The sequence below is a fragment of the Saccopteryx leptura genome, chromosome X (assembly GCF_036850995.1).
Source record: "Saccopteryx leptura isolate mSacLep1 chromosome X, mSacLep1_pri_phased_curated, whole genome shotgun sequence".
Lineage (NCBI taxonomy): Eukaryota > Metazoa > Chordata > Mammalia > Chiroptera > Emballonuridae > Saccopteryx > Saccopteryx leptura.
Genome location: NC_089516.1, coordinates 109,544,314 through 110,049,616, shown reverse-complemented (window position 1 = coordinate 110,049,616; position 505,303 = coordinate 109,544,314). Strand labels below are relative to the sequence as shown.

At 41.5% G+C, this 505,303-nt stretch overlaps 3 protein-coding genes, 1 long non-coding RNA gene, 1 other non-coding gene and 2 pseudogenes across 6 annotated transcripts; 4 read left to right on the top strand and 3 right to left on the bottom strand.

The window, feature by feature from the left end:
- The first annotated feature begins 36,154 nt into the window (after nt 1–36,154).
- On the top strand, nt 36,155–37,174 carry LOC136385627 (small ribosomal subunit protein eS4, X isoform-like; annotated as a pseudogene).
- A 7,177-nt stretch (nt 37,175–44,351) lies between these two features.
- DOCK11 (dedicator of cytokinesis 11) lies at nt 44,352–279,856 on the bottom strand. 2 transcript variants are annotated; one of them, XM_066357342.1, is made up of 54 exons: nt 279,612–279,856; nt 220,022–220,138; nt 219,521–219,610; nt 219,029–219,111; nt 217,480–217,549; nt 216,773–216,868; nt 201,693–201,827; nt 198,212–198,389; nt 197,741–197,820; nt 195,464–195,547; nt 191,616–191,756; nt 190,079–190,291; nt 179,797–179,919; nt 178,063–178,145; nt 174,414–174,536; nt 173,400–173,476; nt 169,994–170,178; nt 169,836–169,901; nt 168,084–168,176; nt 166,242–166,365; nt 162,046–162,167; nt 161,449–161,535; nt 159,236–159,325; nt 153,089–153,207; nt 151,461–151,530; nt 151,255–151,380; nt 147,079–147,150; nt 145,287–145,433; nt 140,058–140,141; nt 139,114–139,225; nt 138,594–138,632; nt 136,802–136,980; nt 126,856–126,972; nt 124,890–124,965; nt 123,873–123,976; nt 121,327–121,438; nt 115,133–115,199; nt 113,214–113,261; nt 110,221–110,363; nt 108,828–108,943; nt 104,530–104,667; nt 98,360–98,542; nt 95,672–95,785; nt 92,743–92,958; nt 92,602–92,659; nt 79,262–79,368; nt 61,923–62,045; nt 58,823–58,936; nt 58,157–58,303; nt 52,335–52,545; nt 51,394–51,584; nt 50,832–50,932; nt 49,442–49,580; nt 44,352–44,814 (listed from the first exon to the last, which is right to left on the bottom strand). In XM_066357342.1, the coding sequence occupies exons 1-54, from the start codon at nt 279,711–279,713 to the stop codon at nt 44,692–44,694; spliced, it is 6,258 nt and encodes a 2,085-aa protein (XP_066213439.1). In that variant the 5' UTR covers nt 279,714–279,856; the 3' UTR covers nt 44,352–44,691. The 2 variants fall into 2 exon arrangements, with proteins under 2 accessions (XP_066213439.1, XP_066213440.1); XM_066357343.1 differs by lacking the exon at nt 138,594–138,632.
- Nucleotides 246,723–247,686, bottom strand: LOC136385995 (large ribosomal subunit protein eL30-like; annotated as a pseudogene).
- An 88-nt stretch (nt 279,857–279,944) lies between the features above and the next one.
- On the top strand, nt 279,945–339,695 carry LOC136386452 (bridge-like lipid transfer protein family member 1). Its single transcript, XM_066357864.1, has 5 exons — nt 279,945–279,996; nt 333,931–334,142; nt 335,939–336,197; nt 339,142–339,224; nt 339,555–339,695. The coding sequence occupies exons 2-5, from the start codon at nt 333,987–333,989 to the stop codon at nt 339,693–339,695; spliced, it is 639 nt and encodes a 212-aa protein (XP_066213961.1). The 5' UTR covers nt 279,945–279,996; nt 333,931–333,986.
- A 14,811-nt stretch (nt 339,696–354,506) lies between these two features.
- WDR44 (WD repeat domain 44) lies at nt 354,507–457,947 on the bottom strand. The gene is made up of 20 exons (XM_066356870.1): nt 457,470–457,947; nt 421,907–421,940; nt 411,551–411,625; nt 404,542–405,178; nt 403,353–403,480; nt 402,145–402,240; nt 399,567–399,703; nt 398,419–398,502; nt 386,830–386,936; nt 385,939–386,090; nt 383,383–383,521; nt 381,906–381,970; nt 371,073–371,186; nt 366,551–366,673; nt 362,947–363,138; nt 362,642–362,743; nt 362,318–362,433; nt 359,629–359,756; nt 359,127–359,249; nt 354,507–355,551 (listed from the first exon to the last, which is right to left on the bottom strand). The coding sequence occupies exons 1-20, from the start codon at nt 457,544–457,546 to the stop codon at nt 355,457–355,459; spliced, it is 2,724 nt and encodes a 907-aa protein (XP_066212967.1). The 5' UTR covers nt 457,547–457,947; the 3' UTR covers nt 354,507–355,456.
- Nucleotides 456,827–459,964, top strand: LOC136385708 (uncharacterized). Its single transcript, XR_010747864.1, has 3 exons — nt 456,827–456,935; nt 457,042–457,190; nt 459,839–459,964. It is a non-coding gene; the product is annotated as an uncharacterized lncRNA (long non-coding RNA).
- A 6,384-nt stretch (nt 459,965–466,348) lies between these two features.
- Nucleotides 466,349–466,455, top strand: LOC136386595 (U6 spliceosomal RNA). The gene has a single exon (XR_010747965.1). It is a non-coding gene; the product is annotated as a U6 spliceosomal RNA (small nuclear RNA).
- The last annotated feature ends 38,848 nt before the right edge of the window (nt 466,456–505,303 follow it).

Below are 505,303 nucleotides of genomic sequence, written 5' to 3'. Positions count from 1 at the left end.
GAGGCTGGGGATGGCGGAAAACAGGAACCCTTTGTTTCCCATTGCCGCGGTAACAAATTACGAGTTTCCTGACTTAAAACAACACAGTTTTATTATATTACAGCTCTGGAGGTCAGAAGGCTCACTGGGCTAAAATCAAGGTGTGGGCAGCACTTCCTTCCTTCTGGAGGCTCTGAGGAAGAGTCTTTTAATCGCCTTTCCCAGCCTCGAGAGACTGTCCACATTCCTTGGATTGTTAGACCACTCCGACCTCCACTTCCCTTGTCACGGCTCCTTTCACTCTGGCCTCCTTGCCTGCCTTTTTCATTTTGAAATGTTTTAATTAGATTGGACCTACCAGATCAGGGGTCGGGAACCTATGGCTCACGAGCCAGATGTGGCTCTTTTAATGGCTCCATCTGGCTCGCAGACAAATCTTTAATAAAAAAATAATAACGTTAAAAATATAAAACATTCTCATAGATTACAATCTATTCATTTCCTACCGCTCATGTTCATGGTTGCGGGTGGCTGGAGCCAATCACAGCTGTCCTCCGAGACAACACCAAATTTTTATTGGATAATGCATAATCTACATGGGTTGTTGTATGGCTCTCACGGAATTATATTTTAAAATATGTGGCGTTCATGGCTCTCTCAGCCAAAAAGGTTCCCGACTCCCGTACCAGCTAATCCATGATCATCTCCCCATCTCAAAACCCTTGATTTAACCATATCTGCAAAGCCCTTTTGCTGTGTAAGGTGACATATTCACAGTTTTCTGGGATTAGGACACGGACTTGGTGGGTGGGAACATACTGCAGCTGGTACTTGGATTGGTAACATTATTATGTTACCATCTCCCCAAAACAGTCATGTTTGGATGGATGAGACCCACTAATTGAGATGTATTTTAGTTGAATTAAGCCAATGTATATACCTGAAATATGTTGCAAAAAAAAAAATAGAGCAATAAAAATGCTGGTAATACACCTAATCCAGACCCTTCCCAAGGAGCATGGGGATATTTAACTTTTCCAGAACAGTGGTCTCGCTCTTTTTTAAATTTTTTATTGATTAATTCTAGAGAGACAGAAGAGGGGAAGGAGAGAGAAAGAGGGAAGCATTTATTTGTTGTTCCACTCATGTATGCATTCTTTGCTTGCTTCCCGTATATGCCCTAACCAGAGATTGAACCTGCAGCCTCACAGTTTGGAGGCAACACTCGAACTGATTGAACTACTTGGCCAGGGCACAAAGGCCTCGCTCTTGGCCCTCAAATTCAATGACTATTTATTGTACTTTCTGGAACTATGGTAGATAGTCATTAAAAGCAGACCCTGCCAACAAAAAGCTGCGATCAGTGTGAGGGGCCATTGTAAAGGCAGGAACGAGGTTAACGGGTCCACAAAGAAGGGGCGCCTTATGGGAGAGGAGGGGCCAGGGAGACTTCCAGGAGGCAGGCCTGCGTGTGCTGAAGTTTAAGTATTGAGTCATGCGGTTCAAGGTTCATAACAAGTCATTGCCTGCATATATTCTTGAACAAAGTAACGTTTATGAAAACACTTTGTAAACTATCAAAGTCTGTAGAACTAAGAGATTATTTTTCAGTTATTATTTCCTGTAATGTAATTCCTAAATTCCCCTGCAAATAGGCTAGCCACTCTAACTTAAGACCTTCCCTCCCCCATCACCACACACATGCACACTTGTTGACATTTGCCATAAACATTATACAATAAGTTTATAATAATGTTTCCAAAATGATTATGTCATCTCATCTGCCTTTAACAAGTCTCCAGTAAGAACAGGAGCCCTGGGGACTGGCTGAATGCCATTGGGTACATTGTCTGCCTAAACTGGCCGAGTACTTAATGAAAGAACAGTAATGGCAACAAATGATTAGGAAAATCAGGGCCAGGACTTGTCATTAGCCTCCAGAAAAGACCCGGAGAATTTGAACATTGTGAGCAAAAAGGCAAAGGGTGGTGGTGTGGCCACAACAGTTGTGGCCTGCTGTCCATATGCCTGTTAGAGTCAGTTCCACTTCCTCTGGACACTAAACATCAAGCAAGATTTTAAAAAAATGTTTTAAGGAGGCAGCAAGACTTAGGAATGCTGTTTCTTCAACATGAAAGTTTTATTTGTGATTTCTATGTACGTTTACTCCAAGAGCATCCTGGATGGAATTAAGCCACTGTCCTGGTTCACAGGAAGATGGAGATAAATGGAAGACTTTCCAGGAACTGCAATAAACACCGAGCTCTCGTTTTGCCTTTGTGTAATCAAATTCACGATGAGTCAACATCAAGTTGAGCTACTTTAACCCTTAACTCATTGAAGCCTGATAACTTGGGTGTGAGACTACCGTTTCCCTTTATTTGCGCTTTGGCCTGAGCTTGCTGGAGTTCTAGGCTGACCTATGTACCTCGGCCCCTCTAGTCGGAATTTTTATCTTTCCCCTTCTTACTAAGGCTTTCTACTGTTTTGTAAGTGGATTTAGAACAAGGCACAAGCAAGAAAATATCTGGAAAGAAAGAATAATGTCCTTTTTTCCAAAGTCAGGTCTTCTCTCAACCAGTTAGAGACACGGTCCTGAGTTCACAGAGGACATAGACACCAGCATAAAGTAAGGGCTTAACTACGAATTCTGGCTCCATAGGCAAAAATTCTCACAGAGGGTCTCATACTTTCTACTAAGCAAAAGCCAAAGAGATCCTCATCGCCCCTGCAAAACAAAAAGGGAAGTAGCAAATTGGGAATTTCCCTCCCCTGACAGTAGAACAATGGTTCCCAATGGGGGCGATTTTGCCTCCCCAGGGGATATTGGGCAATGTCTGGAGATATTTTTGGTGGTCATGACTTAGGTTGTGGGTGTGTTACTGGCATCTACTGCATAAAGGCCAGGAATGATGCTGAACACCCTACTATACACAAGACCACCCCCACAACAAAGGTTTATCCAACTCATAGTGCCAATAGTGGCAAAGTTGAGAAATCCTAAACTAGCATCCTTTCTGTTATCTTTTGTACTTCATCCTTGCCCACCCACTGTCCTCATGCCAACTCCAAATTCTGAGAGATTGATGCTGTACTTCTCCCTGGCACCACCTTTCCTCGTATCTCGTGTTCATAGTTTCTCCACCCCATCATCTAGCCACACAGTCACTGTGTTAGATCATCAAACACCTCTCAGATCTCTTCACCCTCCTCACCGGCACTGCTCTACTCAGGTCCTCATCACCTTTCCCTTATATTATCTGTACGGTCTTCAAGTCCGTATGTGTAAATCTGATCATTTCACTCCCAGCTTAAGATTCTTAAGTAACCACCCCTTCCCTCAAATGCCACAAATGGAAATCACAACTCCTTTGCGTACTGCTGTGTTTCTCTAGGGCAGATTCGCTAACCCTTCCCAGCTTCAGCTCCAGCCAGGCTCCCTGAGTCACAGAGCCCTCTCTCATGCCTAGCTGGCTAGAAAGGCTGAATGTCCCTTGTAAACAATTTTGTTTGGCCCATGTCATGTTTAAATTTATTTAGATTTAGATGCCAGAAAATGGGCTCTGGTTGGTGGCTCAGTGGATGGAGTGTCGGCCTGGAGTGTGGATGACCCGGGTTTGATCCCCGGTCAGGGCACACGTGAGAAACGACCATCTGCTTCTCTCCCCCTTCTCTTTCTTTTCCTATCTCACTGACAGTGGTTCCGTTGATTCAAGCACTGACCGCAGACGGGGGTTGCCAGGTGGATCCAGGTTGGGGAGCATGTGATAATTTGTCTATCTCCCCTCCTCTCACTTAAAAAAAAAGGGGGATGCCAAAAATCAAAAGAAAATAAGGAGATTTTGCACTACACTCCAGATTTCCAGCTTTTCTTAAGAAAGGAGAAGTTCGGGTAACACTGGACACACGTTCCAGTGTGCCGACAGAGCCCTGCTCCCTGGCCTGGTATCATTACTTGCATGGACTCTGTGTGTAACCTCTGCTATTTCCTTACTCCGTTGCTTTCCTCTTGCTGTTCTCTTTGCCCTAAAAGTGGTTCCATTCCTCAAATGTCATATTTTTTAGTTTTTTAACTTTCAAATGCAAAATTCTTTACTCCCTCCTATGTGTGTGCGCTCATAGCACTTGACAAATTCCTCTACCGTAGCAGGTAATCCAGAGGATTGTGTGCATGTCTGTTTCTGCGTCCGGACTCAAGCTCCTGTAGGCCAGAGACTCTGTCCAGGGTGACGCCAGGATTTCTACATAAGAGGGATTTAGGGACAGTAATCTGATTGGAAGGGACAACACCAGAGGGCTTGTCTCGAAGCCGTGTGTATACAGCAAGCATATGGCTCTTATTTAGATTCTAAGTTTATTTGGGAGCTGGAGGTAAGGCACCATCTGGCACCACGGAGCAGATAGAGATGAGCATAACGTGGTCAGTGAAATACCGTTCCCTCAGTGTGCAGGTTTAATTGACTTGAAGGTTCTTGTTCATTAGCAAGTGGTTTTCTTCTACAAGTTCAGCAGGGCTCAACTTCAAGGGAGTGCTGTTTGCTCAGGAAGCCTGTGGGAAGATACTTCGTGTTTAGCCTGAGGCAGGGTAGCATGGTCCTGGGATATCTGAGTCAGTCTGCTGAGGCCCATGGGCCTCTAGGTCTCTAAACTTGACAGGGGTTCTTAAATAGACTCTTGAATTCAACAAGGCACTCCTGTGCTCAGAATTCTCCAGTGGCCCCCATTCCCCTCCCTAACCTCCTCTCCTTCTCTTCTCCCCCAGCACACCCTCCGGCAGCCACGCTGGCCTCCTGACCATTCCTCACACCAGCCAAGTGCACTCCTGCTTCAGGGCCTGTGCCCTGCCTGTTTCCTCTGCTGTTTGCTCCCCCCTCAGAGACAGCCACAGGGCTCTGTCCATCGCCTTGTGCAGAGCCCTCTGGGGGGCCACCCTGGCCACCACACCCCAAACTGAAAACCCCATCCACACTCACTCCCTACGCCCCTTCCCAGATGAGTCCATGTCTCCACACTCAGCTGTAAGCTTCAGGGGGGCAGGCAGTTTCTTCTGATTTGCTCACAGCTGTATCCCTACCTAGCAGTCAGAACTCTCATTGATACATAATACATATTCAATAAATATTTTAATGGATGAAGAAATTACACTCTGCCAGGTACTGGGAGGGATACCAACCAACCAACCAACCAACCAACCAACCAACCAACAAAAAGCAGCACTTCTTATTGTGGCCCTTGGGAAACCCCAGTCTAAATTGTGAAAAGGTATATAAAGCAATTAGACAAAATGAAAAATAACAAACTGAAACAGTAAAAATGCTCATTTGTGGTACATGTTTCAGAGAAAGGTGAGGCAGACCAGTTTGGTTGGAATTGCTTGTGAAGGCTTCTTGGAGGAGACTGGAATTGAACTGGACCTTGAAGGATGACCGGCACAGGGAGAGAGAGACAGGGAGAAGGCGGATAGCAGTCAGTGTATGGATGGATCTCAAGCAGTTAGACTCATAGCAGACTTTTACTAGCAAGGTGGTGACATAATAAAAGTGGTGTTTCAAGATCTGGTTTCTAATGAGTTACCAAGACTTCTTTGATGCTCGCTCAGTGGCAAGAAGACTGGGGAGAGACCCTGTGAGGTGTTGACAGTCAGGGACTTAGTCTTCGGGCAAACTGCTGCCGCCATCAGACCAGTGGGCTGTGAGGCTGATTCTCCTTTGAGGCCAAGGACTTGGGGTGCTGCTCCAGGAAAGAATGTGCCCCTAGGGCCTGGCACCCCACTCTCTCTTTGAAAGCATTCCGTATCCCCTCCAGTCACTCCGTGGCCTCACTCCGCTCAGGCTGAAAACCTTCCTCTCTGAAATTGGCCCTATTCTGCTTTCGGACACTTTGGTCTCTGAAAGAGGAAGCGCCTCTGTACATCACATCAGCGCCTTTGGCTTCTGGTTGAGGTGCTGTCGTTGCTGCCACTCCGCCAGCATTTCAGCCAGAGTCCCTTGACACCTTTTCGCAGTACCCTCTGCACCCTCAATCTACAGCCTTTTCGGTCCCCGCCCCGTCCCCCAGCCCAGCCAGGATGTCCAGTCTCCGCACAGTGTCAAGGGGGGCCGGTGACAGCCCCACCGGGGCCTCACCACGCAGCTCCCAGACAGCCTCAGTGCCTCTCTTTCTCTCTCCCTCTCTCTCCTCTCAGCCTCAGGACTCCTCAATTTAAAGATTCAAACATATCATTTGCATGTTAGTCGCCTGCACCTCCTTGCCCTGAAAAGTCTCCATTGTTTGTCTTGAACGTGTAGGGTAATTCTATTACATAATATTTATATTTGAACATAGAAACCTGCAGTCCTTCCAGCCTTAGCTGTCCCCTCAATCCACAAAGTCTCTCTGAGGGAGGGGTTCTTTGCATAGCTATGACTTCACCCCAGGAATTAACGTTCTAATTTGCACGTCCCCAAAGGACACTTTGGCTGGCTGCCTTTTGGACAGTTCCCTAAGCCGGCAAGGAATCGAGGCCTCACTTTTCACTTGGAAAGCTCCGAACTTTGGGATGGGGGAGTAGCAAAATCCGCCCCAGCTCAGTCCACAATTACTTCATCATTCCCAAACCTTTCACCTGAATTGCCCTTCCTGGCTCTGTGCTGCTTAGAGCAAGTGGACTCCAGCCCAGCCTCATGGGTGGGGTCTCGGGTGCCGGTGCTGTGGCTGTGTGCACTCCGGGCTGGAAACCAGAGACTCACCTCACCACTTCACGGTCACAGAGGTGGAAGCTACTCAGCTAACCTCTCTGCGTCCTCAGCTTGCAGGATGCTACTGTGCAAATTTGATGAGCTCTGCTTTATGACATAATGTATATTTTATTTTTGTAAATGTCCCATGAGTGTTTGAGGAAGATGTATACACTCCAATTATTGAGTTCAATGTTCTACATGTGTCCATTAAATGAGGTATGTGGATTGTGTTGTCCAAATCACTATACTTGATGATTTTTTTTTTTTTTTTGGTCTAAGAGAAGTGTTAAAATCTCCAAGTATGATTCTATGATGAAGGATTGGTCAATTCTGCTTATCATTCTGTTCACTTTGTGATAGATGGATAGATAGATAGATAAATAGATATCTGATAAGACTATTTCATCACATGCATGCACATCTAGAATTGTTACAGCTTCACTGTAAACCAAGTCATTTATCATTATAAAGCATCTTTCATTAATCTGGTAATACTTTGGCCTTAAAATCTATTTTTAACAAATATTATTATAACTTAATAAGCTTCTTGTCATTAGTATGTGTCGGGTATGCTTCCCCACATCTTTACTTTCCTGTCTTTACCATTATTTTAGATGTGCTCTTGGAAACAACATATAGTGAAAAAATTCTTTATATCCAGGCAATCATTGTCTTTTACCTTTAGAGTTTAGTTCTAATATATGTATACTTGTTTCTACCATATGATTTTATGCTATTTGTTCCATTTCTTTTTATCCTCTTCCCTCTTGACATCTTTTAAATGTTGTGGGGGATTACGATTGGATTTTCTTCTTTCATTTCAGGAGCATTTTTATCTTTTGTAAAACAGGCATCATAATAGCGTCTCCCACTGTATTTGTTGAAAGGATTAAATGAGGTGAAGAAACTCTTATGAAATGTGACTCCAGCGCCTAGCATATAGTGAGCGTTAATAAGTGTGAACTATTATTAGAAGTTCTAGTGCTCTTTTATCTTTAGGGTTCCCTCATCTCTTGCGGTTCCGCTTCTGTTGTTCTCCTTTCTGCTGACATTGTCCCATTTGTTCTCAGTCCTTTTTCTTTCATTTCTCCTTTGCTGCCATTCAATTTCCTGTTTCCTCTTACCCTTTCATCCCCAGGCCAGCTCCATGTGCAAGCTGCCAGGGTGAAACGCTTTGGGGAGAGAGTTAGGGGGGAGAGGTTTGGTGGCACACCAGGGGCAGGGGGAGAGAGTGGTGCCTGGCCACCAATTTCCATTCCATAAGATGCCAAAGGTATCGCCCAACATGCGGCCAAATCTGCGCCTTACTCGAAGCTGACCATGGTGAAACTGAGTGAGCTGGAATCATCACTTTCTCTGAATTGGGTATAAAGCCAGAGAATTCACCAGCTGCGATACTGTTTACTCCCTTAGTACCTTCACCTGCAGAGTGAAGGCAGATGCTCACTCTCCATTCTCAAGAGGAATCTTGCTGTGGGACAGTGGGTGTCACCTCACTAGAAATTTGTATATGTACAAACCAGAGCCTGGAAAGAGGAACCAGTTGTGTTCAAATACATTGTGGTCAAAGGAAAATTTTGTCATCATTGTTGTGACAGAGCTATAAATTTAGCAAGCTGTGTAGTGTGTGTGCGTGTGTGTATGTGGTGTGTGTGATGCTTGGAGAAAGTAACACATTATGTTTCCAAAAAGCAAAAACTCCCCAGATCAAAAAAGAAGCCCCCTTCTAATTTGGTATTTATTGCCATGGTGATTCCTTACTCAGATCTTTGTCTTTTCTGTGTCCTTTGTAGCATGACATTCTTTCAAGATAGATTGTGTCACTGGAGGAACATGGTCACTTGGTGGAGTTTTGGGTGGTTTTCCCTTCTCTGGTGGTTTCCACATTTGGATTATGCTAGGTGAAATAAGTCAGAAAAAGGCAAATACCATCTGATTTCACTTATATGTGAAATCTTAAAAACAAAATAAACAAACAAAATTGAAACAGACTAATAAACACAGAAACAGAACTTGTATCTTCTTGCCAGAGGGGACGGACATTGGGAGACTGGGTGAAAAGGGTGGAGAGATGGAGAAATACAATTTGGTAGTTACAAAACAATCATGGGATATGAAGTACATACAGCATAGGGAATAGAGTCGATAACACTGTAATAACTGTATGGTGCCAGGTGGGTACTGCAAATATGGGGGCACAATTTGTAAAGTATATGATTCTCAAACCACTATGCTGTATACCTGAAACTAATACAAAATAATATTGAATCTAAACTAATTGAAAAATAAGATTAAAAGAGGTGTTGAACTTCCATATTTTGAATGGGTCTCACTTGAATATGAGAGTCTAAGCTTTTGATAGTAATTGAGCATATACTTTTGTTCTTCACAGTAAATTTTAAATAGATGCTGTTGGTATTTTTTTATTGATTGATTTTTAGAGAGAGAGGAAGGGAGAGAGTGAGAGAAATGTCAATTTGTTGTTCCACTTATTTATGCGTTCATTAGTTGATTCTCGCATGTGCCCTGGCTGGGGATCAAACCTGCAACCTTGGCATATCAGGACAACACTCTTAGCCAACTGAGCCACTCAGCCAGGGCACTGTTTTTTATTGATTTTAGTGAGAGAGGAAGGGAGAGAGAGAGACAGAGAGAGAGAGAGAGAGACAGGAGCATTAAGCTGCTCCTGTATGTGCCCTGACCAGGGATTGACTGGCAACTTCTGCACCTCAGGATAATGCTCTAAGTAGCTAAGCAATCTCGCCATGACCGAGATCCACATAGAAGCCCACTAGGGCGTGATGCTCTGCCCATCTGGGGCATTGTTCCATTGCTCAGCAACTGAGCTCTTCTTAGCACCTGAGGCAGAGGCCATAGAGCCATCTTCAGTGCCTGGGGCCAACTTGCTCCAATTGAGCCATGGCTGTGGGAGGACAAAGAGAGAGACAGGGAGAGAGAGAGAAGAGAAAGGGGGAGGGGTGGAGAAGAAGATGGGTGCTTCTCCAGTGTGCCCTGTCTGAAAATCGAACCCAGGACATCCACAGGCCAGGTTGATGCTCTACTACTGAGTCAACTGGCCAGGGACACCAAGGCATTTAAAATTTTTCTTTATTATAAAAGTACAATTTCAACTTATAATGTAAATGAAATGCAATACATTCTTCACTATATACAATACAAAATGCCTAGATGATTATAAACTTCTTAGAAGTCAAACCATATATAATGTATTGGATCTACCTTCATCAGAGAGAATGCTAATGGAGCATGGAAACAGGAGTAATTTAATAATTTCTTGCACTGCTTGGAAAGGACATGGAGTGGAAAGTGCAGAGCAAAAGACATCTAGGATGGGAGAGAGTCTGAGGAAAGAATGGGAAAGTCAATGGAGGAAAGAGATAGAGCAGGTCTTCCAAATTTAGTAGTCAGATAAATGTTTGATTTCAAGTGCCTCTGAGGGGATTTTACCTCCCTTAGATGCTCTCAAATTTTTAAAACTCTCAGACCCCCTTAAATTCTTAAAAATTCTTGAGAATCCCATCTTACATTCTTTCCCTTTCTCCCACAAATATTCATCCCAAGGACACCCCTTACTTAACAGCCTGCATTATAATCTCTGTCTCAGTTTACATCTGGGGACCTAACCTGTGACAGGTGTTTAGCACAGTGCCAACCATATTTATGCTTAAAGTATTGAAGCAGTTAGTGTCCTCAGTTACAGGTAGACTTGATGTTAAACTAACTTTAGTAACTTCTTTACACATCTGGGGATTTTAGATTTTGAAAACATATTCTTTAAATCTCTTAAGGTATTTAGGAAGTAATAAGATTTATTTAAAATAAAGTATAATCAGCCTGACCAGGCGGTGGCGCAGTGGATAGACCGTCAGACTGGGATGTGGAAGACCCAGGTTCGAGACCCCGAGGTCGCCAGCTTGAGCACAAGCTCATCTGGGTTGAGCAAAAAAAGCTCACCAGCTCAGACCTAAGGTCGCTGAGCAAGGGGTCACTCGGTCTGCTGAAGGCCCATGGTCAAAGTACATATGAGAAAGCAACCAATGAACAACTAAGGTGTCGCAACGAGAAACTGATGATTGATGCTTCTCATCTCTCTCCGTTCCTGTCTGTCCCTATCTATCCCTCTCTCTGACTCTCTCTCTGTCCCTGTAAAAAAAAATTAAATTAAAAATAAATAAATAAAGTATAATCATTAGGGAAATGTGAATCAAAACCACAGTGAGATACCATTTCACAGCCATTAAGATGGCTATTATTAAAAAAAAACACAGGAAATTAGTGTTAGTGACAATGTGGAGAAGTTGAAATACTTGTGCATTGTAAGATGGTGCAGTCATTGTGGAAAATAGTTTGGCAGTTCTCCTGAAAGTTTCGCATAGAATTATCATATTATCCAGCAATTCTACTTCTCGGTCTATATCCAAAAGAATTGAAAGCAGTGGCTTAAACAGATATTTGCATACTCATGCTCATAGCAGCATTATTCACAATAGCCAAAACATGAAAGCAACCCAAATGTGGATGACTAGATAAGCAAAATGTGGTACCTGCATACAATGGAATATTATTCAGTCTTAAAAAAGAATGGTACTACAGTAATGAGTGTTGATGATATTATGCTAAGTAAAATAAGCAAGTAATCAAAAGACAAATACTGTATTATTCCTTTTATATGAGGTGTCTAGAGTAGTCAGATTCATAGAGACAGAAAGTACAATGGTGGTCGCCAGAGGTTGGGGAGAGTGGAAAGTGGCGAGTTATTGCTTAACACAGGGCTCGGGAACCTATGGCTCGTGAGCCAGACGTGGCTCTTTTGATGGCTGCATCTGGCTCGCAGACAAATCTTTAATAAAAATAATAATAACTTTAAAAATATAAAACATTCTCACGTATTACAATCCATTCATTTCCTACCGCTCATGTTCATGGTTGCAGGTAGCTGGAGCCAATCACAGCTGTCCTCCAGGACAACACCAAATTTTTATTGGATAATGTGTAATGTACACGGGTCGTTGTATGGTTCTCACAGAATTACATTTTTTTTTTATATAATTTTATTTTTTTAATGGGGTGACATCAATAAATCAGGATACATATATTCAAAGATAACAAGTCCAGGTTATCTTGTCGTTCAATTATGTTGCATACCCACCACCCAAAGTCAGATTGTCCTCTGTCACCTTCTATCTTGTTTTCTTTGTGCCCCTCCCCACCCCCTATCCCTCTCCCATTCCCCCCCCCCCGTAACCACCACACTCTTATAAATGTCTCTTAGTTTCACTTTTATGTCCCACCTACGTATGGAATAATACAGTTCCTGTTTTTTTCTGATTTACTTATTTCGCTTCGTATCATGTTATCAAGATCCCACCATTTTGCTGTAAATGTTCCGATGTCATCATTTCTTATGGCTGAGTAGTGGAATTACATTTTAAAATATGTGGCGTTCATGGCTCTCTCAGCCAAAAAGTTTCCCGATCCCTGGCTTAATGCATACAGAGGTTCAGTTTGGGATGATGAAAAAGTTCCAGAGGTGGACGGTGGCGGTGGCTGCGCAACACTATGAGTGTACATAATGCCTCGGAACTGTACATTGAATGGTTAAAATGGAAATTGTCATGTTACGGATATTTTACCACAACAAAAAAGGAAAGCATTTTTTAAAAGTATCAATATGACTGAAATACTGCAATACATTCAAAAATTGGTTGCAAAAAATAGAGAATTATTCCTTTTTATTGCCAAATAATAGCTCATTATATGAATATACTACCTTGAAAACATTATGCTAACTGAAAGAAGCCAGTCAGAAAAGACCAAATATTGTCTAATTCTGTTTTTATGAGATGTCCAGAAAAGGCAAGTCTATAGAGACAGAAGCCAGTTTAATAGTTGCCTAATGCCGGGAGGAGAAGCAGGACAAAAAAGAGTAATGGCGGCTAATGATGCTAATAGACCCAGGGTTTTGGAGGGAAAGGGGTGGGTAATGAAAGTTAAAATCATTGAATTCATTTTAAGTGAGCGAATTACATATATCTCAATAAAGCCGTTGTCAACCAATAGGTTAACGAAAACCAAAGATTATAGAACACTGTCTTGGGGAATATTTTTCCTGATTGATCTTTATTCTAGGAAACTAAACTGTTATGCCTCAGTGTGGAAAGATTCATGGGTGTTCTTGTATTTCCTTTCAATCATTCAGTAAATACTTAGTGAAAACTTCCTGTGGGTAAATAACAATATTGAAGGCATATAGCAATCTACAAAAAATAGATTGCCATAAAATACAGTGCCTGCCTTTCAGAAACTTGCACTCTGATTAAAGAGACAGGCCATACACACATGAAGTGGGATTAATTAAGGCAATGCAATGTTGGGGTTCAATTATCAACTCATGATAATGATGCCACTTGCCAAACACAACCAACCAAATTTCTTATTATTGTAAAATTAGTGATACTGAAAATAAGATTTCTTAGTGGTTAAACACAAAGGTTCTGAAGCCAGAATGCCCAGTTTGAATCCTGGTTCCATCCCTTACTAGCTGTGTGACCTTGGACAAGTAACTAAGTTCTTTGTGTCTCAGCTTCCTCCTTTGGAAAATGGGGATAATTATAATAACAACACACTTCAGAGGGTTGTTGTGAGGATTACATGTGTTAATTCATGTAAAGTATTTAGAATAGGTCAGGCACATAGCAAATGCTCAGTAAAAGTATTAGTTACTGTTATTTCCAGAAAATGGTGGGTAATCCCTTTGATCAACATTGAATATCTAAACACACATTTGAAAGATACTTCTTTTTTTTTTAAATAAATTTTTATTAATGCTAAGGGGATGACATTAATAAATCAGGGTACATATATTCAAAGAAAACATGTCTAGGTTATCTTGTCATTAAATTATGTTGCATACCCCTCACCCAGAGTCAGATTGTCCTCCGTCACCCTCTATCTAGTTTTCTTTGTGCCCCTCCCCCTCCCCCTAACCCTCTCCCTCCTTCCCTCCCACGCCCCCCCTCCCCCCCACCCCTGGTAACCACCACACTTTTGTCCATGTCTCTTAGTCTCGTTTTTATGTTCCACCAATGTATGAAATCATGTAGTTCTTGTTTTTTTCTGATTTACTTATTTCACTCTGTATAATGTTATCAAGATCCCACCATTTTGCTGTAAATGATCTGATGTCATCATTTCTTATGGCTGAGTAGTATTCCATAGTGTATATCTGCCACATCTTCTTCATCCAGTCTTCTATTGAAGGGCTTTTTGGTTGTTTCCATGTCTTGGCCACTATGAACAGTGCTGCAATGAATATGGGGCTACATGTGTCTTCACATATCAATGTTTCTGAGGTTTTGGGGTATATACCCAGTAGAGGGATTGCTGGGTCATAAGGTAGTTCTATTTTCAGTTTTTTGAGGAACCACCATACTTTCCTCCATAATGGTTGTACTACTTTACAGTCCCACCAACAGTGGATGAGAGTTCCCTTTTCTCCGCAGCCTCTCCAACATTTGCTATTACCCGTCTTGTTGATAATAGCTAATCTAACAGGGGTGAGGTGGTATCTCATTGTAGTTTTTATTTGCATTTCTCTAATAACTAATGAAGATGAGCATCTTTTCATATATCTGTTGGCCATTTGTATTTCTTCCTGGGAGAAATGTCTGTTCATGTCCTCTTCCCATTTTTTTATTGGATTGTTTGTTTGTTGTTGAGTTTTATGAGTTCTTTGTAAATTTTGGATATTAGGCCCTTATCTGAGCTGTTGTTTGAAAATAACATTTCCCATTTAGTTGGCTGTCTGTTTATTTTGATATCAGTTTCTCTTGCTGAGCAAAAACTTTTTATTCTGATGTAGTCCCATTCATTTATCTTTGCCTTCACTTCTCTTGCCATTGGAGTCAAGTTCATAAAATGTTCTTTAAAACCCAGGCCCAGGCCCTGGCCTGTTGGCTCAGCGGTAGAGCGTCAGCCTGGCGTGCGGGGGACCCGGGTTCGATTCCCGGCCAGGGCACATAGGAGAAGCGCCCATTTGCTTCTCCACCCCCACCCCCCTCCTTCCTCTCTGTCTCTCTCTTCCCCTCCCGCAGCCAAGGCTCCATTGGAGCAAAGATGACCCGGGCGCTGGGGATGGCTCCTTGGCCTCTGCCCCAGGTGCTAGAGTGGCTCTGGTCGCGGCAGAACGATGCCCCAGAAGGGCAGAGCATCGCCCCCTGGTGGGCAGAGCATCACCCCTGGTGGGCGTGCCGGGTGGATCCTGGTCGGGCGTATGCGGGAGTCTGTCTGACTGTCCCTCCCCGTTTCCAGCTTCAGAAAAATACAAAAAAAAAACAAAAAACAAAACAAAACAAAACAAAAAAACCAAAAAAAAAAAAACAGGTCCATTCATTTAGAACCTATGTCTTCTTCTATGTACTTTATTTATTGTTTCAGGTCTTATATTTAGGTCTTTGATCCATTTTGAATTAATTTTAGTACACGGGGCAAGCTGTAGTCGAGTTTTATTCTTTTGCATGTGGCTGAAAGATACTTCTTAACAGAGCTGTGGAATTTTTACCGAGATTTTGCCAATGTATATGCCAGGGTGTCATTCAGAAATGTCACAGTATTATTGGCTCGAAGTATCTAAAATGTCTAATATCCTGATTGGACACAAAGTTCAATAAGTACTAGAATTCAATGGTAAAATGTATATTAAAATGTTAATATTTTTAGATGATGGCATTGTGTAATTTTTTGGCTTCTTTCTCAATTTTTTCTCAAAATGATTTTTTCTCAAAACTTTTATTTGGTTTCATAGTTTTATTGTTAGTATTTCAAGTCTATAGAAATGTATAGGGACCAACACAATAGAAACACATATAGCCATTAAACTGGGTTATAACTTTAATAGTATTAGCTTTATTAAACTGTAATCCTATACCATATTTGCCCGAGTTTCTTTCTTACTTTTTAAGAATTAAGACATTATAGACAGAGTTGACATCCCATATGCACTGTTCCCAGAGTTCTCTCTCTCTCTCTCTCTCTCTCTCTCTCTCTCTCTCTCTCTCTCTCTCTTTCCTTTTTAGGTAAGAGGAGGGGAGATAGCAAGGCAGACTCCAGTAGCATGTGCCCTACTGGGATCTACACAGCAACCCCTGTCTGGGGCCAGAGCAACTTTTAGCAACTAAGGCTGATGAACTCAGACCAACTAAGCTATCCTCTGCACCCGGGGCCATGCTCGAACCAATTGAGCCACTGACTGCAGGAGAGGAAGACCGAGAAAAAGGAAGAAGGATGGAGGAGAAGCAGGTGGTCACTTCTCCTGTATGTCCTGTCCAGGAGTCAAATCTGGGATGTCCATACACCAGGCTGATGCTCTGTCCATTGAGCAACCAGCCAGGGCTCCAGAATCTTTCTTACATCATGTCTCCCTACAGGTCTCATTGCCTTGAATATCTTTATATTACTACTACAATGAGGGTATTCATAAATAACATAGGATTATTTTGCATATTTTAAAACTATTGTAAAGCCAGTAGCCAGGGCTACCATACAGCAGCCTGCCCATGCAGGTTCGCATTGGATTCGGACAGTCGGTAAAGAAACAACGGAGCCAAAAACTGGTGGGCCATCATCTTTAATCCTAGTTTGCACCCGGTGAGCAAGTAAAAAAACACACACTGGGCTCCAAAACCCACTCACATTCAGTGCTCACAAAGCTACTGACTTATCCGAGTTTCCTAGAATCAAAGGTTTCTAGCTCACCAGACTTATTCATCTCTGTTCCCCATCTCCTTCCTTCTCCCTGCACAAACTCTGCACAAACTGGCTTCTCCCTCAACACTCCGCCATCTTGGCTAATTCTTCTGGCCTCTTCCACATGGCCTTTCTCTGCTCTCCTCTCTGCTCTCTCCTCTAATGATAATCTCAGGAACCAAGAGAGCAAGCTCCTGTTCTGCCCCCATTTTATAGTGTAGAAATCAAAACCTTTAATCCAATATACAAAATAGGGAAGTCTCTAATACAAAGTTACTTATCTGAGGCATAATTGGATTGTACCACTCCACATCAAAAAGGGTGGGAATGGCTTAATCCCAAAACCAAGCCCCAGGCTACAAGGATCCTGCCTGCCCACAGCCTGCCCCCAACACACATTAATATCACCTGGGCGACAGCTTCCATGTGGGCAGCGCCATCTTTAACAAAGTGAGCATAATATATTTTATCTGCCCAACAACTATATAACAATGTATGATCTCTACATACCGGTATGTCATTCTGAAACTTCTTCATTCAGCATTTTGTCTATGAGATTCATTAATGTTAACACATGTAGGTAAGTTCATTCATTTTCCTTGTAGAATATTCCAGAATGTGCGTGTTTACTTATCCATTCTCTCATTGGAGAACATTTATATTGTTTCCATTTTTCCACTATTACAAATAGGGCTGCTATGAACGTTTTGGGCACCCAGGCAAGTTTTCCTGGGTGTCCATCTAGAAGTGATATTTGTATCTTCAACTTTACCCAATATTGCCAATAGCCCTGTAAAGTTATTGTACTTTTATCAGCAGTGCCTGCCAGTTTCCACTGCTCCCAATTTTTGCTGAAACTTATTATTTGTTGTGCTTTTAAAAGTCTTGCCAATTGCATAGATGTTAAATAGTTTCTTATGTAAAACATTTAGAATGGTGCCTGGTACATAGCAGGGTCTCAACAAGGGTGAGTTATTATTATTAGCGAGAGAGAGAGAAAGAGAGAGAGAGAGGAGGAATAGACAGACAGGAAGGAAAGAGATTAAAACCATTAATTCTTCGTTGAGGCATTTAGTTGTTCATTGATTGCTTTCTCATATGTGCCTTGGCTGGGGGGTTCCAGCAGAGTGAGTGACCCCTTGCTTAAGCCAGTGACCTTGGGCTCATGCCAGCGACTATGGGGTCATGTCTATGATTCCACACTCAAGCTAGCGACCCCATGCTCAAGCTGTTGAGCCCATTCTCAATCTGGATGATCTTGCACTCAAGCTGGTGACCTCTGGGTTTCAAACCTGGGTCCTCAGCATCCCCGGATGACCTGCTATCTACTGTGCCACCGCCTGTTTGGGAAGGGTGAGTTATTATTTTAATTAACATTTTCATAATCACTATGGATATTGGGTGCCTTTTCCTTTATCTGCTGGTCATTAAAGTTTCCTCTTCTGTGAACTACCTCTTCGTGTCCTTTCCTCATTTTTTTTCTAGGTTATTTGTCTTTTTCTTATTGATATATTGGGTTATGTTTTCTTTAACTAATCCTTTGTTGCTTATAAAGTCTGTGGCATGTTTTTTAACTTCATTTATGGTATCTTTTGTCATTTGTTATTCAGAATTTATTTTTTTAATGTATTCAGATTTATCATTTCCCCATTTGGGTTCTGCTTTTGTATCTTGTTTATAAAATCCTTCCTTATTAGTGGTTATGAATTTTCAAGGAGCTGTTTTTCTGCCCAGAACTCTAAGTAACGAATCTTTCATTTATTTTTCTCTGCCAATACACAGGCTTTCTTCTAATTTGCCATTTCACTAAGAGAATAGCTAATTGAAGCTCCAGGAGTTATATAATACTCTTGATTTGAAGACCTTGGCTCCCTTCCCTTTATGTATTATACTGACAGCTGAGAGCAACAGAGATCCAAAATAATAGTGGCATAAACAAGAGAAAAAATCATCTAACATAACAGTTCAGAGAAAGGCAGTCCAGGCTGGTATGGAGTGTTTGTCCCTACCATGCTCTTAGGCATCTTTCTATTTTGTTGTTCCACTCTATGTAGCCTGTTTTTCAGATTACCTCATGGTCCAAGATGGCTGCTGCAGCTCTAGCCTTTACTTTTACATTCCAGCCAGCAGGAAAGAGTAAGAGGTCAAGAAGACAGGATATGAGAGCTGTCTTTTAAGGGAGATTCACTGTACTTTCTATATGGCATTTGCTTTTGTATCTCATTGGTTAGAACTTAGTCACAGTAGTCTTTATTCTGGGTGGTCATTTATCCATTTAAAAACTAGGAACTCTGTTGCTATGGATGTGGAGGAGAATGGATATTGGAGAATAACAAACAGTCTTGGCCATAGTGGTCAAATCTCAGGTCACTAGATCACAGGTTGCCTGTACACCTCTCTAGTTTTTAGTTCTCTTGTTTTTTTATGGCACCTTATTTTCTTGCACTCTCAACTGTGGCTTTCAGCCATTCAGTCAGTAAATATTTTTTGAGCATCTACCACAGGCTGGTAACTGTTTTCAGAGCTGAGGTGGAAACAGTGAACAAGACAAAGACCTTGCTTTCATAAAGCTTACATTCCAGTGGAGAGAGACAGACCATAAACAAACAAGGGAATGTGATACTATAGTGTTGGAGGGTGTGAACTGGTGTGGAGAAAAACAGAGCAAGTTATAAGGGGATGGAGAGTGCTGGGAGTGGGATGAGAAGTTATTACTCAGGGAAAGCCTCTGTGATCAGGTGACATTGGAATAGGAATGTGAATGGAGTGAGGAAAAAAGCTATGACATTTGGGGGAGCGGGACAAGAGAGAGCTAAGAGCAGGTACAAGTGCTCTGAGGGGGTAGTGGACACAGTGTGTTCATGGAACGTCTGGAAGGCCTGTGCGATGCAGCGGAGTGGGGAAGTAGAGAGGGCTGACGGCGGTGCTCCAGAAGCACCAAAGTGCCAGATCAGCCAGGGCTTCATAGGCTTTTACTTTTAATTGGAGTGAGAAGAGAAGCCATTGGGAGGTTTAAACAGAGGCATGACATGATCTGCCTTATGTTTGAAAGGATTACTTCAGTTGCTGAGTTGAGAATGGACTTTAAGGTAGTAAATGGTGGATTCAGGCACATATGTTAGAAGGCTACTGTTGTTAGCCAGGCAGGAGATGAACGTTATTTGAATTAGGATAGTAGTAATGGAGTTGCTGAGAAAGGATTAGCGGTATATTTTGAAGGTATAACTAAAATATTTGCTGAGATTAGATGCAAGGTGTGAGAAAAAGAGAGAGATGGTAGATGGGCCTCCTAGTTTTCTGACCTGAGCAACTGATTAAGTGGTGACACCATTTACTGACACAGGGAAGTCTGGGGAAAGAGCAAGTTTGCAGGATGGAAACCAAGAGTCCCGTTTTGACCAGGTTCAATACAAGGGGAGAGGCCATTATACATTTGGGTATAGCATTTTTGAGTTTAGAGAAATCTGGGTTGGAGATAACAAATTTGTGCACCAACAGTGTATCGATGGCCATGAGATTAGATACAATCAGTAAGAAAGGCAGCAGGGGGCTGGTAGACTTGGCAGGCAGCAGGATGACGGCATTCTCTTCTGTTTTCCTCCTGTGTTTTTTTTTTTCCAGTGAAATCAGAAAAAAAATTGTTTGCTGACAGTGAGATGGTAGAGAAGAAACTGGAGTTTAGAGGAGAGGGGTGATATGAAATAACTATTTGTGATGTTATATCTTATAATACAAAACATTTCTGGCTGTTTGTTGTGGGAAGAATTTTTGCATTATCCAATGATCAGTTTGCTGTCACAGCACACATTTTAATAAAAAGATATGTAGATACTTACAATCAACCCATCCAAAATAATCCAAAAGATGCTTTACTCAGAAACTGACTTATTAGACAACACAAAAAGAACAATTAAACATCTAAAATGTTTCTTAAATTCTAACAAATGAATAAAACAGGAGGTGTATCAGCTTCCCCCTTTATTTACACAGGAGGGGTCATATCAAAGAGTGACTCACCTATTATCTCTTGCTCCCAGCGAGATTTGGTGACTGTTATCATGTAGACAGGGTGAACTCCCATGATATTTTCTCAGTAGTCATGTTTCCAGAGAAGAGAGTTGTCACTGACCAATGCCACACTCAAAGTATAGACATGGCAGAGCACTAGAAATGGAGGAGCAAATGCCTCAGATGTCCTTGGCAGATTAGGTGGGTCCTAGCTACATGCAGGTGGTATGGCTTCAAGCTAAAGAAGGTCTGCGTGTCCAGTCTGGAGACGGTGGGAGAAAGGGGCCTAGACCTAGCCAGCTCCCAAGATTAGACAGAGCCGGCATGCACTGATGTTGTCTCTCCAGTCTTTGTTTTGTAGTCCCTTTCATTGGGACCAGATTACAGAGCACCATTAACTCTCCTCCCAGGCCACTGCAGAAAACGGTGGCATACAATAACATATCACTTCTCCAGCGTCAGGTGAAGGAAGAAGCAAACTCATCTGTAGCTTACACTTCACTTTACGGGGAACTTAAAAACATGAGAAGCCTGTAGACTTCCTTGTGTCCTGGTTGTAGAGGATATTTTATTAGTCTTCACGTTTGCTTACTCATCCATGTCAGAAAGCAATATGGACAAGCACCTGAACTAAAATAGTGTAAGTACGGATGAGGAGCGGGGACAGATCCAAGGACTGTTTGGGAAGTGAGAGCTGTGGGACTTGCCTGACCGGGTGTGCGAAGGAGGGAGAGTGAGGATCCCAGAGCAGCTAGGTGCTTCCCCGCCTCCCCCTATAGGGCAGACCCATGACCTAACAATGGATTTCCCGCTTTTAAATACCTGGCGGAAAAATCAAAATTAAACTATTTCATATGAAAATCACAAGAAATTGAAATTTCAGTGCATATAACTGAAGTTGTACCGGAACACAGTCCCATCCATTTGTTATATAATGTCCCGGGCTGCTTTCCTCCTGCAGTGACAGAGTTGAGTAGTTGCGACACAGACTTCATGAAAAAGAGCACTAGTCTAGATGACTTGTAGGTTTCGGGCCTGGGGAAGTGGATAGGAGGTGGTGTCACCACTGAGAAGGAGAACACAGGGAGAGGGGCAGGTTCCTAGGGAAAAGGTGGGAAGATGGCGAGGTGCCTGTGGCTCCCCAAAGGGAGCAGCCCAGCCAGCGGCTGGGTGGGAGGCTGTAGAACCCAGGAGGGAGGCCAGGCTGGAGAACTTGCACGGGAATACTGGCACTCTCCCCCTTCTCCGGAAGTGAATTTCCAAATTTCTGTAGTCTCATCCCACTGTTTTGGTAGGGGGCTTGGAGCTCCAATTTTATCTTCAATGTCAGTGTTTGCTTTAAACATAAAGCTTTAATTTCTTACAGCATCTTAAAGGCGTAGCACATAGAGGGTGAAGATTACAGAGAGGACTTCTAAGAATCTATTTGAGAAACTGGAGTTATTTGCAATTTAGTCTCCAGTCTCTGTAGGATACAAGGCCTTTTCTTGTTTAAATTACAGCTACAGCCTGACCTGTGGTGGCGCAGTGAATGGGGCATTGACCTGGAATGCTGAGGTCGCCGGTTCAATACCCTGTACTTGCTTGGTCTAAGGCACATATGGGAGTTGAGGCTTCCTGCTCCTCCCCCCTTTCTCTCTCTCTCTCTCTCTCTCTATCTCTCTCTCTCTCTTTCTCTCCTCTCTAAAATGAATAAATAAATAATTAAAAAAAATAAATAAATTACAGCTACATGGTGAGGGAAGGGCATAAGTAGATCTTTTGATTTTGTTGTTCTAGATTGTGCTTAAAGGAAAAAAACACAACCAAAGTGGTAGCAGTTTGTCTTCCTGAATACACATGGATTCCTTCTGAAAACAAAATTTGTAAATGTTTATTTTATTGATTTTTTAGAGCGTGAGGAAGGCAGAGAGAGAAAGAGAGGAAGGAACATCAATCTATTCCTGCATGTGCCCCGACCGGGGCTTGAATTGGCAACCTCTACACTTTGGGAGGAGACTGTAACCAACCGAGCCGTCCAGCCAGGGCTGAAAACAATTGTTTTGTTTTTTTTACAATATAAAGATAACATTGATTCCTCCGGACACTGTTTATTTCATTGGTTTGATCCTTTTTACCAAAGTCAGATGCTCTGCTAACAGAGACAGAGTGAGGATTGCCAGGGCCTGGTTTTGGCTGGAGGAGGCTGGGTATCATCTAGCAACTGCCTTCCAGTAACAGTAAACTGAGTTTTCCCTCCTCCCGCCCTCCTCCTCCATTGATTTTCCTAGATCTCTCTTCTTTTCCTTTTGATTCCTCTCAGTGTGGTGGCTAAGAGCATGAGTTTTTATACCAAATTTTCTGGGTTCAAACTCTAGCTCTGCCACTTATTGTGTAAACTCCAACAAGTTATCTAGCTTCACCATGCCTCAGTTTTCCCATCCATGAAATCGTGGATGGTATTAGCAAATACCTCACAAAGTTGTAGTGAGCATTAAGAGAGTTAATTCATGCAAAGCACTCATAACAATCCCAGGCCAACATTTAAGTACTATATGTGTTATTCTCATTTCCTCCCATAGCCTTTGCTCTCCCTTTGTCATTATTTACTGTTCTCCAATTACCTTCCTAACATTACTGCCTAAGCATGAGTCTTGTTTTATGAATTCTGGGTTGGTTGTGTTTTGCTTACATGTGGTTCTGTCTTTCTGCCAAGAGTAAAGTGGAGCCTCTATGACTCAGGGTAATTCCGCACCTGGAGAAGTAAAAGCAAGGTGTCGGTCACCTTGGTAAAAGGCCTGTGTGAGGGAAAGTCTTCATTGGCATGTCTCGTGGGGATGACTCTCCTATTCACCAAGAATATGGCAAAATGTCTGGGAGAGACCCCTGGGGTGAGAAGCAGGGAGAAAAAAGCAAGGCATCTAAGGTGTCTCTGAAGTCCTGCCAGTCTTTTTTTTTTTTTTTTTACAGGACAGAGAGAGGAATAGACAGGAACGGAGAGAGATGAGAAGCATCAATCATCAGTTTTTCATTGTGACACCTTAGTTGTTCATTGATTGCTTTCTCATATGTGCCTTGACTGCACGCCTTCAGCAGACCCAGTGACCCCTTGCTCAAGCCAGTGACCTTGGGTCCAAGCTGGTGAGCTTTCTTTTGCTCAAACCAGATGAGCCCGTGCTCAAGCTGGCGACCTCAGGGTCTCAAACCTGGGTCCTCCGCATCCCAGTCTGATGCTTCACCCACTGCGCCACGGCTTGGTCAGGCCTGCCAGTCTTTTTTAAGGCTAGATATCTCAGGTGTTTATTTCCCTTTTATTCCTTCTTAGAGTTTAATAAAGACATCTCCACCTCCTCCTCCTTCTTTGACTGTTATTGCTTTAATTTATATTTATTTAAGATTTTTTTTTGTATTTTTCTGAAGTTGGAAACGGGGAGGCAGTCAGAGAGACTCCTGCATGCGCCTGACCGAGATCCACCCGGCATGCCCACCAGGGGGCGATGCTCTGCCCATCTGGGTGTCGCTCTGTTGCATCCAGAGCCATTCTAGCGCCTGAGGCAGAGGCCACAGAGCCATCCTCAGCGCCCGGGCCAACTTTGCTCCAATGGAGCCTGGGGTGCGGGAGGGGAAGAGAGACAGAGAGGAAGGAGAGGGGGAGAGGTGGAGAAGCAGATGGGCGTTTCTTCTGTGTGCCCTGGCCGGGAATCGAACCCGGGACTCCTGCACACCAGGCTAATGCTCTACCACTGAGCCAATCAGCCAGGGCCAATTTATATTTATTTAATAAGAAACTTGAACATTGGTTCATGTTTATCAACCATTTACATTTTCACTTCTGTGAAATGTCATGTCCTTCATCCATTTTCTTACTGGGAAATTAATCTTACTGATTTGTAGGAGCTCTTTTTATACCAAGGATATTTATGCTTAATCTTTCATATGTACTGCAAATACAGGGTAAGCAAAAAAAAAAAAAGTAGGCTTACAGCTGTTTGTATGGAAAAAGACATGTAGGTTATGATGATTATAATGGCTTTATTAACCATTTTGTGTACTCACAACTATAAACCTACTCTTGCTCACACCGTATTTTCCTCATTTTTCTTTTGATGAGTTATAGTGTTTTTTAATTTAAATTTTATGTGATCAAATTTAATTGCTTTTCTTTTTTTGACTTCTGGAGTCTGAGTCTTTGTTAGAAAGCCCTTGCCAACCTCAAGATTGTGCTCACGGTAAAATATATTCAATTTTGATTCTTTAAGTGTTCTGATTTTTACGTTTAAATTTCTGATCAATTTGAAATTTATTTTTGTGTAAAAAGCAAGGTAGAGATATCTTCTTTTCATGAAAATACTTGGCCAACTATTCCAATACTATTTATTGACTAATTCCAACATCATTTATTGACTAATTTCTTGAAATGCAACATCTGTCATAAAGATTTTTATATACACATGAATATATTCTATTACATTCTTCTGCTTGTTTTTCTGTATTAGTAAATACCCACTTTAAAAATATATTGTTTTATTTATTATTTATTTATTTTTAATTTAGTGAGAGGAGGGGAGACATAGACAGACTCCCACATGTGCCCCCAACCAAGATCCACCGGGCAGGCCTACCAGGGGGCGATGCTCTGCCAATCTGGGGCATTGCTCTGTTGCAACCAGAGCCATTTTTTTAGCACCTTATGCAGAGGCCATGGAGCCATCCTCAGCATCTGGGGCCAAGTTGCTCCAATTGAGCCATGGCTGCAGGAGGGGAGGAGGAGGAGGAGGAGGAGGGGGAGGAGTAGGAGGAGAGAGAGAGAGAGAGAGAGAGAGAGAGAGAGAGAGAGAGGTGAGAGGGGGAGGGGTGGAGAAGCAGATGGGCTCTTCTACTGTGTGCCCTGCCTGGGAATCAAATTCAAGACTTACACACACCGGGCTGACGCTCTACCACTGAGCCAATCGGCCGGGGCCAAGGCTTTATTTTTTAGAGCAATTTGTTTCACAGCAAAATAGAGGGGAAGATATAGGGATTTCTCACATAGCCCCTCTGCCTCACAACACGTACAGCCTCCACCATTGTGGACACTTCCTACCAGAGTGGTAATTTGTTACACTTAATGAAGCTACAATGACACATCATAATCACCCGAAGTCCAAAGTTTATATTATGGTTCACTCTTAGTGTTCATTCTATGGGTTTGGACAAATCTATAATGACATGTATCCATCATTACGGTCTCATAGAGTGTTTTCACTGCCCTAAAAACCCTCTGTGCTCCACCTTATCATCTCTCCCCACCCAATGCTTGGAAACCACTCATCTTTTTACTGTCTCTATAGTTTTGCCTTTTCCAGAATTTCACATAGTTGAAATCATACAGCAGGTTGCCTTTTCAAATTGGCTTTTTCACTTAGTAATATGCAGAGGCAGATTAAGGTTGATTGAGGCCCCGGGTGCAGAAGAAAATATTGGGCCCCTTACATTAGAAAAAAAGTATAAAGTTGGGGTTTTGCAGAGCCCTTCAGAAGTCGGGGCCCAGGGCGTGTGCCCAGTGCACCCACTGTTAAATCCACCTCAGGTAAGATGTATCTAAAGTTTTTCCGTGTCTGCTCATGGCTTGATAGCTCATTTCCTTTCATCACTGAATGATATTCCATTGTCCGGATGTTATCACATTTTATTTATCCATTCACCTACTAAAGGACATCTTGATTTCTGCCACTTTTGGCAATGATAAATAAAGCTGTAATAAACATTCATGTGCAGGTTTTTGTATGGACGTAAGTTTTCAGTTCCTTTGGGCAGAGGCAGATTAAAGTCGGTTGAGACCCTGAACGCAGAAGAAAATTTGGGACCCATTAAAAAAGAGAGAGACAGGCCCTGGCCGGTTGGCTCAGCGGTAGAGCATCGGCCTAGCGTGTGGAGGACCCAGGTTCGATTCCCGGCCAGGGCACACAGGAGAAGCGCCCATTTGCTTCTCCACCCCTCCACAGCGCTTTCCTCTCTGTCTCTCTCTTCCCCTCCCGCAGCCAAGGCTCCATTGGAGCAAAGATGGCCCAGGCGCTGGGGATGGCTCTGTGGCCTCTGCCCCAGGCGCTAGAGTGGCTCTGGTCGCAACATGGCGACGCCCAGGATGGGCAGAGCATCGCCCCCTGGTGGGCAGAGCGTCGCCCCATGGTGGGCGTGCCGGGTGGATCCCGGTCGGGCGCATGCGGGAGTCTGTCTGACTGTCTCTCCCTGTTTCCAGCTTCAGAAAAATGCAAAAAAAAAAAAAAAAAAAAAAAAAAGAGAGAGACAGGGAAAATAAAAATATGTACATGTTAACCATATTTTTAAATAAAATTATTATGTACAATTAATGTTAAAATTGCACATATGAAACCAAACTTGGTGTCATTAGAAAAAAGTGTAAAGTTGGGGTTTTGTGGGGCCCTTCAGAAGTCGGGGCCCAGGGTGTGTGCCCACAGTTAAATCTGCCTCTCCCTTTGGGTAAACACCAAGGAGCACACTTGCTGGATCACATGTTAAGAGTAAGCCTAATTTGTAAAATGGCAAAACTGTCTTCCAAAATGACTACAGTATATCATTTTGCATTCTCCCCAGCAATGAATGACAGTTTCTGTTGCTCGACATCCTCGCCAGCATTTGGAGTTATGTTATTTCCAGATTTTGGCCATTCTAATAGGTTTGTGGTGGTTTCTCATTGTGGCTTTAATTTGCATTTTCCTGGTAACATATGATGTGGTACACCTTTGTAAATGCCTTTTTTGGCAAATATTTTCTCTCAGTCTGTGGCTTGTCTTCTCATTCTCTTGACATTGTCTTTCAGAGTATACGTTTCAAATTTTAATGACGTCCAGCATATTAATTTTCTTCCATAGATGTTTTTGGTGTTTTATCTAAAAAAGCATCACTATACCCAAGGTCATTTAGGTTTTCTGTTATCTTCTAGGAGTTTTATTTATTTATTTATTTATTTTTACAGAAACAGAGAGAGAGAGTTAGACAGGAACAGAGAGATGAGAAACATCAATCATTAGTTTTTCGTTGTGCGTTGGGACACCTTAGTTGTTCATTGATTGCTTTCTCATATGTGCTTTGACCGCGGGCCTTCAGCAGGCCGAGTAACCCCTTGCTCAAGCCAGTGACCTTGGGTCCAAGCTGGTGAGCTTTGCTCAAACCAGATGAGCCTGCGCTCAAGCTGGCGACCTCGGGGTCTCGAACCTGGGTCCTCTGCATCCCAGTCCGATGATGCTCTGTCCACTGTGCCACTGCCTGGTCAGGCACTTCTTCTAAGAGTATTATAATTTTGTATTTTATATTTAGATCTGTGACCCATTTTGTTATTTTTTTGTGAAGAATGTGTGGTATGTATTCAGATTTATTTATTTTTTGCACGTAGATGTACAATTGTTCCAGAAGCATTTATTAAAAGACTATCTTTGTTTCCTTCTGTTGCCTTTGCTCCTTTGTCCAAGATCAGTTGACTACCTTTATGTGGATCTATTTCTGGGTCCTCCATTCTGTTCATTAATCTATTTGTCTCTTCTTTCATCATTATCACACTGTCTTGATTACTGCAGTTCCAAGGTAATCCTGGAAATTGGGTAGTGTTAGTCTTCCAAATTGCTTTCCTGTAAATGCCCTCTCTTAACTAGCTATTTCATTTATTTTAATGTCTTCATTGATTCAGAACTTTTTATTTTTATTTAGTGAGAGAGACAGAGAGAGAGAGATGAGAAGCATCAACTTGTAGTTGCAACACTTTAGTTGCTCATTGATTGCTTTCTCATATGTGCCTTGACTGGGGGGTTGGCTCCAGCTAAGTCAATGACCCCTTGCTCAAGCCAGCGACCTTTGGGCTCAAGCTTATGATTCCATGTTCAAGCCAGTGACCACGCTCAAGCTAGTGAGCCTTCACTGAAGCAGAGACCTTGGGGTTTTGACCCTGGGTCTTCAGAGTCCCAGGTTGACACTCTATCCACTGCACCACCACTTGGTCAGGCAGGTCCACATTGGATTTGGGCAGATAATAGAAAAACTGCAGAGCCAGGAAAGATTGGGCCATTCTGTTTAATAAAGTCTCACAATGGAGGACAATCACACAGGCAGGAGGGACCGCCTCTCAGGCAAAGAAATGGCAAAATGGCCCCTCAGTGGCAGGCAAGGAATCCACGCATCCGCGATCCCCCATCTCTGGAGTGCAAGCACCCCTAGACTTATATAGGCCATACACACGTGGTGCTGCCACGCAGTCACATACCAATCAGGCAAAGTGCTTGCAGCTGGCAGCCCCGCCAGCAAGTCTAACAGCTGCCCCACTGCTAATATCTTGAGGTTTTGGGTTTTGTTTTATTAAAGGGATCAGGTGGCAGCAGCAATGGAATTGGGATTGTTTGGCCTGGTTAGCAAGTGGAAGGTTGCTAATAGTGAGAAAGCCTTCACCAGAAAGGGAAAGAATAGCTACAGGAATCATGAGACCTTGAGCATCCTCAGGTCCTTGAGAATAGCCTACCTACAGACTAAATGCCGAGTTAGAAATGAAGGTCAGCCAGACCTTCCTTTGCTGGTGCTATGCAAGCACACAAGGGACAGATAGTTCCAACTGAGGGTAAAAAGATTCATTAGCAGCAAGGAAATCTCCCAATGAATTTTTTGGTAGAATGACTACCAAGAGGGTCCTTGAGGACAAACCATGTTGCAGAGACACCATCCAGGAGTCCAGTGAGGCAGGGAGTCCTTAGCATGTCCCAATGCACTACTGACATTAGAGACCAGGTAAATTTTTGTTGTGGGGAGGCTGCCCACAGAGATGTGTAGCAGCATGTCTGGTCTCTACCCACTAGATGCCAATAGCTTTCCCACTTCCCAGTTGTGAGAACCAAAAATATCTCCAGACATTGCCAAATGTCCCTGTGATGCCATTGGCTGAGGCCAGGCAGGTTTTCATTGAATTTGGGCAGACAGTAGAGGAACTGTGGAGCCGGGAAGCATCGGGCCATACCCATTTATAGGAGGCTCAGAAAGACAGGCAAGCAAGTAAACAAAAGAAAACCTGCTTTTCGCAGCGGATGGCAGGGGATCAGGAAACCAGCCCTCACAGCGGTGGCTGAGGGAGTCAGGGAACTGCACCTTGCAGTGGTGGGAGAGGGGTCTGGGAGAACAGCCCCCGAGGGAAAGCACCCATGGCTTTTCATAGAGACACCACGTGTATGTCTTTTTTTTTTGTTTTGTGACAGAGATAGAGAGAGGGACAGATAGACAGACAGACAGAAAGGGAGAGAGATGAGAAGTATCAATTCTTTGTTGCGGCACTTTAGTTGTTCATTGATTGCTTTGTCCTATATGCTTTGATGGGGGTCTACAGCAGAGCCAGTGACCCCTTGCTCAAGCCAGTGACCTTAGGCTCAAGCAGGTGAGCCTTGCTTAAACCTTGCTTTATGAAAGACACACACACGGCTTTCTGCCATGTGCTCACACACTAATTGTGCAAAGTGCTTGCAGCCGGGTAACCAGTGAGCAAGCCTAACCCAGCTGTTTTCCCCATAGTTCCCTGGGGGAGCAAAATCACTCCTGATCAAGAACCTAAGGGACCATGGAACAAACAAACAACCAAAGTGAGCATGTGAGGTCAGCTAGCAAGTGCCAGTGGTGAAAGCTGGGGTCTAGGCAATTCAAGTCTTGGCCACTTGGCCTCCTGGAAAGAGGAAGTACAAAATACCCCACCCCCCCTCCCACATCCTGGTAGAGGAGGTGGGACGGTGGGGTAGCTGACTTCCTAAGGCTGTTCCAGCATCAGCACAGGAGGTGCAGAAGCAGAGCAGGGGAGGAGACCCATTTGCTCGTGGCCTTCTGGATAAGGGAGACTCAGGGCAGAGAGCTATCCATCTCTGAGAAAAATTTCAGATTTGGGGTGGAGAGAGGGAAATTATAATTAGTTCAACTTCAAGACATTCACTTAGTGGAGGCTTGTCAGATTGCGGCTCAGTGTCAGGTCCCCCGAGTTACATCAGCTATAGACTTGCTGGAATGCCCTTTGGTGAGATACGCTGGAGTTCTGGGTCATGGCTGTGGAAATCGATTTCTCCAGAAAGTGGGCACTGAGAAGCTAGTGTGAGCAAAGTACCCAGCACAGGGGTACACAGGTGCTCCTGGAGAGGGGGAAGGACTGAGTGGGGGAGAGCACTGGGAGATAGGGGCCAGCATTTCACCAGAGCGGAAGGAGAGCAGACCTTAGTTCCAATCCCCATTGCCTAGTGAGAACGAAATGTCTGTAAATAGGGTTAGCCGGGCAAAGTTTCCTCTAAAGAGTTGCTGTAGCTACAGAGAAATGGGTAGGACGTTGGGAAGGAGAACTCTGAAAAACTTTCTGGTCTACTTTAAGGGAGCTGTAAAATAGTCATCTGTGAGCATTGACAGTTGAAATCCAAATGAGAGGCACAAATCAAACTTAACTGAAGTCTTTGACTCTATAAAGGGAATACTGAGGGAGCAGGTCCCACAAGATGAACCTCAAATCAAAACCTACCCTGTGTAGTTCCGACAGTGGCAGGAAGCCAGAGATGCCAGTAAGCAGAGACCCTACAGTTGGGGGGCAAAGGGACCCCTTGTCAATGCTCAGATGTTATGGAACTTATGAAGATAAACAGCTGGCTTCTGTTCAGGAAGACACAGGCACAGGGCTAGTATTTCACCAGGCTGCACCAGTATGGCAGAGCTGGTTGGTAACAGCTAGCATCTGTGTACGCTGGCCGGTGCCCATACCACACAGGAAATAGCGTCCTATGGAGGCAGACATCTGCATCATACGGTGAGATCCAGTGAGGTGAGAGGTGACCTGTGGACTATCAAATAGTAAAAATGGCCTGACCTTGACCTGTCCACTTCCCCTCTTCCACTCCCACCTGGAGCTGAGGGATGGGCCCAGAGACATAGATGATGTGGTGGTCGGCAAAGTTCTGCTATGCTTTGGGGTAACATGTATACAGATCTAACAATTATAGAGATGTGCCAGGTAGTGCTCTCTATGTATTACATACTTCACTGAATTTTCATAATAATGTTAATTGATATGATTAATGCCTCAATTCTCCAGATGAGAAAATGAAGGCAGAGAGGTTAAGTAATGTGCCCAAGGTCCCACGACTTGGTAAATGAGAGTTGGGACTTTCACCCAGTCAGTCAAGTTTCAGAGTCTGTGCATTTTTTTTTGAAACAGAGAGAGACAGGAAGGAAATGAGAGAGGGAAGAGAAAGAATGAGAAGCATCAACTCATAGTTGCTTCACTTTAGTTGTTCACTGATTGCTTCTCATATGTGTCTTCATAGGGGATCAGACCTTGGGCTCAAGCTGAGCCAGTTACCTCGTGCTCAAGCCAGCATCCTTGGGATCATGTCGATGATCCCATACTCAAGCTAGTGACCCCACGCTCAAGCTGAGAAGCCCATGCTCAAGCCAGAGGACCTTGGGGTTTCAAACCAGACACTTCAGCATTCTGGGTTGATGTTCTACTCACTGCAAAGCCACCAATTAGGCCAGAGTCTGTGCAGTTAACCACTAGATGCTACATAGAAATAATGCCTAAACTCTTAAAATGAGAGTTATCATTAGAGGCAGCCAAAGCCCCTGGGTGAGGTACGGGGACCCATAACTACCCCACCCCCACCAAAGAGTCTCATTCAGAAAAGCAGTTATCATAAAACATTCCTGGAGGTCATCACAGTGGTGACAATTAAAAGAGAAATGACAAATATCATCAGAAGGCTAAACCAACAGGGAGGATGCTGGTTCTTCCCAGGGCTAAAACTTCGATGTTTTGTTTCCAGAACAAAGGAAGTGGTGGTGGGTTACCTTATTTTCAAAAACATTCTTTGTATATATCCAAAATTATTTCCATGCGAATAATTTCTCTTACATGTGACCTGAAATGTTTCAACTCGGGGTTGTGGTGGAACAGTGTAACAAAGGTTCCTTTGGGAAGACTCTTACTCTCATTGTACTTATTCTACAAGGAGTAATTTGTCAACTCAGCTCCTTTTCCTTTCATCCCTTTATTTTGTGTGTGTTTGTGTATCTAGCTCTAGTTTGGGATTAGGAGGGAGGACATAGTACTATTTTCATGTTAGTACAGTGGCTCTGGACGCTTCTCAAATCTTGACTCTGCCATGGAAAATATTGGAAACAATTCACTGCATGAGTACTATAGGACCTGATCCACTCTGCATTGAACATAAGTCCATATCTTTATCAGCTCTGCTTTTGTCTCTTAGTATTAAAGGTTCAGATATATTAGTGCTAAGTACTATCATTTATATCCTTCAGAGGTATGTTTCTCTTAAGGATATATAGCATTTGGAAGACTCAAGTGCAGTTAGTGACAGAAAAAAAAAACCACTCTTGGATTATCTGAGATTGTAACAGTTTGTATATCAGCCTGGTCATTCAAGGCACTGAATGCTGCCTTGATCATTCATATACCTGGCTCACAGTGAGTAATTAATAAATGTGTGATGAATGGTCTGCAGTTGCCAGACTGCAGCCATGACCTGCTCACATAATAGTTTCCATTAGTTTTCTACCAAAGGAACATGAGGGCAGCATGCATGTGAGGAGTCCAGAGCCTTTAAAACTTTCAACTCTAGGAGATACAATGAAGCAGTTATTACAAAATGCTAAAATACTCAAAGCAAGAGATATAGCTAAGAAACTGAGGTTGCCTGAAAAAGTTTCATATCAGGAAAATGGAGTAAACTGAGCATGTTTTCTGGACAAAAAGAAAAGGCTGACTTACTCAGTTTGAGTCTAAGACCAAATGGTAAGGGAGTCTGAGAAAAACAAGGTAGAGAATGTTACCTGATTTTATATAGAGTCTAGTATTACTTTTGTTTTGCGTGCCCCATGTAATAGTGGTCAGTTATTATAATGAAATGAAGAAGTAAAATTTAAACTTCCTGTTAAAAACTCTGCCTTAGGTACTTCCTCAAAACACACACACACACACACACACACACACGTTCCTATTGATCCTTCAAGGCTCTGTTCCTGTCCATTTCCTCCACGAAGACATTTTTACTCTACCTCTAGAAAGGTTCTGCCTACTCAGATGCTAGTCTTTACCACTGATTTCCTATTAGTAGACTCTTTGTATTATCTTTTTATATGAATGTATCTTACCTCCCTCAACCACAACCTCTCTGAGAGCTGGGATACTGTCCACAGCACTTAGTACATAATGAAGGCTCCAAAAGTACCTGCTTGTCTATTAAATGGCCTTTATTTCCTTGCAACTGCTCAAGCACTTATTCTGTGCCAGGCACTTTTAGGTTCTGCGAAAAAAGGTAAAAAATCAGTCTTCACCTTTATGGAGCTTATCTTTTTCATAAAAAAGTGGAACAGTCGAGCCCTTTTTGGTCTCCCTAGAAAATTGCAGCAGACCACAGGAAATAGCATAAAATAATTGAAAACACTGTTGACTGTGAGTCAGGACACCTTGGTCCCTCATTGCTAATTTGATGTGCATCTTGAGTACATCTCTTTTTTCTTTCTCTCTCTCTCTCTCTCTTTTTTTTTTTTTTTTTTTTTTTTTTTTTTTTTTAGCGAGAGAGAGTGAGACAGACAGGTACAGACAGACAGGAAGTGAGAGAGATGAGAAGCATCAATTCTTCTTTGCGGCACCTTAGTTGTTCATTGATTGCTTTCTCATATGTGCCTTGACCAGAGGGCTCTAACAGAGTGAGTGACCCCTTGCTCAAGCCAGCGACCTTGGGCTTCAAGCCTGTGACTTTGGGTTTCAAGCCAGCAAACTTTGGGCTCAAGGCAGAGACCATGCGTCAATGTCTATGATCTCAACCTCAAACCAGCAACTCCGCACTCAACCTGGACGAGCCCATTCTCAAGCCAGCGTCCTCAGGGTTTTGAATCTAGGGCCTCAGCATCCCAGGCCGATGCACTATCCACTGCACCACTGCCTGGTCAGGCTTGAGTACATTTCTTAACCATGAACTCCTTTGATGTCATATAGAAATCATATGGTTACTGGAAGAACTGAATCAGAAAACAGATGCAAACCATAGCGGAGAGAACTGTCTCAATCTAATAGAAGACATCTATGAAACCCCACAATTAACACCACACTTAAAGGCAAAAGACTGAAAGCTTTCTCCCCAAGATCAGTAATAAGACAAGGATGTCTGCATTTACCATTGCTACTCAACATGTTACTAGCAAGGTTCTAAGTAAAAAAAGTGAAATAAGAATCAAGATTGGACATAAAGAAATATAAGTATCTGTATTTTCAGATGATACGATCTTATATAGAAAATTCTAAAGACACCTGTGATGGTGCAGTGGATAAAGCATCAACCTGGAATGCTGAGGTCACTGATTTGAAACACCAGGCTTGCCTGGTCAAGGCACATACAACAAGCAACTACTAAAAGTTGATGCTTCTTGCTCCTCCCTCACCCCCATTTCTTTCTCTCTCTTCTCTCTAAAAATCAATTTTAAAAAACTCCATTTACAATAGCATTAGAAGAAATAAAATACTACAAAATAAATTTAAGAAAGTGAAGACTTGTACATGGAAAACTACAAAATGCTGTTGAAAAAAATTAAAAATCTAAATAATTTTTAAAATCTTGCATTCATGGATTGGATTACATATGTTAAAATAGCAATATTTTACAAACTGAATTATTCATAGCAAATCCTACCAAAATCCCAGCTACCTATCTTTTTTTCCTGCAAAAATTGACAAGCTGAGTCTAAAATTAATGCACAGGACCCAGAATATTCAACAAAATCTTGAAAAAGAAGAATAAAGTTGAAGGACTCACAGTTCCCGATTTAAAAACTTGCTACAAAATTACAGTAATCAAGACGACTCAGGTGGTCTCGTCACAAGGACAGACATATAAATCAATGGGAATAGACTGAGAATCTAGCACAAACCCATATACTCATGGTCAATTAATTTTTGATATGAGTATCAAGACAATTTAGAGGAAGAAAACAGTCTTTTCATCAAGTGGTGCAAAGACAAATGGATATCTACATGCGAAAATGAATTCTGAAGCTCGAAGCTCCACCTCACACCATACACAAAAATTAGCTAGAAATGGATCAAAGACCTAAAAGTTAAGAGTTAAAACTCCAGAATTCAAAGAAAGCATAGGTGCAAATATTCATAACCTTGAATTAGGCAATGTCTTTTTGATATAACATTAAAGCACAAGCAACAAAAGGAAATACATTAAATTGGACTTCATCAAAATTAAAAACTTTTGTGTTGCAAAGGGCACTATGATGAAAACGAAAAGGCAACCCACAGAATAGAAATACATTGAAATCACACATCTAACAAGGGACTTACATCTAGAACAGCGGTTCTCAACCTGTGGGTCGTGACCCCGGTGGGGTCGCCTAAAGCCATCGGAAAATACATAATGCATATCAGGTATTTACATTCTGAATCATAACTGTAGCAAAATTACAGTTATGAAGTAGCCACAAAAATTATTTTTTGGTTTGGGGTCACCACAACATGAGGAACTGTATTGCGGGGTCATGGCATTAGAAAGGTTGAGAACCACTGATTTAGAACATACAAAGGCTCTTGCACCTAAACAACAAAAAGACAACCCAATTTTAAAAAAATGGGCAAGGAATCTGAATAGACACATCCCAAAGATGACATAAAATGGTCAATAAACAGAAGAAATGACACTCAACAACACTGGCCACCAGGGAGATGCACATGAAAACCTCCACGAGCTCCTTCCATGCCAGTGCAACCATGACTCAAGGTCCCAAGAAGCATCTGAAGTGCGTAGCAGCTCCAAATTATTGGATGCTGGATAATCTGACAGGTTTGTGTGCTCCTCGGCCATCTACCAGTCCCCACAAGCTGAGGAAATGTCTCCTTCTCTTCATTTGCCTAAGGAACGGATTTAAATATGCCCAGACAGAAGATGAAATAAAGAAAATCTGCATGCAGTAGTTTATTAAGATTGATGGTAAGGTCTGAACCAACATAACCTACCCTGCTGGTTTTATGAATGCCATCAGCATTGACAAGACTGGAGAGAATTTTCACCTGATTTGATACCAAGGGTAGCTTTGCTGTTCATCGTATTATACCTGAGGAGGCCAAGTACAAGCTGTGCAGAGTGAGGGCGATCTCTGTGGACACAAAAGGAATCCTGCATCTGGTGACCCATGATGTTTGCCACATCTGCTACCCTGATCCTTTTATCAAGGTGAACAGCACCATTCAGATTGATTTGGAGACTGGCAGAATTACTGATTTCATCAAGTTTGATACTGGTTAACCTGTGTGTGGTGACTGGAGGTGCTAACCTGGGAAGAACTTGCATGATCGCCAATGGAGACGCACTCTGGTTCTTTTGACATAGTTCATGTGAAAGATACCAATGGCAACAGCTTTGCGACCTGGCTCTCCAACATTTGTTATTGGCAAAGGCAAGAAATCATGGCTTTCCCTTCCCTATGGAAAGCGTATCTGCCTCACCACTGCTGAAGACAGAGAAAGGAGACTGGTAGACAACCAGAGTAGTGAGTGAAATGAGATCTAGATGACACGATTGGAAGAATCTTTGTACTTAATTAAATATAATAAAGCAAAACAACAAAAAACAAACAAAAAACACAAACCATAAAGAGATACCACTTCACACCAACTAGGAAGGCAATAATCAAAGAGGCAGATAATAATAAGAGTTGTGAAGAAAACAGAAATTGGAAATCTTATATACTACCTCTGGGAATGTCTAGCAATGCTGCCACTGGGAAAACAGTCTGGCAGTTCTTCAAAAGATTCAACATTATTACCATCTGACCCAGTAATTCTGCTTCTTGGCACATGCCCAAGAGAACTGAAAACATGTCTACACAACCCTGTACATGAGTCTTCACAACAACACTATTAATAGCCAAAAGCGAAAATAACCCAAAAGTGCATCAATTGATGAATGGATAAAATGTGGTGTATTCATACAAAGGAATATTATCCAGCTGTAAAAAGGAATGAAGTATTAATTCATGTTACAATGTGGATAAACATTGAAAACATTGTGATAAATGAGTCTCAGTTTTACATCCCACCTATGTGTGGAATCATGTATTTCTCAGCTTTTTTCTGATTTACTTATTTCACTCAGTAGAATGTTCTCAGATTCCATGGACATAGATAAAAGTTCTTCCCAGGAGTAGGGGTTCTGAGGGAGCGGGTGGGGAAGGGAATCAAGAGAGACAAAAATACAGTGACAGAAAATGATATGACTTCAGGTGAGGGGTGCACAACATAACCCACAATTCAAAGGCTACAGAATTACTTGCCTGAAACCAATGTACTCTTATTAATCAATCTCACCCTGTTAAATATAATTTTTTTAATAAAAAAAGAAAAATTATGCTAAATGAAAAAATAACCACTCAGAAAAGGCCAGTAAGTGTATGATTCCATTTACATAAAATGTCTATAGCAGGCAAATCCAGACACAGAAAATAGATTAATGGTTTTCAAGGGCCAGGTGATGAATGTGATGTTACTGTTAATATGTTTGGGGATTTTGGGGGGGCAGGTGATAAAAATGTTCTAAAATTAATTGTGGTACTGGTTTCAGAACTCAATGAATATACTAAAAACCATTGTATTGTGCATTTTAAATGGGTGAATTGTATGGTATATGAACTAAATCTCAGAAAAAAGTGGGCCCTGGCCAGATGGCTCAATGGATAGAGCATGGGCCTGACATAGACATCCTGAGTTCAATATCAGGTCAAAGCACACAGGAGAAGCCACCATCTGGCTTCTCTTCCCCTACCTCTCCCCCTTCTCTCTCTCTTGTCCTCTCACAGGCAGTGTCTCAGTTGGTCTGAGCATTGTCAGGCACTGAGGATAGCTTGGTGGATTCAAGCATCGGCCCCATATGGGGGTTGCCTGGTGGATCCCGGTCGGGGTACATGTAGGAGTCTATCTTCCCTCTTGTTACTTAAAAAAGAAGAGAAAAAAGCATGTTGGAAAAAGTTTTAAAATGAGGCAAAAATTTTTTTTTATTTTATAAGACTTGATTCATTTTAGAGAGGAGAGAGAAAGGGGTGAGGAGGAGCAGGAAGCATCAACTCCCATATGTGCCTTGACCAGGCAAGCGCAGGGTTCCGAACCAGCGATTTCAGCGTTCTAGGTCAATGCTTTATCCACTGCACCACCACAGGTCAGGCCAAAAATCTTAAAAGAATGTAGTTACAACTTCAAGCAGGAGTTGGACAAACACATATACACTTTTCTGCGAGAGTGACTATTATGTGGTTAGGGACTTGGAAAAAAAACCCACATTTATTGTAACTGGACCAAATAAACAAAGTACGCTTACTGATCAGCTCCCAGGAAGGGGGACTAGCCCTGTTACACAAACCCAGTCCCCATCCACAACCAACTTTTATTCTATGCCTTCCCTTTGTGTTTTGATGGCTAAAGTAATATAGTGTTAGAACAATGTTAAGATTGAAGATAGCCTAACATTTTGTGGATCAGAAGCCTGAAATATATATCTGATTATGAATATTTTGATGAGTTTGGAAATTCCTATTATTCCAATGCATTACGCAGGTTCTTCACCTCACATAAAAGTAGTATTTGCAATAAAAAGCTTGGACTTTACAATGCTGACCTATTAGGTTTGTTAATTAACCAGTGAGCTCTCTCTTATTCTATGGTGTGTTGGTCAAGTGCCAAAGCTGTTGTTCTCTTATAATTTTCTGCCCTTACTCTGAAGGGTGGCAGAATAAATCCAGTGAAATTGTGCTATGACCTGAAGAACTCATTGACCACAGGACAGAAAATTACCTTTAACTTTTCCTTTTTTCCCCTTAGCCATTAGTAAGTCATGTCCAGTCTTTCCAAATATCTCTTGTGCTTGTCCTTTCTTTTCCATCCCTTGTTCATATCTAGGGATTTATGGACTTATAGAATACTGCAGTAACTAATTGGTTTCTATATTTCCATCTCTCTATGCCTTAAAACATCTGGCAGCAAATTAAGCATTAAATATCTAAAATTAACATTTAATCAAGTAATCTCTGATTAAAAATCTTGACTGGCTCCCCCGTATTTACTGAGCAAAGACTAAACACTATTAGCCTGGCATCCAAGGCTTTCCAGAATCTAGGTCCAAATTTTATTTCCAGATTTATCATCTACCACTTCCTTGAACAAAACTGGTGTCCTTGCCATTCCCTTAAACTTCCACTAATTCTTTTTGTACCTTTGCCCAAGATATTCCTCCTGTCTAGAATACCCTCTCATCTTTGAAAGCCTGTTCAGTGACCTCTCATTCCTTGAGTGTGATAAGAGTTAAGCACAGCCAAATGAATATTTGGCAATGCTCATATACAACTTATCTTGTATTGTTAATTCTTCTTCTTTTAAGTGTGTGAGAGAGACAGACAGGGATAACCAGATAGGAATGGAGAGACATGAGAAGCATCAATTCTTCATTGCGGCACCTAAGTTGTTCATTGACTGCTTCTTTTATGTGCCTTGGCCGGAGGGCTCCAGCCAATCCAGTGACCCCTTGCTCAAGCCAGTGACCCCACTCTCAAGCTGATGAGCCCACGCTCAAGCTAAATGAGACTGTATTCAAGCTGGAGACCTAGAGGTTTCAAACCTGGGTCCTCAGTGTCCCAGGATGATGTTCTATCCACTACATAACCACCTGGTCAGGTTATATTGTTAATTCATGTATTATTTTCTTTTGTGTATATCTTATTTCCTCAACTAGATTGCAAGTTCCTTGAGAGCAGAGGCCATTTATTACACTTCAAAAAATTAACTGCTTGGCCTGTGGTGCCACAGTGGACAAAGCAGAGCATGTGCCGGTTCGAAACCCTGGGCTTGCCTGGTCAAGGCATGTATGACAAGCAAGCAGTGAACAGCTACAGTGAAGCAACTATGAGTTGACACTGCTCGTTCTCCTGACCCCTCTCCTCTCTCTGTAAAATCAATAAATAGACCTTTAAAAAATACCTGAAGTGGACAATACTATGCTTGGTGATGTGATAGACTATTGACAAAAGAGTGCTGAATTTTTCCTAAGAAGCCTCATTCCCACATGGCAGTGCTCACTCGAGGTGACTGTTCCTTACATGCCCGTGCCAGATAGAATTACTTTAAAGGTGAAAATAACTCTACAGGTCACTCCAAGATATTAAGGAATTACAAATTGCTTCTGAAATTCCTGAATCCCCTATTAAAATACAAAATCAGTCCTCAATAAATAATTTCATGCTCCCATGAAAGCTTAATAATGACATATAAAGATAAATGGTCAAGGGATAGCCGTCTTCCAGTGAGGATGGCAGTGTAGGTAAACACGGTCCTCATGTCTTCCCTCAGCCACATCAAAACTACAACTAAACTACAGAACAATCAGCACCCAGAACTGCTGAAATCTAACTGAACAGGAGTCCTACAACTAAGGATATAAAGCAGCAGCCACACTGAGACTGGTAGGAAGGGAGGAGATGTGGAATGAGCTGCTCCCACACTAACACATGGTGGATAAAAATTGGGCAGGGTATCTTGGCTGCAGAGGGCCCAGTAAGGAGCTAAGGACTCCAGCCTCACACCAGGACTCTCAAGACCAGGGTCTCAGTGCCAAGAAGAGAAGTCCTCATAATTTTGGGCTGTGAAAACCAGTGGGTTTTGTGGCTGAGTGAGATGGAAGGCTCCTGCAGTCCTTGGCCTTCCTCTAAAAGGGCCTGTGCACAAACTTACTCGGACTCCATCCCTCTGAGCTCCAGCACTGAGGCAGCAGACTGAAAGGCACCAAGGACATATAGGAACTGAAATGTCTAGCATCAAAGTGACAGGTGGAGGTGCAGCTTTTGTCCAGACAGAAGAGCTATAGCAGAGGCCATTGTTCCTCTTGTGAGCCCCACTGTCCCACAGAGCTGGTAGGAGAGCACCATATCCGAGTCTCCATCAACCTGGCTGTCACTATTTGTTCCCCCCACCCCCACTGATTCCCTGAGACCCCACCCCACCCAACTTTGGGGCCCACACAAGCCATTTCCAGTGGTTTTTCCATATGAAGTGCTTATCTTGGCTCATGCTTCAGACTTTCCTAAATCCTCTCAAACAAGCAGTATCTGGCCTTGACATGCCTAGTGGCTCCAGGCATGGAACTAGGTAGAGCTGGCCTTGGTTCACAGCTTGGCCTTGCCAGAGAACTTCCAAGCCCAGCACAACTAGCAGCCATCTGAAGATAACTTTGTAGCTCATGCCGGGTGCCCCTGGCAGGACACAGGTGGTGGCTGACCTTGGCCTGCACTTTCTGGGAGGCCCCAGAGCCAGTGCACCCAGTGGACAGTTTCAGACCATGTCAAAGCACCACTCGATTAATCAAGGTGTAGACTAAGTCCTGTTCCTTGGGGTAGGCCCTCACACGGCTAATCTTCCACACTGGGCAGAGCCTGTCCTTGCAGCCAATTGGCATGGGGGATTAAATTCCTCCCATTGATATTCCAAGAGCAATCAAATCATAACTATAGCAGGAGAGTGTACACAGCCCACAAGGGGGATGTACCTGAAGAGCCCAGCTAGGGTGAATGGGAAGGCTGGACCACTGGGCCCTATAGGACACCTACTACAGAAGGCCACTACCAAGCCTAGGAGATGTAGCAGCTCTTCCTAATACATAAGCACAAACACAAATAAGTTGCTAAAAATGAGGAGACAAAGAAATAGGCCCCAAATGAAAGAACAGAACAAAACCATAGAAAAAGAACTCAGCAAAATGGAGATAAGCAATTTACCAGATGCAAAGTTTGTAGCACTGATTATAAGGACACTCAATGAATTTAGAGGAAGAGTAGATGAACTTAGTTAGAACTTCAACATAGGGATAGGAAACATAAAACAGAACTAGAAATAAAACAAGAACCAGTCAGAAATGAAGAATACACTAACTGAAATGAAGAACGCATTACAAGGTGTCAACAGCAGAGTAGATGAAGCAGAGGATGAAATCAGACAGTTGGAAGATAAAGAAGCAGAAAATACCTAACAGAACATCAATCAATCAATCAATCAATCAATAAATAAATAATGATGTAAGGAGCCTCTGGGACAACTTCAAGCATACTAACATCTGCATCATGAAGATGCTAGGAAAAGAGACAGCAAGGAATTGAAAACCTATTTGAAAAAATAGTAACGGAAACTCCCCTAACCTGGTGAAAAAAATAGACATACAAGTCCAGGAAGCACAGAGTCCCAAACAAGATGAACCCAAAGAGGCCCACATCAAGACACATAATTAAAATGCCAAATGTTAAAGATAGAGAAAGGAAAAGCAGTTAGTTACTTATAAGGGAGGTCCCATAAGACTATCAGCTGATTTTTTTAAAAAAACCTTGGGAGGTCAGAACGGAGTGGCAAGAAATATTCAAAGTGATGAAAAGCAAGGACCTACAACCAAGCTTATTCTACCCAGCAAAGCTATCATTTAGAATTGAAGGACAGAGAAAGAGTTTCCCAGACAAGAAAAGCTAAAGGAGTTCATCAACATCAAACCAGTATTACATGAAATGTTGAAGGGTCTTCTTTAAGAACAACAACAACAAAAAAGATAAAAATATGAATGAAATGGCAACAAATACCTATCTATCAACGACTGAATCTAAAAACAAAATAAATAAACAAGCAGAGTAGAAACAGACACATAGATACAGAGAACATTGTGATGGTTGCCAGAAGGGAGGGGGTTTGGGGGAATGGGTGAACAAGGTGAAGGGATTAAGCAGTACAGCAAATAGGTTGTTACAGAGTAGTCATGGGGTTAAGTAAGCCCAGGGAATATAGTCAGTAATAGTATAATAACTATGTATGGTGTCTGATGGGTACGAAATTTATCGGGATGATCTCTTAGTAAATTATATAATGTTTAGTCAACTGGGTTGTATGGCTGCAACTAATGTACTATTTATTGTATGTCAACTGTAATTGAAAATAAAAATTATATTAAAAAAGGGAAAATGGCCAAATCAGACGTATTATATCTAGGATTATTTACTTGATCACAAAGTATTTAAAAAGCCAAGGCTCCATGCAATCCATTTATATTTCAGTGTCTTTTTATTATGTCTGTAAAATAGGCTAAACTACATAAGAAAAATAAGTCTAAAACAAAATTTACATGAAAGGCAGCCAAAATTATATGGATAATTCAAGCTTAAAAAGTTCTTCACATCTTGCTTTCTCCTGAATTATTTAGGTAGTCTGAGATTTCTTCATGGTTAGAAATGTAATCCCTAGCTAGCGATTGCCAAGTCTGTGGCGGTTATGTGTACTGACACAAGAAATGTTGCAACCGTCGAGTTCTACCAAAATGTTTCTTAACCTTGTAAACCGAAGAATCATTACAGATCCCAACCTCAGAGTGTGCTGCTAAAGCTTTGAAGTTGTACACTATGTACCGACTGCAAATTCTCAGAAATATTTTGTTTAGTTTTAAGGATAGCCTCAGATGATAAAGCTCTAGCAAGAAATGCCACTTGCTAGGGAAATCCACGCCACTTTTGTCACCTCTGTGTTGGAGGAGACCAACTTGATTACCTGGCATCATCAGATCAAAACTTGAAAGAACAGTAGCCTTGGTATTTCTATGGATGTGTTTTTGAAATCTTCCTTTTAAATAATGCTTTGTTTCTTTTGGCCTAGCCTTGATTAAAAATAGGCAAGATTTCAAATTATTTCTTCAATCTAAAATATCCATGTTTTATGGAAATTTTTTATCATTTTTCCCGCCAAGGATTAGTATGATGAATTGAGCTTCCTGTTAAGAAAAATGCTAAGTTCAAATTATTATTTCCTTCACTTCTGATTACAAATAAGTTTTACCTTTTATTGTGTTCCATTTTACAATTTTACATGGTACCATTATTATTTTAAGCAATAATTAAGCAATTTGAATTCACGTTTTTGAGCTCTATTTCTCAGTATATAGATTTACCTAAAAAAGTACAAACCAAGCACACGGGTGCATTTTTCAGGCACTTCCAAGTTGCTTAAATATATACAAATATGTAAGCACCCTGTTTGAAAGCATGAAAATTTTGGTGTCAGAAGGAAATACTCCACGTATGTCAAATCTTGAAATTTTAACATTTGCACAGCTCCAAATATTCCTGAGAAAGGTCACTCTCATTCTCACTTTACATCTGCAGGTCCTCATATTTCAGCAGCATATCTCGGGGAACCAAAACCTCTGTCACTCGATGTGCCACTAATTGCACAAAATACATGTAAGGTGTTGTTCATCCAGGGAGAATGCATCGTGTCTTCTTGTAAGATCTAAAACAAAGGAAATCTGCATGTTTATCATGAAGCAATATAGCCACTGCCAAAAAGTATTTGTATATAAAATTACAGGCATATTTCATTTTATCAATGACACTTAGCTTTATAAAATGACACAAAGCAAAAAAAAGCAAAAAACATTACCGACTTACGTCTTCAAAGCTGTATTACAAAGGCAGCATAGCAAAAAAGCAGAAGAGATTTGGTTACTGATTAAGAAAAACAAATGACTGCACAATGCAAAATTCAGTAAGAAATGAGAGGTAATGCAATTGTTAAAATATTTTTTAACACATGGTTGTAACAAGAGCTCTATTATCAGTGGAGTCTTCAATATGAGTTTATGGACCAGCTTCTAACAGTGATTCTCAGGATCACCGGTGAGGCTTCTCAAACATGCAAATACCCATACACCTTCCCTGGAGTCTCGGGAAATAATATTAAACAAAGGGAAAAGTCATAAGTGCATATTTCTAAACATTCACTATAATTATATAAGCTTATTGACATAGAAGATGTTTATGGAAATGAAGAACTTTATAAAAACATAAATATCATATCGGTATACATGTTTTTAAATTATCTCTTTTGGCCCTGGCCAGGTAGCTCAGTTGGTTAGAGCATCATCTTGATACTCTGAGGTTATGGTTTCGATTCCTGGTCAGGGCACATACAAGAATCAACCAGTAAGTACAATCGATGTTTCTCACTCTCTCTTACTCTGTACCCCTCTCTCTTAAAAAAATAATTAAAACACTTTAAAATAAATGATCTATTTTGTGCGGTCAAAAGCAACAGAGATCCTATGTTTGGATTAGATGAAAGGAGAGAATACCATATATATATCTCATTCAACCACTTCACTATGCAGTTGCAACTTAGGTTTCAAATTTTCAATACATGGTCAGCTTAGCGCTGAAACTTGAGTATTAAGCCCGCAAATTGGTCTATGGCAGCAGTAATGCAATATGTCACTCATGCTACTACAAATCATGTCTTTTTTTGTGTGGCAGAGACAGAGAGAACAGACAGACAGGAAGGAAGAGGAATGAGAAGCATCAATTCTTCGTTGCGACACCTTAGTTGTTCATTGATTGCTTTCTCATATGTGCCTCGACCGGGGGGCTGCAACAGACCGAGCCATTGACCTTGGGCTCAAGCTGGTGAGCCTTGCTCAAATTAGATGAACCCATGCTCAAGCTGGCGACCTCGGGGTTTCGAACCTGGGTCCTCTGTGTCCCAGTCCGATGATCTATCCACTGCGCCACTGCCTGGTCAGGCCAAGTCATGTCTTATGTAAAGTTCATAATAGACAATTCTTCTTTACAAAAATCATCACTCGTGACACCAATTAGAAAGCAAACAGAAGTTGAAGAAATAACTAATTGATTATCCTCACCTATCAGATGTAACAAGTGAATACAGCAACTGATTGTAAAGAAAATAAAACATACCAAACAGACACTACAATGGCTGCTGCAAACTCTATCTACTTGAGAAATCCGTAACTAATAGTTTAAGACGATATAAGCCCCTTTCCAAAAGTCAAAAGCTTTTGTGTATTTTGGTTTACTGTAACAGATTATACTGAAAAGAAATAGCCAGGCCATATCTTTCTGTGAAGTATTCATTTATGGAGCTCAACAGAATAATTCATATTTCAGTACACATTTACAGTTTATATTATTTTGTATTACATTATCCTCTGGGAAATAATGTTTCTCAATATATACAACTAAATATGAGAATTCCTTTACATGAGAATCTAATAGAAAATAATAACATAAAAATTCACTACAATGTCAACATTTATCCCAATTAAGGGATATCTGAATATGATGTATTAAAACTTGCATAAATATAAATCAATAGAAATTAAGATATTTCTTGGTTAGCTGGCAATATATAATCTCAAGGGTCTAAAACATCGGTCTTTACAACTATATAAAATAGTCATGACTTATGGGAGTTAAATGAGACAGTTGGGACATATTAGAGCAGATTTGTAAAATCTATGGTTCAGGGGGAAAAAATGACTGCTCTAAATAGCTTGACCACACTCATAGCAGTAAACTGAATAATTTGTTTTCAATTTGGATAACTTAGAGGAGTTCATACAGCTTGGTCTTGCAGTTGCATGCAAATTAAAACAATTTTAATATAGTACACATTGGCTTAAAATGACGTGTGATTATTTTATATCTTTTGTGAAGGAGGAGCTTTTCTTGTTTTTTCACCCTATGGATTATGAAAAACAGAAACCCATAAATTGGATAGTTTCTAGGAATAAATTATGTCATCTATTTGGTAAAAGTATACCCCAGAAAAGTGACCGTAAAGAAAGGTTATCCCCACACTGTACTCCCTGGGCTGAGCCTGAGATAGAGACAATAACGGAAGGGGAATGAATGGTTGCCCACCTTCCTAGTCATGTCACCTGGCTGCTTTGAGGAGACAAAAAAGGGCCTCTGAAAACTGAGCAGTGAAGGGATGCCCTGGACAAGTCTGCACTCACTCCTACGTGGGCTAATAGAAGTCAAGATGGGAAAAGAAGAAATGAAACACTCCTCAAGCCATCAAGATTCCCAGCCACAGAGAAGGGCGAGTAGGAGACTGGGACAACAGATCACTAAACCGAAGGGATGATGAAAGTCTAGCTAACTGGACTCTCTATACCAGGGGCCGGGAACCTTTTTGGCTGAGAGAGCCATGAACGCCACATATTTTAAAATGTAATTCTGTGAGAGCCATACAACGACCCGTGTACGTTACGCATTATCCAATAAAAATTTGGTGTTGTCCTGGAGGACAGCTGTGATTGGCTCCAGCCACCCACAACCATGAAGATGAGCGGTAGGAAATGAATGGATTGTAATACATGAGAATGTTTTATATTTTTAACGTTACTATTTTTTTATTAAAGATTTGTCTGTTAGCCAGATGCAGCCATCAAAAGAGCCACATCTGGCTCGCGAGCCATAGGTTCCCGACCCCTGCTCTATACTGAGACAATGACAATGGTTGGAAAGCCACTCAATGCAGCCTTTGGCCAACAGTAACTACACTTCCCATAGCTCTTAGAAAAAAAGCAGAAAAAATAAATTCAGAGGCAGAGCTTGATTTACATCAACTAGTTCTTGCTTTCTTAGAAAAACTTTTCTCCACCATCACACTGCAGTTGTTTGGATGCTAACCACCGTCCGGCCTCTTTGTAAGAACACCTTTGTGTGGCAGTGTCGCATGGTGAGTGCCTTCAAGCAGTCACCAAAACAAAGATGGCAGGACTAATGATGGTCTCCTTTCTAGAACTAGCTTTAAGAATGTGTTCTCGCCTGACCAGGTGGTGGTGCAGTGCATAGAGCCTCAGACTGGGATGCGGAAGGACCCAGGTTCGAGACTCCGAGGTCGCCAGCTTGAGTGCGGGCTCTTCTGGCTTGAGCAAAGCTCACCAGCTTGGACCCAAGGTCGCTGGCTCGAGCAAGGAGTTACTCAGTCTGCTGAAGGCCCCCAGTCAAGGCACATATGAGAAAGCAATCAATGAACAACTAAGGTGTCGAAACGAAAAACTGATGATTGATGCTTCTCAACTCTCTCCGTTCCTGTCTGTCTGTCCCTATCTATCCCTCTGACTCTCTCTCTCTGTCCCTGTAAAAAAAAAAAATGTGTTCTCTAAAGAGTTGTAGTTATCTTCTTTCTTTAGAGTCTCAATTTCTTAAAAACTGAGAGTTTGAAGTGTTTCCAAAGCAAATATGTATCATATTGGGTGTCTTCCTGAGTAAGGAAATGAAGGAGACTTCGTAAACTTGATAGGCTTAGTCAATAAGGGACTGGACCATCATGCTGCGATTTTACAAATGTGTTGAACATGTTAAAATACTCAAATGACAATTCATGTATAGTTGTAAATATAAATTTCAGGGCCCCAATATAGCAATGGAGTTTATCCAGGACCCCAAATAGCAATGGAGTTTATCCAGAAGTAGTCCAGTTTTATCGTAAGTAGGTATATAAAAGTCCTAACTACCTAAAAATGACATAATTTGGCTCTAATTAATGAATAGGTCTTCGTTTCTGTATTTCTCAGGTTGGGTTTTAGTAAGTTATCATAATTGTCATTATCACTCAGTCAAAGATAAAAATGATAAGAAGTTGTATAAAAATTGGGAGTTTTGCAGGCTGTATGGGTGTTAAGATAATTTCCAAGTGTTGGAAATCACTCAGGATCTCACTTAAATGACAGTATTAGTTTCTCACAGCCACAGCAGGGATATTCATTCAGCAACTTGGCTACTGAGCCAATCATTTCCCTTCTTTAGACTCTTCTTGAGAGACTCCTGTCCATGTTCACAGATCAATTCAGAGTTGCTCAGCTAGTCGCTTCTAACAGCACTGTGGCAGAAAGAACAGCATGGTTGATTTCTGCTGACTGCTTTAGCAACTGCCTCAGATAATTGCTTCATATTTGATTTGCATTGTCATTTAAACGATTAATAGTAATATAAACAAAATTGAAAACACAGACTGAATGATTTCAAGGTAAGGCACTTCAAATAGATTTTGTTAAGTTAACATTTTAAGGACTCAAGATTATGTTTTCATTTTCAACCACCCTAATACTTGCCTGCTCGTGGATAATGTCAGACAATTCTTTCACCATTTCTCTGAAGTTTGACTTTAGCCCTTCATGGTACTCAATTTGATCCTCTTTAATTAGACGTTCATTTAGTTCAAGTGCAATGCTGCATGCCTGTATGAATTTCCTGTGGATGAAGATCAAAGATAAAGGTTTTGTTATTTAATCCCAGAAAGTCTCACTGACAATCATTTTGGCAACCACAGCTTGCTCGCTTAGAAGGAAGATTAGAATCCTATATTTTCTCGCTGTGCTTTTGCTAATGCCACATCCTGTCTGAAATAACTTTTCCTTTGTTTTTTGTCTTTTCTCTTACCTCTTAAGTCCTTTAAAACCTGGTTCAAAACGTACACCCTCTAGGAAGCCTACTTGCTCAGCCATTTACTTGACATTAATATCAGCTAAATTTGTGCTAACATTAATTTGCACCTGTAGATAATGTATCATTCATTCAAAACTAATTTATTTGGGACTTACTAATGTACCCAGTATAGTGCTTGGTGCTGTAGTTTTGAAGCATCTACCCTGGGCCGGTAAGAGTGGGGACAGAATTGATGAGTTACCATAAAAGTACTTTCCCATTATTTTGTGTGTTCATGTTTAACATCCATAATTAGAGTGTAGGCCTTAGGAGACAAAATACTTCATTGCCCATTTGTTTTCCATTCCTGTCATAGCAACCAGAAGAATCTTTCTCTACATGCCAAACACTAATAAATATTGGTGAATGAATGACTACTAACTACTCTGCAACCTGGAATAGCTGATAACACACAGATAGGAAAAGTAAATGAAATAAGTTGGGAGCAAATAAATAGATTAGTTATCTTTCTCTTCAGTCTATTTTACTAAACTGTCTCTCTTATTCTGAATGTAGACTCTTTTTATATATTAAACAGATTTGTTTTTTCTAATGTAAGACCATTCAGACATCCCTTAGCTTACAGGGATGCTCACTCAAGACAAGCTATTACATGTCCCAGACTGACAGAATTCCCATGGAACCAAGGACACAGGACAGGTGGCAAGCCTCTCCAACCCTTCCAGTTCTGCCTTTACTCCTACCCTAAATGGTCAGAAAAGCTGTGACATGAGGTCAGTGGGGTAAAGGAGGAAACGGCATCATAAATTTAGGCTTGTGCTTATGTTATAACATCGCAAGCAATAAAGTAAGCTGGTCTATTTAATCTCTTGTGTCACTAGGACATTGTTAATATCCTGCAGCAAGAAAGAGATCCTGCATGTAGCCATTAAAGTACCATTAGGAAATTTTCCTTTTTTGGATGGATATGATTTGGTGGTGAATAGTTTGGTTTCTTTTAAAAAGAAATTGGAGTAAAAGAACTGAGGTCTTATCTGAAGACTACAAAGCACTTACCTAAATAGGTCTTTCAACTCATTGACTTTCTTAGGCGGGTACTTGCTAGTTTGACTGTCATTTAAGAAAGCCCTTGCATATGCTAATGGACCAGCATTTACCTAAATTACAAAGGAAGAGAAACGGAAGTTGTCAGAATGTAATCAAAAAGTAATTTTTCTTAAAAAAACAAACAAACAAAAAAACACCACCCAACTACATTAAAAATCTGCATCTGGGAAACATACATACTATTCTTACTTATAAGTATACTTGAAAAATGATTAAAGCAAATAATCTGCAAAGATGATATCCTAGTAAATTAGTTAATGATTTCAGGTATATAAATATAGAGTTTGGCTACATTCAGAGGGATTTATCTTCAAGTCTGCTGACAAAACACATAATTTATAGAAAATGTAAATTTTCTCTTTCTGTATTAAGTTTATAAAAAAAATAATGCACAGCTGCTTGCACTCACTGAAACTATAACACACAATTATAATTAACGCTTGCTCTGCGCCCTCCAGAAAGCAAGAGGGACACCAAGGAACATTGAATACGTGTGTGGCAATCAACATACCTGCACTGAAACACAGCCCTGCAATTTAAGTTGGAGCTGAATCATGTCCACATCAGCAGAAGAGCAAAGTTTTTGCAGCTCTGCAGTTTTATCTTTTATTTCATCAGTAGCAACATCAATTGGCTTTAAATTAATCTGCTGTTCATAGTTTATAGGGATCCTCTTCTTCACATATGGAAATGAGTTTGAAGCTATTAAAACGTTAAGATTGATTTACTATCTTAAAAAGATCATTTGTTCAAACAGCCAAGTCATTTTAAAAAATCCACTGTGCTTAAGTTTCCCCATGCCTTCTCTAGACAATACCTTAGGGTACCATACAACCCCTCATTACTTCAGGATTGAGGGAGAAATTCTTTTTACGAGACACCTCGGGGCAATCACAAATTACATGTAGGAAAACTATGGTTTATAACATACCCATGTTTGTGCAAGCTAGTGACTGAACAGAAGAACAATGAATGATTAAAATTTCAGTTACATTTTGTGGCTGGCCAGCTGCTCCTCATGTTTATCACTAAGGACCAAGTCAAACAAAAAGTTATATGCAGGCCCTGGCAGGTTGGCTCAGTGGTCGAGTGTAGGCCTGGCGTGCAGGAGTCCCGGGTTCAATTCCCGGCCAGGGCACACAGCAGAGGCGCCCATCTGCTTCTCCACCCCTCCCCCTCTCCTTCCTCTCTGTCTCTCTTCCCCTCCCGCAGCCAAGGCTCCATGGAGCAAAGTTGGCCCGGGCACTGAGGATGGCTCCATGGCCTCTGCCTCAGGTGCTAGAATGGCCCTGGTAGCAACAGAGCAACACCCCAGATGGGCAGAGCATCGCCCCCTGGTGGGCATGCCAGGTGGATCCTGGTCGGGCGCATGAGGGAGTCTGTCTGACTACCTCCCCATTTCCAGCTTCGGAAAAATACAAAAAAAAAAGTTATATGCAAAGTCCTACTTACTAGTCAAGATTGTACGGCGTTTGCACTGTTCTTCTATGCAACCTTGCTTTTTGCCGGATAACGTATAAGGAGCCTCAAAAACAAATTTGCTGATATTATGGTTTCTTTCAAACTCAGTCTTTCTTTCTGTGAGTTCTTTATCATCAAAGTAGGGCTTCACATAAGTGACTTGGATATGAGCATATTTTGGATCAAGTTCTTTGGCATTTACCTACAAATAAGAAAGTTTTGGTTTTTATTCAATAACAGGGAAAAGGGGGTACAGGTAAGCTACTGATTTTTTGAGATCAACTGAGGAACATTGCTGCTAAGACCATGTTCCCAATTGAATAGACACCTGAAGGAGGTCTTTCTTCTTTTTTTAGGGACCACTTCCTTCCGATTATAGAGAAGTTAAAAACCACATGACCGGTTGTGGCACAGTGGATAGAGTACTGACCTGGGATGCTGAGGACCCAGGCTCAAAACCAAAGTTGCCAGCTTGAGCGCGGCATCATAGACATGCCCTCATGATTGTTGGCTTGAGCCCAAGGTCGCTGGCTCAGCTGGAACCGCCCCCCCCCCCCGCCTTGGTCAAGGCACATATGAGAAGTAATCAATGAATTAAGGTGTCACAATTACAAATTGATTCTTCTTATCTCTCTCTCCTCCTGTCTGTCTCTCACTTGCAAAAAAAAAAAGTCACAGAAACCTATTAGAGATTTTAAAACTGTAGGACCTTGGTCGGCAAACCGCGGCTCATGAGCCACATGTGGCTCTTTGGCCCCTTAAGTGTTTAACAAAGGCCAGCTTAGGGGTACCCTAATTAATAACAATGTACCTACCTATATAGCTTAAGTTTAAAAAATTTGGCTCTCAAAAGAAATTTCAATCGTTGTACTGTTGATATTTGGCTCTGTTGACTAATGAGTTTGCCGACCACTGGTCTAGGAGAAAGAGAAAAACTGTAACCCTACCACTCAGTAGTGACCCTTATTCAAATTGTTATAGATTTCCTTCCAGTTTTCTTCTATGCAGATATATATATACACATATACAAAACTGAGACCACTGTTCTATAATCTGAATCCTTAAAATATATTAAAATGGTTAATTGTATACTATTTGAATTCCAGCTCAAAGAACATTCGAGTGAGGATTCTAAGAAGATGACAGAGCACCAGACACCTATCTTCATACCTAGACACTAGTTACACTGACAGAGCCTGTCTGATGTAACTATTTTGGAACTGCAGAGTCTGTTGAAGGCTTACAACTTCTGAGGGAAGACTTCAAGACAGAAAATTGCACTCGATTTTGATTTGGGTCAGTTTCGGCACTTGGCACATTGGCAGCCACTCATGCCCCACACCTCTGCCCATGTCAGGCAGCTGTGCACATGTTCCTGGAACAGCATTACTCACGATAGCAAAAACCTGAAAGCAACCCAAGTGTCTACTGGCAGACGGCTAAGCAAAACGTGGTCTATACATACAATATTATTCAGCCTTTAAAGGAAAGTATTCCGCAACATGCTACAACATGAATGGACCCTGAAGAGATGCTAAGTGAAATGAACCAGCCACAAGAAGACAATCTCACTAATGAGTCCACTCTTCTGAGGTATTTAGAGAAGTCAAAATAACAGAGACAGGAAGTAGAATGGTGGCTGCTATGGGCTGAGGGGAAGGAGGAATGAATTATTGTTTAATGGGTAGAAAGCTTCACTTTTACAAGATAAAGAGTTCTGACCACGGACAGTGGTAACGGCTGCACAATATGAATGAAGTCAGTATCACTGACGTGCAGTTAGAAATGGTTAACATCGTAAATTTTGTTATATGTATTTTACCACAATAAACTAAACATATAATAGCTATAGTTCTATATTGTAGTCATTAATATAACTTTTAATGACTGTATGGATAAAGGGATAAGCAACTTTTATTGGGTCAGATCCTCCTTACCAGACTCAAGTTGTTTAACAACATTTTGCTATTGCAAGTAAGGCTGTGTGAACATTTTTGCATTTAAAACTATGTGCAATTTTTCCCTTTGACTTATTCCTTAGGATAAATTTACAGTAGAGAAGCTGCTTAGTTAAAAGATTTAAAGGGATTAAACGAAAAAAACAAAACCATCATAGACAGCAGTATAGTGATTACCAGAGAAAAAGGGGGTGGGGTGATAGAGGGGGTAAAGGGGGATAAACGAAGACAGGAGGAGAGCATAAAGATGATGTGTTACAGAACTGTACCCTGAACCTGAAACTTATATAATTTTATTAACCAATGTCACCTCATTAAATTTATTAAATAAATAAATAAGCCAAAGAAAGATAATTCATACATATTATCAATTACCCTACAGAGAAGCTTACCAATCTGTACATTCAAAGCAGTGTTTGCCACTGGAAGACTGGGTACTCTTGGCTGGATTAATCCTATCCTATGGAGGAAGGTGACCTCAGGAAAGCACAATGGTTCTCCTCAGAGACATAGAATGAGAGTGTTTCGAACCAGTTCATGAAGAGCCTCATTCCATGTTAAGAGTCTATGCTGCTGGAGGCCAATCCCACAACTGTCCCTTTTAGAGTTTCGCTCTGTAGGCTCTACCAGCCCTCCCTGCAGCAGTCTCCCCAGTAACTCCAGATGACACCCAGGACCCTCTCTCAGCATTCAAGCCAACTACAATGGACTTGTGCCTTTGTCAAGATCCTTGCATTTTATGATAGTCAGATCTTTTTGTGTCTAGTGTAGAAAACACAATATAAAACAAACAACAGAAACCTCTTTAGAAACAGTCTCTGTATCTTTTTTTTCCTCCATATATATAAAATGGACAGGGGATAGAAAATTTATTACCCCCCAAATCCATTCTACTTGTTCTTACATAAAAACCTAAAGTCTATCTTCAGAAATCTTAACCTCCTTTTCTCTCCCATTAAAAAGCTAGATCTCTGGCCCTGGCCGGTTGGCTCAGCGGTAGAGCGTCGGCCTGGCGTGCGGGGGACCCGGGTTCGATTCCCGGCCAGGGCACATAGGAGAAGCACCCATCTGCTTCTCCACCCCTCCCCCTCTCCTTCCTCTCTGTCTCTCTCTTCCCCTCCCGCAGCCAAGGCTCCATTGGAGCAAAGATGGCCCGGGCGCTGGGGATGGCTCCTTGGCCTCTGCCCCAGGCGCTAGAGTGGCTCTGGTCGCGGCAGAGCATCGCCCCCTGGTGGGCAGAGTGTCGCCCCTGGTGGCCGTGCCGGGTGGATCCCGGTCGGGCGCATGCGGGAGTCTGTCTGACTGTCTCTCCCCGTTTCCAGCTTCAGAATAATACAAAAAAAAAAAAAAAAAAAAAAAAAAAGCTAAATCTCTCCAGAGAGTCCTCAGGAGATACTTGAGGTAATTACTGGCTAAGACAAAACATAGAAGGAAAATAAAAAAGGTCAAGCCTGATTTTAACTTTATAAACATAAATTATGTGGATGATAAACCATTCAAACAGTACCCAAAAGTATATATGAGAAGTGAAAGATTTCTTTCCGGGTAAGACTCGAGTCCCTCCCCGCAGGGGTAACAATGGTTAACAGCTTTATATATATATCATTCCAGAAATTTCTTAAGCATAGCTTCTACAAGTGAGTATATGTGAATAAGTCTTGACACGAATGTGATCACACTATCCATACAGTCCTGTAATTCATCTTTTTCTCCCACAGGTAGTATATCTTGGTAGATTTCTAAGTGTTGATATGAAATTCATAACACCTAGGTTAACTATATCCATTGTATGAGTAATAGCACAATTCCTTTAGCCATATGGACATTTAGACTACTTCTAAGTTTTTGTTATACAAACTCGGCAGCAATAAACGCCTTTAAACATACATCTTTATGTGTGTACATCTACAAGATAAAATCTATTTTTTTATATTTTTCCAGTGATTTGAGGGAGAGGGAGGGAGAAGACAGAGAGGGAGGAAGAGGGTAAAGGGAAAGAGAGGGGGAGGGGGGAAAGAGGGGAAGAGGGGGAAAGAGGGAAAGGGAGAGAGAGAGAGAGAGAGAGAGAAAAGCATCAACTTGCCATTCCACTTAGTTGTTTGATTTAATTGTGCATTCACTGATTGCTTCTGACAGGGATTGAACCAGCAACCTTGACATGCCAGGATGATACTTTATCACTTACCTACCCAGCCAGGGCCAAGAGAACATCTTAAATGTAAAACTGTTGGGTTTAAGAACATGTACACTTTAAAATATAGGAATATATTACCAAATTGCTCTTCACATTGTCTGTGTTCTTAAGCAGATTTTGCTCTTTGGCAAGGTAAAAAGTGTTTTTAATTTTTACTTTCACATGTTAGGAACTAAATAAGAGTGTTGAAAGTTAGCAACTGCTTATTTATGTTGGTTGCCTATGGGGAATGACTAAAATATTGTGCATACAAATAATGTCAAGAGACCAGGCGCCTGATGGTGCTTCGTCGCTAGCACATGTTGGCCAGGCTCTCAAGAGGCAGAATGAAATAGAAAACTGTATGTTGTTCAGCATGCCTGGCTTCCCATTAACTTTCCTTTTATAGTATCAGCAGTGTGGCAGCAAACGTAAGACTATCTGGCTACAAGGAGATAAAATCTTCAGTTGTCTTAATCAAATAAAACACAAAATATTTAAAACTCATAAGGAAAGAAGCAGGGAGGTTTTGCCAAATAACAATGAATTTTGAAGCTACCACTAAATCATTTTTGAAAATTTTAAGGAAAATTTTATTGATTTTTAGCAAGAGAGAAATGGGAGGAGGGGAGAAAAGAGAGAGAGAGAGAAAGGAACACTGATTCATTCCTGTATGTGCCCTGGCTAGGGATCGAACCGACAACCTCTGTGCTTTGTGATAATGCCCTAACCAACTGAGCCATCTGGTCACGGCTAGTAAATCTATTTCTATATGTCTAAGGTTCAAGATAAAACCATCCTCAAGAGATATAGGTAGATCTACAAAGCAGAGAGGTCATTTTCATGGGAGACAGTGAAAAGTTTTCAGCATTGTCACAGGCTTTTCACTCTGGCAATGTTGCTTACCAGCTGTTAAGTGCTTTACAAAACACCATGCACATCAGAGTGATTCAATAAATACTGCCGTGGCCTATGGATCCTAACGGTACAGGTCCTTTCTATCTTAAAAGTCAATTCTCATTCTGGGCACTCTCATGGGACTAAGGGCGGCCAGGCGTTCCTATTCTGCTTTCCTGAAACTCTGTCTATAGGGAGCCAGGCACTCCCTAGGAAAGGGCATGTCTTGATGGAATGGCTAACCGTTAGACCAAGACCCAAGGTATCTGTCCTAAACCCACTTCATCGCAAATATAAGTACTGAACTAAGTATATCTTAGAATAACGTGTGCCCCAAAATGACTGTAATCATAAAGTATAACACTGAGAATCATGATGAACAACATAAATGGTAATGACAGCTAAACTTTATTAAGCGTGCCAGCTTCTATTATTATTCATGAATGGTTTTTATGTACCAGGAACTCAATCACTTTCCATATATTAACTCATTTAATCCATGTAACAACTCCATGAGGAAGGCACTATTATTATCTCCATTTTACTAATGAAAAAAACGACACCCAGAGAGGTTAATTAACTTCCCCGTGGTCACACAGCTAGCAAGTGACAGAGAATGGAGATGTGAATCCTGTTGTGACTCTAAAGCCCCTGTTTTTTCTTTCACTATCTGGAAAAGCTCTAGCTATTCCCATGCTTCTCCAGCAGCTAATAAAAGGAAAAAGGAACAATATCCCATGCTTGGAACTAACAAATAATGATCCCACAATGCAGGGTATAGTTACCTTGTCTGAATCTTGAATTATTTTCACATTCTCCGTACCAAATTTTTCACCATAAAGTTTAACAAGTCTCAGGGAAATCTCTGAGAGGCCTGTAAGCTTTGGCTCCTTGTAGATGTACTCCTTCCCGTCCTCTTCTTCAAAGAAAGACTGTTGTAAAGTTAAACATACAATACTTTATAAATAGTATGAGAAAATCTACTCAATAGCTGACAGTAACGCATTTGAAATACATTTTAAATCATCACACTAAAAACCACATCCTTGTATTTCTCCTTTCAACTTAAGGTAAACGAGAACTTTCAAATTCACAGTCACATATGAACGTTACTGGCCCTGAAGACTTCCACAGGAGATTGTTCTCGTTCCCAGTATACTTACCTGGTTTATTTGAAAGTTTGAGTGACTACATATTAAATATATACTTTTAGAAGCTTAACAGAAAATGAAAGTAAGGGGAAAATTCAAATGTTGGACTCTGACCTAATTAATGGATTTAGATATGAGAGCCAAAGTGAACTTTGCCCTTACAAAAGAGCTTCCTGCTGCTGTGACAGGCACTCTATTGAGACAAAATTCTAGACCCAGTAACTGCTGCTATAGTTATCTAATAATTCAAAGGTTGATACTGAAAAAGGAAAAGAACTTTATGAATGAAAGTATATTTACCTGGCCATAAAAAGCAACTCTGAAGAAAGTGCCTAACAGTCTCTTTTTAGAGTGCATAACCTCCATAATTTTTGTGTAAGCTCCATGGAGAGTTCTATAAACGTGAGTAAGTTTCTGAAAAATGAAAATACACAAATCAGCTTTGTCTATAGGTTAGTTAATAAATGTCATTCAGATAAATTCCCAGAGGAAAAATAATAGTATTTCCTTTTCAAAATGGTTTGGTGGGGTAACTCATACTGCTCTCTCCCATTGTCACAATTATACAAAATTCTTAAACAACTTTAGGTCTAAGGGTAGAGCTAAAAATGGTCAAACAACACTGTATTTTTAAGTATCATGCTTTATTTCATTAATATCTCAATGGTGATATGTAGTTTACCATTATTATGTATGTATTATAATTGACTGCTAGTCTGAATTATTTAAATTGAAACAGAAGCAAAATACTTTGCTTGAGCCCTTACGTAGAGAAATACAATAAACAATGTATGCAAAAACTCTGAGATGAAAACAAAAGGCAGGAAAAACATAAGTAATAGTATAAGCCTTGGTGAGGGCTGCTTTTATACAAGTTCACAGATGTTTTCAAAGTATACATCCTTCTGCACACCCAGGAAAGGAGAGCACATTGTGTGAAGAACATTATCAAGACTGTGAAACAACAACCTACAGAGTGGGAGAAAATATCTGCAAATTACAGATCTGATAAAGGTTTTGTATCCAGGAAATATTAAGAAGTCTCACAATTCACAACAACAAAAAGAAGTGCAGATCAACGGGTACATGGAAAGATGTGCAACACTACCACTAATCATCAGGGAAATGGAAATCAAAACCATTCTGAGTGAGATACCACCTCACACCTGTCAGAATGGCTGTTATCAACGACGCAAGAGTAAGTGTTGGCGGGAATATAAATTGGTGCAGTTACTACGGAAACCAGTATGGAGCTTCTTCTAAAAGAAGAAGCTGATACAGCAATTCCATTTCTGGGTATTTATCTGAAGGATACAAAAAAAGAAATATGCACCCCCATATTCACTGCAGCATTATTTATGATAGTCAAAACATGGAAACAATCTAAATGTCTATCGATGGATGAATGGATAAAGATGATGTGTGTGACCACAATGGGATATTTATTAAACTATAAAAAACAATGAAATCTTGCCATCTGCAACAACAGGGACGGACCTTGAGGGCACATGCTAAATGAAATAAGTCAGACAGAGAAAGCCAAATATTGTATGATCTCACTTATGTTAAATTGAAAAAGCAAAACACACACACACACACACATACACCCCGAGCTTATGTATACATATATAGTTTATACATGTGTGTGTGTGTGTGTGTGTGTGTGTGTGTGTGTGTGTGTGTGTATATATAGTTGTTTTTAATGTGCAGGAAAGATATATTTTCCTTACTTCACTATAAGTTGATTGAGTAGTAAAATGCTCCTTGGGTTTCTAATAGCTTGATGTTTAACCCAAGGGTAAGAAAGTAGATATTTTGAAACTTTTTATAAGGTTTTTAGGACATAATCTTTTGATAGGAGGGGTAATGCCAACTCCTGTCTCATAGGCTATTCTTTGCCATCTATATGACCTAGGTTTATTTCTTTTAACTCTTGCTTATTGACATAATCACATGAATTCCACTATGATTTCTCAGGCATGCCCCTTATGAACCAAAAGTATGGCAAAGAGAGGAAGAGCCAGAATAAAAAGTGAGTTAGATCAGAGCGAGTTTGGAACAGAGATTAGAACACTACCCAGATGATGATGTAAGTATCTGTGTTCTCACTCTTGGAAATGTCAACAAAGAAAGACATCTGCTGTATCTACCTTTTGTTAATTATCTGCTTACTATATTTAAGTGTAAACTATTTTTTAATGGTCTGAATCCTAAATGAACTCTTCCCAGCACAGCAGGGGTAGAAATTACGATGTGGACTCAAGAGATTTGTATGTAATATATATATAAAATCTTGTTTAGTGTCAGTGGCAATAGCTGTTCATTATGCTACTATCTTTTATGAACTACACTTTATCAACAACTTTATCTGGCAAACTAAACCAGAAAAACTCCTCATAATAGCACTATTACTAGGGCCTTATTACCTCCCCAATGTCACCTGCCAGTACTTTTAGTCTCCCCCACAGAATTGCAAATAGAATCAAGTCTATGCCTGTTCTGGGGCAACATGAAAATCCAATAGTTTTTTGTAAGTGAAGGTTTAGTGAAGACAATATTTATTTGGGTTTTTTTATATACCATGAGGGGAAGTAGGGAGATGACTAGAGAGAACCTATGGTATAATCTAAACTTCACTTTATATTTTGGATATCTTACCCTTAATTTCATTGGAGCACATATATAAATATATGATAGAATTCTAAGAATTGAACACCACTTTTTTTTTATAGTGACAGTAGGAGAGATTCAGAGATAGACTCCCACAAGTGCCTAGACCAGGATCCACCTGGCAACCCCTGACTGGGGCCGATGCTCTGCCCATCTGAGCCCATGCTTGCAACCTAGCTATTTTAAGTGCCTGAGACAGAGGCTCCAAGGAGCCATCCTGAGTGCCCAGGGCCAATGTGTTTGAACTAATAGATTGAGCCATGGCTGTGGGAGAGAGAAGGGAGAGAGGGAGACAGAGAAAGAGAGAAAAAAAGGGAGAGGGATGAGAGGAGAAGCAGATGGTTGCCTCTCCTATGTGTCCTGACCAGAAATCAAACCTGGGACTTCCACACGTTGAGCCAACACTCTACCACTGAGCAAATCAGCCAGTGCTCAAACAGCATTTTAAGGATTGTAACTTTCCAACTGCACAAGTGTCAAAGTGATACATTAAATATTTACATTCTATGATAAAATGTCATAATACAATTAAGCTTCTGTTCTTCAGAGAGAATTGTCACAAGGTACATAGTAACATTAACTATATTACTATTTTTTCCAAGATCAGTATTTTCCCAAGATCAATAAACTATTATCACAGATGTGATAAAGGTTTAATGTCCAGAAAATATAAAGAACTCTCAGAATTCAACAAAAAATGGGCAATGATGCAAATGTTTAAACCACCTACCTCAAATTCACGACGCTTCTCATAAATTGGAATGATCAACTTGGAAATTTCAGAAATTACTTCGTAACGTTCTGCTTTCCATAAGCCATCCACACACTGTTCCAGCAGCTCCAGCAAAACTTCCTACATCAAGAGAAAAATGCATTAGGAATTAAAACAGTTTTTGAGTTCTGGGCAAATAAATTTTGAACCATTTAAAGTTAATAAAGAAGAAACAAAATGTACTAATTTATTTATTTATTTATTTTACAGAAACAGAGAGAGAGAGAGAGTCAGAGGGATAGATAGGGACAGACAGACAGGAATGGAGAGAGATGAGAAGCATCAATCATTAGTTTTTCATTGCGACACCTTAGTTGTTCATTGATTGCTTTCTCATATGTGCCTTGTTCATGGGCACAGCAGACCAAGTAACCCCTTGCTTGATCCAGCGACCATGGGTCCAAGCTGGTGAGCCTTGCTCAAACCAGATGAGCCCGCACTCAATCTGGCAACCTCGGGGTCTCAAACCTGGGTCCTCGGCATTCCAGTCTGACGCTCTACCCACTGTGCCACTGCCTGGTCAGGCCAAAATATACTAATTTAAATGAAATGCACAGGATTATATTTCTGTAACTACAAATATGAAATCAAATATTTGAAACTGAAACTATTCTTAAAATATGAAATTAATGTTGTCAACAGTAAACTACATCTATTTATTTTGTTTAGTCACATAATAAAAATGTTTACTATATTTACAAATGGTAATGCACTGAAAAGGATCACCTTTCAAAAGGGATAAATTGTTCCAAACTGTAGTGTCTGAATGCCTAACAGGGTAAATTTTATGAAGCCTATAAATGTCCACTATTTTCCCTTAAAATTGAAATTATATTATATACAAAATATACAGTATTTCCCCATGTGTAATATGCTCCCATGTATAAGACACACCTTAATTTGGGGGCCAGAAATTTCAAAAAGAAAAAGTTACATAAAGTTATTTAACTCGAGTTTTATTCATCATAAAATTCATACAACACTTCATCATTGTCAGAACTCCCATTCATTAGCTTGTCTTCACATGTGTCTGATGACGAATCACTGTCTTCAACAATGAGCACAAAAAAAAAGGATGAATGAGTGGGAAGTAAAAAAAAACAACCACTGTCTAAGACACACCCAGTTTTTAAACCCCAAATTTTTTGAAAAAAGGTGTGTCTTATACATGGGGAAATACAGTAATAGTCTTAATTAAATTTGACAACTCTTAAATTGTTGCATTAGCAATTAGGTGTTTATAAAAATGTGATTTAGGGAAAGAATGCTTCCTTCTCACTGTTGATTCTAAAATATAGTGAGAATCACAGGGTAACGGCTCCAGATAGAGATCTCTAACCTTGCCAGATGGTAACAGCTGCTATAAAACAAACTTTTGTGAACCATCATTTCATGTTCTCAACAATAAAATGATGAAACTAATTATTTATTTTTAGTGAGAGAGAGGGAAACAGAGAGACAGAGAGAGGGACACACAGACAGGAAGGGAGAGAGATGAAAAGCATCAATTCTTCGTTGTGGCAACTTAGTTGTTCACTGATTGCTTTCTCATATGTGCCTTAACTGGGGGGGGGGGGAGCTACAGCAAAGCAAGTGACCCCTTGCTCAAGCCAGCGACCTTGCACTCAAGTCAGCGACCTCGGTGTTTTGAACCCGGGTCCTCTGTGTCCCACGCCAATGCTCTATCTGCTGCGCCACCACCTGCTCAGGCAATAATGAAACCAATTATTGACACTATCCATAAGTCTTCACAGTTTATTTTTATCTTAAAGAGATGTACTTCAGACCTACAGAACTGATGACTAAATAAGGCTTTTCCTGTATGTCCTTTAAATAATTTTGAGCATACCTTTGTAAACTAGCTTTTTCACTTGTTTTCCTTGTCTGGCCAGTGGCAGCACCCTATATACCCTTAGCAGTTTTGACTTTACCCTTCTTTTTTTATTATTATTTATTGACTTAAGAGAGAGGGAGATAAAGAGGGAGGAGAGGCAGGACAGTGAGAAGCATCAACTACTTCTACTTCACTTTAGTAGTTCATTGATTACTTCACGTATGTGTCTTGATGGGGGTGGGGGTGGCTCAAACCAAGCCAGCAATCCCTTGCTCAAGCTGGCGAGCGTGTACTCATGCCAGCAACCTTGGGGTTTTGATCCAGTGACCTCAGTATTCCGAGTCAACGTTCTATCATCTGAACCACCACTGGTCTGGCAGACCTTACCCTTCTTTATGAGTTGAGTTGTTTCTCAAAAAGTAGAAATCCTAATGACCAGTACCTCAGAATATGACCTGACTTGAAAATAGGGTCATTGTAGATATAATTAGTTAAGGTAAAGCCATACTGGTGTAGGATGGGTCTTATGCAATATGACTAGTATCTTTAGAATACAGTCATGAACAGAGAATACAATGTGGCTAGTAGAAGCGCAGATTGGAATGATGCATTTACCAAGGAACACATCCCCCCTCCCACACACAAAATCAACGCCACCATCTGAAGCTAGAAACAGGCAACAAAGGATTCTACTCAAGAGTCTCAGGGGGACATGGTCCTGATGACACTTGGGATTTAATTTTAGGCTTTTAAGACTATAACTATGAGACAATAAATTTCTGTTGTTTTAAGGCACTCACTTTGTGTACTTTGATATGGCAAGCCTAGAAAACTAATACACTCTCTTTTTTCATTCATCCTCTAAGCAGTTCATCACCAAGATTTACCAGTTTTACTTTGTAAAATTTTTCAAACTGGCCCTTCTTCTCCATCTCTACTCTGATTGCTAAGGTTCAAGACCTCATTATCATTTTCTAATTGATCTTCTAGCCTCCAGCCTTGGAGCTTTCCAATCTATCCTCCACAAATCTGCCATTGGGTTCTGATTAAAATTCAAACCAAAGCATGTACCTCTCCCTTCCTGAAATCTCATGATGGTTGGCCGTCATTCACAGAATAAAGAACAAGCTCCTTCATTTGGCATGCAAGGCATGCAATGATCTGGCTGATACTTCTATAATCTCAATTCACCAAGCTTTGTACTTTAAGCTCCAACCACAGTAAACCTACTAGTATTTCCCCTGAAGCACCATAGTGTTGTCCCCTCTTGTCCTTTAATCCACCCTTCACTTGGTCAACCTCTCTAAAACAGCTTAGGTAGCACCTCTTCCAGGACCCTTCCCCTGATCAACACAGAGCAGTAAGACATTACACACCTCTTTTCTTACTCTGATAATTCAATGAATGAATATTTATCACTAAATTTGCCCATTATCTCTGCATCTGACTTTCCGAATAAGCTGTGACTCTTTCAAAAGTAGGAACATTTTATTTATATTGATTTCTTCAGTCACTCAGATAGTGGCAGGGCATAGATGTTCGTTAAATGTTGTGACTTGAACAAATGATCTTATTAACATTTAAAAGTTAAATTAAAATTTCCAGCAACAGTGGAAAGAGAGAACTTTCAAGGAATTAAAAATGTGTTACAAGCTAGTAAGATTTGTCCCAGGAATGTAAAGTTGGTTTACAATTACCACATTAACAGAATAAAAAATAATTTTATTTCCAGTTATAAATGCAGAAAGAGCATTTGAAAATCAACACCTGGCTCCGGCTTGTTGGCTTAGTGGTAGAGCGTTGGCCAGGCCTGTGGATGTCCCGGGTTCAATTTCCGGTCAGAGCACACAGGAGAAGCATCCATCTGCTTTTCTACCCCTCCTCCTATTTTTTTTTTCTCTCTCTCTGTCTTCCCTTCTTGTAACCATGGCTCAATTAGAGCATCTTGGCCCCAGGCACTGAGGATGGCTCCATGGCCTCGCCTCAGGCATGAAGAAGAGCTTGGTTGCTGAGCAACGAAGCAACACCCCAGATGGGCAGAGCATTGCTCCCTAGTGGGGTTGAGGGGTGGATGCCAGTCAGGGTGTATGTGGGAGTCTGTCTCTCTGCCTCCTCTCCTCTCACTGAATACAAAAAAAAAATAGATAAAAATAAAATCAAATTTAAAAAAAACTCAACACCCATTCATGATATTAAAAATGAATTCTCTAGAGACACCATATCACCCAGCAGTCCTTCTACTGGGTATCTACTCCAAAACCTCGAAAAAATTGGTATGTAAACACACATGCACCCCCATGTTCACTCGCAACATTATTCACAGTGGCCAAGACATGGAAACAACCAAAGTGTCCTTATATAGAAGATTGGATAAAGAAGATGTGGTACATGTATACTAGGGGTCAGGAACCTATGGCTCATGAGTCAGATGTGGCTCTTTTGATGGCTGCATCTGGCTCACAGACAAATCTTTAATAAAAAAAAATAACGCTAAAAATATAAAACATTCTCATGGATGACAATCCATTCATTTCCTACAGCTCATGTTCATGGTTGCGGGTGGCTGGAGCCAATCACAGCTGTCCTCCGGGACAACACCAAATTTTTATTGAATAATGCATAACATACACAGGTCCTTGTATGGCTCTCATGGAATTACATTTTAAAATATGTGGCGTTCATGGCTCTCTCAGCCAAAAAGGTTCCCAACCCCTGATGTATACAATGGAATACTACTCAGCCATAAGAAATGATATACTGCCATTTGAGACAGCATGGATGGACCTTAAGAACATTATACTGATGGAAACAAGTAAATCAGAAAAAGCTAAGAACTGTATGATTTCATACATAAGTGAAATATAAAACTGAGACTCATGGACATAGCCAAAAATGAAGTGGTTACCAAGGGGAGAGCAGGAGGGAGAGGAATAAAGGGGGCTAAATATATGGTGAAGGAAAGTGGTTTGACTTTTGAGTGATGGGCACACAATGTAATGAATAGTTCATATGCTATGGAGATGTCCACCGGAAACCTATGAGTTCCTATGGATCAATGTTATCCCACTAAATTTAATTTCTAAGTAAAATAAAAGAAAAAATAATTCTCAGGAAAGTAAGAATAGAAGAAATATTCCTCAATCTGATAAAGGGCATCTACTAAAAACCTATAGGCTGAACAGTCTTCTAAATTTGGGGAAAAGTCAAGAATACCTGCTTTTACCAGCTCTATGCAATATAAGCTGAATGTGTAAGACAGTGCGACAAGACAAGAAAAAGAGAGAAAAGGTATTCAGATTTGCAAACATACAACTGGCTTTCTGTGCAGATGACATGATTGTATACTAAAACTAGTAAGTGTTTGGCAAGGTTGTAGATTATGAGGTCAACGTACAAAATTAATTCTATTTTAATATTTTAGATTTTTATATGCTAGCAACAACAAATTGAAAATTAGCCTGACCAGGTGGTGGTGCAGAGGATAGAGCATCAGACTGGGACGCAGAGGACCCAGGTTCGAAACCCTGAAGTTGCTGGCCTGAGCGCAGGCTCACCGGCTTGAGCACAGGGTCATGGCTTGAACTGAAGGTTGCTGGTTCTAGCAAGGGGTCACTCACTTTGCTGCAGCTCCCCAGTCAAGGCACATATGAGAAAGCAATCAATGAACAACTAAGGAACCACAAAGAAGATTTGGTGCTTCTCATTTCTCCCCGTCCTGTTTTTCTGACTCTTTCTCTGTCACACACACAAAAAAAGAAAAAAAATAGAAAATTAAAAAATCAAGCAATACTATTTATAGTAGCACCAAAAATATCAATTATCTAACAACACACCCAGCAAAAACCTTCTATCCAGAAAATCACAAAATATTGGTTGGAGAAATTAAAGACTATTTAATTAAACATTTATTGATAGAAAGTCTCAACATTGTTAAGCTCTCCATTCTTCATGTAATGAAATATAAATTTAACAAAATACTTAAAAAAATCTAGCAGGCTAATTTGAAGAATTAGAAAGGATGAATCTGGCCCTGGCCAGTGGTTTAGTGGATAGAACATCAGCCCAGCATGCAGATGTCCGACGCACAATTCTCACTCAGGGGACACAAGAGAAGCAATCACCTGTTTCCCCCTCCTCCTCTTCCCCTCCTGTGGCCAGTGACTCAACTGATTCGAGTGTGGCTCTGGGCTCCGAGGATAGCTTCATTGGTCTAAGATGTCAGCCTCAGGTGCTAAAAATAGCTCAGTGATTTGAGCATTGGTCTAAGATAGGGTTGCTGGGTGGATCCTAGTTAGGGGACATGTGGGAGTCTGTCTCTCTATCTCCCCTCCTTTCTCCTCTCATCTATAAAAAAAAGAGGAATCTAAATTTTATCTGGAAATTCCAAGGATGTAGAATAGCCAAAATGACATTGAAAAAAACAACAACAAACAAACATAAGTGGAGGGCTAACACTGCCTCATTTTAAGACTCATAAAATTATAGTAATCAAGACAGTGTAATATTGGTATCAAGATGGACAAACAAATCAGTGTTATAGGACAGAGTTAAGAAATAGCCTACACATATATGAAGAACTAAAATTTGATCAAGGTGCCAAAGGAATTCAATGGAGCAAAAGAGAAATTTTATTCTTCACCAAGTGGTATAGACCATCTAAAAATCTGTTAAAAAAATAAATCTGGCTTCTATTTCATTCTTTGCTCAAAAATTAATTTTAAATAAATTATAGACATAAGCAAAACACAGAAACAAAGTTTATAAAGAAACTATAAGACATCTTCACAATCTTGAGGTAAGCAAATCACTTTTGGACTAGACGCAAAAAGAACAAACTATTAAATGGAAAATTAGACTTCATCAAAACCAAAACTTTCTGATCAATAAAAGACTCAATTAGGAAAGTGAGTAAACAAATCACAGATTGGTGTATAAATTGTAGCACATATATCTGACAATGGACATACATCCAGAAAAAAGAAAGAACTCCCATAAACTAATGAAAAAATTTAACAATGCAAGCTTTTAAATGGCCAAAAGAATTGAAAAATATTTCACGTCTGAAAGGAAAAGGAGCAGAGCAGAAAGTACTCAACATCATCAGTGAAATGCAAATAAAAAACATGAGATACAACGCATGCTTAACAGTATGGCAAAAATTCAATCAGCTGTTGGTGAGAATGTGCCATAACTGAAATTCTCATTCATTGGTGATGGGTGTACAAAATGGTACAAACACTTTGAAAACCTCTTCGGTAATTTCTTATAAAGTTAAGTATATATAACTCCCCAGGAGACAGCAATTTCATTCTTATGTATTTAGACAAGAAAAATAAAAGCGTATGTCCACAAAATGTAATAGATAAGAATGTTTAAATCAGCCTATTCATAACAGCTCCAAACTGGAAACAATCTAAAATCAGTTAACTGGAAAATGGATTAAAAAGATGATATATCGATACAATGGAGTATTATGGAGTAAAGAAAAAAATCCTTTAGATATATGCAACAATATAGATGTATCTCAAAACATTAAACATTATGTTAAGCAAAAGAAGCCAGATACAAAAAGGTACACACTGAACAATTTCACTTCTATGACACCAAAACACAGGCAAAACTTATCTATGGTGATAGAAATCAGATAATGGGGGTGGAGAGATTGACTGGAAATGGGCACAAGGCTACTTTCTTCTTTATTTCTTCTTCTTATTTTCCAAGTGAGAAGAGGGGAGATAGAGAGACAGGCCCCCACATGCACGCTGACCAGGATCCACCTGGCAACCCTCATCTTGGGCCGATGCTCTGCCCATCTTGGGACATACTTGCAACTGAGCTATTTTTAGCACCTGAGGTGGAGGCTCCACGGAGCCATTCTAGGTAACCAGGGCTGATGCATTTGAACCAATGAGCCATGACTCTGGGAGGGAAATAAGAGAGACAGAGAAAGATAAGGAAGGAGGTGGAGGGGTGGAGAATCAGATGGTCACTTCTATGTGACCTGACCAGAAATTGAACCCAAGACATCCACATGCTCGGCCAACATTCTACCACTGAGCCAAACAAGGCTCCTTTCTAGGGAATGGACATGTTCTATTTCTTATATCTGGTGGTAATTTACAATTGTAATAATTCATCAAATTGTTCACTTAAGATGTGCACATGACCACGTACGTCAAAATTACAACTAGGCCCTGGCCGGTTGGCTCAGTGGTAGAGCGTCGGCTTAGCGTGCAGAAATCCCGGGTTCGATTCCCAGCCAGGGCACACAGGAGACGCGCCCATCTGCTTCTCCACCCCTCCTCCTCTCCTTCCTCTCTGTCTCTCCCTTCCCCTCCCGCAGCCGAGGCTCCATTAGAGCAAAGATGGCCTGGGCTCTGGGGATGGCTCCTTGGCCTCTGCCCCAGGCTCTGGAGTGGCTCTGGTCGCAACAGAGCAATGCCCTGGAGGGGCAGAGCATCGCCCCCTGGTGGGCAGAGCATCGCCCCTGGTGGGCGTGCCGGGTGGATCCCGGTCGGGCGCATGCGAGAGTCTGTCTGACTGTCTCTCCCCATTTCCAGCTTCAGAAAAAAAAAAAAAATTACAACTAAATTATAGAACAGTCAACCTTGGTAACCATCAGAAGACTAACTGAACAGAAGTCTTTTTTTTTTTTTATAATAAATTTTTATTAATGATAATGGGATGACATTAATAAATCAGGGTACATATATTCAAAGAAGACATGTCTAGGTTATTTTGTCATTAAATTATGTTGCATACCCCTCGCCCAAAGTCAGATTGTCCTCCGCCTCCCTCTATCTAGTTCTCTGTGCCCTTCCCCCTCCCCCTAACTCTCTCCCTCCCTCCCTCCCATATCCTCCCTCCCCCCACCCCTGGTAACCACCACACTCTTGTCCATGTCTCTTAAGTCTCGTTTTTATGTTCCACCAATGTATGGAATCATGTAGTTCTTGTTTTTTTCTGATTTACTTATTTCACTCCGTATAATGTTATCAAGATCCCACCATTTTGCTGTAAATGATCTGATGTCATCATTTCTTATGGCTGAGTAGTATTCCATAGTGTATATGTGCCACATCTTCTTTATCCAGTCTTCTATTGAAGGGCTTTTTGGTTGTTTCCATGTCTTGGCCACTGTGAACAGTGCTGCAATGAACATGGGGCTACATGTGTCTTTACGTATCAATGTTTCTGAGGTTTTGGGGTATATACCCAGTAGAGGGATTACTGGGTCATAAGGTAGTTCTATTTGCAGCTTTTTGAGGAACCACCATACTTTCCTCCATAATGGTTGTACTACTTTACAGTCCCACCAACAGTGGATGAGAGTTCCCTTTTCTCCGCAGCCTCTCCAACATTTGCTATTACCCGTCTTGTTGATAATAGCTAATCTAACAGGGGTGAGGTGGTATCTCATTGTAGTTTTGATTTGCATTTCTCTAATAACTAATGAAGCTGAGCATCTTTTCATATATCTGTTGGCCATTTGTATTTCTTCCTGGGAGAAGTGTCTATTCATGTCCTCTTCCCATTTTTTTTATTGGATTGTTTGTTTGTTTGTTGTTGAGTTTTATGAGTTCTTTGTAAATTTTGGATATTAGGCCCTTATCTGAGCTGTTGTTTGAAAATATCATTTCCCATTTAGTTGGCTGTCTCTTTATTTTGATATCAGTTTCTCTTGCTGAGCAAAAACTTTTTATTCTGATGTAGTCCCATTCATTTATCTTTGCCTTCACTTCTCTTGCCATTGGAGTCAAGTTCATAAAATGTTCTTTAAAACCCAGGTCCATGAGTTTAGTACCTATGTCTTCTTCTATGTACTTTATTGTTTCAGGTCCTATATTTAGGTCTTTGATCCATTTTGAATTAATTTTAGTACACGGGGACAGGCTATAGTCGAGTTTCATTCTTTTGCATGTGGCTTTCCAGTTTTCCCAACACCATTTGTTGAAGAGGCTTTCTTTTCTCCATTGTGTGTTGTTGGCCCCTTTATCAAAGATTATTTGACCATATATATGTGGTTTTATTTCTGGGCTTTCTATTCTGTTCCATTGGTCTGAGTGTCTATTTTTCTGCCAATACCATGCTGTTTTGATTATCGTGGCCCTATAATATAGTTTAAAGTCAGGTATTGTAATGCCCCCAGCTTCATTCTTTTTCCTTAGGATTGTTTTGGCTATTCGGGGTTTTTTATAGTTCCATATAAATCTGATGATTTTTTGTTCCATTTCTTTAAAAAATCTCATAGGGATTTTGATGGGAATTGCATTAAATTTATATATTGCTTTGGGTAATATGGCCATTTTAATTATATTTATTCTTCCTATCCAAGAACAAGGAATATTTTTCCATCTCATTGTGTCTTTTTCTATTTCTCTTAGCAATGCCTTGTAGTTTTCGTTATATAGGTCCTTTACATTCTTTGTTATGTTTATTCCTAGGTATTTTATTTTTTTTTGTTGCAATCGTGAAGGGGATTATTTTTTTGAGTTCGTTTTCTAATATTTCATTGTTGGCATATAGAAAGGCTATGGACTTTTGTATGTTAATTTTGTATCCTGCAACCTTACTGTATTGGTTTATTGTTTCTAATAATCTTTTTGTGGAGTCCTTCGGGTTTTCGATGTATAGGATCATATCATCAGCAAAAAGTGATACCTTTACTTCTTCTTTTCCGATATGGATGCCTTTTATTTCTTTGTCTTGTCTGATTGCTCTGGCCAGAACTTCTAGCACCACGTTAAATAAGAGTGGAGAGAGTGGACAACCCTGTCTTGTTCCTGATTTAAGGTAGAAAGTCCTCAGTTTTATGCCATTTAATATGATGTTGGCTGATGGTTTATTGAACAGAAGTCTTAAAACTAAAGATAGGCCCTGGGCGGTTGGCTCAGTGGTAGAGCGTCAGCCTGGCGTGCAGGAGTCCCGGGTTCAATTCCCGGCCACGGCACACAGGAGAAGTGCCCATCTGCTTCTCTACCCCCACTCCTTCCTCTCTGTCTCTCTCTTCCCTTCCCACAGCCAAGTCTCCATTGGAGCAAAGTTGGCCCAGGCGGTGAGGATGGCTCTTTGGCCTCTGCCTCAGGCGCTAGAGTGGCTCTGGTCGTGACAGAGCGATGCCCCAGATGGGCAGAGCATCGCCCCCTGGTGGGAGTGCCAGGTGGATCCTGGTCGGGCGCATGTGGGAGTCTGAGTGCCTCCCCGTTTCCAACTTCAGAAAAATACAAAAAAAAAGCCAAACAACAAAACAAAAACTAAGGATATACAGAAGAAGCCAAGTCAAGACTCGTAGGAATGGCGGATACACAAAAAAAGCTGTCCCTGCTCCCACATGTAGTGGTTGAGAAGCTAGAGGGGTATCTTAGCTGCAGAGATCCCGCTGAGGAGTGAGGGGTGTCAACCCCACACGAGGCTCCCCAGCCCAGAGCAGAGAGCTGGGAATAGGAACCCACATAACATCTGGCTGTGAAAATCAGTAACATTTCTCTCTGCTTGAGTGAGACAAGAGACTGCTGGAAATTCAGGTGCCCTCTTAAAGGACACCGTACAAAATCTTACAGACATTCACCCTGGGCTCTGGCAGAGGGATGGTGATGTGGAGCAGACTGGCGACACACAGGAAGGAACTGATCATATGGCTTCAGGAAGAGGGCTGGAGGGACAGATGCCAATGTCCCTGTGCTGCATGCCTCCTCCTGCACTGCCCATGGAGGCCTCTTTCCTGGACTGAGCACTCCCCTGATTCAGCATTAGCCCGGGGAGCTGTTAAGGGCCCCATCTTGATGACTCAGTGAGGCCCCTCCATGCCAAGCTCACACAAAGCTGTTAGCTCTGTGTGCGGCAGCCGGCCTGGACCCTACTTACAGTCTTTCTTGAAAAACTCTTAAGGGATTGAAGGCAAGCTTGGGGGTGGCTGGGGACACACAGGGAGAGAATCAACTGTGTGACTTCACTTTAGGGTGAGGGCCATCTTCCCATGTGACTGACAGGCAGCACTGTTCCTGTGCAGAGCTCTCCTACCACACAGCCAGACTGTAATCTGCTTTAGCTTGATGGACTCTACTGGTTACACCCTGATGAATCTCTGAGGCCCTATGCAATGGCAAAAGTCCACAGGCTCCAGCTGGGTGGCGGCTGGCCTTGACGTACCCCTTGACACTTTTGCTGAGTGCTCTGTGACCCAGTACTGGTGGTGTTGAGTTTGAATCTACTGGGTGGGAACCAAAGTACGTTTACCGCTATATATGAAACACAGAGTTTATTCCTGTATTAACAGTCTCCTACCTTGTACAATGGATAGCCAGCAATGGATCTTGGGGTGACTTAAGCATTTTCTTGACCTGCTCCAGGCCTGGAACTGGTTGCAGCCAGCGTTAGTGCACAATTTGGTCCTTGCCATGCAACTAAGGCCCAGAACAGGCAGCTACCAACCATGGATCACTCTGTAGCTACCAACAGGTAACCCATGGCTGGTCACAGGAAACATCTGGCATTGATCTGCACCAGGGGCCCTCCCAAGAGGCCCCAGAACCAACACATCTGGTGGTTGGCTTCAGACCACAACAGAACACGACCCAATTAGCTCCATAAGCAGCATGTCTGCCTGACCAGGTGGTGGCGCAGTGGAAGGAGCTTCGACCTGGAATGCTGAGGACCCATGTTCGAAACCCGAGGTTGCTGGCTTGAGCAAGGGGTCACTCGCTCTGCTGGAGCACAGCCAGTCAAGGCACATATGAAAAAGCAATCAATGAACAACGAAGGGGCCATAACAAAGAATTGGGGATGTTTCTCCTTTTTCTTCTGTCCAGCCTGTCTGTCCCTATCTCTCGCTTAAAAAATGGGGGGCATATCTAGAGGGGGGGTCTTGGCAGGCACCAGACCCTGCTGGGAAAAATTCCACTTCATGGGGACAGCCCCTTCCTCCACAGCAACTAGTACATAGTGGTCAATTGGCTGTGAGGCCAATCCTCATAGCCAGCCAACCTGAGGGTCAACACAACCCACAGACATGCCAACAGCAATTCAGACTCAACTACAACATGAGGGTTCACATAACTCACACAAGGAATACTCCTGGAGCATCTAGCTCCGGTGATAAGGGAGACGGCACCACTGAGAACCACAGGACACCTACCATATAAGGCCGCCATACCACGGCTGGGAGACAGCACATCTACTGATACACAGAAACAAATACAGAAAGGCAACCAAAATGGGGAGACAAAGAAACATGCCTGAAATGAAAGAACAGAAAGAATCGCCCAGGGGGGAAAAACTAAATAAAATGGAGGCAAGCGATCTACCAGATACAGAACTCCTAACAATGGTTATAAGGATGCTCAAGGAACTTAGGGAAAGAATAGATAAGCTCAGTGAGAACTTCAACAAAGAGGTATGCAAACTGGAAAGAAAGAGGTAAAACTTATTATTTGAAGAGAACATGATACCATATATAGAGAACCCTAAAGATTCCACGAAAAAACTACATATACACAATAGGATATTACTCCGCTGTTAAAAAAAAAAAAAATCTTACCATTTGTGACAGTATAGATAGACTTGTAGAGTACTATGCTAAGTAAAATTAAGTCAGAGAAAGACACATAGCATATGATTTCATTTATAGTATATGTAGAATCTAAAGAACAATATAAATAAACAAAATAGAAACAGATTCATAGATACAGAGAACAGACTGATGGTGGACAGAGGGGAGGGTGGCTGGGGGACTAGGTGAAAAAAGTAAAGGGTGAAAAAGAAAAGAAGTACAGATTGCAAGTTACAGAACAGTCACAGGGATGTAAAGTACAGCATAGGGGATATAGACAATAATGTTGTAATAACTGTGTATGGTGCCGGGTGGGTACTGGAAATATTGGGGGAACACTGGTAAAGTATATGATCATGTAACTATTATGCTACATACCTGAAACTAAGACAAAATAATATTGAATGTAAACTGTAATTAAAAAATAAAATTAAAAAAATGTGTGCATTTTACTGTATGTTAATTTCATCTTTAAAACCTCTGGCAAATCAAAAGTCAAAATTGCAGTTTTAAAAACAAATTAAATTTCATTATTATTGGTTAAACTCATGTATTTATTTATTTATTATTTTTATTGATTTCAGAGTGGAAGAGAAACAGAGAGAGAAAGAAAAAGTGATCTGTTCCTGAATGTGACATTTCCGGGGATCGAACCTGCAACCTCTGCATTTGAGGATGATGTTCTAGCCCAGTGGTCCCCAACCCCTGGGCCGCGGACCGGTACCAGTCCGTGAGCCATTTGGTACCAGTCCGCAGAGAAAGAATAAATAACTGACATTATTTCCGTTTCATTTATATTTAAGTCTGAACAATGTTTTATTTTAAAAAAATGACCAGATTCCCTGTTACATCTAAGACTCACTCTTGATGCTTGTCTCGGTCATGTGATACATTTATCCGTCCCACCCTAAAGGCCGGTCCATGAAAATATTTTCTGACATTAAACCGGTCCGTGGCCCAGAAAAGGTTGGGGACCACTGTTCTAGCCAACAGAGCTATCTGGTCAGTGCTAAATCACGTATTTTTAATATAGGCACTAAATGGACAACCATTTGTATTTTTCATTTCAATAAAACTTGGAAATCAATGTCAGTTATTTTTCCATTGGCTAGGGCATAAGGAAGAAGCCTTATTATGTAAACCAAGACATAAAATGGCACTTCATAGAACATGATCTTGTCTGTATATATCAAATAGAAACATGCATAAATTATTACTTTAGAACACAAAAGAGCTGTGACAAATGTGTTTACACAGCACACTGAGTACAGTTCCTGACTAATAAGAAACATGACTGCTTTCCTTGAGAATATATAAAAGGAGTAGAGCTCAAGGACATTTCTATGAATAATTTGAAGCTGCTTTTTGAAAGGCAAGGATGAAACTTCCATTGTGCTGATTCATTTATCTCTCACGGACTCCCTGGAATCTTGCTTCTGCCAGCTGTAAAAACTGGAAGTTTATGGAAAATCATCTAAGACCCAAAATGCACATTAATTTACCCAAGACTTCACAGTCAAATAATGAACTGGGCCTGACCAGATGGTGGCAACCAGGCGGTGGCGCAGTGGACAGAGCATCAGCGTGGGATGCTGAGAACCCAGACTCGAAACCCCAAGGTCACAGGCTTGAGCACGGGATCACAGACATGACTGCATGGTCACTGGGGCTTGAAACCCTAGATCGCTGGCTTGGGCAAGGGGTCACTGGCTCAGCTGGAGCCCCCGCCCCCAGTCAAGGCACATATGAGAAAGCAATTAATGAATAACTAAGTTCCCATGCCTATGAGTTGATGCTTCTCATCTCTCTCCCTTCCTGTCTGTCTGTCCCTCCCTCCCTATCTCTCTCTAAATAATAATAATGATGATGATGAACTGGAATTAAAATTCAATATCTTGATTCTCTCTTACGATTAATTCAGCAAACATGTTTTAAATATCTACTCTTCTATAGAAGATTCTGGGGACAAAAAGAAACCTCACTGTCAAGTAAGTCAGTGATAAAGCCTGACATTTATGTAGCATTTAACGACTTATAAAGAGCCTTTATATTTATTGTGAAGTGACCAGGATAGTATTACTGTCTTTATTTTCCTGATGAGGAGACAGACCCATACAGAAATAGCAGGTTAAGCTTCCAGGCATATCATATTTTAGCTAAATAAAGTGTTTTTTATTTTTTAAAATTTTTTATTTATTCATTTTAGAGAGGAGAGGGAGAGAGAGAGAGAGAGAGAGAGAGAGAGAGAGAGAGAGAGAAAGAAAGAGAGAGAGAGGAGAGACAGAAAGAGAGAAGGGGGAGGAGCTGGAAGCATCAACTCCCATATGTGCCTTGACCAGGCAAGCCCAGGGTTTCGAGCCGGTGACCTCAGCATTTCCAGGTCGACGCTTTATCCACTGCGCCACCACAGGTCATAAAGTATAAAGTGTGTCTCTGTCACGCTTAATACAACTTAAAAGTATATTTCTATGGGACTGCTGTCCCTTAAATCTCTCTGCTTTTGATATTTGTTTTAAAATTTTTTCCCATTCCCATTCTTGGATTGTGAACTTCTCTGTGGTTCAGTCCTCGGGTCCTCTGGTCTTCACTTGCTATTTTCTCCTACCCCACTCCACTTTGGTTCTCACACAGATGTCCCCTCCAGATGTGGATCTCCAACCCTGACCTCTCTGCTTAGGTTCAGTTCTGAATTTCTCATGTCCCGATGGTGATTTTTATTCCAATAACCTTTTATTTCACATTCAACACACATCAAAAGCTGAATTCATCATCTTCCCTATAAAATCACCCCTCTACCATCTTCCTCTAATATCCAAACCTGAAATCTCAGAGCTACTTCTGACTCTTCTCCTCCCACAGCCAGCAAGTTTTCTTCTCTTCATAGTGTTGCCTGGATCTCTATCTGGGTTTAGGCCCCAAGCGCCTCACATCAGGACCGTTAGCTTAGCCCCTTCTCTAGCCTCTAGCCTCTATCCATCTACCTCCAATACATCTTCCATATTGCCACCAAGTTAACCTTTCCTCTTCCTTGATTTCATCTTGTTATTGTTCTGCTCAAAAACTTGTGATGGCAATTCAACATTCTAATGAATAAAACCCAAACATTCCTAGTTCTTCAAAATCAGACCTCAGCTAATAGGCTTCTCTATGTGAATCCACTGGTTTAGTTCAAAGGATTCACTTACATGTGGCCCAAACATGCCTTATGCTCTCCCACCCCTTAACTTTTGTTTCTGCTATTCTCCTGTTAGAACACCTTCAGGATGAACTCATTCTTCAAAACCATCTCTAATCTAGTGCCTCCTCTGTTCTACCTCAGCTCAGCGGCATCTCTCTCACCTTTGACTTTGCATGGAGCATACTGTTTATATTATTCATATGGTACTGTCTTGCTTATTTCCATTTTGTGACGGTGCCTTATTAGAGGACAGAGGTTAGCCATATCTAATTATTTGATTGCTCCTCTAACATTAAGTCCAGAGTTTTGCTCAGAAGTCAGTGCTCAGAGTAAATATTTATTGACTGTGTGATAACTGAAGCTGTCTGCTATCCATGTGAAGTTCAGAGTAGAAATCTTCCACTCAAAAATACTTGTATGCACACTCTACTTAGCTGTAACCTTAACTATATTTAATAGCAATTTTCCCCAAGTATGTTGGCCCTGATCTGGTTACTGTGATGGGGATTTGAGGATCACAAACGTTCCATTTCTGAAACCAGACAACTGGAGGAGTTCCAGAGAGAGGGCTCCACATTCCTAACAGGAACATCTTTGCCCTGGGCAGTCTTAATGCTTCCAGTTCATTAACCCTTAGTCACCTTCCAAATTCAGTTAGCTATAGTACTTTTTAAATAAAAAATATATTTTAAGAAGTTAAATTTATTTAACTGGCAATGAGGGTCCTAGAATCTTACTTCACTGTAATGGACATCCATCATCCCCACGTCTTCTTTCATTGCTCCTTCTTCATCTATATTGGGAGTAATTTTCTTGAAGGCTGAACAGCCATTAGGGAATAATTCTGTGTGAATAAAAAAAAGTGAATTAAGTTTATAAAAAAAAGTATTCTGTAAATAACAGATAGACTTATAGTGACTGGTTACCCTTAAAAATAAACATATATATTTTTGTGAGGATCAAAATCCTAAGTGTAATTTTCAGCTAAATTTTTTAATAGATTATTTCCATATACTACACATTCTACTGGTCTTTATGCCAAAAAGTGAGCTCAACTTATTTACAAATAAGTTTCATCCTCTGCCTATATATCATCTTCAATGGCTAGTAGAGTAAATGTTTCCTTAATATGATCTAAAAATTGTTGTAAACATTTGATCCCACGTTCAATTATGGCCTCTCACCTAAACAAGAAAGGCATGTACTTTTTAGGTAACCACCGAATGAGTTTTTTGTATCTATCTCTAACTCCTGAAAAATTTGGGGAGGGAGAGTGGGTTGTTGGGGAAGGCGTAACCTAGGACTGGTAAGACAGAAAGAAAAAGAAAAACAGACGGCAAGTATCAAGTATCCTTGGAGAAACAGAACAGGGCTGTGAAGAACCAGATCTTTTGGAGTTAGACCCAGCTCTATCACTAATTGTGTGGATTTTAGGCTTTTGTCTCTCTGGGATTGTAAAAAGGTCTCATCAGCTGTAATACAGAAATAATAACTACCTTATGAGAATGAAATGAAATGTAAAGTGTTTAGAAAGGAACCTAGTATATAAGAAGTATGCAATGGCCTGAACAGGTGGTGGCGCAGTGGACAGAGCATTGGACTGGGAAGCAGAGGACCCAGGTTTGAAACCCCGAGGTTGCCAGCTTGAATGCAGGCTCATCCTGCTTGAGTGCGAGGTTGCTGGCTTGAGCATGGGATCATAGACATAACCCCATGGTCACTGGCTTGAGCCCAAAGGTCTCTAGCTTGAAGCCCAAGGTTGCTAGCTTGAGCCAGGGGTCACTCGGTCTGCGGTAGCCCTCCTGGTCAAGGCACAAATGAGAAAGCAATCAATGAACAACTGAGGAGCTGCAACAAAGAGCCACAATGAAGAATTGATGCTTCTCATCTCTCCCTTTCTGTCTGTCTCTATCTGTCCCTCTCTCTGTATCTCTGTCACTGTCATAAAAAAGTATGCAATGACTTATTACCAAACAAAGCTACCAATAAACAAACTAGCTTTCCCAAGATAGAACAATTGCTGTCAGCTGGTATAGTAACTCTGCAGCTGGACCCTTGGGAGGTAAGAAATGAGCTCAAGCTAAGAACAGCTACTATGGGATTGTGGACTAAATTGTTACTGTCAAACAAGAGTAGGTGTAGAAGACTATGTGGTTGCCCTACAGATTCTAGACAGAGGAACATGTCCAACCACTCCTGTTGTGGCTGTCTTTACCTTTATCTAAGTGACCTGTAAATTTAAGATTTAAGGAAAGTTCAGCCTCCTTATAAAAGAATCTGCTAGTCAGTGAAAAGTGGCTGGGCACAAAGGGAACAAATTCTTATCGCAATTGATCACAAGAGACCAACCATTGCAATCTATTGTTCTACGATCTCTCTAATAGTGATGCTTAGAAAGAATGACCTACTCAAAACTAAATATCTGGTAAGCTTCCCTGGGTGATAGGCTGGAGAAGAAAGAAGAAAGGCTTAAGAGAATCAAACCACGTATTGAGGATATTTCTCAGAATTTTCATTAAAAAAAAAGGTCATGTAACAGGGCTTGGATTTTGCCAACTCTTCTTGTCTAAATGAAAGCTAACTAGACATACATGACAAAATGCTTGATAGAACATAGGATATGAAATAAGCACTATACTTTTGAGAGAGAGAGCACTGAAATTCTGGTGACAGAAAAGGGAGTTACCGTAAAGACCTCTGTCAAGAATGGAGAAACACAGGGAGTGGTCAGCATTAAGGCGGGTGGAGAGGCGGAAATGAAAATGAGACTTACTGAACTTTAGAACTGTTTTCAAGGATATTAGGTAATAAAAACACTGAAGATAGAGCATGATACACTTCATTTCTGAAGATAAACATGCCTAAAGTACTCTGTTTTAGACTTCTATTCAAAGTACTGGACCACAAGATAAGGAACTGCACCAGAATGCAAATCAGTTCGCTTCCTTCTTGGACAAAGTCTTTCTATGAAAAAAAAAAAAAGAGTGTATGTGGAGGGTCAGCTGAACGAAACATTACGCTCTGTGAGCCAGGTGATTTACATTCAGGATAATACTCCTCATCCTGTGGACTAGATACAAAGGGTTCTGACTGGCAGCTGGTCCCCATGCCACGCTGAGTAACAGCAGTGCATTAGAACTTCAAAAGTTAGGAGAAAAAAAAAAAGGAGAAAATCTTCCACCTGATCACCTCTATGAAATTCAGAGCAAGGCAGTTAAGGAAGAGGGCCTCCAAATTTGAATGAAACCACCCCGTGGTGGGGAGGGTGGGGGGAAGCAGCAGCAGCCAGGCAGCCCAGGTTCGAAAAGCTTCTGGGCACACACCTGCCCTGAAGACCTGATGCCCAAGAGGAAATTCGGCTCCCCCACGGAAGGGGTGAAGGAGCCCGAGAGACCTAGGCTTGTCGGCTAAACTTGCTCCTGCAAAAGTAGAAACAAAGCAAAAACAAAGGCAGCAGGAAAGGATAAATTTGCAGACAAAAAGTGCAAACCAAACGGCAAAGGGGAGCAAAGGCAAAACAAGCCAAAGTGGCTAACCAGGAACCTATCAGGCGTCCTCAAACTTTTTATAAAAACCACCCACTTTTGCAGTGCTGGTCAACCTGGTCCCTACCGACTACTGGTGGGCGGTAGCAGAGCAACCAAAAGGCGGCGCTGCGATTGGCCCACCATGAAAGCTGCAATGCCCACCAGTAGGCGGTAGGGACCAGGTTGACCAGCACTGCAAAAGTGGGCGGTTTTTATAAAATGTTTGACCACGCCTGAATGTGGGAAAATAAAGAAACTAAAAATGAGAGTCCAGCCTCAGGCAAGCAGGATAGAAAGCAGCCATGCCTGATTAATATGGTTATATCCTGTCTCCCTTCTTGTACAACTCAGAGGAGTATTTTTTAGTCAATTATTTTGTAAACACAAGGTCTGCAGTAACCGTAGAAACATTTAGAAGGAAGGAATTTCACTTCATCCCACTTTTTTTTTTTTTTTTTGTATTTTTCTGAAGCTGGAAACGGGGAGAGACAGTCAGACAGACTCCCGCATGCGCCCGACCGGGATCCGCCCGACCGGGATCCACCCAGCACGCCCACCAGGGGCGATGCTCTGCCCCTCCAGGGCGTCGCTCTGCTGTGACCAGAGCCACTCTAGCGCCTGGGGCAGAGGCCAAGGAGCCATCCCCAGCGCCCGGGCCATCTTTGCTCCAATGGAGCCTTGGCTGCGGGAGGGGAAGAGAGAGAGAGAGAGGAAGGAGGGGGGGGTGGAGAAGCAAATGGGCGCTTCTCCTATGTGCCCTGGCTGGGAATCGAACCCGGGTCCCCGGCACGCCAGGCCGACGCTCTACCGCTGAGCCAACCGGCCAGGGCCTCACTTCATCCCACTTTTAAAGTGTAAATTTAAATTATTTTTTTAAAAGGTGAAATAATTTATTTTTTGTTACAACCAGAAAATAGTGTGATATTGAATATGGGAGGCTTTGATTGTTTGGGTGTCAGCTTAACATTCCACAGACGGAGACAGTTTTAATATCCTGTATTACAAAACACACTCAATGGCAAATCGAAGCCAGTTGTGCATTTACTATGCCATGAACATTTTATATCACTTTAATTCCCATGTCTCCAGGAAAACTGTTTCCTAAAGACAACCACTCCTTGATCTTGGCGCTCCCTGTCAGAATTTTGTGCACCATCTTTGGTATGCTTCCAGCGTTCTTAGTAATTTTGTTAATGTGCTGTGAAAAGATTAAAAATTTGATGATGTAGTGTATAGGATATTAAATTGTGAATGGTGGGATTTTGATATAACAGCATATCAACATTTTGAAGATACTGGTACTTGATACTCCATGAAGAAAAATTAGCCTCCAAATTTTAAGCTAAAAAGTCACTGAAATAACTTTTTAAAAAGAATCACACCTACATGACTTTCTATGTTTCTGGTACATATTTTAAGAATTGTACAGGCCCTGGCTAGTGGCTCAATGAACAGAATGTCAGCCTGGTGTATGGATGTCCCAGGTTTGATTCCTGATCAGAGTACACAGGAGAAGTAACCACTTGCTTCTTCCCCATTCTCTTCCTCTTCCCCTGCCACAGCCAGTGTCTTGATTGGTTGGAGCATCAGCCCTGGGCACTGAGGATAGCTTGGTTAGTCCAAGTGTGTCAGCCTCAGGTGCTAGAAATAGTTTGGTTGTGAGCATCAGCCCCAGACAGGGGTTGCCGGGTAGATCCCAGTCTGGGTGCTTGTGGGAGTCTATCTTCTCTCCTGTCACTTAAAAAAAAAAAGAATTGTATACAAACTGAAATATCTGTGTATTTATCCTCAAAACAACTGATAAAAATCTCAATTATTAAAGAAAAAAAACTTGAGTAAAGAGATAAAGAATATAGTCTTCAAAAAGGAAAGAGTCAATCCCTGAAGGCCTCAGGCTGCTAGGTCCATGACTGGGGGAAAATACTCCTGTCTTCTCTGAGGAGATTATTATTATAAGTGATTTCTAAATCTAGGGTTTTTCATCATTTACTACTACATTGATGTATAGAATGCTGTGATTAAGGGACGCACAAAATTCCTGAGATCAGATGAGGCTAAAGCATCTTGGGGAGAAAGCCTTGTAGAGGGAGGGTAATTATGCTTCTTCTCAGAAACAGGTCAACACCCACTTTTGGAGGTTGTGTCTGCATCATCTGATATAAAGACTTCTAGTGTAGAGACTGGATTTTTAGCTTCTGTGTCCACTATTTTTCCTTAAGTGTGTTATCTTTGTTCCTATGCCTGCTGACGTCTCACTACCTAAGAGGAGACCATATTTCCTTGTTTGCTTAAGTTATTAACACCCACCAACCTACCGGATGATATGCGAGTCCTTTTGTTTATTAGGGCAGTGGTCCCCAACCCCCGGACCGGTACTGGTCCATGGGCCATTTGGTACCGGTCCGCAGAGAAAGAATAACTAACTTACATTATTTCCATTTTATTTATATTTAAGTCTGAACGATGTTTTATTTTTTAAAAATGACCAGATTCCCTCTGTTACATCCGTCTAACACTCACTCTTGACGTTTGTCTCGGTCACGTGATACATTTATCCATCCCACCCTAAAGACCAGTCTGTGAAAATATTTTCTGACATTAAACCGGTCCATGGCCCAAAAAAGGTTGGGGACCACTGTATTAGGGTACTGAAAATACTTGGGAAAAATTCTGATTCCCCTTAGTCCTAGAAAGATTTTCAGATGAAAGAAGTTACTAAATCTAGAAGGGGCCAGTGTATATATCTCGAGAAAAAGCATATGTCTGAGGGATCTGACATAGCCCTATATAGCATTATATAAGGTAAGCTTGGAGAGTCCAGCAGTCTTTCTGTTTTCTGGTCTGTGACCTGGATTCCTGACCTTGCCCTTTGTAGACAGCTGTAGCTTCTGTAATCCTGACTGCTATCCTAGGAAAAGCAAGATGCAAACTGTCCAAGTAGAGACCACTACCTTGAGCACAAATTCTCTCATAAAAAGTGGGGAGGAGTTTGGAGGATGAGGAAGCTGTCCAACCCTTGATAAAATAAGACTGCTAGTCAGAGGAAGGGGAAGAGAAAAGAGTCCTGAGGGGAGGGCAAAAAGGAAAAAAGGCTGTTCTGCAGAACTTAAGCTGTCAGACCCTGACTGCAAAGACTAAGGAAAGGGATCGACATTACCCTATAAGGAATGAAAAGAACAGGCTCGCTGGGAAAGAGAATTTCTTTATCAGGGTTGATGGGGGAGCCTTAGAGGCCTGAAGCTTTGCTGAACCTTCAGTGCTATTCGGTGGTGGAAGAATGCAGAAATTTGACCCTCGTCTCCCCTGGGCGGAAACAGTTGTGTCCTCTCTCAGGAAGAGGTACATCAAGTCTGGCCTCCAGAGAATGGGATCTGGAATATTTAGAGGTTCTCAAACAAAAGAGAAATAGAGAAATTTAGATTTTTTAAAAAGCATTTTTTTGGGGGGTGGGCCTAACACCCAATATCACCACTTCAAGGCAACTTTAGTAAACAGAAGAGAATGATAATGCTTAAAGGTCTCTCTGGTAGAAGGAATAAGGGCTCTGGCTGCCTGAAAGAAGTGCATACCTCCCACACCTTCCCCTTTCAGTTCAGTGTCTGAAATTTGAGAAAAAGGATCTGTAGCCACCCCCCCAGGGGGGGACACAAAGGCCCAAGCCCTTGCTTGTTTAGGCAGTCACCCAATGAGACAAACTGTTTTTCCCTTTTCCAAAACTCTACATAGCAGAACACATCTCCATTGTGCCAGCTGGTCAGCAGTATTCTTTCCATCTTGATTTAAACCAGGGGTCCCCAAACTTTTTACACAGGGGGCCAGTTCACTGTCCCTTAGACCGTTGGAGGGCCAGACTATAAAAAAAACTATGAACAAATCCCTATGCACACTGCACATATCTTATTTTAAAGTAAAAAAACAAAACAGGAACAAATACAATATTTAAAATAAAGAACAAGTAAATTTAAATCAACAAACTGACCAGTATTTCAATGGGAACTATGCTCCTCTCACTGACCACCAATGAAAGAGGTGCCCCTTCCGGAAGTGCGGCGGGGTCGGATAAATGGCCTCAGGGGGCCGCATGGCCGTAGTTTGAGGACCCCTGATTTAAACAATGCTTTACAATGATTTCAAGAGATGGCACCAGACTTTGAGAAAACACAATTTTTGGCAATTGATGTGCCAGAGATTTATAATATAGCTACCTTTCCTTCCCTTTTGCATTAATTATCAAAGGACCCATAACAATAGAAAACAAAGGATTCTAGAATTTCTCCATTATTTTTGTTAAATAAGTTTTTCTTAAAAGTGTCAATAAACATTTTTCTCCCCGTTCTGTCCTCAAATGTGTTTTAATTTAATACCCAGGTCTTATCAGATCATAAAGTTCTCAGGCTGGAAGACAGGTTAACAGATTAAGCTGTCAACTTGTTTTACATCAGCAGTCTACTTTAGCATAGCTATCATAGTTTAATCAGATAATTAACAAAAGAAAGTATTTGGGATCATTTGAATAATTGAATCTAGGGGGAAAAGCCTGAGTATTTTTGTACTGTCACCATTTTAGAATAAGGTTTTCTAGTTTAAGCAAGTAGAACGTTCCAGGTTTAAAAATAGATGGCACCTATAAATAAATATGTAAACTCCTCAATTTAACATTATTTTTGTTTAAAATGCAAAACATCACTTTTTCCTGCTCGGGCAAGAGCTCTCTGATTTCTATGAAATATAATTTCTAAAAAACCTTAAAGGTATTGGAAAATAAGTATTTAAATTATTAGTTCAAAGCACTATTTGCAGTTGTTGAAACATGTCATGCTGTTTCAGGCAAGCTGCCTCAGGCTAACGTCCAAAAACCACCACAGCAGTATGCATATTTTATGTTAGCTTCTATTTGGTCCAACCAATCTTATAGTTACATTTCTAAAGCTTGAGATTGACAATGGAGAAAAGAAGTTCTTTATTTTCTTAATTTAACTTTATTTTTTTAAGTGAGAGGAGGAGGAGAGAGAGACTCCCACATGTACCCTAACCAGGATCCTGGCAACCCCTGTCTGGGGCTGATGCTCAGACCAACTGAGCCAGTGACTATGGGAGAGGGAGGGGAAGAGAAGCAGATGGTCGCTTCTCCTGTGTGCCCTGACCGGGGATTGAACCCAGGACGTCCACATGCCAGGCTGATGCTCTCTATCCACTTAGCCAGGGCTGAGCAAAGTAATTCCTGATTGTTGCTTTGTTTTAAGGTCTTAGCATTTGTAAAAAAAAAAAAAATAGTTCTAGGAAAACATTTTAATATATTTAACTTTCAATATCTAAATGGTATAGTTATAGACTTTGTGTTCATAAAACTCTTATTTCAGATGTCTACTAATTAAAAAGATGAATTAATATTAACTTAACGTCTCTGATGGATACACCTAAAATTTATTCAGTACTGGGTTTCAGGTTCTCATGTCTGTGAGTTTATTTGGAATTGCAGGTGTTCGGTTTCAATATTTATTTTACTGTAACTTCACAGGCAGACCAGCCTTATTTTGATAGTCTTCTTCTTCAATTTAAAACCATATGCGGCCTGACCAGGCGGTGGCACAGTGGATAGAGCATAGGACTAGGATGCGGAGGACCCAGGTTCGAGACCCCGAGGTCACCAGCTGAGCACGGGTTCATCTAATTTGAGCAAGGCTCACCAGGTTGAGCCCAAGGTCGCTGGCTTGAGCAAGGGGTACTCGGTCTGTGTAGTCCCCCCTCCAGTCAAGGCACATGTGCAAATTGATGCTTCTCATCTTTCTCCCTTTCTGTCTGTCTCTATCTGTCCCTCTCTCTGTAAAAAACAAAACAATACAACAAAAAACTATATGTGTACCAAAAGGAAGAATCTAGACTATACCTATTTCAAACAAACGCATTGTTCAAAATATTTCAGCATCAAACAGAAAGCATTCATTTAAAATATAAGTAAGGCTGAATCTACATCTTAATCACGATGCCAGGTTTGGGGAGACTTTAGAAAAAGATTCTTCACATGAGTAGTATTAAATGAGCCAATCAGACAATGAGCTTAGATGTGAAATGAAAGATATATAGATACTGGGATTCCGTAATTTTAAAAAAAATACATGATTGTATTCTCATAGCCCAAACCACAGTGATATGACTCCCAGAAGATGGTTTCATTCTGATCTAAGGTTACTCATTCAACTACCTTCAAGGAAACAGCTTGGCCACTACTACAGATAGTGGGAGATTCCTTTGCAATTTCCAGTGACATTTTTTATATATAACACTGTATAAGTTTAAAGTGTGTATGTTGATTTGATACACCAACACACATACACACAAATTGTGAAATTAACACACTAGTGTTAATCACCACACATAATTACCATTTGGGGGAGGCAGGAGAATGCTTAAGATCTACTCTCTTAGCAACTTTCAAGTATACAATATTGTTAACTATAATCACTAAACTGTACATTAGGTCTCCAGTACATTAGTCTCTAGAACTTTTTCATTTTATACAAGTCTGTACCCTTTGAACAACATCTCATTTCCTTCAGTCACTGGTAATCACCATTCCACTCAGTTTTTACAGGTTTGATTTTGTAGATTCCATGTATAAGTGAGATCATACAGTATCTGTCTTTCGCTGTTTAACATATTAAGCATAATACCCTCAAGGTCACTGCATGTTGTCAAAAATGGCAGGATTTCCTTCTTTTTCATGGCTGAATAATATTCTTATATATTTATCTTATCTTTATCCATCCACACAGATCCTTTTCACATGTATTCATGTTACTAATTGACATCTCTTTATTTCAGTTTGAAGGACTTCTGTGGGCATTTCCTATAAGGCAAGTGTAGTGGTGGCTAATTCCTTCAGGTTTTGTTTGCCTAGGAAAGTCTTTATCTGTCTTTCATTTCTGGACAGCTTTGATGGATAGAACATTCTTGGCTGGCAGTTTTTCTTCTTTTAGGATAGGGGTCGGGAACCCATGGCTCGTGAGCCAGATGTGGCTCTTTTTTTTTTTTTTTTTTTCTTTCATTTTTCTGAAGCTGGAAACAGGGAGAGACAGTCAGACAGACTCCCGCATGCGCCCGACCGGGATCCACCCGGCACGCCCACCATGGGGCTACGCTCTGCCCACCAGGGGGCGATGCTCTGCCCATCCTGGGTGTCGCCATGTTGCGACTAGAGCCACTCTAGCGCCTGAGGCAGAGGCCACAGAGCCATCCCCAGCGCCCGGGCCATCTTTGCTCCAATGGAGCCTTGGCTGCGGGAGGGGAAGAGAGAGACAGAGAGGAAAGCGCGGCGGAGGGGTGGAGAAGCAAATGGGCGCTTCTCCTGTGTGCCCTGGCCGGGAATCGAACCCGGGTCCTCCGCACGCTAGGCTGACGCTCTACCGCTGAGCCAACCGGCCAGGGCGATGTGGCTCTTTTGATGGCTGCATCTGGCTGACAGACAAATCTTTAATAAAAACAATAATGTTAAAAATATAAAACATTCTCATGTATTACAATCCATTCATTTCCTACCACTCATGTTCATGGTTGCGGGTAGCTGGAGCCAATCACAGCTGTCCTCCAGGACACCACCAAATTTTAACTGGATAATGCGTAATGTACACAGGCCATTGTATGGCTCTCATAGAATTACATTTTAAAATATGTGGCATTCATGGCTCTCTCAGCCAAAAAAGTTCCTGACCCCTGTTTTAGGACTTTGAGTGTAACATTCCACTCCTTCTTGGCTAAGGCTTCTGCTGAGAAATCCATTATCAGTCTTATGAGGGTTCCCTTGTAAGTTAGAAGCATGTTTTCTTTTGTTGCCTTCAGGACTCTGTCTTTGATTTTTGACAGTTTTATTATAATGTGTCTTAGAGACAATCTCATTGTGTTGAGTTTGTTTAGGGATCTATAGGCTTCTTGAATTTGGATGTCCAAATCACTCTCCAGATTTGGGAGGTTCTCAGTAATTATTTCTTTTTTTCTTTAACTTTATTGATTTTTAGAGGGAGGAAGAGAGAGAGAGAAAGAAGGGGGAGAAGTTGGAAGCATCAACTTGTAGTAGTTGCTTCTTGGATGTGACTTCACCAGGTAAGCCTGGGGTTTCAAACCGGTGACCTCAGCATTGCAGGTCAACACTTTATCCACTGCGCCACTTCAGGTCAGGCAGAAATTCTTTCTTTCTTTGTTTTAAAATTTTTTTTAAGCACCAGAGACAAAGAGGGAGAGAGATGAAAAGCATCAATTCTTCGTTACTGCACCTTCGTTGTTCACTGATTGCTTTCTCATATGTGCCTTGATGGAGAGGGGGGCTCCAGCTGAGACAGTGACCCCTTGCTCAAACCAGTGACCTTGGGCTCAAGTCTATGATCCCATGCTCAAGCTAGTGACCCCACACTCTAGCCAGTGACCTCGGGGTCTTGAACCTGGATTCTTTGCGTCCCAGGCTGATGCTCTATCCACTGCACTACCACCTGGTCAAGCAGTGCTTATTTCTTTAAGTAAGCTTTCTGTCTCCCTCTCTTCTCCTTCTGGAATTCCAATAATTCCCTGTCTCTTTTGATGGTATCCCATAGATCACATAGACTTTCTTCACTCTTTTTTCATTATTTTCTTCTAACGGGATAATTTTAAAGGTCCTCCCTTTTAATTCACAGATTATTTCTTCTGCTTGATTCTGGCAGTAATGCTCTCACAATTTCATTTTTCACTTCTTTGTATTCTTCAGTTCAAGAGTTTCCATTAGGTTTCTTTTTATAATTTCTATCTCTGTTTAACCTCATTTTGTTCATGTATTGTTTTTCTGATTTCACTAAGTTTTCTTGCTATTTTATTGTAACTCAATGAGCTTCCTTAAAACAACTACTTTGAATTCTTTATTAGGTAAATCACAGATCTCCATGTATTTAAGTTTGGATACTGGAAGGTTATTGTGATCTTTTGATGTTGTCATGTGTCCTTCATTTTTCATGTTCCTTGAAATCTTGCATTGCTGTTTTCAAATTTGCTTCCAAGCATCTTTACTGACTTGAGTTTGAGAAGGAAATGCCTTTGTCTGGCCTGCTAGGGATTCAGAGGCTCTCACAGATCTTCTAAGGGTACATCTGCGCCACAATTCTTATTTCTTCTTATAGCAGAATTCTTAACCTTGTACGCCTTCTTGCCGTCATGCAATATACCAGGCCCGGTGCTAACTGCCTCCCTTTTTTGCTTTCCCAAGAGTGGTGTTAAAGTTCAAATTTGCAGCCTGTCGCTGGACCACAGGTTCTGGCTGACATTCTGCATGTGCTCACTAGCGGTCTGCTCAGCTTCCTTTTGCTGTCACCAGGAGCACGCACAGGGAGCTGGACACAGGATGGGAGATGTGTGGTTGAGGTGCATGGGGCACTGGGGGTGCCTGTGGGCCAGTTAGAGGGATCTGTGGGCTAAGAGTCCCTAGCAGCTTGTTGGTGAGCTTCTTGGTAAGAGTCCGATCTGTGTCCCTTTGATGCCTTCTGAGAGTGCCATCTGCCACTCTCTCAGCTTCTTCCTGCCCCTAACTCCAGCCACGAAGCTCACAGTTCAGCACTCTGGATGGGGCGTGAGAGCAGTGCGCCTCTATGGCAGTATCCTGTACAGCCGGGGAAGCCAGGGGCCCACTCGCATGTTCTCTTTTCCCCGTGGAAGAGTTATATCAAAGATAGGAGGTCTCTCTTGACACTGAGCTGTGCCACCCTGAGGCCCAGGAAAGTCAGACTATTCTCCTTACCCTCTCCAATGCATCTCAACTTGTATATATGTTTTTTTTTCTCCATTGGCATGCTGGAACTTCTCTACTGGACACCTAGGCTTCCACCAAGGCTCCCTTGCCCAGGGGTGATTACCTAAGATAGTATTCTCCAAGGGCTCCTAGACCACAGCTGAGAGGGGTGGAGCCAGTCATGGGCCATTATAGGGTCCACAGCCAGGACTGAGGTCAGACTGCCCATTACCTGATGCCGAGGTATATAACATTTCTCCCAGGCCCCTTGGCATATGCGGGATCCCATCCCACAGCTCTCACTAAGGCAATTCTGTCCATTAATGGATGCCAAAATGTTATTTGGGGCGATACAAACAAGGGACATCTTATTTGGCCATCTTGCTGATGTGCTGACTGCCTTTAATACCAAGGTATTGTTGCACTAAAGTGGCTGTGGAGAGAAAATCTGTGGGCAGTTGCTGGTAAACTTGAGACAGATGAGGGGAAAGTGACTGGTATTATCCAGAGTGTCTCATGAGCCCTGAGAAGAATCTAATTTGTGGCAGTCTTCCAGGGAGACAGTGCTGGAAAATAAACTTTGGCTATCAGTCTTGGCCCTGTGCTATTTAACTCCTAATGAAAGCAGAAGGCAAAATAAACAATCCCATTTTTAAAATAACAACTTCTGTTAAACACTAAATGAGGCTAAAGGTGAACATATTTTTCAGAGCTCAATTATATCATATTCGCAGTTGAAAGCTAGAGATAAAAACTACTGTGCTAACTGTATTTCTCCCCATCTCTAATAACAGAAATATCTTACTTTTTCGATGAAGAAACTCTGCAACCAAAGCTGCTACGTGGACGTAACACATTGCTGCCTGGAAAAGGGTGACAGAGAGCTGTTAGAATGTACTCCAGGGCTGTGGGAGGCTGCGTTTAGAACAAAGCCTTAAGTAGTTACCTCTGAAAAATCTCCATTTTTTACATGAATCTTGGCCATGCTATCAAGCCAGGTTTTTCTGAGCTCTGGGGTGCTTGCATAGGACTTGGCTAAGCTGTACTGGAGATCAATTAGCATTTCTGGGTCTTTCTCATGCTCCTTCATTTGAGCTGTGGCCATAAGAACAGTACGAATTCTCTTGGTCAAATCTTTGACTTCTGTAGGAAAAGCAGTTGCCTAATATCAAAACAAAACAGACATGTTTATCAATATTATTGATGTGCTCTAAACCATGGTATTCAATCTGGAGAATAGTACGCAATATTTTTAATTGAATTTTATTGGGGTGATACTAGTCAATAAAATTATATAGGATTCAGGTGTGCAGTTCTATAGTGCATCATCTGTCCATTGTATTGTATATTCTCCACCCCAAGTCAAGTCTCCTTCTATCACCATTAACATACTATTTTGTAATCCTTGGTACAGTTCTTGGTATTTTGTTTTTGGTTCTTGGCATCTAAAGAATTTTAAATTAGTTCTTTAAAAAATATCCAACTAGCCTGACCAGGTGGTGGCACAGTGGATAGAGCGTCGGATTGGGATGTGGAGGACCCAGGTTCGAGACCCCAGGATAGCCAGCTTGAGTGCGGGCTCATCTGGTTTGAGCAAAGCTCACCAGCTTGGACCCAAGGTCGCTGGCTTGAGCAAGGGGTTACTCAGTCTGCTGAAGGCCCGGGATCAAGGCACATATGAGAAAGCATTCAATGAATCACTAAGGTGTCAAAACGAAAAATTGATGATTGATGCTTCTCATCTCTCTCCATTCCTGTCTGTCCTATCTATCCCTCTCTCTGACTCTATCTGTCTTTGTATAAAAATAAATAAATAAATAAAAATTAAATTTTAAAAAATATCCAACTAGCTCAGGCTTCAAAGGTTCTAAACTTGATGGCAGTATATACACAATACCGAAAAGCATGAATGCTGGGGCCTTACTACTTGCCTTTGAAGCCCTGGTCCTCCACTGAATCCTACAGTTATGAGAGTAATCTATTATATATTCCTCTTATTTGTAATTTTAGTTACAACACTAACTAAAAATTGACAGTATACTTTGCATCAGGCAGTGGTCTATGTGCTTTATATGTTTTAATTTTTTTACAACAACCCTGTGAGTTAGTACTATCATAACTCATTTTACCAATGGAAAATTGGGGCACACAGCAGTTAAGTAGCTTCGTTGTAGTCTCATAGCTGGTTAAGTGGTAGAGACAGGATGAACACACAGGTAGCGCAGCTGCAGACCTAGTGCTCTTCGCTACTCTTCCATACGGCCAAGCACACTGATCCCATCCACTAACTACCACATACACTAAGGTAAAAACCACACTACAAAAAGTGGCCACTTATACAAATGAAAGGTTATAAATCACAGGACACTCTAAAGAGTTTAAGGAGATCATTAACCTCTCTCAAAGTGTTGTGTGTTTTTTTTGTCCCCCAAAACCAGTAAATAAAGTTTTCTCTTCATTATGGCCATTAAGGTAGTCCCATCACTTTTGCTTAAATCCTCCGTAGTAATCAAAATTATCTGTATGATGAAAGAAGATGAATAAGGGACAAATTTAGGGATTAGGGAGCTTTCCAATGTGAATATAACCAAATGTGAAGGAAATAGTTTTTAAAAGTGCCTTCTTCAACCCTTTAAAGTAATACTTATATACATAAAGTCTCCTTATACATTAAGAGAGATTCCATTTACTGGAGGAAAGGCACACCTTGTTGTAATAGGGTTTACTGGCAGTGACCAACCTACCAGAATAGAACTAAATCATTTCAGAAATGAGTCATGCAAAGATTTGCTATCAAGGAAAGCCCAAACAGATCCCACTGACTTTGAAAAAGTTATTAATGCAACTTTTATATGACACAGAACTAAGGATGGTAAGAATTGGTAAAATAAATCGTCAAGTACGAGTAAAAGATCTTCAATCCTCATGGGATTACTGGAAGCTTATATTTATCTCCTGGGGAACCAGCAGAAGGGACTGGAAAGCAGACTTTCCCAGCCTGACAGTGCTTTTTTTTTGTTGTTTTTTTCCTTCAGTCTAAGCAATGTTACTGTGGGAATCTTTTTTGCTACATAGATTCTACACGTCCCCAAACATCGAGCATGCTATGACTGTGAGCTTTCTTTTTTTAAGATTTTGAACAGTATTGTCAAATTATGCTGGGAGATGACCTTTCCCAAGAATGCAGATGGCTCTTCTGGGAGGAACAGTCCTCTACTGGAAAAGGGCTCCTCTTTTCTTATCCACGTGCATCACTGAGGAGCAGACTCTGCTCTCCGTGCAACAAAACAATAAGTGACTTTGGCCAATATTATAGGTGTTAAACATACAGGTAAAAAAGAGGAATGGAGTTCAGGGTCTTTGGGTGTGCTAGTAAGTATCTATAGCAGGCCACAATCAGTTAACAGGTGATTCTTAAAATTCATAAAATAATCCCTTCTGTGTCATTCCTTATCAGCTGGCAATGAACCAGGCATCTGTTAACTGCTCTAAGAAGTAAAATTTTGTGAAATTTCAAACTCAGTGTTTAGTTAGTCGATATAAATAGTGAAGGACTGTTAAGAAAGGATCCATTTGTTTTCTGAGCAAGTTTAGAAATCAAGCCCCAAAAAAGGTCAAATCCTAGTAACCATAACAACTGTGTACACATAATATAGTCAATCATTCATCCACTTAGCCAATACTGCCTGTCTGCTATTACCGGCAGTGTTCTAGGTGCTAGAGATATGGTGGTATACAAGACAAAGCCCTTACTCATGAAGATTTCATTCTATTAACTCTGTGCTATCGAAAGTCGTGAATCCAGTGACAGTTTACACTTAAACTTCCCAGACAGTGAAGATGGCTCTAATTTACTACTTGGAGTGAGAACATACCTTCATAGGTCTGTCACTATTAGCAAAATTATTGATAATGAATAAAGACTCCTGAAATCTTGATCCTCCGCTTAGTGCCACATCAGCTATCAGCTGGCTTACGGCAATTATTATCTGTGGGAAGAAGCAAACATTGTTTTCCAATTATTTTTTGAACAAATGCTGTTTATTTGCATCATTTTATAAACCCATAAGCACTGATATGAAGTGTTTCTTTTAAAGATTCCACATAAACCTGACCGGCGGTGGCACCGTGGTTAGAGCATTGGCCCGGGACACAGAGGACCCAGGTTTGAAATATCGAGGTTGCCGGCTTAAGCACGGGATCATTGGGTTGAGCATGTATCATAGACATGATCCCATGGTTGTTGGTTTGAGCCCAAGATTGCTGGCTTGAGCAAGGGGTCGCTTTCTCTGCTGTAGCCCCCCTCCCATCAAGGCACATATGAGTAAGCAATCAATGAATAACTCAGGTGCCGCACTGAAGAACTGATGCTTCTCATCTCTCTTTCTCCCTCTCTCTCTCTCTCTCTCTTCCTGTCTGTCCCTGCCTGTCTCTCTCTCTCTCTCTCTCTCTCACTATAAATGAAATAAAATATTCTACACAGTTCCACCACAGTCTACTTTCTTCAGGCAGGAGGGTTTAAATTCTTCTACTGAAATAGCAACTTCACAGGTCCCATTTTCAATTTTTTTTGGTACTTTCCTTGGTTATATGTGAAAGCTTTTTTCCCCAAAACTCATAGTACAGAGAGATCCAGAACTGTTTCATAATACTGAACTGAAACAACAGGAGTCAGGTCTCCATTTTGAATGTGCTTGCTAGGTAGTAGCTATGGCAAAGTTGGGAATAAATATTTTCTTCGATGGTTCTCATTCCTTTTCTCTGGTCTATTTCAGTGGGCTGAACTCCCAACTGCGGCACCTCAGCTCCCTTCTTTGTTTATGACCAGGACCTACCTAGTTTAGACAGCAGTACATGTAATGGCCTTTGATGGTGCTTTTTAATCTCTCAGGATCTCTCCGAGGAATGCCTAAATGATTCATGCTAAGGTCTTAATGCCTCCGTGCTTTACCTCTGGTCTTCGGAAGTGGGATACTGTAGGAGCTCTGAGTGCAGGTTCTAGAATCAAACTGCTTCAGATGCAAATCTCGACTTTCTCAATTATTCACTGTGGGGCTTTGGAAAACTTATTTAACCCTTCCACACCTCACTTTCCTCATTTGTAATATGGGAATGATAATACCTGCTTTATAGAGCTGTTCTAAGAACTAAAAAATCATAACCATGTTAATTCTAGTTAATCCTTTTTTGAGCACTTACTAATGTGCCAGAAATAGTTCTAAGTCTTTGCATTTACTAACTGATTTATATCTGAATAATGTACTTGAGAGAACTGATGCTCTGACCCAGAAGAACAGACCCTAATGGGGAATTCCATGCATGCTGGCACACTATTTGCAGAAATGTTTTGGAGAAAGATGGCACTGAAGGGACATCTCATATAAAGGTGAATCATAAAAGCCATACCTGCGATGCTGGCCCTACTATTCAAAAGTAACTATATAGCAGATTTTTACAGAAAGAATACACTTCCATGGATTTCCACAATATTTATGACATTTCTAAAAGCCTGCTTATAGCTGTCTCCCCATTTATAACCCATCTCCAATGGGACAGACCATGGCAGTGAAGATATAAATATGACCAAAGCTTTCCCACATTACAAAGAGGTCTACTAAGCTAAGAGGTCCCAACTGTGTTTTAGTTGAGCCATTTTATCAAATGAGCAGAAACATATGGAGATGCTAAATAACAACTACCATGTACTAAGTGTCTATTATGTGCTAGTCATTGTGCTTGGCACTACACACACTTGATCTTTATCCCTTATGATCACGCTGCAAGGTGAAATATCCTTGGCCTCATTTTACAGATGAGGCAAATAGTTAAGACAAACTGAGGAACTTGCCTAGGGTCCCACAGTGAGTAACTAGCTGGCTAAAATGAAGGCAGGTAGGCTTGATTCCAAAGTTTATTCTTTCCACTACACCTTCAGACTTCTGTCATTTTTTTTTTTACTTACTGGGCATGCTGGAACTTGAAAACCACAAACCTTATTACCTGTTATGGAATATTTAGTAAGTGTTTTGTTTCTTATTTAATCGTCTCATTTATTCCTCACAACAATCCTATGAGGTAGGTACAAATATTTACCATTATTTTACATATGGAGAAACTGAGGCACGGACAAACTAAGGAAGTAACTTGTTCAAGGTCAGACAATGTGTGTTAGTCCTGGAATTTGAACTAGGGTCTATGTTCTTAACATCTATGCTCTAGAATAGCGCTGTCCAACAGAAATAGGATGTTAACCATATATGTAATTTTAAATTGTCTAGCATCCACATTATAAAAAGACACGTGAATTTAATGTTACTTAACCCAATATATCCAAAATACCATTTCAACATATTATAAATACAAAACAATTGAGGTACATTACTTTTCTTTGGTACTTATTCTTCAAAAGCCTTATTTATGACACATCTCAATTTGGATTAGTCATGTCTCAAGTGCTACATGGCCACGTGACTAACAGCTGCTGGACTGGACTGGGTGGCTGTGGATCGTGATGTAGAGGCTAAAGATTGAATAGAAGAAGACAGACTTGGATTTTTACTGACCTGTAGATGTGTCCTCAAAAAGGTTTTCCTTTTGGTATATTCAAAGTTGTTTCTCATCAGAAGATACAAAAGTGCAGATGCTTCATTCCTGGTCGAGCTAATTTTTGAGGTGCAGCACTTTAAAACCTCATAGCAAAACGCAGCACACATGTTTACCCTTCCTTTGAAAAAGGCCGAGGGAAACTAACGAACAGGAAAAACATAAATAAGTATTGGGAAACCCAGTCATAAAAACCAATCAATTACCAAATGCCTACTATATTCTTTTTTTGATGACAGAGAGAGTCAAAGAGAGAGACAGATAGGGACAGACAGACAGGAAGGGAGAGAGATGAGAAGCATCAATTCTTCATTGTGGCACCTTAGTTGTTCATTGATTTCTTCTCTTATATGCCTTGACTGGGGGGCTCCAGCAGAGCGAGTGACCCCTTGCTCGAGCCAGCGACCTTGGGCTCAAGCTGGTGAGTTGGGCTCAAACCAGATGAGCCTGCACTCAAGCTGATGACCTCGGGTCTCAAACCTGGGTTCTCCGCATCTCAGTCCGACACTCTATCCACTGTGCCACCGCCTGGTCAGGCCTACTATATTCTTACCTAACATTATATTAGGTGCTTTGAGAATACATAATGAACATAAGACTAGGACTTTGCTCTAGAGAACCCAAGCTAGTTAAAAACATAAAGGCCAGCATGTCAATGACAGAACAATTCGAGTCAGTATACAAGTCACTACAAAAATGTGAGGTAGTGACTGTAAATATTACCAATTGAGAAGAGCTTATCATGGTCTAGAAAAGACAGTAAGTAGGTTCTTAATAATATGCATTAAATTATAAGTGACTGAAATGATGAATGATTGATGGGTCCCAATCTGGCCTTTACATTGGGAAGGACAATCTACATTACTTAACACTTTTTTTAGATTCTATTGATTCATTTTTAGAGAGAGAGAAAGAGAGAAGGGGGGAGGAGCAGGAAGCATCAACTCCCATATATGCCTTGACCAGGCAAGCTCAGGGTTTGAAACCGGCAACCTCAGCGTTCCAGGTTGATGCTTTATCCACTGCGCCACCACAGGTCAGGCTACATTACTTAACTCTTGTGCTTTATATTTAAATAGTTCCTTATAGTATGAACTTCCAAGTGCTGAGAAAATTATAGTGGGGAGCTATTAAGCAAGTAAAGTTGATCTTTTAACAAAATGGGGTATGGTGTACACACACAAACACACATGCATCCTACACTCATAAACAAGTTAATTAAGATACATTTTGCATAGGGAAAGTAGTCAATATTATCATAACAACTTTGGTGACAGATAGTTACAAGACTTAGTATGGCGATCACACCTGAGGAACGTGTGTCAAATTACTATGTTGGTACACCTGAAACTAATATAATATTGTATGTCAATTATACTTAAAAATGATATCTTTTGACATAGAAAGAGAGTACAAAAGTGACTACCTAATGCTCAAGATAGCCAAGTAGCTGGTACTTTGAGAATGTATTCAGTTTGCTTTGTGGAAGATAAACTATAAATATAATGTAGGTTTGTCACTATCTCCCTTGCTTACAAGTCTAGGCAAGCAAAGAGTAAGCTGCCCCAAGGTACACAATGGATGTTTTTCAGGGAGTGTGAAGACAGAGGGCCAACCTTTTCAAAAACACTTCTTGAGAATCTTGAATTTAAACCCATGTTGTAGGAATCAATCTTCTTTTTATCACCTAACGCCAAGTGCAATCTTATGCAGATAATGAATGCTTAATAAACGTTTTCTGATTGGCAACCAGGAAATCTCATCAACAGTTTCATCAGATTAAAACAAATCTTGCTGGACAAGATATTCTAGTCTGAAAATAAAGGTGAATGGGACAGCATAGCTGTAATGTAAATTCACTATGTTAAGTCTTCTACCCACATGACTTCTCTGAATGAGCAATGGCCAAAATCATTGGTGACCTGCTAACTGTCAATGCCAATGGACTCCCTTTACCCCTTACCTGATTAGACCATTCTGTATCTCATAAAAATGTTGACACTCTTTTCTCTTTTGGCTTACATGATATTCTTCTTTCTTGCCGTTCTTTCTACTTCTGCGATCACTCCCTTTCATCTCCCCTATAGACTTCTCTTCTCACCCCCCTTACATTTCGTTTTCTACAATGTACTATTCTTGACCTATTTTTTGCTTCTTCCTCTATATACACTCCAGGAAAAATTAAATCACTCTCATGGCTTCAACTACCACTCACGTGCTGATGATTTCCTTAGTTCACTATACTCCACCTAAACTGGTTGGCTCAGAGGTAGAGCGTCGAACCAGCATGTGGAAGTCCCAGGTTGGATTCCCAGTCAGGGAACACAGAAGAAGTAACTATCTGCTTCTTCACTCCTCCCTCCCCCTTTCTCTCTCTCTCTCTCTCTCTTTCTCTCTCTTTGCCCCCTCTCCCATAGCCATGGCTTGAATGGTTCCAGCAGGCTGTCCCCAGGCTCTGAGGATGGCTCCATTGCCTTGCCTCAGGTGCTGAAATAGCTCGGTTGCCAAGCAACAGAGCAGCAGCCCCAGATGGGCAGAGCATTGTCCTACAGGGGGCTTGCCAGGTGGATTTGGATGGGGCACATACGGGAGTCTGCCTCTCTGCCTCTCATTTAATAAAAAATAAAATAAAATAAAATAAAAATAAATAAACTAGGCCTTTCAGTCTCCAGAATTTCAGGCACTTTCCCAACTCTGGCCCTTTGTATATGCCTGTCCTCCTTAGAGTGTTCTTCCTTGACCTTTTCAAATGGCTGGCCCCTTTTCATACTTTGGGTCTCATTTTAAAAATGGCAAACCTATCTGAAGTAAGGAATCTCTCACAAGTCACTACTCTCTATCACAGCACTTTGGTTCCTTCCCAGAACTTACCACAATACCAATTTATTTACCTGTTTATTTTTTGTCTCCCACCACACACTGGACTGAAAGCTTTATGAGAGAAAGACTACTCTTCTTTTATATCTCTACCAGTGTATCTCCAGCACCTTCTAAAGTGCTGGGAAGACAGAAGCTGTTCAGTAAATACAGTATGCATGGATATATGGATGATGACCCCAGGTTTAGCTCTCTATCCCAGATCTCCCTCCAGAGCAAAGATGTGTATCTACAACTATCAACCTTAGCAGCTCTAACTGGACATCCTTTAGGCACCTGAAATTCAACAGGTCCACCAAACAGAACTCATTACCTTTTACCCCAGGGGTCGGGAACCTTTTTGGCTGCGAGAGCCATGAACGCCACATACTTTAAAATGTAATTCCGTGAGAGCCATACAATGATCCGTGTACGTTAGACGTTACGCATTATCCAATAAAAATTTGGTGTTGTCCCGGAGGACAGTTGTGATTGGCTCCAGCCACCCGCAACCATGAACATCAACGGTAGGAAATGAATAGATTGTAATTCATGAGAATGTTTTATATTTTTAACGTTATTATTATTTTTTTTATTAAAGATTTGTCACCTGACCTGTGGTGGCGCAGTGGATAAGGCGTTGACCTGGAACACTGAGGTCACCGGTTTAGAACCCTGGGCTTGCCTGGTCAAGGCATATATGGAAGTTGATGCTTTCTGCTCCTCCCCCCTTTCTCTCTCTCTCTCTCTCATTCTAACTCTCTCTCCTCTCTAAAATGAATAAAAAAAAAAAAAGATTTGTCTGCGAGCCAGATGCAGCCATCCAAAGAGCCACATCTGGCTCGCGAGCCATAGGTTCCCGACCCATTTTACCCCAAATGTAGCCTTTTCTCTATATATCAGCCACCATGACCCACTATACAATCACTAAATTGATGACCAAATGCTAGAAATGATATATCCTGACCATGTCTTATATCAACCTTTCACACTCCAACTCCCGTCACTGCCTTACTTTAGGCCCTAATCTTTTATCTAGCTGATTGCAACGTCTTCTTACTGCCTTTAGTATCATCACCAGTCCATCTTGCATAATGCTTTTAAAGAGATTTTTTCCCTGTCCACACCAATTCTCTGTCAATACAAATCTAATTGCATTACTTCAATACTCCCCAAAGCCTGAAAGATAAATCCAACTCCTAAGATAAGTACATATTCATCTGGTCCCCATGTACTGCTTCACCCCATCTCTTGCTGAGTCCAGGCTATCTCTTAGCTACACCGCTGCAGAGAAACTTTTGCTAAATTAGAGTGCTTCCTTTCCTTCTCTGCCCTCCTTCAGTTCTCTACACAGACTTCTTTTTTCCTAATGGTATTTGTGGATTTGGATCTGGATGTGTACACACGTGCATGCACACTTACCTCTATCGGCCAATAAGCCCTTGGACCAAAACCCTGCCACAGTATCTAACACCAGTAAGAACCCACCCAGTGGCCCTGGCCGGTTGGCTCAGCGGTAGAGTGTCGGCCTGGCATGCAGGAGTCCCGGGTTCGATTCCCAGCCAGGGCACACAGGAGAAGCGCCCATCTGCTTCTCCACCCCTCCCTCTCTCCTTCCTCTCTGTCTCTCTTTTCCCCTCCTGCAGCCAAGGCTCCATTGGAGCAAAGTTGGCCCGGGTGCTGAGGATGGCTCCATGGCCTCTGCCTCAGGCGCTAGAATGGCTCTGGATGCAACAGAACGACGCCCCAGAGGGGCAGAGCATCGCCCCCTGGTGGGCATGCCGAGTGGATCCCAGTTGGGCGCATGTGGGAGTGTCTGACTGCCTCCCCATTTCCAGCTTCAGAAAAATGAAAACAGCCTGACCTGTGGTGGCGCAGTGGATAAAGCATCAACCTGGAAATGCTGAGGTTGCCGGTTCAAAACACTGGGCTTGCCTGGTCAAGGCACATATGGGAGTTGATGCTTCCTGCTCCTCCTCCCTTCTCTCTCTCTCTCTCTCTCCCTCTCTCTCTCTCCCTCTCTCCCTCCCCTCTCTATAATGAATAAATAAAATCTTTAAAAAAAGAAAAAAGAAAAATGAAAACAAACAAAGAACCCACGCAGTAACTGTGAAATGACTTATTTTTGAATATCTTTCCCTTAGTTTCTTGTAAGGTGCTTGTACTGAATTCAGTTTTCTATTTATTTCTTGATTCACAAAGTGTATTAAAAAAACAACCTTCAAATACACCTAATTTCTCTTAATGAATATTATTGAGGTGACACTGGTAAACGTAATTATACAGGTTTCAGGTGCCCAGTCCTATAATACATCTCTGTACTCCACATTGCGTGTTGTGTGTTCACCTCTCTCAAGTCCACTTAATTTCGTGTGCGTGTATTTTTTTTTTGTTTTTTTTTGAGAGGCAGGGAGAGACAGAAAGAACATTGAGCTGTTCCAGTATGTGTCCTGACTGGGTTTCGAACCTGACACCACCGAATTTCTATATGAATTAACTGTAACAAGTAATGATAACAAAAAAAAATTTTTCCTGTTTAGTTATCCTGATATATGATTCAAGTAACTGAATTTCTTTATATCACTGGAGTTACACACAGCAGAGGGGAAGGCCTAAGCTGTGCGATTTCCATAATTTTAACTCCATCTTGGTTTATGATGCTTTTTATTATGTTTAAAAGATAGCAGAAGCAGACTGGAAATGAATCTTTGCTATCTGTTTGTCATATTTATTCCTAAAAGTATAGCCTAAGGGGTTTTCTTTAAATGAGGTAAGTGGCCTGAAAATGTACAGCTACAGATACAGTTCACATTGAAAGGAAAGCTCATTCATTTGATCCCGTATTGAGTGTCTACCATTTGCAAGATATTACACAAGACCTCTGGGGTTATGAAACTTGGTCCCTGCTTTCCAATTACTTATACAATGTGTGCACTAATAGCTTATATATCTTCAGCCTAATACTTTAGAAGGAAGTAAAACAGAACAAAAACTGGCAAAGTCGCAATCTGAAAATGGCACTTTTCAAAGGAGAGCATTGAACAAGGTCCAGCAATGACAAGGTGAAGTACAAAGCACATTCTGGTTTTAGGGGATTCTTGGTCAGACTCTCTTCATGCACCCGGCTGTTCTGTATCTATATTTACGAAGGCAGGACTGAGTACATAGGTTCGGTATCTGAAGTGTGCAGGTATCAGCACAATGATCCTCTTTCCCCTCTTCTCCTCTTCCCATGAAGCAAGCCCGCTTGCAGCTATAAAGCTTTCCCCCTTACCTTACTAATGAAAGCTCGCAGTGAGGCAAAGACATGCTTCAACGACACTTCAGATTGTCCATTTTTAAGAAAAGCAAGATGAATATCAAATACTTTTTTCATTAATGGATTGTGGCCATCATTATTTAAAAGTTGACTCTATAAAAGATGAAAAAAATACACTTTGTAGAAATAGTTAGGCAACCTCGCCTCACCCCCGAATGAGAGAACTGACTTGAGCAATATCTGTTTATTACTTCACTGAAAATTTCAGGAGGACAAAAAGTTTGACCTTAAAACATCTGTGTCATCTTTCAACTTGGGAACCTCAAAATCCTACATAAACTACATCTACACTTGATTCCATCATTTTAAGCATAGATGAAAAAGTTTATTTTTCCCATGTAACACACAAAATACAGAACTAGTATGGGTTGAGTAATTTCTATTAATCTAACCATATTACTATTCAATTAAGATATCAGTGAATTTAAAATGGTTACAAGGCAACAGACAATTTTATTTCTCTGAGGGGAACAAAATAATGTAAAAATTAAGAAAAATACCAATCCTATTTCAAAAGTCTATCATCTAATTTACTTCTTTTTTTGAGAGGCAGGGAGAGAGAAAGACAGGAACATCGAGCTGCTCCTGTATGTGCCCTGACCAGGGAATATGACCACCAACCTCCGCACTCCAGGATGCCGCTCCAATCAGCCAAGCTATCCAGCCGGGGCTTAACATTTTTTATTATTTATAGACAGAGAGATGAAGAGAGACGGGGGGGGGGGGACACACACACCAACTGAGCTAATTGGCCAGGGCTAGTTTTTTTTAAGTTTTTTTATTTATTCATTTTAGAGAGGAGAGGGAGAGAGGGAGAGAGACAGAGAGAGAAGGGGGGAGGAGAAGGAAACATCAACTCCCATATGTGCCTTGACCAGGCAAGCGCAGGGTTTCGAATCCGCAACCTCAGTGTTCCAGGCTGAGGCTTTATCCCACTGCGCCACCACAGGTCAGGCCTAATTTACTTCTTAAAGTATGCTTAGTGTTAAGATATGTTTGGCCACTGGTGAAAAATTAAACCTTCTAAGAGCAGAGATAATAACTGGAATCACAATTGAACAAACCATGTAAATTATTTAAATGTTCCTTGCAAAGAGAGAGAAAAAAGGAAATCGTAGAGAAGTATCTGTTGGCTTGTGAATTTTTTTTTAAAGCACTGGTTAGCTTATCCAGCCCTATTCCCATATCAAAACACTAGGTTACAACTTGGCCAAAAACAATAACAAAAAGCCAAACAACATGCAAGGTTGTGACAAATCTAAGGGTAACATTGACAGTCAGAATCCATGAATGGTGTTAGATTTTTCTGGCTCTTTCCTTAACCTAATTCCAAGTATGGTGTATGGTTAGAAACATGGCTTCCTGTAATAACTGGCCGAGATCTGAATCCTTAGTCCGCCACTGGCCAGTTATATGATATTAACCTCCTTGTGAGCCTCAGTTTGGTTATTTATTTATTTATTTATTTACTTATTTTAACAAGGGGGTGGAGAGAGAGGAAAGAGAGGAGAGACAGGAAGAGAGATGAGGAGTGTTAATTTGTAGTTGTGGCATTTTAGTGGTTCATTGATTGCTTCTCATATGTGCCTTGATGGGGGTGGGGGGGCTGCAGATAACACGGTGACACCTTGTTCAAGTCAGTGACCTTGGGCTTCAAGCCAGTAATCCTGCACTCAAGATGGCGACATCAGGGTTTCAAACCTAGGACCTCAGCGTCCCAGGTCGATGCTCTATTCAATGTGCCACCACCGGTCAGGCTCAGTTTGCTCATTTTTAAAATGAGAATAATAATAGTATGTATATTACAAAGGTCTTATGAAGACTAAAAGTGAGTTCATATTAGTATTTTTAAGTTTTTTGTATAAGACACACCTCTTTTTGGAAAAATTTGGGGTCTGCAGACTGGGTGCATCTTACATAGTGCTTACAGTTTTCTTACTTGCATTTCCCGCTTTTTCACACGGATGAGGAGCTGTATGAATTTTATGATGAATAAAACTTGAGTTCAATAACTTTTTGTTTTTCAAATTTTGGGCCCCAAAATTAAGGTGTGTCTTAAACATGGCAGCGTGTTATACATGGGGAAATACGGTAATTTACTACTACAAATTTACCTGTTTTAAGTGTGCAGTTCAATTATTTCCAGTAAATGGACAGAGTTGTGCACCATCACAATCCAACCTTAGAGCATCTCCATCACCTCAGAAACATCCCTGTGCCCATCAGCAGTCACTCTCCTTCCCAGCCCCACAATAACAAACTGAGTTACTATCTGTAAAGCACTCAGGGTCGTGCCTGACATCTACAAAGATTAAAGAACTAAGATCAGTGTAAAGTAAGTAAGAACCATCTGGATAGGAGGAAGGAATACAATGCAAGCCTAAAGACCAAATATCCTTATTTATTGGAAAAATTAAAAATGAACTTGGTTTGCATTTTAGTAAGAACTTATTATTTCATAAAATGATTCTGAAGCCTATTTCCGATTAGCATCTAATTCAGTTTTCCCTTCCGATCCTTTTTGAAAAGTACAGAAGGGGGAGAAAAGAAAAAAAGAAATATCTGTGGAACTCAGGTAAAAGCAAGATATTTCACTCATGAGATCTCGCACTGATGTTATTACAGTCACAGTTTTTCCTCTTCAAAGCACTCTCACATCCATTATTCCAGTTTACTCCTTTAATAGCCCTGCAAGGTCATTGTTTTTACTTTATTCTTTTTAATCATAGCAATGATGATTCATACCGAGAGGCAAACATCTGAGAAAAAACAAAAAACAAAACACTAAGTGACTGACTAGGCAAGCGGGCCAGCCTGCTTAGTCATCTTCTAGCCGAAGAAGATATCTCGTAACAACGGGCATGCATTTGAGCAAACCAAATTCAATCATAATTTGGGCTAAAAATTACTTGGCTATTTTAATAACATTATTATAAAGAACTGCCTTTTTTTAAGTGAAAATAGGGGAGAGACAGACTCCCCATGTGCCCCAACAGGGGTGCACCCAGCAACTCCCATCTAGGGCTGGTGCTCTGCCCATCCGAGGCCATGCTCGCAACTGAGGTTTTGGGTTTTTTTTAGTGTCTGAGGGGGAGGCTCGATAGAGATATCCTCAGTGCCTGGGGCTAACATGCTCAAATAGAGCCATGGCTGCGGGAGGAGTAAAGAGAGAGAGAAAAAGGGGATGGGGTAAGGGGGAGAAGCAGATGGTCGCTTCTTCTGTGTGACCTGACCAGGAATTGAACCCAAGACTTCTATACTCCAGGTCGACACTCTACAGCTGAGCCAACCTGCCAGGGCTATAGAGAACTGTCTTTAAACACAAAAATAAAACAACTGGCTTGACCAGGTGGTAGCACAGTGGATAGAACATCATACAGGTATGTGGAGGACCCAGGTTAGAGACCCCAAGATCACCAGCTTGAGCCCAAGGTTGCTGGCTTGAGCAAGGGGTCACTCGCTCTGCTGTACCCCCGGGTCAAGGCACATGTGAGAAAGCAATCAATGAGCAACTAAGGTGCCACAATGAAGAATTAATGCTTCTTATCTCTCTCCCTTCCTGTCTGTCTCTATCTGTCTCTCTCTCTGACTCTGTCACACATACAAAAAATAATAAAACAACTGAATTTAAGAGATAGAAGGGAGCTTGAGGGTAATTAGTCCAGGCCCCTCACTTATGGATGTGGCAAGTGAGTCCTGGTGAATTCCCAAGGTCACACAGTAGCTACACTCAGTCTGCCATCCAAGCTTCCTGATTGATCACTGGTGATTTTATTATTTTCATTTTTTTTTCCAAAGTGAAAAGTGGGGAGGCAGGCAGACAGATTCCCACATGCACCCGTCCAGGATCCACCCGGCATGCCCACCAGGGGGTGATGCTCTGCCCATCAGGGGCCATTGCTCCGTTCCAACCGGAGCCATTCCAGTGCCTGAGGCAAAGGCCATGGAGCCATCCTCAGTGCTCAGGCCAACTTTTGCTGCAATGGAGCCTTGGCTGCAGGAGGAGAAGACAGAGATAGAGAGAAAAAAGAGGGGTAAGAGTGGAGAAGCAGATGGGTGCTTCTCCTCTGTGCCCTGGCCGGGAATCAAACTCGGGACTTCCACACACCAGGCCAACACTCTACCACTGAGCCAACTGGCCAGGGCTTGATCACTGGGGCTTTTTCACTAACTAAGCTTCCTCTGACTGGTTACTTTTTGCGTAATGTTTTCTTAGCAGTGATGCCAGCTGAATTTTAACTCTTCGTTTTTACCTTGAAGCACTGGGTGAAAAATGATATGGTATCTAGAACTGTCAAAGCAACTTCAGTAGCAGTATTGCCTTCGAGAAGTGCCTGATGGAAAATGTCTGCTTCAGTTGTTGCAGAACCTGAGATAAAAAAAAAATAATAATAAATGCCAAATGTAGAGATTCACATAACAGTTCCAAATGATTTTCCCCCAAAATAACTCAGACAGGCAAGAGACAGGAGGTTTCAGATACTTGCAGACCTAACAAGTTTCACTGTATTTATTCCTGAATCAAACATGGTCTTGGTTAATTAAGTCCACTAATTTTTACTTCAGCTCTGTACCAGCAACTCTGCACACATTAGGTGCCCACTGCTTTGGAAAAAAAATATTTCAGTGATGAACTATGGTGATGTAACTAGGAAATAATGTGGGAGGCATTTCGGGCCATGCAGGCTGTATGACGCATTTTTAAAAATGTCTCGAGTCTGTCATTTCGGGTCCAGCTGCTCAAGACATTTGCTTTATTATTAGTTTTTTCCACAAGGCCACTTTAGCTGGCTTCCTTCTCTGCGATTTCAGGACTATGTGGAAATCAAAGTTTTTTCACTCTTTGACTTTTTCAATTTTTATTTTATTGAATTTATTGGGGTGACATTGGTTAATAACATTATGTAGGTTTCAAATACGCATACAATTCTATGATACATCATCTGTGTATTGTATTGTGTGTTCACCACCTGAAGTCAAGTCTCCTTCCATTTCATCCCCTTTTTATCCTCTTCTACCTCCCCGCACTGCCCTTTCCCTCTGGTAATCACCATACTGTTGTCTATGAAGGCTTTTTGAAAATTAATATTTGCTTTTCAGAGGATAGCTTCCATTTATTATAACCATCTAGCTTCCCCAGCTGGCCAAGATTTCTCTCCTTGTCCTACTTGCCCTGTTAATACTTCAACCTGTATGAAATATACCTTTGTCAAAATCACATTTACAGCTCTTTCTTTTCTACAGTCAGCTTAGCATGTGTAATCCCTTAAGATCACTGAACAACAGTAACTCTAAATGAATATTATACATATTAGTATGCTATTATTTACATATTTGCATTCAAGTTTAACAGTATTAACAAGGAATATCCAATGCAAATAAGAACAATGATTCTGTGGGAAAAGTTAATTTTTTAATACAGAACTAAGGGGGAAAAAAACACCACCATCTAAAACTACTGAAAAATCAATGCATATCTTTATTATGGTAATGCATATACTCCTATATAAGTACATAAATATACAAGCAGATCTATATATGTGAAATGATTTTCAATCATATTGGTTATTTAAACCGAACTTATTCAAGGTTAAATAGCATTACAGGTCTGTTTCAATCAGGTACCCTACACACATTTTCACTTACTGTGATTAAGTGTAAATGAACTTTCCAGGCTACTAAGATGCTGAAGCCGGGCCTGCATTACTCCTGATCTGTTCCGAAGAGCTGGCATGGTTTGTGATTTTCGGTCTACTCCAAAGTGTTTTGAGAGCCAGGCATCATGCACCCTAAAACATAATTTAACGTTAGGAGTTAGAGTACTCCAATACTATCTCTCAACATTGTTTTCAACTGAAAAATAAAGAAATGATTAGGTCTCTACATAAACACTACACTTTGATCAAAATTCTTTCAACTATAATTTGGCTTAAATGAGACATCACTGGAAATTGTATCAAGTTTTAATGTGTATTTAAAAAAGTTGGTATAGTAAGAATATAATAAAGGAAGTTAGAGAGTTATTTACTACCTTCCTTCTCATTAAAAACATCAGCGAAGGCCCTGGTCGGTTGGCTCGGTGGTAGAGCATTGCTCTGGTGTGTGGATGTACTTGGGTTCAATTCCCGGTTAGGGCATACAGGAGAAATGACCATCTGCTTCTCCATTTCCCCCTCCCCTTTCTCTCTTTTTCTCTTTCTTCTCCTCTCACAGCCATAACTCGATTGGTTCCAGCTAGGTGGCTCCAGGGTGGCTCCCTGGAAACTCTACCCCAGGCACTAAAAATAGCTTGGTTGCTAAGCAACAGCTCAATATGGGCAGAGAATGGCCAGTAGGAAGCTTGCCAGGTGGATCCCAGTCCATGTGGGAGTCTATCTCCCAATCTCCCCTCCTCTCACTTAGAAGAAGAAGGAGAAGAAGAAGAAGAAGAGGAGGAAAAAGAAACAGTGTAAAGTGGACAACACTCTAATAAGATTGTCTTTTCTCAGGAGGTGAGGAAGGGCAAGAGTCAGTGAAAACAGTGAGGGCTATTCAAGAGTTGAAATAGAGGGTAGAGGGAGAATTCCTGGATGTTCAAGAATGAGTACCAATCAAATGTTTCTGAATTTAAATTAGACTTGGACCAAAAATTTTTACTCTTTAAACATGTCTACTGCTAGAACTTGCAAACAAATTTCCTTTTAATATTAAGGTTCCTTATAAAAAATTACAGCTGGGTCATATAAGAACAAAAGAAGAAAAAGTGTCTGTCTATTCTCTAGAAAATATAGTGGAAGAGTCAGCAGAATGTTAGAATTTAAATCTCATGGTAGTAGTTACCATGCCAGCTTCAAGTCATGGGGAAAGACAGTGTAAATTATCACCTCACTCAGCAATTATAAACCCCATACAAACAGCCTCTTCAGGTTTTGGAAATGCAATGGAATTTAACATTTTTAAAAAATGAACTCTATTTGAGTTCCTTTAATGACTGACTCTACTCTTTTTCTTAAAGAAGCATTTGATTTTTTAATTTATTTATCTATTCATTTTAGAGGAGACAGAGAGAGAGAGAGAGAGAGAGAGAGAGAGAGAAGGGGGGAGGAGCAGGACGCATTAATTCCCATATGTGCCTTGACCAGGCAAGCCCAGAGTTTTGAACTGGTGATGTCAGTGTTCCAGGTCGACGCTTTATCCACTGCGCCACCACAGGTCAGTGACTGACTCTACTCTTAAAATATATCTTACTGATATATGCAAGTAACTATCTACCTCAGGATCTCTCAAACATTTTTTAAAAGATAAATATATATATTTTATGTTTTTAAACTTTATTTATTTTTTGTATTTTTCCAAAGTTAGAAGCGAGGAGGCAGTCAGACAGGATCCACCTGGCATGCCCACCAGGTGGCAATGCTCTGCCTATCTGGGGCATTACTCTGTTGCGGCTGGAGCCACTCTAGCACCTGAGGCTGAGGCCATGGGGCCATCTTCAGCACCTAGGCCAACTTTGCTCCAATGGAGCCTTGGCTGTGGGAGAGGAAGAGAGAGATAGAGAGAAAGGAGAAGGGGAGGGGTGGAGAAGCAGGAGGGCACTTCTGTGTGCCCTGACCGGGAATCAAACCTAGAACTTCCACAAGCCAGGCTGATGCTCTACTGCTGAGTCAACCAGCCAGGACATAAACTTTATTGTTTTTAAGATTTATTCATTTTAGAGAGAGGAGAGAGAAAAAGAAGTGAGAATGAGGGTGTGTGCCCTGACCAAGAATTGAACCCAGGACATCCACACACTGGGCCAACACTACCACTGAGCCAACCGGCCAGGGCCTACCTTTCAAACATTTTTAAAGTATTTATTTTACTTGAGGATTTCTGTTTACCTTAGTAATTGAGGTGAGTACTAATTGTAGATAAAAGTACAGACCTTGCAATGGTCCACAGTTTATCGTTCTAGGCCTCCTCCTAGATCTAGGCCTTCCTCATACATCCTTTACAAAAGACAGCATTTGTTACAGGATTAAGACAAAAACTCTGTATATAGGGCTAATCATTATCCTTTGGAAAACTTAAATGTATCAGCTCACATTAGTTTAACTTAAATTTAAATTTTGAGTTGAGACATGTTACATAAACCACAGGTTGCCTTTTTTAAAGTTTCTATTGAATTTGCTGAGGTGACATTGGTTAATAAAATTATATTGATTTCAAGTGAATTGAAAATGAATAATCTAATTTTTCATGGCATGATCAAGACTGTCCTCTGGGCCCTGGCCGGTTGGCTCAGCGGTAGAGTGTCGGCCTGGCGTGCGGGGGACCCGGGTTCAATTCCCGGCCAGGGCACACAGGAGAAGCGCCCATTTGCTTCTCCACCCCCCCTTCCTCTCTGTCTCTCTCTTCCCCTCCCACAGCCAAGGCTCCATTGGAGCAAAGATGGCCCGGGCGCTGGGGATGGCTCCTTGGCCTCTGCCCCAGGTGCTAGAGTGGCTCTGGTCGCAGCAGAGCGGCGCCCCCTGGTGGGCGTGCTGGGTGGATCCCGGTCGGGCACATGCGGGAGTCTGTCTGACTGTCTATCCCCGTTTCCAGCTTCAAAAAAAAAAAAAAAGACTGTCCTCTGTTGGAAGAAAAAGAAAAAGTGGAAATTGTCATGCTATGGCAAGTACCTTGCTATGTTTCTTTTCCCCATGTATCTGAAGTGAAACAAACATACTCTAGAAAGAAAAACAGTAGCATGTTAGTAAAGTACTATCATTCTCCACAACTTAACAAGTAATACTTCAAAGTCATGTGTTACAAAGAATGACTACTTCAATTATATTATAATGTATGTTTTGGTAGACAGAAATAAATATACACATAACTACTTGTGGGCTTGCCATATTATATCTTTCTACATTTTTACTTGAAATTATTGGGGTGACACTGGTCAACAATATCTTTCTACATTTATTTGCTATAATGACATAGTCATCAAAAAGGTCCATCCATGTCTTCATATACAATTTTAACATAAAAATACTATCAATGTAATCCTGTGTTCTATAATATATCACAGCAAAGGTTTCTAGCATAATTGTTAATACCTAAAAAGGTCCTTCAGACCTACCTAAAACTTGGGGTAATTGCTATACTTTTTAATAACAGCATTAAAATACTATTACTGAAAATCTCAAACACATACAAAACTAGGGAGGAGAGCATACTAATCTCCTATGTACCCAGCACCCACCAGCCTCCATAATTATCAACACATAGCCTTTATTTTTTTTTTACAGGGACAGAGAGAGAGTCAGATAGAGGGATAGATAGGGACAGACAGACAGGAATGGAGAGAGATGAGAAGCATCAATCATCAGTTTTTTGTTGTGACACCTTAGTTGTTCATTGATTGCTTTCTCATATGTGCCATGACCGCGGGCCTTCAGCAGACTGAGTAACCCCCCGCTTGAGCCAGTGACCTTGCGTCCATGCTAGTGAGCTTTTTTGCTCAAGCCAGATGAGCCCATGCTCAAGCTGGCTATCCTGGGGTCTCGAACCTGGGTCCTTCTGCATCCCAGTCTGACGCTCTATCCACTGCGCCACCGCCTGGTCAGGCACACATAGCCTTTTTTGTTTAACGTCTACCATGAACAGATCCTCTGCTCTTTCTCCATCCTCTGTACCTCCCATAGTTTTTGAATGAAATCCCCAACATCATATATTTTCATTAGTAAATATTTCAATATAATTAGTTTATTCTTTTAATCTTAACTGCTGCTTTGTTTGCTGTCATTTTTCTGCAAAATTTTGAAAGACTTAAAAAGATATTTATCTTCTGTGTTGGTAGACACACACATACAATGTCATATATGTATACTATTTATTTAAATTTTTCCTATGTTTCATTCTAATTTTTCTTTCAGTTTTCATTAATAACATAAAAATAGCTCAGCATACAATACAGGGCAGGGCAAAAGTAGGCTTACAACTTTTCCTATAAAAATAATAAATAAATAATAATATAAGAATAAACTCTTGTGTGGCCTCACAACTATAAAACCTTCTTCTGCCCCACTCTGTATAGAATAACTTTCCACTTCTACTCAGAAGAAAAGACTAGATTTTCCCCCAAGTACATTGGAATAGAGATGCTTATATCTATATCTATCTATTCATTTGTGAAGTGGGTAGAATTACTCAGCTGTGAAGTGGGTAGAATTACTCAGCTCTATCTTAGAGTACAATTTCTAAATTATAATTAGTTAAGCTGCTCTATTAAATCAGCATCTGCTCTGAGTGATTTAGGACGGTTGATGCCACTTCTAGTTTTCCAGATGACAGAAAGATTCCTGCTCAGATATAAAAATGGTCTATTACTGGCTAGGGCTTTCTACAATATCACAAGTATTCCATTTACCATATTTTTTCTCTATATTTGAAGAACCTATACATCAATCAGCATCTATCTTACCAAAATAACTTAACATTTCCTACATTATTAGCAAATATGATGTTAAAACCATGAAAAAAGGTAGTATTTTATTATGTATTAATTAAGCTCCCCCAAGTAAGGGGAAGATTTATGAAAATAAGTTTAACTTACTCTAAAAGTATGAGAATGTTTATGAGCTCCTGGGGAGATACTTTATTCCAGTAAGTTAAGAGAGTATCTGAAAATGTAAAAAATAAAGTGTTAGATCTTGAAATAATTAGAGTAAATACACTTTGAACCCAAAAGTACCAATAACTTAGCTTCAACAACCGTCAACTAATGGACAATTCTGCCCAATACATACAACTGTATTCTTTTGAATTAATGCCAAATATATCGTACAATATATAATTATTTTAAAGTCAATATTATTTATTAATTTTGTAAATGTTTTGGATAGCATATTCCTAATCTTCATATGAAAACAAAAGGGTTTTAATGAACTTACTAAAATTTTATGCAGTATGGTGCATATATGTGCATTTTGTCAAACGGCAGGAGTGTCAGGTACCTTTGCCTGTTATTTAAAGGGCTGTTCAAACCAAAAAGTTTAAGAACTATCAACTTTAGAAGAGACATAATTATTTTTTCCTCCTCGCCTTTGGATTTTAAACTCTGAAGTACTGGCAATATGCACACACACTATCTCAGATATAAAAGTCCCTCAAATATATCATATGCACTTATGTTTTTACTTCCTATTTCTTTACTTCCATCACACCTACTTATGGAGATAAAAAAGAAAAAAAAAAGAGAAGGAAACTGCAGCCATTCAAATTTCCAATCCTTTTTCATCCTACTCAGATATAGCTAATGGTATCAGCAGATTCTCTTCTAAATATAAAATAAACATCTTGTAGGTATCACAAAAGTAAGCAAATGACCGAATTGCAAGCCAAACTAGAGCCTCCTGCAGATAGGGATGGAGGACTACGTAAAGTTGGCTATGCGGAGGGGGGTTTAAAGAGGAGGGGAAAATGTGGGCATTTTAACTTTACTTCCTATTTTTTATAAACAAGTTTTGATAGTTCCCAATTATGATAAAATATTGATCATTAAGAATAGAAATGCTAGAAATGAGTCAAATTAGATTGGCTTAAAAAAATTAAGCCAGCAGTAACTTCAACCCGCCCCCCCCCATGTCTTTCCGCTCATAGAAGCTGGGCTCCCAGAAGTTATGGGGAGTCTTTATAATAGTCAGTTTAAGTTGTCATTTTCCTTCCTCTAAGACAGTGAGGTTCCCACCTCTCATAATAGTCAATTATAGACGCCATCTTCATTCCCAGAAATCAGGATTCCTGGCCTCTTTATGACGGTCGAGTGAGGTCACCATTTTCCTTCCCAGAAGTCACTGGGGTTCCAACCTCTTTTATAACAGTCAACTGAAGGCGCCATCTTTCTTCCCGTAAGTCAGATAATTTCCGGCCTCTTTATGATGGTCGATTGAAGGCACCATCTCCCCAGAAACCACTGGTTTCCGGCCTCTGTACAACAACCAACTGAAGGTGCCATCATCCTTCCCGGAAGTCACCGGGGCTCGAAATCTATATCACCCTCGACTGACGGCGCCATCTTCCCTTCCCTGTTCCTGCCAAAGGGGTGAGGCCGCCTGTCCACTAAAAATTTAGGACCTTTTCTTGACGTTGCTGAGCCACACCCGCACAGTACCAAGACAGCTTCACATCAAGTCTGTAAAAGGGGTGGAGGCTTAGCCCTGTCGCGGCCCAAAACTAGTCAACAACTCTTAACCATCCTCTCGACAGCAGCGGCGTCAAGCCTCAGCCTGCTTCAGCCGTTTACAAATCCAAAATCGGTGAGACACGATGTCGGCAGGAAACGTGAGTGAAAAAGACAGGGAAGGTGATAAGACACTTCCACAAACAGAGAAAGTGGAGATAAGTGTATGTGATGTGTCAAGTAATGATTTTAAAAAAACCTGGCTAGCACTAAAAGACCTCCATGACAAAGAGCTACATCGTTTACAGGCAAAATTAACCAGTTTGAGAAAACAGCGATTGGCAGACCTAAGGCAGCCAAGTGCTGCAGACAAAATTATAAAGCTAACTGAGCAACAAAAAGTCCTCAATAGCACCATTCAAGAATTGCGAGATCAGTTAAGCTCAAAAACATGCGACCGCTGTTCAGTAAATGAGACATACAGAAATTCACTACAGCAAGAATTTTATGATATCCAACAACGAAACCTTAAGTTTATTACAGAGATCACCACCGAAAGGAATAAACTAAGAGAAGAAAATAAAAAGCTTCTTGAAAAACTTAAATTGATTCAGGAAAAGTTTAGTTCTGAGAGTGATGATGACTTTATTCCTTGTGCTCAACCATTTATGTCAGTTTTTACAGTCAAGAATCCTGAGGAAGAAAATAAGGTGTATGTGCCAGAGAAGTTGATGGAGATATCAAGTACTGAACAGATGAAATCTGAAGAAAAAAAAGAGTTGCAGCAAAGTTCAGAGCTTGCAAACCCATTTCACAGTCAGGACCTTTTAGACATGGCGGAGTTGTCTTTGGAGAAGATTTCCTCTAATACCAGTAAGCCTGCCACAGTAGGTAGTGCCAGCCAGGAGTCACATCCATTTTGTCCTTCATTTTCTACACAGTGTTTTCAAAGGGGACCCAAAGGTCAGGTTATTTCCGAAGACAGGCTTGGCCAGGCAAAAGGGGAGATGACCGTTACAAAGAGAACCTCTTCTAAGATGTTCTCCCCTTGGAGCTGTCCCAGTATACCTGAAGAATCAAACATACCGATTCCAGTATTATCTGAAACTTCAGAGGAAAAGATGCCTGATCATAGAATCTCAATTTCCTCTTCTATAAAAAGAAAGGAAACTCTTTCAAGTGTATTTCCTTTGGACCCTAAATTATTTGAGAAAAGAGTATCAATTAATATCCCTCGTTACAACATTGGGTCTTTGAGTCAGAGAGGTGGCTCTGTTCTGATACCTTCCAATGAACAATCAACTTTGAGAAAGAATACTAATGAATCTACAAGTGCAGCACAGTATGGTACTGAAAAGCCTAAAAGTGATGACCAGAGCTCCCCTGTGGGGAGCAGGATAAAGAGGAAAGTCAAGATGAAGTCTAAAAGAAGGAAGTAGCTTTCCCTCACCTTCTACATTAAGGAAACTGTTTATCTTTCACAAGAGGACAGTCTTCCTGTCAATTCAAACTGTATAACCGATAACCCCTGACTCTAATTCCATTTCTTAGGACATAATAAGCCAGGCAATAAGACATAAAACATAGTTTGGAAAATGTCTAAGACCTTGAAACAGTGAACTATTGCCAGTTAATAAACTACAGTTCCCTCTACTTCTACATAAAAGTATCTTTTTGTTGTACTTAAATTGCTACCGTTTATGAACCAATAAAAAAGAAAGCCAAGAAAAAACCTGAAGAGTTCAACATTTAAATGCATACACAGTAACTGAAAATATTTACCGGAGAAGACAAAGTAACTAGAATACATCCTTTGACGAGGACCCAGAAGGTGATATCTTTTGGAATAAAATGAATATGATTTTATAGATAGCAAGCAGCATGACTTTACTTGTACAAAAGATAAAAAGGAGACGTGATACAGCCAGTATACTAGTTATTAAAAATGTGCTTTTAAAATTCAAAAAGCAAAAACAGAAGTAAAACCTAATTAACAAAGACCAAATATTTAGCAAGTAAAGTCAACATTTACAAGAGAAGGAGGACCTGTGAAGTTCTCAAGAACCAAAGCAGTTATGGTTTTACCCGTGACATTAACCAAGACAGGAGCTTGTCACCGGTTATCACAGTATCCGGTATGTGTTGGTGTGCATGCGCGCATGCCACAGCACGGGGTGTGTGTGTGCGTCTGTGTACATGTGACATGCATGTATGCACATGTACTGGAGTAGTAGAGGGGAGAGGCAATCTGCGATGCATCTCCCCCTCCTCCTTTCTTCTCTCCACCACCCCCATACAATCTTTCTGAGCTGTGGTGGTATTTGACTTTTTTTTTAACTGGTGGCATTCAGTTCTTTTTTTTTTTTCATGTGTCTGTTGGGCTTTTTTTCTTTGTTTTGTTTTTGTTTTTTTTTTTGCATTTTTCTGAAGCTGGAAACAGGGAGAGATAGTCAGACAGACTCCCGCATGCGCCCGACCGGGATCCACCCGGCACGCCCACCATGGGGCGATGCTCTGCCCACCAGGGGGCGATGCTCTGCCCATCCTGGGCGTCGCCATGTTGTGACCAGAGCCACTCTAGCGCCTGAGGCAGAGGCCACAGAGCCATCCCCAGCGCCCGGGCCATCTTTGCTCCAATGGAGCCTTGGCTGCGGGAGGGGAAGATAGAGACAGAGAGGAAGGCGCGGCGGAGGGGTGGAGAAGCAAATGGGCGCTTCTCCTATGTGCCCTGGCCGGGAATCGAACCCGGGTCCTCCGCACGCTAGGACGACGCTCTACCGCTGAGCCAACCGGCCAGGGCTTTTTCTTTGTTTTAAACAAATTTGTTCAGAAAGTTACTGTACTATCAAACCCATACACAGTATAACGGTTTAGGGTATATTCAAACAGTTCTAAAATCACCACCACAGCTTCAGAATAGCTTCATCACCCTATGAAGAAACTTTGTATACATTAGCAGTCACTGCAAGCTCCCACTTTTCACCTTGTGGGAAGACAAAAACAGTGAGTTGCAGTTGTCGTTGTTAACTGACCTATTACTTTCTGGAACAATGTATTTCCGGGTTGAAAATGTTCACCTTTACTCATTTCTTTCCCAAAACACGGAGGCTCGTAATATAGCCTCATTAAACTCTTGGACTTTTTGTTTTGTAAGCTGCTGCCATTATTATTCTATGACTTATAAAATAATTCTGAGAATATATTCCAAGGCAGTTCTATACTCTGACTTTTATTTTTATTTTTTTAAATTGTTTTGATTGTGTACCCAGCACCCAATGAATTTTACTTTAAATCATACATTCTTAGGACTTAAAGATTCTAGTTATTTTACCTACTATTTTAACATACCTTAGAATTTATTGTTTATACCTATTAATTTGTTTTAATGTCTTTTTATGTTTTTATTGTATTTATTTTGCATTACATAAAGCAAGTGTTTACTGAAAATTGAAAATAATTTGTTTTCATCATCACATTACTTATCCCATATTGTTATAAAAAGTTTTAAAGCAAGTAGTATTTACTGAATTTATGAAATAATTTGTTTTCATTATTATATTATTTATCCTGCATTGTTACAAAAAGTATTTGAAGCAAATGTTTACTGAAAATAGAAAATAATTTCTTTTTATTATTATATTAACCCCACATTGTTACAAAAAATACTTAAAGCATGTAATATCTGCTGAAATTAGAAAATAATTTTTCATTATTATTTATCATGCATTGTTACAAAGATTTGAAGCAAGTAAGAGTTACTGAACTTAGAAAATAAGTTGTTTTCATTATTATAGTATTTATCCTGCATTGTTACAAAAAGATTTAAAGCATAAGTAGTATTTACTGAAAACAGACAATAAATAAAAGATAGTGACTAAGATTATAAGACCCCAGGGTACTCTTATGTTTTTCATTCCTGCATATATTTTTTTGAGAAAAATACTTAGAAAAGAAAGGGTTTGTGTGGACAAATGTGGCATTTGAGAATAACCACCTGACTTGACTTTCAGATCCAGAAGACATGTAGTTTTATGAAAACCCACTGGTTATAGTCTATAGTATAAAATCTAATGTAAAGAGGAACTGGTAATACTAGTAAATAATATTATTATATTCCAAGGAGGTGAAAAGAGCCTGAAAAAGAAGATGCCACCACGCTGATGACACCATGCAGCAGCAGTACAGAAGCGACAGTGGCATTTTCTACTTTCGAAGAACCCTTCCTGTCTTTTTGTTTGCTTCTGTTTTTCCAAATCCTGGGTCAAATAAAAGCTAAAGTGTTCAATGTAACTTCTGGTTCTTGTTATTTTTTTTTCTCTGTTTACACTGGTCATTTGCATTATATGCTCTGCATGAAAAAAAAAAGTTTAGCAGTTCTAAAACTATTGCCTCATTTTAGAAATGAAATTTTAAATTAAAAAATTATTTCAGAATCAAACATCCATGTCTGAACTGAACTTATTTTAACTTAAAATACAGGAACGTTTTTAAGGTCACTGTCTTCATTCAAAGATCTGTTTCAATTGAGCATGTGCTCTAGGTAATGGTCACACAGTTGCTGCATGAGCCTGTGAGCCTGTGAGAGTAGATGTCTAGTATTGTCTAGGCTTAATATGCTGGTAGCTCACCTTCAGAAATCATTTTCACTATATATAGGTAGCACATCAAAAGGCTTCTGATTTCATACTGATCCAATCGATTATACTGGGATACACTGCTCCTCGAAGAACTCTGCCGGGTCTATAATATAAAGACAAATTTTGTGAATAGTACTGGTACTATAGTTTCCATAGCCTTTAACTCCATAACTATTCTTTTTAACTCCATAACTATTTTTATCATTAGTCTTGTTTGGGAAAATTCTAAGCATAAATCCAAATTTCATATCACACTTAGAAGGTAAATGGGCTGATTCTTTGTTGTCACCACACCTTATAGCCACAAATGCTGTCAGTGTTTAATTCTCATATGTCTGGTGTTTTAGTAGTAAAACTTAAAGAATCATATGTGGCCATTCCAGTAAAAATAGCTTTTACATTGAGGAGGAACTTAACTAAGGTACATGGAAGTATAAGAGACATTGTAAACTCTTTAAATCTCTCCTTGGAGGGGAGGCAGTTGGGGGGCTGGGTGAAAAGGTGAAGGGATTAAGCAAAGGAAAAAAACCCTCATAGTCACAGACAACAGTGTGGGGATTACAAGAGAAAAGGGGGTGGGGAGGTAAAAGAGGGTAAAGGGGGATAAATGGTCATGGGAACATGACTTGGGTGGTGAACACAGTGCAATTTACATGTTATATCAGCGGTAGTCAATCTGGTCCCTACCGCCCACTAGTGGGTGTTCCAGCTTTCATGGTGGGCGGTAGTGGAGCAACCAAAGTATAAATGAAAAAAATAGTAAATTTTTTTATAAAGACTTATTCTGCCAAACTTAGTGAAAATCCGACATGAAGTACTTGGTAAGTAATTATTATTATATGCTTTAACTTGCTGTAACTCTGCTTTATTTATAAATTTTATAAAGTAAAGTTACTTCCCTACTTTATAAATCACCATTACTGTGGAACCGGTGGGTGGTTAGAAAATTTTACTACTAACAGATACAAAAGTGGGCGAAAGGTATGAATGGTTGAATACCCTTGTGTTATATAGTATTTATGGAATTGTACATCTGAAACCTGTATAATTTTATTAATACCAACCGAATAAATTCAAAAAAAATAAATTAAAGAATGAATAAATACATCTCTTCTCAGAGTTTATTAAGAAGATCCAAAGTCCAAATTTTAGGTCAGAAAATTTATCTTATAAAAGGCTAATGATATTACAAGATAATTATAATAAGGAGGGCCCTGTAATACCTCCAAAATTAGAGCTTCTACAAGTAGTGATGCTCTCATCATTAATTACTTTTGTTAAAGTATCAGTTGTTAAGCATGACAAGATCTAGCCTATTTGGAGATTTATATGAATAGAATAATCTAAACTATTTACTCATTAAAAATCAATCCTTTCAGTTGAGCTAAACTAGGCTAGGGATACACATTTAGTAAAGTAGGATTTACTGAGAAAGAACTTTAAATTGGAGTAATACATCTAGGTTTTGAATGCTTGCTAGTTGGGCGACTATTAGGAAGTCATTTACCCTCTTTACCCTTTTTTGCCTTATCTGTAACAGTGCCTGTTGTCATAACCCTAAATGGTGTGAAATAGGAACCTCTGTGAATACGTCCCTATTTATCAAAGGGCTCAAGGAAGTCCAGTCCAGAGGTTCTCAAGGGGTGGTTCCCAACCAGCAGCAGAAGCATTGTCTGGGAACTAAGCAATACAAATTCTCAAGCCCCATCCAAGACCAACTAAATCGGAAAGTCTGGGGTTGAGGCCCCGCCTTCTATCTCATCAAGCCCCAGGGGGTTCTGCTGTGCCCTGGGAGCACTGTGACAGAGGGGCAGATGCGGGCTGGAGTGAGAAAACCTGGGTTCAGGTCTGGTCCTGCCAGAGCTGTGTGACTTCTAAATCACAATCTCAGCTTCCGTTTGTAAACAGAAAGTTGAAATTTATTATCTTCACGGACTGTTCAAACTCGAATTTTATATGATTCTAGGATTTTACATAGCAGAATGACAAGCCTGTACTGGTCTAATGTGCAGTTTCTCTGACTCAAGGCCGGCATATCCCATAAACTTGAATGTTAGGCTTGAAAAAAATGAGATGGAAGAGTTGGAGAATATATTATGATGAAGTAATACTGGGATGCGGAGATCTTCAATTTGGGGACCTAATTCTTTTTTCCTCTCAAGTTAATGCAATTACTCTATTATAAAAGAATGAAAGGTTGAATTAATCCTGCCAGGAAGTAATCCATTTTAAGTGACAAGGTATATTACGTATTTTAAACTTGAACCTTCCCTCTCTAGAACAGGATACAGTACAGTGTGCTAGGGGTTAAAGAAGATATTTTGAACTCAAACTCTTTAAGCCGCTATAAACACTTTAAGATATCAAAGTAGCAGCTGCCAGGACAGGAAGCAAGAACTTAAATATCCAAAAATTATGGAATGCTTTTTACAAATCCAAGATGGTACTATGGGAGAGTAGAGAGCTGATTATTTACACAAAAAGAGACTGCTGTAGCCCAACACACTCCTAGGGTCATCTTATGTATCGGTTCTTACATTCTCTCCAGTACTGCCCGGATCTGGGAACCCTGGTGCTCCTTCTGGGATGAGGCAACCTCTGGAGTCTTCCCTCTTAATTCCATTGTGAAAAGACCCATAAGCTGGAAAAGACAATCCAAGTCCTTGTGAACAACGGGAAGAATTGTCCAAAATATAACTTAAAATAATTACTGAGCTTAAGTTAAGTAAAGATATTATTTTAGGGATTAACTCTTGGCCATCTAAAATTCTGAAGTTTCTATATTATATCAAAACACATATGATGGCAAATAAAATGTAAGCAATTTTTTTTTGGTACTTCTTGAAATATTTTACTATGTATGAAACTACAAGAAATTCCAGCCCTGGCTGGTTGGCTCAGTGGTAGAGCATCGGCCTGGCGTGCGGGAGTCCCAGGTTCGATTCCCGGCCAGGACACACAGGAGAAGCGCCCATCTGCTTCTCCACCCCTCCCCCTCTCCTTCCTCTCTGTCTCTCTCTTCCCCTCCCACAGCCAAGGTTCCATTGGAGCAAAGTTTGCCGGGGCCCTGAAGATGGGCAGAGCATCGCCCCCTGGTGGGCGTGCCAGGTGGATCCCGGTTGGGTGCATGCAGGAGTCTGTCTGACTGCCTTCCTGTTTCCAACTTAAGAAAAATACAAAAAAAAAAAAAAAAATCCTTGAAAGTCATCACATAAACCCACGCAATTTGAGAGCGAATTTTACAGACAAGGAAATAAAGGGCTCAGAAAAGGGACGTGTTTTGTCCAAGACTGGAGACAGATAAGCAGATTGGATGCCAGCGTTCTCATTATCCTGTACTTTCTTAGTGGTATACTGAGCTCCATTTTTAATTAGCTCAGCTGAGAAAACCTAAACGAAGAAATTTGGCTGCATGTGTAGTCAGACTTTAACTAATCTTTAGTAGAGACCCTGCAATACATAGTTTTTATATGAAATATTTCAAAAAAATAAAGAAGGACAAGGTACATTTCTAAACAGCCATGCAGTGTATAATCTTTAAAGGACTTAATTACCAGTGTCTTTGTCAGTGCTCAGACTCCCTCTGTTTGTAGGTGAAGTGAAGCCACATGCAAATTCATCCCTGGATGCCTGTAAGTAATGTGATATCTCTGTCATTTAAATAAATTTGCACACTAGCGTAAGAAATCGGATTAATAAAATAAAATGATACCCTGATTTTACACAAAGCTCAATCAGATCTAATCAGATAGATCTAAATCAGATATCTAAATCAGATATCAGTACTGGCATTTAGGTGACAAATCTTTTACAAATGGGTACTAAGATACTGTTATAACCATGACCCCTGGGACTAAGGGACAGAACTCTAGATGGCTGATAAAGGCCACAACTGATAGAATCTGGTTAAATTCTACTTTTTGGAACCAGGGACAATGCTAGAAGGAGGGTTGTGACCAGAAGCCCTAGACGAACTTGAGCTGCTAAAGAAAAAACTGGGTTAAGTAAAATACTTCCAAATATCACTGTCAAATGTTGCCGCGTAAACAGATGCATGAGGTACTGTACTGTGTTTGTGAAAAAAGTCCAGCCTGACACCCAAGTAGGTGATATAATCAGGAGCTACAGGCAATCAATCAGGCCACCAGGGAGGCCTAGAAGTAGCTTTCTGGAGAACTTAGGGCAGGCTTGACAAATCCAGACTGGGAGATTTCAAAAGGAAGCTGTAAAGAACCCAGTCTAACCCCCATCCGACAATGTGACATGGCTACTGTGAGTGTTTTAAGGTGATCTAGGGTCATGCCATGGAGTATGGGTGGGGTGGGGGTTAATAGTCCCACTGAGCAGACTAAAATGTATACAGTTCTAAGCACCATATTTTAATAGGATGATTGATAAATTGGAGCATATCCGGAAGAGTATAACCAGAATGGAAAGAGTTTGGAACAAAACGTGATGAAGTAGAGATAGTTGGTCTGGAGGAACACTGAGGAGGCACACATAAGAGGTACCATGTGGAGATGGGAATAAATTGTTCTGTATACTACCTCTAGAAGGCAAAACTAGGATAAGTGAACAGAAACCCATTTAGGTCTAATGTGAGAAGGAAAGTTTTGATTATTATAATGACAAAAGGTGTTTGGTCAAATGGGAGACTGATACCCTCCAAAGTTCCTTTCAACTGAAAGACTCACAGGGGAGAGAAAGGCACAGAGCAATTGTGATGAGCTAAAAGTGACTCATCAAGAAGTGCTAAAAGGCCTGACAGGCGGTGGCGCAGTGGATAGAGCATCGACCTGTGATGCTGAGGACCCAGGTTTGAAACCCCGACGTTGCCGACATGAGCATGGGATCACCCTCATGGTCCCAAGGTCACTGGCTCAGTTTGAGCCCCCTATCCTGGTCAAGGCATGTATGAGATGCAACCAACAAAAAAACCCCAGCTGGATTGAAACAATTACAAGTTGATGCTTCTCATCTCTTTCCTCCCCCACTCCCTTCCTGTTCTCTCTCTCTCTCTCTCTCTCTCTCTCTCCCTCTTTCTAAAAAAAACTGAAAGGAGGCTGTCAAGGGAGGTGAGAAGCAAAGGAATACAGTATAATCCCTGCTGCCTAACATTTTGGAGGTGAAGAATATTTTGTTCTATTTTCAAGTTGAATTAATATATAAACATAGAACAACAGCAAATCTTAAAACACTGGGTACAAGGGATTTTTGGTGTTCTCTTGAACTTTGTTACTTAAAGTGTGGTCCTTGGACCAGAAGCAGTCAAACGTTTGTTAGAAGCGCATCCTCTCAAGGTCCGCCTGGGCCTGCTGAATTAGAATCTTCATTTTAACAAAGTCCTCTAGTGATTCATATGCACATAGAAGAGAAACACTGCTATAGGAAAAAAGTGTAAATGTAAAAATGGGAGTAAAAAGCAAACCATTTAGCTCGAGCCATACAGCATATGAACCAGATTCCAAATACAGTCAATAAAACGAGATAAAATGCCAACAGAAACACATCACTACTCACAGAATTAGACATGGCTGCACAAGAATACAAGGTATCTCGACCTGCTAATCGCTGTATATTTTCCAAAAGCAGTCCAACAAATGGGAGGTACAACTGTGCTATTTTGGCTTGTTGGTTCTGAAAAATAATTATCAGAAGGTAAGCTTGTAGATAGAACGATTTCACTTACATGTGGAATCTAAACAACAAAATAAACGGATTAAAAAAAAACAGAAAAAAACTAATAGATGCAGAAAATAAATGGACCTTTGCCAGACTGGATGGGTAGGGGGGAACGATGAAAATGGTGAAGGGATTAAGAAGTATACGTTGCTGGTTATAAAAAAGTCATGAGGATGTAAATTTAGTACAGCATAGGAAATAGAGTCAATAATATCGTAATAACTATGTACAGTGCCAGGTGGGTGCCAGACTTATCGGGCTGATCACTTCGTAAGGTATATAGATATCTAATCACTATGTTGTATACATGAAACTAATATAATATTGTATGTCAACTATAATTGAAAAATAATTTTTAAAAAAGCTTAACAGATGTAAAATATGTATATACAGTGTGTCCGTAAAGTCATGGTGCACTTTTGACCCGTCACAGGAAAGCAACAAGACGATAGAAATGTGAAATCTGCACCAAATAAAAGGAAAACCCTCCCAGTTTCTGTAGGATGATGTGGCAACATGTGCGCATGTGCAAATGATGACGTAACACCATGTATACAGCGAAGCAGCCCATGGCCATGCCAGTTGAGATGTGGACGGTACAGAGGACAGTTCAGTGTGTTCTGTGGCTCGCTAAATTTGAATCCGTGACCAAAGTGCAACGTGAATATCGGCGCGTTTATAACAAAACACCACCACATAGGAATAACATTACTCAGTGGGATAAGCAGCTGAAGGAAACCGGCAGTTTGGTGGAGAAACCCCGTTCTGGTAGGCCATCAGTCAGTGACGAGTCTGTAGAGGCTATACGGGATAGCTACCTACGGAGCCCTAAAAAATCTGTGCGTGAGCCCACATTGAACTGCACTTAATAGGTATGAAAGTGGGAGAGTTTTCCTTTTATTTGGTGCAGATTTCACTTTCTATCGTCTTTTGTTGCTTTCCTGTGACCGGTCAAAAGTGCACCATGACTTTATGGACACACTGTATATACATATATTACAAATAAAGTTTGCTCCATCTCTCAGTTTGAAGACTAAAAATAGGCTAATATCCATAACAAATCAGTGAAGCGTGAGGCTATTTATACTTACAGTCTCAAAACTAGTACCAGAGAACAGTGTTGGTATTTGGAATTATACATAATATGGCATCAAATCACATGCTTCAGACACAACTACATAACATAAAAGGCAAAAGTTTATTTTTAAATAACCATTAACCTATAAAGCAGATCATATTCCTCCTATTCTTTAACTCCAGTGAGGGCTGAATTTCGTGAGAGCAGGGACCGTGCCTGTCCTAGTCACTGTTTCATCCCCAGTACCCGGGCACATAGCATATGGCCAATATACATTAGCTGAACAAAATGAATGGGAAAAGTAAAAACAAAACAAAACAAAACAAAAACAACAACCCACAATCAGTTGCTGTATTCATTCAAGAAACATTTTCTTTTTGCTTTGATTAAAGCTTCAATTAGCCCTGGCTGCTAGTTTGGTTGGTTGGAGCACAGTCTCGATGCACCAAGGTTGAAGGTTCAATCCCCAGTCAGGGCACACACAGGAACAAATTGATGTTCCTCTCTCTCTTCTCTCTCCTTTCCTCCCCCTCTAATATTAATAATTTTTAAAGCTGCTATTAAAATAATGTGATCTTGGCCCCATAAATCAATTATAATTCTTGGGAGATTGATATATTTATAAATATATAAATATAGCAGGCAGGCCACAAAAGTCTTAACTAATACAGTAGCTCTTATACAAATTCATTTATTGTTTTTCTCAGCTCCAGACATTCCTCACCAGATATGTACATACACTCAAACCAGCAACAGCAGGGGCTTTCATGGGACAAGAGTCACCTTCCATATTTTGGGACTTTAGGCTTGTCTGGAGATTTAGCTAAGACCTCTAGGACCCAACGGTCAACCTAGAGAATACTGATCAACAGTATCTCATCTTGCTTTAGTTTGCACTTATTCTTGATTTTGAAAAAATCATTCACATGAATTGGCCATCTTTACTTCTTTTGTGAATTTCAGGAACCCTTCTTAACAGACTTGTAATTTCTAACCATGTCAATGATAGTCTCTTATCACTAGGGGATTCTGTTTGTCGGTCTGGGCTGGGTCGTGGGAATCCACCCCAGAGGATGCTGATGTTGGTGCAGAGAGGTTTGAAAACACTAACCTAGTGCTTCTTACTGCTCAAGGCAGGAATGGCCGCTACCTGTGCATCCCTGACAAATGGTTAGTTTTTCAATTTCTCCTTCAATACTCCTAACCTTTCACACGTTCTGTTAGAAAGGTGCTTTAGCTCAGTGGTCCCCACCCCCAGGGCCACGGACCGGTACCGGTCCGTGGGCCATTTGGTACCGGTCTGCAGAGAAAGAATAAATAACTGACATTATTTGTTTTATTTATGTTTAAGTCTGAACGATGTTTTATTTTTAAAAAATGACCAGATTGCCTCTGTTACATCCATCTAAGACTCACTCTTGACGCTTGTCTCGGTCACGTGATATATTTATCCGTCCCACCCTAAAGGCCGGTCCGTGAAAATATTTTCTGACATTAAACCGGCCCGTGGCCCAAAAAAGGTTGGGGACCACTGCTTTAGCTGATTTACTCCTTGACGCTTCTACCTGCTAAGTGTAGCTCTGCCCTTTGGAACCACAAAGAATAAGCGTACTTCCACTTCCACATGGCAATATTTGAAATAGTTGAAGACAAGTTACCATGAATCGTCTTAATTCACTCTTCACAAAGCTAAGCAGCCCTTATTACTTTCCTTTATTCCTTACATGGCTTTGGTTTCCAGATTTTTCACCATCATGATCACCCTTTGTGGCAGTTCTCTAATATTTCAGTGTTCCACTTAATTAAGAGGCAATACAGTCTAGTGGTTAAGAGCACAAATTTTGGATTTTAAAAACACATGAATTCCTGCTCTCCTGTTATTAGTTACTTGATTGTGATCAAGTCACTTAACCACACTTTTGTCTTTGGTAAAATGGGGATGATAATAATTAATGTGCAGTATATAATGTGGTATCTGGCCCATCGAAAGTCCTCAATAATTTTTAGCTGCTATATGTTAATATTATAGCATCTAAATGGGAGCCCGTTTAAGTTCTCATAGTGAGTGATCACTAAGGAAGGAGATGCTACACATCTTTCAGATATAATGGTACAGTATGCAGATTATTTTAAATGTGGTAAATTTACCTTCAGGATGTATTGTTAAGTGAAAAAGAAAAATGCCTAATGGTTTCTATTATACAGGGAGGGACAAAAATAGGTTTATAGTTACTCATAAGAAAAATATTAAAATTTATAAATAATACAATAATAAACTGTGTTTTGCATACTCACAATCATATAAACTTAACTGTGCCTCACCCTGAATATATGTATATTACATATAGGCTCGTGCATATATAAGTTATAAGTACATATAAGAAACTGATAACTGTAACTGCTTCTGGAGAAATGAATCAGGATACAGAGGTAAGACATGTGAGAGAAGCATTTTATTTTCATTTTCTTTACCATGTGCATGGATTACTCTTCAAAAAACAAAAAATGATTTGCCCATAGCCCAAGTAGACATTGGACATTCTTGTTCTGGCAGCAAAGATGTCTCATGGCAATCATAACAGGTCAGGAGACCTCCCAAAGCAGTTTATGAGTAACATAATAGGGACCAGTGACACCCAAATTTCATTATAGGAGGGCTGAGTGGCAAGGTAGCTGGAACTGTGAGGGGGCGCCTAGGGCATCTAGTCTCAAAGCAGCCTTTCCATCGAAAGCATTATTCCTTTATTAACATTTATTTATTGACTGCCCCCACCCCGGTTATTTATTTATTTATTTATTTATTTATTTATTTATTTATTTCAAGAAGCAGGAAGAGAGAGCAACAAGAACATCAAGCTGCTCCTGTATGTGTCCTGAGGAATCAAACCGGCGACCTCCAGGCTCTGGGACGATGCTCCAACCAACCGAGCTTTCCAGCCAGGGCTTGCATTTTTTTTTTTTTGACTGTCTCTTTATTTAAGGTCACTTTGGGGGACATGATAGAAAGTATGGGTGCTTCATGCTCCTTTCTCTGCCCCCATTTTGGTATTATCATTTGTATTTGACAGATGGCCTCTTATTCAGGCCATCTGTGAATTCTTTGGGTGAAACAGAGAAAGGAATTGAAGCTTTGTTTAACCAGGCCCATGAAGCAAAGTTCCTTTGGGAAAGAATCTTGTATTCATTAATACCTGTCGAAAGCTTTTGAACAAAGAGGAAAGGACTTTAAAAGTCACTGAAAGGGTAATGAGATTGTCATTTCAATCTTTACCATAATCTAACCTCCAACACTCAAGCAGGCATAATGTCTAATGTATTTACAGAAAATAATACCTGTGTTTGTACACATATATTACTTACAGAATTTTTAAAAGTAATAAAGTCCAAATCTGTGATATAAAATATAGACTGTCCCCAACTTATGATGGTTCAACATACAATTTTTTAAACTGAAAGTGATATGCATAATAAATTACATGAGATATTCAACACTTGGTTATAAAATAGGCTTTGTGCTTGATGATTCTACACAACTGTAGGGTAGTTTAAGTGTTGTGAGCACATTAAGGTAGGTTTGGCTAAGCTATAATGTTCAGTAAGGGATGTATTAAATGCAATTTCAACTTACAATATTTTCAGTTTACAATGGGTTTATCAGCATGTAACCCCATCAGAAGTCAAGAAGCATCTGTATTTAAAATTCCAACTTTAGGCCTGACTGGTGGTGGCTCAGTGGATAAAGTGTCGAATCAGAACGCTGAGGTCAACATTTCAAAACCCTAAGGTTGCTGGCTCTGAGTGTGGCTGGTCAGTGTGGGTTTCTGATTTGAGCTGGGCATCACGTACATGATCTCAAAGCTTGCCAGCTTAGGCCCAGAAGTCACTGGCTTGAGCAAGAGAACACTGGCTCTCCCCATCAAGGCACATACAAAAAGCAATCAATGTGCAACTAAAAGTGAAAGCGACTACAAGCCGAGGCTTCTCTCTCTTTCTCTCTCTCTCAAAAAAAAAAAAGTTTAAAATTTCATCTCTATGTAAGGCACTAGTGAAATCCCTTTTCCTTCACTTTCATCTGAAAGGTGGGAGGGGGAGGGGAGTATAACTTCCTTCTTCAAGGAGGGGAAGTTCATTTTGTGCTTTTCCCATGAATCCTTTGAAATCACAGCTGAAGACATTTTCCTTCACATTGTGTAAGATCCTTTTCCCCACTACTAGGCATGAGTAGCAGTTAACTAGAACCCAGTGGTAACCAGCATTATTAAAGGTTTGGCTAAGCTTGGTTGGAATGAATGACCTTTAAGATATATTTTAATTTAGATATAGTATACCAGTTAATTTGTGTTAAGTCAATATCAGCATTCACCAAAAAAGGGGCACATAACAGAGCAAACCACACTAAGTGGGGGAAGATTATCGTAGTGACAATGTGGCAGAGCAATGCAAATTGCAGTAGGTAATAAATAATATCTTAGAGCCAAGGAGTTTAAATCTACTTTATAAGAGAATCACATAAAGAAAACTAACAAAATTTGTATGTGAAAAAATTGTAATTGAAGAAATACAACTGGATATATCACTGGCAGGCATTTTCTGTTTATTAAGGACAAATGGGGATACTGCAGAAAAAGAATAAAAATCATATCCATGCTTTCCAAAGTGAGCATAATAATAAGTAATATAATTTAATTTATATTTAAATTTGAATGTAAAAACAAAGGAACAAATTATTAATTATAAAACAATATTATGTTACCTTGAGCCATCTGATAGCAGGTAAGTTAGGTTATTCTAAATCCATATATATAGTTTGCTGTACAGTTTTTCAAGCCCATAGGATTTAATGTTAATAAGATCTGAATATGCTATGTTAAAGATGCAGCAAATAGCAACGACAGCTGTGGTTTTCAAACAGACCCATGTGTAATGTATGGCTGGTCTACAGCCACATGCACACTTATTCAGGAAGAAGAAAAACTTCCTATTACATATATTTGACATATTTATCATGTCTTTTTTTTTTTCTTAAGTGAGAGGAAGGAAGATAGATTCCCACAAGCACTCGGATGGGGATTCACCTGGCAACCCCCAATGGGGGCTAATGCTCACAAACAAGCTATTTTTAGCATCTGAGGCTGATATACTGGGACCACGTGAGCTTTCCTCAGTGCCCAGGACCGATGCTCCAAGTAATGGAGCCACTGGCTGCAGGAGGGAAAGAGGGAGAGAAGGAGGGGAGAAGCAGATGGCCGCTTCTCGCGTGTGCCCTGACTGGAATCAGACCCGGGACGTCCATGCCTGGCAGATTCTCTTTCCACTGAGTAAACCAGCCAGGGCCTTATCATGTCTTATTATTAATTACTAAGTAATCAAAAATATATTATTTATTGATATAAATTATGGTATATATTTGAAAGAGTACACAGAGCTACAACATCATAAGATTTTTTAATTGAAAAATCATAATTATCCACTTGTCTGTAGATGGGTACTTGGACGATTTCTAGATCTTGGTTACTGTAAATAATGCTACAATGAATATAAGGGTGAATATACTCTTTTAAATTAGTGTTTTAGAGCCCCGACTGTTTAGTTCAGTAGATTAAGAGCAGTTCAGATCAGTAGGTTAAGAGCCTCATCTGGAAACAAGGTTACTGGTTTGATCTCCAGTCAGGGCACACATGGGAAGTAACCAATGAATGCACGACTGAGTGGAGCAATGAATAAATGTTTCCCTTCCCCCTCCCCCTCTCTCCTTTCCTCTCTCTATCTCTTTAACAATGAATCAATAAATAAAACCTTGGAAGGATAGTTCACTTGGCAGGAGCATTGTCCCATCATGGAGGTTGCCAGTTCGACTCCCCAGGGAACATCCAGGAACAGCTTGATGTTCCTGTCTGTGTGTATGTCTGTCTGTCTCTCTCTCTCTCTCCAATATATATATATATAATTTAAAAATATTAGTGCTTCTGGGTGAACTCACAATATAGTGTACAGGAATGCATTGTGGAATTGGGCACCTTGAACCTATATAATTATGTTAACTAGTGTCACCCTAATTAATTCAATTAAAATGTTATCATTCTGATAAAAATCATAATTTGTTTATGTAAAAATCATAAAGTAGTTATCTTGTTCTTAAAAATAATATGAGAGCCCTGGCCGGTTGGCTCATTGGTAGAGCGTCGGCCTGGCCTGCAGAGGTCCCGGGTTCGATTCCCGGCCAGGGCACACAGGGGAAGCGGCCATCTGCTTCTCCACCCCTCCCCCTCTCCTTCCTCTCTGTCTCTCTCTTCCCCTCCCACAGCCGAGGCTCCATTGGAGTGAAGATGGCCCGGGCGCTGGGGATGGCTCCTTGGCCTCTGCCCCAGGCGCTGGGGTGGCTCTGGTCGCAGCGGAGTGACGCCCCAGAGGGGCAGAGCATCGCCCCCTGGTGGGCAGAGTGTCGCCCCCTGGTGGGCGTGCCGGGTGGATCCCGGTCGGGCGCATGTGGGAGTCTGTCTGACTGTCTCTCCCCGTTTCTAGCTTCAGAAAAATACAAAAAAAATAATAATAATATGAGAAACAAGTGGGTTTTGTTTTCTTTGTTTCTTTTTTTTACTAGGATAATACTTTGTGTATTCAGGTAAGGCAAATACACATTGTTTGTTTTTTTTTTACAGAGAATCAGAGAGGGACACACAGACAGGAACAGAGAGAGATGAGAAGCATCAATCATCAGTTTTTCGTTGCGACACCTTAGTTGTTCACTGATTGCTTTCTCATATGTGCCTTGACCGTGGGACTACAGCGGACGGAGTAACACCTTGCTCGAGCCAGCGACCTTGGGTCCAAGCTGGTGAGCTTTTTGCTCAAACCAGATGAGCCCGCACTCAAGCTGGCGACCTCAGGGTCTTGAACCTGGGTCCTCCGCATCCCAGTCCAACGGTCTATCCATTGCGCCACCACCTGGTCAGGCCACATTGTTTTTATATTGTAAAAATATCCCGCTGAGCTTCCACAAGATATTTAATATTTTTTCATTGAGGTGTCCATCTTTTATATGTGAAATTATCCTAAGTAGCTATCAATATACTCATCTGGCTTGACCAGGCGGTGGTGCAGTGGATAGAGCGTCGGACTAGAATGTGGAAGACCCAGGTTCGAGACCCCGGGGTCGCCAGCTTGAGCGCAGGCTCATCTGGTTTGAGCAAAAAGTTCACGAGCTTGGACCCAAGGTCACTGGCTCGAGCAAGGGGTTACTTCGTCTGCTGTAGTCCCACGGTCAAGGCACATATGAGAAAGCAATCAGTGAACAACTAAGGTGTTGCAACAAAAAACTAATGATGCTTCTCATCTCTCTGTTCCTGTCTGTCTGTCCCTATCTATGCTTCTCTCTGACCCTCTCTGTCTCTGTAACACTCATCTGGGTATAAATAGTATAGTAAACACAGAGACCCAGTCTGTTAAGAAAAGAAGAGTATCGGCCAGTGAAGAGAACGGAAGTCAGAAGCATTGGGAAGCCACTCATGAGGTGCAGACTTGAAATCATATAATTTGATGCTGAAACAGAGTGTATGGATGGAGTGCATGGGAACAACTGGTTGATTGGATTAAAAAGAAAATCAATAAAAACAATACCTAAATCTACCAGCTGGTTTAGTCAATATGGCCAACCCAGCAGTCCAGATAAATATTTCAGCAAATGAAATGATTGATAGGTGTCATGCCCTTCATCAGAGTAGAACTCATGTGCGAACCCAGGTGTCCAAGGAGTGCTTTAGAAAGTCTTACTTCATGGACCATTTCAACATGTCAGATCAGCATGTCAGGAATCCCACCTGATACTCCATTTGTAGGTTCTACTGGCAAGTTCCAACGTGGGAACAGCAAGTTAGATTTTATTTCTTTTTGTCATATAACTCTACAGTAAACTATACTGGAATATACAGAGGAACTTCTTCTACATCTTTCTAGATGTGTTTAACAAAGGTTGGTTTATAATAACTTTTGAGGCATGTATACTAGTGAATAGTGTTTTATGCGTCATCGTTGTTATTGCCAACTAATAGCATTATGTGGTTTTGTGGTGACTCATATTTGGATGTGAGAGTGGTAGTTGGGGCCATGTGTTGATGTCCTGGGGAACAGAATCAATCCACAGTGGTGCTGCCATTTTTGAGGGAAGATATTTATTTCATCAGCCCCAGGGATAAAAGAAAAATGACTTGGGTGTTGAGGAGGAAATGGGACATCTATCAAATGTAGTAAAGAAATTTCACAGGCCTAAAGAAACTATTAAAAGGAAGAATGAAATATATTTATATAATAAAACAAAATCCTACTTCTGATAAAACACAAATCAGCTTGAATTTCTGAATAATCAGTAGAATTCAAAGTGACTTTTTGTAACCCCAATAAACTCAATAAAAATTAAAAATAAAAAAGTTACTATTTTCAATTAGAAGCTCATTCTTACTTAATATTCTATCAGAATCCTTACTTTTGGGAAAAGCAGGGCAAAATATGGCCAAAGGGAGAAATCAGTGTTTTTCTTCATCAGTTACCTAAATATGATTTTTAAAACCTAACCACTTGAAATAAAACTAATTTGTAAAACTAAGTTCATTGATGCTCGTATTATGTTACTTACTGAAAACTGCATCTTTAATGTAAAATCTTAGCAGAAATTTACTAATATGACACTGATGATTATATAGACACCCTTACCTTGTGCTGGTATCTAGTATCAAATGCATGTTTTATCAAAAGATTCTTTACGACAGAGATAGCTGTATATCTGATCTCATAATTGTCTTGGAGAGCAATGGAGGTTTCCCTCAGAAGTAGACCAACCAAGAAGTGATGCTTGCAATACTCATCTGATAAACTGTATTCAAGATTTGAATCTGCAGTACAATGAAATTTAAAACCCATTCGTTAAAATATTCAAAGTTATTTTAATATTAAAATACTGTATTTATTATTTAGTAATGTTTGATCATGCTAGCAAGAGCTATATTCTTTTATTATTGATGAATTGGAACAATTATTGCATCATGTAGAATGAGCATGCAAAATTTCACAAGACAGGAACACTCATAATTAGGCCTAGATGATAGCCGCAGTGACCATTTCTGTGGGCAGGACAGTCCCTCCGTTTTCCTCCCTAGATTCTTTTTAACTCTCGGAAATCTTAGGTTAGAAACTAGAATGAAAGATACCATATTTGGCAATATCTCAACATGTTTTTATATTATCTGAAGAGACTGAGTTAGAACTACAAGTTGAGTAACTCTATACAACGATACTTGACTTAGATTTACTATCTATTCATCCTTGTAAATTAGGAAAAGGAAGAGAAACCAAGCAACTGAATCAGTCTAACAGTACTAACTACTGCTGTTCTAGTATATGTTACATATTGACCTGAATACAATGATGTACGAGAACTATTAGAAAAGCAGCCTCATCTCTAATTCATCATCACGCAAATACAAATCTTTTATTTCATAAAATCAACACTTTGAACTATGTCTTTCACTCCCTTTTAAATCCTCAATCCGTTTTCAATCCCAGCTGCTAATACCCTGGTTGGGACTTGCCTTTTAACTTCTCAGCAGGGATTGTGATCAAGTTTAGTAATTTCTAGAGTAGATTCCTACCATGTTTCCTCTAGCCTATGCTTTATCTTAGTTAGGCTGTAAAGCTGAAGGATATTCCTTCTATTTGTCTCTTGGCCTCTTTAGCACTTAAGATAATGCTATACATTCAGTTAGGAGTTAATAAATGCTGAGAGTAGTCAGATCTAATCAAAATCTGATTATCTGTCCACCCCTTCTTTTCCTCGACTTCCTCATAGCTATTAATCAATACTGGGAGAAGTATGGGAGCTATACAAGCTCAAAATCTAGTAACGGAGTGGCTGAGTGCTTTTCCTCCATTTTCACTGGCTGTAATTCAACCACTAAAACCACTGCTCAGCAGCTACCCCTAGAAACCAAGGCAGCCGAGTTTCCTCCTGCCGTTGGTCATGCTCCACATCACTTTCTACACACAAGGGCCAGTAGTGACTAACCTGGCGACCATATATGGGTAGATTTTGCAATGGTAAATTTTTCACTTCAGTGACTTAAATAAATCTAATCCGATGAGTTCATCTACACCTTCAAAACTCTGTCCAGGCCGTCATGACACAGAGTCAGAGAGAAGCAAGGCAAGCATGGGAGATGACACACACTTCAAGACAGCTGCCCTCTAGCCCCCATGCTGGCTTGAACTGAAACTCGTTTTCTGAGGATGGTGTTTTAAAGTTGATTCCTCTAGCAATCAACACTCAAGCTTATTTTAAAAGCAAACACATACACCACCTCCTACATTTCCTGGGTACATTAACTAAAGCCTCCTCTTGGCCAGGGAGGATTTGAAAAGCAAACAAAGCCCCCGTCCATTTTAGCCATTCATCAAATCAATTGTTTTTAAAGAAAGCAAACTCCTTTAGAGTGAACCGAGTTAAACCTACCTACTGAAGTCAAACGGTCCACCGCAAATGAAAAAAAATCTAATTAATATATGAAAAGAAAAGGGACAAATAAAAAACAGTAACATAAGAATAGTGCTACACAACAAAGCATTCAATAAAACTAGCAATGGCACAACTTTAATAAATACACATTACTATTTTATTCTGCCTTTGTATATTTCTTTTGATGCTCCTTTCAGCAGAAATGCATTTATATGGTTTTCTTAATTCAGTTGTATGTAAGAGTCCAAACACTATTACACAGAGCAAGTATCTAACATCTGCGTTTAAACAAAAATCTATGTAACTCACCGGATTTCTTCATAATATAAATACATATACTACCACACTGACACTATGAAGGAAATGCAGAATACCATTAACAAACCTACTTCAATTAATAACAATTCTGAGGTTACCTTTAAATTGACTAGTTTAACTAGAAAACATATTATACTAACACTAGCAAAAAAAGAAAAAGGAAACTACAAAATAAATGATGGAAAATGCAAATACCTACCTTGAACTCGCTGAAGTTTAGGCTTTGCAAATGCCATTGGCAAATTCAGAGGAATGTAATGTTCATGATTACAAATTGTTTGCAGGAATTCAAACTTGTATTCAGCCAGAACCTAAATGGAAATACATTATACATGAATGCACATTCAGTACGCATTTACTATTTTAATAATTAACTACAGAGCACTGACTTTCAAAACAGAGGAGGTTAGTAGGTTAAGCATATCTGGAGAGGTGACATGTGCAGGAAAGAATTAACATTAAAGGCCCAAGACTGCTCTCCTCAAAAAGACCAGTTGGTTATCGGCTGGCATTTGGGAAGTTGGATTTTGAAACTTTCCCTACATGATAAGGGTGTACCGCCTGTGCCAGCCTGCTTACACTATCTGTACAAACAATGAGATTTATGCTGAACACCTGCTTTCTTTTCCTTCCCCAAACTCTGGAATCGGGACCAGCCTCCAATACACGAACTGCCCCCAATAACAACCCTAAACCCAGAGTCTCAGATGGGGTGCCTAGAACAGAAGAAATATTGTCCACACGTGGCTCCACTTGCACTGCAGGAGAGAGGTGTGCTGTGTGGCCCTGCACAGGAGGAAGGGTGTGCTCAGGAAGCCTGAGCGCAGACTGCCAAAGACTCCACTTGATGTCTTTTTCCCTTACTGTTCCCGCTGAGCATCCTTGCTGTGTCACTGTAATGAATCTTGGCCACGACTACGACTGTATGTTGAGTCCTGTGAGTCTTTCTACTAAACCAAACAAGTGGATGGTCTTGGGGGCTACCCAAAACACTATGCAATATTCCTTTCTTTGAGGTACAGCTCTACTCAAAGTACCCAAATGAAAAGAGCAGTTCCAAATCCTTCAGAGGACAATAAATGCCATCCTCTGTCTCACACTGTAATGTCTGAATTGTACCACAGTTATGTCCTTATACCTTACCTTAGGATCTTTGGGGCTGAATCCAGATATATAGTCATTTATCAAATTGAAAACAAATCCTCTGTCCATTAGTGTCAAACAGCGCTATAGAAGCCAAGTCAAAATGAACAATTAGCTGCAGATGTCTAAGTCTGTCAAGTATAAGTTATTTAAATTTTTTAATTTGTCCCACATCTACAGGATGACATTTTTTCTGTTTTATAGGCAAAATAACAGCTTTCAGAGCTTTAGATGCCCTTAAAGAAAGACAATTATTGTTGGAAGTGGAATGCAACTGTACAATGTTATAAATAAAATTAAAAGTATGCCAGTATACAAATACACGTATCTATATATATACACATATCCATGCATGAACATATATACACATACACGCATATATGTAATGTATGCAGCTGCACTACCTCATTTTGGTCAACTCTTAAAGCTGAAAGTGAGGTGTCAGTGGTCATTTAGCTATTGAAAGTGAAGACTGTCTATGTAAACATTTCAGATCGAAAGGTTAGGTTTCCCTTTGTGTCCTGTGAAGTCCTGGCTATTAAAGCATTTCTCCTGTGTGCACCTATTCCCCGGGGTAAAGCTCTCACTGTCCGGCAGCTGAGCACCTGCAGTTAGCCTGTTTACCAGTGTTCAAGCCTCTAACTTTCCCATTTATCTAGTGCAGGGGTCGGGAACTTTTTTGGCTGAGAGAGCCGTGAACACCACATATTTTAAAATGTAATTCCGTGAGAGCCATACAACAACCAATGTACATTACGCATTATCCAATAAAAATTTGTTGTTGTCCTGGAAGACAGATGTGATTGGCTCCAGCCACCCACAACCATGAACATGAGCGGTAGAAAATGAATGGATTGTAATACATGAGAATGTTTTATATTTTTAATGTTATTATTATTTTTATTAAATATTTGTCTGCGAGCCAGATGCAGCCATCAAAAGAGCCACGTCTGGCTCGCGAGCCATAGGTTCCCGACCCCTGATCCAGTGCTTCCAGATTAATCTCTAATTCCAAGCTCTAATCATGTCACCTTCCTTCCTAAAAGCTTTCAAGTGTTCCCTACAGCTTCTAATAAAATTTCATACTCCTTAACTTAGAATTCAGGGACACTCAAAATCTTGTCCCTACCTACTTTCCAGTTTTATTTCCCAGTGCAAGTCATCTAGTTATTAGCCCCTCAAAACGTACTGTGTAGTCCCACCTTGGGGTCTCTGCCCATGCCAGACCTAGCTAGAAATTCTATATCAACATCTACCTAATTCTTCCCATTCTTCAATATTCTGATGAAGTTCATCTTCCTTAACCACCTGGGTCCACAGGTCCTTTGAAGTACTTTATTCTCACTGGCATGTATTTTACTTACTATTTCCCCATCTTTCACTTAGACAAGCCAATAGGAACTATCTCTCTTTTTTTGTGTGTGTGATAGAGACAGAGAAAGAGAGACAGAGAGAGGGACAGATAGGAACAGACAGGAAGGGAGAGATATAAGAAGCATCAACTCTTTGTTGCAACACTTTAGTTGTTCATTGATTGCTTTCTCATATGTGCCTTGACCGGAGTACTACAGCACACTGAGTGTCCCCTTGGTCAAGCCAGCGACCTTGGGTCCAAGCTGGTGAGCTTTGCTCAAACCAGATGAGCCTGCACTCAAGCCAGCAACCTCAGGGTTTCAAACATGGGTCCTCTGTGTCCCAGTCCAACGCTCTATCCACTGTGCCACCACCTGGTCAGGAACTCTCTTTTTTTTTCATGTTCTTCATAGTGACTAGAATATTCTTGTGAAATACAAAGAACTCAATTTCTGATTAACCAGCTGCCTATATCTCACTTCTCATCTCTCCTTTCAGCTGCTACTGCCACTAGCCTTGGTCAGACCCTTATCATATGTCACCTCTTAGATGAATGAGGAAGCTTTATATTTATTCATTCACTCAACAAACATTTTGCGGATCTACTGTATTTGAGACAATGTATTACATTCTAGAGAAATACAAAGGTAAGACATGGTATTTACTCTTCTCACATGATAAAGACAGATAAATAATTAAAATACAACACAATAGGGTCCTGGCCGGTTAGCTCAGTGGTAGAGCATTGGCCCAGTGTGTGGAAGTCCCAGGTTCAATTTCCGGCCAGGGCACACAGGAGAAATGCTCATCTGCTTCTCCACCCTTTCCCCTCTCCTTTCTTTGTCTCTCTTTCCCTCCCACAGCCAAGGCTCCATCGGAGCAAAGTTGGCTCCATGGCCTCCACCTCAGGCACTAGAATGGCTCCAGGTGAAATGGAGCAACACTCCAGATGGGCAGAGCATCGCCCCCTAGTGAGCATACCAAGTAGATCCCTGTTGGGGCACATGCAGGAGTCTGTCTCTGTCTCCCTGCTTCTCACTTCAGAAAAATACAAAAAAAATATATGTAGAGCACAATAGGAAGTATATAAAGGACAGGTAAAACCAGTAGGGGTGATGGACACTACACAGGAAAGGTAGGGAGGAGCTGAGCCTCTAAAGATGAACGGAGTATGCCAGGCATATGGGGGGGGTGGAATTTATCTTCTAATTGGTTGTTTTGCCTCTAGTCTTTTCCTTACTTCTTCAATTATACCAGCAATAAAATTATACTCCAAAAAATATTTTTTTTCCATCTGTGGTGGTGCAGTGAATAAAATGTCAACTTAAAACACTGAGGTCCTGAGGTCGCCAGTTTGAAACCCTGGGCTTGCCCGGTCAAGGCACATATGACAAGCAATCAATAAACAACTGAAGTGAAGAAACTGTGAGTTGATATTTCTCATTCCCTCCCCCTCCCCACTCTTCTCTCTGTAAAATCAATAAATGAATCTTTAAAAAAAATCTTTCGTGCTTGACCAGGTGGTGGCGCAGTGGATAGAGCGTCGGACTGGGATGCGGAGGACCCAGGTCCGAGACCCTGAGGTTGCCAGCTTGAGTGTGGGCTCCTCTGGTTTGAGCAAGGCTCACCAGCTTGGACCCAAGGTCGCTGGCTCGAGCAAGGGATCACTCGGTCTGCTGTAGCCCCCCAGTCAAGGCACATATGAGAAATTAATCAATGAACAACTAAGGAACTGCAACAAAGACTTAATGTTTCTCATCTCTCTCCCTTCCTGTCTGTCTGTCCCTATCTGTCCCTCTCTCTGACTCCCTCTGTCTCTGCCACCAAAAATTTTAAAATAAGGCTCCAGTTGCAATGGAGTAAGAGCCCCAGATGGGCGGCAGAGCATCACCTCCTAGTGGGCTTTCCGGATGGACCCCAGTCAGGGCACATGAGAGAGTCTGTCCCTGCCTCCCCTCCTCTCACTAAAAAAAAAAATCTTTCGTGCTTCTCCATTGCATACGAATCACATCTAAATTCCTTGGCCTGATATGTAAGGCCTTCTATCATCTGGCACCAGGTGGCCTTTCCAGCTCTGACTACACACAGCCAAAACTCTGCACACGGCTTTCTTCCTTATTCCTGAACAATTTCTGCATGTGCACACCTCATCTCTGCTCATGGGCCTCTACCTGCAACACCTTCAACCTTGCCTTGGGGAATTATTCTTCTACTCTGTTCTTACTTTCTGGTTATGATCCCTCCCTTTCTTGTTTTCTTGCTGTATTTCTTTTCTTTTTTTTCTCTTCTTGTTGTATTTCTTTTACACTTTCACAATTTAACAGTCAACACACTTTATCTTGTATATGCATTTGAATGTGATTATAAAGATAGCCTTTTGCATCTCTGAACCCTCACATAGAAGTTGGACAAATGTTTGTTGACTTGAATTTAAGTAAATACTGCTATTAAATCAATGATGTTCTAGTACTTTTTTAATAGCAAACTTCAAGTTTAAACTCCACTGAGATTTTACATTTCAGATAGCTTCATCTTGAGTTCACTTTTAAAAAGATATGTGGAAGTTTGGTTTTTAATATACAAAAAGTCTTATGTGATAGTGTTCAAATTTTATTTTTATTATGGCAAAGAGGTCTTATATCAGAAAATCATAGTCTAGAGATTTGAAACTTGACTGTGAGTTTTTAATATGAAAACAAGGGAAATGTTAGACATCTCAACTCCCTGAATAGATTCTTGACCATCAGGTTCTTTTATTTTTTAATTCAGTGAGAGGCGGGGAGGCAGAGACAGCCTCCTGCATGTAGCCCGATTGGGATCTACTCAGCAAGCCCATTAGGGAACATTGCTCTGCTCATCTGAGGAATTGCTCTATTGCTCAGTAACCAAGCTATTTTTAGCACCTGAGGTGGAGGCCATGGAGCCATCCTCAGTGCCCAGGGCCAACTCACTCTACTCAAGCCATGGTTGTAGAAGGAGGAGGAGAAAGAGAGAGAAGTGAGAGGTGGAGGGGAGAGGGAAGGGTAGAGAAGCAGATGGGTGCTTCTCCGTGTTTCTCCTGTGTGCCCTGACCAGGAACCAAACCTGGGACACTTACACACCAGGCCAATGCTCTACCACTGAGCCACCTGCCCAGAGCCAACCATCAGGTTCTAAGTGTAAGGTTGATACATGATGAAGAGTTTTGATGACAGTGGGAGTGGAAAGAAGCGAGGTCAAAATTAAGTGCGTCATAAATTCATGTCTCTTCTCTGCAACAAATCAAATAGCATTGTTACCTACTTTATAGCACAGCAGTCTAGTATTGCCCCTTACATTCTGATCATGAAAAAATATAACAACCAAAGCATTATTTTCCATAACCATAAAAGTTTCTGGTATCTCTCAAACAAAATAATCTTACTGCCTAAAATTAAAAATTTGTATCTACATGCATTAGCAACATGTAGACTGTGGTTACAACATAAATGGGTTGCTTTAATTCAAGAGCTGTAAGTTCAAAAGGCCAACATGGGTCAGAGGAGTGATGTGAATGCATAAAGAGAGCAAGGGTAGCTATGCAGTGGTGGGAGTTTTGGCAACCTATCAAAGGCACTCAATATACATGAAAAAACCTTCATGTGAAACAAGTAAAACATGCCTCTGGCTAAGACACCTGTGTGAGACCTCTGCTTTAATTAATTAGGCATTTTAGTGGGAGAGAAAAAAAATCAAACTTTGGCTGTTTAAACTGATAAATAAATTCACTTACAAGTTCCTCCAGCAGCTTATAAAAGACCTGCTGAATCTCTAGAAATTAGGCAATTTTTTTTTTGGCTTTAAAGATGATGTTGGTGAAGAAAAATTCTTACCATGTTCTGGCTGCCTTTAACTTACCTTCAGGAAGCTAGCCAAACTATAATTAACATTTCTGGACTCTTCAGGAATCTCTGCATAGCGAATAGTCACATGGGGAATTATTGCGAGAAGCAGGGAATGTAAGACATGATGATATGCCTCGGGAAATCTCTGGCCTCTGGGAAGCTTAAATTAAATAAGCACAGAAAAAAGGCAGAGTTGTAAAAGGTCTACATCAATTACCATTTTTTCTATGTACATTCTACGTATCAATGTACTTTTTTTTTTCCTGGAGTATAATTTTCTCCCAACTTAAAATTGACAAATTTTACATAATCATAGGAATGATCTGGACCTCTTATAACTGGCTGGAGCCATCAACAAGAGTAGGTCAGTCTGACCCAACTTTAGAATCATGTCCCTCAGAAGCAGACACATCTCAGGTTTTATTCCATTTTATTTCTCCTGACACAAAAAATATAGGTGCATCCACACAAATGTCAGTAAACCGTTTCTCTGAAAATTATAAATATGAAGTAAATATATATTTTTTAATTTTACAAGTGTTGGCTTTACAATTTGTATAATAAAAAAATTCTTTATACCTTAAAACAGTTTGGAAACACAACTATATTCCAGAAACATAAAAACTGCATAAAGTGTTTTTTACCTTGTACATGCCTTAGCCAGGGGTCCCCAAACTTTTTACACAGGGGGCCAGTTCACTGTCCCTCAGACCGTTGGAGGGCCGCCACATACAGTGCTCCTCTCACTGACCACCAATGAAAGAGGTGCCCCTTCCGGAAGTGTGGGGGGGGGGCGGATAAATGGCCTCAGGGGGCCACATGCGGCCCGCAGGCTGTAGTTTGGGGACGCCTGCCTTAGACCTTTCTAAAAGAAAGGTTGTTTCTGATTTGGTACTTCTTCTACCAAATGAATATTTTCAGCACAGACATTTATAAACCATAAGAAAAATGGAAAGTTTCAAAGATAATGCATTTTACACAGCAAGTGACTAATATGAAAGCATGTACGTGGAAAAGCCATTTAAGATTAGACTTTAAAAAACATGAATTGTCAATGTCAGATCTCAGATATATGCAATACATTTTTTAAAATTATTATAGGATTACTGACTATATTCCCTCTGCTGTACTTTGCAGCCCATCACTATTCTGTAACAACCAATTTATATTTCTTCATCTCTTCACCTTTTTCACCTAGTACCCCAACCCACCTCCCCTCTGGCAACCATCAGTCTGTTCTCTGTATCTGTGAGTCTGTTTCTATTTTGTTTGTTTTCTTATATTGTTCATTAGATTCCACATATAAGTAAAATCATATGGTATTTGTCTTTCTCTGTCTGAGTTATTTCATTGAGCACAGTACACTCTAGGTCCATCCAAGCTTTTGCAAATGGTTAAGATTTTCTTTTCATGGCCATGTAGTATTCCATTGTATATTTGTATCACTACTTCTCTATCCACTCATCTATTGATGGGCCCTTGGGATGCTTCCAGATCTTAGCTATTATAAACAACATTGCAATCAACATATGGGGTGCATATATTCTTTCTAATTAGTGTTCTGGGTTTTTTCAGATATATTCCCAGAAGTGAAATCGCTGGGTCATTCAGACCTATGGAGTTTTTTGAGAAAACCTCCATATTGTTTTCCTTAGTGGCTATGCAATACATTTTTAAAGCAAAATTGAGAAAGCAAAGGGTTAAGAGCCGTTAAATATAAAAAAGAGGTTTTGCATGTCATGACTATCTGTGACTATAAATAGCCTTTTTTATCTATGTTAAGTATTACCTTTAAGCCTGCTTACCTTGATTTTATTCTCTTCCAACAAGTATGTGGCCATAGACTTTGCAATGATTTCAAAGAAAAACCATGAGTACTAAAATAAATAAAAAAAATAAAATCAATCCTTAATAGTTACCCAAATCTTTGAAGCTTAGAAAGTTTAACAAATCCATATAGATCATATAGATCTTATATCTAACTTTAATAACATTTTAAATTGATCTCACCCAGAACTCAAACTATATATATATATACATATATATATGCAAATCATCTTTGACAAAGGAACCAAAAACACACAATGGAGAAAAGAAAGCCTCTTCAATAAATGGTGCTGAGAAAATAAGCCACACGCAAAGAGTGAAACTTGATTACACTTTGTCCCAATGTACAAAATTTAATTCAAGATGGATCAAAGACCAAAACATATGATCTGAAACAGTACTTTACATAGAAGAAAACATAGGTACTAATCTCATGGACCTTGGCAGTAGAGAACATTTTATGAATCTGACTCCAAAGCCAAAGAAGTAAAGGCAAAAATAAATGATTGAGACTGTCAAACTAAAAAGCTTCTGCACAGCAAAACAAAAAGACAGCCAACCAAATGGGAGATGATATTCACAAACAACAGCTCTGACAAGGGGTTAATATCTAAAATATATAAAGAACTAAAAAAACTCAACAACCAACAAGCAAACAATCCAATTTAAAAATGGGGAGAAGACCTAAACAGACACTTCTCTCATGAAGACATACAAACAACAAATCGATGTACGAAAAGATGCTAATTTTTGCTATTAGAGAAATGCAAATGTCAAAACTACAATGAACCTGACTGGTGGTGGTGCAGTGGATGGAATGTCGACCTGGGATGCTGAGGTCCCAGGTTCAAAACCCTGAGATCACTCACTAGCTTAAGCGTGGGGGTGCCAGCTTGAGGGTGGGATTATCGACATGATTCCAAGGTCACTGGCTTGAGTCCAAGGTTGCTGGCTTGAAGAAGGGTCACTGACTGGAGCCCCCCAGCCAAGGCACGTATGAGAAGCAATCAATGAACAACTAAAGTGACACAACTATGAGTTGATGCTTCTCATCTCTCTCTCTCTCTCTCTCTCCCCCCTCTCTCAAAAAACAAAACAAAACAAAAAATCCCCCCAAAAAACTATAATGGGATACCTCCTCACACCTGCTAGATTGGCTGTTATTAACAAGACAGGTAATAACAAATGTTGGAGAGATTGTGGAGGAAAAGGAACCCTCATTCACTGCTGGTGAGAATGTAAATTATTATAGCCATTATGGAAGAAAGTATGGTGGTTCCTCAAAAAATTAAGAATAGAGCTACCATATGACTCAACAATCCTTCTACTGGTTATCTACTCAAAAAGTTCAAAAACATTTATACGTAAAGACATATGTATACCCATGTTCATCACAGCATTTTTTCCTTCTTTTTCAAACAAGAGGAGGGGAGATACAGAGACAGACTCCCACATGCACCTTGACCAGGATCCACTTGGCAACCCCTGTCTGGGGCCAATGCTCTGGTCATCTGGAGCCATCCTCTCAACTAAGCTATTTTTAACACCTGAGGCAGAAGCTCCTTGGAGCCATGGGGCCAACGCACTTGAATAGAGCCACAGCTGCAGGAGGGAAAAGATAGGGAGAAAGAGGGGGAGGAGGAAGAGGAAGGGTGGAGAAGTAGATGGTCAGTTCTCCTGTGTGCCCTGACTGGGATTGAACCTGGGACATCCACATGCTGAGTTGACGCTCTACCATTGAGCCAACTGGCCAGGGCCTCATCACAGCATTATTCACAGTGGCTAAGACATAGAAACAACCAAAATGTTCCTCGATAGATCATTTATAGCAAAATGGTAGGATCTTGATAACATTATACGAAGTGAAATAAGTAAATCAGAAAAAAACAGGAACTGCATTATTCCATACGTAGGTGGGACATAAAAGTGAAACTAAGAGACATTGATAAGAGTGTGGTGGTTACGTGGGGATGGGGGAAAAGGAGAGGGAAATGGGGAGGAGGAGGGGCACAAAGAAAACTAGATAGAAGATGACAGAGGACAATCTGACTTTGGGTGATGGGTATGCAACATAATTGAAAGACAAGATAACCTGGACTTGTTATCTTTGAATATATGTATCCTGATTTATTGATGTCACCCCATTAAAAAAACAAAATTATAAAAAAAAATGTTCCTCGATAGAGAATTGGATAAAGAAGATGTGGTACACATACACAATGGAATACTACTCAGCCATAAGAAATAATGACACAGTGTCATTCACAACATGTATGGACCTTGAGAACATTACACTAAGTGAAATTAGTAAATCAGAAAAAGTTAAGAACTGTATGATTTCACACATAGGTGGGATATAGAACTGAGACTCATGGGTATAGACAAATATGAAGTGGGGCCCTGGCCTGTTGGCTCAGTGGTAGTGTCGGCCTGGCTTGTGGATATCCTGGTTCGATTCACAGCCAGAGCTCATAGGAGAAGCGACCACCTGCCTCTCCACCCTTTCAACTCCTCCTCCTTTTCTTCCCCCCTCCCCCCCGCTATAGCCATGGTTGGACTGGTTCGAGACAGTTGGCCTGAGATGCTGAGGATGGCTCCTGAAGCCTCTGCGTCAGGCACTAAAAATAGTTTGGTTTCTGTGAAATGGCCCCAGATGGGTACAGCACCACCAGTAGGGGGATTGCCGGGTAGATCTTGGTCAGGGTGCATATAGGAGTTTGTTTCTGAGCACCCTCCTCTCACTTAAAAAAAAAAAAAAAGTAAAGAGGTTATCAGAGGGAGGGACTGTGGGAGGGGAATAAAGAGGGATAAATATATAGTGATGGAAAATGACTTGACTTTGTGTGATGTGCACACAATGCAATCAACTGTTCAAATACTATAGAGATGTATACCTGAAACTTAAGCATTCTTCTTGATCAATGTCACCCCATTAAATTTAATTTCTAAATAAAAATAAAGTAACCTCAATTCATAATCAAAGTTTCACAGACAACTTCAAATAATATTGGCAGAAAGGTAATGTTGTACCTGAGAGTCAACTGTGATGTACAAAGGGCTTTTGGTAAGAATGCCTAGAGGAAAGGGGTGTTTTAGCACTGATATTGTTTTGAATTCCTTATACATGGTGATAAAAGAAAACAAACTTATTTTATTATTGCTTTTAAATTCTCTGTAGACCATAAATCTCATGACCGCCTGTACCCAGTGGGGGACCCAACCCTCCCTTGGCACAGCGCTGGGGCGAGCTCATGTAGCATAGATGGGGGCCTACATACTGGAATTTATTTATTTATTTATTTATTTATTTATTTATTTTGTATTTTTCTGAAGCTGGAAACGGGGAGGCAGTCAGACAGACTCCCGCATGCGCCCGACCGGGATCCACCGGCACGCCCACCAGGGGGCGATGCTCTGCTCATCTGGGGCATTGCTCTGTTGCAACCAGAGCCACTGCAGCTCCTGGGGCAGAGGCCAAGGAGCCATCCCCAGCGCCCGGGCCATCTTTGCTCCAATGGAGCCTCAGCTGCGGGAGGGGAAGAGAGAGACAGAGAGGAAGGAGAGGGGGAGGGGTGGAGAAGCAGATGGGCGCTTCTCCTGTGTGCCCTGGCCGGGAATCGAACCCGGGACTTCCGCATGCCAGGCCGACGCTCTACCACCAAGCCAACCGGCCAGGGCCTACATACTGTAATTTAAAGGGTACAGAGAAGCTTCAAGCAGACATATCTTAAGATACCTAAAATGAAATTCTACCATTAACAATAGAAATTGTAAAACTAATGACAATAAGAGCCACTATCTGTGTGCCTACTCTGCAAGAAACAATGTCTTTAATTATATATTAGAAATAGAGGATTGAGGCTCAGAGATGCTAAATAACAGCCCCAGGTCAGAGAACTATTAAGTGGTAAGACACAGGATTCCAACCCAGGTGTACCCAATCCCAAATTTTTCCTATTACACATTGGACAGAGGGCAGGGGGGTGGGGAGGGTGAAGAGAATGAAATTCTGGAGAACATGTGGAAAAGGATGTGCTGTATGGTCATCGTGACGAAGAAAGTGATGGTCATGTGAGAAAATGACGACCGACTAGAACTAAAATGGGAGGGTATCTCTTGCTGCCCTTTTCTCCTGTTGTGTCCTGTATTCTTACCTTTAGCAGTTTGTTTATTGCTAAGAAGTCTGCAGACTGTTTCAATATTGCTATCATCGTAGTAGCCAGAGTTTCATGGATTAGCTGGGCCTGAGGAGCACTTGGTTTTTCAGGTCGGAAGCTATACTACAAATAAAGAAAATGAACCGTAAGACAAAATTCTCACACAAAATCAACTGCTCAGAAAGCAAGCTTACTCCACAAACCTTTATGAAGGATCTCAGATAATTATCCAAGCCTTCTTCATGACACTTCGATACGATATGTAAAAGAACCCTGAAACAACATTCACAGAAGTCAGCATGTCAGGCTACAATTAATTACCATAGTTTGCTTGTTAGATAAGTCCACCACATCTAACCCTAAATATTCCTATCAGTGCCTGAATAATTAAAGGTGAGGGGATTGCAAAAGACGTAACGGTAGTTTGGGTGACAAAAGATTTCTGCATCTAATATGCTAAGGGCCTTGTAAAATATGATCCCTAGTTCAAAAGCGCATATTTTATTTTGGCAACTCAGATGTTTCATCTCCTTTCTAAATCTCTGTATATGTTTGAAGTACAGTCCTGGCTACTACCTAGTAAAGACATCGAGTAAGGTAAATACTGAAATCCCCTCTAGTGAGAAGAAAAGAAAACAAAAAAGAAAAGAAAGTGAGAAGCATGTCAACAGACAGGGAAAGTGGGAAGGGAGAGAGAGGACAGGTATAATGACATGAACTAAAACTGGGATTAAATATAAAAGTCACTGGAAGCTGTCAAGTTAAGAGGTGAGCAGCGCTCCTCACACTTCGGCATGCATCAGAATCCCGAGGGCAGACTGCTCAGCCTCTCTCCCAGAGTGTCTGCCTCTTCAGGTCTGGAGTGAGGCTCAATCATTAGCATTTTAAATAAGCTCCCAGGTGATACTGATGCTGCTGGTCCTGGAACTACATTTTCAGAACCCTTGAGCTAATGCTTCTTAAATTTCCAACCAGACTATCCACCACAGCAAGCGGAAGAGAGCCAACAGTATGTGTCGGTATAGAGAGCTTGAGCCCTGAGGGTGGCAACAGCAGAAGCAGAAACATCCAGCATTGGGCTTCTGGTTTTGTTTTGTTTTGAAGTCTCTTGTTTTAATTTCAAAATTCAGGTTCATTTTGTGTTATATTCTACAATATATCCATATTTGTTTCATAGAAAAATAACCTTCCCTTATCCTTTCAAGTAAAAAATTGAGGGCTCAGGGCCACTGTGTTCAATTTATGAGAGCCACAAGCCACAAGCGGCTATATGAATTTAAATGGAATACAATTAAAAATTCAGTTGGTCAATTACACTAGCCACATTGCAAGTGCTCAATAGCTAAATGTGGCCAATGGCTACCATACTGGATAGCACATGTGTAGCAGTACATTTCCATTACTGGAGAAAGTTCTATTGGATAACACTGGTCAAGGACAATGGTTCTCAAACTCTCAGCATTATGGAATCACTTGGGAAACTAAAAACATACTAATCCTGAGTTATACCGCCATAGGTTCTGGTTTAATTCAGATGAAGTGTGGTCTGGCAGAGGAATTTTTACAAGCTCCCCAGGTGACTCTAACATGCAGTAAAGTGTTAGCTCCCATGCTCAAATAAAACACAGTAAGTTTATCCTGTGGCTCAGGGCACCATTTATCACTGGGGATATAAGTCCCCCAGTCTGAGAAGCATGAAACTAAAGAAGAGTGATATTAAATTTCTGATTTTCAGGTTGTTATTTGGAAGATCAATTCATATTTAAAATAAAAAAAAAAAATGCAAAAGGAAACCAAACTTGCTTCTTTGAATTACAACACCGAAACTCACATGGTGCAGTTGATAGGAACGTCATCTTCATGGGTCATATTTGTGAGAACTCGGAAGAGTTGCATAAGAATTACAGGTAGAAACTGTATCATGACTTGGATCTCCATGGCATGCAAACACTAAAATAAGTCATTATTAGTTATGAAAACAAACAGAAATATGATATAACTTGCAAATGTAAAACAACAAAAAATTAAGTAATGAGAAATACAGTCACTAGAACATAATATGCTCATTTAAATGTGAGCTTCTTGGAACAGGGGATTTTCTTAATTACTCTATCTGCACCTCTATTTTGGCACTTAGATCTTGTTGGTATTACTATTTAATATGAAATGCTTTACTGAAGATAACAAGTGTAACTGAGATAAACAGGTTTTGGAATAAAGACAATTGCATCCTGGTAAACCAACACTCAACTGAGAGTCCATGTGTCTGGAGGTACCAGAGATGCCTACCAGCCCCCAGCACTGTGTTTTACAAGGGAAAGTGAGCCATCAGTTAACCTGGTGAGAAGTGGGATTCAATAAAGGATGTTTCTATATATAGTGGCTTTACACTGGCACCATTTACAAAAGGAAGGTAGCTGTGCATTCTAACACCCTCATAATACAGTGTGTCCGTAAAGTCATGGTGCACTTTTGACCGGTCACAGGAATGCAACAAAAGATAGAAATGTGAAATCTGCACCAAATAAAGGAAAACCCTCCCAGTTTCTGTAGGATGATGTAGCAGCATGTGCACATGTGCAGATGATGACGTAATACCGTGTATACAGTGGAGCAGCCACAGCCATGCCAGTCCAGATGTGGACGGTATAGAGGAAAGTTCAGTGTGTTCTGTGGCTTGCTAAATTCGAATCCTGTGACCAAAGTGCAACATGAATATCGGCGCGTTGATAACGAAGCGCCACCACCTAGGAATAACATTACTCGGTGGGATAAGCAGTTGAAGGAAACTGGCAGTTTGGTGGAAACCCCGTTCTGGTAGGCCATCAGTCAGTGATGAGTCTGTAGAGGCTATACGGGATAGCTACCTAAGGAGCCCTAAAAAATCTGTGTGTGAGCCCACATCGAACTGCACTGAATAGGTATGAAACTGGAAAAAAAAATAAAAAAAGAATAGGTATGAAACTGGGAGAATTTTCACTTTATTTGGTACAAATTTCACATTTCTATTGTCTTAGTTGCTTTCCTGTGACCGGTCAAAAGTGCACCATGACTTTATGGACACACTGTACATTTCTTCAAAGTGCTAGCATTCTCTCTCTAGAGACTGGTGTCTTAACATCAAAAAGAAGAAATGTGTTCACATATATCCAGAAATGATACATGCAGCAAAATTTGTAAAATTTTTCTTATTCCTTCCTTTTTCTCCACATTTATTCATTCACTCACTCATTTAAGCAATCAGCCTACCAAATATTGCAAAGAAATCTCACTGAGTGCTACATCAAGTCAATGGTTAGTGCTATGGGAAATTCCGCGATGAGAAGACAAGCCTCTGTGCCTAAGGAACTCAATATCTATCTTTCAGTCTCCCTGATTTTTGCTCCATCTGCCCACCCTTATTCTAACCATCCCTTTTCAGGACACTATCATCTATATCTGAGTCCCCTCAACAGTGACCTCTTAGATCTCTGTGCAATGTCTCTTCAATCAAATGCATAAGGCAAGATATTGAACTCAAGGAACCCATGGTTTATCTTTCAAGTTTTTCCTTCTTTCCTCTGCCTCTATTAACCTTACTACCATCATCCCTTTTCATGACCTTCTAATCTATAACCAAAATAGACTAATAATTTTCCAGTAGGGTCTCTGTACAATTTTTAAAAGATTTTATTAATTGATTTGAGAGAGAGAGAAGGGGGTAGGAATGGGAAGCATCAACTCATAGTAGTTGCTTCTTGTGCCTTTAAATGGGCAAGCCCAGGGTTTCAAACAGGTGCTCTCAGCATCCCGGGTTGATGCTTTATCCACTTCGCCACCACAGGTCAGGCTGTACAGTTTCTCTCTGATCACTATACACTTAACTCTCATTTCCAAACGAATCTTCCTCAAATACTGATTATATTACGCTAGATGATTCCAAGGTTTTTTTTCTGCCTCCCCGTTATTTTTTTTTCTGCCTCCCCATTATTTTTTTTCTGCCTCCCCATTATCAAGGGCAGCAGGTCTCAATCAGTGGCCACCCTGCCCCCTGCAGGACATCCAACAATGTCTGAAGACATTTTGGATTCTCACAACTCCGAAGGGGTGCTACTGACATCTAGTGGGTAGAGGCCAGGGGTGCTGCTAAACACCCTGCAATGCGCAGGACAGCCTATTACAACAAAGAATTATCCTGCCCAAAATGTCAATAGTGCCAAGGTTGAGAAACTCTGATCTAGGATATTAAGTCCAAGTTACATAAGACCCGACCTGCAGTTTTAGCTGTAACACTCATCATTTTTCACAAGACCACACTGGTGGTGTCTTTACTGATCCTTGCACACATGTATCACATGCATTCCTATTTTTGTGCATTTATTCACAGACTTTAGCCAAACTTTGGCCACCCTTCTGAGTCAAGTTCAAAGCCGCACTTCAATGAAGCCATTCATTCACTCATTTCCAAGGCACACTGACTGAGCCTCCAATTGCCAAACACGTTTAAAACACATCGTTCCTACCATCAAGCCAGGCCCAGTCTATGGTGGAAAAGGGCATGGAACGAAGTCCCTGCAATACAAATGATGAACAGTTCAAGAGTGGTGTGTGCAAATGCACACAGGAAGAAACCACTGATTCTGCAAGTGGGCAGGGAATGTCCGAGAGCAGGAAGTTTAAAGGATAAGCCGGATAATGTACGAGAGAACAGAGAGACAGACATTGCATGAAGAATTCATCTCCCTGCACCACTGTTGCTCCTCAAGAGAGTGGCCAGTGTTCTTTATAAAAGGCATATTATGCCATTTCAAAGCCATTTTCTCCTGGGAGGGGGGCATGAACAAAAAGCTGTCAAGGGCTTCCCATGCCTACAACTCTCTGCCCAGCTCTCCAAATTCATCTCATGCAATACCTTCCCCTCGCTGCTCACTATGCTCTGACTACACTTTTTTTTCTTTCCTTGTCCTTCAAGCGTGCCATCACAGTGGATTACACCTGCTACAATGTCCAGTTATCCTTTTACACAGTCTTGTCACATGCTTGTCTTCCTCTCATTAGTCTCTTCTCAGCTTAACAAGTCATCTCAGAAAGGCCTTCCCCAACAGCTCTATCGAGAAGCTCTCCGTGGTCACGTGAGATCCCATTAACCTGTTCTATTTTCTCCGGAGTACTCATTTCTATCTAAAATTACTTCCTCGGTTATTAGCTCTCTACCCCAGCTACCGCGGGTATGTTGTCGGAATTATTCCCTGTTATATTCCCAGCACCTGTACACTATCTGGTCCTTAGTAGGTGCTTAACACTTGGTGAATAACTAAATAAATGAATAATATCAGGAACCAAAGGGTAAGGTAAAGATGGGAGTCTCTTGTGTTGGTGGTTCCTCAGTTCACTGAAGCCTTTGCACTTACACCCTGTATCCCATGAATGACATGTCATCACATAGTGCTCTGGACTATCGTTTGTACTGCTGACTTCTACTGCCACTTAACCTACATGCTACTGTCTCTCCAATCAGGGAGTAAGATCCCTATGGACATGACCCTAAGTTATTCTTCTTCGCAGCCCACGGCATCAAGGGAAATAGTACATCCATAATAAGAGCTCAACAAATAGTTGTTAAATAATGAAACAGTGTCATTTATGAGGACAGCAAATGACAAGGCTTGGTGAAAGAACAAGACACTAGGAGTTAAGAGACACGTGTCACAGTTTTGGCTCAGCTCAGCTCCACTACTAACCAGCTGAATGGCCATAGTAAGTCATCTTTCATCTAAAAAAAAAATCTTAGCTCTGGCCAGGTAGCTCAGTTGGTTAGAGGGTTGACCTGATACACCCAGGTTGCACGTTGCATCCCCGGTCAGAGCACATACAAGAATCAACCAATGAATGCATAAATAAGTGGAACAACAAATTAATGTTTATCTTTCTCCGTCCCTTCCTCACTCTCTAAAATTAATTTTTAAAACTCTCATTTGGAAAAAAATCTTCAAAATTTCCTTCAGCACTACCAAACACTCGAGAGGTGGTGGGCAATTTCTGTAACCACATGGCATTTCACTCACTGCCACTAGAGGGCGAACGTAAGTCACAAATGTCAGAAATTTCACACTCTTAAAAATACAAGCATGGGTACTTTCTTCTTTCCATTTCTAAATAAAAATAAAAAAATTAAAAAAGAATGCTAGTACACAAAAATGATGTCCTGTTCCATTCAACTCTGTCAGAACCTTTACAAAGTTTCCCCACTGGAGAAAACATCAAAGATCTTAACAAAGAATTCACTCATTCACAGAGCTCGAGTTCTAAACATTACCTGAGGGGAAGATTTGAAATTTCGATGACTATACTTCTTAATGGTAATTAAGAAAATAGCCACGATTTATCGACTATCTCCCTACTTCTACCCTTCTGACATTATATTTTTATATGACAGACAGAACAATACTTTAAAAGCCAAAGTCACAGGCTGTCAGTCCTCTGTTCAAAGCCCTGCAAGGCTTCCCATTTCATTCAGGGTATAATTCAAACTCCTCATCGTGGCTTATGAAACTGTACCCCAGCGCCCCTGCTTCCTTTCCAGTGTGACATCGTATCCCTGTGGGCCAGCCACAGTGGACTTCCTGCTGTCCCCTGATGCACTGAGCAAGCCCCTTGGGGCCTCTGTACTTGCTGTGCCTGGCTCTCACCAAGAAATCCAGAGCTGATGCCCTCATTTTCTTTAGGTCTCTGTCAAATGTCATTTTACCAGAGAGATCTTCCCTGACACTTTCCCTTAAAGAGGGACCTATTATCACCCTTTATTGTCCTTCACTATGTTTTGGTTTTCTTTATAGCACGCATTACTACCAGACACAACGTATATATACACTGCGCACAAAAACTGCGGGATTATTTCAAAACAAATATGAAGCTATAAAATACCCCCTAATTTTTGTGAGCAGTACATGTTCATCTGCCTCCACAAGAAAGCAAGCTCCTTGACAACAAGGACTCTGTTTTCTCCACTTACATTCTCAATGCTTAGAACATGCCTGGCCCATAGGAAGCACTTAAGAAATAAGTGCAGCATGAATGATTACTATATAGCAGACAGATCCCCTTTATCATGCTTCGACCTCACAACCACCCCGGGAGTTGGTGTTATTGTTATCCCTATGTGACAGATGAAGAAACAAATGCTTGGAGAGGTGAAATAACTTGGCCAGGGTCAACCACTGAGCTAGTAAGTCACCGATCTGGGACACAAACTCAGTCTATGATTCCGGAACCCATCTGTGTTACCTCACATCATACCACCTCTCTAAAACGGATTGCACATCTTCATTTCCTGAGAATATCACTAAGGAGTAACATAGGTCCCCAAGGGAAATCCTGTAGAGGCTTCATTTAAAAATGAAAATTCCTCAGACTAGCCACGGCTAACCTAGGAAGGGAGCAGCCAGGGAACAGAGTCCCTCTCAGCTACGTCTTAGGATGTAAACTTCAGTCCTAGCATCTTAAATGAAGTCTTGGGTTCTCCATACATTCGACAAATATGGTACGTCTGAAGACTCCTGTGCAACACGCAGGAACTAGGTTTTTTTAGATGATGGTAGTCTTTCATGCCTGGACACGAGAACCATTTCACATTTTATCCCAAAGCAAAATGATTCCAGTTCTCCTGGCCCCTTTCCGCACAGTGCGCTCCACCTCTCCTGGGCAGTTAGCAGGAAGGGAAAAGAACTGAAAAATCCATTTCTGGAACCGCAATAAACACTGTCATGAGACTTTCCCAAAATATGCTGTGGAATTCTGCCTATAACATTTTCTTCCTAATGTAGCAACTCTGCTTCTAAACAGTCACTTGGTGGAAAAGTATATAACAGAAAGTGTTCTCTGGGGGATACACCGCCGAAAGTATTTTAAAGTGTTAGTTTGATTTTCCACCCCGCATCAAACTGTGGCAACAGAAAGACATCAAAAAGAAACCTTTCACACAAAGCTGCTGTTCATTTACCTTTAAATATTTAATAAGCTCCCCTGGAACTTCTTTCGAGCCTGACTGAATCAGCTGGCAATGATGGAAGAATTTGTGCACATGTAGATCCTGGAAAACAGATGGACACAGCCATATGAAATTTGATTCATTACCCTCAAATGCAATCTCTGCCTTCTCCTCCTTCCTGCATCTTGCAAACCCTATGTATATCCGGGTGTTCTGATGCCCACACACAGCAGCTGCAGCTACCAACATGTGTGTCTGTGTCTCATGGGCCCGCTGACCATCACACAAAGCAGCAAGACCAGGGAAGTTCAGCACGTACCTGAACACATCAGATTGGCCACAATTTATGCCCAACTAATCAACATTCAATTCGTTCTTTGTTGACTGGTAGTATGTCTCAGAAGTTGGGCTGCTTCTACATTTTAATGAAATGAGCAGGAAGAGAAGTTGGAACTGACAGGTGAAGCAAAGATAGCTGCAGGGGTTAACAAAACCATAGCCTCAGGGCCTGACCAGGTGGTGGCGCAGTGGATAGAGTGTCGGACTGGGATGCAGAGGACCCAGGTTCGAGACCCCGAGGTTGCCAGCTTGAGCGCAGGCTCATCTGGTTTGAGCAAAAGCTCACCAGCTTGGACCCAAGGTCGCTGGCTGGAGCAAGGGGTTACTCGGTCTGCTGAAGGCCCGCAGGCAAGGCACATGTGAGAGAGCAATCAATGAACAAGTAAGGTGTTGCAACGCGCAACGAGAAAAACTAATCATTGATGCTTTTCATCTCTCCGTTCCTGTCTGTCCCTGTCTATCCCTCTCTCTGACTCTCTCTCTCTGTCTCTGTAAACACACACACACACCATAGCCTCAGGCACTCAGTGCCCAATCTCCCATGGCACTGCACCAGCCAGTGAGTCCAGCTGTCCTCTATGGAATTTATATACACTGGACAGCACAGAGTAGATCAGGAACTGGAATGAAATTTGGATTTTGACCTGCTTCCTCTAATTATTTCTTGTGTGACCCTGAATAAAGCATCTAACCTGACTGAGCCAGTTTCTCCACCCATAAAATGCTGGTGTGGGCACAGGGAAGTGAGAAGGATCTTGAAGGCCACATCAAGGAGCATGGATTTCACCTTCTCCAGCCCCGATTTTCAAACTGTGCCTGAGGCTTGCCACAGACATTGACTATAATTTCATGGGTACTGAGTCTAAGAGTCAACTGGAGTAGCTAGCCACCCATGATCCACTGACTTCAAATTAGTGCTCAACTCCAGTCTAACCAGGAGAAACGCATCAGACAAATCCCAACAGAAGAGCACCTACAAAATATCTACAAGATACCAGTAACGCCTGAGAACTGACAAGGTCATCAAAAACAAGGAACGTCTGAGAACTTGTCATGGCCAAGAGAAGCCTAAGGAGATCACAACTAAATGTCATGTGTTGTTATTCTGGATAGAATTCTGGAACAGAAAAAAAAGAGCATTATGAGGTAAAACTTTTCTCTGACTGGCTTATTTTAGTCAGCATAAATCCAATGTAAAATTTTTAAAAGTAAAAAAAATAATAATAAAACAGCCAAAACCCAAGGAAATCTGAATAAAGTACAGACCTTATTTAATGATTATGTATCAATTGATTCATTAATTGTCACCAATGTGTCATACCGATATCAGAGGTTAGTAACAGGAGAAACGAGGTACAGAGTATACGAGAATGCTGGACTATCCTTACAACTTCTCTCTAAATCAAAAACTTTTCAAAAAAATAACAAATTTTTTAAATGGTGGTAATATCCTCCATATTCCTTTCAGAATGTTATGAGGGTTGAATCCACTAATGGGAATAAAAGGATTTTGTAATTTGAGAAGAATTATGAAATTTGAGCTACTATTTTTTAAATTTCTTTTTCTATTTATTGATTTTGGTGAGAGAAGAAGGGAGAGATAGTGAGATAGAGACAGAGACAGAGAGAGAGAGAGAAACACTGATCTGTTCCTGTATGTGCCCTGACCAAGGATCGAACCAGCAACCTCTGTGCTTTGGGATGATGCTCTAACCAACTAAGCTATTTGGCTAAGCTATTATTATTATTAAGAATAATGTTATTACGAATAAGAAAGTCTTTCAGGGCACAACTTCTCTAAAGATGTAGTAGTCAAATATAGTGTATTTTAATTATGAAATATACTCAAGTATTAATATTGATAAAATTCAGATAATGCAACTTACTTGAGTATAAATGGTAGACTCCAAGTGGCTTCTAATCTTCAACAAAGGCTTTGCACCATCTACCCATTTAATATCCACATTAGATTGCTATGAACAGAAAATACACACATGAGTTTCTGTAACATAGGAATGAATTGATGAAGAACATATCATTCACATCTTTATGCATTTCAGCTTTTTTAAGAAAACAAATGAGTTAGCTTCACAAAAAGGGGATTATTGGAGAAAATAACCTGCCTTTAGAATAAATGTATCCTAGGTCATTTTGAATTTCCGATCCTTTGCAGGCTGATATTTTGATGAATTACAGTAAAAATGAATTACAAAATAAATTATTTTTAAAATGAAGCACCAAATCCAAACCCCAGTATTTGAAACTATTGTTAGAATCAACGGACATGCAGTTATTTTGTCAGACTATTACGAATGTTTCTAATCATTCATTTTTCCATGTGTAGCTTTGTTGTGAACCAGCATCAGTCCCCAGATTCCACTTTGACTTGCTATCAACTCGACTAAACCATCAATAGTCCGACAGAATTCTACTTTTTCAATATTTCATCATGCGTACTTCAACACATGCAGATATTTTCCTACCCTTCTTGATTCTGCATCCTTCAGATTCAAGTAGCCTGGGGGAAGATTGGCTGAAACTGGCAGCTGCTGCTCAAATGTGATGATTCTACCATCCTTCAGCAAAGGTACCCAGGCAAAGCCAACTGTTAAGACAATGAGCAACCGTGAGAAATGAAACCGCAAATGCAATTAGCTATACGAGAGTCTCAGTGCTGAGGAGCAGGAAAGGGTGGTGACGTTTCCGGGGATCTAGATGTGGGAGTCCAGGTGCTGGGCAATCTGAGTTTTGGGGAAGAAATAATGCATTTGGGTCGCTTCCTAACCTCACCATTGTCAATAAGTTATTTACTTTATTTCCTTGACTATAAAATAGGAACAACAACACATAGTCTTTCCTTCTAACAGAGTTATAGAGAGACCCAAGTAAGCTAATGTATGAAAACATTTGAAAATGTGAAAAGTGCATCAATATCATTATCTTTACACTTTGGGGATAATTTTGGGTAGACTTATTTTTTAAAGATTGAGTTCTCTCGTCTGCTCTGATTGAGAGTGCAGTCCCATATCTGAGCCTATCTCAGATGGCAATCACCGAGGTTCAGAATTTCTTCTGCAATCCTTGGGTCAAGGACTACGAAAGATTAAGGTTGTATTCCGTATTTACACAAGGCATTATCTGCTTGGACAGCTTTCCTGATTACAGAAGAAAGAGCTCTAGTAGGAGAATGCAGCCAGGGCATAGTGTTTACAACTTGAACCCACTGAGAGAGAGTCCCCCGGTCTCTACACTTCTTAACAGTTCTACCCAAAAGAGCCTCTTGGCTTTGTATTAGAAAACTCATCATGTTCTAGCTAAGAAAGCCAGAACCATCTGTGTCAGTATTTCCATTATAGACATTACTCTCGGCATCAAGCGTTTATAACTCAGACGTAAAAAGCTTGCTCTGGATGAAGTTTTGGCATTTGAGAGGGAGTGCTGGCTGGAGAACACTTTTTAAAGCCATTGCTTTCTGATTTTTTAAAAATTCTTTGCGTGAGTGTGTGTCTGTGCATGAATGTGTGTATGTGTGTGCATGTGTTTATACTATGAACACAGAAGTCAACACAAATCTGGTTAAAATATTTTCACTCACATGTTTAATTTGGCAAATGCTTTAATTCATAAAAGGAGACTAATAGGTTACTTTCTCTAAGTAGACTAAATGGTTTTCTCAGACCCTGAAACACATCTGAAGGGCATCATTATTAGGACGACTTCAGAAATAGTTTACCCAGAACTATTCTTTTATAAAAGGCATAGGAAAGCAACGTGAACAGAAGAAATACTCAAAAGGACTCTGTCCAAATAATTAAACTGAAACTTAGACAAATGAGAAAAAGTTTACCTGTCCAAAAAAAAAAAAGCCAGGAAAATACATTTCTTGTTCTCGGTAGTATTTTTTTTCTCACAGAAATTTTTATTGAGATATAACTCAGATACTATACAATTCATTTATTCAAAATACAATGCAATGGTTTTTATGACAGTCACAAAGTTGTGCATCCCTTGCCACTAATTCCAGACTTCATTGATTACACCAAAAGAGACTCCATATCCCCTAGAAGTCACTCCCTACCTAGCCTTTCCCCTAGTCCCTAGCAACCACTAATTTACTCTCTGTCTCTGTGGAATCGCTTACGCAACATTTTTACACTGTGAATTCATCCCAGCAAGGCCAAGTGTGTCTCTCAGTCAAAAATGATACAGACCACTTGGAAACTTTAAAGCTACAATGTCAAGTACATGCCATCTGGCTCTAAGATATGAAGCTACTGAAAGAATGAACAATTAAAAGCACTGAGTGGCATATAAAATAACAGTGTCATGCTCCACTGAGCACCTTGCCCACTTCTGCCTAAGATTTGGACAATGAAATAGTAATTTGTCTCTCTGGAGGTATACTATCATGAGTTCCCATTGTTCTGCTAGATTTGTTCTCAACCCTCAAGGTTCCTGCCCTGAACAAACTGCAATTTTGGGGAGGGGTTATAGAACAGGACCACACTACCCACAAAGGAAACTTCCTAACATTCAGTCCTGTCACCTACCAGCCAGCCATCTCTCAGATGTCAAACTCAACACTGGTCCAAAACCTATCATTCCCACGTGCAATTCTATTACTTGGCAATACAACTGTCCCTTGAATAACATGGGAATTAGGAGCACCAACCATCACACAGTCAAGAATCTGCATATAGTTTCAATCAGTCCTCTGTCCAGGTGATTCCCAACCACCAGTTGAGCTTTGAACAACGAAGGTTTGAACTGTGTGGGTCAACTGAAAAAATCTAGTATATGTGGATCCACACAATGCAAACCCATGTTATCCAAGGGTCAACTGTACCTTCTTTCCAGTTTGGAAACTTCAGTGCTGACTCTGAGTCATCTCTCTAGAAGCCATTCATTTGCCAGGACCAACATATTCTTGTTCTGCAATTCTCATTTTCTCCATCCCCCTGCTGCTACCAGAGTATGTCCCCTTTCTTTCCTGGGCTTTGAAATACCGCCTAACTGGTGTTCCTTCCTTCCTTCCTTCTTCCTGCTCTAACTCACCTCACCCCTTATACTGCTGCCTGATTGGATTTCCTGCACAACAGCCCTTAACTGGTGTGTATAACGTGTTAATATATTCATATTGGTGACAGAATAAAATCAATCCAGTCTGCATTCAGGACTTTCCACAATATGACACTTCTTTTTCAACCTGCTATCATATTATTCGTCTCCCAGCATCCTAAGCCTTGATTGTATTGAACTACTTGGGCTCCCTGTCCATTTCCCTCAGCACTCTGCCTCTGCACAAGCTGTTGCTTTATCCTAGAATCTTCTACTTTCCTGTCGTGACTGCATTATCAAAGTCTACCTTGCCCCTAAGGCCTCACCCAAACACTTGCACCTCCTGGAAGCCTTCCCTGATTCCCAGCCATTTGTCCCTCCACCAGCTGAAGTAATAAGTCACCCTTCTCTGAGATTACACAGCACCACTTTTTTTTTTTTTTTTTTTTTCACTTTTCCAAAGCTGGAAACAGGGAGGCAGTCAGATAGACTCCCGCATGCACCCAACCGGGATCCACCCGGCATGCCCACCAGGGGGCGATGCTCTGCCCCTCTGGGGCGTCGCTCTGTTGCATCCAGAGCCATTCTAGCGCCTGAGGCAGAGGCCAGAGAGCCATCCTCAGCACCCGGGCAAAGTTTGCTCCAGTGGAGCCTCGGCTGCGGGAGGGGAAGAGAGAGACAGAGAGGAAGGAGAGGGGGAGGGGTGGAGAAGCAGATGGGCGCTTCTCCTGTGTGCCCTGGCCAGGAATCGAATCTGGGACTCCTGCATGCCAGGCCGACGCTCTACCACTGAGCCAACCGGCCAGGGCCACAGCACCACTTTCTGATAACTACTACTTTCCATCTTGTATCACAGTTGTCTGCATAGGTCTCATGTCCCCTACTAGATCACATGCTCACTGAAGATGAGGTCTACCTTTGACTCTTGACTGTATTCTCCTTCTTCACAGTACCTACTACAGCATCTTGCACATAATAAATATGCAGACATATTTACTGGATGAATTATTAATCGAATGAGTTTGAACTTGATCCAGGCTAGTTTGGATCTGTATCCTAGGACACGCTGACATTTTATATAGTGGGAGTAACACAGGCCATGTTCACAGGGACTTCTATGTTCTCCCAAGGATGCTTCCCATAGGTTCACCTAAAGCCTTGCTGAATGGGACCGGGACTGGGGCTCCACTACTCAACCTTATTCAAATTCGTTACATCTGTTGTCTTATTAGAACCAGGCAGTCCCCAATGTCCCTCAGGTTCAAAAATGCCCCTTGCTTTACACTTACTTCCCCCTTCCTCAGTGAGCAGAACTGCAGAACTGTGGATCCTGGCCTATTCTACAACAAAGAAATAATACAAACAGTGCATCGCAATATGTGTTTCTCTCCGAGAAGGGCAATGTTATTTATATTGCCTATGGTACTCCAAGCACAGTGGACATCTGGTAGAAATGGTGACAAAGTACACATATTCATCTTTTACCAATTACCTTTTTAACTCAGAAATGGGACATTTTGGTGAGGGAAAGAAGTGGTCTGTAGCTTCATTCAAAGAGGCTGCGGTCTGGACAATTCCACGTCAAACAGCCAAGAGAGAGACATGGATAGCACACACATACCTGGAGTTTCAACGGTGTCCTGCTTTTTGGTTGTTCCCTTTGTGTTGATTTCACAGCTTACGTGATAAAAAGTAAAAAGCAAATGATGTGTTTGACGCAGGTGAATGGGAAGTTCAATTTTAATCTGAAACGACAGAATTACATGCAGAATTTTGTTGTGTGTCACTGTCAAGCTGCACTGTCAGTCCTTTAGTTGTCTCCTCATACTTTTCCAACTGCATACTTCTCTAAATGACAGGCCAAGTGGTCCAAGAGATATCATTTCCAAGTATTCCGAATGATTTTCTGGTCAGTTTCAGTTTAACGACAATATCATCCTGGGTTGAGAGGGCTGATCTATCACTTCTGAGGGAAAAGTCCAGTGGATTCTCCTGGATTCAACTTAACAGCTGTATTTATAAAATACTGGCTCATAACCACATTCTCATAGCCCAGTGGTGCTATGCCACTCGATCTGAGTCAGTGAACCAATCCGTCTAAAATAGGCAACGAATTTGAAAGCGTACTTTTTTTTTTAAGTTGTCACCCTCCTTTGCATGAAAAAGAGATTGCAAATAAATGTGCAAAAAGTCAACACAAATTTCATTGGAAGAAAAATACAACTTCACTCATGAATGAAGAAATAAAAATTGTCACAGCTAACCCATGAATTTAACCTTAAAAATTAATAATAATTTAACAAAAGCATCTCAAATAATTTTCCAATCAGAACTCAACTGACTGTAATGCCTCTTGGAAGCATGTGGGACAAATGACAAATTTATTTAATTCACATGCACATACATACACAAAAATGCATGCAAACACTTCCCTCTTTCTTTTTCTCCTTGTGTCTCTCTGTCCCTCCCCCCCAATCCTGGTCCGTATATAGTGAATGTTGTAAAGCCTGTTTATTTCTATCATCCTAAAGATAATATGGATTACTTACTACATCATTAAGTTTTCTGTAGTGACTGGTGTTGGCTACAGAGGTGGACATGTTGAATAGCTTGATGAGGGACATCTAGCCTAACTTTCATTCGCACAAAGCACGGTTCTGGTGTTGGAAGTCATTTCTGTGGTAGGTATATTTCACCACAGAATGTGCCTATTTGCAGCACCCAGAAACAGCAGAGCTTCTGGCCTAGGATCTGTACCCAGGTGCTGTGGGTACATGTGGCAGTAAAGCAGTCTGCAGGTTTGGATAAACCAGATACATACGAAAAGAGGCTGTGACAGGGACACTAAAAGGGCCACTGAAAAGTACACAGAGACATAGAGACATGGGAAGAAGGAAAGAGAGGCAGAGACAGGTCAGCGGAAGGGAGCACAGTGACATGGTGACCATGCTTCCCCACACTGCAGAGGTGGTTAGCACACCCAGTTGGATTCTGGTGTTCTGGTGGCCCAGCCATACTGCTGTCTGTCAAAGCACTTCACCTGAGAGGCTGCACCCTCACCCTCCCATGCACAACTACAGGAGGAAAGAGCTAGAAAGGGCCTTCAGAAAACCTCTTCTTGATTTCTTATTTTAATGCTGAGGATATGGAGACTCACAAAACGGAAGTGCTCCAAGTAACAGAGCCCGTTGTTGTCAAAGTCAAGGCTAGAATCCTAGTCCCGGTTTGGGATTTGTTTCCTACATGGTTAAGTCACGCCAGAGCCCTTCAATTTGTAGCTGACCTTCTGCTGTCATCAAAGGACACAGGACACCAAAGCCCTTTGTTTTGGTGTGACATTTTCTATTTTCAAGGGACAAAACATTCAAGGATTAAAAGTGCAGATAAAATCATGAAAACAACTCAACGAGAAAAAGAAGAAGAACCACTGTGCTTCAGAAACGCCAGAATGATGTATTTTTACCTCATCATAGAACTCTGGATTCTGGTTGTGATGAGAAACAACAGCGTAGGCATCTGTGGTAAAAACAGACCCTGCCGGTTTTCCATAAATACACTGCAAAAGAAGAAACAGAGGCACCACTCTCAATGCAGGGCTCCGAATGTGATGCTGCGGAACCACATACAGTTAGAAGCATCTGTGAGCACAAGGCCACGGCCAAGCCCACCAGGCTCTCACCATGAGCTTATAAATTCCGAATCATTTCCAGTCACCCGAGACATCACCAAACTCGGTTGCGAGAATGCTTCTGAATTTCCGGCCATCAAAGAAACGAAATTCCAAACTAGCTGACAGTAAGAAGTCAAACACAGCTAATCATTCGGAAGGGAAACACTCTCAAACCTGGCTCGGAACGTTTATTTCTCTCATGCTACTCACAATTTAATACGGAAGGTTCCCATTCAGCCAGTTGGCAACATGGTTGAATGCTTGTTGTGCAGTGGGCAAGGTGAGGAGTTTAAAATTAAAAAAAACATAAAACACAAAAAATACTCAGCAGGCACATTTTTAGCATAAAAGAATTAAAAATTACACTACAGACAACTTCCTGTTCTCTCACTTTATGAGCCACATTTCAAAAATCACTGGCTCTCTGTTATGCCAATAAAATAAACCTAAGGCCTTCTATGGTTCCACAGAAAGATCCCATTTCATTTCAAGTGTGAGTTTTTCATTCTCCAGGCCTAATAAGCTCAAGGATGAATATGGAGTCAGCATGCCAGGGTATTAATTGCCTCTCACTCTGTTACTTCAGAACCAGCCTCTTGGCCAGCTAAGAAATGAAACGGAGACTCTGCATTGAGTACAGAGCCAGCTCTCCTTAAAGATGGTTATGAAGGCAATTTGCAGGAACTGCAGAGAGTTAACCTAAGAGTCCTGAAGTACTTTACAAAAGGCTACGGCATGGCGTAAAAGGAACAGTTAGCCTCATCTTCACTGAAGGGAGAATCAGAGAATACAGGCTTAATTGAAGTCAGCCTTAATTTCATTTAGGTTTATGAAAAAAAGTCTTTTCAAAGGTGGGGGCTATTAAACACTCAGCAACATAGTTGGGGGGCATTCCAGCCTCTTCCCCTAGGTGGTTCGGGTGGAAGACTAGCCATCCATCTGTCTTATTTAGGCTCAATCTAGAGAAATGGACAGCTAGATAAACACTTTGTGATGAGTAAATATTCCAGCTTCTCTTTCGGACCTCTGATTGATGGGCTAAAGAGCAAAAATGTCAAAAGCAGCCATAAAGAGTGAAAATGTCAGGGCACTGTGGAGTCACGGGTATGTAAGGATTGCTGTATCAGATAATACTGAGATGCTGCTTTTCATAGATCACTAATCCAAGTTTGGAGGCACCATTTGGCCAGTCACACAGTAGATGCCTATCTCAGATCAAAGCAGTCATGCTGTGCTCTGTCAGCTCAAAGGCCGGTCAGGTTTCAAAAACAAAGGAGTTTAAACTCCCCTGATGGTACCATTATAAACTGTCAGGTCAAAGAAGAAAATGACCTTGTGCTTGGACATCGGAGAATGCAAAAATCATTTTGTTATTCCTTTAATACTTAACTAATCCTTGTGCTTCATGTGTAAGAGTAGAAATACAGTATTATATTTGTCACTTTAGTACATTTTCTTTTTGACATTTAAACAAATTAAACTTAGTGTATGAAACTATCAGAAATCTCTCTCTACCAAAAATGCTTATCAGTTTCATAAACAGACCTTCAGAGCTCTGGCATCGCTTTCATCTGAATCCCGGAATTCAACGCAGACCGCGATGTTCCTCGCCTAAAACAATTAATCATGCAAAATGAGGCACAGAATGAGAGAATTAGAAATAACACTTCACGCCCCCAAAACATATAGTTTTCACGGTTTACCTTGGCAAATGTTTTCTGGCTATCGTATTTTAATTGCAAGGGATATACATACAGATGGTTTTTGTAAATGGTAAAAGGATAACAATATTTTGTCATTTCTGGAACAAACTCTTCAACCTCCACAGTAATATTTTGACAATTCTTTTCGAAAGGCTTCAAGGGCACGTATGAAGAAGTAATACAATCTATAGCGGAAAAATAATCAGGCAAAGACAATACAATTGAAAAATCATTCACATATTCCTACTTTAATAAAAATATACATTGATCGTGTTCTCAAAGAGTGATTTAAAAAACAAAATGTCACATGACCAATTTAAGAACCCAAAAGGACAAGATGGAGTAGCCTGATGCTGGTTTCAGCAGAACCCTTTAAACCAGGCATGGATTCCTATTTCATTCTCCATGTAGAGTAGTGTGATTTGCCAAATATAACACATCATAATTTTGACAAATTTAAACTCTGCAAAGAAATCCATTACACTTTTCCTCCTGTGGCTGCAATTTTGCTTTCACTGCAAATTTTTATTGGTATCAGGGAAATAACAGTAAATTTATGCCTCCAATTAGCTCATGGCTAAGTCACTTTTTAAAAGTTAACTTGGTGCAGGTGCAAATTTTCACCTAAGAAATAATGGGAGCCTTTTGAAAACACAGATCTTATGATGTGTTACCAATAATAAATTCAATACTCCTCAGTGTGAAAAACACAAAGCCTTTGAGCAGTGTAGCAGTGTATTTTATTGAAGTAGCCACTGTAGTAAAGCTTATTCATACACTTAAGGGGCTCTATGCAGACCATTGTGATGGAGAAGGACAATCCAGTGAGAGTCAGACCCAAGGACACGTTATCTGAGGAGGGGGTTGGTTTTCTCTGATTATTATAGCAATACTTATAATAAAATATGTGGGATAAAGGCACACAGACAAGTGATCATTCCACTACCCAGGTATAACTACTGTTAATATTTTGGCATATTTTTCCAGTCTTCTCTCTATGCATGTTTTATACGATAATAATAATAATAATAAATCCCACTGTATATACAGAACGTTATCCTCCTTTTTGGGACACTTTATCTGATGTCTTATTCCATGAACTCTTTTTTTCTTAACAGAGACAGAGAGAGTCAGAGAGAGGGATAGACAGAGAGGAATGGAGAGAGATGAGAAGCATCATACATGAGTTTTTCATTGCAACACCTTAGTTGTTCATTGATTGCTTTCTCATATGTGCCTTGACTGTGGGCCTTCAGCAGACCGAGTAACCCCTTGCTTGAGCCAGCGACCTTGGGTCCAAGCTGGTGAGCTTTACTCAAACCAGATGAGCCCGCGCTCAAGCTGGCGACCTCGGGGTCTCGAACCTGGGTCCTCCGCATCACAGTCTGACACTATCCACTCCACCACCTCCTGGTCAGGCTCCATGAATTCTTTATGAACATAATTTCTCATGGCTGCATAAAGTTTCATGGCATCATTATAATACCATAATTGCCTTAACCTATCTGACAGTGTTGGACTCTCTGGTTGTTTCCAATTTTTTCCCAATATAAACAATGCTGCAAAGGACATTTTTACGTATAAACTGTCTACGTCTCATATTTCTTTTGGAAAAACAATCCATTGTACTCTTAGATGTTTTAAAAAATAAACCGCTACCCCTCTACTTACAATCCTTTAGTGACTTTTCATTACACTTGGAATAAAATCCAATACTTTCAGGACTTACCATGGTCTATACCAGGGGTTGAGAACCTTTTTGGCTGAGAGAGCCATGAATGCCACATATTTTAAAATGTATTGTAATTCCATGAGAGCCATACAACGACCCGTGTACGTTAAGCATTTATCCAATAAAAATTTGGTGTTGTCCTGGAGGACAGCTGTGATTGGCTTCAGTCACCCGCAACCATGAACATGAGTGGTAGGAAATGAATGGATTGTAATACATGAAAATGTTTTATATTTTTAACGTAATTATTTTTTTTATTAAAGATTTGTCTGCGAGCCAGATGCAGCCATCAAAAGAGCCACATCTGCCTCTTAAGCCACAGGTTCCCGACCCCTGGTCTATACAATTCCTGCATGACTTCCCTTATTTCACCTTCTGTCTCACTTGTTCCCATCACACACCACAGTGGAGCCACACTAGCTTCCTTTCTGTTCACAAAAACCAAGCTTTCTCTGGCCCTGGCTGGGTAGCTCAGTTGGTTAGAGCATCATCCTGATACATCAAGACTGCAGGTTCGATCCCCGGTCAGGGAACATACAAGAATCAACTGATGAGACATTGATAAGAGTGTGGTGGTTACGGGGGGAGGGGGGAGAGGGAAAGGGGGAGGGGGAGGGGGAGGGGCACAAAGAAAACTAGATAGAAGGTGACGGAGGACAATCTGACTTTGGGTGATGGGTATGCAGCATAATTGAACAACAAGATAACCTGGACGTGTTATCTTTGAATATATGTATCCTGATTTATTGATGTCACCCCATTAAAAAAATAAAATTATAATAAAAAAAAAGAATCAACCGATGAATGCATAAATAAGTGGAACAGCAAATTGTCGTTTCTCTTTCTCTCAAATTAATAAAAAAAAAATTTTAAAAATAAGTTCTCTCCCACCTCAAAGACATTTTAAAGCACCTACTAGGTATTTAATAAATGTTTATATGATAAATCCTTATTCAGTGAATAAATGTATAGCATCTTAGACTTAGAATGCCTTAGTTATAAACTTCTATAGTACTGTACTCCTATTCATGATAGGTGATGGTGTGTAGCCAAAACCTAGCCAGCATTAGACAGCTTCACTTTAAACATTTTTATAAATTTTATAGATGAGGAAAAGCTGTTTTAATTTGCACTAATGGCATTATTATGAAGACTGACCGTTTTTCAAATATTTACTAGCCACTTCATTTTATTTCTTGCAATGTGTCTTTTGTCTTCTGTTCATTTTCTCCTGGGATTTTAGATTCCTGTCTGTAGACAGGAAAAGAACTATTCCTTTTTGATCCCTTAGTTGATGAAACTTATCCAAGGCAAAAGGCAACAGAAAGTGACTGAAGTACACTCACAACTCATATAGTATAAATGAAACAGCATTTAATAAAATCAACTTTCTATAACTACTCACCATGTGTACTGGGTTAAATTAGCATCTTCCTCCAAATTCATTCAGTGGGGACATAGCCCCGCTGACACCTTGATTTTGACTTCTAACCTCCAGAACCATGAGAGAATAAATTACTGTCATCTTAAGCCACCCAGCTTGCAATACTTTCTTACAGCAGCCCCAGAAAACTAATACACCATGCAAACCACAAAAAAAAAATTATTGAGCCGATAAAAACCTGAGATGCAAACATCGTCATTGAGGTTAATTTGCAATACATGAGTTCTTACTTGGTAAATCCATAGGAACACATTCTACTGTGATGTGTAGCTGCCCAGGGATAATCTGCAATTTGGTCTTCTCAGGCCTAGGTGTAAAATAAGAATATTTTATAGTTAAAAGTCATTATTACTAGGCCCTGGCCAGTTTGCTCAGTGGTAGAGTGTCGGCCTGGCATGCAGGAATCCTGGGTTCGATTCCCGGCCAGGGCACAAAGGAGAAGCGCCCATCTGCTTCTCCACCCCTCCCCCTCTCCTTCCTCTCTGTCTCTCTCTTCCCCTCCCACAGCCGAGGCTCCATTGGAGCACAGTTGGCCCGGGCGCTGAGGATGGCTCTGTGGCCTCTGCCTCAGGCACTAGAATGGCTCTGGTTGCAACAGAGCAATGCCCCAGCTGGGCAGAGCATCGCCCCCTGGTGGGCATGCTGGTTGGATCCCGGTCGGGCGCATGTGGGAGTCTGTCTGACTGCCTCCTCGTTTCCAACTTTAGAAAGATACAAAAAAAAAAGTCATTATTACTAAATGCATTAGTTATCCTGTATCCAAACTTAACATTTTAACCTTTCAGTTTTTCTGATACAAGGTGGGGCAAAAGAAGATGTACAGTTGAGGCTTTGTAAAACATAGCTTATTGCTGTACAGTGGTACCTTGATATTCAAACAGACCAACATACGAATTTTTAAGATATGAGCTGCTACTTGGTCCGTACTTTTGTTCGAGATCTGAGTGAAATTCCGAGATACGAATCGTGATTCAGAAAGCTGCCGCTAGATGGCGCGTTGGCGCACAGGTCCAGTATCTGCAGTTTGATATACAAGTTGACTGACTTACGAGCTCGGTTACAGAACGAATTAAATTCGTATCTCAAGGTACCACTGTATTATTATTTATTGATTATTGTATTATTTTCCATACAAACAACTGTAAACTTACTTTGGCCCCACGTGGTATATGACTCACATTCATTATTTTAAAAAATTCTAGTCCATCAATTATATTGGTTTACTGCAGTAACTGCACACTTACTTCTTATACTCTGAGAGCAACTTGAGAATGTCTTCATTCGAAAGTTTGCTACTGTCTTGTTTATACAATGGAGAAAATCTCCCATCCAGATCAAGAGAGCCTTGAAAGTCCTTGAAAATTGGTCTAAAATAGCAACAGAAAGGGTTTTATAAATTTTTTGCAGGCTTAATAAGTAACAATAAAACTAGTGCTGGTAGGAGTATAAAATGATGGAACCACACTGCTCACAAAAATTAGGGGATCAGGGAGCGTGTAGATGCTCCAGGACTTTCAGCCTTTTGTATAGTGCATTTTCACCAATGAAATAAAAGTTCGTTTTGCTTCTCATTTGCATAATCGAACAACTTTCTTTGACTTGTTGTTTGCTTTTCTGATGTTCTTTAATAAAAAAAATTCAAATGCTTCCTTATTTTTATCACTTCATAGTCATTCTGAAACATCCCCTAATTTTTGTGAGCAGTATACTTTAGAAAATAGTTCAGTAGCTTCTCAGGAAATTAAGCATGCACCTACCCTATGATTCTACAATCCCATCCCTAAGCATATTTCCACATGGTACATGAATGTTCACAGCAGATTTGTTATAGCGCCAAACTGGGAACAATGCAGATATCCATCAACGAGCGAAGGGATAAACGAACTGTGGTATAATCATACAGTGGACTACTACTCAAAATGAACAACTGATATATATATATATAATAATATGAATGACTCTCAGACACAGACTGAACAGATGCAACCAAATACAAGTCTACATACTTCATACTCATAGGTCTACAATAGATCAAGGTCATCTATAGTGATAACAATCAGGTTGGTGGCTGCCTGTGCTGGGGTGGGGCGGCTGGCTGGACAGAAACATGTGGAAACTTTCTGGAGTGACTGACATGTTCTCTGTGTTGATTAGGGTGGTGATTGCATGACATTTGTGAAACTTTGTCAAGGTAGACATACAAAATGTGTACATTTTCAAAGGGAAAGTATATCTCCAAGTTGACAAAACATAGATTAGATTTTTAAGATCAATTTATATAGAGTTTAGAATATACATGTAGCGTTTCCAATATGAATTCGAATCATTCCCTCCCTCTCCCCTTCTCCCATTTTTAAACAGCTACTTTACTGCCAAAAAAAAAAAAAAAAGAAAAAAAAGAAAAAAGAAAAAGAAGAAATGCACAAGCATCCAACACACTGGAAGAGCTATAGCCAGAACCATAATTACCCTGGCAGAGCCTCTGAACACACAGTTATAGGCATTAATCACTGTTCCTACTTTTAAGTAATACATCCTTTATTTTCAGCAAACAGAGGTTTATCACATATCTTTTAAATGCCTCAGCCAAGCCTCTGGAGTGAGTTCCTGCGACTGCTCATAACCAAAATAACCCAGGAAGGAAAAATAACATAATTCCTTATCAGAACTAGGGATCAAAGCTTTTAACTTTGAAGATTTTAAAATTAATTTTTCTACTGGAAAACAGCATCAAGCAGGTACTGCCACGGCCTGCAGGAGGCGGAGCATGTCACAGTGGTCTAGAGTAGCTTTGAAGTCAGGAGCCTGGGTTCCCATTCCTACTCACACACATCTGTGTAAACTTGGGCAGAAACTTTTTCTTTTTACTTCTGTGCCTCAATTACCTTGCCTCCAAGATGGGGATAATAGTACCTACGTCTTAAGAAAATGTACATTAATCACATAGACCACTGACTTGTACAGAGTTAGCACTAAATAGCTATAAATAATAATAGCAGCAGCAGCAAGTGACTTTTCAGGCTGAGGCATCACGATGTTCATATTTACAAGCATATTTCACCATATACAATGTGTAACTATACCACCCTCCCCTACATTTTGCCATTCACCTATCCTTGGCTATCATCTTTTACCATTAGGTTAAACAAGTACAGTGTGCCTTTTTTTTTTTTTTTTTTTTTTTTTTTTTTTTTTTACCAAGAGCCACTTTTTATTAACATCCCCATAAATATTTTTTTATTAATTTTAATGGGGTGACATTAATCAGTCAGGGTACATAGGTTCAGAGAAAACATCTCCAGGTTATTTTGACATTTGATTATGTTGCATACTCAACACCCAAAGTCAAATTGTGCCTTTTTATCTACCAACATACATTTGAGACCTTCCCGAAAATGAAATGATTATCGATAGTAACAGAAAAGTTAATTAACTTAAGAGTCTCTCTACCCTTATGCAACTCCCCAGCACCCACTAAACGTAATTGATTGAATTATTAAGAACATGGTGCCCTTTCCCCAGAAGTTCTAGTGAGCTGTGTACAGGCTGTACCACAAACAAGCCAATGAACTTGTACTTCAAAGGTGGGATAAGCAAGAAACACACTTTAAGTAATAATTGCATGTTGACTTACAATATTTGGGGAGATCACATAATCTACCATAAGATATGTGGTGTAGATAACACGTTTCCAAATGAATGCACTATATCTCTGGAGAGTTCTCCAAAGTTGTCACCAGAAAGCAAAACAAATCCATTAATTACACACTTAACAACAGCATTTTTGCCTTCTAATTTTTTTGTATGTTTTCCATAATTATTTTATGCTAGCTTTTCAAAGCATAAACCCAGCCAACTCTGAAATAGTAGGCATATACTATCATTTCTGGTATTCTGAAAAAAATTCCCATCACGTTAGCAAATAAGCTCTACTTTAAAATGCAATAAAGTTAAGTGGTGTTAGATCAGTCTCCCAAGTCAAAGAAAGGGTCTTTGATGCACAGCAAATTCTAAGAGGAAGAATTCTTACATCCTGTTATGGACTGAATGTTTGTATCCCCCACCCAACCCCCCCACACACAAAGTTTATATGTTAAAATCTAATCCCATCATGGCCTGACTGGGCGGTGGTGCAATGGATAGAGAGCATTGGACTGGGATGCGGAGGACCCAGGTTCAAGACCCGGAGGTTGCCAGCTTGAGCGCGGGCTCATCTGGTTTGAGCAAAGCTCACCAGCTTGGATCCAAGGTCTGCTTTAGCCCCAGGGTCAAGGCACATATGAGAAAGCAATCAATGAACAACTAAAATGCCACAGTGAAAAACTGATGATTCATTCTTCTCATCTCTCTGCGTTCCTGGCTGTCTGTCCCTATCTATCCCTCTCTGACTCTAGCTCTGTCTCTGTAAAAAAAATAATAAATAAATAAATAAATAATCCCATGATGATTATATTAGGTGATACCTTTGGGGTGATTAGGTCATGTGGGTGGAGCCCTCATGAACAGAATTAGCACCCTCATAAGAAGAGGCCAGAGAGCTTGCCCACCCTCGTTCCACAGTGTGAGGACAGAAAAATCAGCAGTCTCCAACCTGGAAAAGAGGCCTCCACAACCATGCTGGCATCCTGATCTTGGGGCTTCCAGATTCCCGAATCGTGAGAAATAAATGTTTGTTGTTTAAGCCACAAACATTTGGCTTAAATATTTGTTGTTTAAGACAGTAATTTATTATAGAAGCCTGAGGGAGTAGAGCACATCCCAGGTGCCCCAAAACATAACTGGCAGAATATAACTGGCTTGTCAGAAACCAACTGCTGACTGCTGCTGGCAAAGACTACATCTCTCAGCTTCACATACGAGTGTGAGTAGGGTCAGGATGACATATGTACAAACCTGGCAGCCCAGGCAAAAGGCATTCTGTACTGTCCAAGGCGGCTGCACACTTGCTTGGCTGTCCTGTGTACCTTCTGGGCTGTCTAAGGTCAGAAATAAGAAGAGAGGTTCATATTTGTTCAAACTACCAGGGATTTCCCCCCTAAAAATAATCCCCTCAACTTAACTAATACAAAACACTAAAATCTAGGAAAATATATAGACAAATTGCTACAACTAAGACACAATAGACATCGGATACCCACTTTCCAAGACCAAAGCAGTATTTCTTAAAGGTTTTGTGCATTTTCATTAACAGAGACTTCATCAAGATATCTAAAGACAGACAAAAGAGATGGAGCAGGCATCCCCAAACTACGGCCCGTGGGCTGCATGCGGCCCCCTAAGGCCATTTATCCAGCCCCCCGCCGCACTTCCAGAAGGGGCACCTCTTTCACTGGTGGTCAGTGAGAGGAGCACTGTATATGGCGGCCCTCCAACGGTCAGAGGGACAGTGAACTGGCCCCCTGTGTAAAAAGTTTGGGGACCCCTGAGAGGGTACGTTTTGGACCAAAGACTCCTACTGAGAAAATTTTAAGGGTTTTAAATGTGTATTTCCTTTCACATATGAACAGACACTCATCATTCTAGAGGAAAGTTTATTCTGGATGTAGTTGACCTTTTCACTCCCAAGTTAAAATCAAAGTGACCAAGATTCAATATAATTTCTATAGTGCGGGCAGGAGCCACTGTTTTCATGGGCACTGGTAGATGACAAAGGACATCAACCGGCAATAGATTCTCAATGGGTTTATCCCTAGGGATACAAATGCTAGGAGCTTTTATCTATATCAAGACCTTTTTTTTCCCCCACAAATTAATCACATATCTCCTCAGCATGTTCCACTTCATAAACACTACTCGGAAACACAACTAAACGCCACGTAGAGCAGATGGGACTCTTCATAAATACTCAGTAGCTGGACAGCTGCTAATGAACTATGCTGTGAACACATTCCCGCTCTGGGCCTCAAGTTTTCTCATTTACAAAATGAGAGGTGAGAATTCGATCAATAATCTCCCTAAGTTTAGATTTCAGGGTCCGGAAATTTGGATGATTATATGGCTTGCCGACTTTCAATGTTGTCATTTAAATGTAAGAAGCAGTAAAAATCTCTACCATTTCACATACCAACATTTTATGAAGGACAGACAGGTGTAACATTTATAAAACAGCAAGGGCAAGATCTCAGACTTAAAAACAGCCCTTTGAACCGAATACATTTAGCTTCATGCATCACTCACTATCTTGTCTTTCTTTTCTCACTTCATCTTTGAACAGGAGTAAATATAAGTACGGACTGGCATTTGGGAACTACAAAACTGAATCATCACTTCCCTCCCCAGCTCTAACAATTCTAGGGCTGTCTATAGAACTGGGGGTTAAAAAAAAAAAAAGGTGGCTATCACCAAGGATACAGTGTCAGTGAACAGATGTTGCTGAAAAACCTTTAGCTCTTATTTTGATAAGCCAGCAGAAATCAGACTGTCATGTAAACAGAACACAAATGAAAAGGGGAAAAAAGTCACATTCAAGCTTTAGCATGCCTAGTCACCTAGCAGATAACATTTTCAGAATATACTGCAGGCTGAGAGAGTACGTTTTGAGGGGTCATTGGCAATCCCATTTAGAATATAAGTAAAAGGCAAGTTTGACATTAAGCTGAAATGTTCGCAGACAATCTCTACCAATACCTTTGCTGGGTCTGAATTTTTGATGTAGGGTTCTGCACAGTGCGTAATGTTGCCCTGAAGCACCTTTTCAATTCGTGCAACTAGAAAAATTTCAGGATGTGGATTTGTCACTGAGAAAATTCCCTGGGGAATAAAAAAATAACTTCCATTAGGCTTTTTGATGTTACCTCATACATACAGTTGTAGATTAATGATTCCTAGTACTGTGTTCAGCATAGAAAGTTAGTAGTCAACATAGACCCATATCCAGGACCCTAAAAGAGATAGTATTTCATTTCAGTTTTCCAAGCTCTCGATGTTCCTTCCAAAATGGATGTTCTATTTTGTCATCAACTTCACATCTATTACTCTCCAAAGGGCAGGTGGTCATTCTTGCTGCTAAGCTTCCCATGTTTACCTGCATCTGCAAGGTGCATTGTTGGACCTAATTAATACATTGTGTATTGTTTGGCTTACTTGGCATGTGCGAAAACACTGTGCAATTCTCAAATGGAACTGGATAAGCATTTTTATTTATTTACTTTTATTTATTTATTTTTGAATTTTTTTGAAGTGAGAAGCAGGGAGGCAGAGAGACAGACTCCCACATGTGCCCGACAGGGATCCATCCAGCATGCCCACTAGGGGGAGATGCTCTATCTGGGATGTTGCTCTGTTGCAACTGGAGCCATTCTAGCACCTGGGGCAACTTTGCTCCAATGGAGCCTTGGCTGCGGGAGAAGAGAGAGACAAAGAGAAAGGAGAGGGGGAAGGGTGGAGAGAAGCAGATGTATGCTTCTCCTGTGTGCCCTGACTGGGAATTGAACCTGGGACTTCCACATGCTGGGCCGACGCTCTACCGCTGAGCCAATTGGCCAGGGCTCGATAAGCATTTTTAAATATACCTGCATGTAGCTCCAGAGCAATTCATGCATAGTTAATACTGATTGCAGTTAAGAGGAAGAAAATACAGTATTGGTCTGCATAACAATTTTCAGAGTGTATAACATAAAACTAAATCATCCTATAGAAAGCATTCTTTTGTGACAAAGAGCTCTGAAATTTTCAATGTCAAGGTAGGGGACAGAGGACCCAAACCTTGTTTGGTTCCTGTGCACTTTATTTATAAATACTAATGTTGATGCAGAAGTTTTCTCTGAATACATATGGAACAACTATGTCTGTCATTCCCTGTCCAACTCAGCTCTTTCCAAATAGACTATCTCCCACATAACCTGTTAATTTATTATGTCTATTGGATAAAGGACCACCACACAAAGGAATGCAACAGAGGCAGGATCACAGGGAGAAGATGGACAGCTGTCAGAGGGAAGGGGCAAGAGGGGACAGGATCAGGGAAGGTGAAGGAATTAGCCAAAATCATATATACATAACACATAGACATAGATGATAGGGTAGCAATAGCCAGGGGGAAAGGGGATGGAGGTAGGATAGGGGGACAAAAGGGGTATGGGGATAGAAAGAGACTTTGCATGGGACTTGGAGGCACAATGTAGTGTTTAGAGGGTGTTATATTGATTAGGATACTTGAAACCATGTCAACACAATAAATTAAAAATTAAAATTAGAAAAAGGGAATTCAAGTGGGAAATATCCATCATTGGGATTCTACTAAGTTTTGTTTTTGTACTTGGTATATTACCAACTGTGTTTAAGATAGTGCTTTCCAGTTTTCAAAACATTTCAGACATATTATCTCATTTGTTCCAGATAGAACCCTCTGAGGTAAGACAAGGCAGAAGAGAAAAGTAAGTGCAAATCACTAAGTAACTCCCTCCAAAGTCCAAGAGTTTGGAAGGATCCCAAGTTACTGGTTGATCTGGGTTTGAACTCCCAAGCAGCAAGTATGGAAAAAAGCAGTTAAAAACTACTTGGGCCTGACCGGGCGGTGGTGCAGGGGATAGAGCGTCTGACTGGAATGCAGAGAACCCAGGTTCAAAACCCCTAAGTCGTCAGCTTGAGCACATGCTCTCCAGCTTGAGTACAGGGTTGCTGGCTTGAGTGTGTGACCACAGACATGACCCCGTTGTCTCTGGCTTGAGCCCAAGGGGTCACCTGCTCTTGGAGATTCCCTCCACCCCCTAGTCAAGGCGCAAGAGAAAGCAATCAATGAACAACTGAGGAGACTAAGGAGCCACAACAAAGAAGTGATGTTTCTCATCTCTCCCTTCCTGTCTATCTGTCCAAAAAGAAAGGAGAGAGTGAGAGATGGATGGTGAGGGGGAGAGGAATGCAGGTAATGACCTGAAAAACTGACTCATTCAGTGCTGGAGGCAGCCATAATTGGGGGAGGGGCTGACCCTTCCACAAAGCAAAATACAAAAGCAATTACAGGTCACAGAGATACAGACATCTCTCCAGCTCCAATCAGCCCAACAAGACACAGCTGAAAACAAGAAGTGGGGAGGAGGGGCAGTAACTCAGGTCTCCATGGAGATCTGAGATACACTTCCCCCTACTGAAGCTGAGAAACCAACCCACACCCAGAAAGATTAACTGGCAGAAGAGGACTTCAGAGCCTCAGGTCACACCCACTGCATTCCTGGATACAGTTTCAAATAAGACCCCTGCTGAGATCAGCAAACAAGCCAACCACCTGTTAAGAAAACAAACTAGCCAAGACTTCAAAGCTGCCCAAATCCAAAAGTGTATTACAAATAATAGCTGATGCCAACCCAAGAAGACCTAGAAACAACACAATTGAAAACTGGAGGCAGTCAGTGGTAGAGCGTTGGCCTACCGTGCGGAAGTCCCGGATTGATTCCCGGCCAGGGCACACAGGAGAAGCGCCCATCTGCTTCTCCACCCCTCCCCCTCTCCTTCCTCTCTGTCTGTCTCTTCCCTTCCCACAGCCGAGGCTCCATTGGAGCAAAGATGGCCCGGGTGCTGAGGATAGCTCCATGACCTCTGCCTCAGGCGCTAGAGTGGCTCTGGTCACAACAGAGCGATGCCCCAGATGAACAGAGCATTGCCCCCTGGTGGGCATGCCGGGTGGATCCCAGTCGGGCGCATGCAGGAGTATGTCTGACTGCTTCCCCGTAACCAGCTTCAGAAAAATACAAAAAAAAAAAAGAAAGAAAAGTGGAGGCAGACAACACCAAGCCTAGACTCAACCAGCTCTACAAACAAAACACCAAATAGATACAATGAGAAGACAGAGAAGTGCAATCCAAATGAAACCACAAGAGAAACATTCAGGAAATAAACTGAGTGATATGGAAATAACCAAACTTCCAGATGCGGAGTTCAAAATAATGATTGTAAGGATGCTTAGGGATCTTAGAACAACAATGGATGGTCATTACGAACGCCTAAATAAAGAAATAGCAAGTATAAAAAAGGATATTGAAATATTAAAAAAGAATCAGTCAGAGATGACAAATACAATATCAGAAATAAAGATCACAATGAAAAGAATTAAAAACAGGATGGATAGAGCTGAGGACCAAATCAGCGAGTTGGAGGACAACTGGAATGAAGGCATGAAAGCAGAGAAGAAAAAAGAAAGGAGACTCAAAAAATCTGAGGAAACTCTTAAGAGAGCTCTGTGACAACATAAGGAGAAATAACATCCGCATTATAGGGGTTCCTGAAGAAGAAGAGAAAGAACAAGGGATAGAGACTTTGCTCAATCATATCATAGCTGAAAACTCCCCTAAATTAATGAAAGAGAAACTCTCACAAGGTCAAGAAGCACAGAGAACTCCATTAAAGAGAAACCCAAAGAAACTTACACCAAGACACATCATATTTATAATTAAAATACCAAAGCTAAGTGATAAAGAGAAAATATTAAAAGCTGTGAGAGAAAAAAAGGCTATCACCTACAAAGGAGCCCCCATAAGGATGACATCAGACTTCTCAACAGAAACACTTGAGGCCAGAAGGGAATGGCAAGAAACATTCAAAGTAATGCAGAACAAGAAACTACAACCAAGACTACTTTATCCAGCAAGGCTATCATTTAAAATTGAAGGAGAAATAAAAAGTTTCCCAGACAAAAAAAAAAATTCAAGGAATTCATTACAACCAAACCAATGCTGCAGGAAATATTAAGGGGCATGGTATAAACAGATCAAAGTAGGAAAAGAATATAGCAAAAGAGAAATACAACTTTAAAGAATAAAATGGCAATAAACAACTACATATCAATAATAACCTTAAATGTAGATGGATTAAATGATCCAATCAAAAGACATAGGGTAGCTGCATGGATAAGAAAACAGGACCCATACATATGCTGTCTATAAGAGACACACCTTAAAACAAAAGACACACATAGATTGAAGGTAAAAAGATGGAAAAAAACATTTCATGCAAATGGAAATGAAAAAAAAGCTGGGGTAGCAATACTTATATCAGACAAAATGGACTTTAAAACAAAGAATGTAGTAAGAGATAAAGAAGGCCACTACATAATGATAAAGGGAGTAATCCAACAGGAAGATATAACTATTATAAATATCTACACACCTAATATAGGAGCACCTAAATATATAAAGCAGACTTTGGTGGATATAAAGAGTAAGATCAACAGCAATACTATAATAGTAGGGGATTTTCATACCCCACTAACATCACTAGACAGATCCTAAAGAAAAAAATTTAACAAAGAAACAACAGACTTAAAGGACACACTAGATCAACTCGATTTAATAGATATCTTCAGAACCTTTCACCCTAAAGCAGCAGAATATACATTCTTTTCAAGTGCTCATGGTACATTCTCTAGGATAGACCACATGTTAGGGCACAAAAGTGGTCTCAACAAATTTAAGAAGATTGAAATCATATCAAACACTTTCTCTGATCACAATGCCATGAAACTAAAAATGAACCACAACAGAAAAGCTCAAAAATTCTCAAACACATGGAAACTAAATAGCAGGTTGTTAAATAACGAATGGATTAAGAATGAGATCAAAGAAGAAATTTTAAAATTCCTAGAAATGAATGATAATGAGCATACAACAACTCAAAATTTATGAAACACAGCAACAGCAGTACTGAGAGGGAAGTTCACAGCACTACAGGCACACTTTAAGAAGCTAGAAAAAGCTCAAATACACAACTTAACTCTGCATCTAAAAGAACTAGAAAAAGAACAGCAAGTAAAGCCCAAATGTAGTAGAAGGAAGGAAATAATAAAGATCAGAGCAGAAATAAATGACATAGAGACTAAAGAAACAAAACAGAGGATCAATAAAACTAGGAGCTGGTTCATTGAAAAGGTAAACAAGATTCATGAACCTTTAACTAGACTCACCAGGAAAAAGAGAGAGAGGACTCAAATAAATAAAATTAGAAATGAGAGAGAAGAAATAACTGACACAACAGAAATACAAAGTATTGTAAGAAATTATTGTGAAGAAATGTATGCCAAAAAACTAGACAACCTAGATGAAATGGACAAATTCCTTGAAACATACAATCTTCCAAAAAACAATCTGGAAGAATCAGAAAACCTAAACAGACTGATTACACCAAATGAGATCAAAACAGTTATCAAAAACTCCCAACAAAAAAAAGTCCTGGGTCTGATGGCTTCACAAGTGAATTCTACCAAATATTCAAAGAAGAATTAACTTCTAACCTTCTCAAGCTATTTCAAAAAATTCAAGAGGAAAGAAGACTTCCAAGCTCCTTTATGAGGCAAGCATAATTCTGATTTCAAAACCAAGCAAAGACAACACAAAGAAAGAAAATTATAGGCCAATATCCCTGATGAATATAGATGTTAAAATCCTCAACAAAATATTAGCAAACCGGATCCAACAATATATGGAAAAAACCATACACCATGATCAAGTGGGATTTATTCTTGGGAGGCAAGGTTGGTACAATATTCACAAATCAATCAATGGGATTCATCACATAAACAAAAGGAAGGAGAAAAACCACATGATAATTTCAATAGATGCAGAAAAAGCATTTGATAAAATCCAGCACCCGTTCATGATCAAAACTCTCAGCAAAGTGGGAATACAGGGAACATACTTCAACATAATAAAGGACATCTATGACAAACCCACAGCCAACATCATACTCAATGGGCAAAAATTAAAAGCAATACCTTTAAGATCAGGAACAAGGCAGGAGTGCCCCCTTTCACCACTCTTATTAAACATAGTCCTGGAAGTCCTAGCCACAGCAATCAGACAAGAAAAAGAAATAAAAGGCATTCAAGTTGGAAAAGAAGTAAAGCTATCATTATTTTCAGATGATATGATATTGTATATAGAAAACCCTAAAGTCTCAGTCAGAAAACTACTGGACCTGATAAATGAATTCAGCAAAGTGGCAGGATATAAAATCAATACTCAGAAATCAGATGCATTTTTATATACCAACAATGAACAGTCAGAAAGAGAAATTAAGAAAACAATCCCCTTCACTATTACAACCAAAAAAAATAAAGTACCTAGGAGTACATTTAACCAAGGAGACTAAAGACTTGTATTCGGAAAATTATAAAACATTGATAAAAGAAATCAAAGAAGATACAAACAAGTGGAAGCATATACCGTGCTCATGGTTAGGAAGAATAAACATCATTAAAATGTCTATATTACCCAAAGCAATTTATAAATTCAATGCAATACCAATTAAAATACCAATGACATACTTTAAAGATATAGATCACATATTCCAAAAATTTATATGGAACCAAAAGAGAACACGAATAGCCTCAGCAATCTTAAAAAAGAAGAATAAAGGAGGAGGTACACACTTCCTGATATCAAGCTATACTACAAGGCCATTATACTCAAAACAGTGTGGTACTGGCATAAGAACAGGCACATAGATCAATGGAACAGAACAGAGAACCCAGAAATAAACCCACAGCTCTATGGACAACTGATATTTGACAAAGGAGGTAAGGGCATACAATGGAGTAAAGACAGCCTCTTCAACAAATTGTTGGGAAAATTGGACAGCCACCTGCAAAAAAATGAAACTAGACCACCAACTTACACCATTCACAAAAATAAACTCAAAGTGGATAAAAGACTTAAATGTAAGGCATGAAACCATAAGCATCTTAAAAGAAAACATAGGCAGTAAGCTCTCCGACATCTCTCGCAGAGATATATTTGCTCATTTATCTCCACGGGCAAGGGAAATAAAAGACAGGATAAACAAATGGGACTATATCAAACTAAAAAGGTTTTGCACAACCAAAGACAATAAGAACAGAATAAAAAGACAAACTACACAATGGGATAACATATTTGACAATACATCTGATAAGGGGTTAATAACCAAAATTTATAAAGAACTTGTAAATCTCAACACCAGAAAGACAAACAGTCCAATCAAAAAATGGGCAAAAGAAATGAATAGACACTTCTCCAAAGAGGACATACAGATGGACAATAGGCATATGAAAAAATGTTCAACATCACTAATCATTAGAGAAATGCAAATTAAAACCACAATGAGATATCATCTCACACCGATCAGAATGGCGCTCATCAATAAAACAACACAGAATAAGTGCTGGCGAGGATGTGGAGAAAAGGGAACCCTCCTGCACTGCTGGTGGGAATGCAGACTGGTGCCGCCTCTGTGGAAAACAGTATGGAGATTCCTCAAAAATTTGAAAATGGAACTGCCTTTTGACCCAGCCATCCCACTTTTAGGAATATACCCCAAGGACACCATAGAACGGTTCCAGAAGGAGAAATACACCCCCATGTTTATAGCAGCATTGTTCACAATAGCGAAGATCTGGAAACAGCCCAAGTGTCCATCAGAGGACGAGTGGATTAAAAAGCTTGGTACATATATACTATGGAATACTACTCAGCCATAAGAAATGATGACATCGGATCATTTACAATAACATGGATGGACCTTGATAACATTATACTGAGTGAAATAAGTAAAATCAGAAAAAACTAAGAACTATATGAACCCATACATAGATGGTTCATAAAAATGAGACTCAGAGACATGGACAAGAATGTGATGGTAACAGAGGGTGGGGTGGAGGGGTGGGGAGGGGGCAAGGAAGGAGAGGGAGGGGGTAGGGGGAGGGGAGGGGCACAAAGAAAACCAGATAGAAGGTGACTGAAGACAATTTGACTTTGGGTGAGGGGTATGCAGCATAATCAAATATCAAAATGATCTGGAGATGTTTTCTCGGAACATATGTACCCTGATTTATCAATGTCACTGCATTAAAATTAATAAAAATAAGATTTAAAAATGATAAAAAAAAATGACAAAGCCATTTAAGGACACTGCCCACAATTCTCCCCTGTCCAGCTGTCCTCCATTCCTCTGAGACCTTTCTCAAGCCCCTCATATTCAGTGGAGTCTTCAACATTAACTCCTGACCACTGACCCCTCCTCACATTCCAAGCTCATTCTACTACCATTATGCTATATACCCAGCATTGAACTATATACCGATTAACATTGTTGATCGAGGTCTTTCAAGCAGACCTGGATTCAAATCCTGCCTGCACCACTACCAGCTCAGCAATGGTGAGCAGCTTACTTAACCTCCCTGAACTGCAGTTTCTTCATCTGCAAAACAGTAGTGATAATAGTACTATTTCACGAGAGTATGAGAATTCCATGCAACACCAGTGGAAAATGTGGGCACAATTTTGGCACACAGGAGAAATTCAAAATGTGTTGATTTCCTTCCTCACTTAGATTATAACTGGAATGACACCTGGAAGCACAATTTAAGCTTCTTGCATTAAACATACAGATAAGTACATTGAAGTAATACAGTAAATAAATCATTGGCTTAAAAGGACTTACTTGATATTGTGCAGGAAATTTTTTCAATAGCAGGTTCTCAAATATTTATAACACTGAACTGACTCAATCTCTCTTTTAGAAGCATGGGCCATAGTATGGAATATACACACATGAGACAACTACAGTCTGAGTAACAAACTAAGGGACCATAAGGGAACAAGGGATGATGGACAATGTGGCGGAAAGCTACCAAAATTTATAGCCAACAGAGGGTAGTGACAGTGCACATGAAAAATCTTCCCCTGCAATTTGGGAGTATATACCAATGAGTACAGTGTTTAACCCTCAAAATCTCAATACTTGGAATTTATTCTAAGGAGACAACTCGACAAATGAGCTAACATGTACACATAAGGATGTTCAATGCAGTGTTATCTAGGATATCAAAAATTAGAAATGTTCTAATTAGCTAAGTCAATAGAATACTATATTATATATTAGCCTTTAAGAATATGACTGTCTAGAAATAGTGCTATAGAATTAACCATGATGTTAAATGAATATAGTAGATACAAAACAGCATGAATATGATACACATTATGTATATTCTTATACAAAGTGTATGGGTTTATATATACATACACAACAGAGATGTCTAGAAAAATGTTCCTCAAAATGTTAATAATTACCGTCTATGGGTTTTGATTTTTACTTTCTTCTTTATGCTTTTTGTATTGTTTGAATTTTCTACATAATAACGTATTTATCTTTATAAACAGAAAAAAAGGAAGATTTTTATTGGGGGTAACGTCAATCTCCTCACAATGTGAGCCGCTTTGTTCTTCCTACTTTAATTCTTTGCCACACTCTAGTTTCCTTTCAGTTGCAGAAGCAAATCTGTTCTAGAAGGCAATCAATTCTGCTCTGCCTAACCTCTACAGCTGCCACCCTGGTCAGAGGTCAAAATGCCATGAAACTGTCAGGCTCTTTCTAAAGGGGATTCTCTGCACTAAACAGGACAGAAGAGAGGAGCATTACCCCGGTGACACAAGCAGTTCCTTCACATTGCTTTTCAACCAGAACTCCTGCATAAAGAGCCTTTATGCTCCATTAAAACTAACTATTCATAATGGAAATGGGAATTAGGGGTGGGAGGTTACTGTAGGGTCATTTTTTCTTCAAAAGAAGCAAGTCTTTCAGGCACCTATTTCCTTCCTCCAAAGTATGCACATGGGTGTGCGTGCGTGCGTGCGTGTCTGTGTGTGCATCTGTCTCTGTGTTCGTGTGTGTCTATGTTGCCTGCAGTCCATCTCACAAAACACTTCTTTTGAAACTCACATCATGATTCCAATTAAAATGTCACTAAGTAAGTATACTAGTTGCATCTTTATTTGCTGGCTTCTGTTTTTTCCCTCCAACTTCAGTCACTAGAAAAACACCTCTACACAGAGTGTACAAGAGATGAATGCCCATGAAAACACTGGCCTGAAACAATGAAATAATGCAAGGGTGTCTCTGTTTCTTATTCTGAAGGCACATCCACAGCTAAAAGATCATTCTTTACCTGCTTTATGTAGCGTAACTGAGATTCAGCAATTCCATGAATGAAAGACTCGGGTGAAGAGCTTTTCGCATTTCCATCACTGGCTATTTGGGCTGAAACGCCCCACAGCATTTCACGAACAGATGGAGGATTCAGGTCTACGTGAAAATCAGCTGAAACCTTACAATTGTTCTTTACATCAAATAAGGCAAGATTGATAAAAAAGGGTTCAACCTAGGAATGAACAAAATACCATTTTTAAACCAAGACTTTTTTAGGTGGAGTGTGGGAAGGAACACAGATTACAAACAAATTTTTTTTTATTCCCCTAATTTCTGTGATTACAGTTCCTGAGTTCAACATCTGGCTAAAATTCCATTACAGCTCATTTGCATGTATGAAAAAATCATTCTAAATAGTAGGCTATCAATTTTTAATTTTTGCCAAGTATAAATAATTTCATAATTTATATATATTTTAAAATAACTAGAAGTCAGAAGCTATATTTAAAGCACACAATTGTTCAATAAATAAAATCTAACTTTCTATAGGTTTATTGAAATTACCCGACAATAATGCCATTATTACAGAATAGAAATAAATCTTCCCTTTCGTTATGTTACAGCTTACTGAATTATACATTTCATAAGAGATCATATCAGTCAACATCCAATTACTTGACAAAAGCTTTGTTGCCCCATCAGCAGTTTTGGAAGACATGATTCCTCTCTACAGATGGCATTTGAAAGCTGGTCACAAAGAGAAATTTCGTGCCAGATGGCATAAAGATTAACCCTTTACACACAAAAAGCTAGCTACTGAATTTTGGCTACATTGTAAGAGAAGAAATCGATGTGGATATTTTTCAAAGACAAAACTAGAACAATAATTACAAAAAAAAAAACAACGAACAAGATAAATATAAAATGCAATCTCCGGAAATTTTACATTTATAGGTTCAAGTATTTCTGAGCGACTCAAATGATCCGTGATAACTAATAATTAGAATTTTCTGTGCAGAAAAAAATAATTCACTCTGAGAACAGTGTGTGAGGCTGACTGACTGCACAGTATCTGAACCCCTGTACAACTCTGGTGTTCATTACTCACGGCCGTGAGCCAATTTCACAGAAGTCACAGTCTCTAGTAGAATTCACAAATTTGAGGATTTTCCAGGTTCTGGGGACATGTCCCTCTTGAATGTCAAGATCCTATTCTACCTGCTATTTTGAATAGGTAAAATTTTCACAAATCTTTTCAAGCTGAAGTCATATTCACATTTTGGCAAAAGAAAGACATGTGAAATTTTCCAATATCAAAGGTATCAAAAATATGTAGCAATGGAATTTTCATCCAGTAAATTAGTTCTCAGGAAAAAAAGAAAGAAAGAAAGAAAGAGAGAGAGAGAGAGAGAGAGAGAGAGAGAGAGAAAGAAAGAAAGAAAGAAAGAAAGAAAGAAAGAAAGAAAGAAAGAAAGAAAGAAAGAAAGAAAGAAAGAAAGAAAGGTGTTTCCTTAATGCCCTGGTTTAAGAGAGGTAGAAGGAAAAGTCATACGTACATTTGTGGGTGGTCCTTTTGCATTGTCTCCAACTTGACCCAAGATATTGAAAGTTAAATCATGGCAATTGACCAGGAAACGTTTATTGCACTTTTCTTCAAATGGCTTTATATCAGGTTCAATTCCTGAAAAATCCAATCTCTACAAAACATGATATGAATCATTTTCAAAAGAAACCAGGATTCATATTAATACAGATCTATGAGTAAAAATTACAAAACCTAACAATTCTCTGCCCATTCTTCATTTGATCCCTTTTTATTTTTTCATTCAACAAGCCTTTGTAGGGCTTTCAGAATAAGGTTCAAACATTGATCAATTCTGGAGGGAGACGATGAAACTCTGATCCAAGGCAAAGTCCTAAGTCTGGACCATGATCTACAAAGCTCTATAGGACATGCCTCCCTGCCTTCCCTCACTCCTCTGACCTCCTACCATCATTGCCTTTTCTCCCACCCTCCGTTCCAGCCACACTGGCATCCTCAGTTATTTCTCCAGCACACCAACTACACTGCCACCTCAGGACCACTGTACTTGCTGTTCCATCAAGAACCCTTTCCCCAGACAGACACATGGCTTACGCCCTTCATTTCATTCAACTCCATTTCCAGAGACCTTCCTTAGCCCTCTATAAAAAAAAACCCCACATACTCTAAGAATCTGTACTCCATTTAATTGATTTACTTTTCTAGCAATACTTTTTTAAAATATTCATTTAGGTGTATATTGTTTGTCTTCCCCACAAAATATATGTTTGAGAATGGCAGGAGTTTTGTTTCTTTCATGAGTTATACAGAAGGCAAAGCTGACATGACTGGACATGGCAAGCATCAAGATTTACACAAAGGTCGCTAACTTGGAAGATTCGGTAGAATGAGATTTTATGAATTTCGCTGCAGAATAAAGAAGAATAGCAAATATGGAGCAAGGATGAGTACAGGCAATGAGCTCAGTCTGAGATACATCGAGTCTGAGGTCATGGAGGTAGGTGGTTGGAATAACTGGAGACCTGGATTTGGGAGTCAGTGGCAACTAGGCTGAGGAGGAGGACAAGGCCGAAAACCTGGTGACCACTTACATTTAAATAATGAACAGAGGGAGAGGCGTCTGCTTAGGAAACTGATAAACACAGAGCTCAGCTTCTAATAGAGCTGGGGGATGTATCCTGTCTGCCATATATAATTGTCGGTGTTACAAAATTTTCGAACATTTTAAACAAAGATACTGAGAGTCAAGGAATTCCTCTTAGCAGGGAAGGAATCTGTCTCTCCCAAAACAAACTCACAGAATCCTCCTCCTCAGCTCACAGAGCTCAGGCAACCTAAGTTCGTCTGTTCATTCTGAACGCTTAACAGACTTACTTGCACTCTGTTCACAAGTGGGAGGGAAAGTCCAGGTTGTGGGACAACTTACTGTACTTTCATTAAGACCAGCGACATGGCAAGCAGAAAACAGCTGGGTGAACCTGAGCAGAAAGTGCTGCCAATATGGAATCTCAAGCCAAGAAACACAGGATTTTTCTCAATTATATAAGTAATTCAAGCCCAAACAGGTATTGTGCCTGAAGAATCTTGGATAATTACAGCCATTCTGATCCAGCCTGTATCCCTAACAAAATCCTCCTTTAAAGAGCCTAAAATATAACCTGCATACCTGAAAACACGATCCCTCCCCCCACCAGTCTATTTATCTACAAAAGGAATACAAACGTGTGGGCCCAGCCAGCTCCCCCTAGAACACTTATCTATCCATGGAGCCAGAGGAGGCAAGTCATTGCCATGGAGATCAATTTCAATTTCCGCCCATTTATCTACTCTCTTTTCTATCTTAGACAGTGGAATGTGAAGAGAAACTGAACCAAACCGCCCCAGCCCCCAGATTCTTTCTCTTCTGAGGCCCATGAGTGCAAAGAGTGGGACATACGGCCTTCCCCAGTAGTTCAAAGTCAGTCAGTGATCCTCTATTCTCTAAGGTCAGCGAGAGAAAGCATTATCTGTAAACACTGAACTGTGGCCAAAAGAGAAGGTGGATTATTATGGGATAGCACTTCACCTAATAGTAAAGGTACTCATCGCATACAACATGGATTTCTCTGTAGAGACTGCCTTCCATAATCAGCATTCAATTCAATGTTTTGTCCTTAATGTTTTATCACAACTGTGAATTTTTCTCTCACTTGAAGCTCACTGATAAGCAAGCAACTGAAACATAAAATTAGTTTAGCTCATGACCACAAAAACACTACATTACATTTTTTAAAAAAGATGTGGAATTGAGTTTCAACCACAGTCAATTGGCTTCTTTGTATAGAATGAATGGGGCTGACATGTCCAATTAAAGCCCAATCATGGGGTGGGGGTGGGGCGTGGGGGGTATCAAAGGCTCAGACTCACTTAGAACAACAAAATTTCTGAACGAGGCCTGCTACTAATACATTTTAAACCATATTAACTTATGATTTAAAAATCATAAATTTAAAAGCAATGTAATAATGATATGGAAGGGTGAGAAGAAAGATGAAACATTTAAAACAAATTTTCTCTAAACAATAAAAATATCACATGAAAAAATAAAATTATTTGGAAAATTTTTCTGCATTATTTACAGCCTATATACATTTTTCCATTTCTATTTATTTTAAGTGAGAGGAGGGAAGAGAGAGAGACAGACCCCTGCATGCAACACAAACGGGATCCACCTAGCAACCCTATCTGGGACTGATGCTAGACTACGCAGCTATTTTAAGCACTTCAGGCTGGTGCACTCAGAAAAACCGAGCTATCCTCAGTGCCTGGGGCCATGCATGAAAACAATCGAGCCACTGGCTGCCAGAGGGAAAGAGAGAGAGTAAGGGAAGCAGGAGGGAAAGAAACAGATGGTCACTTCTCCTGTGTGCCCTGGCTGGGAATTGAACCCAGGATGTCCATATGCCGGGCCAATGCTCTGTCCACTGAGCAATCGGCCAGGGCCCTTTTTTCCATTTCAAACTAAAATATTGTAATTAGGAAACTGTATGAAGCAGAAAGAAAACACCAAATTGGTCTTTCCAAAGTTTTATTTTCAGTGAGAAAAAAAACTGTAATACTTATATAATATATAGTTTCCTATTCCCCTCCAAAAAATTAGAAATTACATGTAGAAGGAGTAAAAAGAAAATAAAATCTTCTCTCAAATAATTTCATTTTCTCATGAAAATGTTTTCCATTAGGAAAAATATATGTAATACTTCAATACTGTAGAATTTTTCCATTTAAACAAATCAGCAATTTAATTAGAAAATATCATGAAATTAACTACTAACTGCATATCTCTTAGTTCAAAATGTACCTAACTCTCATGGAAAAGATTAAAATATGCAAGCACATAAACCTGCACTTCCCCACACCATTTTCCATTTAAAGTGAGATTAAGCCCACCATGAAAATTGGCCCAGTTCTACAGGCCTACATAGAAACTAGAAAACAAATCATCTGTTTCCTGTGACCTAGTGTTCTGCATACTGCAGATACTCACTGTTACTAGACCACAATTGTATCTAATAAGTTAAAAGAGCACTGACACCATCTTTAAGGACTCTAACTTATCCATCTTGAAGCATGAGATGGAGTGAAAAGAATAGATAGAACTGAGAAAGAAAACTATAAATATATTCAGTCCCAAACTAGTTGCAGATGTGACAGTCCTGTTGAGTGAAGTTAGTTAAGCTACCTTCTCAAAGTGAGCAAGACAAATATAAATAAATCAGTATTGCCCAGGGGTGCAAAGATCAGCAATTTCAGCATTTTACAGATGTTTTTTCCAATTAAGTAACAATTCCAGGGTTATTTAGAGAAATATATTATTAATACCTGAACTTCCGAATCAAAAGAAAAGAGGTTCTGTCGTCCATCTCCTCTACTGAGTTTATTTAGCTGTTCAGTTTCTCTTCCATACTAAAAATTTAAAAATATATATTTATACATATATATCTACAACCAAACATTACTTTATTTCCTTCAAAACAGCATTTAATATCATTTAAATGTATAGTTTCTGTGAAATGAGCAATCTGACAGCTATAAAAGTATACCATTCTCCATCTCCATGTATCTAAGATGGATAAAGAATGCAGTGGAGAGTCACTGTCACCATGACCCGCATTAAAGCTACAAACCAGTTCGTACACTCTCTCTATTCCTCCCATAACATCAAGAATATTGTTCAACCCATAGTAGCACAAAAAGGAATCCAAGAGACTTCAGAGGCAAAAGAAATACACAGGACAGGAAATACTATCTTTACCTATCCATGGTGCTAGCCACAGAATATTTTATACAACTCTGATCCTGTCGCCTTAGGGATATATCATGGGAAAATATCATGGGCTGTACAGTCTGGAATGACAGAGTCAGAGGGGACAGGTTAAAATCTATAAAATCAAAGAAAATCCAGATCAAGGTAATGGAAGTATCTTCCTCAATTTTGGAAAATAGCTTTGAAGCTTAAGAGAAGGATAATTTTAAAATATAAAAATTACTTCTAAAATTGTATAACTTAACAGTCCAGAAAGAGGAATAAAGATAAAATAGATTTGACAGGGATTTAAATAAATAAATCAAACCTTTTCATCTATTGTAGTATAGAGTTCACAGAGTAAAATGTCAACCCTACTGAGATAGTGCGATAATCACCCAGATGCTTTCAAAATCAGCTCATTTCAAAAGGCAAGGGGCAAAGTAATTAACACAAATGATATATGTTCACAAAAATCTTTATCTTATGAAATTATTAACATATATATGTACTTAAATATAGAGAATATATTAGTTGCATATAAAATTAACATATACAAATCATTAGATTTAATATAATGTTCAGTCTGCATCAACAGCCCCTTGAAAGAAGAGTATTTATTTTATGAATGACACAGAGCACAGTCAGCCTTCCATATCCATGGGTTCCACGTTCATGGATTCACCCAACCACAAATAAGAAATATGTTTTAAATGTCACATTGTTGCTGAGGAGCACTATGCAATTAATCCTACGATGGCCGCTGTACTGAACTTGGACAGACCTTTTCCCAGATCATTATTTCCTAAACAATGAAGTATAACAACTTTCATATAGCATTTACATTGCACTAGCCTTATAAGTAATCTAGAAATGATTTAAAGTATACAAGAGGATGTGCATAGGTTATTTGCAAATACGATGCCATTTTACATGAGGGACTTGAGCATCCTCAGATTCTGATATCCCCTGGGGTCCTGGAACCAGTCCCGTGAGGATACTGAGGGATGACTGTAATTAAAGTAAGTAAGAAGTAGCAAATAAAATTCATAAAGTCACCGCCTGACCTGTGGTGGCGCAATGGGTAAAGCATCAATCTGGAATGCTGAGGTCACCGGTTCAAAACCCCAGGCTTGCCTGGTCAAGGCACATATGGGAGTTGATGCTTTCTGCTCCTCCCCTCTTTCTCTCTCTCTGTCTCTCTCTGTCTCCTTTCTCTAAAATGAATAAATAAAATCTAAAAAAATAAAACATTAAAGGCCTGACCAGGTGGTGGCGCAGTGGACAGAGTATTGGACTGGGATGCGGAGGACCCAGGTTCGAGACCCCGAGGTCACCAGCTTGAGCGTGGGCTCATCTGGTTTGAGCAAAGCTCACCAGCTTGGACCAAAGGTCACTGGCTCAAGCAAGGGGTTACTTGGTCTGCTGTAGCCCCATGGTCAAGGCACATATGAGAGGGCAATCAATGAATAACTAAGGTGTCACAACGAAAAACTAATGATTGATGCTTCTCATCTCTCTTCGTTCCTGTCTGTCTGTCCCTATCTATCCCTCTCTCTGACTCTCTCTCTATCGCTGTAAAGAAAAAATTCATAAAGTCATAACAATCTGGAAGTACTTCCTGGCATCCAGACAAAAAATAATAATAATGATATTTTCCAAATTGTTAGTTGGCACTTTACATGTCCAACTTTAGGAGTATAACTTTTGTTTTATAATCTCTATCTGTTTCACTAATTGGCTGTGGCTTTTAACTTAGATATGACATTGCCAAATGAAATCCAGCATTAAAACTTTAATAGCTAATCCTGTATTGTCTTGGTTGAAGGCAAGTTGCCATAAGAAAGACGTACCTTCATCAGTTCCGGATGCATGCTCCTTTCCAAGCTGGCCATGATGTTCTCAGCTTTTCCTTGGCTGCTAGTTTCATCATCTACAAATTCATGAAAAGCAGATGTTCCAAACCATGCAGACCATTACTAATCACCTGAGAGGAACAGCCTAACTATCTCTCCCACCCCATCCTTTCCTACTAGATTTATTGCAAAGAATTTTGATTACGAAAGCATAGGGAACACTGTAATGGACTTTTGAAATTCTGCCATGAATTGCCTATCCATTTTAGTTTGGTTATATTTCATGTGTCAGAGCCCATGCAGTATCAACTCTTAAAAAACAAATCCATCAACCTCCACAGTCACTTTTAATGAAGAAGCAGGTCAACCTTCAAGGTTAGGAGATCTATATTCACCCTACACAACAGACATTTCCGTGGATTAAAGACAAGAGCTTTACCTCAATAACGAATCACTTAAAATTCTGACCTTGTGCTGTTTCCACAGTCTCCTTTTTCTCTTGCACAAAACTGTCAGTATTGATCTGGATAATCTTTTTCAAAGTTATCAACCATTCCTCCATCTCCTGCTCAGTTTCAGCAGCCAGATAATGGCTGTACTTATCTAACATCTTGAGTTCAAAAGCATGACGGCGCATTTTGGGGCACTAGAGGCAAAAAAAAAAAAAAAAAAAAAAAAGCATGTGTTCAGTTAGTTTAGTTGCTCCTTTAATATTAGACTTCATTAGTTTATTTATTTCTACCTTAGCACAGCACATAGGTATGTCGATACTTTTATGGAAGAATTGCTTCTTTCAACTAGAAATACAAACTCCAAGATGATGAATCACCGTGTCAAACATATCTTTTGTTGTTGTTCTCTCAGTACTGGGCTTAGCAGCATATGCACAGAATTTTGGTATAATTTAATACTACTTTTTGTATTATTATCGTTTAAGGCCTTTTAACATTCATCACATTTAGGTAATCAAACTACCACTTACAAAAGTAAGCAAACGTTTTACAATTTCCACCTGGCTTAAAGTTTTCCTTGCATATTGACAGATTTTCAAAATCAGCCTTTAAAAACAAGCTTAAATGTAACTTGAAATAAATCTGGTACTTAATTTATATCATAGCATAAAATGTAATATCAATATCTAATTAACTTTACCATGCATAATATGCATAAAAGACTGTAGTGGATTCATATTAAATTCTGGCTCCCAGTGACCAATGCCGAATATACGTATAGTGACACATTGCGCTCCCAAATACCTCAGCATTAGTTTTAAGGAAGGCTCATGAATCAACCATTTTCCACTGGCATAGTCATTACTCAAGAAGAAATCAAGGAATTTTGCCTTCTCATCTTTCAAGTATAGCAAAGGATGGCATTAAATTGTTGTTACATGTCATAAAGAGTTACATATTTGAAAATATTTGGGAAGGGGACCATAAATAGATGAGGAAAGCAGGGTCTAGGAACACTATAAAGAAAGGCCAATCTAGACTAGAGCTAACTGAGAAATTCAGTGATTTATGTGTGTCTATCTTCTAGTAGGATAAGAAAGCTATACGTATGTATATAAAGAAGACACCTTCAAGTCACATAGATTTTCATCTTCTTGCAAGTTGTTTTTCATTTGATCCTTATGATAATCCCATCTCTTCAAGTAAACAGATATCATTAATCCCATTTTGCAGTAATGAAAATTAAGATTCATGTAGGTTGAGGGTATTGAATCCATATCTCACGCCTCTTATTCAGTCCAGTGCTCCTTTTAGTCAACCATGACACCCTGGCTCTATAGTAATGGCTTCTATACTGCACACAAAAGGAGATATTTCAAAATGACTACGAAGAGATAACATATCACCAATTTTTGTGAGCAGTATATTTTTGGTCAGTTGGCTTCCTGTTTAGATCATTTCTCTGTCCTGTTTCCCACAACATCTTTGTGAATGCCCCCTTAATAATTTAAATCACCAAACATTTATTAAGCCACTACTATGTGCAAAACACTGCTAATTATTATAGAGGACACAGACATGAGTAAGACATGGTTCCTATAGTAAAAAAAAAAAATAGCCTGACCAGGCAGTGGCACAGTGGATAGAGCGTCAGACTAGGATGCGGAAGGACCCAGGTTAGAGACCCCAGGATAGCCAGCTTGAGCATAGGCTCATCTGGCTTGAGCAAAAAAGCTCACTAGCATGGACCCAAGGTCACTGGCTCGAGCAGGGTGTCACTCAGTCTGCTGTAGCCCCACAGTCATGGCACATGTGGGAAAGCAATCAATGAACAACTACGGTGTCGCAACAAAAAACTGATGATTGATGCTTCTCATCTCTCTCTGTTCCTGTCTGTCTGTCCCTATCTATCCCTCTATCTGACTCTTTCTCTGTCCCTGTAAAAAATTTTAAAAAAATTTAAAAAAATAAAAATAAATGTACAGTTAAGAGTATAATTTACAAAATTTGAGTAGCTAAGAGAGGAAAAAACAAAGTGGTCGCACAGGGGAGATGGAGCTTAATTCCACTTGGTGGGCAATGAAGGTGAGGAAGGAAACAGAAAGTGTTTCATGGTGGATGTGTCATTTGAGTTGAGTCTTAAAAAATAAGAGTCAAGCCTGACCAAATGGTGGCACAGTGGATAGTGCATTGGACTGGGACATGGAGGACACAGGTTCGAAATCCCAAGCTCGGTCTTGAGCATGGGCTCATCTGGTTTAAGCAAGGCTCACCAGCTTGACACTAAGGTCATTGGCTTGAGCAAGGGGTCACTCGGTTTGCTGTAGCCCCCTGGTCAAGGCACATATGAGAAAGCAATCAATGAACAACTAAGGAGCTGCAACAAAGAAATGATGCTTCTCATCTCTCTCTGTTCCTGTCTGTCTATCCCTATCTGTGCCTCTCTCTCTGTCTCTGTCACAAAAAAAAGAGTTAAACAAGAAGAGAAGGGGAAACAGTATGTCAAGCAGAGAAACAAATATAAGAAAGGCACATACATGTGAAACTCTGGGGAGGGATTCACCTTGTATGACTAGAACATGGAATAAAGGGGATGCAGGAAGGATGAGGACAGAAAGCTGGGTAAGGCCCAATCACTATGGGCCTGCAGTGCCATGGTAAGAACTTTAGATCTCACTCCGAAAGAAAAAAAATCAAGAACCAAAAAGGTTTTTTTTTTGTTTTTTTTTTTTTCTTTTTTTCTTTTTTTAAATTACTTACTACTGAAGCTGGAAACGGGGAGAGACAGTCAGACAGACTCCCGCATGCGCCCGACCAGGATCCACCTGTCACGCTCACCAGGGGGCGATGCTCTGCCCCTCCGGGGCGTTGCCCTGCTGCGACCAGAGCCACTCTAGCGCCTGGGGCAGAGGCCAAGGAGCCATCCCCAGCACCCGGGCCATCTTTGCTCCAATGGAGCCTTGGCTACGGGAGGGGAAGAGAGAGACAGAGAGGAAGGAGAGGGGGTGGAGAAGCAAATGGGCACCTCTCCTATGTGCCCTGGCTGGGAATCAAACCCGGGTCCACTGCACGCCAGGCCGACGCTCTACCACTGAGCCAACTGGCCAGGGCCAAGAACCAAAAAGGTTTTGAGCAGACAAGTGAAAGATCCCACCTATGTCTTAAGGAGATAGATTGGATCAGGACAACAAATCAGGAAGCAGGAAGGCAAGACTCTAGGAAAGAGAGGAGAAAACAGAGAACCAGAAGAGGGCAGTGAGAATGAAAAAATATTGAGATTCAAGAGGCCCTTGGGAGCCAGACTTCAAAGGACTGCGTAAACACTTGAATATTGGCACAGAGCAAGAGTGGGCCACCTGCAGAGGATTCTGAGTTGTCTAATATAAACATTTGGTGAATGAGATGTCATTAACCAAGAGAGAAAAATGCAGAAGTTCTTAAGAGTTGATCAATAACTCTTTTCAAAAGAGATAGAAAGATTACTTCTACAGCCCTACCTGAACAACGTCAATGCAGGCGTCCAAGTAGATGCAACCTTTAGATTCCTTTGAATTTTTTTCATCTTTATAGGAATTGAGAATATACGAACCATCAGGAAGTTGAGTTAAGTAAAAATACCGTCTCTTGAATACCTATAGAAAAACCAGCAAGGACACATTTGTTACATAAACAGTGCATTTGAAAAGTTTATTTGAACTAAAAACCTTGAAATGTGGACAACAGACATTATATCTAGACAATCTTCAGACAACTCTGAGAAGTTATCAGGAATTATCATTGTCTTAATATTTTTTTAAGATGGAGATTTTGAAGTCAAGTGATTTACTCAGTTGATCAAATATCTAGAAAACTGCTTTTAACGCTTTAAAGTTTATACAGTATTTTTGTATGTGAATCACTATTTCACTATAGCACCCTTCTCCCATTTAATTGCAAATCATGAGTGGATTCTTATCATTTCCATCATCCAGGTAGAAATATTAATATACACATATGTACACATATATAAACACACCTCTCTACAATATATTTTTATCTCGCCTGTACATCTTACTACATTTACCTACGCTGTTTCCACTTCTGAAAGTACAGCTTATAATGTGTAATGCACTCACTGTCATTAGTTAATGATTGTTGAGTACCCTGAATGCTGAGATTTGAGTCAATAGGCCCAGTAAGGCTGCTATTCATTTGCTAGTGGGAATTCACAAGTTAAGAAGTAGCCTATTGGCCCTGGCCGGTTGGCTCAGTGGTAGAGCGTCAGCCTGGCGTGCAGAAGTCCCAGGTTCAATTCCCGGCCAGGGCACACAGGAGAGGTGCTCATCTGCTTCTCCACCCCTCCCCTTCTCCTTCCTCTCTGTCTTTCTCTTCCCATCCTGCAACCAAGGCTCCATTGGAGCAAAGTTAGCCCCAGACACTGAGGATGGCTCTGTGGCCTCTGCCTCGGGCGCTAGAATGGCTCTGGTTGCAACAGAGTGACGCCCCAGATGGGCAGAGCATCGCCCCCTGGTGGGTGTGCCAGGTGGATCCTGGTCGGGTGCATGCAGGAGTCTGTCTGCCTCCTCGTTTCCAACTTCAGAAAAGTACAAAAAAAAAAAGAAGTAGCCTATTACTACAACTCACAGCAAAAGCCACAGAAATTGGGGAAAAGAAGGAAGACGGCCTGATTCATTTATGCTGCCCCCTCTTCTCTCCCCTAAAAAGAGTCATGGACCTGATGAAGGAGGTGAGAAAGGAGGATTCCAAGTTCTCTGATGAATTTATGCTTCTTTCAATAAGTCACAAACTTCAAGCTGAGTCAAACATTTGTTACAGTAAAATTCTCCAGGATGATGGATCTAAAATCATTTCAGGGAATGGGAAGAGAGACTAGGAAATAGACTTTTGGTGATTATTGAGGAAATGCATCCCAGTACACCTTGTCTTATTTGCAGAAGTTCACGTTCAGATTTAAGCTCACCATTTTCAGTCACCCACCCATGATCCAGTTATAATCTATATTAAGAACTATATTTAAGAAAAGAGTATTATTTGGCAAGATCATTCTTGAAACTACACTTCTGGCAAAGTAGCTGAAATATCAATTTATTTCTTCACATCATGAGTCAACAAAATATAGAATCATATTTAGGGGCATTTCATTTTAGGAAAACCAATAAATAAAAGTAATATGTTTGTGGTTATTCTGGATTTGTTTAAATATCATTGATTTTGCAATGAATGACAAAAATATTCCAGTGGGAGGAACACCCTAACAGGTTAGACTGGTAAATGCTACAGCTTCTATTTCAGGGAAAGGACATGTGGGCTATGTCGTATCAAAAGAAAAGAGTCCAAGCAGAGAGTATCACTTTGTTTTCCAATTCCAAGCAAGTAAATGTTACTGTATTAGGATACAAAGGCACAGAAAGTGTATGTGTGTATGTGTTATATATATATATATATATATATATATATATATATATATATATATATTCTCATATTTGATTGAACCACATTTAAACTTACTGGAGCTATAATTGAAGAAATATAGATTCATATACAAGGAAATATTAAACATAATGATAAATATATATAAATATATATATAAAGAGAGAGAAATACACATATATTTGATTATTTTCATAACAATGGTTCATTCCTATCTGCTACTGAAATGATGGAAGACCTAAAACTATACACTGAGCTTTTTTCAAATGAACAGAACACTACTTTTTAAAGTTATTATAGTAACTATTCATGAGAAAAAATAAAATGCAATTTTCAGGCAAAAATTCATACAAAAAATTAAAACCAGATTAGAATCTGAACAATGATCACATCCCAAACTCAGGGGTACCGTCTGTAGAATCCACTTGCAGAGTCTATAGCCAGCAACAAGAGAGAGCAGAGGAAGGGAAACACAGAGCAAACCTGGTGGCAGAGAGTCAATTAGAGTCTGCAAAACATTTTTCATGTACAGCTCTCACCAAGCAAAGACGCCTTGTGGCAGCCACCACTTCCAATATTAGCCAAGCACATCATTACAATGGAGATTGAAAAGGATCTGAAATTACAGTAAATCACTTCCTCTCACGTTGTAATTATGTCTAAATGTGACACAGAGGTAGATAGCTCTGGGGAGAGAGCAGATGCCTGCACATCATATGATTCTGATTCTCACCCGGCATGCCTGCTCACCAGCAGTGCAATTGTCCACAAGACTCTGCTTTTCCCTCTGTTTCCTCACTTGTGAAATGCTGGGCTCGGACTGAGTGATCTGTGAGATTATTTTTTTCATGATCTACAAATAATTTTATTGAAACTGAATGAATAACACAGCAGCCTTCCTAGGCTAGGGGTCATCCTCCCCAAGTGGTTTCCTACAGGCTAAGAGCATGGTTTGGACAGTAAGGAAGTTTCTAAAAGTCATTTCTGTAGAAATGAGACACTGCCTCCACAGTTCTGTAAGGTCGCTTCTCATTCCAATATTCTATGATATATGTTATGTTTCAACCTCTGGGAAGCATTTAAGGTGCCCTCCAAAGAAGAAGGAAGTATCCTAACCTTTCAAGTGGAACCAAAAGGAAAATCAGAAACATGACTTTCCCAACATTTGTTAAATTTCCAAGATGTTGCTATTTTGGGTACAGGCCTACACTGTTTTTCCCATTCCAAAAAGACAGCTGTTAAAATAATGACTATAGAGAACAGTGGTAATCAGTATCATACCTTTCATCTGAAGGCCTCCAATCCTTTGTAACCAATTTACCTAGGAGCAAACTAAGAGCCCAAGAGCTAACTCAAATTCACATAGGCAAGTCGGTTTTGGAACTGGAATCAGAATCTTATGACAAAGACAAACAAAAAGAACTCTGCCCACAACCTTCCAATGGCTTCCCATCGTCTGATTAAGACCCAAAATAGTCACCATAACATGGGATAATGTACATCAGCAGTTTTCATCCTCTTTACAGTTGGGGGCCAGTGAAAATAAGAGAATTATTTCAGAGACTGCTACAGCAGAAGTCCCCCTGATCATAAACAAATATGACTAAAATCATTGGGAATATACTCTCCATACAACACCAGCGTGGTTAACCACTTCACGGAGTGGCACAAAATTCCTGGCAGACCAGCACCAGTCTTCAGATGGGTGGGGTGTTTTTTTTGTTTGGTTTTGTTTTAGGGAGAAAGAGAGACAGAAAGGGAGAGAGAGACAGAGAGAGAGAAGGTGGAAGGAGCAGGAAGCATCAACTCCCATATGTGCCTTGACCAGGCAAGCCCAGGGTTTCGAACCGGCGACCTCAGCATTTCCAGGTCGACGCTTTATCCACTGTGCCAACACACGTCAGGCCAGATGGGTGGTTTTAAAACATTGATATACATGATCATTTTTGGAATTATCTAGTGGACTTTATTCCTCTATTTTATTTTTTTTATTTTATTTTATTATTAAGTGAGAGGCAAGGAGGAAGAGACAGACTCCCTCATGCACTCCGACCAGGATCCAGCTGTCAAGCCTCTTACCAGGTGATACTCTGCCTGTCTGGGCTGCTGCTCTGTTGCTTGGCAACCAAGCTGTTTTAGCACCTGAGGCCAGGCCATGGAGCCATTCTCTACACCCAGGGCCATCTTTCCTCAAACCATTGAGCCATGGCTACAGGAGGGAAAGAGAGAGAAAGAGTGAAAGAGTGAAAGAGAGAGAGAGAGAGAGAGAGAGAGAGATTGAGAAGGGGGAAGGGTAGAGAAGCAGATAGTCGCTTTTCCTGTGTGCCCTGGCCAGAATCGAACCCATACTTCCATATGCCAGGCCGAAGCTCTACTGCTGAGGCAACTGGCCAGGACCTACTGGACTTCATTTCTAATATGCTGCTGCAGCTACACTGGCTTACCTGCTATTCCTCAAATACCCTAAGCAAGCTCCTTCTAGTCTTTGAATTTTCTGTTCCTTTGGCTTGGAATCTTCTCCCCCACGTATCTACATTCTTCACTCATTTCTTTCAGGACTTTGCTTGAATCTTATCTTCTCTGAGAGGCCTTCTAGGACTACCTGCCCTTATAGATAGTACCCTTATATTTTTTTTCATAGAATTAACACTATCTAAATACATCTTATTCACCTATCTACACTACTCAGAAAAATTAAGGGATCAGAGAACATGCAGATACTCCAGTACTTTCAGTCTTTTGCATAGTGCATTTTCACCAATAAAATAAAAGTTGGTTTTGCATCTCATTTGCATAACCAAACAACTTTCTTTGACTTGCCATTTGCTTTTGTGATGTTCTCGTTTAATAAAAAAAGCAAATGCTTCTTTTTTTATCGCTTCATATTCATTTTGAAATATCCCATAATTTTTGTGAGCAGTATATTTATTTGCTATCTGTCTCTTTGACACTACCGAGGTCCATGTCTCATCCACTGCTGTACCCCGAGGACCTATTAACAGTGCGTGGACTCAATAAAATTTTGCAAAATGATAAATGAATGAATGAATAATTTATTCTCCACTGAAAATTCTCTATCAGTTTCATTCAAGAGAATTGTGTTTCTTAAGCCCATATTTTTCCTCCTTCTCCCGCTTATTTTTCCTACGTGGTGAAGCCAGCTAAAAACTTCCCACCTTACTCAGTGAGAAGCATGAATCCTGACAAGCGGCCCACTGAGACCACACAGAAGAATAAAACAGAGAAGAAGCCAGAGAAGATCATTCTGAAGGCCTTGAACTGTGTAGATGACAACCTTTTGAATATGACCCATTCTGGAGCAGGAACAAAGAAAGGCATTTCACTCATCTGAATTAAAGATGGAAGGCAAGAGGGTTTGAGTACCCAGTATCCTCTAATTTAGAAGGCCCTTTTATCACTTTATATATAACAAACCTCCAGAGTGTTTAACTATGTGTGTTACCTAGAGAGTAATTATTTTCTGCTAAATTACATGAAACAGGAGCCCTGAAAAAGGACACACCAAAGGCCTTAGCAAAGTAGATGGGCCAGGAGCAATGTAGAAATGAGGCCAGGGAAACTGACTTGACTAATGTCTCAGACAAAACAGAAAAAAGAGGCTTGACCAGGTGGTGGCACAGTGGATAGAGTGTCGGACTGGGATGCGGAGGACACAGGTTCAAGACCCCGAGGTCACCAGCTTAGCGCGGGATCATCTGGTTTGGGCAAAAGGCTCACCAGCTTGGACCCAAGGTCGCTGGCTCGAGCAAGGGGTTATTCGGTCTGCTGAAGCCCCATGGTCAAGGCACATATGAGAAAGCAATCAATGAACAACTAAGTGCCGCAATGAAAAACTCATGATTGGTGCTTCTCATCTCTCTCCATTCCTGTCTGTCTGTCCCTGTCTATCCCTCTCTCTGACTCTGTCTCTGTAAAAGAAAAAAAAAAAAAAAAAACAGAAAGAAGAGGCAGCAAGAAAAGGGACAAAGCAGGAAAGCAAGAGACATACTGGGTCTCAGAGCTTTTCTATGCAAAGATAAAAGCCACAGTGGGGAAGAAAATGTCACAACTTACCAGAAAACTGAGCTGTGGTTAATTAGAGCAGAATGTCAAGCACTTCATCCTGCTGAAGAACCCCTATCAGTAGGTTGGCAATCTCATATATCATTCATCTCTTTCCACCATATCATCTTACAATCCTACCAAGTTTTAATATATCATATACATCTACCCTCTGGGACATTGGTTAAAAATCAAATAGCTTTTCTTAAATCATTCCACCATATCTGGGCACTGGATATTTTTTAACTATTTAGTATGAGGCAAAATCTAGTAGGAAGGGTCTATACTCCACCCTTCACATTACAGATAAATTGTTTTATCAGCTTTATTGCAGCATCTCCTGGTCATGCTCAAATGTTCAATGACCCCAATTACCCACAGAGTAAGACTCACGCCTGATCTGGCATTCAAGGCACTCCCACAATCCAACTAATAATATAAAATAATAACAATTATTCACAACTGGCAAGTGCTTACTCCATTACATTCTCTGGCTAAGTGCTTTCCTCATATTATAACATTTAATGCTCATGATGATCCTATGTGGTAATTACTATTATCATCTCCCTGTTACAGAGGAGAAACTGAGGCACAAGGAAATACCAAAGCACCAGACCGGCTTGATCTCCCGTGACTCCCCAACTTGTCCGAGCACAGCTGTCCTGTACGCAGTGCCTGCCACACTCACCTCCTTTCTGATTCCCTTCCTCTGAGGCGCCACCTCCTGCAAGAAACCTTCTCTGAGCTCAGATCAGTGACCTGAACTCATGTATCACTCGGGTCTCTGCACCACTTTTAAACAAGTCATTATTTTTATTGTGTCTCATTGCCCCAAATAGGTTTTAAGCTCTACATATTACATTTCTTTTTACCCTCCGCAATGCTAACATGTTTTACTAGAATTCAATATATATTTGCTGATGAATTTGATTTATTGATTCCTAATAGTAACTGGCATATGAGAAGCCCTTAATAAATGTTTTTAAACAGTCATCAATGAATAAAGAATAACAAAACATTAAAAACAAATTCGCCTGACCAGGCAGTGGTGCAATGGATAGAGCGTCGGACTGAGATGCAGAGGACCCAGGTTCGAGACCCCAAGGTCGCCAGCTTGAGCGCGAGCTCATCTGGTTTGAGCAAAGCTCACCAGCTTGGACCCAAGGTCGCTGGCTCAAGCAAGGAGTTACTCGGTCCCCACGGTCAAGGCACATAAGAGAAAGCAATCAATGAACAACTAAGGTGTCGCAACAAAAAAACTGATGATTGATGCTTCTCATCTCTCTCCATTCCTGTCTGTCTGTCCCTATCTATCCCTCTCTCTGACTCTCTCTCTGTCTCTATACAAAAAAAAAAAAATCATGAGAAATTCCTTACCCATAAAGTGAGTGCAATCCATTTGTTAGCTGTGAGAGACAGTGTGGTAGACTTGGGAACACAACATTCTAACATATCAAAGATAAAAGACTTTTTCTTCTCTTTGTTCCAACAAACACAGTAACTTTGGCCTTCCAGTAATTATTTTAATATCATATGTCCTTTCTGCGGTAAAATCCTCTTTTGATTTGTTGTTCTCCCACTGCAGAAGGGGAAAAAAATCCTCCCGCAACAGTCAAAGAACAAGTGGGGACTTTTGGACACTACATATATAACAAATTACTCTCTTTTGTACAAAAAAAAAAAGAAAAGGAAAGGGCACCAAAAGTGAGTCATATATCAAGCAGTTGAACTTGCAACCCCGATAACACACCAAGACACTTCAGCATTTAATTGCTGAGGATAGGGAGGAGGAAGCTAGAGGAATGTGGATCAAACTGAGCCAAGTACATGCATAAAGGTGGGTGTCCCAAGGGCTGGCCAAGAATCTGCAGATTTTTTTAATGAAAAACCACCCTGAAGAGCCAATTTTTCCCTATTCCATATATCATTTTATCCCTTAGGAAAAACAGTTCTAAATACCAGGGGAAGGTCATGTCCAATATTGTAGCTATCTAGTCCACATTAAAATCCTTCACTGATCCAGAGGAAGTTTAAGAAAAGCAGATGTATCTAGCCACTACTTAAGAGACTAAATGAAAAGGTTTCTGGGAGATGGGAGTCTCTGTCAAAGGGATCATTTCTTTTCTATGGTATCTTAAACGTCTCTTCAAAACTTTTCCAGGAACTGAAGAATGGCAACGGGTGTGTCCTCATTAACTAGAAAGTACAAATTGAGGAAATTAATCACCTATGACAAGGCTTGTCTTGTTTCAACATGAACACCAAGAACAAAGCAAATTATAAGCTCTGACTAAAGTGGTCACTGCACCCAGACAACTGACAAGAGCTTCCGCAAGAGCTGCGTGATGCCAGCATCGTCCTCGGTGAAAGGAAGCGCTCGCCACTGAGACCGTGACTTGTGAGCTGATACACATCATTAGACACTCTCCTGCAGCGCAGGTTCCTCCGGGCTACTTTCTCAGCCCGTAATGGGGGTGCTCGGAAAGCACTTCTGGGAAAATAATGACCATTGCAGAAAGTGGTGAAGACTTTATCTTAACAACACAGCAGACCTGGGGAGAAGGTGTGTACTTGGGAAAATGCAAACTTTTATTCCATAAATATGGAGTCATATGATCTTCCAATATGAAGAACTCAGCTCCTTCACGACCCCCGTTTTTCCTGGAGCTCATCACCATTGTTTTCACTGTTCTTGAAAACTCCCTGGCAGCTAGCTTGGGAGGTTTAATTTTCTAAAGCAACCCATATCTGAATCACTCTGGCTACATTATTCACATCATATTATAGACCATGTGGCTGCTTTCTCAAAAAAACATATAGTGGGTATCTTCTGGTTCTCTTCTATTTACTAGATTTTGCTATATCTATTCTCTTTCCTTCCTTCTTTTCTTTCCACCATCTCTCATAATTTGATTTTTCTCTTCCCTGCTATTATATTCCTTTATTTCAGACAGTCAAAATATCTAGGAAAGGAGTTGGACTTGTTTGCAAAAACACTTTAAAGTGATTGTGCATCATTTCAAACTTGCCAAAGGATTAATTCTACCTAATTTTTAAAGTCCAGAGATTTTTAGATGAATAAAGACCCTCAAATGCAACACCTCACTCTAAAAAGCACCAAGCTGCCCCGAGTGATGTACAGGCTCATGGCAAGCCACAGTCCATCAAGGAGGCACAGATAAAATAGGAGACGCGCGGCTCCTACAGGCTGTCATTCGCCAGTGAGTCACGATGAATACTCAGATCCCCCTGCTGCAGCTTCCTGCTTAGTCAGTCCTCTGTCAGTTTGCAGGACTATCAGAGCTTGAACGTCCCAACAGAAAAGGTTCTCTGCTCTCAACTCTGTAAGCTCTAGCCCAGTGGTGCTCGTTGCTAAGCAACCAAAGCTTTGCCCTGGTGTGGGCTGAACGTCCTAGCAGGCAGGGGCTTCCAGATGCACCAAAGGTAAAACTACCACCAGCGTCAGGAACATGACTAAAGATAATAGCATACCCACACCATCTTCCTGTCTGCTTCTGAGACTCATTATTTTCTTCACTTCAAAGACATCACAGTTGAAACAAATGAACAGAAATTTCGTTTCTGAATATGCCATTAATTCTCTCAGCCTTTTGCCTCAATTCTCCCACTTTACCCAACTCTCCAAGAACTGAGTCAGCCACTCACCCTAACTTTAGGTTTAGTCTCTCTTCTAGGCCTGAGCCAATCTAGGCTCGATACAGGAGGAAGGGATATGACCCCTACCCTGGAAAAAGACACCTAAGGGTACAAGCCCGAGTACCCCAGTGTGTCTTGGTTCACAGGCCTGGACTTCCGCTTTGGCCCTCACTCCAAATTCCTGCCTGGCAACTATAAAGCTGTTACCCATGCCCAGTCCACCCCCTGCCTGCCCCATACATTCACATGTCCTCTATTTACACGGAGAGAGTACAGTAAAAAATGTCAGTTTCAACTAATTTTAATGATACCAAATGAAGTAACAGTTAAAACACAATTATTGTTCCTGACCTGTGGTGGCACAGTGGATAAAGCATCAACCTGGAACACTGAGGTCGCTGGTTTGAAAATTTAGGCATATGAGAGTTCACATGTGAGAGTTGATGCTTCATGCTCCTCCCCTCTTCTCTCTCCTTCTTTCCCTCTCTCCCTCCCCTCTCTAAACTAAATAAAAATAAAATCTTAAAAAAACACACACAGCCTGACCAGGCAGTTGCGCAGTGGATAGAGCATCAGACTGGGACGAAGAGGACCCAGGTTTGAAGCCCCAAGGTCATCAGCTTCAGCACGAACTCATCCAGTTTGAATAAGGCTCACCAGGTTAAACCCAAGGTCGCTGGCTTGAGCAAGGGCTCACTCTGCTGGAAGCCACCCGGTCAAGGCACATATGAGAAAGCATTCAATGAGCAACTAAGGTGCCGCAACGAAGAATTGATGCTTCTCATCTCTCTCCCTTCTTGTGTGTCCCTATCTGTCCCTCTCTCTGTCACAAAACACACACACACACACACACACACACACACACACACACACACACAAATATAGGGAAAAAATTTTTGGCAAATCCCTCAGACACCTAATCTGAATTGGCTGAAACTTCCTCTCATGTCCATTCCCATTCTAGCTGTGATAAATCCTGAAATACAATACTATTGCTATGGCTTTAGGATGTGAAATCAGAAGAACAGAGGATATTCACCTCCAAGAAATCCAAAATGGAGACCCATAATCCATAATGGAGAATAGCTGGAAGTGAAATCCATAACGAGAGACAATTCCCAAATCTTATTAGTCTTCACATTTCAAATAATTCCTGATTCATTTTTTTATAAAGCGGTGTAGCACATATGGCCAATTTGATTTATTCTTCTTTTCCTTCCTTTGCCTACTGTTTGGCAGAGGTTTTAATACGTGTTTTTAAGGTATGTGAATTAAATCCCACTAAAAAAATAAATAAGTGGCTGCCTGACCAACGGTGGCACAGTGGATAGTGCGTTTTCCTGGGACGCTGAGGACCCAGGTTCGAAACCCTGACATCACTGCCTTGAGTGCAGGGTTGCTGGCTTGAAGCCCAAGGTCTCTGGCTTGCGCAAGGGGTCACTGGATTAGTTGGAGCCCGCCATCCCCCTCATCAAGGCACATATGAGAAGCAGTCAACAAACAACTGTAGTTGAACAATGTAGTTAAAAGTGTCTCAACTACGAGATGATGCTTCTCATCTTTCTCCCTTCCTTCCTCTTTCTCTCTCCCTCTCTTTCTCAAAAAGAGAGGTGGCACAGTGGACAGAGCATCAACCTGGGACACTGGGGTCCCTGGTTCAAAACCCTGAGGTCACTGGCTTGAGCACGGACTCATCAGCATGAGCAAGGGCTCGCCAGCTTAAGTGTGAGATTAACTACATGATCCTAAGGTTACCGGCTTTAGCCCAAAGGTTTCTGGTTTGAGTCCAAAGTTGCTGGCTTGGCTTGAGCCCCCCACCCCCACCCCATCAAGGTACCTACCACAGCAATTAATGCTCAACTAAAGTGAAGCAACTACGTTGATGCTTCTCACTCTCTTTCCCTTCCTCTCTCAAGGGGGGAAAGAAGGAAAAGCAAAAAGCCTGGCTCAGCAGCAGCAGAGCAACAATGAGCTGCAGACAAGCAGCAGCTGCTCCCTTCAGCCAGGCCCCGTGGTTATCAGGTTGCCTCCAACCCACCACCCACTTCATGAATTTCTGGTTCCTGGCTGGGCCCTGTAAGTGTGGAGTTTGCAACCTTGAGGAAAAACTAATACACAAGCTGAACAATCAACCTCTGACCAACTGACTGAGTTCATTCTCTACTGCCATCGTAACAAACTTCCACGAATTTAGTGGCTTAAAACAAAACAAATGCATTACCTCAGCTGTGTAGTTTAGAAGTCCAACATGGGTCTCACTTGCTAAAATCAAAGGCGTGTCAGAGCCGTGTTCCCTTTTGGAGGTTCTAGGGGAGAATTCACTTTCTGGCATTTTCCAGCTTCCAATGGCTACCCATATTTCTTAGCCCATGGCTCCTTCCTCCATTGTGTAACCAGCAACATAGCACTCTCTCTGACCCACCTGGTGTCCTCCCATCTCTTTCCCCATCTCTCCTGTTCAGCCTCCCTCTTCCATTTATATGCACCCTTGTGATTACACTGGGCCCACCTGGTCAACCCAGGATAATCTGATCTGCTGACTAGCAATTCAATTCACCTTTGCTGTGTAAGGGAACATTTACAGGGTCCAAGGATTAGGACATAGACATCTTGGAGGGGGGTGTTATTGTGCCTACCACATCAAGAAATCTGTATTTCCCAAATTATTAAAAAAGAATAAATAAAGCTCATTCTTTTTACAGGAAACTGTATTTTGATTTAGAATATATGGACTCCTAAAAAAAGTTGTATATAAAGCAAATTATAATTTGTAGGCATTAGATTAACTCACCATTGAAAGGAATCCTGTGGTGAATCTTTTATAAAGATGAGAATCACCTAATGTTTTATGTTATGCTCAAGAATGGATAAAACATTTAAATATTTTGAGAACTTCAGGAGAAATGAGTGGAGTCAAAAATTATAGAACCATTTTCTGAACACCCTGCACAGAATTTTAACGTTCGCACATGCATTTCTTTACCTGATAACCCTGAATAGGATATAATAAAGGCTTGAGGCCCTGGCTGGTTGGCTCAGCAGTAGAGCGTCGGCCTGGCATGCGGGGGACCCGGGTTCGATTCTCAGCCAGGGCACATAGGAGAAGCGCCCATTTGCTTCTCCACCCCCCCCTTCCTTTCTGTCTCTCTCTTCCCCTCCCGCAGCCAAGGCTCCATTGGAGCAAAGATGGCCCGGGTGCTGGCGATGGCTCTGTGGCCTCTGCCCCAGGCGCTAGAGTGGCTCTGGTCGCGGCAGAGTGACGCTCCGGAGGGGCAGAGCATCGCCCCCTGGTGGGCAGAGCGTCGCCCCTGGTGGGCGTTCTGGGTGGATCCCGGTCGGGCACTTGCGGGAGTCTGTCTGACTGTCTCTCCCCGTTTCCAGCTTCAGAAAAAAAAAATACAAAAAAAAATAAAGGCTTGAGTCTAACTCATGCAGCTAGTGTACACCAATGGTGTGCTCACGGTTAGGCAGGCTTGGGTGTCAGCCTGCCCAGGTACAAACCCCACTTCTGAAATGTTGGAGCTGTGTGTGTGATCTTGGATTAATCATTGAATTTCTTTGTGCCTCACTTTTACACTCGTAAATTAAGAATAATATAGTACCTATAACACAGGGCTGCCATGAGGACTAAATGAGATGCAGAATATAAAACACTCAGGATGGTGCCTGGCACTCACTAAGTCCTCAATAAAAGGATTCTCTTATCTTCGTGTGCCCGTGACTAGGTGCAGGAGACACAGAAGCAGCATGTTCCAACTTGTCTTCGTTATTTTCAGAGCTTGAAAATGAAAGCGAGAACAGGACACAACCACTAAATGGAAAGGAGCAAGCGAAATACTAAATTAAGATAAAATTTGAGTCTTCCCTTGGTAGACACTCATGGTTTCTGCTTGCAGGCGATGTGAAAGACAGAATGACCTTCAAAACTTAATGGAAGCGTGAATCATCCTCAGCAAACCACATGATCTTTTATATTGAATATCTGAAAGAACGGTTATATTTGGTATCAGAGAATAATTAGTTTTCCCTGCTCAGAATCTTCAAGTAGCCTGTTAGTTTTACTTTTGGATTTTAATGGCTCTTCCGAGCCTCCCAAAGCCAATCTCATGTCCACACGTTCAGGACCCAGCACAATTTAATTCCTCTCTCTGATTCTACCTTTGTCTGGCACAAACCCCTTACACAAACTCACTATTCTGACCAAATCACAAAACACTATGGTTCTGACAGTACTAATGTACTGCTTTATGCAGTAGTTAAGTTGGTATGTTTCTTATCTAGCTAGTTTGGAGGTTATTGGAGGTGAGAGATCCCATCTTATATAACCATATATTTTCCCTCTACTCATTTCATTTATTTCCACATTGAAACCTTTGCCAGAAGGGAGGGTGGTTGGGTACCTAAGTGAAAAAGGGTAAAGGGATTAAGAAGTACAGATTGGGCCCTGGCCAAATAGCTCAGTTGGTTAGAACACTGTCCCTATATGAAGAGGTTGCTGGTTTAATTCCCGGTCAGGGGCCAATCGATCTCTCTCTCTCTCTCTCTCTCTCTCTCTCTCTCTCTCTGGTAAAATTTAATAAATAATTTTTTTTAAAAAGTACAGATTAGTAGTTACAAAATAGTGATGGGTATGCAAAGTACAGCATAGGGAATACAGTCAATAATGCTGTAATAAGTATGTATGGTGCCAGGTGGGTGTAGAAATATCTGGGGAAAACACTTGTAAAGTCTATGGTCATTTAACTACTATGCTGTACACCTGAAACTAATGAAAAATGTAAAGTGTAATTGAAAAATAAAAACAAATACAAGAAGCCTTTGATGCTCTTCTGTTTCAAAGCTATTTTCTTTATTCCACTGAGCCTCCTATTTCAACTTCTTGATTCAGAAAATACATTTCTTTAAAAAGTTGCACTTCTAGCCTGACCAGTCGGTAGCACAGTGGATAGAGCATCGGACTGGGACACCGAGGACCCAGATGCGAGATCCTGAGATCGCTGACTTGTACACGGGCTCACCAGCTTGAGCATGGAATCACAGACATGACCCAAGGTCACTGGGTTGAGCTCAAGGTCGCTGGCTTGAGCAAGGAGTCACTTACTCTGCTGTAGCCTCCCAGGTCAAGGCACATATGAGAAAACAATCACTGAACAACTAAGGAGCCACAATGAAGAACTGATGCTTCTCATCTCTCTCCCTTCCTGTCTGTCCCTATCTGTCCCTCTCTCTGACTTCCTCTTTCTCTGTCAAAAAAAAGTTGCATTTCTAATTCATCCTGATCTTTTAGATTTTTTAAATTCCATACATCTGTGAGAATCCTTTCATTAAAGATTTTCACTGTAAAATATTTTTAAAAGGAATATTCTTTCCAGAGAGGCTACTCATGAGAAGATTCTTAAAATGATGAGATACTATAACTACTTCTTACCTTCATGGTAACCGTGATGGTGCTATTTACATTTGCTTTATGCAACCAGCCCTGTTTTATCACACCACCCTTCTGAGAACATAGAGAAGATGAATCCTGAAAAGAGCAAAAATCAGCAGTGAAACAACAGCCAGGCATCTAATCAAATGTTTGGGGTGGGGCATGAACTAGGCCCCGCCCCAGTTTCTCATTAAAGCACAAAGTATCCCTCCCTCCAGGAAGATGCCTGATTAAACTTGAAGTTGTTAACTATAGAATGAAAGGCTTTGTGCTGTGCACACAGTAGGCACTCAATAGTTACTCAATCATGAGCCATCATCTGGGAAAGTCTTCGGCATTATGTAAACAGGCAAATGGCACCTCAAAATGTCACAGACATCGGGCCATCTGTCCCGCGGGGGGTGTATCAGTCAAGAGAGTGCAGATGAATCAGCACACCACATGCCCAGTGTGGGTAAAGCACCTCCACAGGCCAGTTCCACAGGTGGGAAAACATGCCTACGTACAAATCACAGCCCACCTCGCTTGATTTGTTCTCAGCTTCATTTGGAAATGCAACAGAATTTTCGTTTTGTTTTTTATTAAACACTCATTAGTTTAAAATTTAACCACAGATCATTCAAAAACCATTCTTTCCCTCATCTTTTCTCAAGGAAATCTCTCTCAGAAGCGACCTGGAAGAACAATACAGTGGCCCCAATTTTTACCTCATCTTTCTCACAGTCCTCATCAATTTCAAATACATGATTGGGAATCTTTTCTGGTCTCAGAGATTTGCTGAAAAATACAAGAGAATTGTCTTAGATATTGAACAGAACATACCAAAAAAAAAAAAAAGAAAAGAAAGAAAGTAAACATCAGAAACTTCTTTCTTCCACAACCAAGAAAATGCTAAGACATGAGGAGGAGAAATCCCTTTCTTCTTCCCAAACTCATATTTTCCTTGTGACTAAATTTGTATTACCTTTTATATACGGACTCCCACACGTGCACCAGCAGCAGAGGTGGAACTGAGCCCGATACTTTATCAGGGAAGGGCAGACACTGCCCAGGACTGTGTGCCTGAGCTGTTACTGGTGGAGGACCTTTCTTTCTCCAGGTCAAAAAGCAACAGAATTGAGCTTTTCCATCTGTTTGCTGTAAGACCTTGGACTGGTCATCTTCGAACTCAGTCTTTAGGACTCAGCTTTATCCTCGGGGAAGATGCTTTGAAAACTATAAAAGGCTACACAGCCCTGGCCGGTTGGCTCAGCGGTAGAGCGTCGGCCTAGCGTGCGGAGGACCCGGGTTCGATTCCCAGCCAGGGCACACAGGAGAAGCGCCCATTTGCTTCTCCACCCCTCTGCCGCGCTTTCCTCTCTGTCTCTCTCTTCCCCTCCCGCAGCCGAGGCTCCATTGGAGCAAACATGGCCCGGGCGCTGGGGATGGCTCCTTGGCCTCTGCCCCAGGCGCTAGAGTGGCTCTGGCTGCAACATGGCGACGCCCAGGATGGGCAGAGCATCGCCCCCTGGTGGGCAGAGTGTCGCCCCCTGGTGGGCAGAGCGTCGCCCCCTGGTGGGCAGAGCGTCGCCCCTGGTGGGCGTGCCGGGTGGATCCCGGTCGGGCGCATGCGGGAGTCTGTCTGACTGTCTCTCCCTGTTTCCAGCTTCAGAAAAATGAAAAAAAAAAAAAAAAAAAAGGCTACACAAAGTCTTATTTCTCCAAAACTGTATCTGTATGCTATCCTGTGAGGATGGTAATATTATGGAGGAGAAAAGGGAGAAAAGGGAGGGATCACACAGACCGAGTGACTGGCCCAAGGGCCATCTAGTCAGTATATGACAGAAACAACATTTGAACCCGGACAGTCTGGCTCCTAGGCCAGTGTGCTTGGCAGTCCCCTCAATTCAACTCTAAGAGATGTCCTTTTGCCAAGAGCTATCTGGGGTCATCAAATTGAGCCAAATATCTTCTAGCTTTTTCATTGACACCACTGGAAAATACTCACTACATTATCCAGAATCAAATAAAGACAATTTTAGGGTCACTATAGGTACAGCAAAGCCAAAAAGTGAACTCATACATTTTAGAAAGAATTTCAGTGAACAAAGTTAAAACATATTAAGTTACCCGAACATTGCATTTACGAAACATGCTGGTTGTTTGAGGTTTTCCTTCACCATAAATTGTAACGCAAAAGTTTCACAAGTAGTTAAATAAAAGGTAAAATGTTTAATAACCCTCCTGTTGAAGGCTTCCCTTGGATTCTGAACTTACCAAGGCAACATTCGAAAGTCCCCAGAGAAGTCCTCATACTTGTAGTTTACCACGTGCCAATCTGTGCTGTAGGTTTTAATACACTGAAAGAAAAGAGGAATCTGTGATCTGACACGTAGGGAAAGTACACATATAGCCACTTTTTAAAATCTGGTAGTAAGCTGAAAGGCTTTTAAACACCACTTGGGAAATTTTGATATTCGAACCTTCTTTTGGAGATTATGTCTCCCTAAAGCAATTGGCAGCCATAAATTCCAATTCTATGCTCTCTTAAACACTGAGTCCAAGTGCAGATGACAGTCAAATCCAAAAGAAAAAACTAAGAACACATGCTACTTGGGAAAGTAGTTAAGCTGTAATCTCTGGTTCACATCATATAGATTTTTTACATAGGTAAGTTAAAGAGACGGTAATCTTGTTTTCCATTGACACCAAAGGAAGAATATTGTAAATGCATGATGAATGTTCCTCTGTGGCCTTTGAGACTCTTACCTCTTTGACAAATAAGCTCTGGGCCCGTCTTTCAGCATCTTCCGGTACTGTGGACTGCACTGTTCTGCGCTGACGAGTTATCACCGAGATCTAGAAGAAAAGGGACATCTCGCTATAAGGACTGGCTTGGCATATGCAGCTTTTTGTCTTTAAAAATGTGCTTGTGGCCCTGGCCAGTTATCTCGCTTGATTAAGAGCATCATCCCCAAACAACAACGTTGCAGGTTCAATCCCCAGTCAGGGCACACACGGGAAGCAACCAATGAATGCACAACTGAGTGGAACAACAAATGACTGTTTCCCTCCCCCCAGCACCCCTCTTCCCCTTCCTCTCACTGTATCTCTAAAACTCAATAAAAATTAAGCCCTAGCCAGATAGCTTGGTTGGTTACAGAGTCATTCTTGTGTGCGAAAGTTACCAGCTCAATCCCCAGTCAGGGCACATACAAGAGCATCTCCATATTCTTGCCCCTCTCTAAAAAAAAGTGCTTGTGAACTCACAGATATATCCTCCATTGGAAACATAAGCAGGTCTCTGAGGGGGTCACTGTAAATCTGGGTTTTCCTTTGGGTGATAACATTCTCATAGTCCAAGGGCTCCACAACTTTGGTCTTCTCCTTCGTAAGAGACAAAAAGGAAGTTAATATGGTCAAACTCACAAGCAATAAATTTCTCTCCATGTGATAACATGGGCTATTTCACAAAAGAACCATTACAGATGATAATAAGCTCTTAAAGGAGACACTTTCCAAGAGAAATATTCTCCATAGCTAGACACACATACACAACACATACACATACACATACACACACACAGACCTCTGCTAAAGACAAGAGTCTAGAGAAATAGCACTGTACTCTGCTTATCCATTTGCCTTCCAAAACTTTACTGAATTTAAAGGAAAACAACAGGTGGTATATTTGGAAGCCTAGCAATTGATATTCACTGAATATGCGCTATTCCCTGGGCAACCGAAGGGGAGAAAGTATTAACATTCATGTGCCTACTCTATACCAGGCACGCTCTCCAAGGGGTGTATCAAGTTCTGACATCACAGGGGCACGCATGGGGATTCGGGGTGCTCGATCCATTGGGCAGGGCACAAAAAAAAGGGTGAGGTTCCAGGTGGCAAAGTCAGCGGATCCATGTGGGACTCCCAAGCAACCTGGTTGTTAAAACGACAGTAGGGCCCCAGCCTGAGGCTAAGGCTCTCAGGAGCAGGATCAGTGACTGAGAAATCCAGTATATGATTTATTAATCAGAATGCTAACGGCACTTACTGAGCCCTTTCTATATGCCAGGCGCTGTGCCAAGTGCTTCCCCTACATCTTCTCATATAATATGCATAACAATTCTATGAAATAGGGTTAATCTTTGTCCTCCTTCTACAGATGAGGAAATCCTGAACTCACTTCAGGTTCAGTAACTTGCCCATCTTCAGAGCTGGAATTCAAACCTGGGTCTGTGACTGTTAAGGTGCTGTTCTTTCTACCTCAGACAGCCTTTCCTCCTCCTCTCAAGGTACTGACCTGAGAATAGGCTCCCACCACCTTCCTTCCTATGGCCTTTTCCTTCACTGAATGTACCATGATCTGATAGGCCATCTATTTTACCTCTCTGCCTGCCTAAGAACAGGGATTCTGCTTCATAAGTTTTTTTTTCCTTCATAACTTTAATGCCATAATTTCAGCTCTTAGAACACTCACTAATTGTTGAATGAATTTTGAGCTACTTGGATTCAACCAGAGCCCTGTCTCAATACACTCTGCAAAACCAAGGTGAATATATTAGCATTTTTTTTTATTTGTTTATTTTTTTATAGAGACAGAGAGTGAGTCAGAGAGAGGGATAGACAGGGACAGACAGACAGGAACGGAGAGAGATGAGAAGCATCAATCATTAGTTTTTCGTTGCACATTGTGAGACCTTAGTTGTTCATTGATTGCTTTCTCATATGTGCCTTGACCGCGAGCCTTCAGCAAACCGAGTAACCCCTTGCTCGAGCCAGCAACCTTGGGTTCAAGCTGGTGGGCTTTCTGCTCTAACCAGATGAGCCTGCGCTCAAGCTAGCGACCTCGGGGTCTCGAACCTAGGTCCTCTGCATCCCAGTCCGACGCTCCATCCACTTCGTCACCGCCTGGTCAGGCTATATTAGCAATTTGTAATAATATTTTACTTAAATTATTTTAAAATCTTGTAATAAAAAATATATAAAGGATACTTGAATTTAAGATATATTAAAACATTATAATAAATTAATGTAAAATTATATTAAAACTTAGCCTGAACAGGCAGTGGCACAGGGGATAGAGTGTCAGACTAGGATGCGGAAGACCCATGTTCGAAACCCTGAGGTCGTCGGCTTGAGCGCAGGGTCGCTGGCTTGAGCGTGGGATCATAGGCATGACCCCATGGTAGCTGGCTTGAGCCCAAGGTCACTGGCTTGAGCAGAGGTCACTCAGTCTGCTGTCGCCCCCAGTCAAGACACATATGAGAAAGCAATCAATGAACAACTAGGGAGACACAATGAAGAATTGATGTTTCTCATCTCTCTCCCTTCCTGTCTGTCTGTCCCTATCTGTCCCTCTCTCTGTCTCTGTCACCAAAAAAAAAAAAAAACCCAAAAAACAAAACAGAAAAAAAAAACCCATAAATATCAGACCCTGGCTGGATAACTCAGTTAGTTAAAGCATCGTCCTGAAGCACAGAGGTTGTAGATTTGATCTCCAGTCAAGGCACACACAGAAACAGATTGATGTTCCTGTCTCTTTCTCTCCCCCTTCCTCTCTCACTAAAAATCAACAAATAAAACATTTTTAAAAAATTTTAAAAAGCTTCCTGGCCTGTGGTGGTGCAGTGGATAGAGTGCCAACCTGGAATGCTGAGGTCACCAGTTTGAAACCCTTGGCTTGCCTGGTCAAAGTACTCACAACAAGCAATCAACTACTTCTCGCCCCATCTCTCATAAAAATATCAATAAAAAATCTTTTAAAAATTTAAGAAACTTAATATCATAATGGATTATGGGGTTATATTTATATTTGTGTACACAATATCTAAGGCCATGTCCAGTACACTGTATTGACACAATCCTTTGATAATGGTTTCCATATTTGGTTCACAATAGGTCATAGCTACGGGGTATCTCAGAGTTTCCTCGATAGAATTAGTTAGAAATATGAGAATAAACAACTCTAACCAATGAGAATCAATGTTCAACAAGTCTAAAAGATCCTAACAAAAACAGTATGGAGGTTCTTTCAGAGATTAAAAATAGAACCACCATATGATCCAGCAACCCCACTTCTGGGCATATATCCAACAGAAACAAAATCAGTATCTCGAAGATATTATCTGTCCTCCCATGTCTGTTACAGCATTATTCACAACAGCGAAGACATTGAAACAACCTAAGTGTCTAGCTACAGATGAATGGATAAAGAAAATGTGATACACACACAAATTCACACACAATGGAATATTATTCAGCCATGCGAAATAAAAAAAAATCCTGCCATTTGTGACAACACAGATAAATCCTAAGGCATTATGCTAAGTGTACTGAGCCAGAGAAAGACAAATACTGTATGGTAGCACTTCTAAGTGAAATCTAAAAAAAAGTAGAATGGCGGTTGCCAGGGGCAGAGCCATGAAAGCAAAGGGGGAGATATTGACCAAAGGCTTTTCGTTATAATATGAATTAGCTCTGAGGCTCTAACGTACAGCATGGTGACTACACTATACTTGTAAGTTGCTAAGAGTACCTTAGATTTTAAGTTTCCACCACACATACAGCAAAGGTAACTGGCGAAGTGATAAATGCATGTACTATGTTGATTGTGGGAATCATTTCACAATGTATACCTATATTCAATCATCACATTGTACACTTGAAATGTATAAATTGTTTTTCAATTATACCTCAGAAAAGCTGGGGAAAATATCCTAACAAAGATATACCTCATTGCAAGTCCTATATTTGGATTTGTAGAACCATGAGATCAGATCAAGCAGATCATCCCTACCGTGTTAGTGAATATGCATGCAAAATGAATCAAAATAGAACAAAAAATCCTATTTGGGAACTCAGATGTTCTAACTGGAAAATTAGACCTCCTTGTCCCGGATGTGCCATGTAGTCTGTAATCAATTTCTCAGAGAGCTTAAATGAATAAAAGCCCATCTAAGAAAGCAAACCTTAGGCAGTAAAAATAATTTCAGCCTTGCCTTTGGTAGCAACCATCTTCTAACACAGATCACAAAAACAGTCCTCAAATTTCAATGTTTAACCTATCGAATTAAATTAGCATCTGTTAATCCCTAAATACAATGGTTTCACAAATACCTTCTCCAGTAACTTTGAAAAAGAAAAAAAACACACTCCTTCAGCTCTGTAATGTAGTTGACAAATTAATATGGAAAACATGTTAAAATGAATCACTTCTTTATTTATTTATTTATTTTTTGCATATTTCTGAAGCTAGAAACAGGGAGAGACAGTCAGACAGACTCCCGCATGCGCCCGACCGGGATCCACCCGGCACACCCACCAGGGGGCAACGCTCTGCCCACCAGGGGGCGATGCTCTGCCCATCCTGGGCGTCGCCATGTTGCAACCAGAGCCACTCTAGCGCCTGGGGCAGAGGCCACAGAGCCATCCCCAGCGCCTGGGCCATCTTTGCTCCAATGGAGCCTTGGCTGCGGGAGGGGAAGAGAGAGACAGAGAGGAAGGAGGGGGGGGTGGAGAAGCAAATGGGCGCTTCTCCTGTGTGCCCTGGCCGGGAATCGAACCCGGGTCCTCCGCACGCTAGGCCGATGCTCTACCGCTGAGCCAACCGGCCAGGGCCGAATCACTTCTTTAAATGCATAGTATATGCCCTCTAAAAATGAAACTCACAGTTTGTCATGTGTTTTGAAGGCCATATAGCCATGCTATACATAACAAAGTTTCACTTTTCATTTAAAACTGATTAAACGAAGCATTCTGAGTCTTCATTCCTACTTCCTGTGTCAAGGCTAGCTGAGTTGCAGAAAAAATCGGGGTGGCTATTCTGGGTCCCACAAAGCTTCCTCTAATAGAAGATCTCAGCCTGTGAATAACAGTTTCATCTTTTAAGGAAGAAAAAGAGGCGGGGCTGAGCACCCCCATCCCACCCCTGCCTTCAATTCCCATTTTTAACTCCACCCCCTCTCAGGCATTAAATAAACAATTCAAACTAGAAGTGGAACAGAGAGGTTATAGGAGACAGTTGCAAAGAACCACACCCTACATTTCCCTTTCAGTAGGATTCTTGTAACTCTGTTGGCATCCGAGGCAAGGAAAACCATTGACTTTTTGAATTATGATTTAATAGTAGCTCTGCCCTAGAGTCTAGAACATAACCCTTACCTAACTTTCCTATTTATCATTTTATCATAAGACGTATTATTAAGTTGCCATAAATAAAGCTTCTATCACACACAAAAAGATTAATTTTCCCAGGTTTTTCCTTCCTGCCACTTTGAGCATGGACTGGCCTGAAAGGTGATTTTTCCAAAGGTGCTTGTAATAAACAGTACTTTGTACAATACTCAAATAATGCCTGATCAGGCAGTGGAACAGTGGGGAGAGCATAGGACTGGGATGCAGAGGACCCAGCCTCGAAACCCCGAGGTCGCCAGCTGGAGCACAGGCTCATCTGGTTTGAGCAAGGCTCACCAGCCTGAGCCCAAGGTCCCTGGCTTGAGCAAGGGGTCACTCGGTCTGCTGTAGCCCCTGGGTCAAGGCACCTATGAGAAAGCAATCAATGAACAACTAAGGTGCCACAATGAATAGTTGATGTTTCTCATCTATCCCTTCCTGTCTGTCCCAATCTATCCCTCTCTCTCTGTCTCTCTCTTGGAAAAAAAACACAAAACACTTTCATAATTATCTAACCACTATGCTGTACACCTGAAACTAATATAGCAGAACATTGAATTCTGCTGTAATTCAACTGTAATTGAAAAGCAAAATTTTTAAAAAGTGAACTAGCACCTGACCAATGGTAGTGCAGCGGTTAGAGCCTCAACCCATAGTACCAAGGTGGCCAGTTCGGAACCCAAGGTCACCAGCTGGAGCCCAGGATCACCAGTCAACACACATATGTGAAGCAGTCAATGCACAACTAAGTGGAACAAGTTGATGCTTCTCTCTCTCTCTCTCTCTCTCTCTCTCTCTCTCTCTCTCTCTCCCCCCCCCACTCCTTCCCCATCTCAGAAATAAAATAAAAAGTGAACAAGCAAAAAACAAAACAAACCAAAAAATTGTTTATTTTTCTTCAAATCAAATCTCTTCTTCATTGAAATATATTTATTTGAAAGAGGAAAATTCTATCATCCCCATAAAAGAAAATAAACTAGCATTTTCGTAATCTCAAAATAAAATAAATGTCATGTTTGTACCAGTTTGGGACACAGTGCGCGCTTGCAGGCTTGCTCAGGCCACTAAGAACCAAATCCAAGTGGACTTCCATAACACCACGGCCGAGGCCAGGCAGGTCCACACTGGATTCGGGCAGACGGTACAGAAACTGCGGAGCCGGAAAGCGTCGGGCCATATCCATTTAATAGAGTCTCGCAAAGGCAGACGAGCGCACAAGCAGGAGAAAACCACTTCTCAGGCAAACAAACAGTAAAACGTCCCCTCAGAGTGGCAGGGGGGCAATTGGCAATCCAGTCATCCATCGCCCTGAGGGCAAGCCCGTGCAGCCTTACATAGACTACACACACATGACGCTGCCATGTGCTCACGCACCGATCAGGCAAAGTGCAAGTGAGCAAGCCTAACAGCTGTTTTCCCAACAGCTTCCTCCATGTGTAAACCCTAAAACTGTGAAGAAATACACGATTCCACAAATTAAGATAACTTTCTGATTTCTAAAATACAGTGAAAGGACAGACACTGAACAAGGAAAATGGTCAGTTCCAGTCTGTTTCTTGGTCCAAGCAGCAGAAACAAGGACCCTAACTAGGAGTCACAAGCAACATCAGATGCTCAAGACAATGATTTTGTGGTGGTGCCTGTGCTTCCTGCGCAGGATGCCTGATCTTTCTTCGTCTGAACTGCATCTGTACAAATATAAAACCAAGCTGGTAATGTTAAAATAAATATGTAAATATGTATGTGCCATGTAGATATTCACCCATTTAACAACTCACGTATTTAAAAATACACATGACTACCAGACTTCTTTATGCTATCATTATAAACTTATCCATAGAATTTTGATTTCATTTAAGAAGCAATAATTATTGTATGATATTTCTCTGTTAAGAATGCGAAATAAGCCCTAGCCAGTTGGCTCAGTGGTAGAGCGTTGGCCCGTCGTGTGGAAGTCCCAGGTTCCATTCCCAGTCAGGGCACACAAGTGAAGCACCCATCTGTTTCTCCACCCCTCCCCCTCTCCTTCCTCTCTATCTCTTTCTTCTCCTCCCGCAGCCAAGGCTCCATTGGAGCAAGTTGGCCCCGGGTGCTGAGAATGGCACCATTGCCTTGCCTCAGCTGCTAAAATGGCTCCAGTGGCAACGGAGCAATGGCCCCAGAAGGGGAGAACATCGCCCCCTAGTGGGCTTGCCAAGTGGATCCCGGTCGGGTGCATGAGGGAGCCTGTCTCTCTGCCTCCCCCCTTCTCACTTCAGAAAAGCAGACACACAAAAGAAGAATGCCAATTAAGGCTTGGCTGGGTTACTTCTGCTTGGATGTTACACCAAAGGTCATTAGTTCACTAGTAAATCTTTTACTTTAGAAACAAGTTCTCCTTAAGAATTCTAAGAATGTCTCACTGCAAGTCTGAAGTGAACACTGGCTTCACAGGACCCCTCCTATAGCACACTGGGAGGGAGATCAGAAGCAGACAGAAAGCTTAGCAGTGGGAACTGTAGGTGGAGTGCAAAGTGCATTCCTAGCAGCTGTGGCTGATAAATGCTGTGAGAATACTCCAGCACCTGAAACCCTCCTAGGCACACCCAGGAGGGAGCTCGCCCGCTATAAGGAAATGACTCAATGCTAACCAGGCAGCTCCCTGATCTTTTCAGCCACTGGCTATGAAGGACACGCTGTAACATCCTATTGGCTGAACCTGTGTATATAAGCTAGCTTACTTCCTGAATAAAGCAGATCTGCGTCACTGAACCTGGTCCCCGGAGTCCGGTCTCTGCATCTCTGTCGTGCTCGCCCCCAGTGGGCCTTGTCCACAGGAACAACTCAAAAATCTCCCTGCACCACCACCACCATCATCCAATTCACCAAATTAAATTTCAGTACAAGGAGGAATATGGCAACAGCTGGTTCAAGAAAGATATTATTTAGCCCAAAACTTAGGAGCTCATTTTTCACAGTATTGCCAAAGACTAGTTTGAATGGCAACTGGACCTATTCTTATTGAAAACAACAGTCTTACAAGAGAAGTAACATACTCAAAAAGAGGAGGTTGGTTACTCAGTGAATCCCTTCTTCCCCTCACGCCTTGACCTCTCTCCCTTGGGGATTTCTCTAGACCCTCTGGGCATTCAGCTCCCCTTTAGCTTGAGACATTTGTAGCATAGTTTGGAGTGCTTCTCCACAAGAGAGTATCTAAAAATAACATTTTGTACTCAGAATGGCCACTGGGGGCATGCAATTTCCGGCAAGGCAGAAGAGAAAGTGAATTTGATGTCAGGCAAATTTATCAAGTCCCTACTAAGGTCCAAGCCCTGTGCTGGCTGGCTCCTGTTAATGCAGAGATGAAAAGTCATCTCTCATGAAAAGAAATGAAAAGGTCTTACCCTTGAAAAGCTCATTATCTAGTGGGGAGAAAAATAAACCCAAAGCAGTCAAATAGATCACTAAAGCGATTGTAACTTAAAGCTTCACTTGGGTTCCGTGCATCTGTCATACTCTCTTCACAGACACATCTTGTTCCAACGAAGCGAATGCCCAAGTGCTTTTTGCATGCTAAAGTGTGCGAGCCCATCTATCCACATGTATATCAATCAGCAGTTCCCTGAAGCCCTGGCCCAGTAGCACAGTTGGTTAGAGTGTCGTCCTGATACACCAGTGTTTTGAGTTCAATCTCTAGTCAGGGCACATACAAGGAACCACCAATGAATGCCTAAATCAGTGGAACAACAAATCAATGTTTCTCTCTTTCTCTCTAAAAATTAATGAATACATTTTTTAAAAAAGAGATTTTTCCCTGTATCGTTATATGTGGTCCCTGATCAGTTCATTTTGTCTTCTACTTTTGTTGAAAAAACCAGAGTCTAGGTAACTGCTGAGAGCGGTGCAGGAGGACGAGCAGCAGCAAGGGAAATGTCATTACCGCAGACTGCCGATTTCTAGAGCAGGACCCTGCACAGCTTGGCAACACACCAAAACCATACGGAACTTTTTCATAACGTTCAAATAAACAGTATTTGACTTTCTTATGACCCTTTCTTTCCTAAATCATACAATTACCTTCATCAGCTCATTTCTTTCCCTCTTTCCCAGTAGAAACTTCAAGTACTGAAGAAACTTTGAATTAATATTGCCTGATGATGATGCAAGGTGAGGGAAGGCCATCTTTTTAATTGGTACATCTCAAATTGGCAAAAATAGATGAACATATTTTAATAAAGATTGTTTATCAGGGCCAATCTTGGCACGAAAACCCACATACAAATTGTATTCAAGACGCTGACCTTTCTTAAAGCTAACAACTAAGGGAAAATCACACTTCATGAGATTGTTGGGTTATGCTAATTCCTAATCCACACTGGCTGGTGTTTTTCCTCTGACAGCCCCTCTCTTACCCTCTACCCTTGTTGCCTTTACCGACCATTGTGGCATTTACTCATATACAGCACGGAGCTGCTTTGGGGAGTGTTTGATTATTAGTCTCTCTAGGAAGAGTGTAATCACCTGGACGGAACAGTGTGCCTTGTATTTTCTCTACCACTTACAGCATTACTATATACCAAGTTAAGCATTTTATATCTGTTATCCCATTTAATTCTTTCAAAAACCCTGCAAGGGAGATTATTGTGCGCATTTTACAGAGAAGGAAATTGAGTCTCGGGCAGGTCTAGTGTCACACATTAGTGGAGCTAGGATCCAAACCTGTAGCTGATGGCCTCCAGAGTCAGTGCTCTTACCCATGACACACATAAACCTATGTACACCGAACTTAACAAAATCAAAGCATTGCCCCTCGCTCCTTCCACGGTTCATTTCCTTGAATGGACTCTGCATTTTAGGATTTGCTAAAGCTTTCTCAATCTACCCTATCATTTTTTTATTTTAATTTATTGTGTTTACATAGATTTTAGTGTCCCCCTGAATGCATCCCCCCTCCCCCGTGTTCCCCACAACATCCCCCTTTCCCTCCAGGATTAGCTGTTCTGCTCTCTATAATGTTGTGTTACATGTGTATCATTTCACCAATCTTTTTCCCTTCTCTGAGCCCTTCCTATCATCCCCTATCATTTTAACCAAACTGAGCTCCTGCCTTCTTTTCACCCTGATGATGCTGAGCATGACTGGTTTAGGGAGCTTATAATATAGTTGGATAATTACTTTTGCGCCTGACCAGACAGTGGCGCAGTGGATAGAGCATCAGACTGGGATACAGAGGACCCAGGTTCGAGACCCTGAGGTCGCCAGCTTGAGCACGGGCTCGTCTGGTATGAGCAAGGGGTCACTTGCTCTGCTGTAGCCCCCGGTCAAGGCACATATGAGAAAGCAATCAATGAACAACTAAGGAACCACAACGAAGAATTGATGTTACTCATCTCTCTCCCATCCTGTCTGTCTGTCCCTATCTGTCTCTCTAGTTGACTCTCTCTCTGTCACACACAAAAAAGTTTTGCATTTCTTTTTTTTCTTTTTTTTTGTATTTTTTCTTTTTTGTATTTTTCTGAAGCTGGAAACGGGGAGAGACAGTCAGACAAACTCCCACATGCGCCCCACCGGGATCCACCTGGCACGCCCACCAGGGGCTACGCTCTGCCCACCAGGGGGCGATGCTCTGCCCCTCCGGGGCGTCGCTCTGCCGCGACCAGAGCCACTCTAGCGCCTGGGGCAGAGGCCAAGGAGCCATCCTCAGCGCCCGGGTCATCTTTGCTCCAATGGAGCCTTGGCTGCGGGAGGGGAAGAGAGAGACAGAGAGGAAGGGGGGGTGGAGAAGCAAATGGGCGCGTCTCCTATGTGCCCTGGCCGGGAATCGAACCTGGGTCCCCCGCACGCCAGGCCGACGCTCTACCGCTGAGCCAACCGGCCAGGGCCAAAAGTTTTGCATTTCTAAGCCATTACTTCTAATTTAGCATTTGCCATCAATGAGTAGGGATTAACACATTAGGTCTTTTACTTTGAGGGAAGGAGTTGGCAGATTTACCTTCAACTGGATAAGAATTAAGTTACAAAATAAACAGTAACATACTGTCAAGGGATCCTGTCTAATTCATCTCTGTCTTCTTCACAGAACCTAGAAGACAGTCGCGAGAACTACAAAGCCAGAAGCTTTTGTGGCTCATGAGGGACAAACAGCTGAGTAATACAAAGAGATCGACTTACAGGTATATGCCTCCTTCCAAGCCAAAGTGGCGGCACACAAGGAGAGGGGGGAGTCATAGCTAAGCCTTTCAGAATTAATTTTCAGAACCCAGCTTTAATTTAGGAACAATTTACTGTTCTAAGAATCAGCAAGATGAGATTTAAATTTATCAGAAATACTGAGGAAATATAAAATACATTTTTCCGCTTTCAAGTTTTTGCATAGGGAGGAAATCCTTTTAAATGCCTAATTACTTTCATTTTACAAGTTATTTAACTATTTACATAAAGTGAAGAACTATTTTTTTCTCCTTTTTCCAAGTGAGAGAAGGGGAGATATAGTAAGACAGACTCTCGCATGCGCCCCGAGCAGGATCCACCCAGCAACCCCCGCCCAAGGCCCATACTGTACCCATCTGGGGCCATGCTCACAACCAAGCTATTTATAGCACCTGAGGCAGAGGCGCCACAGAGCCATCCTCAGTGCCTGGGCTGGGCCAATGTGCTCGAACCAATTGAGCTGTGGCTGCAGGAGGACACGAGAAAGAGAAGAAAGAAGGGGAGGGGTGGAAAAGCAGATGTCGCTTCTCCTGTGTGCCCTGACTGGGAATCGAACCCAGTTCATCCACACACCAAGCTGATCCTCTACCACTGAACCAACCAGCCAGAGGCAAGAACTACTTTTTAAAACCTACAAAGGCCCTGGCCGGTTGGCTCAGCGGTAGAGCGTCGGCCTAGCGTGCGGAGGACCCGGGTTCGATTCCCGGCCAGGGCACACAGGAGAAGCGCCCATTTGCTTCTCCACCCCTCCGCCGCGCTTTCCTCTCTGTCTCTCTCTTCCCCTCCCGCAGCCAAGGCTCCATTGGAGCAAAGATGGCCCGGGCGCTGGGGATGGCCCTGTGGCCTCTGCCTCAGGCACTAGAGTGGCTCTGGTCGCAACATGGCGACGCCCAGGATGGGCAGAGCATCGCCCCCTGGTGGGCAGAGCGTCGCCCCCTGGTGGGCGTGCCGGGTGGATCCCAGTCGGGCGCATGCGGGAGTCTGTCTGACTGTCTCTCCCCGTTTCCAGCTTCAGAAAAATTAAAAAAAAAAAAAAATTAAAAAAAAAAAATTAAAAAAAATAAAACCTACAACAAATTTATATTAATTTCTAAAGGGCTTGAAATAAACAAGTCTGTATACATATTAGTTCCAACTCAGTTAACAACTACTTTTTGTTATAGCCAATTCAAATAGCATGCAAATAATCTAAATTATCTACTAATGAATAAATAAAATTTTTATAAACTCTATACCCCAAAACTTCATTTTAGCAATAATTATTATTTTACTCAATATCCTGGCTGACAGGTAGGAAAATTGATTTGAATTGAATCATTCTTGACCTTCTCTGTTCACTTTGTGCTAATATGCATTTAAATGACTCAAAGATAAGACAAAAAAGAAAAAGAAAGACTTGATGAAATTGAGAAAATGACAAAGTACCTTTTAAAAAATAGAAGAACACTGTTTCTAGTCTTTAGCATACTATTATTGACAAAAAGAAAAAAAAAGCATATTGTTATATATAATGGCTTTGTTTCTAACAAATCGAAGAGTTTAAGTTCACATAAACATACAGAATTACTGCAGATTAATTCATTCATGCAAGGAGAAATCAAGTTGTCCTCACTCTGTGCCTGTCAACTAATTTATAACCTGCCTTGGAACTTGGTGCTCACTGTAAAACTTGTAACAATAAATAAATAAATAGTCTCATTGACTTTTTCCTGAGTTTTATAAACAGAACCATGACATACCTTACGTTTTTGTTTTTTTTAACAGAGACAGAGACAGTCAGAGAGAGGGATAGACAGGGAGACACAGACATGAATGGAGAGATGAGAAGCATCAATCATTAGTTTTTCATTGCGCGTTGCAACACCTTAGTTGTTCATTGGTTGCTTTCTCATATGTGTCTTGGCCATGGGGCTACAGCAGACTCAGTAACCCCTTGCTCGAGCCAGCGACCTTGGGCTCAAGCTGGTGAGCTTTTGCTCAAACCAGATGAGCTCGCACTCAAGCTGGCAACCTCGGGGTCTCGAACCTGGGTCTTCTGCATCCCAGTCCGACGCTCTATCCACTGCGCCACCACCTGGTCAGGCGTACCTTATGTTCTTAAGTAGAAGAAAAGGTAAAATGCACTGATGATCTTTACACTGATTCACACAGGTATGTGAATTTAGCTGGATTACTTGCATTCAATGAAAATTTAAAACCCCAGAAGTTCTGTTTCTATCCATTTGAACACACACAACAGTACACACTTATTTAGCTACAAAATCTCAGTAACCTTATATAAAGTACTCACATATCATGTTCCACACTGGATCTGATCATTGGTCTACCCATCCCAATAATTTGTTCCTGAAAATGGAGTTAAGAAAACTCATGGGCCCTATTTTGAAATTAACCTTGAAAGGGGCAAAAATGTACCTTTCTGCAAGTATTTTCATTTTCCATGATCAGACATATTGGACCTGGCCATTAATTGAAATTTTCTCTGCTTTTTTTGAACCAACCAGTACTCTCAGCCTATACCGTTCTATGAGATATATATATATTCTAAAAGCTATTTACGTTAGATAAAGTGATAGCGCCTTTGGCTTTTCTTAAGATTACCTCTTTAAAATGTCAGGAAATGCTCCAGTTCTGGGTATAGTATATGCTGACCTGCTCCATGTTTTTCCTATCTCCCGTTCATGATTAATCAGGTGCACCCTCTTCGGCCAGGATCTGTCTTCTGGTGAGGTGAGACAGGAGTCTATAGATAATTGTCAAAGTCCTTCCTGACTATGCTCAGCATTTTACTGTCCTACTGGCCTGATCACAACCTGGGCAGAGAGCCTCAGAGTCAGGTCTACGGTCACTGTCCACGTTGTGTTAACCGAATGTAATCAAGTTCAGAATCTACTCTCCCATTTAATAAGTTTCAGTTATTTCCCCAGCTCTTGTTCAATCAGAAACTCACCTCTCACTTTCCTGTCAACATTATCCTTCTAGGGTCACACTGCGATATAGCTCCTGTAGCTTGGTCTCTCTCCGCTCATAGGAAAGGGTGTTAAATCAGACAAACATTCCTTGGCTATTCAGCTTTTTTACACATCTTCCACTTTAACAAAAAGATTGCCTGTCCTATCTACAATTTTTGTTTCTTTTTTAAGCCTATGCCCTCCCTATTGACGAATGTCCTGTCAGCTGAGATACCGTTTGAAAGAGGAGAGCCTCAGGGAGTGACCCCATGACAGGTTGTTTGAAACTTTCAAGTAAACCAACCTTGAGCTGATGGAAATGTTCCGCAATTGATGGTGACAATTGCCCGTATCTGTGAATATACTAAAAACTATTGAAATATATACTTTAAATGTGTGTGTGGTATGGCATATGAATTATATCTCAACACAGCTATTAAGAAAACTGAAAGAGAAAAATCAATAAATAACCTACCTAATTAAAAGGCAAAGGGATTAAGAAGGACAAATTGGCATTACAGAATAGTCGCAGGGATGTAAAGTACAGCAGAGGGAATATAATCAGTAATATCATAATAATTATGTATGATGCCAGATGGGTACTGGAAATATCAGGGGGAAACACTTCAGGAGTTAAATAATGTCTAACCACTTTGATATACACCTAAAACTAGTAAAATATTAAATGTCAACCATAGTTGAAAAAAATTTAAATAATGACCTATTCAGTTTCACTTCCTTATAACTAAAAAAAAATTGCTCTGATATTTAGTAAGAGATGAGTTCCCAGTACAGAGACCATGGTGTTCCTCACTAGAATGGTTAGGTGTCAACGTCTGATGATCCTACACAATAGCCATAGATCCCACCGACCAGCAGGGTACAAAAGTAAGGCTCTCCTGGAGATCTTATAACCAGAAATCCACAACACACAGCTTAGCGCTATAGCGCATCAGCTGTGTGCCAGGCAGTGGGCTACAGAGCTGAGAAAACAAAGATGGACAAGATGTGGGCCTTGCCCTACTGAACTCATGGGCTTAAGGGAAAGCCAGACCACTAAAGAGAGAGTTAAATTATGATGGGGTTATAGCTGGCAGAGGGGACACTGAGAGTGCTGTGGGGAGCAGGTAAGGAAGAGATAAGTTCCACTGGTGAAGGAGGCTCAGAGAGGAGGCGGCAGCTGCTCTGAGCCATGAAGGACTGAATGAAAATGCTCATGGAAGGCAAAGTGAATAAAGACTTTCCACGCAAAGAAGAGAGCATAATAGCATGGAGGAGTTAACAGGGAGTAACAGCATGTGTTCAGGGAGTCTGAAGATGAACAGAATAGGGAAAAATGACCAAGATGAGCAGGAAAGGCACGTTTATGGAGGGCCCCGTATACCAAGGTAATGAATTTGGACTGTTTCCTAGTGTAGGCAGTGGGGAACCAGCAGAGGTTTGTAAGCAGGGGAATGACATGAACAGATGTTTTACTCATATTTATTACGCACAGAAAGCCAGAAGGTCAGCATTAATGGAAATTAATCCATAAAATGACAGCATAGCCTGAAAATTTGCCCCACTGTCTACATTTTCCAGGAGTCGTACGCTGAATTATGGAAAACTACTCATTAGAGCTGCATACGAAACTGTTGAGGAAAGTAAGTGAGAGCTGTGTCTATGAAGAGCTTTTCTTTGAAAGAGAAAAATGAATCTTCCTTGTGTGGCAGAGATTAAATTATCCGAACATGGCCCTGGCTGGTTGGCTCAGTGGTAGACCATCAGCCCAGCATGTGGATGTTCTGGGTTCGATTCCTGGTCAGGGCACACAGGAGAAGCATCCATCTGATTCTCCACCCCTCCCTTCTCACTTCTCTCTCTCTCTCTCTCTCTCTCTCTCTCTCTCTCCTCCTTCCCTCCTGCAGCCATGGCTCAATTGCAGTGAGTTGGGCCCAGGCACTGAGAATGGCTCCATGCCCTCTGCCTCAGGCCCTAAAACAAAAAAAAATGGCTCTGGGTTGCAACAGTTGCAAGGGAACAGGGGCCCCAGATGTGCAAAACATCGCCCCCTAGTGGGCTTGCTGGGAGGATCCCAGTAGGGATACATACAGGAGTCTGTTTCTGCCTCCCTTCTTCTCACTAAATAAAAAATAAATAGAAAAATTAGCCGAACATTTCACTGTGAAAAGATTAACTGCAAATCTGTACTTAATTTGTTTCCAACACCTTTTCAGTATCTAATTTGATCCAACATGGTTAAATACGATGAAACATAAATTGGATCACAGTATCCCTTTGTTTAAACCCATTTCATGGCTCCCCATAGCCTGAAGAAAAAAAGCTCAAACTGTTCAATGCCTCTGAAATCTAGCCTCCACCCTCAGCTTCCAGTCCATGCCTTCCAACCACAGTGGGCAGATCTCCTAATGGGCCCTGTGGTGACATGTTTGCCAGTTCTGACACCTCTGCCTAGTTCTCTCCCCAACTCCACTGCAAGACTCCGTAACCTGCCAATACGTCTAGGTATAAATGGCCACTCTTCCCTACCATTGCAACCCATGTCCTCAAACCAGAGCTAGTAGCCGTACTTCCCTCCCCACCCCAGCCCTGTCACAGCTGCTGAGGTGCACTGCTCTTCCATTGCCTCTTCTGTCTCTGCCCCCTCAACTAGAATGAAAGCTCTGTAATTGCAACCATTGTCTTATTCACTGCTCTGTCCCCAGCTCTCCAAAATTCTATCTGGAATGATTGAATGAGCCAACTATAAATCCATTGTCAAGATCTTTCTAGCCTTCGGCATTAATATTTTCTGCCTTTCCCACAATGACCACAATTTACAAACACTCATTTAAATACAAACATCTGGACAGCTGTCCAAAGGAGCCCTGCTACTGAACACTTTCATAACATAAATCCCCACCCACTAGTTTCTCTTCTGGTAAATTCACAATGTCATATGTGAAACGTTGAGAGAACCAGACACACCCTACAAAAAGAAATGTAAAGTGTCAGGAAGTAGAAAATTGTGTTGGTTGGGCATTCAAATTAAACCAGAAAGGTGACTTGTCAAGCAAAACTCCATTTGTGCTGGTAATGGTTTCCTTCCTCATTGCCAAACTTTCTTCTCGACAGCCTCTCTCCTCATCCTTTTTCCCACCAGCTCTCATTTACTCTGTGTGCTGACTGTACTCACAGGTACATTTTCTTGCTTCTTCCCCTAAAAGTAATCCAAAGTGTATCCCCGTAACACGTGCCCAGAAGCACAAACAAAAAGTACTCCCCCATACTCTTATCCCTTGTAAATGCCATCTTGAGACAAGACTTACAACAACCCTGCCTCTACAGGCCTCTAGCTAGAGCATGTGACCAAACCACTGTAATAACAACAAAACTATGCACCTATTCACCTAACTAGCGATGATGCAGTAGATAGAGTGTCGACTTGAGACTGCTGAGGTCCTGAGTCCAAAACCCCGAGGTTGCTAGCTTGAGTGCACAGTTGCTGGCTTGAGTGTGGAATCATCCACCAGCTTAAGCCCAAAGATCACTTGCTGAAGCCCAAGGTCACTTTCTTGAGCCCAAGGTCGCTCGCTTGAGGAAGAAGTCAGTGGCTCTGCTTGAGCACCCCGCCCCCATCAAGGCACATATGAGAAGCAATCAATGAACAACTAAAGTAAAGTAACTATGAGCTGATGCTTCTTCTCATCTCTCTCTTTTTCTCTCTCCCCAAAAAGAAAAAAAGAAAAGCCTATTCTGATCCCAGAGAAGAATCTACACCTTCTCCCCAGTACATTCTCCAGCTAGACTAACATAAACTCATTCTCTCAGTATGATGACAGTGCATTCCTGCTTGCTTTCATTCTCAACTCAACCTGGACCCCATGGCTTAGAGCCCTCTTAATAACCTACCTAGCCAATTCTGAAGCACAACTCCCATCACTCCTAAGCCCTGGATCAACAGTCCCCCACACCCCTAATTTGTTTTTCTTTGCTGCTGCTGGAGAAAATCCTGTCAAGGACGTCATTTACACAAATACAAATCCTAGGCTGGACTCTCAGCCCCATCCTCAAGGCTCTTACTTATACCAGGTTAGCTCCCTGTGACCTACAGAACAGAACACACTTGCGCTTTCACAAATGGAACACCCCTCTCTTATAAAGGCTTGTGTAGCCTGATGCAAGGGCAGTGCTACCAGATCAGATGGCCCCACACTGATGGTAACCACACACAGACAATTCTACTTATTCTACTTACTTCCACATTTACTTGGCAGCCAACCCCTTTTTGGGGGGCCACTTTCTCCATCTGGAAAGTGACTCCTAATCTGAGGTCTTAAGTGATCCCTGGATGGGCTACATGGGATGGGAAACTCTGAAATTACATGGAAAATGTCCTGTATACATCTTTGTAAGAAAAGGCACCAGAGTTTTCCAGAATCTCAAAAAAGTGTATGACCCAAGAAAGTTTAAGATCTACTGCCTTCCTGACCAGGCGGTGGCGCAGTGGATAGGGCACCGGACTGGGATGTGGAGGACCTAGGTCGAGACCCTGAGGTCGCCAGCTTGAGCGCGGGCTCATCTGGTTTGAACAAAGCTCACTAGCTTGGACCCAAGGTCGCTGGCTCGAGCAAGGGGTCACTCGGTCTGCTGTAAACCCCTACCCCCATCAAGGCACATATGAGAAAGCAATCAATGAACAACTAAGGTGTCGCAATGAAGAACTGATGCTTCTCATCTCTCTCCGTTCCTGTCTGTCTGTCCCTATCTATCCCTCTCTCTGACTCTCTCTCTCTGTAAAAAAAAAAAAAAAAAAAAAAATCTACTGCCTTCCTAACTTCATATAATCAAGCTGTATTATTTTTATATAAAATATATTGGTTCTGTGTAATAATAATAAGCAATACATGTTCATTGAAAACACTGTAATCTGGGGCTAGGGGTGGGGATAACAGTCATGGTGTTTAATGGTACAAATTTATAATGAGTAGTAAATAAGCCATAGAGATCAAATGCACACCATAATGAACACAGAAGACAATACTGTACTATAATTATGTAAGGTGATAAATATTGCCACATTGGCTATCATACTACAATAGATAAAATGCATCAAAGTAAGTTCCTTGTACACCTTAAACGTACACAATGTTACCCGTCAAATTTATTCAATTTTTAAAAAAAGAACTTAAAAACTGGAAGAACTGAAGAAAAATGAAACTTCTATTCAGATGTAGGAAAATAATTTTTAATCTAGAAATTTAAGAAAAAAAATAAAAGTCACTTAGAATCCCACCATCCATAGATGGTCACTGTTAGTATTTTAATGTTCCTCCATCTCTTTTCTAGTTTTTTCTCCTTCCATGTGGTATTCATATGTTGATTTCTGATACAGTGTTCCAAATAATATAAGATAAATTTCACAATACAAAGAATTTGGGACTAATGTTCAAATATCCAAGACACAGCTACCAAGAAATATTTATTGAGCATGTCCTTTGTGCATGACACACTACTCCAAAATAAAAGAAGGGAATTCTTATACAAGTTCCCACACAAGGTGTTTAAAAATTTGAGAGATTTCAATAGGCTATGTGAAGCCCCAGCCTAAAAAAGAGCCTTTTAGCTTAAAATAACTGTACTTCTATCAACCCAAGGTAGGGGGAGAAGGCAAATACCAACAATAATGTCATTGTAGACTTACAAAAATGTAATTAAACCATTAAGTCAGATTATTTTTAAATGATAGTTTCCTCTTTTTACCAAAATGCAGACTCTCATCTAATGATAAAAATATATGCATAACTGTGGGTCAAATAAGTTTGCAGATATGATGTGTATGTTTGCTCGCTTATAGTTTGCACTGGGTGTGGAGGACAGGCTGTAAGCAGGCAAGGTCCTTATAATCTAAGGCTTAGTTTTAAGACTAAGCCTTTCCCACCCTTTTATTTTTTATTTTTTGTTTTTTATTTTTATTTTTCTTTTATTAATTTTTAGAGAGGAAAGAGAGAGAGAGAGAGAGAGAGAGAGAGAGAGAAAGGGGGAGGGAGGAGCAGGAAGCATCAACTCCCATATGTGCCTTGACCAGGCAAGCCCAGGGTTTTAAACCAGCGACCTCAGTGTTCCAGGTCAATGCTTTATCCACTGCGCCACCACAGGTCAGGCCTTTCCCACCCTTTTAATACTAAGATCTTCTCAACATCTTTCTAATACTAAGATCTTCTCAAAACTAAGCTTTTCCCCACACCCTTGACTGTTGCATGATGTGGGGTGGTGCACTCTTATGAGGAATCCCATTTATGCCTCATATAAGTGGCTTTGTATCAGAGACTTCCTTATTTGTATACTGGCATAAAGGCTTTAATTTCTACACTATAAAATAAGGGAGACCACGGGCTCTCTTGCTCAGATCCTGCCATCAGCATTGCAGAGGAGAGGCATCCAAGATGGCGAGTACTGAAGGAGAAGCCAGTTTGTGCAGAGAGAAGGAGATGGGGAACAGAGGTGAATAAGGCTGGTGAGCTAGAAACCTTTGATTCTAGGAAACTCAGATAAGTGAGTGGCTTTGGGAGCCCTGAATGGAAAGGGAAGTGTTTTCCCACTGTGTGTATTTTTTGCCCGCCAGGTGCAAGCTAGGATTAACGGCAGTGGCCCACTAGTTCTTGGCTCCATTGTTTCATTGCCGTCTGTCCAAATCAAATGTGAACCTGTGTAAAGCCAGTAGTCATGGCCACCATCACAGCTTCCTGGCCCGTGCAGGTTCAGGTTTGATTCGGACAGACGGCAATGAAATAACGGAGCCAAAAACTAGTGGGCCATTAGCTTTAATCCTAGCTTGCACCCAGCGGGCAAGAAATACACAGAGTGGGAAAACACTTCCCTTTCCATTCAGGGCTCCCAAAGCCACTGACTCATCTGAGTATTCCTGGAATCAAAGGTTTGTACCTCACCAGCCTTATTCACCTCTGTTCCTCATCTCCTTTTCTCTGTACAAACTCTGCACAAACTGGCTTCTCCTTCAGCATTCTGCCATCTTGGCTGCTTCTCCTCTCCTTCACATGGCCTTTCTCTGCTCTCGCCTCTAATGTTAATCTCAGGAACCAAGCTCCTGGTCTGCCCCATTTCATAGTGTAGAAATCAAAACCTTTAATCCAATATACAAACAAGGAAGTCTTTAATACAAAGTCACTTAGGGTGGGAAAGGCTTAGTCTTAAAACTAAGTCTTAGGGTATAATGACCCTGCCTGCTTACAGCCTGTCCCCCACAACCAATGCAAACTATAAGCGAGCAAACCTGTATATCATATTTACAAACTTATTTGACCAACAACCTGCATGGGCCAGGTGACTGTGATGGTGGCTGCGACCACTGGCTTTACACATAATCCTGACCAGTGGTGGCACAGTTGATACAGCATTGACCTGGAATGCCAAGAACCCAGGTTCAAAATCCGGAAGTCTCTGGCCTGGGTGCTAGTTCACCAGCTTCAGCAGGGAGTCAGCAGCTTGAGCATAGGAAAATGAGCCTAAAAGTCCCTGCCTTGAAGCCCAAGGTCACTGGTTTGAGAAAGGGGTCACTGGCTCAGCTGGAGTCACCCCCAATCAAGGCGTGTATGAGAAGCAATCAATAAACAACTAAGGTGCCGCAACTATGCGTTGATGCTTCTCATCTCTCTCCCTTTCTAACAGTCTCTCTCTCTAAAAAAAATACATACATAATAAAATAAATATATGAGACAGGACTACATAGTAAAGGCCCTGGCAATCTCATAGAACCGATAAACTCATTCTGGGGGAAATTTTCTGTATTTTGAGTAATGCATTAGGGAGGAATTGTGGCCTCCTATAATGGTGACTATTCAAAGGACTGCACTTGTTTGCATGTGGAATTCCACTGTGTTTAAGGAAGAAGATCTTTGTAATTACTTCACCGCCACTGCTTACATATTTCACAATCAAGATAATTCTGGCAAAACAGGATTACTGGTTCTCTGCTTTAAATACATATAGGCAGAGGATGGGTCAACTGAAGGATTTCTTGCCATCTAAATCCAGCCACTCCAAAGCAATTTTTGTCCCACATTTAAATAATATCCCATTTTCAAGCAGGAAAACAAATACAGAATTCAAGACAGAGCACAGTGAAATGCATAAGAGTTTTCTCGATCAGGTTGCCCCATTCCTTGCTAACCCTTTGAGCCTTTTCCTTTTTCCTCTGCCCATTGGGGTTTTTTCCGAGGGAGAAACCCAGGCCTAGCCCAGTACATTTCCTGAAATTCGGGAATGTACTAGGATCTTCTGTAGAAGCCTCAGCCTCTGGCCACTTCAAAAGCTTGCCCTGCTTTCTTGTAAACACCACAACCTGAGGGCAGCCACTTTCAGGCCTTAAGTGAGGTTGTTATCAGGTAAACAAGCAGAGGGAGCCCCTTGTCATGCTGTGGCTTCTTTCTCTCCCTCGGGCACCAGTAGCCAGAGCTCCATTTGGAAGGCCCAGAGATACTCAGTGGACAGAATGGCTGATAGTGGACACAAGAGATAAGAGCCACAACCAGTACAAAAAGGACTTGAATGATGACTGAATGGGGTGCTGCTCCAGGGCTCAGTGTGGAGCTTGAGAATGACCAGGCTTGCAAGGCCTTTTACATGCTCCCCATAAAACTGTAGCTAGAAGCCAGGGATGCTGAGCCCGGGTCCCTGCGCTCCTACCAGCGGCTGCTCCCACGGCACAGGCCTGAGAACCGCGGCACTGCTGAGGACCGGCTCTGCCCCAGACGGCCTGCCGCGGCAGCTACGGTTCTCACTCAGCGGCCTTTTTTATTTATTTTCTGTGGCCCTTTAAAAACTTCTTTTCTGTTTTTGAGCACCACAGTTTTACTAAGGAATGATTAGGTACTATTGTACCAGCTTTTCAGGAAGTGGTAGAAAGTGACTGTCACTTTTACTGATGGGAGAGTAGTCGAAAGTAAATGTGATGAAATTAAAACATGTATCCTGTGTGCTGGGATTATGGATGATGTCTTTTTCTTTTTTCTTTTTCTTTGTCTGTTTCCCCCCGAATTGGTCTAGCACAAGTCTTGCTGTTATAATCCAGGAGAACATCACCGAGCCTTGCCCAGATAGCGCAGTTTGAGGATCCGTCCCGATAAGCTGAGGTTGCCAGATCGATTTCCGGTCGGGGCCCCTACAGGAAGAGATCGAGGTTTCTCTTTCTATTTCTCTTTCTTTCTTTCCACTCCCCTTCCTCTCTCTAAAATCAATAATGTTTTTAAAAAGAACATAATCAACTTTATATGGGTTTTTATTATGGTAATATACATAACATAAAGTTTACCATTTTAACAATTTTTAAGTGTACAGTTTAGTGGCATTAAGTACATTCTCATTGTTCTGCAATCATCACCACTACCTACTTCCAATTTTTTTCACCATCCCAAATAGAAACTCTGGACCCATTAAACACTAACTCCCCCATCTCACATCCCTCAGCCACTGGTAATCTCTAATCAACTGTCCATGAAGTTGCCTACTTCCTGACTTGTGGTGGTGCAGAGGATAAAGCATCGACCTGGAATGCTGAGATCTCTGCTTCGAAGCCCTGGGCTTGCCTGGTCACGTAACATATAAGAAGCAACTACGAGCTGATGTTTCCTGCTCCTATCACCCCCCTTCTCTCTCTCCCTCCTCTCTCTAAAATAAATAACATCTTTTAAAAAGTGAATATGCCTATTTTAGGTACCCAATATAAGAAGAATTACACAGTACTCAGTCTTTTGTGCCTGGCTTTTTTCACTTAGCATGAGGTTTGCAAACTTGTAGCATGTGTCAGAATTTCATTCCTTTTAAAGGCTAAATAGGCCCTGGCCGGATGGCTCAGTGGTAGAGCGTTGGCCTGGCGTGCAGAAGTCCCGAGTTCGATTCCCGGCCAGGGCACACAGGAGAGGCGCCCATCTGCTTCTCCACCCCTTCCCCTCTCCTTCCTCTCTGTCTCTCTTCCCCTCCTGCAGCCAAGGCTCCATTGGAGCAAAGATGGCCTGGGCGCTGGGGATGGCTCCTTGGCCTCTGCCCCAGGCGCTAGAGTGGCTCTGGTCGCAACAGTGCGACGCCCCCTGGTGGGCAGAGCGTCGCCCCCTGGTGGGCGTGCCGGGTGGATCCCGGTTGGGCGCATGTGGGAGTCTGCCTGTCTCTCCCTGTTTCTTGCTTCAGAAAAATACAAAAAAAAAAAAAAAAAAAAATATTAAACCCCCCCAGGGGAGCTAGGGGAGGGGAATCCTCCTAGAAAGATTTTTTTTATTAAAAAAAATTAATTAAAGGCTAAATAATATTCCATTGTACGTATATACCATGTTTTGTTTATCGGTTGATGGACATTTAGGTTGTTTCCACCCAAATGCAAGTACCTGTACAAGTCCTTTCCTTTAAATTATCTTGGGTATATACCTAGAATTGGAATTGCTAGATCAGGCTTTGGCTAGTTGGCTCAATGGTAGGGTGTCAGACTGGCGTGTGGAAGACCTGGGTTCAATTCCCGGCCAGGGTACACAGGAGAAGCGACCATCTACTTCTCTATCCTTTCCCCTCCCTCTTCTCTCTCTCTCTCCACCCCTTCCCTCCCCCCATCCCTGCAGCCATGGCTCGATTGGTTCTAGCGCATTGGCCCTGGGCACTGAGGATGGTTCTGTGGAGCCTTCTCTCAGGCACTAAAAATAGCTCAATTGCGAGCATGGTCCATGATGGGCAGAACATCAGCCCCAGATGGAGGTGGCCAGGTAAATCCCAGTCAGGGCACATGGGGATGTCTGTCTCTCTATCTTCCCTCCTCTCGCTTGGAAAACAAGAAAAGAAAAAAATTAATTGCTGGATCATATGATAATTCTATATTTAGCTTTTTGAGGAACTTGCCAAGACATTTTCCCCAACAGCTACACTATTTTACATTCTTGTAGCAGTGCATAGGGATCTGATTTCTCTATAGCTTCTCCAACACTTGTTATTTTAGTTTTTGTAACAGCCATCTAATTGGTGTAAAGATGCATCATATTGTGGCTTCAATTTGCATTTACTTAATGATTAGTAATGTTGAGTGTCTTATAAGTCATTTGCATACATGTTCTTTGGAGAAATGTGTCTTCAAGTTCTTTGCCCATTTTTTAAAAACAGATTGATTTTAGAGAGGAAGAGAGAAAGGGAGGGAGGGAAGAGGGTGAGGGAGACAGAGAGACAGAGACAGAGACAGAGAGAAGCATTCGTTGTTCCACTTAGTTGGGCATTCATTGGTCACTTCCTATATGTGCCCTGACCAGGGATCAAACCCACAATCTTGGTGTTTCTCAACAACGCTCTAACCAGCCAGGACTTTCTTTGTTTCTTTTTAAATAAAGTTGTTTGGTTGAGTAGTAGTTCTTCATATATTCTGGACATTAACTCTTTATCAGATATATGCTTTACCAATATATTCTCTCATTCTGCCTATTCATTCTCTTGATAGTGACTTCTGATAAACAAAAGTTCTTAATCAATTCTATTTTTTTTTATAGAGACAGAGAGAGAGTCACAGAGACGTTCAGATAGGGATGAAAACAGATTAGAAGCATCAATCATCAGTTTTTCGTTGTGACACCTTAGTTGTTCATTGATTGCTTTCTCATATGTGCCTTGACCTGGGGGCTCCAGCAGAGCCAGTGAGCCCTTGCTCAAGCCAGAAACCTTGGGTCAAAGCTGGTGAGCCTTGCTCAAACCAGATGAGCTCACGCTCAAGCTGGCGACCTCGGGGTCTCGAACCTGGGTCCTCCGCATCCCAGTCCGACGCTCTATCCACTGCGCAACCGCCTGGTCAGGCTCAATTCTATTTTTTAATAGAAGATACAGACCCTGACCAGGTTGCTCAGTGGATAAAGTGTTGTCCAGAGTGCCAGAGGTCACCGGTTCGACCCCCAGTCAGGGTACATAGGAGAAGCAATCAATGAGTACACAACTAAAAGAACAATGAATTGATGCTTCTCTCTCACTTTCTCTCTCTCCATTTCCCTCTCTCTCAAATCAATGCAATTTTTTAAAAAAGATACATGTAAAATATTTAGGGAGCAGGCAGACAGCCTAAAGTATAGATGAGAAAAGGAATCCTTATACCTCTTCTTAATTTTTTGAAATTTTTAATTGATTTATTAAGAGAGAGAGAGGAGGGAGAAAGAGAAAAAAAAACATCAATTTGGCTCTACTTACGCACTCACCGGTTGATACTTGACCGGGGATGGAACTTTCAACCTTGGCATAGCAGAATGATGCTCTAACCAACTGAGCTATACAGGCAGTGCCTTATATCTCTTTTTAGACTTCCCTTTGATGGGTAGATGAAGAACTGAGGTCTTCTCAATTAGGTAATAATCCATAACTTCTCTCCCTAACTTGGCTTATCCCTAGGCATCCAATGCTGTAGGACACTTGTATGCTAATAAGAGTCACAGAAAAGGAACTCATGCTGGATGTGGTAGGTAAGCCCAGTGGGGGTGGGGATGCTGTAAACTTTTAAGATTCCTCTGTTCTACCCAGAGGACCTTTCTTTCTTTCCTATATTTCCTTTCTTTCCTTTCTTTTCTTCTTTCCATTCCTCCCCTCCTTCCCTTCCTTTCTTTCAACAAGCTCTGGCAAGTTTTATTAAAGAAAAATTTTGTATGATTTACTTTTCATCGTATCTGTTCTGGCATACTTCTAACGCTTTCAGAACCACCTGGATTGGCCCTGGCCGGTTGGCTCAGTGGTAGAGCATCAGCCTGGTGTGCAGAAGTCCCGGGTTCGATTCCCAGCCAGGGCACACAGGAGAGGCGCCCATCTGCCTCTCCACCCCTCCCCCTCTCCTTCCTCTCTGTCTCTCTCTTCCCCTCCTGCAGCCAAGGCTCCATTGGAGCAAAGATGGCCCGGGCGCTGGGGATGGCTCCTTGGCCTCTGTCCCAGGCGCTAGAGTGGCTCTGGTCTCAACAGAGCATCGCCCCCTGGTGGGCAGAGCTTCGCCCCCTGGTGGGCGTGCCGGGTGGATCCCGGTCGGGCGCATGCGGGAGTCTGTCTGACTGTCTCTCCCCATTTCCAGCTTCAGAAAAATACAAAAGCCGGGCGTGGTGGCGCGCACCTGTAGTCCCAGCTACTCGGGAGGCTGAGGCGGGAGGATGGCTTGAGCCCAGGAGTTCTGGGCTGTAGTGCGCTATGCCGATCGGTGTCCGCACTAAGTTCGGCATCAATATGGTGACCTCCCGGAAGCGGGGGACCACCAGGTTGCCTAAGGAGGGGTGAACCGGCCCAGGTCGGAAACAGAGCAGGTCAAAACTCCCGTGCTGATCAGAAAAATACAAAAAAAAAAAGGACCACCTGGATCAATGACAGCCAGTGGGCTTACTCTGTAGTACTGTCCACACGCTGTGCCAATGCAATATTACTGCCACTGTAGTGATGGACACCAGCCTTGGCCAACATGGTAGTATTCTATTTTTACAAGACTGGCAGTTGTTGGCAAGAAGGACCAGTTCCGTTCGCTTTGCCCTGTCTCATCATCTTCAGTCTGCTTGTACCCAGCACATAGTTTCCATTTTGCAAAACAAGTTGGAGCCTAAAGTTGATAGACTCCAGCAACTTCTTCGTCTTCTTTGCGGCCACCATCTTCCCGCTTTAGATGCAGGATGGCCCCCAACCAAGAGCAGCCTCCAAGATGGCCAGGGCAGCAGAAAGGCCAGACAGAGGTTTCATAAGCTACCCAAACTCTGGCAGGATTTTAACTACACATATTCAGACTTCCAAACTTTTCACGGGGAAGATAAACAGGCAGACTTACTACTGAATGTGACATTTATGTCATTATTGTGAAAAGTGACACCCAAGTTCAGTTCCATCCTGAAGAAGAATGAAGCTCTCCAGAAATAATTCCTCCGTTGCATTGCCTTTTTTCTCTGCCCTTTGTTCCTTTGCTCTCCTCTCGCCCCTCCCCCCACTCCCACCAGCGAGATGGGGCTTCTAAACAACTATTTCTCACATGGGAATTTACTTTCCAAGTATTTAAGTATCATTGATTTCTACAAGCAATGAGAAGAAGCAATACATACTCATTTTCTTCTAGGGATGGCCCTAGAACTATCAGGCGATAGACAGTAAAATCCCCTGAAATGACTGTGTCGCAGGAGATTATGGGAATAAGTCTAAATTTCAGGACTAGCATGGGCTGAACTGTTGCCTATCCTTAGACTAAAGGTGAGAAACCCAGTGCAGGTCCTGTACACTATTTCCTGCTCTGCAAAGTGAGCATTTGTTATCAAACTTAGTCTCAGTTATAGGTTACTGACCTACCAAACTGTTTTTTCATAAGTAGACTAATATCTGAAGCTTTTCCCTTAACAAGGAAACATACCTCAAACCCTAGGGCAGGAGAAAGCATGAACTGAGTTCTGCACATGAACTCATTTAGTTAAAAAATCAAATCTGAAGGATATCAGACCTGGTCTGTGGTGGCACAGTGGATAGAGTTTGCACCTGGAATGCTGAAGCCACTGGTTCAAAACCCTGGGCTTGCCGGGTCAAGCACATACAACAAGCAAGTACTGAACAACTAAAGTGAAGCAACTACCAGTTGATACTTCTCACTCTTACCCCACTCTGTGAAATCAATAAATAATTTTTTTTTTTTTAAATTTAAAAAAGTATATATGTAGGACTGCCAGACAATCCAAAGCAACTGACTTAGAAATGTCAATGTTAGATAAGCAATATTCTTAGGAAACACTTTTTTTTTTTGTGCTTCAGTTAAGGGCGGAATCCTCATTCCTTTACCATATGCTCACATGTTCCACCTTGAAAGTCATTTCAATATTGGGGTGGGGGCGCATGAAAGAAAAGGGAAGAGAAGAGAAAGAAAAAAGTAAAGGTAGCTTTTCTCCACCATGAGTCTAACATTTATTGAAAGCTAACATTTATTAAAAGTATTTATTGCTAAGTACTACGCACTGTTAAATACATTATATATGTTATCTCACTTAATCCGCCCAATAATCCTACAAAGTCAAAAATATCATTATGACTCAGATTTTATCAAAGACAAAATAAAGACTAGAAGAGATTCAGCGACTTGCCCAAGTAACTGATGTGGTCAGTGTGGTAGGCGGTATCCTGAGATTTTTGCTCCCTGTCTACTCATCCTGTACAATACTTTCCCCTTCATTGTTAGGTGGGATCTGTGAATATTATGAGATGCCACTCCCTGATCATGTTACTAATAAACTGCCTCTGATATCTGCAAAAGGGAGATTATAACTCATCTTCTGTACACCTTAAACCTTTGAACGTTTAAGTAAAAACCTTAAACGTTCATGTATGTCCTCGTGCCTCCTGACCATCCAGAGTATGATCATACAAAAATTTTTATTTTAAAAATGTATAAGGCAACATTTTAAAAAGGCAAATGTATATTATTCTTTTTTCTATAAATTGGTTATCAAACAAACATGATTTTAAGTTAATAAAACTATGACTGGAACTCACTCCCACGGGTCAGCGAGCAGGAAAAAAACTCACTACTCAAAGGGGTAAACCTATATAATTTTGTTAACCAGTGCCACCCAATAAGTTTAACTTAAAATAAAAATAAATAGTTATTAAATGACAGAAAAAAAGAGAGATTATCTTAAGTGGGTCTGGCCTAATCAGGTATCCCTAAAAGAGAAACTGGGCCCCTTTCTTGGAGACAGAGATTCACCTGCTGGTTTTGAAGAAGCAGACTGACATGTTATAAGAGGCTGTAAAGCCAGTAGCCACGGCCACCATCACAGCTCCCTGGACCGTGCAGGCTTGCATTTGATTTGGACAGACAGCAATGAAACAACGGAGCCAAGAACTGGTGGGCCATTAGTTTTAATCCTAGCTTGCACCCAGCAGGCAAGTAAAAACACACACTGGGCTCCAAAAGCCACTCATTCAGTGCTCACAAAGCTACTGACTTATCCGAGTTTCCTAGAATCAAAGGTTTCTAGCTCACCAGATTTATTCACCTCTGTTCCCCTCTCCTTCCCTCTGCACAAACTCTGCACAAACTGGCTTCTCCCTCAGCACTCCACCATCTTGGCTGCTTCTCTTCTCCTCCACATGATCTTTCTCTGCCCTGCTCTGCAATGCTAATTTCAGGGAGAGAGAGAGAGACAGCCAGCCCCCAGTCTTCTCCTATTTTATAGTGTAAAAATCAAAACCTTTAAGCCAGTTACAAATAAGGAAGTCTCTGATACAAAGCCACTTATCTGAGGCATAAATGGGATTCCTCGTAAGAGTGCACCACCCTACATCATGCAACAGTCAAGGGTGTGGAGAAAAGCTTAGTGTTGAAAAAATCTTAGTATTAAAAAGGTGGGAAAGGCTGAGTCTTAAAAATAAGCCTTAGACCAGGGATCCCCAAACTTTTTACCCTGGGAGGCCAGTTCACTGTCCCTCAGACTGTTGGAGGGCCAGGCTATAAAAAAAAAACTATGAAAAAATCCCTATGCACACTGCACATATCTTATTTTAAAGTAAAAAAACAGCCTGACCTGTGGTGGCACAGTGGGATAAAGTGTCAACCTGGAACACTGAGGTCACCGGTTCGAAACCCTGGGCTTACCTGGTCAATACACATATGGGACTTGATGCTTCCTGCTCTTCCCCCTTCTCTCTCTCTCTCTCTCTCTCTCTCTCTCTCTCTCTCGTTCTCTCTCCTTTCTGAGAAATTGAATAAAGTTTTTTAAAAAAAGTAAAAAACAAAACAAAACGGGAATAAATATTTAAAATAAACAACATGTAAATTTAAATCGACATACTGACCAGTATTTCAATGGGAACTACGCGCCTGCTTTTTGGCTAATGAGATGGTCAATGTGCTCCTCTCACTGACCACCAATGAAAGAGGTGCCCCTTCCAGAAGTGCAGCGGGGGCCGGATAAATGGCCTCAGGGGGCCGCATGTGGCCCCCCCCAGCCGTAGTTTGGAGACCCCTGCCTTAGTCTATAATGACCCTGCCTGCTTACAGCCTGTCCCCCACACCCAATGCAAACTATAAGCGAGCAAACATATATATCGTATTTACAAACTTATTTGACAGAGGCCCACATGTCTAGGACCTTCAGAGTGTCTTCCAAGAGTTAACTACCATCCCCAGCTAAAAACCAGCAAGAAATGGGACTAGTCAGTCCTACAACTACAAGGAACTGAATTGTGCCAACCTGCCGGTTCTTGGAAAAGGCCCCTGAGCCTCCACATGAGAACACAATCCTGAAACCCTGAGTAGACTCCAGCTGAGCCCTGCTCACTTCTAACCACGAGAAACTGTCAAATGAGAAGTGCTATTTTAAGCTGCTAAATTTGTAGTAATTTCCTACATAGGAACAGAAAGTTAATCCAATCAGGTTTCAAAACAGAGCTGTTTAACTCCAGTATTCATGTTCTCAACTATGTCACTAGTATTTGTATCCGTGTCATAAATTCTTAACCATTTTTAACTCTTCAAAAAGAATAGAGACATAAATTTCTATTGAACAATAATGCTTATGATCTTTTCCTTTTCTGATACAGATTTCAAGTTTCAGAAATGTTTTAATTACATTCTAGTTTAGAAACAAATTTATTGATTTGATAGAAAACTGCTTGCCTGACCTGTGGTGGCACAGTGGATAAAGCGTTGACCTGGAATGCTGAGGTTACTGGTTCAAAACCCTGGGCTTGCCTGGTCAAGGCACATATGGAGTTGATGCTTCCTGCCCCTCCCCCATCTCTTTCTCTCTCCCCCCCCCCTTCTCTAAAAAATGAATAAATAAAATCTTTCAAATAAACTGCTCAAATACAACATGATAATAAATAACTTGTGTAGAAAATCAGTAGGATGGAAAACATAATATTTTATTTACCAAAACATCTTGTTAATGCAGGTGTGGCTTTGGTAAAGGCTCCAGGCTCATGCTGTGCCACCTTTAAATATTTGACTATTGCATTACCTGCAAGATCTGTCATCTGATGCCTCCAAGGAGATGACAACACATTACCTATTTTAGCAGGACCTGATTAGTTGAATAAGAGAAGCCAGTGAATTCTCTGTGGAGTAAAATCAATTTAAAGAGATCTCAAAAAAGCAAACCCTGTGGTTGCTTCTTGGAGGGCATCAGTCAACAAACTCCTGTTTCCTGGTTTCCTTTCAGACACAAACACAACCACACACAAAAACTACACACGGTGACAAATTAGATCAGGGGTAATCAACCTTTTTATACCTACCGCCCACTTTTGTATCTCTGTTAGTAGTAAAATTTTCTAACTGCCCACCAGTTCCACAGTAATGGTGATTTATAAAGCAGGGAAGTAACTTTACTTTATAAAATTTATAAAGCAGAGTTACAGCAAGTTAAAGCATATAATAATAATTACTTACCAAGTACTTTATGTTGGATTTTCACTAAGTTTGGCAGAATAAATCTTTATAAAACAACTTACTATAGTTAAATCTATCTTTTTATTTATACTTTGGTTGCTCCGCTACCGCCCACCATGAAAGCTGGAACGCCCACTAGTGGGCGGTAGGGACCAGGTTGACTACCACTGAATTAGATGAATAATAATAGCTAACACTGACTGAGCTAATGCCAAGTGTTTGCCACAGATGATCTCATTTAGGCCTCACACTTACCTTATGAAGCAGATATTACTATCACCACCTCTCCCATTTATAGGCAAGGAAACTGGGACGTAGAAAGTTTAAGTAACTTCCCCAATATTTCACAACCAGAAAGTGGCATTTCAACTGAGACGCTGACACCAGAGTTCACATTCTCACTCATTCTGCTGTATTACCCCTATTTCTGCTGCTCTCCAGCTGGGTAGTTCTGCCATCATTCACAGCACCTAGTAACGTGTCTTCCCATAGGAATGCTCAAGAAACATTTGCTGATAAGGATAAAGAATGAGGCCTGAGCCTGAGCATAGTAGGCAAGGCTTCTAGACCATTGATCATTGTGAGGAGACAGGAGGCATGGAGAGGCCAGACACTGATATGGGATAAGGAGGTGTGCTGGAGGCAGCCCCCACACACACACATTTATGTAGGCACCAGTCTAAAAGTGAAAAAGGAAGTACAGGAGGATTTGATTCTGGCCCTAAGATCATAAAAAGAAAGCTAACCCAGTGTTCCCGAGTTTACTTCTTCCTTTTGGAATAGTTACTGCTACACATCTGGAAGTGATTTTCTAACACACTAGTTCCAATGAGTCATCTACAATATTAAGCAATGATTCCATAGGGTAAACCCTGAACGTTCAATATTTCTCCATTAAGGGACATCCACTAAGGTTAATACAAGGCAAAGACTGACCCAGACTTGGCAAACCTAGCCCTCCACACCCCCATTTAATACTGTCAAGAATATGAGCCTTAAGAAGTACAGGAATGTAATCTATTATGTCTCTTAGCACCAATGCAAGATGTTCTGATGCACTTAGTTTCCTTTCTCTGGTCATGTGTAGAAGAAGATGGATCCAAACGCAGCTTGAGGAAGTCAGCAACCCTAAGTAGTGCTGGCAGCAGAAACATTATGGAGCCATATATAAACATGGGGCAGTCAGAAATGCAGGGTTGCGGGGCTCCCACACAAAAGAATAAGACAACTTGTGGTATACACCGTACAGCCAGAGTTCAAGAACCTAAAATCTGCCAGCAAGAATTTCCCCAAGGAGACCTGGCCTGGTAGCTCAGTTCGTTAGAGCATCGACACCATACACCAAGGTTGTGGGTTTGATCCCTGGTCAGGGCACATACGAATTATCAACCAATGAGTTCTGGCCAGATACCTCGGATGGTCAGAGCATCATCCTGATACTCAAAGACCCTTGCAGGTTCTGTCCTGGTCAGGGTACATACAGGAACAGGCAGATGTTTCTGTCTCTCTCTTTCTATCCCTCCCTCTCTCTCTAAAATAATTTTTTAACAATTTAAGAAAAGAAACAACCAACGAATGCATAAGTAGAACAAATCAATGTTTCTCTCCCTCCCTCCCTCCCTCTCTCTCTCTTAAAATCAATAAAATAAAAAGTAAATTAAAAAAAAAATCCCCAAGGAATATTACAGAAAGGATCGCCAGTCCATCCCTTGCCCTTTCAGCCACATTGTAATATAGTGGCTCCGCTCAGACTTTCAAACCATACCATATTGATTTACCAACATTTCAAACCACTAATATTTATGTTTAGACATATAACTTAAGGCCATTTCCCAGTGTCTTCTGACACTTGATTTCTTTCAGATTACAAAGAAGGAATGAGTCATGTTCTTTCAGAGACTGAGTAGCCTCTTCCAAAGGCTATTTTAAATCTTTCAGGTGACAAGGGTATTATTTAGTTCCCAGAAACAATAATTGACTAAATGGCTTCCTCAGGGTTGAAGGAGTTAATGCAACTTGCCTAGACTCTCCTCTCCCCGCCCCCACAACAATTGGATTTTAAATAGCATAGGAGTTGAAAAAGCAGTAACTCCCACCTTACAAAAGATATAAATCAGTGGGTGGTCGTTTGCATTACAAAGGATTTTGTGCTTTGCCAAAGGATTCCAATCAAGTTTATTCAAAACTCAGATTCACCTAATGTATGCTGAATTTGCACAGCGGTGTCACTGAGCAAGCGCAGCTGTACGGACTTTGACCAGCAGGTACCTCTTCACTGTGCTCTCGCTGGTTCCTACCCATTTTAGCTGCGCATTTCATTTCCTCTCGAGTCACACACTAAGGACTTCACCTTAAAACTTCTGACTCACTCTCCATTCTAACAATAAAACTGCTTTGCTTTTACCTAGCACTTTTCATGAAAGCCTTCAAAGTATTCCATACACATTTGCTAGTCTTCATTATTATGCCAAACAAGTTGGCAAGAAAACTGGGAAGGCAACCTTCCAAACTATCAGGGATAGGGGGAAAAAAATGAGGACCGTGCACAGGCCGAAAAAATAATGTCCACATTAGTACAAAATAACTACATTTAAGTTTATTTTTTTACAAAAAAGAAAACAAATATTTTCTTCATCTTACTTTTTAAAATTAGGCTTTATTTTTTCGAGCAGTTCACAGCAATATCGGACAGAAAGGACAAAGGTTCAGTTCCCATATACCTTCTGCCACAGAGAAGCATAGCCTCTCACATTGTCAGCATCTCCCACCAGACTGGTACATTTGTTAGAATCCCTGAACCTACATTAATGTGTCAGTCACCGAAGTCCATAGTTCCAATTCCAGCTCACTCCTGGTGTTGCACACTCCATGAGTTCGGACAAATATGTATCTAAGGACATATACCTACCATTAGAGTCTCATACACAGTAGTTCCACTGCCTTAAAAGTCCCCTGTGCTCTGCCTAGTCACGTCTCCCTCCCCCTACTTTTTGTCTCCCTCCCCCTACTTTTTAAGTTATCAAGAGCTATTCAAAACTCAGTTGAAATACAACAAACCCGTTTTTTATATATCAGTTTTCTATTATGATCAGAGTGACAGTTGGAAAGAAAAAGAGTGAAAAATGTGGTGGAGACAGAACAGCAGCAACAAAAAAATTCAAGGATGTGCACGCTGACGGGGAAAAGCCACACCACAGAGAGAGGGAAAAAGACCCTGCTCCCCAAGAATGCACCAGGATCTAATTACCTTAAATGTTAGAGGCAAAACCTGCCATTTCAAAGTTCCTACTTCATTGACAATTCTCCCATTCACTTGTCTTTAAATCCACAACAGGTTTTAAGATAATATTTAAATAAGAGAAAAAAAGCCTGACCAGGAGGTGGCGCAGTGGATAGAGCCTCGGACTAGGACGCGGAGAACCCAGGTTCAAAACCCCAAGGTCGCAGGTTTGAGCGCAGGGTCGCTCGCTGGCTTGAGCATGGGATCATAGATAGACATGACCCCATGGTCGCTGGCTTGAGCAAGGGGTCACTTGGTCTGCTGTACCCCCCATCAAGGAACATGAGAAAACAATCAATGAACAACTAAGGTGCCACAACGAAGAATTGATGCTTCTCATCTCTCTCCCTTCCAGCCTGTCTGTCCTTATCTCTATCTCTCTCTGTATCAGATAGATAGATAGATAAATAGATAGATAGATAGATAAAAAAAGATACAGCCTATCCAAGGCCAGGAAAATTGCAACCAGAAACCCTGACAATAGCAATGCTTCCTACTTCAAATGTAAACTGCTCTAGCAGCACAGAATGATTATAGTAGCAACAACAGGAGACCCATTTCACATGCAAGAAAGATGAGAACAACTTAAATTTGCATATCAGAAAATTAAGGGTAGGCATTTCTGCTTCTCAAAAATTGTAAAGATCTTAGAAAATATTAATTACACAGATTATGGAGACATACAGGCATATATAGCATGTATGTGAATTGATATACATATACATGTATGCTCTGAAACTTTATAAAAGAATGCATTCTGATAAAAATTTGGGGGGGAAAAATTGGGGGAATACTTGCCTGCCCAGGCGGTGGCGCAGTGGATAGAATGTCGGACTGGGATGCAGAGGACCCAGATTCAAAACTGCGAGGTCGCCGGCTTGAGCGTGGGCTCACCAACTTGAGCGCAGGGTCACTGGCTTGAGCATGGGATCATACACATGACCCCATGGTCGCTAGCTTGAGCAAGGGGTTATTTGCTCTGAGGGAGTCTTATGGTCAAGGCACATATGAGAAAGCAATCACTGAACAACTAAGGTGCCGCAACAAAGAATTAATGCTTCTCATCTCTCTCTTCCTGTCTGTTTGTCCCTATCTGTCCCTCTCTGTCTCTCTCTGTCTCTGTCACAAAAAAAGTATGAAACTTACCTTAATACTACTTTTTCCCCATTATAAAATATATGCTCAATGTAAAATATTTTAAAAACAAAAAAGAAAATAACAAAATTGACTCATAGTCCTACCCAATCCAGAGATGATCACAGTTAACATTATATATACAGTATACAATACAATGTAGACCCATACATTTTTGAAAATGTTTTCTGACTAAAAATTTTAAATAGCTTATATTTAGTCAGTGCTTCCTATGTTGCATGCATTATTCTAAGGGCTTTATATTTTACTCAATCCTTACAACAACCTTGTGAGGTTAGTACTATTATTCTCTCCATTTTACAGATGAGGACACTGAGGCACAGAGCGATTAAGTAACTAAATTCACAAATATCACATATGCATTATTTTAGGAAAATATAATCATACTTTGCATATTATTTCATAACCTCAACTTTTTTCCATGTCAATAATAACTACAGATGTCATTTTAATGCCTGTATGGTTTTCTGATATTTGATATATTTGCCTAGTCCTTTGTTTTTGTACATTTAGGTTGGTTAAGTTTGAGGGTATTTTGTTTTTGTTTGTTTTACCATTATAAACAACTCTGCAAGGCTCACTGATGTCAACACTATTTCCATTTCACAAATGAGCAGAAGGAGGTTCCACCACAAAGTTCAACTGACTGTCCAGACTACCAGAGTTTATCAGGGGAACTGCTAGGCCCTTCTGCCACCCCGAATAAGCTTCAGCTCCTTCCACTCTCCTGCCAGCTCCTTAAAACATTCACTCGCTACTGGCTTATAGAAGTCGTCCACAACTATAGTTATAAGGTAGAATGAAATTCTCTTTAAAACTTGAAGAACTAGCATGATAGGCTGAAAACTGCCCCCTCCTCAAAAACATGCTCCCATCCTAATCCCTGGAACCTGCAAATGTTCCCTTATGGCAAAAGGGCCTTGACACAGGTGACCGAGTCCGGGTTTTTCAGATAAGGAGATCATCCTGGAGGATCTGGATGAGCCCTAAATGCAATCACAGATGTGTCTGTAAGAAAGAGGCAGAGGGACGTTTCACGCAACCAAAGAGAAGACAACGTGACCACAGGGGCAGACTGGAGTGATGCACCCACAAGTGAAGCCATGCTGGCAGCTACGAGAGCTGCGAGAAGCAAGAAATGGATCCTTCCTTAAATTCTCCAGAGGAAGTGTGGCCCAGTGATACCAATGTTAGACTTCCGGCCTCCAGAACTGTAAGAGGATAAATTTGTTGTTTGAAGCCACCCAGTTTGTGGTCATTTGTTACAGCAGCCACAGGAAATGAATACAACTACAAGGAGGCTGAAATTCTGCAAAAGAAGCAAATGTGCTCCCAACTGGCAGACGGGGGTGGGAAGGTCTGACCTAAGGCCCGCAGAACAGACTGGATTCCCTTCAGCAGGAAAGGGGTTGGAAGGGCACTCCAGGAAGAGGAGTCGGCATGTTCAAACGCACGGAGGTGAAAAGGTGTCCAGCATGTTTGGGAGCAGCAATGGGTCGGCATGGCTCGGGTACAGACCACAGAAAGGAAGGTGGTGGGAGAGGAGAGTTCAAGGCAGGGACGGGCCTTCCTGATGGACAGGAAGGGACAGTAAGGGCTGCTAGGAAATCTGGGTGCTCACTCACAGTGATGTAGAGCAGATGCAGATACAGCTGGTATTTTTATGGGCTTGGGGATTTGGGGATTTTCCCTCATCGTCTCCTGAGAGGCAACAGAATGATGGTCAATTTCTAGCTATAAAGACAATAGCATTTTTGCTTAGTGTCAGAATGGCCCACTCCGATTTGTAAAACAAACCAACCAACAAACAAACAAAAAAACCCTTAGGTATATGTGAATAAAATCTTGCCTGAGTTATTTCTTCAGGGAAGGGGCAAGAAATATGGCAGTGGAGTAGCCCTACTCAGTTCCACCGGGTGTCAACTGGGGGGATGCTCCCAGCCCCCAGAACACAGCTTCTGCCAAATAATTATTACAACAAAGTAAAAGCCTCCATTCAGTTGGGCCACGGGAACTTCATTTGCCGCTCATGTGCAAGGTTTTACTTTTGAAAGGTCTAAGGCATAGGCCACTCTTTCTCAATTAAACTGAACAACAACAAGAAAAAAAAACATAGTGACATAAACTGGGCTCTGTAGTTGTAATTATATCATTTCTTAAACTCTTCATTCTTGTGCCATAATTCCACAGACTAGAACCTCCACTTCATTTAGTTGGAACTAAATCCAAAGCTAGGACATTGAAGGGAACAACCTTGCCAGATGTGTAGCCCCACGACATTCCCTCAGCATCCGGGCCATTGAATTTCCAGAAAAGGCACTCGGCCATCACTAGCTCACGCCTCTGGAATTTTCCATCCTTGGCTGAAGAAAAGGTTAAAAAAAATAAACACAGTCACGGCCCTGTCCCATGGAGAACACTTTTTGAGCAAACACTGAGGAGGGAGGGAAAGAAAAGTGAGAAAAAGACGAGAAGGGGAGAGGGGGAATGTGCCCACAGTGGAACAAGCATGGCGGAAGGGAAAGCGAAAGCACTGGCTATGGGAGAGCCATGGCGGCGGGCTTGGACTGGGAGCCAGTTCTCCAGATCACTCTGGAAGGTGACAGTGCAAAGAGGTAAACAGCAGGAGCAGCTGGTGAAGAAAATCAGAATGAGGGGCTAACAGGAGGGGACAGTAGAAGGTAAAAGGGGAAGAAAGCAACCTGGTCGGGAAAGGACATGGGAAGAGGAAGCCAGCCCAGTGGGGCCAGTCTCAGAGGAAGTCTCGAGGCCTCAGAGGAGCAGACTCCTTTGCGCCCACTCCTGTCCAGCAGAGTTTGCTACCTTGAGAAATACTGGTCTGGAAGAGGTGAGAGCTGTTGCCCCCTTCTACCTGAGGATGAAAGAAGTGAGGATAGGCCGACCTGGTGAATCCTTCCTCCCTGGACAGACTCCTCAAAAGAAATCTGACCTTTACAGGTTTCTGGTGGTCACAAGTCTGTCCTCCATCTAAATCGAAGAATTGAGTTCCAGTACCATATACAGTGAGGAACTGCATACAAATATTCTCTATGTTCCTTAAGACAGTAATTGATTTGGGTCTTGAATTATGCAAGATGACAGTGTGCATTGCCTCCTTCCCCTGAATAAGTGTCTACTCACCCCTTGGGTACTAAACAAAACTGTTCTATTACCAAACACAAGGTGTTCGCCACTTGGGGAGCTATATTAAAAAAAGAGAAGCCCTGGCCGGTTGGCTCAGCGGTAAAGCGTCGGCCTAGCGTGCGGAGGACCCGGGTTCGATTCCCGGCCAGGGCACACAGGAGAAGCGCCCATTTGCTTCTCCACCCCTCCGCCGCGCTTTCCTCTCTGTCTCTCTCTTCCCCTCCCGCAGCCAAGGCTCCATTGGAGCAAAGATGGCCCGGGCGCTGGGGATGGCTCCTTGGCCTCTGCCCCAGGCGCTAGAGTGGCTCTGGTCGCAATATGGCGACGCCCAGGATGGGCAGAGCATCGCCCCCTGGTGGGCAGAGCATCACCCCTGGTGGGCGTGCCGGGTGGATCCCGGTCGGGCGCATGCGGGAGTCTGTCTGACTGTCTCACCCTGTTTCCAGCTTCAGAAAAATGAAAAAAAAAAAAAAAAGAGAGAGCTGGTTGTTGCAAAGCAGTGTTATTTTATAGCTCATCCTACTTATAGCTGCCTCTACAAAATATTATTCTACATTTTGACAATTAGCAAGAACATGTAGAACTGCTCCTTGAGACCTTGGTCTTATCTAACAGTTCCATTTACCTAATATAATTTCTTGTCCTTTTTTTTTTTAAGTGATAGAAGAGGAGATACTAGAGACAGCTCCTGCATGCACCCTGACCAGGATTCACCTGACAACCCCCATCTGAGGCCAATGCTCTGCCCATCTGGGGCCATGCTCACAACTGGGCTATTTTTAGCACCTGAGGTGGAGGCTCCATGGAGCCATCCTCAGCACCCAGAGCCGACTTGCAACATGCTCGAATCAATCAAGCCATGGCTGCAGGCTGGGAAGAGAGGGAAAAAGAGAGAAGGGGATGGAGGAACGGGATGGGGGGAGAAGCAAATGGTCACCTCTTCTGTGTGCCCTGACCGGGAATTGAACCTGGAACTTACACACGTCAGGTTGACCTTCTACCACTGAGTCAACCAGCCAGAGTTACCTAATACAATTTCTAAAGTATTTGATTTCTTCCCATCTGAATCTAAAAACATACTGCTACCATCACTAAATATTGTTAATATTTTAATCTCTGCTCTCCTGGTCTATTACAGTGAAAAAAAAAAACCCACCCAAAACCTTTCCTTTCATCTTAAATATTTTCATCCTTTAGTTTCCTCAGCTTAAGTTCTTGTCTTGCCTTCCCTTCCCCGCCCCCCTGCAACCTTGCCCTAAATGGATTAATCCATTAAAAAGAAATCAGTGGAAATAGATTCTCTGCTTTTTTCCCAGTTCAAGCAACAGTTCTAAAAGCATTTCCCTTGGGATTTGAGCATGACCATGGAACGTATCTTTTCCTTGTTAAGGCAGCTCTCTCAGCACGCCTTTCTCTTTAGCTCACTCTCTAACAACACACTTGCTTCCTAGTTCCTTCTGGTATACACCACAGCCCCAGATGTTTGAATTCTAAGGCACCAACTCTGTGACAAAACTCACTGGCTGAATGCATATATCACTCCTGTAAGCCATGAAGGTCAGATGAGGGCCAGTAAAAAGGCAAAAATCCCCAACAGAAAAGTGTTAAATCAGTAAAATAATACAAAACAAAATATAATAAGCCAGGTTGAAGGGAAACAACCTATAATTTGAAAAAAATGAACATTAGTTTCTAAAGAAGATTTAAACAGAACTATACTTAATAAATATCCTCTCATGTTTTAGAGATAGGTAGAGATTAGTAGTATATAAATACATTAGAAAAAAAAGTTTAAGATAATTCCACTGAAAACATGTCTTTTTTTAAATTGAGATGGCTTGTAAGAATTGAAACAGTTTTCCTATTGAGATGAAAAAAAGGGAAAATGGAACAGGAGAAAGTGAAGGTTGTTAATGTATATTTTGTTTGTACATATTTTGAACAAAATCTGGGGGGGTTCATAACTTTTTACATAATGATTTTCAGTGCATCACAGTCAGGTCAGTTATCCCAATGCCTTAAAAAAAGAGAAAGAGGGAGAGAAAGAGAGAGATACTGGTAGCCGGTAACTCAGTTGGTTAAGAGCATTGTCCTGAAGTTCAGAAGTTTCCACTTCAATCCCTGGAAGGACACATAAAGAAATAGAACTATGTTCCTCTCTCTCTCCCCTTCCTCTCTCACTAAAAGGAATCAATAAAAATTTTTTTCAAAAGCTAGGCCTTGGAGCAATGGAGCCATGGCCCATCAGAATTGATGCAAAACAAACAGAAAACAAAATCCACATCTATGACAGAGTAGTTCTTCGAGGCAGTAAAGCTCTCTGCCATCAGTTCATCGTGGCTATCTCCCTGGCCAGTATAAGAAGGGCTGGTGCAAATGTGATCAGCCAGGAAGCTTGTGTGGTGCGTGGCCCTAAAATGGCAGTGACTAGATATGGTGAAGAGAGAAAGTTTCACTTTGTCTCTCACTTGAAATCATCATGAAGCTACGAAGAATCTGAGAGATTTTCCAAGCCTTGTCTCTGCTTCTCCAATCACGGGTTTTAGAAACCCATTCTGGGAAACCCATTTCCGTTACCTAGAAATGCAGGAGGCCCTTGCCCCACGGTCTCACTTGACCTTTAGGATGGGTGAAGTGCCTCTCACACAGGACACAGGAGAGGTGTCTGGGGCTTGTCAGCCAAAGAGTTATTTTCTGAGATGTGACACCAGCCCTTTCTCTTTTACACACACACACACACACACACACACACACACACACACACACACCTTTTTACTCTTTTCTTTAACTGAGGCTGGAAAATTCCATAGGCCTGAACTGGCTACGTGCCTGCTAAGTGTCTGGCCAGCTTGGATCCTAAAACACCTCAAGTCTGAAATCAGTGCCCACTTACAAGAACTCCAGACTGAGGGAGTTTTTGTGTGGGATAAAAAATTTTTAATTATGAAGAATTTAAGAAAACATTCAAATTGAAACTGCAGATGGCAAACCTGTATTGCTTTCTTTCAGCCAAAATTCTCAAAGGGATTGTGCATCCGTATCTTCTTTTCTGTGAAGAGTTTCTGCACCTGAATAAGTTTGCCAGTCTATCAGATCCCTGTCCGCCTTCCACCATAATGTCCATATCCACACTGGGACCCCATCTAACCCCAGAATTCCACCCTTCCTCAACCTGCAGCAATGCCCGAGCAGTAGGCAGAATCATGGTTTCCCAAAGATGTTCACATCTTAATCCCTGGAACCTGTGACCATGTCACACTACAAATATTGATCGACTTACGACCTATGCAACTTACGACCATTCGACTTTACGACCACAATCGCTAGCCACGACTGCTCCGTGTCTGGCAGCGCAAGCGTTGCCCAGCTGAGCGTACGACAGTGCGGACCAGCTCCTGGCAGCACGACCATCTCTGTGTGCACCATTTCAACTGTTATCCCAGACTCGGTACAGCAATTTGTGTTTTGTGTCTTGGATATTTTTCATCAAACCCCTTCCAAGATGTCTACCAAGAGGAAACTGTCTTTTCAAATATTAAACCAGTTGTACTGGTAATGCAGTGTTTTACTTAAACCTGACGAATGTAAAAATAAGAAACAAAATGGTGTAGAGATGAAACAAATGGCATAAAATGAACAAAGAAAATTATGATATATAACAATAATGAAAGAAAACTGATAAAATATGATTTAAAGATTTTTATAACATCATTTCACAGTACTGTACATATAGCCTACTCAACTTACGACCAAATCGTGTTACGACCGGTCTGTTGGGACCAATCGTGGCCGTAAGTCGAGCACTAGCTGTACGTGGCAAAGGAGACTTTGCAGATATGACTGAGTTAAGAAAATTGAAATGGGGATAATATTCAGAATGACCCAGGTGGGACCAGTATAATCATAAGAGTCTTTCTAAGTAAGGGAGAAAGGCAGAAGTCAGAATCAGAGGAGGTGTGATGGCAGCAGCAGCGTCTGTCCGATGCGATGTGGGAAAGGCTGCAGCAGCCACTGGCGGCTTGGGGATGGAGGAAGAGGGTAAGCCAAAGAATGCAGGCGGCTGCTGGCAGCTGGAAAAGGTGAGGGAACAGATTCTCCTCTAGAGCTTCTGGAGTGAGGCCTTGCGGACACTTTGGCGTCAGCCCAGTGAAACCTACTTTGTACTTCTGACCTCTGGCACTGTGAGGTTATAAATTTGTGTTATTTTGAAACACTAAGTCTGTGGCAATTTGTTACAGCAGCCACAGGATGCTAATAGCTATGCATCTAGTCCAACCCTCTGCGGGGCCACTGGCTAAAACTTGTCATCCTGGACACTGTGCCTCTTCTGAGCTCTCTAAGCAGACGCACCCCTTTAGTCCACAGTCCCACCACGCTGAGCTCAAGCTATCATAAGGTCACAGTAAAGCCAGGACAGCTCTCCTCAAGACCAGCAACAAGACCAGACCTCACTCCTTGAAGAACTGTGCAAATGGCCGGAAAACGAAGACATACGGTTAGATACAGGGTGTCAAGACAAGGTCACAGTGACTGGACAGGCGACAGAACGGGACAAGGAAGAAGATAAAATCCAGTGACTGTAAGATTTTAAAGATGGAGCAGAACCAGCAAACTATGGAACTTGAGGCCCAGAACGTGAGCTCTGAATAGAGAGTCCTCTGATGTCCCTGCAGAGACCCAGGCTGGTCTCCGGACCTCGTGCAGTGCTGAGCCAGTTAGGGGCATCACAGTAGCTCCAGCTACATGCAGAGACAGGAGGAAACGGGGCAGGGAAAAAGAGCTGGACCTCAATTACAGAACTGAAGCAAGAAGCCTTATGGAATTTTCTGGCTCCTCTGGTGAGAATTCTGGCAGACCATTTTGTTTGGAAGGGGAGACAGAGGCCAAGATCCTCTACAAGCAGTCATGTTGGGTCACTAGTAGTGAGGATCAAATCATCTGCAGGTTAGCAGATAGAGGCTTCCCTGCTCCACAGCAGCAGAGCATGATGTAAACACCCTGCTGGACAAAAGGAACCCGACTGGCCCCTGTCAGCTTTTAAGTAATGATTTAGTTCAATTTTTCCAACAGTTGATTCAGAGCCCAGGTGAACTTGTTATTTCTTGGAGGTAAATTAGGCAGCTTCTAGAAGGTGGTATTCCTTCCACCAGGTCTCTGGGAAACCATATAATGCACCAAAGCTTTAGGAACTTGTTAACCTATGAAAATAAACTGGCCCTGGCCAGTAGCTCAGTATATATAGAGCGTCGGTCCAGCATATGGATGTCCCAGGTTTGATTCTCAGTCAGGGCACACAGAAAAAGCAACCGTCTGCTTCTCTCCTCCTCTCCATTCCCCTTCTTTCTCTTCCTCTTCCCCTTGGCAGCCAGTGGCTTGATTGGTTCAAGCGTGGTCCTAGGCACTCAAGACAGCCCCTTGGTCCAAGTATGTTAGCCTCAGGTGCTAAAAATAGCTCGGCTGATTCAAGCATCGTCCCCAGACTAAGTTTATGCCAACAGTACTCTTCCCCTTGCACCATGAACACTGACAACAGGACCTGCACGGCATAGAGCTGGAAGCTTCTCCAGCAGGAAAGCTAAGCTAACATAAAAGGCATGGAGAAAAATATATATGTTGTTGTTTTTGGACAGCACTAACCCACTTAAAAAAAAATCATAAAAACAACTCCATGAAAATGATCCCAGGGACCTCTGCAAGGCCAATGTTCTATAAGGTTTTGTTTTGTTTTCCATACAGTTAATCAAATACCAAAGAAAGGAAGAACAGCCAATTGAAAACAGTTCTCAAAATCTTTAGGCTTACTTTGGCAAAGAAGAAAAATCTATATTGATCATGTCCACATTTCTCAATAACAATCCCACCCCTCCTTTATTTTTGGTCCTCACCTCCTACTTTCCCACTAAAAGACCTAAGCTTGCTCAGAAATCAATACTGTTTCCCAATAGGAAGAGATCATCGCCAAATCCACACAAAAAGAGCTTCCTCTGCGTGAGCGGCTGTGGAATCTGATCCAGGAGCTAGTCCTTCTTCACCTAATTACGTCAAAGGAACAAAGACACCTGTAGGTCATTACCTGTCCTGTCATTCAGTAAATATGGATGAACTACAGCCTGCCTCACTGGAAACCATGCCTCCGTTTCCCCACTCAGAGAGGTGACGACAGTGCAGGATGTACTTGTCATGACCTGTAGGAACATGCAATGCCACGGGCATAGCAGCAACTTGAAATCTTGCTAAGGTTGGGGCTATAAAAACATAAGCTCTTGTCATTGCCTAAAAAAAAACCATTTCCTACAAAGGCATTCCCCAGCCTCCTAACACATTTCACTGAGACGTTTCAAATAAAGATGTTCTGTCCCAGAGGCTTGGAAGAACACTTGACTTTTTATTCTTAGTTAAATCTCACCTGGTAAAATGTTTCAGTCATTAGGGAAAGGAACATGATGGGAAAGCCCAAGTACCAGAATAGCTTCAAACGTTTCTCGGCAGCTTGAAATATATATATACAATCCGACAGGAACTGTCAGGAAGGGCAAAAATACAGCTTCCTGTGAACAATACACTCAATGGGCAATAAAATAAGGTGGAGAAGAATTGCAGGAAATCATTAATAGCATATTTAGGCGTGATCGTGTGAAGCTGTGCACAGACAATAGGTAAACCAATGTCACTGGGACAGGTGGCATATTATCTGAGGTATCGACTATGCTGGAAACCAGTACACACTATTCCTAACAGAACTTATTCTGCTGCAACAAAACCAGAATAGCCAAATACAATAATAGAACATAATTTCTTTTTCTGTGTGTGTGACAGAGACACAGAGAGAGACAGAGAGGGACAGACAGACAGGAAGGGAGGGAGATGAGAAGCATCAATTCTTCCTTGCGGCACCTTAGTTGCTCATTGATTGCTTTCTCATATGTGCCTTGACTGGGGGCTATAGCAGAGCGAGTGACCCTTTGCTCAAGCCAGCGACCTTGGGCTTCAAGCCAGCAACCTTTGGGCTCAAGCCAGTGACCATGGTGTCACATCTATGATCTCATGCTCAAGCCAGTGACCCTGCGCTCAAGCTGGTGACCTCTGGGTTTCAAACCTGGATCCTCTCCCTCCCAGTCCGACACTCTATCCACTGTACCACCACCTGGTCAGGTTAGAACATAATATTTTAAGGAGAGTTTTAAACTTTAAAATTTTTCCAAAAAAAAACACATATTTCCAAAATAGAGCTTTAAAAAGGCATTTGTATTTCAATATTCACGTGATTTTTGAAAGTGAGGATTAGTGAGTGAAAGACATCAATAAAATTTTGAGAGGGAAAGGCAAGAGCTTTGAAGCCCTACTTTCCTTACAGAGCCCAAAGCTCTTCTATCCGCCATTTGCATAAACCACACTGCATAGACTGTCATAAAGGTGACTGCTTCTGCCAGAGGCCACACACAGAAGTTTCTCAGACTGGAGGACCTTTTCCCTGCATAGGACGGGGTGTTCCTCCTACCAGAAGACTAGCCTTCCCACATTAGACTAGTCTAAAGGCGAGATCTGCCCAAGACCCAGAGCCCTAGCTCACATCTCCTGGGCTCTTCAATACGGCCAAGTCCAATTGGAAATGGGTATTATCAAGAACTGATGGAGACGGAGAGGGGTCGGCCAGCTTCTTTTTCCAGGAAGCGTATGATTCCTGGCTCAGCCGCATAGCTTACCCTTTGGGACATGATTTGGGGCAAGGAAATAAAATTTAAAAGCAAGGATAGGCCTGACCAGGCGGTGGCGCAGTGGATACAGCATCGGACTGGGATGTGAAGGACCCAGGTTCAAAACCCCGCGGTCTCCAGCTGAAGCGCGGGTTTATCTGGCTTGAGCAAAGCGCACCAGCTTGAGCCCAAGGTCACTGGCTTGAGCAAGGGGTTGCTCGGTCTGCTGTAGCCCCCGGGTCAGGGCATATATGAGAAAGCAATCAATGAATAACTAAAGTGCTACAATGAAGAATTGATGCTTCTCATCTCTCTCTCTTCCTGTCTGTCTGTCCCTATCTACCCCTCTCTCTGAGTCTCTCTGTCTCTGTTAAATAAAAAAAAAAATTTTTTTAAAGCAAAGATACCAGCCTTCCCTTCTGCCAGTTGACTTTTGTCTGTTGACTTGTAATACACAAAAGACTTCTCTTGCCTATCTATCACAAAGCCTGAGAATAATAATGAGTTAACAGTCATCCAGTGCTTTCCACATGCCAAGCCCAGCTCTAAGTGCTTCACATGCAACAACTGCTTTAAGCCTATCAACAAGCCCACAAGAGGGTTATCAAGGCACAGGGGTATAACTGGCCCAAGATCACCGCTATCTCAGTGTTTTTCAACTGCCAGTCCACCAGCAATTTCATGCCAATCTGCGAAATAGTTTACCACTTTGAAGTTGTATGAAGATTATAGATCCAATGATCTTAGTCGAATTCGCATATGCCCAGAGAGATTGCCACTTATCAGCCTGTATCATCGATGAAAATGCTATTGAGGTTGGCTTAGATATCTTTGGAATTGTAGGCTAATTCGAGCAACCTTTTGCACCAGACAGAGCATCTACAAGTCATGTGCAATAGACAAAACGCATTCAGACAAACTTATGTCGTATTCAATGCATCACGCACATGGAGTTCAGAAACCAAGCACCAGCTTGTACCCTGTTGCACTATTATGTGCAGTAAGATAAAACCTTATTTGTGCAGCCCTGGCCGGTTGGCTCAGCGGTAGAGCGTCGGCCTGGAGTGCAGGAGTCCCAGGTTCAATTCCCGACCAGGGCACACAGGAGAGGCACCCATCTGCTTCTCCACCCCTCCCCCTCTCCTTCCTCTCTGTCTCTCTCTTCCCCTCCCGCAGCCGAGGTTCCATTGGAGCAAAAGATGGCCCGGGCACTGGGGATGGCTTTGTGGCCTCTGCCTCAGGCACTAGAATGGCTCTGGATGCAACGGAGTGATACCCCAGATGGGCGGAGCATCGCCCCCTGGTGGGCATGCCGGGTGGATCCCGGTCGGGCGCATGCAGGAGTCTGTCTGACTGCCTCCCCGTTTCCAGCTTCAGAAAAATGAAAAACAAAACAAAACAAAAAAAAAACCTTATTTGTGCATGTTTCTGTTTCCGCCAGCTAGGTCACTGGTACCCAAGTGTAAAAAATGTTGAAAACTACCGACCTAGCTAGTAAGCAGATAAGATGAACTTTGAACCTGGGCTGTTTGTTTCCAGAGCCCACTCCCAACAACTCTGCTCTAACAAGCACAAGCTTCCAGGCAAATTCCAGCCAAATAAGACTGTCCCTTTGCCCCACTTACTGCCCTGGGAGTCTCCAGGGTGGGGCCCTGCAAGAATCAACACAAGGCATCTGGCTCTAGGTTGATATAAGCTGCAGGCCATGTTACCCATGAGCCTCTTCACTCCTGAAAGACGCTAAAGGAAAACAAGAGCTCTAAATCCCAAAGAAGTATGTATCAAAAATACCGTTCGCATTTACAGAAAAAGGGGAACAGCTCTAGCTACTTTTCCCTCCTGTGGTTTCTGGCTTTCCCTTCTGTGTTTTAAAAAAAATACTAATAAATTTTCAATATGCCTTACTGACAATTCTCTATCTCAGAAGAAAGCAAAGCCAGGTAAACAAATTACTCCTCTGGATTCCAACAAGCAAGAAGTCCTGAGGTGGAGCCCTGGGGATATGGGAAGGTAATAAGCTGTTTGTACAGTCCACCGATGTCAAGTAAAGAAATGCCACGGTGAGTTACACACATATACTATGTGTTAGGTTCGACAAGAAAGAAGTCACGGGGGATCAAAACTGATCAAAAATAATATTTATTTGAGCCTGACCAGGTGGTGGCAAAGTGGATAGAGAGTGAGACTGGGTAGCAGAGGACCGAGGTTCGAAACCCTGAGCTCTTCAGCTTGAGTGAGGGGTCACTGGTTTCAGCATGGGATCATAGACATGACCCCATGGTTGCTAGCTTGAGCCCAAAGGCTGCTTGCTGGCTTGAGCAAGGGGTCACTTGCTCTTCTGTAGCCCCCCTGTCAAGGCACATATGAGAAAGCAATCAATGAACAACTAAGGAGCCGCAACGAAGAATTGATGCTTCTCATCTCTCTCCCTTCTTGTCTGTGTGTCCCTCTCTCTGTCTGTCTCCATCACACAAAAAAAATCTATTTGAAGCTTGTTTGAGCTGTGTTCCAAGCAAAGCTAAAGGAAAGGTCACATAGGGGAATGGTTTGCACAGGTTGCTGTCACCTGGTTAGGCTTGTCCCTCAGTCTGGTGGAGCTTCTCATGGTGGTTCCTTTGTTCCCTCGGGACAGAAGGTTCCTTCCCGCCTGCCCTTAGAACTATTGAAACTATCATGATTCCTAGTTAGTTATTTTGACAGCCTGACTGAAACTGGCTTGGGGGCAGACTATTGGGATTTTGTTAGGGTCAGTTATTTTCATTATCTTAACTGAAACTGACAAGTGCAGGGGACAATTTTTAGCTTGGGCCTCACACTGTGTGCGAATTTCTCAGTGTTAGACCTACACCATTTACTTTCCCCATTTCCATTTTTAAAAAGGCCACTGTAGTCAAATAAATGTGGGAAATGCCCCAGAGATTAACACCATTCATTAGCAAAGGCCTGTTGAACATCACTGAACCCAACAAAGACCCAACTCCTGAAAAACATTAAGGATCACAGTAAGAGCTTGAGGGGCGGGAGCAGAGATGTTGTTAAGTATCTGAAAGTAGAAGCAGAACCACTAGTCTCCTGCTGTGCTTCTATCTTCTTTTTTGGTCCTTTGCATACATCTAATCTCCTTTCTTAGCTTGTGAGTCCCTTAAACACAAGAAACACACTATTCAACTCTTCAGGTGCCTGGGACAGGAGATTAGCAGGCCCCTCATCCTCACCGCTCAAACCCTGGTAGGGGAGCGAGCTGCCCAGGGGGTGACCTAATTTACCATCACCATTCTAACTGGAAGTTTGGGGCTGGGCTCCAGACCATTCCTTCACACCCTGCCTCCCACTTCCCTAATCACCCCCAAAGGGAAAAAACCCTCTTTAATCAGCTAATCTCACCCCAATCTCATCTCTGTCCTCTCAGCCCTGGCTCTTCCTCCCCTTCCTGATCACAACTGGAACACTTTCTCAGTCTTTTGCCAAAACATAAAACTACACTGCTCAGCCTTTCCCTGGAATGTCGTCTCCACCTTGCTTAGATGAAACCTGGCTTTGCCTGGCAACCCTCTCAAGTTGCCTGGCTCACTCTCTTTTCTCTTCCCCTAGCACCAAACATGATTTTCCTCCAGTCCATCAAAGCTGAGAAACCTCAGTCATCTTGACTCCACCTCCTCTCTTCTCTCTCTTCCTCCCACTTCTTCCTTCCTCCCTTTTCCTCCCCCTTCAAGAGTTACCAAATCCTGTAGATTTTATCACTGAAACATATCTTACAGGTTTCCCCCTTATGTCCATTCTCACTGTCTCAGTTAAAGCCTTTGCTACATCTGTCTCTGGAGCTATATATTTTAAGCAGTTGCCTGGCCTCCAGTCACCCAACATCTGGTCCGTCTTACATTTTGCCAGTGCATTTCTCACTGAGTACCCACTGCATTCCAGGCACTGGGTGAGGCACTGGGAATAGAGGTGGATACACAACTTCCAACTTCTTGACTCACATCCAAAATGGGGAAGAAATATCTCCTACCCCACTGTATTCCTTGTTCTTTTTTTTTTCTTTTTTCTTTTTTTTTTTTTTGTAGTGGTTTAGTGTGAAGGCAGCCTCCCACTACCACAAATTATCCAGTCAAAATTGCAGGCCAGCACATCCAGCACATCTGGGGTGCAACAGGTAAGTCCCGCCCTGGAAAAACCACCTTTGTGATTATGGTATCTCCCTTGCTATGTAAGTATCCCCATTGTATTCTGATAGACCTTTCCAGAATATAGAATACTTTTTTCCCACACCAGATTTTTTTAACCTTTATGTTTCAGTTATATACCAGATGCTTTCTACACATTACCTCCTTCAATCCTCACAAGAACTCCACAGGCAGGTGTGACCACTTACCACAGATGAGAAAAATAAGACCTGGTTACTTGCTTCAGTTCACAATGAAGCAGGTGACATAGGTCAGATTCAAGTGAAGGTCTGACTCTTGAGCCTGTGCTCTACCTCCCACATTTTAAATAAGATAGTGAGACCTTGGAAAACAGCCCAAACAAGATGACCAGGATGAAGAATCTTTAAACCTAGTAATGTGAAGAATAATGGAAAGCAATGAAGGCTCTTCGGCTTTGAAACAAGTGAATTTAAAAATGAAATGGTGGCTGTCTCCAAATATTTGAAGGGTTGTCATGTAAAAGAGGAAGCAAACATATTCTGTGTAGCTGCAAACAGCAGAGCTAGGCCTCGCCCATGGTGGAACTTGAGAGAAAATTTCAGCTCAAGAACCTTTTCTAACACAGCCCTCTAAAAGTCAGGGAGTGTTTAAGGAGAAGCCAAATAATCATTTCGTCCGGGATGCGTGTAAGAGACAACCCTGCCTTGCGTGCGCAGGCGGTCTAGATCAGCATTTCTGTGCACATCCGACTCACCAGTTGTTTTTTTAAATACAGATGCTAGGCCCCACCTCAGACTTATCGAAACAGCATCTTAGGGGTGGGGACCGTTATTGCAAGAATTACAAACAAGGAAATAGTCTGCAAGGAGGTTCACCCAGATACTCAAAATAAGAAATATAAATGGCTAATCAACATACAAAAAACTGTTCAACTTCAAGAGTTCTCAAAGAAATGCAAATTAAAACCGTGATGCACCATTTATCTCCTAGCAGACTGCACAGATTAGAAAATATTAGTAACCACTGTGGGCATGGGAGAGGGGAAATGAAAACACTTATGTTGTATGCTGCTGTGAGAGTAAATAGCAACAATTTTCTGCAGAGCAATTTAACAGTGTGTTTAGAGGAATTTTTAACACTAAATAAGTATCTAATGCCTGAGCAAGCCACTCCAATGCTAGAAATTTATCCAGAAGGGACAATCTAGCAAGTTCGACAGTGCTTGCACAAAGATGTTCATTTAATTCGTATTTATATCAGCGCTGTCCAAAAGAACTTTCTACAGTGATGAAAATGTTTTATGTTTGTGCTGTCCAATGTGGTAGCCACTAGCCACATGTGCCTTACTACTGAGCAGTTGAACTGTGGCAAGTGCAATTTAGGAGCGATTTTTTTAATTTAATTTTTTTAATTAATTTAAATTTAAATGTGGCTAATAGTTACTGTACTAGACAGCTCATGTTTAAAACTCCACAAAACTAGAATTATTAAAATAACAAAATAGCCTGACCAGGCGGTGGAGCAGTGGATAGAGCATCAGACTGGGACACGCAGGTCCCAGATTCGAAACCCTGAAGTCGCCAGCTTGAGCGTGGGGTCACCAGCTTGATTGCGGGGTTGCTGGCTTGAGCGTAGGATCATAGACATGACCCCATGGTCGCTGGCTTGAGCCCAAGGTCACTGGCCTGAGCAAGGGGTCACTCAGTCTGCTGTAGCCCCCCAGTCAAGGCACATGAGAAAGCAATCATTGAACTATGGTACCACAACAAAGAATTGATCCTTCTCATCTCTCTCCCTTCCTGTCTCTGTCCCTAGCTGTCCCTCTCTTTGACTCTCTCTCTGTCTCAGTCAAAAAAAAGTATAGGCCCTGGCCGGTTGGCTCAGTGGTAGAGCGTCGGCCTGGCGTGCAGGAGTCCCGGGTCCAATTCCAGCCAGGGCACACAGGAGAAGCGCCCATCTGCTTCTCCACCCCCTCCCCCTCTCCTTCCTCTCTGTCTCTGTCTCTCTCTTCCCCTCCCGCAGCCAAGGCTCCATTGGAGCAAAGTTGGCCCGGGCGCTGAGGATGGCTCTGTGGCCTCTGCCTCAGGCACTAGAATGGCTCTGGTTGCAATAGAGCAACGCCTCAGATGGGCAGAGCATCACCCCCTGGTGAGCAGTGAGCATGCCGGGTGGATCCCGGTTGGGCACATGCGGGAGCGGGAGTCTGACTGCCTCCCCATTTCCAACCTCAGAAAAAAAAATAAAATAAAATAAATAAATATATATATATATATATATATATATATATATATATATATATATATGGTCTACCAGAAAGTTCTGTCTGTTTTTGGAATAAAACAAAATACAAATTTTTCTTACTGTCAATAAACTTTATTAAATAATATAATTGCCATTATTATTAATGATTTCTTGCCAGCATGAGGGAAATCTGTATATCCCATTTTTAAAAAATGTTTTATCTTTTGATGCAAAAAATTGAACCAGTGCTTGTTTGATATCTTCTTCATTTTTGAATTTTTTACCCTTCAAAAAATTTTGTAAGGACAAAAACAAGTGATAGTCGGAGGGTGCTAAGTCCGCGGAATATGGTGGATGCAACAGACATGCTTCTGTAGCATTTCTTCCTTGTTGAAATTCGTAAAAATTACAGTGGCGTAAATGAACTTTATCAGTAGCCATGGGTACACTATCGCATCACACATAAGACTAACGTGAATCAACTTTGTTTTAGTTAATTTGCTACGTCAGTATGTATACATTAAGTAATAAAAATAGAGAGGCACACATGCGCCAAATAAACATGTGCTTACGTGTCGAAAATTGTGATAGCAACGGACAGAACTTTCCGGTATATATATATATATATATATATATATATATATATATATATCAAACAATAAAGATGATTACCTATGGTACACTCATAGTGAAATTTTGGCAGTCATTAGAGATGACTGCATGGATTTATATTTATTAGTGTAAAGAAATATTTAGAATATATTGGTAAGTGAAAAAACTATTTTAAAGTTTGTGCTATGTTTATTCAATCCATGTTTTCATATACACACATATACAAAGGAGATAGAAGAGTTTTAACATATATACATTTGAATATTAAGAGTTCCCTCTGAGTGATTAGTTCATGATTATTCTTTCATGTGTTTCTAACTTTTCTATATCACACATGCATTTATTATGTAATAAAACAATGAACATTTCAAAAAGAAGGCTTACTGATGATTAGAAAAGGAAAAGAATCAACCCAGAGAATTTAAAACACTTATCTTAGAAAACAAAGTCTACCATTTGGTGCTTCAAAGAGAGCCCAGTGAGGAGGCCTCTCTGGTTTCACAGCAAGCTCTGCAATGGGATGTGGACAGATCCCGCAATAGTAGCTTGCCTTGGGTCCCTATCCTGGAAAAGCCCACAGGAGTAGTGAGACTATGCCATGTTTAGGAGCCAAACACTCAGGGTAACTCTCCTGACTCTCCGGGTAACTCTCCTGACTCTCCGTTCATTCAGATCCAAGCTAAGTCTCTGAATTGGAAACAGTTGGTCAAGAAGCCCATTGAAACTGGCTTTATTCCACAGTGTCTGTTGTTTTGTCCTATATTAAGTACTTTCCACAAATTCCCCCGAGGGAAGAGGGAGCAGGGGAGCTCCCTGATTTCTTTTCAGGCCTTCCCTAAATTCCAAGCTAACAAACATTCCATGCAAAGGTAATGCGTGCCAGGAGGGGGGAGTCAACAGCTGCAGAATCTTTTCAGCCATTCTCAGCTTTGGGGGAGTTTGTCCCTACTGGTGTTATTACATGAAATCTGGCTGGTGCCAGACAGGAGACATTTCACACATTACCCTACCTCAAGGAGCTGCCTGAAGGGGCTACAGCTGGTGGTATCTAGCAACTCCTTCCCGAGCCTCCAGAGCACAAGGAATTGAGGGTACATTCAGCAGCAGCAAGCAAACAGTATTTAAATACCTCATAGGTGGTTTTCCCAGGCACAATGACTCCTCTTAAGGAGATCCAGAATACAATAGATTTATCAAATTCCTGTGTTCCGCGGACACAAAATGCTATATCTTGAATTATGACAAAAACAGCATTAAACTCTACATTTAAAACATGTATATATGTAAACACTGCTCAGTTAATGACATACACTCTCAGGTTATAACCCCCATTCCACACACACACACACACACACACAAACCTCTCTTGAGAAATCTCTGCCAATATTCAATTCTGTAATTAGCCATTTCCCTCGTTTAAAACTGACCTTAAAAATGCCAAACTTACAGGAAAATGCAGCAACAATACAGTCTCTCTCTCTGTGGACTTCATTATATAGTTAACAGATTCGTGGAAGTACTAATAACTGCATGAAGGCCTGAATAACCAACTGCACGCTATATATAGCTCAGGCCTTCTGAATTTTTCAGTGAGCAAAACAGAATGATGGCAGCAACATTCAACAAGGGTATAACTGTAAAAAAAAATAAAAACACTAAACAGGAAATGCTGTATATTTGTGCAGCTTGGTGGATTTTCAAAGTTCTAGTGAGAGAGACACCAGAGAAAAGCTTAAACTGCTCTGGGAAGGACTCCATACCGAAGTCCCATTGAATATGTGACTCCATATTGAAGCCCTAATAATGCGAGCACCATGGGTTTACAGCAGGAAGTGTAAGTCTATCTTCAGATGTCCCTGATAAACACTTGAGGGCTTAAATCAGAAAAGAATCATAAATTATGAAGGCAGCTGCGGGATCCACTGGCCCTCCTGCTCCTGTGGCTTTGCTAACTTTCCTTACCAGCTCTTTGTGTCAGAAATGCAGGGGCCAACAAAGAGCCATTTAGGAGACTAAACTCCATTTAAGACTGTTTCCTTATTTCACAGACTGAACTGCTTTAAATAACACTAAGGTGCTATGAATAATCTAAAGTTGCCCTGTATACATATTCTGGATATTCTATTGACAAACAATGCATACAGACAGACCCAACACAGGTTGGAATAAATGGAGAAAAAGTCACCCACATTCACTTATAAGTATAGGTCACTTAGCACTGTTTTGCACACAGCAGAGGTTCAGTAGATATTGGTTGATTAGGAGTCCTAATATATCTCGTCCTGTACCCCCCAAATCTCAATGTGGATTACTACTAGAGTAGTAATAAATATCACTCCTGTGCCTTGCCTGGTAAAAATCTGTGGCTTCAGTTCTAAGTAAGATAGGCTGGCACCGTCTCCAGAAGACTCTCCTCCCATTAATAGTTTTTCCAGCTCTGCCACACAGTCAATAGTTAAGGGGCAGCTGCATCTGTGCTACGCAAAATTCTTCTTAAAACCTAAAAACTGGCCCTGGCCGGTTAGCTCAGTAGGTTGGTTGTCACCCCGAAACACCAAGGTTGTGGGTCCCACCCACCCATACCAGAAGTGACCAATGAACGCATAACTAAGCGGAACAACAAATGAATGCTTCTCTCTCTTGTCCTCTCTCTAAAACCAATCAATAATAAATAAATAAAACCTAAAAACATGGCAAGAATGCTAAGGTTAACTTTCTGCTGCTGAGGGGGGCAGATCAAATGCTGGTCAAATCCCAGTGGAGGTTTGCAGAGTCCCCTTTATTTTCTTGGGACCATCTGTCCACTTCACCGGCTCCCTTCACACTTGTGGTAAGCCTGCCATCCCTGCTCAAGCAAGGTGTTCTTTCTTCCTGAATTTAGGAAAGCATCACCTATGCTAGGCAGACTAAACCACTAACATTTACACAAGAGAGAGCCCTGGTATAAATGCCCTGCATACAGCTTCTCTTCCTCTCTCTTTTATTATTATTTTTTTAGTGAGAGGAAGAGACAGACTCCCATATGTACCCCGACAGGGATCCACCTGGAAAGCCCACTAGGGGGCGATGCTCTGCCCATCTGAGGCCCAGGCTCCCTTGCAACCAGAGCCATTTTTTAAGCGCCTGAAGCAGAAGCCATGAAGCCATCCTCAACGTCTGGGGCCAACTCACTCTAATCGAGCCTTGGCTGCAGGAGAGGAGATGAGAAAGAGAGAGAGAGAGAGAGAGAGAGAGAGAGAGAGAGAGAGAGAGAAGTGAGGGGGGGAGGAGTGGAGAAGCAGATGGGCGCTTCTCCTGTGTGCCCTGACTGGAATCGAACCAGGGACGTCCACATGCTGGGCCGAAGGTCGACTATTGAGCCAACCTGCCAGGGCCCTTTCTTTCTTAACTGAATAATGACAATCCTGGTTCTATTCTATTCTGACCCAACAGGACCTCATTCTAAAATCGGTGAGACATACAATAAGCGAAGTCCCTTTAAACAACATTAAAGGTCTGGGTTTTTCTCTGCTAAACAGCAGGATTAAACTTCCAAGGGTTCAGCCACAACAGAGAGATTTCTTTAAAGTCACTTGGCTTTGCACAGTTGTAGCTATTAGGGATCAGATCTTTATCTCAAAGGTACATATTTTACCTTTGATCCTCCTCCAGAACTCCCACTAATGTCAACTTTCTCCACTGCTGGGATCAGGCCCCTGGCCTCCCTTTAATGTTGGTTTTATCACAGATTCTACAAGATCAACAGAAAAATTACAAGGAAAAACTGTGAAGTTCCCTTCCGATAAGTTGTTTTAACAAAGCGAGCTGACTCTTAAAAGATGAAATTTAAACACAGCAGAGGATACGCTGGCTGTAAGGTAGAGTGGAAACAGACAAAAACAAACAAACAAAACACAAAACAAAAAGCCAAAGTAACAAAACAAACACTAGTCAAGCCGTCGGATGGCTTACTTTGGGTTTGCTCAAGAGCCTGGGAAATTAGCAATGAGTGTCTAGAAAACAGGAGAGGGGGCAAGGGTCCCTTTGGCACCCGACCCCTTTCTCTAGTCAGACAATCCGGATGCGGCTGAAGGTGCGATGGGAGGGTTTCCAGGGGGTCAGCACACTTTCAAATCCCCCTCTCACCCCAGGTCCTCCATCCCCGACTGTACGCTCCATCTTCTCCCCACGGCTCCGAATCTCTTTGCCTCTGGAGCGCTCCCGGGTCCCAGGGGACACCCGCGCCTTAAGGCGGCCAGCCCCGCGCACACTCGCCCCGGAACCCCGTTGTTTCCAATCCCCTCTCTCCAAGGTAGTAGCACCTCTTCAACACCCATCACCACCCTCTTTATCCCCAGTAGCAGGAGGAAGTCGCTCTGCTTCCTCTGTTCTCACCGCCCGCAGGAGCTTGGGCGCCCGGGGCTTTTTGGGTGGGGTTCTTTTTTGTATACACAGTGTGTGTGTGCGCGCGAGTGTGGAAGTGCAAAATGCTCAACGCATCCTTCCGTCTAGGCTGCCTCAGGTGCAGGCAGGAGGGAATACGGATCTCGTCGCGCCTGGTCCCGGGTTCTTTGTGACCAGTCTAGGACAGTGCGGGGTCTGCTCCCCAGCTCATACCCCAGGCCCGTGCCAAGGTTCCGAGCACCCGATGGCCCGCCAGCATCCAGCCGGACGCACGCCCTCGCCGCGCCCAGGAGCAGCAGCGCTATCAGCAGGCGCCCGGGACCCGGACCCCGGCCAGCGGCGGCCGGTGCGCAAACTTACAGAACCAGAGACGGAGAGCGCGGGCGCACCAGGGAGCCGCCGGAGCGCCGTCCCAGACCCTGCCTCTGCGCGCAGGAAGCCATCCTGTCGCTTTCGCCCAGAGCGCGTCCCCCGAGACGCCCCGTGCCGCAGCCACTTACCAGCACCACGGAGCCCCGTACGGCCTCCGACACGCTCTGTCGGAGCTCAGCCGCCGTACCCGGCTTGCTGAGCCGCTTGGTGAATTTGCGGACTTCTGCCATGGCCGCGGGTGCAGGTCTCGGCGGGCGTGCTCAGTGCCGGGGGCCGGGCCGGCCGCGAACGCTGCAGCTCTCTCTGTTTGCCCGCCGGCCGGCCGGCCACATCGCAGCGCGGCGCCCGCCGCCCCTCCCTCCCCCGGCTCCTCCCTCGTCCCCTCCTTCCCCCCCCGCACTCGCTCGCTCGCTCGCAGTCTTGCCCTACGGTGGCGGAGGCCGCTCCCTCCCCTAGAGAAATCAAGCCCTGCGCGCAACTAGCCCAAGGAGGAGGGCGTGTCTGCGAGAAAGGGTGTGTAGAGAGGGGAAGACGTGGGGGGGGGGGGTGGCGAGGTCACGAGGGAAGAGGGGGAAGTGGCAACAGCTCGGGCTCCGCCCGCAGCCGATGTTGCTAGTGCTGCCGCATCCGGGAGGGAAGGGAGGTCTGCTTTTTTCGCGTGTGTGGTGCTGGTATTGGGGGTGGGGGGTGGGGTAAGGTCGGAGGACAGCGGTGGAACCAAATGTTTTCAAGTGTGGAGCGTGCGCTACCCCAGTGCTCCTTTGCCACCTCAGAAGCTGTAGTGCCAGGCGAAGGGCAGGGGACTTTGGCATCCCCCACCCCACAAGCCCCTGGGGCCCTGGCGGCCAGGAGGTGGGAAACATCGTGGAGCGGCCGCCTATTGTGTGCTCCGCCCAGGAGGGACCGCGCCCCTGTGGAAGAAGAGAGCGGTTTTCTGGCTGGAGTGGCTAGCCTGGGTCCTCTCCCCGCCCACAGCGTTTCTCTTAGTCTGTCATCCTCCACTGAAACCACCCGAGGAGGGAGCAGGCTATGAGAAGTGGACACTTGCTGTGGCAGAACCCCCACCACCAGGGCCCGGAGAGCTGGTGTTGGAGCCTGACACTGTGGCAGGTTGTCTAGTTCAACAGTGACTACACACCTGGGGTGGGGTGGCACTGGGCAGGCCATTGCCTTCTTGCGTGCCCTGCCATCACCTCTCCATTTCCTACTCTTTTCTTATCTTCTTCACCTTCCAAGAATTGTTTTCCAAGAATCAAAGAACATTTTCTAACTAGATGTAAAACAAACGCGCTTAAGGCAGAAATCAGAATGGTAATCTTGACATACTAGTGACCCGATAAAACCTCCCCAAGTGCAAAGTGAAAGAGGTTACCCTGGCCATGGCAGTTTCTGTCTGGTTACTTCATTTGTCCAGAGTTTGAAGATGGCCCATATTTGGGGGAACCATGCAGCCCTTCTAAGACTTCTTACCACTACCAGAGGGCACTTTCCTGACATTCCCCAACTTCAAAGACCAAGCGGTCACACCTACATCAGGAAATTTTATTAATTAATTAATTAATTTATTTATTTAATGACAGAGACAGAGAGAGGGACAGGTAGGGACAGAGAGGAAGGGAGAGAGATGAGAAGCACCACTTCTTTGTTGTGGCTTCCTACCTGTTCATTGCTTTCTCATACGAGCCTTGACAGGGAAAGGAGACGGTGCTGGCCTACAGCAGACCCGGTGACCCCTTGCTCAAACCAGATGAGCCAGTGCTCAAGCTGGCGACCTGGGGGCTTTGAACCTGGGTCCTCCGCGTCCCAGTCCAACACTCTACCCACTGCGCCACCGCCTGGTCAGTCAGGAACTTTTATTATGGGAAAAGGGACATGGTTGATGGTTTCTCGGAAGCCAGCAAACGGCAAGTCTCAGCAGCAAGTCTACCTCAGTAGCCATCATATTAGTCTCAATAAAGCACCAATGGAGGGTCCTGCAGAGGCTGACAGCTGGAAGTTCTTTAAAAGGAGAGACGCCTTATATCATGAGTCTTTGCTCTGCAGACCGTGTGCTCCTGTGTGCGAGTGCGAGTGTGTGTGTTTGTGTGTGTGTGTGTGTAGTTTGTTAATTGTTGAATGTAGGTGGATCAATATGAATTCATACCCTCCATTCCTTGAATGCCGGGGTGGCCCACACTGTTGGTTACCTCCACAATAGTCATAACACTTTTTCCTTGCTAAGAGAGCCGAGCTATGCTTCAGATCTAGGACAGAGCCACAGGGCTTAGGGAGGCAGGCCCAGGTCCAAGGGATGAATTACCCCTGGTTTAAAAAAATCATGATCATCTCATTCTGTTTTAGATGGTCTTGACTCCTAGTTTATTTGTAACAGTGTAATAGAAAAAGAAAAGGTGGGTGGAGGGCTCTTAAGAAAGTTTTCCCACCTTGATAAGAAAAACAAGATGGTCAGGGAGACATCTGCTTCCTTTTTCTTCCTGAGAGGAGGATTTTCTTGTGATGCATCTACCCTTTTGCAACCACAAGGAAAGGCCAAGATCGTCGCAGAGAAGCCAGTCCGGAGCCCGGAGAGCACTGAACTGCTGAACCTGCCCTAGTATTGCCTCCTCAGTTCCTGTTTATGGGATACAAGTAAACCCTTTCAGTTGATGCAACTTCCATTTTTTTAAATTTTTATTTATTGATTTTAGAGAGAGAGAGGAAAGAGAGAGAAACATCGATTTGTTGTTCCACTTCTATGTGCATTCATCGGTTGTGCCCTGACTGGGGATCGAATCCGCAGCCTTGCTGCATTGGGGTGATGCTATAACCAACTGAGCTACCTGGCCAGGGCTTTGGTTTATGCAACTTTTAGTTGAATATTCTCTTACTTTCAGCCAAAACAAACTTTATTGTAGCCATTGAAAGTACACAGAATTGGCCTTAGCTGGATAGCTTGGTTGGTTAGAGCGTCATCCTGAAGAAACAAGAGTTGCTGGTTTGTCCCTGTCAGGACACATACAGTAACAGACTGATATTCTTTTCTCCCTCCCCCTTCCTCTTTCACTAAAATCAACAAATAAAATTTTTTTTAAAAAGAAAATACTCAGGATTGAACAAGACAGAAAAGTCCCTCTTCTGGTGAAACTTATATTCTATTATGAGAAATGTACATGTTGCCTGACCAGGCAGTGGCACAGTCGATAAAGCGTCGGACTGGGACGCTGAGGACCTAGGTTCAAAACCCCAAGGTCACCAGCCTGAGTGTGGGCTCACCAGCTTGAGCACGAGGTCGCTGACTTGAGCGTGGGATCATAGACATGACCCCATGTTCGCTGGCTTGAGCCGCAAGGTTGCTGGCTTGAAGCCCAAGGTCACTGGCTTGAACAAGGGGTCCCTCACTCTGTTGTAGCCCCCCTCCCCCCCGTCAACGCACATACGAGAAAGCAATCACTGAACAACTAAGGAGCTGCCATGAAGATTTGATGCTTCTCATCTCTCTCCCTTCCTTCCTGTCTGTCTGTCTCTATCTTTTCCTCTCTCTGACTCTCTCTCTGTCTCTGTCAAAAAAAAAAACAAAGAAAGAAAGAAATGTACATCTTAACTACAGAGAAAGAGAGACAGATAAATGCTATGTGGAGAATTAAGTTAAGGAGATATGATAGAGAGTAACGAGTTGAGGACCTAATTTAGAATAGGTGGTCAAAAAAGGCCTTTTTGAGGAGTTGAAAACTGAGCTGAGTCTTGGCGGGAAGGAAGCCAGCAGAGAGATCAGGAAGTACAGCACTCCAGGAAGAAGGAATGGCAGGTACAAAGGACTCGGGATGAGAGCAGACTTAGTGTGTTCAAAGCCAGAAAACAAGCCACTGTGGCTGGAGCTTTGAAGGAAGACGAGTAGTATGAAGGAGAGTTGGAGAAGTCAGCATTTTCTGCAGATCCTTGTGAGCCACGGGAAGCATATGTCACACTAATGGAGAGAATACATAATGAATTAAAGACACTGTCTATTCCTTTCAGGAAGAAAAATGAAAGTCTAGTAGAGGATGTATTTCTGAATCAAGGTAGTGTGTGATAAGGACCATAGTTGAAGTAAAGAGGCGGTGAGATCACACTGGTTAGGGTCTGTGGAAGGCTTCCTCAAGGGAGGGAGTGTTTGAGTTAGACTTTGAGGACGAGTAGGATTTAGACACAACTATGTACACATAGTAAAGAGAAATTGTAGGGGCAATTGTACAGCTTCCAACAGGGCATTTTATTGGGTGACATCTTTTCCACATTTGTTAAATATCTGATCTTATCACAAATTTACCTGTCACATTAACGCTATCCCAGTTGAACCGAGATGCAAGTGTTAGAAATGCCATTGAGCTCTTTGACCTAGAATTTGTGTGTGTGTGTGTGCATGTGTGTGAGTGAGAGAGAGAAATAGAGAAAGAGAGACAGAGATGGAGGGAAGGAGGGGAGGGAGGGAGGGGGGAGAGAGGGAGGGAGATAAACACCATCAACTTGAAGTTGCATCATTTTTTAAGAGCATCAGGCAAGGTTGCTGGCTTGAAGCCCAAGGTCACTGGCTTAAGCAAGGGGTCACTCACTCTGCTGTAGCCTCCCAGTCAAGGCACATATGAGAAAGCAATTAATGAACAACTAAGGTGCCACAACGAAGAATTGATGCTTCTCATCTCTCTCCCTTCCTGTCTGTCTGTCCTTATCTGTCCCTCTCTCTGTCTCTCTCTCAGTGTTTCTAACCAAAAAGAGAGAGAGAGCGAGAGCCAAGGAGAGAGAGACAGAGAGACAGGAACATTGAGCTGTTCCTATATGTGCCCTGACTGAGGATCAAACCGGTAACCTTTCTACTTTGGGACAACACTCTAATCAACTAAGTTAACCATCCAGGGCTTAATTTATTTACTGATTGATTGATTTTTAGAGATACAGAGAGAGAATCGGAGAAAGAGAGGAGGGGGAAGAGAAGCATTAATTCGTTGTTCCACTCAGTCTTGCATTCACTGGTCATTTCCCACGTGTGCCCTGACCAGAGATCGAACCCGCAACCTTGTCGTTTCAGGACAACACTAATCAGCTGAGCTAACCATACAGGGTTAATAGTTGCCTCACTTTAGTAGTTCATTGAATGCTTCTCACACCTGCCTTGATGAGGGTGAGGTGGGGGGGGGAGCTCAAGCTGAGCCAGTGACCCTTGCTCAAGCCAGTGCCCTTGGGCTCAAGCCAGCAATGATGGGATCATTTTGATGATCCCACACTCAAGCCGGTGATCTCAGGATTTAGAACCTGGGACCTCAGCATCCCAGGTCCATGCTCTATCCACTGCACCACCCCAGTCTGGCATTGACCTAGATCCACCACTTTAAATCAATACCAAGTAAAAGTTCTCACATATGAACTAAGATGCCCACAAAATATGCTCATTGTGCCAGACTAGTGGTGGCGCACTGGATAGTGTCAACAAGAAACGCTGAGTTCACCAGTTCAAAACTTGAGGTCTCAGGCTTGAGCATGGGGTTAGCAGTCTGATCCCTGGTCCAGGCACATAGAAGAAACAATCAATGCACAACTAAATAGAGCAACGAATTGATGCTTCTCTCTTTTTCTCTCTTTCTTCCTCCTCCTCCTCCTCTTCTCCTCCTCCTCCTCCTCCTCCTCCTCCTCCTCCTCCTCCTCCTTCTTCTCTCTATCTCTCCCTCTCTCAAAAAAAAGTTTGTCTTTTCCTGACTGGTGGTGGCCCAGTGGATACAGCATTGACCTGGAACGCTGAGGTCGCTGGTTTGAAGCCCCAGGCACATATGAGTCGATGCTTCCTGCTGCTCCCCCCTCCCTTTCTTTGTCTCTCTCTTCTCTCTAAAAATGAATAAATAATTTTTAAAAATTTATCTTCAAAAATATGCTCCTTGTATCAATGTAATAGCAAAGTGTTAGAAACACCTTAAATGGGCCCTGGCCAGCTGGCTCAGAGGTAGAGGATCTGCCCGGTGTGTGGAAGTCCCAGGTTTGATTCCCAGCCAGGGCACATAGGAGAAGCACCCATCTGCTTCTCCACCCCTCCCCCTCTCCTTTCTCTCTGTCTCTCTCTTCCCCTCCCACAGCCAAGTATCCATTGGAGCAAAAGTTGGCCTGGGTGATGAAGATGGCTCCATGGCCTTCGCCTCAGGTGCTAGAATGGCTCCAGTTGCAATGCAGCAGCGGCCCCAGATGGGCAGAGAATCGCCCCCTTGTGGGCTTGCCAGGTGGATCCTCCCACATGTGGGAGTCTGTTTCTCTGCCTCCCCGCTTCTCACTTCAGAAAAATACACACAAAAAAGCAACAACAACAAAAAAACAAGACACCTTAAATGCTCATCCATAATGGACTGTTTTATACTTAATCCCTAGACCAGTGCCTGGTACATAGTGGGTGTTCAAAAAATACTTGTGTAGTGAATGAACAAATAAATAAACATACCTAATTCATTTATTCTAAGGAATTCTCTATAGCTATTTAAAAACTGAGGTATATAGGTATGTACTTACATGGGAACAGCTCCAGTAGAAACATAATGTGAGCCACATATGTAATTATAAATTTACTAGTTGCCATGTAAAAATTCTGTAAAAAAACAATGAAATTAAGTTTATTAGCATATTTTCTTTCACCCAATAGATCAAAACTACTATTATTTCAATATGAAATTAATATAAAATTATTAATGCAAATTTTAAAAAACTTTTTTCTATAGTAAGTCTTTGAAATCTGGAGTATATTTCACCCTTCCATTTACTCAATGCTAAATTTTCATCAGAAATTTATGATTTGTATTTAGTTTTCATTATATTAGTTATAAGAGTAGAATCAGATATATAACTATTTAAAAGTTTGCCAATAACTATATCATATGCCAGTTTTTATACTTAATTATAAATTAATTTTTTAAAGATTTTCTTTATTCATTTTAGAGAGGAGAGAGAGACAGAGAAGAGGGGGAGGAGCAGGAAGCATCAACTCCCATATGTGCCCTGACCAGACAAGCCCAAGGTTTCAAACCAACAACCTCAGCAATCCAGGTCGACGCTTTATCCACTGCGCCACCACATGTCAGGCCAATATAAATTAATTAAAATTACAATTTCAGTTTCTCAGCTGCATAAACCACATTTTATTTCACGTCCTCAATAGCAGTACATGGCTAGTGGCAATCAGACATGGCAGGCCCAGAATATAATTCCCAGCACCTAAGGGTCACTCAGTGATTAATTAGAATATACAAATTCATCGTGTGAGGCTTTTCTGAAGAGTATAATTTGTGGGTTACTTGGATAAGATAAGCTTATAACAAACAAACTATAAATGTGGACAGCTGTATAATCTCCAAGCACATTAATATCTATTATTTCTTTCAATCCTCAGAACATTCTTGAGAGGTAGGTAAAGCCAAGACTATTTTTCCCACCTTACAGGTAAAGAAATTGAGAAATATAAGTCACATTATAGTTGGCAGTGCCAGAAAAAGAAGCCAGGTTTTCTAGTTCTCTTTCCAATACACCATTTAGCGTCAGGTAATGTGAATGGCCCTGAGAAAAACTCCATCTAGACCCACCACCCATTAATTTATAGTAATGGTGTTAGGTGGGATCCAATACATGAGTATTTCTTTTTTTTTTTTTTTTTTTTTTTTTTTTTTTTTTTTTTTTTTTTTTTTTTTTTTTTTACAGAGGAGAAGGAGAGACAGAGAGAGAGAAGGGGGGAGGAGCTGGAAGCATCAACTCCCATATGTGCCTTGACCAGGCAAGCCCAGGGTTTCGAACCGGTGACCTCAGCATTTCCAGGTCGACACTTTATCCACTGCGCCACCACAGGTCAGGCCAATACATGAGTATTTCAAAAAGTTAAAAATCCTATTGCAATTACAAGATATCTTAAACAATATAAACCTTACTGAATATACATTAATACACCTTATTGCTCCATTTTGAATATTAAGAATTTTCTTATTTCCCAGAGAAAGCTGCAAACTTCACCCTCTTTTCTAACCTTTTTAAAATTCACCTCCTTACCTGACCTGTGGTGGTGCAGTGGATAAAGCGTCAACCTGGAAACACTGAGGTTGCCGGTTCGAAACCCTGCACTTGTCTGGTCAAGGCACATATGGGAGTTGATGCTTTCTGCTCCTTCCCCCTTTCTCTCTCTCTCTCTCTCTCTCTCTCTCTCTCTCACTCTCTCTCCTCTCTAAACTGAATAAATTAAAAAAAAATTTTTTTAAAAGCCTGACCTGTGGTGGCGCAGTGGATAAAGCGTCAACCTAGAAATGCTGAGGTCACCGGTTCGAAACCCTGGGCTTGCCTGGTCAAGGAACATATGGGAGTTGATGCTTCCAGCTCCTCCTCCCTTCTCTCTCTCTGTCTCTCTCTCCTCTCTCTCTACTCTCTAAAAATGAATAAATAAAATAAAATTTAAAAAAATAAATAAAATTCACCTCCTTCCAAGAGTATAATAAAAATGCTGTACTTAAGAAGTGTTTGTGGCCTGATGTGTGGTGGTGCAGTGGATGGTGCATTGGACTGGAATGCTGAGATTGCCAGTTAGAAGCCCTTGCCCGGTCAAGGCACATAAGAGAAGCAGCTATGAGTTGATGTTTCCTGCTCCTTTCCCTCCCCTCCCCTCCCCTCCCCTCCCCTCCCCTCCCCTCTCCTCCCCTCCCCTCTCCTCTCTTCTCTTCTCCTCCTCTCTCCTCCCCTCTCCTCCCTTCCCTTCCCCTCCCCTTCCCTCCCCTCCCTAAAATCAATAAATAAAATCTTAAAAAAAAAGAAGTGGCCTGACCAGGCGGTGGCACAGTGAATAGAGCGTCCGACTGGATGCAGAGGACCCAGGTTCGAGACCCCGAGGTCACCAGCTTGAGTGTGGGCTCATCTGGTTTGAGCAAAGCTCACCAGCTTGGACCCAAGGTCACTGGCTCGAGCAAGGGGTTACTCGGTCTGCTGAAGGCCCACAGTCAAGGCACATATGAGAAAGCAATCAATGAACAACTAAAGTGTCACAACAAAAAGCTGATGATTGATGCTTCTCATCTCTCTCCATTTCTGTCTGTCTGTCCCTATCCCTCTCTATGACTCTTTCTCTGTCCCTGTTAAAAAAAAAAAAAAAAAAAAAAAAAAAAAAAAAAAAAAGCATTTCTGGCTTGACCAGGCGGTAGCGCAATGGATAGAACATCGACCTGGGATGCTGAGGACCCAGGTTTGAAGCCCTGGAGTCTCTGGTTTGAGTGTGGGCTCACCAGCCTGAGCACAGGCCCACCAGCTTGAGTGAAGGGTCACTGGCTTGAGCGTGGGATCATCAACATGATCCTAGGGTTGCTGGCTTGAAGCCCAAGGTCGCTGGCTTGAGCCCAAGGTCTCTGGCTTGAGCCCAAGGTCTCTGGCTTGAGCAAGGGGTCACTGGCTTACCTGGAACCCCGCCCCCGGGTCAAGGCACATTTGGGAAGCAATTAATGAACAACTAAAGTGCCACAACTACGAGTTGATGCTTCTCTCTCCCTTCTTGTCTGTCATCTCTGCCTCTGTCTCTCCCTCTAAAATAAAAGTTAACCCAAAAATGGATCAATGACCTAATTATAAAAGCTAAAATTGTAAAATTTTTGGAATAGAACAAAAGGAATATCTTTATGACCTCAGATTTAGCAATGGAGTCTTAGATTTGACACCATGAGTGCCATCCCCCCAAAAATATATAAATAAGGCTTCACCAAAATTCTGAAAACTTTTGTACATCAAAGTCAATCATCAAGAGACAACCCACAGTGGATCTTGCGTGGCACGCATGCTGGAGTCTGTCTCTGCCTCCCCTCCTCTCACTGAATAAAAAAACAGACAACCCACGGAATGGGGAACATATATGTAAATTACATATCCAATAAGAGTTTAGTATCCAGGATATATAAAGAACCCTTATAAGTCAACAAAAAAATACAAAGAACCTTTTCATTTAAAAAAATGAAAGGACCTGAATAGACATTTCTCCAAAGACATACAAATGGCTAACTAGCACATGCAAAGGTGTTCAACACTATTGGTCATTAAAAATGTGCAAAGCAAAACCACAATGAGATACTACTTCCCACCCACTAGGCTGGCTACAATCAAATGAAGAGAGAGAGAGATTGAGAATAACAAGTGTTGGCCAGAATGTGCAGAAATTGGAATCTTCATACAGTGCTGATGGGAATGTAAAACAGTGCAGCTGCTACGGAAAAAATAATTTTGGCGGGTCCTCAAAAAGTTAAACGTAAAAAATTAAACATAGAATTATCATACGATCAAGTAATTCCAATCCTAGGCATATATCCAAGAGAAGTAAAAGCATATGTCCGTACAGACACTTGTACATGGATGTTTATAGCAGCATTATTCATATTAGCTGAAAGGTGAAAACAACCCAAATGTCCATCAGTAGATGAATAGATAAATTGTGGAATAGCCATGTAATGAAATATTTTCAGCCATAAAATGGAGTGAATTACTGATACATGATACAACTTGGATGAATCTTGAAAACATTTATGCTAAGTGAAAGTATCCAGACACAAAAGGTTACATATTATATGGTTCTTTTAATGTGACGTATCCAGAAAAGTCAAATCTCTAGAGACAGAAAGCAGATTAGTGGTTGCCAGGGGCTGGCGAAGGGGGAAATGGGGAGTGATTACTCAGTGGGTATAGGCTGTTCTTCTAGAATGATGAAAAAGCTTTGAAAATAAAGAGAGGTAGTGTTTGTAAAGCATTTTGAAGCAACTAAATTGTACATTTTATAAAAACTATTGACTGATTGTTAGAGAGAGAGGAAGGGGGAGAGGGAGAGAGAGAGAGAGAGAGAAACATTAATTTGTTGTTCCATTTTTGCACTCATTGGGTGATTCTCATAAGTGCCTTGACCAGGGATCAAACCCGCAGCCTTGTATATCTAGATGACACTCTAATCAACTGAGCTACCTGGCCAGTGATTAAATAGTACATTTAAAAATGGTTTGTCTGACCAGGTGGTGGTGCAGTGGATAGAGCGTCAGACTGGGATGCGGAAGGACCCAGGTTCGAGACCCCGGGGTCACCAGCTTGAGTGCGGGCTCATCTGGTTTGAGCAAAAAAAGCCCACCAGCTTAGACCCAAGGTCGCTGGCTCCAGTAAGGGGTTACTCGGTCTGCTGAAGGCCCGCGGTCAAGGCACATATGAGAAAACAATCAATGAACTAAGAAGTCGCAATGCACAATGAAAAACTAATGATTGATGCTTCTCATCTCTCTCTGTACCTGTCTGTCTGTCCCTGTCTATCTCTGCCTCTGTAAAAAATAAATAAATAAATAAATAAATAAATAAATAAATAAATAAAAATGGTTAACTGTAGGTCCTGGTCGGGTAGCTCAGTTGCTTGGGGCATCGTCCAGCTGCACCAGGGTTGTGGGTTCCATCCCCAGCCAGGGCACAAACGGGAGTTAACCAATGAATGCGTGGAGAGGCAGAGCAACAGGTCAATCTCTCCATCTCTCTCTTCCTTCCTTTTCTCTCTCTAAAAAATCAATCAATAAAAAATGATTAACTATAGAATATTATTCAACCTTTAAAAATAAGAAAATCCTGACATATGCTACAACATGGATGTAGGACATTATGCTGAATTAAATAAGCCAGTCACAAAAAGAAAACTATATGATTCGACTTATATATCTAGAGCTGTCAAAATTATGGGAACAAAAAATCGAAAGGTTTTTGTCAGGGTCTGGGGGAAATAGGAAATGAGGAGCTGTTCTATGACTATAGAATTTCAGTTTTGCTAGATGAAAAAGTTCTAGAAATGTTATACAACAACGTGAATATAGTTAACTCTACTGAACAGTACACTTAAAAATAGTAATTCAACGGGTGCCTGACTGGTGGTGGCACAGTGGGTAGAGTGCCAACCTGGGACGCTGAGGACCCAGGTTTGAAACCCTGATGTCACCAGCTTGAGTGTGATATCTCTGGCTTGAGCACAAGCGTGGGGTCATCAACATGATACCAAGGTGTCCGGTTTGAGCAAGTGGTCACTGGCTCAGCTTGAGCTCCCCCCCAACCCCGTCAAGGCACATATGAAAAGCCATCAATAAACAACTGAAGTAAAGCAACTTGGAGTTGATGCCTCTCATCTTTCTTCCTTCCTATCTTTCTGTCTCAGTCTCTGACTCTCAGAAAAAAAAATTGTTCAGAAGGTAAATTTTATATTATGTGGTTTTTTTACAGTTAATTTTTAAATTTTTAAGAGAGAGACAGACAGACAAACAGAAACATCAATTTGTTGTTTCACTTATTTATACTTTCAATGATCGATTCTTGTATGTGCCCTGACCAGGGGTTGAACCTGGAACTTTGGCATATTGGGATAGTGCTCTTAACCAACTGAGTTACCTGGCCAAGACCCAGAACTAATTTTTTTTTTTTAATTTAAAAATGGTTAACTGGGACTGAGTTACTTGGCCAAGGCCCACAATTATTATTTTTCTAATTTAAAAATGGTTAACTGGGACTTGATTGGGTAGGTCAGTTGGTTAGAGCATCACCCTGATACGCCAAGGTTGCGGGTTCGATCCCGGGCAGGGCACATACAAGAATCGATCACTGAATGCATAAATAAGTGGAACAACAAATCAATGTTCCTGTCTGTCTCTCCCTTTAAAATCAATAAATAAACCTAGTTACCTGTATATTATAGAGTTTTAGCCAAATAAAAAAATACTACAGGCCCTGGCCGGTTGGCTCAGCGGTAGAGCATCAGCCTGGCATGCAGAGGACCCGGGTTCGATTCCCGGCCAGGGCACATAGGAGAAGCGCCCATTTGCTTCTCCACCCCCCCTCCTTCCTCTCTGTCTCTCTCTTCCCCTCCCGCAGCCAAGGCTCCATTGGAGCAAAGATGGCCCGGGCGCTGGGGATGGCTCCTTGGCCTCTGCCCCAGGCACTAGAGTGGCTCTGGTCATGGCAGAGCGACGCCCCGGAGGGGCAGAGCATCGCCCCCTGGTGGGCAGAGCGTCGCCCCTGCTGGGCATGCTGGGTGGATCCCGGTCGGAAGCATGCGGGAGTCTGACTGTCTCTCCCTGTTTCCAGCTTCAGAAAAAATACAAAACAAAAAAAATACTACAGCAAAAAATAAATAAAATAAAATAGACTTGGGGATGGTAGCTGAAACAAGATTAGCAAAAAGCCCAAAACTGTTGAAGCTGGGCAATGGGTCCATGAGGATTTTATTATATTATCCATTCTGCTTTTGTGTGTAATGTACAGTATATACAATTTTCCATAATAAAAAATAAAAGAATAAAGAGAAGTTGTGCTTGTAAAATTATAGTAATATAATATATATATATATACTGTCTTTTTTTCAAAAGTGTTTTTACTTTATTTTTTAAAAGTTTTACTTATTTTTTTTACAGAGAGAGGATGGAAGAAAGTCAGAGAGACAGTCAGACAGACAGAAACATCAATTTTTTCCTGTTTGTTCCCTGACTGGGGATCAAATTGGCAACCTTTGCGTATCGGGATGACACTCTGACTGAGCTATTCAGCCAGGGCAAATGTCCTTACTTCAAAAATCTGAAAATCATGCCCTGATAGACTGCTTTTCTGTACTTGTTTCGCGTGGTGGGGGGAGCAGCTGCCATGGAAGCCAGAGAGTCTTGGGAATGATGATGTCAAAGGGGACACATTCATATAGTTGTTATTATCATTTGATAATCTGCCTTTTAACATAATGCGCCATGCTCAACAATTACTGAAAGTCCATAAAAGATTTCCAGGAGAATTAAAACACGATAAAGAATGAATGGATATGCGATATTTATCAATTAAACATCACTGAAATATATTGTCCCTCCAGTGAGCACAGTTTCTGTGACACTCAGAATTACTCATTGAACACATGCATCACCATTAGGGCTGCCACACGAAGCTATTCTGGAGAATGCCAATCCCATTCTAGATTGTGCAAATGGCAGCCCCCCTGGAGATGTGTGGGGACAGTCTGTTCAGCCATCTGCAAGTGGCCTTGTGCTATATAAACTCATTCCCCTCACTTTCTGTGTATATTTTGGTTGAAAGAAAAGTTATAAATGAACAAACAAAATAAACAAAAAACAGAGTCTTATGAGGCTCAAACTGAGTCTGAATTTAACAAAGACACAGTTAAAACAATTACCAGTGAACATAAACAATTAGAGCTCTTGCCCTGGCCGGACAGCTCAGTTGGTTGGAGCATCGTCCTGAAGAACAGAGGCTGCCGGTTTGATCCCCGGGCAGGGCACATACAGGAACAGATCAATGTTCCTGTCTCTCTTTCTCCTTTCCTCTCTCTAAAAAAAATCAATAAAATAACTATTAAAAAACAACAACAACAACAAAAAAAAAACCCCAAAAAAACCAGAGCCCTTGTCAGTCTTGACCTGTGGTGGCACAGTGGATAAAGCGTCGACCAGGAACACTGAGGTCACCAGTTTGAAAGCCTGGGCTTGCCTGGTCAAGGCACATATGGGAATTGATGCTTCCTGTTTCCCCCTTCTCTCTCTCTCTCTTTCTCTCTCTTCTCTCTAAAATGAATAAATAAAATTTTTTTTTCAGAGACTTTAACTTTATTGAGAACTATTTTCGTGGCAGATACTATCTTATATTTTTTCTCTTTTTTAATTGATTTTAATTTATTGTGTTAACATGGATTCAAGCCTCCCACGGAATACAACCCCCTCCCCCCATGTCCCTATCTATACCCCCTTTGCCACCCTCCCCCCAACTCCTGCCTTCCTTCCCTCTGGAACCTGCCAGCCTGCTATTTGTAACTCTTTCTTATGTATATATAATTTCACTAATGCCTTCACCTTCTCTGATCCCATCCCCTCATGCCCCTTCCCTCTGACAGCTTTTCCTCTGCTCCCTGTGACCCCACCTCTGCCCCTATTTTGTTCCTCAGTTCATTTTGTTCCTTAGATTCCACATATAAATGAGATCATATGATATTTGTCTTTCTCTGCCTGGCTTATTTCACTTAGCATAATAGTCTCCAGGTCCATCCATGCCATCCATCACAAAAGGTAAGAATGCCTTCTTTTTCATAGCCGCATAGTATTCCATTGTATATATGTACCACCACTTTTTTGTGTGTGTGTATTTTTCTGAAGCTGGAAACAGGGAGAGACAGTCAGACAGACTCCCACATGCGCCCGACCGGGATCCACCCAGCACGCCCACCAGGGGGCGACGCTCTGCCCACCAGGGGGCGATGCTCTGCCCCTCAGGGCGTCACTCTGTTGCAACCAGAGCCACCCCAGCGCCTGGGGCAGAGGCCAAGGAGCCATCCCCAGCGCCCGGGCCATCTTTGCTCCAATGGAGCCTTGGCTGCGGGAGGGGAAGAGAGAGAAGAGAGGAAGGAGAGGGGGAGGGGTGGAGAAGCAGATGGGCGCTTCTCCTGTGTGCCCTGGCCGGGAATCGAACCCAGGACTTCTGCACGCCAGGCCGACGCTCTACCACTGAGCCAACCGGCCAGGGCCCCACCACTTTTTTTTATTAACTTATTGTGTTTACATAGATTCAAGTGTCCCATTGAATATATCTCCCTCTCCCCCCACCCCCGTGATACCCCCTTTATCCCCTCCCCCCAACGCCCTCCACTTTCCCTCCAGGATTTGCTGTCCACCTCTCTTTGCCTCTGTGTTATGTATACATAATTTCACTAATCCCTTTCCCCTCTCTAACCCTATCCTCTGATCCCTTTGAATCCGCCTCTACCTCTATTCCATTCCTTAGTTCACACTATTAATTAGATTCCTCATATGAGTGGGGTCATATGATATCTTTCTTTCTCTGCCTGGCTTATTTCATTTAACATAATAGTCTCTAGGTCCATCCATGCCATCACAAGAGGTAAGATTGCCTTCTTTTTCATGGCCATGTAGTATTCCATTGTATATATGTACCACTGCTATTTAATCTACTTGTCCACTGACGGGCACTTGGGCTGTTTCCAGATCTTGCTCATTGTATACAATGCTGCAATAAACATGGGGGTGCATAACTTCTTTTGAATCAGTGATTTGGTATTCCTAGGATATATTCTTAACAGTGGGATAGCTGGGTCAACAGGCAGTTCCATTTTTATTTATTTATTTTTATTTATTTATTTTTGTGGCAGAGACAGAGAGAGAGTCAGAGAGGGGGACAGATAGGGACAGACAGACAGGAAGGGAGGGAGATGAGAAACATCAGTTCTTCGTTGCGGGTCCTTAGTTGTTCATTGATTGATTTCTCATATGTGCCTTGACTAGGGGCTATGTGGTTTGACAGGGGGGCTACAGCAGACCGAGTGACCCCATGCTCAAGCCAGCGACCTTGGGCTCAAGCTGATGAGCCTTCCTCAAACCAGATGAACCCATGCTCAAGCTGGTGACCTCAGGGTCTCGAACCTGGGTCCTCCACATCCCAGTCTGATGCTCTATCCACTGCACCACCACCTGGTCAGGCCCATTTTTAATTTTTTGAGGAAACACCATACAGTTTTCCACAGTGGCTGCACCAGTCTGCGTTCCCACCAGCAGTGCAGGAGGGTTCCCCTTTCTCCACACCCTAGCCAGAACTTATTGTGTGTTGATTTGTTAATGAACGCCATTCTGACAGGTGTGAGGTGGTATCTCATTGTGGTTTTACTTTGCATTTCTCTGATGATTAGTGATGTTGAACATTTTTTCATATGCTTATTGGCCATCTGTATGTCCTCTTTGGAGAAGTGTCTGTTCAGTTCTTTTGCCCATTTTTTTTTTATTTATTCATTTTAGAGAGGAGAGGGAGAGAGAGAGAGGAGAGACAGAGAGAGAGAAGGGGAGAGGAGCAGGAAGCATCAACTCCCATATGTGCCTTGACCAGGCAAGCCCAGGGTTTCAAACCAGCGACCTCAGCATTTCCAGGTCGATGCTTTATCCACTGAGCCACCACAGGTCAGGTTCATTTTTTAATTGTATTGTTTACCTTCCTGGTGTTAAGTTTTAGAAGTTCTTTATCAATTTTGGTTATTTATCCCTTATCAGACATATTGGCAAATATATTCTCTCATTGTGTGGGTTGTCTTTTTATTTTGTTAATGGTGCCTTTGCTGTGCAAAAGCTTTTTAGTTTCATATAGTCCCATTTGTTCATCCTGTTCTTTATTTCACTTGTCGGTGGAGAAAAGTCAGTAAATATATTGCTACAAGAGATGTCGGAGAGTTTACTTGCCTGTGTTTTCTTCCAAGATGTTTATAGTTTCATGACTTACATTTAAGTCTTTTATCCATTTTGAGTTTGTTTTTGTAAATGGTGTAAGGTGGTTGTCTAGTTTCATTTTTTTTGCATGTACCTGTCCAATTTTCCCAACACCATTTATTAAAGAGACTGTCTTCACACCGTTGTATGCTCTTGCCTCCTTTGTCAAATATCAATTGACCATAAAGGTGTGGGTTTATTTCTAGGTTCTCTGTTCTGTTCCATTGATCTATATGTCTGTTCTTATGCCAGTACCAAGCTGTTTTTAGTACAATGAACTTGTAGTATAACTTAATATCAGGAAGTGTGAGGCCTCCCACTTTATTCTTCATTTTCAAGATTGCTGAGGTTTTTCGTGTTCCTTCTTGGTTCCATATAAATTTTTGGAATATTTTTTCTATGTCTTTGAAGTATGCCATTGGTATTTTAATAGGAATTGCATTGAATTTATAGATTGCTTTGGGTAATATAGACATTTTAATGATGTTTATTCTTCCTATCCATGAACATGGTATATGCTTCCACTAGTTTGTATCTTCCTTGATTACTTTTATCAATGTATTATAATTTTCCAAGTACAAGTCTTTCATCTCTGTGGTTAAATTTACTCTTAGGTACTTTTTTGTTGTTGCAACAGTGAAGGGAATTGTTTCCTTAATTTCTATTTCAGACACTTTATTGTTGGTGTATAAAAATGCCACTAATTTCTGAATATGAATTTTATATCCTGCCACCTTGCTGAATTCATTTATTAGGTATAGTAGTTTTTTTGATTAAGACTTTAGGGTTTTCTGAGGTCGCCAGTTTGAAACCCTGAGTTAGCCTGGTCAGGGCACATATGGGAGTTGATGCTTTCTGCTCCCCCCTCCTTCTCTCTCTATTTCTCTTTCTCTATCCCTCTCTTTCTCCTCTCTAAAATGAATAAATAAATTAAAAATAATTAAAGAAAACAATTATAAAAAAAACTTTAGGATTTTCTTTTTTCACATTTTTTTTACAAGGACAGAGAGAGAGTCAGAGATAGGGACAGACAGACAGAAACAGAGAGATGAGAAGCATCAATCATCAGTTTTTTGTTGTGACACCTTAGTTGTTCATTGACTGCTTTCTCATATGTGCCTTGACTGCGGGCCTTCAGCAGACCAAGTAACCCCTTGCTTGAGCCAGCGACCTTGGGTCCAAGCTGGTGAGCTTTGCTCAAACCAGATGAGCCCACGCTCAAGCTGGCAACCGTAGGGTCTCGAACCTGGGTCCTTCCGCATCCCAGTCCTACGTTCTATCCACTGCACCACTGCCTGGTCAGGCGACTTTAGGGTTTTCTATGTACAGTATCCTGTCATCAGCAAATAACAACAGTTTTACTTCTTTTCCAATTTGGATGTCTTTTATTTCTTCTTCTTGTCTGATTGCTGTGGCTAGAACTTCCAGAACTATGTAGATTAAGAGTGGTGAAAGGGGGCTCCCCTGCCTTGTTCCTGATCTTAAGGAAATTGCTTTTAATTTTTCCCCATTGAGTATGATGTTGGCTGTGGGTTTGTCTTAGATGGCCTTTATCATGTTGAGGTATGTTCCCTGTATTCCCACTTTGCTGAGAGTTTTGATCATGAATGGGAGCTGGATTTTATCAAATGCTTTTTCTGCATCTATTGATATTATTATGTGGTTTTTCTCCTTCCTTTTGTTTATATGATGAATCACACTGACTGATTTGTGAGTATTATACCAGCCTTGCCTCTCCAGAATAAATCCCACTTGATCATGATGTATGATTTTTTTTTCCAGTTATTGCTGGATCTGCTTTGCTAATATTTTGTTGAGAATTTTAGCATCTAAGTTCATCAGGGATATTGGCCTATAGTTTTCTTTCTTTGTAGTGTCTTTCCTTGATTTTGGAATGAGGATTATGCTAGCCTCATAAAAGGAGCTTGGAACTCTTCCTTCATCTTAAATTTTTTGAAATAGCTTCAGAAGGATAGGACTTAGTTCTTCTTTGAATGTTTGGTAGAATTCGCTGTGAAGCCATGCGGTCCAGGACTTTTGTTTCCTGGAAATTTTTTAATAACTGTTTCAATTTCATTTGTTGTAACTAGTCTGTTTAGGCTTTCTGATTCTTCCAGATTGAGTTTTGGAAGATTTTATGTTTCTGGGAATTTGTCCATTTCGCTTAGGTTGTCCAATTTGGGGGCATACAGATTTTCATAGTATTTTCTTACATTCCTTTGTATTTCTGTTGTGTCAGTTGTTACTTCTCCACTCTCATTTCTAATTTTATTTATTTGAGTCCTCTCTCTTCTTTTCTTGATGAGTCTGGTTAAAGGTTCATCAATTTTGTTTACTTTTTCAAAGAACCAGCTCTTGGCTTCATTGACCTTCTATATTGTTTGTTTAGCCTCTATGTCATTTATTTCCACTCTGATATTTATTATTTCCTTCCTTCTATTTCCTCTGGGCTTTAATTGTTGTTCTTTTTGTAGTTCTTTTAGATGCAGGGTTAAGTTGTTTATTTGAGATTTTCTTGATTCTTTAGGTATGCCTGTAATGCTATGAACTTCCCTCTGAGGACTCCTTTTACTGTGTTCCATAAATTTTGAGTTGTTGTATGTTCATTTTCATTTGTTTCAAGGAAATTTTTTATTTCTTCCTTGATCTAGTTGTTAACCAATTCGTTATTTAATAGCATGCTATTTAGAATCCAAACATTTGAATGTTTTTCAGTTTTTCTATTGTAGTTGATTTCTAGTTTCATGCCATTGTGATCCGAGAAGATGCTTGATATGACTTCAATCTTCTTAAATTTATTGAAACTCATTTTGTATCCTAACATGTGGTTTATCCTAGAGAATGTACCATGAGCACTTGAAAAGAATGTATATTCTGCTGCGTTGGGATGAAAGGTTCTGAAGGTATCTGTTAAATCCAGTTGATCTAGTGTGTCATTTCAGGCCACTGTTTCATTGTTAATTTTCTGCCTGGAGGATCTATCCATTGATGTTAGTGGGGTATTAAAGTCTCCTACTATTATAGTATTGCTGTTGATTTCACCCTTTATGTCTATCAAAATCTGCTTTATACATTTAGGTGCTTCTATATTAGGTGCATAAATATTTACAATGGTTATATTCTCCTGTTGCATTACTCCCTTTATCATTATGTAGTGACCTTCTTTATCCCTTACTGTAGCCTTTGTTTCTTTTTTTTTTTTTTAAATATTGCCAGTCTTTTTTTTTTTAATTTTATTTTTTTTATTTTATTTATTCATTTTAGAAAGGAGAGAGAGAGGAGAGAAAGAGAGAGATAGAAGGGGGGAGGAGCAGGAAGCATCAACTCCCATATGTGCCTTGACCAGGCTAGCCCAGGGTTTTGAACCGGCGACCTCAGCATTTCCAGGTCGACACTTTATCCACTGCGCCACCACAGGTCAGGCTGTAGCCTTTGTTTCAAAGTCTATTTTGTCAGATATAGGTATTGCTACCCCAGCTTTTTTTCATTTCCATTTGCGTGAAATACTTTTTTTTGTGACAGAGACAGAGAGAGGGACAGATAGGGACAGACAGACAGGAAGGGAGAGAGATGAGAAACATTGATTTTTTTGTTGCAGCACCTTAGTTGTTCATTGATTGCTTTCTCATATGTGCCTTGACTGGGGGGCTACAACAGACTGAGTGATCTTCGTCTGTGACCAAGCTAGTGACCTTGGGCTCAAGCTGGTAAGGCTTGTTCAAACTAGATGAACCACACTCAAGCTGGCAACCTCAGCGTTTTGAAACTGTTTCTTCCGTGTCCCAGTCCAACACTCTATCCACTCAGCCAACACCTGGTCAAGCTGTGTCAAATACTTTTTTTTTTTTGTATTTTTCTGAATCTAGAAATGGGGAGAGACAGTCAGACAGACTCCCGCATGCGCCCGACCGGGATCCACCCGGCACGCCCACCAGGGGGCAATGCTCTGCCCACCAGGGGGCAATGCTCTGCCCCTCCGGAGTGTCGCTCTGCCGCGACCAGAGCCACTCTAGCGCCTGGGGCAGAGGCCAAGGAGCCATCCCCAGCACCCGGGCCATCTTTGCTCCAATGGAGCCTCGGCTGCAGGAGGGGAAGAGAGACAGAGAGGAAGGAGAGGGGGAGGGGTGGAGAAGCAGATGGATGCTTCTCCTGTGTGCCCTGGCCAGGAATCGAACCCAGAACTTCTGCATGCCAGGCCGATGCTCTACCACTGAGCCAACCGGCCAGGGCCTGTGTCAAATACTTTTTTCCATACCTTTACTTTCCGTTTATGTGTATCTTTTGTTCTGAGGTGGGTCTCCTGTAGACAGCATATGTACGGGTCCTGTTTTCTTATCCATGAGCTACCATATGTCTTTTGATTGAAGCATTTAATCTATTTACATTTAAGGTTTTTATTGATATGCAGTTGTTTATTGCCATTTTATTCTTTAAATCTACAATCCTCTGTTTCTAGATTTTTTTCTTTGCTCTTTATAGCAGGTCCCTTAACTTTTCTTGCAGTATTGGTTTGGTTGTAATAAATTCCTTTTTTTTTTTTTTTGTTTGGGAAGCTTTTTATTTCTCCTTCAATTTTAAATGATAGCCTTGCTGGATAAAGAAGTCTTGGTTGTAGGTTCTTGCTTTGCATCATTTTGAATATTTATTGTCAATCCCTTCTGGCCTCAAGTATTTCTGTTGAGAAGTCAGATGTCCTTATGGGGGGCTCCTCTGTAGGTAATTAACTGCTTTTCTCTTGCAGCTTTTAGTATTCTTTCTTTGTCTCTTAACTTTAGCATTTTATTATGTGTCTTGGTGTAGGGCTCCTTGCATTCCTCTTTAGTGGAACTCTCTGTGTTCCTTGAACTTATGTGACTTTTTCCTTCATCAATTTAGGGAAGTTTTCGGCTATGGTTCTTCAAACAGGTTCTGTATCCCTTGTTCGTTCTGTACTCCTTAGGAACCCCTATGATGCGGATGCTGTTTCTCTTCATGTTGTCACAGAGCTCTCTGAGAGTTTCTTCAGACTTTTTGATGCTCTGCTTCTGTGCTTTCATTTATCTTGCCCTTTAAATTGCTAATTTGATCCTCTGCTTCATCCAGACTACTGTTTATTCCTTCTAGTGCAGCCTTCATTTATGATATTGTATTTATCATTTCTGACTTGTTCTTTTTTATGATTTCAATGTCCTTTTTGATACTTACTATCTCTTTCTTTAGGTGCTCATTGTGTCCATCCATTGTTGTTCTAAGATCCTTGAGCATCCCAAAATTCTTTTTTTTTTTTTTACAGAGACAGAGTATCAGAGAGAGGGATGGATAGGGACAGACAGACAGGAATGGAGAGAGATGAGAAGCATCAATAATTAGTTTTTTGTTGTGACACCTTAGTTGTTCATTGATTGCTTTCTCATATGTGCCTTCAGTATGGGGCTACAGCAGACCGAGTAACCCCTTGCTCAAGCCAGCAACCTTGGGTCCAAGCTGGTGAGATTTGCTCAAACCAGATGAGCCCACGCTCAAACTGGTGACCTAAGGGTCTCGAACCTGTGTCTTCCGCATCCCAGTACGACGCTCTATCCACTGCGCCACCGCCTGCTCAGGCAAAAATTCATTGTTTTAAACTCTGTATCTGGTAGTTTGGTAACTTCCATCTCATTCAATTCTTTTTCTGGGGATTTTTCTTGTTGATTCATTTTAGTAACATTTCTGTGTCTACCCATTTTGTCTGTGTATAGGCCCCTCCTTTGGGCATGCTGCTTGTGTAGCTAGTAGAGTCTAGGGTTGTAGCTGTCTTCCACCAGTTAGCAGTTGTGTTGGCTCTATATCTTCTTAGGTTGGTGAAACCTGTTGTTTGTAACCTTTTGTGGGCTACTTGTCTTCAGCTACTGCTCATTTTGCTGTTTGTGTCTGTGTTTTCTGTGCCTGGGTAGTATGGGAGGGGCCAATCTGTGTATAAGTATCAGCTTTCTCCTGCTTAGATGTTGCAGCAGCTCTGTAAAAGCTCCAATCTCCATAAGATTTGCCTCCACTTTCCAGCTGCTCTACTTCCTCTTGCAGCTCTTCCCAGAGTCTTCTTTAGAAAGACTGTTGTGTGGGTTCAAACTGGCTTCACCTAACCAATTCCTCTACAAGTTGCAAGCTTATTGGGTTAGGGCAGCTGAGGTTGGGAATACAGGGTTAGTGGGACCCCTTCCCTCAAGGATCTCTTGGGCAGTAGGGTAGTAGAAGGATTGTAGCCCTTACTCCAGAGCCTAGTCCCTCAACCACTGCAGTCCCTCAATCACACTGTAGGGTGTGATCCCAGGAGTCTGGTGGCTGGGTACTCAAATTTTATTTCTCACCAAGGTGAACAGCAGGTTCAGATTGAGTGGGGCTGACAGTCTTCTCTGCAGAAATTCTTACAGCTGATGAGACCCTGGTCTCAGGGAGGAAAACTGAGAGAGTTTTCTCCTGGATCTGACTGTGCCCCTCAGAAAGTGGCTACACCTTTTGACCAGATGCAACAATAGGCTCATTGGGACCCACACTTTGAATGTCCATGCTCCAAGCCTCTTTTCCTTCCCCCTTTGGAGTCTATCTCAGCATGGTGGGATATCAAGCACCCAGGCCAGCTAACTGTGTAGCTCCACCCTACCAAATGCACATGAGCCACTGTGCAGGTGCTGGTCACAGAGAGCAGAACTCACCTCAGCTGGGCCAGGTGTGAGGAGCCCTTCGTTAGGATACCACTCTAGCAAATGTTGTTATGTCCTGAACCAATGGTCACTGCAGCTGGCTACTGGATGTGCCAACCCTGTGCCTCCCTGGTAGAAAACTGGGACAGACCAGTGGAAGACACTACCTGTGACTGGCCCTCAGCAACCTTCTTGGATCTACAAGCAATCCAGAGTTTGTGGCTGCATCTGCTGGGCCCAGGTGCACATGGAAATACCAGCTGCACACCTTGGCTGGCATTTACCCACACTGGGCCTGGGAGAAAGTCAGCTTAAAATGCCAAGGTTCTCCAAGTCCTTCCTTCTGCAGCCTTTGTCTACTGGCTGCTTTTTGGTCTCTAGAGTCTGGAGCATGCAGCAATTAAGGGATTAAGAAGGGTCATGGGTGTGGTTCCACCCCTTGGTCCCAGGTTTCAGTCTGTCCAGAATTTTTTCACAGATCTCAGTAGGGTGTGATCCTAGGAGTCTGGTGGGTGTGGCCTCTCAGTCCCAGAGGTATGGTCTGCTCGCTCACAGTTTCAACTGAGTCTCCTGTGAGGTGGAAGCACCAATCACAGGCTCAGGAGAGTTTGGGGCTGTAGCTCCAGCCTCAGCACCAGAAAACTGAGTCACTCACGTGCCCCCTGCTTCCTGGCTTCTCAGAACGACCCTTTACCCTGACTGGAGCAGGAGAAACTCCCGAGGGTGGAGCAGTTGCTTTTCCCCAGGCTGATGCCACTCCAAGGGGGGGGGATGCTCTGCCCAAGAAACATGGCGACTGCAGTATTGGAGAATGACTCAGCACAGGGGTTCTGGGGACTGTTCCCCACAGTGTCTCTTCCTGGGCCTCCAACTTTATACTCTCCTCCTGCAACTCCAGTCCTCTCAGCTCTCCCTCCCATGGAGCCCCAGGTAAGTGGCTGTGAATGGGATTTTCTGCGCAGGCCCTTTAAGACAGAGTCTGAGTCTCAGAAAACGTTTTCTCGCAGACAGAAACCTGGCTCTGCCCTGGCCGGTTGGCTCAGCGGTAGAGCGTCGGCCTAGCGTGTGGAGGACCCGGGTTCGATTCCCGGCCAGGGCACACAGGAGAAGCGCCCATTTGCTTCTCCACCCCTCCGCCGCGCTTTCCTCTCTGTCTCTCTCTTCCCCTCCCGCAGCCAAGGCTCCATTGGAGCAAAGATGGCCCGGGCACTGGGGATGGCTCTGTGGCCGCTGCCTCAGGCGCTAGAGTGGCTCTGGTTGCAACATGGCGACGCCCCGGAGGGGCAGAGCATCGCCCCCTGGTGGGCAGAGCATTGCCCCATGGTGGGCGTGCCGGGTGGATCCCGGTCGGGCGCATGCGGGAGTCTGTCTGACTGTCTCTCCCTGTTTCCAGCTTCAGAAAGAAAAAAAAAAAAGAAACCTGGCTCTTTTCACCGCTAAATTCTGTCTGGGCGCCTCTTCTAGGCTCTGGGGCTCTAGGATGGCGCTCTGGGCCTGTGGCTGAGCACTCACACCTCTGAGGGCGACTTTCCCTCAGTGAGAGTCCCTTCCCACCCTCTGATGCCCCTCGCTCCTGGGAGCAGGGCAGTCCTTTCCATGTCTCTGCCCTTCCTACCAGTCTCAGTGTGGCTTCTTCTATGATCCTTGGTTATAGAGTCCTCTTTTTTTAGTCCAAAGTTGGTTTTTCAAGATGATTGTTTTTAAATTAAGTTATAATCCAATTTGGCCCTGGGAGGGGGCAGTTGGAACATCTGCCTACTCAGTCACCATCTTGATGATACCAATAAATAAAATCTTTTTTCTTGTTTTTACAGGGACAGAGAGAGAGTGATAGATAGGGACAGACAGACAGGAATGGAGAGAGATGAGAAGCATCAATCATCAGTTTTTGTTGTGACACCTTAGTTGTTCATTGATTTCTTTCTCATATGTGCCTTGACCGTGGGCCTTCAGCAGATGGAGTAACTCCTTGCTCGAACCAGCAACCTCAGGTCCAAGCTGGTGAGCTTTGCTCAAACCAGATGAGCCCACGCTCAAACTGGCAACCTCGGGGTCTCGAACCTGGGTCCTCAGCATCCCAGTCTGATGCTCTATCCACTGTGTCACTGCCTGGTCAGGCAATAAATAAAATCTTAAAAAAATAAAATAAATAAAACTCAGGAGCTGAGTTATCTGAAGTGAAATAATGATTTCTGAAACAGCTGAATTAAAGACTACCTATATACTGTAAAACGGTTATTTGTGTTTTTCTCATTGCTAAAATAATATCTATTCCAAATGACTTTTTCATATTAAATTGCAAGTAAAACAAAATATACAGTGTGTCCGTAAAATCATGGTGCATTTTTGACCGGTCACAGGAAAGCAACAAAAGACGATAAAAATGTGAAATCTACACCAAATAAAAGGAAAACTCTCCCAGTTTCATACCTATTCAGTGCAGTTCAATGTGGGCTCACGCACAGATTTTTTAGGGTTCCTAAGGTAGCTATCCTGTATAGCCTCTACAGACTCGTCACTGACTGATGGCCTACCAGAATGGGGTTTCTCCACCAAACTGCTGGTTTCCTTCAACTGCTTATCCCAGCGAGTAATGTTATTCCTATGTGGTGGCGCTTCATTATAAACGCGCCGATATTCACGTTGCACTTTGGTCACAGATTCGAATTTAGCGAGCCACAGAACACACTGAACTTTCCTCTATACTGTCCACATCTCAACTGGCATGGCCGTGGGCTGCTCCGCTGTATACACAGTGTTATGTCATCATCTGCGCATGCGCACATGCTGCCACATCATCCTACAGAAACTGGGAGGGTTTTCCTTTATTTGGTTCAGATTTCACTTTTCTATCTTCTTTTGTTGCTTTCCTGTGACTGGTCAAAATGCACCATGACTTTACGGACACACTGTAGTTGGGTGTCCGTATTATATATAAATATATATATATATTTATTTATAAAATTAATGTGCTTTATTGTTTATAATTTTAGCTAAATCAAGTTGTGTGCACGCATCTGCTCGCACACGCGCATATTTGTTTATTTAGTCACTGTTGACATTCCTGATAACTCAATATCTGGACCTTTTCATTAGCTAATCCCTTCACTCCTTTGATGATCTTACCCAGTGTTCATGGTTTTATATACTATCTGTACCAGCTCTGTCCAATAGAAATATAATTTGAGCCACATATTATTATTTTAAATCTTTTAGTAGCCAGCCTGACTTGTGGAGATGCAGTGGATAAAGTGTTGACCTGGAATGCTGAGGTCGCCAGTTTGAAACCCTGGGCTTGCCTGGTCAAGGCTCATAGAGGAAGCAGCTACTATGAGCTGATGCTCCCCGCTCCTCCCCTTGCCTTTTTTTCTCTCTATGCTCTCTCTAAAAAAAAAAAAACAACCCAAAAAATCTTAAAATAAAACTCTTAGTAGCCATATTCAAAAACTCAAAATAGGTAAAATTAATTTTAATATATATATATTTTTGTGTGTGTGTGTGTGACAGAGACAGAGAGAAGAACAGACAGGGATAGACAGACAGGAAGGGAGAGAGATGAGAAGCATCAATTCTTTGTTGCAGCACCTTAGTTATTCATTGATTGCTTTCTGATATGTGCCTTGATGGGGGAGGTCTACAGCAGAGGGAGTGACTCTTTGCTCAAGCCAGCAACCTTGGGCTCTAGCCAATGACCATGGGGTCATGTCTACAATCCCATGCTCAAACCAGCAACCCTGTGCTCAAGCTTGTAAACTCACGCTCAAGCCGGATGAACCCACATTCAAGCCAGCGACTTCGGGGTTTCGAACCTGGGTCCTCTGCATCCCAGTCTAATGTTCCATCCACTGTACCACCACCTGGTCAGGCTTAATATATTTTCTTTAAGCCAATATATCCAAAATATATGTTCAACATATGACCAATATAAAATAATTATTAATGTGATGCTTCCCTTTTCATTTTTCTGTATGAAGTCTTTGAAATCTAATGCGTATTTTACCCCTACAGCACGCCTCAATTCAAACTAGTCCCATTTCAAATGTTCTGTAGCCACATGTGGCTAGCAGCTACTGTGTTAGACAGCCTGGTCTTAATGCTGAGAACTTCCAAATGTATTTCTCCTGCTCAGATCTCTCCCCTGAACTGCAGACTTGGACATCGAAGTTTTCATTCAATTGCCCTACCCGGATTTATCACAGGCATCTCAAACTTAATATGTCCAAAACAGAGCTTCTAATCTTAAGAATCATTTGAAAAGTTTACACATTTCACTTAATGGCCACTCCATTTTTTCAGTTGTTCAGTCTCCAAACCTTGGAGCCGTCCTACGCTCGTCTCTTTTTCTCACACCCTGTATCCATCAACAAATCCTGGTGGCTTGACTTTCAAAATGTAATGTCATCTCTCACCACCTCCACTGCCAATACTGTGGTCCAGAGCACAGTCATTTCTTACTCAGCTGATGCATCAACCTCCTACATGGTCTCCTTGATTGCAGCCTTGGCCCCTTTCAGTTTGTTCAAAACACAGCAACCAAAGTAATCCTGGTAAAATAAAAATCCGCTCACAACAATCTGCTCAGAAACCTCCACTGGTTCCTCATTTCACTCAGCAAAAGCCAAAGTCTTTGCAATGGTTCTCACACTCTGATGACCTCTCTGCGCTCCTCTCTGTTTCCTCCCTGGTTCACTCTACCAGGCCCACCAGCTCCCTTGCTGTTTCTCAGATATACCAGGTAGGCTCCATCCAGCCTTTTCTCGTTTATACTTGTCCCCTCTTTCTGGAGCGCTGTTATCCCAGACATCCACGTGGCTACCTCTCTGCCCTCCTTCCAGCCTTTGCTTTAATTCTAGCTTCTCAGTGAGGCCTTCCCTGAACACCTTATTTAAAATTGCAACAGGTGCTCAACCCCCTGACTCCCTAAAGTACTTATTAAGTATGTATTTTGTTTAGTATTTGTCTCTTCCCAGTAGAATATAAGCTCTGTGTGAGCTGAATTTTTTGTTCGTTTTCTTCATCACTGTATCCATAGCACCTGGAACAGTGCTTGGCATATAGTAGGTGCTCAACAGATATTAGTTGAATGACTGAATGATATAAAATTCCTATTCAACATCATGTTCATTTTTTTATTTATTGATTTTTTTTAGATAAAGAGAGAGAGACAGAGACAGAGAGACAGAGAGAGAGACATAAAAAGAAGGGGGAGTAGCAGGAAGCATCAACCTGTAATAGTTGCTGCTTGTATGTGCCCTGACCGGGCGAGCCCAGGGTTTCGAATCCACCATGTTCATAATATGAAGAAGGTATGTAATAAAAAGAAAAACAGACACTTTTCTCATTTTTAAACACTGCTTTTTATAAGTTACACTTTATAATGAAACTTGAAAATACCCCTGGCCAAATAGCTGAGTTGGCTAGAGCAGTGGTCCCCAACCCCCGGGGCGCGGACCGGTACTGGTCTGTAGGCCATTTGGTACCGATCCGCAGAGAAAGAATAAATAACTTACATTATTTCCCTTTTATTTATATTTAAGTCTGAACGATGTTTTATTTTTTAAAAATGGCCAGATTCCCTCTGTTACATCCGTCTAAGACTCACTCTTGACGCTTGTCTCGGTCATGTGATACATTTATCCGTCCAACCCTAAAGGCCGGTTCGTGAAAATATTTTCTGACATTAATCCGGCCCATGGCCCAAAAAAGGTTGGGGACCACTGGGCTAGAGCATTGTTCCCATATACCAAGGTTGCAAGTTTGATCCCTGGCCAGGGCACAACAAATCAATCTCTCTTACTCTGTCTCTTACTTCTACTTTCTCTAAAATTATAAATTAAAAAAAAAAAAAAGAAAATCATTTAATTTTATTTTAAAATGATATTGAATTTATTGGGGGGACACCAGTTAATAAAATTATACAAGTTTCAGCCTGACCGTGCAGTGGCATTGTGGATAGAGTGTCGAACTGGACACGGAGGACGCAGGTTCGAAACCCTGAGGTCGCCGGTTTGAGCGCGGGCTCATCTGGTTTGAGCAAAGCTCACCAGCTTGAACCCAAGGTCTCTGGCTTGAGCAAGAGGTTACTCGGTCTGCTGTAGCCCCACGGTCAAGGCACATATGAGAGAGCAATCAATGGACAACTAAGGTGCCACAGCGAAGAATTGATGCTTCTCACCTCTCTCCCTTCCTGTCTGTCTGTCCCTATCTGTCCCTCTCTCTGTCTCTCTCTAGCTCTATCACAAAAAAAGATTATACAGGTTACAGGTGTACAGTTCTATAATGCATTGTCTGTGCATTGCATTGTGTGCTCACCACCCCAAGTCAAGTTTCCTCCATCATCATCTATTCCCCCCGCTCCTCCACCTCCCCAACCCCCTTTCCCTCCTGCAATCCCCACACTGGTGTCTGTGTCTATGGTTTTTTTTTTTCCTTGATAATTTCTTCAGCTTTGAAAAAAAGGTGAAAAAAGAAAATATTAAAAAAATAAACTTGAAAATACAAGCCATCTAAGCTTAATATACTTTATTTTTAATAAAATAAAATAATTTAATCTAAATGTGTTATAGGTATTTTGGTACCTCATAAAGTTTCTAAAACATATGAATCAAGTTGTAATTATTATTTCAGAGCAAGTAATTTGCCAGCAAAATGCTTTTGTTCTTTGGTTGTCCATTTTAATTCAAATAAGCATTATACCTTGAGTTCTTGGTGGAGTTCCAGCTGCAGGAGACCATTTTCAGTGTCCCTTGGTCAAATACACATGGGAAATGGTGCCTAGTCTATTATCCTGTGGACACTACTCCATCACCTTGGTCCATTACTTAATTTACTAGACTTCCTCCTGTTCCGTGACTTCACATGCTTACTTGCTCTTGTCTCCTACATTTGTGAATGTAGGAGAGCCCAAATCGATCCACCTCCAGCACTTTGCCATTGTATTGCTTTGTCTCTAGTAGTTAGAGGGCAGTTTTTCTCTATTAGACGATGTATTTTTGTATCTAATCCTTAATAACCATTGACTTTAGTTTCATTTTTCTCATGAAATGGCTGAAAATGACCTGACCTGTAGGTGCTCCATGGTTAGAGCAGGGGTCGGGAACCTATGGCTCGCGAGCCAGATGTGGCTCTTTTGATGGCTGCATATGACTCACAGACAAATCTTTAATAAAAAAGATAGTAACGTTAAAAATATAAAACATTCTCATGTATTACAATCCATTCATTTCCTACTGCTCATGTTCATGGTTGCGGGTGACTGGAGCCAATCACAGCTGTCCTCTGGGACAGCACCAAATTTTTATTGGATAATGCGTAAGGTACATGGGTCGTTGTATGGCTCTCACGGAATTACATTTTAAAATATGTGGCGTTCATGGCTCTCTCAGCCAAAAAGGTTCCCGACCCCTGGGTTAGAGCATTGACATGGAATGCTGGGGTCACTAGTTCGAGTTCCCTGGGCTTGCCTCGTCAAGGCACATGTGAGAAGCAGCTACAAGTTGATGCTTCCCCCACCACCCCACTGCCTTTCTCTCTTCCTCTCTCTAAAATCAATAAATAAAATCTTTGAAAAAACGAAATGGCAGAAAATGTTTACAGAGTCAATGTATTTTTGATCTCCTGTTCTCAACAGCACTCCTTCCGAGATTCTCTTTTTCTGCAGTTGTGACAGGTAACTTGAAACTCAGGGTTGGCAATCATTGTAAATGTTATATTCTTTCTTCATATCCTCTTTGCATAAGCTAAAAATTTGAACTGGTATAATATATATAATTATGTATTTGTGCATATATTTACATTTTTGTTCACTGTGACAGATTTTGAAGTCTTTTAGTATTGTGAATTATTAATATATATATATATATATATATATAGTTATGATCCAGATGTTTGTGACCCTCAAAATTCATGTTGAAATTTAATCCCCAATGTGATGGTATCAGAAGGTGGGGCTTTGAGAGGTGATTAGGTCATGAGGGTAGAAACCTGATGAATGAGTTTAATGTTCTTTTAATTTACTGATTTTTACAGAGAGAAGATTACATATGAGCCTTGACCAGGCAAGCCCCAGGTTTCGAACCACTGACCCCAGCATTCCACGTCAATGCTTTATCCACTGCGCCACTACATGGCAGACAATGCTCTTATAGTCATCACAATATTTCCTCAACCCTCATTACCTGAGTCTATATTATTTCTCATCCCCTACCTCTAGAATCTGTTCTCTATTAAACACTCTTATGGCCTGGGCCCTGTGCTGTGATGAAAGACAGGAACTCAGGACAAATGACCTGCTTTGCCACTACTTCTTGGCAGGCTCGTTTCCTCTCCCTACAACCTCCAACATCTAGCTTCACACATGCTAAGGTACATTTCTAACTGGATGTTCCTGCTGTTTCCCTATGCTGAACGTGTCAGAAAAAGCTCCTTATCGTCCACAAAGCCAACTTGCCTAGCTTCTCTCTTTCAGTCAATGACATCATCACCAGACAACTGAGTCATCTTTGACCCCTTCCTTGACCCACACTCTTATCAATCACCTGATCTCTTTTTTTTTTAAGTCCCATCAGTTTAATAAGAATGAAAACCACACAAGAAAAAAAAACAACAAAAAAACAGGGGGCAGGGATGAGGCCTCTAAGCCAGGGGCATGGAGCCCTGCTCACAACACCAGAACTGGCCTCAGGGCCCCTTGGTATTTCTGTTGCTACAGGTGTGGGGACAGTGGCTGTCCTATGGGAGCCACCGCTCACCTGGGTTGGAGACCCTTACTTTTCCTGGGGTGTGCTCACCTTCTGCATGCCTTGGATCTTGTAGCAGCCAACCAGCAACTCCTTGACCATGGCAGCCCTGCGTCATCATTCTCCATTTCCAGGGGTTCGTCCACATCAATCTCCAGCTCCGCGATCTCCTCCTCCTGGCAGCCATAGTGACAAGCGAGCTGCTCCAGACTCTCTCGTCCAGGTTCAGGCACTTCAGTAACTCCTTCAGTCTTTTCCCTGGCGCCTCACTGGGCCCTCAGCCTCCGCGCTCCTGGGGCCCTCCCCTGCAGCCTCAGGGGGACTCTGAACGTAGGCCCAGGGTCCTGGCTGCCACAGCCTGCCCCCTCACCCCCGCCACTGTCCCTGTGGTGGCTGCTGGCGTCTCGTGAGCATGTCCGTCTACTCCTTGCGCCCCCCGCCTCCAGGATGCCCGCCAGCTGCGTGCAGCCCCCTGGCTCGGGTTAGCGGGTGGGTTGGACTCCACCTGCCTCCGTGGCAAGGAGGACGACCGTTGCCCTGGGCAGCTGCAGGATGCAGAGTCTTACCTAGTCTTGATTCTTTTTCTTGTTTAATGTTTTGAATTTATGAAATATTTCAAACATATATAAAGGAGCAGAGAAAAAATACCTATTTATCACTCGGACATGACAAATCTTAATATGTTGCCATATAGGCTTCAGAGATTTTCTTAAAAAAAAATTCCAGCCTAGCCTGACCGGGCAGCGGCGCAGTAGATAGAGCGTCAAACTGGGATGCGGAAGATCCAGGTTCAAGACCCCGAGATTGCCAGTTTGAGCGCCGGCTCATCTGGTTTGAGCAAAGCTCACCGGCTTGGACCCAAGGTCGCTGGCTCGAGCAAGGGGTTACTCAGTCTGCTGAAGGCCCACGGTCAAGGCACATATGAGAAAGCAATCAATGAACAACTAAAGTGTCGCAACGAAAAACTGATGATTGAAGCATCTCATCTCTCTCCACTCCTGTCTGTCTGTCCCTATCTGTCCCTCTCTCTGACTCTCTCTCTCTTTCTCTGTAAAAAAAAAAAAAAAAAAAAAAAAAAAAAAAAATCCAGCCTGACCAGATCGTGGCACAGTGGATAGAGCATCCAAATGGTATGCTGAGGACAGAAATTCGAAACTCCGAGGTCACCAGTTTGACTCCAGGCTCAACCGGCTTGAGCATAGGGTGGAGGGCTTGGGCGTGGGATCCCAAGGTCACTGGCTTGAGCAAGGGGTCACTGGCTCAGCTGGAGCCCCTACCCTCGAGGCACATATAAGAAGCAATTAATGGACAACTGAAGTGACAATAGTATGAGTTGATGTTTCTCATCTCTCTCCCTTCCTGTCTCTCTCTCTCTCTCTCTCTCTCTCTCTCTCATTTAAAAAACAAAACAAAACTTAGTTTTATTAAGATATAAGTGACACACATATCTGTTTAAGTTTAAGGTGTACCGCATAATGTCTTCACATACACATATTGCAAAATGATTACTACAATAAGTTTAGTTGACATCCATCTCATTTATTTACAAAATATATTTTTTAGGATTTTTCAAGAAATAAGACATTATTAATACAGTTGAAATCTCTACCTCTCCTCAGTTCTATTCCCCACTCTCTTAGATGAAATCACTAATATCTGACTATAACTTCCCATGCAAGGTTTTATACTTTTACTATGTATTTATTTATCCATAAACAATAGATAGTATTGTTTTGTGTATTATATATTTTTACATATGGCATATGTACAATATACAATATTGACCATATCATCTCACAACTTGCTTTCAGAATTCAACATAATGGTTTTGAGTGTTATTCATATTAATACATTTTGGTCCATTCCTTTGAACTGCTGTATACAATTCCATTGTATGAATATACTACAATTTATTTCTCCATTCTTCTGTTGACTGATAGGTGATTTCCAGTTTTCTACCATCACGAATGATACTGAAATGAATCTTCTTGTACAGGCTTCCTTGTGCACCTGTGTAAGAGTGTGACTGCAGTTTGTATAGACAGACCCCTCCACACCTGTCCCATAAACTAGAAAATTGTTCTTCAAAGTGGTAGGACAGTCCTGAACAAGCACTTTATGAAAATTCCCATTTCTCCTCATCCTCATGATTATTTGGTATTATCAAACTTTCTTCTAAAACCATTGATAGTGTGGCCCTGGCCGGTTGGCTCAGTGGTAGAGCGTCGGCCTGGCGTGCAGAAGTCCCGGGTTCGATTCCCGGCCAGGGCACACAGGAGAAGCACCCATCTGCTTCTCCACCCCTCCGCCTCTCCTTCCTCTCTGTCTCTCTCTTCCCCTCCCGCAGCGAGGCTCCATTGGAGCAAAGATGGCCCGGGCGCTGGGGATGGCTCCTTGGCCTCTGCCCCAGGCGCTGGAGTGGCTCTGGTCTTGACAGAGCGACGCCCCGGAGGGGCAGAGCATCGCCCCTGGTGGGCAGAGCATCGCCCCCTGGTGGCGTGCTGGGTGGATCCCGGTGGGGCGCATGCGGAGTCTGTCTGACTGTCTCTCCCCATTTCCAGCTTCAGAAAAATTTTTAAAAATAAATAAATAAATAAAAAATAAAACCATTGATAGTGTTTTCATATTTAAGTATTTAATTAGCCTCAAATTTATTTTTCTGCATGATATGTGGTAGTGATTTAATATTATCAGTCTTTTTTAATTTGAACATCGTATTTTCTAGCACTATTTAATAAATAGTCCAGCTGCTATTCTCTTATTTGTCAAGTCATCTCTGTCATACACCATGTTTCCTAATATGGGTGAGTCTGTTCTGGAATCCCTGTCCCATTCCGTTAAACCTCTTTTCTATCCGTGTGCCACAGAGTCTTCATTACTATATCTTTAAAATAAAGCCCTGGCTGCCTGACCTGTGGTGGTGCAGTGGATAAAGTGTCGACCTGGAAATGCTGAGGTCGCCGGTTCGAAACCCTGGGCTTGCCTGGTCAAGGCACATATGGGAGTTGATGCTTCCAGCTCCTCTCCCCCTTCTCTCTCTCTGTCTCTTCTCTCTCTCTCTCTCTCTGTCTCTCCCTCTCCTCTCTAAAATAAATAAATAATAAAATAAAATAAAATAAAATAAAATAAAATAAAATAAAATAAAGCCCTGGCTGGTTAGCTCAGTAGAGTGTCATTCTGAAACACCAAGATTGTGGGTTAGACCCCCAATGCACATACAGGGAATGATCAATGGAATGTATAACTAAGTGGAACAACAAATGAATGTTGCTGTTGCCTGACCTGTGGTTGCGCAGTGGATAAAGCATTGAACTGGAATGTTGAGGTCGCCGGTTTGAAACCCTGGGCTTGCCCGAACAAGGTACATATGGGAGTTGATACTTCCTGCTCCTCCCCCATTCTCTCTCTCTCTCACTCACTCTTCTCTCTAAAATGAATGGATAAAAAAATCTTTAAAAAAGTGAATGCTGTGCTCTCGCTTTTTCTTGTTCCCTCTTTCCTCTCTCTGTTTTCTCTAAAATCAGTCAAAAAGATAAAGTAAAACAAAAAGGAAAGAAAAAAATAAGAAATAAGTCATCATATCTGGTAAGGAAAATCCTCTTATATTATTCTACAAAGTGTGCTGGTTTTTTGCATTTTTCTATTCCATATGAATTGGAGGATTAATTTATCAGATTTCACCCCTCCAAAAAGTCATAAGGATTTTCACTGGTGTTGTATTCAATTTATAGATCAATTCAATTGGGGGAGAATTGGTCTTTTTGTGATATTGTCTTCCCGTTACTAAACATGGTGTATCTCTCTCTTTCATAATGTCATATTATAATTTTCACTAGAAAGATATTACAAATCTTTTGTTAAACTTATTTAGCCAAAGCTAATTATTTAATAGCTTTACTGCTATTATATGATCTTTTTACTCTTTTATTTTTAATTGGTCACTCTTATAATATAAAACCTACTTTTTAAAACTGAATCTATTTTTTTAAAGAGTTTTTTTCTTCTTTTCCAAGTGAGAGGAGGGTAGCTAGAGAGACAGACCCCGCATTTGCCCCGACCAGAATCCACCCAGCAGACTCATCTGGGGCCGTGATCACAACTGAGCTATTGTTAGCATCTGAGGCAGAGGCTTTGCAGAGACATCCTCAGCACCCAGGGCTGATGTGCTTGAACAACTGAGCCATTGCTGCAGGTAGGGAAGAGAGAGAGGAGGGGGAGGAAGGAGAAGCAGATGGTCGCTTCTCCTGTGTGCCCTGACCAGAAATCAAACCCGGGACCTCCACATGCTGGGCTGATGCTCTACCACTGAGCCAACTGGCCAGGGCCAATTTTTTTTATTGATTTTACAGAGAGAGAAGAGAGAGAGAAGGTGGGAGCAAGAAGTATCAATTCATAGTTGCTTCACTTTAGTTGTTCATTGGTTGCCTGTCATATTTGCCTTGACCAGGCAAACCCAGGGTTTTGAACTGGCTACTTCAGCATTCCACATTGATGCTTTAATCCACTGCACTACCACAGGCCAAACCATAGAACATTATTTTTTAAGAATTTATTTATAGGTATTTATTTTAGAGAGCGGAAAGAGAGAGAGAGAAAGGGAGAAGGAGTAGGGAGCATCAATTTGGTAGTAGTTTCTTCTTTTTTTATTTTATCTTATTTTATTTATTTTTTTACAGGGACAGAGAAAGTCAGATATAGGGATAGATAGGGACAGACAGACAGGAACGGAGAGAGATGAGAAGCATCAATCATTAGTTTTTCGTTGCAGCACCTTAGTTGTTCATTGATTACTTTCTCACATGTGCCTTGACTGCGGGCCTTCAGCAGACTGAGTAACCCCTTGCTTGAGCCAGCGACCTTGGGTCCAAGCTGGTGAGCTTTTTTGCTCAAGCCAGATGATTCTGCGCTCAAGCCGGCGACCTCGGGGTTTTGAACCTGGGTCCTTGGCATCCCAGTCTGACGCTCTATCCACTGCACCACTGCCTGGTCAGGCAGTAATTTCTTCTTGTATGTGCCTTGAGCAGACAAGCCTGGGGGTTCAAACCAGCAACCTCAGTGTTCCAAGTAGATGCTTTATCCACTGCGTTACCACTTTTTAATTTAAAAAAATTTTGCCTGACTAGGTGGTGGCACAGTGGATAGAGCGTCAGACTGGGATGCGGAAGACCAAGGTTTGAAACTCCGAGGTCACCTGCTTGAATGCAGGCTCATCTGGCTAGAGCGCGGGCTCACCAGCTTGAGTGCAGGGTCACTGGCTTGAGCATGGAATCATTGATATGACCACATGGTCGCTGGCTTGAGCCCAAAGGTTGTTGGCTTGAGCCCAAGGTCGCTGGCTTGAGCAAGGGGTCACTCACTCTGCTGGAGCCCTACAGTCAAAGCACATATGAGAAAGCAATCAATGAACAGCTAAGGCAGTGATTCTCAAACTTTTTGAAGTTGGGGCACATTTAAAATTCTACAAATAATTGTAGGAGCAGTATATACAAATTTCTGAGAAATATGCTATAATAATTAAGTCAAAAAGTCAAATATTAGAGAAAAAAAATCCAAACATGTGTTTATGGTAATTAAACAAAATAAATACAACAAAATTAGATTTATTCTGACATAAAAAAACATTTTTATGTTACATTTTTTGAGTTACGCTTTTTAGAATTCATAAAAAAGAGGAGCTAAAAAATAAAAAAACGACAGAAAATTATCTTTTTATATATATAGATACATTCTTAATAAGATTTAGTAAATTCGACAGCTCCTAGCACGAATGTGTTAAGTTTTTTCATTCTTGTGTTTATGAGAAACATAAGCCTGATGTGTCCTAGCGATTTCTTCCATGTGTGAGCATATATTTGAAAGACAAACTCTCATTTTCTCGTCAATTCATTGAAGAATTCCTCTCTTTTTACTCTTAATTGTATTGAATGCAGAAAACCCCCACCATACATATCATCTTAACTTTACACCAAACAAAGGATAGAAGAACCTTGCCTCCAGACTTTCCGGGGAACATGGGGGGGGGGTAGTGCAAATAATCCAGCACCACAGCGTAACAGCCTTTTGCAGCTTAATCAGTCAAGTGAGGTGGGGGGGTTGGGCATACTGTCAGCTTACAGCCAATTCCCTACACCTGTGTCCCCCAAAAATCTAAACTTCATAAACCCTGTTGATTTTTTGGTCCCCAACAGGCACATACTTCTCTGGAATACCATAAGGTGCACCTGGAAATCTTCTAGGGTGCACCAGTGTGCCCTGGTGCACACTTTGATAACCATTGGACTAAGGTGCTGCAACCAAGAATTGATGCTTCTCATCTCTCTCCCTTCCTGTCTGTTCCTCTCTCTGACTCTCTCTCTGTCTCTGTCAAAAAAAATTTTTCTCCCATTCAGGTTGCCTTTTAATTGATTTTTAAAAATTTATTGATTGAATTTAGGGAGAAGGAGAGAGGGATAAAGAGAGAAAATGAAACATCAATTTGTTCTTCCACTTATTTATGCATTCATTGGTTGCTGTTTGTATGTGCCCTCACCGGGTATCAAACCTGCAACCTTAGCATATCGGGGACAATGCTCTAACCAACTGAAATAACTGGCCAGGGCACAAAAGTTAGGCTTGTTTAGATTCCACACATACATGATATCATACAATTTTTGTCTTTGACTGACTCGTCTCATTGAACGTAATACCCTCAAGGTCCATCCATGTGGTACATGAAAGGATTTCCCTCTTTTTGTGGCTGAATAATATTCCATTGCATATATGTACCACATAATCTTTATCCATTCATCTGCTGACAAACACTTAGGTTGCTTCCATATTTTGGTTATTGTGAATAATACTGCAGTGAACATATGGGTTCAGATACCCCTTCGATATCCTGTTTTTATTTTTCTTTGGCTATATGCCCAGAAGTGGGATTACTAAATTATATGGTAGTTGTATCTTTAATTTTTTGAGGATGCTCTATACTGCTTTCCACAGTGGCTGTTTCAGTTTGTGTTCCCAACAACAATACACAAGGGTTCCCTTTTCTCCACATCCTCACTGGCATGTTATCTCTTATCTTTTTGCTTCATAGCTATTTTAACAGGTATGAGATGATATCTCACTGTTGGCCATCTGTATGTCTTCTGTAGAGAAATGTGTATGTAGTTCCTCTGACTAGTTCTTAATCAGATCTTTTTTTCCCCATTGAATTGTATGAGTTCTTCATATATTTTGGTATTAACTCCTTATCAAATATATGGTTTGCATATATTTTCTCTCATTCAGGTTGCCTTTATTTTATTTTATTATTCATTTTAGAAAGAGGGGGGAGAGAGAGAAAGGAGGGGGGAGGAGCAAGAAGCACCAACTCCCCTATGTGCCTTGACCAGGCAAGCCCTGGGTTTCGAACTGGCGACCTCAGTGTTCCATGTTGACCCTTTATCCACTGCACCACCACACATCAAGCTTCAGGTTGCCTTTTAATTTTGTTGATTGTTCTTTTGCTGTGAAAAAACAATTTAAGCATTTTATGAGTCTGGTAGAAAGTATTCCAGATAAGGTTTTTGGTGAACAACACCTTAAGCACTGTGCGAAAAAAAAAGAGGGTCCAGAGTGGTAGGGTAAGTTATGCTTGATGGTATTTCAGGGCTAATAAAGAAGATGTTGCCTGACCTGTGGTGGATGCTAAGGTCACCAGTTTGAAACTCTCGCATTGCCCAATCAAGGCACATGCTAGAAAAAACCACTACTGAGTTGATGCTCCCAGCTCCTCCTCGCCTCCATTTCTCTCTCTCTCAAATCAATAAATTTATTTTTTTTAATCTAAAAAATAGAGGTGTTGAATTGTATTTGAATGTTTGTGTTTCTTTAAATCTTGCTATAAATTGTATATTGTCTCTTTCTAAATAGAGATTAAACCAATATTAATAATATTGTTTGTTAAAAAGTTTTTTTAGAGAGAGATCAAAATTATGAGAGAAACCATTCATATTCTTTGACCCAGTTGTCTACATTTACATATAGGCAAGCTATTTGGACCTCAAAGAAATAACTCTATCATCATTTGAGTCACTTGAATGTCACCTATAGTTCTTAGGGGTAAAGATAGAGCTTTTAAATGTTTTACTTACAAATTTGAATGTATATAATGAGCAAGTAGAAGAGTCCAAATGACACTGCTGTCATTGTTGGTATGTGCTGGCTTAAAGTCACAGGAAGGAACTTAAAGGCTCAATGCTGTGAGGTAGAGAACTGAGAAGCTGACTACGCTAACAAGGGTTTTGAGAAAGAAACCCTTTGAATTATTGGACAAGTCCTACTCAGATAACTGAGTTAGAAGAATGTCTATTTATCATCACTGCACATTAAAGAGTAAAAACAGATCAAACCATAAAAAACTTGAAGAAATTTAAATGAATATTTATCCGGTCTCTAGATAGAGAAAATAGTTCAGTGGATGGGGGTGGGGGTCATGGAGCAAGAGACTTGCCGCATAAAAACTCTGTAAACAAAAGTATAATGAATTAAAAGATTGACAATAAACTAGGCACAAGGATAATATATTTATTGTATGAAGACCTGAATCCCTTTCTGAAAATGAACACAGAAAGACCCCAACAGATAAATGACCAGCACAAGATTGATCTGCGCACAAAGGGGGAGATCAAAATATGAAAGACTGAAAACTTGTTCAGTCTCACTAAAAATCAAAGAAAGGTAAATTAAAGCAATAATTAAATATCATTTCTTGCCTATCAAATTAGCAAACCTTTGTTTCTTTCAAGTGCGACTATTGGTGTATTAGAAATTCCTGTTTATTTTTGGTGTTTCTTTTCGCTAAAGTGATGTATGCTTAATTTTTTTGCTGATACCTGATCAGGCAGTGGCCCAGTGGATAGAATATGGATGTGGGACATTGAGGAACCAGATTTGAAACCCCAAGGTTACTGGCTTGAGTACGGGTTCATCTGGCTTGAGAACAGGCTCACCAGCTTGAGTGAGGAGTCGCCAGCTTTACCATGGCATCATAGACATGACCCCACGGTCACTGGCTTGAGCCCAAGGGTACTGGCTCGGCTGGAGCCTCCCAATAAAACATATGAGAAACAATCAAAGAACAGCTAAAGAGACGCAACTATGAGTTGATGCTTCTCATCTCTCTCTCTTCTTGTCTGTCTGTCTGTCCTCTCTTTTTTTCTCTCTCTCTAAGAAAAAACTTTCTCATGACTGCTTTTGATCAGCATTTTTATTAGGGTTGCCATATTTAACATATAAAATTACAGAATGCCTGGTTAACTTTTTTTTTTTTTTTTTTTTTACAGAGACAGAGTCAGAAAGAGGGACAGACGGACAGGAAGGGAGAGACATGAGAAGCATCAATTTTTTTAAAGATATTTATTTATTTATTTATTTATTTATTTATTTATTTACAGAGACAGAGAGAGAGTCAGAGAGAGGGATAGATAGGGACAGACAGGCAGGAACGGAGAGAGATGAGAAGCATCAATCATCAGTTTTTCATTGCGACACCTTAGTTTTTCATTGATTGCCTTCTCATACATGCCTTGACCACAGGCATTCAGCAGACCGAGTAACCTCTTTCTCGAGCCAGCGACCTTGGGCTCAAGCTGGTGAGCTTTTGCTCAAACCAGATGAGCCCTTGCTCAAGCTGGTGACCTCGGGGCCTCGAACCTGGGTTTTCTGCATCCCAGTCCGACACTCTATCCACTGCGCCACCACCCGGTCAGGCGAGACGCATCAATTCTTTATTGTGGCATCTTAGTTGTTCATTGATTGCTTTCTCATATGTGCTTTGTCCAGGGGGCAGCAGCAGAGCTAGTGACCACTTGCTCAAGCCAGGGACCTTGGGCTTCAAGCCAGTTATATTTGGGTCTATGATCCCATGCTCAAGCCAGTGACCCAGTACTCAAGCTAGTGAGCCTGCACTCAAGCCTGATGAGCTCGAGCTCAAGCCTGCGACCTCAGGGTTTCAAACCTGGGTCCTCTGCCATACCATGCTCTATCCACTGCACAACCACCGGGTCAAGCCAGATGCCTGGTTAACTTTAAATTTTAGATAAACATCAAGGAACTTTCAAGTATAAGTATGTCCCATAAATGTTTTGGTTATACTTTTAAATAAAATTATTTACTTTCTAAAATTCAAATTTAACCAAGCATCCTATATTTTATCTGGCAATATTGGTGGAAATCTAAGTCTATAAGTCCCATCTTGGATTAGCAGTGTCCCCTGTAGCTACCCTGCAAGCATGTGACCTCATCAGCTTTGCTTTCTGGAGACTCTGACTCGGCAGTGAGAATGATAACTAAAACAAGGCTCTGCATGGAGCATCCTTTTTTTATATATTGATGAAGAAAGAAGGGGGTCCTGCTTTTTTTGGTGCTGGTGACAATGCACCAAATGATGCATTGTTTCTTTGAATGATGTTCAAGGCCGCCATATATGTACAACTGTAGGACATGTTATTTATATAGACTACGATGTCCTGTTCTGTGACCTGGTTTGCAGCATAATTTCTGGAAGTTTAGCCTTGATTATTCAGGCCTCTCAATAATTCTGTGAAAGATTCAATATCCTTTAATAAACTCTTTTTCTTCTTAATTTTCCCGTCCGCTTCTGTTGCTTGCAACTAAGAACCCTGATTGATAGACAGTATGCATCACGACCCATAAAAATGTGCATGTACTTTTTTTTTTTTTTCCTGAAGCTGGAAACAGGGAGAGACAGTCAGACAGACTCCCGCATGCGCCCGACCGGGATCCACCCGGCACGCCCACCAGGGGCGACGCTCTGCCCCTCTGGGGCATTGCTCTGCCGCGACCAGAGCCACTCTAGCGCCTGGGGCAGAGGCCAAGGAGCCATCCCCAGCGCCCGGGCCATCTTTGCTCCAATGGAGCCTTGGCTGCGGGAGGGGAAGAGAGAGACAGAGAGGAAGGAGGGGGGGTGGAGAAGCAAATGGGCGCTTCTCCTATGTGCTCTGGCCGGGAATCGAACCCGGGTCCCCCGCACGCCAGGCCGACGCTCTACCACTGAGCCAACCGGCCAGGGCACATGTACTTTAAGTCCCTATCCTCAGACACTTCCCTAACAATGCAGATAAAACTTGGTGCACAAAGATATTCATCCAAATGTTATTTAGAGAACCGAAGAATTGGAAACAATCGAAAACTTTAACATTAAGAGAATGGTTGAGTAAATCATGACACATCTGGATACCAGGACAATGTATATAATTAAACAAAATTATTAGAGGAATACATAAGGACATAGGAATATTACATTAAAGTGATGAACTCAACCTGACCTGTGGTGGCGCAGTGGATAAAGCGTCGACCTGGAATGCTGAGGTCACCAATCCGAAAGCCTGGGCTTGCCTGGTCAAGACACATATGAGAGTTGATGCTTCCCCTGCTTCTCTCCCCTTCTCTTTCTCTCCCCTAAAATGAATAAATAAAACCTTTAAAAAATAAATAAAGTTGTGAACTAAAAATAAAAATGTATGTACATGATGTGATCACTATTATGTTTGTTTAAAAAGCAGAAAGAAAAGCTGAAAAGCAAATATGCCAAAATGGGATTGCTCTAGGTCAACAGATTATCTTGGTTTTTTTTTCTGGCATTTTGTACACTTTCCAATTTGTTGCACAATGAATATGAATTACTCTTGTAATCACGAACAGATACCTCTCTGTAACCTGGTCAGACCACCTACACCTCACCAGGCAGATGCATTCCCATTGCGCAAACAGACTGGGTGGTTTTTGTGGAGTCATGGATTCAAGGCATGGGATTTTAAAAGGCTAAAGGTGTATATGGCCTGACATGTGGTGGCACAGTGGATAGAGCGTCAGACTGGGATGCAGAGGATCCAGGTTCGAGACCCCGAGCTCACCAGCTTGAGCGCGGGCTCATCTGCTTTGAGCAAAAGCTCACCAGCTTAGACCCACGGTCGCTGGCTCCAGCAAGGGGTTACTCGGTCTGCTGAAGGCCCACGGTCAAGGCACATATGAGAAAGCAATCAATGAACAACTAAGGTGTTGCAACGCGCAATGAAAAACTAATGATTGATGCTTCTTGTCTCTCTCCATTCCTGTCTGTCTGTCCCTGCCTATCCCTCTCTCTGACTCACTCTCTGTCTCTGTAAAAAAAAAAAAAAAAAAAAGTGTCGGCCCTGGCCGGTTGGCTCAGCGGTAGAGCGTCGGCCTGGCGTGCGGGGGACCAGGGTTTGATTCCCGGCCAGGGCACACAGGAGAAGCGCCCATTTGCTTCTCCACCCTCCCCCTCCTTCCTCTCTGTCTCTCTCTTCCCCTCCCGCAGCCGGGGCTCCATTGGAGCAGAGATGGCCCGGGCGCTGGGGATGGCTCCTTGGCCTCTGCCCCAGGCGCTAGAGTGGCTCTGGTCGCGACAGAGCGACGCCCTGGAGGGGCAGAGCATCGCCCCCTGGTGGGCAGAGCGTTGCCCTGGTGGGCATGCCGGGTGGATCTCGGTCGGGCGCATGCGGGAGTCTGTCTGACTGTCTCTCCCCGTTTCCAGCTTCAGAAAAATACAAAAAAAAAAAAAAAAAAAAGTGTCAACCTGGAACACTGAGGTCTCCGGGTCAAAACCTGCTCTTGGTTCCTGGGATGATTAGAGGAGAGAGCAGAGCAGAGAGCAGAAGGAAGCCACGTGGAGGAGGCCAGGAGAAGCAGCCAAGATGGCGGAGTGCGGAGTGAGATGCCAGTTTGTGTAGAGTTTGTATCTGGGATAAGGAAGGAGATGGGGAACTGAGAAGAATAAGGCTGGTGAGCTAGAAACCTTTGATTCTAGGAAACTCGGATAAGTCAGTGGCTTTGTGAGCACTGAATGTGAGTGGGTTTTGGAGCCCAGTGTGTGTTTTTACTTGCCCTCTGGGTGCAAGCTAGAATTAAAGACTATGGCCCACCAAAAAAAACCAAAAAACAACAACAACAACAAAACAAACAAACAAACAAACAAAAAACCCTGGGCTTGCCTGGTTAAGGCACATATGAGAGTTGATGCTTCCTGCTCCTCCCCCCTTCTATCTCTCCTCTCTCTCTAAAAATGAATAAATAAAAAATAAAAAAAAATTTTTAAAGTGTATATGATCTGAAGAGAAGTGAGAGTAAGAGGCATGGGATTTTAGAGTGACATCCGAAATTAGGCCATGGGTGCAGAAGAGCCGGAAGATCCTTGCTTCTTTCTATACCATTCACAACAGAGCTCCCGGAGAAATTCCCTCAAGCCCCTTGAAGTAAGACTTCCTTTCGTTTCTGGTGATTTCAATTGTTTGGTTTTCACTTGTTTAGGAGACCCTCAGCTCCCTTCTGGCATCCCTTTTAAGAATTCCTTCCTGTATGAGGTGGCAAAGTCTAGCCAAGCAGATCTAAATATCATAATCTGGTTAACAGCTTCAGCACAAGATCAAACGGCCTGTTTCTCAAACAAAGATAAGTGAGTGTAGGGAAGAGTGGGGCCAGATGGATGAAGAAGGGGACATATGTAAAGTGACAAGGAACAACTTCCTGGCTTCATTTTACTAGATGCTGCGTCATTTTAAATGGCATTATTATTTTACAACCAATTTGGACATAGCATGAAATAAAAGCAAAATTTGAGTGGATTTGTCAATGAAATCTTATGTTCTAGCATTCATTCGCCTCTGCTTTGGGGTCTTCAGTGGGAAAACGTGCTGAGTATATTTATATAGAAGGGCATTACCTTTGTTTCTCTGTGAGGTAGGCATTTAATTTCTCCCTATATTGGGTTTCTTCACAGAATATCTGAATCTGACTGCACAGGGAGCCCTCAGGGGGTTAACTGAGAATATGGCCCATTTTATTTAACAGTTCAAGATTTATTGAACATGATGAAGTAAATGGATAGTAATGATTTCTTTTCCCCCCTCAAAGCTTGTGAGAGGAGTTTTTCTTGTTTGCCTACTGGTTTACGTCCTGGAGAGTTTGTGCAAGACTGGATAATGTGTTATCTCTATTCAGCTTTGCTGGAAAAATTCCAGAAATCAAGTGTCATCAGAGAAACCTTTCTTATCAAGTTTTTCCAGATGCATTCTGTGATTGCAGAGTCACACCAAAAATCCAGCTTGCAGATTCCTCTGCTCAAATCTCTTGGACAAACTTTGTTTTTTTGTATTACTTCTTTACAAATCCTAACACTGACCTCTGTTTTCTGAAGTGATTACAGGGCGGTCTCTGACTGAACTGTGAAACACTCAGAGATTCTGGAAAGAAAGGTGTGGAGTGTCACAACTCTAATGGAGCACACATTATTCAACCATTATTTCAATGATACTTGTTAAGCATCTACTACATACTGGGCACTGTTCTGCATGCTGGGGATTCAATGAGGAGCCTCACCTGACCCCATTCTGGCCCTCAAGGACTCTTACCCAGTATATAAGAGATAGGCTTTAATTAAGTAAGCCACAAATGCATGAATAATTATAATCAGAATAACATAAACAGGCCTTAACAGCCACTTCAATGCTGCTCTGGTGTATGGACAAGAGTGTCTGTGCTGTTGGATTATTAGTGTCATCTCTACCTTCTTCCTAGAAGAGGATTGTACATCTGCAGCCTTTGCTATGCAAATTTGCAGTTATCCCTGACCAGTTGAGTATGTGGAGTGTGTTTCTCCATTCTATCAACTTTGGGCTTCATCATGTGACCTGTTTTTTCTTTCTTTTTCTTAGAGGCAGGGAGGCAGAGAGCCAGACTCCTGCATGCACCCCAACCAGAATCCACCTGGCAAGCCCCCCCACAGGGCAATGCTCTGCCCATCTGGGGCCGCTGTTCCGTTGCTCAGCAACCAAGATATTTCAGCGCCTGAGGCCATGGAGCCATGCTCAGCACCCAGGGCCAACTTGCTCGAATCAAGCCAGGGCTGTGGGAGAAGGAGAGAGAGAGAGAGAGAGAGAGAAGAGGGAGGGATAGAGAAGCAGTTGGTCGCCTCTCCTGTGTGTCCTGACTGGGAATCCGCAACTTCCATATGCCGGGCTGATGCTCTACTACTGAGCCAACCGACCAGGGCTGTGACCTGCTTTGATCAATGATTCCATTTGGCTGATATTCATGAGCTCAAATGATAGTGTATCAATTCTGAACAGAGGCTTTAAGAGGTCACTTGCATTTTTCGCTTCCTTCTTGTATTCCTGTCATCCACTGAAAGATGAGTATACTATAGGTAGCTGCTTCTTTTTTGTGTGGGGCTTGGAGTGAGGAACAGACTTGACCCCAAGCCTGAGCAGCCAGGCTAGCTGAGCCTTGTAGACCTGCAGCCAGCCCACAGACCCACAGGCAAGAGAGAAAGGTTTGTTGTTGTAAGTATCTGAGATTTGGGGGTTGTTACTGTAACCAAAGCTGACAGTCCATCGGTTTATGAATATTTGCTGAGTACCTACTATGCGCCAGGCACTGGGCTAGAGGCTGGGATTAAGAGGTTAACAAAACTAGACACTGTTCTCATGAAAATCACATACTGCTTACTTCTGTTTGGCTGTCATACTATTTTTCTCATTCTTTTTTCTTTTTCTTTTTTTTTTTTTTGGTATTTTTCTGAAGTTGGAAACGGGGAGGCAGTCAGACAGACTCCCGCATGTGCCTGACGGGATCCACCCGGCACGCCCACCAGGAGGCAATGCTCTGCCCATCTGGGGCGTTGCTCTGTTGCAACCAGGGCCATTCTAGCGCCTGAGGCAGAGGCCACGGAGCCATCCTCAGCGCCCGGGCCATCTTTGCTCCAATGGAGCCTTGGCTGCAGGAGGGGAAGAGAGAGACCAAGAGGAAGGAGAGGGGGAGGGGTGGAGAAGCAAGTGGGCACTTCTCCTGTGTGCCCTGGCCGGGAATTGAACCCGGGACTCCTGCATGCCAGGCTGATGCTCTACCACTGAGCCAGCCGGCCAGGGCTGTTTTTCCTCTTTAAAATGGGGCCAGCATGATGTATTAAGAACATGCCTCACATCTCAATGTTGTTTGGTCTGGCCTTGAGTTTCCACCTCCTCCTGCCAACCCCTCAACGTTTTTTAGCCTATCTGAGGCTCCTAGAAAGGAGATATTACTATGACATTCTCATTTCCAATGGCATGGAAACTCTGTCTTCCTTGGGGAAAGAAGGCTTTCCTTGCCAGTGTCCAGGACTTAAAAAGATTGAAAGCTACCCATATTTTCAAATTGTGTTTGTTAAGAAAAAATTCCCAGCCTGACCTGTGGTGGCACAGTGGATAAAGCGTCGACCTGGAAATGCTGAGGTTGCCGGTTCGAAACCCTGGGCTTGCCTGGTCAAGGCACATATGGGAGTTGATGCTTCCAGCTCCTTCCCCCTTCTCTTTCTCTGTCTCTCCTCTCTCTCTGTCTCTCCCTCTCCTGTCTAAAATGAATAAATAAAAAATAAAAAAAATTAAAAAAAAATAAAAATAAAAAATTCCCAGCAATTTAGTACCTTTAAGGTGTTTCATAGATGCAAGCAGAGTATACCTTATGGCCTGGCTGATCACAGGCACACAAGGTAAAAGACTCTCCACCTTTGTTGTCTGAATAGCAGAGATTTGTCACTCTCAAACTTTGAGAGAACCAATAGGGACTCTGCTCAAAAGCTACAAACTTGCCTGACCGGTGTGGCACAGTGAATAGAGTGTCAACCTCTGAGGTTCAAAACCCTGAGGTCAACAGCTTGAACATAAGGTCGCTAGCTTGAGTGTGGGATCGTAAACATGACGCTATAATCACTGGCTTCAGACCAAGGTCGCTGGCTTGAGCAAGGGGTCACTGGCTCAGCTGGAGCTCCTTAGTTAAGGCATGTATGAGAAGCAATTAATGAACAACTAAAGAGATGCAACTACGAGTTGATGCTTCTCATCTCCCTTCCTGTCTGTCTGTCACACACACACACACACACACACACACACACACACAGTTTCACACTCATTCAAAAGTCACAGCCTGACCACGCGGTGGCGCAGTGGAAAGAGTGTCGGACTGGGATGCAGAGGACCCAGGTTCGAGACCCTGAGGTCACCAGCTTGAGCGTGGGCTCATCTGGTTTGAGCAAAAAGCTCATCAGCTTGGACCCACAGTCGCTGGCTCCAATGAGGGGCTATTCGGTCTACTGAAGGCCCGCGGTCAAGGCACATATGAGAAAGCAATCAATGAACAACTAAGGTGTTGCAACGCGCAATGAAAAACTAATGATTGATGCTTCTCATCTCTCTCCCCGTTCCTGTCTGTCCCTGTCTATCCCTCTCTCTGACTCACTCTCTGTCTCTGTAAAAAATAAATAAATTAAAAAAAAATTGTTTAAAAAAAAAAAGTCACAGCAAAGGATACCAAAGTGTTATCTATCTATACATCATCTATTTAGTCCTCCTAACACTCCTAAGGTGTTAGTCTTCATTACAAACGTTACTAAGCACCTACTAAGTGTCAGACATTATTCCAGATGCCTGGAAATTGATCATCAAACATACGAGACAAAGATCTCTGTCCTTGTGAGCAGTGGGGGAAAACAGAAAAGAAATTATTACAGCCTGGCCCGTGGTGGCGCAGTGGATGGAGTGTTGACCTGGAATGCTGAGGTCGCCGGTTTGAAACCCAGGACTTGCCCAGTCAAGGCACATACAACAAGCAATCAATCAATGAACAACTAAAGTGAAGCAGCTATGAGTTGATACTTCTCATTCCCCATCCTTCTGTCTCTTCTCTCTGTAAATCAATAAATAAAATCTTTTTTAAAAAGAAATTATTACAATGTAAAATAAATTAGCTAAATAATATTTTAGAATAATATGATTGCTTTGGAAAAAGAAAAAAAAAGTATGACTAAGAACTATTCTCTTCTTTGGAAATAGGGTATTAGTATCAGGCCTGGGTTCAAATTTCAGCACAGCCACATAATAACTAGATGAGCTTGGGCAAGTTACTGAACTTCTCTGATGATCAGTTTCCTCATCTATACAACCAGGATAAAGCAGTTCTATTATTCTGAGGACTGTGAAAATGCTCGTAGAATGCTTACCACAGCGCCTGGCCCATAAGTGCTCAATGATGGGAAACTGCCTCTGCTGTGAAGTCATATATGGTGCCTGTGGTCACAGAGATCTTAGGGGCCTGGGCAGGCTTTGCAACCACTTATATTTTTTACACTTTTACATTTAGAGATAATTTCAAAATTTAAAAAATGTTGGAAGAATTAGAATGGTACAGAGACTACTTATTATTACCCTTATAACTCATTTGCACATGCTTTCTCTCTCAGTATATGCGTATTTATATTTTTTCTGAACCACTTGAGAATAAATTACATAATTTGTGAGCCAATATTTCCATGTGTATTTCATAGGAACAAGGGTATTCCTTTACATCAACTCAGCACTGTTATCACCTTCAGTAAATTTAATATTTATCTACCATTATTTTCTTTTTTATTTTTAGATTTTATTTATTCATTTTTAGAGAGAGAGAGAGAGAGAGAGAGAGGAGAGAAAGAGAGAAGGAGGGGGAAGAGCAGGAAGCATCAACTCCCATATGTGCCCTGACCAGGCAAGCCCAGGTCTTGTGCCAGCGACCTCAGTATTCCAGGTCAATGCTCTATCCACTGCGCCACCACAGGTCAGGCCTACCATTGTTTTCTAATTTTGTCAAATGACCCAATGATATCCTTTATATCATTATTCCCACTCCTATACAGGACCCAGTCTAGGATCAGGTATGTATTTAATTGTCATGTCTCTTTCATTTCCTTTAATCTGTGAACATTTCCATAAACTTTCTTTGTGTTTTATGATATTGGTATTTTTGAAGAATACATTTATCATCCCCCTCCTTTTTTTTCTTCTTTCCAAGTGATGGGAGGGGAGATAGAGAGACAGACTCCTGCATGTGCTCTGACCAGGATCCACCCGGCAACACCCATCTGGGGATGATGCTCGAATCAGCTGAGCTATCCACAGTGCCCAAAGCCTATGTGCTTGAACCAATCGAGCCACTGGCTGTAGGAAAGAGAGAGAGGAAGAGGGAGAGGGACAGGGAGAGGGACAGGGAGAGGTGGAAAAGCAGACGGTTGCCTCTCCTGTGTGCCCTAACCCAGAATCAAACCTGGGGCTTCCACATGCCAGGCCGACGCTTTACCACTGAGCCAACCAGCCAGGGCTAGCCACTCTCTTCTTATTTTCTTCAACAAAATGTTTCTTACTTGGACTTTGTTTTTTAATGTTTCCTCATGATTAGATCCAGGTGACGCATTCTCAGCTGAAATATTATCTAAGTGGTACAAGGTTCTTCTCAGGGTCTCACATCTGGAGGCTCACATTGTCTATCCACACCCACGGGTTATGTTAATTTGATCACTTGGTCAAGGTGTCCTTGTACAATTTCTTCACTGTACAGCTTTTATTAAACCATGCAATTAATAAGCGATACTATAAGACCATGCGAATATCTTACTTTTAATCACAAGTCAATGCTGATTCGTATCTGACCAATATTTAACATGTTTGCGAAATGCTGATTTTCCAACTCAGGTACCTCCTTCACCTTCACCAGTTGCACTCCACTGTAAACAAAAACCCTTCTCCTCTATTTCATTTATTTATTTATTTATTTCCCTATTTATTAGTGGTCTGGACTCATGATTCTCTAGTTTTTCAATGTTTCATAATTCATTGCTCTACTTTGGTTCTCAATTTGTCATAGATTTGGCCTATTGCCCTTTCAAACTGGTTCCTGTCTTTGTGACATTCACCTGTCATTTATTTTGAGTACTTCCCTAATTTCTGGCATAATGTGTTCCAGGCTCATCTGTACCTACCTCGACTAGCCGTGAAATCAGCCATTTCTCCATGGAGCTCTGTGAAATAAGACTTTTTTTGTATTTTTCTGAAGTGAGAAGGGGGGTGGGGTGGGAGGCAGACAGACTCCCACATTTGCCTGACTGGGGTCCACCCGGCATGCCCACCAGGGGGCGATGCTCCATTGCAACTGGGACCATTCTAGTGCCTGAGGCAGAGGCCATGGAGCCATCCTCAGTGCCCGGGACAGTTCTGCTCCAATGGAGCCTTGGCTGCAGGAGGGGAAGAGAGAGAGAGAGGAAGGAGAGGGGGAAGGGTGGAGAAGCAGGTGGGTGCTTCTCCTGTTTGCCCTGGCTGGGAATCAAACCCGGGATTTCCATATGCCAGGCTGATGCTCTGCCGCTGAGCCAAACAGCCAGGGCCAAAATAAAATATTTTGATTCCATCTTGTGGCTCTATCACCCCACAGCTAGGTCAGCCCCACAAACACCCAGGCTACGTTTGTGGGACTTTTATGGAAGGCTGTATTGTCTAGGGTACAGGATAATTTCTGGGGAGCAATGGGAAACAAAGTTGATTAGGAAGTTATCCAGCCTTGGCCAGATAGTTTGGTTTGTTAAAACATCATCCACGCAAAGGTTGTGAGTTCTCTCCACGGCCGGGGCACATACAGGAACAGATTGATGTTTCTGTCTGTCTCTCCTGCTCCTAAGAAACATGGAAGGAAGGAATGAAGGAAGGAAGGAGGGAGGGAGGGGAGGGAGGGAGGAAGGGAGGAAGGGAGGAAGGGAGGAAGGAAGGAAGGAAGGAAGGAAGGAAGGAAGGAAGGAAGGAAGGAAGGAAGGAAGGAAGCCCAGAGAGCAGGAATTGTTTGTGGTAAATAAATGGAAATCAATGAAATTTCCTGATCAAAATTCTTGATTAGAAATGTCAGTAAAAAATGGGAAAGGCCCTGGCCGGTTGGCTCAGCGGTAGAGCGTCGGCCTAGCGTGCGGAGGACCAGGGTTCGATTCCCGGCCAGGGCACACAGGAGAAGCGCCCATTTGCTTCTCCACCCCCTCCGCCGCGCTTTCCTCTCTGTCTCTCTCTTCCCCTCCCGCAGCCAAGGCTCCATTGGAGCAAAGACGGCCCGGGCGCTGGGGATGGCTCTGTGGCCTCTGCCTCAGGCGCTAGAGTGGCTCTGGTCGCAACATGGCGATGCCCAGGATGGGCAGAGCATCGCCCCCTGGTGGGCAGAGCGTCGCCCCTGGTGGGCGTGCCGGGTGGATCCCGGTCGGGCGCATGCGGGAGTCTGTCTGACTGTCTCTCCCTGTTTCCAGCTTAAAAAAAAAAAAAAAAAAATGGGAAAGCTCTCTGTGCTCCTCTGACCTCTCTCTAAGCCCCGCCTCTCTGACTGTGCTATTCTGACCTCTCTCTAAGCCCCGCCTCTCTGACTGTGCTCCTCTGACCTCTCTCTAAGCCCCGCCTCTCTGACCGTGCTCCTCTGACCTCTCTCTAAGCCCCGCCTTTCTGACCGTGCTCCTCTGACCTCTCTCTAAGCCTCGCCTTTCTGACTGTGCTCCTCTGACCTCTCTAAGCCCCGCCTCTCTGACTGTGCTCCTCTGACCTCTCTCTAAGTCCCACCTTTCTGACTGTGCTCCTCTGACCTCTCTCTAAGTCCCACCTTTCTGACTGTGCTCCTCTGACCTCTCTAAGCCCCGCCTCTCTGACTGTGCTTCTCTGACCTCTCTCTAAGCCCCGCCTCTCTGACTGTAGACCTAGATTATCTTCCTCTTCCTGCTGTTTTGCAATTGTCTGCTTTCTGCTTCTTTTTCTCCTTGTTCAGGTCGACGATATCTTCTTAGATCCTTTCCAGTTCTAAGACTACAGTTTTCTGGGAGAAATTTTTATCGATCCATGGGACTTTGCAGCTAGTGAGATTGACCTGCCCTGTATCTTCACAGTTTTGACTTATAATTTCTTTTTGCCCTGCCTTACTCATCAAAAGCTGTGCTGTTCTGGCTGAACTACAAGGCTGCCTATGACAACTGGAATGAGCAGCGGATGGCTTTGCACAAGGACATCCACACGGCCACCAAGGAGGTGGTGGACATGCTGCCTGGCATCCAGCAGACCTCCGCCCAGGCCTTCGGAACACTCTTCCTGCAGCTCACTGTGAATGACCTTGGAATTTGCCTGCCTATCACAAATGCTGCCCAGGTGTGAAGCTCAGATCACCGTTGGCCACTCAGAGCCAGGCTTTTCTGCTTCAAGTCCTAGGGAGATAGAGTATCTCAATAAATTTTCCATGACAACAGCTTATAACTTGACTTTGGTAGATAGCAAGTAAGATTGAACCCCTTCATTTGCCTACAATGTATTCAATGCGAATCGCATAAGACTGAGGCACTCATGTGCCTCAGAATAGTGGGGAGACTGACACTCCTCTGATAACTCTGAATTTTGATCTTGGCCAATAAGCAGCTCAGTTTTCAGAGTCTTCTTACTGTTCATGTTGTTTTAGCAAACAGGCCTTTGGCATATACTTGTTAAAAAACAGAAACAGAACATTTAAGACTACTATTCAATAATGTTTAATAACCTCATCTAACATAGGGTAGGGAAGTGCAGAGTGCCTTTAAGCTGATGTTTAATGATAATGAAACTTCCATGGCATGTGTTCACCTGGATAAAACAAGAATTTTCTCTTCATAATTTGGCACCAATTCTCAGAATCACATGTTTGCATGCACATGTGTGTGAGAGAGAAAAGACAAGAAACCATGTCAGACCAAGAAGTTATAACAAGTACAGGGGCCTATAAGCAATTGCTGAATGGATTTACCTTTTAGTATTTTGTTTGGAAGATGATGTTAGAACAAGCTCGGGGTTGAGGATTAGCAATGTGTCATATGTTTGTCTCTGAGGAGTTGAATGGTAAGGGTTCAATGACATAATGGACGTGATGCAGGAAGGCTTTGCACACCAGTGGTGGTCAGAATGAGACCAGCACTCTCCACAGCGAAAACAGGAGCTTCTGATAGAAAAGCAGATAATTAGCCTTTTGCAAACTTAGTTTAAAAAAAAAAAAAGCCCTGGCTGGTTGGCTCAGCGGTAGAGCTTAGGCCTAGCATGCGGAGGACCCGGGTTCGATTCCCGGCCAGGGCACACAGGAGAAGCGCCCATCTGCTTCTCCACCCCTCCGCCGCGCTTTCCTCTCTGTCTCTCTCTTCCCCTCCCGCAGCCAAAGCTCCATTGGAGCAAAAATGGCCCAGGCGCTGGGGATGGCTCTGGTCGCGGCAGAGCAACGCCCAGGATGGGCAAAGCATCGCCCCCTGGTGGGCAGAGCGTCGCCCCCTGGTGGGCGTGCCGGGTGGATCCCGGTCGGGCGCATGCGGGAGTCTGTCTGTCTCTCCCTGTTTCCAGCTTCAGAAAAATGAAAAAAAAAAAAAAAAAAAGTCATTTCACTTGAGCAATCTAATTTTTAAAAGTAGGCATCTTTCTACACTGCTCTTTAATGATGCTTTCTGGTTTGACCCTTTATAGATCTTTTTTTTTTTTTTTGTATTTTTCTGAAGCTGGAAACGGGGAGAAAGAGTCAGACAGACTCCCGCATGCGCCCCACCGGGATCCACCCGGCACGCCCACCGGGGGGCGATGCTCTGCCCTTCCGGGGTGGTCGCTCTGTTGCGACCAGAGCCACTCCAGTGCCTGGGGCAGAGGCCAAGGAGCCATCCCCAGCGCCCGGGCCATCTTTGCTCCAATGGAGCCTCGCTGCGGGAGGGGAAGAGAGAGACAGAGAGGAAGGAGAGGGGGAGGGGTGGAGAAGCAGATGGGCGCTTCTCCTGTGTGCCCTGGCCGGGAATCGAACCTGGGACTTCTGCACACCAGGCCGACGCTCTACCACTGAGCCAACCGGCCAGGGCCCCTTTATAGATCTTTATGCCTGTGAATTCTACATGAACTTCTAAATTTAAAGAGCTGTCACCTTTTGTCCTCTGCGATATGTTTTGCAGTCTAACCACACCGGAGACCTCGACACTGGCTCTGCCTTGGTGCTGACCATCGAAAGCACCCTCTTCACCGCCTGCTCCTCGGAGTCTCTGGTTAGCAAGGGGCACTTCAAAAACTTTTGCATCCGTTTCGCGGACAGCTTTGAGACATCGTGGGACGACTGGAAACCGGAAATCCGCGGGGATCTCGTGATGAATGCCTGTGTGGTTCCCGACGGCACCTATGAGGTGTGTTCCCGGACTACAGGACAAGCCGCAGCTGGTGGGTGCACGTTTGGCATTACTTTGCTACATGTCAGGGGGAAGCTTGCCATTATATATTTTCTACCTTTACATTAATGGTGAAGGTATCTTTTTTTTATTTTATTTTTTTTACAGAGACAGAGAGAGAGTCAGAGTGAGGGGTAGACAGGGACAGACAGACAGGAACGGAGAGATGAGAAGCATCAATCATTAGTTTTTTCGTTGCGCATTGCGACACCTTAGTTGTTCATTGATTGCCCTCTCATATGTGCCTTGACTGCGGGCCTTCAGCAGACCGAGTAACCCCTTGCTGGAGCCAGCGACCTTGGGTCCAAGCTGGCGAATTTTTGCTCAAACCAGATGAGCCCACACTCAAGCTGGCGACCTCGGGGTCTCGAACCTGGGTCTTCCGCATCCCAGTCTGACGCTCTATCCACTGCGCCACCGCCTGGTCAGGCGTGAAGGTATCTTTTAACGAAAGTTATTCTGGTATTCCTAAAATTTTAAAAACATTTGTAATAATCATTAGCATATTTTTATTTAACAATTATGAATAATATACCTGGGCTACACAAGATCGATGCAATGTTTTAGGGAAGACAGAGATGAATAAGATATACTTTCTATATAAATATAAGTTTTAATGATATAAAAAAAATGGGAAAGAGCTGAGCTTGAAGATTGATTTATTCAATAGTAACAAATAAATTTCTTAGCTGGGGATAGACATTCTGGACAAGGTGATTTTATACTTGATTTTCTTACATTGAATAAAATTATGTAAAACACCTATCTTGTAATTAATTTTTGTAATATAGAAGCACAATAGCTAAGAAAAATGAAACTAACAAATCCACATTTTATTTTTACCTTGTAATGTCTATTATTATTATTATTATTATTATTATTATTATTATTTTATTTTTGGCCAGAACTGGCTGCAAAGAATACAACTATAAAAGAAATCTTTTTGAGCTTCATCTCCTTTCTCTGGCTACCCCCTAGTGGGGGTAACTGAAATTATACAATGGCCTAAAAACAACTGTTAAAGGGAAAATACAAACTGACTAGATTAGTTGGTGAAATCGCCAGTTAGAGTTACAAGGACTTGAAATATCATGCGCCCAATCTCTTATTTTGCAAGTAGGGAAAACGAGGCCTAGGGAGGGGGAAGCTACTTGCCCAAAGTCATAAAGTTAATGGCAAAGCCAGAACAAATGCTGCTCCCTTAGAATGTCCCATCATTTTAAAATATGCTTGAAATTTTCTATTAAAAGAAACCCATTTGCATGCAGAATTGATTGAAATTATGTAATACCTTGTTATCATACACACATACATATGAGAAAGAGGAGAGAGAGTGAGAAGCAACAACTTGTAGTTGCTTCACTTTAGTTGTGCATTGATTGCTTCTTGTATGAGCCTTGTTGGGGGGTGGGGACTCAAGCCAAGCCAGCGACCTCTTGCTGAAGCCAGAGACCTTGGGCTCAAACTTGTAACTTTGGGATCATGCTGATAATCCTGTGGTCAAGCCAGCGACACTGCACTCAAGCTGGTGACCTCGGGGTTTTGAACTGGGAACCTGTAATGCCAGTAGCCAAGGCCAGGAAGGTCCACATTGGATTTGGGCATACAGCAAAAAATCTGTAGAGCTGAAAAGCATTGGCCATTTCATTTAATAAAGTCTCACAACGGTGGACAAGCACACAGGCAGGGGGAACCACTTCTCAGGCAAACAAACAGCAAAATGGCCCCTCACAGTGGCGGGCAGGCAATCTGTGCACCACAACCCACCATATCTCATCTCTCTAGAGCACAAGCACCCATAGCCTTATATAAGCTCTGCACACGTGCCTCTGCCATGTGCTCATGCACTAATCAAGCAAAGTGATTGCAGCTGGTAACCCTGTGAGCAAGCCTAACACAGCTGTCCCACAGGACCTCAGTGTTCCAGGTCAAGGATCTACCCACTGTGTCACCACCAGTAAAATCCAATATATATATATATTTTTCAGAAATTCACTTTTAAGAATGGGGAAGTAGTCAGTAGTTATTCCAAAAATCATATACTTATGCCATTTCCAATTTTCTTTTTTGATAACTGCTTTATTAAGATATATTTCATATATCATAAGATTTATACCATAATTTGATAACCACCATCATTATTTTTAAGGATGCGTGGAGAAGGTACTTTTTTTGAGAGAGAGAGAGAAAGAGAGGAGAAAGAGAGAGCAAGAAGCCGGAGAAGTGGGAAGTACCTACTCATAGTAGTTGCTTCCTGTATGTGCCTTGACCAGGTGTGGGGCAACTGTGTTAAAGTAATAATTAAATTTTAAATTACAAGATGAATTATAATAAAGACAAAGGTAAGGCCCTGGCCGGTTGGCTCAGCGGTAGAGCGTCGGCCTAGCGTGCGGAGGACCCGGGTTCGATTCCCGGCCAGGGCACACAGGAGAAGCGCCCATTTGCTTCTCCACCCCTCCGCCGCGCTTTCCTCTCTGTCTCTCTCTTCCCCTCCCGCAGCCAAGGCTCCATTGGAGCAAAGATGGCCCGGGCGCTGGGGATGGCTCCTCGGCCTCTGCCCCAGGCGCTAGAGTGGCTCTGGTCGCAATATGGCGACGCCCAGGATGGGCAGAGCATCGCCCCCTGGTGGGCAGAGCGCCGCCCCATGGTGGGCGTGCTGGGTGGATCCCGGTCGGGCGCATGCGGGAGTCTGTCTGACTGTCTCTCCCTGTTTCCAGCTTCAGAAAAATGAAAAAAATAAATAAATAAATAAAAAAAAAAATAAATAAAGACAAAGGTAATACTCAAACTTATCAATTCCTGATTATTTCCTACATTTTACTATTATTTATGATTTTGAGATTATTTACATCCATTTTGGTGGAGCTATTATGTAAAAGTGTCTCTTCTCAAGCCCACATTAAGTGATGTCACATGGTGTGGGGCATCTGTGTTAGGTTTGCTTGCGGGTTTACCAGCTGCAAGCACTTTGCCGCTGGTCCTTGAAAGTGACAATGGTACCCATTTCACTAGTTCAGGGGTGAGGCAATGGGCTCAAGAGCTGGGGGTGGACTGGAAGTACCATGTTCCCTAGCACCCCCAGGCTGCTGGTATCACTGAGTGGTATAATGGACTCCTAAAGCAGGGGCAGCGACAGGAGGGGGGCACCGGCTCCGTTACTGGATGGACACACTGCTTGTGGACAGTACTCCAGATTTTGAATGAGAGACCTCGATAGGGGAGCCCAGCTGCGGTAGAGGCCCTCCTGCACCGGGCAGCTGCTTCCATTCAGTTGCAGATATGCACCAAGGATGCTTTCTCAAGCCGGGCCTTGGACAGCAGGGCACCATGCTCTTGCCTGCCCCAATAGCCCTCCTTAAAGGCCAACGGCTTCGATGGACCTGGCCTGGACCGTACAGGCCCCCCACCTATGATGGATAGCTGTGGGGCAGGTGTGTTAGGCTTGCTCGTGGGGTTACCAGCTGCAAGCACTGTGCTTAATTGTGCGTGAGTGCGTGGCAGAAGCACGTGTGCAGGGCCTATATAAGGCTAGGGGGCTTGTGCTCAAGAGAGAGTAGAGATGGCGGATGGCGGATGGCGGATGGCGGATGGCGGATGGCGGATGGCGGATGGCGGATGGCGGATGGCGGATTGCCTGCCCGCCACTGCGAGGGGCCATTTTGCGGTTTGTTTGCCTGAGAGTCGGTTTCTCCTGCCTGTGTGCTTGTCCTCCATTGTGAGACTTTATCAAACGGGTATGGCCTGACACTTTCCAGCTTCACAGTTTTTCTACCATCTGCCCGAATCCGGTGTGGACCTGCCTGGCCATGACTGTGGCCACCAGCATTATAGTGGCCTTGTTGGCACCGTGGGGTAAGGGGCTAGAGGTGGACCTCCAGTTAACTCCTCCGTCAACCAGCCCCTGGCCACCTAAGGTAGAAGTGTATTATCCCTTGAGTGCTCAGGGGGACAGCATTATGAAGGGCACCTTTGTCATTTCCTTGTGACCACTAATGAGTTCTCCCATTTTGCTGCACATGGACCCAGCAGATCCCGGGGTGCAGGCCAGTGAGGTTTGGTATGCCCGGCTGGGGCAGCATCTGGTACCAGCTATGGTGCTGTCTGCAGACAGAACTCTGGCCTGGATTGTGCCAGAGGGGAAAGATTTGCCTCTTTAGGTGCCACTGACTACTCTATCATTTCGCCCATAGCTGTGTTTTGTAATTCTGTTGCTGTAGTCTGTACTGTTTTTTTGTAACGTACCTCACTCTTCACACAGGGACCATCGCGGAAGAAACCTGTCATGTGGCGAGCAGCCCTAAACGGGTGGAATGTGGGGCAGCTGCGTTAGGCTTGCTCGCAGGGTTACCAGCTGCAAGCACTGTGCTTGATTAGTGCGTGAGCACATGGCAGAGGCACGTGTGTGTGGCCTATGTACGTCTATGGGTGCTTGTCCTGGGCGGCGATTCTCCCAGATCGCTCTCCCGACACCGTGAGTGCCATTTTCCTGCTCCCTTGCCCTACTGCGCATAGCGAGTTTTCCTTCGTTTATTAGCTCTTTCCCTTTTGTTGTTTATTTGCTCGCTAGTCCTTGCGAGCCTCCAATAAACGGGGATGGCCCGACACTTCCCGTGTGATGCAGGGGCCTGGACGTTTAACAAGCTCCCACATGCTTCTGAGGAAGGTGGCCCAATCAGACAGAACACAATGTGAGAGGTGATGCCCCATCAGATCGAAGGGAGAGGATCTTGAAAAGGGAGAAACAAAATGTCCTTCCTGTTCTTGACATTAGTGTATGAGAGCGGAATGCTTTCATCTAATGGTTGATATTTATAAGCCTAAAAGAAATACTCTCCCTAATGGAGAAGCATGAAAGCTTGGCTGAGTGAACCCAGCCTGTAAATAGTTTACTCATTTAATTAGGTGGAATGCCCCTGTCAAAGCAAAAATCGAGCCAAGGAAGCCATGACGTTTCCAACCTCTCTTCTATTACTCTAACCTTTTCCACACTGTACTGTGCACTGCCGCACCCTCAATTCATGATGAATATCTGAGTGCCTCGTACTTACAAGGCCCTGTGATCAACTTTCGTACACATTCTATGGGTCAATCCATACTAATCAACTCTGAAGTGAAATGATTCTCCTCGGCCTTCTGTATCTATTTCATCTTGATTCCTAGGGGCCTGAAGGCTTTCCACCACCTTCCATTATTGTCACCTGTGTCTAGTCCAGCCATTGCTGCCTCTGCTGTCTGTCTGGGCTCCCCTGCCTCACACTTCAGGGTTTGCTCTTGCCACACACACCTTCATTAAGAGCAAGTGTTTTTTGCTTTGCCCAGACTTGCCTTTTAGAAGACTCTCCTGGTTACGGACTCTGACTTAACCAATGAGAGCTTCAATTTAAGTTCTTATCGGCCATTACTTTAATAGTTAGTTCTATTCATTTTCAAAATTTTTAGAAAATAATTCTGTTGCACACTGTTTTACTAAATACTTCTTATGTAAATAATTTAGGCTAGTTTCATGGTTCACTAAAATATTAATATATATGAAATCTGTTTGGTGGTTCAGCAGAAAAATATTATTGCTTTTTGGTTCTCTCTCCAAGTGATCTGGTCCCAGGAGAAGCAAAGTACTGCCATCTGCCACAATATTCCTCCCGCTTCCTCCAACCAGGGATGGTCGAAATCTAAGGTCTTTGTTCTCCCACCAATTATAAATTAGTCTTCTTATCCAGATAGTGAATAATATGCACTATAATATTTTTTTTTCTTTTTTTTAAAATTTTTTAGAGAGGAAAGAGAGTAAAAGAGAGAAAGAAGGGGGAGGGGGGAGCAGGAAGCATCAACTCCCATATGTGCCTTGACCAGGCAAGCCCAGGGTTTTGAACCGGCGACTTCAGCGTTTCCAGGTCGACGCTTTATCCACTGCGCCACCAAAGGTCAGGCCTAATTATTTCTTATTTATACTTTTTGGTATGTGTCAAGTTTTCTACAACAAGCAAGTATTAAAGAAAAATAAATACAAATTTAAATTAAAAGGGATTTTTTTAAAAAGAAGTAGAGACACAGACTTTCACATGTATCCTGACTGGGATACACCTGGCAAGTCCCCTATAGGGGCAATGCTCTGCCCATCTGGGGAGAGCTCTGTTGCTCAGCAACCAAGCTATTTTTAGCACCTGAGGTGAGGCCATGGAGCCATCCTTAGCACCCAGGGGAGGGAGGGAGGGAGGGAGGGAGAAAGAAAGAGAGAGAGAGAGAAAGAGAGAGAAAAGGTGGGGGGAGAAGCAGATGGTTGCTACTCCTGTGTGCCCTGACTGGGAATTGAACCTGGGATATTGACACACTGGGCTGACACTACCACTAAGCCAACTGGCCAGGGCCTAAAAGGAATTTTTAAATGAATTTTTGTCAGCTCATAGATCAGGTATGCCGGCAACTGCAGCCTCTCTACCATGTACCAGGCGTCCCCAAACTGCGGCCCCCTGAGGCCATTTATCCAGCCCCCACTGCACTTCTGGAAGGGGCACCTCTTTCATTGGTGGTCAGTGAGAGGACCACTGTATTTGGCAGCCCTCCAATGGTCTGAGGGACAGTGAACTGGGCCCCTGTGTAAAAAGTTTGGAGACCCCTGAAACCTTGCTATTAGTCCCTGCCAGCAATCAGCATATATAACCCAATTCTGTTCCCACATTTGCTGTTCTGAGACTAATGTTTTGCTTGTAAATAATCCTTAAGTAATGTTTTCTCTATAGCTTTTTACCAAAGACTAGAGGCTTTTTTAAGAGCACGTGCATCTGCGTGTGCGAGACACAGGAAGGGAGAGAGATGAGAAGCATCAATTTTTTTTTTTTTTGGTATTTTTCTGAAGCTGGAAACGGGGAGAGACAGCCAGACAGACTCCCGCATGCGCCCGACCGGGATCCACCTGGCACGCCCACCAGGGGGCGATGCTCTGCCCCTCTGGGGCCTCGCTCTGCCACGACCAGAGCCACTCCAGCGCCCGGGGCAGAGGTCAAGGAGCCATTCCCAGCGCCCGGGCCATCCTTGCTCCAATGGAGCCCTGGCTGCGGGAGGGGAAGAGAGAGACAGAGAGGAAGGAGGAGGGGGGGTTGGAGAAGCAAATGGGCGCTTCTCCTATGCGCCATGGCCGGGAATCGAACCCGGGTCCCCCACACGCCAGGCCGATGCTCTACCACTGAGCCAACCGGCCAGGGCCGAGAAGCATCAATTTTTGCTTGTGGCACCTTAGTTGTTCACTGACTGCTGTCTCATATGTGCCTTTACTGGGAGGCTCCAGCTGAGCCAGTGACCCTTATTCAAACCAGCAACCTTTGGGGTCAAGCCAGTGACCTCGGGTTTTGAATCTTGGTCCTCAGAGTCCCAGGCCAACACTATCCACTGTGCTACTGCCTGGTCAGGCAATTTAGAGGCTTTATTAACAAATCCTAACACTGTAAAAAGCTTTATATTAATGAAGGGTGTTCTGGTTGTGACCTTTGAATGAAAGGGCCGTACCTTAGTATCTTTTTGTTCTTTATAGTACCTAGTGAGGGGGAACTAGACAATTTGCAATAAAATGACTGAAATCATTATTGTAACTCCCTCATGAATTTTTGAGATTCGTAGCGTATTACAGAATGCTTCAAGGCAACCCAAGTGATTGTCTGAAAATCGTCTGTTTTGAAATTTTTCCTATGCTCTTTTAACTTCAACCAGCTGCTTTAAAGTTGGTTTTCACAGATTTTTCTCAAATTCTATGAGCTTTTAAGAAGTAAATCATACTGCCAGATCTGTGGTGGTGCAGTGGATAAAACATTGACCTGGAACACTGAGGATGCCGGTTCAAAACCCTGGGTTTGTCTGGTCAAGACACATATGGGAGTTGATGCTTCCTGCTCCCTCCCCTTTTCTCTCTCTCTCCTCTCTAAAATGAATAAATACTCTTAAAAACAGAGGAAGTACATCAAAATAATTTTTATTAGAGAAATTAGGGTTAATTTTCCCGTTAAATTACTAAAGTTTTTGCAGAAATCAACAAGCTTGTCCTAAAATAAATCCGGAAAACCAAGCAACCCAGAATAGCTAAAATAATTTTGAAAAGGAAGAACAAAGATGGAAGAATCATAGTTTCCAATTTGAAAAGTTATTACACAGGTGCAGTAATCGGGACAGTTTAGTGCTGGCACATGGATAGGCATATAGGTCAGTGAAATAGAGTTGATAATCCAGAAATAAACCCTTGTATTATGGGCAAGTGATTTCTAACAAGGGTGCCAAGATAATTTAATGGAGAATGAGTAATCTTTTCAAGAAATGGTCATTTCCAACAACTGGATATCCACATGCAAAAGACTAAAGATGGATCCCTTATTTATACCATACATAAAAATAAACTCAAAATGGAGCATAGACCTAAACGTATGAGCTAAAACTACAAGACTCTTAGAAGAAAAAAAAGAGCAAATCGCTGTGACCTTGGATTAAGAAATTGGTTTGTTAGATAAGACAGCCAAAGCAAAAACAACAGAAAAATAAATAGATACATCAAATTTAAAAAGATTTGGGCTTCAAAGGACAGATAAAGAAAGTGCAAAGGATTGGAGAAAATATTTGCAAATTATATTTCTGTGAAGGGATATATATGGAGAATATGTAAAGTACTCTTCCAACTCAGTAACACAAATAACCCAACTAAAACAAAAGGGCAGCCTGGCCTTCGGTGGCGCAGTGGGTACAGCGTTGACCTGGAATGCTGAGGTCGCCAGTTCAAAGCCCCAGGCTGTAGAGTCAAGGCACATACAAGAAGCAATTACTATGAGTTGATGCTTCCTGCTTCTCCCCACTCTTTCTCTCTCCTCTCTCTAAAAATCAATAAATAAAAAATCTAAAAAAATTTTTTTAAAAGGCAAAAGATTTGAATAGACCTCTCTCTAAAGACACACAAATGACAAGCAAGTATAAGATGCTTAACATCATTAGTCACTAATAAAATGCAAATCAAAACCACAATGACAATGGACTTTATATGCAACAGAATGGTTATAATTAAAAAAGACATTAACAAGTGTTGATGAGGATGTGCACAAATTAGAACCCTCATTGATGGCTGCTGGAAAGGCAAAATTGAACAGCTGCTGAAACAAACAGCTCAAGATGTTAAAAATAGGTACTACTTGACCTCAAAATTCTATTCCTAGGTATATTTCAGAGAAATGAAAACGTGTACACAAAGACATACACAAATGTTCAGAACATCATTCTTCATAATCATCAAAGACAGGAAACAATGCAAATATCCATTAACTGAGGACTGGGTAAATGAAATGTACAATGGAGTATTATGTCGAAATGGAACCAAGTACTAATATACGCTACAATGTGGATGAAACCTGAAAATATGAAGCTAGGTGACAGAAGCCAAGGACAAAAGGGCACATATTGTATGGTTTTATTTATATGGAACGTCCAGAATTAGTATACTCAGAGACGGAAAGTAGATTGCCGAGGCTGGAGCTGGGTGAAGGGAAGTGGGAAGTTACTGCTACAGCGCACAGGATTTCTTCTTGGGGTGAAGAAATGTTCTAAACTTGGTATTTATGGTTGCACAAGTAAAATAATTGAATTATACACTTTAAATTCATGAATTTTACAATTGTGGATTATATATGAATAAAGATGTTTAAAATGTTTTATACACTGCATATGGAGTTGGGATTTTAGACATTTATTTTAGTATCTGTAGGACTAAATATTACATATTCACATAACCATAAAATTCACACATACATACATACACACACACACACACACACACTTAACCTGAAATTTTTTTCTTCTTTTAGTGAGAGAGCAAGAGAGAGACAGATAGGAAGGGACAGAGATGAGAAGCATCAATTATTTTTTGTGGCACCTTAGTTGTTCATTAATTGCTTTCTCATATGAGCCTTGACAGGGGTTGGGCTCCAGCCAAGCCAGTGACCCCTTGCTCAAACCAGCGATCTTGGGCTTCAAGCCAGTGACCATGGAGTCACATGTATGATCCCATGCTCAGACTGGCAACCCTGTACTCAAACTGGTGAGCTCACACTCATGCTGGTGACCTTGGGGTTTTGAACCAGGGTCCTCAGCATCCCAGGCCAACACTCTATCCACTGTGCCACTGCCTGGTCAGGCTATCCTGAAATTCTATACTGTGAATTTGCCTCATCTGTTAGCATTCCTTAGCCACAAGCTGAGTAATTAATTTTAGTACTTCCAACTACAGTTTTATCATATTTTATATGTGTATTTTAAAAATGACTACTGGGGGCAGTGTTACTGACTGAATTGTTGCCTCTAAATCCTCATGTCGAAGCCTAACCCTCAGTACCTCAGAATATGATTATCTTTGGAGATAGGGACTTTAAAGAGGTGATTACATGAAAACGATTCCTTAAAATGTGACTTAACCTAGTCTGACTGGTGTCCTTCCTGTAGAACTGTGAGAAAACGAATTTCTGTTGTTTAAGCCACCAAGTCTGTGGTACTTTATTTTGGCAGTGCTACCAAACTGATACAGGCAGACTCATTGCAACCAAGTTATCAGGGTATCTGGCTAGTCTCCATAAAGATCCACAGCATGAATCCCCATGACCAATGTACTCAACTTAAAAATATTATTTATTGATTTCAGAAAGAGAGGAAGGGAAGGGGGACAGAGAGAGAGAGAGAGAGAGAGAGAGAGAGAGATCTGTTCTTGTATGTGTGCTGGCCGGGGATTGAACAGGCAACCTCTGTGCTTTGGGATGATGCTCTAACCAACTGAACTAACCAGCCAGGGCATTAAAAAAAATTGCCTGGCCTGTGGTGGTGCAGTGGATAGAGCATTGACTTGGAATGCTGGGGTTTTCGGTCTGAAACCCGGGCTGCCTGGTCAAGGCATATATGAAAAGCAACTGCTGAGTTGATCCTTTCTGTTCCCACCTTCTCTCTCTCCTTAAAGATCAATAAAATTAAAAAAATTGATTTTAGCAATAGAGGAAAGGAAGGGGAAGAAAGTGTCCTCAACTCATGGGGGGTCCAGTAGAATGGCTCTGCCACCATCTTTTCATCAGGAGAGAGGTTATTCATAATTCAATTGGAAATCAGTTTTCTTTCTCAGTGAACTTCGTATCTTCTAAAGAATTACTAATTCCTTAAGATGACACCTCATTTTATATATTCTCAAATAAGTTTGCTTTTTTGACAACTCAGAATACTACTAATATGTAAGAGCAAGGAGGAATCAATACCTGCTTATATGCTGAATTAGAGAACTGGGTTTCTACCTAACCTGATGATATATTTGGTAAATAGCTTGACACTGAGAGGAAAAAAAAATCAGAGAAGACGAGCCCTTTACTCATGTGAACATAGAGTGTCTGGGTGAAATCATCGTTCTTTTTATTTTATTTTATTTTATTTTATTTTAGGGAGAGGAAAGGAGACAGAAACATTGATCTGTTCTGTATGTGCCCTGACTGCGAATTGAACCAGCAATTTTTGCATATCGGGACTACATTCTAACCAACGGAACCATCTGGCCAGGGTGGAATCATCATTGTCATGCTTCCATTAGACTCCTTCAAGGTCTTTACATAGACCAAGCACTAGATATGAGTGAAACCTCAGTGCAGCAACAGGGCAGACAGAAGTGTAAAACTGTTTCAGGATAATGCTAAGCATCTGAAAGAGCGGCAGAAAGCTGTCTAAAGACTAACTGCTTACTTACTAAATGAGTATGGCTGTGTACATCATCAAATCCCAACAGATTTTTATTAGAAGATCATTTAAATGAATATAATATTAAAAAGGTAACAAGGGCAGGGAAAAAGGTGATCACCTAAGTAATTATGGGAAACAGTGTTTTGACTGGAAACTATGACAGCACAAAGAACATGAACACTGCACTCTAGTAAAGTTGTTTCTCATGCTGGGATTAGACAAATAAGGAAATGAGTAATAAATGGTGGAAGCCAGGTATCTTAGTGTTGGAGGTTACTGATAAGCAGGAAGAGTATGCTGGAAGTGAGCATGAACCATGTTAATGGATTAGTCAGTAACATTAGCAACAACTCTAATTTCATATAGATGGTTACATAGAGATAGTTATAGGTGTCTATATACAGTGATTAGTCTACACATGGATTTCCTGGCTTTGTCAGCTGAGAGAATCAGAGAAAAAGACACGTCAGTAGCAACAAGTACATCCGGTTTATATACCATTCTCGAATGAAGGAAAAGCAAAGGTCTTTGGGTAAACAGCCGATTCTAGGGCTGGTCAGTAAATATACAAAATGAGCCTGGGGTATGTTCAGAGGTGGATGAAGGTCGGCAGAGGCCCCGGGCACAGAAGAAAATATTGGGCCCCTTAAAAAAAAGAGACAGGGAAAATAAAAATACATGTTAACCATATTTTTAAATAAATAAAAATAGTATGTACTATTCATGTTAAAATTGCACATATGAAACCAAACTTGGTGTCATTAGAAAAAAGTGTAAAGTTGGGAGTTTTGCAAAGTCAGGGCCCAGGGCACGCGACTGGTGCACCCCCTGTTAAATCCACCTCTAGGTATGTTGGAGTAATAGAAAGAGCTAGGAAGTGCTCAAAATAAATTAAAAAAAAAAAGATGAGGGCATGTCAGGGACATAACTACTAATGGCTAAGCTGGAACAAATTGAATAACAAAATAATGCAGTTTTGGATTTATAACTCAAAAGTATAAAATAAATACATGTAAGTCCATGCTGACATAAATAGCTGAATTTATAAATAAATGATGGAGAAGAGACTTGTGTACAAAATAATCCCAAATAAGTATATCAATCCTTGGCCCCGAAGGAGGCGAGCATTAATTTTTCCCCACCCCTTGAGTTTGAATTAGTGATTCACTTCCTAAGAGGAGATCTATGGAAAAGGAAAAGAATACTAGTGGAGAAGCCTGAAAAACACTGCCTCACCCAGGTGACATCACGTGCATGGTATGTACCCCTGATGTCGTATAATGAAAAGAGCAATTCACTTCTGTGGCTTTCTTCCCAAAAGTCCATAATCCCAGTCAAATGAGAAAACACCAGACGAGCCCACATTGAGAGACATTCAACAAAATATCTGACCAGCACTCACTCCTCAAAACTGTGAAGGTCACTAAAAAAAAAAAAAAAAAAAAAAAAAAGGAGTCTGCCTGACCAGGAGGTGGCGCAGTGGATAAGAGTATTAGCCTGGTATGCAGGGGACCCAGCTTCAAGACCTTGAGGTCACTGGCTTGAGTATTGGATCATAGAAATGATCCCATGGTTGCTGGCTTGAGCAAGGGGTCACTGGCTCAGTGGGAGCCCCGGGTCAAGGCACATATGAGAAAGCAATCAGCGAACAACTAAGGTGCCACAAAGAAGTGATGCTTCTCATCTCTCTCCCTTCCTGTCTGTGTCCCGGTCTATGTCTGGCTAAAAAAAAAAATAAAAAGGAAAGTCTGAGAAACTGTCACAGCTAAGAGGAGCCGATGGAGGCCTGATGAGCACGTGTAATGTTATATCCCGGATGGGAATCACAGAACAGAAAAGACATTAGGTGGAAACCAGTGAAATTTGAATAAAGTGTGGCATTTCATTAATAGTAATGTACCGGTGTTGCGTCCTTGATGTGAAAAATGGACCATAGTAATGTTTTAACAATAGGGGGAAGTGGTGGTGTTGATAGGTGATCTCTTCGCAAACTTTTTGGAAAATCTAAAACTGTTCTAAATTTTTAAGTTTACTTAAATTAAGAAAGCATAATGTGCTTAAGTGCAATTGGTATCCTGGGTTGGATCTTAGAATTGAAAAAGGACACTAGTGGAAAAAATGATGCGACTGGAATTAAGTTTGGAGTTTACTTAACAGTAATGCACCACTGTTGGTTTCTTAGTTTTGGGAATGTAAGATATTAACATTAGGTCAGACCAGGCAAGGAGTATGTGCCACCTCTCTGTACTGTCTTTGCAACTTTCCTGTAAATCTAGTTATTCCAAAATAAAAATTTTATTTTAAAACACGTACAGAAGGGTAGCCAGATGTACAAGCGAAATCTGCTTGGGTCACCCTGGATAATCTCCACAATGGCATCTGGCCTGTTTGGGACTCTGCAGCGATCTCGCCCCACCTTCACCCCACGGCTGGACCTGCCGTATTGATCTGAATGCATTTCCCGTGTGTGGGTCTGTGTCAGAAAAGTGCCTGCATGTACGGGGGCTGCTTGGGTTCCCCAGGAGACTAGATGACTCAAGTTTAGAGAACAAAACGGGTTTAAGCTTCAGAAATGAAGGCAACAGGACAGTAGTTGGGGAGAAGGGGGTCTGTTAAACAACAGCTCAAAACAAGACAGTGAAATTGTGGAGGAAAATAGACAATGATTTTCGCTGGGGGAGAGGGCAGGAGTTCTGGGAAGATGGTGATAGGATGGGCGCTCTATCTTCTCTGCCTTGCCTATGGCATACTCGAACTTTTACTCAGACTACCCTTGCTACTTGTAATGTTAGATGAACAGAGACTGGCTTTAGAATTAAGTGGCTGCCATCAGTTACCAGGAAGGGTAAAACAGACGGGGTAGGTAGGGCAAGAAGGGGCATTTCTAGGGCACAGCCACAGACAGTTCCAAGCCTCGTTTCTGTGGCTATCTTCTCCGCCAGACTGACCTCTTCTGGCACAGGGATGTTGCCGTATTCTTCTCTAGTCCCAGCTGTGCTCTGTACATAGGTGTTCAATAAACATCTGCTTGATGAATAAGTAAGGCAGAAAGCCTGAAACCAGGAAGCTAGGAATGTTTTTCTTTTTCTTTTTTTACATACAGAGTCAGAGAGAGGGATAGATAAGGACAGACAGACAGGAACAGAGAGATGAGAAACATCAATCATCAGTTTTTCGTGGTGACACCTTAGTTGTTCATTGATTGCTTTCTCATATGTGCCTTGACCGCGGGCCTTCAGCAGACCGAGTAACCCCTTGCTCGAGCCAGCAACCTTGGGCTCAAGCTGGCGACCTTGGGGTCTTGACCCAGGGTCCTCCGCATCCCAGTCTGACGCTCTATCCACTGCACCACCGCCTAGTCAGGCAGGAATGTTTTTCTTTTGAAAAGTTATGGGGAAACATTAAATCCCCAAAATGTCTTTACTTTGAATCCCCATAATAATTAAGGTACTTAAAAATAATTTGATTTTTTTCACATCAGTAGGAGAGATTGCGCCTCTGATTCTCAAAATCATACAAAGGAAATTGGAATTTTAGGGATGGACTTATTAAGGTTTAACATATATTTCAAAGAATAAAAGCCACTGCCCAACTGTGTTATTTGAAGACCAGAGAAAATGGCCTGCTGAATTATGCTGAGTCATTCATGTTTCAGTTCAAATTGAGGTAAACAAGACAAGCTAAAAAAGGCTCACCATGAGTCTTCAAAGAGCTTTTAAAGAAATGTGGTTTTTAAGTTTCTCATCTAGCACAGTGGTTCTCAACCTCCCACAGCAAGTCTATGTTGAAATTTTCCTCAAAGGAGAAATTGGAAAATAAGGTATTTATTCACTTTAATAGGCTATTTCTTACTTTAAGATAAGATCAGGCCTGACCTGTGGTGGTGCAGTGGATAAGGTGTCAACCTGGGAACACTGAGGTCACCAGTTCAAAACCCTGGGCTTGCCTGGTCAAGGCACATATGGGAGTTGATGCTTCCCGCTCCTCCCTCTTCTCTCTTTCTGTGTGTGTGTGTCTCTCTAAAAAAAAACTGAATAAAGTTAAAAATAAAATATTTTTAAAAAGATGGTAAGATCATGTATGACGTTTTTTTTTTTCCCCCTGAAGCTGGAAACGGGGAGACAGTCAGACAGACTCCCGCATGCGCCAGACTGGGATCCACCCGGCACGCCCACCAGGGGCGATGCTCTGCCCACCAGGGCTTCGCTCTGCCGCAACCAGAGCCACTCTAGCGCCTGGGGCAGCGGCCAAGGAGCCACCCCCAGCGCCCAGGCCATCTGCTCCAATGGAGCCTTGGCTGCAGGAAGGGAAGAGAGAGACAAAGAGGAAGGAGGGGGGGGTGTGGAGAAGCAGATGGGCGCTTCTCCTATGTGCCCTGTCCGGGAATCGAACCCAGGTCCCCCCGCACACCAGGCCGACGCTCTACCGCTGAGCCAACCGGCCAGGGCCTATGACTTTCTTTTTAGTGCTAAAATGTTCTCTCTTTTGGAAAGAGGTGGAAGTAGGTGGTGGCCGTTTAAAAAGGGTCAAGTTAGGGAAAAAAGTCGGTGTCCTATGTCAATCTCTAAAATGCTATTTGTTCATGAAATCTCACTGTCTAGAAAGTATACTGCCCTGGCCAGTTGGCTCAGCAGTAAAGCGTCAGCCCAGCATGTGGAAGTCCCAGTTCGATTACCAGTCAGGGCACAAAGGAAAAGCAACTATCCACCCCTTCCACCATGTTTCTCTCTCTCTTCCCCTCCTGCAGCCATGGCTCAAATGGTTTGAGCAAAATTGACCCTGGGTGCTGAGGATAGTTTCATGGTCTCTGCCTCAGGTGCTAAAATAGCTCCATTACTGAGCAACAAAGCAATGGCCCCAGATGGGCAGAGCTTCACCGTCTAGTGGGCTTGCTGGGTGGATCCTGGTTGGGGCGCATGCGGGAGTCTGTCTCTCTGCCTCTCCTCCTCTCACTAAAAAATAAAATAAATTTAAAAAGTATACTTATATTTATTTGTAAATGCCTTAGGGGCACTTAGGGGTTCAGGAGAGGCAATTAGAAATGTATGTTTGTTGAATACAGCTATTGCCTAGGAACCAAGATTTATACATACACAGTAAATCTTTACAATTACAGTTACATATTCTTTTATTAAATTATTTTTAAGACTTTATTTATCCCTTTTAGAGAGGAGAGAGAAAGAGAGAGAAGGAGGGGGAGGAGCAGGAAGCATCAATTCCCATATGTGCCTTGAGCAGGCAAGCCCAGGGTTTCGAACTGGCGACCTACAGTTATGTGTTCTCATATTCCAGTGAAGGAAGTGGAAATTAATGTAGGACAAATAGCTTGCTGAAGGAATGTGCTCTTTCCTGCACTACCATACCACTTATAATAGTGAGTTTCCAATACTCCTTTCTGGGAAGAATAGTGTTCAGTTTTTCTTTGTATACATCTTAATGCTCCCTTTTAAAATTCACTTTCTGACTTACAACTTGTCAGTGTATTTATATAGTGACAGCAAATATTTTAAAAATAAACTTAGAAGCATCAGTATTATTCTCTTAAGATGACACCCAGCTATTTTTTGCCTTTTTTTTAGCGAGAGGGAGGGAGGGAGGAAGATGAGAAGCATCAACTCATAGTTGCAGCGCCTTAGTTGTTCATTGATCGCTTCTCATATGTGCCTTGGTGGGGGGGGGGAGCGGCTCCCCAGCTGAGCCAGTGAACGCTTGGCTCAAGCCTGTGACCTTGGGCTTCACGCCAGTGACCATGAGGTCATTTTGATGCTCCCGTGCTCAAACTGGGGAGCCTGTGTTCAAGCTGGTGAACTTGGGGTTTCGAACCTGGGACCTCAGCCTCTTAGGGGATGGTCTACCCACTGCACCACCGCTGCTCAGTCTCTTATTTGCCTTTTTGCTCAAGAAACCACATAAACCTATCAGGAAATAGTCATCTAGCAGCAGCCCAACTACCTGCAGTTGTAGTCGATTAGTATAGCCGACCACAAGTCCTCCTCGGGCAGGAGCCAGTGAAAGCTGAGCTGCCCCAAAGAGCTATGGATCAAGTCCTCTGAAACACCTTGAGATGAAAGAAACTGACTAGTTAGTAAGCCAATGGCATAACAACTCCAATGGGCCCAGTGGAGTTCAAAAGAGTTAGCTGATATGGGGACAAGGGAGTACGGAGAGGGGAGGGGATGAGAAGGAAAGAGTACAGCACTGGCTAGAGGAAGAAAGAAGCAGAGGGGTAACACCAATGCGAACAACATGCAAGTAACTACAATGTCCAGACCACTCCCAGACCATGGTGAGTAACGAGGAAATGATCATGGCTTCCCAGCTTCTTGTTTACATAACTGAAAACAAATTAGTAAAGACCATATAAGCAGAAAATAAACTCTCAGCAATGTTCATTTTAGAACCAGAATTAAAAATTCATTTTTTTAAAGGTATATGGCTAATGCATTATAATTTAGGGGTTCAAAATCTGGTCTCTCGTTTGCTAAAAATCAAATTATGAAATAAAACTTTGTTTGCATTTCTCAAATCACCCAAGTCACCTGGAAAAAAAGTCACATGTTTAACAAGTGTTGGCGACCAACTTTTAATAAACGATTTAATTTTCAGAAACATATGGTAACCATCAACAACATTATCAGGGTACCACTGCCCCAGATGTTATTTCATTGGTACATTATATCAATATTTACAAAGGCTTTCAAATTCAACAACACAAATCAAAACAGCTTAGTTTTTAAAACTACAATGCTTTAAAAAAATGTAAACAATTCATTTTTACATTATTGTAAAAAAGACGACTCACTCCTTAGTGCGGCTTATTTTTTAAGTGAGCAAAGCCTGGTGCTCATGGATAAAGAATGAAAAAAATTCTTTACATAGAAACATTGTGCTCCAGTGTGGCAAAAAAAAAATTGTATATACACATACAAAGAAAAGAATATTAAGTCCAAAATTTAGACCACACACACAAAAAATCTCATCCCCAAATTGAGAAATTTATATAAACAATTTACACATAGTTGTTGACCTATTGAAAACCTATATAACATTTTTAAAATAACTCAGTCAAAAGATACCACTTTTCTTAAAAATGAAATTTTGTGCAAAAGAAATTGTTTAAGCTAGAAACAAGACTCTTTCCCCCAGAAGAGGCCAATAGAGCCATTGAAATAATTTAACTTTGTTATGATTTAGTGCATGTAACCAAAAGGCACACACGGGATTAATATATTAATATATTTTCATGCAGAAACCTGTGCATGTTCACAATTATATAACAAAAACACAAATATAACAAAATGTAAAGTCTAATATCTGGCAATGTTATTCTAGCCACATTCCTTTCTAGTCTATCAACCCAGGGTTTATTAGATCATTAACACTGCCTCTCAAAAAATATATTATATTTGAACAACTTCCAACAAAAATTAAAAAAGGATGTTAGCCTGAAACACTATAATATTTTTTTCAGTTCTGATACATATAGAAACTTACTGATATGTTTATTTTAAATGGCATTTCAAATTAAGATACATTTTTCCTTTTGTTAATAAACACTTTGATTGCTCCAGTGAAGTCAGCAGAGAGAAGAACTTCTGTGTTATCTGTCTTCATAACACCTTAAAAACAAAACATATTTTTAGTTGATTTCAAAGGATTACGAAGCCTGCTGTCACAGCTGTCAAATGCCCATGACCTTTGGGTTGGAAGATCTTCTCTCTGCCTGTTCCGGCCCTCTTTCCCTGCTCAATGCTCATCCTTTCCTCCTCCTGTCTCTCCTTCTCTCTGACGCTCACCTCCACTCACCTTGTCTTAGCTAGTCTTTCCCTGGCTTGGGGTAGTTACAGTCCCTTGGGGTCCGAAGGCAGGGATGTTCTCCCAGGCAGCCCAGGCCTCTAAATTGTCTAACGTTTCATTTCGTGATAAGAGGCTAGCGTTCAGTCCTAGGACTGGAGCGCCGGCAGGATGCAATCAGACGAGCACGTCTATTGCTAACAGGCTTGTCTAATGAGAATGACGGCAGGTTTGCGGTACAGCAGATGTACTTAAAATGCCACGAAACAAAGTACGCACGATCAATCTGTGAATGCTGACAGCACCTTTTCCTTTTACAGTCCCTATTGAAGAGCTAGTGTTGGGCATGGTGAATGGGGAAAACGCTTAGCTCCTTTTTCAAAATTAATACATTAATTTATTTTTTATTAATTTTAATTTATTGTGTTAACATGGATTCAAGTGTCCCACTCAATATAACACTCTCACCTCCCACCCCCCTGTGCCCTGCATTACACCCCTTTGCCTCTCTCCCCCTAACTCCCTCCTCCCTTCCTTCTGGAACTTGCTGTCCTGTTATCTGTATCTCTGTGTTATGTATATATAGTTTCACTAATCCCTTCACCTTCTCTGATCCCATCCCCTCATCCTTCTTCCCTCTGGTCCCTGTGACCCCGCCTCTGACTCTATTTCATTCCTCAGTTCACTTTGTTCATTGGATTCCACATATAGGTGAGGTTATATGATATTTGTCTTTCTCTGCCTGGCTTATTTCCCTTAGCATAATAATCTCCAGGTGCATCCATGCCATTGCAAAAGGTAAGATTTCCTCCTTTTTCACTGCCACATAGTATTCCATTATGTGTATATGTACCACAGCTTTTTAATCCACTCGTCCACTGACGGACACTTGGCCTTAGCTCTTATATTTACCAGTAAAACCACTTAACAAAATTCCGTGTAAACTCTATTATGCACAGCCAAAATCTGTGGATTTAAGGACTGAATAGTAAGGAAGAAAATAATACAAACTTGAACTGAAAAGTTGTGTACAGGATGAGTCAGACAATGGTTTCACTTAGATTTCCTAAAACAATACCCCTAAGCCTTTGAACACTCTTTCCTATCCTCTCAGCATATCTCACAGTGGGGCTATGGGACAGAAGCAGAGCTGAGGATATATTTAGGGACATGAGAAAGGCTAGAGAAAGTTCATTATAAACCACAATAATGAAGTTCATAATGTTAACTATATGCCAGGCAGTTTGGTATGTCATCTCCAATTCTTATCATAACATTGTAAGCCGCTATTATCACCATTTTACACACAAGGAAAACTGAAGCTTACACTGCCAAATATATCAGGCATAAAGAGAATGTGCAATCAGATATATTTTACAGTATTATACTCTGGGTTTAAGAATTCATTCTTATATTATACTTAGGTAAAAAACAGCAAACATAAATATGAGTATGACCCATTAAAAGTTGTGCCTCTTTTAAGAAAAGTTTAAAGAATAGTACTTTTCATTTTTTCCTCAAATTGTTTTAAAAGCTAGAATTTACTGTGAAAATGTGTAGGGGAAATGTATGGACTGTTAAAAGATATCACTGGGAGTAAAAAAAAAGGAAACAAAAACCAAATGACTTGAGTTAGAAGAGAGAAGGTGAATTTGATTCTGAGAAAAGAAAAAAGAAATGAAAAGTAACATTTCCAAACAAGCATTTAGTAAAGGTTTAATAATTCTGAGTCGAGATGACGTCAGAGTAATGGCGCGGTAGGAAGCGATACCGATAATAATTCTGAGTCAGTTTATTTTTAGATCCTGTACTTTACAGAAGTGCCAGACCTTTGCTGTCAATGTTTTTCGTAACGGACAGAAGTAACAGTATGTTTAGCATAGTGCATAGTGCAAATAATACCACAGGGAAAATTACTTAAGCTAAAATGAAAATAAAAATGTTTGGTAACTTGTAAGTATTCAAATACTTTTAGAAGCAACTTTTGTGTACTGTATCTATTGTTTTGGCTTTACAACTCTCTAAAAAGCCTGGTCATAGCCTCTAAAGTGAGAAACACATTTAATGAACTATTCTGCAAGTAATCTCAGTAATACAAACTTGCTTTCATTAACAACTGGTCCACACTGACACAATCTTACCATATTCTTAAGGACCACTTTTTACATATTTGGCACTCAATGTTACATGATGGTTTTTTTTCCACTTCCTGACATGAGCATTTTATAAAACTGGAATTAGTGCTCATTCTCAAAGCATATGCCACAAATGGCAAGAAATCATAGGCTTCTAAATAGCTACCTAAGAGAAGCTATACATTTGCGGTAAGAAGGGGAAAAAAACCTTCATTTGGGTTTAGTGCATTTATTCAGCAAATGTTTATTAAGCATCTACTATATAGAGGCAAGCACTGTGTAGACATTGGCACTACAACAAATATGACATATAAAGTCTCTGTCCCCACAGAAACTACAGTCTAGTAGAAGAAACACATAAAATCTCTATCTGCATGTCTTTGTTTATGTTTCTCCAAGAACAGCTGCCCATAAAAGAAGTTTAGAACTTTCTAAATTTTCTTTTCTTTATAATTTTTTTTCCCTGAGGGGAGATAGACAGACTCTTGCATGTGCCCTGACTGGGATCCAACCGGCAAACCCCATCTGAGGCTGATGCTTGAACCAATGGAGACACTGGCTGCGAGAGGGGAAGAGAGACAGAAGGGAGAGAGGGAGGGAAGAGAAGCAGATGAGTGCTTCTCATGTGTGCCCTGACCAGAGACTGAACCCAGGACATCCACACACTGAGCCAATGCTCTATCCACTGAACCTTCTGGCCAGGGTGTAAATTTTTTATTTTTAATTTCTGGGTAAATTTTTTAAAAAGTAAAACTTGCAAGAACTATATTACTGAAATGTTCAGAAATCAGAATCAGAAAATCATTATGTTGTAAATAAAAATATTCTTCAAGGCCCTGCCTGGTTGGCTCAGTAGTAGAGCGTTGGCCTGGCGTGCAGAAGTCCTGGGTTTGATTCCCAGCCAGGGCACACAGGAAAAGCACCCATCTGCTTCTCCACCCTTTCCTCTCCCCATTTTCTCTATCTTTCTCCCTTCCGCAGCTAAGGCTCCACTGGAGCAAAGTTGGCCTAGGTGCTGAGGATGGCTCCATGCCCTCCGCCTCAGGTGCTAGAATGGCTCCGGTTGCAACAGAGCATTGCCCCCTAGTGGGCTTGCTGGGTGGGTCCCAGTAGGGCGCATGTGGGAGTCTGTCTCTCTGCCTCCCCATTTCTCACTTCAGAAAAATAGAAAATAAAATGCTAATGAACACCTCATAATATGCAATACTAGGTCAATTAGGCTACTAAGTGCTGCCAAGAAAAAATGTAGAAAAAAATGTACCTACCAGAGGGCATGGTATCTAAAACTTCAGCATCTTCACTTTCTGGTTTTTCAGACTGCACATCAAAAGACAACATCAAACTTGGGTTTGGAGCAAAGATGGCCGAAGTAACAACTGCATTATGTGCTGGGGAAAAAAATTTACTTTCAGGATAACTAATAAATTTGATTCTAAACATCAAGTCAGAGAGTAAAATATGCAATAGTGTAAATTACATGCAAATATCTTTTCAAACTAACATATAAGTAACTGAGAACTATTTAAAATCCAAAACTATTTTCTAAAAAGGTATCATATACACGTTCTGAGATCCCATGACTTCTCAAATTTTACACAAGTATAAGTTCTTCCTCGGTACAGAAAAATCCAGCAAAGTCAAATACAAAGCAAAAGCAGTCATAACTGCCTCTCTGAAATAATGCCTATAAAAATTTGATTCTAATACATTTGCACTTTAATAACTTTATTCACTTATAAAAGACACACAGAGTAGGTATTTACTTACCTTTAATACCTTCCCAAAAGTCATTGCGATCTCTCCTGACTGAAGTGAACTTGCTTAGGTCATGGTAAGTGCTCCAGATATAAACATATTTATCTTCTGAACCACTAACGAGGTAACTGAAATCATGGCTGAATTTGGAGAATTAAAAAACAAACAAACATAAAGAAAACAACATTCAGTTTTTTAGTTTTTTCCCCCGTTTCCCTCTGTCAGAACATCCTACTTTAAAACACCTGAAAAAACACCCAGGAGGACTTTTGAAATCTAGACCCCTAGTGTCACTGCAGAGGTTCTGACTGGGTAGGTTTGACATGGGGCAGAGGCATTAGTATTTTCATCAAAGCTCTAGGTGACTGTGCTACTGGTTCGACACTGTGTGCACAGCCTCCTTAAGAGATGAAAGAGAGAAGTGGAGTATTTTATCAATTAAATTACTGTGGCCTGACCAAGCAGTGGCGCAGTGTATAGAGTGTTGGACTGGGATGCGGAGGACCCAGGTTCAAGACCCCGAGGTCGCCAGCTTGAGTGCCGGCTCATCTGGTTTGAGCAAAGCTCACCAGCTTGGACCCAAGGTCGCTGGCTTGAGCAAGGGGTTACTAGGTCTGCTGTAGCCCCTCATCAAGGCACACATGAGAAAGCAATCAATGAGCAACTGGGGTGTCACAAGGAAAAACTGATGATTGATGCTTCTCATCTCTCTCCGTTCCTGTCTGTCTGTCCCTGTTTATCCCTCTCTCTGACTCTCTGTCTCTGAAAAAATAAAAAATAAATTAAATTACTGCATAGGTACAGTAGCACCCCTTCCACAGGGGGTATGTTCCAAGACCCCCAGTGGATGCAAGAAACCAAAGATAGAACTGAATCCCGATGTGCTATGTTTTTGCCTGCACCTATGTCATGTGCCACATAATGTTTCGGTCAACGAGGGGCTGCATATCGCACAGTGGCCCCGTAAGACTATAATGGAGTGGAAACTACTACCACCTAGTGACACTGTAGCTATGTACTATCGTAATATCTTAGTGTAACGCATGACTCATGTTTGTGATGCTGGTGTAAACACACCTACTGCACTGCCCATCACATAAAAGTATAGCACACGTAATTATGCACAGTACCTGATAATTTTAGAGAGTATTCCCTCTTATAAACAAGCGTGCTGTGAAACAGTATGCCGTGTTACACTGGCGGCAGCTTCTTATACCTTAAGTTTGCTGAGTCTCTTGGTTGCATCATTCTCTCATGTGTTTGATTTCATCTCGTGTTGTATAAATTTTGTGTAGCTTAGGTATGCAGTGTTTATACTCGGGCCTTCACACGCACTCACCACTCACTCACCCACCCACCGGTGGAGCAACTGTCAGTCCTGCAAGGCCTGCTCATGGTAATGCCTCCACACACGTGTACCATTCTTTCATCTTTACATCCTATTTTTACTGTACCATTTCTCTGTTTCGATAGATACACTGATACTTCCCACTGGGTTACAACTGCCTACGATATCCTGTACAGTAACACGCCGCACAGGCTGGTAGCCCAGGAGCAATAGGCTATGCCGTACGGCCTAGGTGTGCAGCGGGCTAGCCCATCTAGGTCTGTGTAAGCGCACTCGGTGATGTTCCATGACAAGGAAATGGCCAAATGATGCATTTCTCAGAATGTAGCCCCATCGCTAAGTAGTGCATGACTATACATATCTATGATCAAGTTTAATTTATAAATGAGGCCTATTAAGAGATAAACAAGAACAATAATAAAATAGAGCAATTATAACAATGCAGTATAATAAAAGTTGTGTGAATGTGGTCTCTCTCTCAGAATCTTATTGTAGTGGACATACAGCATGGACATGCTGAAAAAAGAAAAGATTCATGTCCTGGGTGGGATGGCACAAGATTTTATCTTGCTACCCTGAATGGTACGCAACGTAAAACTTCCGGCTATTCCTAAAATTTCCCATTTAACATATATGGACCACAGTTCACCATGAGTAACTGAAACAGCGGAAAGCAAAACCACCAGTAAGGGGGGAAGGCTCTGAAATTTTCCATTTAATATTTTTGGACCATGGTTGACCATGTGTAACAAAGCACAGAAAGCAAAACCACAGGTAAGAAGGGGAGGGGACTACTGTACTGGGAAATTACAGAAGAAAGGAAAACTGATAAGAGAAGGACTAAAAGGAAGAGGGTTAGAAAGAGGCAGGTAATTCAGGAGAGCCTCCAGACCCCTAAGAGTTCAAATAATAATGATGTGTAAAGGTGTAAATACAGGACACTGTACTACAGGGTGTTAAAATGCTTGATTAGCTTCTGTACCTTTTAGGATCACGTGTGGGGTAGGCGAGAGACTGTCTCTAAAAAAGGTCTGACATCAAACTACCAAAGCACAAATTTGGAGCTGGGAATCTTCTAATTATGGCTTTACACTGACCCGTGTGATTTGGGGCAAATTACTTAACTTTCTGGGTCTTGGTTTCTTCATCTGCAGAACAGGGGCCATTCTAACTCTCTCCACCATCCAGGTGGATAAGGTAATTACTGTAGGATGATTACACGAGATACCGGTTGTAAAAGTGCAAAGAAACTAAAAACATCACATTGACATAAGGCCTGGTAGGATGGATGGGAGACGGGAGTAGGGGAGCAATGTTCTCACCTCTTTTGGGAATTTCTCATTGCCAATTTACCTGAAACTTGCTTTGATCTGGCTGCTGCTGTTGACATAACCCTTATACTTCATGGAAAGTGACAAATCTCTAAGATCATACAGTCTGATTCTGGAGTCATTTGAGGTTACCAGTATCTAAAAATAAATCAAGGGAAAAGTTAAATATATAATCTCTTAATCTAAATTAAGCTATAATCAAAAAGGTTATAAACACATACAGAACATTCCTCAAAACTAGAAAAAGCAGTATTCTATAGGAAAGGGAATATATTCTTAGCTAAGGTATTAAGAATGAGCTTTCAGGATCCTATATATAGGATGGAGAGAGATGAATACTTAGTACCTTATTTTCTCCTGGTAAAGGCTCAATGCCAGTAATTTTTCGTCCAACCTTGTTGCGTCCTCTGGTAGATCGGACATGTATTTGTGTGTGGTATTTTAAATGCTAAAAATAAATCACAAAATTGAAAGGTTAGAATTAGAAGGAACCTCAAAGATCATCTGATCCAACGCACAGTCAGGCATGGTATTTCTTGCCTCAATTTACAGATAAGTCAGTTAAAGGGCAGAGAGGATACAACTTAATCAAAACCACAAAATGCTTTACTAAGTATTCGATTAGGTAATTTACACAAGATAGTCATTTACCTCTGTATCATAGAAAATGCATCGGCCATCGTATGTCCCAATCACTGCATATTTACCATTCTGACAGAAATTTGCAGCTGTGATCAATTTTGTTTGACCATCTACTTCATTCCACAAAGCCACTTTCTTATCAGGTATGTTCCAAAGGCGAAGCTTTCCATCCAGTGACCCACTTAGAAAATATCTGTCATCCTAAAAATGTGACAGAGGTTTAGAAACCTTTCATTTTACCACATCAAGAAAAACTCATTAGCAAATCAATACATTAACTCTATTAGACATGTTTAAAATATGTAGATCTCAACTGAAAAGTATTAATGTTCTTCAAGTAAGCATTACTTTATTTACTGAAATAACAATTAGAAAACACAGTTTTCATTTTGGAGAAATTGCACTGTGATCACTTTATCATACCCTTACACTGCTCTTCCCGAAGTATGGATGTTAGTAGTTATTATGCTGAAATGTATACTGTGTAGGAGAAGGGTTCTGTGATCACCTAAGTTTGAAAAATTCTGGGTTACAGATAATTAAACAAGATTCTCAGTTCCCAAAGGGGAAAACGTAGGTAGTGTTTTCTAGCTTATTTAACCACAGACTTTTTGTGGAGAGATGGCAGGGGGTCAGGATAGGAACATTTAGCAGGGCTAGTACCTTCAAGAAACAGGATTTGGGAAAATCATCCTCTAATGATACATTTGCACATAGCCTTCTCTGGGACACAGATTAACAGTTGGACAAAAAAAGCAATGCCACTTAGCCCAAGAACCAGTTAATTTTTGGCACTCGGACATCATGTCAGCAGAGAATGGTTTCACTGATTAAATTTTCAATCAGTTTCCCAATTTCAAACCAGGGTTTCTCAACCAGGGGCACTCTGGCCCCACAGGGAACATCTAGCAATATCTGAAGACATTTTTTTAAAAGATATTTTTGATGATCACAACTGGGGGGTGGGGTGCTACTGACATCTAGTGGTTGGAGGCCAGCAATGCTGCTCAACATCCTACAATGCCCAAGACAGTGTTCCCTTCCTCTAAAACAAAGAATTATCCAGCCCAAAATGTCAACAGTGCCAAGGTTGAAAAGCCCTACTCTAAAATAAAAACCAGGCATTCCATTAAGGTGGCCTAATTTTTGGTAATATAAGATTAAATAGAAAATAACTGGGATGTCAAAACAAGAGTCTCTTTCCTGTTTAACATTATTCTTCTTATCCACCTCTGAAGCCTGTCAAGGATAATCTACACAGAATGGGCATTTTTATGGCTATGGTATAATAGGCATGGCTCAGTTTCTACCAGTAGATATTGAAAATCTGAACAAGTAAAAATACTTTACCTTGACCTTACAATTCAGAAATTTTTTAGCATACATACTCACATACATACATACATGTGTGTATGCATCTCCATTTTGCTATTTCTTTTACAACTCCGCTATCTTCCTTCCAAATAACATTTTTAAAAAAATTTTATTTAGACAATTAATTTTAAAGGGGTGACATTGGTCAACTAGAGTACATAGATTTAGAGAAAACATCTCCAGGTCATTTGGACATTCCATTATGTTGTATACCCATCACTCAAAGTCAGATTGTCCTCTGTCACCTTTTATTGGTTTTCTTTATGCCCTAATAACATTTAATATAGTCATATTTCCTAGTAAAATGTCAACATCACCCCATTCTGCCCTAGAGCCTCTTAAAAATTCTCTAGGTCAGTAGAATTTTTAGAAATAGGGCTTTCCAGTTTCCAAAATAAAACTAAATAAAAGTATAGAAATATTATCAACTAAACAGAAACCTTAAAAATAATGTACTACATAGATAACTATCATCACTTAATGATTTCACTGACACATGATAGTTAAAATAGAGGTACAAGAATAGATTTTGCTCACAGTTGCTGAGGGGGTAAATCCATCCTTTTATTGCAATCTTGGGTGACAGGTGGGGGTGTTATTCAGAAAGAAGCCCTGAAAGGCTTGATGGTTAAAACTGATAAGATATTCACATAGATTAAATATGTTTAATTTTCAAAAGTTCTTAGCCAAGTATTTTACAGGTTCAGAATTATTACTAACTATGTTATAAGCTTGCCCAGGAAGGGAAATTATATTGAGGGAAACAAAGTCACTCTTTTCTCTTAATTTTGGGGGAAAGAGGAAGGAATGTGAGTATAATTGAAACATTGCATTAAAAAGACAATGCGTATGTGTGAAGTAAAAAAAGTTTTCAGAAATATTTTCTGGAAAAAAAAAGACAATGGGTGTTAAATATATAGAGATGAGGATGTCATTGGAAATGTAATCATACATCAACTAGGGTCAACTTAAAGCCCTCCACTTATTTCAACCTAGCTAGTGAAATAGAACCAAGAATCAATGTGTGACTTCCCTGTATTTATATATTTGCCAAGAACTAAAACTAATTTAGCCTTATGCATTTGATGACTCTATCCTATATGGGTAGAAGATAGGTCTGCAATTCCATGGTAGTAGACTTTTTCTCTTTTACTTGAAATAATGATACAGTTTCCTGGCCCTGGCCAGCTGGCTCATTGGATAGAGCATTGGCCCAGCATACAAACATCCTGGGTTTGATCCCCAGTAAGGGCACACAAGGGAGGTGACCATTTGCTTCATTCTCCCTCCAGCTCCCCCTTCTCTTAATCTTCCCCTTTCACAGCCAGTGGTTTGAATGGTTCTAGCGTCAGCCCGGCCGCTGAGGATAGCTCGGTTGATATGAGCATCGGCCTCAGACAGGGGTTGCTGGGTAGACGGAGTGCATGTGAGAGTCTGCCTCACTATTTCCCTTCCTCTCACTTAAAAAAAAAAAAGAAAGAAAATAAATACTTTCTTTCCAGAGAAAACATATTAAAGAATTTTCTATGTTGAAAATGATGCCAACTAAACTACTAACACAACCCTCACAAAACTGGCTAATGCACTATTTGATTGATCAGTCAAGCAGATCGACTAATACGCCATTTATGGAAGTATAAATTAGTGCCAGCGTTTTGGAAAACTGTGATGTACCTGCTAAACTAAAATAAACATTTCTCTCTCAAAGAAAAATAAAGTAAAATGAATAAGGGATCTCAAGATTAACAATGCTTCTAGACATTACATAGGAATTCAGCATTACCTTATAACAAATTTTGGACTTTGACTCTTTCAAACTTTTGCTGCCTCTTCTCTTCTCAACCCTCCTACAATGATTCCTGCCTATATGCTTCCCTTTCTCATTTGTCCACCTGCTGGCTTCTCTTCTTCTGCCATCTCCAATACTTCTCTACGATCTTTAGGAGGATATTTTATTTATACTCTGCATGTCTTATTAAAGATCTGGAATGCCTTTTCACTGTTATATTTACAACATAAAATTTCCAGTTCTTCTAATGCAGATTAGCAGAATATAGATTTTCTTTATAATTCTTAAAGCAAATGAAAGACTAAATTAAGATGTCCTTAATTAACTATGTGGCTGTTATTCCCCTGCCCCCCCCCCCACCCATAATCCAATTGCCCTCCAGAGAAACCTGCTTTCCTCACCTCCCTCATAGTCTAACAACAACAACAAAAAGTCTAAACAATTACTTACTCTTGGATGAAAAGCTATGGCAGTGACAAAATCTATATGCTGAAAACAGCAAAGGCATTCTCTTCTGGAAATATGCCACAACCTGACTGTTTTATCCATTGATGAAGAAAGCAGAAAGTAGTTCTACGGAAAAATTACCACTGATTAGTTTATCACCATAGGGAAAAAAAAGTACCTATACAATAAAAGCAAACTTTTGATTTTTATCTGTTATAATAGTTTTGTTAATTAGTATTGTTATACACAGCATCAGAAAGAATAAAAGATTATCTAATTCACTTGGAAGATCCCATTTTATCCGAAAGTTAAATACCATAGTTCTTAGATTCGAAGACTTTTTTCATATTACCTATTCTGTAACTACATTGGAACTTAGCTATGAATATAAGGCATCTACCCGTTTGCACAGGGGCCATGCTAGTCTTCTCTGTGCCACTCCAACTTTAGCATATATGTGACGGAGCGAGCGCCGCATCTACCCATTTGATTGTCACTTCAGTTCCCTTATTTTCACACTGACAACAGGGGTGAATTTTAACTCACTTGGATTCCCTCATTGTCACTTAAAATGCCCTAAAAAAAGATTACCCTATAAATACAGCACGGAAACAAGAAGTTATCATGCACCTGTCACAATGTAGGCAAGAAAATTAGACAATAGACACTGTCAAATTTCTCAGAATAGATCATAGAACTTCTAAAGCTATAAGATGGTAGATCACTTAGGCATTATTATGGCGCATCACCCAGGAACCGAACATCTACCTACCAGAAGCTCTTTAATTTCTAAACACAACCTATTTAAGGGGAGAACTGCATGTTATACTAAATGTGAAGACCCAAGCGAGACACTGGTATTCTTTGGTATGCAAAAAAGTGCAGAACAAATTGAAGTAATGATGACTTTTATTTATTCATTTTAGAGGAGAGAGAGAGAGAGAGAGAGAGAGAGAGAGAGAAGGGGGGAAGAGCAGGAAGCATCAACTCCCATATGTGCCTTGACCAGACAAGCCCAGGGTTTTGAACTGGCGACCTCAGTGTTCCAGGTCGACGCTTTATCCACTGCGCCACCAGAGGTCAGGCAATGATGACTTTTAATGAGTACTTACAATGTGCTAAACATTGTTCTTAGCACTACACAGCAACCCTACGTGGTAGGTATATTATTATCTCCTTTTACTAATGAGAACACTGAGGAAAAGAGATTAAATAATTTGTCTAAGACTGCACAGCTTGTCAGGGCAGAGTGGGTAGTCCGGCTCCAGGTCCAGGCTCTAACCGCCACACTGTTCTGCAGAGTGCTTAAGTAGAACATATGTTATGGAAAACAACCAGATGCTCTGTCATTTACTTAAAACAGTGAAAGAATTCTACATCTTTAAATGTAGAATAACTAGGCATAAGTATCGATTTGGATATGTAACTGTAGATACTGATATGCTATTTGGGCTCGTTTATAAGGTATACATTTTATTTGGTTTATTTGGTTGTCTATCTTGCAATTACAAAACAGAATTTTGGGGAAAAAAACTTTAAAATATAAAAGACCAAAAAACAAAACAGAAAAAAGCCCAGAATTTTGAAAAATGTACAACTTTAAAGTATCTAGTAACAATTATCTTTCTTTTCAAGATCAACTCAGTTCCAGAACAGTTTTGAACAGTATGTGCAGTTTATTTTATATTTCCTGTTAATAACAACTATACAAAAACTAAATCTCAGGTCCGTTGTTTATTAATACTAACTGTTCAATTTTTGCCCTAGTCCATGGCTTGAAGTATATGAAAGAAATATGAAGACATCCCTAGAAGTGAAGATGCTGAAGACATGTTAAGATCTGTTCTAATATGCCAAATTCTAAATTCTTATTGAATAAGTGAAATTAAATAATTTGATTAAACTTAATAAGCATAATTTTTGGAGTCAAAGAAATTAGATTCAAATGTAAGTTCTAACCATAACTAGTTTTGTGATTTGGGACAAGCCAGCGGCCCAGTCTTCTAATTTGCAAAATGAAATATCTACTTTGCAGGTTTATTATTGTAAGAATTAACGAGGTAATTATTGTTGCCTGGTACAAGCTAAACCTTCGACAAAGACAAAACCCATTATAAACACCAATTGTGCTAGATACCGAAGAAAAATAACAGTAAGATAAGATCTGGTCCCTACTTACTCTCAAGGGGCTTAGAATCTTGTGGCAAACAAGCCCTATGAATGTACATGGGTAGATAAGTAAAAAAGAAAGTATAAGAAAAGAGCACAGGTCTGACCAAGTGGCGGCGCAGTGGGTAGAGCGTCAACCTGGGACACTGAGAACCCAGGTTTGAAACCTTGAGGTTGTGGGCTTCAGTGCAGGCTCCTCAGCTTGAGGGTGGTATCACAGACATGACCTCATGGGCATTGGCTTGAGCCCAAAGGTCGCTGGCTTGAGCAAGGGGTCACTGGCTCAGCTAGAGCCCCCTGGTCAAGGCACATATGAGAAAGCAATCAATGAACAACTAAGGTGTTACAACAAAGAATTGATGCTTCTCATCTCTCTCCCTTCCTGTCTGTCTGTCCTTCTCTGTCTCCTTCCTCACTTAAAACAAACAAACATGTTTCCTGGAGAAAATCTTCCTTATGACACCACTGTGACTGCTGTCCCACACCTGTGTGAAACAATTCCTCAGAACACACCCCTTCGTATGTACACAGCCTCTTGGTTCTCCCACTCTGGAGAACCTTGCCTGATACAGTGCTCAGTGGAGAACTAATTTCTTCCAGTCAGTGACATTTTAGGGAACAAATTGGTCTAACAAAGTAAAACGAGTGCAAGGTTCCCGATTATGTGCTTTGTACTTATTGCTCCAGATAAATGTGTTTGTCAGATCAAGGGCATTTTAGCTTTCCGCCCCCTGACAACTCAGTCAGATTTCCAATAGGGCGGGGAAGGAGGACAAAGACACAACTAGGGCTCAGCTGAAAATCAGGCTGCAAGGTGAGGTCCAAGCTTGTTCTAGGAGCTTAGAGAAAGACATTATGATGGATGGATTAGGAAAAGCATCCAGGCATCGAAACAAATACGGCAGGAGAAGTAATTCATGAATGGAGCGCTTCGAAGCTGGAGCTCAAAGAAACCCTGACCTGTTGATATATGCAAGCACTATCCTTGTGGTACAGGAGGTTCTCCCGACATATTAAATTATATGGCATCCCTTGCACCCCTCAGAGTATTTTGTTAACTCAGTTGCCTTTGCTCAATGTAAGGCTTTTAAATATTGCTGCCCCTCTGAATTCTTGTGTTTTTTTTTTTAATTCATCTTAGAGAGGTGGAGGGGAGAGGAAGGGGGAGAGATAGCAAGATGGGCGAGGGAGAGAGATGAAAGAAAGAAAGAAAAAAAAGAAAGAAAAAGAAGAGAAAGAGAAAGAGAGAGAGAGAGAGAGAGAGAGAGAAAGAAAGACAGACGGGCAGGGGGAGGAGAAGAAGCATCAACTCCCAATTGTGCCTTGACCAGGCAAGCCTGAGGTTTCAAACTAGTGACCTCAGCATTCCAGGTCGACATTCTATCACTGCACCACCACAGGTCAGCTGAATTCTTAATATATTTTAGATTCTGATTACTATTAAATTTCAGTACAAAGAAAGTATAAGGTATCACGCAAAAAATTCAAAAACTGCTTCCTGCTTCAAAGACCTTAAATTTAAAATATCTCTTTAAATTTTCACAAAACTGTAAAAACACTTGCTCAGTGGCAAAACAGACCCTCCACTTTAGAAACACAAAATTAAGATTTATTATTGATTCACAGAATATAATTGTTAAACTTAAATGAATAATTTCATAAATGTAGCAGATGAGCCCCAAAGCAGTCTTGATTAGATACATCAGACTTCACCTTTGTAGTTGAAATCATTATCCATTTTGTTGAGGATATTTTGCAAAATTATAGGAACAGGCAAAAAGTACAGTACAGGGAGTCCTTGGGTCATAACACAGTTCCATTCCTACGACAGTGATGTAACCCGAATTTTGGTGTAAGCGGAAACACACCATAACCTAACACAAAAGAAACATCGGAGTTTTTAACAGTCCAAAATGGCGTAGGTTAAGCATACTCCCTCACTCATGTTCCGCATTACTGAGTATTTTTCCACCGCGTGCAACCAAACTAGTTCACCCATGTAGTTCTAAGTACAATGCTAATGGCATAAGCTGAAACACTGATGTCTCAATTTTTTAAAGATTATATGGGAGTGAGCATCGTAAACTCATAACGTCGTACACGTATGTCGAGACTGTCATAACCCGAGGACTCCCTGTAGATGAATGGGTCCAGATAGAAGCTGTTAATATAAACATTGTCTTATGATCCTAATGTGACTTATTTTTTTTAACTTCGATTAATTTGTACATAATACCCAAAAATATATATGAGCATTCAAACACTTCACAGTCTGACAATCATACAAATAAAACATCTGGTTTTATCCTAAAGTCATAGTTATAGAGAATACACAATCCAAATAAAAATTTCCTACTTTAGACCATGAAAGATCAAGGAGATCAGCAGTGTGTCCTTTATATTTGCAAAATGGCCGTTGTCGAAATGGTGCATTTTTATCATCGGGGTCTTCATCAGCTCCACCGCACACCTATTTAGACAAAGACAAATGTCAAAACCAGCAAAACAAAAGCTTCATACTCTTCCCACCCCTTCTGTTCTCTCACTTTGCATGATGCTTGATTGAAATCTTGACCCACCAAAAGCAACCCCCCCTTGCGCTGAATCTTTACCTTCTTGACTTAACAAATAAACCAGATCATCGGCTGAAGACACTGTGCTATCACAATCTTTCCATCCATAACAGATTCCCTCCTTTGTCCTTTTACGAGCCAGCGCCAGGGGGTGATCATGATCAGTCTAAGCTAACCAAGGCAAGTTCATTCCCTTTCCAAGCGATGACTGCTTTAGGCCTGGGCATATGCTATAATTTTCATTCATTAAATATGAGGGAAAGTTTATTGTGGGAGGGAGAAGGAGGAGGCTCTAAAACAATTTTCTCATTCTAAAGAAAGTGCATACTAAAAGGGACCTTCCTCTTTCCTGCCTTCGAATATTGTTACCTGAATGAAACACCTAAGAGTGTAGCAATCATTGTAGGACCATGAGGGAAACCAACCCAAGAGAACAAGAGATAAAGAATAGCAAAGCAGGAAGACAGTAGGACCCTGAGTCCCTGGCGATACTACTGAGCTGCTGAATTAGCGCGCCTGGAACCGCCTTACCTCCAGACTTCTTCCTCATTGTTTAAGCCATTTTCAGTTGGATTTCTGTTATTTGAAGTCAAAAGTATCCTGACAGAGGTAGGTGAGAAATACTGCCATTCTCTTATGCCGTGCATTTAGTTTACAACATGCTTTTGTATTCATTATCTGAATGAATCCTAACAACTCTGAGAAGTAGGTATTAACATTATGAAGATAGAGAGATTAAGGAAAAAAAACCGAGGCTCAAAGAAGTTAGAGACATATTTAAAGGTCACACAGCCACCTGCAAACAGCAGAACCAAAGCGCAAATACAAGTCATTTAACTTCATGTTCAGAGATTGTTCCTTAAATATTTTAGAGGATGTTAACATAAGCAAATATATGGCGTGTTAGCTAAGCCTTGCATATTTAGGAAAGGGTAAGTAGTATGATGAGGATGGAGAAAAAACGCATATGTCCAGAAATACATGGTAGGGATTAGGGTAGAAAGGAACTTTGAGACTAGATCTTAAAGAGCCTCGAATTTGTGGCTAACAGTTCAGACATTCTACTGCAATGGAGAGCCAACACAAGTTTCTGAAAATAAAAAATAACATGATGTGCCTATTGCTTTAGAAAGAGAATGCTGGAGAGTAGTGTAAAAGGTCATTTGGAAAGAGAATGGAGGCAAGAAGAGCAGTCAGTAAGTTGAAGAATAATGAGGGCTTGAGCTAGACAGTATGCATGCGGATAGATAAAAAACTACCAATATTCTCTGTAGAACTCTGCAGTTAATAAAACATCTTTATGGCCACTGTGGAGAGAGACCAGCAACACAAATGTCCTGCCGCTGTGCCCAGTGCCAGCAATCCTAGATGACCACAGCTACTTCTCCTGATTTTGCTGCCAGAAAACTGAACAGCTTTGTCCCATCACATCGAATTTAGCCTTTTCTTTAATAAGCATTTATGTTCATTAACTCCTTCACATATTTCCTCTAATAGTGATTCCAGATCTCTTTTCTTCCTCTTTAAATGTTTCTTCTCCCTATACTCTACCGTTTCTTCAAAAATACTTAATGTTTTTATTATAACACATGCTCAGTGTAGATAATTTGGAAAAAAAATAGAAAGTAGGGAAATTAAAATTTTTTAAAGTATCCTTTCTAAAATTTTTTAAAATTATTCATTTTTAGAGAGAAGAGAGAGAAGGGAGAGAGAGAAAGGCGGGGGGGGGGGGGGAGGAGACAGGAAGCATCAATTCCCATAGGTACCCTGACCAGGCAAGCCCAGGGTTTCAAACCCACAACCTCAGCATTCTAGATCGATGCTTTATCCTCTGTGCCACCACAGGCCAGACATGGAAAATTAAAATGAAAACCACCCATAATCAGCTAGTAGTTTGATAAGCTTTAATCTTCCTTTTTAAAAAAACATAATCAAAATAATATTATATACATGGTTCAGTATCTTCCTTTTTATTACTATCGTGTTTTCTATATTCCATTCTATGAAAACACGTACTAGCTGTATATGAGTGCATCATAATTTAATCATTCTTTGGTATGTTGGTTATTCAGACATTTCTAATTTTTTGCTAACATAAAGAGCAGTCAATGAACAATACAAAATGAATCTTTATCCATATTTTATTCTTTAAAAAACCTAATATAAGGGGCATTACTCGGTCAAAAGGTTTAAACCTGAGATATAGTAACTTCTGTTGTTTGTTTAATAAAAGCAGGTAAGTTTATTTAAATTTTTTTTAGAAATACATAAGTATAAAGTATCAAATAAGAATGACTGAGCCTGACTAGGCAGTGGCACAGTGGATAGAGCATCAGACTGGGATGTGGAGGACCCAGGTTCGAGACCCCAAGGTCACCAGCTTGAGCGTGGGCTCATCTGGCTTGAGCAAAAATATCACCAGCTTGGACCCAAGGTCGCTGGCTCGAGCAAGGAGTTACTCCATCTGCTGAAGGCCTGCGGTCAAGGTACATATGAGAAAGCAATCAATGAACAATTAAGGTGTTGCAACAAAAAACTGATGATTGATGCTTCTCATCTCTCTCTGTTCCTGCCTGCCTGTCCCTATCTATCCCTCTCGCTGTCACTGTAAAAAAAAAGAAAAGAAAAAGACTGAAAATCCTTCCACCCAGAGATAGCTACTAGTAATAGTGTGTTTCCTTTAAGTTGTTTTAATCTATAAACATTTTAGTCAAAATTAGGATATTGTATCTAATTTTTCATTCTGCTTTTTTTCACTGTAAACTTTAATATTTTTTAAGGTTATTAAATAGTCTTTGAAAACAATTTAAGGACAAAATTATATTCTACTCTATGAACTATAACATAGTTTTTATTTTTGAACTGTTAAAAATTTAGCTTTTTCAAATTTTAGCTATTGTGAGGACACTAAGATGAAAATCCTTTTACTTGCATCTTTGGGCATACCTGATTATGCCTTTATAATAGAATTACTAAATAAAACATATTTTACTGATCTATAGATCTCTCTAGATGTCTATATCTAGAGAGATATTTATATTTTTATATACATATATTTTACATATATTTATATAAAACTTTATTACGGGCATTTCAAATATACACAGAAGTAGAGAGAATACAGTAATTATTATAATGAACCCCACACATCCATCACCTGGTTTAACAATCAGCGACATTTTACTCATTTTGTTTTATCAATTGTCCCACTTTTATGTGTTTACTCACTTTTGTTGGAGTATGTAAAGCAAGATCTAATACCATTGATTTTATCAGTAAATACTCTATGTGTATCTCTAACTAATAAGCCCTCTTTTAAATATAACTAAAATGTCATTATCACACTGAAAAATACAACGTGTATCATCTAATATCTAATCTATATTCAACTATCCTGATTATCTAAAAGTGTCATTTTAAAATTGGATGGCTATGAAAACTTGTAAGCTTTTTGATATTTATTAGCACTTACCAGATACTGTATTGGTTATTTGAAATACCAATATAAATGACATTTCTTACCTTATAATCCATTCTCAGTATTTAAAAGCCAGACTGAGCCTTTTAACATGTCAGATTATGTCATTCTCTGTTTAAAAATCCTTCATTAGCTTCCGCCTTTCTCAAAACAATAGCCAGAGTCCTTGCAATGGCCTCCTTGTTCTGACAGCCCTATTCACATCTCTGCGACTTTGTTTTCTATTATTCTCCTCCTCCATTACTGGCTCCAGCTCCCGAGGCCTCAGTGTTCTCTCTTCAACACCCCAGAACTCTTGCCTTAGAGCAGTGTCACTTGATGTATGACCACTCCCTCACCTCCCCTTCAGGTTTTGTTCAAACGACATCCTCTTAGTGAAGCTTTGCTCATCCACCACATTTATCCAGTATCACTCCACTTAATCTGCTTATTTTCTCCATGAAATTTATTACCTTTTAATATATTATAGAATTTACTTATTTCTCTGTTCCCCACCACTATAAATTAAACTTAATAATAGATACTGTAGTTGTATCTCTTTTGTTCACTACTCTATCCCAATTCCTAGAGCAGTGACACTCAATAGGCACACAGTAGCTACTTAATAAATATTTGGGGATTAAATGAAGACACAGTGCCAGATCTTAAAATATCAGCTAGTGCAGTATAATGGTTAACAGCATAATCTCCAGCCACAGACCAGAGCTGGGTCCTAATTCTGACGCCATGTCTACCAACAGTGTAAAATTAGTGAGTTACTTATCTCTTAAGCCTTCTTTTCTTCATCTATGAAACAGATTCTTAATAGTTTCTCACAACAGTATCAGGACCGTTGTGAGGGTGTATAAGACAAAAAACGCACTTAGCAAAGTACACGGCATATAGTAAAGACACCTAAAATGTTAGCTGTTGTTACATAAGTTAATATAATAAGTACGTTTAACAGAAATATGGGCAAAGTACCATGGGAACAACGAGGGAGCACATGAGTAATTATGCATTAAGTGAAGCAAAGAATGCTTTCAGCAAGGAGACCTGAGTGTGAAATGAATTTACCAGGCAAAGGGGAACAGCAGATGTAAATACATGGAATCCACAGAGGGGTCTGACATTTTTGTTCAGACAACAATGAACAACTGAGTGGCTCAGAGCATTTGGTTTGTGAGAGGAAATGGCGGGAAATAACAACGAGAGCGGAGACCAGGCTGATCTCTGAAAGACTGAGTCAAGTTAAGGAATTTGGCCCTGATTCTAGAGGAGGAATAAAGAGCCAAAAGCAGCGCTTTAACAGGAGAAGTAACATGATCAGATTTGTTTTACAGGAAAGCAATTCTCTGGCAGTGTGGATGAAAGACTGGAATCTGGGAAAAGAGCTCTAATGGTCCAGGTGAGAGATAAAGCCTGGATCACAGCGGTGGAAATGAAAGGAACGGCCAGATTCCAAAGACATTTCTGAGATCAAGCGGGCAGGATGTGGTAAACGAGCAGGCATTGGATGGAGGGAAGACATTACAAAGCGATCCCCGTTCCCAACTCAGGAGACGGTATGGGTAGGTACCAAACAATGAACTGACATCAAGTACACTGTCAAAGGAGTGGTTTTCTTGGGAAAATGATACCTACTTAATGGTGTTTTGGACATACATTATCATTGTCGACGTCTGCCTTCCCCCATGCACACAGGTCCTTGGCATGCACTGTCACTGCATCTTTATATTTTCAGTGCCTAACACATTGTTGACTAAACCAAATCGAAACCAATGTACATTTTATTTTATTTAATGATGTTAGAGAGAGAGGAGGTGGCAGGGGGTGGGGGGAGACAGGAACTTCCATCTGTTCCTGTATGTGCCCCGACCAGAGATTAAACCTGCCACCTCTGTGCTTCGGGACGACGCTCTAACCAACTGAGCCACCTGGCCAGGGTCCAATGCATATTTTAAAAGAAATGCTGTATATGCAGAATTTCACAAAAATTACATCTCATTCCTTTACAGTTAACTCCCTTCTTCAAGTTTTTCATTCTATTGATCTTGAAAGGGATCAGAATACTTCACCCAAACTATGCCCCTCTTTGCATAAGAATTATTTTGAGCTGAAGGCAACTTAGAAGAAACAAAGACAAGAAAGTCTCTACCCTCCCTGCTTTTACCTGAAAGCGGAGAACACAGTTCCCTTTGTGAAAGTGTCACTGCTTGTTACCAGGAAGGGGAGAAGGAATGGCATCTCTGGAGACAGCTCAAGTCTGCATAACAGGACACTACTGAGTAACTCTCATCTTCCATTAGTTTCCTCCAATATATTTACCTTCCCACAATTTACAATCCCTAAAAGCCTAAGCCCTCTTTTTCTTTGTCGTTTCCGGTCTCCGCAGACTTACTGCTCTTTGCTAAAATGATTTACAAAGTGCTTTTAACTGTTTCTGTGGGTCTGCCCTCTTTTTCTATGGAGGCCTCCATATGCGTGCCATTTCTTCTGTTAATCTGTCCCTTGTCAGGTTACTTTGTAGATCCCAGACACAGGACCTAGGAGGGTAGAGGAATTATTTTTCCCCTCACCTACAATCACCTCTCAAAAATTCTAAGCAGCAGTTTAATGCTGTAACACTCATGCCGATGTTCCATTAAGCCCACCAAACATAGATTAACCCAAGAAAAGCATTAATTTTAAGTAAACTGTGTACTTACAACTTCTAGTGTCAAGAACAATCTGCAAGTCTCTACAGGGGTCCCCAAACTTTTTACACAGGGGGCCAGTTCACTGTCCCTCAGACCATTGGAGGGCCACCACATACAGTGCTCCTCTCACTAACCACCAATGAAAGAGGTGCCCCTTCCGGAAGTGCGGCGGGGGCCGGATAAATGGCCTCAGGGGGCCGCATGTGGCCCGCGGGCCATAGTTTGGGGACCCCTGATTCTAGCATAATGCAGCAGACTATGCATGCCATTCTTCCTTTCTGCCTTACACTTACTGAGCTACTTTTGGACATCAACAAAAACAAAGAGCACGACAGGTAGAAGAACCCCAGGCTTGGCATGACCAATGAGCAGGAGAGTGATCTGGTGTGCATCACTCCGTAGGCCTGAACTGTACAACAGGTACTTTCAGGTACTCTAATTTACATGGACACTAACAAGACAAAAGTGAGAATGCAGTTCAAAAGAGATATAACATATCACCATCATGAGAGAAAGAGAAAAAGAACACACACATCAGGAAAATAAACTCCATTGTGCTTACGGTGCCTCACTGTAGCACTCAGTTCAAAGACAGCAACTGATACCAAACTGCAAAGGCATATGAAAGAGAACAGAGGCCTCTTTTAACTGTCCCATGGAGAATGGCAGAAGTGAAAGAAACCCCAATCTTTTCCTGAAAACAACAGATAGCAATGATACTCAAGTACTCCAGAAGAAAACCTTTGCACTCCAGGTCACTACATTTTGTGTCAAAATACTGCTGTTCTTCTTTTATTTTAATGGGGTGACATTGATAAATCAGGGTACATATGTTCAGAGAAAACATCTCCAGGTTATTTTGACATTTGATTATGCTGCATTCCCATCACCCAAAGTCCAGTTGTCTTCCGTCACATCACCCAAAGTCCAGTTGTCTTCCGTCAGCTTCTATCTGGTTTTCTTTGTGCCCCTCCGTGCCCCCCCCACCCCATTATGCTCTTCTTTTAAAAGGCCTTACACTCCAATATGATTGGGAGTTATGTAAGGTTTTTATTTTGGGGGGTGGGAGAGGAGGCATGGAAGTAAGTCATTAAACATCTGTCAGTGAATTGTTGAAGTAAGCATAATGTAAATAGTCCCTGTTTTTTAATAGTAACCAAATGCCTAGATATTTTATGGTGAATTAAACTAATAAAAGCAAACCCATTTCCTTAAAGCAAAATGGTTAAATTTTTCTCCACTACATTAAGTGAAGGTTTTCCGGAGGAATTAGGCCTTGAAAAATGCGCAAACTTGGAATAGAAAGAAGGGAGACTGCAGGCATTCAGATAAGGGGAACAGTAATAAAGGCACAGAAACAGGAATTCAACACTGATTCAGGCCTACCACAGTTAGGCACAGGGTTAGGCTCCAAGGACACTAAGATCTATGAAATATATATATAGTTTACTGCCTTAAATCAGCCCAGAGCCCACCCAGTGAGAAAAGCTGCCGAGAAAGACATGGTGATATCAGTGTCAAAGTACATATGATATATTGTTAGAACACAAATGAGGAACAATTTTGCCTGCTTGAGTCAGGGAAAATAAACAGAGATGACAGCCCTGGCTGGTTAGCTTAGTTGGTTAAAGCATTGTCCCGAAACATCAAAGTTGAGGGTTCAATCCCAGATCAGGGCACATATGGGAAGCAACCAATATACATGTACAATTAAGTGCAACAACAAATGAATGCCTCTCTCTCTCTCCCTCCCTCCCTCCCTCCCTCCTTACCCCTTTCCTCTATCTCTCTAAAAACAATCAATATAAAAAAGAAGAGAGAGAACATATTTGTTCTCTCTGAATCTTGAGATAGGTAGGGCTTTGCCCTATGAGGAAAGGGGACAGAAGGGCATTCCTGGCAAATCAAACAGCACGGACACAGATCTGAAGGTGCGTGTTTAGGGTACAGACCTACATCCAGCAAGGGAAACAGGATGCACAGGCCCCAGGGAACTAGAATGGAGTTAAAAAGGTAAGATGAGGCAGTACCAGGAAAGACCTTATTCTGTAGGTTACAAGGAACCACAAAATAGCATAGACAGAGCTGTATTTTGAAAGAATAATAGCTGCTGGCAGAGTAGAAAATGACCTGGGTAGAGACCAGAGGCCGAGAAACACATTAGGAGGCTACCGCAAACATTTATATGAAGGTCATGAATGTCAAGGCCTAGATGATGCGAATGACAACAGGAGACGAGGGGACAGATCCCATGGGCATTTGTAGGTGGAGGTAGAGTGCATGTGCATCTGTAACTTACTATGTGGGTGAGGAAGGAAAAATAATAGAGTGTTTCTGACAGAGTGGAAAGGTAACTTATGGATGTTGATGTAATTAAAGAGATTGAAAAGAGAGAAGCAGGGTTGTGTGTAGGTTCTAAAACTACTGTAAATGACATGATCTAGCCAGGTACTTAAGCCTGACACCTCGGCATCATCTTCGGCTGCTCACTCACCAGGCGGTCAGCCGCCAGTCCTCGAGGTCCCGCTTCATTCACATCTCTGCAGTTCAGCTCGTGTTTGGTTTCTAGACCCACCGCTGTCATAAGCCATCCTGACCGAAGGGCTCACCTCTCTCCTGGGTGAACAGCCCTCTAAGTGGTCTCCCTGTCTCTCGACTGCAGCCCCCACCCCATTTATCCCTTTCAGTGCTACCAGAAGACATTCTTTAAAAAATATTTATATTGAATTTTATGGGGTGGCACTGGTTAATAAAATTACCGAATGCTCTTTCTAAAACAAAAATCGAAACACTTTATTTAAGCTCCAGATCGAAAGCCCTCAAAGCGCCTTCTTCCTCAGCAGCTTGCAGGATCAAGTTCAAATGTCTTGTTTTAACACAAAAGGTCATTTCAAACTCCAGTCCTACCTGCCTCTCCTACAACTCTCACCAGGACCCCTTTGCTTCTGCCCCAGGGAATTTCTTGTAGCACCTTAAACACGCCATATGCTTCTGCAGCCTCCACACCTTTGCGCTTGCTACTGGCTCTGAAATGCCGTTCCCTCCTTCTCTCACAGGGTTAACAATTGGCTCAAACATCAAAGCCTCTGGTAAGCCTGTCCTGACACGGATTCAAAAGGCTAACTCCTATACTGGTATAGCACCTTCTGTAGCATACTGTCATCCAATAAGACATCTCTGGGTATATCCATTTCACTAGTCAGCAAGGTCCCTGAGGCCACAGAATATGTCTCATTTGACTTCGTGCAATCTAGCAGTGTCTGGCACATGGACCAGGCACTCGGAAAACAGTTCCTGAAGGAGTTTAGACCTATTAAGTGATGTGCTTAAAGAACGTATAGGTGGAGAGATCCTATATATAATTCTACGTGAAAATGGAAGCAAGCACAGTAAGATCTCATTCTGGTTTAAAAACATAAAGCTATTAAAAGGAAATAAGAATTTTGGAGCTAAAGCCAGATTAGGACAGGAGGCAGCAAGTGAGTAAACCATTTGAGAAGGGCTGGCCAAGGACAGAACCATGAGAAACAGCAACATTTAAGGGGGTGGGAGAAGAAGAGACAGCAGGGATACAGGAAGAGAACAAGGGAAAAATCTGTGTCAAATACTATAGAGCCAATGAAATCCCAGGAAGACTGTTGAGCAGCTGGACATTTTAGGTTCTCTTCGTTGACATCACACTCGCCTAGATCCACACACAGAAGCACAGGGGACAGCTTAGAATATTTGATATTCCATTTTTTAGGTTTTAAATTGGATATATTTAGTCTTCCTGCTCTGAGACCAAATGAAAATCATTTAGATATTATAAACTACCTAAAATTGTGATAAAGCATTTGATTAAACACATAAGAAGGAAAAATTAAAATTTTTTTTTTTTTTTTTTTTTGCTGGTGGAGGGTCTTGCTTTTTTTTAAATTTAAATAAATTTTTATTAATGTTAATGGGGTGACATTAATAAATCAGGGTACATATATTCAAAGAAAACATGTCTAGGTTATCTTGTCATTCAATTCTGTTGCATACCCATCACCCAAAGTCAGATTGTCCTCTGTCACCTTCTATCTAGTTTTCTTTGTGCCCCTCCCCCTCCCCCTTTTTCTTTCCTTCATTACCTCTTATTCAGGTATCCATTATTATTTCTTTAAAAGTATCTCACATGGATTTGAGGGGAGGGGGGTTTGTTTTACTTAAGTTTACATTAGTGGTTTAATAGTTTCAGTAATGTTCACTGTCTGACAACCTTTAAATATCACACTTTTTCATTTACCAATTCTAATAGAAGAAATCCTTCTAACACATTTTAATTTTAATTAAGTGCTTTCATACAACTATCGTTTCTGATAAACAATAAGGTACTACTTTTAAAAATAAGAAGAATGAAAACAGTAAGGTACTATTATAGTAGACAAATCAAATCATAGTATGTAACAATAGTAACTATAAGATAAAACACATACCCCGGTATCTGTATCAGATTTTGATGAGTTTAGACTTTCCTGAGAAGGTGATGGGGACACACGTCCTGAAACACAACACAACTGTGAAATGGCATGTACGTGTACACGTACACACATATCCAATCAAAGATAATGACATAAGAACACCTAATTAACAGTCAGAGAATGTAGCATTTTAAAAAAATACATGTGAAGCATTAACTCTCTAGGCACCAGAATGCTTGTTTTGACCATTTTAATATGAAATCTTTATAAAACAGCTTAACCATTTCCCCAATTTAATCAATTGCCATTAAATTCTCATTATTCATAGTGAGTAAATTCTTATAATTGTAACAAGCATCCAGATGAACAATTAAGGGGCAGAAAGGGTCTAGGTTGGTTAAATCTCAAGGGTCACGGAAAACAGTCCTTTTGTTCTAGGCAGGGCAATAAATGTATAATAAGCAGTGTTTACCATATTGTCAACTCACTTCATCTTCAATTATGCATTATAACACAATGCAAACAATACACACAGGGCTTCTAAAGTATATAGGGCCTTGCTTGCCAGTTTAGTGGATCATTCTAGGTTCCTGTATTCCTCAAATTGTCTCTTCCACTATACTTCATACTCCTGCCCAGGGCTAGCTCTCGTCTCCTTTCTCTCATCTCTTAGCTTCTTGTTTTCTAGCTTTGGTTGACTGGGAATAGGGGAGGGGTGGGGCCGAACGGGTTTGTGGAGAAAATTTATTGTAGCTAATTAATTACAAGAAAAGAATTCCTTGAACTTAAAAGCTATTTACATCAGTTTTACATAGTTGTACTTATTGTGTACATACGTCATATTCTGAGATTTCTTTTTCTTAAATGTTTTTTAACTCACTGATTTTAGCGAGAGAAAGAGGGAGAGAGGGTTGGAGGCGGAGGGCGAGACAAAGAGAAAGAGAGAGAGAGAAACATCCATCTGTTCCTCTATGTGCCCTGACCAGGGATCAAACCCACAACTTCTTACTTCAGGACGATGTTCTACCGAGCTATCCAGCCAGGGCCTGAGACTTCTTTTCCATTTAACCTTTCTTCATATGCCCTTCGATGAACTGACAGATCACAATTACTTTCCATACTCTTTCTTTAATCATTCTTTATTTATTGGACTATAAAAAATTGTAATTATTTTTCTTGAGTAATCACCCTTTCATTTCAACCTAAGATAGAACTGAAGATTGCTGGGGAAACCAAATGACTTTGCTCTCAATAGCTGATGAAGTTAACTCTGTACTACAGCAGAGAGCCCAAGGCTTTGTGGTAGCTCTCTTCACTGCGTTTATCTGCTTTTGTTGCTGTTGACTCCTATTTTTAATTTTAGGTTTGTGGCTGTTCTAGAAAGTAGAGGCTGCTGCAAATGATTTCCAGATAAGAGGGCATTGTTATACTTAAAATGTAATACTGCCCGGTGTCTTTGGAATTTTAAAGCCCATAAACAAATGAAAAATACCTTCAGTATTGTATTTCATTCGCATATTGTTGAAATAATCGAAAGCATTTTTTAAAGCCCATATTCGCACTACATTGTCTTGCCCTGCGGAGGCAAGTAATCGGCCACAATGAGAAAATTTCATGGTCCAAACAGCTCCCTAGGAAAACAAAGGAAGGTTCAAAGTTATTATTTGAATAATTGACACATTAAGCCAAAATTTAAAAATCATGCCAAATTATACATACTAAGATAGTGCTCACATTCCTAACACCACTTCAAGCCATCAGTCCAGTGGTGCGAGAATACCACAAAAAGGGATTTTTCGAAGAAAGGCAAGATAACACAGCTGCAGTTTGCCATAATCTAAACGCACAATTTCAAGTTCCCAAACCTTGTCCATACACACACACACACACACACACACACACACACACACACACACACACCCATACATATATTTTTTGGGACAGAGTCAGACAGAGGGACAGACAGCCAGGAAGGAAGAGAGATGAGAAGGATCAATTCTTCGTGTGGCACCTTAGTTGTTCATTGTTTTCTCACATGTGCCTTGACTGTGGGGCTACAGCAGAGCAAGTGACTCCTTACTTGAGCCAGCGACCTTGGGCTCAAGCTGGTGAGCTTTGCTCAAACCATATAAGCTCATGCTCAAGCTGGCGACCTCGGGGTGTCGAACCTGGGTCCCCTGTGTCCCAGTCCGACGCTCTATCCACTGTGCCACCGCCCGGTCAGGCACCTTGTCCATATATTAATGGGAATAGAAGTTCACAGGTGGCCGGAAATCTTCGATGTAAAGCACAGATCTTACTTTGGGATCTCAGTTTCAAGGTGAACCTTAGGAAGGGGGGGGGCAGGACAGTACGAGGCAGAGCCTTCAGCACAGCACCAACTCCTGACCAGGTCCAGGGGAAGAATATGACCAAACTAAGCAGGGACTGTCACACTATTGGGCATTGAGAAGTGTTGGAATGGTGTGGTCTCCTCCTGTTGTTCTCTGAAGAAATAAGGTTTCACAGTATATGGCTACAATTCCCAGAGAGACACTGAAAACAGTGGGAAGCATGTATGCGTGTGCCGGGGGAGGGTTAAACAATGCGAACCTTTAAACTGGAAAGGCCAAATCCTACTACAATAAAAACTGTTATAACACACATCTATGCAGATCATAAAGATCATCCATGTTAGAGCCTGACCTGTGGTGGCACAGTGGATAAAGCGTCGACCTTGAAATGCTGAGGTCGCCGGTTCGAAACCCTGGGCTTGCCTGGTCAAGGCACATATGGGAGTTGATGCTTCCAGCTCCTCCCCACTTCTCTCTCTCTCTGTCTCTCTCTCCTCTCTCTCCCTCTCTATCTCTCTCTCTCTCCTCTCTAAAAAAATGAATAAATAAATAAATAAATAAAAAATTAAAAAAAAAAAAAGAAAAAAAAAAAAGATCATCCATGTTAGAGGCAACAGCTCGTTTTCTGGAATAACATTAATATCCACAAAATTCAACTTATTAAGAAATCTGTCATTTGGAGCCTACTACAATGAGATTTTACTTAAAACTGGAAATAATGAAAGAGTCAATACAGTATAGAAAGGAAATTCATCAGATGCCTTAAGTTATCATAATTAACCAAAGTTTAGCCTGAGCGGTGGTGGCACAATGGATAGAACGCTGACCTTGGGACACCGAGGACCCAGGTTCGAAGAAACTCTGAGGTCACCAGCTTGAGTGCAGGGTTGCTGGCTTGAACATGGGATCATAGACATGATTCCATGATCACTGGCTTGAGCCCAAAGGTCGCTGGCTTGAGCAAGGGCTCACTGGCTCTGCCGGAGCCCCCAGGTCAAGGCACATATGAGAAAGCAATCAATGAACAACTAAGGTGCCACAACTATGAGTTGATGCTTCTCATCTCTCTCCCTTAGTGTCTGCCTCTCTCTCTGTATCTATCTCTGTCTGTTGCAAAAAACAAACAAACAAAAATTCCAGGAAAGTTTAAATTCCAATCTGGCTGCCATCTGATACATTTGTGGGTTTTTTTTCCTTCCAGCTAGGCCAATTTTAGATTTAAAATCTAAATAGATAAATGCATTCCCTGATCAAGAACCCGCGGTATCATTTACCCAGTTCTCAGTTTATTACTTCTTGCCCTACACTCCTAGCGTTTCCAGGGGCGATCTAGTCTGTGTACCTTATGCTTACTGCGGTGCATTTGAACTCGGACAGAGAACCAGCACTGCCATCTCTCTCCTTGTTTTAGCTATCACAAAATATACAGATTTTTTTGAAACAGCTATGTAAATTAAAGTTTGGTAGTTTTACTTCATTTTCTTATTGATATAGGACTACTGTTTACTTAATTCAATAACTTACTCTACTCTCTGAACCATAATTCAGAGACAGACTCTGCATTACCTATTCATTAAACTGTACTCATATTATTTCACACATTTTCAGTGAGGCTAGCAAAATTATATACATAAAAAGAGACCTGCTTTATAGATGCCAAAGCATTTCTCTCAGTGAAAACAGAATGAATACTAAAAAATAAAAAGGTTGCTTACCATATGTTCACCACTAAGATCCTGCACCACTTTGATCTGATCAAAATCATAAGGTCCTTTGAAACCATGTGCTGCTTTGAATTTAACTGGTCTTGTGTACGGCATTCCTTCATCATCACTCGATGAAGGGTCATCTTGATCAGTATGAAACACTGAATAGAAAAGCACCAGAAATCATCACTAGCTAATGCAGACACAGGTACCCATTTTTCACATGCACTGCTTATCAAGAAAATTCATTAAACGAAGAAGCAAACCCTGGCTATTACTAAACGGCATATTGACTAAGAGCATGGAGCCTAGTGCCCGAATTCCTGGGTCCAAATCCAGTTCTGTTGTTTATTATCTGTGTGACCGTAGGCAACGGACCTGACCTTTCTGTGCTTCAGTATTCTCACCTGTGGGGATAATAGTGGTATTTACCTCAAAGGGTGTTTATGAGGATTAAATGAGATAATACAGGTGAAAGTGCTTAGAACAGTGTCTGGTACAGAATAAGTATTTTGTAAGTGTTTATTAAATAAAACTATGACGAGGGCATAGGAAGTTAAGATCTGTGCAAAATTAGAAAATTTAGCTAATTTTGAAAATTTTAATAAATATTTATATAGCCTTACATAGCTAATTTACAACTGATTATTGAACACTCAACTCTTCTAGGTTGCCACAGTCACAGAGTATGTACAAATTCATGTTTCAGGTGCAGAAATTCGTTTTTTTTCTTCCAACTTAAAAAATGAAGGTGAAAGTAACATGATTTATTGAAATGCTACGACATTAGCAGTAAAGGTTTATTACCTTTCATAAAATAGAATGCCTCTTATAAACCACAGGCTAAATTTGGATGATGACAAATGAGATAATTTGGTTTCAATGCTCTATTTCACTTACCTTCATCCCTAACACTTTTAACTTTATTTACAGCACGTTCACCATACTCCTCGGCAAGGTGCTTGGCTCTCTTTACCGATTTTCCTAGGAACTTCTTTAGTTGAGTCCTTATCAAAAATACAAACAAACAAACAAACAAAAAAAACACAACTCAAATTATTTCTAATTATTTCAACTAACTACAAAAGTTCAACAATTCACTGATAATCTCATTAGCTGTGACTGGTAAATCATATTTTTTGAAGTACCCCCCATTTTTTTTTAACATAATGTAGATATTTGAGTTCCTAAATCCCTTGTTGTACAGAATGCTATATTCAAGACAATATGGCTACAGAGGAAATACAGGCACTTTCCCCAATATACAACATTGTATACACTAGAGCACTGGTTTTCAATGTTAAATAATAATCAGTTGGCAGGGAAAGGGTGGGAGGTGGTATTTAAGGCACGGATGCCTGGTCCCTGTCCCCAGATCATCTATCTGATTTAGTGGGTCTGGGGTGAGGCTATGAATCTGTAGTGAGAATTGCTTTGAGACGACTGCTTTAGAGAGTCTCCTTAAAAACACACATTATAGGCCCTGGCCGGTTGGCTCAGCGGTAGACCATCGGCCTGGCGTGCGGGGGACCCGGGTTCGATTCCCGGCCATGGCACATAGGAGAAGCGCCCATTTGCTTCTCCACCCCCCCTTCCTCTCTGTCTCTCTCTTCCCCTCCAGCAGCCAAGGTTCCATTGGAGCAAAGATGGCCTGGGCGCTGGGGATGGCTCCTTGGCCTTTGCCCCAGGCACTAGAGTGGCTCTGGTCGCGGCAGAGCGACGCCCCGGAGGGGCAGAGCATCGCCCCCTGGTGGGCGTGCCAGGTGGATCCCAGTCGTGCGCATGCGGGAGTCTGTCTGACTGTCTCTCCCCGTTTCCAGCTTCAGAAAAATACAAAAAAAACCCCAACCCCCCCCCCACACACATTATAAAGAAAGGAAAAACTGAATTATAATTACTTAGAAATCAAATGTTTTGGTAGTCTAACATGGTCTCCTGTCCCTTCTCTTTCAGTTTGGGTATCTGCATGCAATGCAGTTAGGCAGAGCCTTCTCAGGAGGTATTCCCAAACAGTGTAGTATAAGTATGCCTTTCAAGCTTCCATGAACGGGACTTACATATTGCTTTTTAAATTATCGATGCTGCAAATTTCATATATTTATGGGGAAGGGGTCAAGGGAGATGTTGAGGGGAATACGGGGTGGGGGGATGCATTCGGGGCAACACTAGAATCTATGTAAACATAAATTAAAATCAATAAAAAAGCAAAACAAAACCAAAAAACAAAGTGCATGATATTTACAACCAAACAAAATTTATAAATCGGGGTTAAATTTTTACCAACTCAGGGGAATTCATATTAATAAAGATAAAATTTGAAAATGTTGCAAAACTATATATAAGATCTCCTCTGCATTATTGTTTAGAATAGGTCAAATGTAGGGATTAACTAACTGAATTTTCACCAAAAGAAAATTGAATAAGTGACTATATATCCTTACAGTGGAATGCAATCAAATAAACGAGGCAAAACTCAGGTCCTTTAAATGTACCAAGCTCTTAGTCACGTCAGGGCCTTTGAATGTGTAGTTACTGATGCCTGCAACACTCCTCCTAATTTCCACTCCTCTTTAGGTCTCAGACCAAACAGCTCTCTCTCAAAAAAGCCCTCCTTGACTCTTTAGAACAAGTTTTCCTGCTATATAGTCTCACAGTACTCCATACATTTCTTTTTATAGCAATTGCTACAGATATACTTGGAGTTATCTGTGTAATGACATGTTCAGTGTTTCTCCTATTGAACTGGAAGCTCTATGAGGGCAGAGACTGGTATTGTCTTCTGAACTATTGTACTGGCAGCACTAAACTCCCATATCTGGCTGACAGAAAGATGATAATATATTTATTTTTGGTACTGATATGAAAAGATGGCCATTATATACTAGTTGTTTTTTTTTTGTTTTTTTTTGAGAGAGAGAGAGAAACAGAGCAAGAGCGAGAAAGAGAGAGAGAGAGAGAGAGAGAGAGAGAGGAAGGGAGAGAAAGCATCAACTTGAAGTTGCATCACTTTAGTTCTTCACTGATTTTCTCTTATGTGCCTTGATCAGGGGGCTCCAGTCGAGCCAGTGACCTCTTGCATAAGCCAGTGACCTTGGGTCATGACCATGATCCCACAAGCTGGTAACCCTTCACTCAAGCTGGTGAACCTCCATTTAAGCAGGTGACCTCAGGGTTTTGAACCTGTGTCCTCAGCATCCCAGGCCAATGCTCTATCCACTGCGCCACCACCTGGTTAGGCATACTAGATATTTTCTATACTAGATTTCTTTCTTTTTTCTTTTTTAAAAAAAGCAAACTGATAAACTATAGGCACAGTATAATCCCACTTTTGTGAGAAGAGTGTTTCTATGGAGAATATACCTAATTGTTAATACTCAGAATTGCTGGGCTAAGCATATGAGATTCTTTATTTTTCTATCTTATAGATTTTTGTATTACTTTTGATAATCACAACACACAGATGATGAGTCATTTTAAATATTAGTATACGGTTTCTGCTCCTACAATTTTGAAGTCATATTTTCTGGATAACTATAGGTTTACTAATATTTTAAGCAAAAACAAAACAAAACAAAACAACCACCCCCAAAAAACAGATATTTTAATCATTTTGGATGAGAACATCTCTAAAATATATATACACTGCTCACAAAAATTAGGGGATCAGGAACGTGAAGGTACTCCAGTACTTTCAGCCTTTTGTATAGTGCATTTTCACCAACGAAATAAAAGAGTTTTGCATCTTATTTGCATAATTGAACTTTCCTTGACTTGTCGTTTGTTTTTCTGATGTTCTTGTTTAATAAAAAAAGGAGTGACATCAGAGAAATGGCGCCATAAGGAGCGATACCGATAAATCTCCCCCAAAATTCAACAAGATCTTCAACCAGAAACAGAAAAATCTATCCTTGGAGCCTCCAGAAGTTCCACACTAAATGCGAAGGTATGATGGAGCGAAAAATTGACTAAATATATAATCAACCCCAAAGGAAATAAGACGGAGGAAGAAACACTCCGCCTTCCTCACTAACCTAAAGAAGGGCTGCTTTCACTGGGAACTGAGAGTATAGGAACTAAGGCGGGCATAGGGTGTGAATAGAACCAGACTGCAGCACAAATGTCCGAACCAGGCTGTGGCACAGACATCCAAGCCGAGGAAAAACTGTGCCTGTGGCAACCCAGTCAACACAAGCTAACGCTCGCGCCAAACCCAGACAAAGAAAAGCAAGTGAGGTAGCCATCGACCCTGATCTCCTGGTCGGCGAACACAGATAGTGGGTGAAGAGATTCCTCCTAGAGCCCCGGGAGTAGGCGCCGGTTTTACCGGACAGAGGGGCAGTCAGAGGTCTTTGTGTGGGCTGAGACCGGAGTATCAGGGTCGCCCCTGCACCCTGAAGAGCAGCACGCGAAAAAGAGATTCCCTACGCTCAAACTTCTCTGGACAGGTGGGGCGCCTCACCCAGCCATATAAGCTAACAGACCCATGAAGGATTAGCTTAACCCACAGTCTGCTTGCCTCCCAACTGACTTATGCGACCCTAACTGACAAGATCTCTCTCAGGTCAGAAATCTAAGACAAGAGGGGAGAAATTTTTTGGTACCTCTTGTTATGCTATGCACGTAGGGGTGGGGGCAACCTCTGATTGGCAGAGCTTGCATACTAAGGGCTATATGTTAAAAAGAGGGATTTGGTAGCTTGTAAGTCCTCCTGCTTTGCAAACAGCAACTAGGGCATCTTCTACCCAGCCAAAATAGGTTACAAAGTGCCAAAAGCCTGGGGAAAGTGGTCCCACAGAGTGCTGAGGCATTGGGACACGCCTAGAGGCACATAGAAAGGGACCTTGAAAACAACTGGCTCCAAGCCCCACCTGATTATGCTAGCGGCTCTGACTGATTGAGCCTTACCCAGAGCCCTGTGCTGAGTGGGAATAGAGTGAGGATTTGCCAGCTCTTTGAGCCTCTTACTCTCCAGGCAGAGGTAGCAACAACTCCATAGCTGGATCATCAGGCTGCTAATTCAGGAAGGAAAGACTAGGAGAGAGGCTCCAGGAACACGGACTCTCTCACTGTCGGAGCCTATAAATGCTAATGAGCCTCGACTGCCAGCGACACTGAAGCCCAATATATGACATCGCCATAGAGATTTATCAACTGCAAACCTCTACCTAAGCGTGCCACAGGGGCAAAACCCGGGGTACAGAGTCACCGACTATGAAGAGGGAGAGAAAAGAAAGAGCAAGAAGATAATCTCTCAAAATCAAGAATAATCCACAGACTTTATAACCTATCCCATTTTATTATATTTGTTCGTTTGTTTTTCTTACCTTCTTGTCTTATTTTCTTTCTCTTGCAATTTGGTCGTTTAATTCTCTGCCGGTCTTACTCTCCCCTCTCCTTGAACTACACTACCCGTAAGTGTTACATCTCCCATTATCTTTCCTTTCTTCTTCCTTTCTCTCTATGAGGGTTGCACTCCAAAACCCTTAACTCTCTCTTTCTCTCTCTCCTTTTGTTCTTTTTTCTTCTTTTTGTGTTTTCCTCTTTCTTTTTTTCTCCCTCTATATTAGTTTCTTCTTTTCTCCTTTATTTTTCCTCTCATTCAATCCTCAATCACGAACAATTTATTTAATTTGGGACTCAAATTTTTCTTTGTGGCACTTTGGGTTTTTTTTTACTTTGATTTTTAACTCACTAGCAGTGCTCCCAAACCTGGCTCTCCATTTTATCTAGTTCTAGCTCCACTAAATACAATAGTAATTTTAAATTTTTTTTCCCCTTTTCCTGTTTCCCTCTTATTCCTCTCATTATATCTCTTAGTCAACCATCACTTAAAAGCAAATCATTTTATTCTTGACCCAAACTTTTTCCTTTTTTACATTTTGTGGGTCCATACCCCCCTTTTTTTGCCCCTTTATCACTTCTCCCCAATGCAGGCCGCCCTCCATTATAGGTAGTTTTTGTTCTATTTTGCACAATATAATTCACAGTTCACCACAAGATTTTCTCAAGGAGGGGAGAGGAGAGGAGAGGAAAAACAAAGGGGGGGGGAATAATATTTTTTTATTTTTTTTAACTTTTTATTCTTTATTAATTCTCATTAATACTATCAACAAAACAACCCTCAGATGCCATTAAGGAAAAGGAAATTGAATATCATGGATACAAAAGACAGAGAGGTAGCACAGATAGATGAGGAAAAATCTATGGAGAAAAAATTTAATATATTGGAAACCTTGGAGCTAAATGACAGAGAATTTAAAATAGAAATCCTAAAAATACTCAGAGATATGCAAGAAAACACAGAAAGGCAATTCAGGGAGCTCAGAAAATCCCCACTCCAGAAATTACTATAGGGGGTTTTTCAACCAGATACAAAGAACAAAACAAAACAAACCCACAAGTATAAGCTCCACCAAGAACACAATAAAACCAATTTTAAACTGTGAAAACAACAACAAAAAAAGGGGGAGAGGACGGAGATTAACAGTAGCAAAGGACGATGGAGTGCATAAGTACTCACAAGATAGTGCACTACAATGAACAAATGGTGCTGGGAAAACTGGAAAGCCACATGCAAAAGAATGAAACTGGACTACAGTTTGTTTCCTTGTACTAAAATTAATTCAAAATGGATCAAAGACCTAAATATAAGACCTGAAACAATAAATTACATAGAAGAAGACATAGGTTCTAAACTCATGGACCTTGGTTTTAAAGAGCATTTTATGAATTTGACTCCAAAGGCAAGGGAAGTGAAGGCAAAAATAAATGAATGGGACTACATCAAACTAAGAAGTTTTTGCTCTCAGCAAGAGAAACTGACAACAAAATAAATAGACAGCCAACTAAATGGGAAATGATATTTTCAAACAATAGCTCAGATAAGGGCCTAATATCCAAAATATACAAAGAACTCATAAAACTCAACAACAAACAAACAATCCAATAAAAAAATGGAAAAAGGACATGAACAGACACTTCTCCCAGGAAGAAATACAAATGGCCAACAGATATATGAAAAGATGCTCATCTTCATTAGTTATTAGAGAAATGCAAATCAAAACTACAATGAGATACCACCTCACACCTGTTAGATTAGCTATTATCAACAAGACAGGTAATAGCAAATGTTGGAGAGACTGTGGAGAAAAAGGAACCCTCATTTACTGTTGGTGGGAATGTAAAGTAGTACAACCGTTATGCAAGAAAATATGGTGGTTTCTCAAAAAACTGAAAATAGAACTACCTTATGACCCAGCAATCCCTCTACTGGGTATATACCCCCAAAACTCAGAAACATTGCTACATAAAGACACATGCAGCCCCATGTTCACTGCAGCATTGTTCACAGTGGCCAAGACATGGAAACAACCAAAAAGCCCTTCAATAGAAGACTGGATAAAGAAGATGTGGCACATATACACTATGGAATACTACTCAGCCATAAGAAATGATGACATCGGACCATTTACAACAAAATGGTGGGATCTTGATAACATTATACGGAGTGAAATAAGTAAATCAGAAAAAAACAAGAACTACATGATTCCATACATTGGTAGGACATAAAAACGAGACTAAGAGACATGGACAAGAGTGTGGTGGTTACCGGGGGTGGGGGGGAGGGGAGGGGAGGTGTGGGAGGGAAGGAGGGAGAGGTGAAGGGGGAAGGGGAGGGGCACAAAGAAAACTAGATAGAGGGTGACAGAGGACAATCTGACTTTGGGTGATGGGTATGCAACATAATTGAATGACAAGATAACCTGGACATGTTTTCTTTGAATATATGTACCCTGATTTATTGATGTCACCCCATTAACTTTAATAAAAATTTATTTATAAAAGCAAGGGAAAAAAAGAAATATCCCCTAATTTTTATGAATGTGTGTGTGTATAATATATAATATATTGCCTTCTTCGATGGCATTTAATGTTTGATTTGTTTCCTTAATAAATAGGGTCATTACCATCATTACTGTTCTTTAGCACATTCAGGGCCTTTCAAATGGTTTGCAAGTGGGTGATAATATTGGTTCCAAGCCTTCAAGGCAACGGGGCCGGGCACAGGGAAGCCAAATCTGGGATTTATCTGTTCTCACTGCCAATTTACTCTAGCACTCAGCGCAAACATTTACCATGTTCTATGTGTGTCATGACATGAGAAAAAGTTGAAACCGCGGCCATACAAAATCATTGTGCTATGTAAGAGTCCTTTTATAATTTTTCTGATTCTTCTCTTATATTAAGAACATTACCTGATATGGTTATATGTCAACTTACAGGTTGTTATAGTTTGGTCCTTCTAATTTGTTGTGAACTCAGATACCAGATTTTAAAAAATCATGCAAGAAGTAAGTATAATGGATTTGAATAATCCTGAGCAGCTTTTCTTTTAGATGATGAGCTTTAATGCATGGAATAAAAAGCAGCTTTCCTGTTAGCCAGAGCGATCAGGCAAGAGAAAGAAATGAAGGCATATGTATATCAGGAAAGAAGAAGTAAAGGTATCATTTCTTTGCAGATGACATGATCCTGTATATAGAGAATGCCAAAGACACCACCAAAAAACTATCAGAAACAATACACCAATATAGTAAAGTTGCAGGATGCAAAATCAACATACAAAAGTCCAACACTTTGCTATATGCCAAAGAGGAAACTTTGAAAAATGAATTAAAAAACCAATTCACTACTGCAACAGAAACAAAAAAAACCAAAAAAACCTAGGAATAAACTTAACAAAGGATGTGACATACAGTACCTATATACAGAAAATTACAGAACAGTACTGAAAGAAATTGAAAAAGACACAATGAAATAGAAAAATATAAAAATATTTCATGTTTATAGATAGGAAGAATCAACATAGTTCAAATGGCCCTATCCCAAAGCAATATACAAATTTAATGTAATCCCTATCAAAATCCCATTTCATTTTTTAAAGAAATAGAACAAAAATTACCAGGTTTGCATGGAACCATAATAAACCCCGAATAGCCAAAGCAATCCTGAGGAAAAAGAATGAAACCAGAGGTATCAAGCTACCTGACTACAAATTATACTACAGAGCCACAATAATCAAAACATCATGGTATTGACAGAAAAACAAGACATACAGAACAATGGAACAGAACTGAGAGCCCATAAATAAAACCACATATATATGGATAAATCATTTTTTGACAAAGGAGCCAATAACACAATGGAGAAAAGAAAGCCTCTTCAATAAATGGTGCTGGGAAAATTGGAAAGCCACATTCAAAAGAATTAAACTTGACTACAGTTTGTCCTATACAAAAATTAACTCAAAATGGACTAAAGACCTAAATAAAAGATTTTTTATTTTTTTACAGAGACAGAGAGAGAGAGTCAGAGACAGGGAGAGACAGGGACAGACAGACAGGAACGGAGAGATGAGAAGCATCAATCATTAGTTTTTCTTTGCATGTTGCAACACCTTAGTTATTCATTGATTGCTTTCTCATATGTGCCTTGACCATGGGCCTTCAGCAGACCGAGTAACCCCTTGCTGGAGTCAGCGACCTTGGGTTCAAGCTGGTGGGCTTTGCTCAAACCAGATGAGCCTATGCTCAAGCTGGCGACCTCGAGGTCTCGAACCTGGGTCTTCCACATCCCAGTCCGACGCTCTATCTACTGCGCCACTGCCTGGACAGGCTAAATATGCGATTTGAAACAATAAATTACATAAAAGAAAATATAAGTACTAAGCTCATGGACCTTGACTGTAGAGAACAATTTATGAATTTGACCTCAAAGGCAAGGGAAATATAGGCAAATATAAATGAATGGGACTATATCAAACTAAAAACTTTCTGCACAGCAAAAAATACTGGTAAGAAAACAAATAGGCAGCCAACTAAATGGGAGATGATATTTGCAAACAAAAGCTTCAATAAAGGTTTAATATCCAAAATATATACAATATAAAGAACTCATAAAGCTCAGCAACAAACAAGCAAACAATCCAATTAAAAAATGGAGAGAGGACCTGAACAGACACTTCTCACAAGAGGACATACAAATGACCGACAGGTATATGAAAAGATGCTCAACTTCACTAGTTATTCAAGAGACTCAAAAACTACAATGAGATGCCTCCTCACACCTGTTACGTTGGCTATTACCAACAAGACAGGTAATAACAAGTGTTGGATAGGCTGTGGAGAACAAGAAACCCTCATTCACTGCTGGTGGGAATGCAAATTATTACAACTATTATGGAAGAAAGTATGGTGGTTCCCCAAAAATTTAAGAATAGAACTACCACATGGCCCAGTAATCCCTCTACTGGGTATCTACCCCCAAAACTCAAAAACATTAGTACATAAAGACACATGCAGCCCCATGTTCATTGCAGCATTGTTCATGGTGGCCAAGACATGGAAACAACCAGTGTTCCTTGATAAAGGATTGGATAAAAGAGATTTGGTACATATACGTAATAAAATAGTACTCAGCCATAAGAAATGATGACATAATGACATTTATGACAACATGGATGGGCCTTGAGAACATTATACGAAGTGAAATAAGTAAATCAGTAAAAGCAAAGACCTATATGATTTCACACATAGATGGGATATAAAACTGAGACTCGCCTGACCAGGCGGTGGCACAGTGGATTGAACGTCAGACTGGGATGTGGAAGGACCCAGGTTCGAGACCCCAAGGTTGCCAGCTTGAGTGCTAGCTCCTCTGGCTTGAGCAAAAAGCTCACCAGCTTGGACCCAAGGTCACTGGCTCGAGCAAGGGGTTACTCGGTCTGCTGAAGGCCTGCAGTCATGGCACGTATGAGAAAGCAATCAATGAACAACTAAGGTGTCGCAACGAAAAACTAATGATTGATGCTTCTCATCTCTCTCCTTTCCTGTCTGTCTGTCCCTATCTATCCCTCTATCTGACTCTCTGTCCCTGTAAAAATAAATAAAAAACTGAGACTCACGGACATAGATAAAAATGAAGTGGTTTGGCCCTGGCCGGTTGGCTCAGTGGTAGAGCGTTGGCCTGGCGTGTAGAAGTCCCGGGTTCGATTCCCGGCCAGGGAACACAGGAGAAGCGCCCATTTGCTTCTCCACCCCTCCCCCTCTCCTTCCTCTCTGTCTCTCTCTTCCCCTCCCGCAGCCGAGACTCCATTGGAGCAAAGATGGCCCGGGCGCTGAGGATGGCTCCTTGGCCTCTGCCCCAGGCGCTAGAGTGGCTCTGGTCCCGGCAGAGCGAAGTCCCGGAGGGGCAGAGCATCGTCCCCTGGTGGGCAGAGCGTCGCCCTCTGGTGGGCGTGCTGGGTGGATCCCGGTCGGGGGCATGCGGGAGTCTGTCTGACTGTCTCTCCCGGTTTCTAGCTTCAGAAAAATACAAAAAAAAAAAAAAAAAAAATGAAGTGGTTACCATGGGGAAGGGAAAGGGAATGTGGGGGAGGGGGACAAGGAACAGGTGGGGTGAAGGGAGTAAAGAGGGACAAATATACAGTGACGGAAATGGATTTGACTTTGGGTGATGGGTGTACAACATAATCAACAGTTCAAATGCTGTAGAAGTGTTTACCTGAAACCTATGTACTCTTATTGATCAATGTCATTGTATTCAGGTTAATTTTGTAAAGAAAGAAAATAAAAAATAAAAAATATCTTTCCTGGACATTTATATGTCTCCTGAATAATTCCTAATTCTCTGGTTCCAGACAGCTGTCATTGCTAGACAGCCAAGGTCCAGCTCTCTGAACGTGTTATCATAGATCTGCACTGTGGGTTCGCACTTTTCCTGAAAATTCTCAAAGCTTTCTTGCTATACTTTCCACACTAAGAAAAGATCAGAATCAAGTAGAGAATTTGCTCTGGGTCTGAATTTTTTTTTAATTTTATATTTATTTATATTTATATTTTATCCATATTTTATATTTTAGGTGGAATGATCGTTTTTGTATGGGAAACAGAATGATCACAATCCTTTTGTAACATGTAGTTTAGTTATTTAATATCTATTTACCTTTCTTTTAAAATCAGAAAACAGCTTAAGGTAATATGAAATAAAGGGCAAATGTAAGTTATACAGACTATAGGTGCCACAGAAATGGAGAAAAGGAAGGAATTTACTATGAACTGAAGAAAGTCAGGAAGATCTCATGTAGTCGGGTTTGGAAAGACAAAGAGGATTTGCAGAGATGAAGAGAAAGGGAAAAAGCAACCTCAAGGACAATCAAGTTCTTCTATTAACACTTCTGGTATCTGTTGTTCAGAAAAATAATATAGGCACGATGCAAAATTTACTGATCATTTACTATATATCAGATACTATAAAAACGACCAACACAGCTTCAAAGACCTCTTAATTCGTTGGCTGTTGACAAGGAGTTGTGGTGGTGGATGGACTTAAAAACTGGATAGAGCACAGAATTTAAATTGTATAGTAGTTGTCACACTTATATTTTAAGTAAAACCTTGAAATGAAGAAAGGGCGTGTACTGTAACTCACGTTTTCTGTTTTAACCTTCCGCCATCAGTATCTGTTGGTTGAGACTGTAACTTCTCCTCATCATCTGACTGTGCTGCACCATTACTACGAGGGGAAAAAGTAATTTTAAAAGAAGCCATTTCCCTAACACTTCTCTAAAATCTCTCTATGTATACTTACTATGGAATTAGCTAATCGTAGTTTTGGGAAAAAAAAAAACCCTCTATTAAAATGCTTTATATAAGTATAATTTAAATGACTCTGAGAATTAAAAAACTTGAAAGATCAAAGAATACAATCGTTAAGCAAGGTGCAGTGTAGAAAATGCAAGGGAATAAAATTTAGGAACTTAAGAAGAACTCACGACAAACAAGACTTTCTTCTGGGTGAACATGCTACACAGAAATGACAAACTAACTTGTCAATACCTTTCTCTTCACTCACACTCAGGCACATCATGTATAATACTTTGAAAAGCTTTACTTTCACAGAAGTCAGTCCTTAGATGTACACATATCCCACAGTAAAGTCAATCACCTTACTCTAAAGTCATTTTCTGACCTTCCAAATTATATAAAATTTCTGATCCTTAAAGCAAGATTTCGGAAAAAGCAACATGGCTTTTTAGCCTCAGTATGTTTTAATACTGCCTGTGGTATAAATCATTTTGGTCCTGGCTGGTTGGCTCAGTGGATAAAGCATCAGCCCGGTATATGGATGTCCTGGGTTCGATTTCCAGTCAGGGCACACAGGAGAAATGACCATCTGCTCCCCCCACCTCTCCCCCTTTTCTCCCTCTTCTCCTCCCATAGCCAGTGGCTTGACTGATTCGAGCACTGGCCCCAGACAGGGGTTGCTGGGTGGATCCCAGCTGGGGCGCATGCGGGAGTCTATCTTACTATCTCCTTTCCTCTTACCTAATAAAACATTTTAAAAGAAGAGAAACCGAATACTATGGGATTAAAGATATATACTATTTTCCTCTAGTAACTGAATAGCTCAAAGAGAAAACAAAAAAGAATATATCCATTAACTATTTTAATTCCAAATTAAAAAAAGAAAAGGCTGAATGAAACCAGATCAGGGACTGTCATAGTTCATAAACAGAGAAACCTTTACCATTCTGAATGAAATACTAACAAATGATAAATAGTAACATTAGGTCATACCTTACATATTCCTTAGTCCTTCTCATGATGTGCAGGGTGAGAGGATTGATACCTGTTGGCAGTTTCTCTTCCGCAAGACTCAAAGGTATTTCTTCTCCAGTATCCAGGTTCTTAATCATTACACTGGCAAGAATTTCCTGAGGTAAAAAAATAACACCAGAGAATAATTTATAATTTAAGTATCTTTTTGAGTCTTCAAAGCTCTCCAAACTTAATGACTTTCTAGATACATTCAGTACTGTGCACAATAATTTGTAACATCTTTATTGATACAATTCACACACTGCAAAATATACTCATTAAAGAATAAATAGTTCAATGATTCTTAGTATATTCACAGAGCTGTGCAACACCACCAATATCTAAGTTTAGAACATTTCTTCTAACTCCAAAGGAAATCCCATACCTATTAGCTGTCATACCTTTTTCCCCTCACCTTCCAGTGGAAACCACTAATCTACTTTTGGTCTCCACGGATTGGCTAATTCTAGACATTTCAAATGCATTATATCATAAAGCATGTGGTCTCTTGTGATTGGCTTCTTTCACTTAGCACAATGTTTTCATGGTTCATTCTTACTATAACATGTATCAGAACTTATTTCTTTTGACCCTGGATGGTTGGCTCAGCCACAGAGCATCGGCCTGGCCTGTGGAAATCCTGGGTTAAATTCCTGGTCAGGGCACACAGGAGTAGTGACCCTTTGCTTCTCCTCCCCTCCCTCCCCTTCTCTTTAAAAGTATCTCTTCCCCTCCCACAGCCATGAATCGAATGGTTCGAGCAAAGTTGGCCCCGGGCACTAAGAATGGCTACATGGCCTCACCTCAGGCACTAAAATAGCTCAGTTGCTGAGCAACAGAGCAGAGGCTGCAGATGGGCAGAGCATGGCCTGGTAAGGGACTTGCTGGGTGAATCCCGGCCAGGGCACATGCAGGAGTCTGTCTCTACCTCCCTGGCTCTCACTAAATAATAATAATTTTAAAAAATTATTCCTTTTAATTGCTGAAAAACAGTACACATGCATGGATCTACCCCATTTTATATACCCATTCATCAGTGAGAAACATTTATGTTGTTTGTGCACTTTGAACACTTGTATGTGTATATGTGTGTGTTTGTGTGTGTGTGTATATATATACATATATATTCGAAGTTAGAAGCAGGGAGGCAGTCAGACAGACTCCCGCATGTGCCTGGCAGGGATCCACCTGGCATACCCACCAGGGAGCGGTGCTCTGCCCATCTGGGGCATTGCTCCATTGTGGCCAGAGCCATTCTAGCGCTTGAGGTAGAGGCCATGGAGGCATCCTCAGCGCCCAGGCCAAGTTTGCTCCAATGGAGCCCTGGCTATGGGAGGGGAAGAGAGAGACAGAGAGAAAGGAGACAGAGGAGGGGTGGAGAAGCAGATGGGTGCTTCTCTGATGTGCCCTGACCGGGAATCAAACCCGGGACTTCCACACGCTGGGTCGACGCTCTATTGCCGAGCCAACCAGCCAAGGCCTTGTGTGTATTTCTTATGCAGACATGTTTTCATTTCTCTTTGGTGTATACATAGGAGTGGAATTTCTGCAGCATGGTAACATGATGTTGAATATTTTGAAAAATGCCAAAGCATTTCCCAAAGTACAGTAATTTTTTCAAATGTGTTTTTTATAAGAAACAAAAACTAAGATTTTTTCTGTAAAACTTCATTCTGAATAAATTGGACTATATACATTAAATTTTAGTGGTAAGAAGTATTGATACTGTATGCACTGTATGTGATCTTACAAGTATAAAAACATATACCTATCTTATTGTCATTTCTTTTTAAGCCCATTTTCTATAAAACATAGACTTTGCCTTCAATATATTCCAAGATATAATTGTGGGAAAGGCCAGGTTTAAGTCAAAGTTGCAAACTCACACATATTAAAAAAACAAAATCTAAGACAATATTCATTTTTTTTCTTCTACATTATGCTTTTTTTGTCTAATGACAATAAACAAAACTTTTTTTATTTTTATATTTTTGTATTTTTCCAAAGTTAGAAGCAGAGAGGTAGTCAGACTCCCACATTCTTCCAACCGGGATCCACACGGCATGCCCACCAGGGCGCAATGCTCTGGCCATCTGGGGCATTGCTTAGTTGCGGCCGGAGCCACTCTAGTACCTGAGGCGGAGGCCATGGAGCCATCCTCAGCACCTGGGCCAACTTTGCTCCAATGGGGCCTTGGCTGTGGGAGGGAAGAGAGAGACAGAGAGGAAGGAGAGGGGGAGGGGTGGAGAAGCAGATGGGCGCTTCTCCTATGTAGCCTGACTGGGAATCGAACCTGGGACTTCCACATGCTGGCCAGATGCTCTACCACTGAGCTCAATGGCCAGGGCACAATAAACAAAAAATTTTTAAATTATATAAAATATTATACACATAAAATTACCCATTTTAAGAACTTTTCATTGTAGAGCTTGGTGGCATGAAGTACATTCATACTGCTGTGCAACCATCATCGCCATCCACTTCCAGAACCCTTTCCCCTTCCCATTATGGCTTTTACATTTTGTGTTTTTAAGGACAAAAAAATATATAATTATACCTCATCAGTGAGCTCTCTCCCAGAGTTGGATCTAGGTCTCTGAGGGCCCAGCACTTCACTTGCTATTGTCTGCCCATCAGGTGCTTTTCCATTTTCCTGAAATTATAATTTTGTAAACAGAAAGTAGACTGAATCCATTTCTATAAATATTCAATTATCCATTACCACATACGGCTCTAAAATATTCCATAACTCAGATAATGGAGCCTGCTGAAAATTTAAATGGAACACTCCATTTCAGCTCCTTATTAGTCCCAGCATTCTGAAAAACAGGTATCAAAACTATCGCCGCCCATGAATGTCTTCATACTCTTGAAAGCAAATACATGTTCTCTTGGAAAGCGACCCCAGAGCAGTTCTCTACCACTAGAACACTAGCACAAAGGCTGCCACGAATCAGGGCTCTGTGTGTGGACACCTCAAAGGCACAGGCCCTCTGACTTTTTCTGTAAAGAGTCAGGTAGTAAATATCTTAGGCTTTTTGCTTCATAAATAGTGTCTGTCATGTATTCTTTCTTTTAAAAGGCACTCTTGAAAAATATAAAGACCATTCTTAATGTGGGGACCCTACAAAAAGAGCCCACTGCTAACGTCTGCTCTAAGACTCTGAGAAGACTAGATAGTGTTTTATCTCCCAACTTGCTAACCGCCCCAATCAGAGCTACCAAGTCCTCGAGCCCAAGAACTTGGCTCTGGTAAAAATTCATGTTACCAAGTCCTTTCCATTGCCTCATATGTAGTTATATATAGCATAGTGTATGAAGTTGGGTTTTTTTGTGATTAGGAAAAGGAAATAAAAAAATAAATAAAAGTCCTCTATTTTGTCCACTGTAGTTCCGATAATGAAGATTGTAGTTGGTATTTATTGATATCAACCACATTACAAATAGCAGCATCTGTCATTTTTGCAATGCCTAATACATGGCCAGGTACTTGGTATACTTCAGCTCTTTTCTTCCTTGCAAGAAACCGTCAAGGAAAGTTTCTCCCTCATTTTATTCATGGGGTACTTGAAACTCAGATGTTAGATAGCTTCCTGGAGTCCCCTAGTTATTTATAGCAGAGCTGGACAAAGGATATAAGGAGGACAGGTTTTGGGGATGAGGAAATATTTGGCCTAGAGAAGAAAGAAGGTTTGATAATCAACAAAGCAGCAAGTTGTGGAGAGTTGATGAAGCCTATATCTAATATAACACGAATTCACCAACCTGGGCAGTAACTATTTTATCTCCACTGGTAGCACTTGCCAAATCAAGAGAAGGCTGAGAATCCTTGGCTGTACTCTCTGAAGCCATGGTCGCAGTTAGAGTATCAGATGTAATATTTTCTTTGGGAACTGCAATAATAATAATAATAGTAGGAGTAGTAGTAATAATAATAATTTCTTATATAGGACTTTATACATAACTTGAAAAGTGCGTTACCCTTTACTTATCTGACTCTTATAACAATCCTGTGACAAAAGTGGCTTTATTACTCTTTTTTCTTTAGTGAGGTGGGGGGGGAGAGAAAGAGAGGGAAAGAGTGACAGACCGACAGAAAGAGAGATGACAAGCATCAACTCATGGTAGTGGCACTTTAGTTGTTCATTGATTACTTTCTCATATGTGCCTTCACCAGAGGGCTCCAGCCAAGCCAATGACCCCTTGCTCAAGCCAGCGACCTTGGGCTTCAAGCCAGCGACCTCAGGGTTTTGAACCTGGGTCCTCAGCATCCCAGGTTGACACTCTATCCACTATACCACCACTTGGTCAGGCTATTCCTCTTGTTTTTATTTTATTTTACTTTTTATTTATTCATTTTAGAGAGGAGAGAGAGAGGGGAAGAGGGAGAAATGAAGGGAGGAGCAGGAAGCATCAACTCCCATATGTGCCTTGACCAGGCCAACCCAGGGTTTCGAACCGGCGACCTCAGTGTTTCCAGGTCGACGCTTTATCCACTGCGCCACCACAGGTCAGGCTACTCTTGTTTTATATATGGGGAAAACAGGATTCAAACAAGCTGAATTCCTCAAGGCTGTACAACTATGTACTCAATTTAAAAAAAAGAGAGAGGTCTAGTGCCCAGTAAACTTAATTCAGAAATAAAAAGTTAAGAGAGAAAAAGAGATATCTCAGACTTGATTTCAAATCTTAATTGTCCAATCCCATATTCTTTTTATCATGCCACACTGACTGTTCAACAATAACAGATCTGAAAATTTGCAGTTTGCTGAAATGTTCAATTATAGTAACTAATCACCAATGTAAACATTTTCACTTTTTATTACCAAAATGATTTTTCCACGCAGTCATCAGTATAGTTTAAATAGCATAAACTAAAACAAAATCAGAAATTTAAACATGTTCAACTCAAAAATCTCTCCACAAAAACACTTATTTCTCAATTAATACTTGCCGTCTAGATCAGGTGTTTTAAGAACCTCAAATTCCAGTTCGCTTTTCTTTTTTCTCGGGGGCGGAGCAGGTCGAGATGGAGGTGGTGGTCTAGGAGGTGGGAAATTAGTTGGAGGGGGTGGGCGCGCTGGAACAGGCTTCTTAGTGCTAGCCACTATGTCGGGCTCTGGAGTGAGCTGCCTTGGGGGTTTGGCAGGGGCTGCTTCTTCCACAACAGCAAAATCTTTAGTAGATGAGGAGTCTGCGGACGCAGACTCTAGAACGTCACTTCCTTTGGTTTCCACTGCTTCCTTGTTCGATACTTCTGCTTCAGTTTCAGGCGCATGAAGCTGCTCAGCTGAACTGATTTCAGTTAATTTAGTGGTTTCGTCTACGGGTTTCTCACAGGTATCATCGGAAGGAAAACATTCATTTGATCCTAATTCAGTTTGTTCAAAATCATCCGGACTCTCTGCCCTTTCGGAATCTTCCTGCAGGACTTGATCTATGGCCAATAGTCCGGGTACATTGCTAAGATCTGCTGCACCCACGAGAGGACCGGCAGCAGCCTGATCAGAGTGTCCTTTTCCTTTGGAATCCAAAGAGTCATCTTCAAGCTGTTGTACTTTCTGACTCTCCTCAATAATACTTTCAATGATCTGAAGAAAGAATAAAAGGCAGTTAGTTTAAAAAAAAAAAATGAAGCCATTTACAAGAACATAATAATAGCTAATCATTTATAAAGTACTTACTATGTGCCAGGCAACACTTTACATATTTGAATCTTTAAAACAACCTCAAGAGAAAGCACTCTTACTATCGTCATTATACAAATGAGGGAGCTAAGGCTTTGAGGAACCAACTGATTTGTCCAAGGTCACATAGCTTATAAGTGATGAAGCTGGCATAAACCTTGGGAGTTTGGTTCCAGATTCTGCACTCTTAACCATTATATATAACAGGAAATCTGTGTCAGCACATCTAATCACAAAAGCCCAATCAACCCTGTATAACAAATTGCAAACTTAAAATCTTCATTCAGACTCTTCATGTCGTAGTTCATTTATATATTTATGCCAAGTTAGCTGTAGTAACAGCCTGCTGATTTGAACCTGGTTGACAAAATCATGAGAATGAAATCCATCTCATACAAGAATTAAACTTGTTGCCTGACCAGTGGTGGTTCAGTGGATGGAGTGTCGACCTGGGACGCTGAGGTCTCTGGTTCAAAACCCCCGATGTTGCCAACTTGAGCGTGGTTTTGCCAGCTTGAACACAGGGTCTCTGGCTTGATTGCAGGACCACTGATACGATCCCATCGTCACTGACTTAAGCAAGGGACACTGGCTCAGCTTGAGCCTGCCGGTCAAGGCACGTATGAGAAACCATCAGTGAACAACTAACATGGTTCAACTACAAGTTGATCAGTATTAAAAAAAAATAGGATGGCCCTGGCTGGTTGGCTCAGTGGTAGAGCGTTGGCCTGGCGTGTAGGAGTCCCGGGTTCGATTCCCCGCCAGGGCACACAGGAGAAGTGCCCATCTGCATCTCCACCCCTCCCCCTCTCTGTCTCTTTCTTCCCCTCCTGCAGCTGAGGCTCCATTGGAGCAAAGTTGGCCCGGGCACTGAGGATGGCTCTATGGCCTCTGCCTCAGGTGCTAGAATGGCTCTGGTTGCAACAGAGCGACGCCCCAGATGGGCAGAGCATCGCCCCCTGGTGGGTGTGCCGGGTGGATCCAGGTTGGGCGCATGCGGGAGTCTGTCTGTCTCCCCGTTTCCAACTTCAGAAAAATACAAAAATAAAAATAGGATTCAACATGTTTAGCTCAAGCTATGACAGGAATAGCCAGCAGATACAAGGTTAATATTCTTAAACAGAATACACTTAATACCCCACTAGTAAGAGGGATGGACGGCAGGACCAGAAAAAAACTTCATATGCCTAGTTCACCTTGCCTTTCCCCCCTTTATTTCTTATAGATAGCTAAAAAATACAGATAGGTTTTATATGTACTCTGAGATTTAAAAGAAACTATTTTTTCTACACAGGTTTGTCATTATTGACACCTTAAATCTCCCAGCCCACTCAGCTTTCCACCATGCCCAACCATGGATGACTTCCGCTTTCTCAATCCCTTGACTCCAGAAAGTTAACAGAATGTGTCACAGGCCGTCTTGAACTGGATGGTATTGTCACTGAGTAATATTCATTTTTGATTTCTTAAACTTTTTCTAAACCTTCAAAATTATAATCCCAGATGTACATCACTTTTTTTTTAAAAAAAAAAACTTCATTTATTCATTTTAGAGAGGAGAGAGAGAGAAATGGGGGGAGCAGGAAGCTACAACTCCCATATGTGCCTAGACCAGGCAAGCCCAAGGTTTTGAACTGGCAAATTCAGAGTTCTAGGTCACCGTTTTGTCTACTGCGCCACCACAGGTCAGGCCTACATCACTTTTATAAGAGGAGTATTAACAAGAGTCCCCCTGATTTGACAATTAGGTGGTTACTGAGCACTGAGTGCCATAGTGATAACAGAAGGCAGTAAATTACAGTGGGGTCAGGAATGACTAAGAAGTGAAGCCACAGAGACAGCCAGCACATTCTATGGTTTCAAAAACTTGGCTATAAATGGAAGAGGATACAAGAAGGTGAACCAGTAGTTTTATAAACTGAGAGGAAGGAGCCAAAGGAAAGGAAGAAAATTCTAGGGAAGAAAAGCAGGTCTCTCTATTAGATCCAGGACACACATTCTCTATTTAATCAGCATGCAAACCTTGTGAGGTGTTTGGATTATCTCCTTTCCACAAAAGCAGGTATCTGAGTTAAAACATTAAGACTTTTGCCCAAGGTTCTACAGCTAGTAAGCTAGAAAATCAAAACTGAAATCTAGGTTTTCCTAAAAACTCTATGATTCTTTATATTATGCCATACTACTTCGGACAAAAATACAACTAAATTCTCAACAATGACATGAAAAGGAAGTTACAGATAAAAACAAGCTGGCAGGTCACGGAAATACAAGATGATGAAAAGGAGTAAATTCACACAACGGAGCCTCTAAATTCTTCATGCAGCAGGAAAAATGGTCACCTGCTCAAAGTGAGTGGGATACAAGTAGGCAGAAAGAGCATGAAGTGAATGTAAAGATTTGAAATAATCACTATACATAATGGAAAGGCTCATGCCATTAGAGGTGTCAAAATGAGGTAGAAAATCCTAAATCATCCCTAATCCTTTATTTGAGAACAATCTCTTTCTTCTCTGAATGCCTGTCATTCTGATTGTTCATTACAGTATGATCTATAATATACATACAAGGTAGTATATGGGCTAGCTCTGTATAAATATTTTCTCCACACGGGAAAATTAGTTCCTGGGAAGCAAGACCCATTTAAGGCTTGATATGCCCCCACCATAACACCTATTTACAGTGCCTGCCCCTATATTTGGTTTCCCTGGGTCTTTAAGAGGTAGCAAACAGGGAAAGAGCAAGACAACCGTGAGAATCAAAACCAACATGGAGGTGATCATGCTCAAGCAACTGTTTGCTTCAAAAAAAACTCACTGCTTTCCCAGTCATTATAAAATAAAAACCAGATGTTTTAGGATGACATAAGGCATTCCCATAATCTGGCCTTAACTTTGGTCTCTACACTCATCCCTAAACATTTTGCACATTCATCATCTCCGTGCAGTTCTGTGGTTACGCCTTTCCTCTCCCATCTCTGCCTGCCCAAATCTTACCCATTCATCAAAACCAGCTCAGATGGTACTTCCTCATTCCTACCCCAAAGCAGGAAGTAAAGTCTCCTTTTGTGTTCTTATAGTTTCTAAGTTTACTTGAACACTTTTCTATTACATTTCGTCTTGTGTTTATTCAGTTTCCTCCTGTACTAAAATGAAAGCTACCAGGAGAAGGGACTGTGTCCTGGTCCAGGGTACAACCACAGCCTTTATCACTGATGTATAATACTTTATTCCAGTGGTTCTCAAACTTTCGAAGTCAGGGCACATTTAAAATCCTACCAATAATTGTAGGTGCACTATATACAAATTTCTGAGAAATATGTTATAATAATTAAGTCAAATATTTAATAAAAAAATATAAAGTCCAAGAGCGCATTTATGGTAATTAAATGAAATAAATTTGACAAAATAAAATTTATTCTGACATTAAAAAACATTTTTATGTTACATTTTTTGAGTTACGCTTTTTAGAATTCGTAAAAAAAGGGGTTAAAAATAAAAACAACAAAAAAGTTTTTTTATATATATACATTCTTAGTAAGATTAGTAAATTTGGCAGGTTCTAGCATGAATGTGTTAAGTTTTTTCATTCTTGTGTTTATGAGAAATATGAGCCTGATATGTCCTAGCAATTTCTTCAATGTTTGGACATCTATTTCAAAGGCAAAGTCTCATTTCCTTGTCAATACATTGAAGAATTCTTCTCTTTTTACTCTTAATTGCGTTGAGTACAGAAAACCCCCACCCATCCATATCATCTTAACTTGACAACAGACAAAGGATAGAAGAAACTTGCCTCCAGTCTTTCCAGGGAACATGGGGGGTAGTATAAACAATCTAGCACCAGAGCTTAACAGCCTTTTGCAACCTAATCAGGCAAGTGAGGTGGGGGGTTGGGCAGACTGTCAGCTTACAGCCAATTCCCCACACCTCTGTCCCCCCTAAATCTAAACTCCAAAAACCCTGTTGGTTTTTTGGTCCTCAACAGGCACATATTTTTCTCTGGAATACCATAGGGTGCACCTGGAAATCTTCTAGGGTGCACACTTTGAGAACCAGTGCTTTATTCAATTAAAAAGACTAGAACTTAAAAAGTGATACCTTATAGTCTTAAGCCTCACTCTCTGTCTCATGGTGTTTATTATTCAGCTTCTAAGCTCCCCTAAAAACCCACCATTTTTTTTACTACTAACTATGGATAGTCATGTATTTGTAATTTACCCTAAGAAAAAATTTCTTTAAAAGGTAAAGTAAAGCTCTAGTGGAAAAAGTAGAAACATTTCAAGCTTTCGACAATAATAATGGATAGACACCTGTGTAATACATTTGCTTGATCAAAGAAAACTGAACAGTGAAATTATGTAGAAATATGATGAAAATCAAAAAATGGTAAGAAGAAAAGGTAGAATACAAAAATTCTATCTACATTACAATTAGGAAAAAACTAGGTAAGAACCAGAAGGTAATGCTGAAAAATTAAGAGAGCTGTTTGTTACAGTGCACAATTGTATGCAATTTCTGATTTTTAAAAAAGCAACCACTCTTATTATTTATGCTGATACACAATACCACCATTTCTCCCAAACAGAAAAATGTTCCTTTTAAAGAAAAAGGTATGATCAATATTAAAATAGGTAGTTCAATAAGTTTTTAAACTTCATAAAGGTAGAATAATGGATCTCCATTGAGGGTGAATTTGCTCAGCACCTTGCCTAGATAGTTGGTGACGTCTGAAGATATTTTTGGATGTCATGACAGGATACAAGAAATCTACTGGCATCTAGTATTTAGAATCCACGGATGCTGCTAAACATCCTACAATGCAGAGAACAGTCTCCGAGTCTCCCCTTCCTTCTACAACAAAGAATTAGCCAGTCTCAAACGTCAATAGTGTCGCTACTGAAAAACTCTGGGGTAGAAAATGTGCCATCTTGTTGGTTTCTGGAAACCTACTGGCTAAACGGTGTCTGGGGTGCAGAAAACACTCAACATAAATGAATGGACACACACTATCCTTTCTCCTTGAGTTTTATCCTGATACTGTAAACCAGGGGTCCCCAAACTTTTTACACAGGGGGCCAGTTCACTGTCCCTCAGACAGTTGAGGGCCGCCACATACAGTGCTCCTTTCACTGACCACCAATGAAAGAGGTGCCCCTTCTGGAAGTGCGGGCGGGGGGGGGGGGGGGCAGGGCAGATAAACGGCCTCAGGGGGCTGCAGTTTGGGGACACCTGCTGAGTGTAAACTATCTCACTGTCATTTTTTTTAAGTGAGAGAGACAGACAGACAGACAGGAAGGGAGAGAGAAAAGAAGCATCAATTCTTTGTTGCAGCTCCTCAGTTGTTCACTGATTTCTTTCTCATATGTGACTTGACCAGAGGGCTATAGCCGAGCCTGTGACCCTTTGCTCAAGCCAGTGACCATGGGGTCAATCCAGTGACCATGGGGGACATGTCTATGATCTTACACTCAAGCCAGATGAGCCCGTGCTCAAGCTGGTGACCTCGTGGTTTCGAACCTGGGTCCTCTATATCCCAGGGCGACACTTTATCCACCGAGCCACTGCCTTGTCAGGCCCATTGTCAGAATCTTTATCCTGTGCGCAGTCTCTCCTAGTAAACCAAACTCTAAAGCTTCGCAGCATCAATTCTTTAAAAGGTATCAACGGCTCTATCAGAGTAATGACTTTTTATAACCTCCAACTGCTAAAGACATCCAAAGTTGCTGCACTGAACTTTTCAACACTTTTAACTCTTAATAGTAACCTTGTGAGTAATTATCACTTATTTAAATATAAACACAAGCATAAAAAAATAAGGGCACATTACAAAATATTTTTCTAAGTACTGTTTCAAACTAGAGGGACAGGGGGCTGAACGGAGGTCGAAGAGAGTAAAGGGAATCGAACATATGGTGACGGAAGGAAACTAAACTTTAGGTGTTGAGCACACAATGCAATATACAGATGATATATTACAGAACTGTACACCTGAAACCTATATAATCTTATTAACCAATACTACCTCAATAAATTTAGAAATAATAATGCTGTTTCAAGAATTACAGAATCACTTCTAAAAAGCCTGATGCATCTTCAATCACAAGTTCAACAGATTCAAGGAACATTTACTGAATATCCACCATGCACAGGGCCCTATATTAAAAGAATATAGAAAATTTTCCACTTTAAATGTACCTTATAAAAATAAAATAAAAAAACATAGTATACTATGTAAATGATAACTGCTAAACTAATATTGACATTATATTTTACCAACCTTTTTAGACACATCTTGTTTCAATTCTTGTACAGGGGACTCATTTCCAGCTTTGTGTGCAGTGTTCTCTGTTTCCTATTTGAAAACAAAAGAAAGAGACCAAACGATAACACCTTTTCTTTAAAACTCTGTTTAAAATGGGTATAAATTAGTAAATATAGCATTAATAAATCAAAGGCCCATAAACAGCTCAGATGTTTGTATACTGATAGATGCCCAGAGATTTTATGCCAACAGGAACAATATGGTTTGCATAAGGAGGTTATCAATTAGAGATTTTTAATTTTTCTACTGCAATTAAATATTTCCCTTTAAAAATACCCACTTTTTTTTTTTTTTTTTTTTTTTTTTTTTACGTTTTTCTGAAGCTGGAAACAGGGAGAGACAGTCAGACAGACTCCCGCATGCGCCCGACCGGGATCCACCCGGCACGCCCACCATGGGGCGACGCTCTGCCCACCAGGGGGCGATGCTCTGCCCATCCTGGGCGTCGCCATGTTGCGACCAGAGCCACTCTAGCGCCTGGGGCAGAGGCCACAGAGCCATCCCCAGCGCCCGGGCCATCTTTGCTCCAATGGAGCCTTGGCTGCGGGAGGGGAAGAGAGAGACAGAGAGGAAAGCGCGGCGGAGGGGTGGAGAAGCAAATGGGTGCTTCTCCTGTGTGCCCTGGCCGGGAATCGAACCCGGGTCCTCCGCACGCTAGGCCGACGCTCTACCGCTGAGCCAACCAGCCAGGGCCCACTTTTTTAACCTTAAAAAATTTACGGAAAGATAAGAACTACTAAATACCTTCGTAGCCTAAAAAGATTAAGGATTTAAGCAAAAACAACAGAATTGTTATTTCCCCCAAAGTACTGCTTCATAAATGTGCACAAATACATAATGCAGAAAACGACACTCAGACAACTGTTTTCTTAAAAATTCTAAATGCTTTAGATAAAACAAATCAAGACCTAAACAGAAATTAAACGAAGTCCTCATAAACAGTAACAGATGAACGAAATTAAACCCACCAAAAATACATATATATCTACGTATACTTTCATATATACATACGTACATATATATATATACTTGGGAGGTTAGAGACGGTAGAAATAGATAACTGCATTTTTGCTGGAAAAAAATTCAGGTAAAATAAGGTAATCATACATTTGCAAATCTTAACACCATATTCTTCTACACCTTAAAGCTGTCTTTACATTTAAAGAAGTGCAGCAATTTGAATGCTACTCCCAATACTGAATAAAAGCAAAAAACAAACAAAAATCCACTTTATAATTCTTGGTGCACATCTCAGAGCTTGTTAAAGAAAGCCAGTATTACCTTTCCTTTTTTTCTTGGTCAGATAAGCAAAATAAGAATGTGTGTACATATTAAAGTAGTACTTCTATTGAGCGTTATCAGGATATGATCATGATAAACTCCACAATGCAATTACTCTAGAGATTATTATATTCTAAAGATACAATGTGCTAAAGAAATTTCTGTAGGATTTCCAATATCTTTAAGCTGAAATTTTCTTTCATTGGATTTCTCCCAGCACTTAGGGAATATTACCAATCTCATAGATTGTACTACAGAAAAACTGTTTCATGGAATTTTAAGTATTAGATAAAATCAAAACTGTACTGCAGCCCAGTTTTCAACTTAAAAAAAATCTGTAATCAAAAGCAATTAAAGATGGGGGAAGAGTGAATTGGAAGAAGGTAGTCAAACTTTCAGTTAGAAAATAAATAGGTACTAGGGATGTTAAGTACAAAACAATGATTATGCAAACACTGCTGTTTGACACACAGGAAAGTTGTTAAGAGAGTAAAAATCCCCCCCCTGTTTTTCTTTTTCTTTCTTTCTTTTTTTTTTGGTGGGCCATCATCTTTAATTCTAGCTTGCACCCGGCGGGCAAGTAGAAACACACACTGGGCTCCAAAACCCACTCATTCAGTGCTCACAAAGCTACTGACTTATCCGAGTTTCCTAGAATCAAAGGTTTCTAGCTCACCAGACTTATTCACCTCTGTTCCCCATCTCCTTCCTACTCTCTGCACAAACTGGCTTCTCACTCAATACTCCGCCATCTTAGCTGCTTCTCCTGGCCTCCTCCACTTGGCCTTTCTCTGCTCTCCTCTCTGCTCTCTCCTCTAATGATAATCTCAGGAACCAAGCTCTTTTTTTCCTTTTTATTGTATTTATATGGAAAAATAAATGTTGACTGAACCCGTTGTGGTAATCATTTCACAATATATGTAAATCAAACCATCCTTCTATACACCTTAAATTTATAGTGATATATGTCAATTATAGTTCAATAAAACTAGGAGGAAAAAAGAACAGTTAATGCACACTAGAGAAATACCTTCAACTGCCCTACGAATTAAGTATACGCATTCAATTATCCTCCAATAACTGTATATTAGCAGGAAAACCATAAGCATTATACAATCTAATTCCACGGATATTTTCCCTAAATTAACCTTGGCAAAGTTACACACTAATGACTCCTGTACCTCAATTTAATTTGCTTGAGTTAATTTCAAAGGTCACAGATTTACACTCTTACACTGACCAAAACTGCTGAGCAGTGATTTGACTTCTATTTTATTTGGCTTTAACAAAACTCCCTTGGATTTCGAACTTTTGAAAGCTATCAACTCCTATAAATTAAACTGTTATTAAGTCATAGTTTAAGAGCTGATATGGTACCTACCAGACAATCTGATCCCTAGAGAAGGTAAATTGAAAGATTTCTTTGTAAAACTTCACTTAGTATGTCTATATTTAACATAGATACATCTATATACTGTAGATATGTATAGATACACATTGTCTATGTATATGATTCTCTCCAAGTGCTACCTACCTAAGGTCCAGCTCCTTCCCCTAGCACAGGGGTCAGGAACCTTTTTGGCTGAGAGAGCCATGAACACCACATATTTTAAAATGTAATTCCGTGAGAGCTATACAACGATCCGTGTACGTTATGCATTATCCAATAAAAATTTGGTGTTGTCCCGGAGGACAGTGATTGGCTCCAGCCACCCGCAACCATGAACACGAGCAGTAGGAAATGAATGGATTGTAATACATGAGAATGTTTTATATTTTTAACGTTATTATCTTTTTTAAAGATTTGTTGCCCTGGCCGATTGGCTCAGTGGTAGAGCGTCAGTCTGGCGTGCAGAAGTCACGGGTTCGATTCCTGGCCAGGGCACACAGGAGAAGCGCCCATCTGCTTCTCCACCCCTCCCCCTCTCCTTCCTCTCTGTCTCTCTCTTCCCCTCCCGCAGCGAGGCTCCACTGGAGCAAAGATGGCCCCGGTGCTGGGGATGGCTCCTCAGCCTCTGCCCCAGGCGCTAGAGTGGCTCTGGTTGCAATAGAAAGACGCCCCAGAGGGGCAGAGCATCGCCCCCTGGTGGGCGTGCCGGGTGGATCCCGGTCGGGCACATGCGGGAGTCTGTCTGACTGTCTCTCCCTGTTTCCGGCTTCAGAAAAATATGGGGGGGGGGGTTTGTCTGCGAGCCAGATGCAGCCATCAAAAGAGCCACATCTGGCTTGCGAGCCATAGGTTCCCGCCCGACCCCTGTTCTAGCACTTCAGCTAGGCTGCAGGGATAAAGCAATGGAAGTCCTAAGATCAACTTAGCTAGACTTGAGACAATCTTCATTTACTACCCGTTCTGCATTTCGGCTGCTACATTACTAAAGCAAAGTACCTACTAAATCCCAGCTTCCTACCATCAGGCCATTCCTCTAACCCCCATCTATCACAATGTCAGAAACACGCTTTCTTTAAAAACAGTGGTGGATCATTCAATTGCTAGCAATTCACACCACCTCCATTTGTGTTGAATATCATAGAGCTTCTTGCACTCTCCTTACAGTATTGAGTCATAAGATTTGAGCTTTTAATTTTAACAAGCATATCCAACAAAAGACTAACTCAGTTTTACACCATTTGTACAAAAGTGACCTATACTCAAAGAGAAAAAAACAACAGGAAACATTTTTTTTGTGTGAGTGACAGACATAGAGGGACAGATAGGTACAGACAGACAGGAAGGGAGATTGATAAAGAAGCATCAATTCTTCATTGCAGCACCTTAGTTGGTCACTGACTGCTTTCTCATATGTGCCTTGACGGGGGAGGTCTACAGCAGAGTGAGTGACCTTGGGCTCAAGCCAGATGAGCCTGCAATCAAGCTGGCGACGTCGGGGTTTTGAACCTGGGTCCTCTGCATTCCAGCCTGACACTCTAAGCACTGTGCCACTGCCTGGTCAGGCCAGGAAACAACTCTTAAGAGTCGTTTTGGCCCTGGCCAGTTGGCTCAGTGGTATAGCGTTGGTTCAGCGTGTGGAAGTCTGGGTTTAATTCCCGGCCAGGGCACAAAGGAGAAGCGCCCATCTGCTTCTCCATCCTTTCCCCTCACCTTCCTCTCTATCTTTTTCTTCCGTTCCTGCAGCCAAGGCTCCATTGGAGCAAAGTTGGCCCAGGCACTGAGGATGTCTCGGTGGCCTCTGCCTCAGGCACTAGAATGGCTCCGTTGCAATGGAGCAAAGCCCAGATGGGCAGAGCATCCCCCCTGGTGGGCGTGCCGGGTAGAACCCAGTCGGGCACATGTGGGAGTTTGTCTAACACCCTGCTTCTCACTTCAGAAAAATACCAAAAAAAAAAAAAAAAGTTGTTTCATTCATCCATCCATTCCTATAAACACTGTCTCTTTTTTGTAGTCTTGTCTTGACAGTATAACTGCCTCTTAATAAGTCTCTCTCTGAATTAGTCTGTTTCATCCAAATGTTCTTCCACCATTTTACCACTTATCTTTTGTTAATTCTCCAGCAAAAAACACTGAAGAGCACAACTATAAGAAATATGAAAACTGATGTTTTAAATGGCTTCAAAATTTTAAAGCCAAAGCTTTCAATCTGAAATTCAAGACTCATTAAATCTGGTGTCAACATATTCTTTCAGTATGCTATAACTGTAATGGCTACATGGGCCACACCAGTCTTTCAATGCTCCCAGATAATTCTGTGTTTGCATATTACTTAGTTCATACTATTGCCTAACATACAATGTTTTCCCAATTTTTCTCTAGCTACCTACCTATTCAAATCTCTCCCTATTTTCTTTGATTGAGATAGATAGATTTGTTGTTCCACTTATTTATTCATTGGTTGACTCTTGTATGTGCCCTGGCCAGAGAATGAACTTGCAACCTTGGTGTATCGGGACACACTCTAACCAACTGAGCTACCTGGTCAGGGCCTCTCCCAATTTTCAAAGCCAGCACAAGTTTAACCTCCTCCTTGAATCTTTTCTCTACTATTCCAAGTAACAGTGCTCTCATAGTCACCCTGCCTCTCCCTTCCTCCTCTAACACCTTGTAGCACGTGAGTTCTATTCTGTTCTGCAAACATTAATACCTCACAGGCCATTGCTTTGTATACATGTTTTTTCTGTGATATTATAAAACCATTAAATATTGGGACTACATTAAATCTTTCTTTGGATTGCTTAAGATATCAATTGATAGCCTGACCGGGAGGTGGTGCAGGGGATGGAGCGTCAGACTGGGATGCGGAAAACCCAGGGTGGAGACCCCGAGGTCACCAGCTTGAGTGAGGACTCATCTGGTTTGAGCAAAAAGCTCACCAGCTTGAGCCCAAGCTCGCTGGCTCAAGCAAGGGATTACTCGGTCTGCTGAAGGCCTGCGGTCAAGGCACGTATGGAGAGCAATCAATGAACAATTAAGGTGTTGCAATGTGCAACGAAAAACTAATGATTGATGCTTCTCATCTCTCCATTCCTGTCTGTCTGTCCCTGTCTATCCCTCTCTCTAACTCTCTCTCTCTGTAAAAAAATAAAAATAAAAAAATAAAAAATAAAGATATCAATTGATAGGCTGTTATATAAGGTCTACCAGAAAGTTCTGTCCATTTCTATCACAACAAGTTTCGACACGTAAGCACGTTTATTTGGCGCATGTGTGCCTCTCTATTTTTATCACTTAATGTATACATACTGACTTAGCAAATTAACTAAAACAAAGTTGATTCACATTAGCCTTATGTGTGAAGCAATAGTGTACCCATGGCTACTGATAAAGTTCATTTACGCCACTGTAATTTTTACGAATTTCAACAAGGAAGAAATGCTACAGAAGCATGTCTGTCGCATCCACCATATTCTCAGGACTTAGCACCCTCTGACTATCACTTGTTTTTGTCCTTACAAAATTTTTTGAAGGGCAAAAAATTCAAAACTGAAGAAAATATCAAACAAGTAGTGGTTCAATTTTTCGCATCAAAAGATAAAACATTTTCCAAAAATGGGATATACAAATTGCCCTCATGGTGGCAAGAAATCATTAATAATAATGGCAATTATGGCCCTGGCCGGTTGGCTCAGCGGTGGAGCGTCGGCCTGGCGTGCGGGGGACCCGGGTTCGATTCCCGGCCGGGGCACATAGGAGAGGCGCCCATTTGCTTCTCCACCCGCCCTCCTTCCTCTGTCTCTCTCTTCCCCTCACGCAGCCGGGGCTCCATTGGAGCAGGGATGGCCCGGGCGCTGGGGATGGCTCCTTGGCCTCTGCCCCAGGCGCTGGGGTGGCTCTGGTCACGGCAGGGCGACACCCTGGAGGGGCAGAGCATCGCCCATTGGTGGGCAGAGCATCGCCCCTGGTGGGCGTGCCGGGTGGATCCCGGTCGGGCGCATGCGGGGGTCTGTCTGGTTGTCTCTCCCCGTTTCCAGCTTCGGAGAAATGCAAAAACTACAGGAAAAAAAAATAATGGCAATTATATTATTTAATAAAGTTTATTGACGATAAGAAAAATTTGTATTTTGTTTTATTCCAAAAACAAACAGAACTTTCCGGTAGACCTTATATATAATATGTACTCAACAGTCTGAGTACATCCATGCCATAGAATACTACTTTACAATGAAAAAGAACAAATCACTGACACATGCAACAACTTGAATGGATCTCAACCCTTTCAGCCAGGCTCAAAAGATCACACATACATGATTGCATTTATAGGACATTCTCAAATGACAAAATTATAGAGAAGGAAAACAGATTAGTGGCTGCCTAAGGTCATGGCTGATGGGGAGGGGGAAGTGGCAGGTGTGACTTTATGAAGGGGTAGCAAAAGGGAGATCTTTGTGGTGATGAAACATCTGCACCTTAAGTATGGTGGCCGTTACACAAATCTATATATGTAATAAACTGACATAGAACTATACAGTACATTGTACCAATGTCAAATTCCTGGCTTTGATATTGTACTAAAAATAAAATATAACCACTGGGGAACTGGGTGAAGAATACACAGATTTCTCTGCACTATCTTTGCAGCTTCCTGTGACTCTATAATTATTTCAAAATGAAAAATAAAAAAGAACAATTTCTGGCCTTGGCCGGTTGGCTCAGCGGTAGACCGTCGGCCTGGCGTGTGGGGGACCCGGGTTCGATTCCCGGCCAGGGCACATAGGAGAAGCGCCCATTTGCTTCTCCACCCCCCTCCTTCCTCTCTGTCTCTCTCTTCCCCTCCCACAGCCAAGGCTCCATTGGAGCAAAGATGGCCCGGGCGCTGGGGATGGCTCCTTGGCCTCTGCCCCAGGCGCTAGAGTGGCTCTGGTCGCAGCAGAGCGACGCCCCGGAGGGGCAGAGCATTGCCCCCTGGTGGGCAGAGCGTCGCCCCTGGTGGGCGTGCCGGGAGGATCCTGGTTGGGCGCATGCGGGAGTCTGTCTGGCTGTCTCTCCCCGTTTCCAGCTTCAGAAAAATACAAAAAAAAAAAAAAAGAAAAAAAAATTTCTAACTTCATATTTATTTACTAAATATGTACATTGTCTGATTTTATTTAAGGACAATCTGTAATTATTGAGATAAATTCATAAATTCCCAAAACCTATTTATTATAACCAAAAGATATCTTAGAGTTAAGTGGCTTTTAAAACCCATAGACCTGCCTGACCAGGCAGCAGCACAGTGGATAGAGCGTTGGACCGGGATGCGGAGGACCCAGGTTCGAGACCCCGAGGTCGCCAGCTTGAGCGTGAGCTCATCTGGTTTGAGCAAAAACTCACCAGCTTGGACCCAAGGTCGCTGGCTTGAGCAAGGGGTTACTCAGTCTGCTGTAGCCCCACAGTCAAGGCACATATGAGAAAGCAATCAATGAACAACTAAGGTGTCGCAATGAAGAATTGATGCTTCTCATCTCTCTCCCTTCCTGTCTGTCTGTCCCTATCTGTCTCTCTCTCTGACTCTGTCTCTGTAAAAATAAATAAAATAAAATAAAATAAAAACCCCACAGGCCTAATAAATAGCAACAGTCTATGGATATAGGGATTGGGAAGCTAAGGAATGGGAGGGGAGTTATATTTTCAATCATCTACTTTTGCACTGAGCAGATTTTACCCATGTCTGTGTGTGTGTGTGTGTGTGTGTGTATGAATGTGTTTACTTACTTACTTATTTACTTATTCATTCATTTATTCATTTATTTAGAGGAAGCGAACAAGTGAAGTACATTCCCGCATGTGCCTGGACCAGGATCAACCTGGCAACTCCATCTGGGGGTGATACTCGAGTGCCAAGTTATTTTAGGCACCTGAGGCCGATGTGCTTCAACTGAGCTACACTCTGTGCCTGGGGCCACACTGAAACCAACTGAGCCACTGGCTACAGGAAGGGAAGCGGGAAAGCGGAGGGAGAGGCAGAGGTGGAGAAGCAGATGGTCACTTATCCTGTGTGCCCTGACTGGGAATCAAACCTGGGATGTCCATGTGCCAGGCCGATGCTTTATCCACTGAGCCACCTGCCAGGGCCTTGTATACTACTTTAAAATTTGTTTTTAATAAACAGAACATAAAAGGATTTCTTTTTAGATTTTTATTTATTCATTTTTAGAAAGAGAGGAGAGAGAGCAAGAAAGACAGAGAGAAGGGGGGAGGAGCAGCAAGCATCAACTCCCATATGTGCCTTGATCAGGCAAGCCCGGCGTTTTGAACCGGTGATATCAGCAGTCCAGGTCGACGCTTTATCCACTGTGCCACCACAGGTCAGGCTAAAAGGATTTTTATAAAAGGACTAAAGAAGGATGACATAATCTTTCTTAAGCAGTTAATTTAAGAAATAAAACGTTGTTCCTACTAGCTTTCAAGTCTCTTGTATATCCTTTTCCTTTTCATTTCCATTACATTCTTTCCCTGTTAGAAATGACTGATACTGCCTGACCTGTGGTAGCACAGTGGACAGGGCATCAAACTGGAATGCTGAGGTTGCTGGTTCTAAACCCTTGGTTTGCCCAGTCAAGGCACATACGACAAGCAACAAGCATGCAATGAACAGCTAAAGTGAAACAACCATGAATTGATACTTCTCACTCCCTCCTCCCCCTCCCCTCTATAAAATCAATAAATAAAATCTTTTTAAAAAAGGAAATAACTGATATCCTAATCTTTGTGTTTATTATTCCCCTGCTATTCTTTATAGTTTGACTATGCTTGTAACTTTACTAAACAATATATTCTTTAATTGTGCATGCTTTTGTAATGAATATAAATGGAATCTTACTGCATATAATTTTCTGAGTTGTTTTTCCCCCAGTAAATACTATGGTGCTGAAATTCATCCATGTTATTGTGTATAAATAATGAATTTCTATCTGCTACTGTAGAATATTCCATATAAATATACCAGAATTTATGAAAGAGATCAATATCCAATGTGTCTTAAAAGAAGTTAAGGACACTGGAAATGGAAAAAATAAAGCATGTTTGAGATTATAAATAAATATATATAGATATCCCTCACCCACATAAACATATACATACAAGCACATACAGTATATACCCTATTTGATATAAAATATCAAATATCAAAGAATATCTATTTGCTGATATTCCTGTACTTAAATAGTTTGCAATATCATCATGTCTTCATACAAATTCCTTTGCTTGGATACAGGACTGGGATTGATTTTTATATACGGTGACGATGCTAACACATGTTCCCATTAGAAATATACAAGTGTTTTGGTAACTCCACATTTTTGTCATGCAAGTTTACTTTTTCAATTAAAACACACACACAGAAGTATTTTATAGTGCTCTTGTATTCTAAAAATTATAAATCAAATAAAAATTAGTGGAAATCTAAAACATACTTATAGTCCCTGCCTTGTAGCACAATATATACTTAGCTATTTCTAGAGTATCTAATCACATCTAGTAAAATACAAACAATATTATTTAGCAAGAAATAAGCAGCAGAAAGAAAATAATTATATTTTTAAAATGAATGAAAGTGTACAAAATTTGTAGAAACGTAATTATCAGAAAGCACAACTCACCTCTAATGTTGAAATTCCAACTTTTTCTGTAGACCTGTTCAGAAATAAAAGCAAGGGGACGTTGAATAGAGCAGGTGAGAAGGGAAATACTTCCATACACTTATTAAAGACGAGAACACATTTTTAAAAGAACATGCATGTATTTTGTGATTGAAAATAAGTCTCTGTGCATATAGAAAATATAGAAAACAAAAAAGTAGAGAAGAAAATTGAAGTGACCCATAATCTTACCATGTAGAGATTTGAGTATTTTTTGTCTTCCCAGAAATATAGCTATATGACATAATAATATAATAAGCATCTTTGTAAAGAAAATGTGCTCTTTGATGATACATTTTTTTTTACAGAGACAGAGAGAGTCAGAGAGAGGGATAGACAGGGACAGACAGACAGGAACGGAGAGATGAGAAGCATCAATCATTAGTTTTTTGTTGCGCATTGCGACTTCTTAGTTGTTCATTGATTGCTTTCTCACATGTGCCTTGACCACGGGCCTTCAGCAGACCGAGTAACCCCTTGCTGGAGCCAGCGACCCTGGGTCCAAGCTGGTGAGCTTTTTCTCAAGCCAGATGAGCCCGCACTCAAGCTGGCGACCTCGGGGTCTCGAACCTGGGTCATTCCACATCCCAGTCCAACGCTCTATCCACTGCGCCACCGCCTGGTCAGGCGTGGTGATACATTTCTTTAAAATAAATTTCCCCAGAAGTGGAACTGCAGGCCAAAGTTCAGCATTTTGAGAAACTTTCAAATTGTCCTCGAAAACCACTGTATCAATTTACAGCCCTACTGTTCTCAGTTTGTCTTTAATCCTCCTGCCAAAAATGAGTGTTATTTCAAAAATTTTTTAAATCTGATAGGCAAAAGTATATCTCATGGTTGCCTTAATTTGCTTATGTGAATGAAAAGTTTTATGTGCATTAGATATATACAGTGCTTTTGAAAAGAATAACCCAGTTTTTTTCACAGCTCATTCTTCTACTGGAGCAAAACATTATTCAAAAGCACAAACTATTCTAGATACAGTAATTTAAAAAAGTAACTCTTCACCAATTATTTTCATACACCCTGGCCACATTTTTCTTCAGATAGGAACAGTTTGATATCCACTACAAAGCAAAATAGAGAGACATACCCTTATAATCACTTAGTATAGTTTAGGGTTATGTAGTAAGAAACACTATTAAGTGATTGACATTAATACGCCAGTCTTAGAGATTTTTTGTAAAATGCAGTGATCACAGATGATACAACTCTGTGTTGAATGGCACCTTCAAGATCATCTCATTACACAGCTTCTGTTTACACATAGAAAATCTGAGGTGCTGAGAGACAGACTGACTTTCCCCAAAGCCACATATTTAGGGACAGAACCAAGAAAAGCATCAAGTCCTCTACCATGCTCTTTACATGCCAAACTGAGTAATCCATACTTGACAGAAGAATCCCTGACCTTTAATCAAAGCCTAAGTCTGATTAAAAAATAAAGAAATACGTTTGATATTTGGCAGAAAACCAACCCCTTTATTCAAAAACCACTTATGGAACACCTACTGTGTACCACAGACTAGAGATGTGAAGGAATAAGACACAATTCTAGTTTACGGGGTTCTAAAGACTTGTTTTAAAAAGGTAGTTGAATAAAATGCTGTCTGCCCATTTTATTGCAGGGCCTGGCCAATATAATTTTATATTAACCAAGGAGGATTTCCAGAATTGAAAATTCTTGCCCTGGCCGGTTGGCTCAGCGGTAGAGCGTCGGCCTAGCGTGCGGAGGACCCGGGTTCGATTCCCGGCCAGGGCACATAGGAGAAGCGCCCATTTGCTTCTCCACCCCTCCGCCGCGCTTTCCTCTCTGTCTCTCTCTTCCCCTCCCGCAGCCAAGGCTCCATTGGAGCAAAGATGGCCCGGGCGCTGGGCATGGCTCTGTGGCCTCTGCCTCAGGTGCTAGAGTGGCTCCGGTCGCAATATGGCGACGCCCAGGATGGGCAGAGCATCGCCCCCTGGGGGGCAGAGCACCGCCCCTGGTGGGCGTGCCGGGTGGATCCCGGTCGGGCGCATGCGGGAGTCTGTCTGACTATCTCTCCCTGTTTCCAGCTTCAGAAAAATGGAAAAAAAAAAAAAAAAAAAAAAAAAAAAAGAAAATTCTTATATCCCCAATTACTTAGTATCTCTGGCAAACCTATACTGGTATGTAACAAAATCATGTTCATCTAGCTGATTAGAACCAAGGATATTCAGAATTAAAAAAAAATCCACACAAAGGACATCTACAATAATACAAGTGCAATGAAAAAAAAAAAAAGAAAACCAAAAACCTCAAAGCTCAAACTTCCATACAGCACTCATTCTAAATGCCAATGGAGGAGGGGATCAATTGCCATAGATGCAGAGTGGTAAGAGGAAATAAGATTTAAAATAAATCTAGGCCTAATACGAGGTAAAGAAGGGAAGAAAAAGGCCTGACCTGTGGTGGCGCAGTGGATAAAGTGTTGACCTGGAAATGCTGAGGACGCCGTTTCAAAACCCTGGGCTTGCCTGGTCAAGGCACATATGGGAGTTGATGCTTCCTGCTCCTCCCTCCCCCTTCTTTCTCTCTCTCTCTCACTCTCTCTCCTCATTAAAAATTAATAAAAAAAAAAGAAGGGAAGAAAAGCCTGACCAGCGTTGGCACGGTGAATAGAGTGTCAAATTGGGATGTGGAGGACTAAGGTTCAAGACTCCGAGGTCGCCAGCTTGAGTGCGGGCTCATCTGGTCTGAGCAAGGCTCACCAGCTTGGACCCAAGGTCTATGGCTTGAGCAAGGGGTTACTCGGTCTGCTGAAAGCCGGTGGTCAAGGCACATATGAGAAAGCAATCAATGAACAACTAAGGTGTCACAATGAAAAACTGATGACTGATGCTTCTCATCTCTCTCCATTCTTGTCTGTCTGTCCCTGTCTATCCCTCTCTCTGTCTCTGTTAAAAAAAAAAAAAGAAGGGAAGAAATTCTGCCTTCCTTATATCCCTCATTTTGAGAACTCAAACAAACAAACAAAAAACAGAATAGGGAGCTACATTTATCTTTTTGTACATAACTGATTCCGTAAAGAGCACTTTCTGGTTGTGGATTCACAGGATTTAAGTTATGAACTAATTGTTGAGACACATAGAAATATTCCAGATCAGTTCTGGCGGAGCTTTACATATGGCTGCGTGCAAACTACATAGACTAATTCATTATTTCCTTTTGAGAGACAAGGGCGCATAGTGAAAACAGCATGGGGTTTCGAGCACAGGAACTTTGCTTGAATATTGTTTCTGCCATTTATCCTCTGTGTGATCTTGACCAAATTAATTTTTCTAGGCCTCAGTGCCCTCCTTTGTAAAAGGGAGTACAACCACCTACTTCACAGGACTACTGCCAGGACTGAGTGACAGAGTACACGGAGCACACATAATAGGTGGCGGCTTCTACATAGCTTTGAATTGCTCCATTGAAACTCAAACGATGAACTAAGTTTCTCCGGGGTACTTTTTGACAGTTTGTCAGTAGTGGGGAGCCAGAGATCAATTTCTGGAACACAGAAAAGATACCCTAATACCTGTCAAGCTCCAGCTGACTTAACAACAGGATACTGGAAAAAGCCAGATTATATTGAGCTGGTGATTAACATGAGAGCCTGCTTGCATTTGGTGATATAATTAAACAAAACTAATTACATAAGACACTCATGTTTGAAACATATTTTAAATGTTACAGAACTGTTAATCACTTGATAGGCAGTAAAACATTTCAGACCAGTATAGCTTCTTCCCATCTAAAGAAGCCTAAAATCCTAAAATTGTCTCTAAAAGGAAACTCTATAAGACCAGAATTTTTTGGACACACTTTTCATCCATTAATAGAATATATTAGCATCTAGTAAAAAGTACAAACATGTTTATAAAATGCAAAGTTGGCTAAAATAATTTGGACCATGTGCAAAGATCAGAAAAGACCAATTCATCTCACAGAAGAAACAGTAAATTGTTATTTAGTATTCGCAGAGGAGGCACTCCCGCTAGAGGCCTTGTAGTAATAAAGCAATGGCCAGCATTTATTAGTCAGGTTTCAAACAATGTGCTAAGACTTTGACTTTTTTTAGCTTTAGTCCTCACAACTTTCCTGAGATAGTTACAGTACCTTCCCTGTTTTACACAATGAAAAACTGAGGCACGGGTCAGACTAGATAATTTAAATGGTACTGCTAGTCAACAGTAGGGCTAGGATTTGATCTCAGGCAGTCAGACCCTAGGGCCCACTCTCTCAAGTACTTTGCAATATTAATATTGCCTCCTTGCTGGGTAAGGCCTTAAAAGGTGATGATTATGAAAATATTCAAAGTGCTGTTATGAATCAGCACCAAAGTAAGGGCAATTAGCGCTGCTTCTTGGGTTGGACTAAACTGATTAAGTCAAAGACTCTGAATCCTGATCTGCCTTTAACAACTATAATTAACGCTTAATGGTTTGGCACTGCTAGGGAATAGAATAATGAAATGCTCCATAAATCAAATTTCCCGAGGTGAAACTGCTCTTTGAGTGCCAAACTTCTGAAAGAATTCTAATTATTTTTGAATTTCAAATTTCAAAAGCAGCTTGTAAATAAGTACCTTACAGGCGAAGCCTTGCTGTTCACTATTCTTTTCCTAGAAAATTCTTTCTTAAATGAAGGTTATACAATTTTCGCTTTCCTACTGACTCAGAGTAATTATCATGCCCAAATACTACACTATATTTTAATACTCCAACAATCTCCTGGCACCCTCAGGTGCAGGTGATTTACTTGGCTTCACAATGCAGAACCCCTGGCTACTGTGCTTGGAATGCCTGTTCTGCAGTTTTACATCTCCTTCCGCTATTTGTGGTCACTTCTTACAACTAGCCATGCCCATGCTTTTAAAAGCTTTGCTCCCCTCCAGCCCCCACACTTCTAATTTTTGCTTCTGATCTGCATTGAACTGGGAAACCAGGTTTTTTGTTTGTTTGTTTACGTGAGAGGAAGGGAGATAGTGAGACAGACTTGTGCATGGCCCTGACCAGGATCCACCCAGCAACCCTGTCTGGAGCCGATGCTCGAATCTACTGAGCTATCCTCAGCACCTGAGGCTGGTGCTTGGACCAACCAAGCCACTGGCTGCAGGAGGGGAAGAGGCAGAGAAGGGGTAAAGGAAGTGGGAGAGAAGCAGATGGTCACTTCTACTGTGCCGTGACCAGAAATTGAACCCAGGATGTTCATACTTCAGGCTGATGCTCTTTCCACTGAGCCAAACTGGCCAATGGGTAAATCAGGTTTTTCAAAATCAATTGCTGACCTGTGGTGGTGCAGTAAAGTGTCAACCCGGAACAACTGAAGTCATCAGTTCTAAACCCTGGGCTTGCCTGCTCAAGGTACGTATGTGAGTTAATGCTTCCTGCTCCTCCCCCCATCTCTCTCTCTCTCTCCAAATGAATAAACAAAATCTAAAAAATATTTTTAGATGGAATTGCAAAGGAGACTAAACTATGGGTGGTGAACACATAATAAAATATACAGATGAGATGCATTATATAACTCTACACTTGAAACCTATTTAAAATAACCAACGTAACCACAATAAATTCAACAAAATATATTTAAAAATAAATATCTTTCTAGGAAAAAAAATGAAAGTGGAATTACATGGTAAAAAACTCATAGATCAGGGGTCCCCAAACCTTTTACACAGGGGGCCAGTTCACTGTCCCTCAGACCATTGGAGGGCCGGACTATAAAAAAAACTGAACAAATCCCTATGCACACTGCACATATCTTATTTTAAAGTAAAAAAAAACAACAAAAAAACAAAAAACAAAAAACAAACAAACAAAAAAAACGGGGACAAATACAATATTTAAAATAAAGAACAAGTAAATTTAAATCAACAAACTGACCAGTATTTCAATGGGAACTATGCTCCTCTCACTGACCACCAATGAAAGAGGTGCCCCTTCCGAAAGTGCGGTGGAGGCCGGATAAATGGCCTCAGGGGGCCGCATGCGGCCCGCGGGCCGTAGTTTGGGGACCCCTGCCATAGATTCTGAGTGTGGGTTTCCCCATGAGAAATTTTGTTCCAGTTAGCTGTGTGCTCATTGATTGCTTCTTGGATGTGCCCTGGTGATTGAAGTTCAAACCCATGACTTCTGGAGTGCTAGGTTGTCATGAGAAATTTTGTTCATGACTTTATGGCACTTTTTATTTTCCAGAGGATATTTTCAGTAATTACTTTTTATTTGCAGTTTTATCAGAGAATCATTATTACCAAAGAAGTAGCCACCAAACAAATGGGCTGTCATTAATATTTGGTATCCCTAATCACACACAACTCCTCTCAAACTTCAAAGCATAGATAATAACATTATATATTTCAGAGTGACTATCTGCCTAAAGAAAACAATTAGAGGCCCTGGCCGGTTGGCTCAGCGGTAGAGCGTCGGCCTAGCGTGCGGAGGACCCGGGTTCGATTCCTGGCCAGGGCACACAGGAGAAGCGCCCATTTGCTTCTCCACCCCTCCGCCGCGCTTTCCTCTCTGTCTCTCTCTTCCCCTCCCGCAGCCAAGGCTCCATTGGAGCAAAGATGGCCCGGGCGCTGGGGATGGCTCCTCGGCCTCTGCCCCAGGCGCTAGAGTGGCTCTGGTCGCAATATGGCGACGCCCAGGATGGGCAGAGCATCGCCCCCTGGTGGGCAGAGCGCCACCCCATGGTGGGCGTGCCGGGTGGATCCCGGTCGGGCGCATGCGGGAGTCTGACTGTCTCTCCCTGTTTCCAGCTTCAGAAAAATGAAAAAAAAAAAAAAAAAAAAGAAAACAATTAGAGTCACCTGACCAGGCAGTGGTGCAGTGGATGGAGCACTGGCCTGGGACGCTGAGGACCCAGGTTCAAAACCCCGAGGTTGCTGGCTTGAGCGTGGGATCATAGACATAACCCTGTGGTCGCTGGCTTGAGCAAGGGGTTATTTGGCTCAGTTGGGAGTTCCTCAGTCAGAGTGCATATGAAAAGCAATCAATAAAAAACTAAGGTGCCACAAAGAAGAATTGATGTCTCTCATCTCTCTCCCTTCCTGTCTGTCCCACCCCCACAAAAAAAAAACAAAAAAACAATTACAGTCATGCATTGCCTAACGCTGTTTCCATCAATGAGTATCTGAATACAGGACGATGGTCCAATAAGATTGTAACGGAGCTGAAAATTTCCTACTGTAAGAGACTACACAATACATTGCATGACTCACGTTTGTGTGATACTGGTGTAAACAAACCTACTACGCTGCCAGTCATATAAAAGTACAGCACACATAATTATGTACAGTACCTAATACTTTATACTGATAGTAACTATGTTGCTGGTTTATGCTATTTACTATACTATACATGTTACTGTTCTTAGAGTATACTCTTTATACTTATAAAAAAAAGTTTGTGCTGGCCCTGGTTGGTTAGCTCAGTCAGTTAAGAACATCGTCCTAGCCTGACCTGTGGTGGCGCAGTGGATAAAGCGTCAACCTGGAAATGCTGAGGTTGCCAGTTCAAAACCCTGGGCTTGCCTGGTCAAGGCACATATGGGAGTTGATGCTTCCAGCTCCTCCCCCCTTCTCTCTCTGTCTCTCACTCTCCCCTCTCTCTCCCTCTCTGTCTCTCTCTCTCCCTTTCTCTCTCCTCTCTAAAATGAATAAATAAAAAAAATGCAAAAGAACATCGTCCTGAAACAACAAGTTCATGGGTTTGATGATCCCCAGTCAGGGCAAACATGGAAGAAACCAAAAAAATCCACAACTGAATGGAACAATAAATAAATGCTTCTCTCTTCCCCTTCCTCTGTATTTCTAAGAATCAATAAAAATTAAGCCCTGGCTGGACAGCTCAGTTGGTTGGAGCATCCTCCCAGAGTGCTGATGTTGCAGGTTCAATTCCCTGGTCAGGGCGCATCCAGGAGCAGCTCTACATTCCTGTCACTCTCTCTTTCTCTCTCTCTGCCTTTATCAAAAAGAAAAAAAAAGAGAACAAAAACGTTTGCTGTTAAACAGCATGCCTTATTACACTGGCATCAGCCTCTTACATCTTGTGTTTTTCTGCATCTCTTGATTACATCATTTTCTTTTATGTTTGATTTAATCTCGTGTTGTTCTGTACAATGACACGCTGCCCAGGCTGGCAGCCCAGGAGCAATAGGCTACACCATAGAGCCTGGGTGTGTAGGAGGCTAGACCATCGGGGTTTGTATAAGTGCGCTCTATAGTGTTCACACAACGATGAAACTGCTTGACATTGCATTTCTCAGAACATATCCCTGTCGGTTATAATATAGCTCATGGCTATATTCATGTTCGAGTTTGGGGACTGAAGAAATAGGAGACAACAAGTCAAAATTAAGTTCTGATCATGGCTTTCCCAATCAACTATCTGCAAGACCTGTAAGTGAGAGTTTTTAAGAGTTTCTGTAATTTTAGAAAATTTTATTTTAAGGCCTTTCATTAGTTTGGGAGTGAAGATGTAATTTACACCATGATTAACAATCTAAATATTCTACCCTGATTTCTCCTAAAAATATAGACATAATCCAACACACACACACACACACACACACACACACACACACACACACACACACACACAGAGAAATGTCCAGTAATGCTTTGATACATCTAGTTAACTACAAAAATATTCCTTCAAAATCTTCTGTAGATACTAAACTGAGCAAATTAGGGTTTCCCTATTTACAGGTTAAGATGAGTAATTTTTCCATGAAAAAGGCCAAATGTTTACTTAAAATAACTTTTGGTACCCTTACACAAGTGATAAATCTTTAAGCATTGGTGGTATTCCTTACTTTAAATGAAACCTAACAAAAATGATAACTTCCAAATTCATTTACCCATTTCAAAAGTTTTTATCATAGAGTATTTTAAAAGCAAATATTTCAGACACATTTAAATATCTGATAACCAAAAAGTTTAATTTAAATAATAAATGTGCCTGACCAGGCAGTGGCGCAGTGGATGGAGTGTCGGACTGGGATGCAGAAGACCCAGGTTCGAGAGCGCGAGGTCACCAGCTTGAGCGCGGGCTCATCTGGTTTGAGCAAAAATTCAGCAGCTTGGACCCAACCAAGGTCGCTGGCTCGAGCAAGGGGTTGCTTGGTCTGCCTGAAGGCCCACAGTCAAGGCACATATGAGAAAGCAATCAATAAACAACTAAGGTGTCGCAATGCGCAGCAAAAAACTGATGATTGATGCTTCTCATCTCTCCGTTCCTGTCTGTCTGTCCTTGTCTATCCTCACTCTGACTTTCTCTCTGTCTCTGTAAAAAATAATAATAATAAATGTGCTTCGTACAAAGTTTAACCATATCTTTAACTTTAAAGGGAAAAGCTTCCTTTATTACCTAACAGCATAAAAAAATTTCAATATATTAAAACTAATTAAAAACACAGCAAATCTTTGATTTTTGCAGCATATCATCGATGGTACTGTTAAATTTAAACACAAAAATAAGCAATTTCTGAAATAGTTTCAAAATAAAGTCTGCTTTAAACAAGTATTGTTTTTTTACCTGATCTGTGGTGGCACAGTGGACAAAGCATCAATCTGGAATGCTGAGGTCGCCGGTTCAAGGCCCCAGACATGCCTAGTCAAGGCACATGCGAGAAGCAACTGTGAGTTGCTTCCCACACCTCTGCCTTGCCTTCCTCTCTCTCTCTCCTCTCTCTAAATAAAATCTTTAAAAAATTTAAACAAGTGTTGTTTTTAAAAAAACCCATATGGCTTATACCCTTATATGTATAGATCAAATATTAAAATTATTTTTAGTGTCGCTTCCACATAGGTTTTGAATAGAAAAGCAATTTTCAGATTTCTACTTTGGCAACTTTCAATAGAGATAGAATATTTTAATTCATTATATCCTGTTTACTGTAACATATTGAATAATTATTCCCTCCCTGGCCTGGATAGAGTGTCATCTCGGAACACTGCGGTCATGGGTTTGATCCCGGTCAGGGCACACACGAGAAGCAATTAAGCGGAACAGAGTTGATGCTTCTTTCTCTGTCTCTTCCTCCCACCCCACCCTTAAAATCAATGAAAAAAAAATTTAAATTATTTTCACACACTATATTGAATTAATATTAAAAAAAACTCATGTTTGAATATAAAATATGTATGACAGATGCATTTTCCAGTCCCTATCTCTTTAGCATTTCAAATTATAGAAATTTTCCTTTCCCTTTTGCAACTAGATATTTGTGTTTAATACCAAGGCATTTTAATATTTGCACAACAGTCATTATTTTAAAATTTTTACATGTCTTCAATATGCCACTTTGGTGATTCTGCAGGACAATATAGGAATTATTTTTCTTCTATAAACCCTGACCTGATCCAGTAACGACCTTCAGATACCTGAGGCAAAACTTCATTGGAATAATAAGGTCATTACTCCCAAAGGCAGGTGCTTAGTCACTGAGATTTGGATCTGCAACTTACCCAAAAGTTGCCAACTAACTTTCCATAGAAAGCAAAATATCAAATCCTTTACAAACTGACATAATACTGCAATCAAGACTGAACAGTGAAAAGTACAAATATGCAAGCAACACATTTTATTAACCCTCTTAGTTTGATTTTGGAACTTGCTAAACCCGACTCTCTAATTTAGTAATGTTGAGAACAGTATTTATTAACTTAATGGAACAAAAATCAATCCAATAGAAAATGCATAGCAGCAGGCCATTTTTAAAGAGATCTGGACACAACATAACTCTGGATTTTCTGTCACAGGTGTTAGAAGTGAACACGCTACGTACTGATGTTACCTAGGGTTAAAGATATTCAGTAATCCTTTCCAAAATTCTAAAAGGATTTGAAAAATCAGTCAGCAGGGAAAACAGTTTTATTTTATTGCTTTTAGAGGTTGAAGGAAACTTAAGAATCATTTAAACCAGGGGTTGGGAACCTATGGCTCGCGAGCCAGATGTGGCTCTTTTGATGGCTGCATCTGGCTCACAGACAAATCTTTAATAAAAAAAAATGTTAAAAATATAAAACATTCTCGTGCATTACAATCCATTCATTTCCTACCGCTCATGTTTATGGTTATGGGTGGCGGGAGCCAATCACAGCTGTCCTCCTGGAAAACACCAAATTTTTATTGGATAATGCGTAAAGTACACGGGTCGTTGTATGGCTCTCATGGAATTACATTTTAAAATATGTGGTGTTCATGGCTCTCTCAGCCAAAGAGGTTCCCGACCTCTGATTTAAACCAACTATATCATTTCACATGTGAAGAAAATAAGTCCCAGAAAGGTGAAATGAATTCACTCATTTAACATTTACCCACTGCTTACCACGTACCAGCACAGCGCTAGGTAGGCACTGGGTATAAAGCAGTAAACAAAACAGAAGTGATTCCTGACCTGTTAGAGCTTATTCTAAAATCAAAAGTGGAGTTAGGACTAGACCCAGGTCTCCTTGCTGATTCTAACAACTTATGCAGCCTGTCGATTTATCCTAATAATTCTAATATCCCTCATGGTCCCACTTGGGTAGGTAGCCAGAAGTGAAACTGGCTATAAATTAAAGCCTCGATTATCTAGAAATCAAATTTCCCAGAGGAGGCTGAAGGGTCCCAGAGACTGAAAGGGCAACTTGACATTCAATCTATAAGAAAAGGGCTTTAATGTAGCTATTGAGTGAAAGAGCATGAGCGGGAATCAGGTCTGAGGTTTAGTCCCGAACCTGCCAATAACAATGAAAATGACTATTAAAAATACTTTGGGGTATTTTTACAACTTTTAATTAATGGCTATTTCAAACATATACAAAATTAAGAAAATAACATTATGAACCCACATGTACAACATATGAACTATGTTCAATAATGATCAATATCAATACTTCTCCCTTCACTCCCTTGCCAGATTATTTTGAAGCAAATCCCAGAAATTATTTGATTTTACCCATAAGATTTCATTACGTACTTTTAAAAGATTTCTCTTTAAGGCATAATCACAGTACTATTATCATGTTTAACTCCTTACTATATACAGTCAACATTTCCTGGATTATCTCAATTATTTTTTTAGTTGGCTCATTTCAATCAATATCCAAAAAAGGTCCATATTAGTTGATTTGTCTCTTTCAGTCTGTATATTCTCTTACATCTTTTATTTCTAGCAGCTCATGTGTTGAGGAACTAGGTTGTTTATCCTGAAGATTTTTGGGGCAGGGAAATTATTCTGAATGTTTCTAAAATGATGGATATATGTCATTATACATTTGTCCAAACACATCATTATATATTTGTCCAAATCCATAGAATATACATCAAGCAGAGGTGTATTTAACGGTGGGCGCACCAGGTGCATGCCCTGGGCCCCAACTTCTGAAGGGCCCCGCAAAACCCCAACTTTACGCTTTTTTCTAATGTAATGGGCTGAATATTTTCTTCCACACCAGGGGCCTCAACCGATCTTAATATGCCTCTAACATCAAGAGTAAACCCTAAGGTAAACTATGGACTTTGGGTGATTGACATGTCAATGTTGCTTCATCAAGTATAACAAATGTACCACTCTGGTGGGGGATGTTGACAATGGAGGAGACTGCATGTGGGGAGGGGAAGGGGTACATGGGAAATCTCTGTACTTTCCTTTAAATTTTGCTGTAAGCCTAAAACTGCTCTGAAAAGTAGTCTTAAAACACACACAGAGAAAATAGTTTGTTCATACTGTGGAATTTCTCATAGTCTGAATTATGTTTATTGCATCTCCACGGTGACATGTCATAAGTATTTTAAATGAAAACACACAGAAAATATCAGAGGGATGAAATGGGCATATATCCAAGGAAAACTGCAAACACCTAGGAGAACAATATCAGGAAGACTGGTCTCAGAATGTGGTAGTATTTAAAAAAAAAATTACTAGCGACAAAGCTTTTCAAAAATTTCAATATATTTTATATATTAAGAACAAGATCAAGAAATAGAATGTATAGTTATGCTTATATGTGGATAAATAGTATAATTCAAAAGGTTACTTCAATTATTTTTCTTCCAATTATGGTTATTATCAGTCAAACCAGACAGGGAAAAATAAAGTGTAAGAATGAGGTAACTGAATCCCAACTCGTATCAAGGAGATAAAAGTACCTCACTAATCTAAATGAGTTCAGTTCTCCTGTCGTAGACAAATTTTATCCCAACATACTTTGAGAATTGTAGAACTCAATCCCAGTGGAAAACCTTTCAAGCATCAGGAAGATGGAAGAGGATGATAAGTAAAACTCTAATAATCAACACTGGAAAGCAGGGAGATGCTACAAACTATAAACAGATTCACTTGATGTCAATCTCAAGCAGAATTCTTAAATACATTGTTAAATAGTTTTAAGGGCCCGAGTCCTGGGGGGAAGATACTCATTAAGAATGAGTAAGCATTCACAGAGTGCAAATCATGTGAGATTAAATAACTTCCTTTATTGATAGGGTTACTGATGTAGACTATACAGGGTGGGGCAAACGCAGGCTTATGGTTGTTCATATGGAAAATAATACAATAATAAATAATACAAGAATAAATTATGTGTTTCGCATACTCACAACTATAACATTACTTTTTTCCCCTATCCTGTATTGTACACAAGCAAAAAAAATAATTCTAGATTTAAGTACTAAATTTTATAATTCTCTCAAAGAAATCCTTTTAGACAACAAAGAGATGTAGACTCAAACACACTTAGGTGACTTTGCAACTGATGCAAGAACATTATCCATGGTGTGATGAATAACAGCTCAAAGGAAAACCAGAAGGAAATATCAAATAATTTCTCTTGTACTCTACCCTATTTGATGTTTTTACTAGTGTCTTGAATGAGGACAATGATAGAATAGCTACTGAACTTGCAGATGACACAAAAATTGGAATGGGAAACACAAAGTTGAGATAGAGAGGTAGGGATGGGGTACACTGCCTGACGGGATCCAGAAATATTTCATAAGGTAAGAACACTGGGTCAAATCTTAACAGAAGGCGATGTAGTAGGGTAAATGTAAAGTGCATGATTGGGGAGATAATGACTTAACAGCAAATGCTGTGAAAACATTTAGGTATTTTTGTTAGTTGCGAAGAGTAAAAGCTTGTGAAATGGCTGCCAAGAGAGGTACTGTGGTCTTAAGCTGAATTAACAGAACTACTTTGTCCAGGGAAAGGGGACTGGTAAATTGTACAATATGTAAGAGCACACTTAAGAATACTGTGGGGGGAGGGGGGGAGAGAGAGAATACTGTGTAACACTGGCATACCACATTTTACAAGGAACACTGATAAAATAGAACATATTTGAAAGAGAGAAACCAATTTTGTGAATGTTCTAGAAACTGAGAAGAGAATATAAAGAACTCAAGAGGCCAATCTGGATAAGAAAAGGAAAAAATGAATGCCTGGACTTTCTGAATTTTGGATTTATTTTGGAAAGTACAGGCAGTGAAACTTTGCTTATCCACTAATTTTCTTATTGAAGCCTAGTTTTAATTTAACTTTTAAACTATTATTCCATATTTTATTTGCACAAAAGAGCACAAGTGTCATTCTAAAACATAAATAAAATTAACTGTGACTCATCATGTTACCTGAGAACGAGAACAGCATCAAGAGCAGTGCAGCTACTGGGTCCTCTCTATTCTATCTGCTGCTTTTTTCTTAGGTCTGTACCTATATGTCCCTCTCACTAGCCCAGATTAGATTTATTGTTCTTTTAGGTTTCTTTTTAAAATGTAATATATCCCACCTGACCAGGTGGTGGCGCAGTAGATAAAGAGTATTGGACTGGGATGCAGAGGACCCAGGTTTGAAACCCCAAGATCGCTGGCTTGAGTATGGACTCACCATCTTGAGCGTGGGGTTGTGGATATGACACCATGGTCCCTCGCTTGAGCAAGGGGTCACTTGCTCTGCTGTAGCCCCACCCCTACCCTCCGCCCCCCATCAAGGTACAAACAAGAAAGCAATCCATGAACAACTAAGGTTCTGCAATGAAGAAGTGATGCTGGCCTGACCTGTGGTGGCACAGTAGATAAAGCGTCGACCTGGAATTGCTGAGGTCGCCGGTTCGAAACCCTGGGCTTGCCTGGTCAAGGCACATATGGGAGTAGATGCTTCCTGCTCCTCCCCCCCCCTTCTCTCTCTCTGTCTCTCCCTCTCCTCTCTAAAATAAATAAAAAAATAAATAAAACTTTAAAAGAAAAAAAAAAGAAGTGATGCTTCTCATTTCTCTCCTTTTGTCTGTGTCTGTCTGTACCTATATGTCCCTCTCTCTCTCTGTCACACACAAAAAAATGTAATATAGCCCTAAATAACACAGGGCTGTCCTGGCTGGAATGCTCGGTTGGTTAGAGCATCATCCTGAAGTGCAGAAGTTGCCAGATCAATCCCTGGTCAGGGCACATATAGGAATAGAGCAATGTTCCGATATCTCTCTCTCTCTCTCTCTCTCTCTCTCTCTCCCTTCCTCTCTCACTAAAACTAATGAATAAAAAAAAAAATTAAAAACCCACAATGCTAAGCTTTGCTATTTGTGAGCTTTGTTTCACTACTGTACTTTCAAAGAAAAAGTTGTTGGACTCTAAAATCAACATAGCGCTCTTGGTATCTCTGTCTTAGTAAAGATTGCACTGGAACTGTGAGCACAAGTGTGCCCATACCCGTTAGTCTCCTGCTTCTCCTCCATTTAGGGTTGTCAGATCTAGCAACTATAAACACAGGCTGCCCAGTTCAATTCCAATTTCAGATAACAATAAAATACATTTTCAGTATGATTATCTGAAATTGGAATTGAACTGGGAGTGCTGTATTTCACCTGGCAACACTACACCATCACCAAGTTAATTAGCTAGATAATTCATCCTATGATCTGTTGGTGTGTGATAAAGAGACAGAGTGGGAGAAATTACATGGTCAATGTTATCGTATAAATATTCATCTAAGTATTCAATACCATTCACTGACTGGGAAAAAAATGTGTATCTGTGAATTCAGTCAAAGCTTTTCCAGACAGTGCATTAATTGCATATGCTCAAATGTAAAAATTGTATATAAGCTATTATGTATAAAACATTCAATGAAGACAAGAAAGGTGTATTAACAGCTATCAAAAACACTCAGGGAAGAGTAGAAAGATGTATTAACAGCTTCATTTTTTGAGTGTAGCTATTCCCCACCAATTAAAAAGAAAAAAACACAGAACAAAAACAAAGAAAACACCAAGACGGCTACTATAACAAACTGACAAAATCTCTAGGTATGTAAACTGACTTAAAACTTCTATTTATAAAGATAGTTATATCATATAAAAACTGTCCTCGAATGACATGTTCAAAATGAGGTTAACGTAGATAGGTCAAATAAACATCAACAGCCAACTTTCTGGATAAGCATCAATTAAAATTATGTTGCCATTAAAAAGGGATTCAGTTACTATATATACAGTCATTTTAGGACACTTTTTTTTGTGGCAGAGACAGAGAGTCAGAGAGAGGGACAGATAGGGACAGACAAAAAGGGAGAGAGATGAGAAACATCAATTCTTCCTTGTGGCTCCTTAGTTGTTCATTGATTGATGTCTCTCATATGTGCCTTGACAGGGGGGCTACGGCAGAGCGAGTAACCCCTTGCTCGAGGCAGCGACCTTGGGCTCAAACTGGCCACCTTGGGGTCTCAAACCTGGGTCCTCCACATCCCAGTTCAATGCTCTATCCTCTGTGCCACTGCCTGGTTACGCAGAATACTCTTAACTTTATGAAAAAGGATATTAGATACATTTTAGGAACATTATTTATTTATTTATTTTCATTTTCAAGTGAGAGGAGGGGAGATGGAGAGACAGACTCCTCATGTGTTCTGATCAGGATCCACCTGGCAGGCAGTGCCCCTCCTCCAATCTGGGGCTGATACTGCTGCTGGAACCAACTTATTTGAGCCACTGGTTCTGAGAGGGGGAAAGGGAAAGAAAAGGGAGGGGTAGGGGTAGAAAAACATGGTAGCTTCTCACTTGTGTACTGACCAGGGATCAAATCCGGGATGTCTGCACACTGGGTCGACACTTTATCCATTGAGCCAGTCAGCCAGGACCTGGTACATTATTTATCATTCAAAAAAATGATAAGACTTCTGGAATATGAAATAGAATTTGTTTCTCAATTCTCAATACATAATCTCAACATCCTCCCACAATCAGAAGCCCTAATAGCTCCTAGATATAAACGTCAATCAATACAAGTGTGTACTGCCTGACCAGGTGGTGGCGCAGTGGATAGAGCGTCGGACTGGGACATGGAAGACCCAGGTTTGAAATCCCGAGGTCGGCAGCTTGAGTGCAAGGTCGTTGGCTTGAGCAAGGGGTGATTCCGTCTGCTGGAGCCCTCCAGTCAAGGCACATATGAGAAAGCAATTAATGAACAACTAAGGTGCCACAACAAAGAATCAATGTTTCTCATCTCTATCTTCCAGTCTGTCCCTATCTGCCCCCCCATCTCACACACACACACACACACACACACACACACACACACACACACAAGTGTGTACTAAGAACCCATATAGATTAGATGCCCTAAATAGAAGCTAACTGCATGCCTTGCTGGCTTATTGCAAAACCCACGATTTGAAATCAGGTATTGACATGGCACTAAAAGTCTAACTTGTCTTTTCAGAGTTTCAGTGAGTGATTTCTCTCCAGACTATCGTTAATCACCTTTTCCTATTTTAAACTCAAATTTTCATCACTCAGGTGCTACAGCTTTAGGGTAATCAGCACTTAAAATCATGGTGCAAGTGCTTAAGTCTATTTTTATAAAGAACACTGAATTTCTGTGGTTTCAAAGAGCCAGATCCTATCTCTAGCTTCTCGCCCTTTAGCTATAGATAGAGCCTCTGGTTTTGGGCTGAGTATCTCTTTACCTCTGACCTCAGGGTTATCTGAAAAACAAACACACACACTCTGTATGCCATCTGAGAGTAGGGAGGAAGGAGTGTGTAGACTAAGCCTAACATTTGACACCTGTTTCATAGTCAACAGCCGGGAACTCAAAAGACCTACTTCCTAAAGTACACAAAATAAGAGTGATCCACACTAACATTCCCATCTCCAGACTTCTCATTATACTGGGCGAAAAGAATATACAAAACCAACTGGACAACACACAGAAAAATGAACTAATAAGGTCTCCTTTCTTTTTCTGTAAGAAAACTTGCTTTTTTTTTTTTAAGCTCTGAGGAAAACAAGGTGGTTGGCTTTGAAGAAGCTTCTTGTCAGGTTGGAAAATGCCTGATGGGACTTCACAGAGGGAAAAAGGAGGGACAATGGAAAGGGAATATAAAGTGAGTCAACTAGAATAAATCTGGTGGCTTGGGAAATATTTTTCTTATATGAAGGTGACTATAAAGGGCTTAACAGAAAATTATCTTATGGCCGATTTTGTTTCTAATACCCACTTTCCTTTTTCTCTTTGCCATCAGGAAAATATAAAAGTAACATAAGCCCTGGCCGGTTGGATCAATGGCAGAGTGTCAGCCTGGCGTGCAGGAGTCCCAGGTTCGATTCCCGGCCAGGGCACACAGGAGAAGTGCCCATCTGCTTCTCCACCCCTCCCCCTCTCCTTCCTCTCTGTCTCTCTCTTCCCCTCCCGCAGCCAAGGCTCCATTGGAGCAAAGTTGGCCGGGGCGCTGAGGATGGCTCTGTGGCTTCTGCCTCAGGTGCTGGAATGGCTCTGGTTGCAACAGAGCGATGCCCCAGATGGGCAGAGCAGCACCCCCTGGTGGGCGTGCCGGGTGGATCCAGGTCGGGCGCATGCGGGAGTCTGTTTGACTGCCTCCCCGTTTCCAACTTCAGAAAAATACAAAAAAAAAAAAAAAAAAAAGTAACATGAGCTTAAGCAGCATCTCAAGGACCTGAACCAAGCAGAATGAGAACAGTTTGCCTCTATAAAGAAGGTGCTGAGATTCTAAGGTCCTTGATGTGAACAGGATATGGACAGATAAGGCCTTAGCCAGTTATTAAAAGTAAGCAGGTAATTAAAAGGTTTTGCTTCCTAAAACCCAGCAAGCTGAAACAGGAAGGTCTGGAGGCTAACTAAGACCTACACGAAACTGTAAATTCCTAAATTAGGAATCAGAAGGGTTCTGCTGCCCAGTAACAATCTCGAATTACAATTGCAAGTTTTCTAGATTACATGCTAAGCAAAAACCTCCCCCAGTAGGTGGGGAGTCAAGCAGCACCTCAATTTAATAACAGTACTCAAAGAAACAGCATCTAAGAGAAAATCATCTGCTAGTCTTTCAAACTCAAATCATTTGTGACAGTATGACACCCATTCTTACAGCCCTATATAAGTCGGCAACTACCAAAAAGTGACAATCCTAACTAAACCTGACAAGTCTAGGAAGAGCAGGAGGAAAAAATAAGTGCTCGGGAATCAAAAATGAGTTTTATTTCCCCAGTAAAATCTAAAATGTCATGCTTTAATTAGGCATTCAGAAAATAGGAATTACTCAATTTTCCTAGATATATGGCAATATGGTGGTTTGGGGTTTTTTTTTGTTTGTTTGTTTTCAAGTGAGAGAGAGACAGACAGACAGACAGACAGACAGGAAAGACAAATGGGAAGGGAGAGAGATAAGAAGCATCAACTTGTGACACCTTAGTTGTTCATTGATTGCTTTCTCATATGTGCCTTGACCGGGGAGCTCCAGCTGAACCAATGACCCTTTGGGCTCAAGCCAGTGAGCTCGTGCTCAAGCTGGCGACCTTGGGGTTTCAAGCCTGAGTCCTCTGTGGCCCTGTTCGACGCTCTCTATCCACTGCGCAACCACCTGGTTAGGTGTGAATTATAACTTTTAATATCCTTTGAAGGATGATTGAGTCTTAACTATTATGAAATCCAAGAAGTAGAATATATCTAAAACATCTAATAACAACTTTAAAATGATACTAATAGAAATAGACAGTGAGAAAATTTGGCACAATGGCTCTATGTATTTTGTAAGTTGGTTTTGTGGCTATATTTTTAAATGATCCTTAATGAAATCAAAAGAAATTGGCCCTGGCTGGTTAGCTCAGCTGGTTAAGAATTATCCAAAAACGGCCTGACCAGGAGGTGGTGCAGTGGATAGAGCGTCGGACTGGGATGCGGAGGACCCAGGTTCGAGATCCCGAGGTTGCCAGCTTGAACGCGGGCTCATCTGGTTTGAGCAAAAGCTCACCAGCTTGGACCCAAGGTCTCTGGCTCGAGCAAGGGGCTACTAGGTCTGCTGAAGGCCCGCAGTCAAGGCACATATGAGAAAGCAATCAATGAACAACTAAGGTGTCGCAATGTGCAACGAAAAATTAATGATTGATGCTTCTCATCTCTCCGTTCCTGTCTGTCTGTCCCTGTCTATCCCTCTCTCTGACTTTCTCTCTCTGACTCTCTGTCTCTGTAAAAAAAATAAAAATTAAAAAAAAAAGAAAAAGAATTATCCAAAAACGACAAGGTTGTGGGTTTGATTCTAGGTCAGGGCACACACAGGAAGCAACCAATGAATGCATGTCTGAGTGGAACAACAAATGAATACTTGTCTTCCCCTCCCCTCTTTCCCTTCCTTTCTCTGTCTCTCTAAAAATGAATAAATTTTATTTATTTATTTTTTTACAGAGAGAGAGAGGGATAGATAGGGACAGACAGACAGGAACGGAGAGAGATGAGAAGCATCAATCATCAGTTTTTCGTTGTGACACCTTAGTTGTTCGTTGATTGCTTTCTCATATGTGCCCTGACCGCGGGCCTTCAGCAGACTGAGTAACCCCTTGCTATAGCCAGCGACCTTGGGTCCAAGCTGGTGAGCGTTGCTCAAACCAGATGAGCCCACACTCAAGCTGGCAACCTCAGGGTCTCGAACCTGGGTCCTCCGCATCCCAGTCCGATGCTCTATCCACTGTGCCACTGCCTGGTCAGGCTAAAAATGAATAAATTAAAAAATATTAAAAAAAAAAATTTAAGCCCTGGCCTGATAGCTCGGTTGTTTGGAGCATGATTCCTGAGAATGGAGATTGCTGGTCTGATTCCCTGGTTAGGGCACAAGAGGAGTACCTCTTTGTTCCTGTCTCTCTCTCCCTGCTTCTCTCAAAAAAAGGGGAAAAAAATCAAAATAAATTTTATAATGAAATATAAATCTAGTCACATACAAAGTAATCACAAACTAAAACTGGACTTTTAAGCATCTATATCTTGTCCAAAATGACAACCTGATTTTTCAAAACTGAATTATATATTTCATGTAGTTTTATGCCATACCCCTAAAAGAACAGCTTAATAATCTATTTATTGAAAAAACAATAACAGAAAAATATGTCTGCTCCTTGGGCCTACTCAAGGATTCTAAACTAAAAACATTCTACTCTGTCTGGCTACAATCATCAGAAAAATACCCACACTGAAACAGTGACTCCAAGGCAGGGCATCTCTAGTACAATGTCCCAATTTGTCAACACGGCGTAGAGAAGAGTCACATCTATTCATGATTTAACTAATCTCTAATAAAATCACAACAGAAACAGTTAAATTTGTGATTGTCTGTCTTTAGAAGTCAATACTAATGCAATCATGCTAAATCACTTTGTAACTTACTTTTTAAAAAGTAAACAAATATGCCTGACCTGTGGTGGCACAGTGGATCAAGCATCGACCTGGAATGCTGAGGTTGCTGGTTCGAAACCCTGGGCTTGCCTGGTCAAGGCACATATGAGAGTTGATGCTTCCTGATCCTCCTCCCTTCTATCTCTATCTCCCTTTCTCTTTCTCTCTCTAAAAATGAATAATAATAAAAAATACTGCTAACAGCAAAACTTAATTGCTTGTTTTATTTTTTTAAAAAGAAAAAAGTAAACAAACAAGATGTTGGGCTGCAAGCCAATATTACAGAAGTTAATTTGCTAATATGAATTCATAGGTTATCTAAATCTTCCAATGGTGTACTAATCTTAAAAAAGTGAATGCCAATAACTTTGTATAAGCCACCCTATATAAAAATTTTAACGAATCATTCTATTATCAGTGAACTGATTATTCAGATTGTGAGATTCTTTACTTTCCTCCTGAGTTTACTGCTTAGCACTAAAGATGGGCAGAGAAATAAAAATCAAAACAAACCATTTATTGCCTGACCAGGAGGTGGTGCAGTGGATAGAGTGTCAGACTGGGATGCAGAGGACCCAGGTTTGAAACCCCGAGCCAGCTTGAGCGCGGGCTCATCTGGTTTGAGCAAGACTCACCAGCTTAAGCCCAAGGTCGCTGGCCTGAGCAAGGGGTCACTGGCTCTGCTGTAGCCTCCCCCCCCCCAGTCAAAGCACATATGAGAAAGCAATCAATGAACAACTAAGGTGCCACAACGAAGAATTGATGCTTCTCACCTCTCTCCCTTCCTGTCTGTGTGTACCTATCTGTCTCTCTGGCACACACAAAAAAAGCAAACCATTCACATTTTGTTTTTAATTATTTATTTGTTTTTAAATAAAAAAACTTATAATATTTTATAAATCATATAAAAGTTTTGATAGGAAAGGCAGTTATAAATTAATGACTGAATTGAGGTTTTGGTATAACTGGTTGCCTTTAATTATTCATGTTTTCCGTCAATATGATGAATAATAGAAAACTGAACATCTTTCAGTAAGATTTAATATTAAGTACTTTAAATGTACTTACATGCTTTATATATTTGTATTTCTACTTCTGTATTCTTTAATAAAATATGCATGAAACATTTGATAGTCTAGAAAAATCTCAAATTACCTAGTATGCTTACCCACGTAAAATATTCTGTAAGCCAAATTTATTACTTTTTTTTTTTTTTTTTTAGAGAGGAGGAGGCAGAGAGACAGACTGCTGCATGTACCCCAACTGGGATCCACCCAGCATGCCCACTAGGGGGTGATGCTCTGCCCACCTGGGGCATTGCTCCATTGTGCAGCAACCGAGATCTTGGTCTCACCTGAGGCAGAGGCCATGGAGCCATCCTCTGTGCCTGTGGCCGACTTGCTCCAATCGAGCCATGGCCACAGGATGGGGGAAAAGGGAGAGAGAGAAAGAGAGAGGAAGAGAGAAAGAGAGAGAGAAGTGAGGGGGGGTTGAAGCAGATAGGCGCTTCTCCTGTGTGCCCTGACCAGGAATCCAACCCAGGACATCCATACACTGGGCTGATGCTCTACCACTGAGCAAACTGGCCAGGGCCAATTTATTACTTATTATAATAAAGATTATTCCATCTTATTTACATCTGAAATAATTACTGATAATGTGATTTTTATAATTATCTAGCTAGTAGAAATGCATTTTCCGTATTAATTTGACAGTCAAGAGAGGTATGAGTAGGTGGGAAATATTAATAACTACCACACGCATTCATTGTGAATGCTAGAAAACACCTTTGAAGGGAAGTATAAAAAGAAACATTGTGTTTCCAATTAGTGGCTTGTAGCCAAAATATGAATCAGAATTATACTGAAAAGCCCCCCAAAATCCCCTCGAAACTAAAAAACCAAACACTATGGCCTACATGAACAACTAACAACAATCTATAAAATAATTAGAGAGAAAAAAAGAAAAAAAAAAAAAGAAAATCTGGGACAAGACTTTGATGAGGCACAGAAGCCCAATCAGCTGTGGCTTCCATCTCGAGGAGTTTCCCCTTAGGAACAAAGAACATACGTTTGAAATGCAGTTAGCAATGTCTGGGACTCCAGCTCTTGCAGTAGTAAGGTCATTTTCTGACCTAGCTACCATAATATAATCAATTCTGTCAAAGCTTAAAAAGAGCATAAAATAAAAATATATTGCTTTTATTATTTTAAACAGCAAATTATACATTCCTGAATGGCAGAAGAGTTAGCTTCATCGTTCTAATTCACACTTAAAATGTAGCATCAAAAAAGTTTCCAGTTTACAAAAGTACGGAAAGACCTAATATTTTACAACTCCATTCAAAACCATGATAGAATTACTACAAATTAGTGAAGTTCTACTTTTGCTGGATGTCCCTTATACAGTCTGAACTAACTTTCCTTATTTGTAAAATCAGGATAATAATTGTACTACTTATTTCACAAAAACTGTCCTTCTAGCTCACAGAATTACAGGATAATCAGAAGAGGTAATGCAAATAAAAGTACTTTGAAAACTAAAGGCCAACATTAGTTGGCAATATGGCATTATCATTCTTTACACGTAACAACATGTAGGACTATAATACTTCTTTCTTACTGTGCTCTCATTTATCCCTGGGAAAACGCTGATAACAAAGAATTAATATGACTGCAGGATAACTGGCAACACCTTCCACGGCTTCACTGGTAACATTTAATATTTACTGAGTACAGGATGTCCCCAAGTTACAAAGGTTCCAAACATATAAACCCAAACCACTGTCCTTGCCCCAGTGCCTCCTGCTCTCTTCCTCCCTCTTCACTGTGTGTGTGTGTGTGTGTGTGTGTGTGTGTGTGTGTGTGTGTGTAGGGGTGGGGATTTGAGAGAACCAGAAAGTTCCAAAGTAGAAGAAAGTGAGTAGTAGTGAACACCATAGAGCATGCCTGCCTACTCACCATTCCTATCCGCACTTAAACCATTTTTTTTCTCATTTTAACCTCTTATCACTGTTACACATCAACTCTGGACATCTCTATGCTGGGAAATAAGGCAAAGGTTAAAAGGCAACTGTTAAGAGCTATGACCTGGGGCAAAACAGAGATAGTCAAGTTCACTTAAAGGAAAAGACTGATCTCAGTCATCAGCTTTAATCTCTAAAGCCAATCCAATAAAGATAAAATACCAATTTCGAAATCCTGACAGAACTACTCACTTTCACTCAGCAAAGGCACTGGTTGTGTCAGGCTACCTATCCATTCTGCTCACCTATCTTCCACTGTCCCAATAATCTTGTGGTAGTCAACCTGCTCCCTACCGCCCGCTAGTGGGCGTCCCAGCTTTCAGGGTGGGCGGTAGCGGAGCAACCAAAGTATAAATAAAAAGATAGATTTAACCATAGTAAGTTGTTTTATAAAGATTTATTCTGCCAAACTTAGCAAAAATCCGACATAAAGTACTTGGTAAATAATTATTATTATATGCGTTAACTTGCTGTAACTCTATTTTATAAATTTAATAAAGTAAAGTTACTTCCCTACTTTATAAATCACCATTATTGTGGAACTGGTGGGCGGTTAGAAAATTTTACTACTAACAGAGATACAAAAGTGGGCGGTAGGTATAGAAAGGTTGACTACCCCTGCTATAACCTATGGCGACCTGTGAGGCTAACTAACCACTTACCAATGCATCCACTATATCCAATTTATTGGATCTTTCCCTTACTCTTTCCCAAAGACCCACCCATTACAGTATATTTCATCCATCACTGTCCCTTCTCAGTTGTAAGGGACAGTAAATTATTCTAGAAAATCTCTGTACTAATGACACTGGATAAGCTAGGAAGGAGAAAGCTGGAAGTGAATAAGGTAGAAATGGGGCTAGGGAAAACATTGAAACCACCTGCCATTATCAGTCTGACATGGGTAGATATCTGACATGGGTAGATAAGCATATTTTCAAACAGAGCTTTTGCCTGACCTGTGTGTGATAGGGCTGTGGATAAAGCGTCGACCTGGAATGCTGAGGTTGCCAGTTTGAAGTCAGGGCACATATGGAAAAAGCAAATGAGTTGGTGCTTCCCGTTCCTCCCCCCACTTTCTCTTTGTCTCTCTTTGAAAATCAATAAATAAAATCTTTAGAAAATAATCTTTAAAACAGAGCTTTTAAAAATGCAGGCAAATTGTTAATTCTCCAGTTAATAACCAGCAAGATGATTCCTCAGTCTTCCAATTTAAATAAAAACTTTCAGGAACAAATTTAAAAGAGAACTATGGATATTAAGTCATCCAAGGCTAGTCTTTCCAATTCAAGAGCAATGCCAGAAAGAACACTCCCAGCTCTTCTCTTTAGCCTACTTAATAACCAAGATGCCTGTTTCTGAGAAAGTATGTTTAAATAAAGCTCTACAGTCTATTTATTGGTTCTCTAGAAAGCTTGACCAGTGGTTCATAAGCCTGTCCATGTTTCAGTGAATTGGTACTGGACTAGTCCATTACAATTAGTAGTGGTTAAACAGGTCTCACACGGGTATGGCTTGCTCTATTATAGGCTGCCCACTGGAAAATACCGTTCAAATTTTCCATCAGAAGTTTCCAAAAATTTTATGCCTCACCCTTGGGTTTTCTTTTCTATTCTTTTTAAACATTTATCTTTTTCCCCCTCTCTTTCTCTTTAAAATTTTAAGTATTAGGGCCCTGTAGAAAAAGTAATACCTTTTCAGCCTTTAAGTCTATTTGTGCTATTAAAATAAAGTTCTTGGGGCAGTATCAGAAATTAACCATGGTTTTGAATAGGATATACTAGTCTTAAAATGACACCACTCAATCACATTTCAATACAAATTCAAACCAGAGAGATCTAATTTATTCACTTAATGAAGTTACAAGCTTAATACATAATTTTCTAATTCATACACTTTTTGAAAAGCACACACAATGTCAAGATTAAAATTGTACTGACTTTTAAAAAGGCATTACTTACTTTTATGTACAAAAATAGATACCAGCCTGACCTGTGGTGGCGCAGTGGATAAAGCGTCGACCTGGAAATGCTGAGGTCGCCGGTTCGAAACCCTAGGCTTGCCTGGTCAAGGCACATATGGGAGTTGATGCTTCCAGCTCCTCCCCCCTTCTCTTTCCCTGTCTCTCTCCTCTCTCTCCCTCTCTGTCTCTCTCTCTCCCTCTCTCTCTCCTCTCTAAAATGAATAAATTAAAAAAAAATAGATACCAATATCCACTAAATCATTAACAGATTAACCACCTCCAATTCAGTTAACCCAAGAGATTAATTGTGCATATTTATGAGGAGTCACTGCGCCACCTCACCTGCAGGTGTTGTAAAGTACCAAAAGCTACAGCAGGGGTCCCCAAACTTTTTACACAGGGGGCCAGTTCACTGTCCCTCAGACCATTGGAGGGCCAGACTATAAAAAAAAATATGAACAAATCCCTGTGCACATTGCACATATCTTAAAATAAAAAAACAAAATGGGAACAAATACAGTATTTAAAATAAAGAACGAGTAAATTTAAATCAACAAACTGACCAGTATTTCAATGGGAACTATGCTCCTCTCACTGACCACCAATGAAAGAGGTGCCCCCTTCTGGAAGTGTGGTGGGGGCCGGATAAATGGCCTCAGGGGGCCGCATGCGGCCCGCGGGCTGTAGTTTGGGGACCCCTGAGCTACAGAATCAATATTAATATTTTAAAAGGCTTGAAGAACATTTTATTAATTTGGGTTAAGGTGTGCAGAGAAATTTTGTGAATAATCTCTGTACTGTGTGATTGGCATAAAACCAGGATGGCCCTTGGCATTGTATTGTGAATGCAAAGGGAAGGAAAACATGGATTCCCTGACATTCCACCACACCTGTGGGGAAAGGGGCTAGCCAGGTGCAGGGAGAGACATCTTTCTACCATTGTGTTGACTTGTAAATTTTGTTTTCTCCAAAATGATGTATGGCTGGCAAATTGAACATGGTCCTATCATGTTAAAGGACATATATGACTATAACCAATAGTTGTGAAGGGCACCTAAATTGCAATTTTTGCTTCTGTACTTCCTACTTGCAAAACTATAAAAACTAGGTAGAACAAAGGGCCAGCGCGTTCTCCCTCAGATTTCTGTCAGAGTTGCCGCTGCTTGGCCAAGCTAGACAATAAAGCTTTAGTGTGGAATCGATGGATTTTGTTCGTGTCTTCAATGTTTCAAGTCCCTCCAGATTAGGCTTAACATTTACAAGCTATTACTACACCATACATTAATAAGCATAAGCACCCAAAACAAACACTAACACAAATATTAATATATAAACTAATATATCCTATTTCAAAAGCCTTTTTTTAGCAAGACAACTAAACATTTATCAGTTAAAACTATTTCATTATATGAATTCTGAAGTTTAAAAAAAATTATTGAATTTTATTAGGAGTGACATTGGTTAAAAAAATCATATAGGTTTCAGGTGTACAATTCCATAATACATCATGTGTACATTGTATTGTCTGTTCACTACCAAGTCTCCTTCCAATAAATCTTGAAGTTTTTAAGAGATAAAAAGTTGTATTTAAGTAAATAGACTTATAAAAAAGACCCATATAACTATTTAATCTTTACTTTTATTTTTCTGTTTATTCAAAGGCTGCAAAAGAAAGATGACCTTTCCATTACATTTCTAAAAAGATATCCCAAATTAGAATGATTTAATCTAAACGCCATTCTTTCTAAAACCTACAGAAATAATTTTTGTTAGAAACCAGATTATTTATTTGGTGGTTGCTGATGAATCAAAGTGTTTTTAAAGTCACCTCAAGTAGTTAGTGATGATCCGGAGTCTAAATAACATCTGCAAATATATTTCTTTTTTAAAAAATATTTATTTTAGAAAGGAGAGGGAGAGAGGGAGGGGGAGAGAAGGTGGGGAGGAGCAGGTAGCATCAAGTCCCGTATGTGCCCCGATCTGGCAAGCCGAGGGTTTCAAACCAGCAACCTCAGTGTTCCAGGTGGATGTTTTATCCATGGTGCCACCACAGGTCAGGCCTGCAAACATATTTCTTTTTTTTTAAATTTTTTTAAAATCAATTTGATACAATTTATTTATTTATTTATTTTACAGAGATACAGAGAGAGAGAGTCAGAGAGGGGGATAGACAGGGACAGACAGACAGGAACGGAGAGATGAGAAGCATCAATCATTAGTTTTTCGTTGCATGTTGCAACACCTTAGTTGTTCATTGATTGCTTTCTCATATGTGCCTTGACCGTGGGCTTTCAGCAGACCGAGCAATCCCTTGCTGGAGCCAGCGACCTTGGGCTCAAGCTGGTGAGCTTTGTTCAAACCAGATGAGCCTGTGCTCAATCTGGCAACATCAGGGTCTCGAACCTGGGTCCTCAGCATCCCAGTCCAGCGCTCTATCCACTGCGCCACTGCCTGGTCAGGCGAAACATATTTCTTAAATGGCCACTCTTGACCTTTAAATTTACTCTAGGTGATATTACAAAGGCATGGCCACTGAATGTCAGTGATACAATGCATTCAATCTTCAAGACAATGACTAACAATGGGACTGAGAAAATCAGTATGAGGAAATTTTTGCCTAAATGTATCATTGTTAAATTTTGTATGTTTAAAATGTTTGGAGACAAAAAGATTTTGTGGAACTAAAGCCACCTGACCTTGATGGGATGACATGCCAAACTGTAAACTGCCAGACAGCTGCAGCTGGTAATAAAATGCTAAACCTGAAGCTTTAGCAGAACCTGATTACATGGTAATTCTAATATCTGAGAGAAGGCAAAAGAGCTAGCAGAATAACTGATAGGCTGCTTGCTATAGTAACCAAGATACACTGGTATAGTGACTGGGGGAAAACATTGGGGTTACCATCAGGTACGAGGCCCACATTACGTCTCACATGTTTTTTCCCTCAATTTTGAATTATGAGATGACAGACCAACACAAAGACTGCTCAGTCTGAAATCAGAGAATAAATAGGGCTCTGCTTTGAAGAGTAAGGAATGCACCCAATTAGTGGGTTAGCTGGTTAGCAGAATAACATCTAAAATCTACAGGGGAGCAGACCTTATGAAAGTTGGAGCTTAGCTCTGTGTAGAAAACAGAAATGGCCTGACCAGGCGGTGGCGCAGTGGATAGAGCGTCGGACTGGGATGCCTAGGACTCAGGTTCGAGACCCCGAGGTCACCAGCTTGAGCCCAAGGTTGCTGGCTCTAGCAAGGGGTTACTCGGTCTGCTGAAGGCCCATGGTCAAGGCACATATGAGAAAGCAATCAATGAACAACTAAGGTGTTGCAACACACAACGAAAAACTAATGATTGATGCTTCTCATCTCTCCGTTCCTGTCTGTCTGTCCTTGTCTATCCCTCTCTCTGACTCTGTCTCTGAACCCCCCCCCAAAAAACACAGAAATGTAGGTTAATTATCAATTCAAGTAAAATATAAGAAGGATATCATAAAGCACCTAGAGGTTTTATTACTTTACATTTTGTTTGAAGTATTTCTTTGTCCTATTAATTATTAATCTCTTACAGAAAAGATAATTTAATTCACACTGTGTAGGTACATATCTAAAATAATACTAAATGGTGCGATTTGCCGTATGTTATCCATGCTCCAGAGAGCAGCCTTATAAACTGCTCTCTATATGGTCTGTAGGACTATCCTCACCACCACCACCTACCTCCACCTGCACTCATCATCACCACCCTCAGCATCACCCCTTCCTCCATCCACACTACCCCAGGAAGTAATTACATACTAGCATTGCAGGCAGAGTCTGAGGAAGCAGCCTTACCAAGGGTCTTCCCGGGAAAACTCACCTAACCTTGTCAAAGGTAAAACAATGTACTGAAGAGAACACATGGATTGCTGTGTAATGTACAGGTTACACAATAAGTCTAGAATATCAACAACTGGAAAATTATTTTCTGTTCTGTAGGATCACCACTAAACTGTCAACATCCTAAAGATTTTTTTTATAAATTTTTATTAATTTTAATGGGGTGACATCAGTAAATCAGGGTACATATGTTCAAAGAAAACATGTCCAGGTTATCTTGTCATTCACTTATGTTGCCTACCCATCACCCAAAGTCAGATTGTCCTCCGTCACCTTCTGTCACCTTCTATCTAGTTTTCTTTGTGCCCCTCCCCGCCTCTGTTCCCCTCTCCCTCCCTCTCCTGCCCCCCACAACCACCACACTCTTGTCCCTGTCTCTTAGTCTCGTTTAACATTTTAAAAATCCAATTTGCCCCGGCTGGATATCTCAGTCAGCTAGAGCAATGTCCTGAGTGCAGAGGCTGGTTCCATCCCTGGTTGGGCACATGCCGAACAGATCGACGTTGATGTATGTCTCTCTCTCCTTTCTTCTCCCTTTCTCTCCCCCTTCCTCTCTTGCTAAAATCAGTAAATTAAAAAAAATTAAATCAAATTTTATCTATCCTACTTTATGCAGTAGGTTATCTCAAGAACAGAATCAAGTTTTCAGTTTCCAAGAGTTTGTCCGAACTGAGCCTCTACACTGCCATACTCTGTCACTGTCCTACTTCCATGGGCCACCAATGGACAGCTGGAAGCTACTAAATTTAGAACTTGAATTTACTAATTAATATGTAGGGTTTTCCCCCACTTCAATATGATGTTACTTTGGGTGTGATAAAACAGCATTTACAGAGATATTCCTATCAATCCACAAAGCCAACAGCAATGAAATATAATCTGTGATCAAATGCGGACCCATGAACAGCCACTTTTTAAGGAATCTTTCCACAAGTAACTCTTATCACACAAATACTTTTTATTGAAACTTGTATCAATTTTCAATTCTGAGAGAAATGTTTTTTATGCCTAAGTAAAGTAAGAAGCTGAGTTTTCAACAAAGGCATCTATGTAACTTTTTGTTTTTTAGGATGAATTCTTCAGAACAGTTTGATCTCAGTTCTCACGGTTTAAAAAAAGATCAGTATTTCCCCATTATTCCCATAGACTGTGGCTGATATTAACTAGACTGCTAAAAAATAAGTAACCGCTACTGTTCTTAAATCAGCTATCCTGCAATCTTTGTTCATCCTGGAGAAAATCGGTAGGCAAAATTTAGGATGCTGGAACAATAAATGTCCTCTGACAAGGCATGAAAAAACAGAATCAGAGTAGATGAGAGTAGACCATCTAACAGGGTGCCAGAAAGCTAGAGCGGGGATACCCAGCCATACTTCCCCCTCCCACAGACAAGGAGCATGGAATAAATGAGCAACCAGGAGACTGGGGTTCTAGTTCCCAGTCTGCCACTAATTAGCAACGTGTCCCTTCTCTGAGCCTAGGTTTCTTTCAGTTAAATGGGAGGGCTGGGCTAAATGATCACCTGTCCTTCCTCCACTAAAAATGTTACCATCCTGTCTTTTCTTCTAAAACCTCAAAAATATTTTGGTTGCCACGAAAAAAAGTTTTTGTGTTGTTTTTTTTTAAATAAAGAATGCTCAAAATGTCACATTTATTTTTATAACATGTTCTCCGTACCAGCCTCTAGTATGTGTATGCATAATCGACAAATTAGTAGGAACATTCATCTCATATATAATTTACTCAGTAAATATTTAATTTGAAATCTATGGGTCTTCAGTCCTGTACCAATACCATTAAGTTTGTTTGACTAGAAACTAGGAAATAAATCATGGAAAGATTTCTCAAGAACAAAAGCTTATCAATAAAGTCACTAGTCTATTAAACCTCAATACAATGTTAGACTTAAAGTTGGAGGGGTCTTCAGAATCTCAATTTAAAGATGAAGAAATGAAATGACTCATAGTCGAGAGATTTTTTTCTACTATACTATACTTCCTCCTCTCCTTCCTGCTTTATCAAAAGACAGCACATTAGCAGAAAAAAACACTATACTGAAACTGACCTGGATTCTAGTCCTAACTCTGCTATTGACTTGCTGTGGCACCTTGGACAAGTCACTTTCCTGGCTTTGGTTTCCACACCATTTTATGTGAAGGAGTTTAACTAGATGTCCCTGTAGCACGTGATGATCTTATAAAATTCCTATGTGACAAAAGAAAATGCACATTCCTAAAAGAGAAAGTGGGAACTTCTAGCCAAGAGAACTGAAAAGTTTTGAGCTGCTGGTTTTAAATAGATGTGTCAGTTCAATTCAGCAAGTTAGTCCTAAAGTATCTCACTCCAGAATCTCTTGGGGGAGAATACCCTACACACAACACACACACACTGTAGGGCTGCACTGTCTCCTAGGCTGATTCATTAACCTCTTTGAGCATAAGGTTCCTCATATGTAAAAAGGAAACCTGACCTAAAAGCCAATCACAATAAAGCACTGGATATGTGGTATATAGTATTGCAAAGCTGGACAAGTGGAGATGATCTGTCACTGTGGAAAAGCAGGCTGCACTGGAATCAAAAGGCTTTCTTTAAAAATTGGGCTGATTTTTAACTTATTAAGTTTGCTTTCAAAGAGTAGAATAAACCTGAAGACACCATTGGAGGGGAAATAGATGAAATCAGTATTAGGAAATGGATTGTGTATTTGGATTCCACTGATAAACAAAAATGAGATAATTCTCAACTACCTACTCAGTTTACCACAAATTTGATGAAATGGTCTGTGTACCCTAGAACATACAATAGCAAGAAACACTTTTTAAAGTGTCCGGACTCAATCGGTTAACCTCTTAAAAGTTTGCATGGTGTGCTACTGCGCTTCACATCAAAGGACAAAAGATATTTCTGATGACCACGTATCTAGTGACACCATCTGTTTCCAACAGTCAAGATTTCTCACTGCATTTCTAGGTTGTCAGTTTACCCAGTCAAGTCTTCTCACACAGTACTTTATGCAAATGACAAAACTTGTGACAAAGGAGAGGATATGTTAATTATGCCAACCTTTTGCTCTCCACCCAGTACCTGCTAGTTCCTTTCAGATGCAGTTCTCCAGGTGAACCTAATTCTCTCACAAATCCCCTATTAAAGGGTGAAGCAGTGAAACTTAGACTGGCACAACAGTTTTATTCATAAGGCTCAACAAGCGAAACATCTGGGCAGGTTACAGTTAAAATGAGAACACTGGGTCGGGTCTGCCGAGGGATGTTTTTACTTTTCACCTGGTGTGGAAGGATCAAAGAGCTTGAGAAGCTATCTCGTCCCATTAGGGAAGAAATGACTATTAATTCTATCAAAATGACTCGTTTGGTTTAGACAAATTAAATATCTTCAAGTTCTGCATACTTCCTCAGAGTAAGCGCTGTATGAAATGAATTTTGCTAATTCCAAGAAAGGAAGAAGGGAATGAACTTTTGAGTTCTTTCTTTGTGCCAGGTGCTAAACTTGGCAGTTCACACAGGTCCTGAGATATGACTGCCCCTCAAAATTAAATTTGCCTTATTCATTAGGAAAACACTATTCACATAGTTCTAAACTCATTACAATTCTATACATCGATTGTTACCCCCCCACACACACACACATGCATACACACACAAGTACTAAAGCATTATTAGGTCTCTCATTTAACCTGAACTTTGAGGGAAAAACACAAGGGGATCCAATGCATTTGGAAATCCTAATGTGTTTTCTATTCTCTACAATCTAGCTATGAACTTGTTTCTGATATTGAATTCAAAGTAGATTCAGAGCAATCTCAAGACTAGCCATTGCCACCCCAAAATCCCATAATAGTGTTGGTGGAAACATAACCATCAGCGATTTACCAACGTACATTTCTTTGACTTTTTTTTGCTGTAATTTTTTGGTAATACATTATATACTAAGCTTTAGAACGACTTCTAGGATGTGCAAATAACTTTATTTGCATCAAAGAAGGTCTTTCTGCCAAAGGGTAAGCTTGAAAATTGATGGCAGTTGACTCCCGGAACCATATTAGTGCCCTACATTAACATACAAATGTTACCAATTCTCAAGTTCTTACAGCATGAAAATATATTTTACCACCTCTAGTCCCACGCAAGTCCATAGAAAAGTTCGGCGAAATCGCTATAAACATTATTCCAACTTTGAATAGTGGAGGAGCGGGTAATGAGAAGTCCCAGTAAAGGGAAGCTTTCCAACTACGGTACTTCCTACTCAGAATCTCCCATATTAATCACCACTAAAACATCTTGCAGAATTAGATAAAGAGCACAAAGCCGTGGCTCTCCTTCCAAACCACCAGATTACTCAGCACTTGTTTGTTTCTGTAGCCGGCTGTGTACACTTCTGTGCGGCTCCCTTTTAAGACCGCATTCTCAGTAATGGTAAAGGACCTTCGATTTCCTTTCCCTCGCGGTAAGGTGGTATTTTAATAAAACACTGTTGATAGAGCACATCAGTTAGGAGCACTTGCCCAAGTAAACACCCAACCCTTGCCGCCGCTCCTTTTCTTTCTGTGCAGGGAAAACAGGACGGCAAATCGGGAGAGTTACAACTACCTCTAAAACGAATAGGTAAGTTAGTGGCAAAAGAACAACATGGAAAATGCAATTTCTTCTGTCACTGCTCCTTTAATCTACGGTCTCCACGGCGAAAACGGATGTTTCAAAGGTAAGCTCTGAGAACCCCACAAACACCAATTGCCGGCTCTCAGGCATGTCAGCTGTCCCACCTCGCAGAAAGCCGGACAAGACGAGAACGGGCGCCTTTCACCAGGGAAAGGAAGGGGTTTGCCCGGGGTGGGTGATCCCCCACCCCCGACTCACTCTGAAGCGCCCGAGACAGAGGAGCAGCGGGGCGGACACAGCGGGACCTGTGAGGGGTGGAGGGGGAAGGCACAGGGGAAGCCAGGGGACCGCGACGCCCAGTTTCTGGGCCAAGGCTACTTACCCTACAGGGTAGCCGCCCCCTAGGTGCACATCTTCAGGGGCATCAAAGAATTCCTCGGTGTCGCTTTCCGACGCCATTTATAGGACACACCCGCGGGTGAGGGGGCCGACGCCGCCTGGGAGGGTGACTCTCGTCTCCTCCTCGTCGTCCTCCACCCCGGCGAGACCGTGGGGAGGAGTGTCCCGCGCGAGGAAGAGTCGGGAGCAGAAGATCTGGGGCGAGAAACCGGCTAGGAGCCCGGGGAGGGGGGGTTCGCCGTCAGCTGCCGGCTGCGGGAATGACCGGCAAAGCGGTCGTCTGATGAGATGAGACGGCGCCGGGTCCAGGGACTGTTGCTGCCGCCGCTCCCGGCAATAGGTGTATAAGGAGAGCGAGAGAAGAGGCGGTGGCTCTCCTCAGTCAGGGAGGGCGGGCGCGAGGAGTACAGCAGCTCCAGTTTCTCCCGCAGCAGCAATTACAGCAGCTGCTAGAGCTAGTTGGCCGCAAAATACGGACGCGCACCTACCCTCGCGAGATTTCGGGCGGGGCTGTTTAAAGCGTGGGCGGGGCGAAGAGAAAAGGGGGCGGTCCCAGAGAGGCAGAGCTCGGATTTCTTCGGTCCCAGAAGCCTATCAAAACGACGGAAGCGCGTAGAGGGCGTTTGGTGAAGGCCGGAAGTAGCCCAGAAGGGTGGGGATGAGCTCCAGAAGGGAGGAGTCTAGAACCTGCGCAGGAGCTGAGTGGTACCCCGGCTCTGAGGGAGGGCGCCCGATGTAGGTGGGGGTCCAGTAGAGCTTCTTACCCTCTAATTCTGCGGTTCCTGAGAGAGGCATTTTCAGGGGTGATTTGAGTTTTTGTTTTTCTGTTTTTTGGTTTTTTTTTCTTAAGAGGAAATGCTCTTGGGAAACATTGGCATTGCAGTTTGCGTTTACATCCTCTTAATTTATCCATGCCCAGAATAGCCCACCCTGGGGCATAGGCAGGTCCACCACCTCTAGTGTTACAGGAATAGCGCGCCCTATTTACTCTAATTGAGATCCCTAGATAATGGTCCTGCGGGCCACAGGGTGGGGTCCATGAAAGATACGTGGGGAGTGTGCCAGTTTCATGAAATAATGATGGATTTATTACTGGAACTGAACCAGTTAAGGCCTCCGGTTATTTTTTCCTGTACAATTGTCCATTGCTGTCCACACTTAATGTGAGAGAAATTCTTACATAGTGGCCAAGATGGGAGTCAGTCAAATGGTAGATACTATATACTGAGCAGAAACCTTTGCATGGCTAAGAGAAAGTAACTAAATTCTAACCCTTGACTGCCCAATGTCCAGTGATGAAAATACATTCTTTATAAAAGACTAAGATGTTCTTTCTTGAACAATGGATCACTGACAAAGTGATAACATTAACCTTCTATATGATAGTGAAGTACATTTATTTCTCCCACTGACATGACAGGAAGAGTCTCAGCTGTTTGCACAGCCTCAAGTATTGCTCGAGATGACAGCAGAAAAGATTGGATTGGGACCAGGGGAATGGACTAAAAAAAGCTGGAATAAAACTCTAGATTCCTCCTTGGAAAGGAACCAGGAAAAGATCTGGTGTTGTCTGGCAGACTTGTGTAAAACCAAATGCCACGTACTGTGTACTGTACAACCCAGGGAGTTCCGGGAAAATGCTGTATATTTAAATATGGTAATATTTTTTGCAGCAAACCATGTGATTATTCATATGGGGTAAATAAATGCCAGTAAATAGCCTCATTTAGTTTAGGTCAGATACTACTGCCAAGTAAGTTTAGGTTAGGTCAATTTGACTATCAAATAATTTACTAAAAATAGGAAACAGAACTTTTTGGTTTCTAGAGCTTTTTGGAATTTAGAATTGTAGGCAAGGGATCTGTAGACCATTGTGAGGATATGACTTTTGGCATAATCCAGTAATTGTTTTATGTGGTTTTTAAGGTTTAAAAAATCGATTGATTTTAGAAAGGGAGAGGGAGAGAGAGAGAGAGAGAGAGAGAGAGAGAGAGAGAGAAAGAAACATCGATTTGTTGTTCTACTTATTTATGCATTCGTTGGTTGATTCTTGTATGTGTCCTGACAAGGATCCAACAGCAACCTTGGTGTATCAGGACCACGCTCTAACCAACTGAGCTACCTGATCAGGGCAGTTTTTATGTATTTTAAACATATTAATTTTCTAGGTACAAAAATGGGTCTCAAAGTACTATTTGTTTTATTTCTCACTAGGAAAGATTATTTTTTTCTCTAGGAATTGTGGAAACATCTAAGTAAATAAGCTACCTGAATTTATTCTCCTCCTAGTTATCTAATAGTAAGTTTATGTTTGCCTTAAAATTTAAAGTTTGTTATCATGTACTATTCTAGGTGCTGAGGATAATTCAACAATGAAGAAGACAACTTAGTTCCTGTCTTCCAGGAGATCGCAATCTAGCGATGAAGACAAATACGGAGTCCTAATTTGGTGCTTTTTTCACTCTACCAGACCACCTCTCTGGGACCTTTTAAGATACCTTAAACATTGTACAAAGGAAAAGTCAAAATAGAATAGGAATGATAAGCTGATAACATTTTTAAAGCTATTAAAGTTGTCTATTTAAATGCTTTTATCAATGGTATGAGAAAGTGAATTTTTCTGAGAATGTTAAAACACATAAGGACTGCCTATCATCCTTTTCAAAAACATTAAATTTATTGGGGCAACATTGGTTAATAACATGTAACTATCATCTGTTTTAAAGATGTGAAAAGATGTATTTGTTTTGCCTGAAACATCTGTTCTTCAGTTTTGAAGCAGCGGGTTTTAGATTTAGTCCAAAGAATCTTTCTTCTTATTAGAAATGGAACACTTTTAAAAGGAACTCATTTCATGTAAATGTCCATATCTTATAAAAATGAAAACTTCTCTGGTTGAAGCAGGGAGAGCCCAGGTCCCTTCCTGCTTAGCCTCTCTAAGCCTCCAGAGACTGACCCAAGGCTTCATTTAAAACCATGAAAATGAAAACTATTGGCCCAAAGCAGGGGTTGGCAGATTATGGTACACTGGACAAATCTGTCCTGCTGTCTGTTTTTGTAAATAAATTTTTTTTGGCACAGCCAGGACTATTTGTGCCCCACAAAGCTGAAAATAATTACTTCCAAGCTCTTTATTTTTATTTTTTTAAGTGATGGGAGATAGACAGACTACTGCATGCACCTTGACCAGAATCCACCCAGTAACCCTGTCTCTGTCTGATGCTCAAACCAATTGAGCCACTGGCTGCAGGAGAGGAAGAGAGAGAGAAAGGGGTGAGGGGAAGAGAAGCACAGGGTCGCTTCTCATGTGTTCCCTGATTTGGGATTAAACCCAGGACTGAACCCGGGACCAAACCCCAGATGTCTCCCTGCTGGGCGGATGCTCTATCCACTAAGACAACCGGCCAAGGCTATTTATTCTCAAGCTCTTTACAAAAAAATTTTGCCAACCCCTGGTCCATAGGTTAGTATTTCTACAACTGAAAGTACTGATAATTTGAATCAGGTCCAAAACAGAATGATACTTACAGATATAAGTGAGGACAAAGCCTTTTCCCATCTAGCTTGTTCACAATGATTTTAAAAGCTACACAGCTCTAAGACTAAGGTGGGTTTATGGAAACCTTTTATGCTTCCTTATCTGCGTAGCGTGAATTCTACTTAGGACTTCCATAAGCTAGAGCAGGGGTAGTCAACCTTTTCATACCTACCACCTACTTTGTATCTCTGTTAGTAGTAAAATTTTCTAACTGCCCACCGGTTCCACAGGAATGGTGATTTATGAAGTAGGGAAGTAACTTTACTTTATAAAATTTATAAAGCAGAGTTACAGCAAGTTAAAGTATATAATAATAATTACTTACCAAGTACTTTATGTTGGATTTTCGCTGTTTGTCAGAATAAATCTTTTTTTATTTGTTTGGATTTATTTTTTATTTTTTATTTTTTTAATTTTATTTTTATTTTCTTCTGAAGCAGGAAACCGGGAGAGACAGTCAGACAGACTCCCGCATGCGCCCGACCGGGATCCACCCGGCACGCCCACCAGGGGCGATGCTCTGCCCACCAGGGGGCGATGCTCTGCCCCTCCGGGGCGTTGCTCTGCACGACCAGAGCCACTCGAGCGCCTGGGGCAGCGGCCAAGGAGCCATCCCCAGTGCCCGGGCCATCTTTGCTCCAATGGAGCCTCGGCTGCGGGAGGGGAAGAGAGAGACAGAGAGGAAGGAGGGGGGGGTGGAGAAGCAAATGAGTGCTTCTTCTATGTGCCCTGGCCGGGAATCGAACCCGGGTCCCCCGCACGCCAGGCCGACGCTCTACCACTGAGCCAACCGGCCAGGGCCTGGATTTTTTTTTTACAGAGACAGAGATAGGGATAGATAGGGACAGACAGGAACAGAGAGATGAGAAGCATCAATCATCAGTTTTTTGTTGCAACAACTTAGTTGTTCATTGATTGCTTTCTCATATGTGCCTTGAACATGGGCCTTCAGCAGACCAAGTAACCCCTTGCTCGAGCCTGAGACCTTGGGTTCAAGCTGGTGAGCTTTTGCTCAAGCCAGATGAGCCCGTGCTCAAGCTGGCGACCTCGGAGTCTCGAACCTGGGTCCTCCGCATCCCAGTCAGACGCTCTATCCACTGCGCCACCACCTGGTCAGGCCAGAATAAATCTTATAAAACAACTTACTATAGTTAAATCTATCTTTTTATTTATACTTTGGTTGCTCCGCTACTGCCCACCATGAACGCTGGAACGCCCACTAGTGGGCGATAGGGACCAGGTTGACTACCATTGAGCTAGATAGAGTATGGAACAACTTTGTGGGCTGCTTTCTGTCGCCTTTTGGCAAGAATACAAACTGCTGTGCCTGACCAGGCGGTGGCGCAGTGGATAGAGCATTGGACTGGGATGAAGAGGACCCAGGTTCAAGAACCCGAGGTTGCCAGATTAAGCTCAGGCTGATCTGGTTTGAGCAAAAAGCCCACCAGCTTGAACCCAAGGTTGCTGGCTCTAGCAAGGGGTTACTCGGACTGCTGAAAGCCCGCGGTCAAGGCACATATGAGAAAGCAATCAATGAACAACTAAGGTGTTGCAATGCGCAATGAAAAACTAATGATTGATGCTTCTCATCTCTCTCCATTCCTGTCTGTCTGTCCCTGTCTATCCCTCTCTCTTTTTGAAAAAAAAAAAAAAAAAAAAAAGAATACAAACTGCTGGTATCCTAGGGGCCAGTTTTCCTCCAGCCCAGCCCAGCGGTAGTTATTCAGAACATCAGTGACAACACTAATGTGCATAGACTCTTTATGTACAGGGTTAGGTGATTTCAGATACAATATTGACATGAAAACATTTAATATTGAAATCTCTGTGAAAGTTTTTATGGATTTTGAAGTATCATAATTTTAAAACTGACTAGACTTATCAGGGCCAAGATAAAATTCTATAATCATCAACCACCAATTATCTGTTAGAAACATTCGTTGTGTTACAGATTATAATAGTAAAAAAATTAAAATAAACATTTCTATTTGGCTTTGGAATCTTTATATCCTTTTTCAAATTCACTTCAACTTAATGATGGTGTGTTTATGTTCATATTAAAATGAAATTTCAATTTCTCAGTGCACAAGAACTAAAAGAGAAAGATAGTCTACGAATGTGTTAAGAGACACAGAAAGGCTACCCTGGGATTTAAAATGTGCTACTGTCATGTGATGCAATATGAAGTAGCCATTATTACTGTTCAGGACTCTGGAAGAAAGCTTATTGGAATTATCTTAAACAAGAAATGGGAATTTATTCATTTACATAATCAACTAAAGGCTGCTAATAACATTTGCCTGTTTCTTTGTGATTAATGTGTTGAGAACAATTTGAACATAAGGTGAATTTTGCATTTGCTTATGTGCAATTTTGTTAGCCAGGGATACTAGGTGAAAGCAGAAAACTACACCCAGCATTATGTCATTTAGGAATACACAAAATACATGCACACACACCTCAAACATCTACTAGCTACCTCAGTTCGTTGTGTTTTGAGTCTCACCAATCCACATCTAGTGTTACAACTTTCCCTCTGATTTCAGATAACCTTTCATCACCTTGCAACAACTCACAGGCAGCAACCCTGCTGATGCACATTTCCACAAGCAGAGTTCAGGTCTTTTTTTTTTCTTAATTTTTTTAATTTATTCATTTTAGAAAGGGGGGGGAGAGAGAGAGAGAGAGAGGAGAGAGAGAAGGGGGGGAGGAGCAGGAAGCATCAACTCCCATATGTGCCTTGACCAGGCAAGCCCAGGGTTTCGAACCGGCGACCTCAGCATTTCCAGGTCGATGTTTTATCCACTGCGCCACCACAGGTCAGGCCAGGTCTTTTTTCAAAATAAAGTGCTGTATTTCTTTCTCCCCCCCCCCTTTTTTTACAGGGACAGAGAGAAAGTCAGAGAGAGGGATAGATAGGGACAGACAGACAGGAATGGAGAGAGATGAGAAGCATCAATCATTAGTTTTTCGTTGTGACATCTTAGTTGTTCATTGATTGCTTTCTCATATGTGCCTTGACCAGGGGCCTTCAGCAGACCAAGTAACCCCTTGCTCGAGCCAGCAACCTTGGGTCCAAGCTGGTGAGCTTTTTTTTTTTGCTCAAGCCAGATGAGCCTGCGCTCAAGCTGGCGACCTCGGGGTCTTGAACCTGGGTCCTCTGCATCCCAGTCCAATGCTCTATCCACTGTGCCACCACCTGGTCAGGCTTCTCCCCCTTTTTTTATTTATTAAGTGAGAGGCAGGGAGGCAGACAGACTCCCACATGCACCCCAACTGGAATCCACCCAACAAGACCCCTACAGGGTGGTGATGCTCTGCTCATCTGGGGCCACTGCACTGTTGCTCAGCAACCGAGCTATTTTAGTGCCTGAGGCGAGGCCGTGGAGCCATCTTTAGTGCCTGGAGCTAACATGCTCAAACGTTTCCTGACATGGCTAAGGGAAGGGAAGAAAGAGAGAGACAGAGAGGTATAAAGAGATGAGGGTGGAGAGGTGGAGAAGCAGATGGCTGCTTCTCCTGTGTGCCCTGACCGGGAATCGGACGTGGGACTTACACATGCTGGGCTGATGCTCTATCGTTGAGCAAACCAGCCAGGGCCTTTATTTCTTAACCATTTAACATTTTTATTAGGTTTCTATCTTTTTGTGTGTGTGTCACTTACAAAGTTTTTAAATGTTGTACTACTCTTAGTCCCATTTCCTCCATAAAGCCAGTGGGTTTTATTGAACAACTGCATAGTGCAGTGGTTTTTAAGAGAGCATATGTTGCCTTATAGCAGCACTGACTATAGTCCAGTGCTGAATCCAGGGTCCAAGAGATATCAAGAGTCTCCTTGTCTACTTCTCATCTTTGCTTATCTCTGCTTCTTTTTGTACTTTGGCTTCAATTATCCTATTGTAGATAACTTCCTTTTTGTAGTCAGCAAAGATGGCTGTAAGCAATTTCAGTTTACAATATGTTAACAAATCTCCTTCCCAAAGTACATGAGACTTTCTCTCAGTATGCAGATATTAAATCTCAGAGACAATGTTGATTGATTTTAGTAATCCCTCTAGCTAACTGTCATTTGTCAGGCCTAGTTGAGCTGATTTCCTGCCACACCCTATGTGGGGAGATACTGCTGCGATTGTCTTCCTCACTTGGAGGAAGTATGTAATGGATGTTTTCACACATCTCTGCTTCACATGGAGTATGTAATGGATGTTTTTACACATCTCTACTCCACATGGAGTATGTAATGGATGTTTTTTTTTCCAAGGAAGGGTTGCTAGCAGATAGGAATAATGTGCTAACCATAAGTTATAAGGGTTTATTCTCTACATTCACTCACATGATAAGAGCTCATGATATGTTAAATGAAAACAGTTATACAATACTGCATGTGGAATAATCCCACTTATGTAAATTTATTTACATATATATGTATATATGTGTGTGTATATAAGCATAGAGAATTCTGGAAGAATGTTTTACATATCAATGATGGTGGTTGTCTTTTGTTGCTGATTAAAATGATAGTGAGAGATTAGTTCCTTATTGGTGCCTTTATATAATGATTGAATTTTCATCAGTGAATATGCATTACTTTGTATAGAAGGGGAAAATAGTGCAAGGATATATCTAACCAATCATATACAAGGTGGACTTCTATACAATTAAGACTTGAGATTGGTTCCTAATATAGTGCATTTCTGTGGGTTCTGGGTCTATTCCTTAGCTTCTGGAACTTAGCTTAGACTCTTAGCTTCTGAAACACAGTTTAGTTTATGGAACAGTTTAATAAGTGCCACTAAGAAGATAAACTTGGAAAAAATACCCACAAGTGAATCTTGTAATATAATTAGTCTACCAGGTAAAAAGTCATATTTTCTGCACAGTAGGCCTAACATACAAAGGGAATGGTCATAAAATTTCCAGAGCAACTGTGAAATGACAGATTGGTATGGTGCTTCTAGCTGCAATGTATAATGTTAGAGGTTCGCTTCTAATTATATGGACTAAGTATAATGTTGTTCTTCAAAACAATAAGCAGAGCATATGGCCTGATCTAAAAAGAGAGAAACTAAGATATATGTACTTTATGCTTCAAAAATAACTCCAGGTCAAAAACTAGAGAAGAAATCTTTTGTTTTTCTCCCACAACATTCATTTATATATTTATATATTTTTTAATTGCTGGAACTTCATGTAATGGCCAACATTTATATAGAAATATCAATGACCAAATTAACATGTGCCCGCATGTGCATATACACTCAACAGCAACAACTGGAATTTCATAGACTCTGCAATTGGAAGGGACTTTACAGATCACGAGTCCTGTGCTCACTTCAGCAACACATATACTAAAATTAGAACAACACAGAGAAGACTAGCATTACCCCTATGCAAGGATAACACGCAAATTTGTGAATTGTTCGATATTGTTAAGTATTTTAGCAGAATTTGCTGCAAGGGAGTTGTTTTGTTTGCTTACTTTTAAATTTCAACTGTTTCAAGCTTTGGGTACTTAAGGCTTTAGAGGGATGTATGGCCAGGGGCCACCATCATAGCCATTCACATGCAGGTTCTCTCATTGAATTTGGGCAGACAGACAATAAAGAAATGGCAGAGTTGGAGGATGGTAGGCCATTCAGTTTATTGGTGTCTCACAAAGACAGGCAAGCCACAAGAGAAACCAAGGGAAAAGCAGAAAACCTGCTTTTCCCATAGAGGGCAAGGAATCAGGGAGGCCTCTGCAGTGCTGATAGTGGGAACCGAGACAGCGAGAGCCCCTGGTCTGCCTCATTTTATAGTGTAGAAAATTAAAGCCTTTAAGCCAATATACAAATAAGAAAGTTGCTGATATAAAGCCACTTATCTGAGGCATAATGGGATTCCTCATAAGAGTATACCACCCCCTATCATGCAACAGTCAAGGATGTGGGGAAAAGCTTAGTTTTGAGAAGACCTTAGTATTAGAAGGGAGGGAAAGCCTTATAGTCTTAAAACTAAACCTTAGGATATAATGATTTTGCCAGCTTACAGCCTGCCTCCCACACCCAAAGCAAGCAAACATATACATCATATTTACAAACTTATTTGACCAAAAAGGGAGAACCCATTTTTCATTTTTCAATTATGTTGGCTTTTTATAAAGCCTGAGTTGTGCAGGATTTCAATAAAAGTTTGCTACCAAGATGACTGCCTTAATGACTTGATCACTATTAATTCCTTTAAATATTGATATCTGCTGTTTGTAGAAACTGTAAGTTCTACTTAAGTGTAAAAGAAGGCAAGCCTCACACTAGCAATAAATTATTCAATTTGGATAGCATTATTTTGTCCTTTTAATCAAATTTTCCAAAGTCATTGTATCTGCCCATTTAACAAGTTGTTAAAAATAAAAGATATTTTAGCCTGACCTGTGGTGATGCAGTGGATAAAACGTCAACCTGGAATGCTGAGGTCGCCGGTTCAAAACCCTGCACTTGTCTGGTCAAGGCACATATGGGAATTGATGCTTCCTGCTCCTCCTCCCTTTCTCTCTCTCCTCTCTAAAATGAATTTTTAAAAAATTAAAAAAAATAAACAAAAGATATTTTGTAATAAAGAGATCACTGGTCTAGTCTCATATCTTTTTAAAAATATTTTTAAATTTTTTTTCATTTAGAGAGGAGAGAAAGAGGGAGCCTGAGCAGGAAGCATCAACTCCCACATATGCCCAGGGTTTTGAACCGGCAATTTCAGTGTTGCAGGTAGATGCTTTTTCCACTGCACCACCATAGGTCAGGCCTCAGTCTAATATCTGACACATGAATTTCTTTTATAAACTTTCCTAAGTGATCACTCAGAGACATGGAGCTTACTATTTGCCCAATCTATTTTTTGATCAATGTTAAACACAATTTTTCATTGTATTTAGCCTAAGTCTGCATTTCTGTCATTTCTATCCACTGGTTAAATTATAGCGACTAAGTCCATATAAAACCTTTAATCTATTTAAAGATACTTATAAACCCTCTTTTTGTTTTTTTATTTTGGGAATATATACTGATGTGTTTATACTCAATGTGTTTAGAAACAAAGATAAATGGTAATTTCAAGTACATGATTAAGGTGGTATATTAAATATGTGTCATAAAGGTGTAAATATTAAACATGTCCACATATGTACAGAGTACCTATCTAATGTGTACCTAGTGACATGTGTAGACTTAAAAAAAAACTTCTAAACCTGTAAGAATATTTTTATGAGTTTATTTTTTTTTTATTTTTTTATTTTTTTTTGTATTTTTCTGAAGCTGGAAACGGGGAGAGACAGTCAGACAGACTCCCGCATGCGCCCAACCGGGATCTACCCGGCACGCCCACCAGGGGTGATGCTCTGCCCCTCCGGGGCGTCGCTCTGCCGAGACCAGAGCCACTCTAACGCTTGGGGCAGAGGCCAAGGAGCCATCCCTAGCGCCCGGGCCATCTTTGCTCCAATGGAGCCTTGGCTGCGGGAGGGGAAGAGAGAGACAGAGAGGAAGGAGGGGGGGTGGAGAAGCAAACGGGCGCTTCTCCTATGTGCCCTGGCCGGGAATCGAACCCGGGTCCCCCACACGCCAGGTCGACGCTCTACCGCTGAGCCAACCGGCCAGGGCCATTTTTATGAGTTTAAATATTCACATTGGATTTGGACAGTCGGTAAAGAAACAATGGAGCCAAAAACTGGTGGGCCATCATATTTAATCCTAGCTTGCACCCAGCGGGCAAGTAAAACACACACTGGGCTTTACACACATTGAGCCAAACTATCGACAATTGCTGGGAAGTAAACTATCAATGGATTGAGAAAGTCCCCGGATAATGGTTATTTCACCACTTACTGTATACAGAGACATAAGGGGGTTACATGAAATTGATTTGATTGGTGATAAATTAGGGAGGTAGGAGAAAACAAGGCAGGGATATGTCTGTAATTGGATAAAAAGTACTGAAACTTCTTTTATGTAGGTGGGAATAAGATAGTTCATAGCTAATTAACATGATAACAGTAACAATGTAGGGATTTGTGGATTCCTGTCCTGAGGCACTTTCCCTGAGGGTGGGGCAGGAAAAGAAGTTTACCTGCATGTTATCAGGTACAATATTGTAGATTGAAAAGATAACGGACAGGCTAGATTAAGGTCAGCTTCACCTTTGTCAGAGAAAAATACCTTCCTAGGACATGAATACCTGCCATGAACTGCTTTTAGTTAGAAAGTTTTAATTTCAGACCATCCTGTGTGATTACTTTAGGTCTCTGAGTTTTCAAGGCCACCATGTAGGCTTTCTCTGTGCTTGTCAGGTTCAGCATGTGGCCTTGTTTTCATCCACACATTACATTAGAATAGCTTTTTATACTTTCTGAGATAGTTTCACATTTTATATATCACTTAATGACAATAAAATAATTGCTATCATTAAGTTAGTGTAAAGCCAGTATCCACGGCCACTATCATAGCAGCCCGGCCCATGCAGGTTCGCATTGGATTCGGACAGTCGGTAAAGAAGAAACAACGGAGCCAAAAACTGGTGGGCCATAGTCTTTAATTCTAGCTTGCACCCGGCGGGCAAGTAAAAATACACACTGGGCTCCAAAACCCACTCACATTCAGTGCTCACAAAGCCACTAACTTATTTGAGTTTCCTAGAATCAAAGGTTTCTAGCTCACCAGCCTTATTCTCCTCAGTTCCCCATCTCCTTCCTTATCCCAGATACAAACTCTGCACAAACTGGCTTCTCACTCAACACTCCGCCATCTTGGCTGCTTCTCCTGGCCACATGGCCTCTTTCTGCTCTCTGCTCTGCTCCCTCTGCTCTCTCATGCTAATCATCCCAGGAACCAAGAGAGCAAGCTCTCATTCTGCCCCCATTTTATAGTGTAGAAATCCAAACCTTTAATCCAATATACAAAACAGGGAAGTCTCTAATACAAAGTCACTTCTCTGAGGCATGATTGGATTGTACCACCCCACATCAAAACGGGTGGGAAAGGCTTAATCCCAAAACCAAGCCCCAGGCTACAAGGATTCTCAACACACATTAATATCACCTGGGCGATGGCCTCAGGTGGGCAGCGCCACTTTAACAAAATGAGCATAATACATTTTATCTGCCCAACAATCCACCCCTATGCTCACTTTACTACCCACAATTTACATCACCAGCATTCCTGTGCAAGGAAATTAGAACATTACACAAATTACAACATGACAAATCATACAGTTTCAACAATCACAAAGGTACACTTCACCAGTCTCTTGAGCACTTTGCCCAAAGCGCAAAATGTCCTCGGTCTTCTTTCTAGCCATGGGAGAAGCTTCCCGGGGCAGGGGAGTGCTTCCAGCAAAGCCACCCCCACCCCCATCAGGGTATTTCACATTGTCCAAAATCCGTAATCTGTAAGTCCATCCAACAAAGGAGCCAATGCCCACTCTGGTCGTAGTCCAGGAAAATCAGTCCATGCACATAGGGCGTCAGCCACCCCCCTCATCCCTGCCATCCTGGCAGGTCTTACACTGTCCCAAAGAGGAGCATGTGGCAATGGCAGTCAGCATTTCCATCTCTGCTCCGGAAAGCATGTCCAGCCCTATGTCCCAAAATCGCAGACCTACCAGGGCTGTAGTAGATGCTGCTTCCAGCTGGGCTTTCACCTTCCGGAGACTGCGGATTTCAACTCCAGCCCGATTCTCCTCATCCTCCAAAGAGGAACTGAAAACACCAGCTCCCGCTGCCAGGCTCAAGCCCCGGGCTGCCGCCACCTTCTGCTCTGCAGACCTTGCAGCTCCGGACCCGGCCTCAGCTTCAGCCTCAGCCCAGGCCTCCTGCCGCTGCTGGCTCTCCACAACATCCAGGGCAATCTGCAACTCACGAACCTGTGATTCCTCCTCCAGTAGCTGCTCCATTTCCAGGCGAATCTTGCAAACCTGGTCGGCCTCCTCCTCCAGTGCTTCCTCCAGCTCCAGGGTCAGCATTGGTTTCTCCTGCGTTTGTTCCATCTCCTTCCACTGCTCGGTTTGCAGGTCCCGGGCAGCCTCTTCCACAGAGCTCTCAGTTTTCTCCCGCATGGCTGTAAAAGTCAGCCAGCCTACGGTCCCCAAAAGGACAGCCATGGGGAACCATAACAACAGCCAGTCCTCTACTCCACCACTCAAAGGCTCCTTGCTGATCTGTATCGAAACCTGCCACAGACTACGCCAAATGTAAAGCCAGTGGCCGGTGCCAGGGCCACTATCACAGCAGCCTTCTGGCCCATGCAGGTTCGCATTGGATTCAGACAGTCGGTAAAGAAACAACGGAGCCACAGACTGGTGGGCCATAGTCTTTAATTCTAGCTTGCACCCGGCGGGCAAGTAAAAATACACACTGGGCTCCAAAAGCCACTCACATTCAGTGCTCACAAAGCTACTGACTTATCCAAGTTTCCTAGAATCAAAGGTTTCTAGCTCACCAGACTTATTCACCTCTGTTCCCCATCTCCTTCCTTATCCCAGATACAAACTCTACACAAACTGGCATCTCACTCAACACTCCGCCAACTTGGCTGCTTTTCCTGACCACCTCCACATGGCCTCCTTCCGCTGTTGGCTCTACTCTCTCTGCTTTTTCATGCTAACCTCAGGAACCAAGAGTAAACTCTCGTTTCGTCCCCATTTTATAGTGTAGCTTCACAACCTCTAACCCAATATACAAAATAGGGAAGTCTCTAATACAAAGTCACCTCTGAGGCATGATTGGATTGTACTGCCCCACATCAAAAAAGGGTGGGAAAGGCTTAATCCCAAAACCAACCCCAGGCTACAAGGATTCTGCCTGCCCCCAACACACATTAATATCACCTGGGCAACGGCCTCCTCGTGGGCAGCGTAATCTTTAACAAAGTGAGCATAATACATTTTATCTGCCCAACAATCCACCCCTATGCTCACTTTACTACCCACAATTTACATCACCAGCATTCCGGTGCAAGGAAATTAGGCACATTACACAGATTACAACAGCAAATATCATACAGTTTCAACAATTACAAAGGTACATTTCACCAGTCTCTCAGCATTTAGCGCAAAATGTCCTCGGCCTTCTTTCTAGCCATGGGAAAAGCTTCCCAGGGCAGGGCGGTGCTTCCAGCAAAGCCACCCCCCACCCCCATCAGGGTATTTCACATTGTCCAAGATCCGTAATCCGTAAATACATCCAACAAAGGAGCCAATGCCCACTCAGGTCGTAGTCCAGGAAATCAGTCCACGAATATGGGGCATCAGCCACCCCCCTCATCCCTGCCGTCCTGGCAGGTCTTACACTGTCTGTAAGGCCAGGAGCCGCCATCGTGGCCATTCACATGCAGGTTCACATTGGATTCGGACAGTCGGTAAAGAAACCATGGAGCCACAGACTGGTGGGCCATAGTCTTTAATTCTAGCTTGCACCCGGCGGGCAAGTAAAAATACACACTGGGCTCCAAAACCCAGTCACACTCAGTGCTCACAAAGCCACTGACTTATCCGAGTTTCCTAGAATCAAAGGTTTCTAGCTCACCAACCTTATTCTCCTCAGTTCCCCATTTCCTTCCTTATCCCAGATACAAACTCTACACAAACTGGCATCTCACTCAGCACTCCGCCATCTTGGCTGCTTCTCCTGGCCTCCTCCACATGGCCTCCTTTAGCTGCTGGCTCTACTTGCTCTGCTCTCTCATGCTAACCTCAGGAACCAAGCCCCAGGCTACAAGGATTCTGCCTGCCTTTAGCCCACCCCAACACACATTAATATCACCTGGGCAACGGCCTCTTTAACAAAGTGAGCATAATACATTTTATCTGCCCAACAATCCACCCCTATGCTCACTTTACTACCCACAATTTACATCACCAGCATTCCTGTGCAAGGAATTTAGAACATTACACAGATTACAACAGCAAAAATCATAGTTTCAACAATTACAAAGGTACATTTCACCAGTCTCTGAGCACTTAGCCCTAAGCGCAAAATGTCCTCGGTCTTCTTTCTAGCCACGGGAAAAGCTTCCCGGGGTAGGGGAGTGCTTCCAGCAAAGCCATCCCCCACCCCCATCAGGGTATTTTACATTGTCCAAAATCCGTAATCCGAAAGTCCATCCAACAAAGGAGCCAATGCCCACTCCGGTCGTAGTCCAGGAAATCAGTCCACGCACGTGGGTCATCAGCCACCCCCCTCATTCCTGCCATCCTGGCAGGTCTTACACTGTCCCAAAGAGGAGCACGTGGCAATGGCAGTCAGCATTTCCATCTCTGCTCCGAAAAGCATTTCCAGGCCTATGTCCCAAAATCGCAGACCTACTGGGGCCGCAGTAGGTGCTCCTTCCAGCTGGGCTTCCATCTTCTGGAGACTGCAAATCACAACTCCATCCCAATTCTCATCCTCCAAAGAGGAACTGAAAACACCAGCTCCCACTTCAGGGCTCGAGTCCTGGGCTGTTGCAGCCTTCTGCTCCGCAGACCTTGCAGCTCCGGACCCGGCCTCAGCCTCAGCCTCCTGCCACTGCTGGCTCTCCGCAACATCCAGGGCAAGCTGCAACTCACGAACCTCTGAATCCTCCTCCAGCGTTTGCTCCATTTCCAGGCGAATCTCGAACACCTGGTCGGCCTCCTCCTCCAGCATTTCCTCCAGCTCCAGGGTCAGCATCGGTTTCTCCTGCATTTGCTCCAGCTCCTCCCGCTGCTCGGTTTGCAGGTCCCAGGCAGCCTCTTCTACAGAGCTCTCGGTTTTCTCACGCATGGCTGTAAAAGTCAGCCAGCCTACGATCCCCAAGAGGACAGCCATGGGGAACCCTAACACTAGCCAGTCCTCTACTCCACCACTCAAAGGCTCCTTGCCGATCTGTATCGAATCCTGCCACAGACTACGCCAATGTAAGGCCAGGAGCCGCCATCGTGGCCATTCACATGCAGGTTCACATTGGATTCGGACAGTCGGTAAAGAAACCATGGAGCCAAAAACTGGTGGGCCATAACCTTTAATCCTACCTTGCACCTGGCGGGCAAGTAAAAATACACACTGGGCTCCAAAACCCAGTCACACTCAGTGCTCACAAAGCCACTGACTTATCCGAGTTTCCCAGAATCAAAGGTTTCTAGCTCACCAACCTTATTCTCCTCAGTTCCCCATTTCCTTCCTTATCCCAGATACAAACTCTACACAAACTGGCATCTCACTCAGCACTCCGCCATCTTGGCTGCTTCTCCTGGCCTCCTCCACGTGGCCTCCTTTAGTTGCTGGCTCTACTTGCTCTGCTCTCTCATGCTAACCTCAGGAACCAAGCCCCAGGCTACAAGGATTCTGCCTGCCTTTAGCCCACCCCAACACACATTAATATCACCTGGGCAACGGCCTCTTTAACAAAGTGAGCATAATACATTTTATCTGCCCAACACTGTCCCAAAGAGGGGCACATCATACAATCAGTCAAGGGTGTGGGGAAAAGCTTAGTCCCAAAACCAAACCTTAGGCTACAACGACCTGGCATGCTTATAGCCTGTCCCCCACACCCAATATAAGTCACAAGCGAGCAAACATATATATCATATTTACAAACTTATTTGACCAACATTGGTGAATAAGGCTGGTGAGCTAGAAACCTTTGATTCTAGGAAACTCAGATAAATCAGTAGCTTTGTGAGCACTGAATAAGTGGGTTTTAGAGCCCAGTGTGTGCTTTTACTTGCCCGCCAGGTGCAAGCTTTACACAGGTCACTCCATGCGACTTCCCTGGCCTCTGTGTCCCCAGGACCAGGAACATCCCCAGGCGGGATGTGCTCTGTACTCAATAAAGCCTTTTATTATTCTACACTTTGCGGCTCCTGCCCCTTCCTTCTTCCTTGGTGGGGGAAAATACCTTACAACATGCATATGAGGAATTCACATATGCGTGTGTTGGGCAGATAAAATGTATTATGCTCACTTTGTTAAAGATTACGCTGCCCACGAGGAGAAGGCCGTAGCCCAGGTGATATTAATGTGTGTTGGGGTGGGCTAAAGGCAGGCAGAATCCTTGTAGCCTGGGGCTTGGTTTTGGGATTAAGCCTTTCCTACCCTTTTTGATATGGGGTGGTACAATCCAATCATGCCTCAGAAAGTGACTTTGTATTAGAGACTTCCCTATTTTGTATATTGGATTAAAGGTTGTGAAGCTACACTATAAAATAGGGGTAGAACGGGAGCTTGCCCTCTTGGTTCCTGAGATTATCATTAGAAGAGAGAGCAGAGGAGAGCAGAGAAAGGCCACGTGGAGGAGGCCAGGAGAAGCAGCCAAGATGGTGGAGTGCTGAGTGAGATGCCAGTTTGTGTTGAGTTTGTATAGGGATAAGGAAGGAGATGGGGAACTGAGGAGAATAAGGCTGGTGAGCTAGAAACCTTTGATTCTAGGAAACTCGGATAAGTCAGTGGCTTTGTGAGCACTGAATGTGAGTGGGTTTTGGAGCCCAGTGTATGTTTTTACTTGCCCGCCGGGTGCAAGCTAGGATTAAAGACTATGGCCCACCAGTTTGTGGCTCCGCTGTTTCTTTACCGACTGTCCGAATCCAATGCGAACCTGCATGGGCCAGGTTGCTGTAATGCTGGCCCTGGCCCTGGCTGCTGGCTTTACAGCGTGAAAATTCCAAAGGCAGAGAGGCAACACTTGGTATATGTGACATTTTGGATGAAGAAGAAAAAGGGTGGGGACTAGGGGTCTTAGATTTCTGTAAAGCCAGTAGCCATGGCCACCATCACAGCCACCCGGCCTGTGCAGGTTCGCATTAGATTCGGACAGACGGTAATGAAACAATGGAGCCAAGAAGTGGAGGGCCATCATCTTTAATCCTAGCTTGCACCCAGCAGGCAAGTAAAAATACACACTGGGCTCCAAAACCCACTCATTCAGTGCTCACAAAGCTACTGATTTATGAGTTTCCTAGAATCAAAGGCTTCTAGCTCACTAGCCTCATTCTCCTTTGTTCCCCATCTCCTTCTCTGCACAAACTCTGCACAAACTGGCTTCTCTTTCAGCACTCCGCCATCTTGGCTGCCTCTCCTCTCTTCCACGTGGCCTTACTGTGCTCTCCAACCTGCTCTCTGCTCTAATGCTAATCTCAGGAACCGAGAGCAAGCTCCCAGTCTGCCCCACTTTACATGCAGAAATCAAAACCTTTAATCCAATATACAAAATAGGGAAGTCTCTAATACAAAGTCATTTATCTGAGGCATGATGGGATTGTACCACCCCACATCAAAAAGGGTGAGAAAGGCTTAGTCCTAAAACCAAGCCCCAGGCTACAAGGATCCTGCCTGCCCCCAACCCGCCCCCAACACACATTAATATTACCTGGGCAACGGGCTTCCATGTGGGCAGCGCCATCTTTAACAAAGTGAGCATAATATATTTTACCTGCCCAACAGGCCAGATCCTAAAATTTCCTTCCTGAAGCAGATTTTCCTCTCTGAATCTGTTGGGCAAGAAAAGGGGGAGGGCCATAGATTCTTTCTGAGTCCTTTGTTTATCAGTAACAGTCTTCAAATCAATATCCCAAACGTAGCTACAGGCTGGCAAAACTTCAGTTCCCTTCAAGCCTAAGGTCACACATTTATTTTATTTTATTTTTCTGTTAAAACCAGAGATTTCTGCAAACTAAAGTTTGCTCTAGTTTTGCTAACTTGTAGCAAATGAGCCGGTTAATGAATGAAGTATCTGAGTATTACAACAATAATGAAAACAATTGGTTATTTCTCTTTTCCCTTTTCAATTTTATGGTATTCTTTAAACTGGTACATCTCAACATTGAGGGTTATTAGAGGCAGAATTTTTATATATACCCCAAGATTTAGTAGCTCATAGTGCGCTCACTTTCTTTGAGCTATTCAATTCAATGGCTAATCTAGGTGCTGCTGTGAAGGGATTTTGCAGTTGTAATTTAAGTCACAACTCAGTTGACTTTAAGATAGGGAGATTATCGGGTGGATCTAACCTAATCACATGAGCTCTTTAAAAGCAGAGTTTTCTCTAGCTGGTGGGGAAGAGGAAGTCAGGGAAATGCCCTCTGGCTTGCCTGACAGAAAGCCACTATCTACTGTGATGTGGAATGTAGCCTCTAGGAACTGGAACTGGCCTCCTGCTGATAACATGGAATCAGAAAGAAGTAGAAACCTTAGTTCTATGGCTGCAGGGAACTGAACTCTGCCAACAACCTGAGTAAACTAGGAAAAGGACTCTTAGCTCCATATGAGAACGAAGCCTGGCCAGCACCTTTGTTTCAGCCTGTGAGACCCTGAGCAGAGCCCAACCACACTATTCTGATTTACCGAACTCTGAGCTAAGAAATCATTATTTTTTAAAGCCACTAATGTTGTAATTTGTTATGAAGCAATAAAAACTACTACAGGGCTAAATATTCCTATCCTTCATCTGCCGGTTAAGAAGCATGGATCTAGGTTCAGGGGGGCACTAGAATCTATGTGAACACAATAAATTAAAAAATTTTAAAAAGCATGGATCTTGGGAGGGTATGGTCAGACAAGTGTGCATACATCAACAGGTGCTGTTTGTTTTTTTGAAGTCCTTGAATGCACTTGGAAATAAGTGTAACACTGGAGTGAACATTACGGTATAATGCAACAGAAGAGAAAAACAATGAATTTAGAAAAAACAACAATGTGCATTTAAAATATGAAAGAAGTATCTTGATTCACATACACTCATACATACACTACACTCAAAATTCAACCCCATTTCAAAACATTCTGCTGAGTCTCAGCACTCCTTCCTGCCCATGTAATGTTAGCAACTGTCTGATCCTCTACTTCTGCGGCCGTTCACCATTGAAAGAACCTGCTCACCTTTAGAGATTAGGCTTAGTTTCAATGTTAATCTTACTAAGGACGTTCCATTATTATTTGGCTTCACCGTGACTGCTTTATCCATTGATCTATCATTCATTCATTCATTCATTCATTCATTAAACATATGTTTATTAAGGACTTATTGTTCCAGGCATTATGCTATGTGGTAGGTTAACAATGATATTGCCTAGTCCTTCTGGGTTGGGCTTTTCATCCCTGTCATATAAACTCTTGATTTGAGCTCTGACTTGTAGCTAGAGTGCTCTATGCCTGGAATCTGACACATGCCACCAGATCATTTGGGGATGGGGCCCCTAATAGTCATTGTGAAGTCCCTGAATAACAACTAAATCGCTAGCTTTTCATTTTATGACTTTTGCCAGTTTTCTCTAGCCTGCCTTGACCATAGTCTTTCAGTATTCCCTGGTGTTGGTCAAATAAGTTTGTAAATGTGATATATATGTTTGCTCGCTTGTGACTTATATTGGGTGTGGGGGACAGGCTATAAGCAGGCCAGGTCGTTGTAGCCTGGGGTTTGGTTTTGGGACTAAGCTTTTCCCCACACCCTTGAATGATTGTATTATCTGGGTGGTGCACTCTCATGAGGAATCCAATTATGCCTTGGATGGGTGACTTTGTATCGGAGACTTCCTTGTTTGTATATTGGATTAAGGGATTTTGGTTTTCTACACTATAAAGTGGGACAGACCAGGAGCTTGGACACACAGTTCCTGCTATCACAATTGCAGGGGCTTCCCTGATCCCTTGCCCTTCATGGGAAGAGCTGGTTTTCTGCTTTTCCCTTGTCTTCTTTTGTGGTTTGCCTGTCTTGGTGAGACACCAATAAATAGGATGGCCCCCCGTCCTCTGACTCCGCCATTTCTTTATCGTCTGCCCGAATCCAATGCAAACCTGCAAGGGCCGGGCTGCTGTGATAGTGGCCCTGGCCTTGGCTGCTGGCCTTACACCTGGCTAGTGCTAAATTATAGACTCAAAACCTAGCTTACCATACCATATATTTTTACCTATTTCAGTTGCTCTGTCCACCTGAGTTACATTGACTGGTTATTCTGGTTGGTTGTAAAGCCAGTAGCCAGGGCCACTATCACAGCAGCCTGGCCCATGCAGGTTCGCATTGGATTCGGATACTCGGTAAAGAAACAATGGAGCCAAAAACTGATGGGCCATCATCTTTAATCCTAGCTTGCACCCGGTGGGCAAGTAAAATACACACTGTGCTCCAAAACCCACTCACATTCAGTGCTCACAAAGCTACTGACTTATCCGAGTTTCCTAGAATCAAAGGTTTCTAGCTCACCAGACTTATTCACCTCTGTTCCCCATCTCCTTCCTTCTCCCTGCACAAACTCTGCACAAACTGACTTCTTACTCAAGACTGCACCATCTTGGCTGCTTCTTCTGACCTCCTCCACGTGGCCTCTCTCTGCTCTCCTCTAATGCTAATAATTCCAGGAAGTGAGAGAGCAAGCTCCGTTCTGTGTAGAGATCAAAACCTTTAATCCAATATACAAAATAGGAAAGTCTCTGATACAAAGTCACTTATCTGAGGCATGATGGGATTGCACCACCCCACATCAAAAAGGGTGGGAAAGGCTTAGTCCTAAAACCAAGCCCCAGGCTACAAGGATCCTACCAGCCCACTGCCCGCCCCCAACACACATTAACATCACCTGGGCAACGGCGTCCATGTGGGCAGCGCCATCTTTAACAAAGTGAGCATAATATATTTTATCTGCCCAACATTGGTCAATATCCAATTCTTTTGTGTGTGTGTGTGGGGGGCAGAGTCAGAGAGAGGGACAAATAGGGACAGAAAGACAGGAAGGGAGAGAGATGAGAAACATCAATTTTTCATTGCGGCTCCTTAGTTGTTCATTGATTGCTTTCTCATATGTGCCTTGACCATGGGGCTACAGCAGACCTAGTGACCCCTTGCTTGAGCCAGCCACCTTGGTGAGCCTTGCTCAAACCAGATGAGCCCGCGCTTAAGCCAGTGACCCCGGGGTCTCAAACCTGGGTTCTCTGCATCCCAGTCTGATGCTCTATCCACTGCGCTACCACCTGGCCAGGCAATATCCAATTCTTAAATCTGACTTGTTCATATACATCTTTAAATTGAGAAATAGTAGACAGAGTCATAGTTTTTTTTCAAATTTTCTAACAAAGGTATACACCTAAAATGACCATTTTGTCAAGAGTAGACAACTTGCTTAAAAGCTAATTATGGATCTGGCCTTATTCTGGGGCAAAAGTCTGAAAGTCATGACCTAAGAAGAGGGGTGTGAGATGAAAAGGAAATAACTGTTGATTGTTGATTCTATATGATGATCTGGATGGCAGTTTATGTTATTTCAATCACTGAATTCTCAAACCTGCCCCCACTGTTTTATTGGTAGGTGTTGAAGCACAGTAGAAGTGTCAGAATTTGAATTAAGGTGAACCTGATCCATAAATGCATGTTCTTTTACCAGTATGCTGCACCAAAATTCGTACTTTTATCTCTATTTTTGTTTTTGGAGGTTGCAGAATGTCCAAGCTAGCAGTTAGAATGAACAGAGCTCATCTACCAGATAAAGTTTCAGACTGAAGGAAAGGTCTTCGTTGACTATACATAATTTCAGTTTGGGATTCTAAAAACAATCCCCGAGGTGTATTCAAGCAGCGGCACTCATCTTTTTTGGCTCCTCTTGAGAACAACATGACTGGGAACCCTCATTGTGGTCAATCCAGGATTTGATGTGGGGAAATGAAAGATTGTCCTTAGCGTACTAGGTTTACTAGACACAGTGAGGATGCCCTGAAACTTAGAATTTGTGTATTTCACTAATTTTGGAAAATTCTCCACCATTATATATTAGATGTTGTCTTTCTCTTATGCTCTTTAGTAGTTACTTGTAGAACCCTCATTAGATGCATGTTGGTCCTTCTCATTATATCTTCCATATATCTTAGCCTGTCTTTCATATTTTCCCTTGTATGTGTTCTGAGATCTATTTATGAGCACACATTTATAGAAACTTTCTCTCTAAAGATTCTTTGAGACCTGGATTTAAAAAAAAAGATTTTATTCATTTTAGGAGAGAGAGAAAGAGAGAGAGAGAGAGAGAGAAGGGAGGAGGAGCAGGAGTCATCAATTCCCATATGTGTCTTAACCAGGCAAGCCCAGGGTTTCAAATTGGTGACCTCAGTGTTCCAGGTTGACGCTTTATCCACTGTACCACCACAAGTCAGGCAAGACTTGGGTTTAAAGTGAATTCTTTCAGAGGAGAGTTGCACTTACTCTTACTAGTCACTTGGGAATATTGTCAATATTGTCAATCTAGAACTATTTTAAGCTAAATTTCTGGTATGAGGTGTTTTGGTCATACAGGTAACATGAACGCTGGTCCCAGAACTGTCTAAGTGCAGATTTAGAGTTACAATGTCTAAAAGAAATTTTTTTGTCTTTTTTTTCCTGTTCTATCAAGAGCCAAAGCCGAAAAGCCCATATTTCTGGCCCTGGCCAGTTGGCTCAGTGGTAGAGTGTCGGCCTGGCGTGCAGGAGTCCCGGGTTCGATTCCCGGCCAGGTCACACAGGAGAAGCGCCCATCTGCTTCTCCACCCCTCCCCCTCTCCTTCCTCTCTGTCTCTCTCTTCCCCTCCCGCAGCGAGGCTCCATTGGAGCAAAGATGGCCCCGGGCACTGAAAATGGCTCTGTGGCCTCTGCCTCAGGCGCTAGAATGGCTCTGGATGCAACAGAGCGACGCCCCAGAGGGGCAGAGCATCGCCGCCTGGTGGACATGCCGGGTGGATCCCGGTCGGGCGCAGGCAGGAGTCTGTCTGACTGCCTCCCTGTTTCCAGCTTCGGAAAAATGAAAAAAAAAAAGGCCCATATTTCTACCATCTGCCTCCGGGTGGTGGTTTCCCCCCATTTATCCATTAAGAGCATCATCCTTTGGGGGTGTGACTTTCAGCAGAGGAAGGGGATAGCATGCACTTGATCCCACTTCTAACATTGCCTGGGCCCCAGGATTTCTATCCTTTGTCCCTTGCACTTGATTGGCACATTAAATCTATTTTCTAGGGTTCCTGAGAACCAGCAGCTACCCCAAGGTAAATGCCAGTTTCATAGCTTCCTTTTTTTTCTGGATTCATGCTGACAGTTTGCCATCATCTCAGCCATCAGCCTTGCAGTGATAAGCATATAGTCTACCTATCATATCTATCTAACTATTATTTAAAGATGTGTTATACCAAAGGCATTTCTTCAGCCATCTCTTCTGCCATATTACCTTAATTCAGTTCTATTCTAGAGAAAGATAGGTATTTGGATAGGTGGATTAAGTTACGATGGAATTGTCATGGAAGCAGTCTTTCAGGCAAAAAGTAAAACCGACTGTAAAGCAGCTCTACCTTTGGGTTTATATTGATTAAACCGTTACATAGTTGTAGCAGGGGTATGTTGTTACCAGATTTATAATGTCTTTGAGAAAATAAGAATATTTGATGCCTGACCTGTGGTGGTTGAGTGGAATAGAGATTTGACCTGGAATGCTGAGGTTGCCGGTTCAAAACCCCTAGCTTGCCCAGTCAAGGGACATATAAGAAGCAACTAGGAGTTGATGCTTCCCATTCCTCCCCCATCGCCATTCTCCCTAAAATCAATAAATAAAATCTTTTAAAAAAAGAAAAAAGAAGGACGGTTGAGGCCCCAGATTAGATAGTGTGCCATACCTACGCATACCTGCGGCAGGTCCTGAAGAGGATATTTTCTGGACTAGTGATTTGCAGAAAGTGGATCAAGCACTGTTTTGAGTAGAATGTGAGAATCTATTCTTTCCAGAAATGTTCAAGGATATCTAGTCTGCCTAGGAACCATGGAGAGTCAATCTTGTTTGAAATTGAACTACTTTATTATTGAGGAGCTACCACCTTTGTCTAAGGCAGGGGTCCCCAAACTTTTTACACAGGGGGCCAGTTCACTGTCCCTCAGACCATTGGAGGGCCACCACATACAGTGCTCCTCTCACTGACCACCAATGAAAGAGGTGCCCCTACCGGAAGTGATAAATGGCCTCAGGGGGCCGCATGTGGCCTGCGGGCCATAGTTTGGGGACGCCTGGTCTAAGGAGTCATTGATTTCTTTGATTAGAACCCAAATCTTCCTCCTTTGGGTATATATTAGTTAGTGGACAGCTATACAATGTCCATCATTTTGGTTGATGAATGAAAGTCAATGATGCTATTGAATAGTAACAGAAAGCCATTCCCTCTGGTCATATACCTCAAGCCTTATTTCATACCAGCTCTGGGAAGGACTTTGGACACTATCAATCTCTAAAGATGTCCCTTGTAAATCCAAAAGTCATTCTGTAAATGAAAGATAAGAAGGCAAGAAGTGATTAACTAGTAATACTTTGAGTTGATGCTTTCCCAGTAGTAAGGATTGAGTGAAATTCCACATATCACTTGAAATAGCTCCTCAGTTAATTTTTAAATATATGCTTCACTTCCCAATGGTCCCCTTTTTGGAACCATCAGATTAGACCATTACTGACCATATTGCTAGTTCTAGTTAACCAGTACAGTAGATAGTCAGCTGCTTGCAGAACATATTGGAAAGAAATATAGCTTAGTGTAGAAATCAATTAATTCCCGACACTTTTTAGCAAGAGCATTAGATTCTTAATAAGCACTCGGAATCAAGAATTGGACCTCCCAGTGTAAGGTATTTTCCCCACCAAGGAAGAAGGAAGAACATAGCCACGAAGTGTGGAACAGCAAAAGCTTTATTTAGTACAGCGTATCCCACCCAACAAGGTTCTCTGGTCCGGGGGACAGGGGCCAGAGAAGTCGCATGGAGGATACCACGTGGGGGAAATTTAAAGGGTCGTTAGGGCGGTTAGCTAATATGACGTGGCAAAATTTCATTGGCTGACAGACAGTCACTCTTTTCCAAAGGACTCCTGGGAAGTTTCTTTTGGTGCGCACGAGTGTGGGGGTTTCAGCCGAAGTTCCTGGGTCTGGTTCCTCACGTGACTTTCCCCCATTGCTCACCGACCTTACACCCAGCTCAGTCAGCATGAAACAATTACAATTTTGGAGGCAAAGATCTCCAGAATCTGAAAGGAAAATGTATACAGGAGTAGTTCTTTAAATAGAGGGTATGAAAATTAATATTAAAACTCACTGTAAGCTCTGGCTGGTTGGCTCTGTGGATGGTGTTGGCTTGGTATGCGGACATCCTGGGTTCGATTCCCAGTCAGGGCACATATGAGAAGCAACCATCTGCTTCTCTTCCCCTCCTTCTCCCCCTTCTCTCTCTCATCCCCTCTCACAGCCAGTGGCTCGGTTGGTCAGGTCATCAGGCCTGGGTGCTGAGGATAGCTCGATTGATTAGAGCATTGGCCCCAGATGGGGGTTGCTGGGTGGATCCCAGTCAGGGCACATGAGGGAGACAGTCTTTTTATCTCCCCTCCTCTTGCTTAAAACAACAACAAAAAAAGACAAAAAAGCTCACTATAGTTGCTTATTGTTTGTTTTATCTGAATATATATAGTAAGAAGATAAGCACTGTGTGTGTGTGTGTGTGTGTGTGTGTGTGTGTGTGAGAGAGAGAGAGAGAGAGAGAGAGTAGGTATATAATTCTTGTTAGTAGGAGTTCAGGTTCAATTTTTCTCAACATATATTTTCGCTGTCTTCATAAAGTCCCAAGTTAAAGTACTCCACAAACTGTTATGGGTGTATTGCCTACTGACCACAGTCAAGATCCTGACACCTTAAGTAAACAAAGCTACGCAAGTATCATGTCTTATTGCAATGGTTTCTCAAACTATACACTCACCTAAGGAGCCTGCTAAAATGTAGATTCTGGGACTTTACCCTACAACTATTGAATTTTGATCTCTGCAGAGGCCCTGAAATCAGCATTTTAGGAAGCTTCCCCCAAGTGATCCTTAGATACCACTGAAAACAAGGTTTATTTGAGGGAGCTTCCCATTCTAGCTTCATACCATAAGGATTGCCGTATGGCCATCAGACAGGATTACAGCCATACATACTCAGAGACACCTATAGAAAAAAAAATCTTCCCTCCTCAAAGTGACTATGAAATTAGTGAAAGGAGGTCTAAAAGTGGGACTATTAACATATAAATATAAGGATCTTAAGTATTTGTAAATGCTTGATGGAAATTAGTGTGTAGGGGTTGCTTTTGAAGATGTGTATTACATTAAAAAGAGAGAGAGAAGAGAAGAAACAGAAAACATATGGGATGACCACAGTCAGGGATAGAAAGAAGCTTAACAGAGCTGGGTACAGGAAGGCCTCACTTAAGGTCGTTGATAACTTCTATGACTTTTAGTGAAACGACTTTTAATGAAACCAGTTTTACTATTAGGTAATTGATATAAAGAAGAGTTAAGTTGTTAAGGAATATCATCAACTTTATAATGAAATGATATTGAACAAAATGATGTTATTTAAGGACCTGCTATGGATGATAGATGCTGGAAAGTGTAGTAGCCAGGGAGAGTCTGGAAAGAGGCACTAGAGAGAAACTGCAGAGCATTCAGGATGCTATAGTCCTGGGGGCGGGGGCCAGGAACAGTGTGGTGGGAGCAGGGCCTCTGTCACAAGCAGGGAGGAGGAGATAGAAACAGGACGTCCTGGGAGCAGCCAGAGGGAAGCTAGCCAAATGGGTGATGAGAGATGGTCAGGAAGTTAGTGCTGTTTCAATCCGAAGCCAAAAACCATGTTTGTTGAAGGCCAGATAACAAAGGACTTTGCCCTTTGAAAGACCAAAAAGGAAGTTAAAGCTTATATTGTAATCTGGGCCTGGAAGGTGGAAGTAGGGAAAATCAATTAGAAAAACTAGACTTTAAGGTCAGGGTCTAGTGAATATTGTTGTTCTCTGTGTTATGGGGAGTGTCAGTAGTGAATACTGAAAGGACCTAGTTAGTAGTTTAATCTGTGCAAAGTTGAACAATGTTTTGCCATCACTACAAATGTGAGTAGTTGTTCCTCAAGTTCTCTTGTCAGTGTTTTAAGGTTTCTTGTATCTGGAATAGGCCAGGAGAGCTGGTCAGTAGAGAAAAAAATGAGAAGTCCAGCTATAGGGTATGCAGGTCCATTTCATCCTGTCTGCAATCCCAGTAGAAGTTTTTCTTTTTTGTTTTGTGTGTGTTGTTTTTTTTGTGGGTTTTTAAAAAATTTTTATTTTATTTATTCATTTTAGAGAGGAGAGGGAGAGGGGGAGAGAGAGAGAGAGAGAGAGAGAGAGAGAGAGAGAGGAAAGAGAGACGGGGGAGGAGCTGGAAGCATCAACTCCCATATGTGCCTTGACAGGCAAACCCAGTGTTTCGAACCGGCGACCTCAGCATTTCCAGGTCGACGCTTTATCCACTGCGCCACCACAGGTCAGGCTGTGGGTTTTTTTTTTTTTTTTTTTTTTTTTTTTTGAGAGAGAGAGAGATGAGAAGCATCAGCTTGTAGTTGCAGCACTTTAGTTCATTGATTTTTCATACATGCCTTGCCTTGGGGGCTCTAGCCAAGCCAATAACCTTGGGCTTCAAGCCAGCAACCATTGGGCTCAAGCCAGTGACGTGATCACACGCTCAAGCCAGCAACCTCGGGTTTTTGAACCTGGGACCTCAGCATCCCAGGTTGACGCTCTGTCCACTGTACCACCACCTGTCAGGCCTAATAGAGTTTTAAGTTAAAGAACAAGATGCTCACCCTTTATGTCCTGAAAATAGGAAGACTGTTAGGAAGAACTTTCTCCTTCCAGTTCTAGTTGTCAGTGACGACTGCTTTGTCTCCAGCAGTCCTCCTTAGACTATGGCTGAGGCAGCAGCTAGCTTCCTAGTTGGCTGTAGCTTTAGACTATGCTCCTGCATAAGAGTTTGTTGATATTTATTCTGACTACTTTTGAACCCTGGCTTTCTTGATCTAATTACACTCTCACCAAGGCACTTTCATGCTGTCAGTCCATGCTTTATCAAATATGCAGGTCCCCGTTCTTTTGGAAAGGAGTCACGGTCCTTGCCCATCAATGCCCTGTGTGCATCTAGGTAAATGAGGTGGGAGTTGTTGAGAGGGTCCTTTAACAGGATGCCCTTGACAAGGTAGGGTGCAGGTTAGGAGAATGCATGTCCCAGACCTCACTTGGGTTAGTCCTTCACATTTCTATGTGGCCAGAGACCTCCAAACTGAAGTTAGGCATTCCTACTTAGGATAAAGGCCCAAGTTTCCAGGCCAAGAAGTGACTTCTTTGTTGTAGAATGACAACAACATATGTCCTCTATTTTCAGGGTCTCTCAACTATCTCTCTCCTAATCCCAGAAATATCTTCACATTTTTTGGTCTGAGCTGGCTGAGCCTTCCTCAGGACTTTTTAGCTAAGCAGCTGTTGGTAAGAATGTGATGGTGTAATGAAGGCATCTAAGGAAGCTGCTCTGGGGATAAATTGTCCTTGGTCCCAGGATCGAGTTCTATCTAAAAAAGAAAATTTTAGGTGGTTCGCTGAACTTTGTGTCTACTACCAGGCTCTGAAATATTGCTGCATGCCAACAGTAGATTTATCCCCACAGAATGGGACTAGCTAAAATTATAAATAGCTTCTGAAGAGATTTATTAATTCACCTCAAATGGTTTTATAAGAATTATTATAGGAAGTATATAAGAATTACTATAGGAAGTATATCTTTGAGCAGGTTGAGGTAATTGTCAGTGAGTATAATCACCACGATCAAAAGATGAGTAAGGGCATTAGAGGCAGAAAAACTAGCACCTGCAAAGGCACGGGTGGGGGAACTGAAAATTTGGAGACATTAGATTTGCCTGCAGGAGAAGGGGGCTGTGAAAGATGTGCTTGGGGAAGTAGGCAAGAGCCAGAACTTAAAGGCCCTAAAGAAGTATTTGTACTTCGACATGTATGAAGCCACAGAAGGGTTTTAAACAGGGGACTGCCATGGTAATGATTAGCTTTTCGGTTTTCAAAGCTCATTCTGGTGGCAGTGTTAAGGAACAAGTAGAGGACTGTAAACTGAGTCAGAGACATCCCATAGGAGGTTATTACAGAATCCAGGTGAGAAGTCCTTTGTCTGAACCAACGCCATGGCAACAGGGGTAAAGGGGAAGAAATGGATGTAAGGAATATTCAGGGAATAACATTAGCTTGGAGCATGGAGGGAAGGGACACATGGGAACAGGACTGTAGAGCTTCTTGTTTGAGTGACTAGGTGAATAAAATGACAAAAACAGAAGTCAGAAAGGGAAGTCAATTTTGGGAGGCATATGTTTGATTTTAGAGTGTGGTTAAATGTGAGGTGATGGATAATCAATCAGGAAGAAATCATTAGGATGCACGCAAAGATACAGAACTGGACATCTGAAAAATAGTTAGGGCAAGTGATAGAAAGTTTAGAAGTTTACTCATCAAAATGATAGTATTTCCCTGACTGGCTGGCTCAGTGCATAGAATGTTGGCCTGGTATATGAATGTCCTGGTTCGATTCCCAGTCAGGACACACAGGAGAAGCGACCATCTGCTTCTCCACCCCACTCTGCCCTTTCTCTCCCTTTTCCCCTCTCACAGCCAGTGGCTTGTTGGAGCATTGGCCCCGGGCACTGAGGATAGCTTGGTTGGTCTGAGTGTGTTAGCCTCAGGCACTAAAAGTAGCTCAGTTGATTAAAGCGTTAGCCCCAGATGGGGGTTCCTGAGTAGATCATGGTCAGGGAGCGTATGGGAGTCTGTCTCACTACCTTCCCTTCTCTCACTTAAAAAAAAAAAAGATAGTATCTATGGGAGTAATTGGAATCTCTGAAGTTTGAAATTTTGTTTCTTCCTCTTTTACTTACCTTACCTGACAGCCCTCTTTTGACAACAAGCACATACTACATTTCTTAAAACTCAGTTCATGTGATCATAAAATGGATTTTCAGAATTCTGGTTTGATCAAAATACTATTGTACTAATATTTCAGAACTACTAGCCAAAAGCACATCTCTGCTACAAGTGTCCCAGCTTGAGCCTAAATTTATTTACTGTATTCAGGGAAAGTGAAGAGGACTTGAAATGGACCTATTTTATTCTAAAACAGTGGTTGTCAACCTTGGCTACACATCAGAATTGCCTAGAGAGATTTAAAAAAATGCTGCTGCCCACAATGCTTCCCAGACCAATTAATCCGAACCTCTGAAGGTGGGACTTGGCAGGCATTAATATTTATTAAATTTCTTCAGGTAATTCTTTGTGCAGCTAAGTTTGAGAACTGTTGATATAGAGGATGAAAGCTTAGAGATACACAGGGTTGGGTCAAGGCCTCATGGGCAGGGGATAAGTGATTCTGTGTACACTGTATGTCTATCAATCAAATCACATTTGGTTTGGTCCCCAGGGAGTCACACCTGAGGCCATACCTGAATTGCCATACCTGAGAACTAGGTTTAAGGAGTTACAAGAAATTAAAAGCTAAAATAATGGTGTCCTCTAAAACTCAGATAACTACTGAGTTGAGTAAGAAAATTTATATATGCATGAAATATATATAATAGATAAAGCTGAATTGAGCATAAAAAATCAACAGCTGTGACATTTTCAACAACATTGGCTGTACTGGTGATAGTGATTCCTTCCTTTAGCAACACTTTAATGAGGGCCTGTACCATGTGCCAGCCATGAGTCTAGGTGCTAAGGGTACAGTGGCAAATGGGATTGACAAGGTTCTTTCTCTTTTAGATCATGGGGTCTAATGGTTTTGTTGGTGGAGATGGACAAATTACATGATGACAGAGAGTGAGAAATGCTGTACAGAGTTTTTTCTTTTTCTCAGTGACTCAAAATAACAAAGGTTTATTTCTTGCTCATGTTACATGATCCATTACATGAGAATCACCAGGAGGGTTCTGTTCACATAGCCACTCAGAGACTCAAGCTGATAGAGCAGCTAATGTAAAAAATGAGAATACATCAAAGTTTCTGTGCCGAGTATTAAATAGAGTGATATACTAGAGAAGGCGTGGGTGTCTATTTGGATGGGTGGGTCAGGGAAGGGCACTCTTTGCTGAGGTGACATTTACGGTAAGATGTAAATGACAAGAAGGAGGCATCCATATAAAATGCATAAAGAAGAACATTGTAGGCAAGGGGAACGGCAAATATAATGACCCAAAGGCAACTTAGCATATTTGAGGAGAAGATGGGAGGCCAGTATGGCTGGACCAGATTTTTTTTCACCAGATTGATTGATAAGAGAGTGACACAAGATGAGGTTCTAAAGGTAGTCAGAGGCCAGATCATGGACAATCTAATAAGTCATTGTAAAGCATCTGAATTTTATCTTTTTTTTTTTTTTTGGCAGAGACAGAGAGTCAGAGAGAGGGACAGATAGGGACAGACAGACAGGAAGAGAGAGAGATGAGGAACATCAATTCTTCGTTGCAGCTCCTTAGTTGTTCATTGATTACTTTCTCATATGTGCCTTGACCTGGGGGCCTTCAGCAGACCGAGTGACCCCTTTCTCAAGCCAGCGACCTTGTTGCTCAAGCTGGGGAGGCTTGCTCAAACCAGATGAGCCCGTGCTCAAGCTGGCGACCTCGGAGTCTTGAACCTGGGTCCTCCACATCGCAGTCCGATGCTCTATTCACTGCGCCACTGCCTGGTCAGGCACATCTGAATTTTAATATAAGTATAATCTAGGTAATTAATTGGTTTTAAGCAGAGAAATGATAAAACCTAATTTATATTTTATTTTTTATTTTTTTATTTTTATTTTTTTTCTGAAGCTGGAAACGGGGAGAGACAGTCAGACAGACTCCCGCATGAGCCCGACCGGGATCCATCTGGCACGCCCACCAGGGGGCGATGCTCTGCCCCTCCGGAGCGTCTCTCTGCCGCGACCAGAGCCACTCTAGCGCCTGGGGCAGAGGCCAAGGAGCCATCCCCAGCGCCCGGGCCATCTTTGCCCCAATGGAGCCTTGGCTGCGGGAGGGAAAGAGAGAGACAGAGAGGAAGGAGGGTGGGGGGGGGGTGGAGAAGCAAATGGGCGCTTCTCCTATGTGCCCTGGCCGGGAATTGAACCCAGGTCCCCCGTACGCCAGGCCAATGCTCTACCGCTGAGCCAACCGGCCAGGGCCTAATTTATATTTTAAAGGATCATTCTCACTACTATTGTGGGAAATGGATTGAATTGGTATCAAATGGAAACAGGGAGACCAATCTGTAGGGCATAACAGTATTCAAAGTAAGATATGGTGATAATTTGGGCCAAGGTAATAATAATGGACTTAGAAAGAAATTGGAATGTTTGCAATATGTTTTGAAGGTTTAATTCATAGGACTTAGGGATAAATTGGACAGATGGTGAGGGACAGAGTGGTACCAAGATGATAGTAATGCTGAAAGCAACATTGGCAATGACATTGCTGAGGGCAGTAGCTCTGTTGGCAATGATATCTTTAGTGTTTTGAGAACCAGCATTGGTGCCTTTAGCTCAAATATCAGCTCATGTGGCCGTCATCTGCATTGGCATGCTCGCCACTCTTGGTAATAACAGGAAGGGGAGACATCATTACTGGAGGAAAATGGCAGTTACCACATGGCAACAAAGCAGACTCATTTACAGAGCATATGTGACAAAGCTCTGGAGACTTATTGCCAGAAATATTTGAGAAAGACTTAAGGATTATTTATAACTTTTACAAAGCAGATGGGAGTGAAGTCAGAGCTATATCATTTTGTGCTTGTGCTTGTGATCCCTTATTTTCCATAAGCTGCTTTGACAGAAGTAATCTGGATTACTCTTAAAAGAGGTCCAAAACAAAGCTATACTAAATTAAATGTTATCAAATGTATATTACAATTTTTTCTTACCGACTATGCAAACATTAACATTTAAAAAAATTCCCATTGATGATGAAGGGGGAGAGAGAGAGAGGAAGGGGGGGGGAGAGAGAGAGTGAGAGAGAAAGGGAGGGAGAAGGAGAAAGGGAGAAAGAGGGGAAGGGAGAGAGAGAGAGAGAGAGAGAGAGGGAGAGAGAGAGAGAGATACATCAACTTGCCATGACACCTAGTTGTTCCATTTAGTTGTGCACTCATTGATTGCTTCTCCTATGAATGGGGATCAAACCTGCGACCTCAGCATGCTGGATGATGCTTTCACCACTGAGATACCTGGCCAGGACCCAAATATTAACAATTTTTATGTTAGAAATATATAATAAATTTTCACATACGTGCTTGTAAACATACAGACAATACAGAACTTAAATTTTATAATTGTTAGTCTTCCTGAAGCTGCTCCCTAAGCATACTTCCTCCCAAGACGTAACCATAGTGAACAGTGCAGTGAGTTTTATCAAAATATCTTTTAATTCTTTTGTATATACAGGTTTTCCTCACTATCTGAAAGTAGAGTGTTCCTATGAAGTCTTTTCTAAGCCAAAATGATGTAAAGTGAAGACCTACATTAGTGCAATAATAGCTTTTTTCATAAAAGCAAAAATCCTCTGGATTTCATTTGGTTGGTGAAACAGGTAGCAATGTAAGTTTTTTGTAAAAGCAAAGTATAATGCAAACTTTTGGAAAATAAGGGATACCTATATTTATGGGTATTTAGTTTTATTCTTTTTAAAAATTATTATTTTTTGACAGAGACAGAAAAAGAGTCAGAGAGAGGGACAGATAGGGACACACAGACAGGAAGGGAGAGAGATTAGAAGCATCAATTCTTTGTTATAGCACCTTAGTTGTTCATTGATTGCTTTCTCATATGTGCCTTGACCAGGGGGCTACAGCAAAGTGAGAGACCCCTTGCTCAAGCCAGCGACTTGGGCTCAAGCCAGCAACCTTGGACTTCAAGCTAGCGAACTTTGGGTTCAAGCCAAAGTTCGGAATACACTCAGCCAGGGCACACAGGAGAAACGCCATTTGCTTCTCCACCAAATTCTCTAATCCATTGTTTATGGAGTCATGTCTATGATCCTATGCCCAAGCCAGTAACCCTGCATTCAAGCTGGTGAGCTCATACTCAAGTTGATGACCTCAGGGTTTCAAATCTGGGTCCTCTGTGTCCCAGTCTGATGCTTTATCCACTGCGCCACTGCCCAGTCAGGCGCCACTGACTTCTGAATATTAATATTGTATACTGCTACTTTGCCAAATTCATTTGTTAGGTCTAGTACTTTTTTTTTGTGAAGACTTTAGCGTTCTCTATGTACAGTATCTGCCAACAATGACACTTTTACTTCTTCCTTTCCAATTCAGATGCCTTTTATCTTCTTGTCTGATTGCTGTGGCTAAAATTTCCAGTACTATATTGAATAAGAGTGATGAAAGTGGGTACCCCTTTCTTGTTCCTGATCTTAAAGAGATTGCTTTTAATTTTTGCTCGTTGATATGATGATGGCTGTGGGTTTGTCATAGATGGCCTTTTTATAAATTTTTTTTTTTTTTAGATTTTTTATTCATTTTTTAGAGAGAGGAAACACAGAGAGAGAGAGAGAGACAGAGAAGGGAGGGAGGAGCAGAAAGCATCAACTCCCATATGTGCCTTGACCAGGCGAGACTGGGGTTTTGAACCAGCAACCTCAGCATTCCAGGTCAATGCTTTTACCCACTGCACCACCACAGGTCAGGCTATAAAATTTTTATTTATTTATTTACTACAGAAACAGAGAGAGTCAGAGAGAGGGATAGATAGGGACAGACAGACAGAAATGGAGAGAGATGAGAAGAATCAATCATTAGTTTTTTGTTGTGCATTGCAACACCTTAGTTGTTCATTGATTGCTTTCTCATATGTGCCTTGATTTTGGGCCTTCAGCAGATCGAGCAACCCCTTGCTCGAGCCAGCGACCTTGGGTCCAAGCTGGTGAGCTTTGCTTAAACCAGATGAGCCTGCACTCAAGCTGGCAACCTCGGGGTCTCGAACCTGGATCCTTGGCATCCCAGTCCGACGCTCTATCCACTGCACCATTGCCTGGTCAGGCATAGATGGCCTTTTTATGTTGAGGTATGTTTTCTCTATTCCCACTTTGCTGAGAGTTTTTATAAATGGGTGCTGCATTTTATCGAATGCATTTTCTGCATCTATTGATCTGGTCATGTGATTTTAATCCATTTTGTTTATGAGACAAATCACATTTATTGGTGTGTGAATATTGTACGAGCCTTGCATCCCTGGAATAAAATCCCACTTGATCATGGTGTGTGATCTTTTTAAAGTATTGCTGAATTCAGTTTGCTATTTTTTTTTTCCTGAAGTTAGAAGCAGGTAGGCAGTCAGACAGACTCCCACATGTGCTCAATTGGAAGACAGCCGGCATGCCCACCAGGGGGCGATTTTCGGCCCCTCCAGGGTGTTGCTCGGCTGCAATAGGAGCTATTCCAGCGCCTGAGGTGGAGGCTCTGGAGCCATCCTCTGTGACCGAGCCAACTTTGCTCCCATGGAGCCTTGGCTGCGGGAGGGGAAGAGAGAGACAGAGAGGAAGGAGAGGGGGAGGGGTGGAGTAGCAGATGGGCGCTTCTCCTGTGTGCCCTGGCCGGGAACCAAACCTGGGACTTCCACATGCTGGGCCGACGCTCTACTGCTGAGCCAACCAGCCAGAGCCAGTTTGCTAATATTTTGTTGAGAATTTTAGCATCTATGTTATTAGGGATATTGGCCTATACTTTTCTTTCTTTGTAATGTCTTTACCTGGTTTTGGAATTAGGATAATGCTTGCCTTGTAAAATGATCTTGGAAGTTTTTTTCTCTTGAATTTTTTGGAATAGTGTGAAAAGAATAGGTGTTAGTTGTTTCTTGAATGTTTTGTAAAATTCACTTGTGAAGCCATCAGGCCAAAACTTTTCTTTTCTTTTTTAAACATTTTAATTTTATTTATTTACTTATTATGTGACAGACAGAGTTAGAGAAAGGGACAGACAGGAAGAAAAAAAGATGAGAAGCATCAATTCTTTACTGCGGTACCTTAGTTGTTCGTTGATTGATTTCTCATATGTGCCTTGACCATGGGCCTTCAGCAGACTGAGTGACCCCTTACTTGAGCCAGTGACCTTGGGTCCAAGCTGGTAAGCCTTGCTTAAACCAGATGACCCCACGCTCAAGCTGGAGACCTCGGGGTCTTAAACCTGGGTCCTCTGCATCCCAGTCCGATGCTCTATCCAGGGCACCACCACCCGGTCAGGCAAGACTTTTCTTGCTGGTAGTTTTTTTTTTTTTTTTTTTTTTGTCTTCTTCAGTTTTATTGGTTGTAATCGGTTTGTTCAGGTTTTTAACTCTTCCTAATTCAATTTTGGAAGATTACATGTTTCTGGGAATTTATCCATTTTGCTGTGGTTGTCCAATTTGTTGTCATATATATCTTCATAGTACTTTCTTACAATCCTTTGTATTACTCTGGTGTTCAGTTTATTTATTTGAGTCATTCATTTTTTTTTTCTTCTTGATAAGTCTGATTAAAGGTTCATCAATCTTGCTTGTCTTTTCAAAGAAACCAGCTCTTGGTTTCATTGATCTTTTTTCTTTTTTAGTCTCTGTCATTTATTTCTGCTCTGATCTTTATTATTTCCTTCCTTCTACTTCTTTAAGTTCTGTTTGTTGTTCTTTTTCTAGTTCCTTTAAAAAAATATTTTTACTGTATTTTTCAGTTTTATTACTTTTTCTGTTTGACAGAGACAGAGAGAGGGATGGATAGGAACAGACAGCCAGGAAGGGAGAGAGATGAGAAGCATCAATTCTTTGTTGTGACACCTTAGTTGTTCATTGATTGCTTTCTCATATGTTCCTTGGCCAGGGGGCTACAGTAGACTGAGTGACCCCTGCTCAAGCCAGTGACCTTGGGCTCAAGCTGGTGAGCGTTACTCGAACCAGATGAGCCTGCGCTCAAGCCGGGGACCCCGTTGTTTTGAACCTGGGTCCTCTGTGTCCCAGTCTGATGCTCTATCCACTGTGTCACTGCCTGGTCATGCTCTAGTTCTTTGATATGTACAGTTAGATTGTTTGCGATTTTTCTTTCTTCTTGAGGTTGGACTGTAATACTATCAACTTCCTCCTTAATACTGCTTTCACTTTGTCCAAAGCTTTTTTTTTTAAAATTAAGTGAGTGGAGGGGTGACAGAAAGATAGACTCCGGCATAAGCCCCTATCAGGATCCACCTGGCAAGCCCTCTATGTGGCAATGCTCTCCCATCTGGGAACACTGCTCTGTTGCTTGGCAATGGAGCTATTTTTAGTGCCTGAGATGGATGCCATGGAACCATACTCAGTGCTCAGGGCCAACTTGCAGGAACCAATTAACTAATTGAGCCATGGCTGCAGGAGGGGATGAGAGAGAGAAAGAGAGAAAGAGAGAGAGAGAGAGAGAGAGAGAGAGAGAGAGAAGTGGGAGGGGGAGAGGTTGAGTAGGAGATGGTCACCTCTTCTGTGTGCCCTGACCAGGAATCAAACCTGGGACATCAATACACCATGCCAATGCTTTACTACTGAGCCAACTGGCCAGGGCTTGTCTAAAGCTTTTGAGTTGTTGTATGTTCATTTTTTTTGTTTCAAGGAAATTTTTTATTTCTTCCTTGAGCTCATTGTAAGCCATTTGTTGATTAATAACATGCTTTTTAGCCTCCAAGTGTTTGAGTGTGTTTCAGTTTTTTTATTGTAATTAATTTCTAGTTTCATACCATTTTTTAAAAAAAATTTTATTTATTGATTTTAGTGAGAGAGGAAGGAAGAGAGAGACAGGAACATCAAGCTGTTCCTGTATGTGCCCTAACCGGGGATTGAACCAGAAACCTCTGAGCTTCAGGAGGACACTCCAGCCAAAGGAGCTAGCCAGCCGGGGCTTCATACCATTTTGATCAGAGAAAATGCTTGATATGATTTCAATCTTCTTAAATTTGAGACTTGTTTTGTGTCCTAACAACTTATCTATCCTAGAAAATGTACCATTTGCACTTGAAAAGAATGTATATTCTGCTGCTTTTGGGTGAAATGCTTTGAAGATATCACTTAAATCCAGCTCATCTAGTGTGTCATTTAAGGCCGCTGTTTCCTTGTTGATTTTCTGTCTGGAGGATCTATCCATTGATATTAATGGCTTGTTAAAATCCTCTACTATGACTGTATTGCTGTTGATCTTTCCTTTCATGTCCATCAAAATCTGCTTTATATATTAGGTGATCCTATATTGAGTGCATAAATGTCTACAATGATTATATTTTCTTGTTGATATGTTCCTTTTATCATTACGTAGTGACCTTCTTTGTCTCTTCCTATAGTGTGTGTTTTAAAATCCATTTTGTCAGATGTAAGTATTGCTACCTCAGCCTTTTTTTCATTTCCATTTGCATGGAATATTTTTTTTCCATCACTTCACTTTCCGTCTATGTTTATCTTTTGTTCTGAGTGGGTCTCTCTGTCTCTCTCTCTCTCTTTTTGTAGCACGCACATGTGCACGACAGAGGGACAGACAAGAAGGGAAAGAGATGAGATGTATCAATTCTTCGTTGTGGCACTTTAGTTGTTCATTGGTTGCTTTTTCATTTGTGCCTTGACCAAGGGGCTCCAGCCAAACCAGTGACCCCTTGCTCAAGCCAGTGGCTTTGGGCTCAAGCCATCAACCTTTGGGCTTGAACAGTGACCACGGAGTTATGTCCTTGAGCCCGCACTCAAGCTGGTGACCTCGGGGTTTTGAACCTGGGTCCTCAGTATCCCAGGCCAATGCTCTATCCACTGTGCCACTGCCTGGTCAGGCTACAATTAACTTTTAACATTTTCAAAAATTTCTTTAGGTTTTTTTTTTTTAATTTTTATTTATTCATTTTGGAGAGGAGAGAGAGAGAGAGAGACAGAGAGAGAGGAGAGAGAGACAGGGGGGAGGAGTTGGAAACATCAACTCCCATATGTGCCTTGACCAGGCAAGCCCAGGGTTTCGAACCGGCGACCTCAGCATTTCCAGGTCGACGCTTTATCCACTGCGCCACCACAGGTCAGGCCTTCTTTAGGTTTTTGATAAAAAAGTACTTTATATCTATACATTAATTTAGGTAATATTGTTTTGTTTAGGATACTGCATCATCTCATCCAGGCACTTGGTGTGCTTTTTTACTGTTAAAGATATATTGTATGTACTTTGGTGATGTTTTAAGATTTTCTTAGTGTAAGTATTACACATTTTTCTAAGTATTTTATAGTTTTGCTATTATTGTGAATAGAGTTTTTTATTTCATTTTCTAATTATTTATTGTTTTTATAATGAAAGCAACTGACTTTTGTGTGTTCATGCTATATTTTATTAGTGTTATTTTTATACTTTTCCTGTTAGATCATATCATCAGCAAATAAATTGTTTCTTACTTTCCAAGATTTAGTGCTCACTTGGTTTTTTTCATTTTCTTTTTCTAAGATCAATATGGTGAAAGTGGATGCTTTTTTCTGGTCATTTATATGTTCTGATAGCTCCAACCATAAATGACTGAGTGGTAAGCCTGCATCTCTTGCATTTTAAATTTAGATTTGGGCTTTAAATGTCGTCTAAATGTTTCCTGGAACTTTAAACTCAGCATGTCTAAAATAGAATATAAAGTGCCAGTTGCCCACACCTGCCCAAAACTGTGCCTAGTACTGATTTCTTTATTTCTGTTATTTAGGTTCAAATGACTCAATAGTTATAGTCATTCAGGTTCAAAATCTTAACCATCCTTAATTTTTTTCTCTATTTCTTTCCTCCTTCTTACAACTTTATTTAGAAATTTCTCTTGATTTGGTCTCTACCCCTTGCTATAACACATATATATCTCCTCCTTTTTATTCTTTCTGGTATCCCTCCTTCAATCTAATTTAACAAACTATTATTTAGGGCCTGCAATTTTTAGGTACAGCACATGAAGGCACAAAAATAAATAAGACAAAGTTCTTGTTCTTGAGGAGCTCACAAGTAGTGGATGATGATATTTAAATTTAACAAACTGTAGTAGAGTGTATATAATAAATGCTATAAGAACGGTATGTATAATAAGCTACTGTAGCCCAGAGGAGGAAGTGACTATTTCTGCTTTATGCTGAGTCAGAAAGGGTTGATTGTTGAGTTGAACTCTGAAGGACATGTATAATATTTTTAAGTGGAAAGGAGTAGGATAAGAGGCATTTCTGGTAGAGGAAACAGCATGAATGTATGTCTTATATGGTTGGGCCAAAAGTAGGCTTACAGTTGTATGTGAAACAGTTTTTTCTTGTATTATTATTACTAATTACACTGGGGAACAATTTTTTTTTCATTTTCTGTTGCATGAGGTTTTAGAACTGTTTCTATATACTTCTGCATAGCTAATTCTAAATCTGAAATTCAGTTTTTGGTGCATGCTCTGGTTTTTATGCAATTTTAATTTCTTTTTGTTACAGATAATGGCATGCATTGGTTTTTAAATTAGAGTTAAAGGGAAACGACTCTTGGATTGAACATAACCACAAGGCAATTAATGTTTTACAAACATCACTTTTACAAAATTGTAGTTGTTTTTAAATGTAAAAAATTATTATCTGATAAAAACACCCTCTTATTTTGTTTTAAGATTTAATCATGGCTTCTTTGAACAGGTGTAAATGTAAGAATAGTCCTGACACCTTCTGTTATATATGTGGCTGTTACACACTTCAACATCAAAGGCGCAATATTTTATCATTTGTGACATGTGCATATATTGTCTATTTAAAGCAGTTCCAATTGGTTATTCAACTCATCTGTAAGAGATTATAATGACATAAAAATTGTTCTTGACTTTCTGAAGTATGAGGAGCATAACTGGGTCATTTGTGTGGATCTTAAAATGGTAAATTTCCTGCTAGGACAACAGAGAGGTTTCACGAAGTATCCTTGCTTTCTGTGTTTGTGGGACAGCCGAGCTCAGGAGAAACACTGGACACAGAAGGAGTGGCCAAAACGTGAAGTTCTTGAAGTAGGAATGCAAAATATTGTGAATGAACATGTAGCTAATCAAGACAGGATCATTTTCCCCCACTTCACATCAAACTTGGCTTAATGAAGCAGTTTGTTCAGGCTTTGAATAGAGAAAGTGAATGCTTTCAACATATTATTTCTGCTTTCCCTGCCTTGTCTTTTGAGAAGATAAAAGCAGGTGTATTCGATGGACGTCAAACTTGAACCCTCATACGTGATGAAGAATTTGTCAGGAAGATGAATAAGGAGGAGAAAGCAGCATGGCAGTCTTTTGTGGTAGTTACAAAGAACTTCCTTGGCTATAAAAAAGCAGAAAACTATGAACTTCTGCTTCAAAGGATGCTGTTAGCTTTCTGCGACATTGGATGTAACATGAGTGTTAAGATTCACTTCCTGAACAGTCACCTTGATAAGTTTCCTGAAAATCTTAGAGCTGTTAGTGATGAGCAGACTACTGCTGGAGCATCAAACAAGATTGTCCTCAACAAGTACATAAACACAAGAGTTACAAACATAAATTTTTGCTTGAATAGAATTTAAATAAGTTTTGTGCAAATTTTATGATTAAAATAAGTGTTTTAATATGTTCTATTTTGAAATTGTAGAAAAATTCTGATGCAATCATATCTTTTAGTGTATTAGTGTATTTACTGCATTATATAAATTATTATATTTTCACTAAGATGATGCCCAAGAAGACATTCAACTTCATTATGTTAAACTAAATGTTGAAAATTTTACAATAAGATGAAAACCTAAAATCTTGAATTGCAAAAAAACTGTAGCTTACAGAGAAAATCTAATATCAGATCTGAGATCAGCACACTCGAATTAGGTAAGAACAAGTGTTTTTGTGGATGCAACAAAAATTTTGTTCCCTAGTGTTATTGTATTTATTTTCCATGTGAACTTGTGTTTGTTCTACCCTGCATATTTATTCAAGAAGCATTTATTGAGTGCTAACTATGTGTCAAGTATTGTACTCAGTATGAAGCTTTAAGAATCTCTTAGTCTCATGGGAGACACAAATACATTAACATATAATCACAATAAGAAATTATATAGAATACAAGTTATTCTTTTTTTTCCTCAAAGTTAGAAGCGGGAGGCAGTCGACAGACTCCTGCATGTGCCTGACCGAGATCCACCTGGCACACCCACCAGGGGGTGATGCTCAGCCCATCTGGGGCATAGCTCTGTTGTGGCCAGAGCCATTCTAGTGCCTGAGGTGGAGGTCATGGAACCATCCTCAGCGCCCAGGCCAACTTTGCTCCAATGGAGCCTTGGCTGTGGGAGGGAGAGAGAGAGATAGAGAGGTAGGAGAGGGGGAAGGGTGCAGAAGCATATGGGTATATCTTCTGTGTGCACTGAATGGAAATTGAACCCCAGACTTTCACACGCTGGGCCGACACTATACCGCTGAGCCAACCGGCCAGGGCATGAGTTATTCTTTATCAGAACTGTCCACTTAATGTCCTTTTGGCTAAATATTTTGTGAAGTAGTTAGATATGCATAATGCTAAACAATCTTAGTCACATCAAAGAAATTTCTCAAAATGTGACTATAACTGGGTTTGTAGCAGATTTTTTCCTTACAATAGGGCACTTCATTATTGGATTGGGGTGAGAGGATTGGTTTACAAATCAAATGATAGGACAGAGTTTATTTGTTAATTTAATCTGCAAGCATTTACTGAGGGCCTGTTGTATGCCACATATTGTTAGACCTTGAGGATACACAGCAAGATAAGACAGAGCCTTTCCCTTTAAGAGGTAGCTATGATCAAGTGATTTCACCAGCACAGAAAAATATATTTATAACACAACAAACTAAAAGCCAATAGAACTTTGCATCCTATATTGTATGGGGATGTATGAGAGATGCTTAACCCAAACTTTGGGAAGATGGTACCAGGGAATATTTTCTAGAGGCAATAATACCTGATGCTGAGTGTTAAAGAATTATGTAGGATTTAGGTGGATGAAGGTAGTAGGGTGTCTGAGGCATTCTAAGAGGAAAAAGCAACAGCAATGCAGAGAGATAAGGAGTAGCTTGATGCAGTTGGAGAACTACAAGCAGTTTGAATATCCTGAGCATGAAGTGCAAGGCAGAGAGCAGTGAGGAACTAGGTGATAGAGAAGTCAGAGAAGGCTGGATCATAGATAGCCTTGCATGCCACGTTACAAAGTGGCTTTCCAGAAGGGATTGGCATGAAATATTCAAAGTGATAAAAATAAAGAACCTACAACCAAGACTACTTTATCAAGCAAGGTTATCATTTAAAATTGAAGGAGAAATAAAGAGCTTCTCAGGCAAGAAAAAGCTAAAGGAGTTTGTTACCACTAAATTCGTATTATAAGAAATGTTGGCCTGACCTGTGGTGGTGCAGTGGATAAAGCGTCGACCTGGAAATGCTGAGGTCGCCGGTTCAAAACCCTGGGCTTGCCTGGTCAAAGCACATATGGGAGTTGATGCTTCCAGCTCCTCCCCCTTTCTCTCTCTCTGTCTCTCCCTCTCCTCTCTAAAATGAATAAATAAAAAATAAAATAAAATAAAGAAATCTAATGTTTCATTTTTTTAAAAAAGAAATGTTAAAGAGCCTGCTTGAAGGAGGAGGAGGAAGAAGAGAAGGAGCAGGAAGGAGGAGGAAAGGGAAAGAAAGAATGAGAAGAAGAGACAGAAGAACATAGCTATAAGAATAAAGTGGCAATAAATATTCATCTATCAATAATCACTTTAAATGGCAATAGCTTATATGCTCCAATCAAAGGACATAGTGTAGCTAAATAGGTAAGAAAACAAGACCCATATATATGCTGTCTACAAGAGATCCACCTCATAAAAAAGAAACACACAGACTAAAAAAATAAAGGAATAGAGAAAGATATTTCATGTAAGTGAAAAGGAAAAGGAATGCTGGGGTAGCAATACTTACATCCAACAAAATAGACTTTAAAACAAAGGGTACAGGCCCTGGCTGGTTGGCTCAGTGGTAGAGCATCGGCCTGGCGTGCAGGAGTCCCGGGTTCGATTCCCGGCCAGGGCACAGAGGAGAAGCACCCATCTGCTTTTCCACTCCTCCCCCTCTCCTTCCTCTCTGTCTCTCTTCCCCTCCCGCAGCCAAGGCTCCAATGGAGTAAAGTTAGCCCGGGTGCTAAGGATGGCTCTGTGGCCTCTGCCTCAGGTGCTAGCATGGCTCCGATTGCGGCAGAGCGACGCCCCAGATGGGCAGAGCATCGCCCCCTGGTGGGCACGCCGGGTGGATCCTGGTTGGGCGCATGAGGGAGTCTGTCTGACTGCCTCCCTGTTTCCAACTTCAGAAAAATACCAAAAAAACCCAACCAACCCCCCCCCCAAAAAAAAACCCAAAGGGTACAGTAAGAAACAAAAGAGGACACTGTATAATGATAAAAGGAGCAATCCAACAAGAGGATATAACCCCTGTAACATTTATGCACCCAATGTAGGAGCACCAATGAAGCAAATCTTGATGGACATACGAGAGGTTGATGAAAATACAGTCAGAGTAGGGGATCCTTTTTCTTTTTTTATTATTGATTTTAATTTATTGTGTTTACATAGATTCTAGTGTCACCCCGAATGCATCCCCCCTCCCCTGTATTCCCCTCAACACCTCCCTTGCCCCTTCCTCATAGCGCCCTCCCCCCTTCACTTCAGGTTTATCCCATCCTATCATCCCCTTTCCCTCTGTCCTCTTTTCCTCTGGTCCCTTTGATCTCTCCTCTGTCTCAACTCCGTTACTCAGTTCACATTGTTCATTGGAGTCCTCAAATGAGTGAGGTCATATGATATTTTTCTCTTTCTGCCTGGCTTATTTCACTCAACATAATAGTTTCCAGGTCCATCCATGTTGTTGCAAAAGGTAAAATTTCCTTCTTTTTCATGGCCACATAGTATTCTATAGTACATATGTACCACTGCTTCTTAATCCACTCTTCCACTGATGGACACTTGGGCTGTTTTCAGACATCCCAACAATGCTGCAATAAACATGGGAATGCATATCTTCTATTGAATCAGTGATTTGGCATTCTTATATTTCTAAAAGTGGGATAGCTGGGTCAAAAGGCAGTTCGATTTTTAATTTTTTGAGGAATCTCCATAGTGTTTTCCACAGTGGCTGCACCAGACTGCATTCCCACCAGCAGTATAGGAGGGTTCCCTTTTCTTCACATCCTCACCAGCACTTAGTCTGTGTTGTTTTGTTGATGAGTGCCATTCTGACTGGTGTGAAGTGGTATCTCATTGTGGTTTTAATTTGAATTTCTCTAATTATTAGTGATGTTGAGCATTTTTTCATATGCCTACTGGCCATCTGTATGTCCTCTTTGGAGAACTGTCTATTCATTTCTATTGCCCATTTTTTTTTTTTTTACACAGAGAGAGAGTCAGAGAGAGGGATAGATAGGGACAGACAGACAGAAACACAGAGAGATGAGAAGCATCAATCATCAGTTTTTTGTTGTGACACCTTAGTTGTTCATTGATTGCTTTCTCATATGTGCCTTGACTGTGGGCCTTCAGTAGACCGAGTAACCCCTTGCTCAAGCCAGCGACCTTGGGTCCAAGCTGGTGAGCCTTGCTCAAACCCAATGAGCCCACGCTCAAGCTGGTGACATTGGGGTCTTGAACCTGGGTCCTACACATCCCAGTTGACTCTCTATCCACTGCGCCGCCACCTGGTCAGGCTCTTTTGCCCATTTTTTGATTGGATTGTTTATCTTCCTGGTGTTGAGTTTTACAAGTTCTTTATACATATTGGTTATTAACCCCTTATCAGACGTACTGTTGAATATGTTCTCCCATTGTGTAGTTTGTCTTTTTATTCTGTTCATATTGTCTTTAGCTGTACAAAAGCTTTTTAGTTTGATATAGTCCCATTTGTTTATCCTGTCTTTTGTTTCACTTGCCCGTGGAGATAAATCGGCAAATATATTGCTGCGAGAGATGTTGGAGAGCTTACTGCCTGTTTTCTTCTAAGATGCTTATGATTTCACAGCTTACATTTAAGTCTTTTATCCATTTTCAGTTTATTTTTGTGAGTGGTGTAAGTTGGTAGTCATAGTAGGGGATTTTAACACCCCCATTGCCACCAGTAGATAGATCTTCCAGAAAGAAAATCAACAAGGTAATCAGTAAACTTAAATGATACACCAGATCAGCTGGATTTAAGTTATATCTTCAGAGCATTTCACCCCAAAGCAGCAGAATATACATTCTTTTCAAGTGCATATGAAATATTTTCTATGATAAACTATACAATAGGACACAAGCCTCAATAAACTTAAGAAGATTGAAATAATATTTAGCATCTTCTCTGACCACAGTAGTATGAAGCTAAGAATTATTCACAAGAAAGAACTTAAAAACACACAATGATATGGAGGCTAAGTAACATGTTATTTAAAAATGAATGAGTCAACAATGAGATCAAGGAAGAAATCAAAG

Excerpts from the sequence above, each read along its gene's own strand:
- DOCK11 (XM_066357342.1), bottom strand. The coding sequence starts at position 279,713 with ATGGCAGAAGTCCGCAAATTCACCAAGCGGCTCAGCAAGCCGGGTACG. Across the intron at positions 198,390-201,692 it reads CCTGCATTGACGTTGTTCAG|TGCCCCAAAATGCGCCGTCA; the intron begins GTAGGGCTGTAG and ends TTTTGCCTCTAG. Across the intron at positions 58,937-61,922 it reads AGAAGCGTCGTGAATTTGAG|AAACTTACTCACGTTTATAG; the intron begins GTAGGTGGTTTA and ends TTCATTTTTCAG.
- LOC136386452 (XM_066357864.1), top strand. The coding sequence starts at position 333,987 with ATGGCTTTGCACAAGGACATCCACACGGCCACCAAGGAGGTGGTGGAC. Across the intron at positions 336,198-339,141 it reads TACAGGACAAGCCGCAGCTG|GTTTGCTTGCGGGTTTACCA; the intron begins GTGGGTGCACGT and ends CATCTGTGTTAG. Across the intron at positions 339,225-339,554 it reads CCCATTTCACTAGTTCAGGG|CCCTCCTTAAAGGCCAACGG; the intron begins GTGAGGCAATGG and ends CTGCCCCAATAG.
- WDR44 (XM_066356870.1), bottom strand. The coding sequence starts at position 457,546 with ATGGCGTCGGAAAGCGACACCGAGGAATTCTTTGATGCCCCTGAAGAT. Across the intron at positions 421,941-457,469 it reads GGGGGCGGCTACCCTGTAGG|GTCTACAGAAAAAGTTGGAA; the intron begins GTAAGTAGCCTT and ends ATTTCTGAACAG. Across the intron at positions 386,091-386,829 it reads TAAAAGTGTTAGGGATGAAG|TGTTTCATACTGATCAAGAT; the intron begins GTAAGTGAAATA and ends TTTTCTATTCAG.